A 435,291-nucleotide genomic window follows, 5' to 3' on the forward strand; every position below is an offset into this window, starting at 1 on the left:
CAGGTCACTGGCGTACGCAGGATTTTATTTGGGAGGTGGCTGAAATTGTGGGATATTACATAGATGCGTTTTGGGGGAATAATACACAATGAAATATTTCGTAATTACCGTTTTGAATTTTGTTTTAAAAGTTGTTCAAAAATTGATTATTGATTTAGTATATTTTACTTCGCTTTTCCGTAACTTTTGGCTAATCGCAAAGATGAATGGTAATGAGGTGTATGAAGGGACAATCACAAGCATATAGCGTCGACAAAACGAGCCCCACATAGGATTATCCTCGCTGCAGATCCGGGCACCAGAGCCTTGCTAGTCTGCAAAATGCAGTTGGATGAGAGGTGGACATTTGAGTGTAGTTGCTCGAAAGACAAAGAAGGTAACCGGGGGTTATTTTAAGGAGAGTTTTCAGTTACCGCTTTGATTTCTCCCTAGTTCTTTACTGCTTTCGTTTGAAAATGTTGATTTTCTCAAAATTTCGGGAGGAGCGGTAGCCTCATCAGCTCCCCTTCGTACATCAGTGTCCAGGGATGGTGGTTGGGGGGAGGGGGACACAGTTCTCTTTAGTCCGGCAAAACTAATACAGTGGTGCGCAGACTAATTTATATTGCCTATAAACTGTAGGTCCAGTCCCGATTAGCCTTACTGTGCATAAAGTTGACTTAAAACACCAAATCAAACCAATATTGCCTATCTGGACGATGTTGGCCTAATTGTCGTAAATTCATGTTACGTTACGAAGATGAAAGTTGTGTGTGAAGATGAAATTTGAACATTATAGTTTCTAAGTATTGGGTTTTTCTATCCTGTAGCGATATTTATATTACTTAAATAAGAAAAGAAAAAAAAACAATCAATAATCTATTTGCCGTTATTGAACTACCATGAATATTACTTTATAAATTGCACATAGCTCCTCCATATTGGTTTGCAATTCTTGTTCTTGTGGGCACAGTATCGATCGCTACTGCAATCTCATTGTTATGTATAAATGTAAATAAATAAGCCTTGTAAGTTGAGAAGGTTGCATTAGAAATGGAGACTGTGTTCGGGAGAGGGTTAAGTGAAGGCCTATTTGTGGAGGAGCTCTGTAGACTGTGCCATTGATAAAGTGAACAATATATATTCTTTTACTACGTGATTACTGACTAGTGACTATTATACGCAGGGCCGGATTAACCTATGGGCAACTGGGGCAATTGCCTCGGGGCCCCCACCAAAAGGAAGATGTGAAGGGCCTCCACCAAAAAATATTTTAACCAGCTGGCTGTGCTTGTGAAAAATTACATAAGTTGTATTTTAAAAATCAAAAGAACTTCGATATTGTCGTATGTCTACACTCTTCTGGATCTAATTGTAGCATAGGTCTCAGTCGATCTGTTTGTAGATATCTGAAGCTCAGTATACTTTTTACCATGGATTGATTTGGCTGTGGTGTGGAAATAAGGCACACTTATTCAAACAATCAATTCTCAGATACGATTAAGATAATAAATAATCCCACGAAGTACATAACTTTCTTTCGTGAAACTGTCTATGTATAATATTGTACGTAAGGACCCGTTCCGCAGTACATTTCCCAATGTTGAAATTCTCTTTAGAATGTATTTGGTCTTAATGGTAACAAACTGCAGCGGAGAAAGATCTTTCTCAAAATTGAAATTAGTGAAAAACAGGCTTCGTGCAGCTATGGGACAGGATCGCTTATCCAATCTTTGTTTATTAAGCATTGAACATGAAGTTCTTCGTGAATTGGACTTTGATGATATAGTAGATGAATTTTCGGCGAAAAAGGCAGGAAAAGTGTGTGTACTATAAGTGTTATAGTACACACACTTTTCCTGCCTTTTTCGCCGAAAATTCATCTACTTTGGGAATTTTCTTGAGGAAAGTGTAGTTACTACAATTTCCCAGGGGCGTGCCGTGACCTTCCGTCATAGGCAAGCGATGGGTTAATTTTTCGTTTCGGTTAATTATAACAATTTCAAATACAATATAGGCTTACACACCCCCCCATTTATATGTGAAGTGCATATATACCGTAAAATAAAATCTTCACCGCACGGTTTTTAAAAACGAAAAACAGCCTCTCGATATAAACTCGATGTAAATTCCAACCATGAAGAAAATAACGATTTACCTGATATTTGAGGGCAACTGTAAATTAAATTACGTTCTTTTTTAACCCTGAAAATAATAAACATCCTATTAGCATAAAGTTTCGATTTTAAATAAACGGACGGGTTTCGGTTTCTGACTTAGCTAGAATTATGAATCATGACTAACAGGACGAAAGAGTGTTTATGTAATTATCATTCGCTCAATCGAATCGTAGAATTTAAATGAAAAGTACAGAAAAAATATTAAACAATCAAATTATAAATTGAAAAAAATATTACCTTCCTTAAGTTGGAATTCCTGCCGTCTGTTCTTCTTGGTGAATTAATTTATCACGTCTCCATAAAAATCTTCGCCCCTATTGCACAGCTCACTTAATAACGTGCTTTCGATTGAAAGCAGTGCCAAATTTGATAAACGCTCTTGCCTTTGATTACTGCGACAGTAAGGTTGGATTCTCTTCAAGGCAGAAAATGACCTTTCCACAGATGCTGTTGTCACAGGAATAGTCATAACCAGCAAACACAGTTTACGTAGTTCAGCCATACAATCATTGAGTTGCATGTGGTGCAGGTACTTATAGAAATTACAAACATTTTTATCACGGAAATCTTCAGATTTATACATTACAGTTAGTTCACTTTTCAGGCGGAGGCAATCAAAATGACGGCCATATGTAGCCTGCAAAGATTGTAAGGTGCCGTGAGGAAAATGTTGAGAATTATGTGGGAATTTACTACTATCTAGCAATTCGAGAAATGAAAGTTTGTCAAGGTTTGCATATCTTGTCCTTATTTGCATAGTGATTGTATTGAGAATTTCAACGAATACTCGTCTGTAGTACCGAACGGCATCCTCATCGGATGTAACACCTCTTTGACGAAATTTTGACAGATTCTTATGAATTTCCATTCGCTTCCAGGACGCGTTGAAACTGTTCCTCTTGTCTTCCATTACCCTCAAACACTCCATTACTTTTTTCTGGCAGTATGATATGTCATTACATTTTGCTTGGAGAATATCGAACAGAACATCAATGTATTGGAATATTTCATCAAATAACTGCAAGCAAAAGACAAATGGAAAGCTACCTAGTCTTCCACAAAACCCACTAGCTTCGTTGTAAGTGTTGGTGTCCCAGTCAGCGGGGTTGTCTGTAATTTCTTCGAACAACTCAATTAAAGATTCCCTGTAATTATTAACAGTTTGGACAAGTCTAGAATTGAAGTTCCACCTTGTGGTTGCAACACGTGGCAACCTTTTCTGAACTATTCGGTCTAGTAGCTCGGTGCGTTTGGTAGAAGCAGAGAAAAAGGCAGCTAACTCAGAGAGCGTTTTGAAAAAAATACTACTTTCTTTAACGCTGTTTGCAGATTGCACCAGCACTAAATTTAAGACATGCGCGTAGCAGTGAACAAACATAGCTTCTGGATACTTTTCACGTACTTTTGATGGTAAACCATTCAGTTCACTTGCCATTACTGCTGCACCATCATAAGCCTGCGAAACGATCTTGTTGCCCAAATTAAATTCTTCAATTACTTTGAAAACGTGTTGGGTGTTGGCTTAATGCTGTTGCTGTTCTGTCTTTACTGACGTCATCAAAGCAAATAAATCTCTCGCAAACCAAACCATCTGATCTTACGTATCGTAAAACTGTTGAAAGTTGTGACTTATTACTGACATCTGACGCTTCATCAAGCAGTATGGAAACAAATGTGCTTGCTGAGATTTCTGTTTTAATTTCTTTCATTAGTGAAGAACTCATGCTTTCAATAAGATCGTTTGAATTCTGTTTGAGAGCCCAGTAAACACTGTTGCAGTTTCCAAATGATTGCAAAGAACAGGATCATATTTACTTATCAATTTGCTTAATTCTACGTAATTTCCTCTATTGGTTGAACCTTGTGTTTCGTCATGACCTCTAAATGCAAGTTCCTGTTTACCAAGGAAACATGTTACGTCTATAAATCTTTTATATGTTTTAAAACTGCAGCTTTCTTTTGCAGATCTAATTGTATATCAATTCTGGACTTTCCGAATGTCTTCAGTTGGATGCAAGCGCAGATGTGATTTTGGGAACGTTCATGTCTTTGCACTGCATCATAAAAATTGCTCAAGTCACTGTAGCCTGTATAGTTCCATGGTCCTAAATTTGTATTGTATTTGGGCCAACAAAATAATTTATTAAGATCATTGCTGCCACATAACCACATAATATTGTTGTACTGAGATGTTTTAAACTGCCTAATGAAAACTTTCCCATCTTTCTTAGTTGGTTTGGTTATGCACAGTTCAGGACACGGTCGCTCATGGTTCACAAGCTCCAACTTTTCACCATATGTTCTCGAACTGAATGGTTTTGAAAGAAGGTCCCTAATCAAGTCCTTACCTGCACCACTGCAAATCGATGGCTCGTCTGGTATGTTACCCATGGCGGAAATTTTCAACGTAGAACCATACTTTTACACCAGGTAAAAAAACACGACACAAAAACAGAAAAACACAGCACAGCATCACAGTAAAAAACAATAAGCATTCGCAGCACCCACGCTTCTAAATTAACCTTCCTTTTCGCAGTGTTACATACCCTCCATATTTCCGAGTAACTGACCACACGACGAATATGTTCAAGTACCGGCTGTGATTTCACTTCTTATAAAATCATATACGACTGGTGATCACTGGCTAACTTAATAATGTAATTTGTTGATTACTATACAGCTTCAAACATGAAAATGGTACCGCATTAAGTGGTGCTATGGAAGTTAGCAACACTTGTGGACGAATTCTTTCGAACACCCTTGCCAAAAACAGATGCGGTCTTAGTGTTGCTTGCCCTCATCTTTTTTCTTCGTGGACGGGGACGGACAGTAACCATGCAAGAACTGCATAAGTCACTCGAAAAGCGGGGAGAAAGGCGAGCAGCCCTCTTCTTCTAACGCGGTCAATCGTGCCGCATCGCCCAGCGTCGTCAAGAGTGTAGCTGGTTTATGTTTCAAGCCAGAAGAACAGAACATAGGGGAAATGAAAATTCTGAAATGTAAATATCTTATAGTAAATAAATTCCATTCTAATGTGTATAAAGGCATTGAAAAACACGAACTTAAGATATCAAAAGTGTTTTAAAAAACAACGCAAGCGGCGCTTGCCCCGCCTCTCTTTACCGCACGCTTCTGCAATTTCCACAATGAACCTGTCGGTAATTGTCCAGTAGATGGACCGTGCATATGCAGTCACACATTTTACTCTTAATTGTAAATAATATAATTTATTTCCGTCTGAACCCCAGTTACGGTGTTCACTCTTCATAATATACTGTAGACATTTAGACGCAGAATTTTGCTGCTGCTATAGCGCTACAATTTTCGTCCTGTAACTCTATTTTACTGCGCTATTCTCCCTGCAAACCTATCTGCGATATTTTCGATTGTGAATGACTACTGATTCTAAAATCAGGTCTACCATTTCAACTGCTGAAAATTGGTGGTTAACATATTGAGCTAATAAGGCTCCTAGTAAAAAATAATAAAAAAATGGGGGCCCTCACAAAACATTTTGCCCAGGGACCTAAACAAACCTTGATACGTCCCTGATTATACTCCTAGTAAACAATATCATATTTTTTGGAGAGAGAGTGAGCGGGGCATCTGAAATGAAACGAAATTCCTTACATTTTCAACACGGACAACAACTATTTTAATGATAGTTTCTACATTTTATTTTTCATTTTTTGAGGCAACATTAGAAGGTGCCCAGGCACCCCCCCCCCCATACGCACGCCTATGATTCCTAATAAAAAATAAATAACGTCAAATGCAGGACAAGTTGGCAAAAAAAGGGCATTAAAAAAAACCTTGGAGAGCTTGCACACTTACCGATATTTTCTCGGATTCGTTATCAACAATGACACCGACACCGGCTGAATTTTGCACACGCACCGATTAAAATTGGAGTTCTCGCCGCTACTTTGGTGGGGGCGCAAGAAGTTGTGGACAAAGTCAGAGAGCGGAGATAGCTCCTGCCTGGACTAAAAGGTTTTATCTTTTGTGTTCGTTGCATATTCGACCTAAATACAATCGTGATAGAAATAAAAGACTTACTGGGTGCATCACAGAATGGGAAATCATTGAAATACTCGCAGCAAGATCTCTGGAAGGCAGTTCTTATCCCCTTCCGAAATGCTCTTTTCTCTCCATTTGGTGCAAGGAAGGTTCCAAAAAAGGAAAATCTCAATTCCAGACTTATAGCTTTTCCATGCGACCTTCGATAGAATCACTGGCTTTGTCCAAAACGGAGGGAGCTATTTTAACAACACAACTTCTTCTTCCTTGGCACAGCTCAAATTTACAACTGGGGGTTTGTGTATTTTTCATAGAGATCGAATGTCGGGCTTGTCCGACTGCCTATTTGTCGAGTGGAGCTTCGGCTGCGTACCGACCATTCGGTGGTCGTTCCGGAAAATGTATCGTACCGGGCCAAGTGTGCAGCTGTGCTATTAAGATAACATGTTTCTGCAATGCCTTTACAACAATTTAACATAAACTACTGCGAATGAAATGAAATTATAATTATGAAGTAAATAATCTAAGGTTGACATTTATTTTCCAGCGGAGCCTGGACCGCTTGCCCCCATTCCGGACTCCCATGGCTAGAGTACCCCTAAATTCTTCGAACTGAATTGTGTCTCTCTCAAATAATTTGACAGACGAAAGATAATGACGTTCAAAGATTCAATTCTTCCTATACAATTGAATCGAAAACCACTCTAAACCCATTCTCCTCCATTGTGGGACTTGTTTTTTTTTCTTTTGTCTCGATTGAGTAGTAAAAAATCCTTATTTCTGATTGCATAAATATTTTATAAAGAATTGGATTTGTGTAGACAAAAATTAATTGATGTTATTGTTGCATGTCATAATAAGTATATTGCAAAATCATGTATCAATTTCAGCTAAGAGACTACTGCTATTTTCATATCAACCTTCAATAAACGGTTCTTTAACATTAAGGCATTGAAAAATGAAGGCTATTGTATCGTCGTTTAAACCGTAAAAGAAGATCATGTTTCTATTGGTCGAAGGTAGACAGTAGAGAGGCCAGGGTAGAGGGTTGAGGTGGGGGTGACAGGGTGGACAGCAGGGGACGAGAGCCAGAAATCCAACTCGCCTTGGTGAAAATTTTATCTTGGCCGTCTCTCTCTGTGTGTGTGTATACAGTGTGAGCACGTGTGAATACTACACTCCCATAAGAATTGGGGGATTAAGTATTATAAACCGAATATGATATTCAAATTCTCAGTCAAAAGTTACATTATTATGTTGTACAGGGTGTTTCAATAAAAAGGTAACTGATAATTCTATGATCCAACACAACCAACTCTATTTTAAACTTGGATTAATCGAAATGTCAATTGTGAGGGTCGATATGCCACCTTCTTTTTTATTGTGGACGGAGCTGGTAGCTGCAGCTGTATTTTGCTCTTCATGCACTCACTTTCCCTCTCGCTCATTCATTGGTCGAGCCCTTTCGAGTCAGTACTTGCGCAGAGCCATGTTTTCGTTCACTTGCTTCAGATATTCCCGAAATAGAGTATAAGTTAAAAGAGAGAAATGGAATAAAGAAACTGGTGAATTAAGAACTTAGCATTCCACTCGACAAAATATTTAGTGCTGATCTTCAAATGTGATTTTTGTTTAGTGTGGTGAATGTTCCCAAGACTATGGCTGTGTCCGAAAAAAAACAGGCTTGGAGTACGGTCTTGCCGGAAGTGACGTCAACTAGTGCAGTCCGAAAGTTCCAATTACACAAGTAATCGAGACCGTAGCATGGATAACTATCGCTGCAGGCTTGAATACTTGACTCGTGCACTCGTTGTTAATTTGTTTGAAATCATGGAAGTAAAATCAGCCAGATAGATTTTGGTTGGGTTGTAGTTCTTCTAATGTGTGGAAATGTAAGTCTGAGAATATTTTAACATGCTATGTGATTTCTATGGTGAAGAACAAGTTTTTATAACGCGGGAAAAACGATGTGTTCTTAGTTCTATCTACTGTTCTTATTTGGCGCTGCAGTCAAAGTGCAATTCGAAAGAATTTCACTTCCAGTCCAAGGCTTTAAAACTGAACTGCGAGACCATTCTCGTTGGATGTTAGCTTCAAGTTCGGTCTTGCATCTTTCGGACATGGCCTGTGCGCACATGCTTCAATGTCGAATTTGATTTTAGTTACAATAAAACATGGAGAATGATGTAACCGAAAGGAATGGAATAGCGAAACTATATGCGTAGATCTCCTACTTTATAGGCTAACAGCAAAGTGAAGGAGTGTAAATAGGAGAATTAAGAGTAATACAAAAGGAGTTTTCTTTCTCTTGGATTGGTAGTACCTTTAGCCTGATGATAACAAAGCCGTGGTAAACACTGTGTACCCAAAGGAATTAACACCTTATCTTCTAACTTTGCTCTGGTTAGGCGGACAGCTTATCACTCGCTTTCTTGCGTAGTAAAGCTCGCCAGGCGTGTTAGTACACATGTTGCAATGCAGGTGGCGATTCCTGCTATCGGCCAGCAACGATAAGGCGCCATTCTGCCATCTGAATACACAAGACGTCCTTATTATGCAGTCAAACCTAACACTTAAAGTGTTTATTTATAGCTTTATCCTATGAGATTTCTATACGCAACAGTTCTTTCAGGGTCAAGCAAGACCATTGGCGGACCCAGCAATGGGGGGGGGGCTCAAACGGTTGGTTTCGTACCATTGCGTGGAGTACAGTACAATCAATGAATTTGGTAATACTGTGTAATTTTAACAGCGAAATGTGATCTACCCATTTTAACGTTTTGTGAAATTATTAAAAAAGTTTTCATATTAACTAAAGAGAATTAAAGATTAATTACAGCAAGTAATACAAATTTCTATTTAAAAACAGAATATGGGTCAGGCTGAACCTTGAACAAGAACGCTGTGTAAAGAAGCGATTTGCGGCCAAATGAGATAGGTTGTGTCTGTACACGTAAACTGTTAAAAATCATGTTGTTGGTTTTGTTGCTATTGTATGTTAATATATATGCATCGTCGCTTCAGATCAAGGACGTATTTAGGGTGGGGTCCAGGGGTCCGGACCCTCCGAAAGATTTATCAAGTACAAAAATTAAATAATGAAAGATATATTATTTTAGCCTTTGTTGTATAATTTCCTCTGAACTTATTGGAAGACAAGTATTATATTGGGATCATACGGCCTTGAAGGACAGGAAGGACTTATTTAGGGGGTCCAGGGGTGCGGACCCTCCCCCCAAAAGACTTACGAAGTACTAAAATTAAGTAATGAAAATATTATTATTTGTTGCATATTCGATGGTTATGAACTTTTTTAGAAGGCAAGTATTATATTGGGATCACACGGCATTACAAAGAAGATTTATGTACACTACTACTACCTATATATACACAAAATATTAATCAGAAACTTACTTTTCTCCAACTACATGTAACATCATTTTTGTTATTCGATAAATATTCAATTATTCATCTATTTGACAATAATTTCATTGCCAGGGCACTTGATTTTATGTAAATTATTCCGATCTTAACTACAAGTAAGCTACGTAATGAATATACGATGTTATATCACTATTCTTATACAGTTCTTACCTATTCGTGTAATAATAATATATTAATTTATGTATTGTAATTAGTATTAATTTTATTTAATATAATTATTTTAATTAAAACATTATTATTATTATTCCTGAAACACTTGGTTCGCCCCCCCCCCCGATACGTACCTGCTTCAGATGTTAAGTTATAAATATATCCATAGGAACCGCAGGAGCATCTCTACTGGATGGGTAAGCGTGAGCTATAACCTTTAGTCTTTTCCCAACCTCCTGCCCACACAAATTCCCTTCACGAGAAATTTTCACATTCATTTGTAGTATAGAACAAATTTTAACACAGAGGAATAAAAATTGAAAGAAAAAAAAGATACCTTATGGAAAGAATGAGAGAGAAAGTGATAGAAACGGAGAGAGAAATAGACAGAGAAACAGAGGAAGTACAAGTAAAGAAAGAAAAGGGAGAAAGGAGATAGAAAACGTGGAAAGGAAAAGGGAGAAAGAAGATAGAAAACGTAGGAAGAAAATGGAGAAAGGAGATAGAAAAAGTGGAAAGAAAAAGGGAGAAAGGAGATAGAAAACGTGGAAAGAAAATGGGAGAAAGGAGATAGAAAACGTAGGAAGAAAAGGGAGAAAGGAGAGAGAAAACGTGGAAAGAAAAAGGGAGAAAGGAGATAGAAAACGTGGAAAGAAAAGGGAGAAAGGAGATAGAAAACGTGGAAATAAAAGGGAGAAAGGAGAAAGAAAACATGGAAAGAAAAAGGGACATAGGAGATAGAAAACGTGGAAAGAAAAGGGAGAAAGGAGAGAGAAAACGTGGAAAGAAAAAGGGAGAAAGGAGATAGAAAACATGGAAAGAAAAAGGGACATAGGAGATAGAAAACGTGGAAAGAAAAGGGAGAAAGGAGATAGAAAACGTGGAAATAAAAGGGAGAAAGGAGAAAGAAAACGTAGGAAGAAAAGGGAGAAAGAAAATAGAACACAGAGGTAGTAAGATGAAAGAGGAAGGAATGATAAGAAAGGAAGAAAGAGGTAAAAAAGAAGAGAGAAAGGGCAGAGAAACAGAGGAAGGAAATATAAAGAGAAAGGGGCAAATAATCAGAAAGTAAAGAAAGAAAAGTGAGTGGAAGAAAGAAAAGGAGCAACTATCTCCAACTGCATAAACATCCCCTGCAAGCCGAAGATACCGGTAATGAACCAACCCCGGTCACTCCACGTCGCTCATAAACTTCTAGTGTTGGACACCCTGCTTCCGACTTTACTTCATCGCATCAAGAATTGGTTCAACTTGAAGCACTAGGCATACAACACAATACAGAATCAGTCAACTCTACTCCAGGAGGGTCCCGGGTTCGAATCCCGTCCTGTGCATGGGTGTTTTTTTTTCTGAATGTATCTTCATCAATTTCACCATATCATCACTCATCCTCATCTGGATTAGCCAAAAGTACCAGAAAAGCAAAGTAAAATAAACCAAAACAACAACAAAAATCTACTCCGAAACTACAAGACTTCAAGCGACATTCAGCGATTGGCTGTTTTTCATCGGCTTGCCATTGGTCAAACGTTCCAGGCAACCCAGGTCACAGTACACCTCCCTCAGGAACTTTAGTGATATCGGTAAATCGCTTTTTATGGAACAATCCAAATGTATTAGCTCCAAAAAGTTGTTGCAATATTGTATTACTCGATACGTACAGTGGGATCCATGAGTATTACCGTGCAAATTGTCCATCACCATGTTCGTGCACTTTATTTGACCCAGTAAGAGCTTCAAGAATTAAAAGAAAACTCAAAACAAGCTGTTGACAACTTCTGTACCAGCATACATAAAAATCCATCGCTTAAAAACACATACGATGTAAGAGAAAAATTAATGAAAGTAGTCATGGACAATTTGCCGAGCAATACTAGTGGATCCCACTGTACAAGGATGTCATGCCACATTTGGTATCAATCTCAATTCCGACTAACGAAGGGTGCTCCAAACTTAACGCAGAATTTAAATTGTGCGCTATTTTTTTCCCGAAGGGTTGGCAGCGTCATGCGAGGTCACATGTTATAGTAAACAAGTTGCGGTTAGTCAATATGGAGCGCTACACGACGGAGGAGCGAAAGACGATCGTTAAAATTCATCAGAAGTACGGAGAATGTTTCGCTGAGACTGTGCGCATATTACGTGACATTTTCAGTAGGAAAAACAACTGTGAAATGAAAATACTAGTTGAAAAATTTGAACAAACAAGGTTCGGTTTGAGAAAAAAAATATGACGGAGTGTCCCGAAACCTCAGTGCGCCGTCGGCCGCTGCAGTTGGACATTTAAAAAAGCCCAATGTGTCGAGAACTTTTCTCAGATATCCTATTCCTGATTTAATGGCAATGTTTACCCTTTCAAATATTGTAATAACTTTGCCAACTCATACATAAATAAAATTTTTTTTTTCTTAAAATAAATCTTGCGATTCTCTTGGGACACCCTTTAGATATAAAAATGAATTAACACTCTTTCCAATAATGTGAAGAATTGTCAGCCTGTCTTTATTCGATGATCAGTTTTCGACGCGACAGCATCCCCCAGAAGAGGTTCAGAGGAAGCCGAAGCAGAAGAACCCAAACCCTTGGAAACAGCTGAAGAAATCCCACCCAGCCTGCTCCAGGATTCTGAGTGATCAAAAGGTCACGCAACCCATGGAGGGACTATAAAAGATGTTGGACATGGCCACCATTCAGTTTCTCACACATGTGCACCCTTTTGATCATGTTCCTGAAGACCCTCTGGAGTGTATCACATGAAATATTGTCCACAGTACGTTGAATATTCGTCTTCAGTTCATCCAAAGTGTGTGGATGCGTTACATAGGCCGCAGACTTCAGAAATCCCCAGAGGAAAAAGTCCGGCGGAGTGAGATCGGGAGACCTGGTCGGCCATAGTGGCTTCGTAATGATGCGCCTAGATAACACAGATTCAAACAAATGTTACATGGGTTGCGTGACTTTTTGAGCGTTTGCAAACGACGCACCAATTAAATCGGTGGCGTCTCCGGAACCGATATCGTCAGCACCAGAAATCAACGGGGGTTAATGGCACAGCTGCGCACGTGGTCCGGCACGATAACATTTTCCGGAACGACCATCGACAGGTGGAGCCGGAGTTCCCCTCGACAAATCGGACCGGACCGACGACCACTTGCAATGAAAAAGACACAGACCTCCAGTCATAAAAGCATAATTGGGCAATTAAATACCTGTTGGTCACCCAAATTCAAAATAAACAAATAAATTTCAGCTGTGTCAAGGAAGAAGTTGACCTTCCCGATGACGTAGTGCTAACGTCATCGCATTGTAATCAAGGGGATTCCGGTTCGATACCCGGTGGAAGCACATGGCACAGTGGTTCGGATCCCACTTTAAACTGTAGATCAAGTCCCGATTAACCTTTCTGTGCATAAAGTGGACTTAAAATCGGACAAGAACTCTGATTTTATCGGTGCGTGTCGTCGCCGATAAGAACTCCAACAATATATCGGTACGTGTGCAAGAGTTCCGATCCCGGCTCCTAGCCGAGGGGAAAACCCCGAACATTCTATCCTTTCTGCCTTGACGTGATCCTGGCCTTAGGAAGTACACCATCTTTGTATCAACTACTGGCCCCCAGCATATGGAATACACTGGTACTTCAGTCTCGCTCCTATAGCTGCGGGCTACGGGCGGTTGAGGTACCGGATGCTTCCCTTATTACCCGATAATATTCATTGATTTGCTTTATTTTACTTTGCTCTTTGTACCACTTTTGACTAATTTGCGAAGATCGGGATAACTGATAAACTTGATGAATGGACACTCACAAACATCCATGCCCAGGTCGGGATTCGATGTGCTAACCACTCCGCCACGGGGGGCCTTATTACCCGATAATAGTCCACTGAAGAAGAAGAGGTAGTATACGCTTGTATAATACGTAAATTAGAACTTTACTATTTATTCCCCTTTCTTTATAAATTTTCAGATACCATAAAAACTTAGTGGAAGTGTCCTTGTGAGAGTATTGTGTCACGTATGCTAACAAGAAATTTATGAAATCAGTAAAGTGAAGAAATTGTTAATAAAATGTTTTCTAAATATGAACAACACGAGTAATTTTACTCAGCAAGTCCTGAGTAAATTAAATAGCTTCATTCTCCCGACATAGTGAGTGGGGGGGATAACTTTGACAATATCGCAGCACAACACTCGAGCATGGACCACCTTCACGTGCATACTGAGGTAAGGGAAGGACGTTGAAAGAAAGAATAAAGCAAGAAAAAGCAGGACACAGAGGTAGAGAAATGAAAAGAAATGGATAGAGAAAGAGAGGAAGATAGGATAAGAAAGAAACATATTGAAACAGAGGAAGAAAAATGAGAGAAAGAGATACAAACCGAAGACGAAAGATAATGAGAAACAGATTGAAACAGAGGAAGAAAGATAGAGAGAAACAGATTGAAATAAAGGAAGAAAGATAGAGAGAAACAGAGGAAGAAGGATAAATAAATAGATTGATACACAGAAGGAAAGTAGAGAGAAAGGGACAGAGGAAGAAAGATAGAGAGAAAGTGATACAAACAGAGGAAGAAAATATAGAGGAGATACAAACAGAGGAAGAAGATAGGGAGAAAGAGTGAGAAACAGAGGCAGAAAGATAAGGGAAAAAGAAATAGAGGCAAGCCCGTAGCAGGCAGGGGCCCCTCCTGCAATTTCCGTCAGCCCCCCTGGCACTGCTGTCATCCCCCTTGACAGTAAGCAAAACTATTTCGTGTAATTTGTTTGCAGTGAAGAGTGAAAATGTAGGCAGCAGATATTATTTTGCTCACAATATTGGTAAAGGATAAATTCAGGGAACATGAACAGCAGCTATTACACTTCTTTCATCTTATTTATAAGAAGAAGTGTAAGTAGCTGCAAGTATTTAGAAGATTATCTAGACTTTGAAAGTGCTTTCATAGGGGAGCTTCTTTATCTGTACCTTCACTGTCCCCGTTTAGACAGAAATGCGTGACTTTGACGTCATCATGCAAATTCCCTCTGCATCTGCAGGTCAATAGCTCCAGGGGCAGGGGGGTACGATGGTACGGCCGTACCCCCTGTTGTTTCAAGGACGCTGGGGCGACATGAAGGCAGAATGCAGCCGGATTTTATTTACTGAATGCATCTCTTGGGGTAAATTTGTTCTTGTTCTTGCGCATATTTGTTGCTATGCAACTTCCACGTTGCAAAGTTCCGACTGAAACCCTTTGGAGATATGCAAGAGGAAAAAATGCCAAAACATCGTTCCTTTTGTTTCGTTTTTATTTTGCTTGCTGCTTCAATCAACTATCGACAATCGCGCAGAACCTGTCCTCTAACCCTCTAACGTCAACAATCCCTTATAACATCCATTCACTGCTTCAGAACGCGGCAGGCGGCTGCTCGGAATTTACTAGACGTTTTGGAACAACATTAAGCTTCACGATAAAAACTTTTTTAAAAATAGTTCGTGGTATTGCTTCCCTTCGATACTCAGTTGTGGTCTGGTAGTGAGTGAATCATATGCATTAGAAAAGTACGGTCCTAAGTTTGCATATTTCTGAATTTTTCTTTCTGGTTTTCCGTTTTCGCATCCAATGAAAATGAGTACAGCAAAGAAAAAACTGTCAGGGGCAGAGAGAACGGGAAAAGGCTACCTTGCGTCAGTCTACTTTCATGAATAATTTTCTGAAACGTTCGAAATCAGGTGAGTTATAGAAATCATTGAAAAACGGCCTACTTCTAGCGAATCATTTTTGTACACATTTCCCGAACAGTATCATAGTGAAAATTTTTTTGCGATTAGAGTTTCGAAACTAGAGATATTGACACTTGAATTTTGGATAATATTAGTTATGTCAGGTTTAGTGTTGTTTTTGTCTTTGCTTCTCTCCTGGATTTTTCTTGACAATGAGAACACGTAACGTTTCGCCCCTGAGAAAGGAGTTAACCAAATCATACGTTTGGGCGAGTATTTGAGTGAAGTAGTCGTACCTATATAATTCTATAGTTTATCCCATTTCTCATACTTCCGGTATTCCGGTAGTCTTAATGATTCTAAAATCAAGAATTGAATTATCTTTTATCGTGCGCTAAAGAAAATCAAATATTAGGATTAGACATGTAAGTATACTATTCGGAACTCTGAAGTTCCCGATTTCTTCTTTGTGGCTTCCAGGTTTTTTTTTATGTTGGTATGTATACTTAGGACCAAAAAACTTAATTTTCAGTGTTAACACGGTAGCTAATGGGGAAGATGTTTGCAAAAATTATTATGCATTTCTTTAACTTTTCTTCTCAGGGGCAACAGGTTACGTGTTTTGATTGTCTCTCAATAACGTAAGGTTTAATAAATGATATTGTGTGCGCATTTTGTTTAACCAGACACAAATGATATGTGATAATATGTTATGTGAGAAAAATCGAGACGCGAGACCTTGACTTGGAAGTTAGCATTTAAATGTCTGATTTTCTTATATTATTGTTGAAGCAAGCAAGTGAAATGCCCATTTTAATGATCTCTCCAGCGTAGAGAGAAGTTTCTTGAAGTTGACTGGTGAAATAAAAAATAAGAACCACCCTGACACAAGATAGACTCAAGGAATTATTGATGATGTTTGTTGAACAAAACTTGTGCAGAAATGTTAATATTTCGCATTGCATTGATAGATTCAGATCGTACGGCCCTCGTAGGCTTCTTTTGTAAACTCGACTGTTAACCTTGGTATTTTTAACATGCACAAACATTTCAGTACAAATAGAGGAAAATTAAATAAACATTACGGCACCGGCGCCACAAGAGAAAGGTAGATTTCGTCTGCTTAGAGTGTAAGGTGGATGGTAATCTTTTGGAAAGGAGAACAGAAATCAATGATCGATCACAAGTTAACTTTCGTCTTTCGGAACACATGTTGAAAAAAAAATTGTATGTAATACCTTGTATCATATACTAGGTTTTATTATAACAAATACAAAATAAATTAACAATATAGAGGCATTAATTATATTATTTAATTATTAAATATTAATAATTAAATGTTAATAGTTTCGTTAAAAGCATATAGGAATATGCCTGTATAATCTTTGAACAACTTCGATTTTCGATAAGGATTAAATGAGATACCGTCATGTAGCTTTATTATAAAACATTGACACTACAGGCCATGCCCGTATATAGAGAAAAATGAAAGGGGTTCAACTTTCAGCAAAGAAAAGGAATAGGAAAAGTATAACTCTTAATTTTCTTACTATCTACTGAGTTAGAGTTTCTAGTTACACGGATAGGCTAAACTTACAGTTTAAAGTTGTATACGAACCACTATGTGCCTCCACCGGGTATCGAACCCGGGACCCCTGGATTACAATGCAACGACGGTACCATTGAGACATCGGGAAGGCTCTACAACTCTTAGTTACGAAATACGAAGACTGACCCTTATGTAACATCCCTTGATATTATTTTGAATAGATAAAATAAAAAAGGAAGCTGTTAATGGAGATGGTTTATTTTTTGTTATTTAGCGTCGCCTTTCTGCCACCTTTGGTTAATCGCGACACTCATGTCCAGACCGGGGTTCGAAACCGGGATCCCTGCCGCCGTAGCACGCTGTGCTAACCACTTTCTTCTTATTTTTTTAAGGGAAAACTCATAAGCGGTAGTTTCACCACACCAATTTAACTCAAGTTTCTACTTTTTCATTCATGACACACAAATACAAACATCCATCGATCGCGACTCGAACCCGGGACCCCTGGGGCTGACGGAGGTCAGCTTAGTACAGAAGGTAATAAAAGAAAAAAACACCACTCAAAATATCATTCAAAGAACTAATTATTTCGCTCAGCTCAGAGATGCTGTTTTAGGAAGCTCAAATCCATATTCTGATTACAACTATCATACAATCAACATGACAGCAACACAAAGATAAGATAAAATTAGATTGATTTTTTTTTGTTACATAACGACAACTTTAACACGCACAAATCTTAACGAGTCAATCAGTTACATATATCCTCATCTGAACAATCTCAATAAGTAAATATAATCACATGCCATTATGAGAATGTATACAAAGATGTGGCAACATCGCAGTTGTAAAACCTGTTCGTAGTCGGCATTCAAAATCGATCGGGCGAGTTGCCCGCTGGTGCTAGCTTCCGAACTTCCAACTCCCAACCTTGACAAGAGGATTGTTTTCTCAGTGCATATAATCTTATCATTTACGGTGTTATTCAATACAACACGACATCTGAACTGATATCCCAGTGGTATTAACAAAATAGCTGTCAACAAAATAGACGGAGGGAAAATTGACTGGAAAGATAAAAAAAATAAAAAATGCCGCTAGTTCGCGTAAGATCGCATAACATGTGAGCATGGCGTTCCTGTCAACATTCGTGAATGAAGGTGTGAACGATTCGTGTGTTCAATGTTAAGCCAGGGTGCAATGCCATTACCTTGGCCTTCAAAATAGAAGATACTTCATATTTAAACTGTTCAAAATGCTGCATCATCACTGGTTAACGAATAATCTGTTTCATGAAATTTCATGTTCCTGAAGTTAGCGATAAGCGATAAAAATGAGCAGTGTTGCAATCCACCGAGAGGGATTTTCCGTATTATCCTTCGGCACAAAGGCCGAAGGATACATTGGCATTGATTCGCTTGTAATACGCCTAAGCAGTGCAATGAATCACAAACAGAGATGCATGTAAATGTGTTGTAAACTTTTAACATAAAGAGAAGAACATTTTCTCTTAAAATGAGAGAGTAAGACATATTTCCGTATTCACTGGATATCTTTACGTGTAATAAATTCTCTTGCCGCGATTTCTCAAAAAGTGGACAGCGGCTCGACACGATGCACACATTAATCTAAAAAATTGATATTTTTTGTCCACCAATTTGATTCAAAATCACGTATTTTGATCCCACAATCTTCAGATCTCGGAAATCTTCTTCGAAAAGCAGACCAACGTTCGCGTCGCGATTTCTCAAGAAGCGGAGAGCGACTCAAGACGATACCCACATATATCGACAGAATAAACATCAATCTACCCAATTCATATTTTTGGTCCACCAATTTTCTGCAAAATCACGTATTTTGAACCCACAATCTTCAGATCACAGAAAACTTGTTCGAAAAGCAGACTAATGTTCGCACCACGATTTCTCAAGAAGCGAAAAGCGACTCAACACGATACCCACATATACCGACAGAACAAACATCAACCTACCCAATTCATATTTTTTGTCCACCAATTTTCTTCAAAATCACGTTTTTTGAACCCACAATCTTCAGATCACAGAATACTTCTTCGATAAGCAGGCCAATGTTCGCGTCGCGATTTCTCAAGAAGCTAAGAGCGATTCAGCACAATACCCACATATATCGACAGAATAAACATCAATCTACCCAATTCATATTTTTTGTCCACCAATTTTCTTCAAAATCACGTATTTTGAACCCACAATCTTCAGATCACAGAAAACTTTTTTTAAAAGCAGACCAATGTTCGTGCCGCGATTTCTCAAGAAGCGAGAAGCGACTCAACACGATACCCACATATATCGACAGAATAAACATCAATCTACCCAATTCATATTTTTTGTCCACCAACTTTCTTCAATATCACGTATTTTGAACCCACAATCTTAAGACCACAGAAAACGTCTTCGAAAATCAGACCAATGTTCGCGCCGCGATTTCTCAAGAAGCGCACGTCGACTGAACACCATACACACATGTATAGACAGAATAAACTTCAGTCTACACAATTCATATTTTCTGTCCACCAATTTCCTTCAACTATGAAGATAAAACATGTATTATGTAATATGTTCTTAAACTGATTAAATGAGAAAGTGCTAAGTTTTAATTAAGGGACTATCATTACGCATGGAAGCCAATGATTGGACTAGTATGATGAAACAGACTGATTTTGGTATATCGGTGGGGTACATTTTCAAACTTTATTGCTTTTTTGACACTATTTGAAAGAAACAAATTCCTTGCCAGAGAGGCAGACACCTCTTCCCTCATTATATTCTCCTGTGAAAGACAGGAGACTGTGTTCTATCTTTCACAGGAGAATATAATGAGGGAAGAGGTGGCTGCCTCTCTGGCAAGGAATTTCTTTCTTCCAAATAGTGTCAAAAAAGCAATAAAGTTTGAAAATGTACTCCACAGATATACCAAAATCAGTCTGTTTCATCATACTAGTCCAATCATTGGCTTCCATGCGTAATGATAGTCCCTTAATTAAAACTTAGCACTTTCTCATTTAATCAGTTTAAGAACATATTACATAATACATGTTTTATCTTCATAGTTGAAGGAAATTGGTGGACAGAAAATATGAATTGTGTAGACTGAAGTTTATTCTGTCTATACATGTGTGTATGGTGTTCAGTCGACGTGCGCTTCTTGAGAAATCGCGGCGCGAACATTGGTCTGATTTTCGAAGAAGTTTTCTGTGATTTCAAGATTGTGGGTTAAAAAAAACGTGATTTTGAAGAAAATTGGTGGACAGAAAATATGAATTGGGTAAATTGATGTCTATTCTGTCGATACGTGTGTGTATCGTGTTGAGTCGCTTACCACTTCTTGAGAAATCGCGGCGCGAACATTGGTCTGCTTTTCGAAGAAGTTTTCTGTGGTCTTAAGATTGTGGGTTCAAAATACGTGATATTGAAGAAAGTTGGTGGACAGAAAATATGAATTGGGTAGATTGATGTTTATTCTGTCGATATATGTGGGTATCGTGTTGAGTCGCTTCCCGCTTCTTGAGAAATCGCGGCGCGAACATTGGTCTGCTTTTCGAAAAAGTTCTCTGTGATCTGAAGATTGTGGGTTCAAAATACGTGATTTTGAAGAAAATTGGTGAACAAAAAATATGAATTTAGTAGATTGATGTTTATTGTGTCGATATATGTGGGTATCGCGTTGAGTCGCTTCCCGCTTCTTGAGAAATCGCGGGGCGAACATTGGTCTGCTTTTAAAAAAAAGTTTTCTGTGATCTGAAGATTGTGGGTTTAAAATACGTGATTTTGAAGCAAATTGGTGTACAAAAAATATGAATTGTGTAGATTGATGTTTATTCTGTCGATGCATGTGGGTGTCGTGTTGTGTCGACTTGCGCTTCTTGAGAAATCGCGGCGCGAACATTGGTCTGCTTTTCGAAAAAGTTTTCTGTGATCTGAAGATTGTGGGTTCAAAATATGCGATTTTCAAGCACATTGGGGGACAAGTTTTATGTGATCTGAAGATTGTGGGTTCAAAATACGCGATTTTCAAGCACATTGGAGGACAACTTTTCTATTTACTAAAGTTGCAATTTACCGAGAGGGATTTTAAATTGTATCCTTCGGCACGAAGGGGGGACATACATGGAATTGATTCGCTTGTAATACGCCTTGCAGTGCAATGAATCACAAACAGACATGCATGTAAATGTGTTGCAAACCTTTAACTTGAAGAGAACATTTTCTCTTAAAATCAGTGAGTAAGACATATTTCCGTAATCATGGGATATATTTGCGTGTACTAAATTCTCATGAGGCGATTTCTCAAGAAGTGGAGAGCGGCTCAACACGATACACATATATCTACCCAATTCATATTTTTTGTCCACAAATTTGATTCAAAATCACGTATTTTGATCCCACAATCTTCAGATCTCAAAAATCTTCTTCGAAAAGCAAACCAATGTTCGCGTCGCGATTTCTCAAGAAGCGGAGAGCGACTCAACACGATACCCACATATATCGACAGAAGAAACATCAGTCTACCCAATTCATATTTTTTGTCCACCAATTTGCTTCAAAATCACGTATTTTGAACAAAAATATCTTCAGATCACAGAAAACTTCTTCCAAAAGCAGATCAATGTTCGCGCTCCGATTTCTCAAGAACCAGTCAGCGACTTTACACGATATACATGTATGAAGAGAATAAACATCAATCTACCCAATTCATATTTTTTGTCCACCAATTTGCTTCAAAATCACGTATTTAGAAATCACAATCTCCACATCACAGAAAAATTCTTCGACAAGCAGACCAATGTTCGCGTCGCGATTTCTCAAGAAGCGGAGAGCGGATCAACACCATACAACATGTATCGACAGAAGAAACATCAATCTACCAAATTCATATTTTCTGTCCACCATTTTTCTTCAAAATCACGAATTTTGAACCCACAATCTTGAGATCACAGAAAATTTCTTCGAAAATCAGACCAATGTTCGCACCGCGATTTCTCAAGAAGCGCACGTCGACTCAGCACGATACACACATGTATCGATAGGATAATCATTAATCTACCCAATTCATATTTTCTGTCCACCAATTTTCTTCAAAATCACGTTTCTTGAACCCATAATCGTCAGATCACAGAATACTTCTTCGATAAGCAGGCCAATGTTCGCGCCGCGATTTCTCAAGAAGCGCACGTCGACTCAACACGATACACACATGTATCGACAGAATAAATATCAATCTACCCAATTCATATTTTCTATCCACCAATTTGCTTCAATTATGAAGATAAAACATGTATTATGTAATATGTTCTTAAACTGATGAAATGAGAAAGTGCTAAGTTTTAATTAAGGGACTATCATTATGCATGAAAACCAATGATTGGACTAGTATGATGAAACAGACTGATTTTGGTATATCTGTGGGGTACATTTTCAAACTTTATTGCTTTCTTGACACTATTTGAAAGAAAGAAATTCCTTGCCAGAGAGGCAGCCACCTCTTCCCTCATTATATTCTCCTGTGAAAGATAGAACACAGTCTCCTGTCTTTCACAGGAGAATATAATGAGGGAAGAGGTGTCTGCCTCTCTGGCAAGGAATTTATTTCTTTCAAATAGTGTCAAAAAAGCAATCAAGTTTGAAAATGAACCCCACAAATATACCAAAATCAGTCTGTTTCATCATACTAGTCCAATCATTGATTCCCATGCATGATGATAGTCCCTTAATTAAAACTTTGCACTTTCTCACTTAATCAGTTTAAGAACATATTACATAATACATGTTTTATCTTCATAATTGAAGCAAATTGGTGGATAGAAAATATGAATTGGGTATATTGATGTTTATTCTGTGGATACATGTGTGTATCGTGTTGAGTCGACGTGCGCTTCTTGAGAAATCGCGGCGCGAACATTGGTCTGCTTATCGAATAAGTTGTCTGTGATATAAAGATTGTAGGTTCAAAATACGTGATTTTGAAAAAAATTGGTGGAAAAAAATATAAATTGGGTATATTGATGTATATTCTGTCGATACATGTATCCTGTTGAGCCGTTCTCCCCTTCTTGAGATATCGCGGAAACAGAATTTCTTACATGTAAATATATCTCAGGTGTGTCAGATGCATATCAGTCCTTGTCAAGGTCAAAACTCATTCCGCTTGAAAGCTAGTAGTCTTGAAGCGGAAAGTGTTTTGATCTTGACAAGGACATCTGAACCCCTCTGTGGTGATGATTATCTGTTAGCACAGCATGCTTTCCTTCTTGGCGTTTCGAAGGGGTCGTAATGAAAGTGAAAAGGATCCCGTTAACCTTCAAATGGTGAAGCGTGCCACCTAAGGTTATGCTCCTTTTCTTCATTATACCAATTTATTTATTTCCTCTTTTCCCGAACACCCTTGGTGAAAGGGCATGGAAATTCGGAGTTGGTAGTACATTTTGCCTGATTTATGGAGGAGAAGCATTGAAATAAGTGATGTTCTGAATATTACATTTGTTTGATGTAGGTTTGTATCTATTACATATTTCTAGGCAAACTTTCAAGTATCTGGCATTTATTGAATTTGTACAAAATACCGAAAGTTGGTACGCCAAAATTCGACAATAATCGGATGCGTAAAAGGTTCAGATTTCATCCGACAAGCTGTCGCACTAAATGCCGATAAATGTTGTATGCATGAAAGAGACATCAGTACACTGGCGTTCGCAAAGGGGAGTCTGAGGCAACAACCTCTCCCGAAATTTTGAATATTTTAAAATGAAAGCAGTAAAGAACACAGGAAAAACCGAAGTGGTAATTGCAAACCCTCATTGAAACAACCCCGATTACATTTTCCTTTGAACAACTTTAAAAACAACGGTTGAAAATGATACGAAATCTTATTGTGTATTCCCCCCTTCCCCAGATAGGGATGAATAATTGATGTCCAAGTTGAGGCTCGAATCTGGAACCTTCGGTGGATAGATCGTTACTCGATCGCTTAATGCCCTCTGCCGCCGTGGTGAAAAGTACTCGTTACATATCAACTGTAAACAATTGATTTTTTATTTTATCAAGGATGTTACTGGAAAGCTGTTTTTCTTTGATATTTTATTAAGGTTTGTTTAAAGTCCATTTCACGCACAGATAGTCCAATCGGGGCTGGGATACGAATTGTGCATCGAACTCGGGACCCCTTTATTACAAGTTAACGACATTAACACTACGCCATCCGGTAGGTGTACGAAGCCCTCCGAAAAGCACAGAATAATCGCGAATTTGCCATTTCTGCTGGAATATCCTTTCCTATAGAGTAGTAACAAGAAATGTCCATTTATAATGAAGGGTGCCCGGATTAGATTCCCTGTAGGAGCTCGGACAATTATTGGAATTGTATCGTAAACAGTGGGACGAGTTCACATTAGCTTAAAACCAGATGGATTGAAAATGAAAATTTCTTTTCTGCTTCCGATTGCGAAAATCCAAGGTCAGAGGCCACACTACCTACAGATCTCACTCTGACACAAAGAAGCAAGACACCCGATACGGGGGGGGGGGGGGGTGTCACATAGTGGTTCCAGGGTGTCGACAGACCTGGAAAACCGGGAAAAGTCAGGGAATTTAAGGTGTCAAAAAAAGTCAGGGAAATGTCAGGGATTTTCGTTTTCATTGACTTTTTTTTATTATTTATTTATTTATTTATTTATTTAAAGATATCGTTATAGAACTCTGCACGGGAACAGGAAATCTCGTTCGTAAATTTCGGCCTCAACTTTTAGGCCCCTTTTATGCGCAACACAACCACGGCGCCAGAAACCAGTGATGGCAGGAGGAGAGAGAGAGAGAGACAGAAATTTCTCTCGCCCGGGCATTTTAAATTCGAACACTCTTTGGAGGAAAATTGTTATAACTCGGGCAAAAATGGACATTTCTCAAGAGATTGAAACATGTTTCATGTTCTTGGGTGCCGTACAAGTTGAATAATAAGCCAAAATGTGTTTTTTTTTTGTTTTTTTTTTACGAAAAATCGGTAATTTCCATTTTTGGAGAAAAATTATTATAACTCGGGCACTATGGGAGCAATCTACTTCGGATAAGTTTTGTTTTGCAGCTAGAACATCAGAGCATGCAACCGTGTACAATTCAGAACGCCGAACCGAGGAAGGGGGGTTTGGGGGCGAGACCACCAAATTTCAATGAAAAAAAACATAAAAATCTGGAGTTTGCCCCCTCTTCTCCCACTATTTGGGAAGAAGGTGCGAACTTTAATATTCTTTTCAAAGAATGGACATTTCTCAAGCGAATGAAACATGTTTCATGTTCTTGGGTGCCATACAAGTTGCATAATAAGCCAAAATGTGATTTTTTTAAATTTTTTACGAAAAATAGGTAATTTGCATTTTTTGAGGAAAATTGTTATAACTCGAACACTATGGGAGCAAACTACTTCGGATAAGTTTTGTTTTGCAGCTAAAACATCATAGCATGCAGCCTTGTACAATTCAGAACGCCGAACCGAGGAAGGGGGGTTTGGGGGCGAGACCACCAAATTTCTATGAAAAAAAAATTAAAAATCTGGAGTTTGCTCCCTCTCCTCCCGCTATTTTGGGGAAATGGCGCAAACCTTAGTATTCTCTTTAAGGAATGGACGTTTCGAAAGAGATTGAAACATGTTTGATGTTCCTGGGTGCCATACAAGTTGAATAATGAGCCAAAATGTGAAAAACTGTTTGAAAATGTGGCATGGATATGTTGCGGAGAGGGGGGAGATTGGTCATCAATATGAATTTCCCAGGTTTGCCCCAGACCTGTGTCAGAGTTTCCACCCAAACATAAGAGTATGAAGGTCCATAGAGCACATTGAATTATCATTTTTTCTTGTCCGTATGGGACTAGTAAGGGGACTTGTCAACTGATGGATGGGATAAGAGCGGGTGGCGCCGTCCGATATTTGTCGGACGTCGTAGTAAGGCATTTTGTTGGGCAAACTGAAGGAACATGGAAACAAATAGGTTCCATTGATACATACGATTTTTGTCGAATATTGCCACCCGACAAAGTATCTCACTACAACATGCGACAGAAATTTCATGTACTGCAACATCCAACAAAAATCGCATGCATAAAGAAGAAGAGCTTTAAACTGTAAATATGCTGCTGGAATTTTATTACTCTTCTGGCTCACTTCACCTTATTTAATGTAGCAGTGCTTACAAGGTTTTCTTTCATCATCCTGACGTATTACTGGTTTCGCACAAGTTAACGTACGTTTACAATGACGTTGCACTATTCTTAGATATCAAGAAGAATCCAACCAAACGGGATATGTATTGAATACTATCAGGAAAAAGTTGAACATAAATCTGCATTGGTGAAAGTTATAAAAATTGGCAAGTGCATGCTCCCAACCTCAAATTTACTGCAACACTAGTATTGCAATGAAATTAACGCCACTTTCTGTCCTGTCTGTTTAAACTCGTGGGAGATGGTCATTACTCTATCACTGAGTGAAGTTAATGTCCAATTTTATCAAATAAAATACTAATAATAAATACGAAAATATATTGTAATATATTTACTCGAATCATTCAATCACAAAAGCAGATCACTCTCTTCAAGAATTGACTTTTCTCTGCCAGCCCTGCTAAATTTTCACTTTCCATCTACTGATTTATACGAGGGGTGGCCAGAAAATAATTTCCGATTATTGGGGATATTGATTTTTCGCAAACGCCAAAACCGTGAAAAATGGTAATTGCTGCGAAGTTATGTTCAGGAATGTGCAGTGATGTCTGGACACATTTTTCGCCCGTTCGAAATATCGAAATAATGCGAATTTGGCATAAAATGCGAATTGTTGGCGTTTTTAGCGATTTCTTTTAAAGACATGTCCTAAAACAAAGAAAAATTCCATGAAATCCAACATTCTTGTCTTTTCTAGGCCATGTTTGTGTACATAGAACATGCAAGTTTTCCAACATTTTACTCAAGAATAAACTATAGAGTTATACGTACATGTAATAATTCCGACAGCCACATTAAATCATGTATTTCCCACGATTTTTTCAACTTCTAGCAAAACCATTTGCATCACAGAACAAAGTAGCGGGGTTCTAATAGGAGATCGAGTGCGTATCTACCGTCACACGGGAGCCACATCTTCGTATTTGTCGCACGAGATATGTTTTGAATTACCAAGCTTAAGATGTTTTGAATTACCAAGCTTAAGTGCGCACCATCGGCATTTGTCGAGCGAGTAATAATTGAGCTCAGTCGTTAGGGCGTCTGACTACTATGCGAGAGACCCGGATCGATTCCCTGCGGGGGAGAACCTGGATGATCATATGAAGCTGGTACCTTGAGGAAACTTTGAGGGATAAAGGTAGCTAGGAGCGTGATGCTGATCACATCACCCCCATCTTCAGCCGTGATCAAGAAAGTGTGGGGCCTTAACTCCACACCCCTATACACCTTCATGGAAAAGTGCAGGGGAACACTTTACTTTTACTTCCTCCAAAATCTGTTCCAACATATCAAACTGTCACGAAAATGCGTAGACCATGTGACCTACAATTTAAAATAATAGTTTAAAAGCACTATGGAGTATTAAGTTTCGGTATATTTGGCAGAAAAATGTTCTAAAACAAAATATATCGGTATCTGTCACGTGAGATTGATTGATTTAAATTTTTTGGGTGCGTCGCCACTTATGGTTATTATGCACCCTTCAGTATATACGGGGAAAATAACATTATCTAAAACCCTTACCTTGAAATTAAAAAAGGGGTATGGAAAATAACTTTCCCAAAATAACTTTCAAGATATCAAACTCTCACGAAGAGGCGTAAGCCATGTGACTTACAATTTGAAACAGTAGTTTAAAAACACCATGAAGGTATAATTTCAGATATTTGCCAGAAAATGCGCTAAAATAAAAAAAATATGAAAATGTACCAATTTGAAAATAAAATAACAAAATATCAAGGTCCCTACCGATTTGGCATAAATAAAACAAGAATATCAGTTGTAATTTATTGCATTAGTAACAGTGAGTCCTAACCTAATTTTCGGCATAATCACCACCGTTGTTCTGGCATTTGTCGTAGCATGGCACTAAATTTTGTATGCCCATGGTATATGTGTCTGACAACAAAGACTGGAACTATCTCTACCGCATTGTAGCTGTCAAATCCTTGCCCTGCCAGACACCTCTTCAGTTAAACAAAGAGATGAAAGTCGGTACATTCAAGGCCAGGGCTGTACAGGGAGTTGCCCAAGATCTCTCACCTAAAGTGATGCAAAGTACCCGTGTGTACTCAGCTGTATGGGGTTGTGCACATTCGATTGGCCTTCCGTGAATTGTCTGACCATACTATCACTCAGTGTTGCCAGGTCTACTGATTTCGCAGGAGATTTCCTGATTTTCAGCACGGTCTACTGATCTCCTGACAAGTTTCATGAAAATGTGGAAATCTCCTGATTTTTTGCTTCCTTAAATATTTATAATGACCAATTATTTTTAAAAAATGGAAAGTTTATTTAAAATTTACATATTCAGCTGATGGAATGCAAAGATCCATGAATATTCTGCAGAGAGAGAGAGAGAGAGGTAGGTGGTGGAGGAGGGTTATACCATAGAAAATAGTTATACCAGGCTTGATGACATTGGGAAAGCCGCGCGGTTTCTTGAGCCCATTGTGCATTGGGAACTCCAACACGGGTGTCCCATCTGGTGCGGTTTTTGTCAAAGGGGAGGTAACTGAAAACTGGTTACAACTAAATACCAATGTTGCCACCCACACATAGGAACAAGTTTTCAGTTTTATGGTAGTGTTTATTGCAACTCGGATAAAAAGGGAGTCCACATAACGAATGCAGCTAAAGGTTATGGTTACAAAAGCTCTTAGTAAAATGTCGATTTATTGATTTGGTTTATTTTACTTCGCATTTCTGCCACTTTTGGCTAATCGCGAAGACGAGGATGAATGATGATATGATGAAATTGATAAAGAGATAACCGTGCCCAGGCCGAGATTCGATCCCGACACGGCCGGACCCTGGGGTCGAGTGGTTAGCACATCGCGCTGCGACGCCAAGGGTTCCGGGTTCGAATCCCGCTCGGGCTTGGTTGTTTGTGAATGTCCATTCATCAATTTCATCATTTCATCACTCATCCCCATCGAATTTGCCAAGAAGCGCAAAACGCAAAGTAAAATAAACTAAATCAATCGATCCCGAGACGGGTTCCCTGATGTCATAGCGCTGTGCTAACTACTCAGCCACGGAGGTCGGCTTAGTAAACTGCTGTTGCAGACTTATACCTATGCTTGTACGTCGCAGTCTCTTAACTTAGAAATAATGGTTCATGTTTTTATTTAAGCCATTTCTGAGCGTAACTGCTACTACAATTGGTCTTATGTACCTTTATACTTAATCAATACTGTGGCGGTAGAAATTCTCTTTCCCGATTTTAGATCAGATAATCCTCGAATGCAAAAGGCGATTTAATTAACATTTACATTGTCTGGAGTGACTGGGAAAAAAGTTGAAGAAAAACCTGCGACTTGTCTGATACTGGTTCCCGGGTTCGAATCCCGGACTGGGCATGGGTGCTCTTTGTGAGTGTCCCTTCATCAATTTCACATCTTTATGATTAGACAAATGTGGCAGATGCGAAGTAAAATAAACCAAACCAATCAATCAATCTGTGTAATACTGGTTGGTTACATTCCTTGATTGAAAGTAAACTTTTAATTCAAGGATATTTCGGGGGTTCAGGCATGATAGCCCTTCTCCATTACCATTAATGCGAGTATACTTTGAATGTGTTGTTAAAAAAAACTGTGGGCGTTCTTACATCCTCTAACTTTGTCTAATTTTAAATAAAATCAAGCTAAGGTGTTATCAGGTAGAGTAATTCAAAAATATATCCCCGAATGCGTAATGGCTGAAGCTCTAGTCTTAGTTAACACAAAATTCACGAAATGTTTCCATAAACTTTTAAACGCCAAGTACATAAATCCATGCACAGTCACAACCATTTATTTTAGAATATTTCTGAGAGATGAACAGAAAATCGAGGTCGGATTTTTTCCAGTACTGTCACTTGCACCCCCTCTGTTTTGGCACTGGATCATCGCCACTGGTTGGGGGAAACTGTATCTTTACCTTAGGTGAATTAAGGGGGTGGGGTTATCGTACCACTTGAAGTACAAATTCATAATAAAATTTGTATTAACATAACAGTATTATCTTTTGACATCTAAAATTAATAATTAACGTTCAATAATGATAGTGGGAAGCTTTTCCCACTCAACCCCCCCCCAGAACGTTGATAATACGCTATTATTAGTTCTTCTGATTTTTTAAGCAGATCTCCTGATTTTTCAGGGGACGATCTCCCGATTTTTGAAAATATGACCTGGCAACGCTGCATCACTCACGACGTCCAATCTGCACACCTCACACGATTGCTGGTGTCTTTGTGCCAAATTCTGAGCGTGCAATGTAGGCTACATCGCAGTCGGTGGGAGACTGTATGAGAGCTGCAATCTTTAATCGTAAAGCGGCTGCATTGCAACTGTCCCAGATTACAGCTACATGCCACTTCTTCCTGCCTGCATGTGTGTGTGTGACCACTTGTTTGTAGCCACCCTAGGTTCGTATCCCACTTTAAAGTGTGGGTCCAATCCAGTGGCGGTCCCTCCATGGAACAGAGGGAACAGGCTGTTCCCTCCTACTTATCGCCCATTGAAGCTATTTTAATTATCTATATTAACATAATAAGAACACTTCTTTCTCTTGAAATAAACACGCCGAAGAAAACTTTCACCGTGACTGGACGTTTGTTTACTTCACCCACCCTCGTCGTTCCACCCTCTGACGCCGAGTATTTCCGACCACGCGCGAAGGTAAACGATCCTCAAAGTCCCACTTCCCACCTCCCCCATCACGGAAGCTGAACTCTCTGGCTGTTCCCTTCGAGAGACAGCGAATTCTTTTTCCTTCGAGCTTTTGCTGTGTGCTAAAGTTTAATTGCATCGTAGTAATAGTTTTGAGTGTAGTAAGTTTATAGTTTCCTAATCTCATTGCAAAATTGCGTCTGACATTCATAACGAACTGGAAAAATCTTCTACCGTTAATCGTCTGCTAAATGCTGCGAAATAGCTTCCGAGGGAACAGCTCGCATCCACCTGTTCCAACAGCCACAAGACCAGGCGCACGCAGAGGCAGGACAAGAAAGCGAATGTAGCGAGCATAGAGTTGATTATGTATGATCGACAGGCTGAAGACGAAAGTTTTTAGTTCATTAAACTTTACAGAAAAGACAGCAAACCAAGACCTACCCTAACCGAATTAAAAACAAAAACGAAATCGTACACAAGGCATTTTATAAAAAGTTACAACAACTCTGTAAAATGATTAACTGGATACTCTTCCAGTGGCAAATTATTGTTGTCCTTGTTTGTTCACGAGAAGGGAGTTTGGAACAGTTCGGGTTTTGTCACAATTTCTACAAATCTAGCGGACGTCATGAAAAAACTCGGCCATCTGAATGCCATTATTGCATTGAGGACGTTTGAATTACAAGAATGCTCAACTCTACAAAAAAGTCAACTTAATCTACAAAGAGAGAGATGAAACAGGTTTCGACAAAACATTTTTTCTCTCCGATCACTCATAAATTGCTTTTATTATTATGTTCATTGTTGCGCATCAACAATTTTTGTTTTTAATGTTATTTTTACATTATAGTATAATATTTGCTTTAACATTGTTATTGTCCAAATTTTAACGTGCTTCATGTATGTTACTTCTGACAATTTGTAACATATGTATCGTATGTTTATTTTGTCAGGAGGGGTGACAACAGGGAGGATTATGGTGCAGGTTGCGCTATCGAGATTTGGGGGGGGGGGTTCCCTTCAAATAATATAAAATTAAACATTTATATCTTTTTCCAAAATATATGTAAAAATTTTACACCTTAAATACACCATATTTAATGCATTAGATGAAGAAAATAAAGTGTTTAAGGTGTTATTATCGATGGGGGGGGGGAGAAATATCCAACTCTTACATATTAGGCCTTAATTGACACGGGGGTTCTGGGGGGATTGTGAATTAAATTTGGGGGGGAACAGTATCCAACTCTATGTCTTAGATTATTGCGGGTATTTTAGTTAGAGGTGGATTGAGCCTTAAATTGAGGGCAATTATACAATTTTTGTGTATTACTATTGTCTTAGACACACTATTGCGGAAATTCTGTTGTGGAGACTGAGAATTAATTTTTTGGAGGAGGCATAATCCACTCTTCAATATCAACAGTAAGTCTAAAATTGGAAACTTTGGTGAAATCTCAGATTGTCGAGAGATTTCTGTAGTGGATAGAGAGTTCGAAAATTAAATTTTGGAGACTGTATTTAGCGATATGATATCCACACGTTTTCGACCCCGAACGTGCCAAAGGGGAAGCTGGAAAAGACTAAATATCTCGGGATTTTAAGAAAGTATTGACATCTCATTAAATTAATATTCTTGAAAGCCTACAAAGGAATGGATTTAAAGATTTTCTTGCTCACTTTGATCGCAATGATATGTTACTAGGATGCGTGTTTGGCGCTTGAATGAGGTGAATGTGAAGTTTATATACTATAGCTGCATTGCAAGACAAGCGATATTCTCGATTATGATCAACGATTTTGGGGGTGGTCTTGAGTGATGGGCTCCCTGTTTAGGAAGGAGGGGCAGATCAAGTATAGTGTTCAGTAAAGCTAAGAAAGAAGTTACTTTCAGTAGACATGCTGGCGTAATTAAATACGTTGTGGGGATTACGATATGGTTTAAGGGCACAAATTATATGATTTGGAGGGGATGCGCCATTGGCCTTGGGGCCAATGTATTTAGTTCATTTCAATAAGGGTTGAATTTTACTTGGTCTACGGTATTATATTACGACGGGTATGGGAGGGGAGGGGGCAAGTGCAGGTCACCTGTTCCCCTGTCTGATTTAGCACCGCACGCCACTGGTCCAATCCCCATTAGCCTTTCTGTGCATAAAGTGGAAAACGATAGAAGCAAGACAAGTAGCAATGCTTCATTAAAAATAATGTAAGGGTATCGTCTTTGCATGGCACCATACCTTGAAGGCATATAGAGGGTGTGGAGTTACAGAGCTCCACACATTATCGATAGGTCATGTTGAAGGTGGGGTAATTAAATCCTTGCTCTGGTAGCCTCTGCTTCCACCCCCCCACACACACTTTTTCCCCAATAAGGAATAATTACAAGGGCGCAGAACGGTCACATACTAAGAGTGGGTGGTAAGACGCCTGGGGTTATAGCCACTCAGGAAGGAACCCCATTTGATAGATCCTGTCCTGTCCCTTTCTTGGCCTCATGTTGGTCTTGAACAGAAGGTTTCGATCTCGTCTGTGTCTCGTCAAGAAATTCATAGGCACGATAAACTTATTACCTCAGATGGAAAATATAAATTTGTAGTTTTTCCTATTAACACAAACAACTAAATTTTAGAAATTCAACGAAAAATTAGCACAATTTCAAAGAAATATGTTGTCATGTCATTCTCGTAGTAATATTTTTATTTTGTAACTCTTATTATAGCTGCATTACAAAGGTTCAAAAAGTGTTTATAAAAGCAAGAATATGGTGTAAGGGATTACCCTCCCAAATGTCAACCTCTTTTCCACCTAGTGCACCCCGACCTCCCCGATGGCGTAGTGGTAACACCATCGCCTTGTAATCTAGGGGCTCCACGTTCGGTACCAGGTGGAGGCACAAGTGGTTCGGATCCCACTGTAAACTGTAGGTCCAGTACATTTAATCTTACTGTGCATAGAGTTTACTTAAAACCAAAACTCCAACGTAGTATACCTACGACTGCATTTAGCAGACTAACGAGGCTCAGGCGTCTAGACTCTCCGCCAGTATGATCATCTGTGGGGAGTGTGTTGTGTGCTATCCATGTACGATTTTGATTGATCCTTCATAATTTAATCTTATCGCCATTCAGCCTCATCTTCGTGCAAGTGGCACAGAAGCGAAGTAAAGTTAAAGAAATACATTGAAAGTACGGAAGATGTTTAGTTTCTTATTTCACTATATAGTTCAATATGACTGTAACTTGTGTTTGTATGTATACACTCTATGAACACTTTCTTGGACTGTTAAGACATAAGAATATATGCCATTTGCCTGCCTTCAATAAACGTTGTTCGTTTGAAATTTCCAAACATGTGGAAAAATGGAGGAATAATTAAGCAAGTCACTAGTAGCACATAGCCTTTGGCAGTTCCCTTGGCATACTTTCATAGATGTCTTCTAAGAGATGATTGGAAATCATTTCCCACAGTGGCACTCTCTAACATCGCACCCTCCAAATGTCATATTCCGTACCCCCTCCCTACATGATTAATCCTGGCGCCGCCGATATGTGCAAAATTTGTATATGTTTCAAGTTCGTTTAAATTAAGCTATTGCCATGCAGTTCTCAGTGTCTTCGAACAGTGGTTCTAGCCTACGACATTACACGTAATTTAGAAAGTGTATTTATATACTATGAAAACACAAACTCATGCACAAAAGAGCTATTTAACTAGTAACACTGGAGAAACTTAACCTACGGCGAAAAATGTGATCAACTATCAACGATTAAAGCTGAATAAATCACCTCTACTTGCCATGGCAACAGGTTTTCATAAAGTTTGGATAGAGCAACGGCGCCAAGTAGGGTGCACTTGTTTTGCTTCAATTTCATTCTCTTTTGGAGGTGAGGGGGGGGATAAAAACTTTCATGTTAGGGATTAAAAATGTTTTCTTCTGCCGAAGATAAAAATGTTTGTGGGGAAAATCCCCGCCATCCCCCGTTAATTCGCACACTGGATAAGATCGATACTTGCCCATCGGAGTATGGTCATTGATACATCCACACACACCAAAATGTCCACAAAACAGGGACGTCGTAAGGGGGCGGGGCAGTGGCCCCGGCAAAGGTTTCTGTATTTTACTGGAAATTTTAATTTGATGGCAAAATGTTGCAAAATTGTTCCTCAGTAAATTTTGCTTACAGTTTGAAACACTGCTCCCAAATTTCCCGCGCCATGAACGCCAAAGCAAAACTTGTACTCATTTTTCTACTGCTTGCCTGTCGAAAACAGATGCAACCCAGGAGCTGCCGCTAATGATTTTATAGCCCGTCCCGTTAAGAATAGGTTTGTGCTTTGCCGTCTCCCACTCGACAAAGAAAGCCCCCTCAGCCTTGTCCTGTGTCACCTTCTTCCCGTCCCCCCTCTCTGCCCCGCACCAACCCCTAAGAGCGCAGGCAAGAAAAGGATCATATTTCTCCTCCATTCATTCAACGGCCCCTGTCCAGATTTCGGTAGTGGCGAAAAACCAAACTCTTGTCAAAACGGGAGTTTTCTCTCCATTGTCACTATGGTTCTCCAGCGCATCAACCGCACCAAGTGTATTTTCAGATTTTCTGATTAAAGTAGGTCTGTCGTATTAAAATAGATTGAAGTGGAAATTTGGATCAATATTCAAACGTATCTAACTGCTAAAAAGAAACATTGAAAATCTATTTATTTTCTGCCATCTTGAAACCTGATTTTTGCTGAAATGTAATTTCCAATGAGTCAAGATGGGTATGTAATGGCTATAATAATTGCAGCTCAAGAGTTATAAATTTAATATCGATACCGTGGCAACAAATTTGAATTTGGCCAATTTGGCATCCATGCCCCTTCTAAACTATGCACTCTCAAATTAAATTACTTTACGTAAAGTTATACCCCTACCGACACTAAAACGGTTGTAAGTTGTGAATTGTAGTAGTCACTAAGAATGAAGTGTGCACTGGATATTAAATTGGTAAAAAATTAGCAAAAACTGGAAATTGTGTATCCCTATATACGTGATTACCATAATATGGCGTAGTGGTAACTTCGTCTCCTTGTAATCTAGGGTTTCCCGAGTTCGATACCTCGTAGAGGCACATAATGGTTCGGATCCCATTTTAAACTGTAGGCCCAGTCCCGATTAGCCTATCTGTGCACAAAGTGGACTAAAAACATAAATTCAATTCAATGACCATAATACGTACATCGTGTTGAGAACATTTAGAACGACACAAATATTTTGTTTCGAGATAGACGCATATTTCATGGTCAGACTGATGCCACCATAAATTTATCTTCAATAGCGTATTTTTCCTTCGGAAAATACACAGGCACAAAAACCATGTATTCCATTCGAAAATTGCCCAGCCATGGGAAAATGTAGTATTTACTCTAATGTGTTGTTGCGAAGCCTCTGGTAGAATTCGGGTTTTCATTGTGGCCTTTGTTTCATCAGTTTATCATTCATTACAGTAATTAACGTGCATCATAAATTTATAATATGACTCGCTGAGATATTTTTTTTAGTCTAAATACCAAATTTGATACGATGATCTCGGTTATCAGTGAACTGAATAATTATAATTTGGATGCATGCTAACAACGATATTTCTAACAATTTATTATACCAAACTTTGAGTTACCGAGTTTCTGTATTTTATTTTTATTCTTGAAATATCGTGGTTCTTTCAAACTTTTAATAGCTAACTTCCTAGTGCGATTTCTATCCATCTTATTACCGACCTGGAGTAGGGGAAGGACAACGGAGAACACGAACAACAGAATTAGCCTGTGGAATGGTTTCAAAATACATATTATACATACAGTATGTGTAGCAATAACAAACGCAAAAGCAGCCGACTAAACACAAACCTGTCTTCAACTACTGAAGATGAGAATGAGATTGACTTTTTTTCTTCTTCAAATTACACGTTTTTCAAACGTAGGTTACTCGAGACAGCATACCAGTTTTAATTGGAAACAGAAAATGTGCCCATCCTAGAGCACAACTGGGGACCATTGACTACAGGTCGACAGAATATTTATTCAAGGGCAGACTTTTAACCTTCAGACATGCTGACGCTATATCTTATCGTTAACTTTCTGCTCGAACAATTGACAAGTATAAAATGTAATGAAAAATGTTTATAACATTTCCTTCGCTTAGACAGGCTTGGTGCAAAAAATAAAGGAATAAATAAATAATCATTATATCAAGTACATTTTCAGTTTTTCCGCAAATTTGTGTATCTCAATTAAAAAATCTCAACATTTCCATTGATTACCAATTATTATTCTCCACTACCCTATTACTTTCAATGACTAATCTCAATCACAACATTATCATGAGTTACTAATCCTCATCTTTTCAATTAATAATTCGCACCACCTCGGTCCCAGGTTCGATACCTGGTGGAGGCACATGGAACAGTGGTTCAGATCCCTCTCTAAAATGTAGGACCAGTTCCGATTAACCTATCTGTGCACAAAGTGGACTTAAAACAACAAAATCGATCACTTCCACATAGTACACCGAAGTGACTGTAATTTTGCAGGTTAACGAGGCCCTGGCGCCTGGCCCGCTGCCAGTGTAATCCTCTGTGGAACTATGGTGCGTCGTTCGTATGTATTGTGAATGTCCATTATTCCCATCACCCTATTATTTTCATTTACAAACACCAGCCAGCCCATTTTATGGCATTACTAACCCACGCACCCTATTAATTTCAATTACTAACCCCTAGCCCCGTAATTTTCAATTTCTAACCCCCGACATATAATTATTATTTCGGTTACTAATCGCCACCACCCACAGTATTTTATCTTCAATGACCAACCTCCACCATCCCATTTGTATCATTTATTACTAGAGTGCGAATTTTTGCCTATTTGCCTTCTTTATTCCTTTGTAATAAATCATAGGCTTTCATGTTTCAAGTCCTTATCATGCTGTTCCTAGTCCTAAAACGCATTTTTATAATACCTATATGTCTCTTTTGAGGGTTAGTGCCTATTTTGCTTAATCGTACCTAAAACTGCCTATTTTGCTGTGACTTTCCCTACACTGAATTGATTGAATTGGTGTTTCAAGTCCACTTTATGCACAGTAAGGCTAATTGGGACTGAACCTACAGTTTAAAGTGTGATCCAAACTACTATGTGACTCCACCGGATATCGAACTCGGGACCCCATGATTACAAGGCGACGACGCTACCACTGCGCCATGGGGTGGCCCCACATTGAAGAATGTAAGAATGTAAGTCTTTGTTTGTATTGAAGTGATTCGCCAGATTGAGAGTCGCAAGAAATGTCAGATCTTCGGAAATTCTAAATTTCGCTTAATCATGGTAAGCAAACTGGACAACTGGTTGGTAACTCATACTCGGTCAAAATGACGACAACCCCATCTTTTTTTTTTCTAGCTGGAAGCTCATTTTCTTTGTTGTGCGTGTGAAAGGGATAAGGCGGTTATCTGTGAAGATATCATGCGTTTCAAAATGACAAAGGACAAGGCGACCAAAAGTGTATTAATTGAACAATTGATTGCTGTGGAAGCTTCTTTTACCATTCACAGAAAAAGTATTTTTCTGAAATTTATATAAAGAATATAATATTAACTTTTAATTACTTTACAATTTAATATTCCTTTCCCACATAATGGCCTTGTTCAAAACTACGTGACTGACGTGATTTCTGGCTACTGTGAAAAATGTTTCCCGGACAGAGTTACTTTTCTACCTCTTGCGCTTTTCGAAAATAAGGATAAATGGTAAACAATGATCACTGTGTCCAACCATCATCTTACATTAACTCAGCTCTGAATACAACAATGTTAAGTTTTTTAAAAACGTAGTTGAATGGCCTTGTGCTGTAAATAGAGAATTTACACTAAGTCAAACGATGGCATTTATTCTAAAATTGCATGTGTTGAGAATGAACATTTTCAGCTTTCCGGATGAATCCGTGTGTCTGGAGATAAGAATCAGTTTCCTGTTTCCTGATTCCTACATATCTAACCATTTGTTTCCCGGAATATATCTCCTTTGCAACTTCATGATAACAGCTCTTGCCGATGATGCAGTGATTCTTGGAAAAAAATTCCCCTCAGAATTCCATCTTATCAAAAAATGTTGGTCTGAAATTACCATGTACTAAGACAGACAGACTGACACTGAAATAACTGGTTTTATCTAAACAGAGAACAAGGAAGGGGGTCGGAGTCGCTAAGAACGAGTTGGTACAATGAAGACGAAGTTGGCTACACAAATGACTGTCCTTATATTAGCCATAATTCTTGAATGCAAAGGTGTACTTTCATCAGATTCAAACATAACATTTCTTTAATATCCAAATGTGTCAGCTACATCCAGGTGGGGAAGTGAACAATCGGTACAGGAAGTGTGAAAATCTATTCGTGTCCTGGGCGCTGAAATTTCTAGCTAGAGCTACAACTCTGCAGACAATGCCGGATCTACAGATCTTGAACCCCTCATAAAATATTACTGAAGGTCCGTTGACTTGTTTGCCGCCTGCTTTGGAAGGTCTGTTCATTCATAACGACCCTTTTGAGCAAGCCAAGGTGATTGTAAAACTATGACGTCCTAGTAATGACAGATCGCTGGGGAAAGTTTGGTATCCGCTAGTTTTAGCAAGGGAAACTTGTTTCTATGTTCTTCCTTGCGCTTATATTCGTGTATTTCCAGTAATTTTTTTATATATATATATATAAACGAAAAATTCCCATATTGTTTACCGCATATTTCCGTCCGATGAGAAGTTCCGAGCAAATGCTATTGAAAGACAATTTCAGGTTGTTATTTTTCTTTTTAAACCAGTGTGTTACGAATGTGATTTATAATCCGAATTAGTAGGAATTACAGCAAAGAAGAGTCTGAAGAAAGGCGCCGTTCCTACAATGATAATCCCAGTTACACTAGCTTAGTGACAATGACAGTGTTCTTGCAAGACGTGTGAACTTGGGGTTGCCAAATGCGGACTTTTTCTTTTTACGGAGTATATGATCTGACTACCATTCTGGAGACTCGGGTTCGATCCCCGGTGGGAGAACCTGGATTTTTTGCACATGTTCAAGCGGTTCTGGCGCTCAGCCAGCATCGTATAAAGTGGGTACTTGGAGGAAACTCTGGGGGATAAAAGCGATACTTAAAGTGCAGCACATTGAGAGCTTTGTTAATAAATTTGACCTGAAAAATGGAAAGTGGTTATATATAAGCCTCTATCCCGAAATTCAGATAGTAAAATTTCCAAATCGAGATTTTAGATTTTTCGGAATCTGGATATTTTTTGGCCATCATTAGTGTGCAAGCAAGATTGCTAGGAAAAATGTTCTGAGTAAGTGTGTCTGTCAGATCGAGAACAAGAATCTTGATTACTCCTATGATTCGTCTGTTTAATACAGACACGTGTCTAGAAATATGTTTCGGGGGGGGGGGGGGTCCAAACCAAGTGTCTCAGGAATAATAATAATAATGTTTTAATTAAAGTAATTATATTAAATCAAATTTATAATAATTACAATACATAAATTAATATTATATTATTATTATACGAATAGATAAAAAGACTGTATAAGAATAGAGATATAACAGCGCATATTCATTACATAGCTTACCTGTAGTTAAGATCGGAATAATTTACATAAAAGCAAGTGCCCTGGAAATAAAATTAATGTCAAATAGATGAAGAATTGCATATGTATCTAATAACAAAAATGATGTTACAATTAGTTGGAGAAAAGTAAGTTTCTGAGTAATATTTTATGAATCTTATTTTGAGTAATAATGTACAGAAAATTTCCTTGTAATGTAATTCAATGCCGTATGATCCCAATATAATCCTTGCCTTCTAAAAAGTTCAAAGGGAATTAATAACCATCGATTATGCAACAAATGCTAATATTCTAATTGCTCAACTTTCGTACTTAATAAGTCTTTCGGGTGGGAAGGGGGGTCCGGACCTCCTAAATATGTCCTTTCTATCCTTCAAAGTCGTATGATCCCAATATTGTCTTCCAATAAGTTCAGAGGATATTATACAACAAAGGCTAAACGAGTATATTTTCATTATTTAATTTTCGCACTTAATTAGTCTTTCGGGTGGGGAGTGGGGGTCCGGACCCCCTAAATACGTCCTTCCTGCTCTGATTAAAGTAAGTTTCTGATTAATATTTTATGCATATTGAGTAGTAGTGTATATAAAAGGTCCCGAGTTCGAATCGAGCTCGGGCATGGTTGTTTGTGAATGTCCATTCATCAATTTCACACTCATCCCCATCTTTGTCAATTAGCCAAGAGGCACAAAACGCGAAGTAAAATAAAATAAATCAAATCAAAAGTCCCTTAACACCTCCTATAAAATGTAAACGAGTTAGGCTGGGTACAATTGGTCAACAGGTAGGCTGTTGAAAAGAAACACCCAAGCTGGCGGTTTTCTTTTGAAGTAGAAGCAACAAACTGGAGTAGGAAAGCAATGTTGCCAAATTGAAGAGATAAAGAGGAAAAGCAGAAGGAAATTGTAAGGAAAAAAGAAAGAGAAACAACATTAAAGAATATGGAAAGAGAAAATAAATACAGATAAAGATTAAAAAGGAAGTGTTTAAGGGTATTATCGAAAGGGGGGGGGGGATATCCAACTCTTACATACTAGGCCTCAATTGACACGGGGGTTCTCGGGGAAGGGATTCTGAATTAAACGTGGGGGGGGGGCAGTATCCAACTCTAGGTCTTACATTATGGCTGGTATTTTAGTTAGAGGGGGATTGAACATTAAATTGAGGGGGTATCCAATTCTTGTGTATTACTATTGTCTTAGACTGTTGCGGAAATTCTGGTGTGGAGACTGAGAATTATTTTTTTTTGGAGGAGGCAATGCTGTCTAAAAAGTAGCATGGAAATTTTGGTGGTAGGATTGAGTATTAAATTTAAAGGAGGAAATAGGAAGCTCTTGATAAAGTGTTAAACCTTGGATTGTCGAGAGATTTCTGTAGTGGAGAGAGAGAGTTCGAACATTAAATTTTGGAGACTGTATTTAGCGATATTGTATGTAGTACACGTTTTCGACCCCAAACGTGCCAAAAGAGAAGCTGGAAAAGACAAAATATCTCGGGATCTTAAGGAAGTATTGACACCCCATTAAATTAATATTCTTGAAAGCCTGCAAAGAAATGGGTGTAAACATTTTTTTGCTCGCTTCACCCGCAATCATGTGTTGCGAGAATGCGTCTTTGACGCTTTACTGAGGTGAATGTGAAGTTTCATACTATAGCTGCATTACAAGACATTAGCGATATTCTCGATATTCATTAATGACATCCCTTCTTAAAATATAATGCTTAGTGTTGGTATACTATATATACTGCTTAATTTAAAGCAGGTGCATCATTTGGGGCAAAAATATATCGAATCCGTATTTCTAACTTGTCACAGGAAAATTTTAAATTTGCACTGAAGATAAAATACAAGTAATTATTGTTATGGATTACGGTTTTTTACTAAAATAATTATATTTACCCGAGGAAAACGGGGGGGTGAGGGCAGTGGCGTGCCCAGGATTGTCGAAAGGGAGGGGTTACGTATACTTTTGCTTGGTAGTCAACCCTGATTTTCTTATATTTTCCTACCTTTGACATTCTTTTTCTTAGGAATACTGGGCCACATGGGGGTTATAACCCCCACCAACCCCCCCCCCCTTGGGCACGCCACTGGGTGAGGGTGAGTTCTTTGACAGAGGAACCCTGTTATATTATCGCCTTGAGGTTAAGAATTTTTGCTAGGGTTCTGTAATGTCTCGTGAAACAAATTGAATCTGCCATACGGCTGGAGCATATTATTTGGTTTGCCAAGGTTGAATTATTCTATCTTTATCTTAAGTTGTGTAACAATTTGTGTTAAATACTCAAATTGAGTTTTATAAACCCACTCAAAAATACTATTTATATGCATATTTACATATTTTAATTTACTACATTTAACCAATCAATGTGCTAGCTTTAAGTTTTTTCGAAAATCGAAAAATCAAAAAATATGGACAATGTAACATGGTATTTCATTCAAATAGACATCAACTATTACACATTCATCCAAACTATTTTGAGGCGTTTATGAACGATTTTAGGGGTGGTCATGAGTGATGGGCACCCCTGTTTAGGGAATAAGGGCAGATCAAGTATAGTGTTCTGTAAAGCTAAGAAAAAGTTACTTTCGGTAGACACGCTGTCGTAATTAAATACTTTGTGGGGATTACGATATGGTTTGAGGGTGCGAATGATGTTTTTTTGGGGGGCACATGATATAATCTGGGGGGCGCATGACATGATTTTTGGAGGGAATGCGCCATTGGCTTTGAGGGGGGTGGGCACCTCTGCTCTTGTTCCGTGGTTTGTGGTGCGAGTCATATTCTGATTGCACGGTGTTAGTTAGGGGTTCAGGCGTATGTGCTTGTCGGAAAGACTGGCGTCTCGCGTTTATGGGTAAGGCAGGTTTCGCAGGAGTGTTAGGGGTCGGGGTTTTTAATGACGGGTATGCCCGGGGGTCGTGTAATGAGTGCAGCACTTCTGCTTTAGTTAATGGCGCAATGTATGTTCCTTGAATTCTCTGCTTAGCCTCAAAAAACGAGATGTTGTCGATTGCCATACGGTTTTGGATGTTGCTTCTTGCCATTTGGTACAGGTTTTATCATTGGCGGAATGGGCCTGTTTGCAGTTAATGCAGCTGGGACCTGTGAGACATGGTCCTTCATGCCGGTCCGACCCACAATGTCCACAAATTGCTCGAGATCTGCATTGGGTCGTTGTGTGGTTATAACGCAGGCAATTTTTGCATTGTAAAACAGGGCGAATTCGGGGTTTCACCTAGGGCCTCCCCCATGGCGCAGTGGTAGCGTCCTTGCCTTGTAATCAAGGGGTCCCGGGTTCGATACCCGGTGGAGGCACAAGTGGTTCGGAACCCACTTTAAACTGTAGGTCCAGTCCCGATTAGCCTTACTGTGCATAAAGTGGACTTAAAACAGCAACTCGGGGTTTCACCTCTTTGATTTCGCGATTCAAGATGACAAATTCTGGGGGTCTAGTGCCGCTGAAGGTGACATATATAACTCGGGCATCTTCGAGATGGAAGGATCCATCGTCCTTCCAGATCTTCTTTTTTTGTCGTTTCACACTCAGTATCCGAATTGGACCCGAGTCCAAGCCGTCGATGATGTCGTCTTCTGTGATATCCAATGCCACACCAAAAATCAGCCCTTCCCTTTGAATAAGTGAGAGGGGTACGCGAGCAGTAACCGCCAGCTTCACGAGAGTGGTTGTATTCTCAACAAAGTGATTGGCATCCTGGCCCGAGGGAAAGGTGACACGTACGCGGTTTTTCCCGCAGTGTTCGACAAGTTCCACCGGGATGTCGTTTTTCCTAAAAAAAATTCCTAGACTTCCTCCATTCAAATGGCTAATGTGCTGGGCATGTGGAGTGCCTTCTAGGAGGACCACGTACGGTCCTGGGGATTACGATATGGTTTGAGGGTGCGAATGATGTTTTTTTGGGGGGCACATGATATAATCTGGGGGGCGCATGACATGATTTTTGGGGGGAATGCGCCATTGGCTTTGAGGGGGGTGGGCACCTCTGCTCTCCATGAAGGAAATAATATCCTGCAGTTTTGTCTCCATACTTAGGATTTTCACTAGCAGCCGTGAGTGATAACTTGCATTATGCAAAGTCTAAGGAAAAAACTAGAAGCACAACACTATAACAAAGCAACAAAACAGCACCATAACACAACACAACTAGTTAAAAAGAATCAACCCCGCACGTGGTTATGGAGCAAAAATAATGAGAGGCGCCTTGCAACTACAAGAAATGTAAGTAAAGAAAATGTGGCAACAACGTCTGAGTGCACGCGCTTATCGGGAGAGGCTTGGCTATTGTTGTCAGTGTTAAGTTTTATAAAAGGGTTGCCGATGGGGACATAATAAACGCGCGGACTTTATGAGAGGGGCTCATGAAATTAGTGGACACAATACGTTCAACTACGTAAGGAAGTACGATTTTCAACACAAACTTGGTGTTTGTTTATGGAAACCCCATTTTGTTTTCAGCTCATTTGAAAGTACGGAAAAAATCATTAAGAATGGCTTTTGTTACATTGAAATACGTCAAGCAGTTCTCAAGTAATTGTAACCTGAAGTTGAGCGTGAAGGCCCATCCTTCACTATGCCTGTCGGCAGAGCCGAGCGCAAATGCCGTCGCGCATACAGTCTGCACGCATGTGCTGTATTTTTCCTACACTCGCCAAGATAAGTATCATCCCGGCCTTTTCAGAGTCTGAAAATACTATTTTCTCAGCAACAGTTCTGACGTACGTACACTATCACAAACGTTTTGTTAATCAGTGTACTTTGTTACAAAAGTCTTTCTTAATGATTTTTTCCGTGCTTTCAAATGAGCTGAAAACAAAATGGGGTTTCCATTAAGAAAAACTAAGTTTGTGTTGAAAATCGTACTTCCTTACGTAGCTGGAACGTATTGTGTCCACTAATTCCATGAGCCCCTCTCATACCTATATATCTTGGAAAGCAGTTTCTCAATATTTTTGTTGCTCACGAAATATTTCAGGTCGCAATGTTAGATGAGACACCCTGTATATGTGACACTGTTTTCTCACACCTGGAAAATTATACATTTGTTAAAATCATGCAGTGATAACTTTTTCCTGATTAAGATAGGTTAAAGAAACCTTCACTTCTGCATTTCTCGCGAAATTCTAGCCTATCTGCCACACGGGAGACCCGGGATGGGTGATCTATGGTCGAAAATTTTCCGGCATTGTCCCAGCATCAAGCCGCTCTAGGGCCCACCCAGCCTCAAACAAACTGGTACCCGGTGGTGGAGGGTAAAGGTGGCCGCAGCGTGGTGCTGATCACATCACCTCCAAAGTGGTCGACATCGAAAATATGTGGTGCCCACATACCCTAAATGTGCCTTCATGGTACGGTGCTTTATGCACAGGGAACTTTAACTTTACCTTAACTGTATATATGCACGTATTATATTCCATTCTGTACCCCTGAGTAACTACGTTTAGTTTTTACATACACATATACGAACCCTCTACTATGCACATGGATGAGGGCCCCTAAAGGCTTACTCCCCCCCCCCCCCTCACTTCTGGATTTTGTGGCTTGTAGATCCGGCACTGCGCGCAGACAAAGAAATATTTCCATTCGAGCAACCACTAACAGTTTTACAACAATAGCAACATATATCCAATCAAAGTAAAACACGAATGCAAGACTAATAGAAGAATGAAATCTTATTGATCATTGTTAATAGAAAGCAAGAATTAAATAAAATCTCACACTTAATACAAACTTTTCAAATATTTCATAATTTCTTGACATTTTGAACATGTTAGTAAAGGTTTGTGATTGATTTGCTTTATTTTAGTTCGCTTGCTGTGCCACCCACTTTTGACCAATTTCCGAAAATGGAGATGAGTAATGATATGATGAAATTGATGAATGGATACTCACAAACATCCATGCCCAGGCCGTTATTCGAACCCGGGACCCCTGTCGTCGTAGCGTGATGTGCTCACTACCACTCTGCCACTGGGGCCGGCCAGATATTAATTTGATAGTTTATGAATACCACATATATGTGTGTTTGTTTGAGTTAGATTTTGAATGATTTTATGCACAGAAAGGTTAATCAGGGCTGGACCTACAGTTAAAGTTGAGCCCGAAGCACTATTAGCCTCCACTAGGTATCGAACTCGGAACCCTTTGATTACAAGGCCACCACGTTACCACTATGCCGTCGGTGAGGTCCGCCACACGCGCACACACAAACGCACACAGACACACATATTCTGATCTGGCCATCCCTAAAAAAATCTAGGTACGGGCCTGCTGCCTACTGACGAGTATTATTTCTGTTGGAAAGGAACAAAATTTGGAATACGATCCGTGTAGACTAGGCGTCCTGTCAACTGTAAATATCTCAAATGTTATGAATTATTTACCGCACAAATACGGTAAGAAGTGTATGCCACTTTTACCCAACACTATGCTGAATCTTATCTACTAAGGGAAAGTAAACCATCGTTGCCACCCAGTTTGAAAGATAACGAGGTTTTGCGGGATTTTGCTCAGTGGCGGTCATAAGAGCTCCGCAGATCCTGTAAATAGCATACAAAATTCCCCCATAAAACTAATGCGAAAGTTAATACAAGACATTAGTAACAGTGTAACAGCAATAATCGATCATTAATCAAGAGTTCCTTTTTGTTTGTTGAGTGTCACGTAAATGATTTTAACGATAAATATTAACATATAGATATTATTTGTTGGTAGTGCCCATAATATTTTGCAAAATGATTTACGTAACCAGTTCAATGCCTATAGTGGTGCAAGATTCTCCCTTTACGGCAAACTAGGGTCCGAGGGAGACTCCGAGACCCATGTTTGAGCGAAGTACAAAATAAATTATCTCCTTTCTTTAAAAAAAGGTGAACTGTAAAGTTCCCCGTGCATATAGCACCGTTCCATGAAGACACATTTAGAGGATATGGGTTAGGGCCCCACACGGTATCGGCCATTTTGGAGGTGATATAATCAGTACCACGGTACAGCGCCTTGGCGCTGTAACCACGGTCTAGCCGCCTTTATCCCTCAGGGTTGCCTTCTGGCACACATCGATTTGAGTGCCCAATGATTTGAATCGAAGCCGGGTATCCCGCGTCAGACGCCATTCCGACTACACGACCGCGGCCCTCTCTTTTTTCAATTATTGTTCTTTGCAAAAAATGGGCATCACCGCAATTGCAGTTCATGGTGGGTACTAATGTTGTCAGTATACTAATATTATCGACGTGTATTCAAGATAGCCTGGATTCCATATTCAGTTGTGATACATTTCAACTTTTAACATATCGACTAATTGTACTGTAGGCGGTAGGACAAGAGTAGCCAGCGACTATATCTCGGGAGGACGAGAGACTAAAGTACTAAACCTCACAGTCTGAAAGGATATTTTTGAAGGAACTTATTTTTATGTTGCTCGAACGTCTCTCCGTTCGTGGGGAACAATTGTCATTCATCACTTTTCATTATATATTTAATCATGGGACTTGGTGGGAGGGGTAAAGCACCTGCCATTGTAGCCCGGTAAATCAGCCAAGGGTTATAAAGTAGTTGAGCAATTTCGGATGTAATACCATAACACTATAGAAGGTTAACGGGATCGTTTTCACTTTAATTACGTCCCCATCGAAACGCCAAGAAGGAAAGCATGCTAAGCTAGCAGATAATCCCCACAGGGGATTCAGAGGTTCAGATGTCCTTCCTTGTCAAGGTCAAAAGACTTTCCGCTTCAAGACTAGCTCCCGTCTTTCACAGGAGAATATAATGAGAGAAGAGGTGGCTGCCTCTCACGCAAAGGAATTTGTTTCTTTCAAATAGTGTCAAAAAAGCAATAAAGTTTGAAAATGTACCCCACAGATATACCAAAATCAGTCTGTTTCATCATACTAGTAAAATCATTGGTTTCCATGCATAATGATAGTCCCTTAATTAAAACTTAGCACTTTCTCATTTCATCAGTTTAAGAACATAATACATGTTTCATCTTCATAATTGAAGCAAATTGGTGGACAGAAAATATGAATTGGGTAGATTGATGTTTATTCTGTCGATACATGTGTGTATCGTGTTGAGTCGCTGACCGCTTCTTGAGAAATCGCGGCGCGAACATTGGCCTCCTTATCGAAGAAGTATTCTGTGATCTGAAGATTTTGGGTTCAAAAAACGTGATTTTGAAGAAAATTGGTGGACCAAAAATATGAATTGGGTAGATTAATGTTTATTCTATCGATACATGTGTGTATCATGTTGAGTCGCTGACCGCTTCTTGAGAAATCGCGGCGCGAACATTGGCCTGCTTATCGAAGAAGTATTCTGTGATCTGAAGATTGTGGGTTCAAAAAACGTGATTTTGAAGAAAATTGGTGGACCAAAAATATGAATTGGGTAGATTAATGTTTATTCTATCGATACATGTGTGTATCATGTTGAGTCGCTGACCGCTTCTTGAGAAATCGCGGCGCGAACATTGGCCTGCTTATCGAAGAAGTATTCTGTGATCTGAAGATTGTGGGTTCAAAAAACGTGATTTTGAAGAAAATTGGTGGACCAAAAATATGAATTGGGTAGATTAATGTTTATTCTATCGATACATGTGTGTATCATGTTGAGTCGCTGACCGCTTCTTGAGAAATCGCGGCGCGAACATTGGCCTGCTTATCGAAGAAGTATTCTGTGATCTGAAGATTGTGGGCTCAAAAAACGTGATTTTGAAGAAATTTGGTGGACCAAAAATATGAATTGGGTAGATTAATGTTTATTCTATCGATACATGTGTGTATCATGTTGAGTCGCGGACCGCTTCTTGAGAAATCGCGGCGCGAACATTGGCCTGCTTATCGAAGAAGTATTCTGTGATCTGAAGATTGTGGGCTCAAAAAACGTGATTTTGAAGAAAATTGGTGGACCAAAAATATGAATTGGGTAAATTAATGTTTATTCTATCGATACATGTGTGTATCATGTTGAGTCGCTGACCGCTTCTTGAGAAATCGCGGCGCGAACATTGGCCTGCTTATCGAAGAAGTATTCTGTGATCTGAAGATTGTGGGTTCAAAAAACGTGATTTTGAAGAAAATTGGTGGACCAAAAATATGAATTGGGTAGATTAATGCTTATTGTATCGATACATGTGTGTATCATGTTGAGTCGCTGACCGCTTCTTGAGAAATCGCGGCGCGAACATTGGCCTCCTTATCGAAGAAGTATTCTGTGATCTGAAGATTGTGGGTTCAAAAAACGTGATTTTGAAGAAAATTGGTGGACCAAAAATATGAATTGGGTAGATTAATGTTTATTCTATCGATACATGTGTGTATCATGTTGAGTCGCTGACCGCTTCTTGAGAAATCGCGGCGCGAACATTGGCCTGCTTATCGAAGAAGTATTCTGTGATCTGAAGATTGTGGGTTCAAAATATGTGATTTTAAAGAAACTTTTTTGACAAAAAAAATTGAATTCTGTAGATTGATATTTGTTCTGTCGATACATGTTCGGCTCTTCTTCAGAAATCGCCTTGAGGAAATATTTCAGTCAGGAAGCGGAAATATTTCATTCTTGAAGCAACATGTAGAAATCTTATGAAATTACGTATTAATAATACGTATTAATAATTACGCGTCACTAATTACACGTATTGATAATTACGCGTCACTAATTACACGTATTGCAAGCAAATGAATGGAAAAGCCCTCCCGCTATCCCTCTCGCTGGTTTTGAAAATCCCTCCAGCTATCCCTCTCGCTGGGTTGCAACACTGCGCAGTTGTATCGCTGTCGCGCTTTTCTATTTACTTGAAATTTCATGTTTCTGCCAGAAACATGTTAATGGGCACTGAGGTACGTAAACTGTATTCTCTATTTTTGTTACAATTCGTTTGCAGAAGGTTTATTTAGTATGTAGCCACTTGCCACAGCCGTATTTATATGGAAATAATGAGGGGTTTTCAAGTTTCAGTAGTCCCACAATGATAAAATTTAAATATACTTTCAATATTATAATAATTATTATTGATTATGGATGTATTTCAATTTTATTAACGGTAAACTGGATAATACTTACTTATTATTCTTTAAACAGTTTCGACATATCGACGTGCACTAATTATACTTACAATTATTTTTCATTATGTACATTTAATTTTTTCAAATTATATCTACATTTTTATTATCTTTTTGAAAATATTATGCAAGTTAAGTCCATTTATTTTTAACATAATGAATGCCGATACAGTTTTCTGAAGATATGAATCAAATACAAATTATTGTAGTGAAGACCATAATTTAATCAATGACATATTTTACAGTCAGATCCAAACATAAATCACTGAGATGTTGCATTTTGTTCCATTTACATAAACACGTTTAGAAACGAATCTTTTATGCCAAATATAATACAATAAATACTGAGCACGGGCCCGACGCACATGTTCTTGAGGAATTTGGAGAGGAACAGAAAATGATTGGCGGATTGACAATATTTTTTTTATGGCAGTAACATATATCGTCGATGAATAGTCTATTAATTTGATATGTGAGAATTATTTGTATTTTCTATTAAAATAATACCAAAAACTGGAAGATAACAGCAAAGAGTTTGAATCTGGATGTAGAGGTATCACAAGCAAAATTATTTTAATCCACTTTCTCTGTGGGTAACACGTTTCACTCCCATGTGATGTTCGAAAGCAATTAAGTGTGCCCTTTTTGAGCTTAGAAGCACAATGAACTTGGAAGTTATTCAATGAGCTCCACTGATTGCACCACAACACCAAGAAGAAACTGATTCACTTACCCTTGAAACCTTTATAAGAGTCTTTGTCCTTATTTCCATACCATTAGGCAGTAGTAGTTACGTTTGTCTACTTTCATGATGCAAATTTTAGGAGTTTCTTCGCTGAATGACTGTGAGCTCTCACCACACTTTAATCATTGGGAATTACACTTATTTATTGATTTGGGGTAAAAACATAGAATAACTTTAACTAGGAGCAATACTGTAGTAAAATAAATAAACACCACCAAGGCACTTTTACAAACTGCATCACAATGACATAAATTACTACTAGTAAATACATTAAGCTTCACTATATGGTGTCATAGTTGTTAACACATTGCGTATTGTTGTTATCGTCATCATACATATATAACGAGTTACACAGGGTTGATCAAGTTTGAGAGCCAGAATTATTGGCTACTTGTGTCAATGGAAAAATGTAATAATAATAATAACAACAACAACAACAGCACTAAGGGACAATCAGAATTATAAAACAATCATATCAGGAAATCCTTGATGAACCAATGCACTTTCACAACTCAGGAGAGAATAAAACTTTCGAGGGTGCATATTCATCCATAATTGATCAAAATGCTTAAAGAGTCTTATGTACAGTCACATGCGTGTTATGGAACCGAGTGTAGGTTTAACCTATATTCCACGCCGATATCTGTGGGGAAGGTGGTGAGCGTAACGGGCTGTGTAGGCAAAGGTTTCAGGTTCCAGCTCTTGTCAATGGGGGACACCTTATCCAACGAATCAGATACGTAACTTCGGAGGGGGGGTCCGAACCAAGGTTCTCAGAAATAATAATAATATCAATGTGTAAATTAAAATAATTATAATTACTTATGTAATTAAATATGCAAATTAATTAATATTGTATTGCTATTTTTACGTGAACAGATAAAAAGACGTACAAGAATATAGATATAACATCACGTATTCATTATCTAGCTTACGTGTAGTTAAAATCGCCAAAATTTGTATAAATATAAGTGCCCTGACAAAGAAATTAATGTAACATAGACAAAGAATTGAATATTAATTGATTGACAAAAAGGATATTAGATCCACTTCATGAAAAGTAAAGTTTCTGATTAATATTTTATGCATCTTATTATAGGTACTAGCGTGCATAAATCTTCTTTGGTACTGTCCTTCAAAGCAGTAAGATCCTAACATAAGCCTTGCGTTATAATAACTCCAGAAGAAATAAATAACCATCCATTATACAAATGCTAAAAAATATATTTTTATTATTTTGTACTTGGTAAGTCTCTCTGGGCTGCCAACGATACAGGTAATTTAAACGTCTATCCTAACCGATGGCGCAGTGGTAACGTCATGGCTTTGTAATCAAGAGGTCCTGGGTTCGATGGAGATGCGAGTATTTCGGTAGCGTTGTTTGAAGATCCAGGGACCCATACATTCTAATCGGTTCTATTGGGTTACGCAATTTACAATTTAAATTCGTTTGAAGTTGCGTATTGTTTCATTTCAATACGGAACTTGGACCGAATTTAAATTGATCCGGAAAATGGTTCCTGGACCGAATTAAAATAAGTTATACATAAAAAGGTTCTTTACGGTCTAGAACCCATTTACACTTGCTGATTTCCTCTCCCGGACCGGAATTGAATTTATTTAAATTTCCTGGACCTTTAATCCCCCCCCCCCTACCCTGGGATTGTTAAAGATCGAGGAGCCCACACATTCTAATGGGTTCTCCGGTTTCGTAACAGGACCGGAACCTTTTTTCTCGCACAATTTAAATCGGTCCACGTTGCGTATTGTTTCATTACAATACGGATCAGGAAAAAAAAAGGTTCCTGGACCTATTTAAATTGATCCGAAAAAAAAGTTCCTGGACCGTATTTAAATTGATCCGATAAAAAGGGTCCTGGACCGAATTGTATACTTTACAGATAAAAAGGTTCTTTACGGTTGCTGATTTTCTCTCCTGGACCGGAATTGAATTTATTTAAAATTCCTGGTCATTTAACAACCCTGTTTTTCGGATCCTACTTAAAACTGTAGGTCCAGTCTCGATTAGCCCATCTGTGCATAAAGTGGTCTTAAAAACTCATACTCAAACAAATTTTAAAGCCGAAAGGGAATTTTTGGAGACTCATAAGATAATTTTCAGCCTGAACCAGGATCAACACTAGAAAGAGGGCGGCCAAAAGTGAAAGTGGAGGGGTTGCAGGTGAACTGGGATTCCAAGAATAAAACTTGTTCCACACAAGTTTCAGGAATTCTAAACATTTGAAAATTGTGGCTCGATTGTCCCATGGCAGGGTTCTCTCAGCTGTTGCCTCCCTGTTGCATTTCTGTAAAGCTTAGCTTTGAGTAAATATTTGAAAATGGGTTGTCGATTTTTGTTTCTGAATTTGCACTAATCAGTAGGCTATGCCAGATGTTTAGGGTTTGGTTTGAGTTGGTGTTTTAAGTCCACTTTATGCACAGTAAGGCTAATCGGGACTGGACCTACATACAGTTTAAAGTGGGATCCGAACCACTTGTGCCTCCATCGGGTATCGAACCCGCGGGACCCCTTGATTACAAGGCAATGACGCTACCACTGCGCCATGGCGGAGGCCCAGATGTTTAGAGGAGGGCGGAGCTGAACCCTAACCCATCACACGAAAACTGGATTTTCAGTAGGAATGCCTTAGTTGCCGATGGACTGGCTACCCATTTGCTAGTTTTCGCTTCACACTTGTCGATAGACTTTTGTTCCCATAAGATATTGCGCAGAGCAAGGGGAGATCATAGTTAAAATTCCACTGAGACATCAAATCTGTGATAAACACATCCCGAATCGAGACACTTTTCAAAGAGATCCTGAATGTGGACGTCAAATAGAATAACAAAAATGATATTACTTGTAGTTGGAGAAAAGTAAGTTTCTGATTAATATGTTATGCATATTATTTTGAGTAGTAGTGTACATAAATCTTAATGTCATTCAAAGCAATATAATCCTTACGTTCTAAAAAGTTCAGAGGAAATTAATAACCATCGATTATGCAATTATGCAAAAATGCTAATACTTTCATTACTTAATTTTAGTACTTGGGTAAGTCTTTCGGACCCCTGGACTCCCCCTAAATACGTCTTTCCTGTCCTTCAAAGCCGTTGATCCCAATATAATCCTTGTGTTCCAATAAGTTCGGACGTAATTATACAACAAATCCTAAACGAGTATATTTTTCATTATTTAATTTTAGTACTTGATAAGTCTTTCGGGGGGGGCGGACCCCCTAAATACGTCCTTGCTCAGAGCAGACAATTTGTGAAGATGGACGAAATATTTGAAGAATGTTGTAGGAGAATTACTGCTTTGTGATTTTATTAAAAATTAAAAAAGAAAAGTATGGTCTATAGATAGGCTCGAAAAGAAAATAGGGTAATCAATGCGAACCGAAAAAGCTTTTTAATTAACTCGGGTATGCATATTCATACATGAGATTCGTAGGATTCATTCACATTTTTTTTTAAAAAAATCAAACATTTAATTTAATACACTTGTAAGTTGTAATGAGAATTTTCATTTTCGGCTAATCATATTTTGTCACGTACACATCTCATCGCTATGCATAAATACCTAAATATTAATGAACTGAACACGAATACACTGCACGTCATCTCTTTCCCTTCTTTATATCAAGAAATTAACAAAAACAGCCAACACTCGGAAGCCACAGACAAAAAAACTCCCCTTTGCAAACTCACAGATTATCTTCACATGGCCAAACTTTGCTCTGATTGGCTGTTTCACAGAATCCAGTCGAGGAAAGCCAGTAGCAAGTAGAACATGTCCTATACCTCCTAACCAGTCAAGCAGCCAGCCAGGCAACCATCACATCGGGCAGGTAGGCAGGCAGTTAGTTCAACGCCAACCAAAGGGAATTAATTACCCCATTTAATCCAATACAAGTACCTTTCCGTGTGATTCTGCCATGAATACTTCTACAACATACAATACTGAGGTACAATACAAGTAATGTGTAACTTAAAAAAAATCATAAAATATGCAATTGTTTCCCTTCCCTTATCGTGAAACGTCCTGGCATTTTCATGGAATTTTATGTATCGTATTGTTATGACAGTATACTCCTCACCACGTCCCAGCACGTAGTCATTGGGGGTGGGGTCTCGGAGGCTGAAGCCCCCCCCCCCCGAAATCCTACAAATGTTTTGTTGGTTCATAAACTGCCGCTTTTTATAATCGTTACATGGCAGCTGATAAGGGATGAGAGCCCCTCCAGAAATAAAATTCTGGCTGCTGGCCTTCCTCCACCCCCCACGATCAGTGAAGGGGACAGAAAATATACAGGAGAGGGGAGGCAGATTTTGGATAAAACAGCATTTATTTATGTAGTTTTTTTTAATAGTTTCCTGGGGAGAGGCAAGGGCAGACTGGTCGAGCAGGGAGTGTCTGCCCACTTGTCCCCTCCCGTGGCATCGTCTCTTGCCTGAATATTCTTTTCGGTAGGCTGCAGACAATGTAAGATATATTTCGGAATACATTTGCATTACACCGCCCATAACATTCCTTTTACTCTCTTCTACACGGAAAATGTTGGATAACCTCTCCTCCCTTTGCATGTTAGTTATTCAAGTTAGTGCACATGGGGGACTATAATACAGGTCCTTTTATTATTTTGGTTCTTTCATTGGTTGGATCTGTCATTTTTAAAATGATTTATCCTAATAGTATTTTAGAATTATTTTGGAGTGAGAGAAATGAAATGTGTGTAGCAACAAACGAGTTTGTTCATCACTTTATTTTTACTCGAAGGGTAGGTAAGAGAAGCGGCAACGTTGCATTTTTGTCCTCCCTCTCCCCCTTTTTTTTTACTGCGGTCGGTCCCTTCTGCCGCTAACTGGAAACATCGCGTCTTCACATCTGCCTAAACGGATGTCGTAAGCAATATTCCTGAAATGAAATTTTGGAATTGGCATTCTCGTGCTAAGTGCCGCTAACATGCGAATTTTCAATGTTACGAGGCAAAATAATGACGTTGTTGTAAAGCGAGCAGTGCCTCCGCTAGTCGGAATCTGCCACAGATTATTTAGAGGATTCGCGAAAATTATATTCCAGTCAACTCTCCAGACGGCGCGTCATTCATCAGTCAGCTTGACGCTTTACAAATTGAGTTTGGGGCCGCCCTGATAAGAATGGAAGTCGAGGAGGTGAGAATTCCCCTCCCTAACCTAGACCACTGCAAATACCAAATGACAGGGGGATTCTCGCAGTCTGAGACTAAAGAGAGTGATACCGAGATTAGGTTCATACTTCACTTCAAAAACAGTTGCTTTGGAATTGCACTACAAGGGCTTCACGATCGGTATGTATTCTTGAGATTTGTTTCTCCCAAAAGTACTAACTTCTCTCGTTTGTTAAATATTGAGGAGATGAATGAATACGTTGAAAACTGTGGAGGTAAATGTAATTTACTTCCCAATGGTGTAGCCAGGCCCGTAGCTAGAGGGGGGCAGGGGGGGCAATTGTCCCCCCCTCTGAAAAATACAGAACACATTCCTACCTGAAATTCTCAATAATCTTTACAATTATATCATGTGTTACTCTAGCAACATAACAAAGACACTTATTGATTTTGTGATTTATTAGGGTGTATGGGATTCCGTATAATGTCGTATCATGATTGGGGGGGGGGGGGAGCGTGAATTCCCTTCCAGATTCAGACTTCGGAAAATGATTTCGCAATTTTCAGTATCTAGAATAGTTGTGACATTTTGAGTTGTCTTGTATTAAAGGTGCCTAATGTGTTCGGATGTTTTTCTTGGATGTGTTGCTATGAACTTGGAACTGCTTAAATTTTTGTTTCCCAAGTCTACCTTTTGGTAATAGTGATTCATGTAGTAGAGAGAGGGAGTGGATATTTGATTTTTGTTACTTATCCTTGCTTTTCTGCCACTTCTAGCTAATCGCAAGAATGAGTGATGACGTGAAATTGATGAAGAGACACTCGTATACAGCGCCGCAACAACAGGGGGCAGGGGGCATTGTCCCCCCGACCTTGGACGGAAGTCCATTCTAGGGGAAGCAAACATTGAAGTAAAAAAACAAGACTAGGCAATTGGATACTCATGATGGAATTAGTTTTTACGTATTCCTTGCATTTTTCTTCCAGACGGCCAAGGGCACTTGCAAGGGGCACAGAGGGGCAATTGCCCCCTTCCATTTCAAATTTTATACAAATAACAATACATTTCGTAAAATTTTCTTGTTCGCTTCGCTTACAATGTCTGCTATTCTTATAGTCAAACTTAAGAGCCATAGCTATGGGGCGGCGGGAGTGGGCCCTGGGAGCCAAACGATCTATAGTAAAAAAAATGTTAAAGAGAATGCCATGGCGCCTCGTCAAGTTATTTGCGCCCTATTAAAACAATTTATTTCTATGAAATTTAATATGAATTAATAATGATGACAACATGTCAACTATAATATAATACAATTTACACAATATTTTGCAAAGTGGTTAACGTAACCAGTAGGCACACATTGTATGTAGTGATCCCCTTTGAAGGAAATAGAGTCCGTGGTGGACCAAGGGACCCATGTTTTAATGTTTTAGCAAGTACAAAAAAATGTATTACAAATTTTTACACAATTCATCAAAGTGTAGATAATATGTAACCATTATTATTTGATTAATTAGATTTTTCTTGCATAACACAACACAATGGTGTTGTTGGATTCACGTTAGATTCCTTTGTGAGTAAAAATCTTGCATAGGCTACTGGAAACTAGAGGAAATCATTATGAAGCATGAATTATAAAGGGCTCCCTTAATCAGTTTTGCAGAGGCGCCCAAAGCTGTTGGTACACTTCTGTTCACAGAAAGTGGCACACTCGTTTGAGTTGAAATCCAGCTTCGGATCTGGCAGTACAGCCGAAGTAGGTGTTCGGAAACCAGCAGTGTTGCTTACTATCAATCATTTTAACCACAAGCAGGGAATTTTGTCTCTCTCCGACTCAAAGAAAATGGCTAACGGAGAGATTGCAGCGTAAATATTAATTACCTGAACTGTCCACGTCTACAATCGAAGTAATGTAAATGTGAAAAATTCGTGAAAAATATATTTAAAAAAACGCATTTTTGACGTTCGTGACGAAGTGGATATCACAATGCGTTAGAATGTGAGGGCCCCGAGTTCGCATGTTGCCTGTCTCTCTCTTCATCGTCGCGAGTAATCGATAATGGAAGAAAAGCAACACTAAATACCGAAAAGAAAAAATGCCATTAGAATAAGCGAGATGGAAATAGCACTGATATAATTCCTGAAAATGATGCAAAAAAAGAAAATCTTTCGGAAATAGTGTTATCCTAATCCAGGAGAAGCTTGAAGAAGAACAAAATCTCCTTCCCCGTACACTTTGGCGAACAAAATCGCAAAGTTGGCACTGAATATGCGATGGAGAAAAATAATAGAAATCCGAAAGGAAGAAGAGTTTGTCACAGCCGGGGAGGCACATGAGAGGAGGAACCCCGACCCCCACATCAATCACCTAGGCTATTAAAAATAAGTCAATGGTTGTCCTCTCATTTAACTTTAAGAGTAAATGGAATTTTTTAAAATTAAAAATTGTCGGGCTTTACTTTTTTTTTACACGTGCACGTTGGTTTCGTATTGGAGCACAAAAATAGAATTGAGACTCTCGTAAAATTCTTACCGAATGAATAAATGCCTCCGTAGATTCCAAAATAATGACACTTCATTTTGAAATAAATATGTGCCGTTGGTTAATAAGATTCGTCGTCATATACCAGAATCCACTATGTTAACGGAAATCAGAGAACGGTAATCATTTAGGGTTGGAAACACTCACCTTCCACAAAAGCACGACTTCGCAACGTCTTCATTAATGTTCATGCACAAGCTTCACTTGTATTTTGTCCACAATGTGTACAGCATATCTGATGAAGCGTATTACTTTCAAATTAATGTAATTAGCGAGAAGCGACATCAAAAGTTTCGAGCTGGACAGGAAAAGATGCAATCTTATGGATAAATTACTCGAATAGCTTGGTTTCTTCATCGTGGCTTGTGGCCATGTAGGTTAAAGGCCAGTTTTCTAAGCTGAAATCCTAATCTGAACCACTATGTGCCTGCCACCTGCTATCGAACCAGGAGCCACTCTATTACAAGGGAACTAATTTACAACACAACATACGAAAGTCTTTCTCTTATGTCACGAAATTTATCAATTTCTAATTTAGCTCACGATTAAGCTGGAGAACTATAAAATTAACTGTCCAAACATAAATAAATTAAATTAATCATTTTCCAACAACATAAAAATAAAATAATCCACATTCCTAGATAAAAAAGAGACAGGCAAACTTTCCATCATGTTTATGAATTATCTAGTCGCCGAATATAGTGCTTTCTTTTTATACAAACAGCAACCGGATCAAATGATATTACGTGACGTTTACAAAATTACAGATTTAGAAGAGAGGGTTTATCCAAACACTTACTTGTGCTCTATGAAATAACTCAAACAGCTAAAATACATATTTTACAGCTCTATTCTAAGTGTTATATGAGTGATGTTTAGGTAAATAATTGTAGTTACTGATTAATTCTGTTTGTTTATAATAACATCTACAATCTGCGCACGTCTTGACTTTACAATTTGGACCAGACTTTTTCTTTCTCTTATGAAAATTATTCTTAACGTGCGAGCATTCAACGCGTGGGTCACTTGTAAATATCTATCTATGTATAAAATGAGGAGAGTGACACGTGAATGACGGAACATCTTAAAATACATCTGCTGATGTTCCTCACAACACTTACTCATTTAATTTCAGTGGTTTTCTTCTTGAGAATATTAACGGTGTTTTTTATCACACAACAATTTTCAATTTTAGCACTTGCAAATATAGAGGCTTAGCAGCAACTAAAAAATAATTTCAAGTAGTCTCGAGTAACAGTAACGTTCTCTGAACAAGTAATAGTTTCAATACATATTTTTTAAAATATTGGATCAAGAGGGGGGGGTATAACACCCACCAGTCCCCCCTTGAACACGCCATTGATTCTTTGGCAATCTGGAAAGATCATTATCGAAATATTGCTCGAAGTTTTTATTGTTCGTTGTAGTTTCAAGATAGGCTATCATCCCTTTTCTGTTACTTATTTCTTTTGGGGGAGGGGGCAAGTGCCTCTGTGTACCCTGCTATATCTGCCAATGCGACACAATATAATAAGAAATTGCCCCCTCTAGGAGTTTCTTAGCCCCCCCCTCCTTACAAAGAATTCCTAGCTACGGGTCTGCGTAGCGATCTTTTTTTGTGCCTCTCCACAGATCTTGGAAAAAAAAATCTTACAGGATACTATAACGTTTATAAGCAATGACGACACCAAAGGGATAGATGAACTATAGTCGCCCCTCCCCCCACTTTCCCAGAGAGAAAAAAAAACTGCGATGTGAACAGTGACCGAACGCGCTCCCTTACTAAGACTTCAAACAGAACCGACCCTCGACGCGGGGTTTCACACCGAAGTGACAAGTGACACGAGCGTCATTCAGTCTGTATAAAAGCATTCACTGCGCAAGCGCTACCAACAGACCGAGGCGACACTATTGAGAAAACAACCCAGTCCGAGCGACAAGCGTCGCGTCTGAAAGTCACTTTCCAGTCTACGCACTTTTCCCGGCGATTACTGTGTAGTGCCTAAGTATCATCAAGAACACTGTCCATCACATTTATACCCTTTGTGTCAAGATAGTTTATTACAAAAAAAAAATGTTTTACTGTGATTTACAAATAAGTTACAGCAATTACCTGCCATGTCCAACAAAATAACGAGAGAACGTTTTCATTTCACCAGAGACATTGCATGGGGCTTTAAATTTTTTTAAAATTTTAGTCTGGACGGGAAATTTCTATAATTACAACGTTCAGGAATCGGAACTGATAAAATTCAGCAATTCCCAACCAAGTTGGGAAATTTTCTGTCGCAGTGATACTCTAGAATTCCCTGATTGTTTTGCCGTGAGGAAAGGTCTGTGGGGGAGGAGCAGTTGCAGGTACTTGCATCTGGCTGACATGGAAACTGTTCCTCGTGCCCTTAAATAATTCAACAACAAAACTTAAACTTGGTATATCTTTACATCAGTGTAACTGACACAATAAGTGCAAGAATTCTTTTACACCACATTATTTATATTTTTCTCTTGTTTTCTTCAGGGTGACTCCAGCAGTAAGATGCCACGACAAGCAGTTGCTACGAGGCACATGGTAATGTCAACTCAACTGCGGTGATAGCATGAGAGTTTGCAAGGCCTTCAGAGTGGCCTTGCTGACATGTACATGCACAGCCGTGTTGTTACTTGTCCTGAATCTCCCATGCCATCCCTCATCAACTTCAAATCTGCAACAACGAAGGCTCATCAACCTGAACAGAAGGTTGGATGCAGAATACGGTGGGCAGACAGTTTACAGTGAAGACGAGGGTGAATTTGGTGATGACGACATTGTCGAAGACCCAAATGATGATGAAAATGATGAAGATTACTCAAATCCTGAATTTCAAGAAAATGACTTTCCTCTTTTGCACTGGGATGTTCCACAATCAAAAGTGTCATTCCGGTTTCACTCCACGGACAGCTTGATTTCCGTCTACGGAACACCCATTGTGCAAAGTGGTATTTTCTGGTCACCGGAGATTGAGGCTGCGTTACCAAGTGGTGTGAAAGATGACCAGGTTACAAACATCATGGCCCAACTTAGAATTCAACCAGTTACTCGCATGGAAGCTCCCACGTGGATTCGTTGTGGGAGACCGAAGAACCAGTTCGTGACTCTGGCTGACGGAAGCAGAGCATGTGCTCGCTACAGACACCCACATGACTATCTCATTCAGGGGGAGTTAATGAGTTTTTATCTTGCTCGCCTTCTTGGCATTCAGAATGTCCCCGTGGTTGTTCTATCACAGGTAAGGTTACTTCAATTAGTACCATAATCTTAATATTTAAACTTGATCTACCTTGAACATACAATTTGTTCTGAGTGGCAATTTTAATACACCTGAAGAAACCTATATGCCTATAGAAAATCTGCTTAATGGTGTAATGATAAATGGCTCTTTTGAACTCATTTTAAATTTGAAAATTAAGTGAGCTGTATTTTCATGATTTTTCAACAATATCCAAGATCTTCAAAAAAATGTATTCTTTGATTATTGGTGTACTTTCATCAGAAAAAAAATGAACCCCATTGTTGAAACAAGGCTCCTTCACAGCAGTGTCCTAAATTTTAGTTCTCAGATGTTTGTACAGATGTTATGTATTAATAGTGTGCATTTAACCTAAAAAAATAGGTCAAGTTCCCCATGCATACAGCATCATGCCATGAGGGCACATTTAGGGAATGTGCCTTCACATCTCAACAATTTTGGAGGTGACATGATTAGCACCATGCTCCAGCTGCTGTTATTACCCACGGTTGCCCACAGGTACCCATTGATTTGAGGCTGGGTGAGCCCCAGAGCCGTTTTATGCAGGGACAATGCTGGAAGAATTCTGACCTTATTAACTAGACCATCGAGGTTCATAAAAAAACAAACTAAAAAAATATTTTAATAAACATTCCAAATTCAATTCCTATTCTCCATAACAAACTTAGTATTAACATGCCTCATCTGATAGACCATTTTTAATCACTAAAGCAGGAAGTAAAGTGTGGCACATCAACAATTGAATCTAAGATTGAATATGCAGTACTACTAGTAGTTTGCTTTCATTATTTTACTTCACACACAAGAAACTAGGAGGAGGGAAAATCACTACAATCAAATCACCTGTACAATCATTCACAACATGGTAATTGAACCATGACTTCAGTGAAAGGTGGCTAATGAGAATCAACAGGAACAAAGTTAAAAGAGTTCACATGAAGGATAGAAAGGATGTCCTGGGCTGGGTTACTAATATATGTATAAAACTGGAACAGTCCATTAATTTTGAGTTTAAAGGTCAAGGTATTTAATCCAACACATGCTGTGAATAATGTTAATAGAATCACCACACTTCTCATGATTTTTTTCATTGTAGATTATTACAAAGTCTGTCCAAAACTACTTTCAAAAATATGTCATTCCTACATTTTTTTCCAGTGTTGGAATGCATCTTGCTACACATTTTCAGAAATAGCATGCAAATCTTTTCTTCACGCATGTGTCTAGAAATATATTCTGAGAGTGATTTGAAAACAAAGTGTGTCACACATAACATTATCAAGAATAGTGTAAATGTTTATAATTAATATCTTAATATAATTTTTGTCTAATAATAATATTTAAAATAGGCAAATTAATTAATATTGTTACTGTTGTTATTACATGAGTAAGTAAAAACAGGTATTTAAGATCGCTTAAGTCTGTATATAAACAACTGTCTAGGCAAGGAAATTAATGTAAAAAAAAATCTATATTTATTGAATAACAAAAAAGTATGTTATGTCCAGTTGATGAGAAGTAATTCTTTCATTTCTTTTGATGGCTGAAAACACTGACCTTTCAGAGTGAATTTCAACTTTTGGAGATAAAAAAGAGCCAGCGGCCACATGATGCAAATGGTACGGGGGTAAACACTAGGTTATTCTGACTGATTCATTGTCCAAAAAGTAGTGAATAAGGAACCATGAATGTGCTAATACACCACGTATTTGGTTGAACATACCTCAAGCAACTTCTTTCTCACTGCTTCTCTCAAATGATGCAGTACCATCAAATAAATCTTATTGACTGTTTTTGTTTTAGTGTCAGAATCGTACATTCCTCCCCTATTTTTTTTTTTCCAAGTCCAAAAGCTCTCAACTGATTTCAATGCAATTTCCTTTTTGCAGTAGCTGTGGCACAAATTTTGCCAGTGCATTGAACACAACCTTATAAAAACAGATCATAAACAATTAATACAGCAAATAGAAAATTAATGTTAGAGATTCCCACTAGGGAAGTAACATATATTAATCCACATTGGCATGTGTTTCAGAAGTTCACTGTCTTTTTGGACAGAGGAAAGAATTGCTTCAGAGTTGCCAATCTCTCTCTCTCTCACTCTCTCATGAACTGGGGAGGAGAAGGATAGTATGGTTGGATGGCTTTCTCTTCCTCCTACACGGACAATGACAGGTTCAAAATAGCCTATTTTAATTGAAGGAGAAAAACAGGATATGAGACTGCTTTCAGAGATCAATTGTGGTTTCTGCAGGTAGATGGGTGGGGTAGGGGCATGTAAGCCTGGCAAGATCATTATATTTACTATCTCTAACTAAAGTACTTGGTGTAATCACCCTTTGAAGGCCTAGGTGGTGTGAAGCCATCTGGCATTCTTGATAAGAATAGACATATTGTCAATCATTATGAAAAGTACACAAATATTAGACACTAATCACAGCAAAACAAGTTCTAGGTCAATTTTCTGGGTGTGGTAGGAATCTTTTCATGTGGTTTTCACTATACATTGTACATACCTATTCGTCAGCAAGAAGTCCACTTTCTTGGTAGTGTACTTTGCACAGTTCAACTATTACTGAATGGGTGGATTGTTAGCCACAATCTGGGTCATCAGACTTTTTCTCTTCTGCATTGAATAGTTGTGAATAATTCAGAGACATGAGAAACTGACGTGAAAGAGCATTACCTACTTGCCTGGCAACTTTCACAAAAAGAACAGAGGTTCGTGCCTCTTTCCCTTTTATCAACGAGTACTGATAGCAGATTACTATTCTAAAATCTTTGTATTCAACCTGAATGTTTGTCTTTGGAGAATATAATGGAACAATGAAATGATACCAAAGAAAAGTATGCTGTTTTCAGAAGTATAAAACTAGTTTTGGATAAGGCAGATCTTTTTCAAACTTTTTTATATAAAAAACAAAGGAAGGATGACAAGATTATTTAGGATTGGTTAAATTTCTTTGACTATACCGGGTGTATCATAATAGAGTAAACAACTTTAAGAATTTATTTTGACTAAACTATATGGAATACAACAATATTTGTTATGCATCAATCACTAACACTTCCAAGTTTCTGTGAATGTCTAGAAATATTCATTGTAGCTTAACTTAGGGTCGCCAGGCTGCAACTATTGTAACAACTTAAACTTATATGGTCTGAGTGATAATCTCTTGCGTAACACCCTTCAAACTGTGGAATGAGAAACATCACCCATTTACTGCTTGCTCGCCTTGTTGATTTTTGTGGAATACTTTGGAACACTTCCCGCACACGATCAACATTTTTTAAGTTAGGAAGTGCCATTGGTAAATTGATTTTTTGTTGGCACTTCCTGTAGGTAGTATAGAACCATCGCTGTACAATCGTTGTGAACTGTTTCATGGAACTTGAAGACGCAACCTGCTTTTTCTGGACCTGTGAAAGTTGCCATTTTAACACTACACCAGCACCACAATGCCAGTGTTTACAGAAGTCTTGGGCATGAAAACAAAACTTGAAGATTTTCTCATTGTTATAAAACAAAACTCATTGTTGTGTTTCAGATATTTTTTTAACAATAAACCTGGTAAGTTGTTCACTCTTATTATGATATACGCTGTATTGTATTTTAGGTTGGTTGTGATAATGAGGATGACTGATGATTACTTGAAAGTACAAACACAATGGAACATCTAAACCTTGGCCAGGGTTTGCATCAAGAACCCAGAGGAGATCGTAGTTGAACACTCAGTGCATTTGGCTAACAAGGACAAGTTTCTTTACAAACAAAGGCAATTTTAATTTTCTGGAATAAAGCTATTATCCACAAAAGCTATTTCAAAGTTGTATTAATTTCGGTGACTGTGTCACCATCCTTTCGTGAACCCTTTGGGAAGAGGTTGCCGAAGTGATGGTGACAGTGGCAGACAAATTGAATAGAACTTTGAAAAATCAGTTTTGTGGGTAAATAAGTACTTTAAATAAATAACCCATGGCGCAACAGCCCACGAGGGTCAGGGCCTACCTACCGATTGCCAGCCTCTATCCAACCAGAGGTGGAAGATCATCCAACCAGTTATAGGGTGACGTGTGGTCATGACCGGGTTATGCTACTCATTCGTAGCTCCCCAATTTCCTCATGATGGTGGGTGCCGACTGGTCCCATGCACAGGCTGAAATCTCAGGAGAAAAGTTGTTACGCTTCCCCCAGGAGACTCCAACCTGCACGCCTTCCATAGCCAGAGCCCAAAGCATAACGCCTTGTACTGCATGGCCACGGTGCAGGACAAATAAGTACCTTACTCCAGTATATTAATTTGCTACATTTTTCATTCCCTAAAATATGAAGATATTTCATGTTTATATGCGTGTGCGTGTTTCCCTGGAACCCAGGGAAAATTTATTTTCCAACTGACAATTGATTTCATATACAGTAATAGTAATTCAGACTAGAACAATAATTGAGCTTTGGCAGTTTTCCTGTAATATGGAACGTAAGTTCTCTCTTTAGTTTCTCATATGTATATTCTAAATTGCTAAAGTTACACACACAATACAGATGCATTTATTCCAGGTGGAATCAGGGAATGACCAGTGGAGAAATGCTAACATCTCAGAAGCTCTGGATGAAGCTGGCTGGAAGGAGGGAAGCATTGTAGCTCTCATACAGTGGGTGGAAGATCTTGAAAGGTAATGCTCGACACCTTACCTGCTTGCTTAAAACTGATACAATAAATAGGTCATGACCAATCAATTCTTTTGCTGTCCTTTTAGACAATCCAAATACCGCATGCTAAACTTCATAAATCAGCAGTTTGTGATTTCGATTTGAAGACAATTGGAACAGAATTAAGTTTCTTCACATGTTCTACGGGAATTGAGTTACACGTATAACTTAGAACTGTGAAGTATCAACATTTCAGTGCTAGAAGGAAGTACAGTGGAAGTACATTTTCTCACATTTTAAGTTCTTTCAACTTGGTCCCCTGAGAAACGTAAAATCGAGGTTCCACTCCTCTAAGTTCCAAATTTTTGCTCATATACACCACTATGTTTCTGCTCCAACAGATAAACACAGTACTACGTTATTTAAATGTGCCTTTTTCTCAAAACTGCCTTGAATGGAGCCCCTTGTACTCTGAATCCCTCATATGAGCCAATGTTATTTTTGGGACACCCTGTAGGCAAAAAGTGTGACGTGATACACATTATTTTGAGTTTGATCGTTGGATTTGGCAGGTCGGAATTGCTGAAAAATACCCAACAGCATTTCTACAGAAAAAAAAAAATATAAATTTGTCTTAAGCTTTTCCAGTTACAGTCAATAATTCAATACTTTCTATATTTCCAGGCACCACATGCCACAAATTGTCCTGAACATGTTGGAGAACAACGAAACTCTAAATGTCCATTCAAACACTCTGCAGCAATTCTCTGTGCCTGAGCTGTGGGAACTGATGCAGTGGAGCGATCTGGTGATCTTTGACTATTTAACCAGCAACTACGACAGAGTAGCTAGTATGCAGGATGCAGCTGATAAGGAAGGGAAACCTGCCATTATGAAGGACACCGTACACAATCTAGTAAGTAAAAGTTATTTCTCTATTCAGCTTTACATGACCCAAGGTAGTCATTCCGTGCTAATTTCTTAAAATAAGAATTGGGGAAGAGGTGAAGGGAAGTCAAATGCTACAAAGAATCTAACCATTGCTAATTCTGGTTATTTTGCATCACTGCAAAATTCAAATGAACAATGAACTGGGTGATAGGATAAACATGCACTGTTGCCACACTTGGAATTGAAAACCGAGGCTTTCGTGTCACAGCACAATATGCTAACCACTCTACCCCAACCTCATACACAGGAGAGGGAGTGTGTGTAGAAGTTTTAAATGTCCAATTTATGCTCAGATAAGCTATTCAGGACTGGAAAGGAATTTAAAGTGGGATCCGACCCACTGTACAATGCCTGCACTGGAAATTACTCCACATGGGCACATAGGTATATCACTAAATTGTCATTAGTTTTACAGATCCATTATTTGAATATACGTGTAACATAGTGCAAAATTCTGCCATTTTGGTTATTATTTTTATGAATATAAAGGTATTGAGAAAGTGAACAATTCAGGTTCTTCACAAAACCTTTTGCAATTTTATATTGGATCGACAGAACATCAGTTAATGATAAATTATAATCAGTATGTTATCTGTTATTAGTAAAACTTTCATATCAGATCATCTCTAAGTTTTACTTTTAGCTGAGTGTTTAACTGTTTCTCCTTTCTAAAATGCACACCCACGCTTATAGCCTTACAATATCAATCTAATAGACTTTTGCTGTAAAAATATTCTGAAGTGCATATATTATTAAATATGTTTGATATTTAAAGAAATAAAAAGATTACCACAGAATTAATAAAAGTTCAAAGGGTTTGCATACCACATACCACTCTAAATTATAGCTACACCGGAGTTGTTAAAGGTCCAGGAACGCAGAAATTCTAATGGTTTATATTGTGTTCCAGGACTGGAACCTTTCTTCTTGCACAATTTAAATTCGGTCCAAGTTGCGTATTGTTTCATTTCAATACCGAACTTTGACCGAATCTAAATTGATCTGGAAAAAAAGGTTCGTGGGCCAAATTGAAATACTTTAAATATAAAAAAATTCCTTACAGTCCAGAACTCTTGCTGATTTTTCTCTCCCAGGCTGGAATTGTATTTGTTTACAATTCCTGGACCTTAAACAACCCTTATCTACACACAATGATTGCATATTAAGAAAATAATTGAGTTACTCATTTTTAGGTGAAAGCTAAGTCGACAAACAGCATCTGGCTTATAGACAACGAAGGTGGAATGGTTGATGGTTATGCCTTACTGTATTCAGGTGCGGAAAATACTGCAAATCCTGGGCAGCGGTTTTTCAGGTTCCACCAGGACATGCTACATGTCTTCTGCATATTTCGACAGACTACTGTTGATGGAGTAGGATACCTTCACAGCTCAAAGGAACCGCACAAACTACTCGTGGATTTCATCTTGAAATATGAACCCTTATTCAAGAAGCTGCCAGACGTGCTGAAGAACAAGGACTTTGTGGTGTACTTTGCACAGAGAATTGATCAGGTGTGGAAGTGGATAAACGAATGTGACAAGTTGGCTGAAAGCTAGTCCTAAAGAGCCATAGGTAATCAACTTAACATACCTGTGTTCTGCATAGCCCATTTGCTTCTACGTGGAATAATAAATTTTGCAAACATTTACTGGCATTCTGAAGTTCTTAACTGCATGGGCAGGTGCTGGGACTAACGGTGGTCCTCCATATTTACTGTTCTACATGTGGGAGGTGGTGAAGAAATTATGTGGCACCCCAAACTGTGGTGAGTAAGGTGGAAAAAGAGTATTTTCAAATATCAGGTGTCTACAAAATTCTGGGGGTTTCACACACAATTTGACACATGAGAAACAACAAAATAAACTTATTACATTTATATATAGTAGGAAAAATGCATTGTATTTTTGGGGCATTTAGTAAATGTCATAGCTCTGCATACATCCAAACAATCTCTTCCCATGTGACATGAAAGTTTGCATGTAGGTTGTACTACAGGAATCATTATATATTGAAATGTATTTACAGACTTCTTCATTGTAAGCTAAATATGTTTTTGGCAGGACCGAATGTTTTTAAGCAAATGGTATAAAGAACTCTGGTATGTTCAGTTAGATTTAAATCATGTTGTGAAGAATTCATCAAAAAAGTCAATGTGCCATTTCATTTGTGATCTCTTTCTCATGTTAAATATCCATTTATTCAAGCATAATGCACGGAATAATTTTTGATAATCAACTAATTGAAAAAAAAGGAAATAAAATACAATTTTCATGTTTTGCATTTTTTAAAAATGCCTTTTTCTTTTAAATTGTCAATTTGAGAGAGACAATTATGTTAAACAAGATGTGAATATATTAAAAAAAGAAAACTTACATTAGAAAGAAACATAATCGTGTGTTCATACTTTGGAAATGGGAGACACACTAGTAAATAAATACAGAGAAACTAGTACTCACTTTTTCTGTGAAATGGATTTTATCGTAGTTCTATTACTTTCAGTGGCCACTGCCACCCACCATCCTCGTTGGAACTTGTTGCACTGTTTCCTGGCATGCTACTATTGTTTTAGTTCCCCAGTTGCTGCTAGGTGCACTGTTGTCAATTGTCCCGTCTACGTCCATGTCTGCTATTGCCCGGCTTTAAATGTTGTAGGGGAATCCAAGTGTGGTGCACTTTTCCGCTATCGATGTTTAGCTCATGCGGGAAGTGCATGATGCCGTGCGTTTCCTTGATTTTGGTGTCTATGAACCCCCACGGCTGTGTGTTTGACATGTACCTTTTGGATTTTAAGGTTATTGTATTTGATGTGCTTAGCAAGACCAGTGGTGGGTTGGGACACAGACGGACAGTTCACAACAGCGCACCTAGCGGCAGCCAGAGAACTATGAACAATAGAAGCACGTCAAGCACAACAAGTTCCAACAAGGATTGTGGCAGTGGTCACTAAAATTAATAGAACTATGAAAAAATTAGTTTGCGGAAAAAGTGAGTACTAGTTTCTATGTATTTATAATTGTGTATGTTATGTTTTAAAATGACAGTAATATTAAGTAAGAACTTAGAATGATACATTCTAATCTTGAAGGTCATTCATTTCCTCCTCCTCTAATTTTGACTCTCATATCAACATAGTTCCTCACCGATGGCATAGCGGTAATGTCGTCACTTTGTAATCAAGGGGTCCCTGGTTCAATACCTGGTAGAAGCACGTGGTGGTTTGGATCCCATTTTAAAAACAAGTTTAATCAACCAACCACATCAATGTAGTAATGGCCATGCTGCTGGTTGACTCATGATCTAAATACCAAAAGTTCCAGGTTTGATTGATTGATTGATTTGGTGTTTTAAGTCCACTTTATGCACAGTAAGGCTAATCGGGACTGGACCTACAGTTTAAAGTGGGATCCGAACCACTATGTGCCTCCACCGGGTTCGAACCCGGAACCCCTTGATTACAAGGCAACGACGCTACCACTGCACCATCGGGGAGGCCCCAGTTCCAGGTTTGAGTCTAGCCTGACCACCCATTTAATGATTTCATGTTAATGGTCTACATTTCAAATTCTGAGCCATTTCAAAGATATATCTATTTGAAAATGCAGAACTTGGCAGTTTTGCATACATCCCTCGTAGGGATGCAGTAGCCACTGATTAGGAAAAAAAACAGAGTTTTGGTACAATACAAATCTCCTAACATCATTTGTACACATTAAGCACTTCAAAATCTGAATATGAATTAGGATTATTGCATTGCATTTAGACAAATAGAGCAATTTTGGACTTGAGAAGTGTGAAAGGATCAAGTGATTTGGCTTCTGTTATAAACAATGAGTCAAGGAACTGTACATTTAGGCCCAACAATAATATGCACATGTGTTGATTGATTGATTTGGTGATTTAAGTCCACTTTATGCACAGAAAGGCTAATCGGGACTGGACCTACAGTTTAAAGTAGAATCTGAACCACTATGTGCCTCTACCGGGTATCGAACCCAGGACCCCTTGATTACAAGGTGATGACGCTACCACTACGCTATTGGGGAGGCAATACACACATGTAGAATGATACTTTTTTAATGATATTTTTGGCACTTCGCTACCAACCTCTGGTACTCATGACTTGCATTGTTTATACATTGTCTAGTTTCATACAGTCCCCTCTTCCATTTGTATAGCTCGAATTTTTGTGTCAGTCCTGTATTCTCAAGAAAAGAAATAGTTATCATGAGACTCCTATGTGAAATTCATAAAAGTAAGGAGGAAATATGGGAGTCACGAAGTGAATTTTTCCAATAAAGGCCCTGTGTAAAATGACTCTGGAGTTCACCCAGCCTCTGGTGATAGGTACCTGATGGGTTAAAAGCATCATCAACACTGTACCCCAAAATTCCCCTACCACCATGTTATCCTGTGCCGTGACCATGGGGAATTTCACGTTACTTTAACTTATTAGGAAATATGAAACAAATTTCCTCATTTTACGCTTTAAATGACACTTCAACATTCTTTCAAATATTTACCTTTACTATACATATAATTAACATTTACAGAAAGATATAAACATCACAACACTTATTTTGAGAACATAACAAATAAAAATTGCTCACACATCACTCACGCGGTTGCATGAGATTCAGGAGTTACTGGAAGAGGTTACATCATTTTTTAATCTGCACAGTTATCATTTAATACTATTTCATAATGCAATATTTGAATGTAAAACAGGGTTGAGTCAAACAACTCATACCCAAGAGTCATTTGGTTTCATTTACCTTATATCCTGAGTGTGATAAATATGTCAAGAAGTTACAGTTGGCATACTTGAGACATCTATTTATATGGTATTTTTCTCAAACCATTCTCTTCAAGTAGTCAAGAGAGACAATTTCTTTCCTCATACAGCAAAAGATAGTTACTTCATACATAAAATGTCTATAATACTTAAAGAATCTACATATCAAATTTGGTTCTTTACAACCTGCCCCCTTCACATATTAAATGCAAAATTAACTACTGTTAAACATAACTATCGACCTTCACTTCCAGCACACACAGACAAAACGACCTAAGTTGCTTCACTGTTGGAATTCCTAATGGGAGTAAATTACTATTTGACCATCTAAGAAGGCTTTTTTAAAATCCATTTATCACCAAGTATAGAAAAGATGCATTACAAAAAGCTAACAAGACAACTATATTTTGAATATACATAACTGTCACGCTTAGTGAATAAATACCCTTGCAAGTGAAGCCCAACATAAGATGTAATGTTCCAGAACTCTGTGAAAACCAACTGCAACTCCAATGAACCTCAGGGCCTCTGTAATTCTGTGTAGCAAGTAGAGCTTCAACACAGGAACACCTAAACAAAAAGCAAAGTTTGCAAGAATGAAGGAATAATATACTCCTGATTAAGAGATAATACAAGTGATTCAAAGGTAATATAAATATGGAGTCCTAATACTGTTGTTGGCATCACTTTTCTGCTACTTACAGCTAATCAGATGGAGCAATCACAAACACATCTGGATAACACAAAACAACCCCCACTGGGTCCAAGCACCAAAGCCTCATCAGCCTGCAAAAATGCAGGTTGACATTTGAGTGTATTCAATGATCACCCCTTACACCCTCGTAATACTGTATATCAACCAAGACACAAAAGCATTTGAGAGTCATGGTGCAGTTTCTGGTGTCAATTGCAATTGTAAAGATAATAATAATAAAAAGTCACATCCATTGCATTCTCTGGGTAAAATTGAAGAAGCAGCATGCTGCTTCCATGAAATGCAGTTCACATGCATGGTGTCCTGGGATTGATTCCCGGTGGAGGCCCATAGTGGTTCGGATCCCACTTTAAACTGTAGGTCCAGTCCTGATTAGCCTTACTGTGCATAAAGTGGACTTAAAACACCAACCCAATCAGTCAATCACACATGTATGGTTGCCTGTTGCCCCATGTCTGAAACGTCTCCCAAGATTCATCATGAATAACAGTGATATATATAAGGCAAATGCAATGTCACGACCAACCAGTCAGAACACAGTTGTACAGACTTGACCAATATGAAATGGCAAGGTGACTGTTACATCCTGGGCATGGGAACAGATGACGACCTGGAAACACTGTGCCCATGTCATCACCATCCATCAGAATCCGTGGTTCCACCATCAGGGAATGGAAAGTTCTGTCCCATGTTCAGACAAGAATTTATAAAAACGAAGTGACAATGTGGAGAATAGCACAAGGTATGTGTATTTTGCTGCATATCTGAATACATGTTTTTTGGTCTGCAATAGTCACTTGAAACTTATTTCTTGAACAACCCAATTGTAGTATTACGTATGCAGCTGCAAGGTTTTCTTTTGCTAAAAAAAGAAAACTGTCCTGCTGTTATAATGATCATGTTAAACTTGGTTTGTCTAGGGAATTTTGTGCATTGGCAGTCTTGGGCTGTGGGAGACCTTTGAAGGATCAGGGGAAAAACAATAAGTCAACGTTCATCAAACAAATTAAATTTTAATTGCAAAACATTACTAGACATGTAAATGAAAAGGTTAAAAAAGCATATCTTTTGAAGAATAGAAGTGTCATATGTATGAAGTGATGTCTCACTTCATCTTGGATCAAATTACACCACTACCTCACTCATGACAGAAAATTGACTTCCCAGTTTTTCCCTCCAGTCCCTTAATTTATTTTTATAACAATAATTTTGAGTTGATTTTTTATGCCACGTGTCATCATCAAAAATGAGACAAAAATCAAAGCATGTATCTTGCTTTGGATGACACAAATGTGCTTGTGTCTCATTTTATTATTTTGAGGTCACAAAAATGTTCTCCCCAATGCTAACCATTCAGAAGTTTTATATCAAAGGGTAAGAAACTTGTCTCAATGGCTGAGAGTGCATCCTTAGACTTCCATTTGGAAATGCTAATTGTGGGATTTGTTAACCCTTCATTACAAATTGCGTTCCCTGGATCCATAACTATAATTTGAGGAATGAATAAAAGCAATGATGTGCAACTTCTTACATGGGTGGATTTTTTAGAAATTGCACTGATAATTAGGGTTGCCAGGTGGTCAAGATGAAAATAAGGGAGGAAAGATCAATCACAAAATGAAAGTAAGGAACAAAATTGAAATTGCCTGTGAATGTATAGTCTTATCTGTTTTTCCTCTGCATGCCTGTGGTACGCCTACTCATATCGCATTCAAACTATTGAATGCTAATAGACTTAACCAAATAGTCCAAAACGTAACTTTTACATCACTATAGTGATGAAGAAATTAGGAACATGAAAATCGAAATATCCATTTTATTAAAACATCACTCTGAAGCTCGCCGGTTGAACTCTAATTCACCCCAACTTTTATTGGATGCAGAGCCAAGCAACAAGAATTTTCCACTCGGCTCTGCACAGTCAGCAAGGCAACGGCCCCCACCAGCAGTGAGTGCACCTCCACTGTAACTTTCCACCAGCACCAAGGGATACCCCAGGTGAACAGCTGGAGGTGCAAAGTCCACCACGTCACAGAGAAATAAAAGTAAAAAAAAAAAACCTGGAGATGGTAAATCGAGCACCACATCATCTACAACACAATCGACGCTGATTGAAAAGACCACTCCAAGAGATCGCAACATCACGAGGTAGCAACAAGCATGCAGTACGGTTCCAGCGGTCTGGATTACAGAGACAGAAACCAGCCAGAGTCCGGAGAACTAGCGCTCCAACGACAAAGCCGCTGGATCTCCAGCCGCCTCTTATCGTCAACAACATCTAGGTCAGTGGTCTCTCCAGCATCTCCTGCCATCTCCAGGTCACCTGTCGCCGACGCCAGAAGCCGAGGGCCAGATCATTGAGCAATGGGGTAAGTAGCATTCAAAAAAAGGCTCTGATACGTACCTGCACAAGTAACCATATGGATAATGATTGGAATAAGGAATCATAGATGGCAGCATGCAGAAGAAATATTAGGATCGTAGATTATAGTAACAATACGCAAGCAAATTGAACAAAAGTGTTTGGGAGAACTGAAATTAATTGTGCTTACATAAATTTATGAACTGAGATAAACAATGAAGATGAATAAAGACGAGGTAAAGAAATGATCGACACGTGTAGCATATGTGATTGTATGTAAAGATTAATGAAGTTAAATAGCGATTACAATTTTATATCTCTACTGTCTTAGTGGGAATGAGTTTTCCCACTAGACCTTTTTGGTTGTTTTCCCTGGTGCGGTGCCAACTCAGTGACGGCCCCCAAGCACTTCCATTGCGGCGCATATATTGTTGACCCGGATTGAGGTTGAGCATGGGACAGGCGGCGCCCCTCGATTAACCCCCTTTCTCTGCTTGTATTAAGCCATCGTGCAGCAAAATATTGATTTGAATTATTATTGTATCTTTGACAAAGCCCAAAAAGAAGGGGAATATAGTAGGGAAGATACGGGAATCAATGCAATGATTAATAGAAGAAGTAGTTTATAGAAGAGTAAGTATATAGAAGAATAAGACTATCAACTAATAGAAGAAGAAGTGTATTGATTAGCAGAAGAAGAAGACTATCGACCAGTAGAAGAAGTCTAGTAATCAATGTGAGAATAAGTATATTGAAGAAGTATATTAACCAATAGATGAATCAGCTGATTAATTAATAGAAGAAGAAGTCTATTGACAAATAGAAGAACAAGCAGAGGAGGAAGTGGTCACAGGATGTGAAACAGGTAGGGAGGTGGACTTGGGACCCCTTACTGCATGTTCTTTTTCAACTGATAGTATAAATAATATATATATATATATATAAAAAAGTTTCTGTTAAAGGTGTCGCAAGACAAAAAACAACATAAGATTTGGAATTTTCATTCTGCACTTAATTCATCAAAAGTTTTCCACAATTACAGTGATATTTGAAGTAGCAACCAGCATTTACTAACAACATGTAAAAAACATATAGCTAAACTATCACATAAGTGCAAGCAATGGTTTTAAAAATTATATTCCCAAGTGTCTAATGCAAATTACACTTAATATTTATATACTTATTTATTTCAGTTCTCCATTACTCGCACATAAAACATCTAGATATATTCACTTCTGTTTCGACTTACATTTTTCCTTAGTCATAAGAACTTCGACACTAGATAAGTACATAGACACGGTCATATGGTAAAGCTAGCCCATATAGTACAATTATGACACTGCAAAATCCTTCATTGGATATGAAACTTCACAAAGCAATTTATCTCTTTGTTCAGACAAAATGTCACCTTGCACTTTTGATGACATTACAAATTATTTTCCATTACAGTTGTGTTCTTTACAATGTTGCTGTTCATCCAGCCAAATGGAGAGGTGACCAATAGAGTTGAGCCTTACATCCTAGATGGGCATAACAGCTGTTTCATACTTTTCTTCTTCTCTAAAGTGTAAATCACCAACCCTGAGACCTTCTGTAAACAAACGGTCTCACCGATTCGATGTATCACTCCACGTCAGCTGATTCATGACCGCAATCATCTGCTGTTACACTCATAGTTCGCCACACCTATTCATTTTATATAAGAGCCTCTGAATGCTCTCAAAACATCAAACGAATATGCAGCTGCATACATTGTTACTCTCCCGATCATTCTCTCTTTCATAACCCTTAAAACTGCAGACACTGACACACCACTGCACTGGGATACCAACTTAACCACTTCATTTACTGGTTTCTCAGTCCTTGCTGGTGCTTTGAAAACAAGCTCGGAGAAAACGGAGACCTTCCTGCACGCATAGAACTCGGCATGTTATTTTTCTAAGGATACGTCAGGCAATATTACTAAGTTGCACTACTTCCTTGCTGTTCACATGATTATTTTTAGAAAATAACCAATGTTATAAAATATCATTATGTACACAAATCTCTAAGCTCATTGAAAGTTACAATGCGTATTACTACAAAATGTTCACACTTATCTTGCCTTGCCATGTCACAAAGTTATTTTACGAAGTGCACTATATTTGGCGGAACAAAAATCATTATTAGGATGCTTGTCCAAGTTTCCAACCACAATAAATTTACGAACTTTCTTTGTCTTGTTTTGATCATCATCATCAATATATTTATTGGACTTACAGCATTGCATATGGCTGTTTATGCCCATTATATATTTCATTTACATAAGATACAATTTACATACAATCTACAAACATTTTTCAAATACACTCCTATCTATATCATCCTTAGAAATATACATTACCATGTTAAATCAATTTGTCTAAAAAAATGCAAGTAAAATATATTCAATTCGCATGCAAGAAAAAAGCCAAATTTATGGGAAGTGATTACTGGTGCAAAGAGTTATTCATAAAGGTGAAGCAATAAGTAAAAAAAGAAAGAGCATTGGGTTTAAAGTGAGACGTCATTTGCGGCAGCGTATCCCATACTACAAATTGGCCATTGTTTTACCTTACGTAATGAATCCTGTAACAATGCTGGATTTTCGTGTGGATTATTTTACTTCTATGAGTTTGCAATGCTTTCTGCATGCAGGTGGTTTTGTTTACAGAAGGTCTCAGGGTTTGTGATTTGAACTATACATTCAACTTTCTTTGTAACTCTTAGCTAGGTCTTCCATGCTTTCTGGTACCACACTTGTTTGCTTTACACAAAGAATGGAATCTGAGAGATTGACACTGCCAACATAGTTATTATATACTCACAGAACAGGGGCAAGGAATCATTTTATCTTTTTCTTTTTGAAGTATTTCCTCTTCTCACTCTTTGAGTTACTTCCAGCATATGTAGACGTGTACACAATTTTATTATCATACCACGACACAAGAGAGATTTCAACATCATCTATAACCGCCTGCTTCTCCTTCATTGAATATTGTCCTAAGTTGTTCATTGTTGCTTCTGTTGGAATAATACAGTTTGGGATTAGACTCATACTGTGCTTAGTGCCAGGATCCCTTCCTTTTTTGGGTACACTTGTAAACCCATTGTCAAAGAAAATTTTGTGATTTAAGTGCCGAGGAACAGTTTGAATCAGTCTGGTTACAACATTACTACTAATAGTCAAATCAGGAGCATCAGAAGGAATAATGTTGCTTTGTGATCTAGAATAAGTTTCAAATCATAGCTAAATTCCGAAACACCACTCAAACAAATGGCTTGAAGTCCCATTTATATGACTTTTTTGCATTGTATTGTTTCAGTGAAGAACTACATTGCATTGGGATAATTTGTTCATCAACTGCCAAAAATCCTTCCTTTGGTACAAGATGTAAATGTTTGCATGACATCTCCAGTAAAGGCCTAATTTTACATAATTTGTCATGTCCATCCTCTCCTACAGAAACAAATGTTGCATTATCATTGAAATGTATGGATCTCTTTATATCTGCCCATCAGTTAACATTTCATTACTTAGCTCAGTGCTGACTGTCCAAGTCTACCACTCCAGTAACGTCTTGTGGGTGGAAGCTGAATAATTTACATGTACAGTCATGGACACTTCTGGGCTGTAACACCACCACTGACTTTCAATTAAATCATTACAACCCAGAAGTGTCCGTGACAGTACAACACAATGCCAATGAATTGTTCAAGATCTTCTGTAGTTACAGAAAATGTATTTGTAGGCCTGCTTTGTACGGCATACAAATTCAATTGCTCCACAACGCAGTAGTATTTCGTCAGTCAAAAAATATTTGAAATATTCTATTGGAGTTGACAGCGGTTCTATTCCGGTGGTAGGTCTTCAGATCCTAGGAACTTAATTTCATTTGTGCTCTTTTCCAGACACCTGGATCTCCACTTCACATTCTTCAAATCTGATAATTCACTTTCATCTCCATTAGAAGGCCCCTTACAGCAATGGATGATGAACCGTAAAATAGTGCAGGATCTATCGCTGAAAAAGAAGGTGTGATATTCACTAATGCTGAGTTTGAAAATTGTATGGATAAACATTATTTTACTACAGAAAAAGAACACGTAAATGTATACAATGGCACAAAGTGATATCCACCTACAAACACAACAAGATATGGCACAAATACAATATGTTACAATAATTCCTGTTTCCACTGCGTGCTCTTGAATTTTGACGGGTTGGCCTGGATGTTCCCCTGAAATATCTATTCGCGCTAATGTATCCATTTGCTTGAGACTGATAAAAATTGTTCCCCTGCTCTGACATTTCTTGTCGGGGAGAGGGTCCTCTTCAATCAATACACTTAAGATGCCTAGGTAAGCTAATTCGACATGGTGAGAAATATGCATGGCACCGAATTTCTGTGAGATGCCATTGTCTGGGTCTTGAATGTACCTGGTAGGTGCTGCCGTTTGGTGAGTGCATTTGGAACTAGTGGCTACTGGCGTTGATGTGCCGGCTGCAGCGATCGTGCTCTGGCATCCGACGTCTACGCTCAACCGCTTGGTCGAGAGGTAAGATGTACATCGTTGATATCCCTTGAAATCTTTCCACACTCTGCCAGGAGCCTGTCAGCAAGATTGTATGGGGAACATAAAACGTAACCTTGCGCTACCATCTGACTCCGAAGCATTCACAATCACAATCCCCGTTGTTTATGCTCTTGAAACCAGTGAACGCATCAATATAATTCACCTTTTTACTAGTATTTTCAGATGTAACGTTTCTTCAACATTTCACCACAAAAAACAACAACTTTTGTCCAGAAAGCTGCACAATGGCCACTCCACGGCATTCTCACACTTTCCCTTTTATTTTACCTCCAAAACTCAGAGCTAGAAGGCAGCACATGCTGGTTCTAAATATGCCACCAACTGGTTTGGTGTCTGACATGAAACAACGCTTTTGTTCTACAGACAACTGCAGAAACAGAAAGAAAAATGCTGTATGCCATACATGGTACATCATGCAGTAAGGGGTATATGTTCTACAATGCATTGCCACCAATGAAAGAAACAATCTATGGATTCAGAAACAGATGCGGCCAGGAAAAATGTAATTTAAAATATGGGACAATTGACACCCCCTGGAAATGCTGGATTTTGCAGTAGTTTCACATATAATGTTACACAAAGGAAGAGAGGAGAGTCCTTCACAAATGCCATATTACCTCACTTCCACCACCACCACTATACAAGATACAATGTGTACCTTGTGAGGTTTATTTTCCATCCTGCAACTTTCATATCTTTCATGTCTTCTGAAGTAAAAAGACATGTTGGTATGTAAAGTAAAAGAAAAAAAAATGTATTTGGGCAAAAAGACCATGCAGTTTGGGCATTTGACCTCAGAACAAATTTTAAAGTAAGAAGAACATTTATTTATATTCATAACACACACACACACACACACACACTCTTGTTAAAATGAACTTCTTTGTATAGAAATTTTGGCTGATACCGATAAAGTACCGATATTCTATCGATCCGATATAAAATTCCAAATGGTCCTTGAAGACCTTAATGCTTCATTGACCTCCTTAATAAATGTGTGTTTTGAGGTGACTGCAATGCAAAGGAAATTGCATAATTCGGCATTTGCTTTTTTTTAAAAAGTAGGACATGGAGATTGCCCATAAAAATTGCAACAAAATGGCATAATTTTGCACTAAATTATAAGATATTTATATATCGGATCGGTAAAATAATCAGTAATTTTACCAATAAACCGACATGCCTATATCGGCCAATACCGATAGAGTACCGATTAATCTGTCCTATCCTTAAAACATATTAATTGCCTATTGGTTCTGATGACCCACTGCCATCAAAAACAACTAATGACTTAGTAGGCTGAAATGCAAAGTTTGCAAAATACAAAACAAACCACACGAGGAGCACACTGAGAGGAAGGGGAATTGTTACAAATACACTGTAATTCAATTCTGGTAAACATGTCACGTCAAGAAAAATTTAACCACACTTACCTTACTGAAACTGCTGTCTTCGGCGAGCTGCACGTTGCTTATCAAACCTCATCTCCATTTCTTCGAGGACTTTCGGAGTGTACCTCACAACAAGTTTCACAGAACCCTGTGCTTGCTTTAACAGCTCCACTGCCTTTTCATGGTTCTCACCTTCCACAGACTGGAGAGCATAAATAAAGAAAGACTTAAAAGATCACAGGAAAGACCAAATTAGTAGGTCTATTGATTGACCTTCTTGCGTAAAACTTTTCTGCGGTTTATGCAAAAACAAAGCTTAACAAGATATTTATACAAGTAGGTAGAACAGGGGGTTTTAACTCCTGTTGCAGATTTAGTGCCAGTCAATATTGGTGGAGTGCTAGTTAGTAGAGCAAGTGCCAGAACAACAGAGACAATTCGTAGAGCAATACAAAATAGTAGGGATGGGACTGATTAATCGGTACTCTATTGGTATCGGCCAATATAGGCATATCGGTGTATCGATTTATCGGTAAAATTACCAATTATTTTACCGAACCGATATATCGATAAATATCTGATAATTTAGTGCCAAATTCTCCCATTTTGTTGTAATTTTTACGGATAATCTCCACACCCTACTTTCTAAAAAGTAAATGTCTAAATATTCAACTTCTTTTGCACTGCAGTCACCGCGAAAGACACATTTATTAAGGAGGTCAATGAACCTTTCAGGTTCTTCAAGGACCATTTCTAATATTATATAGGATCGGTAGAATATCGGTTATCGGTATCGGTAAATTTTATATCGGTACTTTATCGGTTTCGGTTAAAATTTCATGTCGGCACATCCCTACAAAATAGTAAAGAGAGCATAGCAAAACTTTCTAAGTACTATAACCTGTGCCGTTGTCTGAAAAAACACGGCATTGGTCAGTTTTTCCTCTTGATCAGGGCTCAAAAAAACACCAATTGAAATTGAGTGGACCGCGTATACTATGGGTCATGGACCTATTTCCAGGCCCAAGTGCAATTTTTTGGATGATAATTACTGGAATAATTGGTATGTCAATAAAATTTGCCGAAGTGGTGTGTGGGATTGAGGCTTGCAGAGCGTAGAGGCAGTCATCTAATTGCGATAAAGTATGCTTACGAAACGCAACACTAGTTTTGCAGTTGAGCAGGGTGACAATATAATGCTCATTACAGATAAAGGAAAGTTAATTCGCATTTCAGTGGATGATATTAGATTGGTTGATTTGGTGTTTTAAGTCCACTTTATGCACAGTAAGGCTAATTGGGACTGGACCTACAGCTTAAAGTGGGATCTGAACCACTTGTGCCTCCACCGGGTATCGAACCCGGGACAGGATGATATTAGAATTACAGGGAGTTGGTAGATTATAAAGAACTGGGAGCAAATATACTGTCATTAAAAATGGAAGGCAGACTGTTGATCGGAAGAGATAACACCATTGATCTAGCACGTTCAGTAAGAAGTATGAGAATTAAGAAGTCACTATTACAGTGTACTAATTCTGGTTGTCTGGCACCTGGTATGGCTCAGTGATTGCATCATAGTACCCATTAATGGCACGAATTTATAATTCACTCTGGTACATATGAGATAGAGAAATATGAAATGAATTTTTCCCGATACTGATAAAGTGCCAACACAAAATTTACATTTACTGATACTCAGGGGTAGAAAAATATAGGGCACCCGAATTTTCAAATTGAGTGCCAAAAAAAATATAACTTCGCAATATTTTGAGTTCGCTTACAGAAATATCCATTGCCTTTCTTCAAACTAACAAGTACAGTATGTGTTTTTTTTTAATGTTTGTGTATTTTCTGTATCGCTTGTATCATTAAATGAGAATAATAAACATGCCATTATAAATGTTTGCACTGTTGCTAGCGGAATTTTAAAATCTTCGGCAATATGGTAGAGTCTGCCTCATATTAGAATGTATTGCATAGATATTCATGCTATTCCTAATTGAGCCTCTTCTAGGAAGGCTACTCCGGCACAAGAATTATTTTTAAAGCAATCTTGTATTAATAAATATGGAGAAATTAGTACTCACTTTATCTGCGAAACTGCTTTTTCTTCTTTGATCTATAAATTTCAGTGGCCACTGAAAATTAATAGAACAAAGAAGAAAAAAGAGTTTCGCGGATAAAGTGAATACTAATTTCTCCGTATTTATTATACTACCGCATCTCTCTTTTCCCAATTATGAATCTCGTATTAATTAATTAATTAAATGTTTGAGATCATATTTCAAATTGTGGAGCTGTATCTTAGTTGGATACATGGATTTCTTAGACCATATTCCCCCTCCCCTTTAAACAGCTGAAATCCGAGAAAAAAGTGCTGTTGCCTGAATTAGTTATAGTTAGTTTTAGTTTTTAGCTGGGTTAGTTAGTTAGTTTTTTCTATTCCTGCTGATACTGATATTCTACTAAACCAATAGAAAATGTAAAATATTTGATGAAGAATGTACATAATTCATTCACCTCGTGAAATAATATACAACTCTGGTGGATTTAGCCTTAGAAAAAGATGTTACATGTAGAAATTTATTTTATAACACCAGGCCACATACACAAGCTCCTGCTTAGTGCTGTTGTCTTTGGCATTAGCTGCCAGTTTCAATCCACAGTGCAAGCTCCAAAATATTGGTGTTGGTCCAGCATTGTGAGAACAATTAGGCAGGTACATGAAAGCAATAGTCACATATTCCTGTCTTGGAAGACAGTAAAATGGTGGAAATGGGAGTTGATGTATTGAACAACCACAGCAAGGAAGAGCTGATTGGCAGGCTGTTGTTGCACGACACTTTTTTTTGGAGGGGGTTTATAAATTCAACGGCTATATGTAAAAAAAAAAAAAAGAATGGTATGATCAATGAGAAACTATTAATAGAAATATAGTAATAAATCATTGGCAATTTTAGATTGATATGCACTCATTGGCTAAAAATGATACAGAATAGATTAATCTATCACATCCCTTATTATCTATCATTTAGTCCCCGCTCCTAGGTACAACCAAAAATATGTTCCGATATTTTCACGTAACACAAATTCGTAACAAATATATGCATAATATATTTCTAAGAATTAACAAAGCTCTTGATTCAATTAGCAAACACTTGTAGTAACTTACCACTCCGTTTACGGAAAGTAGCTGATCACCCCTCTTCAGTCCTCCATGCCGGTCAGCTACACCACCTGGGATTATGCGTGAAATGTAGATGGGGGAGTTCTGCTCCTTACCTCCCATCACATTGAAACCAAGACCCTCTTCCGTCTTGGGGAGTTCAACCACACGAGGGTGTGCATGTCCTTCACTGGCAGCGAAGGCAGCAACAGTTGCCTGCAAAATAAACAGCAGCAGCACTGTACAAAAGTATCTACACAAACTAAGGAATACTGCAAAGGTCACTAACAAAGGAAACAGATTGAGAAAATTCTGTTATATTTTCCAGTTTTCTTTTCCTTCCGAGATAAAAATAAAAGCTAAATGTGAAAAACTTGCCTCAGAGCATCAATAAATATGTATTTATAAATTCAATAGGATTTGGATTAATAAAAGTTGCTACTTTTCACATCTATGGAGAAAAATGCACGCATATTCCCGGAGCCAATAATTCAAGAAGAATTCCCGGTGAGTTGCCACCCTATATATTGTTATTGTTTAAAGTTCACATAGGCGCGATGAAGAAAATCAAGCCAAACCTATGTCTACACATAGGCGAGATGAAGAAAATCAAGCCAAACCTATGTCTAGCAATTAACATATGAGGGAAGCGACTGGAAACTTTTGAACCTGACCATGAAGTGGGAAGAAGGGGAAGGTGAAACTTTGTGTGCATCATCACTAACCCTTTTTACTTTCATTTTTGTTATTTAGCGTCCCTTTTCTGCCACTTTTAGCTAATTGCTAAAACGAGGATGAGTGATGATATGATGAAGGGATACTCACAAAGAGTACCCATGCCAGGTCTGGGATTTGAACCAGGGGCCCTGGGTATCATAGGATGCTGTGATAACCACTCCACCATGAAGGTTGACACCTATCCTTTATATGAATATAACATAAACCCCATGTCCATCATTTAAGTTTTCTTTGTTTTATATGTAATTGAATAAAGACAAGTGCAAAGTGCAATCTGTTCCATCAAAATGGAGAGAATTGCAAACTGAGCTCCGATTCAGAATATCCACAAAAAAAAAAATATATATATATAAGCTGAATGAGATCCATGCGGACATGCTGGCTATACTGTGGTCAAATGCAACAGTTACCATATGCTTAACTTAACTGCCAAGTAGCTATATTTTAACATGGGATAAATAAACTTGAAGATGACCCCCTGAGGAGGACAGTCTCAATGTGAAACTGTCTGAACAAAATGTTTGAAGCTGATTCAAATTGTTTTGTATTATGATTGGTAACTATGGATTATTCATGACTCCTGGAAATTTTCTGTGTTCTTCAGGCAATTTTAAAAGAAATTTCCAGACAATTTTGTTGTACTTTAACATGCTAACAATCATGTTCTTATGTGTTAAAACTGCACATGCTATTCAAGAGAATAAAGTTTAATCAACAATATTTATATTAAAAAAAAACAACCCATAAAAACATTTTCAAGGCAAAAGTGGATTTAACTTCCTATACCTAAATTCTGGAAGAAAAAAAACAAAGAGGCTTGATTTTCCTGGGCTTTCCCAGACGAGTGTGAACTCTGATCAACACATAGCATACCGTATTTACTCATGTATAATGCGCACCTTTTTTTTAAAAAAAATTATCCCCAAAAACTGTGGAAATTATGCATGGAATAATTCGGACAGCCAACATGTAACTACACATGTTTCCACTATGTCACCGTGCATAACACGTATATATCAACATGCCCAAATACAAATTGCCAGGTTGGATTTTTTAGTAATAATAATAATAATAATAATAAAAAAGCAAAGTGCTCTTCCTGCGCTTTTGCACCACACCATGAAGGCATGTTGGGTAAGGGCCTCACACTTTCTTGATCTCGGCTGAGCTGGGGGTGATGTGGATTGGATTGATTTGGAGTTTTAAGTCCACTTTATGCACAGTAAGGCTAATTGGGACTGGACCTACAGTTTAAAGTGGGATCCGAACCACTATATACCTCCACCGGGAATCGAACCCAGGACCCCTTGATTACAAGGCGACAACGCTGGGGGTGATGTGATCAGCATTATATAGGAAATATAATTGTTGCCACTTTTTCCCATAAAAAAAAACAAACTAGGGTGTGCATTATGCATACACATGCATTATACATGCGTAAATACAGTAGTTAACTGGTATGATAGAATAAAATATGCCCATAGATGGGTTATCTTACATAAATCCTCATGTCAGCAGAAGATGAAAAGGTAATCTCGCTGGCTTTTGCTTAAATGTGGAACAACCCTATTACTTTATTTAAAACTCTAGTAGGGGGAAAGGGATATACCTTGGCTGTAGCTGATGCTCGGATATCTTGAGAACCCTGAATGTCTACTGTTTCATAGACATGTTCATAAACTTCCCGAACGGCATTCAGGAAATCACTCTGCAGAACCTTCTGCAATGCCGCAAGCTTTGTTGCTGGAACTTCACCACCTACCAAATGAAAATACATTTTTAACCTTTCAGGTTTTATAAACATCTTTATATAATTTATATAATCAAACATGCAGTACCGCAGTATTAAGTTTTATCATGTTGGAGAGTAGTATGAGATCTTTGAAACTTTAATTCCCATCTGAATCCTAAAGTGATTTGTATTTATATCTTTCTGATATTATGTCATTTGTCTGCCTTTTAAAAGCTTATTGGAATGATCAATCATCAGTAGATAAAACCAATGAACAGACTTTCACAAAGAATGTACCCCCAGGCCAGAACTCAAACCTGGAACCTTCCATGATACACTACTCACCACACTCAGTCAGTGAAGCAGCTTGGCAAATGATAAGTGCGTACATTTTAAAACTGTCCCTGAGCACAAATATGAGAAATGTTACAATATAGTCATCTGCCCATTTAGTACCTTACAACAAATGTTGGAAATGATGTCTTTCTTGCAGGATAGACATGTCCAGATGGTTTGCCTTATGGAGTACTTCTGTGGTGATATTCTGAATGGAAACAGTGATGTTATGCTTCAGCTCTTCTAAGATGTGTGGATTATGTCTGTAAACAGTTTGTTTCAAAAAAACTGCATAGGAAGTAGTCCGGACTTGAGAGATCAGGAGATCTGGCAGGCCATAGTCCTCGTGAAATAACCCTGTCGCCAAAAATTCCCTCAAACACGCAATGTGGTAGGGAAAGGAAAGGGGAAGAAGAGGAGGGAGGGAGAGGAGGGGAGTATAAGTATGCAAGAATTAAACAACAAGGTACAATAATATACACAAACAAACATTTGTTGTAAGGTACTAAATGCACAGATCACTATATTGTAACATTTCTCATACTTGTGCTTGGGGCCAGTTTTAAAATGTACGCACTGTAGAAGTACTTTGGAATGCAAAGATACAGATGTTTTCATGTCAGAAATCATGAAAACAATCCTATCAATGAATAATTGAAGGGCTCAGGGTTAAAAGATGGTAAGTGACATTTTGGTCATTATTGAATCACAAAGTAAAAAGAGCCATCCTTTAATTTTTGATGCAATTGCCACGTCACGTAATTTGCACTGGACCCATTGATAGCTTCTGAAATTGGTAAACACAACACGAAAACAATGTATCTACAGTATAGCTTCTATTAAACTTTCATCTTAATAAACTGAACAATGACCAAAATGTCACTTATAATTTTTTAACTTCCAAGCCAATCAATTATTATGTAATCCACACCTTACCATAGGATACAAACCATTGCAATGTGACTCTTTTTCTTTCAAGATGTATTTGTGTTTTTCTTCTTGAATTTTTACTCACGTACGAATATGTATGTATTTTTTCCCTCTTATTTTGATGATGTTAGTTACCCAGATCCATTTTTGATCCCTGACAGACGCTCTCTCTCGAAATAGTGTGCATACTCAGCATAACTAACGCCTTTTTTCAAACAATTTGCTACTTGTAAGAGATATCACACTCACTTTTTCTACTTTAACATAATTTTCATACAACGTTCATAAAACGAACTATTAAACAAAGAAAAATCAGAGCACTAGAACATAAATTTGTTCTGCAGCTTCGTATCAAATCTAGCTAAGCCTCAATCACTATGCCATATGCCATTATTGAGCACTGCAGATTTAAATATTAAACAATAAGAATATAGAAAAAAAAAGCATTTTAATTACTTACTTTTCTGCAACTTCTCCAATAATTCTATAGCTCTTTTCACATCTGTAAATAATAAAAATAGCAACGATAATAAAAAAACAAAAGACAGTACAGGATAAATCATTAATAATATGCAGATACATAGTCTCTAGATTTCTGAACATACATGCCATTATCTCCACTGATAAAACTATAATTGGGAAAATATTGAGAACATTCAGAATACCCGCAAAATTAATTTGAATGGTAGAAATGACGATGCAGAACACCAAAGCATGGGAGAGAGATTTCCAGTTAAACGAGGTCTCAAGCAAGGAGATGGCTTGGCACCACTCTTGTTCAATCTATCTCTGGAATATGTGATAAGGAAACTAATGATAGATACCAAAGTCGACCCAAATAGTTGGGTATGCAGATGACATAGGGTTACCAGACGTCCAGTTTTTTCCCAGACATGTCCTACATTTTAGCCTTATGTCCGGGAGGAATTTGAAAAATATCATTAATGTCCTACATTTTGAGCTTCACATAATATTTAATTAGGAAAATACGGGTTTCAGTTGAACAAAGAGAAATCAAGCAACCCTAGAAACTGATCACAGATCTATTAACTGTTACGCCATCCAGGAAGAGCAGAATCAAACTTTTGGTCAAATATTTTAGAACATAGTATTTTAGTTAATTCAATCATTTGTCCCGCACTGTGGCTATGTGGTCTAATGCGCCATGCTTTGGGCTCCGGTTACGGGATGTGAGCAGGTTCCACGTTTCCTGGGGGAAATGTAACATTTGTTCTCCTGAGATTTCAGCCTGTGTATGAGACTGGTGAACACTCACCATCATGATTAAATTGGGGAGCTACAAATGAGTAGTGTAACCCGGTCATGAAAAATCTACAACAATGACTGGGGGTTCGTCATGCTGATCACATGTCACCCTGTAAATGGTTGGATGGTCTCACACCTCATAGTAGGATCAGGTGGGGGTGCAGCCGGCAGTCGGTAGGTAGACCTGAGCCCCCTGTGGTCTGTTGCATCACGGGTTATGCATATTTTTAGTTTAATCATTTCAAATGTGTGAGGTGAGACCTTGATTGTCAATTCTTAACTACGAGGGTCGTTCAAGGAAAAAGTTTCCCAATGTTGCAAAAAAGACAAAAATCAAATTGCACCACGTAGCATGGTCCTGTCTCACTTTTCAACATAATTTCCAAGGTGGCACAAGCATTTGTCCTATCGTTGCACAAGTTTTTGAAAGCCGTCTGCAAAAAATTCGGGGTCCAGGGAACGAAGAACACTTTCACGTCTGTCTGAACCTCCAAATCAGTGTGAAAACATTGACCTGCTGCAGGAAACAAGGAAAGTCACTCGGGGCCAAGTCAGGGCTGTAGTAGGGGGTGTGGTAACCTTTCCCATTTCATTTCTCGAAGTTTATCCTGTGTTAGTGCTGCCGAATTGGGACGAGCATTGTCATCCATAAGAATGACACCAGCAGAAAGGAGTCCAGGACGTTTGCGGCGAATTGATTTTTTTCACTTTCTCCAGTGTTTGGCAATAACGTGCAGCATTGACTGTTTCCCCCTTCTTCAAAAACTCTGTGAGCAATACTCCACACTGCCAAAACACATTGTTCTGCCATGACACGCTACTACTCCTTATGGCCAGGGCACGTTTCTCACTGCACGACTCATGCTAATCACATGCCGCGCATACACGGTAGCCCGCACAAACATTGCATTGTGTGTAAATGTAGAGGAAAGACGAAAAAACACATTTCCAGTTTCATTTCATTTAACGGGCTCGTACTTTCTCCAAAAAAATAACCTGAAAAAAAAACAACAGTTCTGCCTGGGTTCCTTTAGGTAACGGTTTCAAATTTTTCATGATTTGGTAACGGTTCAGATTGTTATTTGATTTTTCAAATTCTCCTAGAGTCGTTTTCATGTTCAGAAGACACAATGGGCTCTTATGGGCAATGCTTTTCTTATGGGAAATACGAGCGTGCTGTTGTGAAATTTCTGGATTTACAAATTTAGCTTAAGTAAAATCGGTACCTGCAGTTTTGCAGGAAATTTTGTAGAGAATACGATGGTGAACACAAAAAACTGGTAACTTGCTTACATAATTTTAGATAAATTAAAAATGCAAATTTTCCGCGAAAACACAATTTTTACATTGTTTTCATTCCTAACGTTGAAACATGCCGTAAAATTGAAGCATTCATTATTAAAAAAATTGACACTGTTTTTTAATTGTCATAGGTGATGGTGGTACTCAGAATTTATCAATACTTTAAAGCATATTCGCATTAAAAAATATTTAAATAAAGTATGTGGAGATTTTTTATATTCGTGCAGTAGAAAATGTCGTCGCTGGCCATTTTTTGTTCTGTAATTCCAAGTAAAAACTTCCAGCAACAAAGTTGTGGAGAAAATAATGAAATTATTTTTTATAACCACTCAAAGGTTCCCAGAAATATTACTTCCATGCATTTGGAGTTTCTTTTTAACCCGAACCGCGCGCGAAGTAAGGAGACGTTGTCTGGCCATCTTGAGCCGACTCACCGCAGCATTCCGGCTATCACCACCAAGTTTTCGAGTTGTTATTTTATTTCCATTCAGTAAAAATATGAACTTCATGCAGTTTGTTATAATAGAATTGAAATTACTTAAATTTAATAATTGACAATTATTCCAATGCTGCTGTTGTGAGCAACATTAGTGCTGTTGCAAATACACGTTGTTTTCGTTTACATTACTGTCGACATTAATACTGAAATGAAGATCACCTTTCAGTTTCGAACGTACACATAAATTCATAGACACCATATTAACCTTTGAAAGGCTTTCCAACACGTGACAAAATATGGGGCTTCAAGATAGAAATATGACATGCCTTGCTTGAGTCATTCACGTCTTATCAGTTCACGTGGGCCATAACTCATTTGTTTGTTTGGGTTGCAACTTGAATTTAACCCATGTGTCAGGTTCCCCTTACTTGAGTGAGTGATCTACTTTAGTCTGTTTAGACTTTTTCCCTCTCCCGAAAAAGTGTTTTCAGTTGTGTGAGCTCTCAGTGATTTTTACTTTTTTAAGTGATTTCTGAAGTGTCATATTCGTGCATTACACTCGCGTGTGTAGTGATCGCAATGGATCATAGTAAAAAGGGTAACTGTAACATTCACAGTATAATATTAATATTAATAATTACATATAATTATCATTATATATACAAAATATGTAACACCTTCACTGTGAAGGAAGGTCATCATTTCCCGGTGACATGAGCTAGCGCTGTATTGGCAACACTGTGCGGTTTCTCCATAAGCGCCGTTGTGTCTTCTGAACGTGAAAACGACTCTAGCAGAAAGATCTTTAATTATCGTAGAATTTTGGCTATCTTTGTCACACGAAATTTGAACCTTCCTTAAAGTAATGAGCATTGCTTGGATTTCGAAAAAAAAATTACCTTTCGCAAGCATGCATCCTGGACAAGGCACTCTGTTGATAGAATCGACAGTAAGTATTGTAGAATAGCGGGAATGAATGTAGAAGTAATTTGGAACCTTGCTGAAACGAATCAGCACAGTTTTCATTTTGAAAAAGTCCAATTTATGGGTAAAATAAGATGTTAGAGGTACCTTGCGAAAAACTCCCTATTTTGCATGCTTGACACATTCAGGGTTCCTACACAAAATCATGCAATGTTTTCCAGGACATTTCCAGGACTTTTCACGGATTTTCTACAATTGCCCCAGACTAGTGTACAAAGTAACCATGGCAAAATACACACCATTACATATTTTCTTTCATTAAAAAAAGTTTTATGTTTTCTTAATGCAGGCTCCCATTTAAATTTTACAATACAGAAAAAATACAGAGGTAGAAAAAATAAACACAAGTATATATAAGTTTATAAAAAAATACCATCTTGTATTAAATATAAACAATAATAATATCTTTAGAAAACTTGGAACATTTAGGATAGCAAACCCTTTTTATTTTGATCATTATTATTATCATCATAATATTTTCTACCTCTGAGCGATACAAAACAATATACTTCAATCACAAAAATAAAACTTAGCACAAAACTATGACTACAGTACACAGCAACGTGACATAAGTAAATAAACCACTGTCATGACACTGACCTGTTTTAAACGAAAACTTATTTTAATTCATACAAATAAAACAGGACAACATCCAAAATTCCAGGAAAAATGTGAAATTTCATAACATTTCCAGGCCTGGAAGGAATATTTTAAAATTCCAGGTTTTCCAGGATGCGCAGGAAGCCTGCACATTACACAGGCTACCACCTAACATAACTACGAAAACATTGCCATTGGCTGGTAGGTTTGTGGAGTCTTAGGAATTTGTTGTTAGGTTAGGCTGGTTGGGTTTGGTTCTCTTAGAAGACGAGGACGAAAAATTGTTGTAGCAGCACTACTGACCTTATTTTAATGATAAGAGAACAAAACCTGGGTCCATCCTGAAATCCTACACCCTCGATTTCGGTAGTGAATATTTTTTTTAGGAAGATTGTGTGTTGCAAATTGTGAAAAACAAAATTCTGCAGCACGGAAACAAATATTTACGAGTGTACAGCCGTTTAAAGTTGTGAGGTAGAAGTCTACTTGCGGCCATGTCAGTTTCGTAGCAGCCACCCGCACCCGTACCTATGGATATATAACAGTCGCTTTTTTCAGGGTTAAACAAAAAAAAAAAATCATAGAAACTGTCCACCGATTCTGGGCTCTGCCCCTGGGGTAATTGACTTACCGCTACCCTGCCTCCGCTCCGGCTACCTGCCTTTTTCTATAGATTCCCTTAAAGAGCATGTTAGAACCTGCCGAACATTATTTTTCGACAATTTACTCAAACATTAGGAAAGTACCAAAAAATTAAACATTCACAATCAACAATTCATTCATAAGAAGAAAAATAAATTGTGTGGACGTGCGCCTGTGACATGAATCCATGATGGAAGCCCTGCAAAACCGTAATGAAGTTACGTAGGTAAGGAATATTAATATTACAAAAATGTAAGTTTCATAGCACGTAGATCTCTAAAAATTTCCTTCCGCGCTTCTTTTCCCAACAAGAAGGGAAAAATCTATAATTGACTATTTCATAGTAGAGAGAAATACGATGAGAAAGATAAGAGATGCCAGAGTCAAAAGAGGGGCGGAAATTGGGAGCGACCATAAGCTATTAATAATAGAAAGAGTAGTACAAAGAAGTAGAGTGCTAAAAACTAAAGGAAAAAGAAGACAGGAAAAACAAAATAAAATAAGAGTAAAGGCATACAAATTAAAAGATACAAAAGTTAAAGAAAAATATCAGCAACTAATAGAAGCAAAGATCCAAGAGAAACATGAAAAGGAAGCAAGAGATGTAGATAAATTGTGGGATAAATTTAAGAAGATTTTGCTACAGTCTGCAGAGGAAAGCTGCGGGACAACATACATAGGAAACAAAATGAAAAGAAAAGAAAAAAAAATGAAATGAAAAGAACGGCATGGTGGACAGATGAGCTGAAAGAAGTAGTCACGCACAAGAAAATACTGTGGAAAAATTACCTATCAGTTAATGATTTAGAAAGCTTCGAAGAGTATAGCAGTTAAAAAGAAAGTGTTAGAGGCTAAAAAGAACTTGTGGAGAAAATTTGGGGAAAGTATGGAAGAGAACAGCTGAGAAAATCAAAAACTATTCTACAAAGTTTTAAAGACCATGAGAAAAGATAAAGAAAGCCCATTAAAATACATAAAAGGAAAAGATGGTAAACTAAGAACAAAACCAGAAGAAATCATGAAAAGATGGAAGGAATACTTCGAAGAATTGCTGAAGGATGAAACACAAACTAACAGGACGGAGGTTCAAACAGGAAACGAAAGAACAGAAGATACAGAAATGGAGGATGAAGAAGAGGAAATAAATGATATCAAAGTAGAAGAATTAAAAGCAGCATTAAAGAAAATGAAGTTAGGTAAGGCTAGTGGACATGATGGTTTAACACCAGAAATACTTAAATACATGGGAAATGCTGGAGAGAAACTGTTTTTGAACCTACTGAATGTTTTATGGGAAAAGAAAACTGTACCGAAGGAATGGGAGATATCAGTAATAATCCCAATCTTCAAGAAAGGGGATAATAGTGAATGCAGAAACCATTGGGGAATCTCATTGCTCAATGTGACAGGGAAGATATATTCAAGAATCCTGGAGAATAGACTCAGAAAATATGTCGAAGAGCAATTGGAAGAAAGTCAAGCAGGCTTTAGACCAGCAAAAAGTGTATGAGACCATATTTTCACCCTCAAACAAATAACAGACAAGACAATAGAATACAATAAAAAGGCACATGTATGTTTTGTAGATCTACAAAAGGCTTTTGACAGAGTTCCTTGGAATGAGATATGGAAATCTTTAGAGAAGAAAGGAGTGGATAAAAACCTAATAAAAGCAATCCAAAGCTGGTACAAAGGATGCAGATGCTACGTGAGGACGAGAAACCACCAGTCAGAGGAATTTGAAATAACAGGAGTTAAACAGAGAGATAAACTATCACCATATCTATTTATAATCCTATTAGATGAGGTAATAAAGGAATGCCATATAAAAATGAAACAATTTCATGTAGGATACTGGAATATGAAATCAATTAAACTAACAGAGCTCATATACGCTGATGATATTATACTAATAGCTAATACACAGGCTAGTTTACAATATAACCTAAATATTCTTAATGAAGAATTAAAGAAAAAGAATATGGAAATAAATACGGAGAAAACTAAAACAATGATAATTAGCAGAGAAAAGACAAACCATAAGATAAAACTGAATAACAAACCTTTAGAACAAGTGACAAATTTCAAGTATCTTGGAGTAATTATAAACAGTCAAGGAAAAGAAGAGGATGAAATAAGAGATAGAATCATGAAGACAGGAAAGCTATATCAAATGATAAACCGAGGATTTATAGGCAAAAAAGAAATATCTACCCAAACAAAATTCACTGTATATAAAACAATTTATATACCAACACTTACATATAGCAGTGAAAATTGGACAATGACTGGAAAACACCTGCAAAGTGTACAAACAATGGAAATGAGGTATCTTCGAAGAATAAGTGGGAAAACCAGGAAAGATCGGATAAGGAATCAAACCATCCGGCAATCTTTAAATGCTCAGCCACTACAAGAAACAGTTGAACGTAATCAACTCAGATGGTTCGGCCATTTGAGCAGAATGGGTGAGACGAGACTGTCAAAGCAGATATGGGAAGCACGTCCACAAGGAACAAGACCAAAAGGAAGACCAAGAAAGACATGAAATATGAGTGTCAAAGAGATTTTGGAGAAATGAAGCATAAGATGGAAAGAGGCACAGGAAATGGCGATGGACAGAAACGTCTAGAGAACTCTCTGTAACCCCTCGACACTGGCAGGTAGAAGAGGACGCAACTAAGTAAGTAAGTAAGCTAGTTATAAACACCCTTTCTTAGAAGAAACTTCATTTTGGACGAAAAGATTTCAAATGTGGTAGAAATCGAGGGTGTAGGATTTCAGGACGCAGCCCTAAACCTGATCTGCCTAATCTAACTACAAAATCATTAAGGGTTATTAACAACATTCTAAGGGAACTAACCCTGCTAACCTAAATACGAAAGCATGTATGCATTGAACAATTTCTACATCTTGCTCCAAACATGTTAGCCTCAGATAAATCATCGCAACTAATTATTTCGTGAGTATAAGCAGTAGCATAGAGATTACAGAAGAGTCCAGAATTGTAAATTCTTGCCGAAATCTCTGTTCACAGGACGTAATACAGTACATAATTATAATACTAAGAGACATGATCTTGACTGTGCATTTCTTAACAGTATGCAAAAAGACACTGAAGCAGGGCATGAAATTTCAAGTTTGAAATCAGTCGCCGGACTAAAATCTTTGGTCGCCACTATTTTATATTGATAAATAATAAAAATATGAGCAATTATTAAATATTAATGTTTGTGTAGCGCTGTCGTTCTGCACTGAAGTACCACTTATCAATCGCAGCTGCTGGGTCAAACTCTGACAGGGAGGATGGGGGGGGGGGGGGGTCCGTTTACGGAAACTCTGAGCAAATCATCCAGTGTCTCGGTCTTCAGAGAGTTCCTGCAAGTAGTGTTGAGTCTGTTGTGACAGCTGAAACCTCCCTCACATGAGGCTGTGCTCACTGGTAGAACAGCACAAAATGTCAAAATCTGGAGCAAGTTGGGGAATCTTGCTGAACACTCTGCACTGTGGATCTTCTCCAGCGTCTGATTCAAAGCTGGAGAATTAAACAAAAGTTTGTATTCTGTCCACTCTTCTGACAGAACATCCATTTTCTCATTATAAAGGATCGAGTTAAAGTATATGTAGATCTTCTTATTTCTTCTATTACAAACTGAAGAATATTTTCTTTGGGAGGTCAACCCAAGGTGTCGAAAACATGCATAGATGCAATCGCATGTGTTGACATAGACGGCAATGTTTCTGTGATGTACACCTTCGCATTGTTAATTAAGTTTCCTCTAACAGTCTGAAACTCTTGCACATCCATGATCTTCCCTGAAATGGATACATGGTCCAAGAAATCTTGTTCGCTTGGTCCAACATTAGATTCCAGGTCAGCCAAAACTGAAATACAGTGTTCAATTCATTTTCAGAGATGAAATCAAAAGATTCTTATTTTGTAGTGCCATGCTTAAAGGGTTCAATTTCCAGTAGAAATCCAAAAGGAAGTACAGAAGTTTAACAAATTTAAATTGCTTCAAACTTTTCAGCAAATCCTTAGCTTTAGCGCCATCATTGTCTTTTCTATGGGCCACCTGTTCAAGATGGGTCACAACAGCTTTGCACGATTGCAAGAGAGCTCTTTTTGCACGTTCTTTGCTGGCTAACCACCTAATAGTGTGGATATCACTTAGTTTTAGAATTTCTTCTATAACTTCTGCCGTTTCTCTCAAGAGGTGAAGTCTTGAGGCGTGTTTGACACACATTTGAAACAACGAAATTTTAGTCGCCAGCCCAAAACTTTTGGTCGCCGATGGCGACCTGGCGACCGGAAATTTCGCGCCCTGCACTGAAGTATGTGTTAACAGGGATAAGTAATTAGATATCGAACCATGTCAGAAATGCCAGTGCACCATGACAAAGTCGGAACTTGCACTCTCGGAAGTATGTTACCAGGCACGAATAAAAATCGAACCATGTAACAATAAGGCCCAAGTTCCTTTTGTTTTATTGAGATTTCATCATGTTACAAATGCAATTCTTGGTAACAGTTCGTTATATCGGAGACACATTAAAATCGAATATGTTGTGTTTCGCATGGTTCGTACTTACCAATTGTGTATTGCGGAACATAGTTCAAGGTGCCATTATGCTTTTTACACGAAAACAAACACAATTTTCCACATACAGAGTGATTTTTTTTTATTCCTTTCTTCACATCTGTAACACACAATATGGCGGGAACATTTTGACTCAAGTTGTGGGTATGCAGTGTTTACAACCTTCTTCACCAAAAAATACCTACTATCATGTTCGTCACGTATGAAAATTTTACATTATGCACGGCTAGCTGACGGATAGCCCCACGAACCATTCCCAGGATAGCCTCACAACCATTTCCGATAAGGTTAGGTTAGGTTTGGTTGGGTTAGGCAAGCACAGTGAAGAAAAAGGGGTTGGAAACACTGACAGGGGCTTACGTCATCAAACGTATGCAGCATGCAGTTCAGGTAGCGAAAGCAATGCCAATTGTGCGTCAGTGAGCTATTTCTCTTGAAAAATACATGATTTCCCAGTCAAATATATCCATGATGAAAGAAAATACCTCGACGAACGTTGGAAAGCTTGGAGAAACTCATTTCCGTTAGTTCCTTATATCAGACACACATTTCTTCATTTTTACAGAAGAAACTACTTACGGAAATGAGTTTCTCTAAGGTTTCCAACGTTCGTCGAGGTATTTTCTCATCGTGGAATCTATTTGACCGGGAAATCATGTATTTTTCAAGAGAAATATCTCACAGAAGCACAAGTGCCATTGCTTTTGCTACGTGAACCGGTTGCTGCATACGTTTGATGACGTAACCCCTGTCAGTGTTTCCAACCCATTTTCTTTAACTATGCTTGCATAACTAACCTAACCTAACCTTATCGGAATGGTTCGTGGGGCTATCCGTCCATAATGTATAATTTGCACACGTGATGAACACGATAGTAGGTTTTTTCAGTGAAGAAGGTTGGAAACACTGCATATCCACTACAGTAGTCAAGTTTTGCCCGCCATATTGTGTGTTAAGGAAGCGAAAAAAGGAATAACAAAAATTACTCTCTATATGAAATATTATGTTTGTTTTCGTGTAAAAAGCATAATGGCACCTTGAACTATGTTCTGCAATACACAATTCGTAAGTATGAACCATGCGAAACACAAAATATCCGATTTTAATGTGTCTCCGATATAACAAACTGTTACCGTAGTTTCTTCTGTAAAAATGAAGAAATGTCTCAGACATAACGAACTGTTACCCAATTCTTAGATTGTTCGATTTCGATGCATGTCTGTTAACACTGACTGCGGAGTTTTAGCGGTTACTTAAGATTTTGTTCAATATATGCTTTCATGGTTAGGTTAGGCATTCAGGTTTGGTTTTCTTAGCATTAAAATAAAAGTCCGTGGCAACACTTTACTATAGGGGTGACGGATTTCTTACTTTTTACAGGAGAAAGTACTTACGCAAATCATTTTCTGTAGTAAAGTAGTACCGCAATGAACACTGTTTGGACTCGAAAAAAGTTATTTATGAATTTAAAAATTACGTTACGCAAGCATACGCGCTTCCCATGGACAAGATATTCTCTGTCGACAAGCGACAGTAAACATTGTAGAAGAGTGGGAATGAATGTAAAAGTAAATTGGAACCTTAGTAGAATGCATTTACCGACTTGGTACTACTTTAGGAACAACTGAAGATGACCGGACCCCTCTCTGATTTTCTTCATATACTCACTAATTGAGTCGTCCTAATCATGAATCTGAAGTTAAAAGTTGTCGGAAACGTCTAGAAATTGCAAAATAAGCGAAAATAAGGCGTTAGTTTTCGCAATGGAAACAGTCGATGTTAGCGAATTTTTTTGTTTCACAAGCAAATATATATTATTGATACTACCACGACACCAAATTTTAACTATGTTTGCCTAACCTAACCACACGTCAATGGTTTGTGGGGCTAGCGTCAATGGTTCGCAATTATTTTGCAATTTCTAGATCCTGATACTACCATGACACGAAATTTTAACTATGTTTGCTTAACCTAACCGAAACTAACCTAACCACACGTCAATGGTTCGTGGGGCTAGCGTCAATGGTTCGCAATTAATTTGCAATTTCTAAAAGTTTCCGACAAATTTCAACTTCAGATTCGTCATTAGCAGGCCTCAATTAGTAAGTATGCCAAATATGAAGAAAATCGGAGAGGGGTCCGGATATCTTCAGTCATACCCTACTTTACTACAGGGGTGACACCTATAAATCATTTATTTTACACTTTTTTCCATTGCTAACATACTATTCTGGAATGCGGAACATTTCTTTAGGTGGAATAATGGGCAAATATCTGATATCCCCCGAACAAATTTCTTCAAATTTACAGAAGAAACTACTTACTGAAATCAGTTTCTGTAGCATTGTCGAAGTTCTTGGAGGTATTTTCTCTCGCAGAAACTAAAAACTTCACCATAGAATTCTGCAGAACAAGAAATAATCACTTGTTATGTAAGGAACTTTCATTTTCTGTAACATTATGCCGTTGTTTCCATTATGTACGTGCAGATGGCGCAAGCGTCGAAAGTCATGTGGTCTCGCCAGTGTTTTCAAACGTGCCTTTTCTTTAAGAGATTTTTTTAAAACTATGTTTACTTAACCTAACCTTGCCGGAATGGTCCATGGGGCTATCGTGAATGGTTTTTGGGGCTATCCGTCAATGGTTTGTGATGACATAATGAACACGAAAGTAGGTATTTTTCAATGAAGAAAGTTTAAACACTGCATACCCACTCCAAATCGACAAAACACAAGCACGACGCGCGATGATCCATGACGAGTGAACGCCACATTGTCTGTTACCCAAGCAGAAAAAGGAAGACAAATAATGACTCGTAATATGAAAAGTTGACACTATTTTATGGAAAAAGGCATAACTTCACCTTAAAGAATCTTCCGCAATGCAGAATAGGTAAGTATCAATGCTAAAATTAACAAAATAAACGAGTGAGAGGTGTTCGGGCCTTATCGGATAATTACCAAATAATGAATTTCTAACTAAAATAATGTCTATTTCTTACATTTACTAGTACTTACTGTTACTCGTTATTTTTGATTCTGTAACACACATTATGGCGATAGTGTACTGGTTCATCGTGCATTGTGAGAGTGTTTAGTCGATTTATGCAAGGTTGCAACCTTGTTCACCGGAAAATACCTACTTTTGTGCCCAGATTTGAAATTATGATAACACCTCGCAACCAAAAACCATTCACGTTAGCCCCACAAACCATTTTCCGTAAGGTTAGGTTAGACAAGCATAGTTAAAAAAAATTTTGGTACTAATCTGATATTCCCCGGACAGATTTCTTCATTTTTACAGAAGAAACTACTTACGGTAATAAGTTCCTGTAGCATTGTCTAACATCTGGAAGGTGTTTTGTGTGATGTGGGAATGTTTCATAGCGGAAATTCAACCATTGACGCATAGCCCCACGAACCATTTCCGGTAAGGTTAGGTTAGGTTAGGTAGGGTCACGTACAGGTTACAATAGTTAAAAATTGGTTTCGAAAAAATATGCGTATCCCCACACACCATTCTCGCATAGCCCCATGAACCATTGACACATAGCCCCACAAACCATTTGCGGAAACGTACATTCTTCATTTACAAAAACACTTTAAAAAAAAAAAAAAAGAAAAATAGCAATTACTTTGATCAAAAAAACGTGAATACACGTTAAAGAATGTTCTGCGAAGCACACATAGGTATGTACAAATGTTAAAAATTGACAAAACGATGAAGTTATAGGTCTCTGGGGAATATCAGATTTTAACCAAATTATTTAAAAAAATTGAAAATACTAGACACGTCATGTTATAGTGAAAACACGGCGAGGTTTGAAACACTGACTATGGGGTTTACGTCATCTAACACACAGAACATTGTGCTCTCGTGCAGAAAGCAGCAGAAACAGCGTGTCGGACTGAGATTTTCGCAGAAAACAACATGCATTCGCATTAAAATGGATCAAAACTACATTCACGAACTTCCACACCGCCACAGAAAATGACTTGCACAAGTACTTTCTCCTGTAAAAAGTAATAAATCCGTCACCCCTATAGTAAAGTGTTACCTTCGTTACTTTAAGGAAAGTTCAAATTTCGTGCGTTAATAATTTCCAAAATTCTAGCATAATTAGTCTTTGTGCTAGGAGAAATCATAAAATAATCGGAAACGTTACCAAAAGTAAAATGTAATCGATGCGTGAGTGTACCAGGACTAGTTCGGAATTAAACGATCGGAACTTGGGCCGAATTGAGCATGTGGGACCAACTGATAACTTTCTTTTTTTTTTTTTTTTTTCATATACGTATATATGTGTAGAAACCTAACTTCTTGCCTAGAGCATCTAGGCAAAACATCTTTCAGTAGCCTATTAATAAACACTGTAGAAATGTATGTATTTAATTCTGCGTATTCTTACCTCGTGCCAATGTCAAAGGTTCACCTACACTTGCCATTCTGATAAATTATTTTCAGCAATTAGTATTAATATTTTATAATTTAAAATGTATTACATCTGTTCCACTAAAATGATTGTTATTTTCCAGTAGCAAAGAAGCACAGATTACTATCCTATCCTTCTCTTACAAGGGTTTTCCTCTTCGCACAACAGTTTTGCTACATTGTGTTCTGACATCAGACGAGTAATGCCTACGAGCAGGCACGTATCCAGAGGGGGGGGGGGGGCTGAGGGGGCTCGAGACCCCCGAAAGTTTTAGGTTTACACTAGATAAAAAGAAGTTTTTGATTTCTTGTGGTGTGAAATAAAATAATATGACAATAATTTAAGGAGAGAAATAATTATCGAGGCAAGACGGAGAATGTTCCGTAACCCTGTTATTGATAATAGCACGTATCCAAGATGGGGCACAGGGGGCTAGACCCTCTACCCAGGAAATTTTTCACACGTTAGATAAAATTAGGTTTTTGTCTTCTTAAATAATGTGAAAATAATGTAAGGAGAGAAATAATTATCGAGGCAAGACGGAGCATGTTTTATACCCCTGTTATAGTTAATGGCTCGAGCCCCCCCCCCTCCCTCAGGAAATTTTTAAATTTACACTAGATAAAATTAGATTTTTGGCGTCTTGAATAATGTGAAGATAATAAATTTATAAATCTGAGAGAAATAATTATCGAGACAAAACGGAGAGTGTTCTATAACCTTATTATTGTCAATAGCACGTATCCAACGTTGGAATCAGGAGGCTCGAGCTCCCCTTCAGGATTTTTTTCTGTTTACACTAGATAAAACTAGGATTTTTTCTTCTTGAATAATGTGATGATAGTTTGGGAGAAATAATTATCGAGACAAGATGGAGAATGTTCTATAACCCTGTTATTGTTAATAGCACGTATCCAAGCTTGGGGTGAGGTGGCTCGAGCCCCCCCAGGAATTTTTTTTATTTTACACTAGATAAAATCAGGTTTTTGGCTTTTTGAATAATGTGACGATGATTTAAGGAGATGACAATTATCGAGGCAAGACGGAGAATGTTCTATAACCCTGTTGTTGATAATATTGCACGTACACTTTTCTTGTGCTTTCGGTGTTCTCGCAGCGCACTTGAGCACTATGTAGATACTTGTCAGCATTTGGAAGCTGCACAACAAAGGTAGCGCCACACTTAGGGCGATTCGTTGTAATTTCTAATCTCTGGAAGTCGGGAGGGGGTACGTTCTTGAATGAGAGAAGGAGTCAACTATTGGCAGTGACGTGCGGTGACGTCGACACTTGGGGTAGCAGTCAGTGGCGTGCTCAAGGGGGGGGGTTGGTGTGAGTCACACCCCTCCTCTCTTTAGGGCCAGTATTCCTTCAAAAAAGAAGAATGTCAATAACAGGAAAAGATTGCAAAATTATGAATGAGTACTAGAAAAAAGTACACGTAACCCCCACCCACATTCGAAAATAAAAAAAACTATTTGATTTGACTCTAAGCCAGAGATCCTGGGTTCGAATCTCGGATTGGCCATTTGTGTTCTTTGTGTGTGTTCCTTCATCTATTTTGTTGTACCAAAGGTGGCGGAAAAGCGAAGTAAAATAAACCAATTTGAGCAATCAATCAATGATTTGATTTGATTTTTGTTACTTAGCGTCGCTTTTTTGTCACATTTGGTTAATTGTGAAGATGATACGATGAAACTGATGAAGGGACGAGCATAGGGAACGCCCATGCCCGGGTCGGGGTTCGAACCCGGAACGCCTGGTGTGATAACCACTCCCCCTCGCTTGGTTGATTTGGTGACAGGAAACAAAACACAACACACTTTTTTGTAGTTTCTTCAATGATATTCATTTGACTTTTTGAGTTCTGAGATACATTTTTCATTCCAAATTATTTCATTATTCACTGCAACACATAGGACAAGAATGCGCACTCATCACGGGTTCGAATCCTGGCCTGGATTGTTCATATGAGGTCCCTTCACCAATTTCATCATATCATCACTCAATCCTCATTTTCGCGATAACCAAATGTGGCAGAAAAGCGAAGTAAAATAAACCAAACCAACAACAATATGAACACGCGTTCTTTTGCCCAAATAAATACATCCGTATTTATGACTGTTACAGGCCAATATATTAGTATATTTAAATAAAACACTACTAAAACGAGAGTCAGAGAGAGCCTGAGCACATATTTGTAATTTAATCATTATATATTCCATATTTGAAAAAGAAAAAAAAGAAAGAAAGCATAACATTATTGTCTGCACATAACACGTTCCCATTTTATAAATAATAAAACTACATCCCATATTATACATACACACATATTGTACAACGTGTAAAAGGTTGTGTAAATACAGAGAACATAAGTACTGCAGAAAATTTTACCCTGTGTTCTTTAGAGGATTTACAAAAAAAAAATATGAGAAACCAATCCCCTATCTGTCCTATAGGAGATAGACTGGGGGACCTGAAAGCCTGGGCTTTCAACCATTGCAGCGGGGTGCGTGGGGGCAAGGGAAGTAGAGGTAGAAATCTTCCTTTTCCTTGGGCCGGCCGTTTCTACCTGGAAACTGGCCTGGCTGAAGAAGAGCGAGCTAGGGTATCCAGCCTGCTTTGCCCGCGGAGAACACCGATGGACGAGAAGTGCGTGGAAAAGAAGGTGTTGCATATGAGCTGTGGTGGCTTTAACAAGACAATAAATATTGTGATTTGAATATAATTCGAGATGTGAGATTGATTGATCTATCTCTGCTAGACTAGCTACTCCTCAGTGCACGTCACTGACTATTGGCGATATTAACGAATCGTTTTATCTGCGGAACGTTCTAGAATATAATGAGGATATAAATACGCGGATTCAATTTTTCGGTTGATCTGTACAAAGAATCGGTTAATGAGATTTCAGAGGTAAGTGTGACAATTCATACAGTCGTTGGTGATCAGATCAGTCAGCGTCCTTTGATTGCTTTATAGGCTCTACCAGGACCCAAATCAGGGCTCTACCAACTGAGCCACCTAGCCATCCTTGACTTCAACCGATTTTTCTTTAAAATGTCGACATATTACATGTCCTGTGTATATCAAATCGTAAGGTGTTGCCTGTATAGTGAACAAGCACAGAAAATATAGGAGAGAGGAAAACTGAGGAGCATTCCCACCGGTTGAGGATAATTTTTTCTGTGGTGAACAAGAGCTACTACTTCTTGGTGACAATGACAGTGGCCTAATAAGGGGGATTTCACAAATCGAAATTAGGTTTGTGCGGCCTTTTGTGTCGCTACGGCATGAAACGTTGCTGTTGATTAGCCCATTCCAATCGACATGTATCGCGTGTCCCTTCGGTCTGAAACCTTCCTAAGTCTTGAAAATCCAAGTCACAAGGATGGAAAATTAGGGTCTTGTTAAGGTTAGGTGTGAAGGCAGGCAGACGACAGCACCCTAAAGGATCATATTCAAACCTGCAGGAAGAACGCATCTTACTTCAATTTCCAATACGATGATAAAAACTTCTGGTGAGTTGATTTTAAAAAATGTCCGAGATAAAGAGAGGGGTGCCCAGGATTTTCGGAATGGAGAGGGGGAATACTGGGTCAAATGGGGTTATTACCTCAACAAACCTCCCTTGGGCACGTCACTGGAGATAAATGAGTAAGCATTTCATCATACTGGGAGACGAAACATTAGATGTGTTGGGAATGGAAGGGTTTTCACTGTGCATTAATTGTTTCGTGATCCACTTGTATTCGAGAAGACTTCCTTTGTTTCGTGCCGATATATGACAAGACAGCGGAAGCTGTGACAGGCATTTTTGAACACTTGTGAGTGCTAAGGCCTGAATCTGAACAATTTGGTGGGTTTCGGCTTTTATAAGAGCTGAAAAATGGGAGTACAAGACACGTTAGTGGTGTTCAGGCTCGAATCAGAGAGAAATATTCGAGAGCCAGTGGCGTGCCCAAGGGGGGGTTGGTGGGGGTTATAACCCCCCCTTTTGGTCCAGTATTTCTAAAAAAAGAACGTCAAAGGCAGGAAAGTATGGCAAAATGAGGACTGACTACTTAAAAATGTACACATGACCCCTCCCTTTTGAAAATCCTGGGCACGCCACTGTCGAGAGCTGTCTGCGTCCAGTTCGCAGCCCACAATTTGAATCTCGCGTTGTCGAGTGGATTGTCCATCCCGTGCATGTGTAACAGCTTCGTAAAAACACTCAAAGACACCATAGATGTTTTTATGTCTGATGAGATGAAATGGACAAACACACATACTGAGATGGTTCCGGCACACAATATTAATGCGTGGAAACAGAGGAGTTGAGTGGTAAAAAATGTTCCGATTTCACGTTATGGCAACGATTTAAGAGATAGTTGTTCCCAATTTTTTATTTTTTTGCCTCAACATTATGACCTTAAGCCTTGGCTACCAAGAGAAAGTAAACTTTCCTTGCAACGCCCTCCGCACCCCCCCCCCCCTTGCCCCGTTTTGGAACCCAATTGACACCTCTGGTCTTAAAGACGCAATTGTGAGGTTCTTACTATACCCCTTAAAAAAATGGTGTTGAGCCCCCCCCCGAAAGGAATTCCTGGATACGTGCCTGCCTACGAGGTTAGGATAAGTTCCATTAGCATAAATACAATGAAAAATTATTATTTAGGCTAAGAGAACTAGACATGGCTAGCCTAACATAACAACTTACGCATTCAGCCTAAAATGAAAAAGGCTTCTCCCGTGATGTCAGAACAAAAGGTTGTTCAAGTGTTGTGCGATAAGTGAGACCCCCCCCCCCTCCTCCAAGTCGCATTTGATGCGTCAGGAGTGAGCGATATGGTGCACACCACAGACTAGAAATGAGGTGCACACAGTGGCGTGCTTCCGTCCGCTATGAATGAAAGAAGTACCCGGGTAAAAAGCCAATGTCAATATTCGGCGGAAGAAAATAGAATAATGTTGCGTAGGCGAACAGGAGGCTGTGTTTACTTTGGACCAAATACGCCAACTTAAGATATTTTTTTTGGGGGGGGGGGGAAAGATCGGCACAAACAATACTTTATGTAAATATACATAAAATGTATCCTTCTACGTGAATTTTGGGGGGGGGGGGGCACAAAGTGCCTTCCCGCCAAGCACCTATGCTTTGGACACATCTAATGGCGTAGCGGCTGCCCCCATAACGCACTGGAGGATGGGTGAGGTGCAGGGTCCTGTGCTCTCAATGACACATGCTCTGAAATTTTGACCTGGTTTACCTCAACAATTGGGTCCATGGCTGTCTAGTCGGTATGGTGTCAGACTGCCACATGGGACCCACATTCGATTCCTGGGGTGGGTGATATAATTTTCTGGCCTAATTGTCCCATCATAAACCGGCTCTGAGGTTCACTCAGCCTCAAATGGCTACCTGGGGACAAACCTGAGGGGTAAAGGCAGCCAGAGCATGGTGCTGATCACATCTCCACATCTCCATGATAGAGAATGTTAAGAAAATTTTACGAAATGTATTTTTATTTACCCCTTTGTGACCCTACAGGTGGCCTTGGCGGCCAATGTTTACCCCCTCCTAAAATTTCCATCCAAGGTTGGGGGGGGGGGCAACATCCCCCTGTAGTTGCGCCACAATATATTCCTGCCCTTCTGCACTCATTTGTCAACGTCATTAAGAGGGCAATAAATAGGCTCCGAGATACATTTTGGTTAGTCATTCGGAGACATTAACAGTACAGTAGTCTTTTTTCATGTATCCAATGTTTTTCTTCCTAACAAAATTTTAGTTAGTGGAAGGATATAAAATAATCTTTGGCCCACCATCTTCATATGTCTATTTGTGAATTTTATATGAAGGCTACATTTAAGCCAATACCCGACTACCACATTGTTTCCAACACTTATATCACTGGTGCAATGACACAGGTGTAGAACAGCTCCTGAAGTGGAAAATATTAGCTGGGGGCGATGCTCCTATGATTTAACATGGTGACAATGGGACAACTTGGGGATGCTTTGCACAATTTTCGCTAGCTACCATTCCCCCGCCTCCCCCCTCTCACATTTCGAACACGGTTGTAGAAGGAAATTACAGTATTTACACCAATCTGTTTTCAAATGATTCATAATTTTGAAGGAATGGAAAGATTAGATTGCGTTATCAGTAGGTAAATAACCGACTTCTGGAAGTAGATAACATATCTCCACAGACTTAAAAAAAGATCAATTACATTATCGAACTCTCCAAATATAGGACAAAGTATTTTATACATTCCTCTTAGAATGTTTTTTACATAAAAAAAAACATAGCAGAGTTGCTACCATTGCATATTTTCCGTAGTTTATATCATCTGGTAAGTTGCTATCCAAAAAAATATTTCACTCTCATTCATACAGACATAATGATACATGTTGGATCATAACACATGCCCAATACAAAATTATACTTTTAATATTTTCTATGATTCAGTGTGATTTAAATGAAAGCAGATTGTGACTTACACACCCTTTCTCCCAAAAAATATCAACATATAAGTATTTTCCTTAATTTACTAAAATATTTTCAGACTAATCAGGAAGTGAGCTGTGTATTATTTGTTATGGTAACATGCTGTCTGAGATGTCACACCTTTTATGGCCAACAGTGTTGAATGCTTCAAGTTTCTCTTGATTTTTGACAACTTAAAACAATATAATCATAAAGGCTTCATTAATTTGTCATATTTTCAAAACTATGGGATCATCATGCAAAACCAACCAACTTATGAACGTGCATGTGTTAATCAAGTAATATATATATATAAAAAAAATATTACTCATTGAAGTAATGATAGTTTTCTAATTAGATTTAATTTTCTCTCTCCCTCTAGAGAAATGAAATATTAACAACATGACCAGAAATCATTTTTTTCATTCTTGTAGCATGCTTGCATAGGAAGTAATTACACTTTGTTAATATAGAGGGATTTTCATTATACTTTATCTCAATTGTCAAATTCATATTTTACAAATTTTGATAATCTGTCAATACTGTCTGAAGTTATTCATCCTGTCTGCTAATTGAGTAAAATAAGTTATGTCATGTTTGTCAGAGACATTTCTGTCTTCAAATTATTATCGACCATGTACAGAGCATTCCCTGACATTCGCTACGAGACTCTGCGGCAAGCGGCCCGGCATCAGCGCTTGTCTTTCCCGGTGAACAGGTCCGCGACAGTCGCTCGCTTGTCTGTTTTTTCGCTCTCCCTGCCTTCGCTCTCTTTCCCTTTCTGTTGATGTTGAAGACTAACATCAGTATAATCCTACCTCGGAAGTTGTGTTGTGTCATGTCCGTGTGTTGAAGATTGTGGCTTAATATGGCACCACAAAAGTTTACCTTACAACAAAGGATTTATCTTGTCAAGCGTTACTTCGGAAAGAGGAATTGGGGAGAAGTGCGACGACGTTTTGCAACAAAATTTCCTGGTGTTCCCGTTCCACATAGGACCACTATATTAAACCTCGTAAAAGAGTTTAGAGTAAAAGGGTCAGTTCTGAATAAAGGTTGAAAGAAAAATGGGGAAATAAAGTATACAAAGACAATCCGCACACCATTCGTGAGTTAAAAGAGAGTATTGTACGAGAATTACAGTACATGAACATGCACGTGTAAATGCCAATTTCCTTCGGAGATGCCAGTAATGTGATGCAGCAGAGGGACATCATTTTCAACACCTTCTGCAGTCAAGGTTAGTACACAATATAAAAACTGTAATTTTAATAGCCGATTCTAGCAACTGTCACTGACCCGTTCACCGGGAAAGACAAGCGCTGATGCCGGGCAGCTTGCCGCCGAGTCTCTTAGCGAATGTCAGGGAATGCTCTGTATCGTCTTTGAGTAAGGTGCATTACTTCTTAGTGTAATCACACTCAAATGGACACAACAGTGAGAAGAAAAAAATCTGCAGAAATTTTTCATGTACAAAAGTCTAAATTCTCAAATATGCTTTCTTAGGAACTGGTACACAAACTTAACTTTGATAACTAAATATACAAGATGTAGATTTATTACTTTTATTTTCCAGCACTCATGCCAAACTATCTGATCACATCTGAATATCCCAACAGTGATTCAATAAAGAGAAGAACAAAGAAGAGAAAGAGAAGAAATAACAAGAAAGGTGAGCTCAAAGCAACAAAAATACTAATATTTTAATTACAATGAATAACAAATTATACTTTTGCTAAGGTAACATAACCCATGGTGCAACAGCCCATTTATAGCCCGGGCCTACCTACCGACTGCTGGCCTCACTCCCACCTGATTCTACTCACTCACTCACTCACTCTCAAGGTGGGAGATAATCCAACCAGTTACACGGTGACGTGTGGTCAGCACGATGAACTCCCAGTCTTTGTTGTAGGTTTTCATGACTGGGTTATGCTACTCATTCATAGCTTCCAATTTCCTCACGAAAGTGGGTGGCCACCGGTCCCACACACAGGCCGAAATCTCAGGAGAAAAGTTGTTACGCTTCCCACAGGAGACTCAAATCTGTGCACGTCCTGTAGCCAGAGCCCACAGCATGACACCTTAGACCGCATGGCCATGGTGTGGGACACTTTTGTGAAGATACAGGAACATATTTTCCAAGAATATTTGCACAGTTGAGAGGAACAAACATAATGATGTGGCCAATAGCTGTCCCAGCAGCATTTTAAGGAAAGGGGATGATATAATAAAACCCTTTCACTCTGGGGCCTTTTCGATCCCAGACCAGATATAAATGATAGTATCTCATTGTAACTAATAACTGCAAAGTTATCCTCCAAGGTATTAAACCTTTTGCAACCACGAAGGATAATATTCCACTTGATTTCCTTTCATGTCCTATTGCAATTATGGAAATTAAGTGCCTGGGATCAGAAACAACCCCACACAGTTCATGTACTTGTTCTCGAGTTTTGCTTGATAAACAGCCAGTAGCATGCAGTGACATTTAGATAGCCGAAGCACTGAATATATAATTTTTAAATAAACAATAGTACATCAAGGGGCAGGCTTGCCTTGATAAAAAACACCGCACACCACTGCTTTGCGGCATTTTAGTCTTTCATGGGCTTCTCTCCACACTTTCGGGGAGTCTAATTATCCTGGGAGTTATGCAAAATTTGAATTGCATGCCGAAGCAGTGCTTTGGTAGCTAACCTTGTATGCACGCCACTGTAAACAGCTCATACAGAATTACTAGTTTTCCAGGAATACATACAGTTTATGTTATCACTGAATGTCTTGCCTGTTTATGATGTTGTAATAGTATTAAACAGGCATTCATCATGTTGTGGTTACAGTGGATACTGGTTTTGTGTTTTGACAAGACAAGAAAATTAATCATATCTGTGATAGTTTACCTTATTGGTAAAGACCATACTATAAACAAAGTGATATGCCAAAAAATTGTGTAATAGCAACAGTTTTGAGACATTGATAATGATTTTAAACATAAAACTAATTAAAATTAATAACTGAAAAAGAAAAGAAAAGCAAAAAAAAAAAAATATAGAGTTCCAAAATTGAACATAAAAAGTTATGAGCCATGAAGCAGAGTAAACTGGCAATGAGAGCCCAGAGGATTTTTACGCTAACTGATAGACACAGAAGTCAAGAGGTTATACACATCTACACTAAAACTTTTATAATAGTGTAAGAGTATATGGGCCTAATGATTTGAGACATGAAGAATAACTACTTACCTATTTCAAGGAAATTTTAGAGCTTCACTTGCATCATTAAAATTACAAAGAAAATGCCACACAATCAGAGCATGTACTCCACAATTTGTACCACAAACACACCCAAGGGATTGCCTGACCATCGTGAGAATCCCCACACACGAATAGAGAAATTATAACATGCAGTGGTGGCAATTGGGTTCCAAAACTTGGGGGCAAGGTGCCAAAACTGGGGGAGCAAAGACAGCTTACTTTTCCTCATAGCTAAGGACTAGCATAGTAAGGGGGAAAAGTGGCAAAAAAGTGTGAGGGCAATTTCACTTCCCTAATCGACTCCACTGATAACTTGGCTTCAGAATTAACTTTTGACATTGCCTTCTTGTCTGCAGAGGAGGATTTCTGCTTCATAGTTTCTGACTAAAGATAACTGACAGGAAGGCTCCATTTAGGTACACTTCTGTTCACAGAAAGTGGCACACTCGTTTGAGTTGAAGTCCAGCTTCAGGTCTGGCAGTACAGTCAAAGTAAGTGTTTGCAGCAGTGGCGGCCGGCGGCAACTATGATGGACAGTGCCAACGTGATCAAGAAATCGAAGAAGAAAAAAAAAAACCTCACCTCGCGGTTTCGCCACTGGCCAAGATGTTTATCCTCGTTTGGTAACGTGGAATACAACGTGTGTTTAAGTAATAACGTACTAATCCCATTCATCTTTACTCACTAACCTATCTTTATACACTACAGGAGACTTCCCTAAAAATATAACAATTGCAAGAGGAAAGGAAAAATAAATCCTATCACCTTCTCCTCCTCCATACACACGTATTCTAACTGGGTATCGAAAATATCTTTACGAAAATAAATTGTTGAAATGCCAAAGGAAACTCGCATCATCATAGGATTTTTTACTTTTATATTTTAAAAAAAATCTAAATGGCTTTCTTGGTGCATCTATCTATTATCAAAAATGTATCACTTTCTCCAAAAGTAGGCAGAAATTATTTCCGTCTTACAATTCAGTCGTATTTAGCGACTTTTCTCTGAAGGTGGCAACTGTGTCAACACTGTGAAAGTTCCCCAGCCACGCCAGGCCAAGACGGGCATGGTTTCTTAAGGGCTAACCCCGCCCCCTGCTACTTTATTCTCGGCTCATGGTGGAAATGTTCCTCGCTGAGACTTCTTCAACCCTCTGCTGCACGTGTGTCAACTTGGTTAGGCCAGCTCTTGGGCAGCACTGACTGTTGCCTCACAAGGGTACGAACGAAACAGCTGGCGATGCAGTGAGGAGGTTGGGGCGGTCGTCACACCAGCTTGACCGATTGCAAGATTCGAATCTCCTTGTCTGTAAACTAACTATCAATGTATTCATTTAACAATACTTGGCAAGGTATGCGTTTCTTCTGAGGGTAGTGCCATGGCATGGCAGCTCTACCCCTTGAGCTGCCACTGGTTTGCAGTGTTGCTTACTATCAAACATTTTAACCACATGCAGGGAATTTTGTCTCTCTCAGACTCAAAAAAAAAGGGCTAATGGAAAGATTGCAGCGTAAATATTAATTAACTGGACTGTCCACGTCTACATTGAAAGTAATGTAAATGCGAAAAATATATTTAAAAAAAATGCATTTTTGACATTCGTGAAGAAGTGGATATCACAATGCATTAGAATACGAGGGCCCCAGTTTCGAATTTGGCCTGAGCATGGGTGTTCTTTTCAAGTCTCTCTTCATTGTTGCGAGTAGCCGAAAATGGAAGAAAAGCAACACAAAATAACGAAAATAAAACCCAATTTGAATGAGTGAGGCGGAAATAATGATGTTGTAATTCCTGAGAAAAAATATATATATATATCTTTCGAAATAGTGATATCACAGCCCGGGAGAAGGCTTGATGAATATATAAACTCCTTCCCCATCCACTTTGGCAAACATAATAGCAAAGCCGGCACTGAATATGCGATGGAAAAAATAATAGAAATCCGAAGCAAGAAGAGTTTATGTCACAGCCAGGGAGGCACATGAGAGGAGGTACCCCTCCCCCACAAACACACACACATCAGTCATCCAGGCTATTAATAATAAGTCAATGGTTGTCCTCTCATTTAACTTTAACAGTAAATGGAATTTTAGTAAAATGAAAATTGTCGGGCTTTCCTTTTTTTTTTTTTTACACATACACGTTGGTTTCGTAATGGAGCAAAAAAAAATAGAATTGCGACTCACTACCGGCTGAATGAATTACTCCGTAGATTCCAGAATAATGACTTTTCTTTTTCAAATTAATAGTTTAAAAATAATATAATACACTCTGTAAAGAAAAAATAGCAACACTTGTTCGGATATGGTTTTCATAAGATTCATTAACCAACACCCCCAGTTCTTTTCTATTTTCTGATGCTACTCTGTTGCATGGAGGCCAATGAGTGCTTCGTGCAATGTGAACTTCCTGCCTACACAATGCACCTCAATAGCAACAGAGTAGCACCAGAGGGTGCGCATTGAAACATAAAAAAATAAATGAAAATAGAAAAGAACTTGGGGTGTTGGATAAATGTCATAGTTTTCGCAAAACCACTTCCTGTTTCTTCCGAGATGATAAGAGGGAGTGAGACAGGCATCACATGACGAGAGGTTTTCCATTCAACGAACATGACCGACGGTGCCTCCTGGCTCTCTCACTCCCTCCTATGCGTTCCCTTGCAACGCTTCAGCACCCCTGCTCGTTCTACAGTTTACTAATGCATTCGGGAACGTTCCTTCACAAATACGGCTGGTAGACAAATCCTGCTTTTCTTATTGTTTTAATTCACTTCAAACTCTTGTGAAAACCATATCCGAGCAAGTGTCACTATTTTTCTTTACAGAGTGTATATGTGCCGTTGGTTAATAAGATTCCTCGTCACATAGCAGAATCCGCTATGTTGATGGAAGCTAGAACACGATTATCATTTAGGGTTGGAAACACTCACCTTCCACAAAAGCACGACTTCGCAATGTTTTCCTTCATTTTCATGCACAAGCTTGACTTGTATTCTGTCAGCAATGTGCACAGCACACAAACACTATCTGATGAAGTGTATTGCTTTCAAATTAATGTAATTAGAGAGAAGCTTGGTTTGGTTTGATTTGGTGTTTTAAGTCCACTTTATGCGCAGTAAGGCTAATCGGGACTGGACCTACAGTTTAAAGTGGAATCCGAACCACTTGTGCCTCCACCGGGTATCGAACCCGGGACCCCTTGATTACAAGGCAATGACGCTACCACTGCGCCATGGGGGAGGCCCTAGAGAGAAGCGACATCAAAAGTTTCGAGCTGGACAGGAAAAGATGCAATCTTATCTTCACCCTAGTTTGTGGCCATGTCGGTTAAAGACCAGCTTTGTAAGCTGAAATCCTAGGTTCGAAATCCCTTGTCTCTAAAATATTTTTTTTTTCTTACCAAATGGGTGCTACATAATGTATTTTATTCTCGTCACACCAATTGCAGCCTGAAACTTTGTTATTTTTTTTTTTGCGTGCCAATAAGAAAATATGTATTGAAACTATTACTCATTCAGAGAACGTGACTGTTACTCGAGACTACTTGAAATTGAGATTTTTTAATTGCTGCTGAGCCTCGATATTTACAACAAGTGCTAAAATTGAAAATTGTTGTGTGATTAAACACATCCTTAATATTCTCGAGAAGTAAACCACTGAAATTAAATGTGTAATTTGTGAGGAACATCAGCAGATGTATTTTACGATGTTCCGTCATTCACGTGTCACTCTCCTCGTTTTATTCATAGATAGATATTTACAAGTGACCCACTTGATGAATGCTCGCACCTTAAGAGTAATTTTCAAATGTGAAAGATGTTGTAGATGTTATTATCAGAAACAAACAGAATTAATCAGTAACTACAATTATTTACCTAAACATCACTCACATGGAACTTAGAATAGAGCTGTAAAATATGTATTTTGGCTAATTAGCTGTTTGAATTATTCTTCCTATATTATACTTATTATATATTTCTGCTTTCGAGGTGCAATTTGAGCGAAACAGCTGAAACCGGACTGCAATCTAATATTAATAGCAATACAACCCAGGGGCGGTCTGTGAATTTTACATCAAGGAAAGCACATGCTGTAAGAAATTGAAACAAGCATTATTATTATAATAATGATTATTAACTGTCCTTTATGAATTCTTCTATCACTAGATTGTAGAATCCATCTTCATTTTAATTTCAGTTTTCAGCTTTTTGTCAATTGCTGCCCTGGGGTATTTCTGCGGTAACTGTTAACTCGGCGAAGTGCTGAAAATGACACTAGCACTAGACACCGGAATTCTTGAAAATAATTAACACACGTAACTTGAAAGAAAACAGAAGATGAAGAAGTAGGTTTCTTAAAATAAAACAAAAGTTATTGTACTCCCTTCCAGATATCAGAGGAATTAGCGACACTTATTGCTCTTCTGAAATGAACGAAGACAAAACATTGGCCATTAACTTAATTTCAATGGACAGAAAGTGTCTTGAGAAAAACGTTTCTCGTGTTTTTCATATCAACTAGTTCTGATCTCCAGTTTCCGCTGTTGACCTTGTTGCAAGTCTATTCACCCTCTTCATTTGAAGATAGGTCCTCTCGGATGGCATAGTGGTAACACCGTCGCCTTGTAATGAAGGGGTCTCGAGTTTGATACCCGGTGGAGACACATATTGATTCAGTGACACTTTCAACTGTAGGTCCAGTTCCGATTAGCCTATCTTTGTATAAAGTGGACTTCAAAGAAAAAAACATTTGAAAATAGGACACAAAGCCAACAGTAGTTTTAATCCTCTTCTGCAATCAAACTATTATTACACATTGGTCTGGATTAAAATAAACACGTTACATGCGTTATTACAATCGGTGGAGTTTAAATCAGGCTTTAAAATTTCTCGATGTCAGGCCCTGGACGAAGAGTGTTTCCACACACACCTACGCCTTTTCCAGCACCATCAGCTGGCTGCTGCAAGATGCAGAATGAGTTATGCGGATTCATTCCCTTCAAGTCCATTGAAGCACAGTGATTTGGTCAACTGTTAAGTCTGATTTTTAAACATATGTTTTTCATACAGATTCTAGCAATAGTGCACATTCACTGGGACAACACAGCACAAAATTTGCTGTAACTGAAGAGAAAATATTACAATATAAATACTTTTTAGGCACATTTAACTCGCAAGAAACTGTTAGGCTGGAATGAGCCACGGTCATGCATTCCCTATGCCGAAGATCTACAAAGAATGCCGAGGCACGGAGCATATAGCCGAAGGCTCCTTTTCCCCCGAACTGCCACGAAATATGCCGAGGGTGAGCGACCTTGTACGGACGAGGAGAAACCTCTCGTGATTTTTACAACCCTTAGAAGAAGATATGTGATAGAATGGTTTGAATGAAACTGTAAAAGTAAATTGACAACAAAAACACATTTAATAAATTAGCATGTGTTCTAATTTAAAATGGAATGACTCATTCCTGTCATTCCACGGAATATCCACCCATGATACAACCATTGCAGTATAGAGAGATGAAAGGGACAAATATGTTGAAGTGTAGCAAGATTCGAAAGTATATTTTGATATTTCGGTTTATTTTGGCCATCGATGTAAAACATGTAATTTCGAAAACTGCCAATGTTCAATTCAATAGGAAACATTCAGATTTAAAAACATATGGTGCTAACGGGAAACCTATATTTCTGCACTTTTAGAGGTTACATAGAGAAGGAAAAATTATACATTTATTTCAAATATCTCTTGATTTTCACAGGGGCACGTGGTCAAGTGATTTTTTTCAAAACGTGTCAAAAGTCAGTGAATACGTCACACTCACGCTTAAATTATACTTGGGACGGGACTTACAGTTGGAAGTGAAATCTGAACCACTATGTGCCTGCCACCTGCTATCGAACCCAGAGCCACTCTATTACAAGGGGACTAATTTACAACACAACATACGAAAGTCTCTCTCTTATGTCACGAAATTTATCAATTTCTAATTTAGCTCATGATTAAGCTGGAGAACTATAAAATTAACTGTCCAAATAAAAATAAAGTAAATTAATCATTTTCCAACATAAAAATAAATTAATCCACATTCCTAGATAAGAAAGAGACAGGAAAACTTTCCATCATATTTATGAATTTTATAGTCGCTGAATATAGTGCTTTATTTTTCTTTTTATACAAACACTACTAGAAAGAAATTTTGGTTGATAATTTTAGTTAAAAGTAGTTTTAATTCTTAGTAATAACTCCTGCAACCGGATCAAATGATATTCCTTGATGTTTACAAAATTACAGATTTAGAAGAGAGGGTTTATCCAAACACTTACTTGTGCTCTATGAAACAACTCAAACAGCTAATCATCCAAAATACATATTTTACAGCTCTATTCAAAGTGACATGTGAGTGATGTTTAGGTAAATAATTGTAGTTACTGATTAATTCTGTTTGTTTATAATAACAACATCTACCATTTGCGCAAATCTTGACTTTACAATTTGGACCAGGCCTTTTTCTTTCACATTTGAAAATTACTCTTAAGGTGCAAACATTCATCAAGTGGGTCACTTGTAAATATCTATATGTATAAAACGAGGAGAATGACACGTGAATGATGGAACATTGTAAAATACATCTGCTGATGTTCCTCATAAATTACGCATTTAATTTCAGTGGTTTTCTTCTCGAGAATATTAAGGATGTGTTTAATCACACAACAATTTTCAATTTTAGCACTTGTTGCTCAGCAGCAACTAAAAAATCTCAATTTCAAGTAGTCTCGAGTAACAGTCACGTTCTCTGAATGAGTAATAATTTCATTACATATTTTCTTACTGGCACGCAAACAATAACAAAGTTTCAGGCTGCAATTGGTGTGACGAGAATAAAATACATTATGTAGCACCCATTTGGTACGAAAAAAATATTTTAGAGACAAGGGATTTCAAACCTAGGATTTCAGCTTACAAAGCTGGCCTTTAACCTACATGGCCACAAACCATGGTGAAGAAACCAAGCTATTCGAGTAATTTGTCCATAAGATTGCACCTTTTCCTGTCCAGCTCGAAACTTTTGATGTCGCTTCTCGCTAATTACAAGGGTCGTTCAAGGTTGACCGGGACTTTTATTTCTGCAGAGGAAATAGGTAGCAGAAGAAACACCAAACTATGTCAGTTTTTCAAAGTATTCTCCGTGCGCGCCGAGGCACCGTTGCCATCGTTCTGGCAGCTACCGAATTCCTTTGGCGTAGAAAGAACTTGGTTGTTGTCGTAGCCACTGGAGGACATCGCTCCGCAGTGCTTCATCTGTCGTGAATTTCTTCCCTCCCAGATGGTCTTTAAGGGGTGCAAACAAATGATAATCATTGGGGGGTAATCCGGACTTTAGAGGGGATGGGGCAGAACTTCCCAGCGCATGTCAGCCAGAGTTTTTGTTGTCGCATTGGCCGTGTGAGGGCGGGCATTGTCATGGAGAAGAATGACATTTCCAGATAACATTCCAGTGGTCGTGAATGATTGTCTCAACACTCCCGACACTGATATTCACCTCGGCAGCAATATCCCGCACTGTTACTCGCCGGTTCTCAAGAATCATTCGCTCAACACGTGCGATATTCACTGGTGTGACTGCAGACGGGCGAATGTGTCCATGCGCTTCATTTGTCACCAGCTCCCGTCCTTCGCGAAACTGCTCACACCATTCGTACACTCTTGTCCGCGACATCGTTTGTTCACCATACTGTGCTTGCAATCGTCTGAAAATCTCAGCTGGTTTCACTTTCTCCTTCACGAGAAATTTGATTACACACCGCTGTTCCACAGCCACAGACACACTGCTTGCCTCCATGTTCACTGCAACTGCTGCGCATGCGCGAAATACGTCATGCTAGTTACTCGCGAAGGAATACATTACGTCACCCGCACGTTTCATCATGATCCGGCTATTCATCGATTTTTTTCGTACGAAAATCCCGGTCAACCTTGAATGACCCTTGTACATTAATTTGAAAGCAATATGCTTCATCAGATAGTGTTTGTGTGTTGTGCACATTGCTGACAGAGTACAAGTCAAGATTGTGCATGAAAATGAAGGAAAATGTTGTGAACTCGTGCTTTTGTGGAAGGTGAGTGTTTCCAACCCTAAATGATAATCGTGTTCTAGCTTCCATCAACATAGCGGATTCTGCTATGTGACGAGGAATCTTATTAAACAATGGAACATATATTATACCAGCTTATTGCCCGGGTATTTATTTATCCCAAAATAATGAATTCTAACTATAATGTAAAATGTAACTAATTTTATTTGCAGCTATTTAAAAGTATAAGTACAGTATACAAATGTCATTGTGAATGTCACCAATTAGCTTAGCGACTCCGAAAACTATGGATTCGATACTAATGCAGATGCAGGTCATTTTTGACATTTTATTTTTCACCCCTCCTCACCTGCTATGCAGATAGTTAATGAACTTGAAGTTGAACAGCATTCTGAGTGTCACTATTCATCTTAGTGACTCCGAAAACTATGTATTCCACACTATATCGGTTGTTTTATATGTCACCCCCTTCCCACCCCTAGGGGTGCCAGGGGTGTCTTTGAGTTGATCGGCATTGGGAGTGGCACTATTCATCTTAGCGACTCCGAAAACTAATATCGGTCGTTTCATATGTCACCCCCTTCCCACCTCCACTCCTAGGGATGCCAGGGATGTCTTGAAGTTGAACGGCATTGGTAGTGTCACTAATCATCTTAAGGATCCCAAAAACTATGGATTCCACACTAATATCAGTCGTTTTCGATTATTTTTACATGTCACCCCTCCCCACCTGCACCCCCAGGGGTGCCAGGGTTGTCTTACTCCCACAGTATTTCTTTCCATATCACAAGTGATACGCATACCAAGTTTGGTTGAAATCGCTCCAGGCGTTCGAGAGTTATGCCGGAACAAACACACACACACACTCACATGTCCATTTTTATATATTAGAAGAAGATGATATATTATTTTTAAACTATTTATTTAAAAAAGAAGAGTCATTATTCTGGAATCTACGGAGAAATTCATTCAAACGGTAATGATTTTACGAGTCACAATTCTATTTTTTTGCTCCATTACGAAACCAACGTGCAAGTGTAAAAAAAGGAAAACTCTACAATTTTAATTTTACAAAAAATCCATTTACTGTTATAGTTAAATGAGAGGACAACCATTGACTTATTATTAATAGCCTGGATGACTGATGTGTGTGTGTTTGTGGGGGAGGGGTACCTCCTCTCATGTGCCTCCCTGGCTGTGACATAAACTCTTCTTGCTTCGGATTTCTATTATTTTTCCCATCGCATATTCAGTGCCAACTATGTGATTATGTTTGCCAAAGTGGATGGGGGAGGAGTTTATATATTCATCAAGCCTTCTCCCAAGCTAGGATAACACTATTTCCGAAAGAAAAAATAAGTTTTTTTTTATTTTCTTTTTTTCATCCTTTCAGGAATTACAACAGCACTATTTCCACCTCGCTCATTCAAATTGTGTTTTATGTTCGTTATTTTGTGTTGCTTTTCTTCCATTCTCGGCTACTCGCAACGATGAAGAGACACTCGAAAAGAACACCCATGCTCAGGCCAAATTCGAACCCGGGGCCCTCGTATTCTAACGCATTGTGATAACCACTTCTTCACGAATGCCAAAAATGCGTTTTTTTTTCAAATATATTTTTCACGAATTTTTCGCATTTACATTACTTTCAATGTAGATGTGGACAGTCCAGTTAATTAATATTTACACTGCAAACTTTCCGTTAGCCCTTTTCTTTGAGTCTAAGAGACACACAATTCCCTGCATGTGGTTAAAATGTTTGATAGTAAGCAACACTGCTGGTTTCCAAACACTTACTTCGGCTGTACTGCCAGACCCGAAGCTGGACTTCAACTCAAACGAGTGTGCCACTTTCTGTGAACAGAAGTGTACCAAAGTTACTTTTTCTGTGTCTGTCACAATCCTACTGAATTTTGAGAAATGTAAAAGGGCCATTCCATGACAATTGGCCCTACTCGATGTTAATAAAAAAATGAATTAATATGAAAATCTTTATTGTATTTAATTGCATTAAGGTTTAGATGTTTGTGAATGCATATAATTACCACATTTCACCAATAAAAGTTACTAGCATCTGCTGCCTATAAGCTTCACAGACAAATAAAGTCAAAATTTGCTACATTTTTAAAGCGTCACACACACAACACACTTTTGTTCATGCTTTTCATGCATTCTGCCTATGCTATCATACAAGTTTTTTTCATTAGCAGACACAACAAAGTACTTCATAATTCTATATAATCAGTTCATTATGAATATTTTAATCCAAACTCATGTCTAGAACCTTACATTTTTGTGTCTAAAATGTCACACACATGAAGCTGGAATGCCCCAAAAGTGTGCCCCTTATTTCAGCAGAAGACACATTTTGTCTGGGTAAACCAATGACTCATTTCTGAACTTAGCAACAATGAGTAGGAAAAGCAAAGTAACAACTATTACTGTTGAAAAGTAACACATGACTTACATTATTTCACTAATGCAATCATTGAAAAGTAATACCCTACCAAGATATTTTACGTGCATGATGCCAATACCAAGTTTTGCTTCATGTATATGAAGTTATATACTATTGGCAGTTAGTGTAAAATTTTACTAACATAGTAATTGCTGTAGTGTTAAGCATGGTGTACTATGAAAAATTTATGGGGATTCCAGTATATAGAGAGTTCCTTCCCCTCCAGGCCAAAAAATTAGCAACCAGAGGGGAAGAAGTTTGCCTCAGCCTCCCTGCAAATAACACCTTGGATAAACATAGTCTATACCAGTAAGGAAGACATCATGGACACAAGGACTAACATTTTCAACCACACTGCCTAGTTGCTGCACATACAGAAAGATAGTGCACTTCTTAAAATAAACTTATACCACGGCTACAGATATCTTAATCTCAGGGGATAGGTTCTTTATTCGAGAATTCCAAATAAGAAAGCGTTTTATAGCCAAGAGGATATAGTTAAATGCGGATCTATATTCTGGAAACTATACACAATACAGAGAAAATATATAGCGAAGATTGTATATACATTGAAATATATATATATATATATGCTGATTCCAAATTTACATCTGTTATATACTTCTTATACATATATGACTAATTGAAAGGAAATCTTGTTCTTCTTTCTTCTTGTAATTTCTGGGAAAAGGCTACTTCTTCCTTGATCTGTGAAAAGGCTTCTTCTTCTTTCTATTTTTGGAAAAGACTTCTTCTTCTTTTCTTCTTTCTATTTTTGAAAAATACTTCTTCTTTTCTTCTTCCTATTTAGGAAAAGACTTCTTCTTTCTAATTTTGGAGGTTTATTCTTCTTTTCTTTCTTCTATTTTTGGAAAAGACTTCTTCTTTTCTTCTTTCTATTTAGGAAAAGGCTTCTTCTTCTTTTCTTTCTATTTTTGAAAAATACTTCTTCTTTTCTTCTTTCTATTTAGGAAAAAGCTGCTTCTTCTTTTCTTCTTTCTAATTTTGAGAAGGCTTATTCTTTTTTCTTTCTTCTAATTTATTGTCTTTCCTTTTAAAGCATGATCTTATTTATTACATATATGCGCTCACTTTCCCCGTTTCTTTGGCAAACGATACAAGCTATACTTATAGAAAGAGTAGGGTCGACTAAACTGACAATAGCGCCACCTCCTATGTAACGACCAAAAAGGGAATAGCCCAGGATCGCTAACAGCAAGCGCTGCCTATGGCCCAGTGTGTCTAATAAGAAGCGCAACCGTAAGTGCTTCGGGGCATCTAATTGAACACAGTGCCACGAGGGACGGACAAACACAAAAGCTGACGATGTTCTCCTCGTCAGATGTATTAAATCAAATTTTGATCACTAGGATCAAAAAGGAGAGATACATTTCTGAATTCATTTGCTCACTTATTAACTTTTCTAATATATGAGCATATTCTTATTTATCTTAATTGGCTATATACAACATTTTATTCACTCCTTCTATAATTTTTATACTCTTCCTTTATGTATTTTGCATTTACTATAATATATATAATCACTCTTCTCCGCTCCTAGTTTGTACAATGAACTCTGCTCTTCTTTATATGTCATGCTGCCATCTATCGTTGCTCTCGGGAAACAGTTCTTCCTTGCATTTTTCATTGTGTCGTCGGAGCTGGCACATGACACGTTCATATGCTTCTAAGAAGCTTTCAAAAGATTATAATTCATTTTCTGTACATACAAAAATAACACAATGTTGCTACAGTATAAATAATTGAACAACCATTTTTTCCCCGCTGTATAGAATTGTCATGGACTTCTCTAGAATCTGAAGACAACAGGCTGCAAAATTTTGGTTGCTTTGCCTTTGGACCTCACCCAAGTCACATGATATGTCCAGCTTGCAATGGGAGAATATGCACTGAAATACAACACAAGCCAGGTCGCAAGACTCGTATTTATTCAGTTATTCTGTAAGTACACAAGTTGCATATACATTTCTGCTTCATTTTAAATACTTATTCTCTATTTTCATGGCATCTACATCATATTCATTTAAAAGAAAATTATTTATCTGAACAGTGGTACTGCCTCACTATAAAAATTATTGTTTACCCTTTTCATTTGTTTCATGTTACTTTGTATGCATATCTATGTCAGTTTATTATCTGCGTTTCCACGCAAAAGGTTTGTTTTGTTGTATTCTGGTTTGGAATTGACTTCATTCCAAAAATTTTTTTTACCGCTGCTGCTGCATTTATTCTTTTGGGGAGCTGATTAGTGTCCATGCACCTAGGTCGAGGAGAACAAAATTGTGACCAGTCCACAGTGCAGACTGTTAATGTTAGATGACTATTAATAATTAAGGAGCTTTTGGACCAAAGTGACATGACACAAGGGTCTCCTACCCTGTTTGTTATGAAATATTGCGAAATGAACTGCAAAATGCAAAATAGACTCAGGCATGAAATTTAGTTTATTTACTGACGTGACACTTTCTGAAGTTTGAACTATCTTGAGAGTTATGCAATTCACGGAAAATTGATTAATTCTGTAAATATTTGAGAAGCAAAAATGGACTCCTTTTTACAGGAATAAACTTAATACTTTGGTAACTACATAAATGTGCTATTAGAAGGGATATGTTTATTTTGTGTAATAAGTGCAGTTTTTAAATCAAATTTAGGATTATATTCACAATTTTAAAACCAAAATGTTATTTCATGTACCACATTTGATACAATTTTTAACTGCTATAACAATGAAATTTAATTTTATTTACAGCTTTTGAACCCGAAATTGACTCCGATTTTGTACCGAAATGTTGCTTTTCTATTTACCAAAAAATATGTGCCTTTACACATGTTCTATCATTTCAATATGCAGCTCTGTGTTAACCTGTATGATTTTTTAAACGTCTTGAATCAAAATAATTTATCTTGTATCTTTAATCAGCAAGGATGTTTATTTCTTGACAAAGAGTGGCTCAGGGGAGGATATTATATATTTTCATAATCCTTAAAGCTAAGAAACGGATAGATTTCTCGTAACTATGAAGTAAGCTTTTATTGATGTACAAGACTTCTTGAATATACCTGTGCAAATTAAGAATCTTCTGATCATCAGGGTAACATACCCATAGACATGAATATGGTAATTACATGAAAACAACACTGTAGAATACAAAAAAGAATAATCTTTGCTGGAAAAGCATATGCACAGATTGAGGTTCTAAGATTACTGAGCACAGTCAGGGCACATGTTAGCCTTCTCAATACATGTTTCATGCAGCTATTACTTACACTTAATACAGCAAATCCAGTCCACACATGGACCTTTCGGTCATAATAAAATAATCCACAAACACAACCATAATCAGAGGAATGAACAACACAGGAGATTGAAGCTTTGTAGTTTTGAATGGTTTCCTTGAGCATTTACTTCTTTTTTGTCCTTTGAAACGTTTCTGTCTTTGAATCAGTACAATGTGATTTAAAAATGTCTTGGATGAAGCTGAGGTACATTGAGTGCTCAATGGATAAGATCTAGCACACTCTTTCTTCTGTTGACCCTGTCAAAACATCACCCTGGCAGTTATGCCGAGCATGAACAGCAGATGTTCCATGTAAGGCTTGTGCATCACCACTGTTTCCATCCCAAACAGATGGGGAATGTTACTGGAATAAAAGGGAAAGACTCCGCATCCATTGAAACCAGATGTTGCATTGTTGTTGGTTGCAGCCTTTTTCCATGCTCCCTCAAGAATTTGCCAAACTGAACCCTGCATCCAGCCAGGACAAATTTGCACAGCTTGATAAAATTAGTATTTCGATGTCTTCAAGAATTACTTGTCCAGTTGTAGTCAACGAGTGGAGTGGCTGGGAAGACATAACTATATAATATCACTGTTTGTAGTAATATAAATTATATCAGTGTTTGTGCAGTGTGAAGAGTGACCATCTAGAATAAGCAACACTTTCACTGGTTGTTTTCCGGGAATCTACCATCCTAAACATTTATCTGGAAATGCCATACATCCAAAAAAATGTTAATGCTTCACATATGTATATATAGCACTTCATGTAAACAGTTTAGGATGACTGATACATATTATCACATGTAGGGATACATTAGAAAAGTTGCTAATTTATTATGGAGGAACAGGGGCGGCCACTCATAAGGATGCCACACTGCCATGTGTAATCGCAAGCGAACATACATTATATTAACATTTATATATTGGCTTTACATTGTCTGAATTGCAAATATTCCGTTGCTTACAGATCGTTGGTTAGTCAGTTCTGTATTCATTCTTCTGCGACAATTGTGAAGTTTGCATGCCACCATGCGGGGAGGGATACGGAACTTCGAGAGAAATGTGACAGGGTGCTGTCCTCCCACTTTACAAGATGTAGAGCATTCTCAGGCACGGTCGAGAGGGTAAGAGGCGAGGGAACTGAGGGAATAACACGTGCGGGATCTGTGAATGGGAGCACAGTGCCCGTAGGCGAAACTGGCCCTCTCTTCAGAGAATGGTAAACATTGAAGAGTTGCCAGAAGCAATGAAGTTAACAGAAGATAGAAAATTACCAACCGTTGAAATAAATCATTCTGCATTCCATAATCTTATTTACTTATGACAAGTGAGCAATAAATTATGCAATTTCCAACGAGGAAAGAAAATATAGTTAACTGGAAAGTACAGACTCTTGCTTGATTTTTATTTACAGTCGCTTTCTGCTACTTTTCGGTAATCCGATGATAAGGATGAGTGATGATATAATGAAATTGATGGAGGGGCACTCACAAAGAACACCTATGTCCATGCCGGAATTCGAACCCAGGACCCCGGGCTTTGTAATGCAGTATGCTACCCACGAAAGTCAGCTACACCTTCTTGTTACTGGCAAAATTAGATTTAATTACATGTTTTGATTAGCACGTTTTAAAAAAGATCTTGATAGTGTGACAAAGCTTCACAATTTCTTTTCAAGCCGGCTGTTAAATAAATTAGAAGCTCGTCATCTAAACTCACCAAGAGCCGCTACAAGAACCTGTGAACTACGAATTTCTGAAAATTTGGCAAAATTGTCTGGCAACCACGAGGCAATAGAACGACCGGATAGGAAGACGATAGTATTGACACTTGTTGTTTCTTAGTTTTCCATGGAGAAGTGAAGCTTTTTCGGCAGTGTGTGCTGTAGTTGTGCGTTTGTCGCGATGAGCAGTGTGGAGAACTTGTTGGTGTGAAGTTCTTCTACCAGAAGTCTGGATGAAAGAAATAAACATAAACAACCTAGACCGAATTTGAATCTAGAACAAGCATGCCTGATGAAGATTTCTGGTAAGTTTGAAGTTTTTACTGTAGAGCTTCTGGTAATGCAGATATCACCGTTCCAGTGAGATATTTACATTGCTGCCCTATTTCACATATCAATTTGTCATGTTGGACAGGAATCTGTGTAACTTTTTTACTAGTAATTTTCGCGTTCAATGCATGTAAATATTCGTCATTGTGCTTATCAAGCTGTGTAAAAATTAATATTGCTTCTTCTGAATTTTCCACTCTGTTAAGTTAAAAAAATGCTACAACTAAATCTGATAGAATTCTATTTCTTCTTCCATCTTTCATAATCTTGGCATTACTGTTAAATAATTATTAATTTATCATAATATGTGCAAACATGCAAAACATGATAGTCGGTAAAGACGAATATATCAATTTCTTATCACGTTGGCTGTTATGTACGAGATTCACCACTTAAACTCACATTACTAGTAGAGCAAATTTGTGAGCTGTCGCCCCTTTTCTTTGGTTCACCACGAGCTGCCACTGTGGAGGAATATGGCTGAGTATGAAACCAATGGTCTAAAGAGCGTGAAAACCTGGTTCATTTCATTCCACTTTCTGAGAAGAAAAATGAAGAAGTACTAACGAAGGCAATTTTACAAGATGTAAAAACATGCACATGCCTCTCTCGATCTTGTCTAGCACTGAACAAACCTTGAGGCTTGGTTGAAGCCAGGGCAGCTGTTTTTGAACATTTCTCTACTTTTGAAAAACAACTATATTTCAAAATCTGAAACATTACATATGCTTAGAATTCCATCTAGCACATTCACATCAACCTTCGTGTGGTTCACTTTTACTATTGTCTTAATAGACTTACATAGCCTCAAAACTATTGATGATGGATGAGTGATAAACCATTGGCATGCACTTCATCTGATATTAGGACCCAGGATCTCAGACTGTAAGAATGGATATATATACAGGGTGATTCAAAAGTTCCAGCACACCCTTTTACTCTGAACTGATGCAGTAATGGCAGATCCTGGGTACATTGGGATAAGTGGCCCATGTGAGGGTGCTTCCAGGGACATGGGTGCCATCTTGGATCAAGATCATGACCCCCTTGTCATTTGAAGAAATTTACATCGATGCAAGATGATGGCCATTTCCCGGAAGCACACATGGGCTCCTTACCCCGATGTATCCAGGTGAAGTTGGATCTGCCATTACCGCAATAGTTTCAGAGAAAAAAGGGTGTCCTGCGACTTTTGAATCCCTCTGTATATTCACAAAGAAAACCGATGCACAGGCTGGGATTCAAACCTGGGATCCTTGTCATGGTAGAATGCTGTTCTAACCACCATGGTCAGCATTTACAAAATCATTTACATTACATTTAATCAAAAATTACCTTTTTTGATATGCTTTGCACTATTACTCTTTCAGGAGTCTAATTTGTTGCTGTTCCTTACCCTATGGAATGGAATGCTGTCAAGATGTCTATCATTACTGTCCATTCTGCTTTCAACGCTTAGGATGTTACAGAAGATAGCAGTAATTGCTGTGGGTAGTTAGCAACAACACTCATGCATTACCAACAAGCAGATATTTATTATCATTACCTCATGATAAAGTGATGAAGTTCATGGACCAAGTCATGCACATATATTACTTCTAAATGTAGGTCCTGTCTATGTGCAAATCAGATCACAATGGCTTGTTACCATTTGATTGTAATTCTTTCTGAAATTTACCATCATACTTCATTAATACGTACAGAAAAGGATGAAGGCACCACTGTTGAAATTTTGAATAAACCGTGTAACTCAGGCAGCACTTCAACTTGTTTCTGGGACTTCGTAATCGTGCACCAACAGTGAGATGAAAAATTAGACAAACTGTATATTAAGATTTTTTTTACTTACCTTTCAAAATGAAAGCAATGTCTCCTACTTCATTTGTTTCCACATGAAATTGTAGTGATGGCAATACATAATTATAAAATTTACAAATCTATGTCCATTAATAACATTTAAGGGAAGATTGGTTGTACATATAATTTCACAATTCCCAAGTATATCCAATGCTACTGTATCTTGAATAAAGAGTAAATACACCAATGGATTATTCTTTTTACATTAAATAACAAAAGTGAAAAGGTTTCAACCTCTGCTATCTCAGTTCCATATCAATGTATTATTCTCTTCTAATCCGCTTACAGTTAATTTTTGCATGGAGTTTTTTTTTTATTGTGATTGATTCCCCTACTGTAAGTGGATTACAATGGATTGCTTCTCTCTGCTCAACCACCAAACCCGATATCTTTAGATACAATGTATTATTCTCTGCATGGCACGAGGTTAAAACTGTCATTGCATATTTGTCACTCACAGGTGAGTAGAAAGAGGGATTGTTAAGCCTTGAACTAAGATGCTCAATAACAAAAATACAAATACTTTTTTTGTTGTTGTTATTTCGTGTCACTTTTACCTATTGCGATAATAAGGATGAGTGATGGTCAGATGAAACTGATTGAAGGAGGACACTAAACAAATAAAATTCATGCCAGGTTGGGACTTGAACCTGGGTACTTTGGTGGTATGATTGGAAGTCATCCACTTAAAGTGCTCTGCCACGGAGATGGCTTGAGTTAATTAAGCGAAGGTGCACTATCATAATGACAAATTTTGGCTTTCCATTTAACAGTTGCAGTCTTTGCGAAGCAATGCTTCTGTTCCTCCAAACATTCTTGGTTCAACTCTGAGGGGAGAGTAATTGTTGACTGGCTGCAGGGTTATTTATGATCGCTGCCAAAAAAATTAAGTGGACCCTTGCCCTTCATTTGGAGCTGGAAAGTCTAGCTCTATTAGCTCAGTGTGCGGACTTTAGTATCTATTTACTTCTATTCATCTATTATTCAATCTATTTTGTATTTTGCAATTCAATATAAAATGCTAAACAGTGACTTAATTTGTATTTGTATTTAGTGTTGCTTTTCTGCCATTTTGGTTAATTGAGACAATACAGATATGTATGAAATGATTAGATCAAATTCATGACGGAACATTCACAAAGAATGATTCTTTCACTGGCTAGCACTTAAACCTGGAAACGTTTGTGGTAAGATTGGTAACTGCATATTCACAACAAAATGCAAGGTCTGTGCACTCAAGAACAGAAAATTTGTTAATGTAATACATAGGTAAAATGACCAGAAAGTTTACTAATAAAGTGACCATTACTGGCCTGTAAATACAATCTACCGATTACAGTGAAACAACAATTTTAAGTTCTTCTGCATTGTACATTGAGTTTTACTGGTCCCAATAAAGCATCGTTTTCCACATTTTAAGCCGGACCCTGTGGCCGAGTGGTTAGCACATCGTGCTGCGATGCCAAGGGTCCCAGGTTCAAATCCCGCTCGGGCTTGGTTGTTTGTGAATGTCCATTCATCCATTTCATCACTTATCCCCATCTTCGCAAATTAGCCACGAGGCACAAAACGCGAAGTAAACTAAACTAAATCAATCCACATTTTAAGCTTTCTTTACCTGGGTCCTCTAAAAAAAAAATCGAGGTTCCATTGTAACTATATTGCATGAAACATCACTCAAAATTTGATATTTTAGGGACTAACTGAACAGTAATTTTTGTTACTAACATTAATTAATTCATTACACACAAGCTGTTTTTCTTAAATAAAATTTTAATATTCAATCATTTCAAAGACAAGCAACTTGTGTAACAGTTGGTGTCAATGGGCATTCAGAAAACATTATAATATTGAAACTTTCCGTAATTATGCAACATTTCCAAATTAAGTAATTTCCATTTGATTTTAAAAGTTGGGGCACGGGCATTAAATATTCTCAAAGAGTGGGTCTTTTGTTTAATATCTAAGAAACTAAAAGTTAAAATATACAAAACAGTAATTTTGCCTGTAGTATTATATGGGTGTGAAACTTGGTCCCTTACATTGAAAGAGGAACATAAATTGAGAGTATTTGAAAATAAGCTCCTTAGGAAAATATTTGGACCTAAAAGGGATGAGGAGGCAGGTGAGTGGAGGTTACATAATTTAGAAGTACATAATTTGTATTCATGTCCAGATATTATTAGAATAATTAAATCAAGAAGACTTAGGTGGGCAGGCCATGTGGCACGAATGGGAGAGGAAAGAGGAGTTTACAGGATTCTTGTTGGGAAACCTGATGGTAAGAGACCTGTAGGAAGGCCAAGACGAAGATGGAGGGACAACTTTGAGATGGACCTAAAGGAAATCGATAGGGATGGAAAAGAGTATATAGATCTTGCTCAAGATAGGGTCAGATGGAAGGTCTGTATTGCTGCAGCCATGAACCTCCGGGTTTAAGAAGGCTAGAGAGTTAGTTAGTTAGGTCTTTTGTTGTGATTCCCTCCAAATTGGGCCCATCCAACATCCATTGGGCTGATGCTATAAGTGAAATTCTGGAAATTGTTTCCTTAAGTCAGTTATTATGGAGGTGCAATGTATGAATTTCAACTCTGTTAAAAGCTCCATCATTCAAACAAACAATCTACACGACAATTAGTTCTGACACAATTCTTTTTTCTATATCGCTGCAAGTTTGAAAAGCGTGCGTTTAAAACGTTCCCGTCTGCAGACCCTTACAATCAACAGAGTCTCCCATACTCTAAAGGTTAATGCATGAATCAGTAAGCAATTAAGAACTGTTGCTCCAATTTAGAATCCTGATCACCTATTTACACATTTATAGCGTATCTATACATAAACCATTTCTTGAACTTGACACTGATTGAAAGGAACAATTCAGTGACATATGCATTGATTGCTGTTTACTGATTTAACAATATACTAAATAATAATTTCAAATTATACACACAACTTCCAAGATATGAATTGAAGTATGAGTTTCACTTGTAAGCAGTTATGCAAAACTTTGAATCTGAACCAAAAACCACGACTAAGTGTATCAATAGGAAGGTATATTGAACTATATAGACAGACTGTTGCAATGAGGATCTAGACTGTATCTGAAAATGAGAACTTATTCAGAAATTACAGGAAAATATGGAAAATGGAAAGCTGGAGAGCAGGAATGACAACAGAATATTTACTGTTTGGTGTGGGTGTTTGTACGATTCCAAGAAGAAGTACAATGAACGTGTATTATAAAACTATGTATATTTGAATATCAAATTCATTACATGCAGGAGTAAATATGATTGGCTATTGATCAGATGTCCTTTGCTCTCTCTGAGGCTCCTCCTTTGGTTTCTTTTTCCTTCCATAACCAAGAGATTCCCTATCGAATTCCAACATCATTACTCCAAGATCCCCACTGTACCTATTCTTTGCAACCTACAGGGGACAAAAATAAATCCTGAATATTTTTGATTTATTAAAAAAAAATATGTTCAACATAATGGTCTTAATAATGGAAGGGGACAAAGAATGAAAAAAGAAAACCTTTCTTGGGAACAGAACAACTAATAAAACCTGCCAGTAAAAATACTGAAAAATGACTTTAGTAAAAAAAATGGGAAGTCTGAATTGCTGTTAAAATGCTTTTACCAATTAGCATAATGTTCCAGTTTCTCAAATAAATACTGGTCTCAGAAAATGCACATTTAAACAAACACATCCAAAAAAATGATATTTCATTCTTTCAAACTTGACGTTTTCATGCATAGACATTGCTGAACCTCTCATGATGAATAAATATGCAGATATACCGGTATTATTATAAGATAAATAAAATCACTAGAACGAAAACCAAATATTCTCAGCAAAGGATATGCACTATGCACAGCTACAGCAAAATCTAAGTTTCTCATCTTGCAAAATTTTACATTAATTTTTAATAGTAAATTGCAATTCTTATTTCTTAAAAAAACATTTTATCCTACTTCCTTATGGATTTGTGTGTCAGAAGAAATATATATTTCTCATATATTAAATGAAACTTGCAATTTGCTATTAGAAAATGAAAACACCAAGTTAAAAATATACTGTGGTTATATGTATATCTAATTTAAATTTCTTGTAATGAAAGGAATTATTTCAAGTCATATCTAAGCACCAAATTATTTTTGCAAGGTTTCTAGTTAAACCATATTGAATCATATACCGAGAAAGAAAAAGCAAAAACAGGAGTTTCAAGACAACTTACACTGATATTCTGTGCCTACATTCTAAAGAAATTCAGCAGTAAAATTCCAATGTGCATTTTAAGAAATCCATGTTCATTTTTCATGGTGTCTGTAAGATATTCAAAAAGGTTTCCCATAGCAAAAATGTTACAACAATAGTTGTGTGGTTGTGAGTAGTCTAAGGAATACAAAACTGGGGAGCTGCTTGTGGGGAAATAGAAGTAACTCTAGCCTAGAGCCAGATTAGAGCAGTGATGAGACTCAATGAGCTGAGTCAACTACTAAGGAAAACCTGCACTGTAGAAGCAAAGGAACAGTATTACTAAATTCTAGAATATTACCTGCAAATACTTCTTTCCTTTTAGGGAGGTCAGTCTTTTGTCTTGAATTATAAGGACATTATCTGCTTCCTGAGTAGCTTTGGCACTTCCAAAAATAGAACTGGTCGTCAACTCTTCTGATTCTTTCTCCTGATATGAAAAAGGAAGATGTAGAAGGAAACATGTAAAAAGTTGAAAATAATTGTTTATATATATATTTTTCATATAAAGGTTGAAACACTGACAAATTATAATTGATATTGATATTTAAATATAGTAGCAAGATACAGATATTCAGAAAATTATTTACTGTTGAAAAGCTATGAGAAAAATCTGGCTCTACCAGGGAAAGAACAAAGTTAAGACCAATGCTTTGTGGCTGAGCAACTCCTGCTCTTCCTGTGTAATTGCATCCGATAGGAACAAGAAATTGCAGTGCTCATAAAAAAGAAAAGGTTGAGACATAATATTTACATAACTTCTGAGTAAGTTTCCAAAAAGTGGAAGTATAGTTTTCTACCTCATTTGTCATAAAAATGTGAAATTTGATGATGTTGAGCCTGGAATTACTCTGTACATTGTGCAAATTCTGGAACTGATTAATTCTGATGAAAATTGTGGGCTTCTTAAAAAAAAAACAATCATCATAAAATTCTGCCTTTCACTGAAATGCGATTTGAACCTGAAATTCAATCGGTTCTTGTACCCCTACTTAACGCAGAAAGGTACCTACCTTTCTGGGGTGGATGACAAGTGTCACATGTATCTAGTAATTTCAGATTAGTTATAAATGATAACATAAGCATTTTATTTCAATATAAAATTACCATAGTTTTGAAGAGATTTTCTCGGAATACTGAACAGGTGAGAATTTTCTTCATAATAGTTGTCTGCTGGGAAGCGAAGAGCGAATGGGAACCAGAAAAGAAGTGCTTATGCAGACGTTGTTGCCACATTGTAGTCTACCTCTCAAGTGCTTTGTTTGTAACTTGTTAATGAAGCCTGTTTTTTAAGCGTGGTGCTGGTTAGTGTGGTGTTATCTTAATATGTGCATCTTAACCACAGCCTGGGCTTGATTTCCCCCAATGCAGAATTCACTCGGTGTACAGTAGGAAAGGCACATGGTTTCTGTTACGAATGCCCAAAATCGGCAAGCACCGGAAACTGACTGAGATAATTTCCCATACATGTTAAAGAGAAGAAATGTAAAGTAAGGTAAAACCAGGGCTGACTCTGTAACTCAGTTCATAAGATTGATGGCACATATACCAGAGTTGCATTTTGCACTTGACTTTGTGACAAAATCTGGTAGGAAAATGGATCTCACACCTTTCAAAGACATCAAAAAATAACATTCCAGTGTGTAATCTGACATTTTGTTTGTTGTTTGAGTTTGCTCTTAAACCCACTTTATGCATAGATTGGGACTGGACCTACATTTTAAAGTTCAATTCAAACCACGTTTCCATCAAAAACAAAATATGCATATCCCTAACAATTGCACATGTTGAATATTCCACAAGACACATTCAAATTGAATTTTTACCGAAGGTACCTACCTTTCTGGGGTGGATGACAAGTGTCACATGGCAGTTGTTCGTGGTTGCAAAATTCCTGAAGGATGCAATGATAACATCCTGCCTCCAGTACCTGTCTATTTGCCTTGATTCATCCAACATTCCCATCATAAACTGAAGGTTGTCGATCACAACATGACTTATGTCATGCACATAAACTGCATGGGTCACAGCCTACAGAAACACAATAGCCAATCAGAACAAGATGTTAAAAAAAGGTTCATAGTTGCTAATAGGACACGAAGGAAAAAGAAGGAAATTTTACCAACTTAGTGATTTATTATGCAAAGGTCTAGCCCCCCAAAAAACTGAGAAAATGTCTTACTGAAACGTGCTAAAAATAGCACAAGTTTTTACAACTGTACGTAAAGCATAGAATGACACACTGTACCCAAAATGTCTTACACTTGAAAGATACTTGTCTAAAATAATAAATGACTTCTTATATGCTCTATACTCCAACATACCTTGTCTGTTATAATAAATATACGTAAACAAGCTATAACTTTTCCGTGAGACTTACTTTTAAAGGTTCTACACCTTGTCTGATGCACAGCAGATGCTTGAATTCAACATATTTTACAAAATAGGTCTCAATTAATTTTTTCTCACAATTTCTTTAGTTCTTAACCTCTGGTCTGTGGATCTCAGAACTACCATACTCTCCTTGCAGTGCACAAAGCTTTGAAGTTTATGTCAGTCAAAATTAAATATGTCCCACATCTTATTGCAGATAAAAAGATGACGATGTTTTAATCATTTTATTATTAACGACTGTACATAATACAAAACTGCTTAATATAAAACATACCTTCTATTTTGCTCTACACTGAACAAAAGCACCACATAACAAAGTAACCTTGATGTGTTTCATTAAATATGTGCCAGTGGTGTATTCTCCCATGCTATCTGGTTTACTACCGGTAAACCAAAGTTTTTCAATTACCGTATATAGAATAATAAATAACCCATGGTGTAACAGCCCATAAGCCAGTGCCAACCTACCAACTGCAATCCTCATTCACACCAGAGGTGGTAGATCATACAACCAGTTACAGAGTGAAGTGTGGTGAGCACGACAAACCCCAGTTGTTCTTGTAGGTTTTCTATGACCAGGTTACGCTACTCATTCGTAGCTTCCCAACTTCATGATGGTGGGTGGCCCACCAGTCCCAGGGCAAAATCTCAGGAAAAATTGATATGCTACTCCTGGGAGTCTCTAAACTGTACGGTCCCTTAGCCAGAGGCCAAAGCTTGCACCCTAGACTGCATGGACACGGTATGGAACCAATTATATAGAAATACATGATGGTTGCGGTCAACGCCGTTTAAAACTACTTACGTGAAATTTAGTAAATTTCGCACTTCAGCGTTGCACAATTTAATGGTTACATCCTATTAATTTCGAAGATCCACTGTCTTCATTCACAAAAGGGTATGGCGTTTGAAGCGGAGATGGTACCGCATCACTGCATTTTTTGTTCCCGGGTGGCGGTAGTTGCGATTTCTCCCGTTCGGTGGCGCTGGAACGTGCATACTGGTTTGCGTCATCTGCTTCCTGTTGTCAGGTGGCATTGCCAGTTGGTTGGGGGGGCTGGGCTGTGCTGCTTGGCATGGTGCCGTTCCTGTTCCCCGCGTGACTGGAGGGGGTCGAGTATGTGCACCGCATCATTTCTTTTTCAGGTCGGGGATCTTTCTGAGGACAGAGTGCCATGTTGGGTGTGCCTGTCCATTGTCCAGGTTCAGTGCTGGTTTCTGTTGGATGATAGCATGGGTTTCTTTGACAGTGTTTTCTATGACAGAGCCGGTTGGGTGAAGTATATGGAGGAGAAGGTGTGGTTAGTGGAGTGGAGGTGTTGAGAGAGGCCTGATTTTGGTGTGTCATTTTTGGCATCTATTACGTGTTTGTTAATCCGTTCTTGGACAGTACGGATGGTTCTGCCAATGTAGGTGTTGTGGCATTGGCATGTGGTCTTGTAGACACCAGGGGATGCAAGTTTTGGTAGGTAGTATCTCTTCAAGTTGGGATCTTCGAAATTAATAAGATTTAACCATTAAATTGTGCAATGCGGAAGTGCGAAATTTACTAAATTTCACGTACACAGTATATAGAAATAGTTGTTGTTAAATCTCGGTTTTTGTTTTACTTGCGTGGCTCCATTGAGGTTTCATTTGTATAATATCTAATTAATATACAGTACTGGCCAAATGATTGGACTCATTATAAAAAAGAAGCATATTTCCTTGTTTTGAAAATGTTCTAACTACAGGTAAATATATTTGACGATTGTTATAACTTTTTATGGGATTAAACTGTTTGTCTGCTTCGATATAATCTTGTTTCCCACAATCCTATCTTTTACTGTGTCCTAAGAATAGATGACAGCACGATTCTTTGCATATTCGAAAAATGCCTGGAATAATCCATGCATTGTTTACAATGTTATTTATGCTATTTTTTGGTTATCTTATAACAAAGGAAATAATATTAATTCTGGTTGTTGTAAGGATGTTCTTTATTTGTGTCTTTGGAGCAACACGTAATTTCAAGAACCACGTGGTTTGAAGTTTAGAAAAAAAGAGTAAAAAGGAATTGTACACGAAACGGGCTCATAAAAAGCCAAAGGTGGTCATACGAAGTACTTACAGTGTGTATAACAATGCAATGTGTATCACAAAACATTAAATCTGTCAAATTTCTCTACATAAAGTGAGTAAATCTGTTTCATTTTTTCAACTAACGAGTCCAATAATATGACCAATACTGCATATGTATACAATAAATAAGAATTGTTATGGTAAACCAGGTCAAATTTTCAGAATATGCCACTGATATGTACGTGCATAACAGAAATACTGTTCAGTGTTATTATTCTTATTACAACAAAAATATTGCATAATATTAATAAAATACCTTGATGAGGAACTGTGCAAAATGAATGGAGACATTGAATTTTGCCTAACTTCCATGAAAAACGAACCACAATTAAGGAAAAGTATCAGCTGACATTTTGAAATAAGTCCAACCAATGATTTCCGATACCAACATCGGCTAAGCTCCTACCAGTTTTATTTCATTTCTGGAACAGGTATGCTTACCTACCTCCATAACAACTTTAATGGGCTGTTGCCCATGGAACGTCATGAAGTACAATGGTAACTGTTCAAATTTATCAGCCCAGAAGTCGTAGAGATTCAGATTTTTCTCCAGAGGAATCCCCGCCATCTGCTGCAGCATGGTACGAGCAAGTCTTGCATTTCGAATTTCAAAGCTTCCCCACAGTGTGTTGACCTGTCTTTCAAAAAGAAAAGACCTTACAAAATTCTCTAATTTCATGACTAATCCTGAATTTTTGGTTAAACAATGGGTGAGTAAGTTCTACATTTTGTTAGTTTTCATTGTAAAAAGTAATAATATGTACAAGAAATACTTTTTTTATGTAGTAAGTAGTAACAGTTTGAAAATTTTATTGACACTGTGTAAAGCAGCCACACAACTATTTCATTTCTAAGCCCTGAGTCAATGTGAGTAACCCCAATTTTACATTCGATGATGATGGTCTCAACATAACAAAATGTTGTAAAAATTTCTCAGATTTTAAATTTTTCATCATTTTACGTTTTTTCAGCTTAGTGCACTGAAAAACGTAAAATTGAGGCTCTACTCTATACACATATTTAGGAATAACTTAATGGCTTCATTCCCTTTGCAATTGTATTGGACAAATGTCTGGGGGACAGTTACAGATGTAACATGTAAGAAACTTTAATCTTGTGTATTATTCAACTAATCACATGAATATTCTGATTTCACTTTATATTTTACAGATTTAGGGAGTTATTACAGTACTTAAAGTAAAGGTAAAATTATCCCATGCTTTTTAAGGAAATGTGGAGGTCGATACTCAAGATCTTGGTCACATCTTAAAATCAGTATCCCTGGTTTCCTTAGCCTCCTAAACTGTGATTATGCTTTATAGAGAGCAAATAAAATAAACTGTTACAGATGAAACTCACAAACCAGACGAAAACATACTATCATTTAATAACTGTCATACTCCATGAGTTAGGAAGTAATTCACATATATAATGACTGGCAAAAACATCTACAAATTTGACATTTTGATTTCATTTTTTATGGAAATAACCAGCCGGATTCAACTGATGGACTGACTAATTTGGTTTATTTTACTTTGCTTTTCTTTCACTTTTGGCTAATTGCGAAGATGAGGATGAGTGATGATATCATGAAATTGATGAAGGGACACTCACAAAAAAATACCCATCATTGTGGCATGTTGTGCTAACTGCACCTGGGCTCATGGGCATCGGAAGAAATTTTTGCAAGGGGGGTCGGACAAGTGATAAAAGTTGAATAGTAGATTAATAATAAGTATTATTACGACAGTTACAAATGTTATTATACAATAATGAATATTATAAACTAAAAAAAATCATTTTTATTCTAAATTATAATAATATAACATAAATGGGGAAACTAGATCCACCAAATGGGTGAATACCAGCACAAATATTTTCCATTATTTATTTTGCATTTTTTGCAGTTAGTATCTGAATGCATTTTGATATTAACCTTTGCACGTCTCATTCAAGAAAAGGCTTTAATTGTTAGGGGATTTTTTTTATATAAAGTTTGTTGTGTGGCCTCTCACCTACAACTGTAATTATTAGAATTTTGAAAAGTGTGGAACCTTCTCTCTGTATTTTTCACTCAATGTTTTCCATCCAATGCATTTTTACTTTGATTATTCTGTTTGAATACTAACTAAATGAACTTCATTTCTTTTCTTAACAATAAGAATAACAAACTTTTGGCTTTCTTGTGTCTTTAATTGAACGATGTCAATTTCCATGGGGGTCACCAACCCGTTCGATCCCCCCTCCCGACTCAACTGTACAAGAAAATGACTCATTATGAATAACTAAAATACTCCCTTAAATAACGGTATCTATACATTTTTCTTTTTAGCTGAGAAGGCAGTTGATCCATTAAAAATCAAGTGGCGATACATGATGCAACGTTGTTTTACAGTATAAGCAGGGACTAATTTTTCAGGGTTAATTTTCCGAAATTTTGAATTTTCACTTCAGCACACTTTCCTGCCAACTATACTTTCATTCTCTTTTTCAACTAGTACCCTATTTTAATATGTAGGTCACATTGCCATCCTATGTATTTTGAATCACTAAAGTAGTGCGAACTTAAACAACATTGATAGATTCTAAATGATTTAAAAAATAACATTTTCATCCAAAAAAATTTACGTTTCTGGGGTAGGTTAAATACTTGTAATTATCGGGTATACCATATTTATGTATGTATAATGTTCAGCACAATTTGAGTTCAAGAAACTATTTTCTTAGTGTTAGCCGTATGTGGACGAAGATAAAATACTGTGAATATTTAATGAGTCACCTGCTCATGCAACGTCCCTCATACATCTGCATCGATATCAGCTCTGTTCTAGAATTTACTGATTCCCCTCAAGACTGATTGATTGATTGATTTAGTTTAATTTACTTTGCGTTTTGTGCCTCTTGGCTAATTTGCAAAGATGAGATGAGTGATGAAATTGATGAATGGACATTCACAAACAACCAAGCCCGAGCAGGAATCGAACCCGGGACCCTTGGCATCGCAGTGCGATGTGCTAACCACTCGGCCCCAGGGTCCGGCGATTCCCCTCAAGACATCCAAAAATTTACAAATCATTCATTATGAAAGGAGTACATAGTGATCATCCCCCCCCCCCATCTTCTAAAACGAAATAACATCTCCCAGATTATATTATGAAAGTAATACCAACCTCTGCGGCTGAGTAGTTAGCACAACATACTACGATACTAGGGGGCTCAGGTTCGAATCTCAGCCTAGGCATGGATGTTCTTTGTGAGTGTCCCTTCATTAATTTCACCATATCGTCACTCATCCTCATCATCGCAATTAGCCAAAAGTGGCAGTGATGCTAAATAACATAAACAAACTAATAATATAAACCTCCAATAAAGCTACAGAGTAAGTTATTTTTTTTTTAAAAAAAAGGAACCCCTTCAAAAAGTACACTCCGGGCTCACATAAAGTGGCACATTTTATAAAGCTGAACAGCTGGTGTATGTGCCACTTTAACTGAACAGGAGTGTACATCCTGAATTAAATATGGTTATTTTTCATGTCTACGAAAATAATTCATGCAAAATTCACACATAATTTCCCATGCCAAATATTCATGCATAATTCCAGAAATTCAACGAAGTCCCAGTAGGTAGACATCATGGTTTTGACAGTTCCCATCATTACATTTAAACAATAATGCATGAAGGTTACTGGAAATCAGGAAGAGAAAGGAAAGGTATTGTGGATGATGTTAGCTTACTTACTCCTTGCATGCAGAGATCAAGTGAGTATTCACTCATTAAGGTGGTTTTCCCGCTGCCTGTGGGACCAGTGAGGACCGTGAGCTCTCCTCTCCGGTGGCCTTTCAGAATGCTGTTGAGGGCAGGATAGCGCTTCCACTTCACTCCAGATACCTGCCAGATAGAACAACCATCAGCACTGTGGTTGAGGACAATGACCACGGATCCTGATGCTCGGTTCATACAGTTACAAAACCAGACTCTACAGAATACATGGTACGTGACACTGTTCATATCTGTCACAATGGAGATCCTTGCATATTTTGGAGGCTGATTCAAATTTTCTGTCCATTTTGCTCATCATTCTCTTAACTCCAATCCACTGCTGTTTATGTCTGTACAGTCATGGGCACATCTGGGTTGTTATGAACCTATTGAAAGTCCATGGGTCAATTACAATCCAGCCGGTCCCCATGGAGGAATGGGTAGCACATCGCACTACGATGCTAGGGGTCCTAGCGTCAAATCCTGGCCTGGGCATGGGTGTTTGTGAGTGTCCATTCATGAATTTCATCATATCATCAATCATCCCCATCTTCGCAAATTAGCCAAAAGTGGCACAAAAAGCGGAGTAAAATAAAAAAAGCAAAGTAAAATAAACTAAATCAATAAATTAAAAATCAACAATTACAACCCAGAAGTGTCCGTGACTGTACAAGTTATTCACAGCCTAAACTCTTCAACCTGAACACCTCCAAATTTCATGATGATAATTAATGTGTTGGTTGAGAACACTAAACTCTGTGACATAACAGCCTTCTCAGGGTGAAAGCCTGCCAAGCACTTTCCATGGGGTGATGTACTGGTTTCTTTCCAACTAAGATGTGGTATGAAATGAGCATGTGTCCTGTGTAGGAATGCAACCCATTATGCTCAATCATTGCATCGATAAGTGTTCATGAGAATAGTACGGAGGGTGAGATGTCCTGTCATAGTGCATGTTATTAGAAAGAAAACAAACCATGAGAAACATTTCTCTTTATAAACTGTTTCTCAAAAAGATGGGGACATTTTGAAACTTAGGTGCAGAGAAGAGAAAACTAGTTGCAAGAGGTTTAATCATGGAATGATTATTGCAAAGGACGACATTTTTTTTATTCCACTGAAGAGATTGGTAGGTTTATGATTTGAAGATGGCATCCTGTAGATGACGATCATTTTTGCGCAACCTTTCCTGCAGTTACCAAGAGACATCCTGCATAAATTGACACAACATGTACACAGGAATCTGTGAGATTCTTTAGTTGCAGCAGGTCGAGTCAAAAGGATCCATGAGGAATTCGTCCAGTTTCCTGTGAACATGTTACATTGAGCTATGCAGGATGTCCCTCGGCGACTGCACGAATGTTTGTGCACAAATGATCATCATCTACTGGATGCCACTCTCATATCACAAACCTAAAGATCTCTTCAGCAGCATGTAATGTAATAAATGGCATCCTTTGCACTATTCATTTCCATGATTAAACCTCTTGCAACTATTTTTCGCTAATCTATACCTCCATTTCAGAATGTCCCATCTTTTTTACACACCTTTTATTATGATTCAAAAATAACATGAAAACAAACTTTAGAAAACTGTTCTGTTTGCAATTTGGATGGAGCAGAGTCATTTTATAGAAAGTGGAGAAAGAATTGAAATGCTTCTTAACATGTGTTGCAACTGGAGATCAATTTCTAGGAAGTACATGAAAAGTATGCTGTGCAAATATTCTTATTTTCTATCACAAATCAGAGATGCACATCAATCCATCAATGTCCCTGTAATATCATCTTACATTAGCTCATAAAATGACCACAGGAAGTCTTACTGAAAGATCTGATGGATATGAAATATCTCAACAATTATAACCCACAATTGAATTAAGTAAGGGTGATGTAGGTGTGTTGATAACATATATATATATCTTACCTTTTCTATATTTTGAAGTTCAGATAAAACATCTTCTCTCAGACTAGCAAATGTTGTGATGGCTTGATGACTTATTGGTTGAGCTTGGGATAAAATTTTCTTTATTTCTATATCCTTACATAATGCCTCAAATGGTGCTGGCTGGCATTCTGTTGGCCTGTTGAAACAGATTATTGTTCTACAATTTTCTAACATTGTAAACATTGGCAGTGAAAAGATATTGCAATTAAACTTGAAGCTCTGAGATGTTAGGAAATGGAATATTAATTACTACACTGCCTTCCTAGATATTGCATACTAACTTTGTTAGAAAATTTCAGGACTGTGTTGATATCTGTGACATAGTTATGTCAATGTTGTTCAATTTTGTTTTATTCAAAGACATAGTCTACACTCACACATCCTTGAAAGTTTGTTGACTGACATTCTGCCAGGTGGCAGGACACTTAGTAACATAGTAACACTTGCATCTCTGGATGGTGGAACATTGTGTGTTGACAATAGACATGGGAAAGGAACTGATGCCAGGTAAAAAGTTATGTTTACACTGAAAAAGATGGTTAAACCTTGAGGTTTTTGCAATACACCTACAGAGACAAAGCATTATCACAAACCCATGGGTTTGAATTAAAGATGGCCAAATTCAGATATTGGATAATTTTCTATCAGGATTTCATATATCTGGATATTCAGATTATCCGAATGTGTGCATCATCCAGACAGTTTTGTAGTTTAGTCATTTCACGAGCTACCCACATATTATTTAATTTGTCATGTTCACATTTCACTGTACGGATTTTCCACAAAACCTTCATCAAATCTGCACAACCTGATTACCTGAATTATTAAACTTGCCCGGATATTCAAATGTGTGCATTATCCGGACAGTTGTATCATATATCCGTTTATTATTATTATTATATTAACATATCATTTTATTCATCATGTTCATATTTTACTGTACATATTTCCTACGAATCATTCATCAAATCCACACTATCCAGATATCCAAATTTGTTTAAAGCAGGGAGGTAGTGGACAAAGATATTAAGGTCTACACTGTCTTCAACCGCATGTACTCCTGACTACAGGGCCTTCGTGCGATACATGTTGTCTGGTGAATTCAGCACACTACTTTTATTATGCATAAAATTTCATGGGGAGATTTGGGAAGGAGAGGACTGAATTTCTGACTTGTCGAAATCTGGTTTTAGGTTCATGTTGCATGCCAGGCCACATACTGCTCTCGTGGTGTGAGAATTTCTGACAAACCACCAAATAAAAGCATCATGTGTGATATGTTTTGGTTTCCCTGACTGAAAAATTCACTGAAAGAATGGAGGCATGCTGACATTTTAGCAATCCAAATGGTGGAGATGAATGTACTGATGAGCATACAGAAAGTTTTTTCCAGAGGTGACTACTTTGACATGGACACGTTTGAAACACCGTAGTATGCACAATTGCTAGTAGGTGGTTTCCTGGCACCTGATAATCAGAGCTGGCACCTAACTCTGAATACGATTTTTCGAGCACTGCCTATGAGTACCTTAAAAATACAAAAATTAAAATTATTAATTTGTATTTGGTTTATTTGATGATATTTTTCTACCTCTAGATAAATCATGACAATGACAATAAATGATGAAAGAAATGAACAAACATCATTCGAACCTATGACCTCTGGCTTTATAGCCTGCCTTGCTATTGTTGATACAATAAATGATGAAAATTTTGTCAATCTCTATATATTCATTAACAAGGAGTGAACACACTAATTCACTATACTGTGAACCCCTCTGCGGAAACGTACATACCTAACAACATGACACCTCTTCTCATTTAACTTCTTAGCAAATGCTCGAGCTGCACCCCACGCTTCAATATCATTTCCAAACCAAAGTGTTATTTTCTTGTAGTGCTCGAGGGTAGGAAGTAGTTCCTGAGACAAATTCTTTAAGCCTGGAAAGGGAAGTAACGTAACAGAATATTTCGTAAACATAACAGCTAACTGCCAATCTGGGCTACGAGATAACGTACCAGAAAAATATGTGGGGAACCAGAAATATTTCTTGAGGAGGGGATAGACTGTTGATGGGGCCTTCCATCCTCTGGCACCATCACTTTGGTGCTATATAAGGGTGTTTAAATAAGTCAACTTTTGTCTTGGACAGTGCATATCAAGTATTTTTGACTGCATAGGATGGGTTATGGTTATTTGTGAATTTTTAAATTTGTTATTGATGTTGAGCTCTTAACAACTTCATAGCATAATGGTGCTATTATTGGGCCCAAAAAAGTTAAAATAAGTCCAAGTAATGAGTCACTATTTTATGCTTCAAAACAGCTTTTAATTTTTAAAAGATGAATAATAGAAACAGAATATAACAAGGATCCTTAGTCACAGATTATTACAGCAAACTATACAGGAAATGTGTTTACTGATGGGAATTTCTTCAATTGTTGGAAATCTGCACCCAAGGAGGGGTGCTATTTTTAGGATATGTTAAAAGAAATTTTGGTACATGTAGTTATCACACAAAAATATTTCCATTTTTCCATTCTAATAGTACATTCATAACCTTCACGGGAGTGAAAAGCAGGGAAGTGAAAATGTTATGGTCTGACAACACAGAACCATGTGCATAAAATTGAAGCTTAAAGTGAACATTGGATAGCTCTGACACCACCAGAGAAAAATTCATGTAAATTCTCTGCAAGTGCAATTGCAGAAAGAAAATAAATCAGCATATTTTATTTCTGGAGCTACGCTGATAGAAATACATATATTCATTGATTTCTGCCAACTAGGTTTCTTGAATATTATTCAGCAATTCAAATTAGGTTAACTATATGGCGTACGCTTTTAGAAGGAACATGAGTTCAGCCAATACGCAGCCAGTGCTGTTGCGCTGTTGCCAAATCAACTGCTAGTGGAAGGGAAACACAGATAATTCGCTGTGTCCAATATTCAGCTTTTTATGGGTATAATGCATGCATGTGATATTTGAGTACAATGAAATATATAGTGAAAAATTCTACACAGGATTATATCATATCACTGCTGCATATAAGAGAAACTCGTACCTGAAAGAAGTTTGAAGGTACGTATTTATTGTACGGGAACTGCAAGGTCATCATCATCGCTCAGTTTCTGTTTTCTGGCATGTTTCCTAGGAGATTTGAATAGGGATTCTCCAATTTCTGTGGTAGATACTTTACCCTGTTTTATAATGCGCAACACAGTATGCACACATACACCACACGCTTTAGCCGTAAGTTCTCGGCTCTGAGAAAACACTGTTTCAGCACGCATGTCTTGTGAACGCCAATTCCTTGAAGTAAGAATAAGCTTTAAAACTAAGATATCTGTCTTGTGAACGTAATACGAGTATTTACCCTTGGTGCCTGTACTACTGGTACGTACTAGGTTTCGAGAGAGATATTATTAATTTGATTTGCTTTATTTTACTTTGCTTTTCTGTCACTTTTGGCTAATTGCGAGGATGGGAATGAGTGACGATATAATGAAATTGATGAAGGAATGTTCATAAACATCCATGTCCAGGCCAGGATTCGAACCTGAGATATCTGGCGTTGTAGAGCGATATGCTAACCACTCCACAATGGTGCTGGCGTGACATTAGTAAATAACACTCACGCAACACATACACTATTGCACAACTATCGAGCATAAGGGCTGTATTGCACATCGTGCTACAATGCCAGGGGTCCCGGGTTCGAATCCAGGCCTGGGCATGGGTATTTGTGAGTGTACATTCATCAATTTCATCATACCATCACTCATCCCGATCTTCGTAAATTAGCCGAAAGTGGCAGAAAAAACGAAGTAAAATAAATCAATCAATAAGGGCTGTATTGAATCCTCTCACAACTGTTCTTCATGCCGTACGAGTAAAATTATCTTACACCGCCCTTGTTATGAAAACGCTGAACTCAAAACTGACCCACACTCGCAATGTTTGTGAGCACACAAGACAATGGAAGGTCATTGTGCATATTCACCCGAATTTGACACCCATAGCTTTACCAAGACACAACAATTCATCGGGGTCAACGAAAAAACAACAGACGGAACACGGAAGGAAAACGAAAGAGTCAATTTCTGTGTGTGTGTGTGTGTGTGTAGAGACATGTTGTTTCCCGTGTTTCTTCGAGAAACAATAACTCCGGCTGTAGGTGACAGAAATTCATGAGACTTGGACAGTCAGGTTCAAAATGTCGTGCTCCATCTTATGATGAACCTTAAAGTGGCAAGTTATATGAAAACTTCTTGCGCGCAAGAAAAATTCAGAACACGGCGTTTAACTCGAGTGCCGCAGTTTCCTAACTGTACAACGTTGCACTCCTGCCATTGGCTGGTCGCCACGCACACCCTCTGCGTGGCTCCGCCCGATATTGCTTCTAAAACAGTGCAACGTATAGTTAGAAAATGGCATCTTAGAATTTGCCATACCAAATATAGAAGTTTACTTCTATTTCAAGAAATCATTTTTTCCCAGAATTAATTAATATGTATTTCTTGCATGGTAGAATTTTTCTTTTAATTTATGGTTGGTGCAGAAATTTACCATACCAAATGATCAAGCTAAAATTCTTAAGTTAGATACTGATCAAATTACAAATAAATATCTGAGGAAGGCAGTCTGTGTTCTGAAAATTTACATTTAAATAAAGCATTTCTGTGCTTGTGACAACCATAAATTAAAAGAATGAAAAGAAAATAATCAATGTTCTGGGACTTTTGCCTAAGTTATACAATTGTGCCAACTCTGAATTTCATGTTTTAGGAGTTTACTTTGCATATCTCACAACAAAAGTGGTATGAAAATATAGTTAGGGCTAAGCCAAAACCACTTTGAAATTCTCATACCTAAAAGCACATATTTTTGGTAAATAATAATAAAAAAAATTTTTGGTGTTATAGCAGTGAAAAATCAGATCAAAAGTGGTACAGTAACCCCCCCCCCCCAAGTTACGTAAGTAATGCATTCTGTAAACCTTTATGTAATTTAAATTTTCATAAGTCGATTTGTAAATTGCTTAAGTGTAACTTCATAAGAAACTGCAATATTTATTATTATTATATGTATGTATCTAAATATGTATATTATTTACACAGTATTATTTTATAAATGAGACATCATGCAGCAGTATTTACTTGGATATATATTATAAAAATATGAAAAATACATAAAAGAATATAAAAACAAACTGGAATCACATTTTTCAAATACAAAAAATGAAAAAATGTCTTGCGATAGCTACGTACAGTTATTACGTAACTGCAAATTTACGTAGTTGCATATATTACATACATACTGTATATAAAATGGCATTTTGGTTTAAAAATTGTGAATATAATCCTAAATTTGATTTAAAAACTGCACTTATTACACAAAATAAACATATCCCTTCTAATAGCACACTTATGTGTTACCAGAGTATAAGTTTATTCCTGTACAAAGAAGTCCATTTTTGCTTCTCAAATATTTACAGCAGAATTAATCCATTTTCTGTGAACTGGATAACTCACAAGATAATTCAAACTTCAGAAAGTGTCGTATCGGTAAACAAACTCTACATATTGTGTTTAAGAGTCTATTTCGCATTATTTTTCGTGACAAAACAGGGTAGAAAAATGCACCTCACACCATTCAGAAACATGAAAAATGAACATAACAGCATGTTATTTCACATTTTGGGTTTTCATCAAAAACGAAATATGCATGCCTCTACCCATACCAATAGATATATTCTATCTCACTGATACCAATGACTGAAAACTACAACAATTAAAAGTTATAAATATTAATAAGTAAGTTTTCCACTGCAATTATATGCATCACATGCATAATTCTTTTTCCACACAATGCTGGTGCCAAATAAATGAAAACTTTGAATTTTGTGTAATTTCCAGGATAATTCAACTTGGTGAAACTGCCATGTAAGATTTTTTACGACTCGACAAAATGCCCAAACTAGAGAAAAGTTTCCAACCGATAATTTCCGATACCAATCCATTGGCTTAAGTGCTAATTGTAGTGTATAATCTCTTATTTTGAGTTTACAAAAAATTAAATATAGGTGTCCCTACTTATCCATAATTTCATTGCAATTACATGTAATTCTTACCATATGGTAAAGCTAAAACTCCTACACTTGACTTCTCAGCAACAGCCAGAGCATCTCTAGTGTTCTTCACAAGGACAATTTCCTGCTTCCTCTTGCACTGCTTCAGCCCCATCATGAGCTGACCTCCGCTGGGAAACACCTCCTCTATGGTGGCACCATCTACATCTAATTTCTTAATTATTTTGAATCCTATGCGAGTATCACCATCGTGTAATGGGAAGTACATCGCTTGCCGATCATTACTTACCCTTGCTTCATACAACTTCAAGGTGGAAACACTGATGTTCTGGAAATGCAAAGTGATACTGATAGGAAACAAATAACGATTAAGGCAGACACTTATTTCACAGGATGGATAAAAATCATTATTTTTATTAAAAAATATTTTTTTATGATTTTTTTTTTAAAAAAAACAAGCTTAAAATTGCTTGTATGGTTTTTGGCACCATACATATAGAATCCGGATTTTGGAGGGAATCCAGATATCGGCTAAAATCTGGATTCCCTCCTAAATCCAGACAGTATATTTTCAGATTCCAGATTTCAAATTTTCTGGAATCTGGTTTTTTTTGGCCATCCCTAATAGATATGTGCTTTTATAAAAAGGCTTTTTCTAGTGAATGGCTCTACAAAATATTCGAACAGGTTGATTAATGCAAATATACTTTTTCTGTTTCTGATACTCTATGTATGAACCTACTATGGAAACGTTTGTTGAGTGTGTTAATGAAACTATAATAATTTCAGTGAAAATAAAACATTCTGGATGTACTCTATAATTGTAACTTAAAATATTAACTAAAATATCTTTATAGTCCTTGTAGCAGAATTTTGGAAATTTTTTTAATGATAGTTTGATAAATATTAGCTAGCATAATTATTTACAGTTTAATGATAATGACACAATTTATGGTTTAACATGATTAGAATTTTGTATATTTTTCTACACAAAATATTTGCTATTTTTGTCTATAAAAAATACTGAATTTTAAATCAAGAGAAATGCAAGTGTGTTTATTTCCTTTCATATGAGCTTTGCACCATCAGTACATATATATTTTGTTTCCTTTATTTTCCTTTCTTAGAGCCTAATAAACACCATTAAATGATTACAAAATTAATGTACTTTCACCAAAAGTGATTCTGATATCTACAAAATCCTTATGTGCATTATTCCATAATTTTTTTATTTAAAGTGATTTATCAAATCAGTGATTTTTTTTAAAAAAAATCACCTGATTTAAATTGAGATTTAAATCAACCCCATTTAAATCAATCCACTTTGTTATTTCACTAACATTTTCTAATGACACGGAATCATAACAGATTGTAAATTGTTTTATGCTAATAACTTTGTTAATGGAATTAAGAAAAAAAAACCTTCATGAAACTAGGAAGTATTCTGCTGATGTTGATGTTCAAAGTGGAAATTGATAGGTGGGTGAATGCTTTGCTGGACTGATTTTACTTTCGGCTAATCACGAAGATTGGAATGAGTGATGATATGATGAAATTAATGAAGAGACATACACAAAGAACACCCATGCCCATGCTGGGATTCCAGCCCGGGTGTCACAGCAGCCTGTGCTATAACTTGACAAGTTTAAAAACAAGACACTGCAAATAGCTGTTGCGCAGCTCACACCACATTTCCCCACTCCACTTTTCGGAGCGACGTTGGTTCGCAGTGTTGCAACTTGGAGGGAGGGGAATGGTCTGAGGATTTTCAACGAAATTTGTATTCGCTTTTTCCTGGGCTGTTTTCTACCTGTCGGAGTACAGAACTTCAGCTCACCTTTCGCCAACGACTCTTTTCCTTCTCTTAAAATTTGAACTCCCCGATGGCGTAGTGGTAGCGTCGTCGCCTTGTAATCAAGGGATCCCGGGTTCGATTCCCGGTGGAGGCACATAGTGGTTCGGATCCCACTTTAAACTGTACATCCAGTATCGATTAGCCTTACTGTGCATAAAGTGGACTTGAAACAACAAATCAATCCAATCCAATTCTTTTAAAACTTGAGAAACCATCCATTTAGATATTCCTGTGGCAGCACTTGTGGACTCGACAACATTATACTTAAGTTTACGTAACTCCTTCTGATTTCGCAAATATGTTGCAACATTGTAAACTATTTCTCTGGCCTGTCCTCTAAGAGGCTTTCCAGAGCAGATTGTGGATTTCGTTGGACCCAGCATGATTTGATTTTTGCATTTCAAAAATATGCAGCCAAGAGTAAAGAGCAAGAACATTTCAGTGCTTTAAAAAAGAACACAGGCAAGCATGTTATCAGATTGCCTTCTCGTAGTGATTGTTATACGATAAAAAAGATAACCCGCACCCCACTCAGCTTTTTTTTAAAAAAAAACAGGCCACTGCTCGATGTCACATTCAGAAAATGAAGTCATTCGCCCAGTAGTTTATCTTAGTTATAAACGTTAACACACGTGCGTAATACTACAGTTTACGATCTGCGCACCACTCGCATTTTCAAAGACCGGATAAAATCAAATTAACCACTGATAAACTGATATGAGCCAGCACCGACAATCTACACAGTAAAAATAGTTTGTCATATTTGTTTTAGCTTAATTTTGCTGAATTGGCACCACTCGTAGTCTCAAATGCCAGACCAGTACGTAGAAGAGTGGTGGGGAGGATGACGTAATTGGAAGTACTCTGCAGCGATCTGCGCATATCGGGACTTAACTTGTGAGGCTATAACCACTATTTCATGAAGGCTGGCAAGTGAATGCTCTGCATGCCATCACCTACTTACCCCCTCCACTTCAAGCACTGGTTGATATAAATGATTATGTCATGTGGGGAAGCGAGGTTCATCCAGAACTGAAGTGCCGGATAAGTAAGTAAGATTATGTCATGTGCGTTGGTTTATTGATTTAGTTTATTTCACTTCACTTTTCTGCCACTTTGAGCTAATTGTAAAAATGACAATGAGTGATGTTATGATGGAGAGACCTCACAAAGAACACCCATGCCCATGTTAGGATTTAAACCTGTGACCCCTCGTTTCATAGCACACTGTGCTAACCAATCCACCACAAAGGTTGGCACATGCTATGTGCTGTGATATTCAATGCGTGAGTGAAAATGTAGTCCTTCATATGGGCATTTAAACATCTCTTGGTAACTCATATTTGTGTATGCAGAACATATCTGTGCTCGAACAATTAAACATTTACACCTAATATCTTACTTATGTACTTTCATTTGGCACATATAAACAAACCACCAAACTTATACAAATCAGAATGGTGTGAAGTCTCTATCATATTTAATGCACAATGGACAGTACTGGATGCTTCAGGGTTGTAACAATCCCATTGAAAGCTAATGGTATCGTTACAACCAAAAAAGGGAGTGTTCATGGACATGCAGATACGCATACTCCAAATTTGTTTATCACAGGAGTATTAGTGAAACAAAATCATCATCATAACATATGGAACTTTTGTAGATGTACATTCTTGAATTAATTTTTTTATGAAGCTATCGTCTCAAGTACCTCTTTTACGGGCCCTAAAAATAGTACAGGCAGTTTTTTAGGAAAATGTCCTCTTTTTTGGGGTAGAGACAACTGCTTCAACCTCAAGATTCATAACAAAATGTTATATTTGTAAATAATTGTTAACATTGCTTCAGTGTTCAATTTTAAAGTAAGGAAATTATACACTCTCAGTTGCAAGCACAAAGACAAGAAATTTTTCTTCTAAGAAAGATAAATTGTTGGGCGTTTGATTCTCTTCTGTTGTCACTGCACGAGGTTTTCATTTCAAAGCATTTGCGACATCTACCAAGTGACTTTGATTTGAGTTTTATGACATCAGAATTCAGCAATATTTATTTATTTATTCCAAGTTTCAGATACAGCACTTGCAAGGCCATTTTACACTGAAAACTCTAGTAAATCAACAAGAACAAGTCAAGATGGTTTTAGGTATAAACAAAAAAAAGGATGCATATAAACATGATAAGACATAAGCAAGAAAACAAACGAAAGATTTACATATTCGTTCTTAGAGAAGATCGGAAAATACTTTAGGGGCAAAAATGTCGATCTTTGTGGGTAGTTTATTATAGAACTGGGACAGCCTGTGGAACAAGGGAAAATGTAGCAGTAGAGGTGTGGAACAATTGAGTGTTTCGGGTCGATCGAGAGGGAACTCTGAAGTTGAATTCTGTAAGTAGAAATTCAGATCTTAATTTTCCATTGATGATTTTATAGAAAAATTTCATATCGGCCATATCACGTCAGGTCTGCAGTAACTGAATGTTCCAAGTAGTCAGGATGTCAGGTTTCTGAAGATACCGCAGAGAAGGAATTCTATGACGAACAATGGCAGTAAAGAAGCTGAGGATGGAATCCATGCTAGAGAGATTTGTATTGGATGCCATGGCACATGTATGCAGTAACATTTCTGTAAAATCTCTTGTGAAATCTAAAAATGTAACCTTTTTTGAAGTTTGTCATCTGCTAACCATAATCGCCGTGCTCATATATTTTATATTATGCAATGAGAGGTTCAAGGACTGAAACAGAACACAATCTGACAACCTCTGAAGAAGCAGAGAAAAGCCAATGAAATTAGTAATGTGACAATTTGCTTGGTAATACTTGTGCATCCCACTGTACCTCAAAATTATAATGTTCACATCTTTAAATAATCCTACTCAATTCTGGAGAACACGGGTAAAATTGGAATTTTGCACAAAATAATAATCACAATATTGAAACTATACTGTATATGTACTCACAGAAAGATTGAATGTACAAAGAACTTCTTGCAGTTCTTTTGGTGAAAGTTTTTCAACATTAGTAGATGATTGCAACATTTTTTTTCTTTTCTCTTCCTGTTCTTTCACCTGTGCTTCATCTTTCATGAGACCAGGAAAGTCTTCGTTTCTCACAGACTTTCCACTTTTCCTCTGACTCATCACTGCAGTTAGAAGTTGCCATTGCCCAGAACATCTACATTGCTGGCACACAAAGAAACCTGAAAATTCATAATTAGTAAATTCCCACAAGCATCATAAGACAATCAAATTTCACTTTCGAATTGACTCCTTGGAAGTAAAGTGCATGAATGCTAAATTGTAACTACATAGTAACCTTTACTGGCTGCGAGCAATCTGTATACCATTCATGCTACAATTAAGTTGTCATGACCCATTTTGAATATTTTTATTTTTTAATAAACTCAGTCCATGCAGAATAACTATGATTTCTACAATTCAAACTAAACATTTTTACTCATCCTAGTTGTTAAAATAATAAAAACACTAAAAAGGACTAATCACCACTCAAAAAACATTTTTCTGATTTGTAACCTTCTTAAACCAGAAACACTCACATGGTGTAATCAATGTGATTTATTTGAGTCGGATTTTTCACATACTCATGTTACTAGTTTTGTTGTTTTATATTTTTAACTCCTGTCTTCATTCTATGAAAATTTTATATTTTATTAGTTTACTTTTACTAATTTCATCTAATATACAAACATACAGTACTACAAGAAACTTGAACAATAGTAATGATTTCTCCAGAGCTTTTAAACATTGAAGGTATTTCTACAAAATATTATAATAAAAATATTAAGACTGTATTATTGGCAGGAGTCCAGGAACGACTTGAGATGACCGGACCTATCTCCGATTTTCTTTATATTTGGCATACTCACTAATTGAGGCCTCCTCATCACGAATCTGAAGTTAAAATTTGTCGGAAATGTCTAGAAATTGCAAAATAAGCGAAAATAAAGTGTTAGTTTTCAGAATGGAAACAAGTCTATTTTCGCGAAATTTTTTGTTTCACAAGCAAATATATATATTCCTGATACTACCACGACACCAAATTTTAACTATGTTTGCCTAACCTAACCACATGCCAATGGTTTGTGGGGCTAGCGTCAATGGTTCGCAATTTCTAGATCCTGATACTACCACAACACGTAATTTTAACTATGTTTGCCTAACCTAACCGAAACTAACCTAACCATGTGCCAATGGTTCGTGGGGCTAGCGCCAATGGTTCGTGGGGCTAGCGCCAAAGGTTCGTGAGGCTAGCACCAATGGTTCGTGAGGCTAGCGACAATGGTTCGCAATTTCTAGACGTTTCCGACAAATTTTAACTTCAGATTAGTGATTAGGAGGCCTTAATTAGTGATCTATGTCAAATATGAAGAAAATCGGAGAGGGGTCCAGTCATCTCAAGTCATACCGGAGTCCATTATTCTTCTTGAAAGAAAAATGAACGAGGTTAACACTGTTACACAACAAACTCTTGTCTACAATGAAGAAAGCTCAATCGTTACGGTGTCTGACCACAATGCAAGAGACCCGGGTTCGATCCCTGGCAGGAGAAACAGGATTTTTTACACCTGTTCAAACAGCTCCAGCACCCACCCAGCATTGTATAAAACAGGTACCTGGAGGAAACTCTAGGGGGTAAAGGCGACTGGGAGCATTGTGCTGAGCACATCACCCCCACCTTCGGCCGTGATCAAGGAAGTGTGGGGCCCTAACTCCACACCCCCTATATGCCTTCATGGCATGGTGCAAAGCACAGGGGAGCAGTTTATTATTATTATTTTTACAATGAAGAATAACACAATATAAAAATAAGAAAAGTTAATACAAATCAATAAACAAAAAAACAACACATATTATGGTAATGGTTCCAAATGTTCAATGATTTTTCTCACGTTTTATAGGAGTATTAGGAAGTACTTTACAATACTGGAAACTATTGTGGGAGTAGTTCAAAGCTTGAAGAAATTAATTCTTAAATTATTACAGTTAAAAGCTTCACAGAGTATTAATTACCGGGAGACATTATGATTTGAAATGAAGCTTGCACGTGCAGTCGTTCTTGACTTCTGGTCAACTCAGGCACGTGTTTTTTGCAGATTTTCATGCAAGGCTTGAAGGGGGTTTTGTGCTAGGGACCAGATATCACGTGATCAGGTGTTTAAAACTTTTAGGAGTGTTATTTTCAAGATACGAGCCCTAAATTTAACCCACCTAACCATGAAAGTATTTTGAGATTAAATACTCCTCAGCATCCCATGCAAGCAAGTACATGGCTCAGCAGTTTGTATCCAAGAAGAGAGTAAATGAATGGCTGCTCGCAAACAAAAATCATGTAGGAATATATGGAAGGGGAAAATCGTTCCCATAGTAAGTAATCACTAAGACTCTGAAGTATGCGTTAACAGACACAACTAGGAAACAAACCATGTGACAATGTCTGTGCACCATGATAAATTCAGAATTAAACAATTGGAACTTGGGCCAGAAATGTTAATTTAAGTAATTTTTTTCAACTAGGGTAATCAAAACAAGGCCTACAGTTTAAAGTAGGATCCAGACCACTGGGAATCAAACCTGGGACCCTTGATTACAAAGTGACAATATTACCACTAGGAAATCAGGGACGCCCAGTCAAAGTAGAAGGAAAAAGTACGGTCAGGTAAGAGTAAATTACAGAAGTATGTGTTAAATTTGATATGAAAATATATTACACTAATTGTGTGTTTGTAGTCATGGACATTTCTGGGTTGCAACAATACCATTGGTTCTAACTGAATTTGAATTTAAAATTTTGGGTGCGTCAGCACTTAGGCTATTTTGCACCCATCACACTAAGTGGGCTCCAGCCCCTAATCATAACAAAATTAAAAGCGTGCCTGAAAATAAAATATCCTTACCTTGGTTAAAAGCTGAGGCTGTAAAGGGGGCACTCAGCACACATAAGGACAAAAACAGGGGTAACACTTTACTATAGGGGTGACGGATTTCTTACTTTTTACAGGAGAAAGTTCTTACGCAAATAATTTTCTTTAGCATTGTGGAAGTTCGTGAATGTAGTTTCGATCATTCTAATTCGAATGCATGTTGTTTTCTACGAAAATCTCTGTCCGACATGCTGTTTCTGCTGCAGCCATTTGCTTTCTGCACATTAGCACAATGTTCCGTGTGTTAGATGACGTAAACCCCATAGTCAGTGTTTCAAACTCGCCGTGTTTTCACTATAACATGACATGTTGAGTAATTTTTTTTTTACTATGCTTGCCTAACCTAACCTAACCTTACGGAAAATGGTTTGTGGGGCCACCATCAATGGTTTGTGAGGCTAATGTCAATGATTTGCGAGGTATTAGCATAATTTCAAATCCGGGCACGAAAGTAGGCATTTACCGGTGAACAAGGTTGCAGCACTGCATAAATCGACAAAACACTATCACAACGTGCGATGAACCAGTACGCTATCGCCATAATGTGTGTTACAGAATCGAAATAACGAGTAACAGTAAGTACTCGTAAATGTAAGAAATACTCCCTCTGTCCCATAATTATTGTCCGGTACACTTTTGTTTGTTGTCTCATAATATTTGTCCGATAGGCAAACTGTGACATTGTTGTATACAAAAGAAGAAAATTAAACATGGGAATGAGTCATACAACGTTATTACCCAAGGATCAGTACAAATTTGCCGATCATGTATCGAAAAGAACATAAATAAAACGTCACCATTTTGGCATACTGGACTATAATTATGGGACAGATGGAGTAGACATTATTTTCATTAGAAATACATTATTTCATCTAAAGAAATGTTCCGCATTCCAGAATAGTACATTAGCAATGTAAAAAAGTGCAAAATAAAGGATTTATAGGTGTCACCCCTATAGTATAGTAGTACCAAAATGTTATTTACACACTAGTCACAAGAAAAGAAATGGTAACAGTTTCATACATCGGAGACACATTTCTTCATTTTTACAGAAGAAACTACTTGTGGAAATGAGTTTCTCTAAGGTTTCCAACGTCAGTCAATGTATTTTCTTTCATCATGGAATCTATTTGATCGGGAAATCATGTATTTTTCAATAGAAATATCTCACCAATGCACAATTGCCATTGCTTTCCTACATGAACCGGATGCTCCATACGTTGGATGCCGTAACTCCCTGTCAGTGTTTCCAATCCTTTTTTTTTTTTTTTTTTTTTTTTTTTTTTTAACTATGCTTGCTAACCTAACCAAACCTAACCTTATCGGAATGGTTCGTGGAGCTATCTATGTCAGCTACCCGTGCATTATGTACAATTTGCACACGTGACAAACACGATAGTAGGTATTTTTCGGTGAAGAAGGTTGGAAACACTAATATTCATTCGCAAAGTAAGCGATATCGCACCGTTACGTGCGTTCGGTAGCACACGAGTTTACAATACCGGACCACTCTCCAATTGCTATGAAATTTCGCCTACTCACTAATTGAGACCTCCTAATCACGAATCTGTATGTAATAATTGGCGGTCTAATATGGAAATCGAGAAAAAAACGAAATAAACTATGTTTTCTTAACGTAACATAACCCTACCATAAGAACAGTAGCTCCACGGAACATGCCATTTCCCCCGAATGGGTGTCACTTATCGCACAACACTTTAGCAACATTGTGTTCTGACGTCACGGAAGAGAGCTTTTTGATGTTAGGCAAGGCAAGGTATAGTTCTCTTAGCCAAAATATTAATTTTTCTTTGATTTATGCTAATGGAACCTAACCTAACAGGCCTAACCTCATAGGCATTCCTCGTCTGACGTCAATATTCAAGGTTGCAAGATTGTTTTGCGTAAAGGAAGACCATTAACGAATTGCGAAAGAAAGATGTTTCCGAATTGCTGTGTATGGACAATCAACGTGGTAAACCGCAAGGTTATTTTACAAGTTCTACACGTAAATGTACAATTTTAAGAAGTGACTGCCAAATATGAACTACAGATACGTCATCAGGACACCGAAATTAGTAAGTAGGTGAAATTTTATAGAAATTGGAGTGTGTTTCGGTATTGTAAACTCATGACAAAAAATTAGTTATTTTAGTAGAAAAAGTGTTTGTTTTCGTGTAAAAAGCATAATGGTACCTTGAACTATGTTCCGCAATACGCAATTGGTAAGTACGAACCATGCGAAACACAAAATATCCGATTTTAATGTGTCTCCGATATATGAAACTGGTACAAAAGAAATTTAAGTTTTCGAAACTATTACTGTACTTGATCATAATTCATACCAGTAGTTTTGTTTATAAATAACTTTTTTAACGATTCCACATTGCCTCCTTTTTCTTTACAGAGAAAGCACTGAACTTTCAAACAAGAATATCCTTCTTCAACGCTTATGCCATTATCTCGCAATGTTCTCTTCATGACTGCAACCGACACTGTCTGTATTTCAGCAGAGTTGACGGAGTGAATACACCTACATTGCCGATGAACAGGGGTATACACCCTTCGCCAGTTTATTAGGATAAATGAGCATGTGTTATAATGCTCAATGTTCAATCGTGAAATTATTTTTAAAACACCAAATCTGTTCAATCCCATTATGTTCTACTGAAATAACATGTTATCACTAAAATTCCAGACACAGCGATCATCCACATTTCAAATAATGTCGGAAATACCTATGTCGTTATTATTTCTTCTGCAACACATAAAATAACGTAAGGTATAATTTATATACAGTGAACTTCTGCGCGCAAGAATCAAGGACTAAGCTTCGAATATAAAATTTTACATTTTCTGTTTCCCGCACTTCTACAACACGAGATAAATGCGGAACGCGACATTTCTTTGTTAACTTAACACGCCAGTTTCGTTTGTGAAGATTCCCGTAAGGCACGCCTAGTTGTAATGTCTTCATTTCTGTCCTATACGATCTGATTTAGCTACATTATTAAGTGATGGATATAAGACTAGTTAGTTACACCAATTATCTCCCGTCCCGATTATAGTTTACCAGGGTAATTTATTTCTTTATCTTTAGGTGCACGGTGCGGGTTAATTACTTAGACCCTTCTCTATGATTCTGTGCTCGGGTCTTAATAATTGTCCACCTCGTTTAACAAACGGGGGAAGAAATCAGCTACTGTTGAGAAATCAAATCATTGCTTCTGGGTCATTCCACGTCAAATCATCCAGGCCATGTCACCCACCATCTCCGATTTTGATGAAATTCGGTATACTTATAGAACTTTTGATGCTGATTATAAAAATGACAACTTCGAGTTTGGTCAAGGGTTCAGAAATTACGAGTTTTTAAAAATCTCCGTGTACGCCACATGCGGCTCCACTTTGAATGACACGCATTAGGTTATAAATTATAGTATCTTCTCTCAGGTTTGCCGTAGAAACTTCAAGTTTCTTTTCTTTTGCTCAAGATAGTGTAAGCTTTCATTTAAATAAGGTTTCAGAACAGTGTATCAATAATCATGTATTTTATGTATAGTTTCATGTACTTTTTTAGAAAAATAAATGACTAACTTCAAGAGCGAATTTCGTGCAATGTCCCCTCTTCAATTTCCCCCAAATTTTATATACAGGTAGCTCAGAGTGGGTACTAATGTTTGATGGAAAAATTGGAATGGGCGGTTCAGAGACAGGGTGATAAAAAAATAATTTGCATTAAAAGTTAATCTTATTAAAAATGCTTATGTATTTAGAACAAAGTCTGAAGTACAATATGTTTTGAGATATAATATTCAAAATTTCTGTTCACTATGTGTGAAGGTAAGCATAGGCGTAACCTGGTGGGGGCAAAGGGAATAATTCCCCCCCCCCCAAATTTATAGATTAATTAAAACCTACAAATAATAATTGCAGTGGAACCCAGATTTCAAGTTCCTCGATTTTACATTTTCCTGCATTTTACGTACATTCAATCTTGGTGGTTCCAACATAGCAAATTGCTAAGAAATTTTCCTCGGTTTTACATTCTCGCATTCAAGATTTTTTCAGCTTGGTCCCCTGAACAACGTAAAATCGAGGTTCCACTGTATCTAAGTTAGTTTCAACTGTCTTCAATTTTTAAAAATAATATAATCCTCATCATTAGCATTCCCAAGTTTAGCAAATTTTCTTCGAGAACATTCTTCTTTTTGTGCATTTTATCTCAATATGGATTTTTTTTTTGCTACTCTTCACGGAGATACGTAATGTGAAGTAAGAATAAATAATACACATTTGTGCTGATTGAAGTTTTTCCAAATGGAGCTTTTCTTGCCACATACCACAGAAAATCTCCTTGTGATGGGCTGGTTGGAACACTTAGAAGACTTGTATAGACATCAAAAGTATCAAGTAACAAGTTCAGCAATGAAGTACCAATTCCATAGAAATAGTATTAAGCCCCTATCACACGGAACTGGATTTCTAGTTAGTTGGCGATGAACTAACTTTCTGGGTAGTAATCATGGCCGCCTGGCTGACTGCTTGACTGGTTTTGAGGAATAGGACATGTTCTAATTGCTACTAACTTCTTCGACTAGATTCTGTTGAACAGCCAATCAGAGCAAAGTTTGGCCACGTGAAGATATTCTGTGAGTTTGTAAAGTAGCCTTTTTTTGTCTGTGGCTTCCGAGTGCATACAACACGAAAGGCAAGTTTACAATTGAAAAAGCTAAAATATTCTTCCATACGTGTATAGTAAACGTTGTAAAGTACGTATTTTATCAGCGCCGTTCTTCTCTACCTAAAACCATTTAATGCGATGCGATATTCCTCTCGGTTGGATAGTTATCGTATTTTAAAAGTGTGAAGTGATACGTTGTTTACATCTCGCGCGGCCGCCATTATGGAAACGAAAGACTATCGACAAGTACGGTATAACAAATACCGTGTGAGGCGAAAACTAGCAAATGGGTAGCCAGTCCAGCGTCAACTAGAGCATTCCAAATAGAAATCCAGTTCCGTGTGATAGGGGCTTTAGAGGCATAAATTTCTTATTAATCACGTAAGGTGAAATGACAACAACCCGCAAGTACAATGTGTCAGCGATTGCAAAGTACTATACAACAGCAGAAGGAAGATTAAGTATGCACTGTTTTGACCTTAGGCTACAGGCTATTTACAGTGTTCGGTAAGTTATTTTTACAAGTAACCGAGTTTCAGTTACTCATTTAAAAAGTAACTCAGTTACAGTTACTGGTACTTTGAAAGTAACTGTGAGTTACTTTACAGTTACTGTAAAAGAAACTTACAGTTAAAGATCATTGATTTGTGTAAAAATTACAAATTGCGTTTCTAGTATATAATATGTCTTCATATACTTACATTACTACTGCAAATAAATGATGAAACACAATCAACTTTCCTTGAACAATTTTAATTAAGAAATCATTTGTATGCTGACCACGGTATTTTGAATATGGTGTCATTGATTCCACTTCCACCTATTTCTTTCTCCTCCATTCCAAGTTCAACAAAATCCAAAGATCCACTCCTTCAACGACGACTTTTTCCTAGCTCGACAGTCCACCTAAAACACTGAAGTTTTCACATACAAGTAGATATGAATTGAAGTAAAGCGTGGATGAAGTTAGCATGCAACAAAGCATATAGCTTCCTTGAAAGGCCGGCAATTCCAAGAAAATCCTTTTACGTAGCATCCAGAGAAGGTACAGATATATATTTTTTTACAGTTGGGAACAGAAAATGTGAACGGCACAATTTATAGTGCATGAAATTTTGGCAATGCATAGAATACAATCGAGTAAGTATTTTTCGGTACTATTTTCATGGACGTAACTTGAGAACTATGTTTGGGTTTAGAGAGTCATAATGTTTTCCGTCCCATTAAAATAGTGTCAAAGATTATTTGTTAAATACATTTGAAAAATCACAATAATTACTCTTTTTTTTGTTTGTTTCTCAAGTGCCAGGAGGTTCGCAAAATATATTTAACTTGTAGGTTTTAATTAATCTATAAATTTTGGATAGAGCAAATTATTCCCTTTGCCCCCACCAGGTTACACCTATGCTTACCTTCACACATAGTGAACAGAAATTTTGAATATTATATCTCAAAACATATTGTACTTCAGACTTTGTTCTAAATACATAAGCATTTTTAATAAGATTAACTTTTAATGCAAATTATTTTTTTATCACCCTGTATCTGAACCGCCCATTCCAATTTTTCCATCAAACATTAGTACCTACTCTGAGCTACCTGTATATAAAATTTGGGGGAAATTGAAGAGGGGGCATTGCACGAAATTCGCTCTTGAAGTTAGTCATTTATTTTTCTAAAAAAATACATGGAACTATACATAAAATACATGATTATTGATACACTGTTCTGAAACCTTATTTAAATGAAAGCTTACACTATCCTGAGCAAAAGAAAAGAAACTTGAACTTTCTACGGCAAACCTGAGAGAAGATACTATAATTTATAACCTAATGCGTGTCATTCAAAGTGGAGCCGCATGTGGCGTACACGGAGATTTTTAAAAACTCGTAATTTCTGAACCCCTTGACCAAACTCAAAAAAGTTGTCATTTTTGTAATCAGCATCAAAAGTTCTATAAGTATACCGAATTTCATCAAAACCGGAGATGGTGGGTGACATTTTCACAAAATTCTGGATGATTTGACATGGAATGACCCTTCTTCAAATTATTTTGAAATGTTTCTTAAATAACGAACGCAGTTGCAAAAGCTTGTAATAGCAGTCTGCTCAAAGTTTTCGTCTGCAGTAAGTGTGTACCAAAGTGAGATGTTGGGGCTGCAGCCGAAAATGAATTAAGATGGATTAATTATTTATTTATTGGTCTTTCTCCGTAGACCGTTGTTGAAAGGGCATGGAAAACGTCAATTTCTAGATCGTTACTTCGTTTTCCGTTAGGGTGACCAGAATATTTTGACCCAAAAATAGGGTGACCAGAAGTCTTCTTTTATCCGGACATGTCCTCCTTTTAAGGCGTCTGTCCGGCGTCCGGGCGGATTTTTTAGAAATCGGCAAATATCCTTTTTTTTTGGAAAGAGTATACTGCATCGGCGTGTGCTGCACAGAGAATGTATCCATGCATAAGGGTCATCATTTGTTATTTCACGTCAAAAGCTTGGATGTTTTAGATCGCTTGGAGCGTGTTAAATATTTGAGCAATGTTCGCTGAGCATCTGAGAGCTTATCTACCATCACTTGATCCAAGCATGTCATCAGTATCATAAAAGAGCATACTTACTGTTATACAATCTCTGCATTTCCGTTACGAACGAGTCATTCATACGCTATACCAAGGTTTTAAGGATGGGAGAAACGAATATGGGACAGGGTGTAAAGTAGTCAGTAACTTTCCCCTGCTGATGAAAGAGTACCAGAAATGTTCACGGCAATATAATTATATTTCTTGTCCGAACCTAAACTATATAAAATATTAATTCAGTTTTGGAAATAGGTTAAACGATCCGTAACAGTCAGGATTCTAAATGGAAATTTTATTGATTGATTTGTTTGATTTATTTATTCTACTTCGCGTTTTGTGCCTCTTGGCTAATTTGCGAAGATGGGGATGAGTGATGAAATTGATGAATGAACATTCACAAACAACCAAGCCCGAGCGGGATTCGAATCCGGGACCCTGGCGTCGCAGCGCGATGTGATAAATACCCCCTACACGGAGGTATCCCCCAACCATTCACACTTTTTCTCACTTTTACACATTTCAATTGTTACAGTTTCTCAGTTTCTTATCATCTGTACAAACACAAATACCCATGTCTTACTCGGAACTCGAATCCGGAACCCCTGGCGTTATAGCGCGCTCTACTAACCACTCCGCCACGGAGGTTGACACCACTCGGCCACAGGGTCCGGAAAATGGACATTTTAAAAAGTTACAAATTCTTGGTTTTCTTCATTGTATAAGTGTCTGAAACTTCTTGGAATTTATTAGAAACAATCACTCAATGGGAAATGACGTGTAGAAATCGAGATTTCCGCAGTGTCCGGTAATTTTGAATATTGTCCGTCCCGACATTGGGAATTTTTCCCGTTCCGAACGCAGGGATTTAAAAACATTTCCCATGCCGATCCCGTCCCGACCAAAAAAATTCTGTCCGGCACAGCCTAGGGTTCAAAATGAAAATTTGCACTACCGTTATCATGCTGCTGTCTGTTTTTTTATCTCCGATTACGACAGTGACGAGACGAAACGGGAAGGTTCCAGATATTCATGAAACCGGAACGCCGTTCCGGTCAGCTCTGGTCCATTTTGATCCCTAGGTATTCGCGATTAAAATTACCACCTGAGCGCTAGTGTCGCTTCCAATATGGCCGCTCTACGTAGGATAGATCTTTGTTTACATTCAGTAGTAGTAGTAACAGCAGCGTGTTGTCATTGCTGGTATGGAAGAAACGTTTAAATTACACGTTATATTTAAATATTGCGAATGCGATGTGAATTCCAGGAACTATAACGAAGGTGAAGCTGTGCTGAGAGCGAAGCATTTAATTATGATAATAAAAATAACACAGGAAACGCACACGAAACTAATGTATACGCACTGGTTTTTCAAAGCGGTGCTGTTTCATGTGCACTACACCTCGGTTGTAACTGCCTAACTGGGGCTCTCAGAAATGATTTGAAAATAAAGCAATTCACCTGTATTGCAAAGCTTTGGAGGAAATAAATGAAAACATGTTGTTGCAGTTTTTTTTCCTCAAAGAGTCAGGCTGGTTTAATAACAACACTGGATAATGATAATAATAATAACAACAATTTCATTGAGGCTATTTTCAGTCTTCACTGAAAATTGACATACTGAATGAAACAGCAACATTAGCATGTCAATTATGTTTTTCTGACTTACCTTTATGATTACGGAATTAATTAATTTTCAAACTATTTTTATCTTTGCACTTAATCGACTTGCACCTTGTAATGATCTTCAATTAGGCAAAACGTTAACGAACAAAACAACATTTATTTAAATTATAACTTCATGTTATATAAACTACATGAAAGACATTAAACAAAGACAAAAGACAATCTCTCTCCAACTCGACTTGTTCACAGTCTCTTTTCTACAATCTTTTATCTTTTTCTTAACTTCTATCAATTCTCCCCCTCTAACAAAAAAAAATCATTCATAGGTCTTGTTACCAAAGGTAAGTTGTAGTCTATCCGGCTCCTTCTTGTTTCTAGAAGATCTTCGAAATTCTCTGTTTTCTATGTTCTTCGCTTCCGCAGGTACAACTGCCTCTGGTTCCCCATGTCCTGGTGCTGCCTCTGTATACATTGGAAACGTCCAAAAGTCATCCAACTCCTCTTCTTTCTTCTCAACCTCCAATCTCTGACCTTTACAGTTGTTCTTAAGCTTTCCCACTTGATGTCTGTGCACTCTTTTTGTAAATCCATTTCTAAGTTTCACTTCTAAAAGCCTTGCTCCTACTCTCTTAATCACCTGAGCTTTTATAAACTTAGGCACTAAAGATGGAAATTTTTTTACCCAAACTATCTCTCCTGATCTTGGCATCCAAGATTCTGCCTCATATTTATTATTTTCTACCTTTTCATCTATTTGGCAATTTGGTAAGTTGAATATACTTCTCGGCTGATAACTCATAATTCTTTCTGCTGGTGACATTCCTAATCGTTGCCACTTCGAAAATCTTAGATAGTATAACATACTATCTATAATTTTTGTCCAGTCAATTCTACGTCCCTCATTTCTACTTTGAAAATATTTCTTTCTTAATAAGCCTTTAACTGTCTGCACCCACCTTTCCGCTAAACCATTACTTTCCGGATTCCAAGGCGGTGAATGTAGCAATCTTATTCCATGCTTTTCACAAAATTTCTCAAATTGATTACTCCTGAAAGGCGGTCCATTATCTGACACAATAACAGAAAGATAACCAAATATCTGGAAATTTCTGTTTAAACATTCTATAGTTTCTTCTCCATTTGTCGATCGCACCTGCCATATTTCTGTCCATCTAGAGCAACTATCAATGAATAGCAAAAATTTCCTTCCTCCGTATTCAAAAAAATCAACATGTATTCTCTGAAAAGGAATCTCTGTTTGTTTCCATCCGACATATTTACTGTATTTCTGGATGTATTTCTTTGAAAACTATTGCATTCTACACATTGATTTCCCAACCTGTCAAGATCCTCGTCTATTAAAGGCCACCAGTAGAATTCTCTAGCCATCATCTTCATTTTAGGTGTACCTACATGTTCTGCATGTAACAGCTTCAACACTGTCTCCCTGCATTCTTTAGGAATTATTATACGTCTTCCCCACATAAGGCATCCTTTGTTCATGGTTATTTCATTCTTCCTTCTATAATAATGTAAGATCACAGTATTTTGAAACTCTTTTGGAAGTGAATTAGGCCACCCAACATCAACCCATTGTACAACTTTTTGTAAAATGTCATCTTCTTTCGTCTTCTTTACTATGTTATCTAACAATAGAGGTTCAATTTCAAAGGTGTCAATATAATTTAAAGATTCCTCAGCATCCCCTGTGTCTTCCTCTATTGGCAATCTAGATAAAAAATCTGCTACATCTACACGTTTTGTGTAAACAATTGTGTATGAGTATTGTGATAATAACAAGGCCCATCTCTGCAAACGTGAACATGCTAACGATGGAATTGCTTCTGCCTCGCCAAAAATATATTTTACAGGTAAAGAATCACTATAGACTATGAAATGCTTTCCATAAAGATACTTATGAAATTTCTTAATGCCCGTCACTAAAGCTAACGCTTCCCTTTCAAATTGGCTGTAATTTCTCTCTGAAGGCGCTAGTGTCGCCGAAGTGCAGGCAATTGTTTTCAATTCACCCTCAATCTTATTACCCAACTGAGCCCCAACTCCTACACCACTTCCATCTACAATCAATACAATATCTTGATCTGGATTGTATGGAGTTAATATCTCAGCTTTTCGCAATGCTTCTTTGGATTCAAGAAATTCCGCTTTATGTCGATCTGTCCACGACCACACTGCTCCTTTCTTTAGCAATTCATAAAGATGTGTTATCTTCATAGCGAACTTTGGCATGCTCCTATGATAAAATGAAATCATTACTAAATATGACTTCAATTCTTTAACGTTTGTTGGCTCTGGACAATTCAATATTGCTGTCTTATTCTTGATTAAAGGTTGAAAACCATTACTAGATATCCTGTAGCCTAAATAGTCTACCTCTTTTTTGAAGAACTGGCATTTATCGAGATTAACTTTTATATTGTAATATGTCAATCTATCCAAAACTAGTTTTGTGTTATTGAAACATTCTTCTTCTCCACGGCCTGTTATAATTAAATCATCCAGGTAGCATTTGGCAAATGTATAATCTAACAGTACTTGATCCATTGTTCTTTGGAAAATCTGTGCACTGCAGCTTAAACCCATTGGTAACCTATTATACGTGAACAATCCCCATTTAGTATTGAGAACCAATAACGTTTTAGCACTTTCATCGAGTAATAGTTGAAGATATGCTTTGGTCAGGTCCAATACTACATAGTCTTACCATAAATCAGGCGCGGTTGGCCCTATAGCGCACAGGATCAGTGAACCCCCAGTAATATACGATAATCACCTCGAGAATGAACAATGTCTTTAAATTTTCACATTATTTCGCTAAAAATTCTACACAATAAGTCATGTATTTGTGCCCGTAACACGGCGAACTCTCTTGCTGAGAAGAAGAAACCGCGAATCGGCCGCCCTGATACAGACCCTCAGTTGAACCCCCACAGGACAGCTCGTGCCATTGTGAAAGCTTCGTGCGGGAGCAGAAGCGCGAGGAGGGTATAGGACAAAATACATGGGAGATGAGATTCCAGAACCTATGTCTCTACCCAACGGTCATGCGCAGTTCGTTCTCTCGCAGAAGCCGCGGGACAAGGCTCCTTTCTCGCTGCTTCCTCCCTTCCAGTGTTGCTGCGTGCGGTTCAAGTTTGAAGCGCACACATTACATATTCAATCTTCTCTTGTATCATTTTTGCACCGAACTTCTTGGAATAAATGCAAGATTGTGTCAGAGATGGATGAGTGGAAACAAATAGAAGCTGGAATTAGATGCGATGAATTAAAATAAAGGAGATACATTACCAAAATACCTTGTGCATGCATTCAGAGGTTTTTCCTTAAAGGTGGAAACACTTCGGGTTCGCGAAAGAGAAAGAATGGCGCGAAGACGTGACTCGCTGTCGCTCGGTGTCAAAGTCTCAAGTTTTTTAGTTTTTGAAGTGCTTGGATACTTGTTGGAAAGTATTAAGTGATGCTGCGAGTGAAACGAGGGATGGACTTTACCTAGGTTATGTCATTTGATGCAGTGTAGGCGTTGCTGTCCGCGCAGGTAAGAAATGACCGATAGAAATGCACATAATTAACGTAAACAAACTTCCTTGTCCACTGAAAAAAGCGTGTGTGCTGGTCGACCAGCCCCAAATTTGAACAAACCTGTCGCGTATAAATGAAAGGGTCAGGTTCGATTTCTAGTATGCGCATGCCATTAGTTGCCATTTCCCTTTAACAAATGTAGGACCAGTTCTGATTAGTCAGCATGGACGTCCGGAAGGGGAAAAGGGGGCCGCCCCCCCATGGAAATTGAATGTAAACCAAAAATTATATATTACACGCATATAATTTAATTTCAGTCACAGTAATTTTTGGTAATTATTATAAAAGCGTTGCAGTAACTTCAGACTGAAGGAGTGTTTTTTGCTCCTCGTGGGGAAAAAATATATTACTTGCCCCTACTTGAGGATGTCCATGATATTCCAACAAAACTCAACTTTTTTCATAAAGGCACAATTTATTGTAGTTTCAGCCCTAAATTTATTCGCACACCCCTACAACAAAACCTTATACTCCCAGATAAAAAGAATTCTTGACAAAGCTTTTAAACCCTCCCCCATCCTTTTGTTGGGCGAAGGAAGTATATTTTGCGGAAAGTGAATATATGTCACATCACTTCAGTGAACCCCCGGGTAAATAATGCACGAGCCGCGCCTGCCATAAATACTGTCCCAAAGTTGTAAGTAAATAGACACAAAATGGTGAGAGATATTGTAATATCAGAATAACATGAGATGCATGGATGCATTATGAACCAAAATCACAAATAATTATTCGAAATGGCCACCTTTAGCACTGACACACTTCTGAAGTCTTCGTGGCCACTCATCAATGGAATTACGCAACACATCAAGTGGAAACTCCGCAGCTGCCTTCTGAAGAGACCGACCGCTTTAAACTTTCAATATTGGGATGTCTCTTCTTCCAAGCCATCTCCTGAAGCTTGGACCACAATTTGTAGTCCAAAGGGTATAAGTCCGGACTTGCAGAAGGCCAATCTGAAGTGGAAATGAAGTCTGGAACATTTGCTATGAAGACACGCTCCATTTCTGTGAAAAAGGGGTAAAAACATCAGCCAAAGTGTACCAGCAGACAGTGCTTGAGACACTATGCAAGAATCTTACCGACACCATCTTCCATGGAGAGAACTGGAGCTTCCAGCAGGACTCAGCCCCAGCACACAAAGAACGCACCACCCAGCAGTGGTTGGAGGCAAATGTTCCTGAACTTCGTATGCTTTCTTGAATATTGGAACTGCTCCCTCCTTGATTGGTATTGTAGCTTTAAATTTCTTAATAGGCTCACAAATATTACCAGAAAAAACTTCTTTGTACTTATTTATTAAGTATTCAACTTTCTGATTAGTCAAACTTGGTTGCTTAGATACTGTTAACAAACAACTGTCCCTATAAATCGTTAACTGAAACCAAGATTTCCATTCTGGCCATAATTTATCCAACCAGGTCCTTCCTAAAATAGGTGTTTTCAATTTATTTCGGGAAATGTACAAGGCCATTTTTAATCCTCCATTTTCTAACTGCACATCCAGCATAACTCTCCCTAATATTGGCAGTGGTCTCCCATCTGCATTCCGTAAAGTGAGAACACTCTTTATAACTGGAATGTTCCTAAAATTCGTTGTATGGAATTCCTCATCCCAAACAGATACTGCTGCACCCGTATCCACTTCGAATTGGACCTGTTTGCCATTGCACATCAACCTAACTAAACAATTATCAGCTTCACTTCCAGAACTACTCATTTCAACATCCGATTTTTGTACATATAATTGATTCTTATGTACATTATTCTCATGTGAAAGTTCACTTGAATTATCATTAAGACTCATTAAGTCTAACCTACTTTTCTTATTACCGTACACAGGTTGTTTAACTTCCACATGTACGCCATTTAACAACAAAGGCTTCATAGATGTATCAACATCATGTCTCACCTTAGTTGAAGCTTCGTTCCTAATAACATTGCTATTTTTATTCTTACAGCACTGCTGAAAATGACCTTTTAATCCACATTTAAAACAATGTACATTCCAAGCTGGACATTTGTACTTTTCGTGTATATTATTACACCTTGAACATTTAAAAGCAACTTTCTTACTTTGCTGACTAACTGTTCTATCTTTTTGTAGATGATGTACATTACTGGATACAGTCTTATCTTTTTGATAAAATAACCTTACATCTTGTTCTACCATTTCCATGGTTGATGATAAGGATACTGCTTTCATAAAATCAAGCTTTGGTTCAGCTAATAATTTCTTTCTTGTTACTTCGCTACGTATGCCAAAAACTAATTGGTCTCTCATCATTTCATTAAGAAACGTACCAAATGAACAATTAGCTGCTTGATGCTTCAAACATATTACAATTTCAGATAACGTTTGCACTTCCTCTTGTCTCAACAAATGAAACTTATACCTTTCAGCTATGACATTTCTTTTAGGCTTAAAATGCGTTAGTAACAAAGTACATAATTCTTCATATGTCTTGTGTGGAACTTTTGCTGGTGCTACTAAATCACTTAGTATATCGTACACTCTTCCGCCAGCTACGGAAATTAATGTACAAACTCTTTTATCTGCTGCTATATTATTTGCCAAACAGAATTGGTCAAACCTTTCAATGTATGTTTGAATATTGCCACGTTCCACATCGAACTGTTCAAAAAACTGTACATGATTACTAACCTCCATTATTCATAGCTTCTTATTCATAATATGACTAATTTTCTTATACACATTATTCTTGGTACTTTCGTTCCATCTTTATCCTCGTCGCCAATTATAATGATCTTCAATTAGGCAAAACGTTAACGAACAAAACAACATTTATTTAAATTATTACTTCATGTTATATAAATTACATGAAAGACATTAAACAAAGACAAAAGACAATCTCTCTCCAACTCGACTTGTTCACAGTCTCTTTTCTACAATCTTTTATCTTTTTCTTAACTTCTATCACACCTGTTCCAAATTACATACATAATACATTGTTTTCGAAAAAAACGTTATATTCATAAAGAACAATTTAAAACTTACTTTCATGACAAGAAAATAATCTTTACGAAAGATTATTTCGGAAAATAGAGTGAACAGACTCGTACATTCTTCGTATTTTCCTTGCCGCATTTCAGTTATGCCAATCTTGTCAATCAGTTCTGTTTTCCCTGATTTATTTAAACATTTCCTTTTGTTGATTCCGCGGGGTGGAAAACACATGAAAGCTTTTCACTTGTCCTGAACCGCAAAACGATTTAGAGCAAAAAACTGAACAGGATACGCTACTTTTTCGCATGTTCCCCATGCTTTGAATGGCTTCAAGACGGAGAAGCGCAGCGAGGTGTCTTACGTGGAGTGATTCCTGAAAATCTCACAGTAGTATCAATTATACTTGGGAGCTTTTTTCATCGATTTTCTGTCATTTTTAATTATGATTAATGTTTTTTTTTATTTCTTATCGAGGGTGACGCTATTGTTAATTAATCAAGCGTCACGTGTCGAGGGTGGAGGAGGAGATGAGTCATCGATGACTCATGCACACGTGTGAGTTTGGAATTAATGATTTTCCATTAGTGCACAAAAGATACTATTATGTATCCCGTTTTTTACCCTAACCTAACCCTATTGTTGTACTTTATATATGCGTTACTGCCGGATATGAGTCACGGGTGCTTTATGCACACGTGGGAGTTTGGAATTAATGGTTTTCCATTAATGTACAAAAGACACTATTGTGGAGTTCGTTCTTTTACCCTAACCGAACACTATTGTTGTACTTTATATATGTGTTTCAGCCGGATATGAGTCACAGATGATTTATACAGATGTGGGAGTTTGGAATTAATGGTTTTTCCATCAATGTACAAAAGACACTATTATGGAGTTCGTTTTCGGCCTATTCTAACACTATTGTTGTACTTTATATATGTGTTTCAGCCGGATATGAGTCACGGATGATTTATACAGTCGGGGTACTTGAAGTTAATGCGTTTTCAGGACACGTTTTGGCTATTCTAAGCTATTTGATGGCGTCAGGCAAGGTTTGCAGGCGTCGATGACGTCATGTGGCGACGGTGCTGGAACATATTAGGTATAATTAAGGATCTGGATTTACCCGAATTCAACCGGTCCCGATGCGATCGGAGGTAGAAGATATTATAACACAATATATGGCGTTAGACTATGTTCGCTTTAAAGGCGAAGAAATTGAACGATGTAGCCTATATGAAAACGAAGTATATGGGCAGAATGCATGTTATTAATAATAATTGCTCTCAAAAAAGGGAAGAATACCGCAAGAGCCTGTTACGAGGTTGCATTCTTCGTCACCCCAAACCGCGAGCGATCATTGACGCGCGAGGGGAAGAAACGACTCTATTGTTATGTTTCCCTCGTGGGTGCTGAATGGCAGTCAGGTGCCGCCAATTTTTTTACACGCGTGTATTGATTTTCTTTGAGGTTCCAATTTTATTTTGCAGAAGTAATTTACGCGTTTTTTCTTCCGCCTTTTGTAACATTGCAGAGACTATTTGACCTAAAGCGTAAGTAATTTGGCTGAACTAGGAACAATCAGTTCCAGTATCTACAGGTTAAAGTGGATGCGATCCACTATTTGCCCTTATTTCTAGGTTGCGAACCACGGACCCTTTGATTATTGACTTATAAACATCAGGATTCATGTAAAATTGACCAGATTTTTTTACTGTTAAGGCCAATATTTCACATTTTTCGCGTATTTTTACTCAGAAAACGCTATTTGAACGATTCAATCAAGAGTTTGCATGGCAATTTAGATACACAAACTGTGTTTCTTCAACTTTAGCTGAAGTTTAGGTTTATTTTTTACTCTAACAGCACAATTTCATCTATTCAGGCAACATTTTTTATTAAATTTTGGACTCACAAAGACATTTTTTCAACTTTTAACTTGTTACTTTAAAAGTTTATTTCCATTTTTTTTACTCTAATATCACAAGTTCATCTATTCTGGCAGGAGTGGTTATTACATTTTTTACATCAAACACTCAAAAAAGTCAATAGTTCTTGAAACGTACCCAGAATAAAAGACTATAAGGCTAAATAGCATGGTAAGAAAAGTTTGGCAGATGGACTTCCACGTAGTCATCTGCTAACATCGACTTGTCCTGTGATTTGTCATTATATTGTTAAATTGTTATATTTAATGGAAGAAAGAAACAATATTAATAAACGTTCAGTTATAGTACTCTTGGTGGCCGCGGTGGCTCAGTCGGTAATGCGTCTGATTACCATGCTCAAATCCGGGAACTTTTCTAACGGTGGAAGCGGCCCCGGCGCCCACCCAGCGTCGAATAACATGGCTACCTGGGGGTAAAGGCGGTCAGGGGCGTGATGCTGATCACATCACCCCCACTCACGACCGGATCAAGAAAGTGTGGGGCGTTACCCCCACACCCCCTATACGCCTTCATGGCGTGGTGCTATGCACAGGGGAACACTTTACCTTTTACCTTTACCTTTTTATAGTACTCTTGGTAAAGGAGTTTCAGTCCTTAGACACATAATAATTTTAGTTACAGTAAAAGTTTGGCCTCTTATAAGTGCAAAAAAGTACAAATATTAAACATTTCGTACAGTTTATCTAGAAAGCAAAAGCAAAAATACAATAACTGCGCAACATACTTAAAAATTAAGCAAGCCGTTATATTCTAGTGGCCCATAATAAGTCTAAAATATACTCGAAAATACTCTGACATAAGGTTGACGGTTATCTGAGATCGAAATTTTCAAGCTTTCTCTCATGCATAAAGTGGCTCTAGGAATCACTAAGCCTCAATAAAATGGAAACATGCAGTAAAGGCACTTGGAGAGTTGTGGTGATCTCATCATATAAAAACATGCAAGAACAAGAATATATGGAACCCTACTCATATATTTAGGAAACTTTACCTACCCTAACAGTAAGAAAATACCGAAGAAACTCTAAAATAAACAAACTTTCCTACGAAGCAAACCAAAAATAGCGTAGTGGAAGTCAATAAACCCTAACAACAACAACAAGATTCAACAACTACATCAAAACAACAATAATAATAATAATAATAATAATAATAATAAAGTTTGTGGGTACAGTTTTACTTAAAAGTACTTCTTCCTTAGTGGTTAGAGAATTTTTGTAAATAAGGAACAAAACTCAAAGTTAAAAATTAAAAAAATATAAGATACAAAAGGCAATAAATAAAAAAATTAATAAAATAAGTTGAAAAAATTATCTTTGCAAGTCTAAACTGCAATAAAAAATGTAGCCTGAATAGATGAAATTGTGATATTAGAGTAAAAGATAAGCCTAAACTTGTAAATAATAAGTTAAAAGTTGAAAAAATGTCTTCGTAAGTGCAAAATGTAATAACCACTCCTGCCAGAATAGATGAAATTGTGATATTAGAGTAAAAAAATGGAAATAAACTTTTAAAGTAACAAGTTAAAAGTTGAAAAAATGTCTTTGTGAGTCCAAAATTTAATAAAAAATGTTGCCTGAATAGATGAAATTGTGCTGTTAGAGTAAAAAATAAACCTAAACTTCAGCTAAAGTTGAAGAAACACAGTTTGTGTATCTAAATTGCCATGCAAACTCTTGATTGAATCGTTCAAATAGCGTTTTCTGAGTAAAAATACGCGAAAAATGTGAAATATTGGCCTTAACAGTAAAAAAATCTGGTCAATTTTACATGAATCCTGATGTTTATAAGTCAATAATCAAAGGGTCCGTGGTTCGCAACCTAGAAATAAGGGCAAATAGTGGATCGCATCCACTTTAACCTGTAGATACTGGAACTGATTGTTCCTAGTTCAGCCAAATTACTTACGCTTTAGGTCAAATAGTCTCTGCAATGTTACAAAAGGCGGAAGAAAAAACGCGTAAATTACTTCTGCAAAATAAAATTGGAACCTCAAAGAAAATCAATACACGCGTGTAAAAAAAATTGGCGGCACCTGACTGCCATTCAGCTCCCACGAGGGAAACATAACAATAGAGTCGTTTCTTCCCCTCGCGCGTCAATGATCGCTCGCGGTTTGGGGTGACGAAGAATGCAACCTCGTAACAGGCTCTTGCGGTATTCTTCCCTTTTTTGAGAGCAATTATTATTAATAACATGCATTCTGCCCATATACTTCGTTTTCATATAGGCTACATCGTTCAATTTCTTCGCCTTTAAAGCGAACATAGTCTAACGCCATATATTGTGTTATAATATCTTCTACCTCCGATCGCATCGGGACCGGTTGAATTCGGGTAAATCCAGATCCTTAATTATACCTAATATGTTCCAGCACCGTCGCCACATGACGTCATCGACGCCTGCAAACCTTGCCTGACGCCATCAAATGGCTTAGAATAGCCAAAACGTGTCCTGAAAACGCATTAACTTCAAGTACCCCGACTGTATAAATCATCCGTGACTCATATCCGGCTGAAACACATATATAAAGTACAACAATAGTGTTAGAATAGGCCGAAAACGAACTCCATAATAGTGTCTTTTGTACATTGATGGAAAAACCATTAATTCCAAACTCCCACATCTGTATAAATCATCTGTGACTCATATCCGGCTGAAACACATATATAAAGTACAACAATAGTGTTCGGTTAGGGTAAAAGAACGAACTCCACAATAGTGTCTTTTGTACATTAATGGAAAACCATTAATTCCAAACTCCCACGTGTGCATAAAGCACCCGTGACTCATATCCGGCAGTAACGCATATATAAAGTACAACAATAGGGTTAGGTTAGGGTAAAAAACGGGATACATAATAGTATCTTTTGTGCACTAATGGAAAATCATTAATTCCAAACTCACACGTGTGCATGAGTCATCGATGACTCATCTCCTCCTCCACCCTCGACACGTGACGCTTGATTAATTAACAATAGCGTCACCCTCGATAAGAAATAAAAAAAAACATTAATCATAATTAAAAATGACAGAAAATCGATGAAAAAAGCTCCCAAGTATAATTGATACTACTTCTCACCAGATGGCATATCGGATAATTTCAATCGCGAATATCTCTATGTACGTTACATTTATGTCTTTATGAAGAGGTGGTGGGTCTGACAGCCCCCCCCCCTTTTCCACCGCCCTCGGGTTAGCTAGGGTAAAGAGTAATAATGGCAAATGTGTTGAGATTTTTTTGCTGTTTCCTCTTTTTTGGGCTTTGTCCTCCTTTTTCACCATGCCCTGTCCTCTTTTTTTGAATGTATGTGTCTGGTCACCCTACCCAAAAACCAGACATCCCAAGGAGATCAGTTTACCACCCCGCCCTTCTGAAAAATTGGTTAGGCCTAATTATAAAATTATTAATATTATTAACTTATTATTATTTATTCAAGAATGGATCACATAAATCCCGAAAAATTCGTTTTATGAGGTTTACCCTCAAATCCAATTTTACAGCACAATCCTAGATTATGCAACAAAGTCATCCCGTTCGTACAACAGCACAAAGATCTTGGAGTCATTTTCGACAGCAAACTCACTTTCAGTCACCATATAAATTACATAACTTCGAGAGCCATGAAAACCATTGGGCTAATTTACAGATTCACAGATATCACACATGTTTCTGCCCTCAAAACCTACTTTACAACGTGCGTTGTACCTATTCTTGAATATGGCTCCTGTATTTGGTCAATGGCCTGTGATAGCAATATCAAGAGAACAAACAAAGTGGTAAATTTCTTTATCAGAATAGTCAAACCTAGATGTCCAGCCCTTGCAAACTTTTCCAAACATGAAATTCTATCCACTCTTCAAATTCACGATCCTTCCCTTCGCCGTCAAGTTTCAGATCTAACATTTATTTTCAAAATCATGAATGGACAACTTTTCACTAACTAACTCTTGCCACATCTTCACATCCGGATCCCACGTACCAACATCAAATGCAATAACTTCTTTTACACAAAAGCCTCAAGGCTATCCCTAGAACAAAGGTCATTTCTCTATAGGCTACAAACAAGGTACAATACACTAAATGATCCTCCAGGCTTCCATCTATCTAAGCAGGCTTTCAGAAATGCGTGCATCAAGCAGCTGAAGATAAATTAATAATTGTTATACCCTAGTTATTGTTTTATTATTATTATTATTTTATTTTATTATTCTTGTTACATATGTGTGCCAGTGGCGTATGCTGGTTTTAACTAGTGGGTAATCTCCGACACTTGATTCATCCACCCACTCCTGAAGTCTCCCTGCAAATTTACCTCAACATCCATACAGGATTTATGAATATATGTGTGAAAAATTTTACCTTATTGTTGCGACCACTGTCGAATAATTGTTGTGATTGCACTTGCAGTTAATCTAGGTTTAGAATTTCAAATGATAAAACAAGAGAATATAATAAATCTATAAGAAAAAACCTGTAACAAAGAATATGAAAGGAATGCGGTAGTGAAATAAAAACCCTCAATATTAATTTAAGTGTAAAATTCAAGTTACCCCAGTACCCAGTCACTCGTGCATTCCCGATTTTTGTTTTTATACACGGAAGTTTAAGTTCAAGATCTATGGTACAAGAGATGCTACTGACCTACCTACATTAACTATTTGAAATTTCTCCGGAAAAGATCCCGTTCCAAATATTTTCGCACGCAAATATTGTATTATATCCATTCATTGCCTTTAACTTTAGTGAACACAGCACTAGCACAAATACTAAACCTCTAACAGCTAAACAAATATTAAATTCTCGAATCGCTACAACACGCATTCAATTCCCTGCGCCAATCTTCTATTGTGGTTCCTTCCTGCTTGACACAGAATTAAATTCCCTATGGATGTTGAAAAATTCCCTTTCCCAGCTTTATATTCCCTGCGATGCGCGAGGTTCTATAAGTTGGAATCATTGCGTTTTTTGTTTATATATTTTACATTCAAACATCTTTTATCATTATGATCATTGTTAATCTAAAGAGGGGGGAAAAGCAACTTAAATTACCTAATATATGTATACATATATATATATATATATATATATAATTTATTTCTGATAGCCACCCAGCGTCGAATAACATGGGTACCTGGGGGAAACCCTGGGGGGTAAAGGCGGTCAGGGGCGTGATGCTGATCACATCACCCCCACTCATGACCGGATCAAGAAAGTGTGGGGCGTTACCCCCACACCCCCTATACGCCTTCATGGCGTGGTGCTAAGCACAGGGGAACACTTTACTTTTTTTTTTTTAGCTTTCCCTTTTAAAAATTATTCATTTCTGTGAAAGAAGTACTCTCACTGGTTTTGAAGGCTACAAAGAAAGTAATCACGCATTTTAAAATACAAAAATGAAAAAAGTAAGCATATAAATAGTTTAATTACTTCATTAATCGATTGATTAAACTGTTATTTAACGTCGCTTTTCTGCCACTTTTGGCTAATCACTACGAGTGATGATATGACATTGATGAAGGGACATTTACAAAGAACAACCAATCCTAGACCGGTATTCGAACCCTGGACCTCTGGCATCGAAGGGAGCTGTGCTAACACTCCGCAATGGAGGTCGGTGTAATAGTTTTTTTTCCTTTGACAATATCTGTTGAAATAGCAGAGATCAGGAAGACAGAAGCAAACGTAAAATGAGAATTTTCATAGAATTGGTTCGCAAATGTTGTTCAGATTTCTCTGTTTCTCGCGCATTTTCAGAAGTATTTTCTCTTCTTTCCTTTTCAGTACGTAATTTGTGAACCCAAAACCTGTTTCCTGATAAATTTCCCTGTCGTAAACAACACAGCTCCTACGATACAAAGGCCATCGGGGAAGAATGGCAGAAGAGGGTGCCAGCCAAGGGAACGGCAAAGGCTCTGGGGTGGAGAGTGCGACCGATGGACTCTTTCCAGAAGGAGCTTACCCTTGCCACGGAATAACCGCGCCTGAGAAGCAGTGTTTCCTTCCCCTCCCGTCAAGGGTTTTAAAGGGAGCCGGTGGAATCTCACCCTGACGTCACCAGATTCCACCAGCTGGAGAAAAAGCCTCACGGACATTCCGCGGCAAACGGTTGAAAACATTCGCGCGCTGGAAGCAAAGAAATATGTGATTCAAAGATTGGTTCGGAAGAATATTGCGAAGAAATAAAAAACAACTTTTTTAAAAATTATAGCCGGGTCATCTCCGATTACCTAGGTGACCCAGAGTATACACCGCTGATGTGTGCGTGCTTCTCATTTGTTAATTTCTATTTTTCTCTCTGTTGATATGCTGATATAAAATGGATTCTCTCTGTATTCAGGATTTCTCAAATAAATAAACAAAAATGAAAAAATATAAATATGCTGACCAAGGCAGTAATTTATTTTATTAAAAACATAAACTAAACGTAACGTTTCAACCTTCTAGCAAGGTCTTCATCAGACTCTGTATCAAGTACAAAAGTAACAAGATACCAAAAACAGGGCATTATATACACAAAACATTACTCCCTCCAGACTATTAGAAAGTTGTTTTGGAACTTTCTAGCAGGTGGCTTTCACTAGTGAACTGTACTTTCACCTAAAAGGCTAAAAATATATACTTCCATATAGAATGTAGGTTGGGCTTTATATCTCACGCTCTTTTTCCTTCATTTTCTTCCTTCTCCTCTCCTCTTTCTCTCTTGTCCTTTCCACTCTTTCTAACACTTTCTTCCATTCTTTGTTTAACTTCAGTCCCCCATTCCAGTTCATTGTGTCTTCTTCACCTTTCTTCTCTATTTCCTTGGCTTCCTTCCATTTTCTCACTAGCATTCTCTTCTCCCTTCCTATCTGCTTAGCCTCATCCCACTCTATGTCATGTCCTGTTTCTCTCGTGTGTTTAAATATCGCATTTCTCTCTCTCTCTTAAGTCGTACATCATCCCTATGTTGTTTCAACCTATCTTTCAGTCTCTTTTTCGTTTCTCCTATGTACACACTCTGACATTCTTTACATTTTACTTCGTAGATAATCCCTTCCTCTTCCTCTTCTCTGTTTTCCTTTTTCTTGTTTGCATTCTTCGCTATTCCTAAGATGCTTCTCCCTCCCTTCCTGTAAGTTTTAATGCCCGCTTTCCTAAGCACTTTGCATATCTTTTCTGTGGTCTTCCCCATACTCCTTATTCCAAACCATCTCTCTTTTTCTTTCTCTTCCAATTCTCCCCTTCCTCTTTTCTTCCTTCTTCTGTTTATGTCCAGTCTATCCTGCTTCTCATAGCCATTCTTTTCCAGCTGTTTCCATAGGCTATTTATTTTGCCTTCTTTTTCACATTCCTTCGTGCATATTTTCGTTATTCTGTCCTCCATATTCTTTATGAAATTTCTTTTTGTCACCTCACTTACATCACTTCTTTTGTGGCAGAATACCCCTGCTGCACACTTCTTCTGATGCCAAGCGGTTTCAATTTCTTCTCCTCTCTTCCTTTTTATCAATATATCAAGGTAGCTTAACTTGCCTTCTTCTTCTATTTCAAGTTCCAATAATATCCCTCATTCTTCATCTTGTATTTCTTTGACAAAAATGTCGAGCTGCCTCTTTGTTCCCTTCCATATGCCAAAACAATCGTCCACATATCTGCAAAACAGAATTATTTTGTCACCTCCTTTTTCTATCACTTTCTTTTCCCATTCATTCATAACCAATTCAGCCAATGCTGGGCTTAGGCTAGAACCTATATTCAGTCCTTCACTCAATAACATTATTTTATCTCCCATTATACTGTAACCGTTATTCCAAATGGTTTCCAGCGCCTTCACTACCCTTTCACTATCCCATTCTCCTATAATTTCCTTTCCCATTCTCTTTTTAATAATGTCCAAAACGTGTCGCCTCTTGATGCTTGGGAACATACTTTTTACATCTAAGCTGAACATTGTCGTCTTCATCTCATTTAACTTAAGTCCTTTTATGAGGTCTACTACTAGCTCACTGTTCTTAACTGCTCTGCTTTCTTGCTGTGTTACTAACACTTCAATAACTTTCTTTAATTTCTTTTCCAAGGGTTCCAAAATATTGATTCTGCAATTCATTACTGGTCTTAACTTTATCTCCTCTTTGTGTATCTTTGGAAAGCCCTTCAAACTTGGTAGTCTTCCTGTCTCCTTTATGCATTTCTTGAATCCACTCCTCCTACAGTCTTGTATGACCCTTTCTTTTATAGTTTGTTCTTCTTCTGTTCCACAAATCTCCTCATATCCGTTTTCTTTTAGGTCTTCAAACTTCCTCTCGTACCATTCTCTTTCCATCACCACAATTGCTCCTCCCTTATCTGCCTGCTCTATCACCACATCATTTCTTTTCTTGATTGTCTTCATCCCTTCCCTTTCTTTCTGACTCAAATTATCTACTTTTCTTTGTTTTCCCATTTCTTTCTTCAGTATGGCTGCTGTTCTTCTTCTAATCCTGTCTCTAGCTGGTTCTTCTTTTATATGGAGTACTGCTTCTTCAATGTCATATATAACTTCCTCATAATCTACATTTCTTTCTTTAACTTTGAAACCTCTTCCTAGTTTTAAAAAAGCTTCCTCTTCTTTTGATAGGTCTACATTCCCTATTACCACAACTCTTCTTCTGGTATCCTCTTCTTCTTCCTCTACTCCCCTTTCTTCTTTCCATCCTAGTGCCTCTCCTTTCTTCTTCAACTTTATTTTTATTTTCTCTCTAAATTTCTCCTGCCAGTTTTTCATTTCGTAAAAAGTATATTCTCTCGTAAAAATGGTGAGACCATCTTCAATAGCTTTTTCAATTCTTTAAAGGTTCTCCTTTATTATTTTTAACATAGGGATGATGTACGACTTAAGAGAGAGAGAGAAATGCGATATTTAAACACACGAGAGAAACAGGACATGACATAGAGTGGGATGAGGCTAAGCAGATAGGAAGGGAGAAGAGAATGCTAGTGAGAAAATGGAAGGAAGCCAAGGAAATAGAGAAGAAAGGTGAAGAAGACACAATGAACTGGAATGGGGGACTGAAGTTAAACAAAGAATGGAAGAAAGTGTTAGAAGGAGTGGAAAGGACAAGAGAGAAAGAGGAGAGGAGAAGGAAGAAAATGAAGAAAAAGAGCGTGAGATATAAAGCCCAACCTTCATTCTATATGGAAGTATATATTTTTAGCCTTTTAGGTGAAAGTACAGTTCACTAGTGAAAGCCAACTGCTAGAAAGTTCCAAAACAACTTTCTAATAGTCTGGAGGGAGAGTTTCTAGGAAATAAATGGGACTATTAAAATTTCGACGCCTGTCACCTTTACCATTTTTTTTATATTTTTAAATAGAATTGATGTTTAAATCTGGCATGGGACAGCCAAGTTTTTTAACTTTTAATTTAATATCGTATAGTACCTTGGAAAATGGTGTATGTAATAATGCTCTGATCTGACTCATCTTTAGGCTACTAACTACCCTTCCTTTCACACACCATCACTTTCACTTAAAAAACACTGAACAATTAGAGACACCGAGTCGATCAGTGGCGTCCCAAGGGAGGTTGGTGTGGGTCTCCAGGCACCCCCGCACTGCGGGGTTTTGCGGGTATAACATAATACAGTAGACCAAGTAAAATTCAACCCTTGTTGAAATGAACCAAATAAACATACGATACATATGTCAGAAGTTACATACATGAAGCACGTTAAAATTATTACAATACCAATGTTAAAGCAAATATGATATAATGTAAAGAAAACATTAAAAACAAAATTGTTGATGCGCAACAAAGAAAGGAAAGGATTGCAAAATGAGGAAAGACTACTGAAAAGAAACACATGTTAATCCCACCCACTTTCGAAAATCCAAAACATGTTGATTTGACTATAAAAGCAATTTATGAGTGATAAGAGGAAAAAATGTTTTGTCGAAACCTGTTTCATCTCTTAAGTAATTTTTTTTTACAGTTGAGCGTGCATTCTTGTAATTCAAACTCAATGCAATAATGGCAATCAGATGGCTGAGTTTTTTCATGACGTCCACTAGATTTGTAGAATTGTGACAAAACCCGAACTGTTCCAAACTCCCTTCTCGGAAGAGTATCCAGTTAATCATTTTACAGAGTTGTAGTAACTTGTTTGAAAATGCCTTGTGTACGATTTCGTTTTTAATTCGGTTAGGATAAGTGTTGGTGGTGATGTGATCAGCACCATGCTCCGGCCGCATTTACACCCCCTCCCCCAATGGGTACTATTTGATTTGATGCTGGGTGGACCCTGGATCAGCTTCCGACCTTAGATCAAATCAGGCTACAATTTCATGAAAAAATAGTGTCTCATATGTATATCACATCACCACCGGTGTCGAAACCAGGAGGAATACTAGGCCCTAAAGGGGCCCAATGCATATCTTCCAACATATTACATAACATGTGTACACAGAAACTTCACACACAACTATGTTTATTTTTTATATGCGCATATACGAATACTCTACTATATCAATGGCTGAGGGGACCCCTACCTGGGCATGGGTGTTATTTGTGTTTGTCCCTTCATCAATTTTATCGTATCATCTTGACGATCAGCCAAAAGTGTAGAAAAAGCGAAGTAAAATAAACCAAATCAATCAATGATTTGATTTATGCTACTTAGCGTCGCTGACACATTTGTTTAATCGCGAAGATGATACAATACAATTAATAAAGAGGCAAACACAAATAACACCCATGCCGAGGTCGAGGTTCGAACCCGGAACTCCTGGTGTCATAGCATGCAGTGATAACCACTCCCCCGTGGCTGGTTGATTTGGTTTTTAAGTCCACTTTATGTTCATAAAAGCTAATCGGGACTGGACCTACAGTTTAAAGTGGGATCCGAACCACTATGTGCCTCCACCGGGTACCGATCTGGGGCCACTTGCAGTGGCGTACGCAAGGGGGGGGGTTACCGGGTTTAAACCCCCCCCCCCTTGAGCTTTTGAAATATTATGGAAAATGCTGTAGAAAAAAATTAAAAATGGCTAATTTATCACAGTCAAAGATCTGCGACAGTAATAATATTAATAATAATAATAATAATTTGAATTATTATTCCCATGCAGCATGAAGAAAAAAAACAACATTCCAAACACAATCTAAGCGGCCGCAAAGTTCAATTTTGCAATTTATTTTTGCAAAAAGTCGCGCAGTGACTCTCGCGAGAATTGTGAAAATTCCTTGCTTCGTCGCAGTGTGCCGACTTTATTGCAAACGTTCTTCCCGGTACTGATTTCACATCCCCTTGTGAACTCTCAAGTGATGCTGAGTCTACATCCACATCATTAAATAATGTTGAAGAAGTGCTTTGTGAATCACCTAGAAGTGATAAATGTGTGGGAATGTCTATAAACTTACTTTTCAACGAAAACATAGACTCAGTGGAATTTAGCAACATGTATTCTCGCGCTTCACCATCATCCTGGGCGAGTTCCATAGGTAAAGGTAATGTAAATTCCCCCGTGCATATAGCACCGTGCCATGAAGGCACACGTAGTGGTGTGGTGGGCCCCAAAGATTCTCGATCTCGAACTATTTTGCAGGTGATGTGATCAGCACCATGCTCCGGCAGCCTTCATCCCCCAGGGTTGCTCTCAGGTACCCATTGCTATGAAGCTGGGTGCGGAGACAAGGCTGGATAAATTCCAACCAATTCCGGGAATCGAACCCGGATATCCCACGAAGTTGTCAGACTAGACCAGCGCGGCTCCTTGAATGAGTTTCATATTTCGATTATTTCAACAAATTTAATATATTTGCTTGTTTTTATGGATTTTCTTCACACTTAAATGTCTGACTTATCATATACAAATAACCGTTGACTAGACAATTATTTTGTAACAAAGAAATGTAATTTTGTTCTATTTCTTTCATAAATAGCAGCTGCATTAGTAATAATTATTAGTATTATTAATTAATTAAATAAGGTATAATAAAACAATGGTAATGTGAATTTGTAGAAAGTTTTCGAAATAACACCCCCCTTGATGAAATCCTGCGTACGCTACTGGCCACTTGCACTCCTCTACGGAGGTCGGCCGACAACAAAGATGAGTGGAAAGCTCTAACTATTCGGATACTTGGGTATCGGTAAAGCAAACTGCGTATTTACTCAGTGGGATGTAAATTTCAATTGGATTTTTGAGACAACATATTTGTATGTGATTAACGTTTTTCTAAAAAATTTGCAATGTTTGATTTCCCTAATTTCTCCATCTCACGATCTCATTACTGAAGGATCCGGGCTCGAGCCCTATCCTGTGCATGAGTGTTCCTTTGTAACCACTTTTCATCCGTTTAATTTAATCAACGTTCATCGTCATGGCAGAATTTAGGTAAAGTGATGGAAAAGCAACACTAAAGAAAGGGGGGAAAATACAAATAATTTCCTCCCAGTGGATCTGCAGGGCACTGTGAAATCAGGAGTCCAGGGGTTCTCTGTTTACGATTGTCCCTCATGACTTCCTTAAGCTCATTAGCTACTTATCGCAATTAAATCTATACAGCTAGACAAAGTGATGGGAAGTGGCAAAAATTCAACATATTAAAGAAGATAAACAGGTAACAAAACACACTTTTTTCTACTTTCTTCACTGATATTCATTTGGCTTTTTGAGTTCTGGGATACATTTTTCATTCCAAATTATTTCATTATTCACTGCAGAGTACAACACACAGGAACAAGAATGCGTGGTCGTCACGGGTTCGAATCCAAGCCTGAATTGTTCTTTGTGAGGTCCCTTCATCAATTTCATTATATCATCACTCATCCTCATTTTCGTGATAACCAAATGTGGCAGAAAGGTGAAGTAAAATAAACCAAACCAATTGTAATGCACGTTTTCTTGCCCAAATTAATACATCCGTATTTATGACTGTTCAGCTTACCCATTTTTTATTGGAGGCCAAATTATTAGTATATTTAAATAAAACACTACTAAAACGAGGACTAGATATTTGTTATTTAATCATTATATATTCCATATTTGAAAAAAAGAGAAAATAAACCATAACATTTTTGTCTGCACATAATACAAGTACGTTCCCATTCATATACAAATAAAACTACATCCCATATTATACATACATATTGTACAACGTTTAAAAGGTTGTGTAAATACAGAGAACATAAGTACTGCAGAAAAATTTCCCCTGAGTTCTTTAGAGGATTTACAAAGCAATCGAAGGGAAACCAATCCCTTTTCTGTCCTATAGGAGATATACTGGAGGACCTGAAACCATGGGCTTTCAACCATTGAAGCAGGGGGTGAGGGGGCAAAGAAGTACAGGCAGAAAACTTCCCTTTCGCTTCGGGCGGTTGTCTATACCTGGAACTGGTAAGGCAGAAGAAGAGCCAGCTAGGGTATCCAGCCTTGCCAGCTGATCACATCGAGGGATGAGAAGCGCGTGGAAAGAAGTGTTGCATATGAACTGAGGCTTCAAGGCAATAAATATTGTGATTTGAAAATAATTAGAGACGTGAGATTGATTGATTTATCTCTGCTAGACTAGCTACTCCTCAGTGCACATCACTGATATTTGGTAACGGCTAGTCCAAGCTAATTAGTATAACATGCCATCTCAGGTATGTACAACGCAAGATTACCATACTTCGCAATCTACTTTTTATTACATGGACCATATGTTAACCAACAACATTCATTCAGCATTGAAAGCACGTGCATCGTTAGTGGGACAGAGAGGAGGATGCGTTCTCCCAAGAGTACAGAAAAAATGTATTATGTGTAAGTAAGATATTTGGGTATTACACAGAATGCCCCAATCACTCGGTTGCGATGCTTATAATTGAAGAATCAGTCAATGTGACATTGCTCATATTCATTCTTCCCATGACGCACACTTCAGGAACCACTGATTTAAAGCATACAGTAACATCTATTCATCGTCGTCATTAACATTTTACCATCCTTGATCTTATGCATTGTACATAACGAATCGTTCCAGAGGCAGTCTTTTGGAAGCGAGTCGCTTGTATATGTGCAAATGGTAACAATCGGCCAGGATGTGTACTTTGCCCAATTCACCTACTGACTGAAAACATATATATAAATATGCATACCCCCCCAAAAAAACCTAACTCCCAAAATGAAATCACAAATACGCCACTGAGTGGACATCCCTCCCCAAAGCAAAAAACGTAACTCACACAAAAGTATGTTACATGTGGTTCAGCTAATAGCTGAGCACCAAAAACAAAACTGCATTCAAAGCTTCTCTTCTTATGCATGTTACCACACAATTGGTCAGAACACAGATTGGCACAATGACCATGACTGTCCACTTGGGTCATCTGTTGATACCTTGCATTATATGCATGACAGGGCTTAGGCAAGTAGCCAGGAGGAAGGTTTGGGGGCTGAAGGCCTCTCCCCAAATATCTAATTTAAATAGTATATAGGGTCAATCCATATGAGCAACATGGATTTTTTAAAAAAGTATATTTTTTGTGTGGTGTTAGCCTCATATGTTGACAGTTCAGAACCACTGTTATTATATTTTCAGTATCACCGATTTGAAGATGGCGGGAATTTTTTTTTTCATGGCGCACGTCATTTTCTCCATTCGTAAGCATCAGCGACAACTTTTTTATCTCAGCTCTGGTAAGCCCTAGGACAATGAGACAAAATCTGTGGTGTTAAGCATATTATAGGCTACAATTAGATTTGTGTATAATATCCTCAATATTATTCCTTTATAATACATTTTAAGGTCAAAGTTGTGTACCCTAATTGCTCAAAATGTAATTTTTGGATTTTTTTTTTAGGGGGAAGGCAGTTTGTTTAACACTTGAATTTTTTTGTGCAAGTACCTATGTACCAATAGCGTGTGTCAAAATTATTTGAAGCTTGAGGCTTTAATCCTTCTTTTTCTACAGGGTCATAAACATGTACTTTTTGTTAAAAAATTCCAAGTTCAGAGTTAAGAGCCCGTATCACCGCTGGTGACGATACCTAAAAAATAGGTTCTTGCGTCGACCTTCTGTACTCGAACAGTCAAGTGTGTGGCATTTAAATTTTACTGAGTTAAAGATCAAATATGAAATTTGTTATGTCGTTAAGCCTTTTTTAAAATACATTATTTATTACGTAGCTTTCCTTATCTCAATTTCGTAAAATTCACTTGCTCGCCAATTATATGTAATAACTTAAATCAACATTTTAAAGAACAAGAAAGCTTCTACTGTTCTTCTACAGCAAAGAAATGAAACTGATCTTACATAATTTTCTTTAGAATGTCTGTAGTTTGTCGACGTACAGAGCAATGTATGTAAATTTTAACTTCGACTTTTCTAAGCTGGTCGCGCTAGCCGTTTCTCCCTCTGTACCGCTCGCGCCCCTCATGAACCCCCCTCCTCTCCCGTTCCTTTTTTCTTTCACAATCGGCCAGTCTTCCTCAAGTGGCAAGAAAACCGCATGCTGAGAGCTAGGAAAAGAAAAAAGAAGGCAGGGAAAGGTTTTGGGGGGAGAATCAATGGTTTGGGCGATGCTTGTAAACAGTTCTTCACTACGCGGTATCATCATACTAAATCACGATGGGGTTGTAGTACAATGACAACAGTGAAGGACGGTGGATTTCCCCAGTATATTGTTCACAAATGGGAAGGGCTGATTGCACAGACTGAAGTACACCTTTACAAAAGGTTTGCCCGCGAAAGAAAAATTGTGCCAAATTATAACTTTTCTTTTTGAGAACACGAAAGTCCATTACCAAGGGATTTTTTTTAGGGTGAAGTAACTTTACCCAAAGTTTTTAGGTAAATATTGTGTAAATTCTATCTGGTGGTGGATTATCATCCAGTCATGCAAATGAATGACTTTTTAGCTGTGTCGATCATAAATAAGTTCAATGAACGTTCATTGTAAGTTTGAGATATTCCTGAGGGTCAATGGTAAAAAATACTTGATGATCTGTTATGGAAATAGTGCTATTTTTAAAAATTTTGAACGTCCGTTCAATTTAATTTCGAATTTGACTCCTTTCATGATTTGTAAGTAGGGGGATAAAATATATTTACTTAATACTTTACTGCGTTATTTTATCACCAATTACATATATATGTTACAGTCAGAAATCACAACATAAGATAGTTCTGTGTCATCATATACAAAAATACTTTTAGGCATAGGTCTTATGTAAAATAAAATACATTAATTATTTGTTGTTTTTTCTTTTCCAAAGACATTATTTAGTGGAATAATATGACAGACTTACTATTGATAATGACCATACAAAATTCATTCACTTTCAACTTTCTGGGGCCGGCCACCGTGGGGGAGTGGTTAGCACATCGCGCTATGACGCCAGGGGTCCCTGGTTCGAATTTCGGCTTGGGCATGGATGTTTGTGAGTGTCCATTCATCAATTTCATCATATCATCACTCATCCCCATCTTCGCAAATTGGCCAAAAGTGGCACAAAAAGCGAAGTAAAATAAAGCAAATCAATCAACTTTCTGGATATACGACAAATAACACTATTTCTGTCTCAGATCCTCCGATTATGGGGAGCAAGGGCCTTGATAAGAGTTCAGCTGACGAAATAAAGCCCTCATTCCATCTCACTGTTTTTATTACATTGGTGGGAACAAAACAGGGTCGTGTGTGTCCCGACCCACCTAAAATCACTTTATAAGATAAATTTCAAATTAAGTGGCACCATTGTTCTCTGCTGGCACTTTATTTTCCATCTCTGTCGTTCAAAGACTAATGTACGTATAAACGTGGTTTAGTACCGCAAATTCAAAAGAACTACACATAATTTATTCATGTGCAATATATGGGCAATTTATTCTGCAGACACATACAGATAATACAACTAAATAATGAAATATGTGGAGGTGTTAATAAGAAATTTGCTAGTGGGAGAGTCCAATTACATAGGAAGTAATTCACTACCCTTTCCTTACATAGTTACTTCGAACTTTCGTAGGTTTGAAAATAGTATATACTTTTATTTCTATAAAAGCATAATGTTGTTTAAGAACGGTTATTAGATTCTTCTGCACTGAATTTCTAAGTGAGACTATTAAGGGGGAACTTCTTCCTTCCCCCACATTTACTCACCGTATGCAAAGAGTGTGAATACTTTTTTGCTGAAATGGGAAAATGAACCACAGCAAGAAACTAATAAAATACGCGTACGTCTCTTTTTATGAACAGCTGCAGAATTATCTACAAACTTGTCGAAATTCACAGTTTTTGCTAGCTTGTACTCATTGGACGAAATACATACAGCCAGGGACGGCGCTACAAGGAGGTTAGGGGGGATGAAACCCCAACAACAGATCTAAGCTCCCCTTAGCCGATATATATATATATATATATATATATATATATATCACATCCATGCAAAAAACTAAAACAGTGAGATAAAATGAGGTTTTCTTTCCCGATCTGACTGAATTTTCAAGGCTTTTGCCCCCTCCCCCCTTATCAGAGAGTTTGCGCATGCCTATGATGTTGGTACCTTCTTCTAATAATAAAAACAAATTAAAATAACTGTAATATTAAATTAATAATTAAAATATTAATTAATATTGTTATTACATGAATGGGAAAAAGACGGCATATGAATAGGAATATAACCGCACATATTCATTATCTAGCTCATGAATAGTTCAGATCGCTTCAATTTGTATAAAAACAACTGTCCTGGCAAGGTGATTGTGAAACAGATAAGGAATTGAATATTGTTTGAATAACGAAAAAGGATGTTAGATCCATTTGACAAAATGAAAAGCTCTTAATTTAATATTTAATCATATTACTTAAGTAGTGGTGTGCATAAATCTTATTTGATACAGTCATCCAAAGTTGTTTGACCCCAATGTAATCCTTCCCTTAGAATATGTTTGACGGAAATACACGTTTCTCGATTATACGACAGATGCTAAAGAAAAGAAGCATATTTACATTATTTAATTTTAGTACTTCGTAAGTCTCTTTTGTGGAAGATTCGGACTCCCTGGACACCCCGTCTCCCCTAAATAGTCCTTGGCTCTCAGTTGTATTGCGATGTTCGTCAATGTGTGTTTTTCTCGTCTATGGTTTTTCTTCTTTCAGACACTCGGAAAAAGTTTTGCCTTGTAACAGGAAACCTGTTATGGTCAGACTCTTGAGCGGGGGGAGAGTAGCGGACAGGGAACCATGTGGTCTGCAACCCCTCCCTCAAGCAAAGGTCTCCCATGCAATGGATTTGCCTTCGAAGGGGGAAATGGAATCAATATTGGCAAGACTAGGAAGAATAAATGACATCTGTCCGCTGCTTTTTTCGAGCGACGCTGATACGGGCTCTTAAATATCTCTAGTGGGCAGTTGTTTAAAAATCTGAAATTTGTACACAATACAGTACTCCATGATAAGTAACTTCAATAAAAATTTTGAGTTTGAGATTCAATTGGTTTAAGAGATACAAAACTCGTGAAAAATTCAATATTTTGCATTAAATATAGTATGCCCAATTTCATTTTTTATTAACATTTTGTGTTAAAATTCTGCAAACTGTAATTTGGAATGTCAATCAACAACATTACAATCCTGAAATGGATCTACAATAAAATATATATACGAGGGCATGCTGAAAAGTAAAGCTTCCTATGTTTTTATTTTTTTTGTTACCTTATAAACGCATTTTGGATTTTGAGCAACCATACATTGCACTTATAAGACTTTCCTGCTTCTCCATTGAAGGTTTCAAACTTCTATCAGCAGGGGGTGCTGAACTATAGCGAGGAAAATGGCATCATGTATCCATGCAATGTCGGTGTAGCACCTGAAGTAGCATGCCGTGATCAAGATTCTAACTGCAGAAAATGTGCTACAAATTAACATTCATCTGAGACTGAAGGCATTTTATGGAGATGAATGAGTAGACATCAATAGTGTGTGATATTGGGCTGTTCATGCTCGTAAAGAAACCCCCAGCTGAACACGATTCCGATGACCTCCATCAGTTGCAGTACGTGGCCTTTCACTCCATTTTCTCACATACTCTGAGACTTCTTCAGCTGGGGTTTTCTTTGAATACTTCTTTGTAGCTGATCAGTGGTGATTTATTCATTCTTAGTTTTGGACTTTTAACCACTGTTATTTTTAAAAATTACCATCGTTTCGGAGGCTGATTCTGCCTCCATCTTCAGGGTAGTGTGTGATCTACTAAATCACATTGTAATCCCTGGACACATGATGTGTTTGGGGATGGTGTCTATATAGAGAAACGTTGGTAATTTTAAAAATAACACAGTGGTTAAAAGTCCAATAGGTTTCTACAGGAAAATCAAACAATTTCTAGAGAAAAATTTTATTAAAATTTTAACCTCATCAGAAAATACAGTGCAATTGAAAGTTGTACAATAGGTCATATCTGATTAATTAAAATATATAGATTAATTATTTATATAAAATACTTATTTAAAAAAATGATATATCTAAGAAATAACATAGTTGCATGAAAGCTAAGAGAATAATAATAATATGTAACAAACAATATTAATGTTGGTTTCATAAGATACTACTGCTATTATGAGCAAAATGTTTATACTCTAGAAATGATATGTTATATGATACCATATATTTATGGGAAATGCTAATCCCCATTACACTCAGGTTGATACTTCAAGTTCTATGATAGCCAGTTTTACTCAAATTTCTCCTTGGTGAATACTTAAAAAGATTTCTTCATGTGTGTTGCCATAATGTTCAGAGGTAAAACCAAGTGATATGAGGTTGTGAGAGCAAATTTGTGAATTACAACAGCAGCTAGAAACAGATAAAATAGACACAATAGTGTACAAGGTTAGTTTGTGGCAGAGGCAGAAGGTAAATGAAGGAAAAAGTCTGCTTTACAGAGTTACTACAAGATATGAAAGTTGGAATCAAATACATCAAAGAAATGTCACATGAAAACATTTGGAATTTCAGGTTAAGTATGTGAAGAATGCATTTGGCGATGCAACCAACTGAGAGAAGACCTTTGCCACGGAATACATCAATATTATATCTGTGTGGAAGAATGTAATATCACATCTTATATAAATGACAGATATGAAAGACTTGTCTGTCAATAAGGTGTGAACACTATAGTTTGTGCTGAGCAAGTGCAAAAATGGGGATAATAATAATAGCTACAAAGAATTTGCCAGCAATTTCTTTTTTGGTAGTTTGCCTTTCTCCACTCTGAATAAGAAATGTGTAAAGTTGAATAATTTGATGCTTCCAGTAATTGAACATGGCAATATGGTCACCCAATGGCAAAGTTAGAGGAAATTCCTACATTTTCCCACGAAGGAGTGCATACTTTATAAAATATAAAGTGACAGATAAACCAAATTCTGCTAAGAAAACTTTAATAGTAATCAACAAAATCAATGAGAAAGATTAATGAAAAAAATTAAGCAAATTGATCTACTAATCCAGTATTAAATGAGTTCTTGCTATGTAAACTGAAATCTGTACTAGGTATGTAGTTGATTGTGAACGAGACAAAATGCCATTCATTGTTCTACATAAATAGATGTGTGTTAAAATATAAATTCTATTTGCATTTTATACAGATGTTAAATAGTGTCATTTTCCCTTACAACAAGGGATGAAAATCTATACTGGTTACGACATTTAAGAACACAGAATGGAAAATTTTTCGTATTTACCTCACTGAACATTCCCGTCGTTCATTCAAAGTTTTAAAATCAAGATGGAATAACAATTTTTGTGCCAATTTTGATTTGATAAACAATTAAAAATCAATGATAATTCAAAATACCATTACATAAAAATGATACGCTATCTAGCTTAAAAGTATAATAAAAAAATGAAATACGTAAAATATGCGACTACCTGCAGTTGGTAGTGAATTCATTACAGTTACAAATCTATTTGTAGTAAAGTTCCTACGTGAATGACCTAAAAACACTGAAAACATAGCTATTTGTTAAGTTTTTTTCAAATTCTTTGCATTCTTTCTAGCACCAGACCCATCACCTTCAGACTCAACTAGCAAAAGTAATTTCCGCAAAAAGTGATTTTCCATGTGGCTGTCATAGTGCTTTTTCTCACGAAATTTTCTTTTGCAAAGTTTGCAAGAGAAAAAGTTCCCATCTGAATGGACAACATTGTGCAGAGTCAAATAGCTCTTCCTGGCAAAGGTCCTCCCACAAAGTTCACAGCTGTATTTGTTATTGTTGTTATTGTGTATGCACATCTTATGAACAACCAGAGAACTCTTGTAGCAGAAAGACTTGTTGCAAAGATCACACGAAAACGGTTCCCCTTTCTTGTGGTTCTGCAGGTGCGTGGTGAGATGTGTTCTGTCGGAAAAGGATTTGCCACAATACTCGCAAATGTATAACTCTTCCTTCATGTGGATGGTCATGTGCATATCAAGCAGGAACTTTTTCGTGAACCCCTTTCCGCAATACTGACAGAGTACTTCAACCTTTGTCATCTGAACACTTTTGGTCTTTCTCTGATTGATTCTGCCATTTAGGACTGGTCTGACGACACTCGATGAGCACCCTGGCTTTGGAATTACTGGTTCCACAGAAGTAGATGGTCTGCAGAAAAGAAAACAAAAAATAGTTACACCAATGCACACAATACACACATATAGCATGTCAACGTATACTACCACCAGCTTTTCATAGCATGTAGAGAACATCAAGGCAAACAAATTTCCTTAATAATGTTATGCTAGTTGAGGTCTTATTTTTATGCATACTGTTACCAGGCATCCTCTTTCTTCTGGACATGAGCTCCATTTTGAGTGTCACATAATTTGCATTAAGAAAATAGTCTTTCAGAAATTTGAAGAAAAATTGATTCCTTGAGGGAGTAAGCTTGAAAACATACGGGGGATAGTTGGAAAATAAGTTTGTGTGTGTATTTCTAGAAAATGTGGACCTCACCAAGCAAAACTTTATAAAAGGAAGGTTTTTGTCTTAAAGTCCTCTACGCTCTGTGAAAGTTTGTGGGTACTGCATGTATTTATTGTCTCTTGAATTCTGCCCTTACCTGTCTTGTTTTCCATTATTTTATGTAAATAACAACAATGATGAAACACAATTAGAGGAAACTAAATAGATACACATAAAGCATCATCCATATCCAGCATGGCATTCAAATTGAGGATCTTTGTTAGAAATATTATTATGCGAGCACTCAATGTTCAGTTTGAGTTCACTTCAGTGGCACCATCCTATATGGACCCGTGGAGCCCAAGTTCACCCAAAAACGTATTATTATACATTTATTGTCATGATTCACGGATTGCTTATTAAAATTAGTAAATAACAATGTATATATGTTTTAAAAATAAAGTGAGGATGCATTGTTTGTGTGAGCTTTATTCATCTCTCCTATTGCTAGTCAGGTGGCTTGCGTTCGTAATTTTCAAGCCAGACTGTCAGGTCAGTTAATCTGGTATGCAGCATGGCAGCAACAACGGACAAGTGTCGACATTCTTGGGCGATAGAGGAGTAGGGTTTACCAAACACAACTCACATGGAATGAATCAGTTGAAGAAAGCTTGGGCTTGCGTGAACATTGGTGTAATATGGCTGTGGTTTTCTTAGGGCAGCTTTTTCAATGTCCACTTAAGAATGTACAGTTAGCTCGTAACTGGAACTCTGGTGGTGATTATCTTTATTGCTACTTCTTCTTGCAGTTACCAGCCTAACTGGAAGTTGCGAAGCAACATGGCTGCCTCATGCAGCTATCGAAGTTACACACTCGCAACTTCACTGTCAGATTAAACAAGATATGATTCATAAAAATGTTAAATTGGCACAAAAGAAGACTTGTTTTGTTTGGCAGAGCTTACCAATGTACATGCAAATATGGAAATTAAGCCGCGTACTTACTAGAATTCGCTTGGTGAAGTTGTGTTGGAAAATTTGTGACAAGGATATCCGTTCTACCAGACGGGTGAATCTCCAAACGGGAATTTGGTGTAGTGGTTAGCGTGACCACCTTGCGGAGCATGTTGTGTTTTGTAATATGAGTTCCAGTCCTGGTCACAGATTTTTTTTGTCAAATAATTTATTACGTGTGTTGCCTTCAATTCATGTTTTATTGTTGAACGATCTTCTCCGAAAAAACATTACAGTAAATTTTAAAATTATTATTACTCGTACTTTTATATTTTTAGAACTTGACCTACAAAGCATACTTACTAACATGTCTTTTTTCGCTCAACAAACATGCATAGAGAAGTACAAAGCATGCAGTCAAATCTACAATATCTACATATTAATAGTGTTTATATCAGCAGACATATATTATTAATGTTTCGACTTCAGAGTTCTTCGCTTCTTCTACAAGAAAGTATCTGTGCTTGCACCTCATAACAGTATTTCCTTTACATGGAATTGACTTTTATTAGAAGAAAGCTAAATCTGTAGTGCTTGTTTTCATTAATTTATTTTGTAAGCACACAGAATGTATAAGCAGCAATTGTTCCAAATAACGTGCTTTCGGGCATGGCGCGCTTGTAGTTCTATATTTGAACGCCAAGCTGTGTGCCAATCGACGCAGTTTGAAACTATACTAATAGATGGCCCACAGATCGATTCCCTATTTTTCCACACTTCAGCATTACCAACATACTATTTTGGAGTACAAACTCACGATTCGCTAACTCCCAGTTACCTTCACATTGAAAAAACCGGTCCTGGTTAAGAGTGGCGATTATCTCCAAGTGGCAGATAGTTAGCAGAAAGAATAACTGGACAATGAAAAACTGGCCCTTAGTGTTATTTATCATGGATAAATTTGTAATCAATCAACCGTAGGTGTTCCGATACTGTATATTTAATTTCGGTTTGGAAATCTGCTATTACTGATTTACCAAGTTCAAGTATTTCAGGTTATTGTGATTTTGAAAACAAAGATAGAACTTCTCAAAATTCATGGCAGGGATTTTTACAATGCCAATAAAAAAGTGTTGTTATGTAAAGTATGCAAGGAAGCTTATGATAAAAAAAAAAACTATTCAAGTTTTTCATTGAAGGGGTACCTTGTTTAATTTATTCTGACTTTTCCAACTGAAAAAAGCTTTCAGAAAATACAGTTCCCATGAAACTTCCTAATATTAGGATGGGAGGATTTATGAGATTTCTTTGTGAACTTATAACTGAAAGTGTTTGTGTCCACCAAATGTTTTTCATAAGTTCCACCTGGTCCACTTGATGCTCAGACAGGCTAATTGCAGCTAGACCTAGAGTTCAAAGTTACATCTTACTCAGTTTTCTGTGCCTCGACTGGAAATTTAAGGTAGGGTCCTTTCTCCTACATTCTTGGTTTAAACATACACCATATTACAGTGTGCAAAATTGGGAACTTGACGTCAGTTATCTGGGTAATTGTTGCACAGTCTATAAGCATTTTAATCTTTAGAGATAAGTGCAAATCAATGTTTCAATTCAATCTGTCGGTTTTCATACCAGAAAGCAGGTTAGATAAGTTGACAGGCTTGTACATTTAAGTTGTTGGGAGCCATATTTTTGGCTTAAAAAGTGGACCATATATGTGAAAAAAAAAGGATCTGCAGAAATAGTAAGATAACCTAACAAAGAATAAAAAAACTGTACTTCTTCAAGGCTACAAAGCAGAAAAATTATAAGATAGATAGCTAACCTACTCACATACAATAATATTGTAAAATGTTAATTGTTGCAAGGAAGTGTTTATATGTGCAATGATACATCCTAATCATGTTTCCGACGCATATGCAGTTGTGAAATAACACTAACGTGGCAGTTGCCAGTTTTAAAAAATGAATTTCAACATATTTTACACTATCACACATAAATACTTGCACAATACTAAAGTGATGTTTTTCTTAAAATCACAGCAGGAACAAAATGGATGCTATGGTGACCTGCACTCTCCTCCAAGTAAGTTTTCAAGGACAAAAGGAACAAGGTCAGATTTAATACAAGCACTTGTGTCCAACCATTATGTGGTTACTACCCAAATTATTTGAAAAGAATGAAGCAATAATTACTACCATTCCATTTTTTCCCACTGGTGACATTTTTTAGTCGGATATTGTTGGCTACTTCTGAGTTATTAATTTTCTTTATGAAAAGTAGTTTACAATTGTCAACATATCTGATTGCAAAGTTGCTTGTAGTACCAGTAGATAAAGTTATATTTGGCAAATCTGATCTAGCCGAATACATTGCTATCAATTAGTAAGTTAGTAAATGAAGAAAGATAGTTCGTGCTTCACTGAGGGTTAATAAGTTTTAACCAGTGGCAGCAATTAAGGGGGGGGGGGGGGGGCATGGGTAGTCACCCCCACACTATGCTAAACCTTACCTACCAAAGGAAAGTAACCCCCACCTAGTTTAGGAACTCAATTGCTGCCACTGGTTTTAACAGTTACAAAATATAAAAAAGGATAAATCTTGTTATGAAAACCTAAACCACTCACCTTGCGCTTGGGATCTTTATTGTTTCTGAGCCTCCAGATGTAGAAGTCTGCAACATATCCTTATCACTTGGAATAACTGGCTTATCCTCGACTTCCTCATATGCCATGGAAGATGAGTGGCCTGATTCATTCAAATAGACTGCTGCAAATCCCCCTTCATTCTTTACCTCTTCTTTACATGTTTCTATGAGGTCATTTTCACAAAACATACTTGTTTCATCTTCCATATCTTCCTCCTCTTCTTTAATATTGCATTGAAGAAATACAGTCTTTGGTGCATCTGCACAATTTTCTTGACCATCCGCATGTGATTCTTCCTGCTCATCAATTTCACACTTCGAAATATCACAAGTTGCTGGAGATCCAATAAAATTTTCATGAAATTGGTATTCTGTGTCCCTATCAGATTCTGAGGCAGGGTGTTCATCTTCCAACATAGAAATATCTCCATTACTGGAATTAATTTCCACTGGGTTGGAATCACTGGTGCTTTCCAATCTTTCAATAGGAATGCTCCTTGTAAATGCAGATTTTATGCTTTCTTTTAATGTAAATACTGGTCCTTTGTTGTCATCAATGGAAGTACGTTTTGTGCCTTGTCTAGAATTGCATGCTACTGGTTTGGATTCACTGGTTTTTTGTAGTCTTTCGATAGGAATAGTTCTTATGAAGGCAGTCTTTAAGCTATTGGTGAAATCAACAGTTTTTGTATCCAATTTGGAAGGTTTGATTTCAACATCCAAGGTCTCCTCTTCATCTTGTGAGCAACTACTTGTTGACTTCAATTCAATTGCATTCTTCAGTCTTTCAATGGAAATTGACTTGGTGAAGGCACTCTTGATACTTTTGCTTAAGTCGGCCATTGCAATAAAATCTTGAAAGCTAAAATTTATGAACAACCCACTCCACTGTCATTGTATAAACCTGCAAAAATAAATATGAAAAATGAATATGTTAATCCCCAACTGTTTGTGCTTACTAAGGATTTTCAATGTAAAGTTACCGATAAGTATGTGAATCAAATTGAGTAATTTGTTCCACAAAATGTTTGCTTTAAGATACAAAGCACACAAAGTCTTAGGTCACACAGCCTTCGCAGTGATGTTGGAAGGAATGAATATATACACACACAGTAGGCACCCTCTAGTTCGGCTTCGGTTGGTTTGACCCGACCCCTCCGCCTTGCAGTTGATGTTATGTTTGTTAAGAAATGGCGTGACTTTGCTCATAAAAAGTCAATTGAAGAAAAAGTGCAGAAAAATTACAGATTTCTTTTACATTTTTTTCGTTTTGTAGGCCAATAATATATTTTAACAGTTCGGTTCTTACTTTAGGCCTACGTGTTTTCTACTCAGTAAAAGGAATACTGTACAGCATTTACTTTTTTTATTGTCTCATAAATTAGTGACAATGTTTATACCAGTTTTTCTTGTACGTACGCATTGCTTGCATTGTAGAATTATTTTCCTGTAGTTTACGGTTATTACAAGCATAAGAAAACAGTTTTTTGTTGTGACGTTTCAGGAGAACACACGCTCCCTTCATCAGACATTTATTTTCATTTTGACTAAAGATACAGTTAGAACAAGGGTTAGCAATTTTTTAAACAAAAAGAATCCGTTATATAATGGATGTTGTCAATGTTACATTGTTGTAATATAGCAACTTAACTGTGAAAAGAAGCAGTCTCGTTTTATTTTTATTTCAGATAAAAAAAAATTTGATCACATTATTTTTTAAATTTAAAATTATGAATCCCAAATATCATCAGGTAATTCAAATTCATCATTGTTTTCACAAACTCTCTTGATGTTTTCTGTTACATTACATTTTAAAGATGGTGGCTTACTCCATATGTAAAAAAGAAAACTCCATACTGGATCTACATTACCATTTTCATTATTTAATTTATTCCAGTGTTCTTCTGCAATGAACGAAGCTTCCCAGACATTCAACTCTATGTTTCCCGTCAATCTTTTTATAACCCTTCTCTTTTTAATAAAATGCTTTTCTTCGATGATGTGAGCTGACAAACCTTTTCTTGGGTTTAGATTTATAATGTCCAAATCATGTTCGTGCCATCTTTATGCCCCCCCCCCCTTCAAAGATGCCCAGCTTCAAGCTGCATACATTCATTTGGATGTATGTACTTATGCTCAGGTACCTGAAAATAAACCCTGGGTGTCTTTTCTGTGAATGTTTGTAGATACTGCTGTTTTCTTCTTCTTTTCTCTCTATTGTATCATTTACATTTTAGTTATACAAAGAAGAATGGAGTACAGCTGTTCTGGTGAAGCCAGAACAGAGCTTGTTACAAATTTCAAATACAAGGAAAACAATACAATAAGGAAACCCAGAGGCACAACCACAAATTTTTGTCTGGGGGGGGGAGAGGAAGTACCAGGATAAACATACCAATAATAATAATAACAAGTACATTGCTATTATTAGTAGTAGTTGTAGTAGTAGTAAGAGTAGTAGTAATATCATAGACCTTATTATTCTCGTAAATTAAGCAAAAAAGGAGTAGAAGTTGGTGCTAAAGCATTTGTGTTGGAACAAATGATTTTAAATATTGAAATATTTTTCCAAAACATTCAATTTCACATTAATAATGAAAACAAGCACACAAGATGTATTTTTGAAAGACAGAAAATGCTTCTTGATAAATGCATTCCGAATATATTTTTTTGTACTAGTGTCTGTAACATGTATAGCTTTCAGGCATGATATAGGTTTTACACATATGCAACATGGAGCAGCGTAAAATAAGAAAATACACATATGCAACATGTTAACACTAAATTGCATATGTGTTCAAAATTTCTTTAATACATATATGTATAACATATATTATTTAAATACATTACACAATCATCAATCTCATAGTAAACCAACAGGAAAACTTACATAAATTGTCTCTCAAATATGAACGCTCCTTTTCCCTACAACAATTGTTCATGCATTTAAGACATAACAGGGTAGCTACGATATTTTGATTGTGAAATTCCCTGACTTTTCCAGAACAGAAATAAAATTTTTCCAGACCTGTTTGTCGTCATGATTTTTGCTTTTGAACCTCATGTTTTTCAATTAAATATGCAGGCACGTTAATTATTATGAATATGAATATACACAGTTATTAGCTGAAAATTTACCAAGTGATTAATATAATCCTATTCAATGAAAAAAGAAATAACTATTGTACTTCCCAATTTTCGCTAAGTCATTACAATTAAGATGGTGTAAAAAAAAACAAAAAAAAAATGTGGCATATATCAAAGCTTTACAATGTAACTTGTATACAACCTCAATTAGCCTATATGAATACAAATGAGAAACAACAGAAAATTAGGTCATGTACCTTTAGAAAATATGCAATAAGTTTAATGATTATATTTTTTAATTTATTGAAAATAATAGGCTACATATTACGGAAATTCAGAACTTGAATGGGGCCGGTGACCAAACATACACCTAAAAAAAATATATACGCGGGCCATACTTTGGAATCAAATATCTCCATTATTTGAGTTTTCCACATGCTGGAACCAATTTTATATTACGGAAAACATCGAAATCTGTCTTTTAAAAGGTAACAGTTCCGAACGTTTTATGATTTTTTCTTCAAATTTTACAGGCAGAAAGACTAATTATCATAGAATTTTGACAATCATTGTGACACGAAATTTGAACCTTCCTTAAAATCATGAGCACTATTTGGATTCGAAAAAAGTTATTTATGTTGAAAAAAAATTCAGGGTCTTTATTTTAATTCTAAGACAACCAAACCTGACATTCCTAACCTAACCACAAAAACATATATTTACAAAATCGTAAGTAATCCCTAAAACTCTGCAGTATGTGTTAACAGACATAAATCGAAATCGAACCATGTAAAAGTTGCATTTGTAGCATGATGAAATCGTAATAAAACAAAAGCAACTTGGGCTCATGTTCTACATGCACAAAACACGTGCATATTCGAATAATGACGTCACTGATACTGCATAAAATCACTAATTTCTTGGGTGTAACACATCTCTGCAATGTAAAAACTACGACAACGAGCAAATGAACTAGTTGATCAGATTGCTTCTGAACGGGTTCACGAGGGGAACGAAGTAGTGAGTTCCTTGTTTTTACTTGGCGTCCGCACCCGTCCAGTGTGACGTCAACCACAGCCAGTTCCGTGAAATTCTGCTCTTCAAGCTTTATTGCAGACCACACACAAAGCTAAAGCAACATTTTTTCCACAAGAAATTCTGAGGATGGCTGCTGCGTAGGTTTCGTCTTGAGTAGCTTGTTCTCTAAGGAAAAATCTCATGCCTCTCCAAATTCCAGTCTTGAACAGGTTCACAAGAATGAGTCGCAAAATGAACGGATCCAAGAACCTAGATCCGAGAGTGAATAAATATAGAATTGAAATGCGAAGGAACCATCATTTTGTACGTAACAGACCAGAAGTCATAATGACGAGAGGAACAAGTTTCTGAACTGAATCTTTTGGGGGGACTGGAATCACAAGAACCGAATTCGGAAGTGGAAATGAACCGTTCGTTCATTTTGTAACTGGTTCTCCAGCAACTCCAAAATGCACGTAAATTCCAGAAAATATGCAAAATTCCCTGACTTTTCCCTGTTTTCCAGTCGCGTAGCAACCCTGACAAAATCAAGAGAAGTCTTACTACTCTCTGGTAAACAATGCATTACAGAAAACAACCAGCCATTGTGAGCGAAGCGAGCAAGAAAATTTTTAGATCATTTTTTTTTTTTTTCAAACTGAAAACAATTAGATTGTTCGGGGCCCAGGTAGACTCCCGCTGCCCCTAGCTAGGGCTCTGAACTTGATAAGACTAAGAAAAGCAGTCATTGCGAGCAAAGTGATCAAGAAAATTTTACGAAATGTATTTTTGTTGCATAAAATTTGAAATAGAGGGAGCAACTGCCCCTTTGTGCCCCCTGTAGGTGCCCTTGGCTGTCATTGTTTGCCCCCTAGAAGTGACTTTAGTCTAAGGTTGGGTTGAGTCACTGGAAAAACCTTGCAAGGCTGTGAGTACATGGAGATATAGACATTGTATTGTAGATGTTAGAATGTGCAAATATAAGGGAGAATTTGCACTGATCGGACAAGCAACACATACTGCTTGGGAACGAGCCATTTGGCAGAAACGTTTCACACCTTACCAGCATGACAGGCTGCACAAGCCTGCATTCGATTGATCAAATTCTCAAGCGACACATGTCACTTGTTGCTTCGTGCGAATTCTCCCTAAAAGGAAATCTGTACATTAGTTAACGGCAACAACAATACTGAAAAAAAAAGACAAAAGTTAAAATAGGAAATGAAAATACATGGTGTATGAGCAACAATACTGAATATTGATAAGAACGAGGACAAGTCAGTGGTTAGTGTAGTGCAATTAAGGGTAGGCTGGGAAAATGCTGAAGTTAGCATGGCAAGAGGTTGCAAGGAATATGCTTGTCCCACTGGGACCCCCCTACAAATGTGGCCACCCAAATCAGTGGTGGATGTGTTGCAAAGTTGCCCATTCAGCATACCTTGACAAACTATTCCCATTTACCCATGCACCTTGTATTACAATACCCCAACCACATGGACTGATATAAATTTTTGGGTACCAGTTTCATAGATCGGAGACACATTAAAATCGGATATTTTGTGTTTCGCATGGTTCGTACTTACCAATTGTGTATTGTGGAACATAGTTCAAGGTGCCATTATGCTTTTAACACGAAAACAAACACAATTTTTCACATTCTGAGCGCTTTTTAGTAAAACTATCAAAGCCGGGAATCAGATTTCTTCAATTTCGGAAGGTCATAGAAGTGTTTTCTTGCATTTTTCAATGTATTTGGCCGCTAATTTATGTATTTTTCTATAATAATGTCAGTCCGATGCATGAAAGCTGTTGCTTGCATTTCCCTCCATGTACTTGAACCGGATGTTGTGATCATCTGATGACGTGTTTCCAAACAGTTTTTTCACTATATTGCCCAACCTAAGCTAACCTTACTATGATGGTGCGTGGGGCTATTTGTGGATGGTTATACGATCCACAATGGTTTTTTGGGCTATTCGTGGATGGTCATACTATCCCGAATGGTTTTTGGGGCTATGCGTGAATTTTTCTGTTATGAAGGTTGAAACACTGCTTTGCCATTTGAAATACAACGCTAGTCAAGATTTACCCGCCATTTTGAGTGTTCAGGAAGCGAGAAAAGAACAAACAATAATTACTCGATATGTCAACAATAGATATTAATTTTGTTAAAAAAAGTGAAATCCCTTGTTAAACAATCTTTCGCAATGCAGAATAAGTAAGTACGAATGTCAACAGTTACAGACAATTCCCGGCTATGATAGTTTTACCTGCTTTTTTTTATTCCTTTCTTCGCTACCGGAACACAAAATATGGCGGGCACATCTTGACTCACGTTGTGGATATGCAGTGTTTCAACCTTCACCGAAAAATACCTACTATCATGTTCGTCACCGGTGGAAATTGTACATTATGCACCGGTAGCTGACGGATAGTCCCACGAACCATTATGCACGGTAGGTAACCGATAGCCCCACGAACCATTTCTGATAAAGTTAGGTTAGGTTTGGTTACGTTAGGCAGGAAATGTAAAAAAAAAGGGGGGTTTGAAACACTGACAGGGGCTTACGTCATCAAACGTAGGCACCAACTTCCACAACACTACAGAAAATTATTTCCGTAAGTACTTTCTCCTGTAAATTTGAAGAAATCCGTTTCCCTTATACTATAATGCTACCGTAGTTACTTGTGTAAAATTGAAGAAATGTGTATCCGATGTATGAAACTGTTACCAATTTTTGTTCATGCCAATAACCAACATTCTACAAATCTAATTTCAAACTGCAAATGTTCCACAAAAACCCTGAATGGTTTATTCAGGTGCCTCCTTAATTAACATGTGTCACCAAGTATATTTAAGAGTTTTTGCTTTGAAAGGAAAAAAAAAAATGTTATTCGCCCAATAGGAAAACGGAAGAAAATTACTAGGATGAAGCATGCCTACATAATAACTGTGCCTGTGAAGAAAGAACAATTTCGAACAATTTTTGCACACCACATGACCATACGATTACTAAAATAATAAAAGGAACAATTACTACTCACGTGTATTTTGAACTAGACACCCTGATACTATGGTCTTCTACAGGTTTAGGCAATAGATTAAACACAACAATTGTAAATATTACGTAGGTCTAGGTGCATTATGCACACAGATTAACGCCACAGATTATATATTTTACTTTAGAGTAACATGGAACAGGTAGGACAGGACCGTACTTATCGCACGTAAGTCAAACACTTCGTCCAAGCCCCGAAATCGTCTTCTGACGTCAGGGTTAAATGCTTTCGTAGTTAGTTAGGCTAAATGTAGTGTAGCTATGATAAGAGATTCAAAACTAACAACTCTAACCTAACCACGAAAGCATTCCGCACTTGGCTTGCGTCAGATGAAATACTGCGCTTGACCGAGAAGGTGTTTCACTTATGTGCGACGAGTAAAACCTGATAGGATATGGAGTTTCTGTAGAGTAATCTGTGGTATATTGTAGGGACGTGTTGACCCAGGGGGTGCTCGTTGCTATGTGAAGTACGTATGCATTACGTCATCTGGGAGGATCGGGTTTGACGGTGCTCGTTGCTATGTGCAGTAAGTTTGGTGCGGGGTACATTTAGCTACTAACACGTCGCAAAAATCGGAACAAGCAGGTTGTTGATTTTGTAGCGTTCGATTTATTTTAATTGTATTTTTGTACTTGTAGACTGCAATCATGTCTAATTGTGCTGTAGCAAGCTATGAAAACTATAACCAGAAAACTAAAGGAACTCACATAAAATATCATAGATTTCCAGTCGATAATTGCGTAAGTAAACAGTGGATTCATGCTTGTAGACGAAATGTAAAAAACGCAAGTGTGCAGTGCCAATTATTGTGAAGAAGACTATGTGCGAGATCTAAAAGCAGAATTTCTGTATTTTCCACCAAAGAACGTGCTGAAGCCAACTGCATAATGAAGCAAATAAATTAAAGATTACAAACAACCTCTATCAACCTGATTTAACTGAATAAAGAAGTTTAAAATCTTCAACGTAACCTAACCGACAGTACCACAAGAAAAGTCATCAATATCTTGAAAATGTGTTCAACTAGTGCGAAGTACGTAGTGAGCCTAACTGATTTGTTATGTACATTTTATGTAAGTCGGATTTATAATTATTAACAATTTCATTTAACACAGACCGATGTTGATTGTGATTTGTGATTGTGAATGTGATTTTCATATTATTGTCGGAAATGGGCATTTCGAAGATCGTGTACTAACTTTCACGCTATTCGAAATGAAATTCACTTAGTACATCTTCAATTCGAGTTACATAGCGTTGTATGCACGATGGTAAATATTACATGAGTGAATATTACACCCATTATTGAAATTTTTGCAACTTCGTTCAATTTTGGTATTTCACAAATATATTGTGAATAATTTTGTACCCTTGTACTCAATATAAACCAATGGGTGTTACATTATTTCTTTGTAGTACATTTCTGTCAAAAAGAGCAAGATCGAAGATTAGTGTAATGCAAGTTACTTCGTCAATGTACAAATGTGTGTCGCATATCAGTCTTGGAGTATATTTTCCGGTTATACAACTCAGACACACATGGAAATGGAAATGGAAAATCTGCGGACAAAGTCCTTTAACGAATAATGATTCGTACAGTTGCACGGTCAATCATTGTGAGTTCATGTAACTTTTCTCCTTTATTGTTTAATTAAACTAAGATATTTTCATCGATATTCTCAAAGCGTTTCATTTACCGTGTGATCATAAATCTATTTCTATAGGCTTGAATTAGTAGGATTAAGACATTTAAGTTTGATGTTCCTAGCACTCAAGTATTTCGAGTAGGTTAACTTAGTTAACCCTTTACTGGAAGTATGTGTCTGACAGACACGCATGGTTTTTTTTCTCGTTGTGCTGACATCCCTGTATGTTTCTGTGAAGCGAGCTCCTCAATACCTTCATAATTTTTTTTTCTTAGTTTGGTGGTGTGATTCATTGTTGTCGGTCGCGCTTGTGTGTTAGCTGATAAGAGCTTTTTTGTAACCTACCGTGTCTGAGAGGCACATACTTCCAATAACGTAAGTTATTTTGCGTGTCCCTTGGACACGTACTTCCAGTAGTGGAGTTTTCTTGCACACAAGTATTATTGATGTTGATGATTAGAACTTAGTTATAATGGAGGAAGGACCTTCTACATCTAGGAAAAGGAAACTAAGCGATGTAGCGAAAGTGGGTGAACCCAATTTTTGCGCCAAGGTTTCAAAAATGTGGGAAGAAATGGAAGAAGAAGACGGGCTAGAAGAGGAGATGGAAGATCTATTTTCTGATGATGATTTCGATGTGGACTCCATGTTCATTCTTGTGACATATGGTTCTTCCACTGATGATGAAGATTGTCGTAATATCGAAGCTAGTATTTCGTCTGTAAGTTGCAGGACAAATAAAGAGAATGACGTTCCAGCTTTCTTTCAAGGTAAGGAAGGATATTCTTGGGAATCTAAAGAACCAACAAAGACTAGACGTGTTCCTCGTCAACATATAATACGAGGAATTCCAAGCTTGACAAAGATTGTTAGAAATTTAGGTGAAAATCCTCAAATGGAAGATATTTGGTCTCTAATTTTTGATGACGACATTATTGATCATATTCTGTTGTGGACAAATGTAAAATTAGCGAAAACAAGAATTAAAGTCAAAGAGCATCAAAAGAGCAATTACAGACCAACTCATAAGTGTGAAATAAAGGCACTTTTAGCTCTTTTTATGCTTACATCAATTTGTAAGTCTGGACATGAGGATATGGTTTTCCTATTTTCTACTGATTCTATGGGTAGACCCATATTTAGATCAGCTATGTCAGTGAAGCGTTTCTAAATTTTGTTACTCTGCCTGTGATTTGACGACTCTGAAACAAGAGAAACACGGAAGGAGACAAACAAAGTTGCATTTTCATAAAAAAAGAAAAGTTTTTCTCAATAATAGTTATTTTTTCTTACGTAGCACTTGCGTTGTGTATGTATTTTGAAATAAATTTTATAATACTAGATTATAACAATAAATCTATGTAATACTTTGCAAGGAAACAAAAGTTTCGGCGTTCCGTGTCTGTCAGACACATACTTCCAATTATGTAATAAAAAATCATACTTCCTGTTAAGGGTTAAATTAGTACTTGTACACTTTGTCCCGTCTTCTGCACGCGTTTGTATGTAAAGTTCGTAATACGAAAAAATACTTTTTAGAACTATGACAACGATAACTTGCAGCCAAATTTGAACCAGAGAAATTTAAAATATCTGCAAATTACAACTGGAATTGCGTTTTCAAAGTCTGAAACTACTATTTTACAAACTATTTCATCATTCTTCCTGCACATAAAACTTTCCAAAAAAATTTTGCATATGGATCTTTGATCCGTACGTAAATTATTGTACAGTAAATAAATATATGAAGAAGGTTGGGAATTCTTTCGAATTTAGAGTAAGTTTCAAATGCAGAGTAAAATTTTATCTAGATTGTATATTGCCTCTTTCACTTGATAATTTCAAAAATAAAGTTACATTATGGAGAATGGTAAAGATTGGATTTTAAGTATATCAGTATAATTTTAATACTTTCTGATGTTATGTAAAATTTGAAATGTTCCTGGAAATGATTGCAACGTTCTGAATGAATAAGAAGGAACTATTCAGTCAGAAAACTAAATATTAGGCTTTTGTACTGCGTTGTGTTAAATGTAAATAGATTATACCGGACTACTATCGGATTAAAAATTACGGATATTCAAGTTTGGACTCCAATTAAAAGTTAATCAGTAGAACCACATAAAAACGAGTTACATCAAAATTTAGCTTATTCAATTCTGTATCAATCTATAGTTACCAATTTATTTTTGATTATGCCTTCTATTTTTACCATCGTGAGAACAAAATAGGATTATTTTTTAGTTTGGCAAACTATAGCTCTCTTTGAGATTCTATAAATAAAGAACGGGTGTTTTTTATATAGATTATATATTATATAATTTATTTATTTATTATCCAAACCCTAATATCCATAATTTATAATCCGATAGCACTCCTGTGACGTTCTGTGAGGCCCGCAGTACCTCGGAGGCCTCTTTCGATCTCCTTGGCTTAGTGGTTAGCACATCGCGCTTCGACGCCAGGGGTCCCGGATTCGAATCCAATCGGGTAAGACATTGATTTGTCCTTAATGAGAAAATTGAGAATTTAGTAAATGTGATAGTATATGTGAAAACAAATATTGATTGATTGATTTGCTTCATTTACTTCGCTTCTTGTGCCACTTTTGGCTAATTTGCGAAGATAGGGATAAGTGATGAAATGATGAATGAACACTCACAAATATTCATGCCCAAGCCAGGATTCGAACCCAAACCTCTGGCGTTGAAGTTCGATGTGCTAACCACTACGCCAAGGAGGCCGGCTTGTGGAAACAAAGAAAGAGATCCTCTTATGGGTTTTACTTTCATATTTAAAAAAAGACAGAAAAGCAAAAATAAACCAAATCTGTCAATCAATTCTTTCTTTGTAACTCTTTAACTATGCAATTCTTCTTTAGCATGCAACGTTTCTTATTAAAATCATAATGCGATTTACGAAATGATGAAATCTGAAATTCTAATGAGAACACGGACAACATTCTTTGTAATATAACGATCAGGTTTCAGAAACATGAATTTTTACAATACGTTTGCATGTGCAATTTTCCCTCTTTTAAAAGTAGCATGTTTTAATTATTAAAGGAATACCTCAATACCACCCCGAAGTATGATAATTAATATTTACCCCTCAAAGTAATGAAACACTTTCCCTCTATGAAACTCGCATAGAAATTATAGCGGCCGTTTGCTTCGGCCAAGCCCCGAACGAACATAACCGAAGGGGCACCGAGCATAACCGATCCTCCCACATGACGTCATGCGCTTGTGCATGATCGGCAATTTTCGGATGGCGCTACCTTATAGTATATTAAGTTACCTTGGTGTTGACCCAGGGGTGCGCATCCCTCCCCCCCCCAAGGCCAAAGGTGCGTCTCACACACATTCTCCGATCTTAATCCCGGGAATCTAACCCGGGTCTCCCGCGTGGTAGTCAGACACCATACCGACTAGCTCTATTTGGGTATGACGTGCGAACAGGAAGAAATAATTCAATTAGTATTTCTAAAAAATACACTTGATACTTCAAATTATTCTGATAATAGTTACAAAACTTACAAATCATAAAATATTTATTTAAAGCATAATTTATTTTCGTATTTCACATATTTTCTTACAGCCAAACATGAACTAATTATAACCTACTGGGACGTGAAAACTAAGTCTATTAATAACGCAGGAATGCAAAAAAATAACATGAAAATCCCCAAAAGAATATGAAACGTATCGATAGCTGTACGTAATATCTGCACTTCGTCCGAATACACCAGCATGTCTACAAGAGGGGCAATGACGAAGCCTATTATGATGAAAGCCGATGACATAAGAATGTTCATCGCCGTAACGAGAACATGGCCACAGAGAGGAATAATTGCTGAAAGAAATACAATTCTGTCATTAGTTATTATATTTAGAATTGAGGACTAGAAGTGATAAACGTTGTAAGTGTCAAAAGCGAAAGTGTTGGGAAATCGCATCGTTCCGCACAACAGCCCGTAAGAACGTTCACACTAGTGACCTCTTTACACGCCCTTTGAACTTAGTTAGAGGGCTACCAGCCACTTTTCACGTTTACCACATTATAAAGCATTGCACAGTTTAACGTGGAAAACGGCGTTTGAATTATTTTGGCACTTACAGCCTTTACAAATTTTAGTCTTCAATTGTTTCATCACTAAAATAGTACGCATGCATGTGTATAACCATTTGCAATGTTAGCCGAATTTTTTACCGTAGAAGTCAGATATGATAGAATTCGCACCTTTCAGAATAACCAGACAAGAACAAGTACTATACTTTATGTACAGTCGTAAGGGAGAATTCACACCGAAGAGACATGCGACATGCGAAACGAGAGTTTCACACCGAAGAGACAAGATGCACGCGGCAAGCGCCACTGGTTTCTATGTATATGTATCCATCGGGGTTAGGTGGTAGAACAGCCACAGGCTGAACCTCGCCCTTTAATAAAGGAAAATTGAAATTGAAATTGAAATTTGCATGATGGTAGCGATATAGCTAATTGCATTGATCATTAGGCATTAGTCAAGTAACAAGAGACATTGTTACATGTAAATTGCGTTGTAAGATTTGTGCAAGTTATTGAAACTTGGGAGAGGCATGTTTGACATGAGAAAACTGAGAAATAATATGCACTGACCTCACACTGACCTCAAACTGTATACGCTAGACTTTTCAGCCTGAATAAAGCGAATACCTAAACACTAGAGAAATGGTTCTCAACCTTCGTGAAACAATGTCACGGTGTTTTTTTTAAAGTCAATGCCCTTAGCCGAAGAATTTTCCTCGTAAATCTGTACAGTATTTAAGATTTTATGCATGAATTAACATATACCTATGAAATTAAATATTGATAAATAAATTCTAGCATAATCATATAGAGTAATAATAGTTTGATTACGTGTGTAGGATTGTTGACGAATATAAAAATATGGAAGACAAGGTGGTAACGTCGTCTCCTTGTAATTAATTGATCCCGGGTTCGATAACCGGTGGAGGAACCGGGCAGATCCAGTTCTAATTACTCTATTTGTGCATAAAATGGACTAAAAAACGAAATCTCACAACTCAAATATGATATCGGGATTATGATAGTTGTCAACCACTTTCAGCAGAACCTTTCGCTGCTCAGCATAGTTGATACCAGTAGCGAAGCGTAGTCTTACGAAGGAGGCAAGCAATGTTTCAGTACAACAAAACATGTAGTACAACGACATGCCGAGGGGAAAGATTCAAGGTTTATAGCCTCATTTACCCAGTCGCTGGATTTGTCAAAATATCGTAATAAAGTGACTGTACTAAAAATAAACCATATGATCCGCAAACGTCACATTTACTTTTTTAAAAAAAATCCAGGTAACGTTATTCATATGATATTAAACGTTTTGCATATGCGAACTTTCCGCATACGACTAAAGGGAGACGGAATTTCTTACTTACTTATTAGTACCTTTATTTGTTCATTATTATTTAATATGGTCAAACGGTGACCAAACCGATTTAGATAAAAAAAAAATGGGAATCATTTGTTTATTTTACGCTGCATGATGTAATTTAGTATTTTTGGGCACCCTAAAAACCGCATTGGAGTAACTTAAACACTAAATAAAAAGTTAAACACAAACAATAAAAAATTCATTTCAAAGCAAAGAAACACATGCATAGACGATGTACTCACCACAATAAATTTCAAACTCTTGGTGTTGGTCGACCGCCTTCCACGATTTTCATTTTAACACTTATCTCTCTCGAGCTAAACGAAGCAATTTTCAATTGCTCAATAATACACCCGCACTTCACATCAACCGTTCCTAAATACGCGTTCATTCCGATAAATTCACAGCACAAAACACGAAGCAACAAACACTCACACTATCCCACGCGCTTTCCACAACTGCAAATACAAGCATCCACACAAGATCAATTTGAAAATCTCTGAAACAACAGAAAGTGATACCAACCTATTTCCTTAATTTTATCCGTCACAAAGGAAAGATATATCAGTTTGGAGATAAAAATTACGCGGAGGAATCAGAATCATTTCAGCAGAACGAGTATGTACATTAATATTTAAGTAATAAAGTGTCATTCAATGGCGTGCCCGGGGCGAAGGGGGGGGGGTGGATGGTAGACATAACCCCCTTTTGGCCCAGTATATCTAAGAAAAAACGTCAAAGGAAGGAAAAGATGACAAAATGTGGACCGTAAAAAGACCCTGGGAACACCACTTGCGTCATAATAATAGAACTTAAAACATATTCGGGCCTCCCCGATTGGGCAGTGGTAGTGTCGTCGCCTTCCCGGTGGAGGCACAAGTGTTTCAGATCCCATTTTAAACTGTAGGTCCAGTCCCGATTAGCCTTACTGTGCATAAAGTGGACTTAAAACAACAAATCAATCAATCAATCATTAAAACATATTCTTGTGCTCATAATATGCAGAATGTATACGATTTACTTCTATGCCATGTACAAATATCAGTAGATAGTTCTTTCTCAGATAGCTTTATTTTCACCCCAAGTTTTATTCAAAAGCAGTCAATTTATTGATTGTAAAATTTGTGAAAGAGCTCACTTGAATTACTGCGTAAATAATTTGGCAGTTGCAAACACTGGTAGCGGTCAACACTTCTGGCGTAATTTGAGCTGGACCGACCAGGAAGCAGGGTTCGGGACCAAGGTCCGTCCAATCTTCCCTCCCTCCCTGAGAAAACTCTTCACGGGGGTGCAGAAATTCCACTGCCCCAACTCCCAATGTCAACTTTTTTTACGCGTTTTACATTTCGCGAAATCTAAAATAATTTGTAATATAATATGATATATATGGAATTTAGAACAGTGATAATAACTTCTTTTAGTTATTTTATGACTAACAATTATTATTATATTTGCGATCTTGTTTACGTGTTCATGAAGACAAATATTCGTTACTAGTTTTTTGCTGGCAACGTACCCATAGATGAATCCTTCTGCTTTCGGTTGAACTCGGCTATTTTCGGGAATCACGCAAGCTCGGAAAGCACAGCTTTTTGTAGAAGCTTTGTGGACGGGTTCCACCAAAATTTCACGCTTCGCCATGTGACTCCTTCGGAGGCCTTATTTTCCCGCAGAACGGCTGCAAGCATTGAGGCTGGTGCTTGCTACAGAGCTGCTGGGGGAGTTTGCGGCCGCATTTTTTCGCGAAATCGAGTGCGATGGAAACTAAATACGGTTAGAACATTAAGTACATTAAATGATATTCGAATTATGCAAGCAGTGCTTGCATTGCTTGTACTATATCTTCGCCTCTGGTTGATACGAGGGCACGGTATCGGGTCGCGGCCCGGCGGTTGAGAAACAATGCACTAGAGTACTTTACCATGTTGACTAATATATTTTGGGCTAAAGTGCCTGCATATTCTGGCCTTTTCAAATAAAAGCAGTCAGGTAAATGGCCAAAACACGCCTGTTTACACGATGTTGAAGGCAAATTACAGCCGATAACTGCATCAAAAAACTTGATAAAGCGAAAATAACTTTGTGTTTAAATCCACTGGACATGGACAATTTGCCTAGAAAAGAACAGAGAGGAGAGATGGAGAAGGAAAGACTTAAAGAGATTAGAATAGGTGAGAGGGAGAAGAGAGAGACAAAGAAGAAAGCGAGTAGCGAATAGAAAAGAGAGAGATATTTGACTTCCTTCTGTTTCTCAATCTCTTTCCACAGTTGCTTCCCTCTTCTATCCTTCCTTCCCATGTTTCGCAATACTTGTCTATCCGACTGTATAGTCCGCATTTGCTCTTAGCCCTAAGAGAATCAGGATCCTTGTCCACCGTCCGGTGTGGCAAACGGTGGATAATGGGCCGAGGCTCATTTCCCTAAGACATCCGTAACGCTGTTTAACCCCGCAGATGAAAGTAATCTCGAGGATCCTGCTTCGTGCATATTACGTTGAAGTAAGCGGCAATGGTCGCCGAACCGTTGCGATATTAAGAGAGACCACTTGCGGAATCCGGAGGAAGAGGTTTCGGGTTTCAGCCGGTATCAGATGGAGAGGAGGGCACTGACTCTGTAAGGCTCTGGAAGTATGTTGCTGGTATGTTTTGCTAAATAAGCAACCTTTGTCAACCTTTTCCAGTCCGGGACCCACCTTGAAGGATGTTACACTTCATGGGACCCATAAGCATTGGCGCCGGCAGAATTACTTGTAGGGGTGTGCACCCAGTTTATAATCATATTTTTGCTAACATCGAGTACTTTAAGAAGCCCTCTTTTACTCTTGCTTAAACAAATTACACATACTTCATTCTAGACAAGTAAATACGAGAGTCTAATATCTAACTAAACGCACATGCTAAAATTGAAAACAACAAGAAAATTACTTACGGAACTATTATGACTAATGTGCAATGTTAGAGGGCGAATAACAGAAATGTAGAGTTTAGACTACACCTCACCAAATAAAGTTAGGAGAAAAATAACGCCATATTCTTATTTCTGAGAAGACGCACAAGTAAAATGATATGCTACATGACCCCCTTCCCATTTTAAAATCTGGATGTAATTCCAAGATGGCGGCTTTCAAGATGGCCACCATGATACACACTAGCCCCATCTGGTGTGCCCCACCCCAATTACCCATATCCGAAATTTCATCGCCCTCCGTCAAGTCGTTTTTCAAATTAAAAGGGTGGTGCCGGACTTTTCCCTCATCCTGTACATACAAAGGAAGGCTCGCTTCGGCTGCTATTAAAAATGTTTGTCTTTGTCGTTGTTTCTATCACATGCTGGTTAAGATTATACGCCAGACCTTTAATATGTAATCATCAAGCTTCTATTATTTGTTTGCTTGCTTAATTACCTAGAGACTAGGGGGCGAAGCCCCCAAAACCAGACATTAGCGCATCCAAACGTTTATGAGCTAATAAAAAAAGAAAAAGAGAAAATCTAGGGATGAACTAAAATCTGTTGATTGATTGAGTTGGCGTTTTAGTCCACTTTATGCACAGATAGTATAATCGGAAGTGAACCTAAAGTTTAAAGTTGGTTCCCAACAGCTGTGTGCGATCGATCCCGGAACCCCTTGATTACAAGACGACGACATAGGTGTGCGCACGGAGGCGGAGGCATAGGGGCATCCTCTGATACTCTCATTTAGAAATTTAGTGTAGAGGAATTTTTTAAACAATATTATAGTCTTTAAGAAAATGTTCAAGCCGACGGAAGTTCCAAGCAACTACGAAAGGGGAGGAAGGTGAATTATTTCCTATGACATTAAACTATCCAACTTCGTTCTCTAACAAATTTCTTGTCATTAACACTGGGACACATTTTATTCGTTAGTTACGTTACCTCTATGTGTTCGTAAAATGAATAGGAAATCAGCGGCGATTGGGTGCCAAAACTGTGGGGGGCAAGGACAGTTCACTCTCTCTTTTTTTGCGGGGGCAGAAAGTGGGGGAAGGGGAAATTTCCCCCTTAATCGCCGTCACTGTAGGAAATCAATAAAATACTTGTAGCTGCTTTGAATCTGCTGCACGAAACCATGTTTATATGTAAAATAGCATCTGAACCACAGCGAGGGGAAATAAAGGATGGGGGCCAAAGAACGTTAGTGCCACGGAAGTTTGAATTCTCCCAATGCAGTGATGTTCTGCGGCACACTCTATGTATATACTCAAGGGATACAATGAAACTGTGAGGTGAAATTAGGTTTTCCTTTCTCCGACTCAAGTTTCATCAAGGCTTTACCCCCCCCCCCCTCCCCAATCAGAGGGTCTGCGCACGCCTATGAGCGACGACGCTACCACTGCGCCATCGGGGAGACCTTTTTGGCCTTTGTCAAGAATCAGGTTTACTCTGATGCATTCTTGCATAACATTTGTAAAGGTAACGACAAAGTGCATCGAAAGATGCAAGTGAGTCTGTCTATGTCGAGCTGTGTTTTAATGCACCTTGCTGCATCCTTCTCGATGATGCACTTAAACATTTAGTTTGAGGTACAGGCTGCATTATTTTGTCTCATCTGATGCATTTACTTTTGTGCGTGCACCGGAGCAACAGATTGAGAAGAGATACAACCATAGACGGTGTTAGAGTATGACGAGGGACTGTGCTTAGATGCCGTCACCAACCACAAATTATTGAGTGGGGTCGAGGCCCGGGGGCCCCTTAGCTCACGCCGCTGTGTAGGCAGTAACGAATCCAATCCATGTGCAGTCTCTAGAGAATACTCTAGCATGAATATATGACATCGGATTTTAAACAATTTAGAATACTGCATTGTTGGCGTGTAATAATGCTTGCGTTTCCATAGAAAATTGTACAAAGAAACTTAACTGTACAAACTATAGTTAATGACAGATTGGCTTACGTAATTGGTTTTAAGCTATTTTAACTTAAATAAAGCGAATCAAATAGAAAGGTACGTAAAATTTATATAACAAAATTTAAATAAATGTAAATATATAACTTAAACAATTCTCAGCTGCATTGACATCAGTGGAAAATCTTCTTTATTAAAAATTATCCATAAGTTAGTACACCAAAATATGAAGTGACAAAAATTCGCTCGTTAAAATTAGGTATAACATACCTTATCAAAAACACATAGAATGTTCTGTGTTCCTTCATTCCCAAAACCTGTTTGTTGTGTAAGTTAAGATTCAAATGGTAATAAACTCGTTTATACACATATTGACACAAAATAAATTGTAGCTCATCTGTCATTTTGTGGTTTTAAAGTTCAAGCTTGCCTTCAATAATGAATAATCGGAAAGTTTAGTATACAGTAAGCTAATGCGATACGGTGAGTATTAATTTTTATTCTGTAATGTTTGAAAACCGATGGGAGAGGACGTTTGTAATACTATTCTTGAAGTTTTAGTTCATATTACCTTTAAAGGTCTGCCTGGACAAGATTAAATTTGCTAACAATGGTTGTATTTATCAATATAATTCTATGAAATATCAATTTGAAACATTTTATTATATGTTGGCTGGTAGTTAGTTCTCTTGTTTAAATTATTTGAATGACTTTCCATTTTGGATACTGGTAATTCGCACACTCATTTAAAATAGCTCTTCTTTCTTTTACAAAACTGTGTACGACATTGTCCAACCATAAAGATGGAAAATCATGCGTTGTTCAAATGTGGTTGTACAAATTTAGTGTATAAGGGTACATATAAATCTCACTTGATGTTTGTCATTTTGTGATGTAAGCGTAATTGAGCAGTGTCTAAGACGGCACTTGACTGAACTAATCAAAGAACTTAACTTATGCACACTTTTAATTCTTTTGTTAATACTTAATTTTAGTGTAACGAAACCGAAGAAATATTAGTAGTGAAATATCATCCATCTTAGATTGTAGAATGAAATAATTCAACTGAATGTCCCCCTTTGTTTTGCTGTCTCTGTAATTTGGAAAGCAGTCAAACTATCAGTTTCAGAAACCGGAAACAGTGTTGTATGTTTGTATGTGTTACTCATTTTTCATGATTTTTCTAACCCTTATGTGCCAAACGAATTCTTTAGCCATTAAACTAGTTTAAGTTTTATTAACTTTATATCAATAATGGCATTATAATAAGCATTACATACATTTATTACATAAACCTCGACCACATGGAAAGTACATGGTACCTATAAGGAAAATAACAAATTATACTGTTTGAAAATTTCGAAAAACGGGTGTGGTTAACATCTAGATGTATCCTGTAGATGCAGCTAAACAGTATGATTGCACAGTTCGAACAATTTCTTAATGAAAAGATGTGGTACAACATGAGCAGTCCATAAGAATACTTTTCTTTCTTTTCAGAAGTATTCTCTGTACGCTTCAAGACTTGAAGACAGCCTGAGGGAACAGCGACTCCAGGACGCCTCCTTAGAAGCCAATTACTGGTTGAAGAGAATCCCAATCCAGTGAACGGCACCTGACAAGAGGAGTACTGTACTAGCAGTAGGTGAGAAGCCTTTTTTTCTACTTATATACAGAGAGATGGGGGAATTATATCCCCTGCCAGGACATTTATGTAAAGTATCCTCCACCTGTCTCCCTGTTACCATGTTAAACCATAATCATCAGCACCCGTAGGTTTAAATGTCCCTTTGTTTTGTTCTGTTATATGGAAAGCATGAAACTATGTTTCAGCAACCGGAAATAGTATTGTATGTTTCTTGGTTGATTGAAATTAGTGAAATCTTGTGAGTGGATATAGAGCTGTTCTTTGGGGCTACAAAAGGAAGCTCTTAGGAGTTTTGGATTATCCATAATGCTACTTTGGAGGTCCGGGGGAGGGGGGGGGGGAGGCGGAATAGTATTGCATTTTTCTTCGAAGCGCAATTGACCAACGCATTTCAAGATGTCTGACGAATAAGCCTATGCATTTGGCGCTTCCAAATTCTGTAAGTTGAGAGGTATTTAGCTGAATATTTTGCGTCAGCTAGGCATCTTAGGGTACCAATCTAGACTTGCATTTGAGCGAAATGAATTGGAGACATTTTGAAGTGACTGATTTCAAATCTGTCGCACCGAAACTTCAGTACATTTGGCACGGTTGATGTGGGATAGATTTTCTGTTGTTGTTGTTGTTGTTGTTTGTGGATGCTTCGTTCTTAACAGTGTGAATAGCAAATAGGGAGCCTTCTCTCCTATGAAACCTCCACTTATATTTAACATTAGTTCTTAATAAATAACATGACAGCATGGGTTATTTGTGTCCTACATTGTACCTTTCAGAGGCAACACAGTGACACATGAAAAAAATGGGACAGCTGTGCTTCAGGAGAGGAACAGCCATGAAGGGTTGGTGAGTACATGCATTTTGTGCTCCTTGTCTCTCTGATAACATATGTGTTTTTGCAACCTCTCAGAATATACACCCTTGAATAGTGGAAAAATTAGGGACTTAATGTGGTTGCAACGTGAGACACTCAGAATTCCTTCTAAGTAAATTAAAAATTAAATACATATGTTCACATTATTTTGGACTGCCCACGCTTAAAATTCAACCATTAATTTCAGTTAATATTTTGCTTCTTTTTATGTACAAAGCTTCTTAGCATCAAGGTTTTCTGTGACTTGGTGAAATATGATGATATGAACGTCCTTTAGTGGTTATTTTCAGGCCTTTCAATGCTCTTTTGTCAGAAGGAAGCATTTTAATCACAGATAATGTAAAATCTCAAACTCAATGTTTACACAATATCGTCTCGTGAACAATTATATAATTTGTCTACATTCTAATAGAACCAGGTGTTTCAGAAATATTGAGGGGTTACAAAAATTATTGCAAGTAAACTATTGAACAATTCAGTCTTATTTAACGAACAGGGAACAATGTGTGAAATTAGTACATGAGAATAAGTCGTACATATCTAAATGGCTTGGTATCAAACAAGGAGTACCACAAGGAAGTATTCTAGGACCTATTCGCTTTTTCTTATACATCAAGGATTTCTAATGCAGGACTAAAATATTGCAAATACCATTAATATGCGGATGACACACAAATATATATATACAAACAGCATTAAGAAAAAGTGCAATGGCCCTAGAGGCATTGCAACAGGACCTCAATTCAATATCTAAATGGTCTGAATGTAATGCACTCAAGTTTAATTTATTTTAACTCTAGGCACAACGAGTAACCTCAAAAAGTTAGAAAAATTAAAACTCTCCCTCCTTACACTAAATAATTCAAGATGTAGAGTGTACAAACAGCACGCAACCTCGTCATAATATTGGACGAGAATCTACATTGGGGATCTCATGTCACACACACGGTTAAAAACTCGGTAGCAAAGTTTTAAGCAACGAAACGAAAACTCACGTGGTCAACACACTGTAATGCCAAAAATTGATTATGCTTCCCCTGTATTTATAAACATCAACAATAGCCTAAATTACAAGCTACAAAAACTTCAAAACAGTTGCACAAGATTTATACTGAATGTCAAAAGAAGAGAACATAGTTCCCCGTACTTACAGGAACTTAATTGGTTAAACGTTAAAAATAGAACATTTTTGACATCGTCTTTACTGTCCAAACAATAGTGCCTGGCTTTGTCTTTTTATAATGAACAGGAATGAGGTATTTGGACTTAGATTCTGTTCTATCTCTGCAATAATTGAACTTTGCATCTTCAATTGCCTATATTATATGAGGGTGATTCAAATGAAAACCTTAATTCGTTCTTGTTTCTTATCTAGTAGATTTCCTTATGTAGGGTTGCACACGTTTGCTGCATTTTAGCACAGACCTATTTCTGATCTGCAGATATATTGAACTTTGAGTTACTGATTGCATACATTAAAAAGAATAAGTCTTTGAGGTCCACGTCCAGTCACTTATGAGCCACTGCGAAGGCCTTTTCACCCATCTGCCTGCGAACTGAGGCCAGTGTCGAATTTCTCCTCCATTAGTAAACTTGCTGCTGTGGTAAGCATGCAGAGATATATGGAATTTTCATTTGCCGAGGCATTTCTGTAAGTTTTAGGCTGGCAGGGGGCAAGAAATCACTCCTCTTCACTGGTGCAAGTGTGTAGAGGCGGCACAATTTTTAAAATGACAAATATGGCATTTTGAATAGTGTTGGAGTTTTGAGCTCGGTTTGTAAACAAAAGTTGATACCTCATGTAAATTTGAGCTGTATGCAGTCTGTCCTACAATTTTTATTGCAGTTTTAAGGTTTTCATTTGAAGTATAAAATGTTTTTTTTAATTCTTTTCCTACTGTAACAGTAATTTTCAGGAAGTGTCAACTGTAATTTGTATTTGACAAAGGTTTGTTGTAAACAGGAGGCCGAACATGCTCGCTCAATAAAGCCAATTCTATTCAGTTCTGTTCTATTTTATTCTACCCTATTCATGTTGATATAATATATTATATTATATAATATATTAGTAGAGTTTGGAATACCTAAGAAGCTTCTTAGTATGATAAAAATATGCACCAGTGAAACAGAAAGTAAAATTCGTGTGGGTATTAATATGTCTGACAAATTTACAATTCATGATGGGTTAAAACAAGGAGATGCATTATCTCCTTTGCTCTTTAATTTTGCCTTAGAATATGCTGTTAGGAAGGTAAAAGAAACTAACGAAGGACTAAAATTAAATGGTGTGACTCAGTTGTTAGCATATGCAGATGATGTAGACTTACTGGGGGATGATGTGAATACAATTAAGAATAATGCTAAAATATTTTTCCAAACTGCTAAAGAGATAGGTTTGGAAGTTAACAAAGAGAAAACTAAATATATGCTTACAGGCCGAAAACAAGTGTTAGGTAATAATCAAAATCTAATTATTGATAACAACTCGTTTGAATCAGTTTCCAAATTCAAATACTTAGGAGTAATATTAACAAATGAAAATTATATTAAAGAGGAAATAAAAAGTAGGCTTAATTCAGGAAATGCATGTTACTTCTCTCTTCATAAACTTTTGTCTTCTCGTTTAATATCTAAGAAACTAAAAGTTAAAGTATACAAAACAGTAATTTTGCCTGTAGTATTATATGGATGTGAAACTTGGTCCCTTACATTGAAAGAGGAACATAAATTGAGAGTATTTGAAAATAAGATCCTTAGGAAAATCTTTGGACCTAAAAGGGATGAGGAGACAGGTGAGTGGAGAAGGTTACATAATTTAGAAGTACATAATTTGCATTCATGTCCAGATATTATTAGAATAATTAAATCAAGAAGACTTAGGTGGGCAGGCCATGTGGCACGAATGGGAGAGGAAAGAAGAGTTTACAGGATTCTTGTTGGGAAACCTGATGGTAAGAGACCTGTAGGAAGACCAAGACGAAGATGGAGGGACAACGTTGAGATGGACCTAAGGGAAATCGGTAGGGATGGAAAAGAGTATATAGATCTTGCTCAAGATAGGGACAGATGGAAGGCCTGTGTTGCTGCAGCCATGAACCTTCGGGTTGAAGAAGGCTAGGGAGTTAGTTAGTTTCATGTTGCTATAATGTAACATAAGTTTATGTACAAGGTAAACGATTCATTTTAAGATGAATAAAAATCATCAGAATAAAGTAAACAAGTCACGATTTTATGGGAGTGGCATAAGCATCAATCGTACAAATTGATCGCACAGTTGGATGCGTACTTGCTTTCAAACCGAACGCACTTGCCTAAAATACAGGGTGCACATCAAGTCCTCTAACCATTGTAATAAATCGTAGTGTTGCAATGAAAGGATACAGAAGAGTTGTATTTTGAGTCTCTTTCCCCCTGACAGCATGCTTCGTTTGGATGGAGGACACATCCCATGGCGATGGGTGCCTTGGACTACGATATTACTCACAGGAAAATAAATGCATCAAATCTATTTCCCAAGAATCAGGTTTACAGCTTCATACATTTTTGTATCTCATTTGTAAAGGTCACGCCAAAGTTCAACACATGAGCAAGTGAGAATTTGTTTCTACGTCGAATTCTACTTTAATGTATCACTTGATGCATTTTTATGCATCTTCCTGCTTCATTCTCCATGATGAACTTAAAGAATTTGCTCTGAGCTATATACCTTATGCATTTTTATGTCTCAGCTGATGCATTTACTTTTCTGTGTGAATATATATATATTTTCTCCACAGGAAGACTGGAAGCGCCGACATGCAAATCGAGAACTGCTCTCCTTCGAAAGTTCTCCTATAAATTACATGTTACTAATATACATCTAGGAGAAAATACATTAAAACTGCTAAGCTTTTAAGTTCATTTCCCACCAACGGGTTTAAAGTGAATATTATTTTCTCTTTCAGGTACCAGAAAGAAAATAAAAAAACATTAAAATTTGCGCAAAAAATAGGTGAGATCTCTGTCCTCGGTTGTAATTTCCCTCCTTCGCTAGAAAGACTATTCAGGGTCAAGAGAAAAACTGGAGTTTGTTTTCCAAGGGTTTCTTCAGCTTTAGGGGGAAGGGGTTGGGCAGGGGAGGGTTACAGAGGGGGAGAACCGGCATTGCGGAGGGGTGAATGGTCTTTGGAGGGCCTAACCCAGGCCGGGAGAGACGTAGGCACCAGCGGGTTGCTGACAAAGCAATCGTTGGTGAAAACTCCATACTTCCACCCTTTGACGAGCCATATGCCAATGGCTCCCTCGGAGCTCCTGGGTGTCATTGAGGTGGTAAACAGTTCTCCTCTGTTGGCGTTTGTGAGAGGCGGGGGAGGCAGCCCCCTCTCCCCTCTTAGTTGTGTTAGGGGAAGGGTTGCAGGGGATGTAGTGGATACATAGAAACTCGCTCGACTCTCTCCTCTACACTTTACGCTGCTTGATCCTCTGTCGCCTGGAAGCAGTTCGATCTCCTTTTCCCTTTCTCCAGTACTCCTCCAGTGAGTCATGGTGCCACAATCAGAACAGCCAGTTGCAATGATAAAGTCGTCTCTGTCCACTTTCTAGTTTGAAATTCGTACGTCCATTTCTACCTCTGTGGGTTAATAGAAACGAGCACGAATGATAAAGCTTCAGTTTTAAGTGCATTATTATGCACAGATAGGCAAATTGGGACTGGTCTTACAGTTTAAAGTGAGATAAGACCCACTATGTCCTTCCAGTGTGTACCGAACCCGGGACCCGACGACGACGTTGGCCGGAACGAGAGACAAACACAATCACACATTCATGCCCTAATAGGACTCGAACCTGTCATCGCATCGCGTTACTCTAAGCACTCCGCCAATGCATTCACGGATATAGAGAGCATATACAATAAATAAATGCATTCAGCATTTTCAACATAGCCTAGAAGAACATTTTCGGGGTAAGATTTCTATGTTATGTTTTGGGTGGAAGGGGCGAGATGAGGAGAAGGTGTTGCTTCAGTTACTGACACAATATGTAACAGCTAGCTGTAAAACAGTATGGTGTCCATCTTTGCACACGTCGGAACAACAATATACATACGAATACATAAACCTCCATTCCCATATTTCTAGCATTATAAACTCAGTTTAGAAATCAAAGTAGTTAAGATAGCAAAAACTAACCCAAAATCTACTAATCTTGCATTTACAAGCAATATTCCCCTCTTACACCTCTTCGGGCAATCAAATTTCTTTATTTTCTTGAAACATCTCTCCTTGTGATAGATTGTACTTCCAGCAGTTTGTCTTACTACGCCAACTTATATGAGCCTGTAGAGCTCGACCCCACCCGACAATTTGCGTTATATTTTATTTTAGAAAAAAATACAGATAAAAGTTTCTCAAAACTTAATTACTGACTGGGTGTTATTAAAACATTTCATAATAATTTCTTACAATATCCGTTGTCACGTCGTTATTAGTAAATAAAAGGAAGGATAAGGACTTACCGCCAGGAAGAGGAATAATAGGCACTTAAAAAAGCTCAGAATTGGCAGGCAAAAAGCATCACAAAATACAAAATATGCACTAACATCGACGTATTTCTTATCATTTTTTCGGATTAGCCACACAAAAAGACTCTTCAAAATAGGCTCTTATGAGGTGAACAGAAAAGCCACTAAGAAATTCGTGTATTCCTGTCAGAAATGGCTGGAAATTGTTTTTAAACGTAAAGCTTACATTTTCTGTCCAAGGAACAAAACAGGCCTTTTAGGTCAAATCATCAGCCTAAGTACGTCCTAAATTATTGCATAAAATTATAAAAATAATCTCCGAGTTCAGTCCATGCAATGTTTTTTAAAAGTTGGAGCGAATGAATCTTACATAATTAAGATATTATACATTAACTTTACCCAACAACAGAAAGTTCCTTCACTGAAGCTACTTTTATATACTCTTATACTTGTACATTCCTTTCCCGGTATAATGATTTAATACTTAGGAAGTACAGCTCCCAATTACTTATGGTCATAACTTTCCAAATAAGTTGCAGTTAATATTCCAGAGGCTTTCTTGTAGAAAGTTTCTGAATGAATTTCAAGCTTGTGGTAATGAACATCTATGTACGTACATTAGATATCACTTTGGCTTCTCAAGATACGAATGTTTAAGGTCAGTTTACTCTAAGGGCATATTATCATTTACATTTACAGCTGGAGATAGTTGGCAATTAAATGCTAGGAGTTCTTGTGATAGGGCAAATGGTGAATTTGTTTAGATACGAGGATGAATGATGATACGTAGCATTTCTGGCACTTTTGACTAATCACGACGATGAGGATGGGTGATGATGTGATCAAGGGACACTCACAAAGAGCAACCATGCCCAAAACGAGATTCGAACCCGGGACCCCTGGCATCGTAGCATGTTATACTACCCACTTCACTACCGAACACCCGTGCCCATGGCTGCACTATAGCAGTAAGATCGATAGGCCCTCACTCAACACTCCCGATCACCGTGTTTTGTGAATTTTGGTTATTACACGTCGTCTCTCTATCTCTCTTCGTTAATCACGACAATGTCAAGTTAATAAAATAGATGGGGAACAATATTAGGATTCGAACCTGGGACATAGACATCTAAAAGCAACTGGCTACTGAATGTGACCCACCACGAGCCACTGGACCAATAATTTTCTCTTCTGTCATTTTTATCATATTCATATTTTCTCCAATTGAGCGGATCTCACGAACAATGATGTAATCAATGTTTTCTGTCGAAATGGTGTAATTGTAATAAGTAGAGGCCGGAACTTTATGTTATAACATATGTTATGTTTTATTTGGCTTCAGATCGAATACTGGGAAGAGATCTTCATATGTCTGATGAAAATCAGCCGAAATAGACAAACTTGATAAGGCATATTGTGACATACTTTACCAATTTTGCGTTTTTACAAAATATTTCTTCAATTTTCTTGTAATAAGACATATTTCTTTATAATTTCTTAATTGTCTTACATATGATCAGTCCTTTATAATTTATATATTTAGTACAACGGATAGTTTATATTATGGCAGGAAGGATATTATGAATGAAGAAATTAAAAGCAGATGCCATCATTTCTTGCCAACAACCAAACAACAATAATACCCCTCCCCCCATGTTTTTGTTAACCTACCGACAATTGATAGCCGTGGAAACATTATTGAGGATTGAGGAAAAATGTTCTCTCCCATTGCTGTGCAGGCACGGGAAAATACTGGAAAAAAATCCCACTACACTATTCGATTAAAGGTTCTGGCTTCACTTAAAACCCCACCCTAGTTGTTCTTCCATGGAAGATACTAACATCCCATATAATGAGGAATTAGAAAGTACGGTTGTGCATATTTTTGACTTTACTGGGAATATTTCACCATTTTTCTGACATATTTTTCACTTTTCATGACATAATTACTTACATATTTCACAATTTTATAGGACATAAAGTCCGGGGCCCCAGTAATAAGCATGGTAAATGCGATAGTGATATTAGTTCTAACTTTGCTACCCAAATACCAGCACTTTCCATGACACTCAGCGCCTATTTGGAAGAACAACCAACATTGTAACAGATCGTAATATGGCTGACTGTAGTGCAGCATCGCTGATGTCTCAATAAGTGCAATTAAATGAAGAATAACGAACTAAATGCCTTCGGGGACAGTGGACACCCTAATATATACAACAGAAACAAGCCACATTCATAAATAACATTTTATGAAAAACGAAAGGTTAATACTCGTAAGTTAGCATATTGTTCTCTTAACATTTCAGTTAGGTTTAATTAAATTTACCCCTGATATGTTTTGAAATGCATTCCGGTAAAATAAGATGCTAAAATGCTTCTATTTCGTTTTTTTTGTTTTGCTTCTGTGTGTACGCACATTATGCAAAATTGACAGTACTGATGAGTAACAAGCTCAAAATAGGATGCTGTCTTTATTCACTAAAACTCACTTTCAACTTGTTGTGTTTTCTGTTATAAAACAAAGATACTTTTTAGATCAGTGTATGATGCTCAAAGAGTTCTTGAAAGTAGTATTAAATACGTATTTGACAAATTTTATCTCCTGAAAAATATGGTTCATGTAGATTACAATGTTGTTCGTGTGACCGATTCATTTGTCTACTCCGTTTAATACACTTCCTCTCTCTTATGTGTGTATGTGCTGTTCTGCTTCCTTGGCACTTTATTAATATTTCCGCTAGAATAGAAATTCTAAAGTGACCACGTCAATGAGATGGAGTGATGAAATTAACGTTAACAGGACACACTGGAACATCTATGTTTGCTCAGGATTCGATATTAGAACTCATTCCTTGAAAGTTATGCTAACAGACATATTATCAACAGATTTAGAGATCGAAGATTTTCTTCTGTGTGCCTCGATGTCACTTAAATATTAGATACATTTATTTTCTTTTGTTAATTTGTCCACCAGAGTCACCTTCATGTCATTTCTTACATTTATCGCTGTTTCTATCCTCTCTCTCTCTTCCACCATAGTTTCTTCATGTCCTTTCCCTCGTCCCTGACTGTTGCATTTCCTTCTTGAGCTGCAATTCCGTTATTTTACTTCTCTTTTCTACCTCGTTACATTAATGAGGATGAATGGGGAACTGACGAATCGTCCATGTCCTATCCAGGATGCGAACCTGCAACCTGTCTATCACCTTTCTGTGGTTGCATTTTGTTCTATGTCACTTTTAGGCGTCTCTATGATAATCGTGAACGACGAGGATGGATGATCAGTGACGAAATGTCCCTGCCTCTCCCAGATTTCGAACCTAGGACACCTAGCTTCCTGCTACGCAACCACTGTGCCACAACAGGTGGCATTCCCTTCTCTTAATAAACCCCTAGAAAAGGAGATCGGGCTGAATCTGTGTTCCTTCTTTGCCTCTTGTTGCCATGCTTTGAGTCTTCCACTAGATTACTCCCTTTGTGCAATGTCCATGTTTCAAATCCAACAGTTCTTGAGTTCGTACTGAAGCCATTCTTCATTATGGCATGGGACCTTCTGCAATCAATTCCCACCATTATGCAACAATTAAACTCTTTGTTATACGATTAGCACCTTAACACCTCAATCCAAATGTGTCTAGGTTATAGTCTGACATTTACACTAGTTATCTCTAAGGATTACTATTGGGTAACGGGGGGGGGGGGGTTAAAAGTTATTAGCAGGAAGAAAATGAGAAAATCTCCAAAGATAGATCACGCTGCAGTTAAACTAGGAGATAGTTATCATCTTGAAAGAACACTAGGAAATTCATGGGGAAAATAGCTTGAAGAACGCAGCTGGGCAACAGGTAGGCTTAGATGGATAGATTGTAGAAAAGCAAGTTAGGTAGGTTATGGAGAGCATGAGGATATTATGGAAGGTTCAACAGGAAGAACATAAATATAGGTAATAAACTGGGTGCTGGACACTCCACAAATGCACGGTTATGCACTACTTATATAATGAAATGCGTAGAGTGTTAGAGTGAATATATGATACCTAAATAGAAAATTGCACAAGATAGATCACGCTGCAGTTAAGTTAGTATATATCATCTAGGATACTAGGAGCACTAGGAAGTGCATTATGATAGGTAAGGTACGGACAGGTTTACGAAGATAGTAAATGAATGGGGAAAATAGCTTGAAGAACGCAGCTGTGCAACAGGTAGGCTTAGATGGATAGATTGAAGAAAAGCAAGTTAGGTAGGTTTAGATGGAGAGCATGAGGATATTATGGAAGGTTCAACAGGAAGAACATAAATAAACTGGGTGATGGACACTCCACAAATGCACGGTTGTGCACTACTTATATAATGAAATGCGTAGGGTGTTAGAGTGAATATATGATACCTAAACAGAAAAGCAAGTGAATAAAAGTTGAGCAATATATATAAATCAGGATTTGATAAGATTTTGCGTGCATGCTTAGCTCTTATCACTAGATACAAGAGAAATACGTAAGATAGTTTACAATTAAGTTACGTGTCTTTAGATAGAACTATTGACAGTAATATTTCAGATGAAAGCAAGAGGTAGTGGAGTGGGTAGTTAGGATAGGTTTAGGTGAGTTGCAAGTTAGGTTATGTGAATATTTTGGATAAGTAAAAGATAGTTTGCCGTATGTTTAGTAGTTTTAGAACGGTGACACGCTACTCATTCTCCATCATCATGAGGTTCTGGCATGGGCGTCTGCAGAGTTTCCAACTTTTAAGTTAGGTGTGTGTGACAAGTAAAAGGAAGAGAAGGATGGTGAAAGACCAATAGCAATCAAATGTAAAAAATATTCGTAGTTGTCAAAAAATATGCTATTTCAGGGCACGTAGCGAGGGGTAAGCTAGGGGAATGAAGAGTAGGGCTCATGCACTGAGGGTGCTTGCTATTCAAAGAAGAAGAAAAAATCACAATATGCGACAGAGAAATTTGCACTTAGCAGAGGTATATTTCGGGAACACACTGCGAGAATTTGCGGATTTTTAAAGTAGTAATAAACATATTTATGTTTTTAAAAATGTTTTTCAGGCACTAACACATAACTCAAATATTCTTAAAAATGCTAAGCAATTTTAAACATAAATGCAATATACGAATCTTTAAGTATGACTTATATTATTGTAAATGAGTTTTATCTTATTGAGGGCAATTCAAAGTGTGTAGGATGTGGTAAATTATGCACAAGATGAAAATATCGAAGGACGCACATAAATTGCCGGTGTCGGTGCTGGGTAGTGCGTGAGGGGGAGGGGGTGGAGGTAGCCAACGGGTGAGAGTAAATACTTACTAGAACAGGTATAGTACTTGTGTCATTGATCACAATACGTGGTCATTAAATTCACAAAGGTAGACTACGCCCAATCTAACGCATTGTGTGTACATTGACTATGAAATCTGTGCATTTCAGTGGAAATAACATTTGAAGCTGATAGGCTTTACTGTGCCGTGGGCTGTGTATTGTTTCACAATCCTTAGGTGAACATGGTTGGTCGTAATGGATGGGTGATTCTGAAAATAAGTCAGTGTCCATGCCTAGGCTCTGTTACAAACCCCGAACTTTTTTTGCTTACAAGATTATGATAATATCAGTCCAAAGTGTGCATGGGTGTTCCCCTCCTGCAGGCGTCCATGGCCTCCAGCGTTGATAGTCTCCAGCATTTCTTCTTGGTTAGGGATAGCACTGGCATCAACAGACAAGTGGGAATGGCGAAGAGGCTGGGTCTAAACATGCTGTTACACTAAACTATCTCCACACACCAGAGAGTTTCTGTGCTATCGCTATTTCTGAGGTAGAATATGGGTTTTTATGCTTTCTTTAGTGAGTAAGGGTGGTCTCCGGCTGCTTAGAGGTGGCTGGAGCCACCACATAGAGTATAAGGGGGGTCTCCGGCTGCTTAGAGGCGGCTGGAGACTCCATAGTGAATAAGGGTGGTCTCCGGCTGCTGTATGGCGGCTGGAGCCACCACATAGAGTATAAGGGGGTCTCCGGATGCTTAGACGCGACTGGAGACCCCATAGCTAGTAAGGGTGTTCTGTGGTTGCTGTATGGCAGCTGGAGTCACCGTTAAAGTAAGAGAAATGTAGTTCACCCTCCAATTCCCACTTAGTTCTTCGTAATTAACTAATAACTTTTTTTGTGTATGTATGTGTTTGTGTGTATGTGTGTGTGTGTGTGTGTGTGTGTGTGTGTGTGTGCGTGCGTGTGTGCCTGCGTGTGCGTATGTGCCTCTCTTGTCCCTTTCGGCGCTCACTACGGATTGTTGGGTACCGGGCACGCCTCTCTTGCACGTCACCCGGGAACTCGGAAGGACTCATTCCCACGTGGAGGGGGGATTTGGAGGGAAGGAGGGCGGAAGGCATGGAGGTACCCCACGTCCCCCTCCGACCTGGGCTCCCCCATTGGCCAGGATCTCCTCTGCATGCTTGGTTTTCCCCCTAGGGGAGATTGGGGGCTCAAAGGGGTCTCAGGGGCCCTCAAAGGGGCCTAGGGAACCCTGAAAGGGCCCAGGGGGACTAAAGGGCTAAGTTGGGCCTTAAAGGGCCCAGGAGGCACTTAGGTCTTGGGAAGGGAGGCTCAAGGAGCCAGGGAGGGAACATCTAAGGCTGATAAACCCAATAGATAGTGAAACTCCAGTTCCGCGGGAGATGGCCCTTTGAAAGAAAGGAGAGGTAAAAAAAGGAAACAGAAAAAAAAAGAAAAAAATAGGACAGGGATCTTCCGCAAATTATGCAGTTATCCAGGATCGAGGAGTGCAGCATACACAAGTAAGTTATTTTTAAAAATTAATGTTTTTATAGTATACGTGGAAAATGTGTATCTCTTGAAAAAAGTAAAACAGTTTGAACTAAATTGCAAAATCATTAAAAGTTGGTTGGCCGAGGAAGATCTTAATGAATTATTACGTGATAGAATATATATATATATTGATTATGTTGTTACGTATAAAAGTAAATCACTGTTAAATATATATTCTATGAGATATGCATAAAGTAGCAACTGGTTAAAAATGTCAATACATTACAAAACATTTGTAGTTGTTTTATTATGAATGAGATTTTGTTTACTTTCTGCTTTCTGTTAACATACATAACTATGTAATAAATCTAGTTTCAATATTTGTATATGTCTTGCATTCTTGTTTTACTTCTACTGTGCATATATTGTTAATGGTGTAATTTGTTAATTGTCTCTTGAAAGAGAGAAAACCTTGAACACTCACAGACACAGACATTATCCTCCGTTCTTTGTGTGTATTTTGAACATTATCCCCAGTAAAATTGAAATCTAAACTAATTGCTTCTATTGTTGTTACAACAAAAATTCCTCCCGAAAATTTTTGTTGGGGGATATTTAAGTGCAAGATTTTGTGGAGAAATCCACCGTCACCCCCAAATTGATTTGAACGCAGAAATATATTCAATACAACTATTTCTGTAGAATTAGTCACATTCAATGCTCATTAAGAATTCAAACACAAACTTCAGTTATTTTGTAGGGTAAAATTAGTATTTAGTTTACACAAGCATTTTGTATGTAAAGCTTGATCACAGAAATAAAATTCTAATGGGTTTCGCTGCAGGACCGGAAACTTTTTCCTCGCACAATTTAAATCCGGTCCAAGTTGCGTATTGTTTAATTGAAAAAAGGTTCCTGAACCGTGTTTAAATTCATCAGGAAAAAAGGTTGCTGGACCTGATTGAAATGCTTTAAATATGAAAAGGTTATACACTGTCTAGATCTCATTTACGTTTGCTATTTTTTTCTTGCAGTCAGGGATTTAATTTATTTACAATTTGTAGCCCAGGATTAACCGATTAAAAGTTGCCTTCTAAAAATGTCCGCAAGTACGTTTACACTGGAATGTCACACTGCGGTTGTAGAACCGTATCGCAGGAAATAAATCATAACGCTGTTGTTCTCTCGTTGGCCACGTCCCAATACTCCCTTGTCGAAGAGTTACTGTACATTGTACGTACATAACGCAATGGACTATATTAGTGTGGTGTCACATTGAGTTCAAACAAACCCGTCACGTTAAAGATCCAGGAACCGCAGCCAATAGGAGCCGTCGATGAGTTAACGTGAGGCTGCTGTGTTCCCAGCAGATATCACAACAGGGACGGAAAGTGTTGCTGCAACCAAGGGAAGGATCGCGCGCGATAGAATGGGACTACATGGAGACGGGCAGCGTTTTCGTTTCGCCCATTTCTACCTTGTACCTTAGATTCTCGAGACAGCCGCCCCTGGATTAGTCTTTCATGCTCACAAGTGGATAATTGTTTATCGTCAGGTCCGTACTCGATTCAAGTTGCATATTGTTTCATTTCAATACGGAACTTGGACCCTATTTAAACTGGTTCTGAAAAAAAGTTCCTGGGCCATATTTACATTGATCCTGGAATAAAGGTTCCAGGACCGAATTTAAATTGGTTCGGAAAAAGGTTCCTGGACCGTATTAAAATTCATCCGGAAAAAGGTTCCCAGACCGTATTTAAATTCATTCAGAAAAAGGTTCCTGGACCGCGTATAAATTCATTCAGAAAAAAAGGTTTCTGGACCGTATTTAAATTGATCGGGAAAAATGGTTTCTGGACCGAATTGAAATACTTTACATATAAAAAGGTTCTTTACGGTCCAGAACCCATTTACACTTGATGATTTTCTCTCCTGGACCGGAATTGAATTTATTTAAAATTCCTGGACCTTTAACAACCCTGCCTTGCAGTATTTCAGTCAACAAATTTCAGGTTCTCACAAAGTGTAACAAATTAGAAGAATATGGTTCTAGGTAAAGAGATACCGAACGCCATGTAATTTGGTTAAAAATCCTGAAGTTTCTGACGATAAACACAAGATCTGTACAGTATAACTTTAAACTAGAAGCCTATATACTTAATTAGGGAGTATTTTATTTCTTTCTGCTTGCATTTTGCATTGAAAGTAATTTGAAGTTTTTCTTTCAGAGTGAAGAGAGATGTACTACGAGATAAACGCATCAATGCATCACTGAACGAACTTCCAAATTGCATGTCCTACGAGATAAATGCATCAATGCATCACTGAACGAACTTCCAACTCGCCTCATCTGATCCCAGGTGCAACTGTATGTTACAGGATAAATAAATGTTTTACAATTAGCAAGCAACCTTCGATGTTTATTACTTTAGTGCTGTTGTAGGGTAAGAAAGAATATATAAAGACAAATCTATCAGACACTGAGGCTGTGCAGATTGGGGTGTAGATATAATCTAGATTGAATTGAATTGAATTGAATTGAAAAGTCTTTTTATTTACTACAGAGCGAGATTCAGCCTTGGGCTGCTCTACCACCTAACTCTGGTGAATAAAAGTTACAATACATACATTTAAAATACTGAATAATACTGAAATCAAATAACATAACATGAATGAATATGACATAAATGAAAAATAATAAAATTATAAGAGAATACAATGACAGATACATTAACACACACACACACACATACACACGTGTACATACGCAATTTCCAGATCGATACTAAAATAGCATGCACACAGGTTGAAATATTCGTTGTGTCAGATAAGTGTTCGCAAAATACATGGTTTTACTTTACTTGATTCCTGTTGCTTAGCCGTACGAGCTAATGCTCAATTGTTGTCTTTGCAATAAAAATAATACGACTTGTTCTTTGAAGATTTTGTGTGTTGTAGCAAAAGAAACATAATCGGGAAGAGCATTCCAAACCTTTGCAGACCAGAGGGAGAAGGAGCCTTCGAAACTGACAGCAGAGTGGCGGGGAATGTCGATTTTTCGCCGACCTCTAGTATTGTATGGATGTATGGAATTTCCAAATGCCAGTTTCTCGTGAAGATAGCTAGGTGTTTGCAATTTTAATACTTTATATATTGTAGAACACTGATGCAGGAGGCGTCGCCTAGACATGTTAAGGATTTTGTATGTATTGAGCAAGGGTAGGATGTGCTGATTTCTCCTGATCGAGAGAACGTAACGAATGCAAGAATTCTGTATTTTTTGTATTCTGTTCGATATTTTACGTTGTAAATTCGTGCCGTACACCACATCACAGTAATCGAAAATAGGATATATTAGAGTTTCGATGAGATATAATTTCGTTTCTCTAGTGAAAAAGTCTCTCCTCCTGTAGAGTGATCATCTCATTATTGTTAGTGCTTTTGTGCATTGCGCTGAGATATGCCCTGTCCAGGAAAATTTGGGATCAAAAGTAAGGCCTAGATTTTTAACGGTTGGTTCATAAATTATGTTTTGGTTTTTAATTTTGATGTTAATTGTACCATAATTTACTTTTTCAAGATAATAGTTAGAGCCTAAAATTGTGTATACGCATTTATTCTGGTTAATTGCGAGCCCATTTGCAGTGAGCCACTTGTTAAGGGTATGTAGATCATTGTTTAGATTATCTATCTTGTTTAACAAATCCGATGGTGATGACGATATCATCAACTGCGTATCATCCGCGTAACAATGTATATTACAATGGCTGATGGTCTTTGATATATCAGCGACGTATAAGGTGTATAAAAGGGGGGCCAGAATGGAACCTTGCGGGACTCCTCCATTTAATGTTATCGGTGATGATCCGGTGTCGGCAGGGTAACAAGAAAATTTAAAACCTTAAATTGTTCATGTTACGTCAAAAACATCTCTTCAAATGAAAATACAAAACTATACGCAAACGTAACTATAATGTAAGGTTAATAAATATACTTATCTTGAGTTTGTATCATGGTGGGATACACAATGCATTACTCAATCACAGCAGCTCAAACAGCTGAGACAATTAGCAACGTTAATTGGACATTATCCATTCTCTGCTGCTTTAACTATCCTTATTCTAACACTACATTTCGAGAGAGCACCTATGCTCTCGTCTTCAGGTGGTTTCTTTTGCCGTTGGTGGGAATTGAACCTACGACTGCCCTCTGATATTACTACAAATCCTTAGCTCTAACCAGCTACTTCACGGCGTCCCGAAGAATTCTACACTAATTTTTTCTCCTTTTTCCTACTATTTCTAATTTTTTCGGAGAGGGGGGACCCTATTTGATTGAAGTCTACACTGAGATGACTTGTAGGGTTTTGGGCCAACTAAAAGAGCCATCCACAGCCAAACAGAGATGTAGAGAAAAAAAGACCGACTGAAAAGGCACAGTGTCCATACCATACATGCATGGGTTATCAGGAAAGATAAGTAGAATTTGTTCAAAGTTCCAACTTAGGACATCATTCAGCAGTAAGAAGACACTAAGAAGCATACTATCAAACACCAAACCAGAGAACCCAATACAGTTTAACAAAAACCAATGAGAGATAAATTTATGAAATTTAAAGAAATACCTAACTCTTTTAACTAATTAACAACATGTACCATATAAATATTTTGTAAAATTGCTTATAACTTTTTGTTAAAAAAAATAATTACAAAACCGTTACATCTGTTCCCAAGGTGGCCCATTGCTTATAGTTTCGTAGAAAATGTTGCTTGTGCTCCAGAAAACATATTTATTCATGTTTTATCATTTTTAATAATTTATTAAGATAAATTATTAGTCTCAAACTTTTGATTGGTGACACATTATGTACAGTAACTGATTATTGTCTTCGATATAAATAAAAGTAACACTTCCGAAAAAAAATATCACTGAAGTATAAAACATATAAACCAAACATATTAGTAACATTTAGTGATTCATGAAAGTCTGTGCAAATTTAACATTATTAGGTAATTTTTAATAAAACTTATTTTAATGTGAAAAAAGTGTAAATTCTAGAGGCAAGTGTAACCTGTTCCCAAGGTGGCCCGCCATGGGCCACTTTAGGAACTCTCCTCTGGACTACGTTTTTCAACCAAAGTAGGTATCGTTCCTATGACACAAAATTTTTTTTACAATGTAACTATGTGATCAAAAAGATAATTAAACGAGCTTTCAAAATATGTATAAAATATTAACATTCGTTAATTTCAATGACGCACACATACACATTTCTTACTTACCTTAAAATAACAACGACAACTAATCTGCTATCCCTGACGCAATAACTTACATAAAATAGCTGCTGGCAGCCAGAGACAGTTCGTTTTCTGCATAGTGCACCAGAGGGGGACTGAGTACATTGATGTAGTCCCATTTGTTAACTTTGCTAATACTAATATGATTTTCGTGAAGTGGGCCACCTTGGGAACTAGTGTTGCTCACGGGACGGGACATGTCCCGTCTCGTCTCGTGTCTCGTCTCGTTTTCGAGACGAGACACGAGACGGGACAAGGCTTTTGAAATTCGAGACGGGACGAGACGGAATGCCTTTCTCGTCTCGTTTTCGAGACGAGACACGAGACGGGACGGGACGGCTTTTGAAAAGTCTCGTCTCGTCTCGAATGTCTCGAAAAAATAAAAGCAAAATATTTAATCAGTTGCAAATACTTGTTTGCTTGGAATAAAGTATTTCAATTAGAAACGTTGATAAACGTGTATTAAGCCAAAAGAGATAAATGAATGAATAGTTAAACTTATTTTCAATACTCTTTCGAAACATAGCATTACTCACCATTTTTGTTTTTCAATTTATTCCAGGTTAATAACTTTATGTAACGATAGTACTCCAGATACTAATACAATTCTGAATAACATCAAGTAAAAGGGAAGGTAGAGAAGGTGGAAGGAGGGGCCAAAAGATCGTGGAGTGTCTTGAGTCAGAGATTTATCTTGTAAAAATAGACTCAGCTCTATAGGTTGGAAAGATAAACGGACCGATGGATAGGGTTTATTATTATTATTTAATTTTTACATCAATGGGTGTACAGAAGTGAATGTTATTAGGAAGTAGGAAAAACATTGTGGGAAACATAGCAGTACAAATTGATAAGGAGTTGTTGGGAAAGTTATTAAGGAGTCCAAAGATATTAGCAAGACTAAGAGAAGAAGAGAACAAATAATCTTGCATTATTCCACTCCGAACAGCTGAGAGCTAAAGAGGAGGAGAAAATACGGGAAATATGGAAAGAAGTAATTTGGTGATTTTAGTGTTTACATGGAACCACGACAAGATTTTACCACATGATTATTTGCACGGGTTGCGAAATTATTAGAATGTTATGGAAATTTCGGATATGTCTTTGTTGAGAAAATTCTTGTTGTTTCCCTCAGGCATTCTGCAGGTGGTTGGATTCGATTTTATACGTCAGTTTGAAGATTATTTCCAATGCTTTTTTATTTTATTTATGTATTTCTTATTTAAGGAGAATACTATTCCTTGGATTGGAATAACGAAATACTGAGGCTGATATAGAATAGATTTCAAATGAAGGAAGTGCACTAAGTTCTGTATAATCGTCGTAGAAGGAAACTTTGTTCTATGGGGACTCCCCGATGGTACAGTGGTAGCGTCGTCACATTGTAAGCAAGGGGTTGCCGGGTTCGATACCCGGTGAAGGAACATAGTGATTTGAATCCCACTTTAAAGTGTGGGTCTAGTTCCGATTAGCCTTTCTGTGAATTAGATGAAGGAATGTTGTACCTGTTCTTTTTATTCTGTGAATTTACCCTTCAAGTTTATGAGCAAAATAATATAGTATCTACTGTCTACATTTTTAATCGTTACTAAACAAATTTCACAAAGTAGTTTTATCAAACTTCAGAGGGAAGCTGACAGCAATGTCAGGGTGGCGGGAGCCTGTTTATGGCCAGGGTGTATTCCGATACTATTTTTCGCCGTTCCCCAAGGCAGAGGTTTCGCTTTGAACAATGGACACCGTTTGCTTCAGGGGGCAAACACCAAACATAGGGGCTAAGTTGACCTGCAGTAGCGGGTAAGTGCCATAAATCCAGGCCTAGGAATGAAGGTTGATGCAAGGGAGGGGCAATAAAAATTCTGTAATTTGCTTTGCTTGCTGACAGGAAGTTTTGCAGGGAAAGCTGAAAAGGAAAACGGCAGACTCTGAATGAAAGAGGGACAGTGAACACAAGTTATTTGTATTATTCGCCGACACACAAACTTCCATTTCGAAGGTGAACCTATCAGCAGCGAAGTTATTAGAGGGTTGGAAGCAGTGACGACGCCAGAGGGGCAGGAGGACGCCCCATGTCAGACACTTCGCCCCCCACCCGGGCCCCCAACTGAAGTTAATTAAATATGGAGTAATAAGAGAGTTCATTTATAAGAGTATGACGATTTTCACCTTTTCAAAGTGGTGTATTTTGCATGATATCACTTTCCTGATTATAATACCAACTTGATTAACAAATATTAATTTGCTTCGTCAAAGATTCGAGCGCCGACCTGGGCATAGGTGATTTCTCATTCATTTATGTCCTGTAATAGCCGAGATTAACCTAAGTTTTAACCAGTCTTAAGAACTGGGAAAAAGTGTTGAATGTGGATGATTTTAAAACAACACGAATATTTTCAGGACCACAAGACATCATCTGTAGTACGGGCAAATTATTCTAATCGTGGTCGTTAGTGACAACGCTAATTATTAAAAGACATTGAAAGTTGATTCAAGATTTGGTTGCTTGGTTGATTTGGCGTTTGAAGTCCACTTTATGCACAGTAAGGCTAATCGTCACTGGACTTATAGTTTAAAGTGCCTCCACTGGGTATCGAACCCAGGACCAAAGGTGATCGAAGAAAACCAGACACTACATGTCAGTTGTTGTCTATTCATCGCTGTTTCTTACTATTCAGGGAGTTGAATTTCGAGATGAGGAGTCTGAGGAAACCTTAACAAAGGGAATTTCTCGATACTCTTGAAGCTAATGAGGGGATATTATTTTTGGAAATGTATTGAACGTGAACCTTAAAATGCAAATTACACTTAAAATTCGATTCAAAACATATCGCGGGCAGGTAAAAGAACGCTTATTAGGATTTGCCACTCTTCAATCATTAGATGCAGGTTCGCTCTTTTTCGTACATATCAAAATTGAAGAACTTCTTCCCACGAACTCCATAGGTGCCTGTAATTGGGTAGCACAGACATAGGTTGGAGTGGTAGAGTAAGAGCAAGTAATGCCAGGGTCCGAATATTTCTTGAATTATGAGATAACTGTAACCTTTGTCTGATTTTTTTATCCTGTGATAACATTTCCCTGAAAGGTGAAACACAAATTTTGCCCAAAACTCTTCAGCGTTACGAAGATGGTTGTCCTTAAAATCTTTGAAAAGATTGAAACCATCTCGAAACAGGATGCTGGATGCAAACTGCCTCATTTGGCTGTTCTTACCATTGAGAAGAAATGTCAAGTCCTGGACGTACCAAAGGTGGGCAATGTGTTCTCCAAAGCACACAGAGCAGAATTCTCCTACAGGAGAATTGCACTTCACTAAGTGCCTCAGATTGTTTCTAATACTTAAGAAGATTCATTTCTTCAAACGTCACGTTTATTTTGCAAGAAAATTAAACTCTTCGAAGCATTATTTTCATCATTTATCTTATAACTTAAATATTTATATCAGTAGTTTCATCTCAAGAAAGACGATGAATTATAAAATTATGAATGTCTTTCAATACTGAAATAGGCCACTAGAGACCACGCAACTTACCAATAAAAAAGAATTAATGTCTTTATTAAAACGAATCATGTGGAGATAAACTCGTAATCAAGAAGTAAATTTAGGCAGTAAACGTCCACTCTAAATAAAAGACAAACACAAAACACCATACATGAATATAATAATAATTATTATTATAATTATTATTATATAAGTATATATATATGTGTAGTGTTTTCGGGCGTTTTAATGTGACTGCCGCCTTACAATATTGTGTTGCCAGCCTTCCCCCCCCCCCCCCGTCAAATTTCCCTGGCGCCGTCACTGGTTGGAAGTAAATTTATTAGGACGAGTCAAGTAACATTAGCTGTTGACAGTGTTGCACCAAAGGACGTGATATGTGCTACTGTTTGTATAAATGATAGGAAATTTAAGCAAAATTTATAATTGTTGAGACTTGAGAGTTGTTTCCTTCATTTGATCGTAGGAAGAGGTTTTCTAAGACAGAGTGGGATTATTTTACACATACATGGGAAAGGGTTGTTGTTTAAAGATAGAGACGTATTTTGCACATTTTTTAAAAGTTCAGATAAAACGAGAATTTAGCCTTACTGTTATGAAAAGAAATAACGCAGTACGGGGAAATAATAACTTCACATTTTTCGCACCTGGTGGGATGCAACACAAGAGTATTGCAGGAAGTCTATGAACGAGGACTTACTTACTTACCTGCGGGTGAATTAGTTTATTCTAATATTCTTAAGGTTCATATATTTTTTTTAAGACCACTTGATTCGCAAATAGGCTAAATCGCGAGCCGACCTACAGTTTAAAGTGCGATCCGATCCACTTTGTGCCTCCATTGAGTATCGACGCGAGGACCCTTCATTACAAGACCTCGACGTTATTACTACGCCATCGGGGAGGCACCTAATTTACACAAATATGTTGATTCCAATAACACGTTATATGCATAATCTGATAATGATGCACTTTGGGTGCATGTAAACATATTTTTTTCAACTATAGCATGTCTAAAAGAATCATTGAAGTTGGGATTTTTATAACTTCAGGAGGCACGGCTCTGTAAACGTGCGATATAAATTTAATGCAGGTTTGCCTTCCATACGTGGTGGTTTTGTCACGTTTCTTCGCTTCGTAAAACATACACTTTTGCAAGAAAGGCTTCTTGCATCCTCCTGGGGCCTTGCTCTAGCTAAACAAAAAATATATTTGTTTAGCATAATCGAGGGTTACATATTCCTGCCGAACTTACTAGAAAACAAGGATTCTATTGGGATCATACTGCTTTGAATGACAGTATCAATGAAGTTTTATGTACGCTACTACTTATAATAATGAGCATAAAATATTAATCAGGAACTTTATTTTTCGTCAACTGGATGTAACATCTTTTTTTGTTATTCAGCAAATATTCAATTCATCACCTTTTTTGACATTAATTTTCTTGCCAGGCCAGCTGTTTTTATGCAGATTTTGACGATCTTAACTACACGTAAGCTAGATATTAGCTAATATTCGTGCTGTTATATTACTATTCTTCTACCATCTTTGTAACATGTCATGCAATAACAATAATAGAATTGATTAATTTACATATTCTAGTGAATATACCTATGAATTATATTAATGCATTAATTTAAACATTTGCTTAATTGTTGTCGTTAATGTTATTATTATCATTTTTTCTGAAACACTTGGCTCAGACACCCTCCCCCGACATATATTTCTAGATGCGTGCCTGCCGAAGGATAAATTAGATCAAGCGGTGGTGGTACCGGACTTAGAGGCTAAAGGGAAAACAAAGAAGTATGTGCGTCATAAGCTGGGCATAATGGGGTGTAAGGGGTGACCTTCCACGTAGTACACCCAAATGTCAACCTCACTTCCACGTCAGTACACCCTGGACTGCAGACTAACGAGGCCCGGGCGACTGGCCCCATGGCCAGTATAATTTTGTTTGTATTGTCCTGTTGTCCTTATGTGTGCTGAGTGCCCGTTTACAGCCTCAGCTTTTAACAGAAGTCAGAACATTTTAAGATTTTTAATTATGCAACGTTAGAGTTGTTCTTTGTAATGATAAGGGGCTGGCCCCCGTATAATGTGACGGGAGCAAAATAGCCTGAGTGCTGACGCTCCCACAATTTTAAAATCAAATTCAAATTCAAATTCAAATAAGCTGGGCATAAGAAACAGCACAATATCACAAAGAAACACTTTTTGAAACTTATGTCATAGAAGATGTTTAACAATATTAAGAACAATAAATGCTTTCTATTTGTAATATACTAAATATTGAAGCCCGACCCTGTGGCCGAGCGGTTAGCACATCGCGCTGCGACGCCAAGGGTCCCGGGTTCGAATCCTGGTCGGGCTTGGTTGTTTGTGAATGTCCATTCATCAATTTCATCCTTTCATCACTCATCCTCATCTTCGCAAATTAGCCAAGAGGCACAAAACGCGAAGTAAAATAAACTAAATCAATCAATCAATCAATACTAAATATTGAAATTTTAAATAGCCTTTTGTGTTCGTACTACACATTTAATTTTTTTTTTGTTGCTTCCCTGCGCCAAGCTTAGAATTTAAAGAAAAAATGTACATTTTCATAGTGCACGGAAGTTCGACATTCAGAAAAAAAGAAGGTCTATTGGAAAACATTTCAAGACTTCCAAAAGGTATAGCAGTAATGAAAAAGAGCACTCACTTATACCGTGTTTGTTACAACCTGTCTGGCTTCCCGCGGTAGCTGATCGCTGGTTTTTCTAGCATAAACCAAGCGGTGTTGCTTCTGAAGACCGCCTGAACTCCATGCTGGGGAAAGCCAAAGCCAGGCAGCAAATTAAAATACGCAACGTGGCAACAACGTCTACGTAAGCTCCTCTCTTCTGGCTTCCATTCGCTCCTCGCTGCCCAGCAGACGACTTTTTTCCCGTTTCTCATTGGCACCAAAACTGTCGAGCGATCGTTAGCGCGGGAAACGGGACAGGTGCTAACAAACTTGGTATAAATGTACGATGGATAGACAGTTGTATGAAGCGAGAAAAACCACAAGATAGATTTCATAAGATACCTAGCAATCAGTAACCAACAAACTGCATTTTTAATATTAATGTCCTCATGATTAACAAACCTTATTTATTCTCACCACGCAATGGGTAAAATATTTGGAGATTTATCCCACTTTCCGGAAAAATATTTCGTGTTTCTGCTACTTTTGACTTTTGTTGGCATGATATCCAGGATCACTTTTACGAGACGAGACGGGACAAAACGAGACGGGACGAGACGAGACGAGACAGAACCCTTGGAGACGGGACACGAGACGGGACAAAGGAATATTTTCGAGACGAGACACGAGACGAGACAGCATTTTCACGAGACGGGACGGGACAGACCAAAGTCTCGTCTCGTCTCGTCTCGTCTCGTCTCGTGGGCAACACTATTGGGAACTATGGCTCACCTACCTTACTACACAAAGATCCAAATTGGAAACGAAGGAAAATCAAAGAAGTAACCTTCAAAGCGATGCCAAAAAACTAGATCAGTCATCCCAGAGTAGAATTCAAGTAAATAATGTCCCTCTCCTCAGAAAATAGAAATAGTTTCGTAAGGGGAGCAAAACGTAGTATAGGGTGCCATGGGGTGCCGTAGTTGGTTATCGCACTGGATTTATAGTAAAATTAGTCTGACATAGGTTTGATCCAAACCACCATCAAAAAGAAATTGTACACCTATAGATGGGAGAAGAGGTGCTATCTTGAATCGTGCTGTTAGAATAAGTATAAATGAAAGCATTAGATAATGGATAATGTCCAGTTAACATTGCATGCTAATGTATAACAGTTGTCACTAACATTCAGAGAATAAGTTGAGACTCTCCAGTATTGGCAGATATATCTTTACTAGTCTCATCCTTCCTATATATATACACACACGCACCGAATTCATCTTTGTAAATTCTCGAACGTCAACCCTTTCAAACAACACCCATTGTTTGAAATTAGAAGTTGGAAATATGCGTATTTTTCTAAATTGTTGAGTTAGTTCTTTCCTGTATTTATTGTTATTGTGAATTTGTCAATTGATTGTAGGCATTACTAACTTAAATAAGTTTCTTTATATATATAAGATAAATGCATCTATAAATTATACTTTAATATTACTGACTGTGAAAATTAACCAACAAAGCTTGAAGGTTTGTGACATAATCATTCCTCCAAATATTGTATGTAGATTATTTCGATGTATTATTAGAATGATTGAATCAAGAAAACTTAGGTGGGCAAGACATGCGGCGCGAATGGGAGACAGGCCCGTAGCCAGGAATTCTTTGTAGGGGGGGGAGGCGAAGTCAATCCTAGAGGAGGCAAATTTTAATATGTTGTGTCGCATTGGCAGATATAGCAGGGAATACAAAGGCACTTGCCCCTTCCCCCAAAAGAGGTACGTAAGTAACAGAAAAGGGTTGATATATTGAAACTGCAACGAACAAAAAAAAACTTCGAGCTACATCAAATAGCAATATTTCGATAATGACCTTTCCAGATTGCCAAAGAATATAAAGTTTAACATAAATAGACTAATGGGGACTGTATCCACTTGATATTTACAGGTCGATGAGGTTAATAGACGATTAATAAGTACCAACAGCCAGGGCCGGATTAAGACGAAATTGGGCCTGATGCGCAAAGAATTGTACGGTAGTAACTGTATACCGTAATAAGTAACACTGAGTCCAAGCGTCCGAAATTTGGGCTCCAAATTTCATTCCAAATTCATTATTTTCAGGTTAATATAGCAAAACGTCGCCTTGTAATTAAGAGGTCCCGGGTTCGATTCCTGTTGGAGGCACATAGTGGTTCGCATCCCACTGTAGGTCCAGTCCCGATTAGCCTTACTGTGCATAATGTGGACTTAAAACACCAAATCAATCCAATAATATAGCAAAAGAAAACTGTTCAGCTTTCGGAAAATTCACGTCTGTTTTCATCTGGACCTATTTCAGTAATTGGCCTAATGCTGCAGCATCAATAGCACCCACCTTAATCCATCACTGCCAACAGCTTTGGGCCTCTCTGCAGAACTGATTAAGGAAGCCGTTTATAAATCATGCATCATAATGATTCCCTCTAGTTTCCAGTATGCAAGATATTTACACACAAAGGAATCTAACGAGAATCCAACAACACCATTGTGTTGTGTTATGCAAGAAAAATCGAATTAATTAAATAATAATGGTTACATATTATCTACACTTTGATGAATTGTGTAAACATTTGTATTACATTTTTTTGTACTTGCTAAAACATTAAAACATGGGTCCCTTAGTCCACCACGGACTCAATTTCCTTCAAAGGGGAGACTCTTGCAGCACTACAGACAATGGTTGCCTACTGGTTACGTTAACCATTTAGGAAAATATTGTGTGAATTGTATTATATTACAGTTGAAATACATGTTTTGACACCTGACAAACAAATAGGAATCCCTTGATTGATCAATGACTTCTTGGATTACAGTGTCATCATTAATATTTCATATTAAGTTTCTTAGAAAGAAATTGTTTTAATAGGGCGCAAATGATTTTACGGGGCATCAGTGCATTCTCTTTAACATTTTTTTTCTTCATATAGATCGTTTTGCTCCCAGGGCCGACTCCCGCTGCCCCATAGCTATGGTTCTGAACTTGGACTATAAGAACAGCAGAGGCTGCGAGCGAAGCGAGCAAGAAAATTTTACGAAATGTATTTTTATTTGTATAAAATTTGAAATCGAGGGTGGCGTAATTGCCCCTCTGTGTCCCTTCCAAGTGCCCTTGGCCGTCTGGAAGAAAAAGGCAAGGACACATAAAAACTAATTCCATCATGAGTATCCAATTGTCCTGCTATTCTTAGATTGTCCTAGTCTTGTTTTTTTACTTCAATGTTTGCTTCCCCTAGAATGGACTTCCGTCCAAGGTCGGGGGGCGGGGGACAATGCCCCTTGCCCTCTGTGGTTGCGACACTGTTTATGAGTGTCTCATCATCAATTTCACGGCCATCACTCATTGTTGCGATTATCTAGAAGTGGCAGAAAAGCAACGCTAAGTAACAAACATTAAATATCCATTCCTCTCTCTACCACATGAATCACTATTACCAAGAGATAGACTGGGGAAACAAAAATTTAAGCAGTTCAAACTTCATAGCAACACATCCAAGAAAAACATCCAAACACATTAGGCACCTTTAATATAAGACTACTCAAAATGTCACAACTTTTCTAGATATTGAAAATTGCAAAATCATTTCCCGAAGTCTGAATCTGGAAGGGAATTTTTCCTCCCAATCCTGATAAGACATTATACAGAATCCCATACACCCTAATAAATCAAAAAATCAATGTGTCTTTGTTATGTTGCTACTCTAAATATAGCTCGTTCAGTGGCGGCGATTGGGTCCCAAAACTGGGGGGGGGGGGGGGCAAGGTGCCAAAACTAGGGGGCAAAGACAATATACGTATTTCCCTTTGTAGATAAGATTTAGCATTGTGCGGGTGCAAAAGTGGCGAAAATTGGGGGAAACTGCCCCCTCGCCTCCTAATCGCAGCCACTGGGCTCGTTGCAATGAAGCATTCATTCACTGCGCATACGCGAACAACAAACTGAAGCGACACGCTGCACGGTATTGAGAAAACGGCACAGTCCGAGAGACAACACGCGACACGTGCATCTTCCCGTGTCTCTTTGGTTCGAAAGGTTGCATTGATTACTGAGTGTTGGCGTGTCTCTTCGGTGTGAATTCTCCCTAACTGACACAAGAAACTGTCTAAAGGCCGAATCACAAGGACTGGAATTTCAGTAGGAACACCACCTGTGCTGTATCTGGAATTTTCTCAATAAATAAATAATTGGCGCTGGACTGGGCTACCTGGAGGAAATCATGGGCGCCAGACTAATACCGTATTGATGACCACCAGGCCATGTTCTAATTGAGTCATTCCATATGAAATCAACACAGCCTCCAACCTGACCATCTCCGATTTTCATGAAATTTGGGGAGTTGAAACTAAGCATGGAACTTAGTAACTATGAAAATTTTGAGTCTCGTGCGTCTTGTAATTGTTAAATTATTCAAGGTCAAAGTTCGCATAAATTGCCCTTTTTGAGCCCGCTTAGCTATGCTAAATGTGTTGTAACTCCGCCCCTATTTTGCCTAGGAAGCTCAAATAAAGCTTATTGTACAGGGAATTGAACAAGCTTTTCAGTAATATATATTTTGTCACGTGACCTTGACCTTTGACCTTGAATATCTCAAAACATGTCATCACCAAAAATCGTGAAAAAAATATATTTGGTCCCTCATGCCATACTATAAAACATATCAAAAATCATTCTGGGATTGCAATGGGATCAGAAGATACAAAATAATATGTGTAACTATGTGACTGATAAAAGCCTCATTATGTGAACTATGACGAGTCAAAAGTCTTTTAACACCCCCTACAAAATGTAAAGAAATAGGTTAGGCACAGGGAGACAGACCCCTAGCTGTGTGTGTCAAGCGCAGGTCTGGCATATTGTTGACCGCCATATTGAATTCAACGCAAAAATTTCAAAGGAAAGGGGGTGATGTGTAATATCAAATCAGGCTAGAATTTCACGAGTAATGAAGCGGCGAAGGTTTTCCCAACTTATCTCTATCCAACAAAAAGTTATTACTGCATGCTTGTAACCATTTTCTACTTTTCGAGGTGTTAAAAACAAAGCATTAGAATGCTCCTGACGTGTTAGGAACTCATCGAGATCGCGCTGACATCTCAGGAGAGAAAGAAGTATACGCACCATTGCATATGATTTTAATCAGCAACATTCACCAAATAGTTGAATAGTGAAGAAGATTGGGAAAGGAAAAGTATCTCAAACAATTACGTGACACTTCCTTTGGAAAGAAAAATTCTTCAGTGACGAGGCTAATTTTTATGTTCACGGTGAAGTTAATAAAAAGAATATGCAAAATCTGTGATTTGATAATCTACAGTAGACAGATTCCACCCGAATGGTTGTTGCTGGTAAGCTAATGATGTGGTATAGTGTATGGAGAACGGGAATGGTTGGTCCATATTTAACAACGGAACGTTAAAAGATGAGGGCTACTTGGATTTGTTAAGTGAACAGGTTTTTCATCCTTGCTTACGGGATATGGCACTTTTCCAGAGTGTGACAACACTATGTAGACATTGTGGCAATTTCTTTATTATTGTTATTATTATTATTATATATTATCTCAATAGGGTTACAATTAAGCCATACAACATTTCATTTAGAACAATATTAATACAAATAATGACTTGATGCCCTATGTGGTAAAGCTACATCTAAGGAAAATGAAATGAATTTACATGAGCATACAGTATAAAGTGTTCTATAGTAGCAATTACATAATGAAAGTTTGAGAGTTATACACATTTAGAAGAAAGGAAAATATAAGGATGTTTGGGTTTGGGTATGAGTGTGTATGAAATTAATGTTCGAAGCACATGGATGCAAAACATATGTGTCTGGTGGGAATTGTGATGGTGGGGGGGGGGGGGGGGTAAGCACTGAAAATAATATTACTGGAGTTAGAATTTATAGGCATGTGAACGTAGAAGACGACAGAACTGCGCTTTGCTGGTACTGAGTTTGACCTTCGTCGGGAGTGAATTCCAGGTTACCGCTGCTAGGTACGAGAAGGACTTCTGACCAAATCTGGTTTTGTTAGGTTTTGGGATTACTAGGTCTCTATGTAAGGACGATCTGGTGTTTCGGGTGCTGAACTCTGAGCGGAGCTTAATCCTATTATGCAATGGAGATGATTTGTTATGCATACTATGGAATATCTTATTCAGGTAGATGTAATGTATTCTCGAAGTGACTGTGGGTATGTTGTAAATCTTGCGCAATTGTTGGGAATTATTTTCTTGGGGGTGCATGTGAATAGTTCTTAAGCAATTGTTTTGGATTGTTTCACGGTAAATTTCTAGGTAGATTGATTGGCAGACGGGGATCTTTAAAAAGGCCTACATCTAACATCTTAGGAGGACTTTTACCTTCAGAAACAGGCCTCCCGATAGCACAGTGGTAGCGTCATCGCCTTGTAATCAAGGGGTCACCGGTTCGATACCCAGTAGAGGCGCATAATGGTTCCGATCCCACTTTAAACTGTAGGTCCAGTCCCGATTAGCCTTACTGCGCATAAAGTAGACTCAAAACAACAAATCAATCAATCAACCTTCAGAAACATTTGAAGAAAATGGTGCATGCACTAAAAGTCCGTGATATTGACCATCTGAGAGAAGGCATAGTTGTTGCTTGCGATGATGTTGCACCTGCTACATTGCCAAATGTTCTATGTGAGTGTGAGAGACGTCAACGAGTGTGCTAACAGCAACATTGACAACATTATAATGTGCATATATCGTAAGTGAAAGATATGCGTATAACTTTTTGCTGGCTAAAGATGCGTTGGAAAAACCTTCGCCGCTTCATTTCTCGTGAAATTCTAGCCTGATTTGATATATCATATCACCCCCTTTCCTTTGAAATTTTTGCGTTGAACTCAATATGGCGGTCAACAATATGCCGGACCTGCGCTTGACACACACAGCTAGGGGTCTGTCTCCCTGTGCCGAACCTATTTTTTTCATGACCAGGATAACATTTTGTAGGGGGTGTTAAAAGACTTTTGACTCGTCATAGTTCACATAATGAGGCTTTTATCAGTCACATAGTTACACATATTATTTTGTATCTTCTGATCCCATTACAGTCCCAGAATGATTTTTTGATATTTTTTATAGTATGGCATGAGGGACCAAATATATTTTTTTCACGATTTTTGGTGATTACATGTTTTGAGATATTCAAGGTCAAAGGTCAAGGTCACGTGACAAAATAACATTTTTATCCAAGGGTAGGCTTGTTATATATTACTGGAAAGCTTGTTGAATTCCCTGTACAATAAGCTTTATTTGAGTTTCCTAGGTAAAATAGGGGCGGAGTTACCGTACATATAGTATAGCTAAGCTGGCTCAAAGAGGGCAATTTATGCGAACTTTACCTTGAATAAATTAACAATTACAAGACGCACGAGACTCAAAATTTTCATAGTTACTAAGTTCCATGCATAGTTTCAACTCCCCAGATTTCATGAAAATCGGAGATGGTCAGGTTGGAAATTACACATATCTGTGTCGATTTGGCATGGAATGACTCAATTGCAACTGGCTTTCTCTGCTAGATCCTGTGGAACAGACAATCAGAAGGAAAGTTTGGTCATGTGAAGATAACCTGTGAGTTTGGCAAAGGAATTTTTTTTGTCTGTTGTTTCCGAGTGTTGCTTCTCGATAAAAGGAAAAGTAACAGAGATGACGTGCATTCGTGTTCATTAATATTTAGGAATTTATACAAAGCGGTGAGATTTGTAATCCACTAATGTGATTAGCCGATAATGAAAATGCTTATTATTACAAGTGTATTAAGTGTTTGACATATTTAGTTGAACGAAATATTTTTTTAAGAATGAATCCTGCGAATGCTATGTAGCAATAAGCACACCCGAGTTCATTAAAAAGCTTGTTCAGTAACCATATTTTCTTTCAAGCCAATTTCTAGTCCATACTTTTCTTTCATAATTTTAATTTTTAGTAACAACAATAACTATTCTCCTACAACGTTCTTATATCGCTCGTCCATCCTTTTATCTTGTCTGCTCTGCGCAATGCCTTGTGGGAACAAAAGTATACCAACAAGTACGGTACAAGTATTGTGTGAGGCGAAAAGTAGCAGCTCACAGTCCAACTGGAAAATCCAGCCGGAGATCTAGCCTCGTGTGATTCAGGCATTACACCTCGTGCTGGAACTGGAAAATCCAATATTTTTACAAGAGATACGTTTCAGAATTTTCTCATTTAGCTAAATCATCAGAGCCATTTTACAAATCAGTATTGTGGATTGCATTTTTGGCAATTGATTCCGCACGGCACCAGGGACGTCGTTAAGAAAAGTGGACTGGCTCCCTAAATTTACACGTGTTCTCCAAAACTTTCTAGGCTTTTAGGATAATTAAAAATACTCTAAATATTTTCCAAAAAACTCAAAAATCAGCAAGAAATGGCTTTTTGAACAGCTGTTTTGCAAACTTCGTATTGTTGGTTCCAGTTTTAAACTGAATGACTTGAATGCACTACTAACCTATACACTGGCGGGAGCAGGATTTTTTCGGGAGGGGCTGGAATTGTACAGGTGGATAGTGCATAGCTCCTTTCTACGGGGCGTCATACACAATAAGATATTTCGTATATTCAAAACTTTCCACTCTCACAAATGGCAATCAAGGGTCATTTTAAAGCGAATTTACCGAGTTCTTCACTGCTTTAATTTGAAAATATTGATCTCGAGGGGGTGTAGCCTCTTTAGTTCCCCCGCTATGTACGCCAGTGAGCACAGTTAATCAGAACTGTCTTGTTGACGAAATGAGAAGACGCGATAAGGTGCCGAAAATAAAAAAAGGTAAAGTGCTCCCCTGTGCATAGCACCACGCCATGAAGGCGTATAGGGGAGCAAAATCATAAGATCAGCTGAAAATAAAAAGGATTACCAAATTGATTTACCTGTAGCAATCAACAGTGCAATTCTCGTCATGTACTCGTACCGGAACAATTTCTTTACAGGAACTTGTCTTGCAACAAAGCTCCACGTGACTTCGAACAATACGTAGAACGGACAGAGGTAGGATATAACCAAACCGAGACAGTAGATCGAATTCGCACACAAGCCAACCCTGAAACAGACCATAAATTGCATCCATGTCAATTTGCCTCATTCGAATTATGCTAAGATAGATAGATAGATAGAGAGAGAGTGAGAGAGAGACAGACAGAGAGAGGAGAATACTTTATGGGGAATGGATTCATACAATTCAAAGTGGGATCCGAACCACTATTTGTCTTCGCTGGGTATCGAACTCGGTATCCCTTGATTACAAGGCGAAGACGTTACCGCTGTGCCACCCTGGAAGCCGGTAGATAGAGAGAGATTGAGGGGTTCAGCTAGTTGCCCACGATGCGGGAGATCATAGGTCCGATTCCCGCATTGCTAGAAAGATTTTTCATACCTAGTTTACTGTATTCTCACTAAGCAACTAAGCTGTATTGGTAAGCTACTATTGAATAAGATATAGTAAAACAAATGTTTCTAAATCTAATTGATCAATATTGCAACATTTTTACAACTATTAGCATCAAATCGCTTATAATATTTACCAAGATATGTGGCATTTAAGTCTAGCTTGAGTACCTGGATGCATGACTAACATAATATGATCACAAGACAATGTGACTCTAAGTCAAGCTTCATGGAAGTGGCGTGCAAGGATTTTCGAAAGCGGGGTTTAAGTATACTTTTTATTAGTAGTCAGACCGCATTTTACCTTTGATGTTTTGTTATGAAAAATAGGCCAAAGGGGAGGGGGGTTATGACCCTCACCAACCCGCTTTGGCACGCCACTGCTTGATAAAACTGCCATATAGTGACACCTTTCAAAACTACAATTTGCCACACTATACCACTTTCTGTCATACATATTGTCTCCCTGGTAGTAAATAAATACATTTATTAAACGAGCAAGCCTGCTACTTGTTGCCAATACTGGAGCATTCCGTGACATTCGCTACGAGACTCGACGGCAAGCGCTGTATTATATGCGAGTTAACATACAATTTAAATTAGTAATGACAATTAACTGAGCATACGAAGATAGATTAGACAAGATATAGCAGAGAACTCACCACTCGCTCAGAGGAATATCTAGGAGAATGTTGGTTTGAGGTGCTTTGCAAACTATGGCTCCAAGCTCACCAAAAGAAATGGAAACCATTAGAAAGATCCCCGCCGTTAGATACACAACATTCAATGGGAAAGAGGAATATTTCCATGGTTTATCCAGTCTGATATCCACTGATAATATCTAGTTCAAAATATATAAAGAAATAAAAATTCTGATGAGCACAATATATGCAACATATACTCAGAAATTTTGTTTCGTTGAGCACAAGTGTGTACCGTACAAAATATTATCTGCTTCGGATGTCACGTCAAGTTCTTAAAGCCGACTTCTGTGGCGAGAATCGGTTATCAGAGTTCGCTACGACGCCAAGGGTCCCGGGTTCGAATCCCGGTCTGGGCATGGATGTTCTTTGTGAATGTCCCTTCATTAATTTCATCATATCATCACTCATCCCCATCATCGCGATTAGGCCAAAGTGACAGAAAAGCGACGCTAAGTAACAAAAATCAAAACCAAGTTCTTATCGTTTATTATGTTTTCTGGAAAATCTACCATTAGAACATTCGATGAGTCTGTTGGAACTAGCTGGCTTGTTGATTGATTGATTGCTTTGCTTTATATTACTTCGCTTTTTGTGCCACTTTTGGTTACTTTCCAAAGATAGGGATGAGTGATGATATGATGAAATTGATGAATGGAAACTCACAAACATCCATTGCCAGGCCAGGATTCGAACCCGGAACCCCTGGCGTCGTAGCGCTATGTGCAGGGACTGGCTTGTTGTAGCGTCAACGTAACAAGCTTTTTTAAAAATATATATCTTTCGGTGCATCAAAGTACACTTTGTAGCTTGATTTAGTTCTGAAATCGAAAGTTAAACATATCGATTGTTGACCGATAAATATCTTCCTCCTTCCTCTCTGCCCTTCCTACATTCAGTCTCTAAAGCATTTTCAATGCATTTATGAATAATACATAGAGTGGGTTAGCCTAATTATATTGCCCGTTTCCTTAAGAAAAGAAAAAAAAACAATCCTTCATTCGCTTTGGAACAGGATTTCCAGTTAGTTGGGGATGAACTGGCTACCTGAACGGAAGTGGTGGGTGGCTGCCTGGCTGGCTACTTGACTGGTTTTGAGAAATATGACACGTTCTAATTGCTACTGGTTTTCCTCGACTGGATTCTGCGGAACAGCCAAATCAGAGCAAAGTTTGGCCACGAAGATAACACAAGTCAACAAATTTAAACTTTTTTTCTGCAACACGGGAAAAAAAGGGTCAGTTTAACTAAATCGAACCTCCTGAACACGAAAATGATAGTAAAAATGTCGTAACACGTAACGTTTTTGTGTTACGCTGGTAAAGAGGATTGTAGTGAAGGCGACGAAAATATATTACGTGACTTGTATTTTTAACTAGGTTACGAATGCAGTTATTACACTTGCATGAGTAAATATCATCAATAAGATGTAAAAAAGATCAAGGTAGAAACACGCACACATATGTGTATGTGTATATATGTAATATACACAATATACAGCTTTCACAGTGGATGCACTTACCCTTATTTCCTCCTCTTGTAATGTTTATCACTATCTCTAACTAGGAACCAGCAGTAATCGCCCTTCATGTGAGGATCCCATCTACCTTGATATCTCTGCTCCATTGTGCGAATGTCTTGATGGAATCGTTCCCCTTGTTCATCACTGACGGCTCCTAAGTTCTTTGGGAAAAAATCCAGGTGGGAGTGGAGAAAGTGGATTTTAAGCGACATTCGACATCCAAGCTTTGCATAAGAATCAAGGAGTTCCAGAACTAATTAAGTATAGTTTGGTGCTTTAGTATTGCCCAGAAATCCATTCACCACTGCACTAAAAGCCTTCCAGGCAACTAGTTCTTTGACACTTAACTTCTTATCAAAGTTGTGATCTCTCAACAGTTTCCGAATTTGGGGGCCAACGAATATTCCCTCTTTCACTTTAGCATCACTTAGTTTTGGGAAGAAGCTCCTGAGGTATGCAAAACCATCTCCATCTTTGTCCATGGCCTTTACAAAATTCTTCATGAGGCCTAATTTGATATGCAAAGGAGGAAGCAATATGTTGTTAGAATTAACTAATGGAGCATACTTCACATTTTGTTGCCCTGGTATATAGGTTTCTCTCGGAGGCCAGTTTTTCACAGTGTAGTGCGATTCTGTAGCCCTACTGTCCCACAAGCAAAGGAAACAACAATACTTTGTAAACCCACCTTGGAGTCCCATTAATATGGCAATGACCTTTAAATCGCCACAAATCTGCCAGCAGTACTTATTATATTGAATCATATTTAACAAGACAGACATACTGTCATATGTTTCCTTCATCTCAACAGAATGTACGACTGATATGGATGGTTTTTGGTTGCCATTGTGTAACAACACTGCTTTCAGGCTACTTTTGGACGAGTCTATAAACAGTCTCCATTCCTCAGGAATGTGATCCAACCCAAGCTTATCCATTAAACCGTCTATATTTGTACATACAGAGGGAATTTTTTGATTTCAAAGTAGCTGAAAACTGTCCATGTCTCTTTTTGAAATGGGTAATTCTAGTTCCGGAAGCCAGCAGATTCCACTGTTGAAGTCGAGATCCAAGCACCTCAGCCTGCTGCTTAGTTAGATACATATCTCTAACCAAGTCATTCAGTCTGGACTGGTCGACAAGGAGTGGTTCCATCTCTGTTTGTGGAAAATAGCTTGGATCATTGGAAGTGGACGGGATGGGTGGCTCTTCTACTGCAAAATATTCCTCTAAATGTGAGGGTGGGCTAGGGATTGGAAGTTCAGGTCCATTTGGTATGGGTCTCACAGCGGAAGGAATATTGGGGTACACAATACTGGATTTTGTTCGTTTAGAATGTCCCGCTATGCTTGTTAGGCAGAAGTAACAGTCCTCAGCATGGCTACTCTGTTCACGCCAAACCATTGGCACCGCAAATGCCATAGCACGGGTTTTGTCTCCACGAAACCACCTCACAAGAGTTGAATAACAAGTCACACAGCACACATGGGGAGCCCACACTTTGTCTTGATCACCAACATTGCACCCGAAGTAGCTATAATACGCTTGTTTCAACGTTTCTGTCAACATTCGGCGTTGACTTTTTAAAGTGTACTGCCCGCACACATAGCAGAAATTGTTTGGTAAATTTACACAACCACGTCGGTTTTTCTTCATTGCAATATCACCCAAGTAACTTCAACATATCTTCTCTACCTCAAAGCACGTAATACTGAACTCATTAAATCACACTCCCTTCAGTCTGTAGAGAGCATTCTCCCTTATCTTATCAGTAACTCATTCTGGGGGAGGGAGAAGCAGCCTTTTTGAACGTCAACAATGGAAACATAGCCAGAAAAAGAAACAAATCTTTTTATAAGTGTGTTTGTTTATACATTGTAGCAAAATTTATTTTCATTGTTGCCCAAAATCATATAAATTAGAATCCAAATGTAAATAACGTATCCACCTTATGCCGGATATGACGTCACGTGTATCTCTGAAATGTTACGTGATACAAAAATTTCAGTTGCAGATCTGAAATCAGCACATCCGAATTAGTTAAGAACACATGTTACCTTTGATGTTGCAAAATGGTTGTTGACTAGTGTAATCTGTGGGTTTGCAAAGGAGAGATGACGTGCATTGCATTAGTGTTAACTGTTCAGTTCATTAATATTTAGGTATTTATGCAAAGCGATGAGATGTGTACGTGGCAAATATGATTAGACGAAAATGAAAAATCCTTATTATTACAAGTGTATGAAATACTTGATTTTTTTTTCAATTGAATCCTGTGAATCTCATGTATGAATATGCATACCCGAGTTCATTGAAAGGCTTGTTCGATACGCATTGATTGCCATATTGTTTTTCAAGCCAGTGTCTAGTCCATACTTTTCTTTTTTAATTTGTAATAAAAACACAAAGCAGTAATTCTCCTACAACATTCTTCAAATTGCTCGTCCATCTTACAGATTGTGTGCTCTGCGCAATGTCTTATGGGAACAAAAGACTATCGACAAGTACGGTAACAAGTATGGTGTGAGGCGAAAACTAGCAAATGTGTATCCAGTTCAGCGCCAACTAGGGCATTCCTATTGGACTTCCAGTTCCGTGTGATGTGGGCTTTAGTCACAATACCCAGTCCAAATCTACGTAGCTGTACCTATCACTCAGTATGCACACGAAGACGGTGGGGAAATTAGGTAACAGAGGGATAGGAAGATAGAAGAGGGAGAGAAAAAGAGAATGAAAGAAAGAAGGATAACGGAAAGAGAAGTTGATAACGGAAAGATAAAAGATTAAGAGAATTTTAAATGGGAATAACGGAAAGACAGAAATAGGTTGAGAATGAAAGAAAGGCGATAACTGAAAGAGAAAAGAGGAAGAGAGTGAAAATCAGCATTAGACAAAGATAAATAGAATGAAGGGGACAGACAGAGAAAGAGAGAGAGATGGAGAGAAAGGAAAGGAAACAGATAAAGTAAGTGTATGGAAGAGAAAGAGGAAAAGGAAAATCAAGTATACAATGAGAAATTTAAACGTTTATCTGTGGCATAACTGTTTCTTCTTCGTTAAATATATCCAATTTTCATACCTGTAACATTGATCAAACTACAAATGAATGTCTGATGAAGAGAGCAACAACTCTAAACTAGAAGAAGAATGCAAGAATCAAGACCATCCAGATACTTACGCATCCAATGGGCTGTGCAGAGACTATAAGGATTAAAGCTGATCTAAGTGCTTTTCTGAAGCTGGTGGGTGCCAGATATTTTTCCACAGGTTGTCCTCTCGAGGCAAAGTAGTACACAATGAAGAGGATCCCAGTCGCTTTCAGTAAAAGTGCCAAAGCCATGAGTATTGTCAAAATGTAGAGGCGTCGGATGCAAATGAGAGGAAGCAGGAAGGCCGTAACACACAATGTCGACAGCTGCAGGTAGGTGCTCCCGCTGATCGATTCATCGAAAATCTGAAATCAGTATTCATCGACTGAATAGTAATTAGGCCCGTAGCTAGAGGGGGGGCAGGGGGGGGGCAACTGCCATCCCTGAGAGCCTGCCTTGCCCCCCCTATGAAAAATACAGAACATCCCAACATTCCTACCTGGGATTCTCACTAATCTTTACAATTATATTCTGTATTACTCTAGCATCATAACAAAGACATTTGCTGATTTTGTGATTTATGAAGGTGGATTCCGTATAATGTCGTATCAGGATTGGGGGGAAAGAATTCCCTTCCAGCTTCAGACTTCGGGAAATGATTTCGCAATATTCAGTATATAGAACAGTTGTGACATTTTGAATAGTCTTGTATTAAAGGTGCCTAATGTGTTTAGATGTTTTTCTTGGATGTGTTGCTATAAGGTTTGAACTGCATAATTTTTTGTTTCGCAAGTCTACCTTTTGGTAATAGCGATTCATGTGATAGAGAGAGGGAGTGTTTTTGTTACTTAGCGTTGCTTTTCTGCCACATCTAGCTAATCGTGACAATGAGTGATGACGTGAAATTGATGAAGAGACACTCACAAACAGTGTTGCAACCACAGGGGGGCAGGGACATTGTCCCCCAATCTTGGACGGAAGTCCAATCTAGGGGGGGCAAACATTGGAGTAAAGAAACATGAGTAGCAGAATCTAAGAATAGCAGGACAAATGGATACTCAAGATGGAATTAGTTTTCAAGTGTTTCTTGCACTTTTCTTCCAGACGGCTAAGGGCACTTGCAGGGGGCACAGAGGGGCAACTGCACTTTCGATTTCAAATTTTATACAAATTAAAGTACATTTTGTAAAATTTTCTTGCTGGCTTCGCTCGCAATCAAATATCTGCTATTCTTATAGTCCAAGTTCAGAGCTATAGCTAGGGGGCGGCGTAAGTCAGCCTTGCGAGCCAAAACGATCTAAATGGGGGAAAGAATGTTAAAGAGAATGCCATGGCGTCCGTTATATTATTTGCGCCCTATTAAATAAATATTGTTTTCAGTTTGCAAATATTTGGATTAACGATTTTCCTGCTCGCTTCGATCCCAATATGATTCTTTTCCGTAATGCATTCTAAATTACCCGAGAGTGAAGGAAGGCCAGATATACTGTATACTTCAGATTGTTGCTGCTTAAATGCATGAACAATTGTTTTGAGAAAAAGGAGCGCCCACATTTGATAGACAATTTGGCGCAGGAATTGATCATGTAGCCTAATGTATTTAAATTTTATATATATATATATATATATATATATATATATTAAAGAAACTTTGAATACGTACACAATTTAGCATTAACATGTTGCATACGTATTTTCTTATTTTACGTTGCTCCATGTTCCATATGTGTAAAATATATGTTGTACATGGAAGTTATACGTGTCATATGTACAAAAAGAATAATGTTCGTCATGCATATTCTGTCTTTCAAAAATACAGTTTGTATGCTTGTTTTCCATTATTAGCTTATATAAAATTGAACTTGTTGGAAAAATATTTCAAATCATTTGTTGAAACTCAAATGCTTTAGCACCGACTTCTACCCCCTTTTGCATGATTTACGACAATAATAACATATTTAATGCTACTATTATTACTACCACTACCACCACTATAGTACTGTAATTATTATTTGCACGTTTGTCCTGGTACTTGACTCCAGATAAAAATTTGTGGTTTCGCCTCTGCCCACAAAGAACACTCATGCCCAGGCTTGAACCTGAAACCCCTGGCTTCGTAGTGTGTTATGTAACCATCCCAATATGCAGTTCGACTAGTGAAAGATGTAGGACGCAGCTTACTGTCTCAAATTATTATCAGACACGGTGAAAATGTGATAGTGTTTCACATTTATTATTTCGGTTAGAAAGCGATAAAATTTGTATTTTGATACAGGTTACACTAAGCATCTTATGGAGTGTAAATATCAATTTCAAATCTTATGAATTATTTCTCTATGCAAACGCATCAAATATGATAAGCAACATGGGTATGTGTTATGATATCCATTTTATAAAGGAAAAGTTAAGTTTCAACCCTTACTGTTTGCATGATATCGTTTCTACAGCATGTTATATATTGCTCTCAGAATTTTAAAGGGCAGTAAAAATTAATGCCATTTGCAACTGTGAAGCTATCAATGGTATTGCATACATTAAGGACAGAAGATGCCATATTTCGATTGCTTGTAACATCGAAAGAAGAATTAGACAAGCAAATAGTGACTGAGAAGAGTTGCTTGCCTTGATGTCCTGTACACACTGTGAAAGTTGCCTGTGTTATTAGGCGGCACCCTATGAATATAGGTTCAAGAAAATGACAAGTAGAAAAATGCTGCAGTGAAATAAATACGATTGATTGATTGAATTGGTGTTTTAAGTCCACTTATGCACAGTAAGACTAATCGGGACTGGACCTACAGTTTTAAAGTGAGATCCGAACCACTATGTACCTCCAGCGGGTATCGAACCCGGGACCCCTTGATTACAAGGCAACGACTCTACCACTGCGCCATCGGGGAGGCCCTAAATACGATTGAAAATCTCTCAAATTATAATCTATTTACATTGTGTGTGTTGTAGACGTTGTCTGTTAAAGTACCTCAGGCACAACCTAATTTTTTGACAAATTATTATGTCAACTCTTCTTGTAAGGAGTGGATTCTCCTAATTTTATTCATTCTATCTTAAGCCATTCTGTGACTGGCAGAAATCAGTATCAGCATAAAAAAAACCCTGATATTTGGGGTTTGTACGCTTCTGCTCAAAAAGTGGTGACGATAAGCGGCCCAGAGACCTCGTGCCGCGGAAATGGGGTAAGCGAAGGAGGTCTCTTATATCGTTCGGTTTCGTACCATAGTCATTAAGGAAGGTATTTTTCATAATGTAAAGAGGATACAACATTTCCCTCTATAAAACTTGATATGAAATATTAATGATGACACTGTAATCCAAGAAGCCATTGATCAATCAAGGGATTCCTATTTGATTGTCGGGTGTCAAACACATGTATTTCAACAACACAATATTTTGCAAAATGGTTAACGTAACCAGTAGGCAAACATTGTCTGTAGTGAAGCAAATAGAATCCGTGGTGGAGTAAGGGACCCATGTTTTAATGTTTTAGCAAGTAGGCCTACAACAAATGTATTACAAATTTTTACACAATTCATCAAAGTCTAGATAATATGTAACCATTATTATTTAATTAATTCGATTTTTCTTGCATAACACAACACAATGGTGTTGTTGGATTTTCGTTAGATTCCTTTTTGCATAAAAATCTTGCATACTGGAAACTAGAGGGGAAACATTATGAAGCACGATTTATAAATGACTTCCTTAATCAGTTCTGCGGAGAAGCTCGAAGCTGTTGGTAGACATTAATCGTCTATTAACATTATTGACCTGTAAATATAAAGTAGATACAGTCCCGATTAGCCTATTTATGTTACACTTTATCTTTGTATTCTTTGGTAGTCCAAAAGGTTATTATCGAAATATTGTTATTTGATGTTGCTCGAACTTTTTTTATTTGTTGGAGTTTCAAGATAACATCCCTTTCTTGTTACTTATTACTTTTGGAGGAGGTGGGGGGCAAGTGTCTCTCTGTACCTTGCTATAACTGTCAATACAACACAATATATTAAAAATTTGCCCCCTCTAGGATTGACTTCGCCCCCCCCCCCTAGTTCCTGGCTACGGGCCTGATAGTAATTGTATGGGTGCACAATCACTGAGGCTACTGATACCCGTAATGCAATAGAGACTCAAGTACATTATAAGCTAATTTCATCAGCTGACAAGCTGGATTGGTAAGAATCATTATTCTTAACCCCTCAAGGCGGAACGACGTACAAGTGTACGTTCGCAAAATTCTGTGTTAATTGCGGTTCGACGTTCACGTGCATATGTTCGCTGCATGGTTGACTCCAAACTGCGGTTATATGCCATCTATTGGCTGTAGACAAAAACTATTTTACCAGTTTACCAGAAAGGTGTGAGTTTTTACTGCCATCTAGACGGAAATAATAAAACTACTTGCACAACGTTGTTTTTGTTAGTCAAACATCAGCAATGGCTAAGTTGTCCCAACACTTCCAACTGGTGCGTTGCTGAAGAATACCGCAGAAAGACCAAATTGCATATTTTCGGCAATGAAACTCCCCTGCAAATATATGGTAATTTTTCAAGTAGTGACAAGTGTTAGTTTTCGTCATAAGTTCAATACATTAGTGAAGTGGTCAGCGTCGTCTTCTCTGATGATACCAGAAGTCATATTTATGTTTTGTTATTTAACGTCGCATTTCTTCTACTTTTGGCCAATGAGGATGAGGGATGATGAGATTAAATTAGTGTTAGGATACTCATAATGAACACACATGTCCAGGCCCAAACCCGGAACTTCGATGTAGAGAGATCTAAAGCTGACTACTTAACATGTTCAGCCACCGAGTCAGCGCCAGAAGTCATTGGTTCGAATCTTGGGTGACAGTTTTCATTGTGGTTGTTGCTTTATCTTATCATCAATCCATCCTCATCATCAAGTTTAACCTAGAGAGTTAGGAAAGCAACGTAAAGTAGCCGAAGAAGTCAAGGAGCATTTAAAACAAAAATAATAAAAAAATAAAGCAAGTGCAGTTATCACGGAATATTTTAATGTTCACACAAAGCATAACAGTAATTTATATGCGTATATTATGTTTAATATAAGCATTTGAAATTAGGGCGTATTAGTAATTAGTAATTTATATGTGTTCCGGAAACCACAATTTGTTTTTCAAAATGCAATAAATGCATCGTAAGTTAATATTCAGAAAATAACTATGTGAAAAATATCAATTACAAAGTGTTTGAAACATTTTCGTTTTTAAAAGACTGCTTGAATTAGAAAATAATATACCGAAAATACATATGCAAGATACATAATATGTATAACGTATGCATGTATGCATATGTGTACGTCTGTGCGCTTATTTGAAGTCGATGTCATTTCTCCCACATATTCATACTTAACCCTCCACATGAGGTACATATCTTTTAACAAGGGCGCCCGTAAGGAGGTCCAAAGGAGGCTCCTGGACTAACTCCTTAAAAAATCGTAGGGGAGAGTCGTACAGTACCGGCCGTCCTACAGTATCGGCCAATTGCTAGTTCGGACATTTGACGCCACATAGCAGTAGTTCACGGGAGTAGGAGGGAAGGGTATGTATTCGTGTGCCCTATAGTTCGGGGTCACCCGCTTTCAGGCAGTATTGTGAGAGCTGTGCCTGTGTTACTGTGAAGAGTCAAGTGGCTGCGTGAGAGAAGTTATTTCTAGGGCCCTTGTATTCATGTTCGAGGCAAGTTTGATTTTATTGTCGGATTCAATTTATCGGTATTCTATAAGGAAACGAGAACCAGTAAATAGTTTAGCAAATTGATTAAAAACAACGTGTAATCGGAACTTTTGTTACCACCTAATGATCGTACGGTATCGGCCAGCGAAGTGTCGTCCAGTATCGGCCACACAGAATTTCGTACGCATCTACTACAGTCCTGCTTGCTTTTGTTTTCAGAGTAAGATGGCAGACGAGGAGGGCAACAAAAGAAGTAAATGGACTGAAGAGGCCATGAAAGCGGCGGTAAATGAGATAATGACAAACAAAATTACAGCAAGACAAGCAGCTAGTATACCGGGTGTCCGAATTGAAACGCCCTAATTTCAAATGCTTATATTAAACATAATATACAGGCAAGAACAGTGTGGAAGGTGGTACATGCTAGCTTAGCTGTGGAAATTTTAAATAGGTAATGAATAGTTAGGATTCGTTTATTTTGTATCGTTCCAGGTGGTGAAAAGTGAAACATATCTTGATATGTTAAACAATTTTGTGTTCCCTCAGATAACACATCGACACCAAAACCTGCTTTTCCAGCAGAATGGAGCACCTCCACACTGGCATTTGGCAGTCCGGAACAAATTGAATGAGGAATTCCCTTAAAAATGGATTGCGAGAGGTGATCCAATTTATTGGCCACCCCGGTCTCCTGACATTACTACCCTGGATTTCTTCCTGTGGGGGTATGTTAAGGACATGGTCTATGCAACAAAAGTGACAACTGTGGAACAGCTTCGTGAGAGGATTCGCGGTGCTATTGAGATAGTTACGCCATAGATGCTGCAGGCAACCTGGAGAGAAATTGAGTATCGCCTCCATGCCACTCGTGGGGCACACATAGAAATGTACTGATTGCACAGACAAAACTTGTCACGTGCCAGTTTCACACGACACAATGAAGGTTGAAAGGAGGAATGGTTTCTCGGAATCGACGATAGATGGCAGCACGCCATATAAAGAAGAGCAGAGCTCATTGTACAAAGTAGGAGCGGAGAACACGGATTATATATATTATAGTAAATTGAGAAATATATAAAAGAAGAGTTCAAATACTATAATAGAAGTAAATAGAATGATGTATATAGTAATTTAAGAGAATTAAGAATATAGCCGCATATGAAACGTTTAGGAAATTTATTAAGCGAGCAAATGAATTCAGAAATGTATCTCAATTTCTTTTTGATTCTCTGACGAGGAGAACATCGTCAGCTTTTGCATTTGTCCGTTCCCCGGTGGCGCTGTGGTCAATTAGACGCCCCGAAGCACTTTACCGTTGCGCTTCTTTTTTAGTCGCACTGGGCCATTGGCAGCGCTTGTTATTAGCGATCCTGGTTATTCCCCTTTGGTCGTTACATAGGAGGTGGCGCTAGTGTCAGTTTAGTCGACCCTACTCCTATATATAAGTATAGCTTGTATCGTTTGCCAAAGAAACCGGGAAAGGGAAAGAAAACATATATAGGGCATAAAGAAAAGGAAGCGAGACGACGCAACTAGATTTCTTATATATAGAAGAAATAAAAAAAGAAGTCTTTTCCATAATCAAAAGAAGAAGAAGCCTATTCGATAATCAAAAGGAAAAGAAGAAGAAGCTTTTTCCATAATAAAAGAAGAAAAGAAGAAGAAGCCTTTTCCATAATCAAAGAAGAAAAGAAGAAGAAGCCTTTTCCATAATTAAAGAAGAAGAAGCTTATTTCTATAATCAAAAGAAGAAAAGAAGAAAAAGCCTTTTCCATAGTCAAAGAAGAAGAAGCCTATTCTATAATCAAGAGAGAGAAGAAGAATAAGCCTTTCCATAATTACGAAGAGAAAGAAGAAGAAGATTTCCTTTCAAGAAGAATCTAACCGACGTAAATTTTCGATATATTTCAATGTCGCTATATATATTTTTTTCTCTGTATTTTGTATAGTTCTCAGAATATAGATCCGCATTTAACTATATCCTCTTGGCTATAAAACGCTTTCTTATTTGGAATTCTCAAATAAAGAACCTATCCCCCTGAGATTAAGATATCTGTAGCCGTGGTAAATAGCATGTAAGTACGTACCCACAAGGGGCGTAGCAAACTTCATACTTATGTGTATTCATTGTTGTATAAATCTTTGGAATGCATTAAATACGTGCGGTACTACAGTCGGTTAAAATTAGGGGGTTTCAATTCGGACACCCTGTATTTTGTTTACCAAGAAGCACGTTAGAAGATTGATTGAGAGCAATTCAACGTGGTATGGATGTGAACCTGATACCTCAGATGGGCAGATTTAAGAAGACGTTTGATGACGAAATGGAAAAGCAACTACTTTCGTATATGAAAGACTTGGACAATAAGTTTATGCCCCTCAGTAAGTAAGAAGACAAAGAAGACAACTGTAGAAACTGCACAGTGCATAATTTGTCTCGAGTCCTTTGAGGAAGATTGGGTTCAGTGTACCGATTGTGGAGTTTGGCACATGTTGAATGTGTAAACCATTAAAATATTTTGTATTTTTGTGACTATTGTAAAAATGTGATTTGAACTCTGTTTTAACGGACTTCATTTCCACATTTGTTAACTACCATAACTTTGTACATATAGTTCACAGTTTCTTCATAAAACTGAAGCATTTATCAATAGTTACCACCACCTAAAATTAAAATATTGACTGGCCGATACTGGATGACAATTTCTCCACTCATTGTAAATCCAGCTTTTCGTTTTTTAATATTGTAGTTCTGACAACATTTCAGAGAAATTAAACCCGTGTTCCTTAAAGTATGCATTGAGGTATCATATTACTATATTCAAACCAACTATCTCCTAATCCTTTATCAGTTATAATCAATAAGCTTAAGTTGGCCGGTACTGTACGACTCTCCCCTATACTTATTCTTACCTCCCATTATTTGTATCTGTAATCTGTTCTGATGAGGCTAAGCAGATAGGAAGGGAGAAGAGAGGACTAGTAAGGAAGTGGAAGGAGATCAATGAAATAGAGAAGAAAGGAGAAGAAGACACAATGAACTGGAATGGGGGACTGAAGATAAACAAAGAATGGAAGAAGGTGTTAGAAAGAGTGGAAAGAAGAAGAACGAAAGAGGAGAAATGAAGGATGAGGAATGAAGAAAGAAAGAAGAACGTGAGATAAAGAGTCCAACCACTTTCCAGATGAAAGGAAAAGTTTATCCAAATTGCCTGTTAGTTGAAAGTACAGTTGACAAGGGAAGGCCACCTGCTGGATTTCTAATAATCTTGTGCCTGGAGGGGAGTGATTTCTGTGTGCATATATATCGTCCTGTTTTATACCTTTCTTCATTTGTACTGGGTACAGAGTCTGAAGAAGACCTTGCTAGAAGGTTGAAACGTTACGTTTAGTTTATATTTTAAAATAAAATAAATTTTCTGCCTTGGTCAGCATATTGAGTTTTTCATATCATGGAAACAAGGCTTAATGGTGCTATAACTTTTTGTATCATATCTCTTTCCATATTTTCTGTCTCGTTTTGCCTCATTTTCTTGTTTATCCCCCCTTTCTTAATGGCGATCTTCTTTATTTCTATTCCTTTCTCTATCTCTCTCTCTCTCTCTCACTTCTTTTTCCATTTGCTATCTTCTCTTCTTTACTTCTTTTCCTCTTCTACTTGCTTTCTCCCTCACACTTTTCTTTTTTCTCGCTCTTTCTTCTCTCTCTTGCTTCTTTTCTTCTTTTCTCTTTCTATCTCTCTCTTTCTCACTTGCTCCTTTCTTTCTTTCTTTCTCTCATTCTCTCTTTTCTTTATGCTGTATTTTTCCTCTCACTAAAACATTTTTTATCCCAATGACACATAAATGACATCAATATGATCCACTTAAGGACACAATTTTTCGATTTGAACCCCCTTCCCTGGCCTAGAAAACTTATTGCGGGCGCCCATGTCCCTACCTTGAAATGAAGATAAATTAAATAATAAATTACGATAATTAATAATATCGTCTTACCTGCTTGAGAGCATGGGAAGAGTAGTTTATATAAAGAGCGCACACTCCGAACATTGACAAACCAAGTAAAAACTTAGCAATGAGGCTGAAAATAAATAGCTCAATTTAGATCATAATCTCCAATTACTTTTGACTTGTTGCAAGTAATACAAGTAAGATACCCCTAAAAGTTGAAGCACATGTACTATTTGACGTAAGCTAATAAAAGAACAAAATGGTGAATGATATAATAACGGTATCTTGAAATGAACAATAGCTATTATGCTTGCCTCAATGCAATGTTTACAAGAATTAATCCTGATGTTCGAAACCGTGTCTTTCCGTTTTGCCGAATGGCCCAGAGGCGTATTATATCAGATTTCCCACCCAAGTGAAATTTTCGGCGAAAGGGGAATTCCCGTTTCGCAGAATATTTTGTAGGGAGAGGATTTCCCTTCCGCTGGGAAATTTCATGTGTAAACAATTTAAGAACTTATCAAAATGTTACATGGAAAAATATACCTAGAAGAAGGACGTATTCATAACTTCTGTGGATCTGGAGAAAAGATCAGATAGAATGAAATGGATGAAACTTACAGAGATATTGAAAGGTTTGGTGTAGATTGGAAAGAGGGCGTACATGAGACAATGTGTTAAACTGAGAGTAGAAGAAATGACAGATGGAAGTGGAAATGCTGGAAGACATCTAGAGAAGGAAAATACATTTGCTGGGACACTGACTAAGAAGGAACTACCTGCTAAAAGACTCACTGAAAGTGATTAATACTTACGATTCACTTTCATCAGCCAATGAAAATGTGAAATGAGTTTCTGACTTGGTTGAAATTATTTTTCACTTCAGTCCCTGAAATTTTACATCGAAGGGAAATTTTCCCTCCCTTCAAAATATTCAGCAAAAGGAGACTGGGCAAAACGGGAATTCCATTTTTGCCGAAAATTTTGCTTAGGTGAGATATTTGTCTTAGGGGCGGGATTCGGTGAAATGGGAATAAATCGTTCAACCATTAGCACCCATTACAAGTTGACCCATTTCTTTCTTTAATGTGAATTATACATAAATATATGACTTATATTCATGGAAAGGTAGTGCGGAACAGGGGATTAAATCTTCCCTCGAATTGTATCATAGAATTTCAAATATTATTTTCGAACGTGACGTAGAAATATGAAAACAGTTTGTTTATTAAGGCTCGGCTGGACCTGTGGCCAATGCCAGGGCGTCTGGTTTCGAATTTTACTCTCCTATCATTAAACGGCTATGATATTCTAAAAATCTGAAAAAATTACATATGCTTAGATTTCCTTCTAGAGCATTCGGGTGAATTTTCGTGTGATTTGCTTTCGGTGTAGTCTAGATATTATCAATAGTTTTAAGAAAACGTAGCCATGAAAGCGAAGGCAAACCACGTAAAGATTCACGTGAATGCTCTAGAAGGAATTCTAAGCAGTTATAAAGAAAAGAGATGGAAATTCGAAAACAGACAGGCCAAGCCAAGCCAAGCCAAGCCAAGCCAAGCCAAGCCAAGCCAAGCCAAGCCTTAATTACAGCAAATAAGGATTAATTATGTTCCTTTTTAAAAGAATCGTCACTAAATTAATAAGACGTTAGAGGCGGTTTTCATAAGAGATACAAAAGCATTCTTATAGAAATAACTATAATTTATTTTTAAAATTAATTAATTATTTTATTAGGTATTATAAGCAGCCTGTGTAATTTAATGCATTAAAATTTAAATAAAACTAAATAATTGCGGTAAAAGTGATATAATATAAACTATTCTGTATAGGCTATGTGTATACATATGTAAGTGGAAAGAGGTATACCACATTTCATAAGAAAAGTATTATATGAGATGTGCTTCCTCTCTTGATAGTGGTCGTACTAGTAAGTGACTGAGAGAAAGATACATAAATACATACATACATGGGCGTATATATAATTCACGTAAAGGGAGGGGGGATTCAACTTTTGGTATGGTTAGCATTGCTATATTTCATAAGTGAAAATCCGGGACACTGCTGACCGGAAGCTTGTTGGGGAGAGGGGGGGCAGGGGGGAGTGGTGGACCCAACAAAATTGTGTGTATGTACATATCCATTATCATATTCTTTACACTTCTTAAAAATACAAAACCGAAATCCACTTCGAAGTATATCATTAATCTTGCAATTCTTTTCGGTGTCATAATGAACTAAGCTGCTATCTCACAGTGTCAACACTTTATTTGAGAACTGCGGACTTGACAGTGCGGGCACCCAGCCACTGACTGTTTACAGTGAACAGCTTACTAAGCAATGGAAGAGATTTGCAACTGAAATTCAGTGTTGCTGGCAGACGTCGGCGCTATCATGAAGTTTGAACTTGCAGCATCTTCTTGTAACACGATAACTCTTGTATTAATTGTAGCTTTCCTGGCGACATGATTCGAACAAGTGTTCTCGGGTTACCAGCCAGGTTAAATTTGAGTTGGCTTCCAACGTTTCGAGGGCATACATTGTTCTCATCTTCAGGAAGGATCTACAATCAGAATTTACACACCTCAGAACCAGTCTACAGCAGAATGGGTACCACATCAGAGATATCAACAGGGCGATCAACAAGGCAGTTTCACTTCAGCGGAGACCAAGCACGGATAACAGTGTGGCCCTTAGAAGGGCCGATCCTTCACAGGCAAGAGCAGCCGAACATGAGGACGAGGCCCTTACAAGGACAGATACTGCACCGCCCAGCCCGTCTACCAGTAGCAACACAGGACAGGAACGCCCTACTGAAACAGTTTTACCATTCATAGGACACTCCTCCGAGAAGTTAAGCAGAATTCTAGCCAGGTACGGGGTGAAGATCATTCACAGACCGCTACTGAAAACCAAGGCCCACTTCGGTCTGTCAAAGATGACCTGGAACTTCGTATTCCAGGAGTATAGCCTACCGAATACTTTGCGAGTGTGGGACACCATACATAGGCCAAACGGGACGCACTATTGAGCAGCGGCGGAATGGACATCAACGTAATATCCAATTAATCCAACCGGAAAAGTCAGGACTTGCGGAACACAGCATCACCGAGGGACATAGAATTTTATTTGCCGACACCAAAATAATAGTCAAATGTGCCGGTTACTGGGACCGACGGGTAAAGGAAGCCATAGCCATATCACGGAAAGCACCAATCTGAACAGGGACGTGGAACTCCAGCTCAGTCACGCCTGGAACCCACTCCTCCGTATAGACAAGACACCAACCAATGAGAACACCAGGATCCAGAGAGAACCAATAGGAAGACAGAATCCAAACTCCGCCACATTATAGTCATGTATTTTAACCTACACTGGTCTCCACTACTAGGACCTGATGGGCTCGTGGTTGCAAGCGCCGGGTCTGCACATGCTCCCTATCTTAGGAAAGAACGGAATGTCTGACTGGGTGTTCTTTCCAGAGCATCTGGTCTGGCCGGGTGTTCTTTCCAGAGCATCTGGTCTGGCCGGTCGTTCTTCTTAGAACGTCCGGCGCCATATTGGAAAGTGCAATAGTCTACGGCAACTGTCTTAACGAGATCGTTGTCTAGGGAACATGACCGAACGAGTACCAGACACCAACGGCGTAGCGGAACGAACTCAACCCTCTTAACCAGGCCCGTGGGATGTATGCAAAGACTACTGCAGCGAGCATCGCATGGGTTGGATGGCAGACGGGCGAGCTCAGCGACTGACCGGCGACTCCCTGGAGATGAGACCGAGCACGACGACGCACCGGGACTACATTTCGCTACAGTAGACGCGGCGGCGAGCAGAGACGGCGGAGGAAGGGAACGGCTAGATCTTCGAGAAGCGGCTACCTGAACCTCTCCACAAGGGGGGGTGCTCCTGACAGAGACCTCGAAATGACCCTCGGGACCCCTGGGGGGAGATACCTTTCCCAACGGCTGGAAGGAATGAGGTGGGGACGCCACGCAAAGGGTTTTGTGGGTCTTTCCCTGCGCCGGGTTACAACCACCTCTGAACGGAAAGCCAACGGGATGGGGGAAGGCCTCCCAGGATCCCGGGGTTCGGACTGGGGAATTTGGATGGAGCCCCGCAGCCTGCAAGGGGACGCTACGGAGCCTGGTTGCGGATAAACATGCAGGTGGATACCTTGCGTTGTAAGACCAAGCCTGCATGCCAGCGACTGAGCCCCGACATTCTGTCGGCACGCCGGGCCGTGCCTCTCGGCCGAATGACCACTCTTGACTAGGGACGCTGACGAGTGGTGGAACCATCCAAGGCTGGCCCTTGGATTTGCGTATGACCCACTCGGAAGCCGAGCGAAACCAGGAAGTTGGGGATCGAGGGAGGCTCGGCCCTCGCTCCGGCGGAGAGCGTTGGTGGTCCTTAGAAGGGCCGTTTTCGGTTCAACTGAGAACCACACGGAGGGAGATCGGCCGAAATATCTGCCTGCGAGAGACGAAGGGGAGGAGGAACCGACGTTCGCGATCCTGCTGAGACTATACTGCGGGGCCTGGTACTGGTTACGATCGGGCTGTAATAAGTCGTGAGCACTAGGAGGTTATCTAGGGGGGTTGGCCAACTATATGCAATATAGCAAACAGCTCGTGAGCCAGAGTCAGTTTTATTATCAGGCTCCAATGTTGGTCAAGGCAGAGGAACGTGCGCCGGGGAGCCCTCCCTGGCTGTTGATCGTGGGTAGGTGCGGAAGCCGGGACACCTCTGCGGACCTCCTGTCTAGAGCGGATGGTGAAGGGGATCGGAGTGTCTGGTCGGGAACGGAGCCCGGCGTCCTCTTGCTGTCGATTAACGGGGTACGCATATCCAGACAGACTCCGACCAAGACTCCTCTTGCTACGACGCAGACGCCTATCATAATTCATACCATATTAATTAATTAACTTAGAATCACACTAAAATTCAAAATTAAAAAGTGCAAATTACCACTTCCCACTAACAACCCCTAGTTTGATCAAAATCAATAACTCTCTTCTTAGGTTCCAAATTCCTCCAAATTTATTAAAAATCTTACACTTGCTGTCCCATAACAACCCATACCCTGGCACAAAATTAAAATACACATGTCATACCTTAAGTACTTAAAATTGATTGGTTGGTTTTTTACTGCCCCGCAGGCAGGTTTTTTCTCCATCATACGTTATAAACTTTTTTCTTCTTTTTTCTTCGCATTTTCTGCAACTTCCTTCCTTTTCCTTCTTCTCAATTATACCACCCGAAAAGTGCCGAAATGCAGAAGTCGGAGATTACAACTCACACTAGGTGTGCTTTCCATGTAGTTTACACTCTAACCGCATGAAGCATGCTACACACAAGGAGGGCGCCCTAGAGCTCTACTGTACCCGCCTCACGGGTGGTCGGGTTCAAGAGTGGCTGCCATTATATCGCAACGCCGTTAGATAAGGCTGGGCCCCACTTAATACGGCGGAGAACTTTGGGGGCCGTATTAATAATAATAATACACTACTGGTGCATGCCTGCATGAATGTTGGCCTACTCAAAGGGGCCACATCCAGCGCTAAATCTGGATTTGACTCTCCGAGAAGGGCTATCCCCTGGCTCAAACCAAACCCGGCCGCCTTAATTAGCCTTACGGGGCAAAGTTAAGACCCTAGGCGAGGTTAAAGCTGGAAAGGAATATTTGCCGGTTGACTCAGGTCGGGCGCCACTCACCCTGAAGATAAGAGCAATGTATGCGCTCGAAACGTTGAAAGCCGACTCCATTTTAACCTGGCTGGTAACCCGAGAATACCTGTTCGAACTCTTGTATTATCGAGAGAGAGCGGTTCAATGTTCAGATCGATTGTTTAGTAAAATGAACATTTTAATATTTCGCATTTAAATATAAATAAAGTTCAGGAAAGTATAGTCTTCATCATTTCTTCTTTCCCGCTCAATTCCAGGACATTTGTACATCCCGATGAAACTATTCGGAACACCAGGACGAATTATATCATCCCGGGATTATCCCGGAAAATCCGGGACGTACAGCATGTCTAGGTATGTTCAGGCTATCAGAATCCAATCTATCAACCAGGACATCCAACATTTTGACACACTGTTCCAATGAATAAGTGGTAGCCATTTCACATTTTTGGAATAATTTGTTGCAATTGTGCAACGTATTGACTGTGTTCAGAGAAACGTGAGTTCAATCCTACTACAAAATGGTTATAAAATGGACAATAATGGTTTAGTTTGTAATATTCTCTTGTGCTCTCAGCTGGTGCATTGTTGTTCCTCCTATTTCACGACTGAGTGTTCTAGGTCTCTTCATTCTTTTTATCATAGTCTCTCAGTAGTTCCTCTGCTTTGGAATACATTTCATTAAGTTCTCAGAACTCTCTCTTAGATTTTTTTTTAAAAAAATATCTTGACATGTTCACAATATTTAACAGTCCACCTTTTGAAGTGCCCGTTGCACTGCATAAAGCAATTTAATTAGAACAAGTACAAGTTTTATGAACAAACGGATAAAACAGGTAATCTGGTAATTTTACTGAACCATAGGGGGAGTTGCACCCCTTGAATCCCCCTTAAATACGTCCATGGACACATACATATATATACAGTATACATATATATTTTTTCCTAAACTTTCTGTCATCAGTTTCTTGTACGTATTGTCATGGCTATAGTATATTTCATATTCCCCTGACGACAGGTTTATACTAATGGTAATATATTTATTTTGTCTCTCTAGTAATTGTATTTTATGAGGAGTAATCTTAACATAGTTTACTTTCCATACTCTCGTGCCTTGTGCACAACTTTTTAGAAATACTATATATAATGCGATGATTAAAAATCGAATAATTGTTGGATATCTTGGAGGAGAAAGCAGATCGGCTTAGAGAGTAGGGGCAGACGGAGAGACAGACAGAGAGATAAACAGGCAGAGAGGGAGGGAGAAGGTGAGGCAAAGGGGAAAGACAAAGAGAGATAAAGCGAGGGAGATGAGAATCGAAATAATGAAAGGTAGATAAAGAGGTGAGCGAATGAAAGGGAGATAGGAAGAGAAACAGACTGAGCTAGGGAGAGATTAAGGGTGAACAAAGGATAAAGAAAATAAAGGGAAAAGAGATGGGGAATCACAAACAGCGCCGATCTCAACAGTGTTTCAAAAGCAAGAGATCCCGTCGCAGTAGCACTGACACAGAAAATTCCACGCAGATAAAGCAGCAATAGGCAAAAATCGAGCAAAACCAGGCCTGGCTCGGTAGCTCAGTTGATAGAGCAATGACATCGTATGCCAGAGAAACGAGTTGAGCCTGCATTTTACGCTGAAATTTCTAGATAGAAAAAGATAGATAGACATAGAAATAGAGAGAGAGAGAGAGAGAGAGAGAGAGAGAGAGAGAGAAGAGAGAGAGAGAGAGAGAGAGAGAAAGAGGGAGGAAAAGAATGGGAAAGAGATAAGGAGAACAAATATAGAAAAAAATATAAACATTTCATTCGCAGCAAAAATTTAATCCGATCATTCTTCAGGACCCCCCAGACTTTTCTCCTCCAGTTGTGGGAGTTTCAAGGGGGGAAAGCAGTGTTGATGTTTGTCCAGTCGTATATACAGTGGGATTCATGAGAAATTGTCCATGACTATTTTCATAATATTTTTTCTTACATCCTACAGTGTTCTTAAACTATGAATTCTTATGTATGCTGGTGCAGAAGTTGTCAACAGCCTGTTTTCAGTTTTCTTTTAATTCTTGAAGTTCTTATTGGGTCAAATAAAGCGCACGAACATGGTGATGGATAATTTGCACGGTAATCCTCATGGATCCCACTGTACACGACACCTTTTGCTGCCAACATGCACCCTTCGCTCTCATTTCAGGGAGAGGCAGGGAATCGGAGACCCATTCGCTTGCTACCCGGCGGCAACCATTAGGCTTCGCCGTGCCTGACTTTGTTGAGTGTGCCATGTGTTTAGAAAAATACTCCAAACGAAAAATTTGGCAACGGAGAATACCACGAGAATTTCCCTCACCACGGCAACTGGACCAAACGGATTGGTTCAACGGTTCATGTGACCTTCCCTGGCTTTCGACATAAAATACAAAAATAGAATTTTGAAGTTTGTTTTTTCGCCGAACAGGAAGGAAGTTTTTTTTTAGCAGGAAGTTTATATTGCTGATTGCACATGTAGACTGAAAAAGACAAAATGTATGTCATAATTCAAGAGAATGATATTCATTGTGAAACATAGGATAGTTTTCGGTTGCATTCTTAACAAGTTAACAGCTAATTTATTGATAAAATAGTGATTTATATCCTACCTTCCTTGTCTGCCGTATCTGTTCAATACTCTTGAACCGCATATAAGGCTGCTTCTTACCACTTCATGAAACAACATTCGAGGTTCGTGCATCTTTAGTCGCAGTTTTTTACTGCTTGTGACCTTCAATGCAAATAGAAACATTCTTAAATATTAGGAAATGATCTCAACAGGACAAATGTGTGAGTTGGTGTAAATGTAAAAAGCAGGATTAATATATTGACTACAACTTCTAAATTTTGAAAATTTGTTCATGCTTCGAGCAAAGAAATGCTTCGAGTGGAAAGACTCGGAAACTTGTAACGTTGGCAGCAAGTGAGTATTTAATTTCGGTGCAAAGATATAACACAATGTTTTCCCAGCTTGACATGTAAAATACGCATTTCCTATATCGATAAAGGTTATAAACCGTTGACGCATCAAAAACGTAATGTCAATATATTGTCATATTAACTTTTTTGGGAAAGAACACAACATATGCTGACCAAAGCAGTCAATAATTTCCTTTTGCAAAATTTCTGAAAGAAAGGAAAGCATTGAGTGCTTCAAATGAGAGAGAGATCTTTATACTGCCAACAGCTTCAAGCATTCTATCTAATTTGTACAATGGTGAAGGCACTAGCGACATCTGGTATCGTTTGGAACTACGAAAGTTATAAATGGCCATCTTCCTTTCAGGCGAAACGCTCCGAGTGTTGAAAGCAACATCAGGTGTAATAAAAGCAACTAGCCTACACAAAGACTGCTCACTAACAATTACTTTCGTCAACAAGCTCGCCAATTTGCTTAAACCGTACAGATTGACGTAATGGATTCGCACGCGAACGAATTTTGTTCGGTTATGCCGTAAAAATGAGCGAAGCACAGTGGAGAGATTGAACAAATGGATAGTAGAATGTTTGACTAGTGGTGTGAAACGACCAGTCATGCTGACATTAGATTTTATTTTCTATGTGCCTCTGTTAGCAACGTAGGAAATAATTGAAGTGCATTTGAAATGGACGTGAACGACCAATTGACTGTTCCTAGTGGGAACAACCAAGATAAGAAGTTCATCATAGCGTGACGAAGTCTAATTCATTCTGTCCTTATGAGTTTTCGTGAAGGAACCAGTTTGAGAGTCATAGTAAGGTAACGTACAGAGATTTTGTTTTATATTTTCTTAAGGGTGATTGGTATTTTACTGGGATTATTTGCATGTGAAAGCAGACATGAATTATACGTAATTCAACTGTTCTAGCAAGGACATAGGCGTCTTTTCTTTTACGAATCCGGATCTTTAGCACATTAACATGTCGTAGGCACTTAAGAAAAGGTTCTTATTGTACGTTCATTGAACATGATACTTGTTTTCGAATCATGTAAATATTGCTTTTAATTTGTAATTTTACACAAAAAATGATGCAAGTACCTTTATAGTAACTTGGTTCAATTATGTTAATACGAAAATTTGTGAATTTCATACAGAAACATAAGTAAATAAGAACTTACTAACATATGGCAGGTGATAGAACAAACTGTGGCGAGCAATACACAAAAGACAGGACCCACAGCTAAGCCAAGGAGACTCATCACAAAAGGCATTTCTAACAACGAAATTCCACAAACGAAGTTTATCAGCAGCACCAGGGCGTGGATAGGCCTGAAACAAATATTTTTGTACAGTTTAAGCTGAAACAATGACGTGTATGCGTGCTTAGGCAAGGTTTAAAAGCCGGACTCGTGAATACATGGTACGTGCACACAACGGCAAAATAAACAATAGGCGAATTGTCCATCACCATTTTCAGGTGGTCTGTATTGCACAATATAATAATGAATTGAAAAAAAGGCGTCAATAAGCAGAGGGCAATAGTCCAGGGGCATATGTCAATATTTATATAGTCCGTGGATTTTTGAATGAAGGGAATATATGACTACAGGTAATATGTTGCTAGTGTTTTACACAGTAACGTACTACCAGGTGCTTTGCCCGCAATTGTGGCAGAAGGCCTGTGAGACGTCATAAATCCAAGATGGCTACCGCTTCATGCACTAACTAAGAAAATCCATCATAACTCCTTTAATAGTGCTTTTTGGATTTTTTTATACATACATGTTTTGTTCAGAATTGACAAAGGAAGAAAAATTGATTGTTACAGTTTTTTCCATATCTCGCACTGTTATGGAGATATATCTAGTGAAACTATTTCGTGCCCTTTTCTGCAAGGATTCTATGCATATTTTACACTTTACTTGACATTCTGGCATATAAAGGGGGAAAATTACTGCCTGTGATATTTTGTTGATGCCTACTATTGTGGCGTATTGCCTGTGTGACATCATACATCCAATTGTCACCATTACTCCTAAAGGAGTTATGGAGATAGGGTCGTTTTTGTTTGTTAATGTCTGCAGAGGCAGCCATCTTGGATGTATGATGTCACACAGGCAATACGCCACAATAGTAGGCATCAACAAAATATCACAGGCAGTAATTTTCCCCCTTTATATGCCAGAATGTCAAGTAAAGTGTAAAATATGCATAGAATCCTTGCAGAAAAGGGCACGAAATAGTTTCACTAGATATATCTCCCTCCATAACAGTGCGAGATATGGAAAAAACTGTAAAAATCAATTTTTTCTTCTTTTTCAATTCTGAACAAAACATGTATCTATAAAAAATTCCAAAAACCACTATTAAAGAAGTTATGATGGATTTTCTTCGTTAATGCATGAAGCGGTAGCCATCTTGGATTTATGACATCACACAGGCCTTCTGCCACAATTGCGGGCAAAGCACCTGGTAGTACGTTATTGTGTACCACACTAGCAACATATTACCGGTAGTCATATATTCCCTTCTTTCAAAAACCCAAGGGATTACAAACATCCCTGGACTACAATGACTGTTTCACACCAAACATAATTTCATTCCTTATAGCAACATAGGACGTAGAATAAAAAGTAATAAAAATAGTGGACAATTTCCCTACCGTTATCTTTGCCGCTGACTGTACAACGTAGCATTTAATAAAACAAAGTCATATCCACCTACTGTAACGGAATATCATTAGTTTCAGAATCCATCTGCACACTACTGAGATTTAGAAGCCATAATGACATCAGTGCTCGAGGTGGAAATTCCTAGCTGAGGGGATGTTATATGTCAACACGGAGGCAATGCAGCAAGTGCGGGGATGTAAATTATCCTAACTGGGGTGGGGGATTATGAAAAATGTCTTTACTGGGGGAATATTATCCCTCACTTCGAGCACTGCATCATATGGCAGGGTACTTTTTTAAAAACACGTTTCATTGTATTCTACAAAAACGTAGATTCTCAGGTGCCTGAAGCGGCGCACTATGCTTGGAAACAACTTATCCCTGAAAAGTCTACATACTCAAAACGTTTCACATTGCAAAGACGAAAAGTTTTCAATATTCTATAAAAGCATGATTCTTATAGAAAATGTTGATTTTCCTACTCACCTAAGTCCACCTTTTGTTTCTTTGTAGCATGGAATTCCAAAAGCTTCCTCATTTAACAGATTTTTCCTGCCAATTAAATGAGACAAAATTTATTCCAGGAATTTTTGTGTTCTGACAATATAACTGGTGATAAGAATTATGATTATCGTGGATATTTAATTAATTGAAACGTACATGTATACTCTGTCCCAGGTATCTGTGGAGCAGACAAATGAAAGCAAGTCCTCTGCGCAAGTAGTGACTCGAGAGGGCTCGACAAATGAACGCGTTAGACGGACGGGACGTGAGTGCATGGAGGAGAAACGCGGCTGCAGCTACCAGCAGTTTGCAGCAGCGCGCACTGGTTTGCGCCACCCGCTCACTCTCTCCCCGTCTCTACCGTTAAACGCGGAGTTGCTCCACAAATTCCTGGGACGTAGTGAAATGACATTGTTATGAAGATATTAGCCTATTCAGTGAAAAATCATAACTATTTGATGCAGTGAAGCATTTACGTATATAGATGATCCGATTACATTTCAGCAAAAGGAGAAGTTTTGTAAAGATGTTACAGGATATCTTTGTCCTCCTTCGTGGCCGTGCGGTATAACTCTAAGGCGCTGTGCTTTGGGCTCCGACGGTATGGGTTCGAGTCCGCTTGGGTTCAGCCTCTGGGTTTTCGGCCTGTGTATAGGACCAGTGGCAACCCACGATCGTGAGGAAATTGGGGAGCTACGAGTGAGTAGCGTAATCCGGTCTCTGAAATCTCCTATAACGGCTGAGAATTCGACCTACTGACCCCACGTCACCCCATTACCGGTTGACGATCTCCACACCTCTAGGTAGGATTGTGGGAGGGAGACTGGCAGTCGGGAGATAGGCCAAGGCCCTTACGGCCTGTAGATCCACGGGTTATTTATTATTATTATTACAGGATGTATTTTGCCTTGACATATAATTTTCATCTTAGGTGCAGGGTCAATGACGCGGCCAGAAATTTCGTAAAGGGATATTGTGTTCTTTTTAAAGAAGTCAGTCCTCTATTTTACCATTATTTACTGTGCCTGATTTTCTTTTCCTACTTATGGGCGTGCCACTACTATAGAACACATTTTTTCCGGTAACGATTCCGAATGTTAATGATTTTTCGCAAGTTTTATGGGAGTATTACGAAGTGCTTTAGAATACTGGAAACGATTGTGGAAGGAAGTTCGAAGCTTGAAGAAACTAATTAACACAGTTAAAAGCTTCACAAAGTATTATATACTGGAGAAATTATGATTTGAAAAGTAGCTTTAGTAAGCATCTGCGCTTTGCTTTTCGGTCGCCTCATCCACCCAGTTCTGGCAGATATTTGTGCGAGTCTCAAAGGAAATTTCGGGCTTGAGACCATAAGACCAATGAGTCACCATTACGTGATCAGATGTTGAAAGCATTTATGAACGTTATTTTAATGGTAAGAGCCCTAGATCTGACCCATCTAATCTAACAACGAAAGCATTTAGGGATATTTTATTAATGTCTAGAGCCCTAAAGCAGGGACGGCGACAGGGGTGGGCACGGGTGGGCAAGCGCCCACCCAAAAATTCCTGTGCCCACCCGATTGCCCACCCAATCAAATTCAATAAGTACATATACTTGGAGACAGCTATATGAATGTTTCGATATTTTATTTGTGAATATTATCTATGCTAGAAATGTTCACATATTGTCAACCCATAAAAAGACAATTTTGTCATTTGAAAGTGAAAGCAGCTACTAGAGCTATTGAAACAAAAACTGTGATCAAATGAATACTTCCATGATTAAAAGCAGTTAGTAGGCTTAGGAGGCTCAAAATTATGCAGGGTAAGATCAAGATTAGATCAGAATTTAGGGTGAACTTGAGGACTGCAGCTCCAGGCCTCCACATACGTATATAAATCCCAGCCTGGGGATGGTTAAAATAATCTCCAAGTAAACAAATAAAAACATCATCTTAGCTTTACTTCCTCCGGCAACACTATTGTTTATTTCGACTTTTTAATTATTATTTTTAGAAAAATTTAATCACGAAGACTTAGATGGGCAGGCCATGTGACACGAATGGCAGAGGAAAGAATAGTTTACAGGATTCTTGTTGGGAAAGCTGATGGTATGAGACCAGTGGGAAGGCCAAGACAAGGATGGAGGGATAACGTTGAGATGGACCTAAAAGAAATCGGCAAGGATGGGAAAGATTGGATTGATCTTGCCCCGAATAGGGGCAGATTGAAGGCTTGTGTTGCTGCAGCCATAAACCTTTGGGTTTAAGTATGCTAGAGAGTATAATATAGTTTTAATTAGCTCTGCATTGAAATTCCAGAAGTGTCCCTTTTCATATTTTATTACAATTTTTATATACCTGTTATCTTCAAATATCAATATGCTATGGGAAATATCAACTTCATATTCATTCTACTAATAAGAAGGAATCACAATAATTACTACAATACTGAAGTGAATAAATTTTAATAAACCAGTTATGTATGAAAAAAGCTACAGAATTATTCAATTATCTACTAATGAGTGGCTTATCCTATTTAGAAATCCTCGCCCCACACATAAATTTGGCCACATTAATCAACCGAAAATATCAACAGAATCTGTACACGCAGCTGAAGTAAAGAAAAAAGTTATGTCACGAAGTATCCAGAAGACGATTTTGTTAGTTTGTTTTAAAGCCCACTTTTATGCTCAGATAGGCTAATCGGGACTAAACCTACAGTTTACCGTGTAGTCCGAACCAGTGCGCATTGTGCTTCCACCAGAGGAGGGGGGGAGTCGAACACAGGACTTCTTCATTATAATGCGACAGCGTTATGCCATTGGGGAAAAGTATACAGAAAGAACTCGCACCAAACGTGGCATGTTATCACCACAGAAGATGCGTCCATTTTAAGAGGGTGATTGCCTGAGACAAATATTTGAGACTTTCGGAAAACAACGTCAATGTTCACGGAATTAGCTGCCTTGATCCATTAATGAAACGCTGTGCAATTGAAAGTACTACCTCAACTTTCTAAGAGCTATGGGCTAATGAAACTCCATTTTTGGAAGAGTAAGCTGTGGTTGATTTGTTTTATTTAAAGTCATTTTTCTGCTAATTTTGATAATGACGACGATAAGGTTCAATGGTGATTAGATGAAAGTAACGAAGGGGCGAAAACAAACACATGCTGACACTCAAAATACAAACCCTCATAAATTATTACTTTGACAGTGGTTCCAAATGCTAGGGACTCGTTGCCCTGAAAGAACAAATTTCCAGGGTATGCTGCACAGGGTAGAGGTTGACATTCTAGTGTGTTCGAAATGGTCACACCATACAACCCAAGTCATCTATGAAAAATAGATGAATTATTACTGGCACGGTGATCAACTTCGATGAATTCCTTGTGTCCTAAATAATTTTGTCACCTCAAAAAATATGTTCATGTAACCATACGTGTATTGCTTCTCCCGAAAACGAATATCAACTTAGCTAATAATCTCTTCAATTCTGAACAAATTTTTCAATATTAATTGTTTATTACTTATGAGTGATACTTGTGAAAATAGCCTTTCATTAGCCTAGGAATACTTCATAAACAATGAACAAAGGAGGAGCGGGAAGTGGGGGATACAGTTCCCCCGCCACGTTTTGCCACTTTTTGCCCCCCCCCCCCCCACTATGGCCTCTTTATGCTAAACCTTTTCTACCAAGAAAAAGTATATTGTCCTTGCCTCTCAAATGTTGGCACCCGATCGCCGCTACTACAAACATTCAGATAGATTTGTCAGTTGTACAAACCTTGTAAGCTAAGAAAAGTGACCCCAAGGAGTAAGAAAACTCTTTCAGTCAAAAACTTATACGATGAAAATACTATGCTCAGGAACATGCATTTAAATTTCGAGAAACTTCACGATTGTCTACCATCACACTTTCTATCATTGTCGCCGAATACATAAAATCAAGTATGTGCCTTGTATTTGCAACACAAGCTTAAACCTAATTCACATTTATTTCACTGTATTAACATGCATGAAAGAATGTGACTGATTAGAATGTATGGCTGCGCATGGGTAAACACTTCCTTGAAATAATTGTGCCCATCAGAGACAAAGCGAAAGGAAATGAAATAAGATGCGACAATAGATTAAAAAAGATAAAGAGAAAAACAAGAAAAGGAAAGGGAAAATAAGTAAGAGGAAATTCGGGAGTTGTAGAGAGAGGGGGATACATACGTCTTACATACACATATATACTATATATGGTCTTACATTTATACTGCCCACCCTAATCTATCAATAAGGAGCTTCTGCCCACCCGGTCGAAAATTTCTGGCGCCGCCCCTGCCCTAAAGCTAAATTCAATCAAGGGGGACGCCAATGGGTTCCTATGGAAATTAAATTTTTGTACTTGAAATTCGCTAAATTTCTTGAATCCCATGTTAAAACCGTTTAACTATAAGCTGAGCTGTTGAGATTTGAATCTTCATATTAAATTAATTTTTGGACTACAAATAACATAAAAGTGCCTAATATTTATAATTTCAAAATGCTGCCAAAGTTTTGCTATTTTTGCTCTTTTGAAAGTCAGAAAATAAGAGTCCCCCCAAAATATGAAATGTTATATCTTTGTCCTCTTAGTAGGTACGTACAATGAATAAACACAAAAGCTTGAAAATTTGAATCCCAATGGTTCAAAAATATTTTTTTTATCGGTTTATTTGACATGGAACGTCTCTGCTTGCTTGTCCCAAAAATCCTTAAAAGAATACTTTATTTTATTAATTTTCCCATTAGAATATTCAATTCACGCAAATTCTTAATTTTTTTAATGTTTATTTTATAATATTCAATTCAGCCAGAAACGTATGAGAAAGTTCAATCACCCAGATAGCACGGAACGTTAATAGCATGATTATAGCTTGTCAAAGCAAGTTTGATATGGCAAGCTGGCTGCAAGTTCGATGTAAGTGATACTCGGCAAGTGAGTTTTTACCGAAAACTTACAGCTAGTTATGACAAGTTTGATGCAGGCTTACTTGGCAAGTTTAGCAACCTTCTCACTTGTCATGGCAAGCTTGATTCAGACTTGCAGCAAGTTTTCTGTACTATCTGGGCAACAATAAAACGGTACTTACATTGCATGGATCTCTTGAGCTCTGGACGTAATTGTGTATTCGTGATCGATGCATTGAAAATTACCAGCAAAGATCCTTTGGCTTGTTCGTGTATTCGGTTCCTCAGTTTTCCGCCAGTCTTCTTCAACTGCTGCTTCGTTGCCGGCGGCAACATCTCGTTCTTCGTCACTCGGCAAGAGTTGTTTCTGCCAGAGAGTAAACAACGATTCTCAGATATTAACTCAGCAATTGTCACCTCACTCATACTAGTGAGAGGTTAATGAAAATGATCGCCTGATATTGTTGGGATAAAGCAAAGATAATAAGCAATATACAGTATGTACATGTGCGTATTATTTACCATAGTTGTTATAACTGCCCTCCGAAGTTCTTCATATTGAGGAATATTTTCGACGATAAAGATAATTATTATTATTGAAGTTTTTAAAATATTTTCTTTGACCATTCCTGAACAAATGTAAAAACTTTCAAAATTATACCTTTTACTATCACATTTTTTACCTTTTTTTAATTTTATTTTATTGTTATTCAGCGACGCTTTTCTACCACTTTTGGTTCGTGAGTGTTCCTTCATAAATTTCATCATCACTCATTCTCATCTTCGCGATTAGCCAATAATAAGTGACAGAAAGGCGAAGTAAAATAAATCAAATCAAAACATAAGATTTGGTCTTGAGTTCTATAAAATGGATGATTCTTTTTATCATATTCATGAAACGGGCCATGAGAATCATAATTAGTTATAGAAAGTCATGATTCGTTTCTTAAGTAAAACGACGTTAATTGTTTTGAACATAACATTTCTCGTTGCTAATCTGTTTAAATGATTACTATTTATCATAGGCGTGCGCAAGGGGGAAAGGGAATGCAATTGCCTCCCTATCACGGACGTTTGCATATTTTTTCCACGAAGTGACAAGCAAGGTATTGTTCCATGGAGCATATTACCCCGATAATAGTGTTACCCCATCAAAAAACACCACTTCAATTTGAAATTATCGCATTCCTCATAACCTAATAATTCATGTAAATTACTATGACTAAAATCAAATTATACATGTGTAATATATATACTTTTTGGTTGATATTTGTTTTCGAAGGGGAGGTGTGGCCATCCTTGTCCCCTCCATGCTCCTATATTATTATACTTTCACCTAGAAATTTAGTGTAGAGGAATCTTATCGCTGTTATTAAACGATATTATGCTCTTAGAGAAAATGACGTATCTTCAAGCCGATGAAAGTTCAAAGCAACTACGGGGGAAGGGGGTGCAGTGGCGCAACCACAAGGGGCAGGGGACGTTGACTTTTCCCAACATTGGACGGAAATCAATCCTAGGGTGGCAAACATTGAAGTAGAAGAAAGCAAGACTAGCAGAATCTAAGAGTAGCAGGACAAATGGATACTCGAGATGGAATTAGTTTTCGCGTCTTTCTTGCATTATTTCTTCCAGACGGGCAGGAGCAGCTGCAGGGGGGCACAGAGGGGCAATTTCCCCCTCGACCTCACGTATTATATAAATAAAAATACATTTCGTAAAATTTTGTTGCTCGCTTCGCTCGTAATATCTGCTTTTCTTGCAGTCTTGTCAAGTTCAGAGCGGCGCCGAACAACCTGAATGAGAAAAATTGTGAAAGAGAATGGCATGGCGTCCCGTGAAATTTCTTGCTCCCTATTAAATCAATACTACATATTTTCAATTGGCCAAAATTTGGATCAAAAAATTTTCTTACTCGCTTCGCTCGCAATTTCTATTCTATATTGCATTTTAAATTACCAGAGAGAAGTAAGAACAACGAAGTACTTCGGACAGTTGCTGCTGTAACAGTTTGGTTTGAAGGAAAAGGAGCGCGCACATTTCAGAGACAATTTATATCATTTTTGCTGTTGGTTTGTTATGGGACGAATGATTTGATTATGTAACATATTTAAATAGTATGTTACATTATACGCACACGCACATACCAATGAGTGCAATACAACTAAAACAGTGAGATTATATTAGGTTTATCTTTCCCGACTGAACTTTCATCCAGGCTTTTGCCCCCCTCCCCCCTAATCAGAGGGTCTGCGCACGGCTATGCTATTTTTTTTGTCTGTCGCATGAGAAAGATTTAGAACCATGTGCATCAAGTGTTTAGAAAACGTTTCCCGTTTTAAATAACTATACTGATAATTCAAATTATGAAACAAAAGTACACTCTGTCTTGAGAATCTTTGGAGCAAGCGAAGGTGGTAACTGCAGTCGCTTTCCCCCTCCACGCAATCCCGTCCCCTCTCACGTGTTCGTTGGTGAAGCCGTCTCGCGTCACTACTTGCGCAGAGACTTGTTTTCGTTCGCTTGCTCCAGATATATCCGGGACGGAGTATAGATTTACTTAGAATTCATGTTTCATCTGTTATCTAGATATTGGTAATAAAGATAGGCTTAACGCACCTCATGATTCCATTGCAAATATCTTGACTATGACTAGAAACGGGAAACAAATCAAGTAAATCAATTATACTTTCTATACATAATTATATTTCCTTCCAGTCAGTGTTCAGAATAATTAAAACGTTTTGAAACATTATTTTTTTGGTAGTTTTGCAAGTATTTGTTAAGAATGAACTGTGTCTACGAGAGCGAAATAGTTAATGTTTTATCTTGTAATTAAGGGCCCTGGATTCGATACCCGATGGAGGCATATAGTGATTTGAATCCGACTTTAGCTTGTCTGTGTATAAAGTGAACTAAAATGAAAACTTGACAAAAATATTTTGGTACTGGTGCGATCTCGCACAAACACTTTTCACTCGTTTCTTTCGTCATTTTTAACAATCGTACTTACCGATTATGCATTGCGCAAGGTTCTTGAAGGTGAGATTTTGCTCTTGTGAAGAAAATAACTTCAATTTATCACATTAACAGTACTACTTGTTACTTTGGTGTTACCGATTTCGGATTTTTCCCGGGTTCGTACCCCAAAAAGCCATTGACGGATAGCCCCGAAAACCATTGACGGATAGCCCCAAAAAACATTCACGGATAGCCCCACGAACCATTTCCGGCAAGGTTAGTTTAGGTTCGGTTAGGTTAGACAAGCATAGTTTTCTTGAAATATACATGTATTTGCGGTCAAATATATTGAACGATCGAAAAAAAATACATCCACGGCCTTTCAACAATCCATAGAAACTCAATTCCGTAAGTACTTTGTTCTGTAAAAATGAAGAAATTCGTTTGTGCGAGATCGCACCCTTACTAATATTTTTGTCGAGAATGAGTTCAAATATTCCATACGAAAACATTAACATCAACATGTACCCAAGAGAATTCACAAGAATGTACATGTCAATTAAATATCTATGAATTGACAGATAATTTTCTCGTTTCATTATTTTTGAGTAATTTGAAACCTGCAGAGAACTGAATGTAATCGAGATAATTCATAACTTTTCAAATGTTAATAGTATTATTTTGAACGATTATCCCAAGTAAATGAAGATGAATACTTGCAGTGCTATCGACGTAATTGAATTTAAATGTGAACTTGCAAAACTACGTACAGCATTTTAATTCATATGGTCAAGATTTGAATAACCTCTTGCACCTAAGATATATGCAAATATAGATGGTCAAAGTGTCCAAAAGTCAACTAATTATATGCGGGCATTTACAAGACGATTAATACATATGCTGAACTGTAATATTTCATACCATATAAAATATGATGCGGTTGTGCGTGCATCCAATTTCTGAAATCACTTACCTTTTCTTGCTTAAATTTGAATATATTCAACAGTTCTAAGTTCATTACTGCTCATCATCATATTTATATATTTATTGAACTTAACAGCTTTGCATGTAGCTGCAAGGAGTATCTGGTGGCTATTTATACCCAGCATACGTTCTTTACTGTTGACTAGTTTAAATCTTGATTAGCCTTGACATCGTAATTGAAGTGTGGCAAATAAACTGTAATAGTGTGTTATTCCTTCTTCTTCTTCTTTTATATGACCCTGTCAACAATACCCTGTTGACTTTGGTCAGCGTTTCTGTTTTTGTTTACCTTCTGAAGTCGGTAGATTGTCACTCAAGTTCAACAGTACCACAAATATAAATCTGTTATATAAATAAATCACTTTTATCCTTGCGCTGTTACATTATAAAATCATTTTATATTTCAAGCTTATATTTTCGTGCATATCCGTACAGAAGCCATATTATTAGTGGAGGAGATAATTCTGATAGAAGGGAAGAGAGTGATATCGGAAATGCAATTTTCAAACGTTGCATTCCTTTATTAGAGTGTGATTTGTTGATGTGAGAAAATTGGACATTCTAAGAATAAATGTTGCGTATCAGGATTTTCATGACCACATTTGCAATTTTAATGAGCTGTAATATATATTTTTGCTAAGTGTATGGTGTACGCACGTGTCCAGTCTTTAATCTATTGATGAATACTATGACCTGCCGTGGAAGTGTGTACAAATAAAACCATGGGTTTTTAGTTATAAAATCTGCTATATTGCCCACAACCATAAATTGTTCGTTGGCTATCACACACCAGGTTTTCTTGGACACTGTACAGGGGGATGCACAAGTCTTGCTTGGAAAATTGTCCATGGATATTTCCATTAATTTTTCACTTGTATCCCACGCGTTGTTAAAGAATGGTTAAACCTTCCCGATGGCGTTGTGGTAACATTGTCGTCTTGTATCCAAGGGGTCCTGGTTCGGAAGCACATATACTGAACGCAACTCCAACTGGCGGTTGACCTTGATGGCTATTTCTGGCGCATCCTGTCCCCCAATCATTTTCGGGGGCGTGTGGTCCGATGGGTGTCAACAAACTCAGTTGCGAAGTAAAACCTGAAGGGATCATATCGCTCTCCCGAAGCAACGTTGCCAAGCGTACTTCTGATTTTGCCAGTTGCCTTTATATGACTGTGTGTCCGCCTGCATTCCGACCTGTGGGTGGTCCTTCCGGAAACTTCAACGTGCAGAACCACGTGTGCAGTTGAACCCGCTGATTTCTGGTGTTGACGGAGAACACTCTGTCTCCCTTCACAGTACGTTTGGCAACATGTGGTGAACTAGCGCTCATTTGTTTCATCCCGTAAACAACGTACCTTGTGACTCGAAAATGCCCGATCTTAGTCGATGAAAATTCAACTGATCGCTGATTCGCTGTTTCCCAGCCGCCAGTTGGAGTTGCGTTTAGTATAGTGGCTTTAATCCCACTTTAAACTGTAGGACCAGTCTCGAATACCCGATTTGTGCATAAAGTGAACTCAGAACAAAATTCATCATCATCACCGTAAAGAATAGAATTTTTACATATGTTGGTACAGATGTTGTCATCAGCTTCTTTGATGTTTGGTTTCTATTCTTGAAGGTTTCACTGATGTGAGTAAAACAACATGGTAATGGATACTTTCTGTAGTAATGTAATACTTCTGAACCTTCGAGATTACCAGTAGTATTCGTTTGTGATATATGTTAAATGCCCTTATAAAATGTTGAAGTAATTGAGAGTTCTGGAGTGTCTTGTTTTAAATTACGACTTTCCACAGGTAAATGGATGCTAGTTGATTCATATGTGGGAAATTAATTTCACTAACTAACTAACTAACTCTCTAGCCTTCTTAAACCCGAAGGTTCATGGCTGCAGCAACACAGGCCTTCCATCTGTCCCTATCTTGAGCAAGATCTATATACTCTTTTCCATCCCTACCGATTTCCTTTAGGTCCATCTCAACGTTGTCCCTCCATCTTCGTCTTGGCCTTCCTACAGGTCTCTTACCATCTGGTTTCCCAACAAGAATCCTGTAAACTCCTCTTTCCTCTCCCATTCGTGCCACATGGCCTGCCCACCTAAGTCTTCTTGATTTAATTATTCTAATAATATCTGGACATGAATACAAATTATGTAGTTCTAGATTATGTAACCTCCTCCACTCACCTGTCTCCTCATCCCTTTTAGGTCCAAAGATTTTCCTAAGAATCTTATTTTCAAATACTCTCAATTTATGTTCCTCTTTTAATGTAAGGGACCAAGTTTCACACCCGTATAATACTACAGGCAAAATTACTGTTTTGTATATTTTAACTTTTAGTTTCTTAGATATTAAACGAGAAGACAAAAGTTTATGAAGAGAGAAGTAACATGCATTTCCTGAATTAAGCCTACTTTTTATTTCCTCTTTAATATAATTTTCATTTGTTAATATTACTCCTAAGTATTTGAATTTGGAAACTGGTTCAAACGAGTTGTTATCAATAATTAGATTTTGATTATTACCTAACACTTGGTTTCGGCCTGTAAGCATATATTTAGTTTTCTCTTTGTTAACTTCCAAACCTATCTCTTTAGCAGTTTTGAAAAATATTTTAGCATTATTCTTAATCGTATTTATATCATCCCCCAGTAAGTCTACATCATCTGCATATGCTAACAACTGAGTCACACCATTTAATTTTAGTCCTTCTTTAGTTTCTTTTACCTTCCGAACAGCATATTCTAAGGCAAAATTAAAGAGCAATGGAGATAATGCATCTCCTTGTTTTAACCCATCATGAATTATAAATTTGTCAGACATATTATTACCCACACGAATTTTACTTTCTGTTTCACTGGTGCATATTTTTATCATACTAACAAGCTTCTTAGGTATTCCAAACTCTACTAATATATTATATAATTTATCTCTTTTGACCGAATCATATCCTTTTTTGAAATCAATGAATAGCTGATGGACATTTTGATTATATTCCCACTTTTTTTCAAGTGTCTGTCTGATGTGAAAAATTTGATCTGTAGTTGATCTGTTACGTTTAAATCCACATTGATAATCACCTATAATTTCATTAGCATATGGGGTTAGTCTTGTTAAAAGAATGTTAGACAATATTTTGTATGTTGTTGAGAGTAGAGAAATTCCACGGTAATTATTGCAGTTCATTTTATCACCTTTTTTAAACACAGGAACAATTATGGATTCTTTCCACTGTTGAGGGATTTCTTCTTTATTCCATATTAAACAAATTAATTTATGAATTTGACATATTAATGAATTTCCACCATATTTAATTAACTCAGCTGGTATTAAATCAATGCCAGGTGCTTTGTTATTCTTAAGCCTTTTAATAGCATCTTTAACTTCAGTCAAGTTAGGTTCTGGAACTAAAGGTTCTGCTGTGTGGACTTCATTTACTTCTGATTTATCTCCTACGTGCACATTTAAAAGGTCATTAAAGTAGTTCTTCCATCTATTTAGAATATCGCTTGGGTCAGCTAGAAAATCACCGTCTTTATCTTTTATCAAGTTTACTTTAGGTTGCCACCCCTTTCTAAATTCATTTACACCTTTATATAAATCTCTGATATTTTTATTTTTGCTGTTTGTTTCAATTTCGTTAATTTTGCTTTTCAAGTAATCTCTTTTTTTACTTCTAAACGTGCGGTTAACTTCTCGCTTTATTGTATTATAATTGCTTAGATTTGTATCATCCGAGTTATTTAACCACCTAAGTCTAGCCTGATTTCTTATTTCTATTAGATTATGACATTCATTATCAAACCATGGCTTACTTTTTCTTGGTTTATGGTATCCTATAGTTTCTTTAGCTGCTGATTCTATTGCATTACGTATGTGCTCCCAATTCTTATTTACGTCTGTTTCATTTATATTTTCATCATCATTTAAATCCTGCAAAACCTCAAATCTATTTGACAGTTTAATTTGGTAATCTTTCTTAATTCTTTCATCAGCAAACTTTCCTGTATCAAATTTTATAACTTTTAGATTTTGTTGCTTATGATTTATCACTGAGAGTCTTTCTCTTAATTTAGCAATTACTAAATAATGGTCACTGACACAGTCAGCACCTCTATGTGTACGAACGTCAATTATACTAGTATGCCTTCTCTTATCAATGAGAATATGATCTATCTGATTATGAGTTTTACCATCTGGAGAAGACCAGGTATATTTATGGATATCTTTATGTTTAAAAGTGGTACTTTTCACAATTAAATTCTTTGAGGTTGCAAAAGTAATCAATCTTATACCATTATCATTACTTAATTCATGAAGACTTTCTTTACCAATCGTGGGTTTAAATGTCTCTTCTTTGCCAATCTGTGCATTACAGTCACCTAACAGAATTTTCATATCATACTGAGAAAATTTATCAAAGACCTGTTCTAACTCTGTATAAAAATCATCTTTAGTATTATCATCTTTATCTTCCGTTGGTGCATGTATGTTTATTAAAATAATTTTACACCACCTACCCTGTAAAACTGCATATGATATCCTATCATTAATAAATTCTATTGTTTTAAGAGCCGAGATAATTCTATTATTTATGAAAAAGCCTGTTCCAAAATTATGATTTTCAGTACCACCATAGAAAAAAGTATAATTTTTAGTTTTACAATTCCCTTCTCCTGGCCACCTAACTTCCTGGACAGCTACTACATCTAATTTATACTTCACTATCTCATTAACTGTACACTGAAATGCCCCAGGCCGGTAAAGGCTCAGAACATTCCAGGTGCCTAATTTAATATCCTTATTCCTAACGTAGATCTTATCCTTAGTCCAGGGACCTCCCAAAGTAGTCCCCACCCGGAGATCCGAACGGGGGACTATTTTACCTCCGGAATATTTTACCTTGGGAACATCCATGGCCTTATATTTCTGTTTCTTGACATGTCTTTTTACAGTGCAGAGTTGTCAGCTCTACGCCTAACCCCCGATATGAATGGAGGAACTACTACACAAGACAAACACAAACATATTAGACAGCACAATTACTACACAAGACGAACACAAACACATTAGACAGCATAACTACTACACAAGACACACACAAACACATCACAACTATAACACAATATAAACACACACACACCACAACTACTACACAATATAAAAAAATAAATAAAAAAAACACACACACACACACACAGAGATTTGTCTACCTTACCATGCGAGGACATGAGCAGATCACATACAATGCGAGGACATGGCTCAACTGCAATTAGTAGCGCTCAAGAAAGAAGTTTTATTGAGATGGAACACCACGCGCATCGGCATACTAAATGGCTAAATAATAACGAAGATATGACAACAATTAATTTCACAATGCTGTTAAATTTTTAATACTATTATTACTCAGAAATCCAAGGATCTCCATGTGACGCCATACATTCGTGTTCACAGAATGATCTGAACGGCTCTACTGTAGAATTCCATTCCAAAGGCATATTATGCGTAAAATATGTCAACACTTGATGAGAGGTCACTATATTGGGCGCGAAGTCTGCAGAAGAGTGTGTGCGCGTGTGTTTTAGTACTTCCAGTCTAGTATTTCGGTGTAAAAGAGATTTGTGTTGGTTGTCTGTTGTGCGAAAGTGGAATTCATGCAGGAGAGTGTTGCAACGGATTTTGCCTACATTTGTACATTAGAAATATCTTTTTGGAAACTTTATTACTAAGATTTCTTTTTGAGCAGTTTGTTTAACAAGATAATGCTTTCTTGTGCTACGAGGAATATTCTTCCTAACAAAGTTCCCAAACTAATATTTTGTAATGCGCTCCGTTATTTTTCAGTGCAAGGTAAAGATTAAGCATCGCATATCACAATGGGACATGTGGAGGTGGAGCCACACATATTCTTGATCTCAGCCGTATTGGAGAGGATGTGATCAACACCACGGCCTGGTCGCCTTTATTCCTTCTAGGGTTGCTACCGTGTATCCAATGATTACGGTGAGCGATCCCCAGACTCGTTTATATTGTAGGGACACTGTATATTTTTATATATATATATATATATATATATATATATATATGGATGGATTGATTGATTGATTTGGTGTTTTAAGTCCACTTTATTCACAGTAAGGTTAATCGGGATTGCACCTACACTTTAAAGTGGTATTGTGTAATTTTCGCACATACAGTGCTGTGCATTAAGAACTAAAAGAACAACACAGATTTTGTTAAACAAGTTGGTAAAGTCCTCGTGGTAGAAGTTCAGCCTGTGGCTGCTCTACAACTTAACCAGCAAAATTATTTTCTCGTTAGTATCTAACTGCTTAATATTGTGTCGATGGAAATGTTTAGCATTCGTTTCAAAACTATTAACATCGAATGGTCTCTGGACAAAATTATTTAAAGGTGTTCATCAACACACTCAAGATGCAATAAACAGTGGTCTGAATTACTAATCGGTACTGTTACGCCAGTAGAGTGTACGATAGTTGGATCATCCGCCCACCTCCGTTTCAGTGTGTTTTGCCCAGCGTGCTAAGACGACAGATGTCCTTGGTTCGAATCCCGACCTGGTCACTAGTGCTCTTTCGGAGTCCCTTCATCAATATCATCGCTCTTATTCATATTCGCGATTAACCAAAAGTGGTAGAAAAGTCAAGTAAAATAAACCAAATCAATAAATAGTTGGATCATTCATAACAATGACGTCCACTGCTGTCACGTAGTTTTTTTAATAGCTTGCGTCATGCCGAATGGTTTGCTTGATTATAAAAAAACGTATAAAACACCAGAGCTCCAAACATTTGTTGCATAGTGAGGCATCTCATTTTCTAGCCAAAGCACGCATGAGTCATGTTTCATCGGAACCCGGATGACTTCAGGCAAATAAACAATACCTGTGGCGACTAATTCCATAAGTAAATTATTAGTGGAGAAGGTCTAAATATGGGCGAAGGTTTTAATATGGGTTTTGGAGTTATCAGCGCTCCCGGGTGCTGCAGCCTGGCAGAGGCTATGGGAATTGGTTATCTGCCAAGGACAAATGTTGCGGCGCCAATTCGCAAGAGAAAGTGGTGGTTAGTTTCGGCCTTGGACGCTGTTATAGAATTGCAACCTCCGAAAACTTTTTGCAGGTATGTTTTATCTCAGGGTTTTCTGAATTCTCATCTGCTCTGTATAGGTTATGATATTAGCGGTACATAAAACAAATGTGGGCTTTTATAATGCCATGATTTGTTTGTGAAATATGTACCACAGAAAGCGAAAATAAATTGAAGGAGAAAAATAGCGTGATGGTCTAAATATGGGCTATGACATGAGGTGTAATGTTGAGATAAAATTTTCAACAAATATTTGGATGTTTTTTTAATTTCGATTTTTCCCATTCCGCGTGATTTTCAAAACAACAGATTATTCAATTCTTTTTAATGTTTTAGCGATAAATGACGTTTTTTTTAAAATTTTAATTGCTTTTTGTTATATTGCCACTAATAGCCCATATTTAGGCCACAATTTTGAAATACATCATTTTACCATTTTTTGGAAATTGCTTTCTTTTTAAAAAATGGAGACCTTCTGTACTTTAGCATGCTATTACATTTAAGTATATATTTCATGGATATGCATTTTAAAGGCAGGTGCTTGATATATTAATTTCTTCCTCCGAAAATTACACCATAAAAAGGGGGGCCCATATTTAGACCTTTTCCTCTAAGCAAAAAAGGCGACGACCCTTCCTTCGGACTTGGCGTTCCCACTCGAAATGCCCATGCTACGCCACTGCATACATTACCAAAAAACAGGCTCTAGACAGATTTGGCAGTTATTAGAATTCTGTCTAGGAACCCGTTGGTGATCTTTCAGTGGATGATATTCAATTTGACGTCATCACGCAGTGCACTTTGACAAGAAACAGCATGAAGTCTGGCAAAGAAATTCGCGTGTATTAAGGCGAGGAGGGACAATTTCCCCTAGGTCTTTCTCGCTGACGCAGCTGCTGATCACTGTTGCCAACTTCGCTCTTTTGGAGCCAGATCTGGCTCTTTCGTGCACTCGTTTGACTGTGAACTGTGTAACCCGACCTCTGCCCCACTATGATGCCACCACTGGCTCCGGCCCATAAATACCAACTTTAGCCATGAGTGTACATTTTGCACGTGACGTGATATTCGTATAGCTATAGGCTGCGTCACCCACCTCTTCTTTCCTCCCCATATATTTTTATATATACCGCTGTGGCTAAGATGAAGATGACAATTTTGTTATCCGGGAACCCTTTATTTTCGATTTTATATTAACATCATTGGATTATTGAGGTGGGTGATGCCGCCAAATCTAGGCGGTGAAAACTAAGAATAAATTGCCATCACTTTAAAGCTAACGGTAATAGCACCACCCCCACCCCTCTGACAACTAAAATTACCCTAGTAGGCACTTTATGCAGCCTTCGATAATCTTGAAAGTCCTCTTTAGCTATATTAATGGTGAAATTTAGCTCTATTATGCACATCAGGTTTGGCAACACTGCCAGGATGGCCGTAGGAGGCAAGGAGAAATGCAGTAGGCTTATGGGACCATTATTTTATTCGTTCTCTCGGGAATATCAAACATCCGATGACGTAGAAAAGTACATGGACGGAAAAAGGACACGTTGAACTATGTCATAGTAGTAGGAAAAGTCGAAACTACCATTTGATGATCCGTAACTTGAAGTTGAAGTTGATGTCCCATAAGGAATACATGGGATTCGGTAAATACTAATTCATCATATTTTTCAAAAATTGTATAAGGCTTAATAATCAACTTAGGAAACCGCTTCCACTTGCCACATGGGGAGAAATTCATACTCTTCATTTCTGGCGGAGATCTTTTTAGTAGCATTGCTCATTCCGACGATATTGGAATAAATGCATGCCTGGTGCGTCCCTCTTCGCCTTAAGGAAAGAGCATGAGAAGCCTTCTTACAATATTTGCGATATTGTATGAGTACACATCAATGGCGTAGCGTTATAGTACGCCCGTACGCCCGGCGTTCCCAGATTTAAAATTTCAAAAATGCTTAAATGCTGTGATTATAAAGTAAAACGTGACTAATTTCATATATGTTTGACCTTCATGGCATTATAATAGCTATTTTTCGCGATCCTCTTGCAATGCTCCACTCTCAACACTCGTTCTAGCATCTCTTTTCAATGCCTTTCCCAGCCGGACGCCGAGCAGGTTCCTATATTCCTTGCTGCCTTTATGGAGGGAAAGCTTCGATTTCTACAACACGCGCGTAAATGGTCTCTCTTACGCCAGCGTACGGAGCAGAGAGGTCTACCGTGATTGGTTCATGTGACCCTTCCTGCCTTCTGAAGCAGACGACAGCGGTAGAATTCCTTCCCGGTTCTTCGCGGTCATGCAACTCATGCTATGTGATGCTACAATATGCAATATTGACTGACGTAACTTTCCCAAACTCAAATATACCGCTTCTTAATGGCCACTGCATTGTATAATTTATCGCACGAACAGCGATGTGCATTAGAAACTAAAAGATCAACACAGTTTTTGTCAAATAAGTTGGTGAAGTCCTCCTGTTAGAAATTCAGCCTGTGGCTGCTCTACCACTTAACCCGCAAAACTATTAATTTTTTATTGTAATTTTTCGTTATTATCTAACTACTAAATATTGTGTCAATGCAAATGTTTAGCATTCATTTGAAAACTCTTAACATCGAATGGTCTCTAGACAAAATTATTTTAAAATGGTTACCAGCATTCTCAAGATGTAATAAACAGTGGTCTGAATTACTAATCGGCACTGTAACGTCAGTAGAGTGCACGATATTTGGATCATCCACTCTGCTTTGCACAGTGCGCCAAGACAACAGAGGTCCCTGGTTCGAATCCCGGCGTGAGCACGGGTGTTCTTTGTCAGTGTCCCTTCATCAATATCATCACTCATATTCATATTCGCAATTAACCAAAAGTGGTAGAAAAGCGAAATAAAGTAAACCAAATCAATCAGTAGTTGGATCATCCACAACAATGACGTCTACTGTTGTGCAGAGGCGCTTCTGATTCAGGTAGGTTTTTAATGACTTGCGTCATGCAGAAAGGTATATAAAAAAAGTATAAAACACCAGAGTTCAAAACATTTGTGGCATAGTGAGACATCTAATTTTCTAGCTAAAACATGCATGGATGATGTTTTATTGAAAACCCAGCTGACTTCAGGCAAATAATACCTGTGGCTACTAATACCATAAGTAAATTATTAAGCAAGAAAGGGCCGACCCTTCCTTCGAACTTGGCGTTTCCACCCGAAATGTCCATGCTACGCCACTGGTACACATTCGTCATTTTTTCATTATAATCTTACCTTGACTCACCTCGGCAAATACTAAACGCACAATGCTTACCCGACATGTTTTCAATGCAGGATCTGATCTGTTTGCCGGAAATATTGCGGTGGGTGTGATTTGGTGCAATGAATTGTGGGAAGTTTCAGCTAGAATGAGTGACCTATATTGTCATTGAAGTTTTGCTCATAATAGACCACAAGAAATATTGAAATAAATATAACAAGAGTAATAACAAAATAATTTTATAACTTTCTGAGAGTATTGTCAATTACAGACAGTCTAGTGATAATATGTTTGCCATGTAAATAAATATCACAAATCTTATGTAGTATAATATTCTCTCTCTACGTCTCACAATTCAATTTTTTACATTATTGAGTATTAGAATAAAAATGTTCTGATATAATAAGGAACACAATACATTAAAGAACTTCGTATAGCAAACAACACTTCTTAATCCTAGTAAAACATAGGCAAAAATTTGAATGTACCGTTCAGACATTATCAAATCTTTGCAATGGATCTACAAGACTTCTTTACGTTCTTAACCTTTAACGCTTCTTTCGTCAGAACATTACAAAAATGTTCAGAAAAAAATTCAATATATATGCGTGGAATGCATTTTCAACAAGAACGAAAAAGTTTGGTTAGAGAATAACATGTGCAAAGATTTTTCACATAGCTAAACAAATTTTATTCTAATATAAGAATATTCATGCTACAACATCGCTAGCTTCATTCTACACAAACTGCATAAAACTATACACACGAACACAGCTTTTAAAAAAATATATTTAAAAAAATAGAAGAATATTGCAACACATCATATGTCCACAAGCTTTACTTATCAGTAATGTAATCTACTTGAAAATTACAGAGCAAATAACGGCGGTCTGTATGTACAGATATTTCTCACTAATAACTTATCTATAATGTCGGGTATTTTGTAATATATTTTATTGGGTCAACTTACATTAAGTTAGTGAACATTTATGAAGCATATTGAATTATCTTTGTGCTTTGAATGGTGTATCATGCTTTTGGAATTTCCGTATGGGCATTTAACAAGAATAAGATTCCTTTGAAGCCTAATAGAACAATACCTAGTCCCATTTAGGTGCACAGATATTGTTTATCTTTTGATATGTGCTCAGTCATTTAATTATATTAAATTACACTTACTTTGTGTCTTGTGTGCTCATTCTTAGATGTATGATAGGAACTTCCTAACTTCAAGTGGTTTTCTCTTGTGAAGTTAATGCATGAAATGCTATCTATAAACGTATGTATGTGTTTATACATATGTATACATTATGTAGATATCCTTTGGGATTACGGTGGGGAACGTGTGTGAATTTTGCCAAAAATATTCCTCCTTACTTATTAATTTGTTACGCAATTAAAGCTGATGTACATTTCTGATGCCCTCAACATCATAATGCAGATTTGAATTATCTTCTAAATTCTGTTTCATGATTTGTGTTATTTGACTTATGATCGCACAGATGATTCAACAGATATCATATATATAAAATCAAGGTTGTGGCATTTTTTTTGCTTAGAGACTATACAGTAACGTTGAGGGATAACAACTTCTTTAACTATTTCTGAACGTCATAAAGCCGACAGAAAGCAACCATTTGTTTAGTCGAATGATAAATTTACCAATTGATTCACGAAATTTGCATTCAATGATGAACCAATTTTTTATGTACGATATTTAAAATAATGTGTTCACAATGGATACAATTAGAGCTTTCAAACTGGTATGTATCTTATATTTTATAGAAGGCAAGATCTGAAAATTTTGAATGTCTCCGCGACTAAACTTTCATTATATTTAGGGCTACATATAAATCAATCGAATAATTATTATTGCATCATTCAGCAAATTCTGTGTTGTTTTAATTCATCAGGTCTGCTTTGGCATAGAATATTTTAACGTTCTTCTACACTTTGTAGCAACTGAGGTTCAAGATAAGGATAAAGATATGGAGTGGAATGTTATGGCACAGGTGTCAGAAGTTAGGAAACGGGATAGCAACAGAAAAAAAAAACCAACGCTATTGAAGATATGAATGCCTCCGTGATATAAACGTTACGAAATGTAATTAGTCAGTTTTAATCAGTATATGTAGGTGTCACCCCACACCCAGTGGGGGCGAATCATTTCTGTTGTTGTAGGGAGAACTGCAAACAAGCGACTTCTGCTTTCTTCTCTGAGTCTCTTTCCTGTGCACTTCCACATATGGGCAGCATTGTTTCATGTTTTGTTCAGTAACACAGGTTTACATATCAAATTTTACATCAGCGAGATGAAGCATTATTTCATTCAGATCCGAATTCTTGAACGATTTCTTCCAAACTACAAAAAGTGCCGGTTACAAATCCAAGGACCCCGAACAAAATTATCAAAATATTCTTCCATAGAAGCCAGTTGAATTTTCCAAATCCTTCGTCCCAGAACGTTACAAGTTCTATTATGGATGGAAACATCAAACCCAGAGTTGACAAACACACAGCACCAACTAACGAGATGAACGGTCCTAAGTTTGGAATGGCTGCAGCAATTGCCACTGAAAATAATAACAATAACTATGATCAATGCAAATATTTCATGAATGTTTTACACAGTACCAAAACATGAAATGGAATAGATCATTGGTCATAAAAACCCAAGTGCAAATTATCTATGTGTTTTAAGTGGGAACATGCACCGAACAGGCAATCTGTCAGTTCTAGCTGATACCAGTGGCATGTGTTCTTAAACTAGGGCTGGTCCTGTAGTTATAAATCTACCACATATGCCTTGATATTTTGCGTCTTGCTGGAACTTAGGCCTCTCTCGACAAGGGCATATTAAAAAAAAATGCCTCTGATTTCAAAGATATATAATGCTATTCTCTCTAAAATCTGTGTGGAAACTCATCTTAGAGCACAGAAGAATTTCCTGTTACCTGAAGTTTTATAATACAGTGGACTCTTTTTAATTAGAACTCCAAAGGGACACGAAAAATCGAGTTTCCTCGGACCAAAACCATTAAATTAATTTAGTAAGTGGTGCTGATTTTCATTGAGGTGTTGCACCAAAATTCCAATTGATACTAATCTGGAAATGGATAACTATATTATGATACTCTGAAAACTCATATGTATATAATTAATTTGATTTTAATGATGTTGGCTGGAGAAAACTACTTCAGGAGAACTCTCACGGCCCGGTATAATGGATTCCAGGGTCCGGTACCGACCCGGCGGCCGAGAAACACTGCCGCAGAGCACTAAAAATTTTGTCAGAAACAGTGTCAACCGCGAATGATTGTCACGTGACTGCATTACAGAGTAAAAATACAGTTTTTCGGCATCAAGATGTCAATACATCTAAAACATTGTCCCGCTTAACCACTGTGCGAATTAAGCTTTTTGCTTTGGTGGATATGCCCACTGAGTGGCTTATTTGTGATTTCATTTTGGAAGGTATATTTTTTTGGGGGGGGGGGTATGCAAATTTGTATGTTACCAGTAGGTAAACTAAACTAACATTATAAGAAAACCCAAACTTATAGACAGAGCTATCGAACTAATAACACCGAATAGTTGATCAAATTTATATTGCCAAGTTCAAACTTAACGTTCATCTAACCTACCTACAAGTTTCTTGTGAACGCATGTACAGTAAAACCTCGTTAATCCGAACTAATGGCGGGATAAGTTGACCGGCTTAACGAAAGTCCGGATTAACGGAAATAACCTAAAAGAACAGTAGAAAGCGCATTAAAACTCCGTTTATAGCAACAAAACACGTTTATTATGGTGTATTTAAAGGGCATAGGCCTAAATACAGTATACAGTACAGTAAAATGTAAAGCAATACTGTGGAGCAATATGACGAATGCGATTGTTAACTTCTAGCCACATTTAAAACCTTGCAGTCTGCTTTTTCTTTTTGGGGGCGGCTTTTGCAAGCCCGGATTAAGCGAAGTCCGGGTTATCGGAGTCAGGATTAACGAGGTTTTACTGTAATATATCGGTACTATGCCAAGAAAATTTTAAATCTAAAACAGACTACTGTTGTCTGGCTCGGTAAGGTTGGTCAGTTGAAGAATGCTGTTGTTCATTAATTCACAAGGCTGTATACTATTCGGCAGGAAAATCTTTGATGACTGAACCATTAATTCCCACGAAAGATTTTCAATTGTGTTCGATACATAGTTAAGAAATGGTAATTACTCTGTATACTATGTGCTTTTAAATCCATTTTCTTTAAGGGGATAAAAATAACTTTATTTTTCCGGGATAAAGTTTTTTGTGGGGGAGAAATCCCCGGCATCTCCCCCGTTACTACGCTTAACGTCTAAAATTAAGCGATCGCCGACTTCTGAAACTCAGGATAAATATCCAATGAACGACGTGGGCAGCAGTTAGGCCACCCGCCCTCTGCGAGAGAAGGTTGTTAATCCGCCACTGCAACGGCAGAGACACGAGATAAACTTAATTATGCATATTCCTCTCATATTTTATAATTATCTTACCTGTTCCCACAACAAGACTGGCTCGAACTACATATTCGTAAATCTTCTGTCTTTTCTCAAATCGATGTTTATTTGCTTTCCAAATTATCTCCATTGGAACGTAAAACTGAAGAGCGTACGTAAGGAATATTGCCAAAGCAATCATCAACTTGACTGACTGAGCTAATCTGAAAACAAAGAACGTAGTTAATTGAGATGTCGAAACAACATTTTAAAATCACAGACATTGTCTACAACATCGGTTTTCACACAGAAATTTCTCATCATTCCTCAAAGAGCCTATCAGATCGGCATAAGATATTTAGCTGATTTTATTTTTTACAACTATCAGTTCTTGCCTTGATATAATAGACATAGCTAATTTTTAAAACGAATAATAAATTATCATGTATCAAAGTTCCAGTTTTCTTCAAGAATTCCAGTTAAATTTGTAAGGAGTATTTAGGAGATATTATGTGAAGTATACCGTTTTCAAGCTACATCTTAAAAATCGTATTATCACGAAGTAATGTTTCGAAATGAATTTAAAAATACGTACATATTTCTTCGCAATTTAATATTTACAAATTTATTAGAATTGTCCGTCTTTTGATGACGCAATTCCGTTCATAGGTGAACTTATCCACGAAATCTGACAATGAATTCTGTACAATAGTGTCGAACTACTCAGCTTCTCCCAATTAAAGCTACTATATATTTAATTCTTAACATACTAAAATGACTTATGTTCTTTGTGTTGAGCATTACGTGTGTGTGACACCATATTTTTTGTATTCGGTGTTTTGTTTTTGAATATTGGAAAAAACTTCCGTTACAATTCACGTTTTCTTACTCTTTTTTTGCTTTTTCCGGTAATTATTATTATCAATTTTTAATTTACCCAGTACAAAACGGGATAGCGACGATGAACGTCATTTCAGATGAAACACGTGACAATGTGGTATTCTCGGCTACCTTTGAGGCTCGTACCAGTATATGTACAGCCTCAACGGTGCTACATTGTAAATTCAAGCACATTAGATTGAAACTAACATATATCCAACAACTTTCCCCTCTTTCCACTTTTCGTTATGTGCACTAATAACGGAGTTGTCCTATAGGACCGGACTTTTGAATCAGCCTGCGTATTTCCATCTTCGGAGCTGACTAAAGAGCCCCTTACCAAAGGTGAGGATGAGACATACAAATATTCTGTGCTTACTTTTCTTCCGTAGGCAAGTTTAATGTTATGCTTCCTTCCGTTTCCTCGCCGTATTTGAGAAAACCGAAAAATCCAACACTGGTGTATAACGTTACGACAACGGACATTCCTATATTAAGAACACTTGGACATCCGATGAAGTGAGTTGGGGTCTTCATGTTGTTCTCTAGTGGCATTACCTACGAGAAAAGAAATAACTTGTAAGAAAAGCTGATCAGAAATTCCATGGGTGTAGGTAGAAATGTTTGTAAGAGGGTCAGGTTGTCTTTTTAAATTCATTACATCCATATTTATTGTTATTTATATCATTAGATAAGAGAAGAACAGGTGGTCACAGCGGTGCTCAGGGTAAAGCACTATGAAGCAAGAGGTCTCGGATTCGAATGCTGAGTACAATGGCGGCTGGCAGCTAGTGTATTGGGTAGTGCCAACGTGATCAATAAATCGAAAAATATTTGTTAGCATATGTCATCGAAATCTAATGAAAGAGATAATTTTGATGGAACTTTGTTTATTAAAATTGCAGACAAAAATTCAGAGTTCCTATATTGGTTTATTTTACTTCGCATTTGTACTACTTTTGGCTAATAAGGGTGAGTGAACACTCACAAAGAACACCGATGCCCAGGCCGAAATTCGAACCCGTGATCCCTGGCGTCGTAGCATGTTGTGCACGGAGGTCGGCCAGAGTTTCTAGGAAATATGTGCGACTATTACAATTTCGACTCCTGTGACCTTTACCACTTTTTTTTAATAATAGAATTGATGTTTAGATATGGCGTGGGACAGCCAAGTTGTTTAACTTTTAATTTAATATCGTAGCTATAGTACCTTGGAAAACGGTGTACGTAATAATGCTCTAATCTGACTCATCTTCACTGACTACCCTTCCTTTTACACACCATCGGACACTTTCACTTCATTAAAAAGAAAAACACTTAACAATTAGAGACACCGAGTCGAACACGGTATTATCGCCTTTTAAATATTTATCGGCTTTTAAATATGTGGAGAGATACATTGTTTACATCCCACTCGGCGGCCATCATATCTACACTCAGGGCTGGATTAAGGTGGGTGCTATTGATGCTGCAGCATTAGGCCCATTCCTGAAATAGGCCCAGATGAAAGCAGACGAGAATTTTACGAAAGCTGAACAGTTTTCTTTTTCTATATGAACCTGAAAATAAATCTTAGAATGAAATTTGGAGCCCCAATTTCGGACGCCTAGACACAGCGTTACTTATTATACAGTTACTATTATTCTTTGCGCTGTGACGTAACTATAACGTCGTTGTGTTTATTGTTCACCGAAGATTTCAAGCATCATGCCCAATTTTAATCCGGCCCTGTGTACACTCGTGACCTAAAGCTTGCTTCTGATTGGTTATTCAACGCGAAATGCTAAGGAAATTAGAACCGATTCTATGCGTGAAAAATGTCAAGGAATATGCCATGGCATCAAAATGATATAAGTTTTCTTATCTTTACACGGTAGAATTCGATCGTAGCAGAAGTGTTATGACAGAATGCAAAGGAAAATGCTTTTCTCTAAAGCGAGCCTAAGACATGGATATGTCTCATCAGCGGGTTTCGGTGGGGTTCATAACCCAGCCCAGCTTCATTAGAAAAATTGAATGCCCTATGCGGGGAAGGATGACACAATATAAGGTCGATTGCTAAAATCAAAAAGACACAAGCCGTCTCGGTGGGCACGAGCGTTAAGTAATAAACTTTTCGATCCTGCCACCTAAGTTCCCGTGTTCGAGTGTTCCATCATTAATGTCATCTAATCACGATTCTTCCTAGTCGTCGCGATTATTAAAAAATGGCATAACAGCGACGTAAAATTAAAAAAAATTAAAGTACAAAAAATTCACATTTCCAGCACAAAATTCGTGGTGTACACTGGTGTACGCAGGCTGTTTTTTCGAAGGAGGCTGGAATTGTAAAGGTAGATATTACACATCTTCGTTCTGGGGAGAATACATAAAGAAATATTTCGTAAGTAACATTTTCAACCGTCGTTTCAAAACTTGTTTAAAAAGACAAAAAATATAATGTGGAGGAAATTTTAATGAGGGTTACCACTTTGGATTTTCCGAATTTCTTTACTGCTTTAATTTGAAAATTTCTGGAGGGACCGTAGCCCCATCAGCCCCTCTGCGTACGCCAGTGCAAACAACTGTGGCGGTGTATCGCATAATGACGAAAAAATCTTGGGTTCGAATCCCAGGTAAGACATGGATGGTGTTGTCTCATCATCTACTTATCTAATCATCACTCAACCTCATCGTCACGATTAAACTAGGAAGGCAGAAAAAAACACGTAGAATAAGCAACATAGAATACTATCAACAGCATCACTTTCCACCAGGACTGCTTTTACATCTTGTAATCGCGTGAGTACTATTCAGTGGTCTGAGGTACTGTGTTTGTGCACTTCACGTGATACCGATTGTCGGCACGTGTGAACTGAACGAGATATTTCATGTCACAATAAGCTATTGTTCTTGGTCTTTCCGGTCACCAAACTTTATCTTTGTGACTCTGGTCGCTTGTAAGATACTAATGGCTGCTTCAGTGGCGTATGCTGAGCCCAAAACCTGGGCTATCTCACAATACTGTAGTGTTCAAATTGAAAAAAAAAGTGAGTGAGTGGGAAGGGGATTATTCCTCATTCATGTTTTGGCATTTTTTAAGTGAAGTGACATTGTGTCCAATTATTATTTTCATTATAAAAATTACAGCAATCACAAAACAATAATATAAAAAGTATTGATTATTTCTCATGACCCATGCTCACAGATGGAAACGTCAACTAAACGCAATAAGCAAATGAGAATGCAATGAAAGAAATATGATTATTGATATGAAATTATCTACTTGACGAAAATAATATAAATTATAATACTTAAAGCTAAGTTTTACCTGTGTTTAATGGTTCATTTTTTTAAGCAAATGGGAAATTTAAATTATGGTTCATTTTCATGTTTATACGTTAAAGAAAGAACAGTACCCACATTTAATTACAATCGAACCTAAAAGATTAGCTTATACCTTAAACTTTCCCTTCAATTCTGATATTTTTCATATTTTTTTTCCTTTTAGCTTTTCGCACAAATTGGGGCTGTTCAGGCAAAGTAACTTGCAGATGGCAGCACGTGAGCACGTGAGCTTGCGACAAAGGAAATGTTCGTATAAGATAATTTTTCAGGATCATTTAGTAGTAATGCAAGATTCATACAAAGGGAGAAAGATTAGAAAGAATGAGAGATGCAAATGGAGATATTGACAGAGAACCGGAGGAAGGAAAGAAAGTAAAGGAGGAAAGACAGATACAAAGAGAAGATAGAGGCAGAGAAAGAAAGAGATGCAGAAACAGGGAGAAAAACAGAGAGAGAGAGAGAGAGAGAGAGAGAGAGAGAGAGGGGGGGGGGGTTAAAGAAAGAAAGAAAGATATAATCTTAGCAGGCATGACCACCGAAGAAGAGCCCTCCTGAATGTACAAAGTTTCGGCCTGCTAGTGTTGCCAGCTAAGGTGGCATGCCTATAAAGTGACACTTTTTCACGTAACCCATGTAATCGCCATTTCCAAACGCATTCAATCCTGCACATGACCTGCAGGTCAGCTGTCTAATTATGACCATTCGATAATTTCTTACTATTGTTCTCACTCAACAGTAGCATTATGGAAGAAAATAATTGACGCTGACTTTCTCCATTTATTCATTTATAGAATTTTCTGCATGGAGTAAACTGATATTGTTAAGCTTTGAAAACTATTTCAGTGGATGACACTTTATAATGCAGAAAACCCGGTGTAAATATCTCTTACGGTTTCCATTTTACAGGCGATCAAATTTTAGGTTAAGTGACTTTTAAAACACTCTGTATTTTAACCGCCCCTTGAGTCCATCTTAAATAAAACTAGTAAAAGCAGAATTGGTTGACTGTTACCAAGCTCTTGCAGAAATCAAAGCTTCATAGGTAAAAACACAGATACACAGAGATTAGACTAAAATAATAATAATAAAGAAAAAAATCGACTCACCACACCAATTCCTTCCAGCGCGAATATTGCCGTCCCGAAGAACAACGGCAGCTGCTCAAACGTTGAGAAGTTCTTCCTGTCGTGTATGGAGGGAAGGTCCCGGAAGATGTAGTAGAACGTCACACTCATCCCCGTTGCGATTAGGACATTGGCCACCATGGAGAATGGAGCCAGGTACTTGAGATTCCTTACCCAGTTCAGAAGAACCAGCGGTACTAACATCATTAGCATATAAAGCCGCACGTCTATATGTGTTCCTGTATAGTAATCCACCACCTACAAAACAAAGATACTAACCAACGTGACGTCATATCCCATCAAGGAGTACCCTAATCGACCAACCTGTATGTATCTACCTTGATTACGTGGAGATCTGGCAACATGGCCCTAGGTTGCCGTGGTAAACGGTGCTGCCATCCGTTATCGAAAAATTACCACAAAATTGCCTTTAGTACGGCCTTAATAAACAAGAATTTGTTTCTTAAAATGTCGACAGTTGATAAAAGGAATAGTACGTGTGTCCGAGAAAAAAAATATACCAATAAAGAATTTAAATAACTCAACAATCGTTAACGACAGAAATGTCAAATAACGTTTATTTGGAAGAGAAAATCATAGATTTTTTTTTTAACCAAAGAACAAGAAAAAAATTTCACCTTAGTAGATCTCAATGTGTGCTCCTTTGGTGGCGCGACAAACATCAAGGCTGTACTCAACCTCCATCCAAGTGTTCTTCAACATTTGATGAGTGACGGAGCCACATGCATCGATAATTCTTTCACGGAGATCATTGAGGTCTTGCACAGGTGTTTGGTAAACCATAGTCTTCACATAACAACAAAGGAAAAAGTCCAAAGGAGACAAGTCTGGTGACCGTGGTGGCCATTTAATGGGTCCACCCCTCCCAATCCAATTACCAGCGAAATGGTTATTAAGGAAGTTAGTAACACAACGGGCATAATGTGGGGGGGCCCCATCCTGCTGAAACATGTACCCATGAGGTATACGAGGTACAGCATACTGTTGCAACATTTGCAGGTAACTTGCACCTGTAACTGTAGCTTCCTCAATGAAAAAGGGCCCAATTACGGAATCTCGTGTCAAACCACACATTCAACTTTGGACTGTCGCGATCATGTTCAATAACTGCATGGGGATTCTGCTCACCCCATATTCTACAGTTATGCCTATGCACTTTTCCGGAAATGTGGAAGGTAGCCTCATCTGAAAATGTTACGCGTGTCAGGAATTCATTGTCATCATCAATGCGTGATAGCACTTCACTAGCATAATCAAACCTAGCGGGTTTATCACTGCACTTTAGTTTCTGAACAAGCTGTAACTTGTAGGCTCTCAGCCTTAACCTTTTACGTACGATATCATGCACAGTAGAACGTGGAATTTGAAGTTGAGAATTAGCACGTCTCACAGATTAACGCGGGCTTCTCTGGAAAGCTTCCTGAACTGCAACCACTTAATCCTCGCTCACACGCTTCCGACCACTACCTTTCTTCCTCAACAAAGACCCTGTTTCCAGCAATTGTTTATGCCATTTAACAATGTAATGACGTTCTGGGGCTTCCTGTCCATATTGTTGCCGGAATCTTCTTTGTACCGTTACAGGAGACTTCAATTCTGCACACCAAAAGCAACACTCAACTTTCTGACGAACAGTAAACGGCGCCATTATACAGACTACTCACGAACAAAGCCGCGCATGCGCTTAATTATGTTACGATTTTTTCCCTTCTGGTGGTAAAAAAAATCCTTTGTTCCCTCTTCCAAATAAACGTTATTTGACATTTCTCTCGTTAATGATTGTTGAGTTATTTAAATTCTTTATTGGTATATTTTTTCTCGAACACACTGTATTAAGAGAATCTTGAAGTAGTGCTAATGTTAGCTATTCTTTATCTCGGGAATCTATGGATAAAGAAGTGACGACTCGTGGCTTTCTCGGACTGTAGGAAGAAGTTATGGTAAATCGAGGAAGATTTGAAAAATGCGTTCAATTACATTCACACGTATCTTAGCTGCAGGCCCATGCTTAAGTATGGCAAGGGGCCCTTGCTCCTCACTTTGAACTTTGAAATATTAAAATGTGAACCTATAGAAACCGACGAAAATAACATTGACGATATTTCAGATTTTGCAAGAATTTCGATTTTCTACCCCCTCCCTGTCGTCGTGTGGATTGACGATAATAAAAAGTGCTGCTTCAACTCTCAAATTATGCTAAATGCTTCTAAATTGTGCTAGGATTTATTATTAATTATTTTTTTCGGATAACTGTAATTCTTCATCTACTTTTCTAGAGTTTTGAACTTGCGTTACTTATTATTAACAGTTATGTAATAATGTATATTTTCCCACAAAATTGTTTACAATGGCGTAACAAACGAAATGGGTTCAACATAGAACTTAAAAAGGTTTGAGAAAATTGTTTACCCTCAACTTTCTGCCGATTCCCTGCCATAAAATCTCCTGACGTACTAAATCGGGCAGGATGAAGAAAAGATAGAGGATGGATCGTGGCATGCTTGGTTGTAAAAAAGCTTGCCGCTGGGTCGGCATACTCCCTTTCGTTTGAAACATGTCCGCTGGTGACGTAGAAATTAGATTTGGACATAATTTTATTTATATTTTCTGAAAACATATTCCATTGAATTCGATTTCCCTCTCCCAGGAACTGGCGTTTGCAGATTACGATAGATTTTACCATTATGCCAAAAGCAGGGCGCTAAGTGCCAAAAATATCAAACTGTGCGTGGTTTAGTACCATTTTGCTGGGGCTGGCATCGCTGATTGAGGAAACTCTTGATGGTTCCTTTGCCCTCGCCGATCTTCGCAACCTCCCCCCTCCCTTCCAATCCTCGCCCATCTGTCTGTAGGATTAGCGATTGCAGGAGTGCTTCCTATCGACTTGGAGGTTAAAAGGAATGCCTCGAGGTATTGGTGGAAAAAAGGAAATTACATGAAGACCAACCGAATTCTGGGTACCCAGATTAATACCCTTGCTGAAATAGACTCATGTTTATGGGATAAGTGGCAGGCAGAATGGAGTCAACAGCAAATCTCAATCCACAGCAGAAGATATCTTCCTGATATGAGGATAAGGAAAAAGTTTTTCAAACCAACAAGGGGCATGGTCCATTTGATTTCTGGCCATGGACCATACAAGTCTTACTTGAAGCGATTTAACATAAGTCACAATGCCCAATGTTTGAAATGTGGCGTTGAAGATACTCCGGAGCATGCAATTGTTAACTGCACTAAGCATTCTAGTAATGAAATTGAGAGTCTAAGGCAGAGACTTGTAGAAGAGACCTTGGCAGCTGACATCTGGAAACCTGAAAGGTTTCCAAGAATCAATAGGCTGGCAGAGAAAATCTCAACCTTAGAAGAGGATAGCTGCATCCCAGAATTGAGAGTAAAGCGTAATGAAGACACAATTCAACTCACTCTATCAAGAAGGAAGAGTAGCAGAATCAGTAACTTGGAAAGGAAATCCCAATATCAAGAATTGGAAACGTTACGTTTAGTTTATGCTTTTAATAAAATAAATTACTGCCTTGGTCAGCATATTTAGTTTTTCAAGAATTGGAAGTGTCTGAAGAATCCAGTGAAGTGAAATTTTATGAAATGGGCCCTACAGCATTAAACAATGGAAATTCTATGTAAAATCACTACGAGGGACCATACCAGAAGACTCAACAACGTAAATCTGGCTGGTGTTGGCAGACATAACAATCAAGGAACCGTCATGGACTAAAAGACGGTTCGCAATTGGCCTTAGTGGACCTCAATGGATAGTGTATTCGTGGAAGACTGTATGAGTATCCCTAAGTGTAGATTTAAAAGTAAAGTGTGATAAGTGGATACTGAGTGTGATCACTCCAAGAAGCTTGGTAATGGACCATGGTCTAGCGAAACTTCATCCACGGATCTGTCATGGACTTTACATTCATCCATTGGATGACGTCCAGGAACCTCTAGATGCGGAAGACTAAATCCAAGTCGAAGAAAGGAGACTGAAGGAGAAGCCATCATCCGGTCTAGTAACTCCCCTCACTTTGGGAGGCTAAAGGATCTAAGGATCCACAGTATTAATCTTAATTATGTATCAATGTTCTGCTCTTGGTATACTGTATTATATTTCTTATATAATCATCATATTATTTATTCTATTTTATATCATATCAGATTCTATTATATGTTGCTAAGCAAGGACAAGGGATTCTAAATTGTGATTGTGATGTCTTAAATACTTTTTCTAGAGCAAACATCATAGGAATCGGTCTAAGGACCATGACTGAATAAGTCAATCATTTCTGACATATCACTTTCATTATTATTTTCTAAATTATTTATATATGTTGTTTGAATTTATTCATAGTATTTATTCTTTCTTATCTTTGTTCTGACACAAATACTATACATAGAGAAAACATCCAAACAGTAAACACACCTTGGTTTTTCAAGATAGGCACCAAGGTTAATTACCTCTCCACCATCACCTGCATCCTCCGTTCATCCTTTCCTCTGGGACACTACCGCTTCTGGTAAGATTATAGCTAGATTAGCAATCGAGGCCAAGTACGCCAGGAGAGAAGGTGATATGTGTGAGTGGCGAGAGGAGGCTGGAGGACCTCGTCCCTCAGTGTCCCTATCCTGTCTGTAGGACCGCCCATGTTCCTCAGCGAGCGGCAGCAAAGCCTGTGTTGTGAACATCGTTTTTGGGCTGCGGCTGGAGCGAGCGAAAGCAGCAAACTCTTGACAGTAGCTAGTTAACCTGGCCAATTGTACGTATGTACATTGTGCTCATAATTTTATAACGCGCATTAAACTCCTAGAAAATAGAGAACTCGAAATACATGGACGACTCGCCCCTGGGAACAAGCGAACGAAAACAAGTCTCTGAGCAAGTAGTCACTTTCTCCCCTTCTCTACCATTATGCGCAGCCTTGTTTCACATATTCTAGGTACAAAGTAATACATTGTATTACACATTTGACGAAAGTTACTGCTCAAGAAACACTTGGACCGACTATTGATCAGTATTTTTAAAATTTTCTCACCTTAACTATTAAGAATGATTAAGATAATTTAAGATAATGAACAATTCAAATAAAACTGATCAATCGTTGATTCAGTGATGAAAGCTTCACTTCAGTTGTTCATAAATCGTAGTTACGTAATAATATTAAGAAGATAAATAATTTCTTCATGTTTCAACTCCAGCAAACACATCTGTTTCAGAACAACATATTCAGAATAAGAGATATGGAAATGCAAAATCTTCTGCCACCTGCTAACTTAAAGTTAAACAAAACACGTATATGCTCAAACAGTGGTAGTGATTGGGGGGGGGAGCCTCTACTTTTTGCCACATTTGCCCTCGCACTATGCTAAACCTTATCTACAAAGGGAAATATACTGTCTTTGCCCCTGCAATTTTGGCACCTCTTCCCCCCCCCCCCGGTTTTGGAACCCAATCCGCCACTGTGCGTAAATCATTTATATCTTGTCTGTAATTTTGAGTGCATGTTTATTAGCTGACATTAACGTAATACCAATAAGAAATTTAAAGTTGTGCTTGACAGTTACAAAGCTATTCTTGATTGTTAATACCACTTTTTTTTTTTTTTTAAAAAAATACTAACTTCTCTAACTTCCGATGTAGACTTACACGTACCTGCTGTATATTTTTCGCCACGAAGACGATGTATACGCAACAACAACCTAGCAAATCGATAATTAGAAATGTGTTGATTGTCCCCCTGCAAATGAAAAAGTTGATCATAACAATTGCTTATTCAGAAGAGAAAGTGAACATACAGTAAAATTAGACAGCTAAATTCTATTCAAGGAATCAATAATATATTATTGATAGGTACTGAAAAATAAAATATATTTGTTTTGCATCATAAAACTGTGTACCTTAAAGTATGACTTTGAAGAAAATTGACCGACTCGGCTGAAAACATTGAACCTACACTCTGTTGGAAATTGAGTTAAAATTGGATCCGGTTACTTCACAATAGTAAAGCAAGTACATTCAATAGCTGATGATTGACAGAAGTATACAGAAACATATGGGTACCCCTTAAGCCACAAGGTGACAGGAAAACTTTCACTTGCGTTTTTCTTGGTTCCATACTTTTGTGAGTTTTCAAGTTTTGCAACCCCAGCCGAAAAAACGATGCAGCGGTGTGGGAGTAAATTAATAACACCAGGACGCTTGATTCACTGATATTATTATTATATTCACTACTGCTTGTAGTACTATTAAACTATACTGATGAGATAGAACTAAGAGAGAACTCAAACAATTCTAATTTTATCTTGTAAACCCAAGCATTTTTTTTACAGTTGATTGTCATTTGTTAAGTATTCTGTTGGAATGCCACTATACTTTATGTTCTATTTTGTTGAAACTTTCTTTTTTTATATTTGAGAACAAGAAATAAATTTCTATTGTAATACTCATGTAATATTATTGAGTTATGTTAAAGGCACTCTTTGTTTACGAAGAGAACCAACTCATGCTGGTCGGAAGATACAGTGCGGCTAAAACCCTTAAAGGCTTGAAAATAAGATTATAGTAATGGTAATTTAGATACATTTTGCTTAGTTGTAAAATGCCATTTTTATCTAGGAGTGACTTAACTTATTTACATGTTTAAGTATGAAATTTCGACAGATATAAATAATGTAATCGTGAATTACCTAGCGAAGCCAGCAAACTTCTTCAGTCTCTCCGGACCATTCTGGAAAGCTACTTCTGCTACTTCCGCAAAACCTAATGCCGGGGTCTTTGTCCTCCTGCACAACGCGTGAGCACTTTTCACCTGGAATATTACTCTTCGTTACTAATATTACACCCAGAGCAGTAAATACATAAACAGAAACAAACAAGCATGCAGTTTCAAGACTTAAGCATTCGTCTGAATACACCATGTCATGGCTAAATATGAAGATAGGTTTATCAAGAAAGTTGATGCATTCAAGTAGATTGTGTAGTTATATACAGAGCATTCCCTGACATTCGCTACGAGACTCGGCGGCAAGCGGCCGGGCGTCAGCGCTTGTCTTTCCCGGTGAACGGATTCCGCGACAGTCGCACGCTACAGTCTGTTTTTTTCGCTCTCCCTGCCTTCGCTCTCTTTCCCTTTCTGTTGACGTTGCAGACTGACGCCAGTATAATCCTCCCTCGGAAGTTGTGTTGTGTCGTGTTCGTGTGTTGAAGATTGTGGCTTAATATGGCACCACAAAAGTTTACATTACAACAAAGGATTTATCTTGTCGAGTGTTACTCCGGAAAGAGGAATTGTGGAGAAGTGCGATGACGTTTTGCAACGAAATTTTCTGGTGTTCCCGTTCCACATAGGACCACTATGTTAAACCTCGTAAAAAAGTTTAGAGTAACAGTGTCAGTTCTGAATAAAAGTGGAAAGAAAAACCCACGTGTACTTACTGAGGAAAAACTCGATGAGATAGGACAAAGGTTAGAACAGTCTCATCGGAAATCTATCAGCCGCCTCTCACAAGAAACGGATGTTTCAAAAACCACAGCATTTAGAGCCGCTCAATTCTTAAATCTAAAAAAAATAAAGTATAAAAAGACAATCCGCATACCATCCGTGAGTTAAAAGAGAGTATTGTACGAGAAATCGGGAGAATTACAGTAGACGAAGTTGCACGTGTAAATGCCAATTTCCTTCTTAGATGCCAGGAATGTGTTGCACCAGAGGGACATCATTTTCAACACCTTCTGTAGTCAAGGTTAGTGCACAATATGAAAACTGTAATTGTAATAGCCGACTTTACGGACTGTCGCGGACCCCGTTCGCCAGGAAAGAGAAGCGCTGCTTGCCGGGCCGCTTGCCGCCGAGTCTCGTAGCGAAAGTTAGGGAATACTCTACATATGTGATGCACTTGCACTGGGCTGTAAAGCTCCAAGCAGACAAATGCATCGATTGATAAGTCTGCATGATTAAATGATGCAATTTACATTATAGCTGTGGTTTGTTAAAGTGAAGGTTGTGCGGTTGAAATGTTGTCTCCCAAAGAAATTATTATATTGAATTGTTGAATCTAAACCATCTCCATCTTTTAGACATTAGACATTTTTATTCAGCAATGCACTGAACTTGTATATTGAACGTTGTTATTCTTTAAGGTATAACTGTAACATAATCACGGGATGAGTAGATTAGAAATCCTCCAAAAATGACTCACAAATACTTCCACAAAGGAAGTCCAACGAACGATTCACTCAGTGGGGCCAGGTAAAAGGACCATTGAGATCATCAGTAGTGACACCGTTCTCCATGAAACAGATAATATTATACTAAAACATAGTATCAAGTAATATAAATAACAATAGGCAACTTACGAGAATATGAACGCAGTATGTGCATATGAATCCGACGAAGAACGTTGCAACCACTCCAAATACAATTCCGGAATTCTTGAAAGCGAGTGGCATGGCAAGAATTCCAGTTCCTAAGCTTCCTTTAAGTAAATGTATTAATGTGTCCATATCTCTGTAAAAATATACAAAACTTTAAATTAACAAGCACTGTAAGTAAATAATGCCCATTCATACAATGACGAATATTTGTATTCGTTTGAATGGTGTTATAGGTTTCGTGCAGATCTATCATATACTTACGTCAGTAGTGCCATTGGGAGAGGGAACAAGATGGACGTAAAATATATTTTTATACATAATATATATACTTCACGAGGACTTTTTGGGCAAAAATTGCCCCTCTGAAATCAATAATCAATTAAATAAAATCAAAGTTCCAAATAAATATTTAATTAATAATTCCGATAACCCCTTACAGGAAAGTAAATTTGTGTAATGAATCTCGAATCCATGGACAACACCAGAATGTTTTTGTGTGTGTGTGTGGGGGGGGGGGGGGGGGTAGATCCGTCATAGATAAAAACTTGTCTTCATACATAGGATATTTTAAATTAAGAAAATATATCCCTCCTGTAATATACCCTTCCCTTTTATACCATTCTTTAGTGCTTATTTCTGCATATTTTAGAAGCCTTAGAACCGCTAATGCATTTTTTTGTAAATTCTGAGGCTGTTTATTAATTGCAAAATCTTGGAGACATCTCCTGCTTATCATTTCCCACCCTATTGGTGTTGTGGTTTCCTGAACCTCCCATCCGTTAGGTTAAGTACACAAGAAAATATCACCAAATTAAATATTTGGGAACTTGATTTTCTCTTAAATTCTCCATACACACCCGTTTAGTTTGAAGCATTGTTATCTTCTTCAACTTCGATTACGAGGTATGAAGTTGTATGCTTAGTGATAGGTTGGCATAAGTGTGACACTGTAATGAAGCTCTTTGCGCCTGGTTATTGATAGGTTAGTATCAAAATGATATTAAAGATACACATTTATTTCTATTTATTTAACAACAGAATCCAGTTTAGACGGAAGTGATTCAATTTTTGGTGACAGGGTCTGATAGCTGTCCTAAAGGGGGGCAGTCGACCCAGGTCCCCAAGCTTCAGTTTTTCCACGCTACGCAATTTGCTCTTATCTTCATGGAATGAAAGGAAAGGAAAGGAAATAAAAAGAAGAGGAGGAGAAGAAGACGAAAGGAAAGAAAGGAGAAGAAAAGAAAAGGAAAAAGAAAACGAAAGGAAAGGAAAGAAAACTAAAGGAAATAAAGGATAGGAAAGAAAAGAAAATGAAAGGAAAGAGAAGAAGATGAAAGGAAAGAAAAGGAAAGGCAATAATAGGAAAGGAAAGAAAAGGATATTAAGGGAAAATAAAATAAAAATAGAGGGAAGGGAAGGAAAGGAAAAAATTTAATTCACCGCAAATGAGAGCAATGTATGCGCTTGAAACGTTTGACCTTAACACCGATTTAACCTGCGTGGTAACTCGAGAACACTTGCTCGAATCACGTCGCCAGAAAAGCTACAATAATTTCTTTGGAGAAACTATGTGTAGTGCAATTAGCATTTTGGACTGTGAAGATAGTGATTATTTCTATGTAGAATTCTTAGGTCTCCTAATTTAAATGACTCTTCTCTGTTAAGCCTGGTTAACTCTGACATAGTGAGGTGTGCCTCCTCGATGGCGTAGTGATAATGTCTTCGTCTTGTAATCAAGGCATCCCGGGTTAAAACATAGTGTATTGGGTCTCACTATAAACGGTAGGTTCCAATCCCGATTAGCTCATCTGTGCATAAAGCGGACTTTAAACAAAAAATTTCCAACATCTGACATGGTGGAGCCTTGACCACAGCAAAATAATTCTCCCAAGATTTTTTTTCTTCATGAAGCTCATTTCGCGATTAGCTAAAAGTAACAGAAAAGTAAAGTCAAATAAATCAAATCAAATCAAATCAAATCAAATCAAATCAAACGTATGACCTGAAGATGGAGATAGAACGTGTATCTGAAACGTTGGCTTGTGTGTATGTGTGTGTGCGTGCGTGCGTGTGTATGTACAAAACCAAGTACAGTGGTTAAAAGAGCAAACAATTCATCTGAAGATGTGAAAATCCAAAAATAGAAACCTTTTTGATAAATTTTGAAAAAAATCTGTTCATTACCTGGACCTAACAAGAATTGAAATTAATTTAATTTGTAAGACGACTGTTTTTATCAAGGTAGATAATGAATACGTGCTGTTATATCTCTACATGTATTCTTATATCATCTGTTTACCTGTTCATGTAATAATAAATAACAATAATATTAATTATCAACTAGTCTATTTATACCATTATTAATAGACATATTAATCTTAATAACATATTAATTATTTATTTTTATTATTATTATGGTTCGGACCGCTCCCGAAATATAGGTCTGTAGATACATGACTAACGCCTATAGCTTTTAACTACATTGTATTGCATATTAACACATTAGAAACAATGTTAATCGTTAAGGGTGTTAAATAACAGCAATTTAAGTAAAGTTTTACTACTGCGCCATATATTACAGATATAACTGAGATCTACAATAACTAAAGATTTCTGGCACAATGCCATTGTATTTATGCGTCTTTGAGCCCGTAGTAAACAGAAATCTCAAAATTCTGAGTTAGTTATCTAAATAGGTTGTTTCATAAGTGACCACGTGATTTGAATCAAGATAATTCTTAATCAAGTTTTTAACTGAACACCACTTAAACATGAGATACGAAACTGAGATTTATGCGCGTATTAATACAGTTTGAAGTGGAATTTACACGGCTGATTTTTCTTTTATTAAAGAAAAATGCCGAATTTCTCGAAGGGATCATGAAAAATGTGAAGCATAGTAAACGGCACTCAGAATCCAAAACGTGTCAATTGTCCCAAATAGATAAATTTTTCCTTACTACAGTATCACAGTGAAATTCAGAAACTGCACAGTGGCAGCGATTATGGGGGGGGGGGGGGCAGTTGTCTTCCCGCTTCTTGTCTACCAAGAAAAAAGTCAACTGTCCTTGCTGCCCCCTCCCCCTGCTATATATATTAAGAGTTGCAATACATACGTTGTTGGATGTTTCAGCTGCCTGTTCTTGAATGGGTCGTATGAAACACCCGCGTCATCTTCGTAGAGGGGTTTATTCGTTCCATTCGTCTCCAGAGCGAAGGTCCCATTCTTCTCACTATTTCTGCAAAGCAAAAGAGTATTGTATTTAGTAGAAATCCAACACTATTTTTTTTCTTTTCAAATTTCATACTGGTACTTCTTCAGCGTGGGTCATGAATTTATCAAGTATTCTGTACAGAAATATATGCACACACCTCGAAAATTTAAGCCGAAAGTATTTTGTACTCATCCTCCATCATATTCGCCCGGTCCACCAAGCTATCGGATCAAATTATGTTTTTGTGTTGATAATGCGTCACACTGTGTTTGTGGTTGCCCTTGTGGAAAGGATATCCATGGAGTAGATTGGCCAGCGCTTTCCTCCTATCTCAACACAACAGTTGGTCAGTCTTGAGGTCATAGGAAATCGCCACCAAAGGCGATTCTTGAGCATTGCAGAAGGAGTGGCAAGCTCTGTCACAGGAACTGCTCAACAATCGTCTGACTATGTCAATTGGTGACAATGGTGCATATTTGTTACAGAGGTGCATGCCAGTCACTGTATCAGTGCCAGATGATTGGTAACGTTGTGTTAGTCAATGAAATGTATTAGGGCATTCCATGCGAAAGAATACCTGAACCTCAATTTTTAAAATTAAATGCAATGCTGTAACTTTATCCTATCTTGTGAGTGAACAATCTAAAATCGTCTTTTGGATAATAATTCAAGTATTACACATAATTAATTTACATATTATTAGTTTATTTTAACTTTATGATTTACTTGCGTTTTCTATTGTGTTCAACCCGTGACACCAAAAAGCAATTAATTTCTCCTTTCACTGTTACATTTCCCCCTCAACTCCACTAGAATATTCAAATGGTAATTACTTTCCCTCTTTGACTTAACTAACTAACTAACTCTCTAGCCTTCTTCAACCCGAAGGTTCATGGCTGCAGCAACACAGGCCTTCCATCTGTCACTATCTTGAGCAAGATCTATATACTCTTTTCCATCTCTACAGATTTCCTTTAGGTCCATCTCAACGTTGTCCCTCCATCTTTGTCTTGGCCTTCCTACAGGTCTCTTACCATCAGGTTTCCCAACAAGAATCCTGTAAACTCCTCTTTCCTCTCCCATTCGTGCCACATGGCCTGCCCACCTAAGTCTTCTTGAGTTCAATATTCTATATCTGGACATGAATACAAATTATGTAGTTCTAAATTATGTAACCTTCTCCACTCACCTGTCTCCTCATCCCTTTTAGGTCCAAATATTTTCCTAAGGATCTTATTTTCAAATACTCTCAATTTGTGTTCCTCTTTCAATGTAAGGGACCAAGTTTCACACCCATATAATACTACAGGTAAAATTACTGTTTTGTATATTTTAACTTTTAGTTTCTTAGATATTAAACGAGAAGACAAAACTTTATGAAGAGAGAAGTAACATGCATTTCCTGAATTAAGCCTACTTTTTATTTCCTCTTTAATATAATTTTCATTTCTTAATATTACTCCTAAGTATTTGAATTTGGAAACTGGTTCAAACGAGTTGTTATCAATAATTAGATTTTGATTATTACCTAACACTTGGTTTCGGCCTGTAAGCATATATTTAGTTTTCTCTTTGTTAACTTCCAAACCTATCTCTTTAGCAGTTTTGAAAAATATTTCAGCATTATTCTTAATTGTATTTATATCATCCCCTAATAAGTTTACATCATCTGCATAAGCTAATAACTGAGTCATACCATTTAATTTTAGTCCTTCGTTAGTTTCTTTTACTTAAATAATTTATTTTTCATCATTTGACAATTCACAGAAATGAAAATAAATTTTCTATTAAGTGAAGAGGCAGTGTTTGTCGTCTGTCCCACTCGTGACACAAAATTGTTCACTTATAGCTACAAATCTGGGAATGTATTTATGTTTAATATTTATGTTTAATCAACAGTGTTAAATTTCATATTTCATTGCACAGAAACCGTAAGGAACATGTTGCTTAACTATCAGTAGAATAGTTACTTTAATATAAAAAATGTAGTCCACGTGTCCCACCCGTGATAATGGAATGACCCAATAGTGTATGTAATGGAGAATCAGAAATGCATTTATGCACTGTTAGAAGTTAAAATAGAATATATATAATATTCTACTAATGTTAAAATTTAACAGTTTGCCTGTTAATTTACGAGAGCGGGCGCAACCGTTTTTAAATTGAAATTTGAATATAAATTGCAGTTGGGTGCACCATAAATATATTTTTAAAAATGACACTAATTACACTAATTCGGTTAACTATATCATTAGATGACTTTTAATATTTAAAAAAACGGGCATCACATTTTTTGCGGTAATTGACGGTCTTAGACCACCATTTCTTCAATCAACTTTTTACAGTGCACCTCCTATCCTTAGAAGTGTGACTGAGACAAATATCGACATTTTTAAGTGAAAATGGGAAAGATAGAACAAGTTGCACTTACTTATGTAGAAACACATCCGTCACACCCGATTCCTGGTCGTATTTCACATTCAGCTCCGTGAACTCAGGAGACCTCTTCACCTGGAAAACAAGACACAGGAGTAAGTATTCAAGTAAGGTTGATTGTTTTTTGTTATTAGTCGACCTTCGCGGCGAAGTGATTAGCACAGAACGCTACGACGCCAAGGGTTCGAATCCTGGCCTGGGCGTTCCTTGTGAGTCCCTTCATCATCATATCATCATCTCATCCTCATCTTCGTGTGGCAGCAAAGCGAAGTAAAATAAACCAAATCAATCATGATTTTTGTTATTTAACGTAGCTTTTCTTCCACTATTGGTTAATCGCTACGATGAGAAAGAGTGTTGATTGATTGATTGATTGATTTTGGTTTATTTTACTTCGCGCATCTGCCACTTTCGGCTAATGACGATAGAACTTACGTTTATTTTGTCCATTATCAGAATACAACTTCAGCAGAGCGGAAGCAAGAAGTCACTGACAGCCACAAATTGAGAGATAAACACGAATCTTATCTCTACTGCTTTTTTCAAACATGCACTGCGTATAGTGTGGCCTATTGTTTGATCTACAGAGCATTCCCTGACATTCGCTACGAGACTCGGCGGCGAGCGGCCCGACATCAGCGCTTGTCTTTCCCGGTGAACGGGTCCGTGACAGTCGCTTATATTAAACCTCGTAAAATAGTTTAGAGTAACGGGCTCAGTTCTGAATAAAAGTGGAAAGAAAAATGGGGAAATAAAGTATACAAAGACAATCCGCACACCATCCGTGAGTTAAAAGAGAGTATTGTACGAAAAATCGGGAGAATTACAGTAGACGAACTTGCACGTGTAAATGACAATTTCCTTCGGTGATGCCAGGAATGTGTTGCAGCAGAGCGACATCATTTTCAACACCTTCTGTAGTCAAGGTTAGTACACAATATGAAAACTGTAATTTTAATATAGTTCAGGCAAATTAGGAAAAGGAATGGAAAAAATTCCAACAGAGATAAAAATTGGTAGATATCACTAGTATGGTATTTCAAACAACATATTAAAAGTCCCCGACAATCCGAGTTGTGCTCTGTCCGCCATATTGGAAAATGGCGGATGAACGGTGACGTTTGATCATAATTGCTTTATTAACTAGAAATGGTGAAGGCTGAGCCGAAAATGTGTTCAGACATAAATTAAAGAAAATAAAATTTCCAATAACTGTAACAAGATACATTTTTGTAATTTAACCAACCATTTCACTGTTAATAATATATGTAATTTCTTTACAGGTGCTGCCCGTCATGGAACTTGGATGTAATGTATGTGATCATCGGAAAACAAACTGAATAACATTTTTGGCAAGGCAGCAATGGATATAACCCAATATTGTATTATTTGTGAACGAACGTTGAGTGAAGGTGACACTGTGGTTGTGATAAAAGGCTTAAATGCTATAAAGAGCAGCAATATACGTCGAAAAGATGGAATATTTGAGAAATTGGAAAATGAGACGAATGTGAGGTTACATATTAAGTGCCGTAAAGACTATACTCGTGAGAGTAGTATTACTGCTGCAAGTAATCGCCGGCCACAAAATTCAATACTTCTTCGATCAGCAGTAAATATATTTGACTTCAAACGTGATTGCTTGTTTTGCAGTGAAGTTTGTGATTTTGAAGCAGAAACGAAAAAGAATGTGAACAGACGAGTTAAAATATTTGAAGTTCAATCCTTAACATTCAAGGATCAAATCATTGAAGCTGACATGATGATGATTGGGGTAGGACAGTGCTTGATCGAATTCGTACCCTTATTGATCTAGTTGCAGTTGAGGCTAGGTATTACCATCCTTGTTTCACTAAATTTACCTACATCGGGAAAACGTGGGAGGCCTGAAGATGAGTGTATTTCTGCAGTTATGCTGCTACCTTGATAATGATAACGACGAGTGTCAGTACTCGATGAATCAACTTATGACGAAGATGAAGGAATATCTTTCACAAGATACTGATGTCTCAGAAAAAAACTCTTAGGAAACGCCTATGTGATCACTATGGAGAAGACATGATAATAACAACACGTAAAGGCAAACCGCTACAGTATGTTTCCGTGATACAGGATATAAAATATTATCCAAAACTTGGTACTGAAGCGGTTTGCCCTTTTTTGATCTTTGAACTTTGATCTTTAGCATTTAAAAATTGTATGCTTAAGAAAATGTAACTAGAATTTAACGTTCAGAATTACATTCTTAACATTCAAGAATGTTGAATGAACGAAATAATAATATAGGAATTGTAAGGTAGAAATTATTTTGAATTTGTATATTGTATTTCAATAGATGACAAGAAATTCGAAGCAGTAACAAACTTCAAGTATCTTAGGATGACGATAAATAACCAAAATAATATGCATGATACAATTAGAGAAAGAATAAACGCAAGAATCAAAGCATATTATGCCAATATACAATTACTAAAAAACAAGTTAATTAGCAGATATACAAAACTATTGATTTACAAAACACTTATAAGACCGGTAATAACTTACAGTGCTGAGATATGGACAATGAGTTTACAAGATGAACAGCGATTAAGGAAAACAGAATGAAGAATAATCAGAAAAATATATGGACCAATCAAGGATGGAGATTTTTGGAGAAGTCGAAACAATGAAGAGATAAATTTCATCTTAAACCAAAAGGATATAGTAAGATTTATTAAAACCAGAAGAATTAGTTGGATGGGCCACATAGAACGTATGAATAAGGATAGAATGCCGCGAAGAATCATGTATGAGAGAATGTATTCCACAAGAAGAAGAGGCAGACCCAAACTAAGATGGCGGGATAGTGTCGTACAGGATCTACAAAGAATGGAAGTCCGTGGATGGAGGGTGAAGATATTGGACCGAGATGCTTGGAGGCTGATAGTACAGGAGGCCAAAGCTCACCCAGAGCTGTAGAGCCAGTTGGTAAGGTATATTGTATTTTGTTAAGATTTCTCCAGTTAGATTCTTACAGTGCAGTGGTTCAGAACGGGTCACACTTTAACACTCCAACCTTTTGTAATTTCTTTAATAGATGATATTTGTCACGTTTTCCTTCTCCCGCTTATTCCTCCAGTGGAGTGTGTAGTTTCATGTGGTGAAGGTGTCTTTATTAAATCTCTATTTAACTACACATTGGTAGAGACCAAGGTTGGTAAAGGTCTAGTGACCCATAAATTCTATTGGGTTCCACAAAAGGACAGAAATATTTTTTCTCGCACAATTTAAATTCGCTCCAAGTTGCGTATTGTTTCATTGAAGAAAGGTTCCTGGACCGTATTTAAATTCATCCGGAAAAAAGGTTCCCGGACAGTATTTAAATTCATTCTGAAAAACGCCATTACTATTTTATGACGAAAACAAACAAACAAAATATACACATAACTGGTAAGGATCTCTCTAAATAAAGCATTAAAATACTGACCAAGGCATAATTTATAGTATAAAAAATACAAGGGTCGTTCAAGGTTGACCGGGATTTTCGTACGTAAAAAATCGATGAATAGCCGGATCATGATGAAACGTGCGGGTGACGTAATGTATTCCTTCGCGAGTAACTAGCGCCCGGCATGACGTATTTCGCGCATGCGCAGCAGTTGCAGCGAACATGGCGGCAAGCAGTGTGTCTGTGGCTGTAAAGCAGCTGTGTGTAATCAAATTTCTCGTGAAGGAGAAAGTGAAACCAGCTGAGATTTTCAGACGATTGGAAGCACAGTATGGTGAACAAACGATGTCGCGGACAAGAGTGTACGAATGGTGTGAGCAGTTTCGCGAAGGACGGGAGCTGGTGACAAATGAAGCGCATGGACACATTCGCCCGACTGCAGTCACACCAGTGAATATCGCACGTGTTGAGCAAATGATTCTTGAGAACCGGCGAGTAACAGTTCGGGATATTGCTGCCGAGGTGAATATCAGTGTCGGGAGTGTTGAGACAATCATTCACGACCACTTACGCTTCCGCAAAATCTGTGCAAGGTGGGTTCCCCGCCAGCTGACATTCGATCAGAAGTGGACACGCAGGACGGTCTGTGAACAGCTTCTGAATCGGTTTCGAGCAGAAGGTGATGAATTGTTGCAATCCATCATCACGTGTGATGAAACATGGTTGCACAATTCAACCCCAGAGACCAAAAGACGCAGCATGGAGTGGGAAGAAATTCACGACAGACGAAGCACTGCGGAGCGATGTCCTCCAGTGGCTACAACACCAACCAAGTTCTTTCTACGCCAAAGGAATTCGGGAGCTGCTAGAACGATGGCAACGGTGCCTCGGCGCGCACGGAGAATGCTTTGAAAAACTGACATAGTTTGGTGTTTCTTCTGCTACCTACGTCCTCTGCAGAAATAAAAGTCCCAGTCAACCTTGAACGACCCTTTATATACACTAAAAAGGCAACGTTTCCAGGATCTTCTTCAGACGAATATTCACAATAGCTTCTAAGAAGAAGACCCTGTTAGAGGGCGGAAACGTTACCTTTGTAGTGTATATATTTTTTATACTATAAATTCTGCCTTGGTCAGTATTGTAATGTTTTATTATCATGGAAGCAAGGGATCTACAAGATTTAAACTCTCACCGTAGGGTTAAACTAGAGTCTTTATTGGACTAAATGCGCATAAAGTGAACGAAAACAAACAGTAATTTCAAAAAATCATATCCCAGAGTGGGGATATTACTAGCGAGATCCTCTAATATTGAAAGACCTGCTCTTTTTTTTTACTTCGTGACAGAGGGTGAACCTTCCGACTACATCCAACTCAGTATAAAATGAACAAGACGTCGTTAATAGACATCTTTTGAAGTACCATTCATTCCACTCTGTTCTCAAGTGATTCCCCCCCTCCTCCGCCGGCTACCAGAGTGAAGGGTTTAACGAGCACTTTCATAACCTGGAATTAAAATCTTTTCTGGCCATTAACGGTCATTTAACGTGGCGTGTTTAGCTTACAAACTCATCCTTGCAGCCGAACGTCACGACACAACTTGAGGTGGCCATTAAAGATGACAAATGGGTCCATCTTTCGACACTTCCTGTCCATGCAAGGCTGAATACATTCCGATCACCGTGCCCTTGCACACTCAAAAGCCGACCTTATGTACCGTTGCGAGGAATTAATCCCTTGGCATTGGAGGGTACGCAGGATCTTCCGGAAGATACATTAGTCATTTGCTTGCAACCTTGTTTCCATATCATGCGTCCTTTTGGGCTAAATCAGCTTTAGGTTAAACTGACAATCTTGAGATTTCTACAATGTAGTTTCAGGCAAGGTAACTTAATATATAAGGTAGCGCCATCCGAAAATTGCCGATCATGCACGAGCGCGTGACGTCTTATGGGAGGATCGGTTATGCTCGGTGCCCCTTCGGTTATGTTCGTTCGGGGCTTGGCCGAAGCAAACGGCCGCTATAATTTCTATGCGAGGTTCAGAGGGGGAAAGTGTTTTATTACTTTGAGGAGGGGGGAATTATTAATTATCGAAACTTCGGGATAGTATTGAGGCATTCCTTTAATGATTAGTAACATGACTGATTGATTGAGTTGGTGTTTCAAAAAGTCCACTTTATGCACAGAAAGGCTAATCGGGACTGGATCTACAGTTTAAAGTGGGATCCGAACTACTATGTCCCTCCACCGGGTATGGAACCCGGGATTCCTTGATTACAAGGCAACGACGCTACCATTGCGCCATCGGGGAGGCACTAGTAGTAACATAATTGAAAACTCGCAAACGTATTGTGAAAATCCATACTTTTCAAACTTTCTGATCGATGTGTTACAATGCCCATTAATAAGTTTTACTACTTCGTTCAATTTAATATTTCACAAATATAATGTGGAGGATTTTGTACCTTTCTACTCAGTGTAAACAATAGATGTCATACTCTCCTTTCGTGGAAAATTTTCTTTAAAACAGTAAGCTCTTTGTGATGTAGTTGACGAACTATATACTTGTGCCACGAGCTCGGCATACAGAATAGCTTTTCCTGGTTATAGACGACTAAAATGTATTTGGAAATGTAATAGGAAAATCCAAGACAAAGTCCAAAAATGAAATTTTACTATTTAACGATTCATACTCTTGTACAGTCCTTCATTGTGATTTCTTGTAACTTATTTGCCATATTTTCATTTATGCTTCAGATATATTATCTTAACCTGTTCTAAATGTCACATGTACAAGGGAGAAATATAATTATCAACATTATTAACCTAATGTCAGTGAACATCAAGTTAAATCTAATTAATGATTATCAATTAAATGGACAGAGTTAATAGAGAAACTATTCTCTGAAGAATTAATTATGTCCTTTGAATTCGTAATTTGGCCCAAGTTTAGATTGCAGGGTGATATTCTCTTCATTACACACAAAATCGCATGACAAGATTTCGGTACATGTGTACTATATGACTGTATGTATGCCAGAAGTAGATTGCCGTTGTCATGTTAGGGACTTTATGAAATTTCTACATCTCACGCCCTATCCTCAAAGGCATTATTACTGTTTGATTTTACCATTACCTGGCTTGTCCACCGCAAAGGAATATAAATTATATGGAATTGAAAACAAAAAAATGCAGTAATAGTGGCAACATTCTCCTGACTAAACGTGAGCTTACCGTGTTGTCCTTTGCATCTCGCTTTGGCTTTGCTTAATATTATCAATGAGCTAAATTTTCTGTGTGTTCGTAAATCCCTTCCTGTACGCTTGAATTAGTAGGTTAGGTGAATTAGGTTTGGTGTTCTTAACATCCAGTTTCGAGTAGGTTCGGCTAGTTAAGGGTGTAGCATTCGTATTTGTACACTTTCGCTCTTGGCTTGCTTTTAATACGCAAAACGATTTCACACAACTGTAACTTATCAGCACGGTAACTTGTACAACCTCACTTTGATATCGAAAATTAACATTTTATGGAAATTACAAACTGGACTTGCGTTTTCAAGGTTTGGGGTTTGATTTACAACACAAATTTTGTAGCACGAAATGCCAATCTTACACTCTACTTCCTCATCCTCCTGTACGTAAAATTTCCGAAAATATGGAACTGAGAGACCCGAACATAATTAATACGAAATTAAATAAAACAAACTCTTAAACAAATTATTAGTGTAATGTGATTTACAATTAGAGAGAGTTGACACATATTTATTTTAAATCGGTTGCCATAACGTGTGAAGCCTGCCATTTCCGAGCCTAAGTATTGTATTTGAGTGTCACTGAACACTTTCCCCAAGATATTCGTGAGTTTTCTTGTTACATTGTCGGTTAGGTTATGTTGAAGATTTTGAACTTGTTTAGTTTTTTTTGGTTAAAGCAAGTTGCAAGAGCTTGTTCTTAATCTTTAACTTATTAATTTCTTTATGTAAACGTGTGTTGTTCTTCTGTAAGCGATGAATAGTGTTTTCCAACAACGAAACATTGCTAGCAGTTTCTGTACCTACGTCTATTTTTCTTTTTTTCGGCGACATAGTATTTAGCTTATTTAAGGAACGTTTCCTTATTTCACACCTTTCGTAGCGTACATCTCCACAGTCTTTATCAGCACATCCTAAAAATGATTCATGTTTTGAAGAGGAAGGTTCAGGAGAATTTGCTACACCACATTCTCTATTATTTTGCACTGAAGTAATATGGTGTAATTTTAGTGATGGCACTGCAGTTGGCTTCAGTACTTTCTTTGTTGGCAAACACAGAAATTCTCCTCTTAGATCTCGCACATAGTCTTCTTTACAAAAATGGACACTGCACACTCTCGCATTTTTAATATTAATATTATGTTCTCGATCACAAGCACGAATCCACTGTTTACTTACACGATTATCAGCTGGAAATCTATGATATTTTATATCACTTCCTTTACTTTTTTGATTATAATTCTCACAGCTTGTTACTGCACAATTAGGCATGATTATAGGTAGAATGAACAAAACAATCTCATATCAAGAGAAATAATACAATAAAAATATATCGAATGCGACAAAATCAATAACCTGCTTGTTCCGATTTTTGCGACGTGTTAGTAGCTAAATGTACCCCGCACCAAACTTACTGCACATAGCAACGAGCACCGTCAAACCCGATCCTCCCAGATGACGTAATGCATACGTACTTCACATAGCAACGAGCACCCCCTGGTTTCAGGGCTGAAAAGCTGCTTAAGTTATTCAGTAGTTAACTTGTGCCAATGGAGAGGTTAATGGCGCTCTAGCTGTCGTCAAATGTATGAACGAGAAAGTAACATTTAGGGGGAAATAATGTGGGATGTTGAGGCACGTAACCACTTGAGGGCTCCGGGGGGTTGAACCCCCTTTCGAAATCCTACAAATATCTAATTTACATAGCGTATAATGGTAATTAATTTTACTTCATTACCAGGATTAAACATCTTGTATCATAAGTTGTAATATACTGAGAAATTGATCTTCAGGGCATCTACCCCCACTCCACTATTTCGCCTTTAGAGTGAGGAAGAAGAGATAGGAAAGAAGTGATAGAGGGCTTGAGAAATGAAGAGTAATAAAGATGATAACAGTGAAAGAGAGAAAGGAAAGAGAAGAGACATAAAGAAGCGACAGATGGAGAGACAGCATAAAGAAGAGAGGGAAAAAGAAAGAAAGGACGGAAGGGAGAAGGTAGAAACGAGACAGACAAAGATAGAGAGTTGGAGTTTTTAGTCCACTTTATGCACAGTAAGGCTAATCGGGACTGGACCTACAGTTCAAAGTGGGATCCGAACCACTATGTGCCTCCACCGGGTATCGAAAGCGGGACCCCTTGATTACAAGGCGACGACGATACCACTGCACCATCGGGGAGGCCTAGAGAGAGAGAGAGAGATAGAAAGAATGGTAGAAAGAAAATGTAGAAATGAGACACACAGAGAGAGAAGATGAAAGAAAGAAAAACAGATGAATGTGGAGAAATGAGAGAGAGAGAAAGAAAGATGAGGGAAATAAAGAAGCAACAGAGAAAGAGGGAGACAGAGAGAACAGAGAGAATGGAAGGAAGGAAACATTGATATTTTTGAAACTACTTAAGGGGATAGACTACGGCCGCCATCTTGAAAATTCGTCCCATTCATTTACATGGTAAATTGCTACCATGCTTGTGTAGCTCTGAAATGGAATTCCGATATTCTGCTTTAGGGCATTGTTCTTCGTACTCGTCCCGTGTGTACTATAACTTTGAAGCATGTCTATTCCATGTGCACTCATATCTGCACTACAACATGTTACATCTAGCAGCATTAATACTGGAATAAGCGAACAAATCGCTGATACAGCCAGACACACCATTTAGAGTTAAACATGTCTCTTCTGCTCTTCAATGCAATTCAGTTCACTGATCTATTTCCACATGAGTCCTGGACGTCGGAGGGACTTTCGGAACAGAAAGTGATTAATGTTGCCTAAGTTTAAAAGGTCTGTGACGAAACTAGATTTAGCCGGCTTGTCAGGGCTATTCAGGAAATGTAATGGACGCCCTCGGCTGATTACCATCTCCCCTTTGCAGTATACCATGTCCGCCCCCTCTCGCTCTCCATAACCGCTGTCACTCAAAGACTTGTTGTAGGCAGAAGATCAGCCGAAGTTCAAGTTAGACTTACGATGTCTTGGTGTCGTCCTAATTGCGAACAGCCCTAATTGCGAACGTTTGCTATCTGAACAGGAATAACCTCGAATGGCTGTGTCCTAATTTCTAACATTTTCTGCCTTGGAACTTATAATTTCTCACACTTTCTGTGTCATTTTGACGAATTTTTTAATTTTTTTTTTGAATTGACTCGGTTCCACACTTGAGACTGGTCAGTGCCTTGTGGGTCACAGTTGGATCATAGAAAATTCGATATACTTGTGGCCTATTTTTTATACGACTACATACTGCACAATTCTTAACAGAGCTATGTCAGTTAATAATATAATTATTGACTTTTATCTAAATTTCAAATTAAAATTAAAATTTCAAAACATATGACTAACTAACTAACTCCCTAGCCTTCTTAAACCCGAAGGTTCATGGCTGCAGCAACACAGGTCTTCCATCTGTCCCTATCTTGAGCAAGTTCTATATACTCTTTTCCATCCCTACCGATTTCCTTTAGGTCCATCTCAACGTTGTCCCTCCATCTTCGTCTTGGTCTTCCTACAGGTCTCTTACCATCAGGTTTCCCAACAAGAATCCTGTAAACTCCTCTTTCCTCTCCCATTCGTGCCACATATGACACCGCTCTTAAAAATTTAGGAGTGTCACAAGTCTCCTAATACTTATTAGTGTTCCTCCCCATCTTTTCGTCGAACAAAACATATTAATTCTTCCGCATTAGACCTTCCAGGTTCATTTCCATCCTAAGAACCATGTTATGAGACTTTCTGACTCAGACTTTAAGCTTCTTATAAGGTCTTCCACTCTTGGATGTGAGCTACCTAGCTCACTGTTGAATTGTGGTTCCATCCCTCCACTGCATTATTTGTCCGGTGCTTTCTGTTGAAGCAGTTCCACATCTCTCTTGGCATTAAGGGATTTTCCAGACATTAACACACGAATGAAATTCTGATTACATTGACAGACTGAGAGGGTGAAATTGCCTTGGAGGGATTTACAAAGTAGAAGTCTAGAAGACAATGATTGGCCAATCAAGTTGGCTATTGTTGCTAGTCAAGCCATCTAGCTATCTCTCTGGGTCACTACCCTTATTTGCTTTTGAAAACAGGTTTTTCAGTTTCATGTGTTCGTAATTAGGACATGGAATTATTTCTCGTTTTTATGTGTTCGCAATTAGGACATGGAATTATTTCTCACTTTTATGTGTTCGCAATTAGGACATGGAATTATTTTTCACTTTTATGTGTTCGCAATTAGGACGGTTTAGGCATGGTTCGCAATTAGGACACAACCGATGATTTGCTGACAGGAAGGCGACTCCTCCGAAACATAACAATAACAATCAATTGTCAATAAATGCAAGATGTCTAAAATACGAGTATATCTACCTCTTTTCCTTCTTCCTACTGGAGACGTCTAAAAACTATGGGTATGGTCACATGGGATCCGGTTTCGGCAGGACAAACACGGAGAAAATCTATAGAACAAACAACACCATACAAACACATGTGGGCGGGCACCCTAGAACCTATGTATACTGGTGTGTACCGTCCTATTTAACCGACCACCGATTCTAACCAAATCATTTTTTCTGGTGATTCGCCAGAATTATATCGCCGTATATTCTTGGCCAGTGGCGTGCTCAGGATTCTATATATCCTTTTTTATTATTTTTTTTAGCATTTAGCCCTCATTTTGCCATCTTTTACTGTTCTTGGCGATTTTTTTTAGATGAACTGTACCCAAAGGAGGCGTTTGATCCCCACCAACCCCCCTTGGGCATGCCATTGCTCTCGACTACAGCCCTGTCCGTCTAACACGCATCGCTGGGTAAATTGGTGTAATGCTACTGCTGGGGCTCAGACGTGGCAAACTACACAAGAACAGGTGCAGGAAGACCGGAACTTTCAGCTCAGAAAACCGCGCTGCAATATGATGCGTGAAATAGGTTCTGCCACAATCATCTTTCTGCGCTACAAGCTGATACAGGCTCATGGGTCATCAAGAAGAAAAATCTTCCTTGATTGAATGATTGATTTGGTTTATTTTACTTGCTTTTCTGCCACTTTTGGCTAATCACGAAGATGAGGATGAATAATGAATTAATGATGTAATGAAATTGATGAAGGGACACACACAAAGAACACCCATGCCTAGGTCGGGATTCTAACCCTGGATCTCTGGTCGACTCTTCCTTGAGAATGACTAAATTTTTCGACTCTTTACTTTTGGTTAGAATACTAAGTAACTGAGCTGTATGTCGACTATAACAAAAATAAGATTTTTTTTCTTCTAATTTTAAATGAACGATACCAATTGAAGACCCCGGTGCAAGAACGAGACATCTCCACTTTTTGGTCAAAACTGTTTTTTTCTTTTTTGCTGTAATCTATCATGAAAAAAATGCTCTATCTGCTGGTGCAAGAATCAGACAGCTCCACAGATTTGTTGCGTAATAGGAATGGAAAAGGAGTTGTCTGGCGTGTCTCTGCCGGCGCATCATCGCAGATAGCTCTTGGAGCAGTCTGGTTCTTGCAGCGGCTGTAGTTCAGTGTTCGGCCACTCGGCGGCGTGCAGCAGTTGCTATCAAGACAGCACACTGCAATATGTATGTTACTGTTGCTTCTAGCTATTGCACGTGAATACCCCCTACTTCTTCGACATTTTATTCTTTTATTCAGGTTTTCGTGTCTCCTGAAAACTTTTATAATTTGGAGCTGTCTGTTTCTTGCACCAGGATCTTCAATTTCTAGGAGGGGGATCGACTGAACTGTCCGACACCCCCTCCCTTCGCAAGGCCCATGCTCTTGCAAGTGTAGTTCTGAAGATATCGATAGTTCAACAATGGCACCATTTTACTCACCAATGTTTCTTAGCCCACGGACAAAGGACACTGAGAAGTCAAGATAACTTATTTTAGTGTTTATGAAGCAAGCAATGGCGTGATATGAAGACAGGCAACTTTGTACAGATCACGCTACTTGGAGCACGAACTTAATGAAATTGCCAATGAGTGACATTGAAGTTTGTAAACTCTTCTGACTTCCTGCGAAATTCTTTGAAACGAACGAAAAGTTTGACTAAATTTAAAAATCTGTTACCAAAGAACTTACTGAACTGCGCACGTAAATTATTGGTTTCAGAGCAGAATTCTTGATTGTGAACATTGTTTCACGCTGAAAGTTTCCAAAGTACGCTGCAGATGGCAGTGGTGCATACTCATTCTTGCTTGTGTTGTCATCACGAAGACAACAAGCAAATTATACAGTGAAATAACGGCATTTGATTTGAAAACAAAATGAAAAGAAACATCCCCACACTCTTAAGCGATCCGGTATTTTAAGTTTATGTAAGTGACAGGCAATTGCGTCACACTATCAGGATTTCTTAATGTTTTAGTAGCAGTCGAACTTTGCGATATAAAAATACCCAATATTACAAATATTGCGAATCAGTGGCGGCGATTATGGGGGCATGGGAGGGCAGCTGCCCCCTCACTTTTTGCCACTTTTGACCCAGAACTATGCTAAACCTTATCTACCAATGGGAAGTAAACTGTTTTGCCCCCTAGTTTTGGAACCCAATCGTCGCCACTGTTACGAATGCATCCAGTGCAGCTATATATCATGCGGAGCTTGAAATGCATCAAGTCAAAGTTGATGTAGCTGACAAAGTAGCCTTTGATGCATTCAAAGTGCAACATTAGCATTTTGTTCGCTTTAGTGTGTTGCTGGAAACAACACATCTGTGTCAACCGACACATTTTGGGTTTATGTGTACAGTAGAACAAACAAACCATACAACAGTTTAAACTATGAATTTCGCAGCAAACGCACCTAAAAATATTTCTTCCACCATTGAGCCCATATTTATCAACATCCGCGAAATAAATAATACGCTAGTCTCTAATTAGTGGAGTCTGGTATTCACGAAGCAACGACACAATCCCAATTTAGTTGTCTGATTTGCTACCAGTGGGCCTGTAGTTTGAAGTATGGATTGCGACACAAGTTCAAAAGGTGACCCCTCCAAGTGTCAAATCCTGATAACCCGCATTGCCAAGGTCAATGCCAAGCAAATTGTGCTGATGCAGTGAGTTTGCCTTTCAGACGACCACACAACACAGAAAATGTAACCCAAGTTTCTGGGAACACACTAGGAAAGGAGGGTTGCCTTAGAATTTTGGGGGAAATTCTTATATTCTTGTAAACATCTAGTGGTTTTATGGAGATTTCAAACATTTTAACTCATTCGCAAATTAAATCGCAGATACGAAACTAAAAGTAAATAATTTTTATTATTGTTTTTACACACTTACTCACTCAGTCTATAGCATTCTTAAACCCGAAGGATTATGGCTGCAGCAACTCAAGCCTTCCATTTGTACTTATACTGGGTAAGATCAATCCAATCTTTTCCATCCTTACCGATATGCCCATCTCAACGTTGTCCCTCCATCTTCGTCTTGGCCTTCCTACTGGTGTCTTTCCATCAGGTTTCCCAACAAGAATCCTGTAAACTCTTCTTTCCTCTCCCATTCGTGCCACATGGCCTGCCCACCTAAGTCTTCTTGATTTAATTATTCTTATAATATCTGGACAGGGATACAAATTATGAAGTTCTAAATTATGTAACCTTCTCCACTCACCTGTCTCCCCATCCATTCTAGATACAAATATTTTTCTAAGGATTTTATTCTCAAACACTCTTCATTTATGTTATTCTTTTAATGTAATGGACCACGTTTCACATCCATATAATACTACAGGCAAAATTACGGTTTTGTATATTTTAACTTTCAGTTTCCTAGATATTATTATACGAGAAGATAAAAGTTTATGAAGAGAGAAGTAACACACATTGTTTATGCACAGAGATACTAAACCTGAGTGCTTAGGCAATTTATTATGCTGTTACCAGTAGGGCCTTCTTTAGAAAAAACACTCTGGCTCAAAAATTAATTATATTAATCCAATGTTGTATTAATTAATAAATTAAATCTCTTAAGGTCACATTTCAAAATGTGTAGCTTTATCTTAGTTGGATTCATGGCTCTCTTATTTTGTATTTGAAAAAAATGGTAAAGGTGGCTGGCGCTTGAATTATTTTTAGTTTTGTCAACCCTTTTCGTCCAACAAAACATAATAAAAATAATAATAATAATAATAATAATAATAATAATAATAATAATGTCAATGATCATGATGATAAGATGAAATGCATCTATAAACTAATCGTAAGACCTGTTCTGAAAAGCATTACACTGATAAACAATGAAATACTCCTTTAAATAAAACTAAGTGATCTTTATGTATTCAGATGTGCTGATAACGAATATCGCATCCGTTTTCCTGTATGGTTTCAGGTCTCCGCACCCTGCTCCGCTTCCGGCTTAACGTTTGGTTCCTAGCAAATGGATAAGAACTTTTCAGCGACCTTGTGTTTATGACTGGCACTTAATATATAGTGGAGGAAACATCTGGCAGAGAAATTTCCTGTTTCTCTGTTAAAATTTGTTCTTTTGTGGGTTATTCGAGTCTTAACTTCCTTTCCGATAACTTCGCGAGTAGCCTTCGCAAGTAGCCGTATTTCATGTTTGTGTATGTTCGTGAAATTGTAAATGTTATATTGTATAGTGAAGTGAAGTGTAAGTTGTATTTTAACAAAACGACAAGAGCATTCACAATTGTTTTTTTTAAAGAAATATATTATAAGTCAATTAATGAGTTCACCATGTCACACAAATGTGTGAATAACCTGAACTTGTTTTGTTATGTTTGCGGGGAATTTACTCCGAAGTCACAGAGAAATACTATCACTCCTATAGTGAAAAAAGCATATGAGTTGTATTTTGGAAGTAAAGTAGACGAGGGAAAAAGCTAGGCACCAGGTAAAATTTGTTGTAATTGTTCGAGAACTTTACGCGGTTGGCTTAATGGCGCTCACAAATCAATGCCCTTCGGAAACCCTGTAATATGGACAGAACAGAAAGATCATACTACGGATTGTTACTTCTGTATAACAAACATAGTGGGATATAGTTCTAAATCAAAACATTCTATATTTTATCCTGATGTTCCTTCAGCCAAGAAACCTACGAGTCATGATTTTATACCAATTCCTAAGCCTCCTAAAGAATGGACAGTGGATGAAACAGAACCAAGCAGTGCTTCTCCAGATGATGAACCCGGACCCTCATATTCAAACACCGATCCAAATTTTCCTGATCCAAATATACCTCACTTTATTTCCCAATCCGAACTAAATGATCTAGTCAGAGACCTCAACCTTTCTAAAATTCAAGCGGAATTATTAGGTTCTCGTCTCCGAGGGTGGAATTTATTACAAGATGGTATTAAGGTGTCATATCGGAAACGCCAACAATCACGGACACATTTTTTTTCTGTTAGTAATGAGTTAACTTACTGTAATGATGTAGAAGGCCTTCCGCAAGAACTTGGATGGAGTCACAACCCAAACGAGTGGAGACTATATTTAGATTGATCTAAGAATAGTTTAAAAGTAGTATTGTTGCATAATGGGAATATATACCCATCAGTACCCCTTGCCTATTCTTCCACCATGAAGGAAACATATGAAAGTATGGATACAATATTAAGTGATAAATTATGAAAAATATGGTTGGCAGATATGCGGAGACATCAAAATGATTGGTATACTGTTAGGCATGCGATCTGGATTTACAAAATTTTGTTGCTTTCTTTGCGAATGGGACAACCGGGCAGAAGATAAACATTACAACATTGTGGATTGGCCCATACGAAAAAACTTAAGTCCTAGAGAGAACAGTGTTAGGAATCACCCTCTACTTGAGAAAGTCCAGATTTTGTTACCACCGTTGCATATAAAGTTAGGGCCGATGAAAAATTTTGTTAAGGCTTTGGATAAACACGGTGAGGGTTTTGGGTACTTGAGAAGAACATTTCCTAAACTCAGTGATAGTAAGTTAAAAGAAGGCATATTTATTGGGCCGGAAATCCGTGAGATCATTCATGATGACAACTTTGTGGAATTGCTAACAGAAAAAGAGAAATGCGCATGGTTAGCTTTTAGACAAGTATGCTGTAATTTTCTTGGAAATGTGAAAGCTGACAACTACAAGGAACTTGTTAAGAACTTGTTGAAGTGTTATCAGCGCATGGGGTGCAATATGTCCTTGAAAATTCAACTTTTTACATTCGCATTTGGACTTTTTCCCCCTTAACTTGGGCGCGGTTAGTGACGAATGCGGCGAGAGATTTCACCAGGATATTTCTGTCATGGAGAAACGATATGCAGGAAAATCGGTACAGACCATATTAGCAGACTATAGTTGGAACCTCAAGGAAGAGGTTTCTGGTGGCAGTTACAAACGGCAGAGTTCAAGAAAGAAATTTTGAAAATGCGAGTAAAAATGTGTTTTTTTCCTTTTTTTGCATGAAATTTCTTCATTGAACAGTCAAAATCGGTCCTATATATATTTTTTAATTTTTTTATATTTCATAGTTATTCACTTCAATATTTAAATCTTATTTCATGAGCAAACAAACTAAAATAATTTCAAATTTCGATGTATTATTACAAAGGGAATTAATTTTTTATTAAAAACAAAAAATGAAAATCCAGGGAAAACTATAGGTGATACAGCATTTCTACTTTCAGATTTGGATTCAGCGGGGTCGAATTATAAATAATCACCTATTTTCGTTCAAAGGAGCAAAAGAAAGTTTGAATTTGTTCATCAGTGTTATCAGTCAAATGGCTACAAGGAAAGATCTTAGAATACTTAGGCACGTTGTTATGTTTTACTTCGGCCTCCCCAATGGCGTAGAAGTAGCGCTATTGCTCTGTAATCAAAGGGTTCCGGGTTTGATACCCGATGGAGATACATAGTGGCTTGGATTCCACTTTAGGCTGTATTATTAAGATTATTATCTGATCGGCATTTTACCCACTATCCACAAATACACACACACACACACACTTTTGCCGGTTCGCATGGCGGAGTGGTTAGCACATCGCCCTACGACGCCAGGTGTCCTGGGTTCGAATCCCGCCCTGGGCATGGATGTTTGTGAGTGTCCATCAATTTAATCATACCATCACTCATCCCCATCTTCGCAAATTAGCCAAAAGTGGCACAAAAAAGCGAAGTGAAATCAATCAATCAAACACACACACTTATATGTATGTATGTATTGATTGATTGATTTGGTGTTTTGAGTCCACTTTATGCACAGTAAAGCGAATTGGGACTGTTCCTACAGCTTAAAGTGGGATCCAAGCTCCACCGGGTATCGAACCAGGGACCCCTTGGTTACAAGGCGACGACGCTACCACTGCGCCATCGCGGAGGCCCACTTATATGTATTGTTGGGGAATAGGTTCCTACAATAATGCTTTCTTTAGGTCTCTAAAATACCCGCATTTAATTTTTGGTTCACATAAATCGACTGATAGACCGATATGTTAAATATCGCGTTACCACTACGTCATAGGGGAATCCAGTCTTTCAAACTACAAAAGGCAACATCGCAAATATGGGCAACCACAAGATCCGCAAGCATATCCGAACATTGGCATGGGCTTACTTGGTCCATTCCCGAAATGTTACCGAATTTCACTGTTCTAGTTTTGCAGAAAAAGGAGGAGCAATTTCTTGTAGATTTTGGAGTGCTGAATTCGAAAATGATATTAACTTTTTTTGATTTGCTCTTGTTTTCACGATAAGCTAAGAGATGTAGCTGAAACTCGCACAAATATTGTACCAATGTGCCATAATGCAGGGGCATTAATTTTAACAATCGCAAAATTATTCAAATTTATTGTTTCTCGCCAATTTCAACACATTTTGCGCATATGTGTAAAAGACAGTGAAAATCGTAAATTTTCTGTTACGTGAGTTTAATATGTTCGATATCGTTCTTAAATTGTAATATTTTCTGAATAGAATGGTCACAATTGCTATTTATTTATTTATTTATTTATTTATTTATCACCTGTAACATAGCTCTGGCTCCATTTACAATAGGTGTACACACAGTGTCGGATCTGCGGGGGGCGGAGACAAATAAGCCTTCGGGGGGGGGGGCTCAGCCATTGGCATAGTAGAGGGTTCGTATATACGTATGTAAAAAATAAACGTAGTTACTCAGGGGTACAGAAACGAATACAATATACAGGGTGTCATTTTAATGGCGCCCACGGACCACAGATTCGTATAGATGACATCAAAACAAACAACTTTTCTCAGTAACATTTTTCTCGTTGGTGCGTCGATTCGACGATACAGCCGTTCCAAAATGATCGTTTTGCCGCCTGGCTGCTGGCAACCCAACACAACATTTGATCTTATCTGTGACGTCATTTCCAGTGGCGAAACAGCGCACGGCAGTGTTGCAAGGAACACACAAATTGTGTGAAAAGTGACAAACTACCAACCACATAATTAGCTTTAAAACGAAACGAGAAACATCATCTATGCATAGACTACCAGGCAGAAGATCAGCAGTCATCTAAGGAAAGGGGGAAGTGAACCAACGATATAAGAAATGGTAAAAACGTATTCAAAATGAAGTGTCAATATCGGATTTTGTCTCAGCCTACATGTCAAATATCAACAACAATAAATTTTATTGCACTTACAGCTTATATGTGGCAGTTTACGCCCAGCTACATGTCAATTATATTTGCAAATCTCGTCGCAAGGTTGATATCTACAGGTTTGTGCCCAGATGCCTTGTGGTACTTTTGTGCTGATAACGGGAGTATCCGAGGTTCACGCTGTTACATTACGGCTAAAACACGTACAATCACAGTAACAATATAATGATGAATCAGTAGCGAATATACAGTTGCAAATTATTACATGTGTATCCGGTGCGTAGATAAACACAGTCGTCGGAAAGTTTGTTTTACTACTACTTATATCCCTGTATTTTCAACCATTTTTGTCACTTGCCTCATAATGCCCTGAATGTGCATTATATTATGTGTTGCTTACCTTTGGAATTTTGAGTTCTTTCATTTCTATTTCGTCATCTGTTCAGTGTGTCACAGACAACTAGTATGAGAAGGACGAAGTGGATAGACTAAATTGTAGATGCCAACTTGGTAACTAGATTTGCAAATATTTGACATGTAAGCTGAGACAAAATTCAATTTTACCAATTCCAGTTGAATCCTATTTTCTTTCTACCATTTTTCGTATTGTTTGTTTACTTCCTGTTATGTTACAGAACGTGTTTTCTCGTTTTGTTTTACGGTACATAATGTGGCTGATTGTAGCTATGCCATTATTCACAGAATATGTGTGTTCCTGACAACCCTGGAACGCATCGCTTCACCACGGGATATGACGTCATAAATGCAATCAAATGTTGTGTGTGGTTGCCAGCATTCAGGCGACAAAACGGGCTTTTTTGAACGACTTTAGCGCCGAAACAATGCACCAACGAGAAAAATGTTACTGAGAAAAGTTGTTTGTTTTGATGTCCTCTATACGTTTCCGTGGTCCGTGGGCGCCATTAAAATGACACCCTGTATATAGGTAAAGATAAAGTTCCCTGTGCATACATAATTTCGATGCCGGCCAGCTTGGAGGTGATGTGATCAGCACCACGCTCTGGCCGCCTTTACGACCCACCAGGTACCATTTTATTTGAGGCTGGGTGGGTCCTAGAGCCGCTTTATTTGGGGTACAAAGCCGGAAAAATTCCGACCTTATATCACCCATCCCGGGTTTCCCCACTTGGCAGTCAGCCTAGAATCAAATCAGGCTAGAATTTCACGAGAAATGCAGTGGTGAAGGTTTCTTGAACCTATCTTTTATCAGGGAAAAGTTATGACTGCATGATTGTAACAAATGTATCATTTGCCAGGTGTAAGAGAACAGTGTAAGTGTAAGAGAATATGTATATATATATATATATATATATATATATATATATATATATATATATATATATATATATATATATATATATATCACATCACCTCCTTCCCATTTAAAAATTAAAAAAAAGAGTTGAATTCAATATGGCGGACGTTTGCTTGGAACACGCCAATGTGGTTCCCCCTAAGCCTAACCTGTTTCTATCATGACCAATTGTACCCAGCCTAAGTCCTTTACTTTTTATAGCAGGTGTTAAGGGACTTTTGAATCACCCTGTAGTCTCTTGTATGTGACTTTGTAAATTTGAGATCAAGAATTGTACATATATTTATATATGTTTGTGTGTGTGGGGGTGTAAAGGTAGGTAGGTAGAGGGGGCCTTTGGTAATATTTTGCGGGGGGGGGGCAAGATTTGTAGATCCGGCACTGAGTACACAGAGTAATAAAAATTCAAAAGTACCAATTATAGCAATACAATACAACAGAAGAACAAAGAAAGAGAAAACACAATTACACTAATAATTGCGTAAAAAATACTCGTACAAATTTTACACAGTGCATAAATCGAATAAATTATATTTGCAGAAATATAACCAGATACATATCTATGTACAGACATTCATATATAAACACATACTCACATACATATATTTACATTAGGGCTGAGTCGATACCGATGCCGGTATCGGCTTCGGAAAGTATAGGTTGGAATTCATCTACCGATACCAGCCGATACTTTTGCGGCATTTTGTTCTTTTAAGGGCTCCGCAAAAATATCGAGTGACAGTTTCGCGGAGTATCATGGATATTATGCAATATTTTGAACAAGTTTTTATTATTGCAATTTTCAAGTATTGGTGTCAGTGTGAATCGGTAAGAGTATCAACATCGGTTCAAAGTGGTATCGGATCAGCCCTAATTTACATACATACTCATGTATACATATCATGTATACTCATGCATTTAGATGCATAAAATCCTATCGGACAAAGAATTGATTCACTAAGATTCATAAAAAGACACACTAAACAGTCGATATTCCATTTGATGCAGTGAAAGTGCATCAAACCACGAGACAATTTCCAATAATCCAAGATTACACGTTTAGGTGTCATTTGACAATTTATTCTGGTTAATACATAGTCTTAGAATATGCGAATTCTGATATAGTACTTACTGACAGGTACATTGTTATTTCAGTACTATTTCCTCCTTAACGATGGACGGTTGGATCCCTTTAAATAAGAATCATCATTGCGCCTCTTTATAAGAAACATTGATTTTTCGATGATTGAAAGGATATTTTCATGTGCTTGCTATTAAATCTTCATACGTCTTGTGGACTAGAAATGTAAACAAAATTCTTTTGTGCGACTTGAGTCCAAAATGGCATATCAACTGTGAGAGACGAGGCAGTCAATTGAACTATGAAATCCAGAAGCAAATAAATCTTCAACACGTGCCTTTTCCTATTGCTTTGTCCTTACATTCTCCAAGTACAAGATTCTCGTCAAGGTCTCGTCAGAATTTACTTCACCAATGCCAGAGTGTAACGATGTTAAGGAATCCTAAGCTGTTAAGAACCCATTAGTTAATATGGCAGCCGTTTTATTGAGTATTGGCACAGCTTCCGTATTTATGTCCGTTGCATATTCACTGTTATCATTAAACTTCCAATATTTTACCGTTAAAATCAGTCTCCAGGTCAATTTACAAAAAAAGGATGCCACTGGCGTACTCAAGGAAAGAGCTGATGGAGCTACAGCCCCTCTCGAAATTTTGAGAAAGAAGAGAAAAATTTCAAATAAAAGTAGTAAAAACTCTGGAAAAACCAAAGTGATAAATGCCCCCCCCCCCCTTTTTCTAACTGATCCCCGAGTAACATTTTTGTTAAAGCGAAGATCAATAAAAGTAATTACTGAATATTTATAGTGTATACATCTCCTAAGACGCAGCTATATAATATTCATCTTTCACTTCCAGCCCCCCTGAAAAATCCTGGGAAGGCCAGAGCGGAATGCAACAGCTTTTTTTTTATTTAAATTAAATATTTATCATGCTCAAAAATACGTAGATAATGTTTATAAATTGCAATTAAGTGCACCATAAATATATTTTAAAACATGAGTCATTAAAATTGCTTAGCTATTTAACTGTTGTCAATACTTCAAAAATAGGTATGGGCATGTTTTACTTTAGTTGGATGGAAACAAAAATTGACGGTCTTATATTGTCATTTCTTCAGCCAACTTTTGACAGTGTAGAGCACCATGCATGTGCGTGTGTTTTCCATTGTTCCTTAGAGACAACAATGAGAAACTTTCACCAATATGGGGTTAACTTAATCAATGGCGTACTTACGAGGGCCTCTTCAATTTCACCCCATCATAAATATGCAGGGATACAAATAAAACATATATGTTTATCACCTCAACCATGTCAAGAAAATGAGTATGGCTGGAGAAGGGTGGGGCGGGAATATTTTCCGAGGGGGCATTCACTTAATATATCACCAGTGGCGGCGATTAGGGGGCGAGGGGAGCAGATCCCCCCCCCCATTTTTGGCACATTGCCCCTCTAGTTTTGGAACCCAATCGCCGCCACTGTATATCACTGAATTCCATAAAAATCCAAATTTATGCTAAATAAGTTTTTTCCCCGTTTGCTGTCGGGGCGGACCAAAGCACCTCCTCACCTTCCTCTGACGCCGTTACCGATCGGAATTCTTTTCATAACCACGTGACGTGAAGAGTCAGGCAACTCTTTGTACACAATTTTTGTCAAGCACTCTGAATGCTTGCAATCTGAAGTGCAAAAGAAAAGTAAAATCACACTTATCAGAGGTTAACAGAAAGTTTATCGGCGATATTTCGTAAGTTACATCTTTACTGGGAATGTGCTCTTAATATCTCTTGGCTAACTGCCAAAAAAGTCGCAGAACGAATACAAGAAAATTAGTAGGAACCAATTTAATATGAAGTTTAGCATTTCAACCCTTAGTTTTGTTAACAAAAATTGCTTAATGAATCAAAAAGCGTGGTGATTATTTTGACGATATTGCATTGTTTACCGCATATTCTTTATTTTAGTTGTCATGTAATGTTACACTACAATTCCTGATGTTTTAAAATTCGGTACATTTTTCTTGACCTTTTGCAGCTTTCTTGCCAGGGTTTATCGTCGATCATGTCATTTCTTATCAAACATACACAAATTATAACTTGCAGCTTGTATGAACTATTCTTACTCAATATTTAGGAAATTTTCTGAAGATAAAAGACGAGTGTTCTTTTTTTCCCTTGAGCGATATAATATTTCTTCACAGTGTGATGCAAAGCCGATTGTGAAAATGATAAGAATGAGATTCTACTGAAGTGCTAGGGGTCATGGAGAAGCTACTGACTCCTAGTGCCAGAATGTAGTCTTTTTAACATTTAATTTCACGTTTGCAATTTTTAGAGTATGTAACTGCATTCATGTATATATCGCTCCACGGTAAGTTTTCCCACGTAGTCAACATCAACCAGAGATGATATAGGGTTAAATATCGAGATCAAAACTTCATATACCGGGTGTCCTAATAGTTTGGTCCCATAGGGAAAGTCCGAAAAAATGATTATTTCTTGCAGGTAAACGAATGTAGGTGAAATGGATCCCAGGGATGAACCGTACCCTCTGCAAGAGAAAGTCGAAATTGTGATTCTGCATGCCTCATGTCTCTCCCAACGGCAAACATGCGATGAATTTCACCGTCATCATCCATACTTGCAGGGCTCAAGAGGGGCATCAATTTGAACATTTGTTGCTTTTCGTACCTGAAACAAAGGCTACATTATCAATATTCAACATTCATCACTTTAAGACTTCCGACTTTCCCTATAAGACCTAACTTTTGGGACATCCTGTAGAATCGGTTCACGTCAAGTTAATTCAGAGAATGGACCAAACCTCGAAAACTGTTCATGTTAGGTAAAGTGTGATTGCAGATTTTGAAAAATCGTGACAAGGTATTTTATTTCAGTATACTTTGATTGATTGATTTGATTTATTTTACTTCGCTTCTCTGCCACGTTGGCTTTTGGCTCGCGAAGGCGAGGTGAGTGGTGGTATGATGAAATTGAAGAAGTGATACTCACAAAGATCACGCATGCCCAGGCCGGGATTCGAATCCGTGGATATGCTTTGGAAATGAAACGTGGGTAAAGATGTATAATAAGTGGAAATCGTAAAACTTTTTGTTAAAGCTTGTAAAAAATATGCAAAAAACTACACCATACATACATATAGGTATACGTGTGTGTATGTACACACATCATATATGTATGTGTATTATATATATATATATATATATATATATATATATATATATATATATGCTTTTCAGTCCTTAGAGTGGAGAACCTAAGCGCTGTTGAGGCAATGTTTATAAGGAAAATGTATTTGTCTTTATGATATCTACCAGCACCGAACCTTTGATGAAGTAAATTTTGGACACCCTGTATACAGTAACATACATTTCACTGCTTTCTCTTTAGGCATATCGTGCCACTTACATGTCCAGGGATATTAGCGTTATAATTATTAGTTCTAGCGATCGGAAATGGACGTCACTCTCGCCACAAGGAAGAGAGAATGCCTCGCATAGAATTCCACTGCACTGTGCTTCCTGCTCATCCTCAAACCATGCTCATTGACGCTGTACACTTCACACGCACCAGTCGCCTGGATTAGCACAGTAACAGACCCGTTTAGCATACAATCACTCCGTTCCCACACCCAAGCAAAACGCAGCATCATGGATTTCTTTCAGAATGTCAACACTCGCGTTTCAGTGGCCCATACCGGTCCGTAGCCAGACACTGCTGTCAGACCCCTTGACTTTAGGTAAAACTATTGTGTATAATTTGTTTGCAGTGAAGAGTGAAAATGTAAGACAGCAGATATTATTTTGTTCAAGGATAAATTCACAGAACATGAACAACAGCTATTACATTCGTTCATCTTGTTTATGAGCAGAAGTCTCAGAAGATTCTCTAGACTTCAGAAAGTTCTTTCATTGGGGGATCTTCTTTATCTACCGTCGTTGCCCCTGTTGTTGAGGCCTCCCGTTTAGACATAAACCTGTGACTTTGACGTCATCATCCATAGTCCTTCTACACCTGCGTCAAAGGTAAAAAGCTCCCAAGTTTTGGGAACGAATGGAAGTTTCATTGCTTCAGTCGGGGGTGGAATGTACGGTAGGCACTATGAATATTGTGCAATTTTCGTGAATGATATCAATATCTGCATCATCAAAAGTAGTATGGAGTGTGCAGTAAGTGATGGTGTCAGTAGCAATCAGTTAACACTTCAAGAGATGCTTTAGAAGACATTGAAAAGAAAAGTAGTCTTTGTATATTTCTAAATTTTATGTTAACTTAATGACCCTCCACCCCCTGATGACCCGTGAACCCTCAATGGAGATCATTTGAAGCTACGACCTTTGGCCCATACGCTTAAAACGATCAAGCATCATTGATACAAAATTGAATACTTCATAACATTTTCAAAAAAAATAATATAAATTGTAAGCATGGAACGGATTTATATGTAAATGCATATCTTCATAGTCTAAAAACATGTTATTTTGTATTACCTTTGCGAATCGTGGCATGTAAGCTCGGTAAATGCTATTTCATTTGGCATGATTTTATATTTAGTTATTTTTACATATACGTGTAATTTCCAATTTTCAAACATTTTCCGACATATATTCCAATGGTTTTCCGTTCATCTGTATTCTGTTCATTTTGTACTTTCTCGTTTTAAATCTTGTCAATAGACAATGCATCTGTAATTCTAACATTCTGTCAGCATATAGAATGCAAACTCAAGCTTTCGTGGTGAAATCCATTGATTATTTTAAACATGCTTCCGTTACTTGAGCTAATATACAAGTAAATATGCCTTTAGGAACAGCAGGAGGATATTCAGGTTTCAACCCTTAAAGAAAGTTTGGTAATCATTGTTTTGGAACCAAGAAATTAGGCCTATTTTGTTCTTGAATTTTACATTATTAATGCCTTGTAAGCCTAATGCACTTATTTAGCTAGGCGAGAAGCTGAGAATAAAATTTAAAATTTTTCGCAATATTTAATTCCATATTTTGATTAAAATAACTGAATAGTTCCTTCCCTGAGTATTATATACGCCTTCATGCCGGATTGGTCAGCGTTACCCGCTACGACACCAGAGGAGTCAGGTTCGAACCCTGTCGATTTCTAAACCAAGAAGGATTCTGTGGGCTGGCTGCCCATGCAGCAAGCATTGTAGAGGATTGAAAAGTTTATATGGTTCTTGTTGGGAAACCTGATGGTAAGGGACCCGTTGGGAGGCCAAGACGAAGACGGAATGACAATGTTAAGATGGACCTTGGTAAGGATGGTGAGGAGTGGACTGATCTTGCCTAGGATAGGGACAGGTGGAAGAAATAAGAGTGCCACAGAGTTAGTTAAAATATATTCACGAACCACCCCTTTCCCCGTTGATTAAGAGCAACAGCATCAGACACTTTACACCCTCATATCAAGGCATGGTGACCGTCGCGAGGAGGGAGCGAGGTGAGAATAAGGGCTTTGTCTTTCAAGAACCGCTCGTTTACATGCCCAAAGTTTATCTTGACGTCAAGTGGTCGCGCCCTTGATCACCACTTTGGATGAAGAAAGAAAGCTATTCATCTCTTCGGGGCTGATATGCCAAGGGGAGATCTGCATTCCCGACGTTCGAGCAGCAAGGGTGGATGTTCCACCCACGGACGTCGAAAGCGAGGGGACTCTGGAGGACGCACCCCATTCAATAATCCAGAAACATGTGTATAATATATACACGCACAACAAAGACAATTCAATACCAATGAGCATGATCGTGAATCGAGGACTTGCAGGGCATAGACTGTGCGTCGTACATTCGCGGACACTGCCGGCTTGTAACGATTCCATTAAAAGTCAATGTATTCATTACAAGCCTGCAGTGTCCGTAACTGTACGAGTCGATTTGTTTCTTTCCTTTTGTTTATCCAACTTCAGTGATTTTACAATACCTAAAACCTAAAATTTTCATAAAGCCCCAATTTATGGAATTTTCCGCATCAAATTTACGCTTGCACGCCCACATGGAAAATTCTGGATTAGCCTCTCTATAACGTTAATAGTTAGTAAATATTAATGAAAGTTTCAATTCTTAGTTTGCTTCAGCCTATGCTACAATAACGGCAATATCAATGAAAGTTCTCAGTAAAAAAGACAAATTTCGAGACGCGTGTTTAAAGGAATTTTTCATTTTTTTTGCACGTGCTGGGTGCATTAGTAGATTTCTTCAACCTTTTGTGTACACTCTGTACATATCATTCTTACCCCCACCCCCCACCCCTCAGGCGTTTATCCAGAATTTTTCCTCGGGGATGTAAGTGACATTCCGCGGCCATCTTCTGATTTTTTTTTTTATTAAAGATCAATAGGACCTACAGTTTAAGTAGAATCCGAAACGCAATGTGCCCATCCCTTCTACTGCTAATCGAATCCGATAATTATCGATTACAAGACGGAAACTTTAAAACTACCGCGACGCTGGATGCACTACTTTGCGTGTTACTCTGTCATCTGCGGAAACCGTGAGAGCAAGAAACCAACACAAGAATTCTTGTCTTACGTGGGATTCGAACTCTTATCCTTGTCGGAGTGGTTAGCGTAGAGAGATACGAAGGCAGGGATACCTAGTTCGTATCCTGCGTAAGGCATGGACTTTTCATTGTTCCGTACCCCTCATGTATGTCTTCGACATTCATTTCGTGGCCTAATCTCGCGACCGTGTGAACCGGGTTCGAGTCCATGAGTGTTCTTTCGTGTACAGTAACCGGCAAAAAAATGTGACGCATAGATCCTGAAGTACTTACTTCCATGCAGGGCGTTATGTGTATTGCCTAACTTTACGGAGGTGGTACAACTTGTTATTGAAAATTTGCTATTAAAATCCACTTTTCGCCGTAGAGTTAGGCAACACACATAACGCCTTGCAGAGAAGTGAGTATTTCAGGATCTAGGTGCCACATTTTTATTGCCGGCAAGTGTACATTAAGAGTAAACAAAATGCAGATTGAACAAAAGTGTCAGGGAAGCAACGCAAAAAAATAGATTTGCTTCATGTCCTCTTTATGCTCTGAGAGTGACCGAGGATCGAACCCGGTACCCCTTGATTACAAGCCGACAGTGTACACTACGACATTTAAGAAGCTCGCAAAACACACCATTCATCTTCATAGTCACGACTTAAAATAACCAATAATGAAAAAAAAGAAGAAAATTAATCATGCAATCAGAACAGATTAACTTTATAAATGCTCTACGCGCAAGATAATCAAATCCTATTATAAAGACACAGGGAAATTACTAAGCGTTCGCTTCCCACATTAATGAGTGCAGCTCTTCATTACATACCTTGTTGTCCCCTACACAGCGTCCGGTGTCGTCCATCAGAAAACTATAAGATGCTCCCACTTCGGTCGGGATGCTCAACACAACTGACCGAGACACTGCAGCAGACTCTCGCGTTGACACTCGTTTCTCTCTCTTCTGTGACGTCACCAAAACTATGTACATGTCTCCACTTGAAACTATTAACCTTACTCCCTCCTCTCTTATGAGCGCAATTGTCGCGCATCTATTGGATTGATTGATTTGGTGTTTTAAGTCCACTTTATGCACAGTAAGGCCAATCGGGTCTGGACCTACAGTTTGAAGTGGGAGCGGAACCAACGTGCCATGTGCCTCCACCGGATATCGAACCCGGGTACGAGGCGACAACTGCGCCATCGGGGAGGCCCTCGCGCATCTATTTAGCTACTTCCCTACCTCGTCTAAAGTTAGCGTGTCCTCGCCTCAGTGGCACAACAAAGTAGGTATCAGCTGACTGGGAATGTTGGCACATTGGGCACAGTGCCACCTTTATATCGCTTCGTTCTCTCTTTCTTCAATTTCTCTCGCTGTCGTAGCTCTCTGTGAGTATAGCTGTATCTTCTGGCTTTGCCTCTTGCTGCATTACTTCTTCTCTCTCACACCTCTTTCTTTTTCTCTCTATTCCTTTGTCTTTCTCTGCTCTATCTTTCTTTTCTATCTCTCTCTTTCTCCAACTGTCATTAACTCTGTCTTCCTTTCATCTCTTTTGTATTCATTCTTTCTCCTCTATTTCATTCAAACTGTCATAACTTTGTCCTTCATTCTCTCTATTTCGGTATTCTCTTTCTTTATTTCTTTCTTTCCAACTGTCATAACTCTGTCCTTCTTTCTCTCTATTTCTGTCTTTGCTTTTTCTTTCTCTCTCTCTCTCTTTCTTCTCAGATGTCCATAATTCTGTCCTTCCTTCTTTCTCTCTTTATATGTCTTCTGCTTCCTCCTTTTCTCTCTCTTTCTTTCTGTTCCTAACTCTGTTCTCCTTCCATTTTCTCTCTTCTTCTTTCGTCTCTCTCTCTCTCCAAACTTTCCTTCGCTTTACGTTTTTGATACTGCCTTTCTCTCACCTCTCTTTGTCTTTCTTATTCTCACTCTCTTTCACTTCCTTTCTTTTTCCATTCTCCGCAAGGAAGACAACAAATATATTTTGAACCGTTTTCGTTCTGATTATCTTTCTATTTCACCACTTCCCTCCCTTTTTTTACTGATATTGATTGAACGATGAAAGCTTTTATGTGACTTTGGCCTAGCAAACGTATTGATAGCCGGCTTGTTCCAGTTAAAAAGTTACCGAATAACTCTTAAAAAAAGAATTCGGGACACTTCCTGTATCTTTGTTTACAGTCAGAGTCCAAAATTCTTTTGTTCAGACGGTGGAGATGCCAACACCTTCTCCTCGCAGTGCAGTCCATAAACTGTAACTATTTCCAGTTAACGAGGCTGTGGCGATTTATGCCACAGCCTGAGCGAATCTTCTGTATGGTTTGGTCTTCGTCCAATGCAGACCTTTCACCTGCTAACATTCCACAGATATCGACTAGCTCGGGAAACATAATGTAGGCAATCTGAAAGTAAAACGGGGGTGCACAAAGTGTCTTTTCTAAAGCCTCCTTTATCACTTCTTCGTAGGATCTAAGTTTCAGAACGCCTTTTGCTCTGTGCTCAGCAGCACATATGGCAAATCTGATTGCAGAAATGAATTTCTGAGATCATATGATCCCCTACCAATTTGAAGAAACTTGACCTGAATCCAAGATGGCGTCAATGTTACGGCACAGAGAAGATGATTTTATAAAATTATCTTCTCTATGGTTGCGGTTATATCCCGAATCTTAGGCCCTCGATCTTTGCTTGCTGGGGTACTCAGATATTTCATTTTAAATTCCGTCCCACTTTGCTGCCGGAACTCAGTTCATGCTGCGACATTGGATATCCATTTTATTTAGTTAATGCACTATACAAAATCCATCCTTTGTTCCATAAATTCTGGTAAACCATAGACGAAGGATAAAAGAGAAAGTTCTCGTTCTAAATTTGTCTCCTGTCGGTGGGCAGTCTGGAAATTTAGAAAAAATAATATCTTTCGGTCAGTGTGTATTAGGTTCAGATGAAAATGAGAACCCAACTTCCTGAAATGGCAGACGTCATAGATCTTGTATTTATGTATTTACTTTGGATGTAATAATAATAATAATAATAATAATAATAATAATAATAATAATAATAATAATAATAATAATAATTATTATTATTATTATTATTAAGTGTTTCTTTCACTGGCGGTATGCAAAAGTACGCCAAACCGACATCCTTTTATAGGTCATAACTAAAACATTTTATTTTAAGGAAAGAAATATGTCTATGTGTGTTGTCTACAGGGATGTACGATCATTTATGAACATACCAGAATATTTAGAGTAGGCTAGTTCTCATGATGAACACAATAACAAATTATAACAACAACAAACCAATTTGAAGAGGACCGTAACCTTTCTTACCAGAAAAAATACACTGATAATAATAATAATAACAACAACAACAACAATAGATTGATTGATTTAGTTTATTTTACTTCACTTTTCTGGCACTTTTGGCTAATCGCAAAGACGATCATGAGTGATGATATGATGAAATTGATGAAGAGACGTTCGCAAAGAAGAGCGAACACCCGTATCCAGGCCGGGATTAGAACCCGTGACCTCTGGCGTCGTAGCGCGCTGTGGTAACCACTCCGCCACGGAGATCGGCAACAATAATAATAATTACCATTGCTATTTTAATATGCATTTATTATTATTATTATTATTATTATTATTATTATTAATAGTAGTAGTCGTCGTGTCTAATTATTTGTGGTTGGCATTCCTGCTATTGACTGAAACCGTTTCCTTACGATGGCCATGGTGATGGTTAGAACTGGAAACCAAATCGCAACTTCCGGGGACAGAAAACAGAGAGACACGCACTGGCTGATATTTGCACTAGAAGTTAAACAATCCTAAGAGCACAGTACAGCTATAATCTCGTACTTAACTTAAAGATCCGTGCTTGTCTACTCAAATATTGCGACAAGAAAAGGGACACATCACAGATGCCGTGTAGCTCAATGGGAATCACTAACCTTAAGAAATAGTCACTCGCAACCAAGAAAACAAACAACAAGGTCGAAGAACTGACTACAAAGTCGCAATATGCTTGCCATACGAGTAACTCAGAGTTGTCACAGGCGATAAGAAGGCTTGGGTACAAAATCCTAAAAGCATTATTTTCGTCGGCAAGTGTAATGACCGCTATTTGGCCACGTTCCTTCATATTTATTATTAACATATTTCATAGTTATTTTATGATGATCTTCTTATAAGTATGCTACATTTATGTTCACGTGATTACTACATTTTGATTGATTTGGTGTTTTAAGTCCACTTTGTGCACAGTAAGGCTAATCGGGAGTGGACCTACAGTTTATGTGGTTTACAGTGAACCACTATGTGCCTCCACCGGGTATCGAACCCGGTACCCCTTGATTACAAGGCAACGACGCTACCACTGTGCCATCGGGGAGGCCCCATTATTATTATATATTTGACGATGTGAGTCCTGTATATAGGCTATATATATATATATATATATATATATATATATATATATATATATATCAGCGTATAGTGGGCTATCTGACCATGTCACGTGGTCCTAGGCTATGAATAGAAATAAGTTTACCAACTCATAAGAAATCAGGTTGCCAACTCACAAAAAATCAGGTTGCCAACTCCAGAATTACCATCATCATCTCACTGATATGAATAATAATATTTACAATTTCTGATCGATATTTCTCCTGTATTTTATTCTCTACGCTTCGCAGATAGTCTAGCTAGCCTAGAATATACGCTCCTGATATATATATATATATATATATATATATATATATATATATATATATATATATATATATATATATATATATATGAGAGAGAAAACACACACACACACACGTAACTCCAAAAAATAAGGTTTTCGGTTTTGTTTAAATAAACTGCTCTGAAGAACTATTTGGAGTCAGATCGATGCATCTCTCCACTTCTAATACGAAGCAGTAAGGTTGAGTCGCGTATCTCCAATTTACTGACTCTTTGTAAAAGTCAGATATATTCCTAAGAATAAATTATTTCCTCTCCTGCAAATTTGATAAATTGAAGTTACGTCCCTCTGTTCTCACACGACGATATGCTCACGTTATTCCTATGTATTTAGCAATGTAAATGTGTGTATTGTTATGTGGTGCACTGGCGTAAGCAGGATTTTTTTTCCGGGAGGAGCTGGAATTTTGAAGGTGCACAATACATGTCTGCTTTCTACTGGGTCTACTGGGGGCGGAATACACAATAAGATATTACGTAAATTTAGATATTTACACACTCAAAAATGTCAATCGAGGGTCATTTCAAGGAAGGTTTACATTCACCATTCTGTTTTTTCCCGAGTTTCTCACTGTTTTTGTTTGAAAATGTTGATTTTCGAATAAATTACGGGTGGGGCAGCAGCTCCATCAGCCCCCCCTCTGCGTACGCCAGTGATGTGGTGCCATAATCAGCGATACGTGAATTTATGACACTTTTCATCCCCCCAACACATAGACATACCTAGGTATAATTTGTTTACAATATAATTTCACGTTCAAAACGTATCTCCCTTTACATGTAAATCATATTTCCAATACATTCAATATGGCTGTTCTCTATCCCAATACTTGGGCCTCTCCGATGGCGCAGTGATAGAGTCGTGGCCTTGTATTCAAGGGGTCCCGGATTCGATTCCCGGTGGGGACACATAGTGGTTCGGATCCCACTTTAAACTGTAGGTCCAGTCCTGATTAGTCTTACTGTGCATAAAGTGGACTTAAAATACCAACTCAATCAATCAATCTATCCCATTACTTGACGAAATGAGCCATTTCTTTTATTTTAAACTTAACATTCCGGTTTAAATGGGTAAGTATTTAAGTTATGGCTGTATACTTAATCATTATAGTTTGTCTTTAAATCCATTAGAGAAAGGAGTTTATTTCCGGGCAGGGAAAGAAAATCCTTTTAAAAACAAAACACTTTTCCCATAGAAACTGTTCTTTCATTCCGGTACGGTTAATCTTTGTTCTCATCGGAGTAATTACCAGCCACCAGAGGTATACATGAGATACTTTCCCCTCTCCTCTCTCCGTGCCAGGCCTTGAAAAACAACATCCAGCCAGTGGCGTTCTCAGCCTGTTTGGTAGGGGATGGAGTTCATTCGTCATCTTCGGCCAAGCTTGCCTATAAAAAAGCAACAAGAAACAAGACAGTCGAATATGGGAAAATATGGCTAACTGTGGAAATGATTACCAAAGAAGAGCAGACACACACATAATATACACATATGATGTCATTAAATGTATGTCAATTATTAAATAATTAAATTATATTTTAAAATATACAATGAATTATATCACCTGTCCTTCATTCAAAATTTGATTGCATATTGAAGATTCTAATATCCTACTAATGCTACGAACAATAATTTGCGTCACTAGGGAGAGGGGCAAAAATTAAGAGACATTAAGAAAATAATAGTTTCCTATATAAAATTCACATCTAGACGGTTTTACGTGTTTTAATTATATACTTTGTGTAGCTGACAAAGGCGATGAGAAACGTAAAGTATATTCGACTTCAAAACTAATTGTTTGTCTTCTTGTTGCTTGAACAAAAACTTTCCCTCCAGGAAACGTTTGGTGAGGGGGAAATTTTTGGACAAGATCTTTGGTGGGGGGGGGGGAATTCCCCCCGGGATTTCGCACCCTGGATCCCACTCTTAACTGTAGGTCCAGTCCTGTACATGAAAAGTGGAAATCCCTTTTATGAATATCCTGGGAGATTCTACTACATCCTATCACGTGAAGCTACAAGCCTTTTACAGAGGTAGTTTCTTAGCATGCAATGTTAACTGGGCATTATTCATTGTCTAGAGCTTCATAGCAATGGCCCAAAACTCTATAAGTCGTCCCAGTGCAGAAAGTGGAGCAAACATTAGTATAGAATTCCTAGGGGTGCCGTACTCACAGTATTTGCAGTAAAATCACAGGTCTGTCGAGAAAAGAAATTTGGTCACATGAAAGCGAGAGAAGAGGTGTACCCTCGAAACATGGTGTTGTCGACCTCCGTGAGGGATTGGTTAGCACCGCGTGCTGCGACGCCACCGGCTCTGGGTTGGAATTACGGCCTTAGCAAAAGTCTTTTTTGTGAGTGTCCCTCCACAAATTTCATCATATCATCACCAATTCTCACCTTCGTGATTAGCCAAAAGTGGCAGAAAAGCGACGTAAAATAAAGTAAATCAATCAATAAATAAAACGTAGTCTTAGAATAAGTAAAGTTAATAAGCATTAGCCAATGGATAATGCACAATTAACATTGCAAGCTAATGTGGAACGATTGTCACTTACATTTGAAGAATTATGACGCAGTTTCTGTGTGAAAATTGCCCATTTGGGATGACTGCTTGTAAACTTAATTTGAGGTCTCGTCAACCTCTTGTTGAAATGTGTATCCTGATTTCAAATTTCATAAGGAGATTTCCTAAGGTTGCTCAGAAAATTACAAACTCTTCTCCTAAAAAAGAATGCCACTTGTCGTGAATTTAGAAATCCAGAAAGATTACACTGGGGAACAAAAAAAAGATTTTATTTTGCGGCATAAAGTTTAATAACAGTTTCAGCACACAAAACAGCTGTGATTGCCAATTGTATGATTGGTTCAGTTGAATTGACTCCAGTTATAAAAATAAACACACCATGGAAAATGTAAGAGGTAAAATTACTCTACGCTTTTCTCGGTAATATCAAAATTTGATAATGGGCTGAAATTCCCATAAGAAACTTATTTATTTATTTGTAAATTGTTGCTAGGCAACTTATGAAGCATTGCTAGGCAATATATCGGACACTCAACAAATCTTAAGGAAGAATACCAAAACATAAAAACAGTTTTAGAAGAAAATTGAATATGCTGAACATAAGTGGCTCATGTGTGTGGATTTCAAGATGGTGAAATTTTTACTAGGACAGCAAAGTGGGTACACAAAATATCCCTGTTTGCTATGTTTGTGGGATAGTCGTGCTAGAGAAAAGCATTGGACAATAAAAGTTTGGCCCCCAAGGGAAAATATTAGTGGAAAAAGCTAATATCATTCATGAACCGCTGATAGATAGGGACAAACTCATCCTTCCGCCACTGCATATTAAACTTGGGTTGATAAAACAGTTTGTCAAGGCCTTAGATACAAGTGGTGATTGTTTCAAATATATATGCCACACTTTTCCAGGACTAAGTATTGAAAAATTGAAGGCAGGAATCTTTGACGGACGACCACAAATTCGTACTTACAAATGATGCCAATTTTACAACTTACATGTCTTACATCGAATCTGAGGCCTGGCTGAGCTTTGTGTCAGTCGTCAAAAACTTTTTGGGGAATCACAGAGCAGAAAAGTACCCCGATATAGTTGGAAATATGTTGAAAATTTTTGAGAAATTGGGAGCTAATATGAGTGTGAAGATACATTTTCTACATAGCCACATTGACAGATTCCCTGAGAACGTTGGTGATTTTAGTGAAGAACGGGGAGAAAGGTTCCATCAGGATATAAGGATAATGGAAGAAAGGTACCAGGGACGGTGGGATCGCCACATGATAGCCGACCACTGTTGGAGCTTACAGAGGGATTGTCCTAAAAAGCAATACAGCAGGAAATCGTATAGAAAACGTTTCACATAGTTTGTGACTTCATTGTGTACATATTTTCTTAATTATTTTGATCATAGGCCTATATACATTTATTTTTATAATAATGATAGTAATCACAAAAAGAAATATTAAATTGTTGTTGGAAGTTCATTTATATGTATATCTTATGTTTCCGCCATTTTGTTTTAGTTGCATTTATTTCATAAATTAGAGCCAATTCAGGAAATATATTATTATATCATTATTCAGCAGCATGAAATTGCCCTAAATTAGCTCTCAAACACTGTGCCGCAATTTCACTGTTCCCCAGTGTTATAGAAAAAAAGAATCCTGGATGATCGAGATATAAACAATGTTTTATCGGAATGTTATGGTTACATGGGGAGGTATTTTGTGGATGTCCTCCGCGACAGGCGACACGTGTCGCTTGAGGATAGTGAAGGACAGAATCATTTCTGAAGAGCTTAGTGGGACACGACATGGCGAACAGTATTCTATTATTGGGGGAATGAATGACTTGAATTATAAGGCGAGGCCTGAGATATCACTAATTTCAATGAAACGATGGACAGATGGGGTGAGCTACCACTTGATGCCAACGTTCCTGTTGCCCTACTAGCAGCTCCAACGTCTTTAAGCATGGTATCAGCTTGAAATTATAGTTCAGTCGCCGGAAGCTGGAAGTAGCAGTAGTTATCTAAGAGATTACAGAATCATTTCCCAGGTGACATTAGCTTAGGAGAGAAACCGGAGTGCTACATATGGTTAACTGAAGGCCAGACGTTTTGAGAATGTGCTGTCACAGCTGTGTCTGTGTGAACAACTGTCGCCCATTGAAAGTCCACTTGCACTCAGCAAACATGGCACAGATTCGTTATTGTTTATAAAACTAAAGAACACCGTAGTAAGACCTAAATTTTTAGCAACAGCTTCTTCTATGTTTAGGAAAATCAATCTGAACTCTCGTTTCAGGCCTTTCTCCACTGTTAGAAGTTATGTAAAATGTACAATATCCTACCGTTAAATATTTAACAGACTGCGTGTCATTATACAAAAAACGCACACGGCCGTTTTTATTTAAATTTGAATATTTTATCATGCATAAAGATAATAAACTGCAATTGCGGCCATCATAGATATTTTTTTAAAAACCTAATCATTAAAATAACATTAATTGGGGTAACTATAATACATAATGGCCGTCAATGCTTAAAGTGGCTTTAATAGCGGAACGTCAACCACAAATGAATAGACACGAGTACAAATACTCCTGCTACTGCTACTGCTAATAATAATAATAATAATAATAATAAATGCATATTAAAATAACAATGGTATTTTTTATTAGAGTCATCATTATAATCACTAGTGCTTTTTTTTTTTAATAAGAAGAGAGGTTTTACTCATCAAGTTGGTTTGTTGTTATTACAGCCTGATTTGTTATTGTGTTCATGACAATAACTGCTCTAAATATTGAGATATATCCAGACATGCTTATGAGATTCCTAAAACTGCTATGCACGTGTTAATAAAAACAAGTAATTAGTGCATATCATAAACAGCATTAAAATGTTAATTCCAACAGTAATTATAGGACTTTTCAGTTATTACGGCGGGCGCTCTAGAAGCTGGAAAGGGAAGTGGGGATGGGGGAAGCGAACAATCCAGAGTGATAAGAAATGCAGCAGCCTGTAGAACGAGGTTCACGTAGTACTTATTTCCGCCACGTTGTATCTCTTGGCGCCACCACTGTTGTCTGGTTGGTCTGCTGCGTATTCTCCGTTCCTCAATTCCCTTGCCTGCTTCTAGAGCGCCCGCCGTAAGAACTGAAAAGACCTATAGTACAGCCTTGTAGTTCGGGCATATATTATTTAATATGAGAACAATTAATATTCTCTGATTTTTGGTAAAGAAGTTTGTAATATTATTTTTCTCAGACAAAATCCATCCAAGTTTTATAACCAGGTGTGTGAATCAGCTTTTTATAAAATCGTTGCTCCAGATACAATTAGTTAACGGTATCAATAAATTTGAGATTGTTATTATATTTATACCTTTCAATCCCGTATCAACTGTATGACTTTAATCCAAACAATTTTGTTATTGAATGTAGAAAATAAAACAACTTGGAGCTGTGTTTACCACCTAACCGCGACATGCTCCATGGTTACTAATCAGTACATTGACACCTCTTCTGAGGTATTGGTCATAGATCTCTACCAAATTGGTGTGTTTCAAGCGGACGTCCGCCATATTGAATTCAACTCAACATTTTTGAACGGGATACATATATAACATTGTTTTCCCACACCTGGAAAATGATACATTTGTTACAATTATGCAGTCATAACCTTTTCCTGATTAGAGATAGGATGCAGAAACCTTCACCACTGCATTTCTCGTGAAATTCTAGCCTAACTGCCACGCGGGAAATCCGGGGTGAATGATCTAAGGTCGGAATTTTTCCGGCTTTGTTGTGGGCTCTGGGGCCCACCCAGCCTCAAATCAAATGGTACCGGGGGGATGGGGTGAAGGCGGCCGCAGCGTGGTGCTGATCACATCACCTCCAAGATGGCCGGCATCAAAAATATGTGGGGCTCTATCCCCACATACCCTAAATGTGCCTTCATGGCACGGCGCTATATACAGAGGGAACTTTAACTCTACTTTTACCTATATATATTGTATTCGTTTCTGTACCTCTGAGTATGTTTATTTTTTTACATACGCCAATCCTCTACTATGTCAATGGCTGAGGGACCCCATAAAGCTTAATTGCGTCCCCCCCGCACTGCGGGGTTTTGCGGCTTGTAAATCCGGCACTGGACAGAGTATAAAGTTACTCTCAGTCACTGAATTGAGGATATATCTCCAAAACCATTCAGAATTCAGACAGACACATATATACAAATAATGCAGAGAGCTTGCACAGAGGTCGTCACTGCACTGCACTGATTATGATTGGTGCTGCCATCTTTGGATGGTTATTGCAACTGCTTCGACATGAAGTCTCCCATTCTTACGCGGATTTTTGGAATCATCGCTGGGACAGCAAGGTACATGCCTCCTAAACGCAGTATTGTAATTATAATTTATTCTCGTACTGTTGACTATATTGTTGATATTTCTATCTGCAGTAGTATAGAACATGTCATTTTGTTACATATAACATTAGTATGATTACAGTCAGGGTACGAAATCATTGAAAACTGGTGGGGGAGAAAATTCTTAATCTTCAAACACCTCCCCCCCACAAACATATGGGTAAATTATACGATATACATATTTCTAATGTTATTAAAAGTAAAAATAAATTACCCAGTTAAAATATATTATTATTATTATTATTATTAATTGCATAATGGAAATTAATTTGTTACTTTTATACATATTAGATATTGTATAGGTGGGTTCATGTGACGTCAGGATTCGCACCGCCGCCATGTTTGCGGTGAAGTTGCTTGTCGTCTGCAAGGAAATACCCACCACGTAGCGTTCGTTACACCTGCGCCAAGTGCACGTTTGTTAGTACTGTGTAAAATGTCTGTAACATTGCATGAAATAAATGACAATGTCGTGTCATCTGGGAATAGCGGTATTTTTTCAAATGTTCAAACTCTTTGCGCAATCGACCGAAAAAGATATGGAGAAAATGCGATTTTTTACGGTGTAGATCGATATGAACTGGACAATAACGAAATTAAAAGGGACCTAAACCTTTGCCCAACTGTAGTTCACGTGTGTTTATTTACTTGACCCAGCTACCTGGAATTAATTTGTTTTCCTATTTATTACTGGTTTGGATTCTGCTTGAAACATTTACATCCAGTAAAGATTAACTGTAAATTCCAAGGCTCCGCCATTATCGTCTCTGTTTCCTTTTAAGGTTTGTTGAAGCGCTGTAATGTAAAATGTTGAGGTGCTCGAGAAAAGACACTCCTTTCTTTAACAATTTCGGATATACCGGCCTCCGTGGCAGAGTGGTTAACACAGCGCGCTACGCTGCCAGGTGTCCCGGGTTCGAATCCCAGCCTGAGCATGGGTGTTCTTTGTGAGTTTCGCTTTATCAGTTTCAACATATCATCACTCTGCCTCGTCTTCACGATTAGCCAAATTTGGCATAAAAGCGAAGTAAAATAAATCAAACCAATCAATCGATTTGGGATACTTTGATGGCAGTGGTTTTTTTTCTGACAGTACGCAAAACCTACTAGCGGCACCATTTCTCATGGATCGAATAACAATTAATAACAGTTCGTGTTAACGTGTACATACTCAAGTACAAACGTACAATTATCAAGATGAATTAAACTTTGAAGATTATCATTTTTATCGACAAACTTGTCGTTAGTATCAGCACCTTTCTACCAAAAAACAAGGAAACACTATTGCAAGTATGAGTAAGCACACCCGTTCGATCCATTTGTACTAAAAGTCACAGAGAAAGGTGGCATATGAACTTACCTGAGAGGAAATGTTCACTGCATACTCTGTAATGTTCGCTTTGTTCATTAATGTTGGCACGATTTACTTTCGCCAACACGACGCGTTATGTTCTGATCAACAATTATCGAGTCCCGTGCCGTGAATCGCACCTTCTGTTCTTTCTCGGAAAATTCGATGATAAACGTGAGTTTCTGTTAAAAAAACCGAAAACTAAACAGTTCCATCGTAAACAAGGTTGAAATCTCCCTCTCGCCCGCTTGAATTCCGTATGTTTACAAGAACAGGCCTGAATCATGGCTGCTCGATCCCACAATGCAATAGTTTGTGAAGTAGGTGAAACACACCAATAGCAGCTAACTTATTCCTTTACTAACTGGTTAAAGATGTTAATAAATTATGAAATGGTTGAAGTGGTTTTATTTTGTGTAAGTTTTTGTTTAGTTTGTGCTTTACGTTAATATAAATCAATTATATTTCATAGTTATTATTTTTTTGCATTCTTGTTTTACTTTTATTGTGCGTATTGATGTAGATTTGTTAATGATCTCTTGAGAGAGATAGCATTCAATACTCACAACTACACAAGTTTCTGTGTGTTTTTGATATTATTCTTAGCAAAGTATATTTGAAATTAAAAGTAATTGCTTATCTTTTGTTTGTTATAACAAAAACTATCCTCCCGAAAATTTTTGGTGGGGGGATTTTTGAGGCCAAGATTGTTGAGGGGGGGAATCCCCCACGTCCCACCCAGAATTTCGCACCATGATTACAGTACAAATGTATCCACTTGATTACATATATGGGATGCTGCATAATTAAAGTTACAAGTAATTGTCTTGAGGATTGTGTGCATTTTTAAGAACCCATTATCGCTAATGAAAATATACATACATTTATATTTCATAAACTTTCTTCTTGAATCATTCATTGGACAAAATGAGATGCAAATCTTCAATTTTGTAGATACTCCAGTCCAGTTCAGTGTATGGAAGTACGGTGTGCTGGGGACGTGTAATGAATAGCGGGTTGGATATTTGCTCTGCCTATAACCTTGATATACATACATACGTATGTATGTACTATATACATACAGAACGATTTTGTTTTTCAGGGCGAAAGACTTAAAGAAGTCCAAAATTAAATAAGCAAATTACTTGTTAACTGTTGTATAATATGAAGTTGATTAATTTTCGTAGAATTTAAATAAATATAAGGATTTGATTGGGAATATAAAATTGCTCGTTGACAGTGCCTGCGAAAACATTATGCGTACCACTAATAATAATAATAATACGCATAAGAATAATGACCTCGTGGCTACTTTACATTTCAACAGCTGAACCTAACAACTTCTTTTGGTATTCAATAAATAATCCATTTAAATAAAATTGACATCAATATAATTTCTGTGGTAGGACGGTTGTTATATGAATTTTAGTGATAATTACTAAACATAAGTTATTGAATACATGCTGTTATATCATCCTTTTACCTGTTCATGCAATAATAATAATAATAATAATAATAATAATAATAATAATAATTGACCTATTTTAATACTAAGTCCTCCTCTGTGCTTTGGGCTCCCATTGCGGGACGGATTGGGTTCGAATCCGCTTGGGTTCAGTCTCCGGGTATTCGGCCTGTGTATAGGACCCGTGGCAGGGGTGTCCACAGACCGCGCCATCGAATTTTTTTTCCCCTTAATGTAATGTACAATTCAACATTTATATATTTTTCTAAAATAAATGTAAAGATGTTTACACCTTAGGCACACCACATTTAATCCATTAGATGAAGAAAATGAAGTATTTTGAGGTAGCGATGCCCACAGGTGGGTTTGTGGACTGACGTTATGTCCAAGCAACTTTTTTTTTTTGGGGGGGGGGCGATTTTTGTGATGGAATTTGATGTGAAACAGTACAGCATTTGGCACAAGTTGAATTACGTTATTAACTATCCATTGCTGTTACATAAATAGCAAATTCTAGACTGCCAAGGAAATTGTAACGGGATTATTATTAAGGAAGGGGGTATATCCAACTCTTACACATTGGGTCTTAAATCGACACGTGGATCCTGGTGGGGGATTGAGGATTAAAGGTTGGGGAGGGGGAGAAATATCCGACTTTTGAATATCAGTGTTAAATCTTAGATTATCCTGGGAATTTTAGTTAGGGCGGCTGAGCATTAGATTGGGGGGGATATCCAACTCTTGTGTATTAATATTACGTCTGAGATTGTAGAGGAAAATGTGGTTTGGGGACGGAGATTTTTTTCTTTTGGAGGGGATAATATCTAGGTACTCCTCAATATCAACAGGAAGTCCAAAATTTTGGTTGGAGGATTGAATATTACATTTGATGGGAAGAGATATGGAGCTCTTAATAAAGTATAAAATCTTCGATTGTCAAGGGATTTCTTTAGGGTTCGAACATTATATTTGGGGACTATATTTAGCGATATGGTATGCGCACGTTTCGGCGCCGAACATGGGAAAAGAGAAGCTGGAGTAAATATCGAGGGATCCTATGAAAGTATCGACGCCCCATTAAATTAATATTCTTGCAAGCCTGCAAAGAAATTGATATAAAAATTTTCTTGCTCGCTTCGCTCTCAATCTTGCGTTCAAAAATGTGTGTCTGGCATTTTCATGAGACGATTCTCAAGAATTATACTGTAGCTGCATTACAAGATATAAATAATATTCTCGATATTTATTAATAATATAATTTCTTAAGATATAATGTTTAGTGTCGGTATACTGCTTCATTTAAAACAGGTGAGTCATTTTGATGATATGGTTCTATTAGCAATATTATTGTATTATTGATTCCCTGTAGGCAGGACCAGATTAACATATGGGCAACTGGGGCAATTGACCCGGGACCCCCACCAAAAGGAAGCTGTGAAGAGCCTCCACCAAAAAAAAATATTTTAAACTTCATCCGCTCGCGCGGTTTGCCGTTCGTCACTTATTTCTTTATTTTCATGAGTTTCTCGCACATATGATTTTTTTTTATGCCTGCAGTTAGATTTGGTGGTTTCGAAAGTAATTTCAGAAGGACATTTTTTAAAAAAAACTTTATTATATAAACTCCAAAACAGTTAAAAGTAGAAGCAGTATACAAATTCACTTTGGCACAAAGAAAACTAGAAAAAACTTCGAAAGATGACTAGGAAAAATCATTTCACTTGGCACTACGAAAAAAAATGCATTTTGGAAGGAAAGATACTCGTAATTGAGATAATTGACATCTCATGAGAGGATTGAGATCATAATTCAGATCTATTACGTATCTGTACATTTAAAATCAGGCTCGGAACATGTGCATGTGTTGCACGTAATAGAACAGTGGTATTTGCAAACATATTTTCCACACTTCCTGAACAAAAGAATGGGAAATCCATTGTGATTGTGATAAAAAGCAATTTGTCATAAAAATAAAAAATTGGTACGAAATAGGTAGGTATCAGAATACGAAAGCTATAATGAAATGACAACATCATACTTATACCACAAAAATAATTTAAAAAAATGAGAGAGTGATGGGGAGGGGGAGATGGAGTGAGGGAGAGAGAGAGAGAGAGAGAGAGAGAGAGAGAGAGAGAGAGAGAGGGAGGGAAATAAAAACAAATGGGTGAAAATTACATGCTAAAACCTGAAATATTTACTTACATTTTTTATCAAGTAGTGATCGAAGGATAGTTCACACTTCCGTTCGCGGACGACAATTTGCCGTCCGAATTGGACAGATCAAATTTTAGCAATGTACTGAACCCGTACGGTGCATCGGAAAAATGCAATTCGCTCGACACCTTGCGGAACAATCATTAATTAGATAATACATTCATCGCCGCGGCTCCTGCCTAATCGTGGGGGACAAGTCGCGCGTTTTTTTTTTTAAGGGCAATCTGCCGAGTGAGCGTGCGGATGAAGGTTAAACCAGCTGGCTATGCTTGTGAAAAATTACATAAGAAGTTGTATTTAAAAAAAAAAGACCAATATTTTCGTATGTCTACACTCTTTTGGATCGAATTGTAGCACAGCTCTCAGTCGATCTGTTTGTAGATATCTGAAGCTCAGTATACTTTATAAGTATGAAATTAGCGAAAAACAGGCTTCGTGCTGCTATGGGACAGGATCGCTTAACCAATCTTTGTTTATTAAGCATTGAGCATGAACTTCTTCGTGAATTGGACTTCGATGATATAGTAGACGAATTTTCGGCTAAAAAGGCAAGAGAAGTATGTCTACTATAAGTGTTAAGCCTTTGGGAATTTTCATCAGGAAAGTGTAGTTACTACAATTTCCACAATGAACCTGTCGGTAATTGTCCAGTAGATATATATACAGGGTGACTGGTAATTAGATGTATTCCCTGAAAGGGGTTCAAGTAGAGACAATTTGCAATAAATTTGACCATGTGATACCCCGTCCGAAAATTAGTAGTTTTCGAGATAATCGAATTTCAATTGTTTTTTTTAAAAATGACAATTTTCCACATAAAAAGATGAATTGAGAAAAAACTTCTCATTGTATGGATCTTATTTCAGCGTTTTCTGATAGCTAACAAATAAGTGGTTCGTTGAAAAAAAAAGTTTTTCCCAAATAACAATCACATGTAAGTAACGGGTGGGTCTAAACTTACAAGTGGTGATAAAAAAATGCTCTCTTAGTTTACTTGGCAACGAATTAATAACAAAAATGGTATGACACGAAGCGTACAAATTACTTAAATTACTTCCTTGAGTCATCAGCTATCCAACAAGGTACAAATATTGCTAACATTCACATTTGTGTACAAGAAATAATACTTCATTCATCTTCATGTGAATGGAATCAATAAACAATACAATTAAAGAACATTACACGTCTTGCTCAAAGTGGGCACCTCCGTCACGAATGCAGGCACGGAGGTTTTTACGGACATTTGGTCTCTTTAACTCGTGATGTGATGGTGTCCTTGATGTGTTGACCAGCTGTTAAGATCCTCTCCCTGAGCTCTTCTTGCGAGTTTACCGGTGTCTTGTCATGTGGCTCCAAATGTAAAAGTCCCAAGGTGTCAAATCGATCGGGGGAACGAGCTCGGCAGTCATCATGCTGATAAATCATGTCACGTCTTGTAGCTAGAGGCACATCCTCCAACAACATTGCCATCCCGTTCCTCAAAAAATGTTCATAACTGGTGCCATTTAAGATTTTGGGCAGGAAAAATGGCTCGATCAAATGATTGTTGATTACGCCCATCCATACTTCTGCCTGGGCGTGCGACAGTGGCTGGATGAAAAGTACCCAAAGAAATGGATTGGCCGAGGCGGACCGATTCCCTGGCCGGCTCGATCCCCCGATTTGACACCTTGGGACTTTTACATTTGGAGCCACATGACAAGACACCGGTAAACTCGCAAGAAGAGCTCAGGGAGAGGATCTTAACAGCTGGTCAACACATCAAGGACACCATCACATCACGAGTTAAAGAGACCAAATGTCCGTAAAAACCTCCGTGCCTGCATTCGTAACGGAGGTGCCCACTTTGAGCAAGACGTGTAATGTTCTTTAATTGTATTGTTTATTGATTCCATTCACATGAAGATGAATGAAGTATTATTTCTTGTACACAAATGTGAATGTTAGCAACATTTGTACCTTGTTGGATAGCTGATGACTCAAGGAAGTAATTTAAGTAATTTGTACGCTTCGTGTCATACCATTTTTGTTATTAATACTTTGCCAAGTAAACTAAGAGTGCATTTTTTTATCATCACTTGTAAGTTTAGACCCACCCGTTACTTACATGTGATTGTTATTTGAGAGCTTGTATTACTACTATTTATATCCCTGTATTTTCAACCACTTTTGTCACTTGCCTCATAATGCCCTGAATATGCATTATATTATGTGTTACCTTTTGAATTTTGAGTTCTTCCATTTCTATTTTGTCATCTGTTCAGCGTGTCACCGACAACTAGTATCAGAAGGACGAAGTGGATAGACTATATTGTAAATGCCAACTTAGTAACTAGATTTGCAAATATTTGACATATAAGCTGAGACAAAATTCGATGTGACCACTTCCACTTGAATTCTATTTTCTTTCTACCATTTTTCGTATCGTTTGTTTACTTCCTGTTAGGTTACAGAATGTTTTGTTTTACGGTACATAATGTGACTGATTGTAGCTATGCCATTTTTCACATAATATGTGTGTTCCTGACAACCCTGCAACGCATCGCTTCACGACGGGATATGACGTCACAAATGCAATCAAATGATGTGTGTGGTTGCCAGCATTCAGGCGGAAAAAACGTTGTTTTTTTTTAAACGACTGTAGCGCCGAAATGATGCACCAACTAGAAAAATGTTACTGAGAAAAGTTGTTTGTTTTGATGTCCTCTGTACGAATCTGTGGTCCGTGGGCGCCATTAAAATGACACCCTGTATATAGTAACCGTACATACAGTGTGGTATTTGAAGGGGGGATGAGGGGAACCCCCTCCCTTTCTCTGATTGCTGCATTCCTGTCTGTGGTTGTTAATGTCTCGATGACTGAAGATAAGTTACTCGAATTTCGCAGTCCTATGCTCCCGTGAATGTTTTCGGTCCAGAGAACCTCTCTGCGCAAGAGCGCCCGTAAAAGGGGCCAGAGGTCCCTGAGATAATCTGGTGAAACTCGAATGATGTAATTGTAGAGTGACAGCATGGACAAGGTGTGCCATGAAAGACAGTAAATTAAGTGGTCTCTGTTTGATCTACGTGTATTATGAAAAATAACCAAAATACAAAGAACTGTTCATCAACAAAGTGATAGATGTTTATGATCATTCTTTTGATAAATTTCGCCTTTAAAATCGAATTTAATGTCAAAATATAGGTTTCGGCCTCGATGAATCTTAAAAAAAAAGCATCACTATGAATCTAAGTATTGTAAACCTAGAACTTAGAGTTGAAATTTAAGTTTTCGGGTCATGAATTTTGAAAATGATATAGCTACAAAGTTGGTTCGTATTACTTCATCTGCCAATTTATAGTCTGAAGCATACAATAGAAAAATGGCGAATCTTTTCATCCAGGTCTCAAAATTTAAATTTAGAGCTTAAATCAAGCTTTTAGAAGTTAATAAATCTGAAAAAAATATCCAAATTTTATTTCAAATAGTCTTTCTGCCAATTCCAAAAATAAAAGAATTCATAAGTAACTTTAGCGTGGATTTTGTTCCAACTGGTTGAAAAACTCGAATCGAGTGCTCAAATTATAACCTAATTGCCATTTATATACCATAAAATAAATATAAAATGACTGATTATTTTAATAAATCTAAAATGTTTTACAAATCGGCCCAAGGAACTGAATTTAGAATAACAATTTAGACATTCATGGTTGAGAATTGAAAGAAATACATCACATCTTGCAATCAGCGTTGAGTATTCCCCAAGTTCTAAAATGAAGCATCTTTCTTCTTTCCTTTTTTTTAAAGTACAGAATGTAGAGTTGTGCTTATTATTTCGTTACTTTTTTAAGCAACAATGATTAAGAAACCATGAAAGACATTAAAGATCCTAAGATCATTATTCTTTCAGGATCTAATGTTGCTTTTCTTTCATTTCAAACGCTTATGTATGACTAACTGTTACCAAGTTAGTAATCAAAAACTGGCCAATCTTCGTGACGAGTGGTTAACAAAGCGCACTACGACCTGGGTCCTTCGTTCGAATTGTTCTTGCAAATGTCCCTTCATCAATTTCATAATAGCATCATCACTCATTATCCTTTTCACGATTAGCCAAAAGTGGCAGAAATGCAAAGTAAAATGAACCAAATCAAAAACGGATTTTTTGCCGCCATTGTCCAAGATGGCGGATATTTCCCAATCACTTAGAATATTACACTTTTGACACATTTCGACGTAAAAATTAATTGTGTTGCAATTATTTCTACGTCAAAATGTTTAACGTTACCCAGAGTCGTCACTTACAGAGATTTGTAGGGCCATTGTTATCCATAACTGTTACAGGCTTCATGCCTTAATTACAGTTATTATTTTCAAGTTATTTTCAGACTTCCATAAAAGAGCGTACTTTTTACAAGGGGAAACTTTACGTAACAAACACAGCTTAGGAGTAGAGACGCACAATTTTTATCAGAACGTAATTACGCGGTGAACATTTTCCCGTCTGCGACGACCACGATAACTCTTTGTGTCGTGAGGTTTCTGAACGTAGCTAACTGGTTTTCAAGTGTTCGCAAAAGCACGAACATTTATACGAGAGTATATTGCTATTTTCTGCAACTACTTATAACTTAACTTGTTTCTTTAAAAACCTCATAGCCTAGGTGCGACCACTACTACTGGTAGATCTTCTCTGACACTGGTGGAAACTCCATTTTTTCCCTGGAAACAAGGTAACAAAGTTTTGTTTCTTTGATTACCCTGGTAACTTTTACGTACGAGCTGTCCGAGAATTTTATTAGTGTTCATTCTTCCAACGTGCGAACGGTGTAAAAATATTGGACAAGAAGTTCATTTTAAATTTCACATTTATCATCCAGGACATAGGCAGGCGGATCTAGTTTTTTTTCTGGCACATATGTTGTACGCATATGAGAGATATATCAATGGAAATATAACGTGCATATTTTTCTAGATATTAAACATAGCTTTTATACACACACACACACACACACACACACACACACACACACACACACACACACACACACACACACACACACACATAAATGGGACATTCCATGTGAAAGGGCACATGAACGTCAATTTTTTAAAATGAACTGCAATGCTGTAACTTTATCCTATCTTGTGAGAGAACAATCTAAAATCATCTTTTGGATAAAAATTCAAGTATTACACATAATTAATTTTATTTATTTATTTTAACTTGCGTTTTTTACTGTTTCACCTGTGACTCCAAAAAATCATTAATTTCTCCATTAACTGTTACGTTTCCCACTCAACTCCACTAGAATATTCAAAGGTCAATTACCTTTTCTCTTTGTCTTAAATAATATATTTTTAATCATTTGACAATTCACAGAAATTAAAAAGAAAATCTTATTAAGTGGAGACAGTGTTTCGTCTGTCATCCGTGACACAAAATATTCTTTAATTCTTTTACCATATGACAGGATTCCTCGAACACTTTTTGTTCATTGCAATATAATACTATCCATACTTAACCATCCCTTTTTGGAGGGGATGCCCTTACCCTTTCCGCTAAACCGGCAATGATCCAGCGTACCGAAAACAAGCCCTTAGATGTGTTAGAATCAGGGGCGTGCTGAGGAAAGAAATTCCTGAGAAGGCAGTTGGCTGACAAAGGTTTACACTGTATACACAAATTTGCGAATGTGTGATTAGTTCACATTGCCCTAGTTTGTCACGGGCTGCTAATTTAATAAATAACTAACTCAATTAACTCAACTGAACTGAGCTTAGCAACGCAACAACGAAGAATCGCTCGCCTCACCTACTGGGCGAATTAAACATCACATGAATTATAATACGGTCAGGATAAGTGCCTAACAGTCGGAGTTACAGAGAATAAACCTAGGAGGATATGATTTTAAATACCTGAAATGACGTTACATAATACTACGGTGTTTCTGAATATACACATATATTAAAGCACAGATAAATACACATTACATCTTGCCCTCTTTCACTCGATCTCACATTCATTCTCTCATTCTATGGCATATTGCGACAATATGACAAATACAAAGGTTAGATTAATTACTACCTTGACCATACTCTTGCTATGTCTTGGCTACATTGCCTATTACAATTTATCTTTTAGGATTTTAAGTATAAAGTGAATAATTGTTCCTTGTGCGAACCCCTTCTATCTTTTCTGAAGGTATAAATATATTCAATGAATTATTGTTTGCTGTTAACATAAACTCTCATCTTTAAATTGATTACTCCGTCGGAAAACAGATGTCTAGGGTTGCCATAGCACTGATTTAAGTTAAGCAATGATTTGATTACGCAGATTCGCGGTAGATGGTCGTCGTCATTCTCACACACGCACATGGTTGGATCTTACCTTCGCTGCATTCCCTCTGACCTGGGTTGGGTGAAAGTGGTCCTACAGTTTTGGAAGGCCTCCACGCACCATTGTTGCACCTCGCGGTTATCCTGGTTCGCGAAAGTGGATCGGTCGGCGGCTCCATCTGGCCTCATCGGATCCTGGCTTCACTCGTTCACTGTCGACTCCATACGACAACTTGCGCAATAATAGGTCAGTTCTTCGCGGTCACTCGTAAGTACAGATACGTGACTTGGGCGATGAGACGAACGTACGCGATGAGCCATGAGGTTAGTGCTCGTTTTTCAATATTTATATAAATGTCTGCCTCGTAAAAATAAGCGGGTATTACAGGCCGCAAATGTCGGCATCTCCGTCAGCGCCGCCCGCCACACTTTTCCCGATCTCTCGGCTGAAGATCGAAATGGACGCACGGTAAATATATATATGTGTGTATCTATATAATTTTGAAATGTATTGAAAACAAAAGATTATACACTTATATCATCTTTCGACAGTCTCCACGGTGTGCAATACTAGTGTTACAGCGATTTAGCTTGATGCAAAAATAAGGACCGAATTTGAACGGCAACTTTGAAATGATACAACTTGGTTGAAACTTATTTTTATTACTCAAAATAAAAATCATATCATTAAAATCAACACATCTTCATCAATGAGAAACACATTTATTTATTCCGGTAGCAAAAAATTCCAGGCTTCTGGAGCCCACGAACACTTTGATGGCATTTTCGACAGCATCCTGGTGGTTTCTCGTACAGATGCCTGAAGAAGTGGTAGTCGGTTGGGAGGGTACGGTGAGTACGGAGGGTGAGGCAGAGATTCATAGCCCAAACCGTTCAGTTTCTGCAGTGTTGATTCAACTTGGTTGTGCGTCGTGCGGCCGAGCGTTGTCGTGCTGAAGGATTGGGCTTTTCCCGTTGACCAATGCCGGACACAGACGTTGAAGTTTTCGTTGCGTTTCGTAGATTTCTTGACAATGCTTCTCTGCTATGATGGTTGCGCCGGGATCAAGAAAGTTGTAGCGGATGACGCCAGCAGTAGACCATCAAACATTCACCATGACCATCTTTCGATGCAATTTAGGCTTTGTGAAGTATTTAGGAGCTTTGTCTTGGTCCAATCATTGTGCTGAACGTCGTCTATTGTTGTGCATGATCCAGTTCTCGACGGAGGTCGGAATACGTTCGAGAAATGGTCGTTATTGTTGAGAAAAGGAGCATAGAGTACACTTCGAAACTGCGATTTTATTGGTTTTCTTTCAGTTCGTGAGACCTCGCTTACCCGGTTTTTTCACCTATCCAATCTGCTTCACTTTGCGATTGATTAACGTCGAGTTGTTCTGTTGTTGTGTTGTTTCGAGTGAACCAGCTTCGATTATCGCATTCAGGTGGTCGTTGTCAACTTCCTAGTGACCCCCATGACCCTCCTTATCTTCGAGACTCATATCGCCGGTACGGGATTTTTCCAACCACCTGCGTTCTGTACGCTCCAAATAACTTCCTTTCGAGTTACGTCTGCGGGTATGCAACCAATTTTGATCTCATGAAGCGAAACGATGAGCATTTCTTGCTTTGGCAGCATCATAACAGCAATAACCGAGATCAATGAAGCGTTAGAAAAAATTAAGGCAGATAGAATAAGAAACAAACAAGATTCAAAATGATTTAATAAGCAATAAGATGTATTAGAAAAAACTTATTTGCAAGACACACAGCGAAACAATTAGGCCATTATTTTTGCATCAATCTTAATGAAAATAAGTTTTTTTTTCTTTTTGAGCCTACACCGCCAGCTTCATCTCTTCATCGAACTTGAAAGACTTGCCTTCCAGCACCTACCTCTATGAATGGTCCAAATAAGTGAAAATCACTGACTGGGGATGAGGTCTGGTCAATCAGCGTTACCCTTGGGATGAAATTGATTTTTCAAATTTTCTGAAAGTTTTTCGGGGTTTTCAGAGACTTTGAACGACTTTTGGTGTTTTAAATAGAATTCTACTGATATCTATGCAAATCCTTATGTACGTATATATCGCTTGAGTTTGAATTAATTCCGATTTCAAACTTATATCGCCTGTCTTTTCTTCCACCTTCCCAATAGCGCAGTGGTGGCGTCGTAGCCTTGTAATCAAGGGGTCTCGGGTTCGATACCTGGTGGAGGCACATAGTAGTTCGGATCCTTCTTGAAACTGTAGGTCGGGCCCCGATTAGCGTTACTGTGAATAAAGTGGACTTAAAACACCAAGCCAATAAACAATTCCACCAGAATGAAATGAATTGTTGTTATTATTATTATTATTATTTGAAGGGTTACATTTTACAGTTATTTTGCACTGATTATCTTACTATAAAACCAGTTTTTGGCCCTACTTGAATTAATTTGTTAAGCTATCCAATTATGCAAAATGTTTATAAAAGTACAGAACAGAAAATACAAGTGTGCATATAGTTGAAAAACATAAGAGAGAAAAGTTAGTAAGTATAAATAGTTTTGTAACTACGAGCATATGTGAAGGAGGCAATGAGGTAAATGAGGCACGGTGTCAGTATTCATAGATTAATGTAATAGTAAAGCATACTTGCTATGCTGAAAGTCTGTCGCAAAAATGTACTTCCCTGGTGCTTTGAAACCTGCTTTTGGATATCATGGGGGGGGGGGGGGGGCACAAAACATTTTGAAGGGAGGCGGGTCAAATAAAAAGAACGTGTTCTCCTGTGGGATACAGCTTACATTAAAAATCGTGTGACATCATGTTAAGGAACGTAAAATATAAATGTTACGGGGACACACAGACAGAAAGAGACGGACAAAGGGAAATGGATTGATGAAAAGGGGCAGGAGTAATCGAGATGGTGATATATATATATATATATATATATATATATATATATATAGAGAGAGAGAGAGAGAGAGAGAGAGAGAGAGAGAGGTAGAGAAAGGATGAAAATAAATGTAGAGAGACAAAAAGTAAATAAAGTAATCCAGACAGAGAGAGAGACAGAGAGAGAGAGAGAGAGAGAGAGAGAGAGAGAGAGACAGAGACAGAGACAGACAGACAGACAGACAGACAGACAGAAATAAAAGGAACTCGAGAAAACTATGTAAAGAGAAGGAAAAGCAGAGGAAGAAGAAGAATAAATAAAAGAAAGGAGAGAGAGAGAGAGAAGAGAGATGATAGGGCAAATAGAGAGAGAGAGAGAGAGACAGAAATAAAAGGAACTCGAGAAAGCTATGCAAAGAGAAGGAAAAGCAGAGGAAGAATAATAATAAATAAAAGAAAGGAGAGAGAGAGAAAGAAGAGAGATGATAGGGCAAATAGAAGAAGTTAGAGAGACAAGGAAAGAGAATTGAGAAGAAACCAAGACATTCAATTTAGGATAAAAGTAGTAAAAGGAATAAATAAAGAGAGACAGAGAGAAAGAGAAGGGGAGGGAGAGAAAGAGAGGAAAGATGAAATATTTTGTAAGATATAGGAAGAGGGAGATTATAGAAATAAATGAAAACAGAAAGAGATGAAATGAATACAAATAATATGGGAGAAAAACTGAGAAGTCAGCAGTTTTTCATATTTCAGGATAGTAAAATATCCCCTTATTTGACCTGACCTGTGTGCTCCCATGGCTCCTTTTCATTCTAGTGCAGTCTGGAGTTCAACCAAGCGATGCTGTTACCTCCGGACCTGAGTCAGGCGACAAAGCAACATAAAATAAACGACAGCATACAGATTACCAAAACAGTCGATATCAACCTTTAACTTTTGTCCTATGACGTCACCAATTAATTAATTAATCATTAATCTTCCCCATAACGTGGAATATCCGTACAACCAATTTGCAAAATATTGTACTTTTTCTCCACGGACCTGATTCGTTGAAATTACTATCAAATCGCGTGCTTGAAATCGCTGATATCATAGCAGCATGAGCTTGCTATCGTTGTTTATTCACCTGCCAAAGTTCAAAGAGGTTCCACGCTCCACCGTCAGGTTACTCTGTCTACACGTGAAAAGATAAGAGCGTCAAATTGCCCATCAGTGGCGTATTTATGTTCAACAGAGCCGTACAGTGAGATCCATAAGTGTTACTCGGCAAATTGTCCATGACTACTTTCGTTAATTTATCTCTTGTATCCTGACAGCTCTCCTTGCGTAAAGTAAAGAGAGTATACTTGGCGATGGACAATTTGCTTGGTAATAGTCATGGATCCCGCTGTACCTATACTGATCGCAGGCCCAACTGACGATATGTCCCCCAATAGTCTTCGGGGGTGTGTGGCTCGATGAATGCCAATAACCTCAGTTGCAAATTAAAAGCTGTAGGGGTAACATCGCTCTCCTGAAGCAACGTTGCCAAGCGTACTTCTGTTTTTGCCAATTGTTTTACTAGCTTATTTGTACAGTGTTTGGGTGTTTTGTGTACTGTTGCACAACTTTTATCCAGTAACGGCGCTGTTAAACTCTCTCCCTCAACATGCTTTACATTCGACGCTCATTTGTTTCATCCCGCCAGCAACTTTCGGTACCTTGTGACCCGAAAATGCCCGCTGTCAGTCGATGAGAATTCAACTGATCGCTGATTGGTTGTTCCCAAGCAGCCAGCTGGAAATGCAACCAGTATAGAGCTCTCAGCGTCCAGGTCAAGTATAGAGTTTAACGCCCATCTACGGAAATTCAGCACCCTGCTAGGATCAAATGGCGTTATTCTCTTAGTATATAAATATACATTCTTAATTATAACACCATTAAGCCTTGCTTCCATGATTATGAAAAACTAATTATGCTGACCAAGGCAGTAATTTATTTTATTAAAAACATAAACTAAACGTAACGTTTCAACCTTCTAGCAAGGTCTTCTTCAGACTCTGTATCAAGTACAAAAGTCTAAAAGTCTTTTGTACTTGATACAGAGTCTGAAGAAGACCTTGCTAGAAGGTTGAAACGTTACGTTTAGTTTATGTTTTTAATAAAATAAATTACTGCCTTGGTCAGCATAATTAGTTTTACATTCTTAATATATGTGCGCAACCTGCAAAAGAAAGAAAACACCTTGCAAGACACCCATCGGCTATTTCATGTGCATGTGAAATTAACCAATGAAAAGGCACTTTTCAACCTCACATATTTTGATTCATTTGAAATTTGGCAAACTGAAAGGACCATCTGAGGTAGGAAAATATACAAAGTTGAAGATCCATATCTTTTGTGTTTCCGAAATTTCAGGGGTGCAAAATATGTGATTTTAACCATTTTCTTCAACATCTCGATAACTTGAAATTGCAATATTTCGGTAACCTATAGAAGTGATTCAGACGGCTTTGGAAAGGTCTTGATTGGCTCTTTCACACGAGATATTACATACCTATGTCAGGGTAACAAAAAAACAAAAACAATTAAAGGTGATGTAAATATAACTTTGGAAGCTGTTTTCTGAAAAACAGGACTTTAATAATTTCAAAAAAATATGTCATATATACACTATTACTCAATAACTGTACAGAATTTTAAAATGGGACGCCAATAGAATCCAGAGTTAGGTTAGATTAGGATATGGTAGGGCAAGTTATGAAACGCACGATAGACAAATTTCTATAATTCAAAAGTAACAGAAATTAAATACAATATTGTTTGAAGTAACGCACATGAAGCTGATGTTTACATTACTAGTTATTAGAAATATAGGGTGCTTCAAAAGTCCGGTCCCAAAGGCAACTCCGCTATTAGAGATATATGATTAGAAGGTTACAGCAGTACAACAAAAAATACTATTAAAAACTAAATGTTATATGCAATGGTGAATGGCCGGGACAGATATTTGCATGAGGGAATGCATATGTTGTTTCTATATTATTGTAATATTTTATTCACGGCTTTGCTACCAATACTACTACTACTGCTATTACTAATAACGTTTATTTCTCCCATAAAAAGGTGCTAATAATGCACATATAAGGGTGCCTGCAGTGAGACTCGGGGAGAGGATCATTTAACTCTCTAACTAGGGATAACCAAAAACTATATGCTCATTCTTTCTTTCTCATTTTTTTAAACTTCTTTTTCTTTTTCTTTATTGTGTCTTCTTTCTATCACTTGAATCCTCCTCCCCCCCCAGTTTTAGTATAACCACCCTTATATGTGGTATAACTTTCATTCACACTTACTTTCTGTCTTCTTGGTCATTTTTTTTCTATTTTTCTCTCCGTTTTCTGTTTAATTTTGTTTCAATCTCTCACCACTTTCATTTCCCTTCTCTGTGTTTCTTTCATTATCCTTTTCGCTCTCAGCTTTTTTCTTTTTCTCTTTTCCCCCTCCGAAATTTCTTTATTTATCTTTTTCCCTTCTTCTCTATTTCTTTCTCTTTTCCTTCTCCACTATTTGTTTCTTTCATTTTCCACCTCTTCTATTTCCATCTTTCTATACCTTTCTCTTTTTTCCTCTCTTCTTTATTTATTTTCTTCTCTTTCTTTCTCTTTTCCCCCTCTCTTCTCTATTTCATTATTTCACTTTTCCCTCTCTTCTATATTTATTTCTCTTTCCCTCTCTTCTCTAAGTCTTTTTGTATTTTCCCTCTCTTCTATATTTAGTTCTCTTTCCCTCTCTTCTCTAAGTCTTTTTGTCTTTTCCCTCTATTCTCTATTTCTTTCTTTCTCTTCTCTATTTCTTTCTTTTGCTATTTTATATTTTCCCCCCTGTTCTCTATTTCTTTCTCCATTTCCATTTCTTCCCTATTTCTTTCTTTCACTATCTTTCTCTTTCTCCCCTCTCTTCTCTATTTCTTCCTTTCTTTTTCTTTCTCATTTTTCCTCTCTTCTCTATTTCTTTCTCTATCCTTCTCTTCTTCCTATCTATTTCTTTCTTTTCTCTCTGTCGCTTCCTTATTAATCCTCTTTTCTTCTTTCTCTCTCCGTTCTCTATTTCTCTCCATTCCTCGCTTCCCTATTCCTCTCTTCTATCCCTGTCGGTTCTTTATTTCTCCTGTTTTCTTTCTTTCTCTTTCTCTCTGTATGCGTCTCGCATTCTCTATTGCTTATTTCAAAACATTTCTTTTTTAATCTCACTTTAAACACTTCTTGATGACGTAAACTTGTCAATATATATCAATGACACAACTTTTTGCTTACGTACACCTCTATTTGAAAAATTTTCCGCGGGTGCCCTCGTGTATATCTTTAGTAATTACAACTAAATTCAGCAATGGGAGGCATCTCTCAAGAAACACTTGCAATTTTACTATCGCCTTTCAATGAAACTCTAGCATTTGATATTAGATCCATATTTTTTTTAAAACAATATGTTTTTTTTCATGTCATTATTTTAAACACTTACATTATATTTGCAATACACGATAATGATTTTGTACAGTGACTTATATTTACATAAGGTGTAAGTTTACAACAACAACAACAACAACAAATTAAATAAATCGTTTTGGAGATAAACAGGAGAGTGTGTTCGGTATCCAAGAATTAGTACCGAATCGTGAGTCCCTGCTTGGGCGCACCTACAATTTTTAGAGGGGAAGATGTTCAGTTTCCGATAAAGCATTTCGATTGCAAATATGATTATGATATTAGAATTCATATGAAAATTCGAACCTCAATACATAGTACAGTATATAATTGAAGTTCACACACACACATACTAAACCCACATGTTGAGTTTGAGTTCAACTTTCAAGTATAATCCACAGATATTGTAGGGAACTCCATGCGTGTAACGATATCAACTAGAGGTCAAGTCTTAAGAACCGCACACATTCCAACCTTATTACACACCACCGATTCATAGAAACTGCTACTGATTTCATTTGTTTGCCAAATAAGAGAAACTGGGTTTCGAATGAATGCCTATCATCATATTTACTAAAAGTCAAGTGTATTGTGATTACGTGCAGCTTCCTTATCGTATTGGTCGAGAACAATGGGCAGGACACCCAATAGGCTTATCGGACACTACTACTTGAGATCTGATATCTCTTATATATGCTGGAGAGATTAGTGATAGTCTCCTAGTAATATTCGACAAGGTGCAGCACCTTAACATAAAGCGGATATTTAGGTGAGTGTTGATTGATTGAACATTTATTCTTGTGACGTCCAAATTACTTTTAAAATGCTTCCTCGATTTATTTAAGTACATAGGTAAGCTTATATGGGGTCAAAATTAGCATCAAAGAGTGATTTTAGGAATATTTTAGACTGGAACCGATTATATTCTAATACATTAAAAATTCATAACATTTATACTTCAAACATTCCACCCAAAGCCTTAATGGTACATTGATTAAAATACTTTTCTTCTCTAAAATATTCCTTTCGCTTGATAGCAAAGTAATTAGTATGAGATTTCAAATAATTGATCACCATACCGTTCTTTCTAGCTCACAAACGTGGATATAAAATGTAATAACATATAAAAATGTACATTTTCATGTAATCTACGGCCGACCTCCGTGGTGTTGTGGTTAGCCACGCGTGCTACAACACCAAGGGTTCTCGGTTCAAATCCCAGCCTGGGCAACGATGTTCATCAATTTCATCGTATCATAACTCATCCTCATCGTCGCGATTAGTCAAAACTGGCAGAAAAGAAACGATAAATAGCAAAAATCAAATCATACAATCTACGATAATTGGTCATGCACTATGTAGTTCTTTCGGGAAGGTCTAATAATATACAACTCGAGTGAATAGTCTTCCCGCAACTTTAATTTCAAGACAGGTGTAGCAACTCATTGCGAAATGTCATAAAACAGTGTTAAGTTGGTCTTAACCACAGATTTTACTTTAATAACAGTGTTTTAAGTCTCGTTATTGCATATTATTGTCACTTAAGTGTGACCGATTGTAACCTTTCTCTCCAGTTAAAAAACTAGAGATTCCACTGACGTGCATAACTCACTCTGATATTGCGATTTGTCACACACTGCAGTAACAATAAAGTATACGGTCTCAGAATTATTATGGCAGGTGGATCTTTTTCTTATGAGATTAAAGCAGTGCTTCTTACGCCACTCAGTAAACTATTGTACTTTGATTTCAATTTGGAATTGAGACATTTTATAAATAACACGATCCTTCTCGTTATTGTTACGTTGACAGTAACTGAATAACATTGAAAAGGAAATTACCGTTCAGTGACTTGCTGTGTAGTATGATGTGGTGTGTCATCAAAGTTTGATATGGTTTTACTTTATACGCTCGTGATAGAAATAAATATAAAGGCATTAATGTGTTTCCACAGTTAAAATTATTATTGCAAGCAGTCGCTCATTAACAGGAACGGTATTTTCAACTGTGCTACGACGAAGGCAGATGAAGGTAAGAGATTATACTAATTGATACGTCAGACGTAAGTGGTTGTGGTTTTATGTGAATATTCATTCGTGTTTTATAATATTATGGACAGACAATGGAACTTAAGCCAACGCGTTTTCTGTGAAGTCTTTGTCTTGTTTACCTCAGAACTCCTACGCTGTAGTCAGCTATTGAGCTTTATAGAGTAAATAATCAACACGTGTGAGATGAGTCCCTTAATTTTTCCTAACCTCCGCATCAAAAAGAAATAGCATCACAAGTATACACGAAAAAGGTGAAGTAAAGGTAGCCCTGTGCGTGTGCACATATGATGAAGGCACATGAGAGTGATGTGGAGATATAGAGCTCTACATATTCTTGATCTCGGTCATAGTTGGAATGATGATTGACCCATTGATACGAGGCTGGGTTGGTCTCAGAGTCGCGCAGAAACATGGAAATGACTGGAAAAATTCCTGGCCCAGATCCCCAGCTCCGGGATTCGAACCGCGTGGCAGTCAGATGCTCTACAAACTTTTTTTTTTTTTTTTTTTTTTAAAGGAATACCCTTTAAGCGGGAGTATCCGTCATTATTCGACATTTTCTCAGTTTTCACACATATGGATTCTTACTAAATCCTCTATTTTCTCATTTCGGACAAACACAAACAACCATGTCCTAACCGAGATTCGAACCCAGAACCTCTGCTGACCACTCCGCCACGGAGGCAGAAAACATCTACTGAGCTACCAGAGCTTCTGATAATGTGTTTTCAAAAATAAAATCTATGGATGGTTTTGTTCATCAAGTGATCTCTAAAGTGTGCAAAATTGGCTTTCTTCCACGTACATTTGCAAGTATACCCCAAAATTAATTTCCACCTTTAAAATGGAAAGTAAATTCGACCATTTTTAGAATATTTTGTGCATTTAAATTTTTTATTACTTTATGCGAAGAGGTTTATAGTATTAGGCGTAGCATAAATAAGTTGAGATGGCAACTTCTTTCTATCTAATTTAAATATTTATTAACATGCCTACTATTTTTTACAAGTTGATGCAGTTTTTGTGAATTATTTTCTTTCATATTTTAAATTATAAAAATTGATTGCTTCTAAAATAGTCTCATACATAACCACATCAACTCACCCTCCTTCCTACACGATAACACGCATGTACCTATTCTTCCAGTCGCACCAGCTTCGATTAATTCAATTAATAAGTTCCAACTCTTGTAGAAATGATAACTTTTGTGTCAAGATATCTTACTCAGAAGGAACTTTATTGTTGTTAAGAAAAAAGATTGATTTCCTAAAACCAGAAAATTGTTCTACTGGGAAACTCCCTCTCTTCGTTGTAAATATTTTTTTTTCTGAGTAAGTTCCTAATTACATGTCATATTGCATAACCTTCACATAATCTTTGGATACACTTTTGTTTCAGTTACTTTTGTAGTAGTGGCGGACAAACCTTCTGGTGCGGATGCCCACTGGATGGCTCTCAAAGATTTGAATGGGTCACATTTCCAAAAAAAGAAAAAAAAATGTATTTCAAATTTCACATTGTTATTACCTGATCCAAAAAGAGAAATTATGATCCAATAATAGGAAGTTTAAATACTGAAGTAAAAATTATACATATTCAAATATTGCAGTGAAGATGTGTTAAATTTTCAGTTCAGGCTTATATGGTCCAGTGGTCAATAGAGTGTGCTGTCTGACGTGCAAATCGATCATCCAAGCTAAGCATATTGGCGAAAGGCCAATCGAACCGTCTAGTAGCTGGTCCACTGGTCAACTTCGAAGTGTCCCTCAGGACAGCTGGCGCTCTTAAGGGGGCCAATCCCGGTAAAGCTCATGACCGGGGGCATCGGGGCCGAAACGGCGTCAGACACCATAGATCCTGGATTCGAATCCAGGTTTCCCATCAAATTTATCAATATCTTCACACTTGAATTTTATTTTTATCACAAAATTTGCCAGTTACATTTTGACAAGGTGAGTCATGGCCCACTACGGCCCAGCCTTCTCGCTGGCCCAGGTTATAGCATTTTCAGTTCCATTGTAGATTTTACTATAATAATAATAATAATAATAATAATAATAATAATTTAATTTTAATATAATTTCCACCTTATTGACAGCTTTCCATGTGTGTTGTTGACGTTACTCGGCGACTGTTGGCGCAGAAACTTTCCACTATCCACTCAGCTTATCGTGTTTTGTTAAAAATTTCATTCTCCTTTCTTTATCTCTGATGTTACACACCGATTAAAAGTTTTTCATTGCACTTGAGTCAACAAAGAACGATCTACTTTCTGTGTCACCTTTTTTGACCATTTTTTAAAAAAATTGAATTGAATGGGTTTCATTGTCGAGCAAATTATTGGGTCATTTTAAAAAAGAAAGGTATTACTCAAACACGATGATATAGCTATTAGGTTATGCTTGTGTTTTGTGTCAAGGAAAAACACGTGGATTCACGGGTGTCACGTTATGAAGACAATTGGTATTTTTAGTCCTCGTTTTCTTCAACGTGCTTGAAGAGCGTTATTGAGTCATGCACGAATTTAATTGTGGGCCCTTGCATTATCCTGCTGGTGCAGGTTATCATCAAAACTCCTCATTCAGTTGTGACATCAAAAAACTGTGGAATAGATCATGTCAAGATCACAAGGATTTATGTGGAATTGCAGAACACAAAAAACTTTCTCTGCAAGAAAAAGCACCATTTTACGAACAGCGCCTCTTACGGCCGACTAGGGAAGATATACTATGCTAACTACAAAATAAACAAACAACTGATGTATCCTGTTTTGGGTTAATGAAGAACATCTGCAGTTTTAATTACGAGAAGTTGATTACAACATCTAGGTTGGACGATCACAACTCACAAGTGCTGAACCAAAAAAGAAAACTTCTAGAAAAAATAGTTAATCATCGATAATTGTGCAGCTTTGCACAGACTACAAACCATGTAGTATATTAACTTTTGAATTTAGATATACACTTTGACTTTAGTGTTTACTGACAAAACTTACTACATCCTGTTGCAGTTTTCCTCGTGTTTTGGTGGGAGGCGAACGTAAAAATCGCTTAGGATCTGCTTGGCCTGACGATTAAACAGAACCAAGAGTCTAATTAATTAGTGCGAAGTATCTATTTTCATATAATGAATAGGAGAAAGACATAATTTTCACTGGTATATGGGATTCGGTCTGACACATTCCTTTAGGTCACTTGGCCAAAATCAATTAACTTCGTTTGGTGGAGAGACAGCAGTGATAGAAGAATGATGTACAGTCACCAGCAATAAACATGTGACACCTAGATCCTGAAATACTATATTAAATTAAATAGTATTAAAATCGCCGTAGAGTTAGGCAACACACATAACGCCTTGCAGAGAAACGAGTATTTCAGGATCTAGGTGTCACATGTTTATTGCCGGTGACTGTACATGACAACAAGAACAAAATACAAAGAAAACAACAACAATTTACAAGTATCAAGTAATAAAGTACAGTATCAATCGATGAAAAACTGAGAGGGCCTGACCGATGCCGCAGTGGTAGCGTCGTCGCCTTGTAATCAAGGAGTCCCGGGTTCGATACCCGGTGGAGGCACATAGTGGTTCGGATCCCAATTTAAACTGTAGGCCCAGTCCCGATTAGTCTTACTGTGCATAAAGTGGACTTAAAACACCAAATCAACCAACCAACGATGAAGAACTGAGCACAAAAGTAATAAATACAACCTAAACATGGCTGAAAGATATATATTACATTACCAATATACAATTTTATTGAAGTTTAATATGGTATGTATTATCAACCAATAAGATTACTGATTTATATTACTTGCAAATTAAATGTAACATGTAAACACAATACCTTTTCTATCTTCTTTCTTACTTTGGTATAATAGAAACCAACTGCAAATATTCATATTGAAGACAGTTAAGTTTGGGACCAAAACCCACCAAATCCTTATTTTAGTACCAGATTCACCATATTCAATGAATGTTTTCCTGTATTTTGGTTGTTCATGAACTAAGACCCATGAAACTGCGAAAACAATTACTTTCATACGTGTAAAATCAAGGATTAGGGATTCCTGAAAATTTGAATACTACGAATTTGGAGAATTTTGTTAGTAAGAGCCTCAAATGCAAAATTATATGGTGTTAAGGGAGGGAGTAAATTCATCCATTGTAAGACCCAAAATTGCTTTATCTCATGGAGAATCCCTCACGCATTAGTAATATTATGCTTAAATCATAACCTACGATCAGTAAAGGATCAAAGTTAACTGAGATTAGCATAGAAATCTCGTGGTTTTCCCCATTCGTCTCATAGGAAGTGTGGATTACCTCAGAAGGATGCAACAGTTACTATCTCTACGTCACACCACGCTGTATTCATTAGAAAGAGAACATTCCTGTAAACATGTTGGTGTGCAACACGTTATTTGTCCATTTTATCAGCAGCAAAAATGTGAAAATTGCCATGATAAATCACAATCAATGATAGTTAGCTCATTAATCCAGTCTATCATCTTCCTGAAGTGTACCTTGGTGCTTGTCATGCGCGTTTATATCGCTTCTTCAGAGTAACAATGATAATTTTCGACATCAATTTTTCTGCTACAAAGCTTCCTTGGCGTGTAGTTCACGTCAAGAAGTACTTAATTAGTTTCCAATTGCTCTCGCTGTTGCCAACGGAACGCCTTAATCGGATTGCTTTGTCATCCACGAATGATGAAAGATACAGCCCTCCAGATTTAATCAGGATAGTCCCTTCTTTTTAATCCCTGTCTCAACGTTTTTTTGTTTTTTTTTGGCTGCAGTAGAGACTTGAAAATGTCCCGTTTTTGTTACCACTTATTCAACCATGTTCTCTCTTCTTTGTTACAAGAATCACTGCTGAAATGAATCATTTAATTTTTTCTCATTTTTTATAATTCCAGTCCACTGTGTTTGGAGCCATGTGTGTTAATATCATCCGAAATCCCCACTTATTTTTGTTTCATTACTTAGAATAACTCAGCAATAGGCAAAAATCTTTTCTTCTATTAAAACGAAAAATTTTCTTCTTCTATTAAGACAATAAAATTATTCTGTTAAAGTCAAGAATTGTCCTGGCGTTTGCAAGTTAATTTCAATGGGGAAGTATAACATGAAGCACGGTGTCTTATTTCAAACATTCGACTTACTATCTTGCCACCGAAGTTCCGGGTTCGAATCCTGAACTGAGCATGGACCGTCTATTGTTTGATCTCATCATCATGTATCCTCATCATCGAATTTTTGTCCTAAGCAAAGAAGAAAAGCGACTTAAAAGAACAAAAAGAAGGAGCGAAACCGATTACAACAATTGCCGGCCAGGTCATTTTTATTCCACATTCTATAATCCCGTTTCTCGTACTTCACTCTCAGAATCGTCGAGAATCCATAAGAAGAAAGTTCTGAACATATGGTAGCCATAAATGTGATGGACATAGCTTAGGAATTGCATTGTGAAAAGAACATTGCATCAGAGCGGCGCAGCTAATACACCCAGGAGGTCCACACCACCCAGGAGGACCATCTTTTAACTTCAGTGGTGTTACAACCATTTATCTCTAGTATTGTAACTCCACCGAGACCAAAATGTGGTATGGACCTCCTGAAACGATTGAGTGTGTCGCTATAAGGCTGTTTGTTTTTCCAGTGTGTAAAGGCATAGAGGCACAGGATCCATAATAACTAATAAACATGCGAGGCGCGGAGTGCCCACCCTGTTCAAATGTAGTAAGCAAATTTCGTGATAAAAAGAAAAGGAAAGTGTAGAGATAATGATTAATAGTAAAAGATTTGATTCCAGTATCTCTAGTTTCGAAGTGAGCTCTGTAGACGTTGCATTATGGAGACCAGAACCTAACATTTAATACATTTTCAAGGCAGCATTTGAATTCGTCTAATATTTTTTTACTCCAGTGTTTAAACGTTATATTATTTGTTAATAAATCCTTCTGTGGATCATGCATAACAATAAAGTGCATTTTTATTTGAAGATTTGGGGCACCCAAAGTCAACCATTGGCTTATTCTCACCAGAGAATCTTGTACCGCTACTAGACTCGCTCATGAGGTAGACAGACTACCGGATATGACAAGCTTTAGTGCCATTACATCGCAGAATATTATAGATTGCAAATCTGTGGCAAATATTCCATTTTCAATAACTACTCTCTCTGTGTAAAAATACTACTTGGCATGTAAGGACCTCCACAGAATAGTAATCTTGTACAATTTAATTGCTTTCGAGAAACACCTGGCGCAAAACAAACAAACAGTGTCAGATTACCCATCTCTCCATGAAGGTGGATGGCTTTCCTTTTAACTGCCACTTCTATATCCATGAATTATCATCATACATTCACTTAAGATTTTTTGCTAGTTTTAGACGACTACGGGGTGGAGGTCTATAAAGCTGCAAAGATTATTTTTCTGATTCATCTTCTTGGAAAAAATACATTAACAGCAAATCCAATCAATAGCAACAATATTGATGCTGTGATACCAGTAATACAAATAATTCCTCAGTTGTCTCTGAAGGAAATAGACACTTTGTATCCACATTTCAAATTCCACCCACCTCCCAGCAAGAGTTTAGAGCTCATTTTTCCTCCATGAAACCAAGTTCACTTTAATAAACTAAATTTACCAATTTAGAATTTCTGTACATTTGAGATGATCTGATAATGCTGTGAAATTATTTACCCCCTTTTCCAAATAAAAGTTCTTCTAATACTACAGTTTCTTTATGCTATTAACGATTTTAAAATTTTGGAAATATCCAAGTTTCCCCCATTCAATTTACACACTGTATGGAGGATAATCTATTATTCAATTCTGTAATAGATTTACAACTAAACCCAACCCTCATAAAAGAACTGTATGTTTTAAATCATATACTACGTTCCGCTCTTTCATTACAGAGCTGCTGAGTGATCGAGGCACACAACATGTCTTCTGACGATTCTAGAGCCATTCCAAATGTAAGTATTAATATCAAAAGAATATACAGGGTGTATCAGAAGTCCCTTACAACACCTTGTAAAATCCGCAGTGATGTAATTCCATGGAATTTGATATGGGCGATACAAAATAGGCCTAGGGGAACACCTTTTGGAGTATGTCATGGGGACGGCCGCCATCTTGGTTCCGCCATATTGAATTCAACTTTGTTATTTAAAATGATCATGTGAAACATGACCATAGGCTAGAATTTCGTCAGGATGTCAAATCTGAAATCAGATTTCATGTAACTTCATTTGGTGAAAAGTTATTGGCAACTGAAAGTGATGTTTACCTGTTTGTTGCAGGTGCTGAACCATGCCGTTAACAACTGAGGAACGCATCCAGATCGTCAAACTGTGGGGTGGGAGAAGTGCCCGTGCAGTGGCTGCCGATTTCAACCTGCGTCATCCAGAACGTCACCCTGTGTCACATATTGCAGTGGCACAGTTAATAACCAAATTCGAGGAGACGAGCAGGGTCTTGGACAGACCGCGTAGTGGACGACCGCGGACAGTCACGGATGAAGCAACAGCTACAGCTCCTTCTCGACGTCACTGCAGCGAAGCACACGTCGTATAGCAATGCAATGTGCTACGAGTCACAGTTCAGTGTACAGGGTGCTACAAAGGCACAAGTGTCATCCGTATAAGGTGCAAATGCAGCAACACCTATCCGAGGACGATCCAGATCGCCGCGTGCAGTTTTGCGAGTGGGCTATCGCGCAATTATAGGCTAAATCTAAACGTCGCTATGCAGATACTCCATTCCGAAGAAGCTAACTTCTACGTAAATGGGGAGGTGAATAGGCAAAAAATGCGCTACTGGTCGCATGACAACCCCGCATGGTCAGATCCCTCCAAAATGACCGGTGCAGGCAAAATTATGGTGTAGGCAGGCATATGGGGAACACGGATAATCGGTCCTTTTTTCATTCAAGGAAATTTAAATACGGAACGATTCCTGGAGATGCTACAGGAACAGATACTGCCAGCTCTGATGTAGGAAGATGGTACATTTCCCAGGTTTTTTCAACATTAAGGAGTCCAGGTGCGTCAGTACTTTGATGAACAATTTCCTGGGACCATGGATTGGTCGACGTGGGCCAGTTGAATGACCTGCCCAATCACCAGACCTAACTCCAATGGACTTCTACCTTTGGGGACACGTTAAGGCTATGGTGTGAAAATTCGTGATCTTCGTCATCTGGAACAACGTATCATGGCTGCCTTTGAGCATATTTCACCAGATACCTTACTCTGTGTCCACAGACATTGGGAGAAGCGTCTGCACACGTGCATTGCCCAGCACGGACAACATGTGGAGCACATTCTGTAACAGGTAAACATCACTTTCAGTTGCCAATAACTTTTCACCAAGTGAAGTTACTTGAAATCTGATTTCAGCTTTGACATCCTGACGAAATTCTAGCCTATTGTCATGTATCACATGACCCACCTATCATTTTAAATAACAAAGTTGAATTCAAGATGGCGGAACCAAGATGGCGGCCGTCCCGTGACATACTACAAAAGGTGTCCTCCTAGGCCTATTTTGTATCGCCCTTATCAAATTCCATGAAAATACGACATCACTGCGGATTTTACATGTGGTGGTAAGGGACTTCTGATACACGCTGTATTTTAAAACAACTAAGTTCTTGGTAGTAAATATATTGTCGGGACCAAAATTAGCAAGTTAGTAATCCCAATATACTCTGATATGGAAATATATATTTACCGTTTTCATTCATTTAGCTTTATTCTTCGTTGTTAAGTTATTAACATTAGAATTTTAATAAAAATCAGCTGTATATTTCTACAGTAAGTAACTAGGATATGCTGTCACTGCATATTTCATCATGTCATGAAGGAATACGGGAGTTTATGCACAATCTAGGCTATCTGTGGTGATGTGACCAGTATCACGCTCCTGCAGCCTTTGGCCCTCCAGTGTCGTCCCCAACCACCTATTTATTGGAGACCGGGTGAAACCATGCAGAGATATTGCTAGAAAAATTATACTTGAAATTACCTATCCCAGGAGTCAAACTCAGGTCTACCGAATGTCAGTCAGGCGTCATACCGACCTTCTCTCTTTATAATGTAACTTACACTGGCTTTTCTCTTTTGAGGGGTGTTTTCATTTGCTTATACTACAGTATATGTATCTTATGGTATTACCCAGGATCGATGGCCCTACGCTAGCCACACTATCGCCGCGGCTCTCAAGGAACTAGGGAAGGTGAACATTCTTTTCTGATTTATACCTATGTATTTTTTCCTCCGTGGGGAAACAGTTGTCTGAGCGCAGGGTATGCCAAGGGGATTTTTACCTTAGGGCAGTGCATCGAGTCCCATCGCCGCTGTTTCCTGGCTTTCGAGATCGGAGTCCGCTGCTTCTCCTTTTCAGGCAGCTCTCCAATTATCCTCGCGAAGCTATGTCAACACCGAAATTTTGGAGCTCCCTCCGGGGATCGATCTCCGGACCACTCGCATAAAAGGCAAGAGCCCAAAAATTATGCCATGTGCGAGCTCAATGTATGGATTTATACAGATGAAAAAGAGTAATGGCAGATGCTAAGAAGAGAGATGGAAATAGAAGAACCAGAATGGGGGGAGGGGGAAGGTGGAAGAGAGACGAATTGCTTCATCGAGGGAAGACCGTGCGAATCAGGGACGTATGTACCTAGGCTGATGAGTTTGGGAGTGCTAAATTTTGTGTGTGTGTGTGTGTGTGTGTGTATATATATATATATATATATATATATATATATATATATATATATATATATATACCGTGCGTCCATTTCGATCTGCAGCCGAGAGATCGGGAGAAACGTGGCGGGCGGCGCTGACGGAGGTGCCGACATTTGCGGCCTGTAATGCCCACATATTTTTATGGACATATGCAGACATTTATATAAATATTGCAAAACTAGCACTAACCTGTGTTATAAGAGTTATTCAAAGTGATGTCCACCTACATTCACACATTCCTGGCATCGTTTGATGAAATTTTGATTCACACGCAAAAGTTCTTCTTCCGTAATTCTTCCTAGTTCTGCCCTTATATTGTCTTTTAGTTCGTCGATGCTATGAGGGTTATTTCGGTAGACTCTATTTTTCAAGGCTCCCCACAAATAATAGTCACATACGGTAAGATCTGGCGAACGTGAAGGCCATAAACCTCTTGAAATTATTCTGTCATCAAACACCTCCCTTATAGCGTCCAAAGAATCAGCGGCGGTATGGGCTGTGGCCGAATCTTGTTGAAAATACCCATATTGTCTCTCATTATCTGATAACAACTGAAAAAACGGCGCGAGTATTTGTGTGCGGTACCTCTCTGAATTTATTGTGTCTTCAAAAAATATAGGCCCTATTATTCTTTTGGCACTTACAGCACACCACACACCAATTTTTGCATCGTGTAACGGAACTTCGTGTATTATTCGGGGATTTTCAGTGCTCCAGTATCTATTGTTCTGTGAACAAACATGACCACGCAAGTGAAACCATGCCTCATCCGAAAAAAATATTAACTGTGGATCAACAATACCATCTACAATATTCTGCAAAACCCAATTACAGAAATTTACTCTACTTACGTTGTCAGGGGGCCGTAATTCTTGCACTATAGAAACTCTGTACGGTTTTAATTTTAGTAGCTTAGTGGCTGTATGTGCTGATGATTTTGACACGCCCATCTCCTGTGAAACACGGCGTAGATGTTTGTTTGGAGAACGTTCTAACGCTGCACCAATTTCATCGAGTTTTGCTTCGGTTAGAATCCGTCGTTTTTGCTTAGGTGTTTTAAAATTTAACGATCCAGTTTCTCGTAATTTAAGGACAAGACGTCTAACCGTATCTCTATGTGGAGGTGAAACGCCTGGGAATTTCTGTACAAATTGCCTACACACGTCTCGACACGAGTCTGTTTTCACGTAAGTGTCATACATAAAAATTCTTTGTTCTAACGTGAACCTTGCGGCTGGCATTCCAATCGTCTGACTGACACAACACACATACACACTGCAATAACACAAACAAGTAACGGCAAGTAACCAAGAATAACACTCTTACGCACAGTACGAAATTAACACGCTCTTGGTTTACATCTGCCTGCCACTATATTCACAGCTCTGTAGTCGCGAAGGAACAAAAAACTTGAGCAAGGAAGCTCACGAACACCATTAGCTTTTAACGGTTCGTCTGCAGCGTAATCTTGATACAGTGTTGCACATTCGAAACCTCCAAACGATCCCCATCGACACAAAACTCTTTCAAGGATATAAACTTAAGCAGAACGTTACTGGTCAAAACTATGATTAAAATGTTTTACAGAGTATTATCTGTGGCTCTTAATATAATTTCTAAAGCGTATTTATTTGTGTATATAAGGGTGGAACTTGGAAGAATTACAGAATAACTTTTGCGTGTTATAACACAGGTTAGTGCTCGTTTTGCAAGATGTCCACAATAATAAGCGGGCATTACAGGCCTCAAATGTCGGCATCTCCGTCAGCGCCGCCCGCCACGTTTCTCCCGATCTCTCGGCTGCAGATCGAAATGGACGGACTGTATATATGTGTGTGTGTATATATATATATATATATATATATATTTTATGGACAGAGGAGATCTTGAAAAAGGAATGCAGATGCGACTTCTGATCGAGCAATGTCATTACTGAGTAAGGAAAAGTGAGAGAATGGCTGGGAGGAAGTTGTGGCTGAGCTAATGGGAGTTGCGTCTGGGGAAGTGAGGAGAGAAGGTGAGTCAGGATAGGAGAATAAAAAGAGGGATCTTCTTCCTGTCCACGTTCGGGATCCGCATGGCCACGGGGTTACAATAAAATAAATATTGGCAAAAAGTAAAGCGAGTGTCTCTACATAGTTATATCCACGAACTACCAATAAGTTATGAAAAGCTCAACCTCAATATGCTGACCAAGGCAGAAATTAATTTTATTATAAAATATAAACTAAACGTAACATTTCAACCTTCTAGCAAGGTCTTTTTCAGACTCTGTACCAAGTACAAAGTGAAGGAGCAAAGGTGCAGAGTCTGAAGAAGACCTTGCTAGAAGGTTGAAACGTTACGTTTAGTTTATGTTTTATAATAAAATAAATTTCTGCCTTGGTCAGAATATTGAGTTTTTCATATCATGGAAACAAGGCTTAATGGTGTTACAGTAAGTTAGTTCAACATGGTCGTAGATGCGGGTCTTTTGTGCGTTTCTTTGAACGCCTAATGCAGAACGATTCCAATCTAAGCCTCGAGCAAAAGCTAGACCACCAGTCGTTGAAGTTAATAGCAGATTTAGCAAATACCGTCGTCGCAAAAGCGCCCATCACGGAAGGTCGCTAAACACGTCTACAAGACCGAAGACAATGAGAGCTTCTACAGGCGAACAGTAGTTCAACATTTTAATGGTACCCAAACGTATAACTTATGTGGCATATTAAGGCTTAGTGTCGGTTCAGTCCTAATACATACGGGGGAGGGAGGGGGTGTACCTCACCAGCTAGCAAACATCCCCCTAGCTGTCTCATTGCCATCACGTATCACTATCGATAGAAAAGAATAAAACATGCGTGCTATTCTCACGTGCAGAATTTCTGCATACACTACTAGAGAAATGAAGTTTTTATTAACCCCTCCTATCAAATGCACGAAGAATGACCACACATCCCCCTGAAAGAAAATTTAAATTAATTAACCCTCACTAAAACTCTCCAAACAATTTTTCCAGGTTTGTAAATATCGAAAGGGATTCTTTGGTTTATGTAGTTTGTTGCACAAAATCACCCATCTGCCTACATATTCAGATAGCATTGAACACGTGATCACCGTATGCTCTTATTTCAAAGGAGAACGAACACCTGTATTTCGATAACAACTCACGTTTCTTTGCATAGTGAGATAAAAAGAACTAATGTATTCTAAATGCTTATCGTGAAGGTTTTTTTTGTACGTCTGGGACATGATTGTCTTCGTGTATCGATTGTTCGCTGTTGCAGGTGCTAATTTTCAAGAGTGAATTTAATTTCAAGCATTTTTCACACAAGTGTCATCAAGACTACATAGCTACGTACTTACAGTGGAATGGGAGGAAGATTATCTGCGGCTGACGAGAAGGAGGTAGGTTAGAAATGACAGAATTCTTCATGTCTTCCTTTTTTTTTATGTAGTTTCAGATTAGTAACTTCAATTAATACTTTTAAATCATCGATTCTCAACTATCGTGAGACGGCGGCTCGATGCCCGATCTCAACGATTTTACTCTTAAATAACCTTCTATAACTTGTTTACATTCATATATTAATAAATTATGGCATAATGATAATGATAATAATAATAATTTCTTTATTTAGCGGGCGAGGTTCAGCCGTAAGCTGCTCTATCACCTAACCCTTGTCATGAGCTACATAAGAAAATATAAGTATAAATAATAAAAAAAACTAAAAAAAAAGCAAAGTGCTCCCCTGTGCTTTGCACCACGAAATGAAGGCGTATGGGGGTGGAGTTAGGGCCCCACACTTTCTTGATCACAGCTGAAGTTGGGAGTGATGTGATCAGCACCACGCCCCCGACCGTATTTACACCCAGAGTTTCCTCCAGGTACCCACTTTATAAGACGCTGGGTGGGCGCTTGAGCCGCTTAAACAGGTGAAAAAAATCCCGGTTCTTCCCCGCCGGGGATTAAACCTGGGTCTCCCGCATAATAGTCAGACGCCATAACGACTGAGCTACCGCGGCATCAAAGTATACATAATACAATATGATAATATATGAATACAGATGGAAAGCTTGATTACAGTAAAGAGAAATAAAGAATTTCATATATACCTACAATTACGAATATTCTCATTACAGTAATATTAGTCATAAGATAATGTAAATGTGAAAGAACAAAAACATATTTTAAAAAATACAAATGTAAAGAGAAAAAATATAGCATAAGGTTGCCTTTAAGTAAATAATAATAATAATAATAATAATTTGAAGATAGTAATAAAATTACAATAGTTACAGTTATAGAATATGAGTGTTTTGTCGTTTATTGAGTGCCAGTTTACTTCTAGTATGTGCCACTGTTCTGCAGCTGTTCCTGTAGAAGCATTTTTTTCAATTTAATTTTGAAACTCTTATTGAGTTTTATGGATTTAACATTTGTTGGTAGTGCATTCCATGGTTTCGAGGCAGTTATAGAAAAGGATGAGGTATATAGCGTAGTCGAATGGTGAGGAATGTCAAGTTCGTTGTGACGACGTGTTCCGTGTCTGTGAATTGTGTTGCGATTATATAATTTTTCAAATAAGTATGCAGGTTTACATTCAGTTTGCAGATCATGAATAAAAGATAGATAGTGCAGTAGCCTCCTGTTGGCCATTGTTAAAATATTATGTCTGTTTAAGATTGGAAGGATGTGATCGCGTTTATCCAGGTCAAAAGTATATTTGATGCATGCATTTTGTGCGATATGAATTTTCGTACTGAGTTTTTTCACATGTTTGGACCCATACACAGTGTCACAATAATCAAATAGTGGAAAAATTAAAGATTGAACTAGTCTAAGTTTATATTCTGCAGTTAGTTGATCTTGGAATGGATCTCAGAATGAAATATCCGGTGTGGTAACTGACTTATTATCATGTGCAAAACTTTTGACTGGTTTACCTCTTCAGTCAGATTACAGTAGCTGGCATAAATCTCCCAACTATATTCTTCCAGATTTAAGTCAGAACTCTTTGTGTACCTTCGGTTCCTCAGAGTCTGCATTTCTCTCTGCTTGGCTTCTGGAGATGCGTCCTGCTTCTTAAATACCACACAGAACTGTTCAAAAGTCCTCCATTTCCTTTCATTGGCTGTCAGCCAAGCTTTAGCTTTTCTTTGCATCAAGGACAGTAACGCCTTTAGGTGATACTCCATAGGCATCCGCATCAAGTCATATATGTTATAAGGCCTTCTAAATACCTTTCTGCTGAAACTGAATTAATTTCGCCACTGAACTTTGCGAGTGAATTGACATCAGCCATTCTAAAATAGCGACTGTAACTAGCATTATCAACAGGTTCGTACATCTCGTCTAAAAATTTTCCATCCCTTCTGTTGTAGTATTCTTTGTTCCACTTTCGAGTATCGGACCCTTTGGCATGTGAGTATTCTTGAGAGGATGTAGAGCTATCTTCAGTTAAATTCATATTATCATGTAATACTACCTTTTCTTTCTTTCTAATCCCGTTATCTCTACCTTCTTTGCTTTTCTTTCATTCATATTCTCTCTCCTCTTTCTCCTTAGTTCTTTCCTGTTGCCTTCCTTCTATATATCTCTTTCTTTCTAATTGTCGCTCCTTTTTATCTTTTTTCCTTTCTTCTTTATCCAATTCCAATGGTCTAAGGGCTCCGATAATTTGCTCTTCCCTTTCTTCTTCCTTCCTTTCATGTTCTCGAAGTTTTCCTAAGACAATTTCTTTATCTTTTTTCCTTTCATCTATTTCCTGACCTAGCTTATCTCTCTGATCATATAATTGTTGTTTCATTTCTCCCCACCTTTTACCGAGTTCTTCTTTATCTGCTTTTCTTCCCTCATCTATTACTCTGCTTAAGTCATTCTTATTTCGTTTGCAATTAGAAATTAATTCTTCTTTATCGAGCTCCCTACTCTCTTCTAGAAGACTTATCTTTTGATAAATTTCTGATAATTTACGGTCTTGATCTTCTTTATCTGCCTTTCTCTCTTCTCTATCCTTTCATCCTTCCGTCCTCAATTATTCTTACTAAATCTTCCTTATCTTTTTTTCTTTTCTTCTTCTAATTTCCTATCTCTCTCTTCTAATTTCCGATCTCTCTTTTCCATTTCTCTCTTCCTTTCCTCTCTTTGCGCTTCCAATAGCCGTAACACATCCATCAATGTAATCTCCTTTCCTGCAGTGCTCGGTATTGCCTTTTGAAGGCATTTCTTACACTTCAACTCTTCTGCTGAATACGACTCTTTGGGCCGAAGAAACTCGGTACACTTCAAATGAAACTCCATTGAACACTCGTAACACTGCGCCACTTCTTCCTCCATTCTGCTAACATCTTGGCAGCTCATCAAATGGGCCATCTTATACTTCTTGCTCTCACTCCTCAACAACCTCTTCTGCATTCCCAGCAACTTTTCTAATATTCCTTAGTAGTCTCCGTCGGGGAAACTGTCTTAAGCTTGGGCTACCTTAAGAACGGCTAGCATGGCAAATATCATCACTAATGCCAAGCTCTACTACACTTTACAAAGTAAGCCAAAACCGTACGTGAAAGTTTGTAATGTATATAAACTGAAGTCACACGAAAGTTTTTGAAATTTCAGACGCACAAAACCGAATAACGTAAACTAAAGTTACCCGCGAAAGTGTCCGAAGCTTCAGCAGTCAGAAACTAAATCACGCAATCTGAAACCGCACGCGAATCACAAAGTTCAAACTACACGCGAATACTATTTCACTAATCAGCAATCGAAATTATTTTTCATTTCGCGCTCCCACATTGGTCGCCAAATAATTCCGGTTACGTACCTTTCAGTCTAACCTGGAATTTTCCCTTCGCTCCTCATGTCGTGTCAAAAGACTCCAGAGCGATCACAAGGCGTGGAAATGAAAACTTACTACTTCACCTTAATGTAAGGTATATTTTTGAAAACACACACTTACAGCAATCAAATGAACATTAAACAACATTTTATAATTATTTCGACATTTTCGTGCCACTAATCACCCGATGCTATCGTGATTTTTGCTTGTTGATCAATCTCTCAGTTTTTTAAATGTTGCCAGATCCTGGTACATCAAGAGTAGTTTATCTGTCCATCTCACACTAGTTGTCTATGACGTCATTAATATTTGCCAAATTAATAAGTGAACAAACACAACATTTCAACTAAACTATAAAGAACCACAGTGTAATGTCCAGGGCATTACAAGGTCCAGTCCCGATTAGCCTTACTGTGCATAAAGTGGACTAAAAACACCAAATTAATCAATCATTAGTATGTAACTTTTTGAACACCGAAAAATTTCAATTAAGCACAATATTTCGACCATGAAATATTTGCTAATAATACCTGTTGGGAAAACTAAAAATGACAAATTTCAGACCTCTCGCAGTACGGTATAACTAATGGCAGGGCCTTGTTGAGAAATGCTGGTTTAGGTGACAACTTGTCAACTGTTTAATCTGGTATGTGGCTAGAAAGGGAGCTGAAGGAGCTCAGACCAGCAGACCCTTTGCAAGCGTCCTTCATTTTATTGTCAGGATCCGCGGAAAGTGTAAAATTTTCTATTCACGTCGCCGTACAATCACGGGCACTTCTGGGTTGTAACGACCCCATTTAGGCCAATGGGGTAATTACAACCCAGAAGTGTTCATAACTGTACAGCATTAAAACATTTCACAACACGTGTCGTAGAGAACATACAGGCGAGCAACGTTTCTTCAGGCCTGTTCCTGAAGACATAACGATACGTATGAATCTGGTGACATGATATTATTTCTGTAGGATATTTTCGCTTTTAGTATATTATCCGGTAGTATATCCGTGCATTCTACAAGTGCATTCGTAGAAAAGTAACTTTGGGAGAATTTTAATTCTTGCAGCATTACAGCCGTGCATTTTCTAAAGATTAAGATAAACTTTGGATTGATGTTTTTGTGTTACGTTTTTCCTTTCTCTGTGTGGCGAAGTGGTTAGAACAGCGCGCTACGACGCCAGGGGTCCGGTTTCGAATCCCGGCCTGCGCATGGGCGTTTGTGAGTGTCCCTTCGTCAATTTCATCATAGCCTCACTCATCCACATCTTTGCGATTAGCCAAAAGTGACAGAAAATCGAAGAAAAATAAACCAAATCAATCAATCCTTTCTTTCTGTGCTGGCGTTGCTAAATTGTAATTCTGGTAGCTCTAATAGTTCAGTGAAAATTACGATGAATTTAGATAATACTATGGCTGAAAGTTACTGTTTGATGATCCTTTCATTCCATCTTAGTATTCAATCAATGAATAAAATGACTAGTATTGATTGATTTAGTTTAATTTATTTCGGTTTTCTGCCACTTTTGGCTAATCGCGAAGATGAGGATGAGTGATGACATGATGAAAATTTATGAAGGAAGGCTTACAAAGAACATCGATCCAGGCCGGGAATCGAACCCGAGACTGCTGGCGTCGAAGCGCTCTGTTTTAACCACTTCGCCACGGAATTCGGCGAAATGTATATATATACATAGTAAAGCGATGAAATTTTTCTGGATAAAAGGGAAATTTGCTCTGAGCGGGGAGGATCAGTGACGTGCGGTGACGTCGACACTTGGGGTAGCAATGAGTGGCGTGTCCAACGAGTCATAATCCCCCCCCCCCTTTTGGGGCCCAGTATTCCTAAAAGAAGAACGTCAAATAAAAAATTGCAAAGTTAGGAATGACTACAAAAAATTGTACACATAACTTCCACCCACTTTCGAAAATCAAAAACGACGACCAAAAATGGCGGAAAGCGAAGTAAAACAAACCAAATCAAACAATCAATCAATGAATGATTTGATTTGATTCGCTTTTTTGACACATTTGTTTAATCGAAAGGTTAATACGACAAAATTAATGAAGGGACAAACACAAAGAACACCCATGTCCAGGTAGGGATTCGAACCCGGAACTCCTGGTGTTGTAGCGCGTTGTGGTAACCTCTCCCCCACGGTTGGTTGATTTGATGGTTGATTTGACGTTTTAAGTCCATTTTATACACACAAAGGCTAATCGGGACTAGATCTATAGTTTAATGTGGGATCCGAACCACTATATACCTCCATCGGGTACAGATCCGGGACCACTTGCACTCCCCCACAGAGGTCGGCCGACAACAAACATGTGAAGAAGGCGCTAACCATTCGGATACGTGGCTAAAGCAAACTGCATTTTTCCTGAGTAGTAATTTTCAATTGAATTTTTTGAAATACCATCTTTATATATGATTAACGTTTTTTTTTCAAAAATTTTGCATTGCTTGCTTTCCCTAATTTCCCCATCTCATGGCTCGTTACTGAACGATCCGGGCTCAAGCTCTGGCATTTGCATGTGTGTTTCTTTGCAACCAATCTCCACCAGTTTAATTTAATCAACGTTCATCGTCATGGCAGAAATTAGGTAAAGCGATGGATGAGAGAAGAAAATACAAATTTCTTCCCAGTGTATCTGAAGGGCACTGTGAAATCAGGAGCCTAGAATTCTCTGTTCATGTTTGTCCTTTACGACTTTCCAAGCTCTTAGCTACTTATTGCGATTAAATCTATACAGCTAGAAAAAGCGATGAGTAACAAAACACACCTTTAAACAAACCTTTTTTCTACTTTCTTCGATGATATTCATTTGGCTTTTTGAGTTCTGGGATACATTTTTCATTTCTAATTTTTTCATTATTCACTGCAGGCAGAGTACAACACATAAGAACAAGAATGCACGCTCGTCACGAATTCCGGCCTGAATTGTTCTTTGTGAGGTCCGTTCATTACTTTCATCATATCATCACTCATCCTCATTTTCGCGATAACCAAATGTGGCAGAAAAGCTAAGTAAAATAAACTAAACCAACAACAAGAATTAGAACGCGCGTTCACTTGCCCAAATAAGTACATACGTATTTATGATTGTTTAGCTTATCCATTTTTTTATTGGAGTCCAAGAGATTAGTACAGTATATTAAATAAAACACTACTAAAACGAGAGCAAGAGAGAGCGTGAGCAAATATTTGTTAATTAATCATTATATATTCCATATTTAAAAAAAAAACATAACATTTTTGTCTGCACATAAGACGTTCCAATTGCATAAATAATGAAAGTACATCTCATATTATACATACATATTGTACAACGTGTAAAAAGTAGTGTAAATACAGAGAACATAAGTACTGCAGAAAAAATTCCCCTTAGTTCTTTAGAGGATCTACAAAGGAAGCGAAGGGAATCCAATCCCCTATCTGTCCTATAGGAGATAGACTGGAGGACCTGAAAGCATGGTCTTTCAACCATGGGAGCGGGGGCGAGGGGGCAAGGGAGGTACAGGCAGAAATCTTCCCTTTCCCTTCGAAAACCCGTTTCTACCTGGAACTGTGAGGCGGAGAAAGAGCGAGCTAGGCCGCTGAACGCACCGAGGGACGAGAAGCGCGTGAAAAAAAAGTGTTGCATATGAACTGTGGCTTCAACAAAACAATAAATATTGTGATTTGAAAATAATTAGAGATTTGAGATTGATTGATCTATCTCTGCTAGACTAGCTACTCCTCAGTGCACGTCACTGGGGAGGATTATGTGAAAAATATAGTTTTACTTCTCTGAGTTAAAACCAACTCAATTTTTCAATAGTTTAATAGTATTAAATCAAGGTAAATTATGCGTGTGTATCTCGGGGGGTGGGTCATTAAGTTACATACAATTTATAAATATCACACAAATACATTTTTCTACATCTTTTAAACCATCTCTTGAAGTGTTAATTGACTGCTGCTGACATCGTCCCTAACTACACGCTCCATGCTACTTCTGATGATACAGATATTTATGTCATACAAGAAAAAATGCACAATATTCAATCATAGGCCTACCATACATTCCACCATGATGACATCAAAGTCACATATTTCTGTCTAAACAGGAGGTCGCAACAGGGGCAGCTAAGGTACAGATAAAGAAGCTCCCCTATAAAAGAACTTTCTAAAGTATAGAAAATCTTCTAAATACTTGCAGCTACTTGGCCTTCATGTCGTAAACAAGATGAGCGAATGTGAAAGCTGCTGTTCATAGTTCTGTGCATTTATCCTTAAAGTTGTGAGACCTCTACATTTTCAATCTTCACTGGAAACAAATTACACAAAATAGTTTTACCTAATTTCAAGGGGGGGGGCTGACGGCAGTTCCAGTTGGGGCTCAGCCCCCCCTCTCCTGGCTACGGCCCTGTCTTGGTGAAGTACTTTCATCGAGCAAGAAAAGTGTGTCACCAAGAAGAAAGATTAAGGATGTCTAATTCTAATGTACACACTCACAGGAACTTCTGGGTTGTAACCATTGTGCAAATTAAGCTTTTTGCTTTGGGTGGATGCCCACTCAGTGGCGTAATTGCGATTTCATTTCGGGAGGTAGTTTTTTTCCGGTATGCAAATTTGTATATGTGTCCAGTCAGTAAACTAAACTATTGCATCGCAGTTCTAAGTACCTATGAACATTGGTTCTAACCCAGGACATTAACGTTTATAGTAACAATTACACATAATTTAGAAATAATTAGTATATTTACATTATAAGAAAACCCATACACAAAATGAGCTATCGAATTAGTAACACCGAAAACTAGACCAAATTTCTATTGCCAAGTTCAAAGTTAACCTAACTACAAGTTTCTTGTGAATACTTTAATACATGCGAAATATCAATTTGCTGGACCAATGATTTTTCAATTGTGTTCGTTAAATAGTTATGAAACGTTATATATATATATATATATTTTCAATTCCATTTTCTTTGATGGAGATAAAAAATATCCCTGGCAAAAATAACAATAATTTTCTTTTTCCGGGGATATTTTTTTTTGTGTGGAGGAAATATCCCGCATCTCTCCCGTTAATTCGCATATTGGTTGTGACTATCCCATTGAAACTTAATGAAATTGTTAACTAACTAACTAACTTTCTGCAGCAACACAGGCCTTCCATCTGTCCCTATCGTGATCAGGATCTATATACTCTTTTCCATCCTTACCAATTTCCTTTAGGTCGATCTCAACATTATCCCTCCATCTTCGTCTTGGTCTTCCTACTGGTCTTTTACCATCAGGTTTCCCAACAAGAATCCTGTAAACTCTTCTTTCCCCTCCCATTCGTGCCACATGGCCTGCCCACCTAAGTCTTCTTGATTTAATCATTCTAGTAATATCTGGACATGAATACAAATTATGTAGTTCTAAATTATGTAACCGTCTCCACTCACCTGTTTCGTCATCCCTTTTAGGCCCAAATATTTTCCTAAGGATCTTATTTTCAAATACGCTCAATTTATAGTCCTCTTTCAATGTAAGGGACCAAGTTTCGCATGCATATAATATTACAGGCAAGATTAATGTCTTGTATATTTTAACTTTTAGTTTCTTAGATATTAAACGAGAAGACAAAAGTTTATGAAGAGAGAAGTAACATGCATTTCCTGAATTAAGCCTACTTTTTATTTCCTCTTTAATATCATTTTCATTTGTTAGTATTACTCCTAAGTACTTGAATTTGGAAAGGGGTTCAAACGATTTGCTATCAGTAATTAGATTTTGATTATTACCTAACACTTGGTTTCGGTCTGTAAGCATATATTTAGTTTTCAGTTTGCTAACTTCCAAACCTATCTCTTTAGCTGCTTTGAAAAATATTTGAGCATTATTCTTAATTGTATTTACATCATCCCCCGGTAAGTCTACATCATCTGCATATGCTAACAGCTGAGTTACACCGTTTAATTTTAGACCTTCGGTAGTTTCTTTTACCTTCCTAATAGCGTATTCTAAGGCAAAATTAAAGAGCAATGGAGATAATGCATCTCCTTGTTTTAATCCATCATGAATTGTAAATTAATTAATGAAATTCTTACAATTCAAAAGTGTCAACTCCGAGAGTTTCAAGATTTTGTAACTAACTTACTGACACTATTATATATTTTTAAGTCTATGGAATGGTTATGGCATGTTTATAGACGCCTGTGTAAAGGACATACGTTATATGGATGGAAATAAGCTCAAAAGTTTCTTGAAGTCGATAAAATCCGTCAGGAGGCAGTGAAAGTTAGTAAAACTAATACAATTGAGAAATGAGACGATCAGAAACAATACTTGCTTGAAGTAGTGAATGAACATCAGTCAAAATTTCTTTGTATATAAAACTTCTATTGCGCTTTGCAAGTGTTCCTAAGGGGGCGAAAGAATAACTGGTAAATGTATGTATTCTATAACACCCCCAACTTTGGCCCAACTTCTATTTAAAAGGAAATATATATTATTTTTAAATGTGTCAGATACAGGGTTAGATGGTAAAATAGAGAACAGAAAACTAAAAAGGAAAACGACAATCCCTTTCCCACTTCCATTTGTCAAAATTCTCTTCGTAAAATCTATGACACGCCATTGATTGAGGATATAGTTATATACTTCAGAACTGTAATTATCTTTGTAAACACCTTGATCATACATCTACCATGGATTGTATAGTATTAGATCCCCTACATATGGGAAAAGTTCATATGCTCAGATAAGTTCATCGGGAACTGAACCACTGCATAACATGTCTCCACCGGGGATCGAACCCAGGAGACCTGATTAAAAGGCGATAGCGTAATCACAACACCATCAGGGAGGTCCTCACATGCTGTAATAATTCTCTACATTTCTTCAAATTTTAAAAGCACGATCACTTTCAGAAATACAAAAAAAGAAGGGCAGTAGCATGTGAGAACCTCACATCATACTTTAATTTTGTCAACCACCCTAATATTCTTGGTGACACGTGAATACCTTTTTACGAAGACGAAGAGTCTCACACTGATTATATAAGTTATAATATCAGAGTTTCCTTGAATTTGATAAAACGATAATTTTAAACAATAGCGAAAAGATATAGGAATATTGTCCTTGTTTTGTGAAGATAATGTAAGAAATATCTACTTGGTGAAGAGATAACATTCAGGTATCACAAGTAGAATTCCAAGCGACGTAGATACCTCAGGCAAGAGACAAGAAACGTGTTACCCTATGACTATCAATATTCATATATGAAAAGTGTAATAAGATGGCATTTTATCTGCAACTACTAAATGCTGTACAAACAAATTCTCATAATGAAACTGCCTCCCAAAAAATGTTAAAAATGATATATATGGCAAGATTCCATTAGGATAATATATTTTTTAAAACCGAGGAAGGAAATTGTTTAAGAAATTATCATATTAGATAAGGTTGTATCTAAGATTTGCAGAAGTGTTTATGCTTCTCAAAGTACAGCGTTCATACTCTTTAAGTATGAATTCTATGCTTGATGGAAAAAATTCCAATACAAAACAAGGAATGTGATAATTGTCAAAGGCAACAACAGTCATGTGGAGATTTACCAACGAAATCCATAGAACTATGAAACAATTCGGGAGTATGGTGTACATATTTTTTTGAAGTGAAAATTAGCACACATAACTACACAAGCAAAATAAGTATACATTCTGGAATAAAATTGCAATGGGTAGCATATTGCCTTCCTTACTCTAACTTTACTAACCTTACTAACTCTAGGTTTTGAAAGTAATTTTTCATTTTGTTACTCTATAAAAGAAAACTCATAACATGTCCTCATATTTATATCCTACATAGTTTAAGTTACTTCATTATAATTCCATTCTCTGAATTGTATTTTGACTCTTGTCAGCTTTCGTCGCTGTTCTAGATGCTTTGGTTAATCTCAACGGAAACTGATGAAATGGTTGAAAGAACAAGTTACCTGAGTTTGAATCTAGGACTCCAACGCAATGTAACATCTATATCGCGGGTGGTAAGATTTACCTGATATGTGACCAGATACAATTGCAGAAGGCACTATGTAATGCTTACACATTTCTATGTAAAACCAGTATTTGAGTTTTTACTTATACATTTGTTTCTCATTGCAGAAGCTGGTGGTAGATCACAAAATAAGCAATTCTTCCACGTCACCTAACATTGAATATGGGACCACATCTAGTAGGTAAGCAGTGTTGAAACCAGCCACTTTCTTCCGGGAGAATGTCATATTTCCCGAATACAAATTATAGGCAAAAGTGGGTATACAATACAACATGAAACTATATCTTAAACAATCAGATCAGCAGGAAATGGATTTAAAAGTAATTAAAAAAGTATTATATGTAATATATGTAAACTTATATTCAGTTACTTTAATCAAAATATGAACTTACAGTTACCAAAAATGGCTGGAGTTAAATCCAAGTTTACATTCACATTTGAATCGCCGAGTAAAACTTAATTTTCTGAATTTCATTATACCCATGGTTCTTGGAAAACACAGACAACACCTTCATTTAAACCACATTTTCAACTTGCCTTTCACCATGATTTAGTTCTTAAACAGTCTTATTCATAATCTTAAAACTTCCAGTAAGAGACCGTTCTGAAGATTTTTGACTGCTTTTGTAATACTTGAAAAAGTATGTTGAATGTTGCTCAAGTAATTCGTCACACTTGTTCACTGACAACTGTTTTTGCAGAATCAATTGAGACTGCACCCTCAGAGTCTAGACATGTAATCATACACAAAAGTAACAAAAATATGTAAAATGTGTACTAGAGACTAATACATATATATGTTAAACATGGAAAATAAAATTAGAATTTCGAGCTTACATACATACGACGACTAGCAAGGATCATTGATTGATTGAGTAAGGCTAATTGGTACTGGACCTACAGTTTAAAGTGGAATCCGAACCGCTATGTGCCTCCAGCGGGTATCGAACCAGGGACCCCTTGATTACAAAGCAACGACTGCGCCATCGGGGAGGCACGATTATCAAAGATCAATAACATTGATTGTATCATCATATGTAGGCAAGAAATCCGTTTCCAGAAAATTAGTATAAATTCTTTTCTTATTTCAGCAAATCTTACTCCAAAGATGCAAGGATCAGTGTCACTTCAAAAGAGTATGACCCATTTGAGAACAGATCACCAGAACACCCGACCACGTAAGTGAACAATTACTATTGTTATCCTTGTTTGTTACTACAATATAAAATATGTGATGTAACCTCTATCCTTTCTTTACCCTGTTTATGAATTTAATCTCTGGGTTGGTGGTTACGAAAAACGTAACTCGTTTATTGTTGGAGTTAAAACTTTCCGCAAAATCGATCCGAGAGACTGGCGTTAAAACCGAATAACTCATTGATATGTCTTTTGTGGTGTATTACGTACGGGTGTACATTAAGATAGTCACCATAATCTGATTTAGTTTGCGAACAGAACGAGAAACGTGAACAAAATAGCCCGCCTGATTAGAACAGCAAATGTTATAAAGGTTATATACCTTACCAGACAAATATGTCAAATTCCATTCTTTCTGTTATAAGTCAATTCCATTCTCATGCGAAATATTGAAATTATCTGCCGTTCTTCAAATATGGCGGCTTTACCTACCGTGTCAACGACCTGCAGAACACTTAATATGTTGTAATTGATGCAGGAAACATTTATATCAAAATCCAAACTATTGTCAATTAGTTCCTTTATTTCGTGAAAATTTGAATTTGTCCGCCATGTTTCCAATATGGCGGACTTAGCGGCAGGGTGATCCCCGGGGACTTTTGATATGTTGTTATAAATGTTATAAAGAAGTTATTTACCAAACTTCAGCTTGTTATAAGTTAGTTCCTTTATTTCGTGAAAACTTTAATTTGCCCGCCATTTTTTCAATATGACAGATAAGCTAATCGGGACTGGACCTACAGTTTAAGGTGGGATCCGTTGTGAAAATTAATTCACTTATCTTACCAAGCACATGTATAGCACAGGTAATGGAAAGTTTATCGTCTAGCTTGCAACACACAGGCTGGTACCTAAACATCATTAGTACAAATTCAACGTTTGTTTCAATTGCATCAGAATAAACAGTACATTTGTAAGTTCGTTACCAGGGTTGCGTGGCAGACAGGATAAACTTCATCCATTTGGTAAATAAAACTGAACATTAATAATAGCATTATTATTATTGCATTGTTGTTTCTTCATTCCAGGGATGCGGAAACACTGATCCATCTTCTGAAGGGAAGCATCGGAACAGGCATTCTGGCCATGGCGAACGCCACCTACAATGCTGGGTTAGTGATCGCCGTGATAGGGACATTCGTCGTCGGAGCCATTTGCACGTATTGCGTACACATGATGGTAAGTCTCAGATAAGAACAAGGGTCTACTTCCATAATGTTCGTATCTACATGGATGAAATGTTATAATATTTCTGTACTGTGTACTCAAAATTTCATTTATTCCTGTAATGCATTACCAACAACACTGAAGATCTATTTTCATTCTGAATATTCGGTTTCGGGCATATAGAGGGTTTTCCTAAAGTTCTTCCCACATTTAAATTCGGTATAACTTTGTAAAGAACAGAGATATTTCAGTGAATTAAAGTTTGTACTTCACAGAAGTCTTTAAAATTTCTCCTGGCAACACTGCATATCTGTCGTCCTCATCGCCCCACCTCCAACTGGATACCATTCACGTCGATGCATTCCTGCAATCTCGTCCTGAAGCCCAGAAGGGTTTTCCGGCGCTACTCATCCCCGAAATGCCCCGCGATGACTGCAGATATCTTTGTTTTGAGGTCATCCAGATCTCTTGGCTTTTCCGCGTACACTTCCATCTTGACATATCCTCACAGTCAAAAGTCACACGGAGGCAGATCTGACGACCTTGCGCGCCATGATGTGGGTATTCGCGGCCAATCCACCTGCCTTCGAGTTCTTGATCCAGGAAGTTGCTGACTGCAAGAGCAAAATGTGGACGTGTCCTGTCTTGCTGGAAGTGCCGGTCATCCTTGATAGCATCAGCTGAGGAGGGAAGAACAGATGCAGCATGTTGAGGTCGGTAGCGTCCGTCACGATATCTTCCTCTGAGAAAAATGGCCCGATTAGGTGATCCGTCGACACAGCACACCATATATTCTTCTCGTAGGTTTGGAATTCGCGCACCAGAACGCACGATTTCAGCTCTGCATACCACAAGACACACTGACATCTCCCGAATCGACGCCATCTTGGAATCATCTGATCGCTCGCAGTCACGTGATCCTCTCAACCTGCAGTTTTGCCAGGTAAAATTTTAAAGACTGCTGTGCAGTACAAACTTTATTTCACTGAAATATTTAAACTTTAGAAAAACCCTGCATATTAATGAAAATTTTTAAAACATTTTGAAAAAGTTTCAACCCAAATTTCCTAATTGATTTTTTTTAGGATATGTGATTGTTGCCTATTAAATGAAAATTTGTTTCATACTGTGGTTTTCGAATACTTGTTATAAGAGATAAGAAACACTAACATGTCTTAATCAATATAAATATTTGTTCAGTCTAAACAGAACTTTCCACAATGTACATACGTAAATACGTATAAGTGCTTACAAAAGAAATACAAATATATCAGGAGGAAAATTGTAACTTATGTTGGGAAATGATGAAAAAGAAAGAACTCTGAAGTGTGGCAAGATAAGGGAATGTTCTGATGATAGAGCACATTTCGTTAAGCACTTATGTTTAAGAGAGTTTACATTGAATTCCTATTTGTATTCTTGTTGTTCTACGTGGTTTTTTGCCAAGTTTGGTTCATCGCGACGATGAGCAATGATTAAGTAAAACTAGAACCTCGTAACTTAGGTGTCAAGATGGAGAATAGACAACTTAACGCTCACAGCCACGAACAGGCTGATTGAAGTTCTGTTTCTTTTCGTAGGTCAGATCTGAGATTCTCCTTTGCAGAAAGATCCGTAAACCTTTTCTCAACTATCCTGACATGGCTGTGGCTTCCTTCCGGGAAGGCCCCAAGGTATTCAAGGCGCTGTCACCTTACGCCGGGTGAGTACCTTCACTGTAAAGACACACATTAACTTTGGCTTGTGAAAACACTTGAACGCTGGTTTACCGTTCAACTCATCGAGATATCTTTCTGCCAACGGTGCTGTTAATTCAGTGATGGACCCATGGCGGATTTACTATTTTACTTCAGTGGGAGGAGTAACGTTTTTCTTTTGTCCGTTTCGTACCGATCATATCGGATTTCTAATACACACTTCACTGCATTGCAGATATGCAAAATATAACTTTTTGAATTCAATAGAGGACAGCTCTGCTGTGTTTTTGCTTGGAATGGGAAATGATCATAAAATCTTACACAATTTATCTCTTGATCCAAAATACCCAAATAAACTCAAATAAAAACAAAATAACATCACTCTCCACACCTTTCCATCTTCCAACGTACTGCACACCTTAATAATTCCACTCATATTTGTTACGAATAACAAACCACATGCGACAATTTCAGGTGGTTCATGCCCGATAATTGAGCTTAAATACTATTGTGTGTGTGTGTGCTTGCGTATGCGCGCATACTCTTGTGAAGACGTTTCGAGAGTCTCATTGAACATGAAACTGTGGGTCTGGCAGTAATTAACATGTCTGATGTTTCCTTGATGTGAATAATAATAAGCTTGAAAATACTATTAAATAGATCTTTGATGCATACTTATTTGAATACCGTCTAAGACGATGGATGTCTTGAAAAAACATACTATAAGATGTCTTGAGAAACGAATATTGCATAAGCCAAGTATACGTAAAATCCCATTTCCTTTAGATTCCTGACCACTCAGCAGATAAGTAGAATGTGGTACCGTTGTATTGAATTATTCAAGTTGGAGAGCAATTAACCAACAAATTTTATTTACGAAACAATGAGTTCTACAATGGAACTATGTTGTGAAGGTGATCTCTACGCGATCAGCGTTAAGGAAGATGCGTCAACAATGTAGCGAAACGCCAACAAACAAGAGTTTCAGTAAGATAACTGCAGAATATCAAATTCTTGCAATGTCTCCTTCCTCAAAATCATCCAGTACATCCAACTCCACAAGACGTAAGGCTATTCTCAATGTACCACAGCACATTCTGAGGAAAATTTTCTCCTATCTCAACTGTCGACAAGTAGCGAAGAACCGACTCGTTTGCAAGAAGTTCAACGTCACCGCGGGCCACGTCTTGAACCAGAGGTTTCTGTCCCTCAAGAGCAATGCCGAGAGGTTGATCAAGATCCACATTTACCAGCTGAGGAACTCCGAGGAGGGGTACATGCTCCTGCCCCTCTTCCGGAGATACAGTTTGCTCAGCCATCTTCTATCGGAATTCTGGATCCTCTGCGCCACCTGTATCAGGCACCTTCGCGCCGGCAGCCACTGTTTCTTTGCGGTCGAGGTCGTTATGGAGTTCCATCGCATCTTCTTCCACATCCACAGTCGCAAAACACGTGACGCGGTGCTCCAGTACGAGATAGTGGACCACCTGACCAGGGTGATAGATAGATTCTACGAGTTCCACGACAAGCTAGAGCCGAGACAGGGTGACGTGCCTTTGGGTACCAAGATCATCGACCTTCTGGACTGCTGCCTTGGTGCCGAAGCCACCCTTGCCCTGAAACACGACGCCAGAGCCTTCTTTCTAACCGGTTGCTATGTTTGTCCGATTGTCGGCAAAAATGCTATCCCTTCGACATGTTCTGGGGAGATGTGCGTAGAGGATGGCCTTCAGCTGTGGTACTTCAGGTTGAGGAAGGCCATCAGGGATAGCAATGCGTGCTTCATCAAAGAGAAGACCCAGGAACTGGTGGATGCCTTTGATTCAGGTCGTCGACTGGACTACTCCTCTCTCAGCGTCCTCAGCCGACAAATCTACAAGAAGAATTTCGAGTTCGACGGCTCCATCTCGGACATCAGATTCCAGAAACATATCGGAGGTTCTCGCCAGACCGTCTGCACCAAATCCTTCAGCTTCCGTTTCGACATAGACCTCCAGGGAGAGGTTGCAGACATGCCTTTGGACGTCAAGAACTTCGATTCCGAACGCATGAGGCACCATGCCAGCAGATCTTGCACCAAGCCCACCATCGTGCCACATGGATTCCAACTGTCGTCACGGTACCACTTCTTCATCGAAGCTTCTACCTTCTGCATCACAAGGTCTTTCCCCGAGGACGTTCTCTTTGTTGCCAAGCACTCCATGTCGACCAGGGAGAATGGCGTGAAGGAAGGAGGGGACACTGAGGGCAAAGGGAGAGTTCTGAGAACGTCGGCGAGAAAAGATGCCGTTGGTCATACTACACACAGCATTGCACCAAACTCTGCAAGGAAGAAATCGCTCAATAAACTTGTATTTTCCTTAATGAATATCATGGGCTTCTCAAATAGTTGAAAAATAAAGTTTTACGAAAACATGCTTGTAATAAAACGCATGTTATTTTTCCAATGACATAAACATATTAAGAAATTCCTAAGAGGTATTTAGCAAAACCTTACCCTAGGGAGGAGCTGAAGGGGCTGTAACCCAAAACCCCCAAAAGCACGACCTGAAAAAATAGAACATTGAAGGGAACTTAATTGTAATTTATAGGAATGTGCCTGTATTTGAAAGTATGATTGATTTGCTTTATTTCACTTCGCTTGTGCCACTTTTGGCTAATTGAGAAGATGGGGATAAGTGATGAAATTGATGAATGGACACTGACAAACATCCATGCCCAGGCCGGGATTTGAACCAGAGACCCCTGGCGTCGTAGCGCGATGTGCTAACCACCTCGCCACGGGGCCGGGCTATTTGAAAGTATGAAAATTATAACCACACACAAAAAATAAAATGCATCAAATGTATTTTATGCACTTCAATTGCATCAATTAATACAATAGTTGGTTTCCTTGTTCTTTGCCCATCGAAACTTCTCATCCGATGCATGTTTAATGTATCAAGAGAAAATTAAGCGTTGGGACGCAAATTACAACTTGCAACGTACCGATCTGCATATACACCAACTGACTACGCTATTGTATCCATACAATACTACTTCGGAATTTCCGAAATTAAAATACTGTAATGAATATTTTACTCCATTATATATTTTGAGGGAAGTGGGATTGAAATCCTAATAATGACCCAATAAATGACGTTGTGGTAATAATTTCTCACTATTTTGTTTCTCCTTAGGCATTTCGTCAATATAGTCCTGCTGGTGTATCAAATTGGCAGTTGCTGCGTCTATACTGTGTTCATAGCCTCAAACATCAAAGAGGTAAGTGCAATCAACCATAAATTGTGCTCATTAAATTACATAGATTGTATTGAAGTTAAATTTTATTTCATACATTCATGGTTTTCTGCCTCAACAGGCTTTACGATCTTGCGCCTTACTCTTCAAGTCAGCATGATCCACTTAATTTAATATTATATATCATCTGATAACGTATTCTTCCTGGGATCCTTACCCCGTTAACCATTCTTTCCAGTGCGCATTTTAGCAGGCAGTTCCTCTTTAGTCAGTTTCCTAACCAATTTATTTTTCTCTTCTTGATCACTTCCAGAATTGCTCTTCTTTCACCAGCTCTTCCCAACAGACGTTTATTTCTTACTTTGCCTACACATTTCACGCTCTCCATTCTTCGCCATTGACACATTTCCAAAGCTTCTTTCTATTCGTTTTTCAAAGTCCATGTTTCTATGCCAACACATTAGCCTCTTTCTTCGTTGTTTTTCTAAAGATCCACAAAATATATTTCTTCCTCTATTGTCGTTCCTATTCTCACATTGACTTCCTGCTACGGCTCATGCCTTGTTTATGCTACATCCCCGGTAGGCTATTTGAAGCTGCCTCAAATTCTCAGGTTAATTTTCCTAGGTTTCTTCCCACTGACCAGGCTGTGTCTTGCTTACATTTATTTTCACCCTGAACTGCTCACAGTAAACATACAAGTCCTCTAACGTACTGTTCCCCTTCCTTTTGTCTTCTAACCAGGCCATGTCGTCCCAAATTTTACACATTTTATTCTTCTTCCTCCAATTATTACCCCTCTCTCATTTAGTTCTTTACTAATTCTTCTAAGTAGTTGTTAAATAATGATAGGCAGGCAGCATCCTTGTGCTACTCTCCCAATTTCACTTCATTCTATCATTTCTTCTCCTACTCTCACTTTAACTCATTGTTTCATGTACAAAGGACATAAGAGTTTATTCTTTTTCCAATCTGCAGCAATCCTAATGGTTCCATAGTTTTCAAAATTCAAAAAATTAGCGTTTTACGTGAGAGGTCACACATCAAACTTTATGACTCAAATTTCCCCTTAACTTTTAAATATTTTTCTTGAAAAAGGTGTCTAAAAGTTAACAACAAAATATAATAACTATGCATTTCATTACACTAACTGTATGTAAATAAAAGAAAACAGTTGCCATGGATATTCACTCATCTGGTGAACCAAGCACAAAAGTCTCCCCAAGGATATAATAATAAAATGATAAATTTAGAATAAAATTCATGTACTTTTATAAGTTTATACATACTTATTATTGTACAATAAAAATAATAGTTACCACGATAATAATAATTAATATTATTGTTATTATTTCTGCTATTCATGTTTTATAAATGATCTGAGCCCCTACAAATCTGGCGACGACCATGCATAGGACAGGATGAAATAATAATAATAAACACTTATATCGCCTTATGTGTGTTTTTCAGGTTGTGGATTATTATCAGAGTTCAAATCCTATAGACCTGAGGCTGTACATAGCGATACTCTTCGTTCCTCTTGTTTTGATAAACTTCATTAGAAACTTGAAGATGTTGGCGCCACTAACCACAGTGGCGAACCTGATAACCGTAATCGGTTTCGGAATAACACTGTATTACATCTTCACAGACCTACCTTCCATTGACGAGCGAGAAATTGTTGGGGACATAAGCAATTTCCCGCTCTTTCTGGGCACAGTGCTCTTCGCCTTGGAGTCCATCGGAGTGGTGAGTTTTTAGCCATTGGTATATATTTACTTCATTCGGGATAGTTTTCCTTAGGGATTCTTCTTCGTGATTTTTTCCTTGTGTCCAAATACTCCATGGCTGCTGTGCAGTCTGAAAAGAGAGAGCAATTTTTACACAGTTCAGTGCGCCAACTACTGAAATGTAGGTTTTTCTTTTCACACCAACATGGAGCACAAACCCCGCTCTCTGATGTGTGACGTCACAAATGAGGGAAGTGCGGAAATTCAAGACAAACAAGCCTAGCTAGCCTAACCTACAACATTTATAACGAGCGTGAATACATGTTACTGGCAATTATCAACCCTTACGTCAATCATCGAAATGCAGGGCTTGTGTTCCACGCTGATGTGAGTAGGGAAATTACTTACAAAGCAATACTTTTGACTACCACAGTAAAACAAATTCTCCAAGTATGTACTGAGAGTTCGCACCAAATTTGTGTCCTGGTTTGTTCTGTTAACAAAATCTATAAATGGCGTTTGTAATCACCATAGGTCTAATACCACAATATTATGCAAGCACATTTGTAGTAATTACCTCCGCACTTCATTATTTCATGAATTACTTGTATTTTTTAGCTTACTTGTAAATAACACTAGCTTTTGTAAGTCTAAAGAATATTTTGAAAACATACTTTAATGAGACATTTAGGGAAAAATGAAATTGTGGCGATCATTTTTTGTTTTAAGTCCTTAATTTATTATTTGGAACGCACATGATTATACCCTAAAGTGTTAAATATAATATAGTTCGTATCTGAAGAATGTTTAGGGGAACAAACTTCAAACTAACCCCGTCATATATGCCAAATAGTTTACCTGCTGTATACATTACCGGTGTGTTTAATCCTGGCATGTGGGTAAGAAGTTACAAAAGTTGGTCACAAATATTTATTAGCAGTTGTAAAGAATTCTATCAGTTTCCTTAAGAGCAGAATTTACAATTTTGCAGATACAACACAGCACAGACTAATATTCAAGCGTGTACACAAATAAACTCACATTTTTCCTACGATACTGAAACCTGTAACGCAATTTTGAATATATGCAATTAAATTAGTTAAGATGGGCTTAGAGGAAATCAACAGTTGAATCGATGCCCCTGAGAGTTCTCGGATTCGAGTTCTGTCCTGGACACTTTGTGAGTGTCTCTTCATCAATTTCATCTAATCATCAATTATCCCCATCGTCGTGATTAGCCAAATAAGTGGCAGAAAAGCAACGTAAAATAACCTAATTCAATCAAACCTGTTTCTCAGATCTATAGTGCTTTAATGTCCTTGCTAAGAGACTTCATTATATAAATTAGTTATTTCTTGAAATTGGACACTGGAAAGTACATGTGAAATTCCATATCGAAACGACCCTTATATTGCAGGTAATGCCTCTGGAGAACAATATGAAAACTCCGAAGTCTTTTCCGAAAATTATCAACATTGCAATGTCCTTCATCATTGTTCTCTACGCAACAATTGGATTCTTTGGATACTGGAAGTACGGAGAGCTTGCCAAGAAGGAGGGCAGTATCACACTTAACCTTCCTAAGCATGAACCGTGAGTCTACTCTACTTTCTTCTTAATGGACGTTAGAAATATTGAATAGAACATCTCCAAGAATTTAATATTAATAACTAGTTTTTAAACATAAATTTGTTTTTGTTTATAACGGTTTTGAATGTAGCAATTAGAACCCAATGATAATTCAAAAACTACTTGAACTATGTGCTCAGAAAAGTATAGAACGAATAGTCCATACTACGAATGAACAAGTAAATGTAGAATATCTAAGCCAACTCAAAGGTACTTTTTGTGCCAGCCTGTTCAGATAAACATATTACGTTTTCCTTGTGGCACATCCTTATTCACCCCGAATGAGAAAACGGGTTTAAGGGTCACTTACCCGTTAGTATACAAATGCCAACCTCTCTTCCACGTAATAAATCCTGGACTGCCTTTTACAGACTAACGAGGCTCTGGTGTCTGGACTCGCAGCCAGTAAAATCCTCTGTGTGGGCTTTATGTTGTATCCTGTCCATGTGTGTTTGTGATTGTCCTTTCATAGGTTTACCAGATCGCTATAAGGGAAATGTAGAACATGCAGTCCCAAAATGTAGGACACAAAACATTCTCAATAAATAATACATATTTCTATAGAACACGTTAGAAAGTAATTGAAAAATGACACTTTTCAGTTTTTAAAAATGAATTCTTAAATGCAAAATTTCAAAACTTGCAATCATACTAAACAATGCACCTCTTACTAAATGATTTAAGTGAAACTTCTCAGAGGAGCCAATTTTTCTCAAAATTTCAGGTTTAGTCAAAATATATTTAGGTTAGAGTGGACAGTCAAACTCTTGAAATTATAGGGACCAGTACCAAACATTTTACAGACTTTATGAAAAAAAAATATCTTGTGAGTCTGTTGTGCTGATGGTAATGAAAGTACTCTCTCAACATTTGCATTATGACCTGTAATGGCAAACAAATATTCAGCAATTACAGTAATTTGAAAAGGTTGCAAAAGATTCATCTTGGGTAGTTTTTAGTTCAATAACAGGGTGTCTACCAAAATAATTCTTGACATTTTCGACTTTTCTAGACCTTTTTCCGTTTTTCTTAAGGTTTATTTATTCGAACTCTACTTAGGTAAAGTTGGAAATTTGTAGTTAAGAAAATAAATATTTATTTAATGAAAACCCCTAGATGAAAACTGAAGCTGTATTTGAGAAGAGAATTATATCTGCTTTATCTACGCGTATTAATGCGTCCTGGGCTGTTTTTGGTATAGTAGCGAGGGTTTGGCATCTGGATTGATTGATTGATTGAGTTGGTGTTTTGAGCCCACTTTGTGCACACTAAGGCTAATCGGGTCTGGACCTACAGTTTGAAGTGGGATCCGAACCGGGTATCGAACCCGGGACCCTTTGGCGTCTGGACACACAGCCAGTATAAACTTATGTGGGGCTTGTGTCGGTTGTCCCTATATGTTTGTGACTGTCCCTTCATCCATCTTATCTTACCACCATTCATTCTCAGCTTCGCGATTAGCCAAAGGGACAGAAAAAAGTGAAGTAAAATAAACTAAATCAACAAATTAGTTATTGTGATAGCAAAAATTCTTGCCCACAAGAATAATTTATTGCCTTTTTACTGATTTCTTTACTTTTTCTTGACTTCCATTACTCTCTTGACTGGCAGGCATCCTGAATAACTTTGTTCTCTATACCCCTGCTTTACAATCTAAATATTGAATGGGAAGCACCTTATTTCATCAGTATAAACCCCAAGGCAAGAAATTCCGCTTAGGCATTGAACAGTGACATCATCAGAAAGTGGTCCCAAAACTTTGTTCATTAATTGCTTCCGTCTTATCGTTTGTTTTCTAGCAGGACAAACTTTTCTTTTCTTTTTGGGCAATGACTGAATCAAAATAAATTTGAGTTTGGAAGCGCAGTCAATAGACTTGTAACTTGCATGATTTTTTTTGTTACGAATTTTCCTAATTAATATTATGTGATGCTCAAAATGTAGGACATTTATGATATTTTTCAAATTCCTCCCGGACACCAGACATAAGGCTAAAATGTAGACATGTCCGGGAAAAACCGGACGTCTGGTAACCCTACCCTTTCATCGACTTCATCTTATGACTCTTCTTCACCATCTTTGCGATTAGCCAAAAGTCCCAGAGAAGCGAAGTAAAATCAATCAATCATTCCAAAACACAGATGAGAAACATTGAGTACATCGAGATATGTCCAATTGTATATTAATATGTCCTCCTGCCAAACACTATAAAGTTGTTAAAAAGTAAGTAATTTGAGAAACGAAATAGTTCATCGATCTAGAAATAGAACTATCTTGGTAGATTTTCACTAATTTGCTTATAACTCTCGGTGATCGAGTGTGTTAAGTGATCGACTTTCGATCTCTTCGCTAAAGTTCACGAGTTCGAATCCCACCCTGGGCATGAGTTTTTTTGTGAATGTCCCTACATGAATTTAATCTAATCATCCCTCATCCTTAGGTTGCGACAGAAAAAGCGACATAAAATAACAAAAGTACAAGCACATGCTTATAACTCCTTAAAATAACCCGTGGCTCGACAGCCCTGGAAGGACCTAGGCCGATATCCCGACTACCAGTCTCCCTCCCACAATCCTACCTAGAGGTGTGGAGATCTTCAACCGGTAATTGGGTAACGTATGGTCAGCATGTCGAACCTCCAGCCTTTATAGGAGATATCCGTGACCGGGTTACGCTACTCACTCTTAGCTCCCCAATTTCCTCACGATGGTGGGTTGCCACCGGTCCTATGCACAGCCCGAGAACCCAGAGACTGAACGCAGGCGGACTCGAATCCATGCCGTCCCGCAGTTCGGAGCCCAAAGCACAGCGCCTTAGACCGCAGGCCACGGATGAGGACCTTATAACTGCTTACTACTCCAAAATTACTCATTTGCTTACAAGTCAGAAGCTTAAAAAGGCGAAGACAAGAGATAAAGAATATTGCACAAGACTGAAGCATGGCGCGGATTTTCCTATCCATTATAATTTTTATGAACTCTCTCAACCATTCATTCACACCTTTGGTGTCATTCATGATTGCAAATTCTTTATTCCTCTCCATGTCCTTTTCCTCCATTCTCTGGCTGTCATTGCTCTTCAGTCAACCCCAGCAATCACTTCCTTGGTATTCCTAGCCTGTTCATTCCCTCTTGAATGTTTTCCACTGCCATTCTCATATCTCTCCCTTCTCCTATCCCTCTCAGCTAATTAGTAGTCTATTTACTTCCCTTACCAGTTGCAAGTTTTTGTATGTTATAGTCGACAGGTGATCCCAACTTAAAAGTTCAATATGGGGACTTCTGTTACTTTTGAGATCACCAAAGTCGTTAAGAAGGGAATGAATATGTAGCAAGGATAGGAAATCTAATGTTATCATTTTGTAACCTTTCTCCTATTCATTTCTTCGTTTTCCGTGATTGGGGCGAGGGGGCTAAAAATAACAGCCTGCTCGTTGCTACTCGCTGGAAGCACTCGTTAGGAAGCGAGAATGGAGTAGGGAAACGCCCAGTCAGAAGCTCATCAATGCCTTTTCCTGTGTTGATGATTATTTTTTCTAGTTCCCCTTAATTGATTTTAAACTTGGATTGGATTATCGTGAAATTTCCCCTTTCGTAATAAATGGCAACGGTGTGTTACGTCCTTGTACAATTTGATAAAATTAGCTATGTGAAAAATGTACAAAATACAAATTAGGAAAGTTGATAATTTAAATAGTAAATATGATGTAAAGGAATGAACGCAAATTGAAATCTAAATTGCGTTGAGGTACTAACCTTTATGTATCAATCTAATGGCGGTATGTATAAAATTTATATTTTTCGATGTATTAATTAAAAAAAAGATACGTAAAGAGACTAAAAAAATTACAAAATTACGAATGAATATGGAACCATTTTTTTTGTAACAAAAGAAAATATGTCATAAAGGTGCAAGACAAGAGTACGAGACTGCGAGTACCAAAGTCTTCATAAACCAAGTTCTTAATTAAGTACTCGATCAAATCAAAACAGAAAATACCCGGTTTCCAGATCTCGTGCTGGTTTCATCCAGATGTACTAAGACCTTCCATAAATAAAGTTAGTAAAAATCTACCCGGTAGTTTCAGTGTAGACCCTTGGAATTTCCATGTCCCCGGCTACAGGAGCAGAGGGATTTAAGTGTGGACTAACTTATGTTTCGGTGTGTACCACAGCAGACGTTCAATGGGCGGTGGAACCGTCTTCCGCTGCGCATCGCGAGGCAACAGTCACCACAAGCCCCATACTATATTCTTAACTGGGGATCATCAACATATGTTTCTTCATTTGTTCTTATCCTGCGCTCCGTTCTACTTTGGACAACTTCATATAGCATAACTTTATTCCGTAGGCTTGCCCAAAGCGTCAAGATAATGCTTGCTGTGGCCATCTACGTGACCCACGCCTTGCAATTCTACGTCGCCATAGACATCCTGTGGAACATGTGGCTGCACCCGTGGCTGAAGAATAGGTCAGCGGATCCTGAGAAGGATGCAAGAATTTTTTTGATATGGGAACTAATAGTGAGAGCTGTACTGGTCCTTATCTGCAGTAAGTTGTTCAGTTTTACTTATTAATTATTATAACCACTTAAAGGCCAATCCATGTGACTATGGCCAACACATTCTGCTTGATCATTTAAATATTTCTGATATTGTGTGCACACAGCACACAAATGTTCAAGGGATATCTAATGGATGTCTCTTGGATATCAAATAGATATCTAAAACTGGAATCGAATGGACGTCCAGAGTGAATATCCAGACCAATGGATATACATATTATTCATGATCTGATCTGGACGTTGTGGATATCCCATAGATATCTCTTGAAGATTTGTGATGTAGGTCGGTGTATTTTGTTTTTGTTTTTGTCGTGCACGAATTAGAAATGGTACTAGTAGCACAAAGAGAGCCGCGATGGTCTAGTAGGTAGAACGTCTGGCTGCCCCGAGGGAGACCCGTGTTCGATTCCTGGGGTACGCCATCTTAGGTCGGAATTTTTCCACCTTGTCCCCTCAAAAATCGGCTCTGGTCTCAAATCAATGGGTATCTGGGGGCAATCCTGCGGGCGAAGACGGCCGAAGAGTGTTGCTGATCGTATCACCTTCAAAATGGCCGAGATGGAGAATGTATGGGGTCTTAACCCCACATCCCCTAAATGTGCGTTCATGGCACGATGCTGTATATGCACGGGGAATTTTATCTTACCTTTACTCTTTACTCGTGACACAAATCATCGTGTGAGAACCAGAGGGGCGTAACTACAGTTTTCGAACTTTACAGGAGAGAGGAAATGATGTATTCTTAGAAATATGTCAGTACATTGGAGATACGTGACTACTGCTAACGATTAGAAGTGCAGATGTGTCGATCTGACACCAGAGGCCAGAAGCTTTTTACAACAGTTTGAAAATGAAGTATCACGTGAAAATTCGACTACTACCATTTTGCAAGATGAGTGCCTTCCACCTTTATAATATTAGTCATTCACTATTGGTTACTTTCCTTTCAGCTCTACTTGCTATTGCGTTTCCAAAATTAGATCTCATCATCTCTCTCTTCGGTGCGCTGTGCCTCTCAACCTTGGGCATCGTGATGCCGGCGCTCATAGAAACTTCCTTTGTGTGGTACAACAGCGGCCTTGGGAAATGGAACTACATCCTAGTCAAGAACTCTCTATTGGTGATCTTTGGAGTCATAGGACTTGTGATCGGTACCTACACCAGCATAACCAACATGATAGAGGAACTATAGAGATTCTGCGACTGGAACTATATTTTTTAATACACTCTGTACCTTCTGTGAAGGTGTCTGTTGGTAGTACCTGAAGATTCCACAAGTGTTAGAGACATGTCGAGATGCTATAGAGGGACCACAGACAAAAGGGATTACGCAGAACCACGTGCCCTATGTGTATCGTGGAGGGGAGGGGCAGAGAGGAGCAGGTTTTCTTATGGCCTGAGTTGAACGGATGGAGGGGAAGGCTTTTGGCCGAAGGTTCTTTTGTTAGTGGTCACCCTATAGCTTAATTCTTAGAAGAATGCATTAATTGTTTCAGATCCGGCTCATAGGTGGGTACGGGGCATGCAGGAATTTGTATTTTGAGACGAATTTAAGAGCTCTGAACAACTTGAGTTCTTCATATCTCAATCTAAAGCAACGATGTCCTATATAGTCCCAAGTATACAGTATAACAATTAATAACTACGTGTTGTTATGCAACGAAGTAAGCAGAAAACGTTGAAGTTATCATGAAATCCCTTTAACAGAACAATTAAGAAATGCGAACGCTATGGAATTTCGAATTTGTTTGATTTTTTTCTTCACTTTTCGATGTGTCACAGTTGTAGCATTTTTAAAATTGCAATTGCAATACCAGTTTTGATGCATCATTTCACTTATGAAAGTGGCATTTTTAACAATATTTGATCATTATTACTCTCATATTCTCATACGTTTACGTATCAGTTCTCTCACTTGAGATACTGGATTGGTTTTATATTCTTTGTATGATAACTAACATTCTTACATATGTCTGTCATTCTCATCAATGAATTATGAACCATTTTGATTGACACAGAAGTATTTAGATTACATTCTTGGTGCAGTACATTACTAAGACTATTACTATAGTAATCTCTCCGATATTTTTAAGTGTACGAAAACAGTTAGTCGTTTTAGACAATCATACAAGTTTTCTTCCAAGTCTAAAGTGCTAAAATTGCTCGAGAAACATTCCTTCTATTCTTTTACAATCCCTGTAAAGAGCATGTCCTGTGTCGAGTGTCTCTCTCCCCCCTCTTAGAGATATCACGTGAGCACTCTCGTCCAATGAGAGAAGCACCATGCTCCGTTTTCTTCCAGTCACAGCCAACTTTTTCCCTTATGCGGGAAATAGAGGACTTGGTAGTTACTTTGTCATTTGATAGGCGATTTTCGTATTGGTTGACAAACGTAAACAAGGGTGATGGTTGTGTTTCGTTAGCGCCATGTGGTTTTGGTTGCAAATGGCATGAAATGCAAAACAAACAACATCAGTATAAACATGGAATTGTTTCAAGCTATTTATGGACCTTACTCGAGAGAAAATCTGTACAGAAAACAATAAGGGCCAGGTTCTGGACACAAAAACTTCTAAAACGGTCAGGCACAAATATAAACATAATTAATAGAAACAAGCAAACACAATTAAAAAAAACGATATAATAGACAAGAAAGTAACATAAAAGTGCTAGGAAAGTTAAAGAAATAACAAATATTTCTATAAATGAATTAAAGTAGGAAATATGTATTGTGGAATGCACTAAAATGAGAAATATATATATATTCACAGTGGACTCTTCCTAATTACAATTCCAGGGGACACGAACAATTTCGAATTAACAAAAAAAAAAAACATGTGTCATTAAAGATGATTTCAATGGGAATAAACTTATGTTCGAATTACCAATTAATTCGAATTATCCATATTCGAATTAAAAAGAGTCCACTGTATTTAAATTCACCAAAATTGGAAACAAATTTCAAATGGGAAGTTGATTTAAGAGACTCATTGAGGAAAAATCTTTATAAGCATTCATTTTTCATAAGATTGAGTGTGCCATTAAAATTTTTGAATAACTTTAATATGCAAGATACGCGTAGAGGCTGTTTTTCAACATGAAACTTCATGTCTTAATACTCACAAATTTTTGCTAATCCGTCCTTATAGTATTTGAATTCTGTGTTCAGTTTTAGTATGTCGGTGTTCAGAACTTGTTCAACTGCAATATACCATAAACAGAGAAAACCTGAAAGAAATCACGTTTTTTAAAAATACATACATATATTTATATACCAATTTATTGAAAGGTGACGAGATTTCCATACTTTCCTTTGTATATGTTACTTAATGTTTCACACAGAGTACATAAATATTCTTTATAAACACGTCATAATGGATGAAATATATCTTATCAAAGGATGTCGATTTTAAGGTAAGCTACATCATACTTGTTCATGATATTGTACTACACAAAATATCCCTCAGCATGTAATAACAGTAAAAAGGAAAACAGTTTTATTATAATTCATGGATTTATGTGTGTATTACTTTGCATTTTTTAAAAAAATATTGTTTCTCTAAACTGACAAAGTTATTATGTATAATAATTGTGCTGCAACTTTATTAATTGTAATTATATTTATAAATAAAACTACTTTTTTCTTTATTTTTCTGTCCGAATTTTTAATACAGGTAGAAAAAGAACAAGTACTTATTTCGAGATATCAAAAAATTGAAAATAATCATACTGTTATTAATGCATCATTGAAACAAAATGTAGTTTTTATCGTTGAAGGTTTCGCGAAAGTTTACAGTACAGTGTAATATTTACCGTTTTCAAACAACGGTAAATATTACAGCGGTAATATTTAGCAGACCGTGTAACGAAATAGTATCTGTTAGTATAAAATAAATGTGTATGCATGGTTATATTGCGAATTGATGTAACAATTTTGTCTTATTGAAGGTTATTCACTATTAAACAATCGCTTTTGAGCTATTTACCTGAATTTATAACATACTTTTAAATGCTTTCTTACATTCTGTTTATTGTAGTCTATAATGTTCTTGCTCCAAATACAATATTTTAAAGTAACACACAGTGCTTTAATTTTAGCGGTGATGATAAACATAACAAAATTGTATTTTAACGAAAGAAATCGTGTTTGTGCGTGCGTGCGTGTGTGTATGTAAGTACATGCGTGTGTGTTTTGGTTGTGTATGGTGAATTAATGCTGCCTTCCAATATTTAGGTTAATCTCGATAATTATGTGAAATTGATGAAATAAATAACAAACATAAATATCCAGTTGCTTGAAATCGAAATCATAACTTTCGGAGGATATCTTTGACATCATCTCAACTCTGTTATCGAAATGGCGTGTGCTTGTAATGTTTTAAATATAATTCTATGCATTGCCACATATCTTAAAAGTATAAATTATATTTTTCGGATATGTTTACGATTATTTAATGCTATACACAGGGAGAAACAAAAATACGGGGTAATACTTCAGAAATGCGTAGAAAAGAAAAACGTTTATGTCAACATGGGTCGTAATGCGTAAAAGCGGTCCAAATACAAACGTGCAAATACGGACGTAAAACCGCTGCAAGTACGTTACGTTAGATTGCCAAGACGAAAACCCCGTTCGGCGGGCCAGACAACTTCAAGTCGGCTTGAAGATCTTGCACGTTTAGCGTTCGGCGGGCGGAAGTTGACGTCACGTCTTACAGAGTGAAAGCGTCCGGCCATTCAGACGGCTTACAACCATCTTGCAGGCGGAGGAAGTCAAGGCAAAGTTGACTTGTTTCGTCTGCACAAGATCTTGCAATATGGCGGCGTCCGTGGATATATATGCGGTCTGGGATAATGTTATTGCGGAGATGGCTATAGTTATACTTGGAGATGTCTGACAACATTCTTTGTACTCAAGATAAATAAATGATACTTTGAAAATGTTGAAATATTGGTTTGAAGTGAGAGAAGTTAATTGTTTTTATGTTTTATATGAAGACCACGTTCACTGAATATCTCGTCTGCTTCAAAGAACGAAGAACGTGACTTCGACACAAGATTTGAACAATACAATCTACTTTAATGAATGCTAGGTATATATCCATAATGAGACCTAACGTGGTAATATTTTTTTTCTATTCAGAACAATTATTTTGATTGAACTCGGAATATTATGAAGCTGAATATGAAAATGAACTCAAAATTGATTTTAATTACTTAAATAGAATTAATCGTATGACCAAAGATAATATACGATATTTACCTCCTTTCTGAGAATCGTGGTAGCTAAATATATTTATTCTCCGTAATTTTCTTCTTTGCAGATTGTATGCTAGTTGTTGCATTGACTAGTTTCATCTACATACCGCGTGTGACTTTTTTTTTGTCGTCCGGCGATTCAGCTAAGATCATTTTAAGCCGGAAGATGGTAGTCACGTGTTTCTTCTCAGATGCATCTTGCAATTGTCCGGCTCGCCGAACACTGCGACGTACATTTTCATCCTTACACCCTTCCCTCGGTGCCCAGTACTTCCAAGCTCCCATACTACCTGCTCTCTACATAGAGGGTCCCCAGGGACTGGCCTTTCAGCGGTGGTACCTCACGGATTACCGTTGTTCATAATAGCTTGGTCTTGGCCGAAGGAAGAGCAGGGCAATTGAAGACTAAAATTGGTAAACGCTGTAAGTGCCACAATAATTCAAACACCGTTTTCCACGTTAAACTGTGCAATGTGCCATGCTTTATAACGTGGTAAACGTGAAAAGTGGCTGGTAGCCCTCTACGTGGTTCAAAGGGCGTGTAAAGAGGTCACTCGTGTGAACGTTCTTATGGGCTGATGTGCGGAACGATGCGATTTCCCAACACTTTCGCTTTTGGCACTTACAACGTTTACCACTTTTAGTCCTCAATTATCTCCGCTGGTTCCTTCCAGTCCCAACCTGTCTTTTCATCCCCCGCACGCGTATACGCAGGAAAGTTAAGGCCTCCTAAACGTTTGGGCCGTAGGAAAATTACGGGGGTGCGTACGGAAATTACTGTGCGTACCATCCACAAGTCCCTAAATACTGTCGGATTTCTACGTTGCGTGAAAAATGTAATTACTTTGACGTATTTTTAAGGCTGTGTATGCCCGCCTTAATAAGACCTGCAAGTACAGGGTGGTTATAATAAAGTTCCAATACTCAGAGCCCTCTGTAGCCCGTTCGAAGCATCTGATTGCGGTGAAACTTGGTATAGGGGCTATGGAGACCACGAGCAAGCGAATGCTGATGAAAAGAAAATATTTCAAATTTTCATCACCAGGTAGAAACATATTGAACAGTACCGGAATTTTTCTTCCCAGAAAAATAGCACAAGCAATATATACATACTTACATATATATAGTTGGTTGATTGGTTGATTTGGTGTATTAAGTCCACTTTATGCACAGTAAGGCTAATCGGGACTGGACCTACAGTTTAGAGTGAGGTCCGAACCACTATGTGCCTGCACCGGGTATCAAACCAGGGACCCCTTGATCACAAGGCGACGACGCAACCACTGCGCCATCGGGAGACTCATATATATATATATATATATATACGTGTATATATATATATACACACACACACACACGTATATCCATATACAGGGAGGTTATTGCAGCATGACACCGCAATAGCGTCGGCCGCTTGCCGGCCCAGTCATGCAACAGGTGCCGGCAAATTGCGTAACAGATAGCCCGTTACACAAACCGCTTGTTTTGTAATGTTTCCACTTTTCACAATTATAGTTACAATTACAACTTAAATAAGCACGTACCTTGTCGTAAGGATGCTGGAAAAGGTGTCCTCTAAAATACAAATATTTCTGGCACTTTATTTTTGACATGTAATCTTTCTTAGACACCGCGAGAGCGTCGGCAGCTTACCGGCCTTGTCATGCATCAGGTGCCGCCAAATTGCGTAACAGATAGTCCGTAACAGAAACAGCATCGCGGCGCATAAAGCAAACCGAAAGTGTAAAATTATTGTTTTGTGAAATAACTCGGCCATTCAATTCGAACCAAGCTTCGTCTGAAAATATGATTAATTCTGGATTTACTCTGCCAGCAACAATATTATCCAGCATCCAGTTACAGAATCGAACTCTAGTCGCGTGATCGCGCGGTTGCAATTCATGAACCACTGTAATTTTGTAGGGTTTTAATCTAAGTAATTTAGTGGCATCTCGTGCTGAGGATTTTGAAATGCCTGTTTCCTGAGCAAGCCGACGGAGGGATTTTTTTGTAGTATGTTCAAGTCGTTCAACAATTTCGTCTAGCTTTTCTTCCGTAAGAACACATCGTCTGGAAACACGTTTCTTAGGTTCAAGAGATCCTGTCTCTCGTAATCTTTTAACGAGGTTGTAAACAGTATGTCTGTCCGGAACAGGATTGCCAGGAAATTTTCTTGCGAATCGCCTGACTACTTTTCTGCAAGAGTTCGTTTTCACGTAAGTATCGTACATAAAAACTCTTTGTTCAAGACTATATTTGTTTGGCGGCATAACTAATGAATGAATAACAATTAACACACGATAAAGCACTAGCACTGAACAACACGAGTACTGATAAACGCAAACCGACGTGAACACGTCTAAACAACTGGTAGCCGACAGCTGTCGCATTCGCGTAGTATCGAGAGGCTTCTCGAGGCTTACCACTACTCCGATAAGCCGCTGACGCTCTTGCGACATCTGAGGAATTTCGCTTCTAGCGTCGGCTCTATAGACACTGGATGGACCAAATTTTGAGGGAAGCACAACAAAAGACTACTCTATGAGGATATGTAATGCTCCTGCCGCAACTTTGAAAAAAAAAATATGGAAATTACGACGTTCAGAAATTTTGCGTAATTACGGGGAAAATAGAACTTTGGGATTTGGCCCCCGTTTCCCCCTGGACTCACAATTGTCGGAATTTACATAAAATGTTGCTTTTTGTTCATTCTTACATTTAGAATTTAAATTTCTTAAAAAAATGCAGTTGTTGAGCAGTTATAGCCTTTTATATTCAGTTTATCCCATAGTAGCAAAAGGGGAAAGTGCTTATTTCAAATGGCGCTCTCAGAAAGAAAAACGCACACAGTGTATGATCGCTACTTTACTTCAAAAATATTCACACGTTAAAATTAAGTGACACTGTTAAATAATTCGTTTATCTGCGCTTTCGTTTTGCATAATAATGTATACGTAACCTCCCCCCTCGAAAATCTTGGGCACGCCACTGACTCTA

The 435,291-nt window shown here is 37.8% G+C and overlaps 8 protein-coding genes and 1 non-coding gene across 14 annotated transcripts; 4 read left to right on the plus strand and 5 right to left on the minus strand.

Moving 5' to 3' along the window:
• Positions 1 to 17,904: 17,904 nt before the first annotated feature.
• On the plus strand, positions 17,905 to 69,982 carry LOC145991441 (four-jointed box protein 1-like). 2 transcript variants are annotated; one of them, XM_083127447.1, is made up of 6 exons: positions 17,905 to 18,319; positions 50,390 to 50,433; positions 61,609 to 62,356; positions 66,936 to 67,051; positions 67,713 to 67,944; positions 69,173 to 69,982. In XM_083127447.1, the coding sequence occupies exons 3-6, from the start codon at positions 61,688 to 61,690 to the stop codon at positions 69,536 to 69,538; spliced, it is 1,383 nt and encodes a 460-aa protein (XP_082983573.1). In that variant the 5' UTR covers positions 17,905 to 18,319; positions 50,390 to 50,433; positions 61,609 to 61,687; the 3' UTR covers positions 69,539 to 69,982. The 2 variants fall into 2 exon arrangements, with proteins under 2 accessions (XP_082983573.1, XP_082983574.1); XM_083127448.1 differs by lacking the exons at positions 17,905 to 18,319; positions 50,390 to 50,433 and adding an exon at positions 56,537 to 56,730.
• Positions 43,819 to 43,893, plus strand: TRNAT-UGU (transfer RNA threonine (anticodon UGU)). Its single transcript has one exon. It is a non-coding gene; the product is annotated as a tRNA-Thr (tRNA).
• Positions 69,983 to 72,485: 2,503 nt separating the features above from the next.
• veli (L27 and PDZ_signaling domain-containing protein veli) lies at positions 72,486 to 103,190 on the minus strand. The gene is made up of 6 exons (XM_083127449.1): positions 103,007 to 103,190; positions 89,225 to 89,266; positions 87,376 to 87,524; positions 85,035 to 85,244; positions 81,902 to 82,061; positions 72,486 to 73,344 (listed from the first exon to the last, which is right to left on the minus strand). The coding sequence occupies exons 1-5, from the start codon at positions 103,041 to 103,043 to the stop codon at positions 81,903 to 81,905; spliced, it is 597 nt and encodes a 198-aa protein (XP_082983575.1). The 5' UTR covers positions 103,044 to 103,190; the 3' UTR covers positions 72,486 to 73,344; position 81,902.
• Positions 103,191 to 109,256: 6,066 nt separating this feature from the next.
• Positions 109,257 to 130,711, plus strand: LOC145991443 (lipopolysaccharide-induced tumor necrosis factor-alpha factor homolog). The gene is made up of 4 exons (XM_083127450.1): positions 109,257 to 109,371; positions 111,082 to 111,177; positions 125,114 to 125,282; positions 130,049 to 130,711. The coding sequence occupies exons 2-4, from the start codon at positions 111,087 to 111,089 to the stop codon at positions 130,152 to 130,154; spliced, it is 366 nt and encodes a 121-aa protein (XP_082983576.1). The 5' UTR covers positions 109,257 to 109,371; positions 111,082 to 111,086; the 3' UTR covers positions 130,155 to 130,711.
• A 3,104-nt stretch (positions 130,712 to 133,815) lies between these two features.
• Positions 133,816 to 161,809, minus strand: mtDNA-helicase (mitochondrial DNA helicase). The gene is made up of 10 exons (XM_083127451.1): positions 161,256 to 161,809; positions 155,930 to 156,168; positions 151,156 to 151,441; positions 146,817 to 146,961; positions 145,000 to 145,156; positions 143,052 to 143,201; positions 139,756 to 139,944; positions 136,635 to 136,826; positions 135,097 to 135,225; positions 133,816 to 133,964 (listed from the first exon to the last, which is right to left on the minus strand). The coding sequence occupies exons 1-10, from the start codon at positions 161,566 to 161,568 to the stop codon at positions 133,833 to 133,835; spliced, it is 1,932 nt and encodes a 643-aa protein (XP_082983577.1). The 5' UTR covers positions 161,569 to 161,809; the 3' UTR covers positions 133,816 to 133,832.
• Positions 161,810 to 195,650: 33,841 nt separating this feature from the next.
• On the minus strand, positions 195,651 to 209,091 carry LOC145990978 (uncharacterized). 2 transcript variants are annotated; one of them, XM_083126578.1, is made up of 3 exons: positions 208,957 to 209,091; positions 201,788 to 202,711; positions 195,651 to 197,906 (listed from the first exon to the last, which is right to left on the minus strand). In XM_083126578.1, the coding sequence occupies exons 2-3, from the start codon at positions 202,648 to 202,650 to the stop codon at positions 197,285 to 197,287; spliced, it is 1,485 nt and encodes a 494-aa protein (XP_082982704.1). In that variant the 5' UTR covers positions 202,651 to 202,711; positions 208,957 to 209,091; the 3' UTR covers positions 195,651 to 197,284. The 2 variants fall into 2 exon arrangements, with proteins under 2 accessions (XP_082982704.1, XP_082982705.1); XM_083126579.1 differs by lacking the exon at positions 208,957 to 209,091 and adding an exon at positions 206,975 to 207,007.
• Positions 209,092 to 214,226: 5,135 nt separating this feature from the next.
• LOC145990980 (proton-coupled amino acid transporter 2-like) lies at positions 214,227 to 292,447 on the minus strand. The gene is made up of 10 exons (XM_083126583.1): positions 292,309 to 292,447; positions 288,557 to 288,741; positions 283,431 to 283,496; positions 281,451 to 281,601; positions 279,961 to 280,082; positions 271,685 to 271,769; positions 262,062 to 262,337; positions 257,323 to 257,501; positions 256,147 to 256,316; positions 214,227 to 214,475 (listed from the first exon to the last, which is right to left on the minus strand). Exons 1-10 carry the CDS (start codon positions 292,351 to 292,353, stop codon positions 214,243 to 214,245), a joined length of 1,512 nt encoding a protein of 503 aa, XP_082982709.1. The 5' UTR covers positions 292,354 to 292,447; the 3' UTR covers positions 214,227 to 214,242.
• LOC145990981 (proton-coupled amino acid transporter-like protein acs) lies at positions 280,845 to 430,683 on the plus strand. Of its 4 annotated transcripts, none has more exons than XM_083126586.1 (11): positions 280,845 to 281,090; positions 394,125 to 394,184; positions 411,920 to 411,993; positions 412,904 to 412,990; positions 414,038 to 414,188; positions 415,757 to 415,878; positions 419,053 to 419,137; positions 420,584 to 420,862; positions 422,261 to 422,436; positions 426,823 to 427,022; positions 427,986 to 430,683. In XM_083126586.1, the coding sequence occupies exons 2-11, from the start codon at positions 394,152 to 394,154 to the stop codon at positions 428,225 to 428,227; spliced, it is 1,449 nt and encodes a 482-aa protein (XP_082982712.1). In that variant the 5' UTR covers positions 280,845 to 281,090; positions 394,125 to 394,151; the 3' UTR covers positions 428,228 to 430,683. The 4 variants fall into 4 exon arrangements, with proteins under 4 accessions (XP_082982712.1, XP_082982713.1, XP_082982711.1 ...); XM_083126587.1 differs by lacking the exon at positions 280,845 to 281,090 and adding an exon at positions 385,867 to 385,908; XM_083126585.1 differs by lacking the exon at positions 280,845 to 281,090 and adding an exon at positions 387,097 to 387,170.
• Positions 302,906 to 355,834, minus strand: LOC145990979 (proton-coupled amino acid transporter-like protein pathetic). The gene is made up of 10 exons (XM_083126580.1): positions 355,548 to 355,834; positions 326,529 to 326,608; positions 323,999 to 324,121; positions 320,865 to 321,015; positions 319,196 to 319,317; positions 318,162 to 318,246; positions 312,467 to 312,742; positions 308,413 to 308,591; positions 307,212 to 307,378; positions 302,906 to 305,255 (listed from the first exon to the last, which is right to left on the minus strand). Exons 1-10 carry the CDS (start codon positions 355,707 to 355,709, stop codon positions 305,008 to 305,010), a joined length of 1,593 nt encoding a protein of 530 aa, XP_082982706.1. The 5' UTR covers positions 355,710 to 355,834; the 3' UTR covers positions 302,906 to 305,007.
• Positions 430,684 to 435,291: the final 4,608 nt, after the last annotated feature.

Source organism: Lepisma saccharinum, chromosome 8, assembly GCF_977018435.1.
Source record: "Lepisma saccharinum chromosome 8, izLepSacc3.1, whole genome shotgun sequence".
NCBI lineage: Eukaryota > Metazoa > Arthropoda > Insecta > Zygentoma > Lepismatidae > Lepisma > Lepisma saccharinum.

Excerpts from the sequence above, each read along its gene's own strand:
- LOC145991441 (XM_083127447.1), top strand. The coding sequence starts at position 61,688 with ATGAGAGTTTGCAAGGCCTTCAGAGTGGCCTTGCTGACATGTACATGC. Across the intron at positions 67,052-67,712 it reads TGGGTGGAAGATCTTGAAAG|GCACCACATGCCACAAATTG; the intron begins GTAATGCTCGAC and ends CTATATTTCCAG. Across the intron at positions 67,945-69,172 it reads AGGACACCGTACACAATCTA|GTGAAAGCTAAGTCGACAAA; the intron begins GTAAGTAAAAGT and ends ACTCATTTTTAG.
- veli (XM_083127449.1), bottom strand. The coding sequence starts at position 103,043 with ATGGCAAGTGTAGGTGAACCTTTGACATTGGCACGAG. Across the intron at positions 89,267-103,006 it reads ACCTTTGACATTGGCACGAG|ATGTGAAAAGAGCTATAGAA; the intron begins GTAAGAATACGC and ends TATTATTTACAG. Across the intron at positions 82,062-85,034 it reads TACTTTCCGTAAACGGAGTG|TCTGTGGAAGGTGAGAACCA; the intron begins GTAAGTTACTAC and ends TATGCTCTCCAG.
- LOC145991443 (XM_083127450.1), top strand. The coding sequence starts at position 111,087 with ATGCCAAACTATCTGATCACATCTGAATATCCCAACAGTGATTCAATA. Across the intron at positions 111,178-125,113 it reads GAGAAGAAATAACAAGAAAG|AATTGTCATGGACTTCTCTA; the intron begins GTGAGCTCAAAG and ends CCCGCTGTATAG. Across the intron at positions 125,283-130,048 it reads CGTATTTATTCAGTTATTCT|GAGTCTAATTTGTTGCTGTT; the intron begins GTAAGTACACAA and ends TTACTCTTTCAG.
- mtDNA-helicase (XM_083127451.1), bottom strand. The coding sequence starts at position 161,568 with ATGGGATTGAACAGATTTGGTGTTTTAAAAATAATTTCACGATTGAAC. Across the intron at positions 136,827-139,755 it reads CCATTAAAGTTGTTATGGAG|GCTGTGACCCATGCAGTTTA; the intron begins GTAGGTAAGCAT and ends GTGTTTCTGTAG. Across the intron at positions 135,226-136,634 it reads TTGTCATCCACCCCAGAAAG|GAGAAAGAATCAGAAGAGTT; the intron begins GTAGGTACCTTC and ends TTTTCATATCAG.
- LOC145990978 (XM_083126578.1), bottom strand. The coding sequence starts at position 202,650 with ATGGCCGACTTAAGCAAAAGTATCAAGAGTGCCTTCACCAAGTCAATT. Across the intron at positions 197,907-201,787 it reads ATAAAGATCCCAAGCGCAAG|ACCATCTACTTCTGTGGAAC; the intron begins GTGAGTGGTTTA and ends TCTTTTCTGCAG.
- LOC145990980 (XM_083126583.1), bottom strand. The coding sequence starts at position 292,353 with ATGAACTTAGAACTGTTGAATATATTCAAATTTAAGCAAGAAAAG. Across the intron at positions 281,602-283,430 it reads GAAACAAAAGGTGGACTTAG|GCCTATCCACGCCCTGGTGC; the intron begins GTGAGTAGGAAA and ends TATTTGTTTCAG. Across the intron at positions 214,476-256,146 it reads TGCACTGTTGATTGCTACAG|CAATTATTCCTCTCTGTGGC; the intron begins GTAAATCAATTT and ends TATTTCTTTCAG.
- LOC145990979 (XM_083126580.1), bottom strand. The coding sequence starts at position 355,709 with ATGTACATAGTTTTGGTGACGTCACAGAAGAGAGAGAAACGAGTGTCA. Across the intron at positions 326,609-355,547 it reads GCTGTGTAGGGGACAACAAG|GTGAAGAGGTCTCCTGAGTT; the intron begins GTATGTAATGAA and ends CTTGTTTTCCAG. Across the intron at positions 305,256-307,211 it reads CAGTCTTGTTGTGGGAACAG|TGGCAATTGCTGCAGCCATT; the intron begins GTAAGATAATTA and ends TATTATTTTCAG.
- LOC145990981 (XM_083126584.1), top strand. The coding sequence starts at position 400,314 with ATGGGAGGAAGATTATCTGCGGCTGACGAGAAGGAG. Across the intron at positions 411,994-412,903 it reads TATGGGACCACATCTAGTAG|CAAATCTTACTCCAAAGATG; the intron begins GTAAGCAGTGTT and ends TTCTTATTTCAG. Across the intron at positions 422,437-426,822 it reads AACCTTCCTAAGCATGAACC|GCTTGCCCAAAGCGTCAAGA; the intron begins GTGAGTCTACTC and ends TTTATTCCGTAG.